Raw genomic sequence first — 565,000 nt, 5'->3', positions numbered from 1 at the left:
CAACACACCTTAGTTGTTCACACAAAGCATAAAGGTAAAAAACAATATATACAGTGTTATCTTCATTTTAGATGTCAAAAAGTATTTGCGGCTCCCAGTGTTTTCTTTTACATGGGAACCGGGTCCAAATGGCTCTTTGGGTCCTAAAGGTTGCACTATACTATTCAAAAGCTATTCTTGTACATAGATTTCCCATGCAGACATTTTTTAAGCACACCACTTACTCTGGCCCTTTCAAGATCTGTGTACATTTGGTGATGAATTTTTTTTAACATTTTTTTTATGAAAGAAATGTTGTTTTCAAAATAGGACATTTTGTTACAAAAATGTTTTTGTTTTGTTTTTATATTTTGTCAAACAATGAGACAGTGCTGTGCTGAAATACTGTCTTGATTCATATATTCTAATATTTAGGTGTACTGACATTTTTGGTTACTTCTCTGGACAAAACTCACTTGAATAACAATAACACTGCAGGGCAGTTTGGGTCAAAAGTTAAAGGCTTTATATGACATTAAGGGGCATTTGGGTGAACCTGATCAAACCCTGTTCAGACTTTAAACATGGTGACAGGTACCAACATATTCTAACAGACTTTAATTGCAGAGGGTGAGGAAGACGATGAAGACGATGAAGATGCCGAGGTTGTCTACAGGGAGTGTGCATCTGTGAAACGACAAAATGAGCCGTTCCGTAGCTCGCAGTCTCGCATTTCGTCTACATCGTCTGCTTCCAGTGATAGCAGCGCGAGTGGCGTGGACACACCTGTGATCCAGTCGGATGATGAAGAAGTCCATGCAGACACTCTGCTGCTGACCTCTGCGCCCCAAACTAGGGATGAAGAATCAGACGACGAAGAAGCTGAGGAAAGATACCATCCGACTAATCATGATAAAGCCTAAATTTGAATCACTTAGGAGCAAAAATCGCTCTCTGTGTCTCTTTCTCTTTTTATGTAATTGAATTTCCTCCACATGGATGCAAACCCCAGCATGGCTGGCCCAGTGGCAAAGTTCAATGTTTTTTGAAAGTGTACTTATCCAGAACTTTCAGTTGAAATTTAGTGTACACCCAAATAACTGTGGCATACTTAATTAATTAATTACTAACTGAAATTTTTAGGGGCTGTGTCACTAATAGCGCTTGTATGCAAATTTCCATGTGGGACATTCCATGCTCATGCAGTAACTTGTTTTGGTTTAAAGGAAATGGCTTAAAGTTGAAGCTACACACCTCTTACTGCCGGAGGGAATTTTCCCTCCTCCCCATTCTTGAAACTACAGGTTCCAAGCAGCCGTGTGAGGAACAAAACTGAACTGAAATTGCATTTGCTGAGCAAACAAATCTTTATATATGGCTTGCATACATTAAAAAAGGAAATTCAAGAGATCTGTAGTAATAATATAAAGCTTCCTTACGTTTCACACTGAAACGTAAAAATTCTGGGCACCTTGGATCATATTTTCCCTCTTAATTGGCAATTATAGTGCAACAGATACTATTCCCATCATGCAAGTTATCAGACTTCTCTATGAACACCTTCCTGAGGGTGTGACTCATTTCAAAGGGCCGTGACTATGAAACCAAGATCTCATGACCTAAATAACTTGTGCTGGAAAGACTTTTAATGCAAATGCAAAAGCTGCATAATACAGCTCAATTCTTAACTTTAGACTTCCAGAAGGGTGCATTTATGTTTAACTTTATGTCTGCTATGTATATGTGTACACATTTAAGCAAGGCTAAAACAACACGTCACTGTCTTCAGTTCTTCCTCTCAAGAAAGAGAAAGTAATTCTGAGAGTCTAGAAAGGACAAAGTCTTTATCCAGCACAGAAAGATAAAAGTTAAAGTGAAAACAAGTAAGTGAAAACATTTTTCTAAGTGAAGCTCCACTTTTAACCTTGAGACCTCAGTGATCGATATAAAAGAAGAAAAGTTAGAATGAGCTGTTTAGTCCATTATCTGTGACTTCTTTGTCCTAAGTGTGAGAATGCCTTTGTGCAAGTGTTCAATCTGCCAGCATCTGGCTCGAAGGGTGATGTGCCTATACAGAGTTCAAAGTGGAAAATACACAATAAAAGTCAGGGAACTCTCCTCGTTGTGATGGAAAGATAAAAAGAAGAATATTAGAAATGAGTCACCAAAACGAGTCACAGTGAATACCCTCCTCCTTCTGCCAAAACCTATATTTCTTTAAGATTTTATAAATTATTGCTTTATGCATGTGGAAACTACAGAATCATGAATGGAAATATTGTATTTACAAATGCATGGTGTTTTGTTCTTGTGACAACTTCATATGTTTTCAGTACTACTAGTGTTGCATTACTGAACTATGCAGGTGGCACCTGTTCGCCATTTGACGTGTTTTTTGGACATTGCATATTTATAGCTAGAAGGAGTGGCAGTGACTCAGGTGAACGCAGTTTGTGTGTGAATGCTCAGTGTTTAATGTGTGTCTACGCAGATGCCAAAAGTTTCGTGCATTCCCCAGCTCGGCCCTGTGACTACTTCCAAATCAACCTTTATACAGTGTTCCTATGATGTGTGCATCTTATTGCAAAATAAAAATAAAAATAATAGTTGGAACAGTTGGAAGTATTTTCATTTGCTTCAGATTTTGCGGATTTTGCTTCATTGTTGTTTCTGATGTTCCAGCATTGCATTAATAAATAGACTGCAAGAGAAGTAACCTCACTACATGTAAAAAATTTTAATGGCAACTCACAAAGATATATAGTTCCATAATATACTGGCTGCTTTAGTGCCCAGCAGCTAGCTTTCTAGTTCAACCAGTTTGACAAATTTGTTTTGGATCACCTTTCATAGAAGCAACTGCTATCTGTGGCTTCTTTGTTTTGCCCATCATCGTGACAAGCAGCGTTTTTGCTGAACTGCTTAAAAGCAACACACTATAACATGTAGCTGTAAACCACATAGCTTGTGGGAATCACAGTCAATCCTTCACTATTAACAACATTCTGACTACTTTTGTCGACTCCATCCATTGCTCATGTTTTCTGTGTAATACCCTGTGGGTTTTAAGTAGACTAACAACAGCACTGCTATGGCGGGCCTTCAATGCACCACCAACCTAAATGACGTATTTTAATGTATAAGAATAAAACACCCTCTACCCACTACATTGTTAGTCAGGTTCTGATTTCCAATACTGGCTATAATAATATAATATAATAAGCTCATTCCAGCCCATTTCAACCGGCTTTTACAGACGTCACACACTTTTAGGGAAAATTCTTAACTCCTGCCCAGAGTTTAAGGAGCCACACTTACAAAGCAGGGCAAATTGCTGCTAGTTTGAGTTTCACAAATGGGAGTGGAGAGTTCTGTGGGTGATCCAGTAACGAAGACAGCCAAAAATGAATAGACCAAATTTGGCGAGAGTAACATACTAACAAAATGAATGCATAAAAGCACGCCAAAAGAAATACAGACAAATCATATATACAAGAAGATGCTGAAGGTAAATCAACGTTTTTGATACAAGGATAACTATTCTTTTTTTAAAAGGTGCTGGGGACTGCTGTCCTCTGTGTAAATCATCTGGATCTTCTCCTGATAAACTAAGAGAGGAGTTGCGTTATTACAAACTATTCCACGGTATAAACCTTAAATTGTCTGTAATAGCTGACTTTTATGTTGTCTTGAAGAAAATATAACATTTACCATTAATTCTCAGCTTATCCATATGTTAATGAAGATATCACTACTGTGCCATGTGCATGTTTTTTCTACAGGCTGTGTGAGACTATGTGAGGCTGAGGGGATTCCCTTCCTTTCTCTTACACCGTTCAGTTCAGGTAGATTCTGGTCTGCTTCATCGGGACACTACTTACTGAAGAGCACGGATATGCTAGGCTTGGCTCTGAATATGCAGGGTGAGGACTCAATGAAGAGTTACAGGGCAGAGCCAAATTATTGGCACTGAAGCCATAGCCTCCATCCATCTTTGCCAGTTACGCACTTACATCTCCTCCTCCCATTCCAAATAAATAAACACTTACTTATCATCTATCAAAACCACATCAGGTACAAAGTAAGACATGCTTCTTTGTGGCAAAATGTCCGCTGCAAACCTTAGTAAACCCCTTTTTGTGTGTGCTTCATTTACAAAGCCTCCTTCTGAAACATTGAGCTCAAAAAAGGAATCTCCTACAAATACATATATAATAAAACCAGCTGCAAATATACCTGTTTCCACACCTTTCATTCACTAAACTGACACTGACTAACACTTAAAACGGTTTTGTGTGTTTATATTTATTATTTGTGCATTGTCTTGTGTAACTATTTTCTAACTGACAAGGTCAGGCCAGGTTCTTTCATACAGTATCAACCTACTTTAGAGGCAGGTATAGCAGTAATAAGTACAAGTACTGAACCTAATATGCAGGTTTGAACTTGTGTGCACTTTGCTTCATTTTCAAACACAATATTATAACTGGCACTTTACAATAGGCAACACTCATGTCAGTTTTTTAAGTCGCTTCTTGCCCCCTGGCAGCTGGGATAGGCTCCAGCCCACCAGCAACCCTGTATATAAGCAGAAGAAAATAGATGCATGTATGTTTTAAATTAGGTTATGACCTAAGATTTCTTTGGGGGGTTTTTTTTGTTTGTTTTTTTGTAATGGTTTAACCACCAGCTTATGGTTTATGCTCAAGCACTATAATGAAATAATATTTTTAATACTTAAATATAATTGTTGTTTTTATAATGACTTTTCAAAGTGATGTTTTTTGTACAAAAAAACAAACAAAAGAATAGTAAAACTAGAATCCAAATGCCAAATTAGTTATTTACTGAAATTGAAAGACAAAAACTAGTTTTCGAGGTTTACTCTTGATTAAGTTCCAGCTTCTCCAGTCAAGTTGGCTGGCTCAAATGCCGGTATAAACAAAATCATTTAAACAAGTTTTGACTTCTAAACATTTGATCTGTTAAATTCCTGATTTGTTATACAGTACAGAGATGGCTACCGGCCCTATCTGGTAGCCATCACGAATCATGATTACGTCAACTATCAAAATCATCGACGACAACTTTTATAGTCGACGCGTTGTTTGAAGCTTTGTAAGATCCTAAAAGATGCAGGACTAAGTAGTTGGATTTAAGAGTGTAATAATGGACCGAAACAGAAGATGACAGCAATGCAATACAAACATGCCAGCTGCAGTTACATGCCAAAGAAGAAGAAGAAGAAGCAGTCTCCGGTATCGTAGCTGTGTCCAAATTCACGGGCCTCATCCTTCGGAGGCCGCATTTGTTGGCCAATTACGTTACAGCAAAGCGACAAAGGCTGTTCAAATTTGAAGGTTTCTTCAAATGCGGCCGACAAATGCGTCCTTCATTTCTCCAGATTGGAAGGATGGGTTGGGTGTATCCTTCGTGGCCCAACCTATCCCAGAATTCATAGCGCAGCCCAGCCAATTTCATGTTCCAACAATGGCGGCAGCTACTGAGTTTTAATATTACTCTTTCTGGGTCACAAAATAAACTTTTAACATATTTTCAGGCAAGAATGTAGCTGTGTAAACTTCATATATCTGCTCGATTTATCAAGACATCACATATTTGCAAAAGTGCTCTGACGATTTCGGAGAGGTCTGTTAGCCACCAGCTCGATAGCTAGCCAGGGTTCAAGACTCACTAGAGCTGGCGAGAACACCCCCCGCGGTCTTTTGCTACTTCAGTTAAACACGATATATAAGTCACTTAGATAACGTAAAAATCTTATTGTTTGCCTTTTTTCAGTGTTTTATTTGTTCCTGAGTAAATCAGTTTGGCTGAGATTAAAGTTATAGTTTTCACACAGCTGAATAAACATCAAACAGAAAACCGAAGTGTGAGATGATAGAGAATATACTCCGGTGTCCTGTTATATTTTAGATAGCAAGGAGCAGACGGCTGAGTTTATTAAACTCCACCAAGACAATTTGCCAATTTCATTAAAAGTTTAATAAACTGTCATCTTGTCTTTATTTTTAGTTAGCACATACCTTAAAAACTTCAAGCTGTAAGATAATGATAGTTATATAAGAGCAGATGCTGCTGGTGCAATAAGCTGTACGTTTTACTTCCAATTTATGCATGATCTGATTAGTCAACTAATCGCAAAAATAATCGGTGACTAGTCGACTATCAAAATAATCTTTTGTGGCAGGGCTACTACCAGAGCAATGAAAATTTGCTTTGAATATCATGTCAAGGAATCACAGATAGCTCAAATTTAAACCCTATTTTGTTTTAAAGATTTGTGCACCATATCCACTGATTCAGCAACTTAGTGAAAGAAGCTAAATAGGTGCAAGCACCAAAAATACAGCCTATAAGTGGTTTCTTCCAATAATTGTAACACACTTAAATCTTAAAGAACATGTAATTAATTACTCCTTTTTTAAGATAATGTAAATATAATTCTTATCAACCAAACAATAATTATTATCAGAAAATCGACAATTTTGTACTGTATCAGGTGGGTTTGGGATGTTAAATTTGTTAATAGTCACAGAATAGTGACAGAATAGTAGAAAGAATAACAAATTACAAAAAGAAAGCTAACTTCATTGACAGAGAAAATAACTAAAAAGAAGACTACAAAAAAAAAAAACAATTAATGAAAATACAGCAGGTTGTAAAAGCCATCTTTGCGTGACAAACATAAAAGCCTTAAGGTTACTTGGGTCTAAAGGGAGGAGCTCATTTTTGTGCCAAGAGTTTTATGTTTCATGTTCTGACTCTGCAGTGGGAAACATTTTTGAAAAATCACCTAACTAAATCTCTGTGTGACAAGGTGCTACATGTAGTGATTGGTAAAAGTCATGCAGATTTTTGAAAATGATTGTGACTAATTTGTTTGCACTGTTGGATTGCTTTGTTCATGTTGAGGTTTTGGAAAAACCAAACTATGGGCAACTTCTTCCATGGATAAACAGTGTTAGGCATCAATTACTCTGGTGCAATCGTTAAGCAAATGTGAACACTATTTTGATGCCAAGAAAAATATCAATAACACTACCTTCTCACTGAAAATGGAGTCTTCATTGGAATTGGTTATTGAGAAAGCTTTTCCTACAACTCCCAATTCTTTTTTTTTTTTTTTCCTTGTTTGCTTTATTTTTCTCTTACTATCTCAACTTTAATGTATATATAGTGTTTAGAGAACCTCTATGTGTGTGATTCAGAGAGAGAAATCATGAGAGGCAGTGAGCAGAATATATCCCTGTCTTTCCATAGATGAAGGCTGTTTGTATATAATTTATGTACAAAGCTCCTCAGCAGGATTTCTCTCAATTCAGCTCATTTTGACAGCTTTATGGCACACCATCCAAAAAGCCCTCAGGAGGTTGATATGTCATTTACATAAACTTATAATATAACTTCAAGATACAGAGCAAAGACACACCGACATAAAAACTAAATGTCCATAACATTAAATGGTCTAAATGTTATCATAAAAGTTAAATACATATATACATCTAAACTATGTGGTTCTTGTTTAACACATTAACACTAATTCACACTCAAGCAAAGGTTTGGGGCTGCAGTAAATTATTTGTTACTTAAGTAAACATTATTGTTACATTCCACCTATGGTCCTTTTCCTGCTTTGATATAATGGTATGGGTATTGTTAGAAAGATAGTACTTACTACACTATAACTTTTTTGGAGAGGTTTGGCACTGTGCTCCCACGAATACACACACGCATATACACATATACACATATACAGACTCTGGAGGCAACTACTGTAAGCCTGCAGATAACTCCACAAGAATCTGTCAACTAACCAGCCAACACTCTTCATAGAGCCAGAATTCATTTTGTCTGGTTCAACAACCTAGCAAGCACGCTGTGGTTGTGTTGAAAATAGTGGAGGCTGCAAGGAAGCAGATGAAAATAAGCAAATTACTTTCCCACAGGTTTAAGCTTGTTGAACAGGTCGTTTTACAAATGACTATATTTGGTTTCTTCAGGGAAGGTTTACACATTCACATACTGTTAAAAAGATAAGATGTCAACTTTTGAAAAAGGTTTTTATTTCAGATTTGGGGTTTGCCCTCCTCATTGTGACGCTATCATCACTATTCCTGTTATCAAACAAATATAGGGATAAATATGTAAGAATGGGTATTTACAGTTGAAAACTCATCTATGGAAAATGCAAAAATGTGAAATTTTAAATGCCTGTGAATCACTGTCATCTTGAAGCTCTGCGGATATGTCTTCACACAGGTGTACATGTTTTAAAATATATCAGGAATCCCTGGAAATCTTCATAGGAAGATTTTCACTCAATAGCAGCTTAAAGCCTTGGTAATACTTTCCATGCACACAAGTCTGCTAGGGTCCACTGGGGGCCAAGTTACATAAATTTTATCAGATGAGTCCGTGTGGATGCCCTCATGTTTGCCTGTTTTTTTGTGACTTCTCCCGAGAGAATTTTAATTACAATGCACCAGCCGCACATGTGGCCCAGGCAGACTCCAGGCCAAGTATAACAGGAATGATTACTTGGCTGTCGGGTGTCCAGCTGTCCTTGTCTGCAACATATAATCAATGCATAGTTGACGTTCACAGCACTGAACAACACAGTGTTAATTTACTAAGAAAACTCAATTATTGTTGTCTAAAAAGTTCTATGTTTCTCCAAAGCAGCGCCAGATTGAGGTTAAACAAGGTCAACCAGGAAATAGAGAGAAACAATGGCAACCTTGCCAACTCTATTTGATCAGTATAAAATATGCCAAGTCACTAGAACTGGAACACAATGGAACGATAGAAAAGATACTCTACTTCTGGTCTTTTTTTATTTATATATTATCATATATACACCTTATCACCGTATTTTTTTGTTCTACAGACAAGTTAAAATTATAGTTATAATTTTCTGAAATTACAGTCCAGTATAGTGACTATCTGTATCATAACAATCCTACTACAAACAGTAGTAGGAGGCCCAAACAGCCACCGATTTATGCAGCTCTCTATTTTTTATTGGCACTGGGCCAGGCCTCGCTAGTGTCAAACCCTGCTAGAACTCATTAACTGACATTAACTGAAAGTGGTTAATAAACAAGAGTGTGGCGTTTTTTTTCCCAGCCTGTCCTGTCTTACAGATTGTCATACTGCTACGTAATAACTGAAATAACAGATAAAACAAACATCTTAACAAGAGAAGCCTATAGAGTATTTACAGAGCTAATGATGGAAAAGCAAAATGTATTTGGCACAACTAGCGCATTCAGATCATAACTCTGATAGTAAAAGCTGCCAGACCTTTACCTCCTCCGTAGATTTTAGAGATTAAAGAATTTAGTTTTCTTTCTTTAGTGGCCACGAGTCATTTAGTAGTGGCATCAGTCTATCAATGTACTCCTTTAGGCTTGGTAGTTTTACTTTTTTACTGAGTTTTAAGGTTTACAATTTGAACCTTCTTTATGTTGCTTAGGAAGGCTCCAGGATATGAGTTGCACTTGCCCATTTTGTGTACTTTTAAAATATTTTTCTTTTAAAAAAACAAAGAAACAAAACACCTGGAAGCTTTTTTTTATATGTGGGATGTCGTGGTCAAGTTACACTAGGGCCCATTTAATGTAATTTTTTTCTGATTTAGCTTCTCTATCCCTTTAATTTATACAACACAAGTACAAGTACACAGAGTTATTCAATTTCAATTCAATTCAAGTTTGTATACATATACATTAGGGGTGCAACGATACACAAAATTCACGGTTCGGTTCGGTTCGATACTTTGGTGTCACGGTTCGATATTTTTTCGATGCAAAAAAAAATGTTCATGCCTTTTTAATTTGTCATTTATTAAAATTATAAATATATATTTTAACTCAAAAGTACAGTTTTTAAATTTAATGTTGCTGAAACAACAAAGTAATAAAAAACATAAATCTATCTGATTGAGGAATCACTCATCTTTGGAAAAGAGAGTTTATTACAGAGAAATGGCTCTTTCCAAAATAAAAGCTATACTATAGGCTTCTTCTGGGCTATATTCTCAGCAGCATATTAAACATATCAGGTCCCCATAAGGAGAATCACGTGCTAACGGTTGTCTAAATGACTCGGGTAAAGTTTGTACCATGTGTGCTTGTTGTTTTTGTCTGCTTCCACTTGTCTTTGCACTAGGATGATGTCGGAGTAAATGTGCAGTCACATTCGTTTTGTTCCCACTAGTGCTGTCAGCGTTAATCTGAAATGATTTTAACACCACAACACGGCAAATCTCCATTAACGAGCTACCGCGGATCGCCCAGTGCTTGGGGCTGGACGGCCAACACGTTAACGAGCTAACTGCGCTAACGCACTAGTTCCCACCAATGTAATTGAGCATTGCGTGGCACATCCGACATACTGTTTTACTTTTGTCCATGACGCGCTTACCTTCAGGGTCATACGTCACATGAAAACCAAAATACTTCCAACGCCACATCTCTCCTGTCTCGCTAGCTTGCCCTGCGCTCAGTGAATCTGCGTTCGATCACTCCACCTAGGCTGCACTGTCTAGCGCAGATCCACTGAGCGCTCAACACAGACAGCATCGTCAGAAGGAAAGTTGATAAAATAAATTAAAAATTTTGTATTGTTCATACATATGCGTACCGAACCGAAAGCACTGTATCGAACGGTTCAATATCGATACGAATATCGTTGCACCCCTAATATACATATATAGGGAGATGGGACAAAACAAAGCCCATGGGAGAGAGAAAACAGTATTCAAGAATATAGCAGTATTCATATATAAGTTTAATAAATTATGTGTTAAACATCAGTGACGAAGTAATTTGATTCCGTGTTAAAGTAGTGAATCACCATCCAAATTTATTTTTTTAGATGTGGCTCACCTCCTTAAATACAGATGCGTCATTTTAATAACCAGGCTTAGTCAGCGGGAACTGTTTACCTGCAACTTTGTGGAAGCCAAAACTAATACCTCCAAAACCTGCCAAAAAGCATTGCCTTTGGCAAGGTGGACACAGTTACCATTAGTCAAGGATTATATGATAATAACTGTTAATTACAATTCAAATCCACTGACTCTGAGTCTGAAAAGAACTGCAAAGCTTCAGTACTAAATATTTAGGAATTATAGGAATACGCAGGTAGAGAAGGCACATACAGAGTGTGTGTAACATATCACTGACTGAGTATAAGTGAAGCTACTTTTACCTGTGTGCTTAAAAGGTTCTCAAAGCGACTAAGCTGAAGGATCTGTGGAGTCAAACTTCATTTGCATATGATGTAGGCCGCGCATAAATAAAACACGGTAACCTGAGCTGTAGAGCTGGAGGGATGTACACCTGAGCTGCGAAGCACACCCACAGACTAAAAACTCACAGTAGCTTATACATTCTCTCATGAAGGACATTTATACAGGCACATTTATGGGATGCATAACCAACTGGTCTTTTACTGCACAAAACTGGAAAAAAAATACATTTATTGCACCCTGATACATCAAATAGTACAGCGTGAAGACGCAGGTCTGTGTAGACTGGAAAGTCAGCCAATCTGCTCTCTACAGCAGCTGTGGGCAGGGCTTTCCCGCACTCCTAGTCAAGCTGTTTTTGAAACTTAGAGCACTCCAGCAGAGTGCTCTAAGGAGTGTAGAGCAAGATGAGGATCTCCCTTTTTCTGTTGGTGAGTACAACCTTTTTAATAATCTTCAGTATTGATAAGGGATTGTCTTATAAATTCTTATTGTTATTCTTTTTCTTATTCTTATTGTTAAACCCAAAAAAGATAATTGTATTCACCACTGAAGATAAACATCAATTTCAATGTTTGATATTTTTTCTGTAATGTTTATTTGTATTATATCTAATGATATTTTCAGGTTACATTAACCTGCATAGAGCATTTAGCTTCTGTTAATGTATAAGTTCCCATCCGTTCACAAGAGATAGATGAGCAACGCAAGCAGAACTTGTTCTATGCAGTGTTGTTACAGCTTGTGGACTATGAACTTTAACACAGTGTATTCGGTGAATAAGCCTTTAGGTGCTCAGGTGCTTTAGGTGTTTAAATTTACTTTGCAGTATATTTAGTTTCTGTTGTGGGAAAAACAATCAATCAAGAAGCTATTTGCTCACACACCTATATGCTCACTCCCAGGTTCATCCATCGTACTATATGTACTAGCCTACAGACCTTCCTATTATTGTCTGAAGCTCATTTAATTATTTACTATTTTATTTAGTAGCTAATAACATAATATATGTCCTGTCATCTGCACTTGGTAAACTAAATGCTATAATACTGCATGTTTGTCAGATGATTATTCTTCATTCAGAAAAAAAAATCCAGAAAATATTGATATAAATGACTTCAACAAATTTTGGGTACTTTGTTTGAATGGTTTTCCATATTTTGTATTTGAGGGAGCCAATTATATTAAAATAAAGCACAAAATGTTTCATACTGTTGCAAAGGTTTAAGCACACTCTTCACTTGTTTATTTTATATGAAACTTACAGAAGACCTTTAGGCTTTAAGATGAATGTGGATAAAAGTATATATAAATAAAAAAAAACTATACACAAAAACTAAATATAGAGCCCTGATCAAAAGTTTAAGAAAACCTGAAAAATGGCAACAACAAAAAATTGCATGGTCGGATCTTAACAAGGTTCCAAGCAGAGCTTCAACATGCAACAAGAAGGAATGGGAGTGCTTTTAATAAATTGCATACTCAAAAAATGTCTTGTCTCACTCCCATTTCTTCTTCTAGCATGTTGAAGCCAGTGTTGCTAACTTAGCGACTTTGTCGCTATATTTAGCGACTTTTTTTTTCTAAAAAAGCGACTAGCGACAAATCCGGCGACTTTTTTTTGGTGTTATTGGAGACTTATTTATGACGACTTGCCCGTGCCAAAGCGCTCACAGGCCGAGGATAGCCCTCCCCCAGCTGCTATTAGGGCAGGAGATGTTCACACCTATGCGTCCAAACTGCAAATGAATCGCGCATGAGCCAAGCCGCTGCTCCCGCACTGACCGTAACGCAGTCAGTTCTTCTTTTACTGTTATGTTGCTTTGTGGACCACAAGGTTTAAAACTACTTATAAACACACACACACACAAGGTAACTCCACCAGAGTGCCTATTTCGGGTCACTTTTGCCGGTCCAAGCCCGGAAAAGGAGCAGGGTTGGAATTGTTACATTAAAAAAAACAATAATTGCTAAAAGAAATTTAATTTGTAGTTCTAAATAAATTATAAATGCATTTAAGACGTTTTTTTACTGACTTTATGTCTCTTCCACGATGTTATTTCTCTCTCCAACAGGTTACAATTACATTAGCATGACCAATTATGCTAATTAGATGACAATGACGTAATTTAGCAACTTCTAGCGACTTTTAGGACAGCCAATAGTGATTTTCCTTACTGAGGAGTTGGCAACACTGGTTGAAGCCCTGCTTGGAACCTCGTTAAGATCCAGCCATGCAATTTTTTTGTTGTTGCCATTTTTCAAGTGGTCTTAAACTTTTGATTATATATCGATAGATAGATACAGATATATATAGATATGTATAAGTAGGACCTCATTGAAAGGCTTTGGTCAAGGTAGTATGCAGTGACCCTAGAGCTCCCCTCTTGCCAGCTCCACCCAACAGTTCCTGTCATCTCTCAGTAAAATACTGTGTATTGTGCCAGTATCTGTAACAGAGTTGTTGGGGATTTATACACTTTCGTGGGGCTCATGGTTGTGTGCTAGGGTGTGCAGCTTGTGCAACTATAGCAGTTACACAGCAACCTAAACAAGATGAAGACCAGAGGTTGGTACACCTTACTAGTAATCTGCAAATTGTTTGTTTGAGTCCCTGTTCAGATGCTGCCATATATGAGACATCTGTTTTTGTGTGTGATCCCTAGTGAAAATAAGCATCATGAACAACCCAAACTAAACTAATACTTAAAAATGTCATTTGTTCTAAGCCATATGGTGAGGCTGTGTAATAGTTTCTACAGGTTGCAAGAACCAAGGTCACCTTTATTCTCTATAAAAGTAATGTCAGTATTCATTTGTAGATATGTTAAACACATTAGAGCAACCAACAAAGACACAAAACACAAAAATCACTCCCTGTATATTCACTCCTCTTCTGTAGGACTAGCTTCGATGCCAAAGTACCACAAACATGACTTCCGTAGATCTGCTGTTGTTCCGGTGTTGTGGCAAAAACAAAAACAAAAAGCACCGGTCTACTTTTAACCCGTAAATTTGGTACACGTCATCTCTTTTTATGCAACATCCTCTGGTGATTAATGCATGAACAGGACTGCCACTCACGTTTTTCTGTTTAGGGTCAAATCGGTTTGATGTGTGAAGGGTCACAGAGACAAAATAATAACCCACCCAAATGTGCTAAAGCTGCTTTGAAAATGTAAGGAGTAGAAAGTATAGACACTTGTTTAAAAATGCAGGCAGTAAAAGTAAAAAGTAGTCTGTACATGAGTACAGTAACGAAGTATTTACACTTTGTTACTTCCCACCTCTGATGATATTTATTTTGTGTGTGAAGATCTCTGCATGTCCCGACATAGGACTATAGGTTCTCCTTATCATTAACCTGTTTTGACCTGTCTTAACTTTAGGATTATAACTGTTAACATTAAGCACTGGGACTGCTGTTTGTGCTCAAGTTAATGATTTATTTACTATTTTAGCTGTCTATATGTGCCCTTAACAGTAACTTAGCAATGGCTTTTGAGCAGAGGAAGTCTGTAAAGGCAGGGAAGGAAGAGAGCAAGAAAGAAGAGACAAGGTTTCATTTCAAGTCACTTATGGCCCGCAGTTACACAATGCTACAGATGTTCACCTGAAAATCATTAGTTCAATGCAATTATACTTCATGAATTATGTTAGAATTGCAGGAGTTGATTAAATAATGATCACTTCCCACTCATTACTGTTAATTTGTCATCAGGCTGTCATAAAAAAACAACATCTTATTATTCACTGAGACATTCATCATGAGTTCCTTCTCCAATACTTGTACAAATGATTCTGTTTTTCTTATTAACATGCAGATTAATTTGAACAAGAAACTGACTTCCCCATATGTGTGAAGGGACTCCTGTGTATATTTGTTTTGTGATAGAAGGGAGACCTGAGTTTCTGTCCCAGTGCACACTGAAGTTTGCTACAGCAACTGAATCTCACAGCAATGTTTTCCTGTTGCATATAGGTTGCTGCAGCAGCCGTGGCAGATTGTTATGGTAGCAAGTACAGCAGCCCTTCCAAAAGGGTAAACATAATTTTTACTTTATCTGTTTGTTAAGGCTATTTTTGTAAAATAACTTTCTGTAGAAAACAAAGCTGGTGTAAAGTTTGGTCCATATTTTGGCCTTATCAGGATCTCCTGGTGCGTTCCAAAAGAAGATGGATCTTATCTACAATTGAATTAGAAGAAGAGAAGGATGCACAGTACCCCATAGAGATTTCAGTGGTAAGGAAATTATATGAAAGAAATAACTGATACTGATAAATGATATGACTGGTCACTATGGACAAATCTAATATGCAAAAATTAACAGCCTGATTGTATCTTGACTAGATGTATAACGACAAGATTCAGGGGAAAGACTTTAGGTTCCGTTTAAGTGGTGATGGTGTGCCGGACGTGTTTACCATCAATGAAAACACTGGAGTCGTCTTTGCACATAAAAAAGTGGACAGGGAGCAAAAGCCACTTTACCATGTGAGCTAATACTGGAATATAAATTCCTCTGACAATAAACGCAACTGATATTGATGCTTTTTAAGTGATGCGTCTTTTTTTATCCACAGATTAACTTTGATGTCTTGGACAGAAATACGGGTGAAAAACTAGACAAGGAACTAGCATTTGATGTTGAAATACAAGACATAAATGATAATCCACCCAAGTTCTCTTTTCCTGAAGTAACAGTTAATGTAAAAGAAAATATACAAGGAAGTGAGTATACGGTGTGGTAAATAACTCATAGTGTGCACATTTTCTATTTCAAACACTAAAAAAATAAAACAAATGATATTAAGACTCTTTGAGAATATAGAATCATTTCAAACCAAAGTCTCATATTTCATCTTACTATAATCATACTACATAGTTCTATAGTTATGTTTTCCTGACTGAAAACCTTTTCTTTATCCCACATTTACTCTCCAACTCTCCTTGTTTGTCTTTACCCAACTTCTTAAAGGCCTTTTGCCAGTTACCCTGGTGGTCACAGACAAAGATAAGGAGAAGACACCCAACTCTGAATTTAACATCACGATGGTTTCACAGACTCCAGCAGAGCCCAAAATTGCTGTGCAGCAACTTCCAGGAGGACTGGCCAAACTCACCTTAAAAGGATGCTTTGACTATGATGTGAGATTTATTGCGATATTCTTGCTAAATCTTTGAAAAGTTAATGTACATGCAAATAAACATGTAGAATTTTCAAATATCTCAAATATATTTTGTTGTTTGTTTCAGAAAGCAACAAAGTATACCATCGTCTTACAAGCAAAAGATCGTGGAACAAAGCCAAAGACTCAGTCCTCTACTGCTGTTGTTACCCTGAACATTGTCGATGCGAACACTCACCAACCAAGATTTAAGCAGAGACAGGTATCAATTATTTTACTTACTAAAAGTGCTTTTTAACAGACGCACATATTAAACGTTTGAAATTTTTCCTTCTTTTTAGTACAACGGTGAAGCAATAGAAATGGAGACCATTGCTAATGTTTTGAGAGTTGCTGTGGAGGATAAAGACACTCCAAACACTGATGCATGGCGTGCCAAGTACTCCATTATTGCAGGGAATGAAGAAGGAATCTACAAAATTGAAACTGATCCAGAAACAAATGAGGGTGTCCTGAGTATTGTCAAGGTAATTCTGCTTTTCTCACTTGGATTAAAAACTTGATTATTTTACTCTGGGAAGAACTAGTCCACTAATGTTTTATCACAAAAACTGTATCAGCATTTAATAAAAGTTGTTTGTGTGTGTACGTGTTGTGTGTTTCAGAAAAAAAATTTTGAACGCACAACTTCAATAAACCTGCAGATTGGAGTAAAAAACATTGAAGACATATTTGTTTGTGCTGGCACAAATCCACCTACAGACAGAGCCAATGTCACTCTAAAAATTATTGATACCAACGATCCACCAGAGTTTGAAAAAGCTATAGATGACATGCACTTGAAGGAGGAAGCAGAGCCAGGAAAGGTGCTGTTCAAGCCAAAGGTTCATGATGTCGACTCTAATATTACCAGGTAGGGTGTCTACAACCTTTCTACAAAGCTTATTTTGATTGACATAAATATATAAGGGCTGCAATGATTCTTTGAGTCATTCGAATAACTCAATTATAAAAAATCCTCAACACAAATTTTTTCTTTGATAACACTCGGCTGTGTAGCGCTCAGTTGTCCCCATGTAAACCTGAGTGCTTCACCCACATTTGTGCCTAAGAATAGACTTGCAGTAGAAACATATCTAGAAGCATATTTCAAGGCTTGCGTAACATCATTTTTTCTGATTTAAAGTGAAATAAAATAAAATATTAATAAAACTGCATTAATATTTACAAATAATAATATATATACGTTTTTTACAGGCCAATAAAATTGCATTTGTGCCAGTAAAACTCTGCGGCATTGATTATTGATAATACTCAGTTACTAAATCATGACTAAATCTGCTATGTTTATAGAACAAACCCCAAGTGGCCCAAATCTCCTCAGCAATAACACTTCTTGACATAAAGGTTGGGTCAGTTGACTTAATTTGAGTTATACTGTACTGTAGTTCATGATAATCTCATTGATTGAGTCTAATGTGAATCCAAGATTTTTCATTCTGCCTGTAAGCTACAACATAAAATAGAGACTGACAAGGGTTTTATTTAAACCCTTTTATTTCTTCTTCTTTCTTGAAAGAAAAAACAGATCCTGCAAAGCGTGATAAGCAACAAGAAATGGTAGCTATCCCAAGCTAATCATGTCTTTATCGACACCTGGTCATATAGATTATCAGAAAATAAGCCTATACAACAGTGGCCTTACCACTGCAAGGCCAGTAGGTGTCACAGTGAAGCATAACATGATTAAGTTAGAAATGGCTACTGAGGGAGTAACGCCCTTTGCACTGCAGTACACAAAAAGCTACAACTTTGGTTTCCACAAGCTAAACTCAGTATTTTCATCTAATATGTTCTGCACCACTCTCTGATTACTCTTTAGGTTTGTGCTCCTAACAGATCCAGCTGACTGGGTGGCCATTGATACCAAAACAGGAGAAATCAAATCAACTAAGAGGATGGACAGAGAGTCACGATTTGTTGATGACGAGAATGTTTACACAGTCGTCATAGCTGCCATAGATGATGGTACACAGAAGCTCTACTATTGTTAAAATAAATTGGATAATTTCTTAAACAAATCTTTGGAATAACAAAGCAATTTTTTTTAATTTTGCTGTGGTTTCAAAGGTCAGCCTCCAGCCACGAGCACATGCACTGTCAGGATCCACCTGACGGACATCAATGACAATATTCCTAAACTGGTCAACAACAGCGCTGTCATGTGTGGAAACAAGGTTAACAAGGTCAAGGTGCGTGCAAAGGACCTAGATGCCATTCCTTACAGTGGACCCTTCCACTTTACTCTGGGGGATGAAACACAAAAGCAACAGTGGAAAATAGAACCTGACTATGGTTGGTACATTTAGATATATGTTAACCCTCATTTCTATATTAAACAAACATTTCTGGGAAAAAGCCACAAACCCCCATGCTGTTTTCTCACCCCACACAGGTGAGGAAGTATCTCTTGTTAGCCAGAAGACACTTCCTTATCTTAACTATTCCATTCCCCTGGTGATTATGGACCAACAGGGCATAGCTGGACATGACACTCTGCAATTGACCGTGTGTCAGTGTGATGAAAATGATGTTTGTCGCGACAGAGAGCCGCTTTCAACCCGTCTTGGACCAGCTAGCATTGGGTTGGTTATTATAGGATTGCTTGCATTTTTGTGTGAGTATTAAAATCAGTGAGAAGACAAAACTGAGCTATTATAAATTCTAATAAGATTATAGTCTCCTGTGTTTTTGAAGGTAAAAACAAAAAATCTGTATTAGCATTAATACACAAGTGTTGACCGCAAAACCTTTTTGTTTTCAATTTTCAGTTTCACTGTAAGAAATGCTTTAATTTTTAGGAATAACCCAATCAGACAGTTACACTTTTAGAACTCCTTAGTACAACCACAGTCACATCTGTTGTTCATAAGGAAGACTCGGCTCTTCTGCTTTCCCAACCAACTTTAATGTACTACTTGGGAGACCTTCTGGTACCCATGGCAATGACAGTTCAATAAAACACAAAGACAAGATGCACACTGTGTTCTTAGCATTTGTTTCATGTGTGTCTGCAGTGCTTCTAATTGCATTTTTCTGCAAGTTTGGACCAGATAAGATTTTGCCACAAGATGAGGGCAATCAGACTCTAATCCAGTACAATCAAGAAGGAGGGTGCTCTCCATGCACGGTGGGTTTGTCATGTTCTCTGCGTGTAAATTCAAGACAACGGTGTGCTATATTTCTCCACCAAGCAAAACATGTTTTTTAATATTCTCTCTTTCCTTCAGACCGAGCCCAATTTCGTCCAGTCACAAGTAGATAATATGGCAGTGACAAATGGTCAGATGGATACCATGCAGGTGATCAACCTCTCAACTCTGACACTTTCTTTCTTTTTTGGTGAAGGGTTTTTTTTTCCAAAAGAGACATCAGTTGTGCCAATTTGGACACAGTCATAGTGTAGTTAAAGACATCAGGAGAGAAGCCAAAATGTGTCAGTTAATCCTGCTTAAAATGAATGGCAGCTATAATCCAGTTGTTATCATATTTTTCTTTGATGACAGACAGGTATGTAAGGCAGTGGTTAAGATGTATGCTGTGTATACAGCTATAGGAAAGAGTTTGCATACAGTCTGCAAGGTAAACGTTTAAAAAGTGTGAGCACATCATAGAGAAGACAAGTTGGAACAGCTTCTTCATTTTTAGATGTACTGATCATATTTGCTGCATTAAGTTGTGAATCTCTATGGTGGTCTTTAAGTGTAAGCTACAGGTAGGAATTGATTTCTGTACCAATGAATATACAGTTTTGGGAAGTTTGTGAGCACTTAAGAAAGCATAAAGTTTTATTATTTAGAAGAAGGTGCTATAGATACATTTTCATTTTCAAATCTGTTGAGATGTTTTTAATTGAAAAGTAATTCAACTTAAAACATTTTTTATAAAACTTGAATATTTTCTGAATTCAATGCTTAATTAACCTCTTCTGCTCAATTATCTATCCCAGATTGATACAGAAGGACCATATGACGTAAATAGGTACAACAGCTCAGTGTCTACCATGGTGAGTAAAGCTTTTTAAAATATTTTCTTTTGTTTATTTTAAGTGTACATGATAATTAAGCTTTGGGATGGGTACTGAGGACCATTATTAAACAGATTCTTGTGTCAGACTGCTTGGTCCTAAAGTATAGCATCAATTACAAGTCCCTTGACAAAATTACTTATTGCTCCCTGATGATAAAGCTTTTGAATTTCCGCTATAGCCCAAAAAGGTCCAAAAAGGTTGAGCAATTATGGTAAAATGCACATGGTAAAATCTACTATGCAGAGCTCACTTTTCTGTTTGTCTCCAGACAGCAGTGCTTTGTAAATGTTTTATTATACCGTGATACACCAAAAATGAAGCTCATCTTCTCTTCTTTCCAAAAGCATTCAAATTTTTTCTCTAGCACAAATTATCTCATAAACTCAGAACAAGCATCAATTCTAAGCACTTCTTTAAATGCTTAGAAGTCGGGGTTAAAATGAGTTGTGCAATGGGTGGGAAGAGTCATGTATGACAGTGCTGACTTTATGGAAAAAGGTGAAGTTAAAAAAGTAGAGGATGTTTGGCTATATTCTGCAAATACTTTATTAGATTTTTTAATTATATAATATATGCACTTTATTATATGTTCAGTGTACATTGCTTATTTACTTGAAGTGAGAGGAATGTTGAATAAGAATTGAAACAATAATCTTGAAGTGAACAGTGTATTTTTGATTTTTTGATTTTTTTAGTTCTCTAAATAGATCAGAATTATATCCGAAAAAAACGTGTCTACTGTAGTTTCTTGTCTTAAACGTGGCTCTCACTGGAGATCTGACAGCCAAATCAAACTCATTCTTGAATGCAAGTTAAGGCAATGACAACCATTTCATTCGTATAATAAAACAGATGTGAGTGACTAGCAGACACCCTGGTACCTGCCGAGTGAAGAACATCATGTGAGAATAGAAAGGTGTGTCTTCTCTGACACTCACTGGCATGTAGCTGACAGACAAGAGGTGCCGCAATGAAGACAAACTGATGAACTGAAAGAGAACATTTTTAGGGAATTAACATTTACTCTTGTTACTGTGAGCACAATCAAACCTTTTACAAGTGAAAAAGGTGGTTCTGGATCACAGTATGTGTTCCACGACCATTAACCCTTTACAGCCGATCGGAGCGGGCACGCTCTGTTTTGCGTAACTATTTTTAAATCCCGGTAGCTCTGCAACCAAGTAAGCTAGCGCAATAATTTTTTTTGCATATGAAACTGGAGGAGTTGTACTTACATCTTATGCCATCAGCTTGTCCTAGGTCACAGTTTCCTTCCACATATAGCTTTGCAAAAACTGCATAAAAATCACTTGCAGCAACAAAAACATGATATTCCAGAAACACGCTTCGCCGATCCATCAGCTGTTTGTAACACTTCCTACGTCCATCAGCGCGAACTATCACATGACCGCATGACCTGCCCGAAACCGGAAGTGACGTCATTTTGCGGAAATGTAGTTTTTTACGATCGGGGCCTTATGAGCTTGTGTTTTACTTGTTATGTGTTTTAAAAAGTTATGTTTGACTTTATGACTTTCTGTGTCGTTTCTGGGATGCTTAAGACTCATATTGCACTGCTGGAAATAGTTTATTTTGATGCATATGCTGTTATTTTGCAAATTTGCACTATAATATTTATTTTCGTTTTTCCTGCAGTATATAAAAATTGGTGTATTTCAAAAATAAAACTGTGAAGACACTCAAAATAAATTTCCTGTGGTGGGAAACTAGTTTGTGTAACTTTTTTGTATTTACAGTTTTGAGGGATAAGCCTCTTAAATTTCTCTAACTAGAAATATATGTTAAAAAAACAAAAACGATTTTCAATTTTTTTGTAGTTTATTGCACTTTTTTGCAATTTATGTAATTACTATGCACCTAATGCAGACATATTATTAAAGTTTGGGCTATAATGGTTGTATTGATGTATAGCAACTTGAAATGCTCCCAAAAATGGCTCCACAGCATGTAAAAATATAATATAAGCTCTGGCGAACTTGGTTCTATGGTAGGTCTTAAAGGGTTAAGCAACATGTAGAAAAGTTATCTTTTTTTAACCGCTTTCATCCACCCCTTATGTGTTTTACAAAAAAAGCTACCTGTATGGAGACAGACTTGCTACATATCCTGAAACGTTGTAGACCCTTGTAAACTCATTTATAAAGGATAGCCAACTCACCCCTAGTCTAGTCAAGAGTATGTACCACAAATTTGTTTGACCTATCCTAAACTTCGTGTGAGCTGTCCTGCCAATCACAGGTAAACAACTTGGTATTACCCATGGTTATGCTGGGCCGAGCATAGCTCTCGAGTATGAAGACCGGCTGAACTTGTCAGTGTCTAAAAGCAGCTATTATCAATGTAATCTTTTAATTTTACAATAAAATGTTCATTGTAGCATCAACAAAAGTGTAGATAAATAAAGGTAAACAATAAGCAGTGTCTGTATCATATGAATACAATCCTAACAATATATATCCCTAATTATGGGCATAAATATTTAACTTTAAGGCACAAATCTGACCAAAGGAGCAGGGCTTGTTGTTGTTTTTTTATTTAGCTTTGTTGTGTCTTTCCTACAGTTCCACTCACTAGGCATGCATCAACAAGAAACCTACAGGAGCCATGGCATGAGAAGCATGGTAAGTCTCAATGGCTGTAATAAAAAGAACTTTTCCTTCTTAACCGTTTACCTTACCCTATTTATTTTCTAGATAAAATTATTTTAATATATAATATAATAATAATATCATATTGTAATAAAAGAATTGTACTAGGCACTGGTAAACTCTATGATGAATAGCCATGCTACCACTTTAGATCCACAAGAGGGTGCTGGAACCCCTATGTTAAAAAATACTGCCTTACCTTTTTTTGGATAAAATATTTAACTCATGCTAGTGTTAGATTTGTATTGTTGATTGTCATTTATGCTTAGAAATATTTACTTATATATGCTTAGAGTTTTGTAATTAGTTGTAGATTGGTAGAGGTTTTGATCCTTGATAGTCTGCAAACTTTGTGTGTATTAGACAGCACTTTGGGAGCATGAGAGGTCATACCGTGTCTTATTGTTTTATGGTAGGATTAACGTAGCTACGTCTGTTCTAGTCTAAGTGCTCTTTGTTTAGATGAACTGCAGGACTTCCTCACCGTGTTATCTAGGATGAACCATCTAGGGTGAGGGGGAGGCTACCCTCTTCCTGACCAAGGATGTTTAACCCTTTGATCAGCAACACACACACACACACACACACACACACACACACACACACACACACAGGCAAGGTACTCTTTGTTTGTATGTAGACGTCGTATGTTAATGAACCTATGCATATTCATGTAACCTCAATAAAAGGGCAGTGTTACAGGAGGACGGACGAGACCAACTGGAGTCAAGCGGTTGTCCGGTTCTCTCCCGTGCACGAGTAACATGAAGAACTTTGCCTATTTGTGTCTTGCTTAGCAGTGTAATTATATTGTCTTAACGTTCCAGCGAATAGGGTTATGCTACAAACCTAACATTAATTGGTCCTTCGAGAGCCGGAGCCCTGGGATCGCATTCACCGAGGGGGGGGAGGCACGCTGAAAGACTGACGTCAGCCAGGAAGTTCCTGTGGATTCGCTGTCTGTCTTTCTCCTCGATGAATGGCGATCGGCGGGATTCAGGCTGATATTACACGCTAAGCAACGCCAAGTAAGTTTAAAGAGGCCGACTCTATAACCGTGTCGTTGTGCAGTCTCCGCCATTTTGTGAGGCGTTGAGAAGTTCGCTGCTTTGTGGAGCGATAACTGGGTTAGTGTCCCGAAAAAGAAGTTTTGGTTAAATCGCCCAAGGGTCCCAAGCGTCCGGTGAGTGTCCGGTTTTGAAATCGCCCTGGGTGTGTGTCCCGAGCGTCCCTTCATTGGGTTTTGTCGCGCGAGTGGGTGAGCGTCCCACAACTGGGTCAGGGTCCCGAGCGGTCCGGTGTGAGTCCGGAGTAGGCCTATTTTGTGTTGTTGTCATTGTTGTCGTCGTCGTTTTTGTTGTTGTTGTTGTGTGAGTGTGTGCGGAGCAGAACACGTGGTCTGTGACACCGACTGTTGTTGTTATCATGGGTTTCTAAGCAACCAAGAGTGAGTTAGAGGGAGAAAGACGTTTGTGCTGGACTTTGCTCCTGGCAGCTGACACAAAATGTTAACTCTTTAGCTTGCCCTGATCGACAACAGCCTGTGTGCCAGACCATAGACGTAATTGAGGTGGATAGTTGTTAAAAGTAACCTACATTAAGCTTGTGGTTGCTTAAATTCAGTACGATGACATGTGAGGTGAAGTGATATAGATAAATATTTAAACTAATGAAGTGCATAGAGGCACTTGACCTGTGTGGAAGACTGTCGTCTTATTATGAACCATTGTTGAGATGTAGAGCACACCTGTGAAAATAACTAATATGCTGAACCCTGTATGAAACATCTAAAAGTACATGATGGAGAAGCTGAGTTGAATATGAAAGTGTAAGACTTTGCCGCTGTGGGCAGAGCAACTACTGTGTGATGTTGCGTTGTAGTTTTTTTTTTTCTTTCTTCTGAGCTGATGAGCAGGCTACACATTATCAGATCGAGAGCTGTCTGAGAACTACTCTAAGAGAGGGAAACAGAGCTATGATAACTGTGATAACTGGAGTGTGCAACGTTTCCATGAGCAGTTTTCCTGCATCTTGACTTGTGTGTAGAGTGTTCATAACATCAGCATCATGTTTTTGATTATTTGTTTGTTGGGTTGAAAAATAGTTAAATAAACTGGTGATCATATTTACGGATCACCATGGCACATATCATCAGCCATGTGATTTATTTTTGCAGATGACAAAGTGAGTGTGAATGTGTCTGACATCACAGTGTTTTTGTGCACTGTGCAAGAGTAATTGCCTTTGATTGTGAGTGACAGCGGTGATTTTGCAGGTCACCAGCTATTGTAAATAAAAAATAAAAAAAAAGAGTGAATAAGAGGGAGAATTTATATTGTAGAAAAGAAAAATCATAGGAAAAAGGTTTTGTGTTGATCAACCAAAAAAAACAACAACTATAATTTCATTTTCTGCTTTTAAGAAAGGACTGTTCACAAAAACACAGAGCGAGAGAGAGAGAGAGATATGTGTTGATTAAGCAGTGATGATAATAATGAAATGTCTTAGTTTGTCACTTTCAGGTGAAAAGCAGACCTGAATCAATTTTCCACATGCAGCGGTCGGAAGAAAGTTATAGTTTAACATCATTGGAAACATGCAGGCCAAGTTTCTGGCTGACTTATTTACAGCGCCATGTGTCTCTCAACCTCACAAGCAAGCAAGCTCTCACCCCTCCCTGAAGACAAGGAATGCAGCTCCAAAGCAATAACATGATAAAGAGACAGCATCAAGTCCTGAGCAAAAAAGTCCCAACAAGCAGCAGTAATGTGGATGAACAGCAGCAGAAGAAGAAAGCAAACCCATCTTCCTGTCTGATTGGTTGAATTTCACGGAGGGGCGAGCAAGATGGCAGCGTGAAGAGGAGTTTTTGTTTGAGTTCTCAGCACGAGACACTTATTTGACGTCTTTCTGGCCTTCGGGACTTTTTTGGAGATCAGCGCGCTAAACTTGCTGGATCTGAGGCCAGGGTCTGCGGCGGCAGCATGTTGAAATGCTCAAAAAGGACTGAGTGACTCGGGCAAGCCACATGCGGCTAGCATGCTGGCTAGCGACCATAGCTACATGAAAGAAATGGACCCTTCATGATGCGTTCAACGTGCCGGCGCTGTGGTGGGAAAGGCTCCATCATAAACACGCCCTGCGCCCTGTGCAGAGGTTCAGGCCAAGAAGAAGAAGACGATGACTTCCAAGCCCAAGAAGGTCGGCCTCAGCGTGGGCGAGCTGATTGTGAAAGCCGTGGCCGCTCTCAAGAAGGCTCTGGCTGCCGGAGGCTACGATGTGGACAAGAACAAGGCCCGTGTCAAGACCGCCATCAAGAGTCTGGTGGCGAAGGGCACTCTGGTGCAGACCAAGGGCACCGGGGCCTCCGGATCCTTCAAGATGAACAGGGTTACTGAGACCAAAGCTAAGACGCCCGCCGCGGCCAAAGCCAAGAAACCGGCAGCAGCTGCTAAGAAGTCGCCCAGGAAGGCAGCAGCAGCAGCACTTCAGCCACTAGCACGAAGTCAACCGCATCAGAGGACAATAGTGAGAGTGGCTGTGACTTCACTGTGCATGTGAAGAAAACGTTTGAGGAGAACTGAACAGTTGGAGTTTGACATTTGCCACCTGTGGAGTAAAATGGCAAGAAGAGACAGTGGGACACAGGACAAAGCTGAAGGAGAACTGCCGGCTGTTGGACTGTTGAAGTGGGAGAGGACAACAGAGTGAGAAGACTAGGTGAGAACACATAGGAATTATTTAATGTGGGAAATCAAAATTTGGGTTAGCAAACCTGGGGAAAAGAAAACTGACTGCTTAAGTTGGAAAATTGAGACGGAGTCTGAAACATTGCGAAAATAGAAACATATACAAAATCACACACACACAAGCAGAACATGCATTAACCCTACTAACAATTCCAAACACAAAATGACTCATGAAGACTCATAGCACATTAGTTAAGAAATGATTAAATAATAGCAGAGAAGTGTGTAGGAAAGGCAGCTTTAAGAACATGCTCTGCTGGAGATGCAGCTCCACAGACATGCATTAGACCTGCCTAATAACACAAACACATGTAATGAAAATTAGCTTGTTATCTTTCATCAGTGTTAAATTAGTGTCAATTTAGCAGACACTTGTTATCAAATACTGAATTTATCCTAAAAAAAAAAAAAAAATTGACTCTCCAAGTTGCAGGACAACAGTTTAACTTTTGTGGGAAAAAAGATCCTGGTTTGACCAACCAGTGATCAGACAATAAATTTAGTTGTTAAAATGGTAAATTGGGAGAAGCTTCCTGCTTGATTGATGCAGCAAGTAATTTACTGTATGAGGGAAATTGTCTTTTGTGATACTATTTTGAACATGCTTTCCTGTCGTCCTGTCAACTTAGTGGGTTAATAGCTGATATGCAAATTAGTTGATTGGTTTTAGATTAATGAAAGGTGACTGAATTCTAGTATGAGTGAATGAGATGTGTTGGAGTTGTTGTGTGTTGAGTGGAGACTCTAAAACACTGAGTTTCCTGCTTTGATGTGCGAGTGAATCCTGTATTTAGATACACAACTCTGAATACGTCAGAACAAACTTCTTTTGTGAAGTGCATGACAGCATGTCACATGTTTTATGATGAAGGGAAAAAAGGAAAACTGAATAAAATAGATCTGTGGCCTAAATGAGTGAAGAACACAGACCTGGTGATTAAACTGTGTACCTTTTCAGTAATTTAGGGTGATTTGACATATGCTGAGTATAAAAAGGTTTGCATTGAAACTGTCAGACATGAGGTATTCATACCTGGGAACTTTTTAAGCATAAAGGTCAAAAAGGGGGGAAATGTTAGATTTGTATTGTTGATTGTCATTTATGCTTAGAAATATTTACTTATATATGCTTAGAGTTTTGTAATTAGTTGTAGATTGGTAGAGGTTTTGATCCTTGATAGTCTGCAAACTTTGTGTGTATTAGACAGCACTTTGGGAGCATGAGAGGTCATACCGTGTCTTATTGTTTTATGGTAGGATTAACGTAGCTACGTCTGTTCTAGTCTAAGTGCTCTTTGTTTAGATGAACTGCAGGACTTCCTCACCGTGTTATCTAGGATGAACCATCTAGGGTGAGGGGGAGGCTACCCTCTTCCTGACCAAGGATGTTTAACCCTTTGATCAGCAACACACACACACACACACACACACACACACACACACACACACACACACACACACACACACACACACAGGCAAGGTACTCTTTGTTTGTATGTAGACGTCGTATGTTAATGAACCTATGCATATTCATGTAACCTCAATAAAAGGGCAGTGTTACAGGAGGACGGACGAGACCAACTGGAGTCAAGCGGTTGTCCGGTTCTCTCCCGTGCACGAGTAACATGAAGAACTTTGCCTATTTGTGTCTTGCTTAGCAGTGTAATTATATTGTCTTAACGTTCCAGCGAATAGGGTTATGCTACAAACCTAACAGCTAGCTTGTTAGCTTTTACACACATACAAATACTACTAAAAGTAGTTTAAAGAAAGTGAAACATTAGTGAGGATGTTTGATTACAAGTATTATTATTCTAATCCAGTACAATCAAGAAGGAGGGTGCTCTCCATGCACGGTGGGTTTGTCATGTTCTCTGCGTGTAAATTCAAGACAACGGTGTGCTATATTTCTCCACCAAGCAAAACATGTTTTTTAATATTCTCTCTTTCCTTCAGACCGAGCCCAATTTCGTCCAGTCACAAGTAGATAATATGGCAGTGACAAATGGTCAGATGGATACCATGCAGGTGATCAACCTCTCAACTCTGACACTTTCTTTCTTTTTTGGTGAAGGGTTTTTTTTTCCAAAAGAGACATCAGTTGTGCCAATTTGGACACAGTCATAGTGTAGTTAAAGACATCAGGAGAGAAGCCAAAATGTGTCAGTTAATCCTGCTTAAAATGAATGGCAGCTATAATCCAGTTGTTATCATATTTTTCTTTGATGACAGACAGGTATGTAAGGCAGTGGTTAAGGTGCTTGCTTCGGCAAGCGCGTACGCTAAATTGGATACGATACAGAGAAGATTAGCATGGCCCCTGCGCAAGGATGACACGCAAATTCGTTAAGATGTATGCTGTGTATACAGCTATAGGAAAGAGTTTGCATACAGTCTGCAAGGTAAACGTTTAAAAAGTGTGAGCACATCATAGAGAAGACAAGTTGGAACAGCTTCTTCATTTTTAGATGTACTGATCATATTTGCTGCATTAAGTTGTGAATCTCTATGGTGGTCTTTAAGTGTAAGCTACAGGTAGGAATTGATTTCTGTACCAATGAATATACAGTTTTGGGAAGTTTGTGAGCACTTAAGAAAGCATAAAGTTTTATTATTTAGAAGAAGGTGCTATAGATACATTTTCATTTTCAAATCTGTTGAGATGTTTTTAATTGAAAAGTAATTCAACTTAAAACATTTTTTATAAAACTTGAATATTTTCTGAATTCAATGCTTAATTAACCTCTTCTGCTCAATTATCTATCCCAGATTGATACAGAAGGACCATATGACGTAAATAGGTACAACAGCTCAGTGTCTACCATGGTGAGTAAAGCTTTTTAAAATATTTTCTTTTGTTTATTTTAAGTGTACATGATAATTAAGCTTTGGGATGGGTACTGAGGACCATTATTAAACAGATTCTTGTGTCAGACTGCTTGGTCCTAAAGTATAGCATCAATTACAAGTCCCTTGACAAAATTACTTATTGCTCCCTGATGATAAAGCTTTTGAATTTCCGCTATAGCCCAAAAAGGTCCAAAAAGGTTGAGCAATTATGGTAAAATGCACATGGTAAAATCTACTATGCAGAGCTCACTTTTCTGTTTGTCTCCAGACAGCAGTGCTTTGTAAATGTTTTATTATACCGTGATACACCAAAAATGAAGCTCATCTTCTCTTCTTTCCAAAAGCATTCAAATTTTTTCTCTAGCACAAATTATCTCATAAACTCAGAACAAGCATCAATTCTAAGCACTTCTTTAAATGCTTAGAAGTCGGGGTTAAAATGAGTTGTGCAATGGGTGGGAAGAGTCATGTATGACAGTGCTGACTTTATGGAAAAAGGTGAAGTTAAAAAAGTAGAGGATGTTTGGCTATATTCTGCAAATACTTTATTAGATTTTTTAATTATATAATATATGCACTTTATTATATGTTCAGTGTACATTGCTTATTTACTTGAAGTGAGAGGAATGTTGAATAAGAATTGAAACAATAATCTTGAAGTGAACAGTGTATTTTTGATTTTTTGATTTTTTTAGTTCTCTAAATAGATCAGAATTATATCCGAAAAAAACGTGTCTACTGTAGTTTCTTGTCTTAAACGTGGCTCTCACTGGAGATCTGACAGCCAAATCAAACTCATTCTTGAATGCAAGTTAAGGCAATGACAACCATTTCATTCGTATAATAAAACAGATGTGAGTGACTAGCAGACACCCTGGTACCTGCCGAGTGAAGAACATCATGTGAGAATAGAAAGGTGTGTCTTCTCTGACACTCACTGGCATGTAGCTGACAGACAAGAGGTGCCGCAATGAAGACAAACTGATGAACTGAAAGAGAACATTTTTAGGGAATTAACATTTACTCTTGTTACTGTGAGCACAATCAAACCTTTTACAAGTGAAAAAGGTGGTTCTGGATCACAGTATGTGTTCCACGACCATTAAGCAACATGTAGAAAAGTTATCTTTTTTTAACCGCTTTCATCCACCCCTTATGCGTTTTACAAAAAAAGCTACCTGTATGGAGACAGACTTGCTACATATCCTGAAACGTTGTAGACCCTTGTAAACTCATTTATAAAGGATAGCCAACTCACCCCTAGTCTAGTCAAGAGTATGTACCACAAATTTGTTTGACCTATCCTAAACTTCGTGTGAGCTGTCCTGCCAATCACAGGTAAACAACTTGGTATTACCCATGGTTATGCTGGGCCGAGCATAGCTCTCGAGTATGAAGACCGGCTGAACTTGTCAGTGTCTAAAAGCAGCTATTATCAATGTAATCTTTTAATTTTACAATAAAATGTTCATTGTAGCATCAACAAAAGTGTAGATAAATAAAGGTAAACAATAAGCAGTGTCTGTATCATATGAATACAATCCTAACAATATATATCCCTAATTATGGGCATAAATATTTAACTTTAAGGCACAAATCTGACCAAAGGAGCAGGGCTTGTTGTTGTTTTTTTATTTAGCTTTGTTGTGTCTTTCCTACAGTTCCACTCACTAGGCATGCATCAACAAGAAACCTACAGGAGCCATGGCATGAGAAGCATGGTAAGTCTCAATGGCTGTAATAAAAAGAACTTTTCCTTCTTAACCGTTTACCTTACCCTATTTATTTTCTAGATAAAATTATTTTAATATATAATATAATAATAATATCATATTGTAATAAAAGAATTGTACTAGGCACTGGTAAACTCTATGATGAATAGCCATGCTACCACTTTAGATCCACAAGAGGGTGCTGGAACCCCTATGTTAAAAAATACTGCCTTACCTTTTTTTGGATAAAATATTTAACTCATGCTAGCTTGTTAGCTTTTACCAGTGTTGGGTAAGTTACTTTAAAATAGTAACTTAGTTACATTACTAGTTACTTCTCTCAAAAGTAACTCAGTTACTTCAAGTTACTCGTTACTTTCAAAGTAACTAGTTACTAGGGAAAGTAACTTTGGTTTTACTCAGAATTCTCTTGTTAATGTGTTTCTTCCATAACTTTGCCAGTCTTCTAGCTTGCTTACTTGCCACAAGTGCACTGTGCCACCTACCAATAGAAAGGATATGATAACGTGCATATTTCCACGAGAGAAATCCCACGCCTGGACCGTCATTGACTGCTGCCATGATTCTAGCCTACGTCACAGAGTCATGTGCGCCTTTTACATCCAACACAAAAACTGCAGTCGTGGTGCTTTCGATTGTACTCAGAACTCAGAAATTCTGCCTTCTGAATAGGAAGATGTAGGTAACACCAGACTGCAGATGAGCTGCATACAGGGCTGGACTGGGAAAGAAAATTGGCCCGGGCATTTTGACTAGAAACTGGCCCACCATTATAGGAAAAATCGTAAAGCCTTTGAATGAAAACAAACACTGTTGTGACAGTGATGTGCACTGTTTTGATGGTATATATGCATCAATCTATCAATCGTTTGTTGTAAGATTCAGATAATTATTTTTTAAAAGCTAGACATTTTAAATGAGAATAAGAAAGTAAAGTATTTCTTTGTGCCCCCCATTCCCTGTTAATGCCCTACATGCCCCCTTGGCCACACTTTGCTAGATCCGCCCCTGCACAGTTACCAGCTGTCAGCTACATAAAAAAGGATCCTGGTGTTATTTGTCTCTCAGAAACAGTTCATAACTTCCCTTCAACTCATTCATGTCACCTAAAAGGTAAACCTGTTTCTCCATCACCTACTCAGCTCTGATGATCCAGTAAGGACATCTCCTGGTTTCATCTTCATGTTTCCCTCTCACCAGATAACCAAACCATATCATGACCAGCAGCTTTTTTTTTACAGCTGTGGCTCCAGCAAACATCAGCTGATACTAGAAATTAATATTAAATAAATTCTAACAACAGCTGATCAAGCTTAAACGTGCTGCTGTTGTTTAGCGCGACATCCGCTGGTTTCCTCTTTCGGCGCAAAGTGGGCGATAAACAAACAAGAGAGCCGATCAGCTGATCATTGATCAGTTTCATGATTGAAGTAGAAACGGGAGAGGGAGGGGGGAGAATGAGAGAAGAAGAGGCAGCTGTGCAGCAAAGACACAGAATAACTCCAGCTTTGTGCCTTTTTCATTGTAGCTGAATTACGGGACAAACTGTTCCTTTTCACCTCAATAAGAAACGCGTAATATTTTCTCTGAATACCAGACGGGATGGTTGGCAACTCTAATAACTTATGAACAAAATAAGGTTCAACATCATTAACTTCATAGCACCCACCCAGCTGTGTAGAAACTCCGTCATGCTAGCTAGCACGCAGTACGGAAAAAGTCAGAATAACGAAAATAAACTCCACCTAAGTTTGGTTTATATCTGACCCAGAGAGACTGCAGGTCATAACTTCTTACCTGAAGTTCAGTTCACACTTGGACCGGCGGCCGCCTCGGGTCTCTTTTCCTTCTGCGTCCCTTTTCCTTCATCCACCTGCTGCCTCCACCACTTGCTAATGTTACTGAATCTGTGGAAACTCCGCGATGCCACCACACGAAGTAACGAGTAACGACCCTATCTAAATCCCAGTAACGAGTAACGCGTTCCTGATTTTGGCATAATAACTAGTTACCGTGCTCGTTACCACAATAATAACGTAGTTACTGTAACGCGTTACTTAATAACGCGTTGGTCCCAACACTGACTTTTACACACATACAAATACTACTAAAAGTAGTTTAAAGAAAGTGAAACATTAGTGAGGATGTTTGATTACAAGTATTATTATTCTATACTGCCAATATTAAATATAATATTAAAATACAACATTTATAAATATACTCACAGATTTACTCTTATGTTAACAAACACACATAATGGCAGCTTTGCTTCATTTTATTATATGTTCAGTATTTAATTACTCAATTACTAAAGTGGGTAGATGCTGAAGCAGTTAAAAAATAATTTTGTGTGAAAAGATACACAGATTTTCAGAGTAAATTTAAGTCTGCAGTGAACAATTTATTTTGGTTTTTTTAGAGGATGAACTCTACATGGAACTCAAACAGAATGAACACCTATCGGGTAAGGAGTACTCTTATGTGGCTTCATATTTTACAAAACATTGAAAATCAGTGATTATGTTAACAAAGCACTATGAAAATTATGCATTTGCATTATATGATGCAATAAAATCTGACAACCCTGTTCTCTGTAAGCAGGCCGGCTCATCAATTTACCAACGTTCTTTCAGCCTTCGATCGGCTGACCGCATTGAAGACCATATCAACAGGGTAAGAGGTTTATTTCACACAAAGCATGCCTTGTATATGGCTTATAATGCACTTGATTTTATTGACGATCACATTCATTAAACTGCACTGACTGCACAGCAATGATGTGTGGAAGGGCTGCAGTCATGCTGTACCAAATGCAATTCAACGCTATACTGAGTGATGTCTCTTTTTTGTTTGTTTTACAAATTAAGCCAAGCCATTTATTTTTGACTTCTAAATTCCACAGAGATGTAACGAGGTTGATGGAAATGTTGTTGACCACCCAACATACCAACCCCACAGCTATGCCTTTGAAGGAGATGGCAGCATATGTCAGTCATTGGATAAACTGTCATTCCACGACATGGGAGAGGATTTTAAGTATCTGGATGATTTGGGGCCAAAGTTCAAGACTTTGGGACAGATGTATGATGAGGCAATTAAAAAAAAGAAAGTACAGCTTTAAAAGGCACTGCTGAAATGTAAATTGTATTCCAAGTTTCGCTCCCTAAAATACAGACTGAGCAGAGATGATACACCACTACGTTTTAATATTTTTACTTAAAGATTATGGACTATAACATCTAATTCATCCTAAGCTAGATATATTTTGTTGGCATTAAGATGGATTTAACGCACTACACAGCTAGTGACGCACAAGTGGTTTGTAAAATGTAATAACTTGAAAGGGATTAGGTGTGTTTTCTTGTTTTTTTAGTTTGCTTTGTCAGGGCAGTATTATTGGGAAATTTAATAGAACTTCTTTTGTTGAAACTGAGCTGACTCCTGTTAGTCACATTTTTCTAGAGTACTGTTTTGTAAAGGGTTTTTGATGAGAACACAGGGCTTATCATAATGGGTTATTGTTCATGCAAGTTAGAAATGTCCTTGGCCTATGGTTGATGATCGAGTGACATACTGGTCTGGAATTAACACTGGATATCCTACAAGATTAAAACGTTAATGTTAATGTTTAGTTTTCGTATTTGCATTTCATGATACAAAAATAACAAACTTTATTCCTATAACACCTTTCTAAACCAGTCACAAGGTTCTTTAAATACTTTACAATACAAAAATAACACATTTTTATAAAATACATAATAAAATGAATGACATAAAAAAATGAAAATAAAAATGAAATTAAAAAACAACAAAAAAGCAAGATACATCATGAAATGTTATTTTTAGAAGAGCAAGTGTATACAGGTATATTTTTTGAGTTTACTGGACGGTTGGACTGATTGAGCTGATCTAAGCGTAACAGACTTGTTCCGGGGGCTAAAACAATAAAAACACTGATTTTAAGTGATTTACAAGTAATATAGAAAAATTGGAAACTGTATAGAATAGAGAGCAAATGTGCATATTTGTAAAAAATATTTTCTTTGTTAGGAATTAAAATAAAGATTTTAGTTTTTGGGCTGAAATACTTCAACTTTTTAAAATTATACAAAGATTTTTTTACACTTTCTAATGACAATGATTAATGTAGGGTACAGGGACCATACAAATGCACTCTTTGTCAAAATGCAAGCTATTAAATTCCAAGACTTGGTGAAGCTTAAAACAGCGCAAATAATGTATAAAGTCAGAAATAAATTGCTTCCCAAAGAAATCTGTAAATTGTTCATAGAAAGAGAAGGTGGGTATAACTTAAGAGGGAAATGGAATTTAAAAATACAAAGTGCTAGAACAACTTTAAGAACTATGTCAATCTCAATTGCAGGAGTTAAATTATGGAACAGTCTAACAGAAGAAATAAAAGACAGTCAAAACATAAAACAGTTTAAAGTAAAATATAAAAACCTAATTTTAAATAAGTATAAGAATGAAGAAAACGGGGTTAACCCAGGATGGTAATGTTGCTGGTAATGGTGTTGCGGTTCTTTTTTGGTTGTTTTTTTGTTTTTTTGTTTTGTTTTGGTTTGTTGTTTTTCCATAACTTGTGTATCTGCAAATATACACATTCTGTATTTTTCATATGAAAGAAACTATACTGTGGTGGGGCTTGCTAATTTCTTGTTTTTGATTTATGTATGTTATGTTTTGTTTTACTTCATATGTTTATATGTTTCATATGTTGTTTGTTTAATTTAAGACAAAAAAAAAATTAAATGAATGAGAGGTAAAACTTGAGGGGGTAGGGACAAATAAGTAAATACTTCAGCCTACTCCTTTTCAAACAAATAATGGAATGATATTTTGTAATGATTGTGAAGGCACATGTTTGAAATGTTTGAAATAAAAATGAACTGAACTGAACTGAACTGAACAACAATTAATTATATTTATTCAGTTTATGTTTGCACAATGCTCCTCTAACCCGGCTACTTAAAGTGTGGCTTCAAAAACATCACTGCATAGAAATATCACTGTAACACTGAGTTGGGTTGTCTGTACTTGTGCAAAGTTTTGAGCTTCGGTTGTAAAACGTTGTGACAGCTCCTTAACAATGTGCTTTGTTGTGTTGTGCTGACTGTAAGCCGTGTAGTCATAGCTCTTTCAGCAAGTGTCTGAACTTGTTTGTTTTTTAAAATACTGACAAATGTCAGCAGGTAGTCAAGGTGAGCCACATAAGGTAATATGCTAAGCAAATCTATGAACATGTTTGCATGCATAACTTAAAAACCTTTCTCTATTACAAGTGCAAATGAATTGCCAGAATTCATAAAAAGACAAAACATGGATTATAAATAATAAAACATAATATGAAACAAAAACAGACAGATGAAGGCATCGAATGAGGCGATAATAAGGGCATTAAAGACATGTAAAGAATCTTAAAGTTCACTTTCATTTTTTCCATTTCTTCTGGCTGGTGTAAGTGAGGTGCGGTATGGTTCAAAAGGAAACTAAAATTTGAACTTGTTGATGCATTTTTGCTGACTTTTATTATTCCAAACTTTTTTTCTTAAAACCTTTTTTTAGCTTCTACAGTAGGAAAGTTTGAGAATGACTGGATTAAAGTGATTAAAGTACATACAAGAACGCATAGGGGGTTTCTGTGTTTTTAAAGTAAGCCTGCTTGTTTTAGAAAAACAGTTTGTTTAGTTATTTTACTTTGTTTTTTTGCATGGGGTGGTTTTGGCAATGATCTTCCCACGCAGGGTGTTGTTCATTAACAGTTCTTATCTGTTTTCCGAAGAAGTGATTTCATCAGTGCTGCTGGTAAAGGCTCTGAAAGGCTGTTTTGCTTCAGGCCATAAAATAGTTATTTTAATAATAAAGACGAACATCCCAACAGTAAAAAAATAAAATAAAAGCCTAGCAGACAGGAGCCAGGGCTCTATTCCTGATCACTAAATTGGCAAATCATAGACAAATTGGTAAGTCACTGAAAATGTATTCTCCTGTGTACATTATTTTCCAGAAAGCGATCTTCTTCCCTTTCCCTACCAGACTCAGAGGAATTGACAAAGTTTCAGATTAAAAGTCCTTAACTCCTTCTGTCCTCAAGACTGTAGTAATATGCAGGGTAGTGGACATAAACCATGTTAGTCTCACCTTTTTTTCTTTCTTTTTTTACTAAATGCAAAAGTCTTGAGCCACAACTAATTTCTTTCTAATTTGGTTTCAAATTTTAAAGGGATTTATTCATTTGACTTAAATATTTGACTTAACTGACTGTGGCATCAGCAAATACTATTTACTATTTTTTCTGTGTTCTAGCAAGTTTTCAGTAGGTCAGAGTTTCAAGATTTTATATATTTATACAGTGTTACAGTTTGTAACAAAAGCTGCCAACTTCTGCTGTCAGGGTTAATTAAAATTAAAATTTAAAATTAAACACAAATAAAAAATGTAAATAACAGTAGAGCTTACTATTAGTCATGAAAATATGTGTTATGAAGAACAAAATTGTATTTTAAATCTGCTATTTACCCCAATTTTAATCCCTTTCTTTTTTTTTTAGTCACAAACATTTTTACTACAAAAATTATCAGTATTTGCATAAAGTTAATTTGTCTTCTGCTGACAGAACTTGGGTTAGTTTGTGTTTTAAATTTGTATTATAAATAAAAGTCACATGCCTCAAACCTGAAGGGAATGAATCTGATTCTTGGGCTGCTTTTTAGGTACAATTTTCAAAAATGCTTTCTAAATGAAGATACCACAAAAGCCGAAAAGAAAACACCATTCCATTTCTTGGCCGAGAAAGAATATCTATAAAGCTATATAACTCTAAATAAAATTGTGTACAATAAGGCACTCAAATCATTCATCATTAACTGATGGAAAACTATGAGTTTCTATTCATTTAGTTCTGTAATGACTTCATCCCGTCTTTACCACAATTGCAACAAAAGCATTGTCAAGTAGCTTTGGTAAGATCTGTAAGACCTGAAACACTGAAAGGCTTGTGTAGCCTATCCCCAACATTCTATACTTGTAACTGACTTCCACTAGAAGTCTGAACATGCCAGGCGCATTTTGGAAACACCTGTTGTGGTCTCTTAAGGTTTAGAACATCTGGACACAATGAGAAAAGGTACACTTCAAGACAAAAAGGTGCTGAAAGCCTCAACCAAACTCTTGGACTATATGTGTTTAGGTAAACATTTTAACAAGCACTAGATTAAAAACATTAAAACAAAAACTTTAAAAATATAATTCGTTTTAGACTTAGTTTGGATAATTGACCTGTACAGAGCCCCGCAAGTGACATTGGAGAAAAAAAAATAAAGATGAACTTTTGCAAGATCTCCCAAAACTTTTGCCATCTTGCAATTCTAATAATGTTGTATCATGTGCTAACTTGTGCACGCAAGGGCTCGGGTTACCACCATGAAACAAATAAGTCATGTGTGGCCTCTGTATTTTTTGCTGCATTTGATTTGAAGTAGAAATTCTGAATTTGTGTATAAAATTCATAAAGTCAGAGAAGCCATACGACCAAGATTTCACAATCCTATGACAGCTTTGCGTATAAACAGCAGGGAACCTGTAAAACTTGGAATCTGTACAGCTACTTCTGTGCATTTGAGACTCACTAAATAAATCATACACAGAACACTAACCATGTTCTATTTGTGAATATGAAGCGGTTTTAATCACACAAAAGGCCTTGTACTATATTAATGGTAATTGATGAATGATTGTACCTTGACATAGAGCATTTAAAAAGTTGCTTTTCCAACTTTACAAATGGAATGCAGTTAACTCTGAAGTGAGGTTACTCCAATGTGTGACATCCGGAGCAAATCAAACAACGCATTTGTCCTTGATTCCCTTGAATCAGTGCTGTGACTACATGTATTAGTCTTTATTGTCAACATTTAAATTGTCTGTATTAAAATACAATCAGTATTGTGTAACAATCTTTAGCCAGCCTTCGTTTGTTTCATATTTGGACATTTTTGTAATTTTTCTAAATCTTTTAGAAGAGAATTGTGTGTGGGGGATTTTCTTCATTTAAGCCATTTAACACTGACCTTGCAAAAATGCCTCCACCACTTGTGTCAGCTAACAGAACATATTTGGTAATTGTAGATATATTTTTATATATTTTTGTTGTTGTGTGGTTTGAGGGGGCGACCATGTCTGCTTGCCTTTCTGTAAATAGCCGCTTCAATCACAAAAGGTATCTAAATCAAGGTGTGTGTTGTGTGCGCACACAGACAAGTGAGCAAAAAATCTTAAATTGTCCCTTTAGACATTTTGTGGTGATTAGCCTGTTGCAAAAACCCATAATCTATTCCAATGTATTTAAGTGAACCTATAAAAGTTGCCCAAGATACAGTTACAAATACATATACTCACAGACACACAGATGCAATACAATACAATGCAATTCTATCTATTCTATTCTATTCTATATTATATAATATATTATAATACATAATATAATATCATAGACTAATTATGTTTTTAAATGTGATTTTACGTGATTTTTAGTTGGGGTTTTTTTCTTTTCTTTTCTAGCATCATTATAGGTTCTCAAGCAAGCGGGTACTGTTAGTCAAGGTGAAAACTGTACACACCCATACAGATACAGATAAAGATTACGATTACCTCATGGCTAGACGTATACAGCTGATTTATAAAGATATCCCTCCCACCGGTATCTCTCTGCCAAAGCTCACATTGGCATGCAGCTGAGTTTCTACTCAAGTGCATTCAAGTAGTAGTCTGCAACGAATTCACTTCAAAACTAGCCGTTCTGTGGATATAAAATGGAACTAATACACCCAATTCTACTTTTGATTCTGGTAAGGCTTAAGTATGTAAAACTACATGTAATCTTTTATTACTTCTGCCATAAATTTCAACACAAATATTTTAAAAATATGTCTAATTGTTTTACTAATTGTGTTTATGACGATTATGTCTGTCAACATTATACTGAGTTATAGCCAGTGTTTAAAGATTAAAAATCTGCTAAGAATATAATATAATATATAATATATATGATACTCATAAATATGCTGTGCTGCACATTTACTGCAAGAAATCTTTCCAGTGTGATCTTTTGCAGTGTTGGGGAGTCCACAGATCATCTTCACAACTTTTGCTGCGTCAAAAAAGAAACTGGATCATTAATTCCTTTACTATTGATGAAGGTTATCAGGGACCTTTCCCATATTCACTGGGCAAAGTGAGTGTATGCCTTAAAATGTAACACATATCATGAAATAAGGAAAGATAATTCCAAAATTCACTGCTCGTGTGTCTTATGTTTGATACAGATTGAGGTTGAGAAGGGCCTCGTTCTTTTTATGATACAAGGAGAAGGTGTCGATGAGGAACCAACGCAAGTGTTAGAAATCAATTCATATACAGGAGAAATAAAGGTCCTCCGTTCGGTGGACTACGAACAATATAAAACTCTTAAGGTAAGAAGAAATTTTAAAAAAATATCTAAATGGAAAGTAAAAGCTATGCATGGAGTGAGGTTTGATTATTTCATCTTTCCATTGCAGCTTAAATTTAAAGCACTTGACAGAGAAAAACATGAAATAGAGACACAGCTCGGGATTTATATAGAGATTTTGGACACAAACGACAACCCTCCAAAATTTCTGTTTGAAAAGTACACTTTCACCATAAAAGAGTCAACATCACAGGGTAATTTTCTCATTTGGAAAGAAATATTATTTAAATTACTAATGCTACGGTGTCAAAATTATGTTTTTGTGACAGTGAATCTAAACAAAATAATCATTATTTCCTTTTGATACTAACAGGCACTGAAGTGGGTAGAATTCAAGCAACAGATCAAGACATAAGTGAGATATATAACAAAGTTGACCTTAACATAGTTTCAGTCAAACCTAAACCTAAGGATCTTGAGTTCTACATCAAAGAGATCGATGAGACAGGCATTGGAGTCATTTCTTTTAAAGGATGTCTGGACCATGAGGTGAGAGAAATTACTGCTTGAAAAATTAAAACTTTCCATTTTAATCTTTCAACATGAATCTCCTCAAATTTCAATAGTACAACTAAATTCAATATTTTTGACATCCATTCAAGATGAGCAAAATTTTATTTTTCTCCATCAGACAGCTGAGAAATACACCATTATAGTGGAGGCCAAAGACAATGGAGAAAAACCGCTATCCACCTCCTGCACCATCATAATCAATATAGAAGATGGAAATAATCACCTTCCTGTCATCACACAGCAAACAGTTAGCAGTTACTTATTTCAGTCACAATAATTTATTCAATGAAAATCATTTCCTATTTTACATCTTCCTCTTTTGTGACCCAAGGGCCCAGAAAAAGTGAAAGAAGGACAGACAAATGTTCTTGTTTCACGTATACAAGTTCATGATGAAGACACCAGAGGAACCCCAGCATGGAGAGCCAAATATACAATCCAAGGAGACACAAACAACAACTTTAGAATAACTACAGATCCTGAGACAAACGATGGACTACTCCATGTGGAAAAGGTATTTTTGTGATTATGTTTACAGTAGACTAAACTTTCCAATCTAAGTAGTTCAAAACAGTCTCTGTGGTAAAAACCCTGTTGCATTTTTTAAATTAACCAACATAAGCTCTTTTTTATCTTCAAAAATTAGTATATAAAACACAGAAAAATATGAAAGAGATTTTCCTGGCCTGGCTTTTTATAGCAGATAACCTTAAAAATAATTTGAAGTAGAACAAAAATGGAAGAAAACCATGACTCAGCATATGAACATACCTGATGCTGCTAAAGTGAAGCAGAACAAAATTACAGTGGTTTTATTAGACACAGCTAAGCGTTTTGCAATTTCGCATAAGTTTAAAAAGTTTATATTTATTCAGTATTGAACAGCAGAAATGAGACTTTGTTGTCAGAAGTCATTTATATAAGAAAAAGCAGTGACCAACAGTGCTGTAAACAACAGTAGACTGCTTGGAAATAAGCAAGCAAATCATGCAGAAAACAGATTTGAGATGGGGAAACTGTTCTTGAAGTGCACTGAGAGAGAGAGAGCTGTGCAGGAAGTGTGATTTTATCATAGTGGAAGCAAAACAGCAAAAGTAAGAGGGAATTCATGACGATGTTTATGTAAAGTGAAATGTGAAGCGGCGAAGCATAGTTTTGATCTTCTTTTGCTGCTGGTTCAGTCTATTTTGGTTGGAGAGGGACAAAACCTACAGCTTTACAATCTAGTGCAAAAAAAGACAAAAACACAAAGCGCAGCCCCGACCTATCAGAATCTGTGAGCTGTCGACTTTCAGCACTGACTGTTTATGTGAAAGAAAGCCGAAATCTCACTCACTGTGATGCATCGGGTCCGCGCTCTGTGCGAGAGTCTTTTTGTGGAATCCATTTACCTGCTTTCATTTACTGTTTTAGCTGTTTTGTGGTTGCTGAAATAGTTTTGTGAGATTCTGGCATTTCTGGCAAAGTACATTTATATTTAAAAATCGATTCGGGATTTTAACAAATCGATATGGCTTTATTCAAGCTAAAAGCAATTTTAATCGGGTAGCAAACAGTTTTAACCAAAGCTATGATTTAAAAAGCCCTGGAAAAATATGATAAGTTATTGTTGGGTCTGCGCTTCCACAGGCCCCGCTGGTTTAGAAACCTATTCCCGTTAACGTCAAGCAAGGAAGCAAGATGAACAGCTTTTACTTGCTAGCAAGGGAGACTGGCGGTGGGAGCTGAACACTCCTCACCTGTCTCCTAGCCAGAATCAAATAAACAGCCTTCCTCGCAGCCTTTTATTTCCATGATTTACAAATTTAAGTAACACAATGACAACATTTAACAATTTGACTCCAACAGTTATGCTCTTTTACAGGCTTTAAACTATGAAGATGGTGCTCTGAAGAATATAGCTATCACTGTAGAGAATGAGATCCCCTATTATTCATGCAAAGTGGAAAAACGCAGCTCCATTGGTCTTTGGAAAGTAGTTACCATATCTGGTTCCGCTGCTACTGGGTCTGCAATGAGCTTCGTGGCTGGAGCAGTTGCATCCAGCCGTCAAGTGATCGTGGCTGTTGAGGATGTCAATGAGCCTCCAGTTTTTGACAAGACTTCCATAGAAACTGTGGTCACTGAGAATGTTAAGGAAGGCCAATACCTGGCAACACTCACAGCTAAAGACCCTGATGTTGCCAACAAAAACACATTTAAGTAAGTCTTGACAACTATACAACTACATGTCACTTCTACAAGACAAAAACATACAGCATTACTACATCAGTAGACACTTTGAAAATGACTAACAAACCATTTCAGATACATTATAGGACACGATCCAGCTGGTTGGATTAAAGTGGACCCTGACACTGGAAACATAACAACATCAAAGCCCTTGGATCGAGAGTCAGAGTTTGTTAAAGACAACATTTATGTAGTCACAATATGTGCTGTTGACGATGGTATGAATCGACAAGTATTTACATATTTGGCCAATTATTCATTTACATTTCCTCATTACATTTCTAAACAAGTTGCAATACTTTTTCATCACCAGGGAAACCACAAATGACAAGCACTGCAACTCTTAGTATCTATGTTAGAGATGACAATGATCATACTCCATACCTGGTTGTAAGCACAATTGAAATGTGCCAATCTGACGGACAATCCTTTGCCAACATCACAGCCTTGGACTCAGATGTTGAGCCCTACAGTGGCCCTTTCACCTTCAAGCTCCATGGAGATGTTGAGGGCAAGTGGAAGATTGACCCTGTCACTGGTAAGCTTTAGAGTCTGCAGATACTCAACCTTATATTACTCACAAAAACAATGTCACCTGTATTAAATATACTTCTAAGCCTCCTTTATATAAAAGTATAAGTAGTATATACATAGACTGCCACAATGACTGTTATACATCTGATTATGTATTCATTTTGGACACACAGGTTATTCAGTCAACTTGGTTAAAGAGCCTACAGTTCATTCCAATCACCATGAGCTGTCGCTAGAAGTTTCTGACCAACAGGGGAAATCAGCTTTCCACAACCTGTCAGTTACTGTTTGCAGCTGCTTAGACTCAGAAACCCCAAACTGTCATTTGAGGACATCTGGCACCACACTAGGAGCAGGGGGAGTGGGAATGATTTTTTTGGCCATGCTGCTGATCACAGGTTGGACACATGTTTCAAATATTTCCATCATTATAAATAAGATATCCTCATTTATATTTGTTGTTGTTATTTAAAAACGATTAAAATGTAATAATAAAAAAGGTCTAACAATAAGAAATAACTTTGACTTTAATAATAAGCTTTGGACTTCTTCAGGAAAAAAATGTAAATGAGTTTTCGATGGGTGTTTTTCAGTTAGATTTAAGTACTTATTTTTATACTTGTTAAGATTTTGAAAAACAGTTTTTTTTAAATATTTATTTAAAGTAAAAATAACAGAATTATAACAGCAATAAACATCTAGCATGTTTTGTATGTCATATATTTGTGTGTGTGGTCTTTATGCTCCAGGTTTGCTACTTTTGGCTCTTCTGATGTCCTGCAAAAAACAGATCTTGGAAATCAAAGAGGATTTATCTTCTGAACAACAACTGATGAAGTCTAACACTGAGAATCCAGGAACAGACTGTTCGGTAAATACATTTATCATAAATCACACTTACACACACACTCAAATGCTCACTCACACAGATATTTGTTGGTTTTTAAATTAAAGATTCATTTTGCCTGACTTTTTAAAAGTAATTATCCCTACTTCAGCAATTGTAATGACTGAAATTATGTAAACATAACTTCTCGTTTTTGGTATAAAAACCTTAAAACATCATTACTTTGTCAAGGTGGCCATTGTGAATCAGAATGGAAATGCGATGCAAGAAATATCTCAAGTTAAAACTGTGAAAATGAGTCCAGTAAGTGCTACAAAATATATATTATTGTAATAACTAGTTTGTAAAGAGCATTTTTGTAATATACCATGCATTGTGAGAAATATTTGATGTTTTTCAGGCGTTTCTTCTAAATGACTCAGAAACCAGCACAGAATTCCTCAAGTATCAAAAAGAAAGCTCGGTGGCACAACCTTTCATTCGTGGAAGCTTTATGCACATGGTACAGATATTATGATTACTGTTGTTTTATTTGTTATTATCACTAAGTAAACCTGTGATACTTAAACAGGTAGAAGTTAAGAATTTTGCTCATCATAATTTTCTGTTCATGAAATTTATCAAATCTCAGAAGTATTTAAATGCTTGATTTTTCAGTCACAGCGGGGATCAAACGTGGGAATGGGATATCACCAGGGACAATCTGTGAGTGGGGTATGTAATATTTCTTTTCATATGAAACCTTCTGAAAGTGCTGGACCACCTTTTCTGTCAGAACTGACTTAATTCTACAAGAAACCAGCATGAAATGATTTGAGATTTGTGACATGGTGCCTTATTTTGCTGGAAGCAGCCATCCAAATTTGGGTACACTGTGGTCATAAAGGGACAGACGTGGTCAGCAGTAATACTCAGGTAGGCTGTGGCATTTAAATGATGTTGACTTTGTCCTAAGGGGTCCAAAGTATACCAAGAAAATATCGCCCACGCCATTACATCACCCCCACCTGATTGAATCATTTCTATAAGGATGGATGAACCTGTGCTTAGATGTTGTTTATGCAACTGTTCCTATCATATACTTCACAACAGAAGCCAATACATCCAATGTTCTCTTGTCTGTTTTTGGTGAGCCTATGTAAAACATAGCCTCAGTTTCCTGTTTTTAGTTGACAAGAGTGACAGTGTGGTCATCTGCTGCTGCTGTAGCCCATTTGCTTCACAGTTGAGATGTAGGGTTAGTCCCCTGCTCTTTCAAGAAACTGTTTAGCCTTAGAACAAAAAACGAAGTCTTTATTTCTTTCGGGTTTTGGTCCTTTTTTTATGAGATTGATTGAAAACTAAAAAAGCACAGAACAATCTGCTGGCCTTGCTTTTTTACATTGTATGTTATCATAGACTTTAGCAAATGGATTCTTATTGAAATCATTTGTGCCAGGAAACAATGTCATGGTTTGATGTGTTTGTTTTGCGGTTTTTTCTTCAGCTGATGAATGAAGCAGTACATGGAGGATCACAAATGAACTCACTAACCTCACAGTACCGGGGGGAAGGATCAGGGTCAGCATTTATTCGTGGAACCATCATGCGGAAGGTACTGAGATTATTATTAGTATTAGTATAATTAGTAGTAGTAGTAGTATTGAGTACATCTGTTTGACGAAGTGGTTGTTAAGGATTTTGCTGGTTCTTGACATTTTGCTTTTCTGTGAAGTTTCAAAAGTATTAACCAGTTAATGCTTGATTTTTCCAGTCACTGGGAGCAATATCAAATAGTGGAATGAAACATCTCCAGTGGCAATCCAGGCATGGGGTAAAGCAACATGAGTCCTTTTGATGTTAAATTTTCCAGAACTATTTTATAATTTCCACTCACCAGCCACTTTGTTAGTTACACCTTGCAAGTACCCTTTTGTCGTCATAATGGGATGTATTCAACAAGGTGCTAGAAGTATACCTCAGAAATGTTGGTTCCTATTGATATGATAGTGTTTAACAAATTTTGCAGAAGTGCAAATCTCCAATTCCACCACATCCCATAGATGCTCTGCTGGATTGAGATCTGGAGACTGTGAATTAAAGTATGCCATTTGAGTATAGCGAAGTCATTGTTATGTTCAAGAAACCAGTTTTGGTGTTGCACATTATTTTACTGGAAGGAGCCATCAGAAGACTGTAGCCCATTGGTTTCAGGTTTCCCTGTTTCCATTAAGAGATGCACTTCTGCCTACCCTGGGAGGATCGAGTAGTTTTTACTGTTGCCATCCTAGCAACTCAAAGCTGTTCACCCGTCTCCCCATCACCCCTCTGCCAGTAACACTGAGTTGATGGAATGTGGTTGGCTAATTAGAAATGTGCATTAATGAGCAGTTGAACAGTTATTCCTAATGAAGTGGCTGTTGCATGCAATTCCTACTATGGAACAAATTTTGTTGTTAACAGGTATTGTCGATGTAACAACAGCCGCATATTACAGGATAGATAATAAAGATGAATATTGGCATTATTACATAATTGGAGATGATTATATACACATAATCCTGCTGCCAAATACTCATTAAAACACTGAATAACTGATAAAAATCCTTAATTCAAGTCAAAGACGGGAACACAGTTTTGTCGGGACAGAGAGCAGCCACTGTGTGTGCATATTATTATGCAAGTAGTATGCAAGTAGCATAATATATGCTACTTGGTTTAACTTGTGTAATGTGTTCTTCTTTAGTCCCTTGCTCTTTTATTTTTAAAAGGTTTTAAACACAGAAAAGTACAGTATCAACTGACAGCCTTGCTCTAACATGATCCAAGTATGATAGGCTTGGAGGACAAGCCTAATCATAATTAAAATGATTTCAACCATGAAATGCTGTCATTCTTTGACATTTGTTTGTTTGGTTTCTTTTCAGCTGATAGATGAAGCCGTACGTGGAGCATCACAAACCGGGTCAATAATCTCAGCTTTTCAAAGGGAAAGCTCAATGGCACAAGGTTTTACCCGTGGAAGCTTTATGCGCATGGTACAGAGATTTTTCTTTTAAAACTTGTACTTACTCTTGTTATCATTAAGTACATGTGTCATATTTAAATAGTCCGGTGTTAAGAATTTTGCTTAACTATTTAAATGCTTGATTTTTTCAGTCACTCGGAGGATCATCCAACAAAGGAACGGCACATCTGCAGGTTCAATCTAAGCATGGGGTAAAGCAACATTTTCTACAGTTTTGTCATTTATGGTCAACTACAAAGTCTTGTCTTACCTTAATTCCTATTTAAATTCTAATATAATAATATTTCAAAAAAGAAAATTCATACAACTTCCTGTTTCTACTTTTTAAGATTTATATGGGACTAGACCAACGAAACCAGCTACTAAATGAGGTAATACCAAAAAGGATAAATGCTCTCCAGGAACAAGGAAAGGAACTGGGCAATTATCTGCCTCGTGTATATAATGAGGAGGGAGACACAGAGCATAACTTTGAGCTTGATTCAATCTCCATTGCTGATGTTTCCTTTGACCCTGAAATGGATCTGTGTGACAAGTTCACTACTCTGGCCTCAGTCTGCATGCCTAGTGATGTCACCACAATACAGAAAATCCAAACAGCAACTCTTGTCCAAGAGGAAAGCCATGAACTAAACTGGCAGAAACTCACATTAAATGAGGTTTACATTTCACAATAAAGTCACCAGACCTCAAGTATAAGGTACAATATGAAAAGTCATAAATATTTATTCAGTTGTCTGGGAGCATGGTATGGTAAGATGCAGTGTCATGTCATAATGTTTACAATAAAGACTGGGTAATGCAAAAACTAATGCAGAGGGGTGAATATGGTATTTATCAAATCTGCTTATTTGCACTTTGGGAAACATACGATCAATTGTACTAAGAGGGTAATGCTTTCTACTTTCGTTTGGGTTATCTTGAGCTTCTGTTCTCAAAAGTGTTTTTTAAGGTCACTTTTTTATCTTTTTCTATTGCGAAATAATATATTTCAAGCGTGTGAACTGTTTTCTTTGTCCATTAGAGGTTGTCAGGCCTTTAAAAAAACAGAGTTAAGCTTGAATGCATGAATCTTAAAGGCATGCAGGTGTGTCTTGTGCAAGTAAAAGCTTTCTCCAGAATAAATGATGACTGCCGCTGTAATGTAATTCCACGGTATTTCCATTTTGGCATGACAAACTTGTCAAACTTGTTCTCATTTTGTTGTTTAGACTCCACGTTATCAAAAGGTGCTGGCGTGGGCGTGCTCTCGGGTATCTGTGGTTGTATGGGTGTTTTCATGTTTGTACATGCAGGACAGTAAGTCTGCTGACTGCTTCGGTGAGGAGGATGGTCGGCCTTCTCCCACACTGTCTGAGCATCTGGGTGCATCTAATAAACTAGTTAATATGCTGCTAAGGATCATTGTAACCATGTTTTATGTGCATCAAATGTTTGTATAGTGGTAATACTAATAAACGTGTTAATCTGAACCTCTCAAACAAGATTCTCACTATAGAACTATCACTATCATGTTTATTAATCTAATTCTTGTGAAACACTGACTCCTTGTGGTTTTACAAAGAAATTGTTATATTTGTATTTGTGCCTAGTTATATTAAGCCATATTCATACAGTAAAAATACTTCTGAACACTCATACCAGCAAAGGTAATGTTGGGAAGTGCATTAAAATTATATTTACTAAACTTAGTAAATATCTAATGACTTACTCACATTTCATTAATGTCTAAATCTGTCAGAAGCTTCTACACAAGCCTGACTGAATTAGTTTTTCATTCTAAATGGCATTCTTGTAAGCTTTGTCATTGCACATTTTTCTCACTAATTAAAAAACATCCAAAGATGAGTAAAATAACTCTCAGGTTTCTTATCAAAGCTTTAGATTTGTCAGATGGGTTAAAGTCAAAATCCTAAACTTTTCTGTAGACAAAGCTTTATTTATTTGGGGTGACATATTCGATGCCAAAATGTGCTTTTAGTAAAGATTAGTCTATTGCAACAGATGGAAATCTGAACATAAAAGAGATAAAAACAACTGTAAGTAAAAAGGAAGCAGTCTCAAAGCAGTCAACTTCTATTGCTCCACTTGTTCAGAAAAATACTGATAATAAATCATAATAAGTCCATCAACTAAAGCTTGGCCAAAAAAGGGTCACGCAACAGGACAATGGTTCCAAGTACACCAGAAAATCTACAACAGAATAGCTAAAAAAAACTAACGAATCACGTTGTGGTAGGACTTTACAAAAACTCTGCATAAATAAAAACCTGCAAACCTTATAAAACAGAACCAACGACATGGGACAAAATTCCTCCACAACCATTTTAGACTTCAGTTTGTTGCCGGTGGGTCTACAAACTATGGAATCATGGCTTGTAGTTCGTATTTCACATGATAGCATCTGATTTACTCATCAGCTTGGTTACGCCACTGATTATGGCATGTCTCAACTTCCATAATCATAAACCTTGGGGGGGGGGTTCATTTAGGAATACATATTCATTCCTAAGTTTAGTCTTTAGAAGAATCAACATAATTTATTAATTAACTCTTGTAAGGAATGGAATCAGCTTTCAAGAAAAATGTCTGAGGACAAGACAAGGAACACAAGAACAAATTTATGGTGGAAAGTGAGGTGAGAACCTCCTGTAAGGGTTCACACTGCACACTTAATAAAATCGTGCTGCTTTTGGCAACCTTGTCAACATTTTATTCACAAAAAGTAAATTACACATGCATCTTTAGATATGCATCTAATATCAGACTTGGGACAGTCAGTGCAGCCAGAGTTTTCACTGCAGTTGTACAGGTCCCAAAAAGGTCAGAATCCCAGTTACCTTGACCACAAAATGAGGTGATGTAGGATTTTGAATTTCATACAAAAGGTGCAGCTACTAAAAATTTCAGATGAGTTTGCATTTCGGTGACCTTGACCTCCAGGTCAGAGGTCAGGTTTTCTGAAAATTCTGTGAATGCAATATCTTGAGAACAAGACGACAAGGAGTTTGAAATTGATACCACAGTTGTATCTACTAGGAGGCTGAGGGGTAGCATTGGCACCCCCCAGCATGCCCACTGCAAGAATATGTGAGACAGAATTCTCTAAAACCACATCAACTTCAACAGGGAAGGCTGCAGTACAGTTCTGTGCAAAAGTCTTACATCACCACTGTTCTGCACACCTAACTGGCTGAAATATTATAAAGTTTATATCTAATTATTTCCTTGAGCTCACAATGACGTGCTGGAGAAATCATGTAAGATCCCTTAGCAAAAGTAACAATAGCATATTACACATAAAACTGTATTAATGCCAAACTGTACATAAATTCAATCAAATGAAAAAGTACTTACAGTGTTATGTGAATCAGTATTAATGATGCAGTTGTTTATGGTTGAGCTCATTTTAAATATTTCTGTTTAACCTCCAGTGCTACTTGATTGCTCCCATATCCACAAGGGGTCGCTACAGACTGTAGCAGCATGTTTTGATCCAACACATTTTAATGCTGGATGCCCTTCCTTATAAAAACCCAAAGAGGCCTAGCAAGCGAATCTGTAAATCACAACACTTTGGAGATACTGTTTAATCTCGGGTAGTGCATCATGTACTACATATATAATCATATGTTTGTGTTGGCTGTCCAGTAAGGACTACATCTCTCCAAATAAACAGCTGTTAATGAGCTCAAAAATACATTTTTCAAGCTTTGACTTAAAAGTTTATATCAGGTGTATTTATTTAAGAATGTATTTATAAAATGGAAAAAAAATCAGATGAATTAAAGCACTTTTCGCTTTTCGTTTTTTCGCCTGTCCCGTTTGGTGCTTTTGCCATCAGAATTATTGTCTAAAGGCAAAGAAAGATACCCAACGGATTTACTTTACCAAATGGACCATCCCGGCTTGCCATATTGGTCTATTTGATTCACCTTTGATTTTATTGTTTATTTTATTTTATTTTCACTTGCTACACACATAACTACGGAAGAGGATTAGGGCCACTGGAAAAAAAAAAAGAATTCTGACTTTATTCTCAGAATTCTGGGATTAAAGTCAGAATTCTTTTTTTTTTTTTTTCCAGTGGTCCTAATCCTCTTCCGTACAATTGTGACTGGTTTTGGTGGAAAAACTTAAAACACTATTACTATTTCTGAAGCAGGTGTCGGGAACCAAAAAGAGAACCAGATGCAAGAAATATCTCACGTTAAAACTGTCACAACGAATCCAGTAAGTGTTGCAAAATATATATTTTTGTAATAATACAATTTTTTAGCTGTTTTTTTTTTTTTTTTAATGAGTGGCTCTGAATTGCAGCCTGTCACAAATCATTCAACTGTGATGCATGGCCACTTAGAGGAGTATGACGTGCGAAAATTAATTCCTGCAAAAGTCACAAAGTCCAAATAAAAATTGGCATTGGACACTTTTATTATCAACTATCACTACTGGACAAATTATAAAACTGTTCTTGTGATATTTTAGGTTGTATGTTCAACAAATCTTGTGAAAAGCCCAAAAGGAGCAGGCAGTTGCTATACAAGGTGCCATCATTGTAACATAAATCCAAATATAATGTGTCTTAATCGTCTGTGCCATTGAACTTATTTTTTACTATTACGAGTGACCGCAATTTACTTTGAGCTGATTACACACTTATCATCCTGTTAAAAAAACATTAAACCTGAAATAACACAAAACTGTCCTAAATACAGGTGCCAATCATGTAATTAGAATATCATCAAAAAGTTGATTTATTTCACTAATTCCATTCGAAAAGTGAGACTTGTATAATGGTTACATTCATTCCACACAGACTGATATATTTCAAGTGTTTATTTCTTTTAATTTTGATGACTATAACTGACAACTAATGAAAACCCCAAATTCAGTATCTCAAAAAAGTAGAATATTACTTAAGACCAATACAAAGAAAGGATTTTTAGAATTCTTGGCCAACTGAAAAGTATGAGCAAGTACAGCACGCAATACTTAGTTGGGGCTCCATCCATCCATCCATCTTCATCCGCTTTATCCGGGGCCGGGTCGCGGGGGCAGCAGCCTAAGCAAAGAGGCCCAGACCTCCCTCTCCCCAGCCACCTCCTCCAGCTTATCCGGGGGAATACCAAGGCGTTCCCAGGCCAGCCGAGAGATATAATCTCTCCAGCGTGTCCTGGGTCTGCCCCGGGGCCTCCTCCCGGTGGGACATGCCTGGAACACCTCACCCAGGAGGCGCCCAGGGGGCATCCTTGTCAGATGCCCGAACCACCTCAGCTGGCTCCTTTCGATGTGGAGCAGCAGCTGCTCTACTCTGAGCCCCTCCCGGATGGCCGAACTTCTCACCCTATCTCTAAGGGAGAGGCCAGCCACCCTTCGGAGGAAGCTCATTTCTGCCGTAGTTGGGGCTCCTTTTACCTGAATTACTGCAGCACTGCGGGATGGCATAGATTTGATCAGCCTGTGGCACTGCTCAGGTAAACGGTAAATGCATTTGTATAGCGCTTTACTTAGTCCCTATGGACCCAAAAGTGCTTTACACTACATTCAGTCATCCACCCAATCACGCACTGGTGATGGCAAGCTACATTGTAGCCACAGCTGCCCTGGGGCACACTAACAGAGGTGAGGCTGCCAGACATGGCGCCACCAGGCCCTCTGACCACTAGACAACGGGTGAAGTGTCTTGCCCAAGGACACAACGACCGAGACTGTCGGAGCCGGGGCTCGAATCGGCAACCTTCCGATTACAAGACGAAACTCTTGAGCCACAATCGCCCCACTGAGAGCCCAGGTTGCTCTGATAGTGGCCTTCAGCTCTTCTGCATTGTCGGGTCTCGCAAATCGCATCTTCCTCTTCACAATACCCCATAGATTTTCTCTGGGGTTAAGGTCAGGTGAGTTCGCTGGCCAATTAGGAACAGGGATACCATGGTCCCAGATACTGGTAGCTTTGGCACTGTGTGCAGGTGCCAAGTCCTGTTGGAAAATGAAATCTGCATCTCCATAATGTTGATCAGCAGCAGGAAGCATGAAGTGCTCTAAAACTTCCTGGTATATGGCTGTGTTGACTTTGGACCTCAGAAAACACAGTGGAGCAACACCAGCAGATGACATGGCAAGGGTTAGGGTTAAGGCGAGACCCTTCTGACACTGTCTGTTGTTCAACAGTGGCTTGACACAAGGAATGCGACAGCTGAATCCCATGTCTTGCATACATCTGTGCGTAGTGGTTCTTAAAGCACTGACTCCAGTTGCAGTCCACTCTTTGTGAATCTCCCCCACATTTTTGAAGGCGTTTTGTTTCACAGTCCTCTCGAGGGTGCAGTTATCCCTGTTGCTTGTACAGTTTTTTCGACCACATCTTTTCCTTCCCTTTGCCTCTCTATTAATGTGCTTGGACATAGCGCTCTGTGAACAGCCAGCCTCTTTTGCAATGACCTTTTGTGTCTTGCCCTCCTTGTGCAACGTGTCAATGGTTGTCTTTTGGACAACTGTCAAGTAAGCAGTCTTCCCCTTGATTGTGTAGCCTACAGAACTAGACTGAGAGACCATTTAAAGGTTTTTGCGGGTGTTTTGTGCACCTGTAGATGCTACTTACTCCTGCTTGTGTAATGTTTTCTTTTCTGCTCTTTAATAAAACTACATAGTTCCAAGAAAATAAGTGTTTATTTGTCAAAGGTCTTTATTTTTTTTTACATTTTCATTAAGAATAGCCAAGTCACATATAGGTTTGGAAATTTGGACAGAAGATGTCAAAACTTTTGAATTTTGTCTTTTTCCAAGATTAACTACAAAAGTACATCAAGCCAGCTTAGCATGATGGGCTTGGATGACAACTGTATTTCAAACATGAAATACTGCCATGGTTTAGATTAGATTAGATGAAACTTTAATATCCCTCAGGTGGGTTTCTTCAGGAAATCTGGTTTCCAATAGCACTGCACCGACAGAAGTTACAGAATGTGAGCAGAAATATACCATATATACACATATATAAATACAGATACATATATAAATACAGAGTATACAAAAGGGATAAATAGAATAAATAGGAATAAGAATACAAGGGAATTGCACATTTCAAGTATTGTGAGTCTATTGCACCGTTGGATATTACATTACGTTTGACATTTCTTTGTTTGGTTTCTTTTCAGGTGATGAATAAAGCCGTACCTGGAGTATCCGAAATCTGCGCACTGATTTCAAAGTCCCAAAAGGAAGGCTCAATCATTTAGTCATGAAAATGTTACGCATGGTACAGATTATTATAATAATCATTCTTATTATAACTGAGTAAATCTGTCAGATTTTTAAAAGCAGGTGTTAAGACTTTTGCAAACCTGGTCAAAACTATTAACATTTAAATGCTTGATTTTTCCAGCCACTGGAAGCGTCCTCAAACATGGCAATGAGACATCTGCAGGGACAACCTAAGCCTGGGGTAAAGCAATATGAGACCTTTTCGTGTGAAAGGTTTTTACAGAGACTTTTGTTGCTATTGTTAAGTCATCTGAAACAAGCTAATTCATACAACTTTCTACTTCTAACTTTCAAGACTTGAATGGGATTCTGTCTATATTCTCTAAAAATTCTACTAAATAAGGCAATAGCAAAAAAGTAATAAATCCAGCAAACATAGATCTAAACAGCTAGATTGTGTTATTAATGTATTATCTCTTCTTTTTCACCCCATTGTCTATATTTTTCAGAATTTGAATACTCTCCAGCAGGATGCTCTCCACAGATCACAACTTTGAGCTCAGTGCCAGCTCAGTTTCTCATGTTTCCTTTGACCCTGAAATGGCCTGGGGTATCCGTACTCTGGCCTTGATCAACAAGCCCGCTAACTTCAAATGTACTCATAGTCTCTAATATGTCTCATAAGTGTATATTACAATATTATGAAAAGTAAGGCATTTTAAATGGCTGCTCTTGATCTAAATATTAGCTTAACAAAATGCAAAGCCAGAGTATAGCTTAATTGTGTGAGATGATAGTATGATATGATGGGGTCTGGGTTATGGGAAAAGAAAACTTGACTTTAGAGATGAGAATGGTTCACATGCTACTTTCACTGCAGATATCATTAGACAGTGATAGTGGTTAGATAGTGAATGTGGTTATCAACAGTCATAACAGGGAAATGCTTTTTACTTTGATTTTACTTTAATTTTGAATTCTCAACAGTTTTTAATGCATAGTTTTAATTTTTCCTATGGTTAAATTTCAAGTTTACTTGCTTTCTGTGAATCCTTTCCTGTCTTGTTAGTACAAAAATGTTATTTTATGCCGTTAATCTACCGACAATCCTATAAATAAACTCCTGGAATCAGAACAAATTATGTTTTTGTGACAGGCTGTTAGTAACAAAATGCCTGAAGATACAACTTAAAAAATGTTTCTGTTATCATCAGCAAGTGCAGGCAGAGGTTTTAGCAGTTTTCAAGTCTGAAGAATGGGAGCGTATGTTAACACAATGCCACAATTGTTAACTATGTAGGCCTCAATTAGCTTGTTAAATGTTAAAGTTAATGAGAGCACAATAAGAAAAAGACAGAAAACTTATGAATTGTTTGAAATGAGAAAGCATTTTCTCTCTGGAAACATGACAGTGTTGATTAGGTTTACAAAGCTGTATCTGAACAAACCCTTCTGGAAAATGTCCTTTGAACAGACCAGACCAAGTCTGGTCTTAAGAGGAAACTACAGAGAGCATCAGCATAAATGCTTCATACCAACTATCAAGCATAGTGTTTTGCAGCTCTTTCAAATAACCTATTTGAAGAGACCAGCAAAAGAACAAATTTATTCTGGAAAGTGATGTAAGTACCTCTTGTAAAGGTTCATCCCTACACTTAATTAAAAGTGGAGAAATTGCTGAGTGTCCTCTTCCTTTAAATCGAATTGCCTGGGTTACATTTTTGTTTTAAATTAACTTATCCAGAGATAAAGTAAAAAGGAAATAAAATCAGCTATGAGGTTTTACAGACTTCTTAACCTCATGTTGGTTAAGAAAAAAGATCATATATAGCGAAATTCCGGTCTACTTGATCCTTGACTTACAACACCAAACAGGACACACTTATTATGCTAGCTCGTGAAGAAAACCGCTGTTAGCTAAAGAGAAAAAAAAATCTTTGTTTTTTTCCAGATGATGGTGAACAAACCTGAGTTGGAAGGTCTATTTATCTTTTGAAATGTGCATTAATGAGCAGTTGAACAGTTATTCCTAATGAAGTGGCTGTTGCATGCAATTCCTACTATGGAACAAATTTTGTTGTTAACAGGTATTGTCGATGTAACAACAGCCGCATATTACAGGATAGATAATAAAGATGAATATTGGCATTATTACATAATTGGAGATGATTATATACACATAATCCTGCTGCCAAATACTCATTAAAACACTGAATAACTGATAAAAATCCTTAATTCAAGTCAAAGACGGGAACACAGTTTTGTCGGGACAGAGAGCAGCCACTGTGTGTGCATATTATTATGCAAGTAGTATGCAAGTAGCATAATATATGCTACTTGGTTTAACTTGTGTAATGTGTTCTTCTTTAGTCCCTTGCTCTTTTATTTTTAAAAGGTTTTAAACACAGAAAAGTACAGTATCAACTGACAGCCTTGCTCTAACATGATCCAAGTATGATAGGCTTGGAGGACAAGCCTAATCATAATTAAAATGATTTCAACCATGAAATGCTGTCATTCTTTGACATTTGTTTGTTTGGTTTCTTTTCAGCTGATAGATGAAGCCGTACGTGGAGCATCACAAACCGGGTCAATAATCTCAGCTTTTCAAAGGGAAAGCTCAATGGCACAAGGTTTTACTCGTGGAAGCTTTATGCGCATGGTACAGAGATTTTTCTTTTAAAACTTGTACTTACTCTTGTTATCATTAAGTACATGTGTCATATTTAAATAGTCCGGTGTTAAGAATTTTGCTTAACTATTTAAATGCTTGATTTTTTCAGTCACTCGGAGGATCATCCAACAAAGGAACGGCACATCTGCAGGTTCAATCTAAGCATGGGGTAAAGCAACATTTTCTACAGTTTTGTCATTTATGGTCAACTACAAAGTCTTGTCTTACCTTAATTCCTATTTAAATTCTAATATAATAATATTTCAAAAAAGAAAATTCATACAACTTCCTGTTTCTACTTTTTAAGATTTATATGGGACTAGACCAACGAAACCAGCTACTAAATGAGGTAATACCAAAAAGGATAAATGCTCTCCAGGAACAAGGAAAGGAACTGGGCAATTATCTGCCTCGTGTATATAATGAGGAGGGAGACACAGAGCATAACTTTGAGCTTGATTCAATCTCCATTGCTGATGTTTCCTTTGACCCTGAAATGGATCTGTGTGACAAGTTCACTACTCTGGCCTCAGTCTGCATGCCTAGTGATGTCACCACAATACAGAAAATCCAAACAGCAACTCTTGTCCAAGAGGAAAGCCATGAACTAAACTGGCAGAAACTCACATTAAATGAGGTTTACATTTCACAATAAAGTCACCAGACCTCAAGTATAAGGTACAATATGAAAAGTCATAAATATTTATTCAGTTGTCTGGGAGCATGGTATGGTAAGATGCAGTGTCATGTCATAATGTTTACAATAAAGACTGGGTAATGCAAAAACTAATGCAGAGGGGTGAATATGGTATTTATCAAATCTGCTTATTTGCACTTTGGGAAACATACGATCAATTGTACTAAGAGGGTAATGCTTTCTACTTTCGTTTGGGTTATCTTGAGCTTCTGTTCTCAAAAGTGTTTTTTAAGGTCACTTTTTTATCTTTTTCTATTGCGAAATAATATATTTCAAGCGTGTGAACTGTTTTCTTTGTCCATTAGAGGTTGTCAGGCCTTTAAAAAAACAGAGTTAAGCTTGAATGCATGAATCTTAAAGGCATGCAGGTGTGTCTTGTGCAAGTAAAAGCTTTCTCCAGAATAAATGATGACTGCCGCTGTAATGTAATTCCACAGTATTTCCATTTTGGCACGACAAACTTGTCAAACTTGTTCTCATTTTGTTGTTTAGACTCCACGTTATCAAAAGGTGCTGGCGTGGGCGTGCTCTCGGGTATCTGTGGTTGTATGGGTGTTTTCATGTTTGTACATGCAGGACAGTAAGTCTGCTGACTGCTTCGGTGAGGAGGATGGTCGGCCTTCTCCCACACTGTCTGAGCATCTGGGTGCATCTAATAAACTAGTTAATATGCTGCTAAGGATCATTGTAACCATGTTTTATGTGCATCAAATGTTTGTATAGTGGTAATACTAATAAACGTGTTAATCTGAACCTCTCAAACAAGATTCTCACTATAGAACTATCACTATCATGTTTATTAATCTAATTCTTGTGAAACACTGACTCCTTGTGGTTTTACAAAGAAATTGTTATATTTGTATTTGTGCCTAGTTATATTAAGCCATATTCATACAGTAAAAATACTTCTGAACACTCATACCAGCAAAGGTAATGTTGGGAAGTGCATTAAAATTATATTTACTAAACTTAGTAAATATCTAATGACTTACTCACATTTCATTAATGTCTAAATCTGTCAGAAGCTTCTACACAAGCCTGACTGAATTAGTTTTTCATTCTAAATGGCATTCTTGTAAGCTTTGTCATTGCACATTTTTCTCACTAATTAAAAAACATCCAAAGATGAGTAAAATAACTCTCAGGTTTCTTATCAAAGCTTTAGATTTGTCAGATGGGTTAAAGTCAAAATCCTAAACTTTTCTGTAGACAAAGCTTTATTTATTTGGGGTGACATATTCGATGCCAAAATGTGCTTTTAGTAAAGATTAGTCTATTGCAACAGATGGAAATCTGAACATAAAAGAGATAAAAACAACTGTAAGTAAAAAGGAAGCAGTCTCAAAGCAGTCAACTTCTATTGCTCCACTTGTTCAGAAAAATACTGATAATAAATCATAATAAGTCCATCAACTAAAGCTTGGCCAAAAAAGGGTCACGCAACAGGACAATGGTTCCAAGTACACCAGAAAATCTACAACAGAATAGCTAAAAAAAACTAACGAATCACGTTGTGGTAGGACTTTACAAAAACTCTGCATAAATAAAAACCTGCAAACCTTATAAAACAGAACCAACGACATGGGACAAAATTCCTCCACAACCATTTTAGACTTCAGTTTGTTGCCGGTGGGTCTACAAACTATGGAATCATGGCTTGTAGTTCGTATTTCACATGATAGCATCTGATTTACTCATCAGCTTGGTTACGCCACTGATTATGGCATGTCTCAACTACCATAATCATAAACCTTGGGGGGGGGGGGGGGGGGGGGGGGGGGGGTTCATTTAGGAATACATATTCATTCCTAAGTTTAGTCTTTAGAAGAATCAACATAATTTATTAATTAACTCTTGTAAGGAATGGAATCAGCTTTCAAGAAAAATGTCTGAGGACAAGACAAGGAACACAAGAACAAATTTATGGTGGAAAGTGAGGTGAGAACCTCCTGTAAGGGTTCACACTGCACACTTAATAAAATCGTGCTGCTTTTGGCAACCTTGTCAACATTTTATTCACAAAAAGTAAATTACACATGCATCTTTAGATATGCATCTAATATCAGACTTGGGACAGTCAGTGCAGCCAGAGTTTTCACTGCAGTTGTACAGGTCCCAAAAAGGTCAGAATCCCAGTTACCTTGACCACAAAATGAGGTGATGTAGGATTTTGAATTTCATACAAAAGGTGCAGCTACTAAAAATTTCAGATGAGTTTGCATTTCGGTGACCTTGACCTCCAGGTCAGAGGTCAGGTTTTCTGAAAATTCTGTGAATGCAATATCTTGAGAACAAGACGACAAGGAGTTTGAAATTGATACCACAGTTGTATCTACTAGGAGGCTGAGGGGTAGCATTGGCACCCCCCAGCATGCCCACTGCAAGAATATGTGAGACAGAATTCTCTAAAACCACATCAACTTCAACAGGGAAGGCTGCAGTACAGTTCTGTGCAAAAGTCTTACATCACCACTGTTCTGCACACCTAACTGGCTGAAATATTATAAAGTTTATATCTAATTATTTCCTTGAGCTCACAATGACGTGCTGGAGAAATCATGTAAGATCCCTTAGCAAAAGTAACAATAGCATATTACACATAAAACTGTATTAATGCCAAACTGTACATAAATTCAATCAAATGAAAAAGTACTTACAGTGTTATGTGAATCAGTATTAATGATGCAGTTGTTTATGGTTGAGCTCATTTTAAATATTTCTGTTTAACCTCCAGTGCTACTTGATTGCTCCCATATCCACAAGGGGTCGCTACAGACTGTAGCAGCATGTTTTGATCCAACACATTTTAATGCTGGATGCCCTTCCTTATAAAAACCCAAAGAGGCCTAGCAAGCGAATCTGTAAATCACAACACTTTGGAGATACTGTTTAATCTCGGGTAGTGCATCATGTACTACATATATAATCATATGTTTGTGTTGGCTGTCCAGTAAGGACTACATCTCTCCAAATAAACAGCTGTTAATGAGCTCAAAAATACATTTTTCAAGCTTTGACTTAAAAGTTTATATCAGGTGTATTTATTTAAGAATGTATTTATAAAATGGAATAAAAATCAGATGAATTAAAGCACTTTTCGCTTTTCGTTTTTTCGCCTGTCCCGTTTGGTGCTTTTGCCATCAGAATTATTGTCTAAAGGCAAAGAAAGATACCCAACGGATTTACTTTACCAAATGGACCATCCCGGCTTGCCATATTGGTCTATTTGATTCACCTTTGATTTTATTGTTTATTTTATTTTATTTTCACTTGCTACACACATAACTACGGAAGAGGATTAGGGCCACTGGAAAAAAAAAAAGAATTCTGACTTTATTCTCAGAATTCTGGGATTAAAGTCAGAATTCTGAGATTAAAGTCAGAATTCTTTTTCTTTTTTTTTTCCAGTGGCCCTAATCCTCTTCCGTACAATTGTGACTGGTTTTGGTGGAAAAACTTAAAACACTATTACTATTTCTGAAGCGGGTGTCGGGAACCAAAAAGAGAACCAGATGCAAGAAATATCTCACGTTAAAACTGTCACAACGAATCCAGTAAGTGTTGCAAAATATATATTTTTGTAATAATACAATTTTTTAGCTGTTTTTTTTTTTTTAATGAGTGGCTCTGAATTGCAGCCTGTCACAAATCATTCAACTGTGATGCATGGCCACTTAGAGGAGTATGACATGTGCGAAAATTAATTCCTGCAAAAGTCACAAAGTCCAAATAAAAATTGGCATTGGACACTTTTATTATCAACTATCACTACTGGACAAATTATAAAACTGTTCTTGTGATATTTTAGGTTGTATGTTCAACAAATCTTGTGAAAAGCCCAAAAGGAGCAGGCAGTTGCTATACAAGGTGCCATCATTGTAACATAAATCCAAATATAATGTGTCTTAATCGTCTGTGCCATTGAACTTATTTTTTACTATTACGAGTGACCGCAATTTACTTTGAGCTTATTACACACTTATCATCCTGTTAAAAAAACATTAAACCTGAAATAACACAAAACTGTCCTAAATACAGGTGCCAATCATATAATTAGAATATCATCAAAAAGTTGATTTATTTCACTAATTCCATTCGAAAAGTGAGACTTGTATAATGGTTACATTCATTCCACACAGACTGATATATTTCAAGTGTTTATTTCTTTTAATTTTGATGACTATAACTGACAACTAATGAAAACCCCAAATTCAGTATCTCAAAAAAGTAGAATATTACTTAAGACCAATACAAAGAAAGGATTTTTAGAATTCTTGGCCAACTGAAAAGTATGAGCAAGTACAGCACGCAATACTTAGTTGGGGCTCCATCCATCCATCCATCTTCATCCGCTTTATCCGGGGCCGGGTCGCGGGGGCAGCAGCCTAAGCAAAGAGGCCCAGACCTCCCTCTCCCCAGCCACCTCCTCCAGCTTATCCGGGGGAATACCAAGGCGTTCCCAGGCCAGCCGAGAGATATAATCTCTCCAGCGTGTCCTGGGTCTGCCCCGGGGCCTCCTCCCGGTGGGACATGCCTGGAACACCTCACCCAGGAGGCGCCCAGGGGGCATCCTTGTCAGATGCCCGAACCACCTCAGCTGGCTCCTTTCGATGTGGAGCAGCAGCTGCTCTACTCTGAGCCCCTCCCGGATGGCCGAACTTCTCACCCTATCTCTAAGGGAGAGGCCAGCCACCCTTCGGAGGAAGCTCATTTCTGCCGTAGTTGGGGCTCCTTTTACCTGAATTACTGCAGCACTGCGGGATGGCATAGATTTGATCAGTCTGTGGCACTGCTCAGGTAAACGGTAAATGCATTTGTATAGCGCTTTACTTAGTCCCTATGGACCCAAAAGTGCTTTACACTACATTCAGTCATCCACCCAATCACGCACTGGTGATGGCAAGCTACATTGTAGCCACAGCTGCCCTGGGGCACACTAACAGAGGTGAGGCTGCCAGACATGACGCCACCAGGCCCTCTGACCACTAGACAACGGGTGAAGTGTCTTGCCCAAGGACACAACGACCGAGACTGTCGGAGCCGGGGCTCGAATCGGCAACCTTCCGATTACAAGACGAAACTCTTGAGCCACAATCGCCCCACTGAGAGCCCAGGTTGCTCTGATAGTGGCCTTCAGCTCTTCTGCATTGTCGGGTCTCGCAAATCGCATCTTCCTCTTCACAATACCCCATAGATTTTCTCTGGGGTTAAGGTCAGGTGAGTTCGCTGGCCAATTAGGAACAGGGATACCATGGTCCCAGATACTGGTAGCTTTGGCACTGTGTGCAGGTGCCAAGTCCTGTTGGAAAATGAAATCTGCATCTCCATAATGTTGATCAGCAGCAGGAAGCATGAAGTGCTCTAAAACTTCCTGGTATATGGCTGTGTTGACTTTGGACCTCAGAAAACACAGTGGAGCAACACCAGCAGATGACATGGCAAGGGTTAGGGTTAAGGCGAGACCCTTCTGACACTGTCTGTTGTTCAACAGTGGCTTGACACAAGGAATGCGACAGCTGAATCCCATGTCTTGCATACATCTGTGCGTAGTGGTTCTTAAAGCACTGACTCCAGTTGCAGTCCACTCTTTGTGAATCTCCCCCACATTTTTGAAGGCGTTTTGTTTCACAGTCCTCTCGAGGGTGCAGTTATCCCTGTTGCTTGTACAGTTTTTTCGACCACATCTTTTCCTTCCCTTTGCCTCTCTATTAATGTGCTTGGACATAGCGCTCTGTGAACAGCCAGCCTCTTTTGCAATGACCTTTTGTGTCTTGCCCTCCTTGTGCAACGTGTCAATGGTTGTCTTTTGGACAACTGTCAAGTAAGCAGTCTTCCCCTTGATTGTGTAGCCTACGGAACTAGACTGAGAGACCATTTAAAGGTTTTTGCGGGTGTTTTGTGCACCTGTAGATGCTACTTACTCCTGCTTGTGTAATGTTTTCTTTTCTGCTCTTTAATAAAACTACATAGTTCCAAGAAAATAAGTGTTTATTTGTCAAAGGTCTTTATTTTTTTTTACATTTTCATTAAGAATAGCCAAGTCACATATAGGTTTGGAAATTTGGACAGAAGATGTCAAAACTTTTGAATTTTGTCTTTTTCCAAGATTAACTACAAAAGTACATCAAGCCAGCTTAGCATGATGGGCTTGGATGACAACTGTATTTCAAACATGAAATACTGCCATGGTTTAGATTAGATTAGATGAAACTTTAATATCCCTCAGGTGGGTTTCTTCAGGAAATCTGGTTTCCAATAGCACTGCACCGACAGAAGTTACAGAATGTGAGCAGAAATATACCATATATACACATATATAAATACAGATACATATATAAATACAGATACATATATAAATACAGAGTATACAAAAGGGATAAATAGAATAAATAGGAATAAGAATACAAGGGAATTGCACATTTCAAGTATTGTGAGTCTATTGCACCGTTGGATATTACATTACGTTTGACATTTCTTTGTTTGGTTTCTTTTCAGGTGATGAATAAAGCCGTACCTGGAGTATCCGAAATCTGCGCACTGATTTCAAAGTCCCAAAAGGAAGGCTCAATCATTTAGTCATGAAAATGTTACGCATGGTACAGATTATTATAATAATCATTCTTATTATAACTGAGTAAATCTGTCAGATTTTTAAAAGCAGGTGTTAAGACTTTTGCAAACCTGGTCAAAACTATTAACATTTAAATGCTTGATTTTTCCAGCCACTGGAAGCGTCCTCAAACATGGCAATGAGACATCTGCAGGGACAACCTAAGCCTGGGGTAAAGCAATATGAGACCTTTTCGTGTGAAAGGTTTTTACAGAGACTTTTGTTGCTATTGTTAAGTCATCTGAAACAAGCTAATTCATACAACTTTCTACTTCTAACTTTCAAGACTTGAATGGGATTCTGTCTATATTCTCTAAAAATTCTACTAAATAAGGCAATAGCAAAAAAGTAATAAATCCAGCAAACATAGATCTAAACAGCTAGATTCTGTTATTAATGTATTATCTCTTCTTTTTCACCCCATTGTCTATATTTTTCAGAATTTGAATACTCTCCAGCAGGATGCTCTCCACAGATCACAACTTTGAGCTCAGTGCCAGCTCAGTTTCTCATGTTTCCTTTGACCCTGAAATGGCCTGGGGTATCCGTACTCTGGCCTTGATCAACAAGCCCGCTAACTTCAAATGTACTCATAGTCTCTAATATGTCTCATAAGTGTATATTACAATATTATGAAAAGTAAGGCATTTTAAATGGCTGCTCTTGATCTAAATATTAGCTTAACAAAATGCAAAGCCAGAGTATAGCTTAATTGTGTGAGATGATAGTATGATATGATGGGGTCTGGGTTATGGGAAAAGAAAACTTGACTTTAGAGATGAGAATGGTTCACATGCTACTTTCACTGCAGATATCATTAGACAGTGATAGTGGTTAGATAGTGAATGTGGTTATCAACAGTCATAACAGGGAAATGCTTTTTACTTTGTTTTTACTTTAATTTTGAATTCTCAACAGTTTTTAATGCATAGTTTTAATTTTTCCTATGGTTACATTTCAAGTTTACTTGCTTTCTGTGAATCCTTTCCTGTCTTGTTAGTACAAAAATGTTATTTTATGCCGTTAATCTACCGACAATCCTATAAATAAACTCCTGGAATCAGAACAAATTATGTTTTTGTGACAGGCTGTTAGTAACAAAATGCCTGAAGATACAACTTAAAAAATGTTTCTGTTATCATCAGCAAGTGCAGGCAGAGGTTTTAACAGTTTTCAAGTCTGAAGAATGGGAGCGTATGTTAACACAATGCCACAATTGTTAACTATGTAGGCCTCAATTAGCTTGTTAAATGTTAAAGTTAATGAGAGCACAATAAGAAAAAGACAGAAAACTTATGAATTGTTTGAAATGAGAAAGCATTTTCTCTCTGGAAACATGACAGTGTTGATTAGGTTTACAAAGCTGTATCTGAACAAACCCTTCTGGAAAATGTCCTTTGAACAGACCAGACCAAGTCTGGTCATAAGAGGAAACTACAGAGAGCATCAGCATAAATGCTTCATACCAACTATCAAGCATAGTGTTTTGCAGCTCTTTCAAATAACCTATTTGAAGAGACCAGCAAAAGAACAAATTTATTCTGGAAAGTGATGTAAGTACCTCTTGTAAAGGTTCATCCCTACACTTAATTAAAAGTGGAGAAATTGCTGAGTGTCCTCTTCCTTTAAATCGAATTGCCTGGGTTACATTTTTGTTTTAAATTAACTTATCCAGAGATAAAGTAAAAAGGAAATAAAATCAGCTATGAGGTTTTACAGACTTCTTAACCTCATGTTGGTTAAGAAAAAAGATCATATATAGCGAAATTCCGGTCTACTTGATCCTTGACTTACAACACCAAACAGGACACACTTATTATGCTAGCTCGTGAAGAAAACCGCTGTTAGCTAAAGAGAAAAAAAAATCTTTGTTTTTTTCCAGATGATGGTGAACAAACCTGAGTTGGAAGGTCTATTCATCTTTTGACCAGAAACAGGTTACAATGATATGGCAATTATTATTTGTGCCTGCAAACATTATCAAATCCTTTGTTAAAATTTAACTTTAAAAGTTGCAGCGCATCAGGGCTGTTTTTTGTTGATTCTTCCGCCCCCTGGTGGAGGAACGTGATTGTGCAGCTTTGTAAGTAAAAGCTTTTTTAATTATTTAAAAACCGCATTTAGACTTACAAAATGAATATAGCTTATTAACATGGTTTGTTTTGCGCAAAGTGCACAAAGAGCTATACCATATTATAGCTAGGAATGTGGCCCATTGCTTCCACATGAAAGGAGGACCAGACTTGATAATCAAATTATAAACATTCTAAATTATAAACTCAGATAGACAACAACGTTTATCCAACTGGCTGTACTGATTTTATAATTAGCATTTTACACATATCTATCTCTCAAACTCCTTCTTCCCCTGGGCTTTTCGGACATAGTCTCTACTCTGACCAAGCATTTTGTATATATTTCTCCTGTTTGTTATTTATTCCTGCACAGTTGCTGCGGTGTACCCACAACGTACAATGACAATAATGGGCTATTTTACTCTGTTCAATTCAAAACTCATATAACGTTCACTGACAGAAAATTTAACACACATTTCTGAAACCACATCAGCTCCAGGAGAGAAAGCTGCAAGTCATATTTAGATTTACCCCAAAATATTAGTTTGTAGTGACACCACTTTCTAAAGATTTACACACACATACACAACCACCAATCTTTTTATGAGCTTGTAAAAATCAATTGAAGTTCCCTGCTCACCACAGTAACTGTACTAAGTTCTCCACAAACCCTCAGATGTCTTTACTTTGACTATATGGAGCTTTATTTACATAACTACCACTGAGGTTCAATAAAACATGACAAACATGCCCTCTGCTGGTTTAGCAAGGAATTCCATCTACTTTCAACTCTCAATAACTTTGTTCCTGACAAATCATATCTTAAAAAAAATTGATCAAGTAAAACTTAAAGGCAGCATTGAAAATCTCTTTTGCTGTTCATCTTTTATAAAATAATACATTTAAATATTGTATGTGTAAATACCATCATTAATTAAACACCAAACTCTTGTGTTTTATTTATTATTTTATTTATTTATTGAGAAATTAAAATACTGACTAAATTGTCCAATATAAATATTCATCATACACATTTTCTATTAAGCAAGTAGCCAGTTTTTCCTACCACTGAATCTCCCTTCACCCATTACCTCCCCCTTGGATGTAGCCATCATACAACTCTCTCAGGTGGAGAATGAGCTCCTCTGTGTTTTGTCCTGTGAGAGCTGAAACAGGGATGACCCTCTGGGAAACGTGGCTTTTAAGAGTTTCCAGCTTTTCCTGGGCCTCAGATAGGTCCATTTTGTTGGCTATGATAGCCTGAGGCCGCTGGGACAGTCCAGGTTCATACTGGTCCAGTTCATAACGCAAATGTTGGAGCTGGGTCCAGGGCTCTTGAGCCGACAAGTCCAGAACAAAAAGGAGGAAACGACAGCGCTCTATGTGGCGCAAGAAGGAGATTCCTAAGCCTCGATTTAGATGGGCTCCTCGAATAATCCCTGGGATGTCAGCAACTGCATAAAGATAAAAAAAAAAAATCACAACATCATTCAACTTTATCATACTGTAATATACTATAATAACCACCTTTTTTTTTCTCCTACAATAGACAATTAGAATCTTTGCTTAAAACCACCCACCTGCAACTTGCTCATGATCCCTGTACTTGACTATGCCCACATGAGGATTGAGAGTTGTAAAAGGGTAAGCAGCCACAGCAGGTCTAGCATTGGTGATGGCTCTCAACAGAGATGATTTCCCAGCGTTTGGAAAGCCAACCTGATGGGATGAAAGAGAATAAAAACACTTCAATACATCTGCATTGATGAAAAGTCTGACGCCAGTTTTCTCTTCAGAAACAGGGTCTGCTCACAAGTCCAGCATGTGCCATGGTACGAAGCTCCAGTTGAAGGAGCCGCTCCTGGCCTGTTATTCCAGGAGTAGCTGTCATTGGAGAACGGTTTTCATTTGACAGAAAGAATCTGTTCCCTTTCCCTCCAGCCCCTCCAAATGCAGCAAGATACTCCTGACCATGCTCAGTCATGTCCAGTATGGTTTTGCCCGGCTCCTTGACTACAGTTCCTAATGGTACCTTTACAGATTTTAAAAAGCAAACACACACACACAAAAAAAACATCACAGGAGAGGTTAAGTAAGGTCAGGCCAGACTCATGATCAAAGTGGGTGCCATTTATGATGAAATGCAGGGACTCACACAAATGTAGGTTGGGCTGCCATTCCGACCATAACAGTTCTTGCTGCCTCCCGATTCCCCATCCTCCCCCTTGTAAAGTGGAACTACTTGTGCTAATGATTTGACAAAGCGGTCAGCTGAAAGCAGACAAAAAAGGAATACGTATAAAAGCATGAAGAAACTCATTCTTATTGAAGAATTTATTGTCCATTTGATCCTGGCTTTGGTTCCTGTCTATACACACTCACCGGCCACTTCATTAGGTACACCAGGTGCTCATTAAAACATATATTTAATCAGATGGCAACATCTTAATGTATAAAACATCTTGACACGGTCAAGACCAATTGCTCAAGTTTAAACAGAGCACCATATGGCGAAGAAACATGACTTAAGTTGCTTTGAATGTGACTGGATTGTTGGTGCCAGGAGGGCTGGTGTGAGTATTTTAGAAACTTGTTTACTGGAATTTTCCAGCACAATGGTCTCAAAGATTTATACATAACAGTCTTGAAAAGAGAAAATATCCAGTGAGCAGCAGTTCTCAGCAGGTGAAGATGCCTTGTTGATTTCAGAGGTCAGGGGTGAGCTGATAGGAAGACAACCTGCTGAACCTTGAAGCAGTTGGGCTACAGCAGCATAAAAACTACATCGGGCGCCACTCCTGCCAGCTAAGAGCAAAAAGCTGAGGCTTCAATTCACACAGGCTCACAGAAACTGAACAACGGAAGATTGAAAAATTACCGTATGTTTGCTCTTGAGAGTATATTGACTTCTACATAGCAAATAGTGCAAATAAACATTCCTGTAACCAATCAAACTTACCCTTTATAATGATGCTTCCTCCGTCACCTCCATTCCCTCCATCCGGTCCACCCCACTCTTTCCGAGGCTCACTGTGAAAGCTGCTGGCCCCTTTACCCCCTGACCCAGCCACCAGCTTCACACGGCGGTGGTCCACAAAGTGACGGGTCTGTGAGGCGCAAAAAGAAGCAATGTCACAGTAGAGTGAACCATGCTTACGACTCTGATAGTCTCCACGACAGGTGTGTTTATGCTTTGTAAATATGCAAATATCCTGAGAAATAAGACGTGTAAAATGCGCTTTAACTTAACATACCAGTTTCTTTTCAGACATCTCCCTTTTCTTGGAGTTTCCGCGGACTTTGGTGCACAGTGTATTCGAGGTGCTGACATCTCTGACACCGCCGACTTTCCTACTACAAGTCACAGAACTGAGTGTGAGGGGGCTCAGCTCACCTCTTTCGACCTTTTGTTCGAAAATACATCTTAAAAGTAATTCCGAGGATGGTCGGCGAGGGATTTTAAATCGAGACAACGCTGCCAACATTATAGCGTTCAACAAACAGACACCGGTTACAGTTTTAAAGTAGCTAAAAGCGATCTGTCAATGTCACGTCGACCGTTTACGTTAATACGCATCTCCACCAGCGTGATAAACAGGAAACTATCGGGGAACTAGGTAAGGGTTTATAAAATCTAAACGTCCATTCATGGATTTCCCTTGTATATGTATAATTATTTGGCGTTTCCAAAACGATCGCAACTACCCATCACACGTTTACCGACTACGACCAACACATGTACGGAAGCCCCACCGGTCAAAATCAGTCTTTGCCGTTGCTTTGCGGTCCACTACCGCCACCTGCTGTGCTACAAAAGAAAAGGAAACCCCATACCTGAACCGCCAAAGAACTCATATTTTCAACTCAAAACTCTAAAATGTGTCTACCTTAACAAAAAAAAAGGGCTCCTGAAGTTTGGTTGTGACCTAACCATGTTGCAATCTACACATGATGGAGACTTTATTAAGTAAACCTTACAAGTACCAGGTTGAAACCCCCTTTTGCCTTTAAAATTGCCTTACTTCTTCTTTGAATAGATTTAAAAAGCTGCCTTCCTCTTAGCTCAAAGCAGTTTGGCCATTCTTCTCTGGCGACATTTTTACTCTGAATTGCTCTTCACTGGATATTTTCTCTTTTTGAGACCCTTCTTTGGAAACCCTAGAGATGGCCCACCAGGCACCAGCAACTACAAAGTAAAGAAATCACATTTCTTCCTCATTCTGATGCTTGGCTTAAACCTGAGCATATTAAGTTGTCTAAATTATTGCCTAGTAATCTGAAGAACAGGTGTGCCTAATGAAGTTACCAATGAGCATACAATGAAATATTAAAGAATCTCTGACTCACGTTCAGATGACAAAATCCAGACACACAAAAGGTGAATGTCAATTTATTTTTGTATAGCAAATAGTAACAAAAGACAGCAGAAAAGATCAGGCGATGCAGTCTTACAATAGATAAGTAGATAACATTCATATTTGGATTATGCACATCAAACTCTCCTTCTCGCACATCCACACACACCGACACGCACACTAACAAGGCATACCACCCATGAGTGATGACACACTACGTAGAACTGGAAAACAACTTGCCGCACATGTTTGGTTCACAGTAAAAATGAGAAACTGATACCAATTTAGAGACGCCTGTGATTGTCAGTGTTGAGTGGTACATAGTTAATCAGCTGTTTGACAGCCAGGTATCTCCCATCCTTGATAACCCCTGCAGAATGACCACAGTTGTTGTGTTATTCTTCCCCTCTGAGGTAAGTTGAGTTACAACAAGATGTTATAACAGAATACTGCTAAGTTGGACCCTCACAACCACAGAAATAAAAAAAAAGTTGTCTGATTTCTTTTTAACTAAATAAACAAAGAAATAACTTGCAGATAGATCGATCGATAATAAATATGAAAAAGGTAAATTCTTGTACATGTACAAAAATTATACTGCTGCAACAATTGTATTATTTTTCTTACATGAATTCCTTGATCTAATACAAATAATAGCAATAAAAAAATTACAAAGAAAAAACTGCTAAAGTAGTAAGATTTATGTTTGATATATTCACATATCTGCCTCTAAGTCACGTAAATAAAGAAGTAATATTCTTAAATAGTCTATCACATTCTGTTCTTTTCCTGTAACATAACACTGAATAATTTGAGACAAACGATCTCTGTCTTTATCACAGCTGTATGTAAAAAAACAAAACAAACAAACAAACAAAAAAAACTACATATAATCACGTAAAGTTCACCGTAAGAGCCAACCTCAACATGACTGACGGAGCTGAGTGTATTGCACTTATTGAAGTTGAGGTGCAGGACATGTTACTGTTCTGTTCCTGTGTTACTTTGGCTTTTTGAGTATCATCTCTTAAAAACAGCCTGAATCACGCTACGATACAAAATATTAGACAATACATACACTGTCACTGTAAAATAAAGTGCAGACAAAGTGGCAATGCAATTTTATGTAAAAATCATTACTTTATGGCATCAGAGCGCAACACTCCTTACCTCTGCACAGACGCTATAAGCCGGCGCAGAGCGATGCCACTCAAAATATAGTGTCAAAAATACTACCACGATGTAAGATTATCATGGACAATGATACACATTGTTAAGTTTTCGTCTGTCAACTATCTATTATGTCGATTACCTCAGCAAGACATATGTAGAGAGTGAAAACACATAATGTTATACCACACAGCAACACATCACAGTTTGACTAACACAGACAAACCCCATGATCAAGTCAGGTTTAACGACCAACATTTTCACCTTTTTTTAAGGATGTACCATGAGATATAACAGTGTTTATACCAGGAATAAGAGCAAGATTTATAGTCTTCTATCAAATATCAAAGAATATTCTCTTCAAGGCTAATACGCTTTTTTTTTGTACTCCCACAGTCTCACTTGCGCTGTGCACCAAAAATAAAATAACATCAAAAGCTCTTAAAACAATAAAGGTAGGGGACAGAGAACAAGTTTATTTGTGCATGTGGCTGAGGTGCATGTGACAACTCCACAGCGCCCTTTTTAGTAGCTTGTATAGAATGGTTACATTAACTGCCTTGGTTTTGCAAGCACCACAACCAGCTACAACCCTGTTGAAATTAAAACGGAGGAGGGAAGCATCACATTTGACTGGATTAATTATTTTAGCTAGAATGATGATTAATGAGAGGATAATAAATCTGATGGCAGCCTGATCTAATCCATAGCTGAGCCCAGTTCATTACTGTTGAATGTTCCATCGCACATTTTCTTCCACCAGCAAAACATTGTGCTGCCTCATTGCTGATAATTTCCATATTGACCCTGAAATTAGAAAAAATATATGTTTAATTGGATTTATTTATTTATTTATTTATATACTGCTTAAAGTTGTGGTTGGACATTTACATATACTCATCATGGGCATAAATTTAAAGACAATATTTGGTTTTTAGTTATTTTTTGAACTGTTCTTTTTGGTGGAATGACTCTAACATACATCTTCAAGATGTAGACCGATACTTAAAACAATGGGAAATGTCTGGGAAACTCTAAAGTGGAGATCTAAAAAGGAGAATTGTAGATTTAATCAAGTTGGGACGGTCTCTTAGAACCAATTCAAAACAGCTGTAGATTTCAGGATCATTAATTCAAACAATTATAAATAAATATAAATTATTCAGATGTGTCACGACTTTGCCAGGATCTGGAAGAAGACCAAAATGTCACCCTCAGATGAGAGGAAATTATTTAGGATATTCAGAAACAACCCAGGGAATTCCCAAGGTTCAAACATGAAATGAACTGGAATCTGAAAATCTGAAAATCTTTGGACTATGCTTAAAAGGTTCTCTGCTGGGAAACCAGCCAATTTAAATTAACTCCACCAGTTCTGCCAATGAGAGCAGCCAAATACTGAACTTGGATTATGTCAGAAGCTTGTTGATGGCTACTAGAAGTGTCTGGTTGAGGTGTAAATTGCTAAAGAACATTTAACCAAATACTACTGGAGATGTAGGTATATATTTTAGTCTGTATATAACATTTTGAGCCTGTGTGGATTACAGAAAACCCAAAAATTATTTCAAAGATGTGCACCCAATTCTTGGTTTTTAAGTCATTAAAGAAGCATGTACATAAGAACAAGTTATTCATTAAAGATGCATGCTCTCCACCGTGGGAAATGAACAGTTACACCATATTCATGCTGATGATGAATGCATGTAAACGTCTGACCACAACTGTCTGCATGGTGCTTTCAGAGTATATGTTTCTATTAGTACTAAAACAGACACACACTACAACATCTTTTTTTACTTCACTGGTCCTACATGAATCTGATTTTCTGTTGCTCTGTGTAATTATATAAGGAAACAGGAAACAGTGTTTTAGATCATGGTCAAATTCAATTACAATCCTTTGAGACAAAGGGGGTCTAGCAAGGTCCTGTGTTATTTTATTACTCTTGTTTCGTGCACAGACTTGTGCCAGTATGTCTATACCTAAATAATACATACATTTTGCTTTAAGTTAAAACATCTCATGTACCTGTTCATAGGAGAACGGCCTCTGCGTCTGCGCTCCAGGGCCTCCCTGGGAAGATCGGTAGGATCCATACTGTTGGCTTTGACTCTGCTGATACTGAGAATATTGAGATGATCCTCCCTGGACTGGACCTGTAGCACAGGAGTTCAATTAGGTGGATGTTTTCAGTTATTTTATGTGCGTGTTTAAATTTGCCTGGATGCACAAAAACGACTGTATGAGTCACTCTCACCATATCCCTGGGGCTGTCCACTGTAGCCTTGTTGAGAAGAGTACTGCTGTTGGCTGAAGGCTTGCTGCTGGCCAGAGCTCTGTTGATACTGGGCCTGCTGTTGACTGTACTGAGAGTTCCCTGGAGGTAGACATATCAGATGCACATTACTATAGTTAAGTATTTATTTAAACAATAAAATATAGAAATGCAATTTAAATTAAGAAATGTTATTACCTCCTTCATAGTAATGTTGTGAGGATTCATCAAATGATCTATCATACCCTTGTTCCCCATAAGAGGACTGTTGATATGAATACTCCCCGTGACCTGCAGAGAACACGATTCAACACGTGCAAAAACTCCTCTGCTAAGGCAAAATCCAGTGACAGACGAAAGAGAAGTTATTATTTGCAGGTTGCAGCTGAAACATTCATAATAAATGTCTGTCAACAAATTTTCACACGAACACCATTTTGCCAGCCTTTTCACTTCAACGTATTACACAAAGCATTTTTTTTTTTAAAAACCCACCCCAGATGAAGTTTGAGCTCTCTCTGTGACACGCTGCTATATCGCTCTCTGAAATCTGAAATTTCGGCACACCAAAGGGGACAGTATGGACACAGACACAGTGGCAGAAAATAGACCAATGTCAGAGTTTTCAATTTTTTTTTCATTACTTTTGTCTCCCACAGTGAAAAGTTGGGAGGAAGAGCTTCAGCAATAAATCTGGCTCAGGCCTGTAGGACAGTGCTAAAGGGAAATGGAATGACCTACAATGCGGGTTGTGTGTTTGAAAGCTGTGTGTATGAAGTTTATGGATGTGCACGATTACCATCAGGGTAATACTGCTGGTTTATGGGCTCGCTGGAGCTCTGAGTGTGTCCATACTGCTCTCCGTAGAACTCGTCTTGTCCCATGTACTGCTGTGCAGATCCTGCAAGACAGGTAAGACCATGATTGGTTAAACAACTGGTCAAACCAACTGGCCATGTGTTGGACATGGCTGTGGCCAGGAGAACTAAAAATAGCTTAAAATAAAAATAATTAATATTACAGTAATGATGTTTTATAACTTATGTGTAAATAGAGTACTGTACAAGTCACTGAAAATGATTTTCAATAGATTAAATTGATAATATTAAATAAAAATAATATGAAGGAAGATTTATTTTTTTATCCAAATTTTAGATTTAGTAATTGAAGTGAAACAATTGCACTGCTTGGTTGAATGAAAAATGCATGATATGCAATTTTTGAAGATAAAGTGTGAAGTACAGAAGGTCTGTTATTCTGGAAAATTAGGATTTGTTTGGTGGTGGTGTGCAGAAACTCCAGATTCCACTTCCGTTTTGTTTTTTTTATCTGAACTGGATCTTAGAGAATAAAAAAAATTACAAAATAACAAGTACTCTGAAAACTGCAACAAAAGTCAGCATAGTCTAATCTCCCTTCAATCTACAACAAAGCCAAAAATTCCATACAAAGATGGGCAGAATCACAGAACGCACTCATACCAAAGCAATCTAAAACATACAGTTGTGGTCAGAAGTTTATATTCACTCACCATGGGCAGATGCCATGCAAATTTCAGGGTTTTGATGATTTTTCTGGGGTGGAATGATTGTACAACATACATCTTTAATTCAATAAATTCAGATTCACACAGGTTCAGACAGGTTACAATATATACATACATCCACACTAATATTTGGTTTCAGTTTCATTAAATTAACAACAAGTGCACTAAAGACAACTGATTGCTGTACAATCATTCCAAGAACAGTTCAGAGAAATCATTCAAATCATTTGAAACACCAGATTACCATGACATCCATGTCCATGATGAGTGCATATAAACTTCTCACCACAACTGTACATGTCTTTTGCACTTCCAGATATGACCAATTAGCTATAGATAATCAAAATATCCCTTCCAGCTGCTGCACAACCAAAGGCTGGTGGGAAATCCACACAGCTTAACCATGGACACAATATTCCTGTAACACACATCTATCTGGAAGCACTTCACACTATAATGCAATAGGGTACGGCCTGTTGCACTGGAATTAGTATCACATGCTTCTTCTAAATCTAAGTTACTACATGCCTTCAAAGCCTGCACCCTTTGAAAGACACAAAGGGACAGAGTGGAGCTATTATTAGGCACGCACTGACATTGCAAGTTAGGTGATTTACAGAGATGGGAACTTAAAGTGACACAAGTGATACATCTCCAGGCTACTTCTTAAAGTTACAGGAAGGCAACTAGAGCCTACACAATTCCAGATGTCTAATATCACTCTCGTTTTATAATCTTGGAACATCATACTACCAATACTACCTACTTATCAGGGGCTTTTGCAGCAACTATGGCTTTCATCTCAATCCATCTCAAAACTTAGATACTGGCAACCACCGTCACACTTGGAAGACCTGGAAAACTATTCGCCAGACATTCAGGTGTTCACACACAACCACCCACACAAGTGTACATAAGTACACAAATCAGTCCAAATAAACTCACTGAAACAACAGCCATACCAAAGCAGCATAAAGAAATCTTGCCACCTACCTTGCTGAGAAGAGCGGTAGGATCCCATGGGCCTCTGAGACATCATGCTGTTTCCTTGACTGCCCTGACCCATCATGCCCATAGCCTGCTGTCCCTGATAATGTTGCCCCCCAGCTTGGGCTGAGGAGTAGTGTGGTGTGGCAGACTGCTGGTGCATCATGGAGACTGTGGAGGAGGTGGGATTATTTGGGGGGAGGGGGAGATCTTGTACATTAATATATAGAGATAAACTTCATCTATAATGCTGATAAATCCTGCTTATGCTTCAGAATGCACAGCCTTCTGGAGCATAAGCAGAATTTCCAGATCTGAGCCTGACAGAAATGTGTATAGTTACACAAACAAACAAATGTAGAAGGAGGTCCAAGGCAATCAGGACACAAGAGGAAAGCCAAAAGGGATCCATAGCATACAGCAGTCAAGGGTCTTTTAAAAAAATATCTTTAAAGAAATGCTTTCAAGATGCTGCTTTAAGTGTAAACAAAGCCAGCGAAGTCAGCGCATTAACAGAAGTACGATAAATACACACGGACATCCAGGGAAAGGAGGGGTGCATCTCAAAAAGTAGGAGAAGTTAAACCTGAAGCAAAGGGAAGAAGGAGGGAGGCAGGACACCTCACTGATGAACTGAATGTGTTTCGTATTTGTCTGTTACACAGGAGGAAAGTTTAAGATATGCATGCAAGCATGTTTTTTATGCAAGCTCAAAAGGGGCACAGCTACCATGTACAGTATTTCACCCTGAAAACTTGAAAAGATTATTTTCATCATTCCCATCCTCTAAATGCCAAATCTTGTATAATACACATAAACAAGTAAAAAACAAGTACGGCATCTTGCATCTCGAGAGATGGTAACTCCTGACTATCAGATCATGATGGTTTAGAGACCAATTCCTGATGACTGGGCTTTACGATACCTGGCTCACCTTGGTTGGAATGCATGTTGAGGTTGCTGCGGGAGGAGGAAGAAGAGGATGAGGATGTGGAGGAAGAAGAGGAGGAAGAGCCATAACCAGGCCCAGGGCCCTGGATCATGCTGCCCTGGGAGGAGGGCGCAGCGTGGCTGTACCCAGGGACCGAGCTGCCATAGCTGCTTGCTGGCAGGCTGAGGGAGGTGGAGGGAATAGCCGACTGCACCTGACCAGACTGCTGCTGCATGGGGGCATGGTTGGGCCCTGACAACACACACGCACAGTCAGAGCAGCCACCACACATTCCCCTGTGGTGCCATGTCATGTTAACCACGGCCCCACATTCAGTTCATCTTCACAGGAGACGTGCATGGTTGAACAAAGGTAGAGTAACGCACGTTAAGGATGTGTGTATATTTTTTTCACAAGAAGAGGGAATATAGTAACATAACTGTGAAACAATCTGACTCATTGGCTGAACTTAAAACCACAGATACTTAAAGGCAATGAAGCAATATAGAAGTGCGGGCACTGTGGCAGACAAGACATGGTACTGTGTCAGCAGACAAACATGCAACTAAGTCAGAATCAGACGAGCAAGCAAGACACTGGACAGACAACAAAATCGGGAGGCATCTTTGGGCTGAAATAAGTGATTCAGGGCTTATCTGTAAAACACAGGTATGCAATTAACTCTCACCATTACTCATTTGGCTCTGCATCATTGATGTCGGGGGCAGTGCTGGTCCCATGTTGTCATTGAGGTTACTTTGAGCATGTCCCCCACTCTGGCCCATCCCTCCAGGACCCAAAGACATACTGGAAGTCGGAGGCTAAAGGTGTAGAGACGTAATATTTAAGTAGCGGCAGTCATAAATGATATGCAGTTCATTTTTTTCACACTGTATTTATATGCATCTATTTTCTGTTTTCGATTAATGTTCTATTTTCTCAGTGGACACAGTGTATACTTATATTTCATAGTTGCCATTACTGGAGTCACAAATCACACTTACCGCAGGTAGTAATGACTGCATGTTCTGATTTGAATCAGCTATTGTGGCCAAGTAAACAAGATTTCTGTGCAGGATCTGCTGATACCTGGAGGAGGAAGAAGAAGAAAACCAGTCTTAATTGTGCTATGCTTTGATATTTAGCAGGTATTGGTCAGGGAGGAAAGAAAAAAACACTTACTGTGTGCATTCAGCCGTCTTGCCTTTGCTTTGGTAATCCATTATGCACTGTATTAAATGATGATTTTCATCCAGCATCTTTGGAAAATAATAAAACAACTTCATTCCACTGTATCTGAAGTCCTATAAGTGTATAGTAAATTATTAACTAACAAATACTCTATTAAAACAGTGCTGTGCTTGATTCTCAGAACTTTATCCAGCCCTTGAGTGTTTTTTTCTGGGTCATCTTTTTCATTTTCTTTTTATATAACAGAGCCAAAAGAAGAACTCATTTTTCACTGTCTTTATTTAGGACGCCGGTTGAAAGTCTGGCTTTCAAGGATAGGGTTTACGTTTTACTTTCGCGCTAAACGGTTCAATCAAGGATAAAAGCGGTGCCCTAGGACATATACTGTAACACCTGCCTTCAATTTCAATCTATAGCCTACTTAATTAAACACCAGGGCAGAGCTGCTGCTTTGAGAATTCTTGTTAACCATCTTGCGAGGAAATAAAACTGATTTCCAATTTCTCACACAAAAATATTCCCATTCGTCTCAAAATATCTGCGAGGATGACAGACAGCATCACCAAGAAAGCAGAGATCCAGCCGGCGTTAAGCCGAGCGCTCGTCTACATCACCGCGATGGCTTTGTTTGGTTCGCACCTTCAATTGACTGTAACGTTCCAATACCAGTTGCCATTTCTTTGATATTCACCACTGGCTACTTTCTCTGCACTGGAGGGGGATCACATACTCCCATGCTAGAATATCTAAATAGAAATGTCGCGACGTTTTAGGATTTTTTTTTACCTTTTGAATGGTTTGCTGTGTCACCTCCCCTTTACTTCTGGGGCGCGCCGATGAAAACGCCACCGACATTTTGTCATATGGGAAATAAAAGAGCCGCTTTTATTCTAATATTTATTATCTCGAGCGCAGCCTTCTATTTGGTTACATAGTTTCTCCATTACCAGGAATAGGGGTACTGACCAAACCAGAGCCATGTCGCGAAAGATGGAAAATTAGAAAACACTTGACTTATCTGAATGGCATTAAACAGGATTTCCCTTAAGCTATTATTTATTATCTGCGTGCAAATAATTACATGCATATAAAGGGATATGATGGTAAGGGACAAATCCCTCTCCCTCAGATTTTGGTATAGTCCAGGCAGTGAGTAGCCTACCACTTTCCCCTCACTGTAGACGGGGTATCGTTTGATTCAAGAAAGCAGTCTGCTTGGAGCACACGCTGCTCAGTGCGCAAAACCTTTAAGGATCAGCTGTAGCCAAAGTTGCTTTCAGCATTTCAGGAAATGTGAGAATCCCACCGTTCACTGTGGAGTGTTTACTTTTTAACAACAGCACTTGCCCCTCACGTGCTGAATCAGGGAACGTGTAATCTTATAATTCAGTGTGACATTTACGCTTTTTAAATTTTTTTTATTGCCAGTTTATATAATCGAATCTTGAATATATTGCAAACGTTATTTAAAGGAGTGATCCTTCTTAAAAGGACAAAGAAACAGCCATAGAACACAGATACTATCCCAGATTATTTATAATTAGGATTGTACAACTAAGAATTTTTAAATGCTTACTTGTGCAACAAAATGTCTTTTAGTCTCATAACAGGTGTATCAGCACATCCATTTTATTTACATTCAACTCATTCCCTTGATTATACCAAATTAAGTCTTAAGTCTGAAAGCTCCTTTTGTTCATTATATTAATACTATGCAACATTGAATGGACAAATCTGATTAATACTCCCAAAAGGCAAAAGCAAGAATTTACAAATGTGCAAGTAGCAAACAAAAGTAGAAACTGAAGCATTCATGGTTTCCCCCTTTTAAACCAAAAAAAAAAAAAAGAAAGAAAAAAAGTTGGAGTAAATTTTACCCACATAAAAACAAGGTCAAATGTCAAAGAAATAATGTTAAACTTTTTAATGACAGACGTTTTGACTGGTTACAGCACAGCTGTAATAATGATGGCTTAGTTCCATCACGTATCCCAGTAAACAGACTGTAAACAAACATGCACAGCATAGCACCTCTTCCAAATGCAATACAGCCTTCATTATTGCCCTTGTGATTTCTTCACTGTACTAAATATCAAAAGGTCTGTCAAGAAAAGGGGGGCAAGATTCTTACAGGGGATCCAGTACCTTCCAGAAATAGGGTACGAAATCAGTCAAGGTGGCTTTACTGCCTTTGTATGAAACTGATCTGTACAGCCGCCCAGTTGCATTTCTTTGAGTTAGACTCGAGCAGCACCTCGTCCTCTTCTGGTATATCCACCTCTGAATCCTTGGCCCCTCAGGAAACGCCCAGGGACACCAAAAGTCTCCAGATTGCGCTTTCGCTCCTCTGCCCACGTCAGTCTGAAACCATTGATGTACATAAATAGCCATGAGCACATATCTGTACAAAGACCAACTTTTATATAAGACAAAGAGAGTCAGTTGATTACCTGAGCCCATTATCAGATGAGATGTTGTCAAAGAAAGACTTTGCTTTGTCATAGTAGCACTTTGGACCAAAACGATCCTCCCCTGAACTCAGCTGCAACCCCTCCGTTTCCCTTCCCTCAGAATTCCCATCTGAAAACAGAAAAAAAAAAAGCACTGACAGTGGAAGGACAGACCAATTCCCTGGTTTTCAGCTATTGCATTTATTTAAAAAAAAAAAAAAAAAAAACCCACACAAACAACCACTAAAGAAATTATATCTATCTATCTATCTATCTATCTATCTATCTATCTATCTATCTATCTATAGGCCAGAGAGAAACATGGCATTAGAAGGCTTATTTTACCTGAATGCAAATTTACTTCTATTCAAACATTCATTTGTCACCACACCTTTAACTCATTCAAACAGAGTTACATGAGAGCACAACTTCCATGAAGATGCCACAACATTAATAATGCATACCTTTAAATTGACAGCATTCCTTCAAAGAGAATTAACTGACAAAGCAGGTGATTTAAAAAAAAAAAAAAAAGAAGAAGAAGAAAAAAAAGTGGTGCATTGTTGGCAACTCCAGCTGATAACCAACCTTTTAGAGTCAGCCTCTCCTGGAACTTCTCCTCAAGCGCCTCCTTAATGAATTGTGCGTTTGAGGAATCAAAATCAAAGTCTGTGTCAAATTTAAGGGTGGGAGATGGAGCATTAGCCACCATCAGCTGGCCTCTTCTGCGGTTCCTGCGCCGTCGAGGTCCTAAGATTATTATTTATTTTTTATTAAGTGCACCTCAAGTTTGTTTTGTATACAAGGATGTCCTTTCTGATTTTCAAGTCTACTGGAAACGTTCATGTTTAATACCTTGTCTTTTTCTAGCAGGTGGCCTGGTTTCAGCATTTTGCTGCTGACTGTCTTGAGAAGTGGATCCACTTGGGTCTGATTGCACTGCAAAGACACCCACAACAGCTACACTTAGTTTTAAGTGCATGTAGCTGCCTAGAAAAATACCCCATTATTTTCCCCAAAACATACATACTCCTCCACAGTTAATCAACCTGTTTCACTTGGGAAACATCACAGTACTTTAACAGCATTTCCTTCTCATTGCTGCAACATTGTTTACTCACTGGTGGCTTCAGTGACCCTTGTGGTTTGAATATTTGTTCCTCTCGTCCCCTTGGGCTGCCTCCTATTCCGCTGCTGCTGCTGTCCTTGTTCTTCTTGTTGCTCCTGCTGCTGGGATCCACTCGCACCTCTTCTCTGCCTAAATGTCTTTACACTGACAGTTTGAACAGCCTTTTCCACCATGGGACCTCTTTGAGCAAGTAAGCCTTGAAGTAAAGGCCCTGGGTAAAGGATATGAAGTGTGTAGTATAGAAAGAACCCATTTAAATTTAATTTTTTTTAGTCAATTAACTTGTTAGAAACTTGCTGTCATTGATTTACCAAGGCCGAGAGCTGCAACATACTGCTGATTAAGCAGAGAGCTAGCAGCAACCTGGTTGTAGGCAGGCATCCTTAAAGGGCTGAGTGATCCAACGGTAGATTGGATGCTTGAAGCGCCTGAACTGGAGGTCTGGATGAACCAAATATGTTAATGTTTAAACACACATATACATACTTAGTCTGTTTTTAGAAGAAGGAGGGTGTAACCAAGCAGTTTTTGTACACCTGTATTATTGCAGGATCCTGAGGCAGGCCATGGTGATACCTTGGAGGGTCACCCAGTGTAATATCCTTAATATCACTTCCCCGGAAAGTAATGTACTCATAGACATCATCTTTGGGTGACGTTGGCCTATCTGTTGGCCGTCCCTCAGTTCCAAAACACTTGACTAGTGAAAAGAAAAACAATGGATAAAGTTAGGAAAGTTCCACCCATATTTCACTTGCCCAGTTTCTTTCCAATTCAGTTAAAAGGACTAGATGTTAAAGTCCCTGATAATGCATTGCTTTAGATGGAGAGACTCTTGAGGGATGGCTGTTATGAGGAAAGGCAGCCCAGAAACTTTGCCAGCAGCTAAGATTAAATGACAATAACTAGAAATGGAGAAAAAATTTAAAAAGCAAGTTTTTGAAACGCTGACAGATTTTCAAGAACACTGATAGCTAAGCTGAGGTGGTTCGGGCATCTGACAAGGATGCCCCCTGGGCGCCTCCTGGGTGAGGTGTTCCAGGCATGTCCCACCGGGAGGAGGCCCCGGGGCAGACCCAGGACACGCTGGAGAGATTATATCTCTCGGCTGGCCTGGGAACGCCTTGGTATTCCCCCGGACAAGCTGGAGGAGGTGGCTGGGGAGAGGGAGGTCTGGGCCTCTTTGCTTAGGCTGCTGCCCCCGCGACCCGGCCCCGGACAAAGCGGATGAAGATGGATGGATGGATGGATGATAGCTAAATAACTCACCTTCTGCCAGAACTACTGTGCTGTTCGCTGCATCAATAGTATACAAAATCCCTTCATAACGATTTTGGGCTTTTGAGAGGAGTGATACTTTACAGCCAATGTATGGCTTCGAAGCCATGGCTCGAGAATATCCGGGGCCGTTGCTATAAACTTCTATAAAGACTCATCACATGGCACATTTCGAGTCCTAGTAAAACCGGAAACAATTTATAGGCGTACACAGCTGACCTGATTGAAGCACCTGGCAATCATTGATGGCAATAAAATGAATGCCAATCACCACGGCTTGATTTAACTCACTTGTGACCCATTCGTTTGAATTTTTTCGTAATCTATGATTTGTTACGAATTCGATCAATAATTATGATTGTGCTTATGGTACATATTTTTTTCATAAAAACATTTTTTAGATAATTTTTATAAGTTGCAACAAAAGTCACAGTCACGGCGTTAAAAGGCTGAGTCCTGTGATGCATAAACAACCGTGCAAACTGGCTGCCTAAGTGCTGATCTGCACTCTCAAAAGTTTACTATCCAGGTAGTTTCACATCACTGTCTGTGAGCACTAGGCGGTTACTGCGGGTGTCCTGGAAAAATAGCATCAACGCAGCCATTTTGGATTGTTCAGAGAGTAAAATAGTGTAATGCAAGCATCTTTGAAATCATGTGATAGTGCATGAGAACTATCTGACAGTTTCTTCGATGTGCTAATGCTCCACAAGGCACAGCTCTGTGAGCGATGTCGCTTATTTCCAACGAAATAGTCCGACTGCGGTGGCACTTTGCACTGCAGCTCGCAACCATTTGTTCCAGGTTTTATTTTTATCCAACAGCCAATCATGAGGCGAGTTAAGGTCGCGTCACGGAGGATGCATCCAATCGGCGCATGCGTCTCACGAACGAGCGTAGCTGGGAAAAGATGGCGGCGGGCTCCGATTTGCTGGGTGATGTTTTCTTGAGCACAGAGGTGGACGAAAAAGTAGTTAGTGACCTAGATGGATCCCTGGAGTCTGAACTAACAGAAACAAGGCGCGATAACACAACCGCTAGGGCCCCGTCTGCAGAAAATCATGGCGGAAACTCAGCTCTAGGTAGTAGTTTAAATGTTCAGGGTAGCAAAATGGGACTTTCACAACAAGAGCTTGCTAAAGCAGGTAAGATAGCTGCGCACTCCGGTTAGCTAACATTAGCTAATTTTGGTCACGTTACTCAGCTGGTTATAGCTTATTTGGCTTCACTTGTCTGTGTCCCGAAACTAAAGCGAATCGGAGAGTTGCTCGACACTCCCCTTGTTTTCATGTGTTTCCGCTGCTGCAGGGACAGGAGCGCAAGGAGGTGTCAGTAACAGTACGGGGTCCCTGGGTTCAAGCATGGATGGGGCAGCAGGGATCACATCGACGGCAGGACCGAGTGTGACAGCCACTCAGAGTCAGTCCAAGTCGGACGCAGCCAGTGGAGTTGTTATGGTTACACTAGATGCAACAGCTGGCGCTGGCAGACCTGGAGCGACCGATGCGCAAACTCTGAATGGAGGTGCCGTGGTGATGAACTGTCAAATAACCGCAGGCGGACCCGCTGACAGCAACAACTCGCAGCCCGGTGCTGTCACACTCCTCAACAACGGACCTGTGAGCAAACCAAGCGCAGCAGGTCTGCCTGGAACACCTAGTACTATTATCCGAGCTACTTTGAACGCGCAAAATGTTGTGACTTCGTCTGTTATCTCGTCCCAGCCTTCTGTGAAAACTGTTCCCACAATCACGCTGGTGAGGCCACCTATGCAAACCTTCATGAACCCTTCACCAAGTACAGGCAGTCCAACCACAGTTTTAACGTCACCGTCTGTCAGTGTTACCAGCACAACTGGCTCTCCTGCTAGCAAAACTGACTGCCCAAAAGTTATCTTGCCTACTGGTGCCCACGTCGTGGCTTCAGTTGTTGCTACAGGGACGACAGCGACAGTGAGGAGTCCGACTGTTTTGCAGGGCTTGAGGACTTCAGTACCTTCAACAGTTGCTGCAACTCCCGGTGGAATACGAACTATTGTTCCACAGGTGTTAGCTCCTCGACTCGCTCAGCCTCAACAAAACGCCCCAAATATCCAAAACATTCAGCTGCCTCCAGGTAATTGAGTTGTAAAGTCTGAGAGCATGTGGAAGATTATTATTATTATTATTATTATTATTATTATTAACTTTAACGGTTTCCCGAGATGCCTTTGCAGGCAATAGATGATTTGAAACACATTGTAGTAGCTTAGTAGCAACTTTAGAGGTGGCCAGGGTTCTGTAGCAGATTAAAAGCAGGACTCAGTGGAACTCAGCCAACACATTCTTCATATAGTTTATCAATGTAGCTGTCCATTCCAGTCTATTGATTCTTTTTAGTTTGTCTTGTCTGAGACGATTACATCCTATTATAATAGCACCAGCTGGATAAAATATACAGGATATCTCTCAAGCATTATGTGTGTTTGGATGCATGTGTTAAAATGTATTGATGCATGCTCAATAATGCATGTAAGGAAGTCCCAGAAAGTTGATTCCCTCTATCTGGATGCACTGTTTTCAGTGGGAGAAATATTTCATCACTTATCCAAGTGACTGACTGATAAAGTCACTTGAATGCATAATGAAACATTTCTCCGACTGATAATGCCACGTTCAAATGAACTGAATCAACTTTCTGGGATGCATGTGTTGAGTATGCAAAGTCTTCAGGTTAGCATTTTTGTCTCAGTTGTGAACTGTTATTTCAGGGTTTTGTAAAAGTGCAGTGATTCTATTTTATGCTCAGTATAGCATAAAATAAAGAATTATTATATTAGAAAATGAATCCAGATCAAATACAGATACTAAATCAAATACAAATACTAAAACAAACAACATCATTTTTGACAAATGCATCTATTTGCAATTTAGAATGGAAAATCCCCTTTGTGGCCTCCCTGTAGGATATAGTTCTTTGTTGTAGGCCACTGTATTAATGGCAGATTTCTTCCATGGCAGATTTAATTGCCCCTTGAACAAGAATGTTTTTAGCTTTTTGCATGGTGGATTGTGACTTGAACTTTTTTTTTTTATTTATGCTGCCATATAGACCCTGACTGATAATGTTTTTTTCTGGTAATATCAATTTTTTATAAATATAAAATTCCAATAATAATAAATATGGGTATACTGGCATACGTATTTAAGCATTTAAGAGTTATGTTGAGACAGGAAAATGGTGGGGTAATTGTTTATTAACTTTACTATTAGTTCTATTTACTTTGAAGACGCTGCTCATCCCTGCATCACTGATTGCTCTGCTCTTTTGCAGACAGAGTTTTGTAAAGACTGAAATGGGGCTGTTCTTCTGTATAAACTATTCAGTTATTGCCCCAAGTCTCTCTCTCCTGCATTATACTCCTAACAAAATAAATGTTTTAATATTGTCACATATATCAGTCAGACTCTGCTAACATGCTTGTGGCTCATTTTGGTTTGACAAGTTGCTGAGTGGCTTAGGACTAAATAGGGCTCACTATTGATGCATACATGCGTGCATACATCCTTTTTTTTTGGTGACTCATTGGGACAGGAAGATAATGACCTTTTAATATTTTAACTCCTTGGATATTTGGCACGTACAGGAATGGTCTTGGTTCGCAGTGAGAGTGGGCAACTGCTGATGATTCCCCAGCAGGCTTTGGCTCAAATGCAAGCTCAGTCGCAGTCACAAAGCGCCATGACTCCACGACCTCCAGCTCCCACAAGCACTCCACCTGTCCAGATCACATCCCTACAGGTACAGATCTGCTAGATACAGTCAAACGCAGAAAATATGACTCAGATACCTGTACAGTTCTGTAAACCTTCTGTAACAGTTGGTTCTCAGACTTTTTCTCAGAACCCAAAAAAGGTAATTCCTCCCAATTCACATTTGATTTATTAGTCTTTAACAGTAAAAGAGTACAAGTGACTTTTTACTGAAATAAAGTTCAGTCTGGCAAAACCAGTAAACTTGTTTATATTCCCAACATCAGTTATATTAATTCAAATTAGTTGTCTTTTATTGATTTTTTTTTTTCTTCTCTGGTCATCCACATCCCATCTACAGTGACTCATAGACATATTCAATGCTGTCTATACCAGTAACATTAACATATCATTTTTAAAGCTACATATACATAAATATGTTCCTTTTTATCTGGTTTTCACAGTGATAACTTATGCTAAACACATAACCTGGTTGGAAGCAGGTCGTGCTCAGGGTTTTTAATTTAAAGTCACCTGTAAATTGTCACATTTTCACTGAATTTTCACTAAAGTGATTTTCAGTCCCCTTATCAGGCTTTGGGACAGTACCATTTAATGTTTAAATGTGTCCAGTTGAAAGTTTCAGAGCTCTAACATGCAGCCGTCATTTTAGAACTAAGCAGGACTGAGAGTGCACTCGGCATTAAAATGATTAACTCAAATAGAAATGTTTATTTTACACCTCAGTGCGCTAAATCCCGAGATTAATAATTTTCTGCTGTATTAATTTCCTATCTTACTTGTAACGGGGTTGCATTTTCCTTTCTTTTATATTGCATGTTAAATTTTTATGCTCTTTATAGATTTTTATCACCGTTTTATCGTCATCTGATCGAAGTAGGCGGCACTCGTGATGCGTAAAATGCCCCCTTTTTTTTGTTAGCGTCCACAGAGCCTGAGGCAGAAAGCCTGCGTTAACACTGGAAGTAGATAACCACTGAAGTGATACCCATTCACTTCTAGCAGGGGTTTTAGTTTTTGACATGCCAGGTAATGCAAAGAAAGCTGTGCTGAACTTCTTTCACATTACACCTCTCTTGTAACTTCAAAGTAAGGATAAACTTAATCACTATTTTACTTTCTGTTTATAATTGAGTTTTGGTTACTGCTTCAACATAAATACTGTGCCTCTGCTTGGTAAACATTTACAAAACAAGTATTTCTGATTTAATTTTCGTTCCACAGAGTAACTGTTGCATCCAACTTAAAAACATATAGTATATACTACTACTACTAATATGTAACTTTTTGAATATTTTCTGATTTTTGTTATTTATTAATTTATTTTTTATTAAGCAATATAGCATGTGTCCGAAAAACCCCTGCTGCTCCACTGTCTGCCAAAAGCGTAACATCTTCTTTTATATGTCCTGCAGGCACCAGGTGCACCACTGCTGGCTCGTCCTGTTACTCCCACCACCATTATTAAACAGTGTTCCACAGTTCAGACCACTGTGACAGCTACCACCGCACTACAGAGGCCTCCTGTTCTGCAGGTAAACTCTCACTATATTTAAATCAAATGATTCATTTCCATAACACCAAGTGTAACCCATAGGCTCAGTTTGCATTTTCCCCCTATGCTTTTGCGGATTACCTGGGGAAGCTCTGTTTTTTCACACTATCCCTAATGGGTTAAGTCAAACATCCTGGCCTGGTTTGAACCCAGGCATTGCATACTCTTGTCCAGAGCGAAGCTGTGTAAAACATTATTAAAATAGGAATAGAATCACCTGTAAATCAAATGATCAAATTTCAAAAAGTTTTTTTTTTTTAGAAAAATTTATAGATCTGAGACCCTACAATAGACTAAAACCAAGGGAAAAAGTATCTTAAAAAGTTGTCTTAAATTGCCCCTGTAGATGCACTTATGAACTGTAGTTTTTAAAGCTTTTCCAATCTCATGCTCATGTGATTTTTCACTACAGAATCATCTCTGTTTTTAATGTAGGTCTGCCTAACAGCCCAAACATAACATCTATTCAGTGCTGGATTTTGGCCTCATTCCTTGTGTGCAGAGATTTTTCCAAATTCTCTGAACCTTGAATGGTTTCATGTAATTTTGGTCGTAAACTCCTGTGTAGTTTTTGAATCATTCCCAATTTGTTTTTAACATTTCCTACATATAGCCATACCCAGGCATCTTTTCAATCATCTTTAACATTAAGAATAATTTAAAGGTTTTTTTTTTGTTTTTTTTTTAGGAAAAAACAAACAAATCTTATTATCATTGTTTCTCATACCCCCTTGTGACCTGGATTAAAACCACTACTCTCTCATCTTCCACATCTGGACAAGTGGTCCTCACTATGATCTCGGTCACATCCTGTTTCCATTAATCTCACACAGTTGACCCAAATTAGTCTAACTCATGCTGCTACTTACATGACATTTGCTTCAGTTAGAATTGTCAGCGGTGTGTCTGAAGTGTCTGCAGAGTGTTGTTGTTATTTGAAATGAATTACACTTCATAATTTTTCTATTTGTCAGGGAATGTGTGCCTGTTACTGTACACCTGCTGAGAACAGCTGTGCAGAAGGTTCTTGTTATATGAGAATATTAAAGTAAGACTCTTATTACTGTTGCTCAAGTAAAAGCTGAATGTATCCTCCATGAACTCGTTAGGACTGATTTCCTACTGTGAGATGGTTTTTAAAAAAACAAGCACAGAATCTGTTTCATAGATTATATGGTCAATTTTTCTGCCAAACGGTCTAACTGTGGCGTGAAAGGATGGGATTTTGCAACAAGGTCAACACAGTTGTTTTCAGTTCCTCTCTGGCTGGCTTGTTTGCTCACTTTTAAAAACATTGCTGCTTCTATTCATCTTTTATGTCCTTATTGCCATGGAAATTCCTTAAATATATTTTTGCTAAACCTTGTTAGTTTTTTTTTCCAGATCATGCTTTTAAAGTAAGCTCTAAAGCGTTTGTGTATATAAAAAGTAAAATTCATAGAACACCAGTGTTATGTGAAAAAAAGGAAATGCACTGTTCAACAGGCCTGCTCGTGTTAAAGCTGTTTCTGACCTCATCATTTTTCTTGGGTCTAATTTCAAGTGCATATTCACTGACACATACAGAACACCATCATGCTGGGAGGAGTTGCTACCACCGCAGGACAGCCGCTAGGAACCGCCACCACAGTGCAGCCCGGATCCGCCTCCACAGCAGTAGCACAGAGGGTGGGGCCCGTTGGAGCTACTGCAACCCCTGTCACTCCAACACCTGTCACAGCTGTAAGAGAGAATTGCTAACCATGATTGATGAACAGCAAAAAAATACCTTTTTCCCTACACCCTATTTAATGGGTTTTTTTCATGTATTATGTAAATATTTGAGAGAAAATATTTGTGTGTGCTTGCAGGAGACGCTGGAGAATGTGAAAAAATGTAGAAATTTTCTGTCGACACTGATCAAGCTGGCATCCAGCGGGAAACAGTCGTCTGAGACCACAGCTAATGTTAAGGAGCTCGTCAAGAACCTACTGGTACTTCTCTCTCCCTCTTACCTTCTCTGGGTTGACACTTAATCTTTCTCCTGGTGAAATTCCTTCAAAGTTTATTTATGTATGATGTATTCTCATCCATCATGTTTTTTTTTTCTTTTTTCCTTGTAACAGGAAGCAAAGATAGAGCCAGAAGATTTTACCAGTAGGTTATACCAGGAGCTCAACTCATCACCGCAGCCATACCTTGTACCTTTTCTCAAGGTGAGATTAGTGACACACCTGCAGACAAAACCAAAGTTATTACATTGTTCTGTAACTTTGGGACTTACAGTTGAGCACTGTATTACTCACAAACTTAAAAGCCATCAAGACTCTTGTCTTTGATTAGAGAATTTTCTCACATTATTGCACATCTTGTCCATTGGGTGTGTTTAGGATCTGCCCACAGATTTTCAATAATGGTTCTGAGGCATGCTTAGGATCACTGCAGCATTTTTGCTTAAATTGATTAATATTTCATGGAAACCTTATTTCTAGCCTCAAAGCAGAATATTTCCCCCCTTAACAGTTTACTCAGTGTTGTCAATTGTTATCATGTGATTTTGGGCTGAAAGCTGATAATGTAGATGCTCCACAATATAAAGGTAAGCTCCTTTGTGGTCACATGGGACTTTAATTTGCATTCCTGCCAAACAAATGCAACTTTATCTGAAGGTTGTGTTGGTCTTCACCTTGACCAATTTTTTAACAGCATTTTGGAAAGTAAAATTTGCAAGCCATCTTTTACCTGTTTTGTAGGCAGCAGTTAACGCTAATCCTAAAATTCACTGTATCAAAAAGAAGCCAGTGGTTGGTGACTTCTACTGCTAGGTGTGCATTCGCACACATGTACCCACTCCATGACAGAGATTAGAGTGCAGGTGAGCGGAGGATTTGCAGCCTTAATCAGGACCAGGCCAAAAGCTATAGCAATTTGTCACACATGGACTTAAATGCTACTGAAAAACTAGAGGAAATATCTGCTCTGCTGGCTGACATGGTGATGTAGTAGCCAGACAGGTAGCTTTAAAAATCTAGAAAGGATGGGGCAAATTTATTCTCTCTGCATTTCTCTTTCATAATCAAATCAATAAAGCTATTTCATAATATTTAAAAATCTGTAAAGCATGTTGTTTCATATAGCTTCTGCAATAGTTTCTTGTTGAAAAGTCAAAGAACAGAAATGAAAAAGAAAAAAACTTTTCTGAACTCCACTTACATAATGAACTTCACTTACATCATAAACTAAATTCTATGCACTGCAGTTTCTTTAGAGTACTATGTGATGTGTAGAAATGATAGAAATGTAATCATTTATCACTAAGAGCTGCTTCTGTTAGATTTCTTTCTATTATATTCTTTACTTATCCAGGTAAAAGCCTCTCTTTTTAAAGAGTACTCTGGCCAAGACCCCAGCACAATAACCACAACTAACTGACTCATTCACATTATGAACTGAATACATACACACTTCATTCATTCTGACTGTAGAGAAGTCTTCCAGCGCTGCGCCAGATGACCCCAGATTCAGAGGCCTTCATCCAACAAAGCCTGCTGCCTCAGCCTGCAGCCGCAGCCTCCACAGCACTCACTGCTGTGGTGCTGCGACCTCCTCTCTCCACCACCATCACTACAACCACCAGCCCTGCCACAACCAAAACCACAGTTATCAGCCTTACACAGACGCCTCACAGTAAACCGGGACTGGTAATGTTTTTTTGGTTTTTTTTGCTATTACCTGTATCGGAATATATTGATGAACATGTATGAACAAGTGGATGCTTCTGAATATATGCCTGTCTCTACTTCTTTCATTTGTGTGCTTTCTTTTAGGTTTCTCATTCTTAGTCTTTTTCTGAATGTGCACAGATAGTACCCCAGCAACAGGGGACCATTGTGAGGCCACCGGTGACGCTGGCTCAGTCTGCCGTGGTAACACTGAGAGGACAAACTCACAGTCGCATCATCGTGGGCCAGCCACAGGTTATCAAACAGCTACAAACAAGTGGGTCATATTAATATTTGTTTAATGCTTAACTGATATTTATTACTGATCAATGTACAGTTAGTTTCAATGTTCAGTCTCAGTGTTGTATTTCATTACTTTAGTACCTCATACAGTTTCAAATGGATATCCATGAAAACATCCCCATGGTCCACTAATGCAATAGCATCACTAAAATCCACTAAATTGCAGCTGTTACGCTTGAGTTTAGCTTCTGTCTTTAATGCATTTAACACGTCTATGGAAGTGCTACCACCTTGTGGCTACTGTTTGTAATTGCAAGACACAAAGTCCAAGAATACAAGAGTCAAGTGTATATTCAAATTCTACTGCGTGCTCTAATAGTTTTAGGTGCAGCTGCCTTTCATTAGTCTAAATTCACTACAGAAAACTTGTTTTTGCTCCTGTTTATGATTTTTAGTACCAGCAGTGAAGCAGACATTGGCTCCAGCACCCAAAGGAATACAAGCTTTCAGTCAGCCTTCCTTCGGTGCAGCTCAGAAGAACAAGCTGAAGGAAGGAGGAGGCACTTTCAGGTACGAGAGACCAAAAAAAAGAAAAGAAATCCAACTCACTGTTAAATACCAGTATCTGTATATGCGTTCACAGAGAATTAAGTATCCATAGAAACTTACGTGATGTCATAACTTTTTATGTGCCAACCGTAAGATAAATTAATGCAGTTTATTGCTGTTGTTACTTTTATCTTAAAGTTTACCTGTCATACTGACTTCCAGCACCATATTTTCAGTCTTGGCCTCTACTAGAGTAGCTTTTCACAATTCAGAACAGAAATTATTTACTTTATTATCCTTTGTGCAGCTCCTTAGTTCATTAACTGTGTTAAACAAGTGCTTCCAATTGGTTGCCTCATGAATAGAAGGTTATAATAACAGGTGATTGGGACCACAGCCAGAGCTGTACACCTGTGATACCCATATTAAGGATAACACCTCTCTTTGTCATCATACAGTGCCAAGTACTCTGTGTGTGTTGTGTTGGTTTTTTTTAATGTTGTATTTATTCTGTATAAATGTGCTTAAGACACAAAAAGTAAGAAAACTGTTTTTGTCTCTTCTCCAGGGACGATGACGATATCAACGATGTGGCCTCAATGGCAGGAGTCAACTTGTCAGAAGAGAGTGCCCGTATCTTAGCAACCAACTCCGAGCTTGTTGGCATGGTGACTCGTTCCTGTAAGGACGAGACCTTCCTTTCCACCTCTTTACTCACCCGGATAGTTCTGGACATTGGTGAGAGACGTACACTGTCGAGAAAATGCACAGCATGTTCCTCACTATGCTGACACCGTCTAAAGCTTTATCCATACTCACTCCTGTTGCGACAGGTAAGAAGTTCAGTGTCAGTGAGTTGGGCACAGATGTGATCAACTACATTTCCCATGCCACACAGCAGCGCCTGCAAGACATACTGGAAAAGGTGTCGCATGTTGCACAGCAGAAGAACTTGACTTTTAAGGTGATAATTGATTGCAATTGTAGAGTAGGGGAGACCCACTCACTACTGTGTTTTAAGATCTCTTGTTTCATTTTCCTGTCTGTCCTCGCTTTTCATGCCAACTCCAGGAAGATGAACAGTATGAGCAGGCGAGCGATGTGCGAACCCAGCTCAAATTCTTTGAGCAGCTGGATCAAATGGAGAAGCAAAGGAAGGAAGAGCAGGAGAGAGAGATCCTCTTGAAAGCTGCCAAGGTAACAGCATTCGAACAAGGACACACGGTATCACTGACAGAAACAATCTTGTATGCATAATTATACAGAGAAGGCAAGTGAGTGCTCTTGGGTCATTGTCATTAATATACATTTTCCCTGCCATCACCAAATGCCAGACATGGAAACTGAGAGAGTGAATGAATAAAACAAGTCATTTAATAAATTCTACATATCCTTTTTGAAATATTAAAATGTCCTCGATATTATTTCAGTCTCGGTCACGGCAAGAAGACCCGGAGCAACTCCGACTGAAACAGAAGGCCAAAGAAGTAAGTATATGCTAAAATAATATCCTGGGTGAATCCTTTCTTTTTGAAGCATTGTTATGAGTTTGCCTGTACGTTGAATGTACGTGTTACTACTTGTATTTCAGATGCAGCAGCAGGAGCTGGCTCAAATCAGGCAGAGAGAAGCCAACCTAACAGCGCTGGCAGCAATCGGCCCAAGGAAAAAGCGGAAAATGGACTCACCGGGTAGAGGTGCCAATGCAGAGGTGAGGTGTGATTAACCCAAAGTAGGAATGTGCTTATTTTGAAGTTTTCTGGATTCACAAAAGCAGTTGATGAAAAATTGAATGTCCTTGCTTTGTTTCACCCTCCAGGGATCAGGGTCGTGTCCCTCTCAGACTGGAGGCTCAGGTGGAACAGGCTCCAGACAGTTTATGCGACAGCGCATCACTAGAGTCAACCTCAGGGACCTGCTCTTCTGTCTGGAGAATGAAAGAGGAACCAGTCACTCACACCTGCTCTATAAAGGCTTCCTCAAATAGCACCCGCATTAAAATGACTAGTTTCACTCAGTGGCATTAAGGAGGCAGAGTGGACCATCGGCTCCGACCCTTCCTGCCGGTACTTCCTTTGATCACCCACTGTTGAATTATGAGGCATCTGTCTGTGGGAGTCATGCTGAAGAGACCTCGGCTTTTAAAAGCCTCTTAAAGAAAATGACTTTTGTATTTTCAGTGGAGAAATGGAGCAAATATTGGAACTTGGCCCTGAATTCAGTGCGCCTCTCAGCTCTGCAGTTACAACCAACCACACTCGATGAAGATGCACTGCCTCACAAAAGAACAATGTCTTTACCAAACCGAACACTTCAGATTTAAAACGTGTGTCAGTGGCGTCTGTGCTGTAGCAGCAAATCTCTTTGAAGTGCTTGGCAGACACTCTTGTTTATTTAAGTCGTTAACAGAGATTTTAATTTATCGTACATTTATACTATATTTTAGCAATGCCTGTGGATCGTTTTACAGAGATTAATCTTAACCGGTCTTATCATCTGCTGAGTTGCCTTCTTAACAGTTTAAGCCATATGGATTAGAATGTGTTGATCAAGGAATTTTATATATCCAACACTTCTCTCCAGATTTGTAGAATGAGAGGATTTTTTAGGGATACAGTTGTTGTTGTTGGTTGGCTGTTGTTTTGTTTTGTTTTATTTCTTTTTTATCTTTGTCTGTGATTGGAATCAATGATATTTTATGTGTCATGTATTGTGTGCAGTGTAGAGGTGGTATTAGAGCTCACTGTCATAGGATTTCTGATTTATGGTGAGAGTTCTTGCACAAATTTTGAAGTCTTTTTAATTAGGGTCTTGTATTTTCTACAGAGAATTTAAATACTTTATGTCGCTCGTCAGTAATTAAAAGCAACTAGGTAAGATGTACTCATAAGGTATCGTGACTCCACCCTTTACCTGTCAGCTTTACCTGACTTAAATTTGTGCCATCTCCTTTTAAACCTCTGGAGCGCTCCACCACATACAAGCCTAGAGATCGGTTGGCAACCATCTGGTAATCGCCAGTCAGAAGGGGGAAATGCGCATTTTTCCAACCAGTTGCAAGTACTTACTGTAGGTTGCTGGCAACTACTGTGAAATAAATTTCTTATGGTCCATTCAGGCAGCAGTTAGGCTGGTCAGTGACCCTTGGTAACCACTTGTTGCCAGGGAAAAGGATGTATTCTGCCAATGATTGGTGAATGTTTGCTCGAGGTTGTTGCTGTTTCTAATGTGAAGTTGGTTCCCTAGAAGTATATGGTGCTGCACTGAACATCTCCTTGCAGTTGCTAGCAGGTTGCCACCGTCATCTGTAGTTTGTCTGAACAACAGAATGTGACTTCTGTTGCACTTGTGCATGTAGAAATGATAAACAAAGCGTACTGAGGGTATACGCTGTTATTGATGGAGCTGCAAAACTTTGACTGCAACTGTTTAGTACTGAGATTTCCTTTCCCATCTCCAGCTGCTAGTAGCGTTAATACATTTCTTCACTGATGTCAGTACGACATTTACGTCAAGGACTGAATCACAGTGAAAATCCTCTCCAAAGAAATTGTTATTCATCACAGTGTGATTGCAGTCATCGGTGTAAACTTTTAGCGGCAGATTTTCTGCAGTGGAAGCGAGCTCACGGTCCACATATTTAGAAGAGCAGAGAAAAATGAAAAATTTAAATTCTGAAAACAAAAATGGTAATTTTACTCCTTTTCTTGAAAATTGTCGCAAATAAATAAGCCGGTTTTTGTTTGTTTTTGTTTTTTATGATGCCTTTATTTAATATCACCCACAGAACTAAAGACTTACTAAGTAAGACTAGGTTGTTATGATTTTGGAAATGAAATGGCTCTTAATAATTTAACATAGCCAGGTTGGGGGGATTTTTACTGTAATGTGATTTTTAAAGTCAATTTTAAAATCGATTCTAATATTATTACTAATTTCAGCGATTTAAGTGAATTACATTTTTTTTCAATAAGTTGAATGTCCACACTTTTTTTTATTTATGAATGATAGAGGTTATTTTGGGTAAACGTGAAATGCAGAGCAACAACTGCACTTTGACAGATCAGTTTTCTAAAACTAATCAATCAAATGAACATACCTTCTATAAATTGTTTATATTTTTGTGCACATACTAATTTTTGTCTTTATACCTTTAGCATTTTATGACAAGATGTTTATCAGCAAGTTTTATTACTGTATATACTTAAGTTGCTCTTTGTAGATTTACTTGACAATTTTGAATTACGAAAAAATGTCTTATTTTTCTTGTACAATTATGTGACAAAAGGAGACAAAAATATTATGCTTTCTTGCCAATATCTTGTAAAATTTGCACAGCTACTTGTTTATATGTAAATAGAGGATTTTCAAACAAAAAGGTTTTTAATTGCTATTTTATAATGGATTGAGAGAAAAAGTTCTCCAAATAAAACATAAACAACTATTTCTGTCTTAATGGTCCTAATTTCTGACAGGTTCACAATGTGGAATTGGAATTCAGACATTTTCAGTCCCATTACCAAAGAGGCATAAAATCAAGCCCCTATCCAAATTTGAAAACATTAGCAACCCTCTGCTGATTCAAGACTGCAGACTTCCAAATCTTCTCTGGCATTAACGTCAGCACAAACACTGGTGCTGGGAGCTTCGTGGTCAAGTCCTAATGAAGTTAGAAGGTGGACTGTTTCATGGTCTGATTGTAATTCATAATATTGATTTGACAAACTACATTATGTCTTGTCCAATCATAACATCTGAATTTTCCATCTCTTCTGGGTGTGAAAGTGTACAGCTCATAGTAAATAGCTTTCAAACTATTCAGATGCATCAAAGAAGTAGACCATGAAGTAGAAATTATAAAATACGTGCTCAACTCAGGGATCTTTTATATTTCTAAAATGATTCCTCACAGTGCTTTTTGTTCATGCTTTTCAATAGGTAGGAAAATGTCCTCTCAGAAAAAGACAAATGTGATGTAAAAGGATAACATGCCTTTAGTGGTTTCTCTCTTTCCACGTTAAAAAAATTCTAATATTCTGCACCCATTAGGCACAAGAATGACGAGTCCTGGTCCACAAAATCACATAAATAGAAGCCTGTTACAGTAGAACACTAAGAATTAATTTCCCCTCCAACCTTGAAATGTTATCAAAAGATGTTTTGCTCAGAATAAAACTTCAACTTTTAATCTCCCAACCTCTTGCTGACTTCTTTAAAGAACTACAGTAAAGGTAATGCCAGTCTTTAGATTAAGTTAAGACCAGAAGTCATGAAGAGGTTTAGGTTTAGTGATCCATCACTGTAATCTTATTTTTCAGTCAAAAATGTCTATTCATTCACCACAACAGGAAAACTAAAGAAGAGTTTTGTTACATCATGCAAACTTTGAAGTGATACAGTACAGTTTACACAGCTTTGGCACTTGAAGTTACATGCTACACTATTTCACTGTGATGTACCTTCATATAAAAAAAGCTTCAACATTTTTCTTGACTCCTTTCACATAAATAGATGTGCGAAAAAAAGGAAAATGTCTTCTTTTTATGTTGCTTGGTTGCAGCCATCTTTTATTTACAGTCCACAGTCCTGAAGCTGTCCTTGTGTATTGAGGACCTAGAGCAGATGTGGGGAATAATTAAACCCAAGGGGCCACATGGAAAACTGGTATTGTTGTGGAAGTCCATACCATTTAGCTCATAAAGAGATAAAATGAATACAAAGTGGAGTTCATCTTACTTAAGTAGCCCCTTGGGAAAAGTAATTGTAATAATGCTTTTCATGAATTAATGATTTATTGGACAATAATATTATGCAATAGTCAATTCATTTACAAACTTTACTTTATTAATGTCTAAACAAATATAATAAATTATCTAAAAATTTCTTTGTAAAAAAATTCATTATTTGATATTTTAAAAAAAACAATAATAATTTCCAAAATGAACTGTTTATCAATAAAAATGACATATAGAAATAACATGAAACATTTAATAAAAACCCTTTTTTTAAAAAAATAAATAAATAAAGAGCTAAATAAGTAATTACACTAATTAAAATCTATTTTAAAAAAGAAAAGAAAATGGATTCACAAACTGATTTACATTTTTCGCCCCTTAAAATTCTGTTTACCGTTCTCTTTCGTACATCCATTTCCTCACTTTATGGCACTTTATTAAGCCAGGACACTGTTTCTTTTCTTACTTTAATGCCTCAGCATTCCTTTTTCTTTTTAGCAAGTAGCAGTGAAGAGAGCAGATACAAGCTGTAGCCGAGGTGCAGCGCAGAGCTCCACAGGAGGGCACTGGTGCACCACATTAGAACTGAGATCTCTGACAGCTGCAGAACCTGAGAATTTGTTTGATCGCTAATTAAATATATATCTTTTATCACCACATGTTACTTAAAAAATAAATAAATGAAAGAGACTCTTACCCATCAAAACAGGAAGTTGGGAATGCGTTTCTGTGTAACATTGGTCTGTATTATCATTGTATACAAGCACTGACTTCATAACTTTAGCTGTTTAGAAGATCTAAGGATATTTATACACAAAAACACACACTCGCACACAGATGGACATTTCCGTAGAAGGATCATACCAAAGCACTTCCCCGTATTCCTTCAGATTTGGTGGATTTGAGGCTTACAGAGTTGTTTGTTCTGTTCCCTCTGCAGACAAGGTATCTCATGCCTGTAGGTGCCCAAACCATTGTCTTTGTTGTATTGATATCCAGGCATAGGCAGACTTCTAAGTCTTCTCCAATATGAGTTGTCAGGCTATATTTGCTTATGTTACTCTGGGACACCAAACTCAATTCCACTGCCTTGTTTGATTTTGCATAATGAGAGGCTGCTGGCTGCTCACAGGATAATGTCTTTGACTGACAGTTATGAAGATGAGCGAATATATTTCACATATTTTGATATATTCTAGAAGTGCAGTATACATACTTAAAAATGTGGTGAGCAGGGCTCCTTTGATCCCCAGTAGAACTTGCTTGCATATGGTTTAAATATAGTGGACACCTGTCCGAGGTGATTATGCATGACTTTCACATGTACTTTGAAACTTCATCAAGAATGAGCACGTGTGCGTTTCATTGTTAATGTCAGCATGCTAACATACTCATACTGTAATGATGTATTAACATACTAATGTTTAACAGGGTGCCACCTTGCTAATATTTGCTACTTAGCACTGAAAGTAAGGTATAGCCAAGGATGAAGGGGTGACACCAGTTTAGTTTGTAATCAGCTGCAAAGCAAGTTTTGACCTGTTGATGACATGTGGCAAAAAGTCATAAAAGTGCTAAATTTAGGTAACTCTAGTAGGGGCATTAAATTGTGCCTCAAATGTCTCCCTTTTCGTAGTTGGTAAGACAATTTACTTAAAACCACTGATGTGAGCTTTATCGTGAAAGAGGGAATGGGAAAAATATGAGGAATATCCTCGGGGGACAATCAGTTCCAAATTTCATGGGAACCTTTGCAGTGAGCGTTGGACATTTTATTTGTGGCCAAAACAGCAGACAGGCAGACAGGCTCAGTGCTGACACTGCCATTCCTCGAGTCAGACGCTGCAGCTAAACAGCTTCTGTTAAATAAACGGTTTCTTAACATGTATCGTGTTTCTTCAACAAACCTGGAAAATAAATTAAAAGCCACAAGGCTGTGAAAAAAGTATTTCCCCCTCTTTCTGCTTCCCCCCCCCCTACATATCTGCCCCACTACCACCAGGTGTGATGGTATGATGTTCTTTTTATAAAATGGTGTGTTAGTTTTATGCCACATGTAACGGGACTCAAACATTCCATAAATTTCAACTTTTGTCTCGTCAGTCCACGGCATACAAGTTATGTGGATCATCAAGATGTTTTTTGGCTACTTTGCCACGGACACTGGGGCAGTCTCTTTTTTGTTGTTGAATTATGAACACTGACTTTAAATGAAACAAGTTAGACCTTTAGATGCTATTCTGGGGTTTTTGTGACCTCCTGGACGAGTCATTGATGCTACTCTTGTAGTAATTCTGGTAGGCCATCCACTCCTGGGAAGGTTCACAACTGCCGCTAGTTTACTCCATTTGTAGATAATGGCTTTCACTGTGGTTCGCTGCAGTCCCAAAGGCTTAAAAATGGCTTTGTAGATAGATAGATGTCAGTGACTATTGTTCCTCCTCTGTTCTTGAGATTGTGGTATGATGTGTTGCGCTGCACCACCTCCTCTGTCACACAGGTTCTATTTAGATGATTTCCTGATTGAACAGGTCTGGCAGTAATCGGACCTGGGTGTGGCCAGTGAATTTGAGTTGCTTTCCAAAAAATGTAGTTAATCACAGTTAATTCATGATTTAACATGGCAGAGCAATTACTTTTTCACGTAAGACCAGTTAGGTTTGGATACCATTTTTCTGCTAATAAATTAGATCATTATACAACTTCCTTTTAAAATTATGTTTGGCGATTGGAAACATGTAAGTGTAACAAATGGGGGGGGGGGGGGGGGGGGGGGGGGGGAAGAATTGAGGGAAAAAATACAGCATATCGTCATACGTCTGTATAAGTAAAACTCTGTCACCAAACTTCATCATCAGTAGCAGCAGCCTTTAAAGCTAATTCTTCCTTGTAGTCCTCCCTTGCTGGTCTGCTCAACAGTGTGCTTTCAGAACAATACAAAAAATAAATAAATAAATAACTAGCGTGATGGGCCACTGTTAAACAGCTGGCTACCAACTTTACCACAGGGATCAGAGCAGATAAATAAGCATGCCCCACAGCAACAGTGAAAAACAGCAATATGTGCACCTGCTTAGTTGAAACTCACCATGAGTTAAAAACTCCAACAAGTCTGATGCCAGAGTTTGTTTGTGTTTTCGAGAGGCATTGGGTCTTACAACTGTGAGTTGCTTTTTATTTTGAACCCTGCTCCCATGACTGGAGGAGATGCTGAGGTGTTCAAGCAATAGGAGTAGGAGCTTTTTTATGGGCCTCTAAAACATCAAGACACCAACAATAAAGCAAAATTATAGTTAAAAGGTCTGGAATCAAAGCCTATGTTACTATTATTATTATTATTATTAGATTTTAAGTTAAAAGGTCAGAAAATCAAAGGCTATGCAATTTTTATTTATTTCCAGGTTAGGACACGATTCTTGATAACGTTCGGCACAGTGAGCTGAAAAGACTGTTAGAGACATGTCCAACTGACAATCTGTTCAATCTTGGAATAAAATTCAACATTTTTCCCTTTTTTTTGGTTTGGACATCTGATATCTTTTCTTTGTACAATTTTTTAATTAAACATATGGTATAAAAGATTTTCACATTATTGAATTCTGTTATTTATATTTTTCACAGCATCCCAATTGTTGAAAATGGGACTCCACTTAAAGCTACCCGCTGTGTCTATTCTAACACAGCAGTGAAATGTTTTTCCTATGGGGACTAAAAAAGACAAAAGCCTGCAAATATCAAAGATTGGATTTGGATGTTGAATCTATAAACAGATAAATGTCTTGCAGAATCGGAAATGCCAGTTCCATTTCTATGTTAATAATTTGGGGGGGGGATCTCGTCTGTCTTGACATTTTCCAGCTGTCAGATCTGAAAGGTTTGATTTAGGATTATTATCAGAGACATTCAGGTTTTTAAATACTTGCACTGTTTACTGCTTTTTTCTTTCTTTCTTTTTTACAGTACAGTGTGTGCGAATGTGTGACTGTGCATGCATGCAAATGCATGTCTATGAATGGCAACACGAGAAAGTTGTTTGTCAGAGGTAATTTTGCTTTCAAGTTTCTCTGCTATCTCAAAGTTATCTTGGAAAAAAGAATTCAAAGAGGTGAAACAAGCAGCAGCCATAATTATCTACTCTAATTGCAGGTGTATGTGCATTGTTTTACAGCACCAATTTATCTGCAGCAGATTTCGACAAATCAGTTTCCACTGCACATATCAAAGTGCTAGCTGAAGACAAGAAAACTGTTATGGCTTCTGTTATGATTTTTCTGACAAAAATAGAATTTAGCATTAGCGTTGAACCTATTAGCATTGAATTGGCTGTTTCCCCTCATGACTGACTGGTTGGAGTGGTTTTGTGGGTCTGGACTAACAGTACCTCAGTGACTTGGCAGCTACATGGGAGGCAAGTTCCAAAATCTAATTTTTCCCCTGAAAGGTCAGGGTGAGCCCGTGCTGGGAAACTTTCCGGCATTAAATCAATCCAGACCTAGACAAGCTCTCATCGCTAACAATAATATTACAACCCTGACTGATAACCATCCTCCCGCGATGCAATTTTCCTATACACTCGATGACATTACTCCTCGCAAAGCAGGCGTGATTATCCTGTGGTTTTTCAGTCATGTCAGTGTTTATATATATATACACCAAGAGAGCTTTGAAAACACACTCAGACCAGTCATCTATCTATCCATACCATTACCTCAGATTCTCCATCAGTGACTTTCATTTCCTCTATGATAGCCCGAGGATGTGGCAGACAGAAGAAGATGCTGGAAGAAGCGAATGGCCCAAGTCTGATTGGATATCCGTCTAATGGCTGCTTTAGTGGACTGCCGGACCACCTCTGGGGACACAGATGGAGCACGCATTGAGTGAAATAGAGATGGCATAGGCAGTCTGTGTTCTGAATCCTCTTTAAGTAATGCATTTACTCCAAATGATCCAAAGTGCATAGCTCTGTGTAATAGTGTAATAAGAATAAACAAATAGCCACACCGCATTGACTTTATTGTCTTACATCAATGTTGATTTATTCACAGTTCTGGTGGACTATTGTATGCAGATTGCCTGATGCCCCTGAAGTGAACTCCTCATCTAATCCTTTCAGAGAATGAATGCACCATAGGGGAGGAGTGGGATCTCCAGAGAAATGAGAGCGGGTTCAAACAGTCAAACCACGCAGGGGAAACAATCACGAAAGTTTCCACTCCTTTCCACAAGTCACCGCATCGACAGAATGTAGTCGCTTCACGCTTTCTAAGAACCCGAGATCACACACCATTGGCAGGTGGAGTGTTTTGATTCATTTCAAAGAGGCATCTAAAGGCTGAGATTGAAACTGATAATCTGTCCTCCCGGGTCAGTGAGACCACACCTCGGAGAAAACAGCTGCAGCTGACCGCATTATGGCTGGCGAGGGACGGGGGTAAAGGAGAGAAGCTCTGGGCCCATAGTACTATCTGAAATCAGATTTAGATTCCATTCTTACATTTAAATCATATTATGCTCCACAGCTCCTCACTGAGTAGCTATCTATCACTCACATACACACACTGTCAACACAATCTGACCGCCTGTCAGCACTTACCTACACTCAGGTTCAAAATATGGCCCTGGATGGAGCTGCTGTATTAACTACTGCTGTGGTGTATTTTTTTTTTCTCTGTGCATGCTTTGTTTGAAATTGCATTCACAACACATACACACAAACCCAAATATTTTAATATCCATGGACAGCAGTTATTTGTGCATCCTATGATAAAATCTTCAGATGAAATCCTTTTGTACATCTGCACAATAACATAAAATAAAAACATCCATGTTCAGGAAATTTCTTTATTTTTTTATGAAACAATAAACACTTTGCTTTCATAACTAAAATATGAAGTATTAATCTGAAGATGCTGCACTGGGAATTGGGGAAGTAGCTACACTAGGCTGTCTGAGAAAACCCTCGACAGAAAAAGTGTTTGTATGGTTTTGGTGGGTGTGAAATGCCTTACATTTAAATCCCCTTAGCGCTCGCTTGCTCGGTTGAAAATCTTCTATCTTCTTCATTTCCGCAAAAATAGGGTCTCAAGAGTTTACAGTGTACCTTATTGGGGACTTAGCTAATTGAGTCTCTATCTTCCTTTGGCTTGTTTTATGTTACCACTTAGCTCTTCTAACTAAATTTCTTGATGCTTTGTGTAATCGCTGCCGTCCAGAGCTGGAAGTTTCCAAGTAAAGACTTGTGATCCAAAAGAGATCTATTCCAAATCACTATTCTGCACAAATGAGACAATCTGTAGATAACCAATCCTCTCTACTTCATCATTTCTCCCTGACTGCTTAGCCTACATATCACACCCACATTCCTCCTGCTGTGTTTATGTCTGTTCCTACAGTAAAAGGTCAGCTGTTGATTGGTGTACTGTGTGACCACATAATCGAGGAGGAGGAGGATTTAAGATGCCTCTAAGATGAGACATCGTTTGGCTCGTGGAATAATGTCCAGTATTTCAAAGGTTGAAGCTGACTGCAGCGCATGTTTTTTTTTCCTTCATAAGATGTTTCTTGTGCTGTTGTCAAGGAAAACTAACAATAAAGGTGTTACTTAAAATATATTCATACAGAAACTAATTAGAAATGTCACATTTTGATGTCTTTGTACCCACAAAATAACACCCGCTGAGGTCTGTGGGAATTTGTCTAAAGCTTTTGTTGAGCTAATTGTAAACTACAAATTGCAGTAATAATGCTGAACAGGCAGGTGTTCGACATTTAATCTGAATTCAGAGGAAATGCAGAGTTAAAACAAAGACAAGTGTTCTTTATATTTCCATCACTGAATGTGTCGCAAAGATCTTTTTTAACCCTTAGATGCCCCCTTGGGGTTGTTTTTCTTCAAAATCTTTAAAATGAAAAGTTGTAATATATTCATATTCCAGGTATTCCTCATAAAATGAGTTTGTAACATGAGGCCATTTGCATTTTTATTTATGTTTTCATTAATTAAAAAATATCCAGTTTTTGTATCACTACCCCACTCTTCCACAAGTGGGGTCAAAAATGACCCCAAGCAGTTCCTATGGAATCTTCTATGAAACTTTCATTCTTAGCAACTCTGACTGTCCCACTTACACTTCTGATGGATCAGGAATTAATTTTTACACATTAACATACATGATTTATAGTCAGGGCTGCACATAAGTGGTCCGCAGGTGTGCATTTGCTGTCAAAATAAAAGTATTCCCGGAAATTCTGAGAACACGCGCTTCTTTTGCCGTGGAGGAACACCAAAGTAATTGCTTATGGAGCTTGGTTCTTCGACATCTTTAAGAGTTCTGAAGAAATGTCTGTCCTCCTCCAGAACATTTAATGTACGCAAACGCACGTTCCAACTTCTTATCTGGTGCACGTCTTTTATTTTAACAACGATTGCACACCTGTGGACCACTTATGTGCAGCCCTGTTTATAGTTTTCGGTGCATTTCAAATATTGTCCTTTCTGATGTTTTTTTTCTTTAAATATCTAAAGTAACATGGCTGCTATGAGGCCAGCTGGGATCCCTGTGGCCCTACAAATGATCCAGGATGGATGGGATGAAGAGCCCATCGGAGGCATTGACTCAGAATCTGACATCTAAGATATACAGGACCCAGACTACTGTCCCCCCCCCTCAGTCAGACACAGAGGAGTCCTCTGATGAGTCCTCTGAAGAGGGAATGGATATTGAGTCTAACACAATGAGCCCCTCTTACTGCTCTAGCCACAATATTCTGAATTAGTCGGCCAGGGCTTGCACCTGGGTTTAGTACTGTCTCCCCAATAGATGCATGGCAGATGTTCATGTCTGATAATATAATGGAAGAGGTGCTGACATGCACAAACATGGAGGCACAAAGAGTAGCCACAGACAGGGGGAAAGAGTGGAAAAATGTAATCAAACATAAGCTCCTGGCCTTCATTTGATTGACCACTCTTGCAGGAAGTGAGAAGAACTGGGATGTACCAGTCGGTGTGTTTTTCGGGAGTCCTCTGCATAACCCATTGTACAAGGCCACTATGTCAATTCAAAGATTTGAAGATATTCACCGTTTCTTGCACTTTGATGACAAGAGGACCAGAGCCTACCGACTGAAAACAAACCACATGGCAGCTTTCTGCTACATATGGGGCCTGTTCCTGGTCAACTGCAGGCAGAAATTCATCCTCAGTGATTGTTTTACAGTGGATGAACAACTTGTGCCTTTCAGAGGGAAGAAGACCCAGCTTCTGCAGTATATGCCGAGCAAGCATACAAAAGTGATACAAGTGATACAAAACTGCAATTTCTTAAAATTAATGAAAAAAATCAATAAAAATGCAAAGTGCCTCATGGCACAAACATGTTTTATGAGGAATACCTCAAATATGAAAATATTACAACTCTTTGTTTTAAAGATTTTGAAAAATAACAACCGAGTTTATAGCAAAATGCATTGATTTTATTTGGGGTCATTTTTGACCCCACTCGTGGAAGAGTGTAGGTATTGGTAGGTTGTGCATCCAAGGGTTAAAATGATGCCAGTGTGGAAAATAACACATTATTCCATTTTCTGAACTGAATCATCATCGGCTACTTCACATTGATACTCGTGTATAAAAGGGCTGATTCTCTAGCAACTCCTGACAAGCCAAAAAGACCTAAAGCTAACATAGAGTAAATACTGTAACAGACAGAGGGGGAGTTTGCGCTGATAATACCCATGTGACCAAGTGACTCCTTTAACATCAGCCTCCACAATCTTTTCTTCATTTTATAATGAAAGAAATTAGCGCCTTTTTGTCTTTTCTCGCAGTATAATATTTAAGAGGATTACCTTTTTGTTTCTTTAGAACTTGAATCTAATCGTGACTATAACTTTCTTTGTTTTTTATTTCACTTTGCTCTTTCTTTTTGTACAATCAACAGAAATTTCCACCCTCATTTAAAATCCATCACCATGGGGTCATTTTTTTCATTCACTTTAAGGCAATTAACCTGTACTCTTTTGATTCTAACTACTCTTTTACAGCCACTTAACTGCAACAGTATAAATGCCAAAACTTTATAAATGGCTATTATTGCTCAGGTCTTCTATCTTGAACTCCCTGAATAGCAAAAGGATGACGTCACAGCAAGTAGTTTCTTTCTACTTCATGGGGTTGCAAGAGGTGGTACCACTGGTAAGTCCATAGCAGGGAGGCTTTGAGGTCAGACTATTAAGTTCGTGCACCCGCTATTATCTTAATTTAAAAACGTGAAATAGGCTTTCAGCTACAGTAACATTAAAGACCATCTTTTCAACCCTAAGAGGTTGACAAAGTCGAAGCAGCCAAGTGGACGTGCTACCAGCAGACCGTGGCTGTAATTGATGGTCACTTGGCATGCTCTGTGCGCCAGGCGATTTGTAGAATCCATAAAAAGAGATGTTGAGGTAATTATGTTTGTCATGATATATTGAAAGCCGGAATTGGCAACCTAATCAGAATGGCTGACAGCTGCAGCATGCAGATGCTATCAGACCTCTTGTCCATGGTGATAAAATGAAAGCGGGTCATTTTAACAGGTAACAGCTGTTCATTGCTAATTTGTTCAATTTTGCGCAGAGAATATAGGCAACGGTTGATTCTCTGTCCCGAGGGACCTCCTCTCTCCTCCCCTTTTGCCTCCAGTGTGAGCTGAGTAGCGGAAATCCAAGATGAACCGAAGCCACAGGCATGAACGCTAGGGTCTGTGATGATACAGGATGTATCTTTAATTTCACAAAGGACAAATTTCATGCAATTACTGGCAACAGATTTATTTTTGATTGATCAACGGGCTCTTTGTCTTCATGATGCCACGTTGGTAATGCTGTTTCATGGGTTATTACTTCTAAATCATGATCAACTGTGACCATAATAAGGTCTGTGAGAAAGCGGCATCAGTGGAAAACCATTCCAAGTGACAAACAGCAGCTCAGTAAGATATTTCCAGTGCTATCATCAAGGCAAACGGCAGCTTCTTTGAACGTTAGATCAAAAAACTTGACACTTTGTGCATACCTGTGATGCTGTTGGGCGCTTGATGGCTTTCTAATCTAATTTCTAATGGAAAATCCCCTGCAGTGCTGCTCAGGAAATTAATATTTCAATCATAACGGTTGTTGTTCGGCCATTTAGGATTTGTTAGTTCACCAAAGCCTTTAGTGAGTCCATTATTTCCGTAGCTTAGTGGGTTATCAGCCATCGTGGTTAGGGCACCATATAAATTCATTATCACAAGATAGCATGAATAGCGTGTGAAAAATTTAATTCACCTACGTGACGTGACAAAACTTGACTGCTGATGTTTCTGTCTGGTTATTTTTATGTGATAAACTGTAATCAAAAGGAAATAAAGAAATGATCTGTTTTGCAAGTATCTGTATGACTTTGCATTATTTCTGTGTTCCAGTCCTTTTCTGGCTTATGCCACATCATTTACGTTTTTTGCTGTGTTCTTGGCCTCTCTTGAAGATTATATTTTTTTAATCTCGGTGACCCTTTTAACCTGGTTAAATAAAGGATATATAAAAGTCACTTTGCCAAAAACTGATTGCAGCTTCTACCTTGTGACAGGAAGCTAAAAATGACTTGATATCATTCATAAGAGATATGTTTGACTGATTATAGGCCGCCAACAAGTCATTTACAGCAGTTTAAAACCCAGCAATCACTTTTTGGCAAATACTGGCAGTTACTTTTTGGCACGCCTTCAGTTAATGAGTAATTAAATCGGATAGACAGGTTAATGCATAGTACTATTGAATGAGTTGATTTTTCTTGTGCTGCAGCCTGGTGTTGCTTCCAGTGACAGGATGTAGATACTTGCTCAGTAATAATAAAAATGACATCTCCAACACTTTTCCTTCTGAACCCTGTGATGCATTTACGGTGCAGATGTAAATAAAGTTTTTCTGGGTGGTGCTTCAGCATCTAACTAGCTAGGAAAGGGCATAAACAGAATAACCTGTTTTACATGGTAATTTCATATTCAGCTTTATAAACACCTTGACAAATTTCATCAGTTTCTCTAAGCATTGCACGATGTGACCCTGGGGTGAATTTGGTGGGCTATTCATTCCTAGGAAGATTGGCAACTGTCTTGAACGTTTCCCACTTGTGAATAATGTTTCTCACTGCAGAATGATGGACTTCAGCTTGTCTGGAAACCATCCTATAACCCTTCACTTTTATAGCTGTGCTCCTGTTGCTGATGATTATTTAATCAAGTGCTTGTGATTCGCAATGCTTGGCTGCTACTTACCCACTTAATTTCTATGGAAGTAGTAACACACACCTTCGATGTTTTGGCTTCATTTTTGATAAATAAACAATGACACAAAGTAATATATCATGCGTTGTTGTTCATCTGAGGTTGTATTTGAACAATTTTAAGACCTGCTAAGAACCAGATGATTTTTATTGTCCTGACACATAAAACCTTAAATTAATAAGTCAACAAAGTGTGAGTCAACAAAGTTTAGTGTCACAACTTTTAAATATGAAGTTTAAAAAGAGCCATCCAAGTGTTTTATGAAGATAAGTATTTTGGCAGGAATGCTAGGGCATTAATTACCTTAATTTATGATGCCATTAGTATAACTATAATGCTAGTATAAATTATGTCTAATTGGCCTATCACTGGGATTATGGTAGGACATCAAATATCTCAAATTCAACGTTGTTTTGCTTTGAATTTTCATTTTGATTCATGGTAACAGGGATTTTTAATCAAAGCATTCATGGTTTCTGACAAATCTCTGAAGAATAATTGCAGATGACATTTATAATGGTCATCAACACACCAAAACATTTTACACACAGGGATGAGAGAAGGTTAAAAAATAGATGAGTCATATACCAATTTGAGGCAATTTATTTGATACTTTTACAGACTGCATGGTTTCTCAGACTCATCACCAAACACTGCTTTGGATTCTTTGTATATTTGTTGCTTTCATAAAAACAAAAGTGTTTCAAAGCAATATTTTTTTAGCAATAAATTGCTTTTCCAGTGTTTTTATGCCTATTTGCTGAACAAGCACCTGAGATGATTCATTCGTGCTTTTATGGAGTGTTAAGATTCGCTCATTGCGACCTCTAAGTCCAGCATACAGGTACTCTGTTTTTAAAAGGTTGCATTTACTGTTGATGTCAGTCGCATTAACGTCATGAGATGCTGTGATCAGTGGTGGAACATACAGTGCTTAATCTCATCCATATTTTTTTATGACGACATGTTTCCTCCATTAGCAGTGGTGTGTGTCTATGTGTGTGTCTCCCTCAAATGAGCTGGAGGACGGAAGCCAAAAAAGAAATCCAACCAGACAGGGACTTATATTTACATGTATGTTGTTAATGAATGAAATCAAGCTTCTGGTGGTATCAAGAGAGAGAGAATCTGCTGTTCATTTAAGGTATTTTTAATAAAAGATATGGTAAAACATGCATCTACTGCTTCTCTGTTAAATGAAGGCAGAAATGGGAATGGGAAGAAAGAGCATAGCCTAGCTCGCGCTAAAGTTAACAGAAATCTGCCTAACAGAATAAAACTGGACCAGATAATTCATCTTGTTTATTCTATATTTTACCTTTTCCTAAGTATAGATTACATTACATCCTGATATACTTAGTTGACTTTTTTCAAAATCATAATTTGATATTTGTGTTGTGTAGTAGTTAGCACTGCTGTGGTTAGCCTCCTAGCAAAAGAGTCCTGATTGTAAATCCATTGGCTGCCTGTGCCTGCTTTGGCTTCCTCCTACAGACTAAAAACATGCACGTTAGTTTAATTGGTGATTCTTAACTAGTAGATGTGAATAGTTGCCTGTCTTTCTCTGAATAAGGCCTCCAACAAACTGGCAACCTGTCCAGTATGCCCGATCTCTTGGTTAGCCTGGATTTGACAAGTGGGAGGAAAATTAATGGCTAAATAATTTGCTAGGTGGTGTAAACTGCTATCTGCATTTTTGTAAACAATAAGGCTATCTGATAGGAAACAAATCAGTTTAACCCATAGGCTATGACCACAAAAAAAGCATGTGCAATTAAGAGGCTAAGTGCTTTTATTTCAGTTAGGGTTGCCAACCGTCCCTTAAAAAACGGAATCGTCCCGTATTTAGAAACAAAAGTACACGTCCCGTATTGAGCTAATAAGGGACGCACTTTGTCCCGTAATACAGTGAGAGTCAAAAGTAGTCTATAAATGTTTATGGAATTAACGCTTTGTTGGAAAACATAATTCCCAGCCCCTCTCCTGCTTTGTGACCAATGAGCTGACAGCACACTTATGACGAGTATGACAATTCAGATTACCGCTCATCTCATTGGTCGAGGAAAGGTCGCTTATGGAGAAAATACCGGAAGACAACAGATGACCACAACAAGAAGCATGGCCAACAGGGAAACAAACGCCGACACTGCGGTGCAAGTCTCGGACGACAGTACACCTAAAGCTGGGCAGACACTGCGATTTTTTCAGTCACGTTATTCAGCTCCTGCTCAAACTGCACGATTGACTCGCAGGGCTTAGAAGTTGGTAGGTCACGATGCAGGTCTCACACTATACGGCCCGATGCTCTGATGCGACCTGAGTGCTCACACTGTGCCAACATAACATGAAGGTTATAACAGAAATTCTGTCACTCTCTCTCTCTCTCTGTCTTTCACTCACACAGACACACCACCATCAACTTTGCTAAATTGCTAATGAAAAACATTTATCAGGCAGCTGTGATTGAGCAGCAGTGTAAATCCAACTATTTTCACGGTTGTTGTGGTCGTGATAATTTTGTGATGCCACATCGAAAAGGCTCGGATGAGCTTTCCAAAGTTCTACAAGTTGTGCCTCCATCGCTTGTGTCCAGATCACATGCTGCACAGCCGTGCTGCTCCATCTTTTTCACCGACGTTTACGTGTTTGCGCGTGAGCAGTGTGAGCGGCTGCGGTGACACCCTCACGAGCGATTGATGATCGGGAGCTGGTCGTGAGGTGTTAATCGCTTCTCGTTACCCCACGTATACTACACGATGCACGATGAAGGCCAAAATCGGTCCGATCACCAAATCAGTCGCACGACTCAAAAACCGTCTCAAAATGGGCCAAAAATCGCACAGTGTAAGCCCAGCATTAGAGCAGCAATGTTTGTTCGCTCAGAGAAAGAAAAAAAAAGGCTGCAAAAGTACAGGGAGGAATGGGAAAAGAAAAACACCTGGCTGGGAAAATGCACGATAACACCTATAAAGCGCACTGCACTGTGTGCCGGCGCACTTTTTCCATAGGCATGCTTCTAATGGTGGGCACATGAAGAACATGAGGGGCGTGAAAGCTCGGGGAACCCTTAACCAATTTTTTGTCCACCAGGCCACGGCAGAAGCAGATATGGTATGTAAACACTGGTTTGTTTTTTTAAACCCTCTGGTTAAGGTTAATATGGGCATGTGCAGTGAATATCAGCGCTATGTGGCCAGAAGTGTGATAATATAATTTATTTTGTGTAATAAACAACTGCAAGGATAGATGATTACAACAAATAGATGACTAATACACACACAAAAAAAGCTAGAAAATTCACCACACTGGGAAGGGTGAAGACAACTGGGTCGCCCAGCCCTGGCCACGAGGTGTCCCTTGTTTTTTTTTTCAGGGAGTTGGCAACCCTAATTTCAGTACAGTATGCTTCGAAGCATTTTCACTGCGGACCCACTTGTGTTTCAGTTGAACGTCAACAAGTGAGTTTTCCATGCTGTGTGAAAAGGTTTCACATCTGACTTTGCATGCCTCGCTTTGATCTTGGCCTTAGAAGAAAGTTTATACAAAAGGTTCATTTTAGAGACTCAGGGAACCAAAGTTTTCCGCCTAGCTCTACATTTCTTTGTCTTCTTAGTTTCACACTTGATTTTATTTCCATCTCTTTGAGCCTTGCGCCTGTTGCTTTTTTTTGTTACTTTATCTAGCATACCTAAGCATACATATATTCTCACACATGAGTTAAGACTTAAAATAGATCCCCTGGCTGAATATTGAGTGTAGGATATCACATTTTTTCTATGTAATTAACTATAATATTTTAATAAGGCGCCATTCATTGCCCACAAAGTTCTCCTCAATGTGTTACACAGCTATTTACTGTATGATAAAATTACAGATATATTGAGGACCTGACAGTTTATCTATACCTTCCACGTATTTTGATCACGTTAAATAGCACTTTAAATTCCAAAAGTTGTGACTGATAATTTAAGCAATATTCTGATTTTACAAGACAGACAAGCATTCAAACCTAACACGCCTGTTCAGGTACCCAGAGAAAATCCAATGCAAGCTCCAGCAGCAAGTTGAACACAGAAACCTGTTGCTTGGAGGTGATGATGCTCACCATACAAATGTTCTCTCTGCTACTAACAGGGAGGGACAAAGTTTTATATTTTTACTTATTAATATGTTAGTAGAGAATTTCTTTAAAAAGTATTGGAACATGTTATTTGTTTGTGCTACATATTCATATACAGAATCTATTATCTCAGCCAGGAGAGCTTGCAGTCTTTGGGCAAGCCAATCTAACCACCAGCATACTGAAGAGCAGATATCAGACTGGGATCAATCTTCTCATCTGACTCTTGATAATAAAGCAAATAAGGACATTTCCTGAAATGTTGAACTAATTTGAGATAAGATCTCTTTTGGTCAAGTGTAACATTATGAACATTTAATCTCTTTTGAGACACGGGGGAATGTGCTGACTGGAAAAAAATAATAGCTAAGGGTGTAAAAGCAAGTTGCAGCTCCGATCCATATCACATGTAAACCACACACATGTATAAATCCAAACAGGGTAAAAATTCAGCATGAGGCAATTCTGATAGTGTTGTGACTCCTGCCTGAATTAATCCATTCTGACTTACCTGTCAGAAAGTCAGATAAGTCAACCTGTCAGCCCAGCAGCCTGACTGGTGGGAGAGCAGGAGCGGGTTTCACTTTTCCATCAGTTTTCTCGTAGTTTGCAGAGAAGATTTGTGTGTTCATGCGTTGTTGTGTAAGCAGTGTGTAACAGCAGGGTTTATTCTGTCTGCGTGTGCATTGGCGTGCTCTGACAGGTCAATCAATGAGGAGATGCAGTCTGCTGTTGGTTCATTGAACTGCTGTGGTAAAAGGAGAGCAAGTAAGGGTCATCTCATCCCGTTCCTCATGCTGCTTTGACTGCTCGGATTGATTGCTAACCGATTTGTATTTCTATTTTTACGTTACCTCCGATTGGCCTGATAGACTTCATCATTGCAGATTTTTTTACAATGGAAATATTAATAATTACTTCAAGATGCAATGCCAGAAATAAAGGAAATGAAATGAAGCTCTTTGTGTTTTTCCTGTCCGCATTTCATCTCCCTTCTGCTTGGAAATACTTCATTATTTCACCTTGGAAGATGGCTCTGTCAGGCGCAGCTGACAAATGAACAGCCTCAGTTGTGTTGATCATTTTAGCTTACATTTTTTTCAGCGCTGGCACTAAACCTAATTTGAAACACAACATTCAATCATCAACGTATAAAGGGATGTGAGGCGAGGCACATCATCATTTCTAATTCTCTTTGATTCTAATTCTTAGTCTGTTGAATTGTTTCCAGTAGTTTTCCATGCAAATAACATGCAAAGTTTTTTTTTCTTCCTTCAAAATTACATTAAAGGCTTTGTAAAAAGACTTTACTGTCATTTACGTGAAAATATGCACATTAAGGAATATCACTGTCCTAATGTTTAGTGTAAATTATATAGCTTTCTTATCTGCACAAACAATCAAGAGTGACAATTTATTGTCGTGGAAAAAATGCGTAAGAGAAAAACATTTCAGTGTACTATTTAAGACAAAAAAATAAAGGTCTTTTCACAGCACATTAGCACTTTAAAAACAAGATGAGTGCGAGGAAAGGCGACGTGTGCAGGAATCAGCGGGTGACAAAGAAAAGACAAGAGGCAGTGTTCTTACAAGGAGGGGAAATTTTATTTATAACACATGGTGCTGACAGGGAATCTCCAGCTCAGCGTCTATATTACAAGGTTGATCTGCAAGGCTGCGCATGTACTGTACGGTATTTGGAAACCAAGATTGCAGTGGCACTATAAACACACGCTTGAAACAACAGACTCGTTCCCTTTTGGTTTTTTTTTTGGTTGTTGTTTTTTTTCTTCATTTTTTTTTTACAAAATGGTACAAACAACAATACAAAATATTTGTGCTGTTGACAATTTACAAAAGAAGTCTTTTGACTCAATAACTGTGCAATTTTTTTTTTAAGTTTTTTTCTTTAATCTCCTCCATTTGAAACAATGTGACTATGGTACACCAGAATGCCTTCTGGACTGCAGCGCCTGTCATGCGGGCTGCAACACTTTTTGAAATGTAGTATGGTTACTGTAATAGAACTCATCTGTCCATTATAAAAAAGACACATGCAAAAAGCTCCAATTGTACAGTTACAGTTTGGCTAACTTTGTCTCTTTAGCTTCAAGCAAATACTACATTATGTACACTTGGACTTGAATAGCATTAGGATAACTCTTATGAAACACTGCTTCTCATCTTTGTGTTTCTAGCCTTTGCAGGACAATAGTTTGGCTTCTGTCGGAGCGTCCCGTCACGCATGTGTCCATGGTCAGGCAGTGTCCAGAGTGAGATTAAATGTCCCTTAACCAAAGCAGAAATCAGGGTCGGACTACAGCAGTGCAATACTTCTTTCTTCCTTCAATCTTGTTTGTTAATGTTTTCCCTCCATTTAATAGAGGGACAAGACAAGTGGACCAGGTAACAATTAATGGCCAAAGCTCCTTTATTTCCCCAAATAAACTGCATTTTAATGGGGAGCCAAGTCTGATGCAAACCACTGATATATTTGCTGCTGTGTAACTGTGAGTCATTAACATTCAGTATTGTAATGTCATTGCGTTATCTAAACAACGCGGTTCTAAAGGTCAGTTAGGTTGTCTAAAGTGGGGCCTCGTGTTTCGTCTGGCCCTGAATCTGGTCTGAATGTCCAATAAGAAAGTACGAGTAGTCTGTGAAGCATGTCTTTATTCTACGAACACTGGATGGTCATCAGCAAAGTCGCAGCTTTACTGCTGGATTAAAACAACGCTGAACGGGCTCATATATTATAGAACACTCACATATATACAGTAAGGCCTAGAGGAGTGAGTGTGTGCTAGTATAGACTGTACAAGTTGGTTTTAAGTGGAGCCTTTTTGCTAAAAATGAAGCAAAAGTTGAACAGCGACACGAGTATGGCTGTAAGCTCTTACAGAATCCTACAGATTCTTTTAAATGCACATGGCTTTTTGTGAAATATAGTTTGCCAGGTATTTGTTTTAAACAAAACTACGGTGAAAGGAAATGCAAAGACTGCACGGAAACAGGTAAATCATGTCATCAAGTGTATAAAAATGTTCCGTATATACAACACTTATGTCAGAAATAATCACAAATAGCAGAAAGTAACAGCTGTGTTTATTTTGTGTAGATATTCTGGAGGCTGAGGAGCAGTCGGATAGATAAGAGCTTATCCAGCTGTAAGCTGGGGGAACCACTCTGTTTCTCATGTCTGAGCTGAGAGCTGCGCTGAACATCGCCACTTTCTGGCTTTACAATGCAAGGTTTGACCTACAACTACCTAATTTTAAGAGATTGTTACCCTGTTCGCCTTATTAATTACACTTATAGATGCTGCTTTCCCTGTTCATAGTTGAAAATGAACGTTTTAACTTCTGTTCAGTTTGCATAAAAAATACATTTATCTCATCACAAGTCAACTTTCATACATCCATTCTGAGAGCATACTTACTTTTTCCATGTCATCACTTTTCACGTTTATACTTATACTGTATATTTAATCTGTTTAAACCGACCAGGTGAAGAACTGAAAAGCAGCAGCAAGAAGGGGGAAAAAAAGAGTAAGAGTCCCGGATCCTTCTTGTCATATCATGTGAATGTGACTGTTACTGATATTTCCACGAAGCAGTCATTATAATCATTATTTATAGACGATCTGGTCAGTTCACATGGAGCTCAAACGAGCCACCACTGAAAAGCGTTTTAATTTGCACTTGGAAGATAAGGAAAGATTAAACCTTTCTATCTGTAGCCAGCGTCTGGTCCCTCTGTGAAATGTTTTGGGTATTTAAATAACATAAAACAGAGACTAAAGCTCCCCCCCCAGTTCTCTTTACACTGCCCTGAAATATGATTACAAAAACCCACGGGTAGCGCTGCTTTTTCATTAAGTCACAACAAAAACTGCCTTTCAAAATGTCTGTCTCATAGAAAAACGTTATTACTGAAGCTTTAGTTTAGCTTTTTCTGCTTTGATAAAGTGCAGAATTTCTTATACTTTCCCTTCTACTAACTTCTTTTTAAAAACCTCTTGAACTCAAAGCCAAAAATTTTAGGAGAAAATTTCAGATGAATGAAACGCTGCCTGAAAAGAGACAGATTGTGAAGGCACTAAGTCCCTGGCTGAGGCTCAATTCCCACAGTTTCTCTGACAGGGACCAGCACCAGAGTTTGTATATTAAAAGTTTGTTGAGAAACAACAGTGAGTCAACAGACGGATAATGAAAAAAAGGGAGACAGAGGGACTCAGAATGGGGCCTGGACAAGATAACTGTTCTGTAAGTAATGCTATCAGAGCTATTTAAAGTTATCTGGTAGTTTCTTCATGAATGTACATTTAATATAGTTTCTGTGGCGCTTTTACTGCATGATAACTGGTGCCATGTTATTACCTTTAGACGCAAATATCTTGCATCTAAGTGACGAAACGGTTCTCCCACTGAAACGCTACGTCCAGATGAAAAGAATCAACCTTTTGGGATTTGGATGCACATAAACACGCAGACTTTAAGTTATCCTAAAGGCAGAATCATGTTAAATACCTTCATTTTCCTAAATAACCCTCACCTGTACATACATAGTTAAACATTACAGAGGTAACACGTGTGACTTGTCAATCTTCAAATTTAGTAACAAGCCGTATCGAGTTTTCGCTGCAAACGCAGGGAGCTCAAAACAAACACAGCTGCTATTGAAGCCACGATAAACAAAGACACATAATGCATTTCTTCTCTAAGACAGTCCTGTTATGTATTTTTGTGATTTAATTCATCACATTCAAGTTGGCTGTGATCTAGGAGCACAGATATGCCTGACTTGAAAAATTAATGATTTGTCCATAAGTTACAGACACACTGTAGGCCTATGTACAGTACGTCTAGCATAAAGCGCCCTCGTTGGCCAGTCACCACTCCTCTGAAACCAGTACTGAGATCTCCCGCAGCTACCACAGCCCTGCACGACGGGAGAAATGACAAGGGAGGTGTGAATTAAAGGGTCAGGGGGTCATATGGGGGCGTGTAAGTCCAGAGAATGGCAACCAATCCTGAGTTAGCGGGAGTCAGCTAAAATACGCACCACTGAAGGCACTTTTTTAAACAACAGTGCTTCTGTTCTAAGTAATTCAAGTTCAAGAAAGAATAAACCGAGGCCCTTCGTGCAGGAAGGACTTTCATATCGATGTTCTTGTTCTCCTTTTCTTATCCTTTGTTTGCCTCAGACAAAGCAAGCAGCTCAACCTAAAGCTTCTTCAGAGAGTCGGGCGGGGGCTGACAGCGAGGGAAAAGCGATGACCCTCGGGAATAGGGAACAGCTTGAATCGAAGAGGGGTGAGGATATAAAAAAAATAAATACAAATAAAAGGCTACACAAACATAGGTAAAAAAATGAAAATCTGACAAGAGGAACTTAAACTTAAATCTAGCATATAACATTCAAATGGAACAAAAGCACAACAGTTTGAAAATTAATGAGAAGTCTGAAAAATCAGAGCTTCCATTTCAGTCACAGACAGGCTTAGAGCAGGAGACGGTTGAGAAGAGCACCCGAAACTGACTCATGGCGCTGGTCCTCTGTGGTGGGCAATTTGATTGGTTGGTTGGTTGGTCAGTCCGTTGGTCAGTGTGAACATGTCCTTGTTATCTTGTGTTCAATAAGGATGTAATAGCCCCTTGTTTTAGGGGTCAGAGCATGGCAGGCCAGCTGACGGGACAAGGATGTGTGTTTGCGTGTGTGTGTATGTGTGTACGCGTGCGACTGGGCAAATTTAATCATCATCCCCTCCTCCGTACATGTCAGCCAGCTTCTTAAATCGGGGGCCCCAGTCATTGAGGTAGTCATAGTCCTGGTCTCCTGTGCTGGAGGAGTTGAGGGAGCTGACAGAGCCAGCGGTGGAGCCGCTACCCTCGTAGTCAAACACCAGCAAGGAGTCGTATGGAGGAGCCGTAGGATCGTTGTCTGCTGCTCTCAGTCCCTGAAGAAGACGGGAAAGCAGAGAAGTCAGCTGTTAAACTGTTGCACTACTTTATGTGATTTGTATGTTGAGCGATATTCCTCAAAGCCATTAAACTCAGCGTTGCATCAAACTGACATTTAATGTAAATCATGCCCTCATTTATAGCATATTTGTGTATATACTGTAGCATTGCATAATTAAATAATGTCAGCTTGTTCAAGGTGCTGTGAATCGTACCTGTTGTATACATGGGGGTCTTTAATGTACCCATACTTAACATTGTACAAAATCATCTTTATGTTTAAGTAAAACTATCAAACATTACAGAAATTGATGCATTCATATAGTTTTTATACCTCTACATGTACATGTGAAGCTAACAGAAGAACCTGATTGCTGCAGGTTTTACCTAAAAGCAGCTGGGTAGCATTGTGGTAGTGTCACCTTTGAAGCAGCAGAACAGAGTTCCCAGACACTGTGCAGATAAACAGTCAGATGCTGGGAAACCCGAACATGAATGGATGGAGTTATCAGAAGCCAAGATGACAGACATACAGGAAAGCTCCACCAGAGGGCAAGAAAGCAGAAAAGCCATCAACATGTGTGCCCTCCCAATCATCAGAAATGTAGTACATAGGAGGCACGATCCAAGATGAAACACAACACAGAGGCTGTGATAATGGCAGCACAAGCACCAGATTCATACACAGGACCAAAGGTGCAGAGATGCCTCTGGCAAAGTCCTGCACATTAGTGCAAGCTCAGCCAGTTTAAAGGACCATCTTTGCTGCACACTGATTAGATACACTGAGGACGGCAGAGGTAATACCCTCCAAAGCTTAACTTGGTGAAGAACAACCGGATTCTAAATAACAAATCAGCAGAACAGAGTCAGAGGGAAGCTGTGATAGATATGGCAACCAAAGCTGAGAGTTAAGTCTTAGAGCATCCACAACATATATGCTAATAGACCAGTTTGACCTTTGTTTTGCATTGTTCTGTTTGGTTTAGGATCTTCTAAATCATAGTGCATAGAAAACCACAATAAAAATGTATTCTTAAAGATTATGCTCAGAAAAAAGGCACAAGAAGTGAAAAGATCTTAAAGAATTACTAGTTATTTTTAGAGGTATGTATCATAGCAAGCTAATTTAACAACAACAAAACAACCTTTACAGGATCCACAGAAAGCTTTTGGTAAATATCACTGGTTGTAGAAAGTATGCTGCATCCTAAAGGACTTATCTCACCCTGCTCATCAGCTGTTTGAATGTCTGCCCTCAGGCAAACGCACTAGCACTAGCACGCACTACATGATTAAGAAACTACTACCACAATTCTCCAAAATCCTAGAAAACCTGTTTAATAAACGATTAGACAAATTCTTAGATAAATATAAATTACTCTCTGACAGTCAATATGGATTCAGATCAAAAAGATCAACATCTCTGGCATTAATCGAATCAATTGAGGAGATTACGAATGCTATAGATCAGAAACAGTATGCAGCTGGAGTATTTCTGGATCTCAAGAAAGCATTCGACACAATCAATCATGACATATTAATTAATAAACTGGAACGGTATGGGATTAGGGGGGTTGTACTGCAATGGGTGAAAAATTATTTAAGTGACCGGAAACAATTTGTGAAGCTGGGTGTCCATTCCTCATCATGCTTGGACATTGCTTGTGGTGTTCCACAAGGCTCTGTACTGGGTCCAAAATTATTTATTATTTATATAAATGATATTTGTAAGGCATCTGATATATTAAAATTAGTATTATTTGCAGATGACACAAATATTTTTTGTTCTGGGGGGAATCTAAAGGAGCTGCTGGATACAATTACTTCAGAAATGTGCAAAATTAAAAAATGGTTTAACAGGAACAAACTATCGCTAAATCTAAGTAAAACTAAAATTATCTTATTTGGGAATTCCCTTAGAAATGCACAAGTGCAGATTCATGTAGATGGTGTGGAAATTGAAAGAGTACTTGAACATAAGTTTCTTGGTGTGATTATAGATGATAAATTAAACTGGAAGTCTCATATAAATCATATACATAACAAAATTTCAAGAAGTGTCTCAATCTTGAGTAAAGTAAAACACATTCTGGACCACAAATCACTCCACATTCTCTATTGTTCCCTGATTGCACCGTATTTGAATTACTGTGCAGAGGTTTGGGGCAATACTTACAAATGTTCGCTATCATCAATCTTTATATTACAAAAAAGGGCCATAAGGATAATCCATAAAACTGGTTACAGAGATCATACAAATCCACTATTCTTAAAATCAAAAATTCTAAAATTCACAGATCTGGTTCATTTTCTCACAGCACAAATTATATATAAAGCAATAAATAACCTGCTTCCTGACAATATTCTAAAAATGTTTTCTAAAAGGGAACGGGGATACAATTTGAGGGGGGAATTAAATTTAAAACATCCTCGTATCCGTACAACATTAAAAAGTTTTTGCATCTCTGTGTGTGGAGTGAAGCTGTGGAACAGACTAAGTAAAGATATGAAGCAATGTCCAAGCATGGCGCAGTTTAAAAAGCGGTTTAAGGATATGGTTTTTACAGGGTACAGGGAAAAGGTAGAGATTTGATAGGGTGTTCTTGTCTAATATTTTCATGTGTGTGCGCATGCACGGGTTTGTTGGTATGGGTATATATGTATGTGTATGTGTATGTATGTATATATATGTATATGTATATATATATGTGTATGTGTGTGTATGTATGTGTGTGTATATATATATATATATATATATGTATATATATGTATATGTATATATATGTGTATGTGTGTGTATGTATGTATGTATGTATGTATGTATGTATGTATGTATATATATATATATATATATATATATATATATATATATATTAAATATATATAAAATTGTAGGTTGTGTATCCTTCAGGTGTTAATGGGGTTATTGAAAATGTGTATATGTGCGTATGTGTGTATATACGTAGGTATGGATAGATAGAAACATATATGTGTATATATAAAAAAAAAAAAAAAAAAAAAATTACACATAACATATAATGTAATTACAAGGAGGTATTTCTGTAGTCTATTGATACTAGATAGTGGAAAAGGGGTGGGATTAAATAAGCTTATGCTTCTTCCTGCTCCTTTTTGAACATGGACGTTATTTGGAGTTGTGGTTGCTCGTTTTCCTTTTGTTTGCTTTGTTCATTTGTCTCTTTTAATTCTATTTTTTTTTTTTTATACTTTTTCAACATGTTCAAAATAAAGATTCAATCAATCAATCAATCAAAAACAGGTTTGTTTGTTTTTTTCAAATCCCAGAACCACCATCTCACTGAACTCTGCTCTGAAATCACACACCATAAATCAGTAACAGACCAATTCAATCAGCACCTGCTGCAATACTATTTACTATCTACTATTTATACACAATCTTCTTAGACAAGTGCAGTATCTTTATAAAACTACTGTGGCCACTTTTGACTCTTTTAAAAATATCTGAACATCTGGAACTGTGTTTGTATCTTTTACATACCTAATAAGTTCAATTTCTAGGTAGTGTGCAGAGTTGTTGTGGTTTTTTTCTTCTTCTACATAGTGACGATATAGAAATTGCGAGTGTATATGGTTGGTGTGGAACTTTGCTTCTCAATAACAGGCCAAAAGTTACTGAGCCTCAGCCACAACATTATCAATATTAACAATGACAGGTGAACAAGCGAAGTTTCTCATGCCCTTACGTGTCTGTTTACACAGCACGATTGGCACCTACACAACCTCATTGTGTAGGTGCCAATGATTGATCCGTGAATACAAATACAAAACTCAGGAGCTCTTTGTTTCAATGTGCGATCATCCCTTTTCATCAATACTTTGACACAGTTTCATAAATAAGATATGACGGGGTCTTCATGTTATCTGGCAAGGCTCGATTCTTTGCTCGCTTCCAAGAATGATAAATTGGGGCCATCGACCTGAAGGTTAGCTAGGTGAAAAGAATGGACTTCATCCTTTTCAGTCACATAATGAGAGATACTATGGATAGAAACCTAAAAAGCTTCAATCAGTCTGGGCACAGTGCATGGCAATATCACCATGTGTTTGCTGTGTTTGTGTTTAACCAGACTGCTGAAGCGAGCTCAGGTGAGTGCATGTGTGAAAGAGAGAGAGTGAGAGAGAGTCAAGGCTGGATGGATCAAAGCTGAACAGCTGCCAACACCTCTCGAGTGTGAACGTGTTGTCACAAGTCTGTCAATCAGCATTTTCTCGCATCAGTGTTCCAACGCTGGAGTTGTGTGAGTGGACAGTGCTCATTTGTACGTGTGTGTGCGTAAATTAACCCGGCACGGTGAGAGGAGCTGTAACATAAAGCAAAACCTGTCGTTCCCATCACCCTGGTAGAGTTCTACGTTTTGAACAACATTCAGAATAAGTAATCACGTTAGGTGTCAGATTGACGGAAAGTAAAAGTGAGTGGTCCATCTTATAGCGGGAACAAACAATCTAGTAACAGTGGAGCCATTGTGCATGCAAAAGATAATGTGTGCTTATAAATCTACCTCATGGATGAAGTCTCCGATGTCTCCGGGGTGGGGAACAACAGGTCTGATCGGATACTGGGACTCTGGGATGATCGGACGCTCATCCACCCTGCGGACACCAGGCGGCTTGCTGATGATGTGCTCCAAGGAGTCGGGCTGCTGCAGCTGGCTTAAGTCATAGTCCTGCAGAGAAATCTAAGTAAGGTACAGTCTGAAACAGAACGCGTATTTGTGTATTTGAGCAAGTGCGTCTCTCAGGATCTCACCTGGTCCTCTTCTCCTCCTCCCTCTTCATCATACTTGAGGATGTTGTCCCTGACATCATCTTCAGGGTCAATGAGCAGTTGCTTTGTCTGCCTCTCCTTCTCTCTGCGCTTGATCCACACCACAAACAACAGCACCATGCCTGCAATGATACACACATGAATGTGAAAAAACCCTATGGTATGTTGCAACAACCTCTAAAAAACAAACTAAAAGCAGACAATCAGATAAGTACGTAGTAAGGTTGCATATAAGCACAGAGTGCAGATGCTAAACATGTATAGCGTTTAATACGTTTAGCACGTTTGTGTCGGACTTGGCAACATTTAATTAAATGTCGGTTTTACTAATGCATCCTGAGGAAGCTGTTCGCCATTCGTCCTGAGGGATAAAAGACCGTCAAGAATAAACAACCTAAGTTTATGTTAACATGACAAACTGCAAAGTACAATGACATAGCTATGCCAACACAAAACCACTTAGGGAGCCGGTTGGTGGATGAATGGGCCCAGCAGGCAGATGGCTGCTACTCATAATTTATTTCCTCCAAACAGTCCCTTTAACCACAGCCACTATGACCTTTCCCTACTTAATCATACGGTTAACGTTTCAGTAATATGAATCATGACGAACAATTTTTCTTTGTTATTGCGTTTCATTTTTTATCCTTAAGTTTTTATTATCTTTGTAGTCTTATCTATCTATTTATATATTTATGGTTATTTCTGTGTGATCTTGTGCTTGTATATGTCATCACTGCAAAAGCTTGGTGTGCTGTACTTGAGTAAATAACAAGAAAACAGATTCAATTAGAATTCTGGGTTAATAGGAGTTATAAGATAATAGAAGATTCTAAATAATCGAAACTTTTAAAACATTTGAAATGATCTATTGGGATTGCCATACACAGTGTGAACACAGCAGCAACAAAGTAAGGCAAGACTGATAGTAGCATTTTTTCTCTACCAGGAAAGAAAAACACAAAAACATCTCATCCAGAGATGCTGGAGAAGATTCAAGCACTCCAGGCATTTATCTATTATACAAACTGGTGCTGATGTTATTGTATTGTTAAATATTTTATGTCTGTGCCATGTACTACACTTTTTTGAGGAATCTAATCACAGACAACTTTTCTACAGCAAATGTGTGGGTACGTGATATGTTTGAGAGCATCGCTGAATGAATAGCAAAAACTCACTGAGTAGTATGATAATGCAGATGAGGATGGAGATGATGGCTCCAGTTCCAAGGCCAGCAGCTGCCACGGCCCCGAGGGTGGTGCAATCTCCGTTTTCATCGCAGGGACACACCTTAACTTTGATGACTGACCTGTTGGACAATGGAGGGTTCCCGGAGTCTGACACGATTACAGGGACTTCATACACTCCAGGCTCTAAATATATTTGATACCGCAGACTCAAACGGGCAAAATCACCTGTAAAGGGAAAAGAGACATTACTAACAATCACATTTCATTTTTCAAAAGGATTATTTTTTTCCTGGGTTACAAATAGTTTAAATAACCGTATCCTCAAAAGTTGATTCTGCTCATCTGGATGTAGAGTTCTCCCACTGAAAACGTTACATCAAGATGAACAGAATCAACTTTTGGGGATTTACTTACCTGGATAATTGAGCATGCATCAAGACATAAAATAACTGTAATTTACATGTTTTATCTACATTTAATAACAGATATTTGTAAAAAAAATAAATAAATACTGCAGCCATTTAGTGAAACTTGCAAACAAAAATATAGCGTAAAAGGCAAAAAGACAAAATTCAAATGAGCATATGAATAGCAAATATTTGGTACGAACACCTTTATTCTGCAACACAGTCTGAACACTTAGGCAAGCTGTCTTGTAATTTCTTTAAGTAGTCTTCAGAAACAGTTCTGCAGACTTTCTGAAGGACACTGAAAGCTCTTCTTTATATGTTGACTATCTTTTGTTCTGTTTTCTGTCAAGATGATCCAACACTGCTTCAATAATGTTCAGGTCTGCGCTCTGGGGAGGCCATTGTGTATTTCCTTTATCCAGATATCTTTTTACTGCATTGGCAGTGTGTTTGAGATCACTGTCATGCTGAAAAATGAAGCTGTTGCCAATCAGATGCTTTTCATTCCATAAGAACCATTGCTACTAATTTTAGTCCAATTTTTGAGTAATTTGGCTTCTTGGCAGCCACCCTTCTACTGAAACCATTTCTGACGAGGCTTCAATCAAAGATGAATCAACCAAAAGGCTAGATGCATCTCTCAGGTCCTGTGTCAGGTCTTTGCTAGATCTTTTCCTATTTCTTAAGGACATGACCTATCACTTTTTCTTTTGCCGTCCTTTTGTTCAGTTTCTTCAAATTTTCTAAGGACACACTGCACAGCACGCTGGTACATGCCAAGTTTTTTGTTAAAATCTCTTTGAGAATCACCTCGTTGGTAGAAAATTACTATGTTATCCCTGTCATACTGTGCTATGTGACATTTTTCATTGGTTCAACTAAAGAAATTTGAACAAATTATATGTTTGTGTGACAGGGTGCTAGTAAAAAAGTACTTAACGATGTAATAAGTATGGCTCCTTGAAAGCAAAATAAAAAGAAATGGTAAGCTACTCAAGATTTTTTCACAGTAATGTACATGAACATGCACATGGTTAATAAACGCGTAAGGAGATTTTTGATGCATTGTCAGAAAAGTAAAAACGAAAACGTTTTTTGAATTTTTTAAATTTGATCATTTCTCTTCAGTGGTAACACCTTACCGCTGATCCTAGAAATTGTCCAGTTACGTCGGATGGTGGTGGGAAACGTGGGCAACTCGAAGACAAAAGGTCCAGCGTTGGGGTCTGTGTCGGCATCAGCGGCAGTGATGTTGACACCGTTGATGCTCCTGTACGTCCTTTCACAGATCTGAGACTCTTTGGGTATGAGTGCTGGGGGGTTGTCATTAATATCTATCAGATAGATCTGCAGTGTGCCTGTGCCGCTGGCTGCAGGAGAGCCTTAGAGCAGAAAGAGAGAAGCAAAAAAAATAATATCACGACAGGAGGAAAACATGACAAGAGAAGATGTGTGCAGTGAAAGGGACAATTGAAGGGGAAGAGAGAGATGTCGAAGGCTGGCAGAAGTGAGAGAAATAATGAAAGAAGATGAAAAAGAGAGATACAAAAAAGGAACGAGAAGAGGTGATTGGAGCATTGTTCATTCACAATGACGATGAAAAGGTAGGAATACTGTGAAGCTGCAGGAGAATTTCTACACTTGACAGAAACACTTCTGACAGTTATGCTTTCCAGTTCTTCTTTTAGTCTTACAGCAAAATCAAACCCATCACAGTCGATCCAGATGGTGGCACAGCGCATCCAATCTTCTGGAGCGAGTCTAGGTACAATAATGATGACTGTAACACAACTAAACAAGTCTTTGTCTATGTGTATTACACTGTTATATGATAGTCGTTTACCATTTTGGACATAAAGGCACTTTTATTTGAAATATTAACAGTACATTGCTTTAAAACAACTAATGGGACATTGTCAATGCACATTGACAGTCCTTCACTGTCACACAGACAATCAGTTGAATACTTGAAATTAAACACAGTATACACGTGTGTTTATGTATTAAAAGTAAATCTCCATAGAACGTATGCAGGGAACATTTAGAATGTAAAATAAAGGTGTTGTTGCAAACTGAAAGCAGTGTTGCATCATTTTTAAAGTGAGATCAAGTTGTACTAAGAATCTAGGTGATTTTCTTTTCTGTGTTGAACTCTCAATGACTGCACTAGACTGGCTCATTTACCATTTCAAATCAAATCACAAATCAAATCAAATCACTTTTTATTGTCACATCACATGTTCAGGCACACTGGCACAGCACATGCGAGTGAAATTCTTGTGTGCGAGCCCCACAAGCAACAGAGATGTGCAAACACAACAACACAAACGAGCAAAATACAAGAATGGCCAACCTGAACTAATAAATATATGTACAATATATAATAGTGTATGCATTTCTGGATGTGTATACTAAATATTTTCCTACGTGTGTGTGTGTGTGTGTGTGTGTGTGTATACACATTTTTACAAATTAAATAGTAAAAAAATAAAATAAAATAATAATAATAATAATAAAATATATAAAATATACAGAGTTGAATATGTGCAAAACAAGTGGCATTTATATACAGTGTGGAGTGCATAATGTTGAAGTTCCAGTAGTGAAGCTGAGGTGTCTATGAAGTGTTCAGCAGTCTGATGGCCTGATGGAAAAAGCTGTCTCTCAGTCTGCTGGTACGGGACCGGATGCTGCAGAACCTCCTTCCTGATGGAAGCAGTCTGAACAGTTTATGGCTGGGGTGACTGGAGTCCTTGATGATCCTCCCCGCTTTCCTCAGGCACCGCTTCCTGTAGATGTCTTGGAGGGAGGGAAGCTCACCTCCAATTATCCGTTCAGAGCACCGCACTACTCGCTGGAGAGCTTTGCAGTTGTAGGCGGTGCTGTTGCCATACCAGGTGGTGATGCATCCAGTGAGGATGCTCTCAATGGCACAGCGATAGAAGGTCCTGAGGATGCGGGGGCTCATGCCGAATCTTTTCAGTCTCCTGAGAAAGAAGAGGCGCTGCTGCGCCTTCTTCACTGTTTTGTTTGTGTGTACTGACCACGTAAGATCCTCAGCCAGGTGTACGCCAAGGAACCGGAAGCTGCTCACTCTCTCCACAGCAGCGCCGTTGATGGTGATGGGGGTGTGTACTTCTCTGCACCTCCGGAAGTCCACTATCAACTCCTTTGTCTTTGCGACGTTGAGGGTGAGATGGTTGTCTTGACACCAGTGGGTCAGGGCGCTGACCTCATTTTTAGGTAGTAATCACATTATACATATAAATCCGCAGCTATTGCCTATTAGCAAGGTGACAAAATTGTGACATTAAACGCTCTAAACTTTACACCAATGTTGTTCTGACTCAGCTTTGTAAATCTGTGGAAATTGTTGAGGCAACTTGGTCTGATACTGATGTAGGCATGCCATTGTAAGTGCTGCTTTAACTACAATAGTGTCAGCCTTGGAGTGCAATAACATGCACTGGTGCACACAGACACACTCACACTTCGTCTACGGGCACAATCTAGAAGCTTCTGCATTGACCGAACACAGCAACAGACCATCAGCAACTGCATTATGGAGAACTAGGAATAAGAAATAGACACTTTAAACAATCAGGGAGGGAGATAGCTGAGCAAAGTGATGAATGCATGAATGCGTATGTGCAGCAGGAAAATGTGGCAGAGAAACATCTTAAAAAAGGGTGCTTAGCGGTATAAAGCTCAGCGTTGTTTATTGAGTGTGTGTCAGTGGGTGACAGCCCTTAGCTTTCCCCAATTAGGAGTCATTTCCCTGTCATGCCCCACTGGCCCAGTCATCACATGGAATCAAGCGACCCCAGGGCTCATCTCTGGCATGAGATAAGGGCAATGCAATTTACAAAGATTTATGCAAAGCTTACAGATCTGCCAATTAAATGTGGCAACAGAGCAAGACGTTTGCCACAAGAAGGGTGAGACACAGCTGAAGACAAGGGTCTGGAGTGAGTCTGTTATCAGTTCGAGCTCTGTTTCACTGGTAACACTATGGTTTTTCGATTGCTTCATTAATATCAAGTGATTAATAAAGACATCAAGACGTCACTGATGAATATAATACGTTTTAGTATCTAGAGACATTGGATGAGTGACCTAAAATTTTTGCCATAACTGGACAACAGGCGTAAAAGTGGAAACAATATAGATGCTCAGCTCACACACAGTTTTGTGGGAAGTGCCTTAAACATGCATTCTATCTGAAGGCCACTATAAACACATTCCTACTGAGTTTAAGGGCTCTGTTGCTAATTTTGGGTAACGATGACTAAAAAACAAGTGTATTTTGTACATCTTGGTGATGCAATGGAGTATGAAATGACACGCTGACTTGCCAAGCACGAGACATTAGCCAATGAGCTTTTTATAGCCAGTTCTGTCCTTCATTGCCACATCAGTTTTTTTGCAACTAAGATGGAAACACCTATCTCGAGGGGTGTTTCCATCCCTCGAGATGGAAACACCCCTCAAGAAACCAGAGATTAATGTCATGGTAACCACATCTTTCATCTATTGTTCATGTTGTCTATAGATAGATAACATTGCATTCTTTTAACTATGACGACTCGTTAATTAACAGGTAGACTTCTATAATGTCCAAGTTATTATTCATCATTCAAAAGCCAGATACTTTAGGAAGCCATGCAGGCTATAAAATCACTTGAGTTTTCAAATATTATACAACAGCTTCTAAAAGCTTTAAATTCATTTCCCATCCAAGTGATCAAGTGGATCACTTGATTTGACCGACACTAATTAAACATTTTTATTATTAGTGTCTTTTTCATGCTATAAGCATCCAGACAGTAATTATGCATCTCTTCGTATTAACTGTTGTGTGTATTTCCAGTTTTTTTGTACTTTAAAAGCCAGTCTAGGGACAGGCATTGCAAATTAGCATAGGCCCTGTGTGTGGCATGGTTCATGTCACATACTTGTCCCTATACAAATACACAGTTAATGCAGACTGTTAAATGCAATTTGTACATGTGTAGATGCTCTACCAGGAATACATATGGTTCATGAATGCAGTACTGCAAACGCAGGCTTTCAAATGCACACACACACACATACACGCGCGCGCACACACACACACAGAGGCTTACCAGTTCTGCTGGTTTGTTAATCCTAGCCATGTATGGGGGACATGTGGAAGCAGCTTGCCACAGCTGATAGGAGAATTATGTGGGTTTTAACCAGCTAAATAAATAATTATGTTTGTGTAAATTCCTCAAAAGGATTTGTATTAACTCCTTTTTTTGATGGGGGATGAGAGATGCGAGGCATGGTGAAAAGACTCGTAGTAAGCCTACCATATGCTCTTTGAATAACGCATAAATATAAACAATACCATAGGTGTGTTAAGTGGAAAATGAGCCAAAGGGTTCTGAAATGGTCAGATTTCATCGAGGGGGTGTAATAAGTGTACTTCTCACCATGCTGTCACCACCTCTTCATGTCCCATTCTACTATCCTTACTGTCTCATAGTACTTCTTACCATAATCCCTCTTATGTTGTGACGGCTGGCACTCAGGCAAGACCCACATAGACACACAAACATGCACATGAAAAAAACCCTTCTGGTTTCTTTTGTTCTTGGCCACAGTCCCAATATCAGGCAGACCTATTAGAAGCATGCCTGTCGAAACGGTGTACTTTACAAAGGTGAGGTGAGCAAAAAACCCCAAATAATAGGAAACAGGTAACATATCGTGATTATAAAGAAGGTTTGGAATTAAAAAGCAGAAAAAAAAACAGGAAAGTCCAAACAACAGGAGCATGTAAACCTATAATCCTGCTGCGTCTCCATGCATCAACACAGCAGGTTACATTTTTTGCTGTTTGACATTGTCAGTCATCACAAATACATGTACACACACGTGTGCACGTACTCGCCAAATTTCGTTTCAAACGAGTGGCTTCACACATGCTAACACCTATAAACACACCAATGTTTCAAAGCCAGCTCAACTTAAGATAAATGCACCAGTGCGCTGCACGTCACTGATAAGGCAATTTGGAAGGAAAATAGCATTTCCCGTTTTACTTAAGAAAACAAGAAACATTCACTTCCACTTGAGAAAAAGTTATTTGTTTGCTGTGATTGGGTTTGTGCTCTGTAATGCTTGAGTTTCAACTTTGAGGCAGAACAAATAATGTATGCTACATAAATTGCACAAAGCCCAAGGAGGAAGCCGGCTTGGACACAAGATAGGAGAGGCTCAACAGTTTAACCAGTTGTGCAAATCCTGGATTTTCACTGACTCTAACCCAGCTACATGCCTTTATAGTCTTCTAAATCCACATGCAAGTCGAAGTTTTAATCAGCTGATATACTCAATATACAAAACACTAGCTTGTGTCTCAGAGTTCAATTACACTGTACAACTCTTGGCTCTGGATTACATCAAATGCATATAAAACAAATGGTAGCAAAGCACCTTCAAGAATACTGATTTTACGCTGAGGTGTATGTTATACTGTAGAAAGTCCCAGTTCTGTCATCATATGCCTAAACTATTGGACATCGGAGTCTTTAAAGAATGAAAACTTGATAAAAAAATGTGGTAAAAGTGTTAAGCAAATATGTAAGAAACAGCAAACTCTGATTTTAAATGAAAAATAGCAAACGTCACTAATGCAGCAGCTTAAAAGAGTTTCTTACCATTGTCTGTTGCCAGAAATGTGGCTTCATATATGTTGTTTTTTACATAGACAGACTCCCGGTCGAGCATTGCTGTGGTTACTATCTGACCGTTGCTTCTATTGATGGACAGCCAGTCTGCTGGGTCGTTCAGCTTTGAATACCTAAAGACACACAAAGACAGATCGATGGAGACGTTAGCGTTTCCCTGTTTACAAGCAATTAGAAATTTTCTCTTGCATCTGTGCATACCTAAATTGCCTCCCCACACACACGGTCTAAAAATCACAACAGCTTGACCTTCACACAGTTTAATTCTTCAACGACTTCTTCTCCAGAGCGTGCAGCCTACAGTCAATTTCACCTCATTTTTTTCCCACTCCTGTGTACCAGCCATTGAAGTCAATTACCTCCCTAGTTAAGCACTGACGCAACTACCTGTGTGTGTGTGTGTGTGTGTGTATGTGTGTGTTTTACACACCCATTTTCTGAACGTGTTTGCTTAAGCTTACACTGAGAGGTTTATATGCATATATGTCGCAATGCTTGCATGTTTGCAAATGTGCCTGTGTGTGTATATAGGGAATGTGTATAGTGTGGAGATGGGAACATGGGATCTTGGTACTGACAGGAAAGTGGATGTGGTAGCAGGTGGCAGCAGTCCTCTGGGATAAAGCAGCAGAGAAGGAACAGGGGATCATCTCCAGGACCGAATGCCAATCTCACTCTGATCTCGCTGTTCTTGTTTTGCTGGCTTTTGTTTCCTTTGGCTTGTTTCACACATTCGTTTTTATCTAAGCTCTCTCTACTCATGTCGCCTCACCTTAACTTGAGGTGCTTTTGTGTTCATTCATTTTCGTAGCCCCGTCTGTATCTTCTCATCTGTGTCTCATTTATTCTCCGATTCCGAGTTCATCAACAGAAACCGCTCTTGGTTCACGCGTACACTATGAGACATCATCTGTAGACATGTGACACCTTGGCCTTGTGCATCTATGTTTCTACACCAATTTCATTTCATTTACTGAATGTGAGCCGGGGTGAAAAAGCCAACTTGTTATGTGACATACACTTCCAGGCTTTCAATCTATTCAAAATGAAATGGATTTTACCTTAACCCCACTTTTATGTTTACTGAAATGTACTTTACTCAGGTGAGGGGTGGACAGAGACTATAATCTCTATCCTGTAGTGATTGAGGTGGGATTTTCCCAGCAGGCAGTGGGCATGATCCGAGGCAGAGCACAGTGCGGGGAAGGGAATCACAGAGATGACATTCCCACACTCTAGACAGATTCACACAGGCAAGCCAAGCCCACAGCCGCTAACAGGCAGACAGTGAAATCACCACCAGGACTACAGTGAGTCCATCACAGTGGGAGGGTGGGATAAAAGAGGGAGGAAAATGAGCAGGAATGTGTAGGAGAGGTGACATTCGGAAGTAGCAGCATGGCTGTATGATCTAATTTTAATGTCCTCATTAAGACCGACTTGATACCTACTGCTGTTCTGTGTCCAAATGCATTTCTATTGGCTTGACCATGCCAAACTGACAAATGCTCTCTGTCTGTGGAGTGGAGGGCAGACAAATGGGTGTACATTTTAATGAGAAGATAAAAAGTTTTTCCAAATGCTAGAAACATCATGTTTGAAAAATAAAAACATATTTCTGAGCCTATTAAACAAACAGTTCTTGATCTGGGGAAATATTTTTCTTGGTACCCTTTCATATCTGTCAATATGAAGATGAATTAAGCCAAATTTTTTCCCCTCCCTTCTGTCTCTGCGTTCTACTTTGCTTTCCTGGGCGTGGCTTTCATCCTGATCCATGGCTGGCACACCCTTGTCTCATCAGCTCACCTAACCAACTGCTTCTCCAACCACTCTCCGCCAGATTGTTCTGTCAGCTTCAGCAGTAAACTAACGCTGGGCCAACTCTGATTTATTTCCTTGTATATTTCTCTCTCATGTTAACCAAGTTCTGTCTCTGCGCCTCAGATCTTCCTAATGTGCAAGCCAGCAACCAGTCAGCTACCTGCCAGCCATGCTGTCACTTCTTCTGCCACACTCACCTGTCAGCCCACTCTCCACTGTCCTTCCCAGCTCTTCACCTCCCAGCTTTGCCTCCTGTCTGCCTTGGAGCCAAGCCTCATCACACAAACTCTTTTTTTTAATAGTAGTTTTATAGTTTAAAATGTCTGCTAATGGGAATCTCTTAAGGTCACTAATTAACTATACACATTTTTTTTATCTGTACAAACATCAGCGTTTTAAGCCCTGGAGTTTCTGCTATTTCTCTGGCAAACTATCAGTCAAAAAACATAAAACCAGAAATATAATTTGCTGTTTTTACACTTCACTTTGTGTACAAAAAGATTTGGCATGTTAAGAGACTTGTTAATTATTTAACCTTAATTTTAGGTGGTGCACAGACATGATAGTGGTGTCAATCTTTTTATCCAAAATTCAGCAGAAAAGATTAGAAATACGCAAATAATTTCTTTTTAATATGCCTGACAAATGAGCAGTCACGAATGAACTTTACTCAGAAATCTCAGAGGTCAGTGCCTCAACATTTGGGCAAATAAAATCAATGTTTTCAGCACAGCTCAATGCCAAAGCAAGAATTTTTGTTTTTCACTTGGATAACAGACCCTTTAAAATCAGGGACAGAGAAGGATTCAAATATGGAGCGCATAAATAGGTGTGTATAAGACATTTTCTTCTTTTTTGCCCTGCAAAATGACTGCAGCACCTATTTGTCCCCGGGTACGTTCCACGATAACACGAGCGCATGTACGCCCTCTGATGATAAACGCCGTAACACAAAGGTTTGTTCACAAAGCAGAGTGCTCTATTCATCCCCACACTTCAATTAACTCTCTCCAACTCCAGTCACCGCAGACGAATTAAACCATATTTAACGCACAAAAAAACCTCTGTATAAACAGTCTTTAGGGGGAAATTTCCAACACAATGACTCGACGTTTTGGTGGACTCATTAGCCGTGTTTTTGTATTTCAACAAAAAGTTAAGTGGAGAATATGGCTGGCTTCAAAATGTTGTTTTAACTTGCTGTAGTGCTGCCTATAGTAAACAACAGTGCTCTGGTCATCAGAGTGACGCCAACGAGAGCACCCACAGTGGTTTTGTTTACAAGTCCCAACTGTAAACGACGTAACCGTGGGCAACTGGCTGTCACCGTCGCTAACTTTTTAATGAAGTGCTATCCAATATTTTTTGTCTTCTTGTAAAAGTAAACAGTTTCCTCCAGTACGCTTCTGGAATATGAAATTTGGTTTCAATGTTATTCTGTGTGTGAAAGTTTTCCTATTCGTTCCCGCGCCTTATTTCCAATGCTTTCCGAAGCTCTCCTCTACCAGAAGGCTTCTCTCATTTGGGAGTTGCTAGGTGTGTGAGTACAGCTGGATGTATGATTAGGCCTGGCAGGTTAGTGATCTTAGCAAGCAGCAGGGAGAGGTATGACATTTATTTTTCAAACCCCCGACCCTGAGGATGAAAAATGCATGTCTCAAGCTTAGCCAAGGCGGTTTGGGTAATCACTTACGCCAGTGTCTCCAGTCCCATGTCTCGACCTTACTGGCTGGGTGTCTGACAGGTGATGCATGATGCTTCACTCCTCTTCCCTCTCCCCATCCCACTCCTGTACACACTGCCTTTCCCCAAAGCCCACACTGTCAGTCTGTCCCTCCATTGATAAGCACCTGTCAACTTCAAACCTTGACCTCACCATGTTCAGCTCCTGTCCCCTTCCCTCCCTTTATAGTCCCTTAGGTCCTATTTCACTTTACTTTTGACTTTTAAGGCTCCCTCTAAATCTTCTCCATGTCTGACTTTCCTTTATGTATCCACTCAAAAAGACAGACAGCTTTTTGTCACACACACCGACATGTGCAATATATTACATCTAACACAAAGCCCGGTGTAATATCTAAACGTCTTTCCCATTAAAGGCATGCCTGGTTTAAGGCATGTTTGACTGATGGCATTTGGAAGTACAATACTATGTAAAAGTCTTGAGCCACCCCTTGTTTGTTACATTTTGCTAAAAAAAATGGAAATTGAAATGTGCAAACATAAATGGAAATACAGTGTTAAAAGCAAAAACAGTGTTAAGTCTAGTTGTTGAATGTTGTCATTGTGTTTCTTAAATTTGTAAGGTCTTAGTTCAATCTATAGGATCAAGACATTCCTTTGTCTCTGACCACCTCTCCAGCCACTCTGTGCTGGGGGAGGTTTTATTGCAGATACATTCTATCTGGAAGATCTGATTCTTGTGATGTTGCTTCCTGCTTTTATGATCCTTTTGGTGAGCAGGAAGTCATGCATACAGAGACACATGTATACAGGGACACACACACACATTCTTGCACATGCATACAGATGTTTACACATACACACACATAGTGCCTTGTCTTAGAACCATTTGGGGGTTTTACGGTGGGAGGTGCTTTTGCTGTGATGTGTATTGTGTGAACTGTTTTCCCAATAAAAGGCAGCAAGCGGAGGCCGGATTTGGGGTCAGTCTGCGGTAGGATTCAGAGTGCTTTCTGAGACACCGGCCGGGGCCTCCCTTGCTAGCAAGTAAAAGAAATTCGTCTTGTTTTTGTCGTTAACAAGAATACGTTTCTAAACTAGCGGGGCTTGTGGAAACACAGACCCAACAAACAGTTTGTGAAATTCAAATGAGCTTGAGAGTGAGTATTTGGTATGACCACCTATTCCTCATCATAGTCAGAAACCTCTCAGGCAAGCTTTCTTTTCATTTTATTGAAGTAGTCTTCAGGAATAGTTCTTGAGATTTCTTGAAGGTCATTCCAAAACCTTTCCTTGGACTTTCATACACAGAAAAAAAAAGGTTACTTTAAACCCACTTTAAAAAAATTGTTACAGTTAAATCTATTAGTTTTAATCAGACAATAATGTAATTTAAAACTTTGACTTAAAGTACATATTTACTTAAGGACTAATTGTTTCTGCTGATTTTTTTCTGTGGTAAGTGATTTTAGGTAGAGTGAAATAAACAGTTTCAAACCAGAAATCCCAATTTTCCATTGCAACAATATAAAATTTCAGTTCAGCTAAATAAACCAGGATAGCTTTTAAAACTTTTTTTCTTTTTTTCTTTTTTTTAAATTTAAACGTATTCTTTGCCAAGTTGTCTGTTATGTATGGACCCTGGTTCATCCCTTGAGTCAGGTACCTTTTTTATGGTTAAATGACTCATAGGTCACTGTGAATTGATAAAAAACAAACAAAGACAAATATCCCTTTGAAAATGGTAAGGCACAACGAGTGTATCGAAAATAAGTGAAAAAGCAACAAATGTCCAAAGAAAAGCTTTGAACGACTTTCAGAAAACCCAAGAAAACCCAGAAAAATACAAGAAAGTCTGGCTCCTTGGAAGCAAAATATAAAGAAATGAGTGAGACTCTTGCACAGCACAGTATGTGCAGCAGTATCAGTTCTGTGTGATACAACTGAGAAAATGGCAAAAATGAAACCCTGAATTTAAAATTCTTCAAAAATAATGAAGACAACTGGTGTCCTTACGTAACGACTCGAGCAGATACCTTTTATGGAAAAGGTGTAAAGCAGTGGGACTGATAACGATTCTGTCCAGATGGAACCAAATGAATGAGGTGCAGTCTTTGCTTTTCATGTGGCGAGAGCGGAGGAAGGAGATTTAGCCTGTGTTTATGTCAGTCGGACTGTGCCAGAACACAGCATGCTAGTAAAAGTGTTAACCTAAATCCAGGATGCACCGCAGTCTTGACAGGTCATGGAAAAAGAGAGTGGAGACCAATGAGTTAAATCCACAAAAAGTAGAAACTGATCTAGCGAGGAAGATAACAGAAAAAAAAGAAAGTGTGGGAGCGAGCAAGAGAGCGAGAGCAGGAGCCCAGCTGGTGACTTTGGAATCTTCCTAAATTATAATGTACACCCAATTTACTCTCATTTGCTGTGAAATTATCTAGGAAATTTGTTTAGATCTTTTCCCTGGAGAAGTGCAAGGTGGTTGGAAGGAGGTGGTCTTAATGTCACACCAAACATCCGTGTTATCAGCTTAATTGTGTACTCTTCTGTGCTAGTTATAAATCACGGTGCACTCACTGTAATCAGTACTGACATTGTACATGCACAAATGGAAACATATGGGTTCTGCAGTTGTATGGGTGTCATCTAAAGCCTTGTTCTCTCTTCATGTAGAATGCAGAGCAGATTGTTCTTAACACAACCCATCTAAGTTTGAAGGGTCATAGTGGAGCCACTGGTGCTGTCAAACTGACAGCAGGACTTAGAAAAGACCTGCTGGTCATTCAAAGGTTGGTTTACATTTAAAATCCAGAGAGGCTTAGCGCAGAGAAGAAACACTGCAGGTGGACATAATGCTGTGTCAGGTGTTTGGGCCTCAGCCAGCTGTTCTCTTTGCCGCCCCCACCTTGCTCCATCTCTTTTGTTCTCTCTCTCGTGTTGTGTGCATCTGTGTGTGTGTGTGTGTGTGTGTGTACCTGCCTGTATGTGCTCATGCAACCTACAGAAATGCACACACATCTGATTACCCCAGAGGCTGCTGCTCCCTATTAACCTTTTTACCCTCCTTACTCAGAGTTCTCTGCTGGCACATAAACTTCTCACAGTAAGATTTTGAGAGATGGGTAATGCCAAAATATAGTCCCCTTTTTGAACTTTGACCTCTGACCACTGACAGGGAACCAATCTGAGGCTTTTTAGCCCACTGCCAGTGCATATGGATGCAGGTTTGTGCTTACACAGCAGATAGCCACTCTACAAGCTAGAATTAATTAGACAATATAGCCAAACCACATGGAAAAGATGTTATCTAATTAGATTTAAAGGATATACAAGATCAAAATTAAACTAATGCCCTACTAAATTTTTCCATTCTGTGGACAGAACTGTCTCTCAGTACTCGCTCAGTACCTGATTATCTGCTGCATCTGAAGTCGGTCGGGATCTGACGCCGAGAAGGTCGTCAGGCTGGTGCCAGCAGGGACACCTTCCTCAAAGCGGATGTGTTTTGGGTTTGTGGGGAAGTAAGGAGGTTCGTTTACATCCTGCACAGATATGGTGACCCCAGCCGTGGACTGGAGTGAGGACTGGATGCCAGTGGCCAGGTGGGCCTGGTTGGACACCACTACCGTCAGCATGAAGGCACGGTTCATCTCAAAGTCTACCGGCTGGAGAAAGGAAAACAAACAAACAGAGTTACTTACATTTGAAAGGAGAGAATGCTGAACACATTTGAAATAGTTTAAGCTTTTTGAAACTGTTGGCCTTCATGTTGCTTGCTCCGTCTTCTCTTTCTATCTCCTTTGTGTGCAGGTTGCCCTTGTCTCTTCATCTCAGTATTTGTTATTTTTCACTCTTTCTCTCTATGAGGACATGCTCTATTCTGGACCGATTCTGGGTAAGATTACTGCTTTTCAAATACAGCCTCTTAGGTTACAGTGTTACCTACAGCAGGGTAAAGGTAACACTTTAGAATAGTTTTGCATTACCAAAAATAAATACCCCTTTCAGCTTGCTCATGAGTATACATCCACAGGGTGTCTGTAGCCCTGTGTACATTTACCACTAAGTGTATTGATTTTACTTCACTGCACAGCTTCTTGATATTGGCAACATCTCTCCCACCACATGACCAGCAAGAAAGCTATTCATTTTCCTCAGACTAACGACTTTAACCAAAATACAAGATAGCAGGTGAAAGACACCCGTTTTCTCAAGGTTTCTTAAATTCTTGCCCTCAAACAAATCAAATGTCCAAGAATGAGGGAGACTGTATTATGTACTGGTGAGGATAAGCAATGAAAAAATATAACAGAGGTGACTAACCTCCCGTGTTCATCGCCTGCACATTAACAAAACACTGCAGGCTATAGAGTTAAAGCTAGAGAAAGTTTAAGTGATATTTTATTATATAGTCTGATTATTACTATTATAGTGTCAACAGCATTATTTCTTTTTCTGAAGAAATAATTTCCAAGCATCATGCTTGGACTATAATCATTATACTGATTAGTGTAAAGATCCCTGTCAACATTTCTCTTTTCGCCTCTACCTGGGGAATATGCATTAAACCTTGCTGATGAAAAGGGACATGATAAATGAACAGATGTCATGTCAAGTAGTCTCCTGAGGAACAAAGACGCACACAGACACGCAGACACAGTGCAGGGCTGATACTGTTCGCCGTGTGTTGTCACTCCTTTTGGATTAAAAGTGTGTATATGTGTACACTACAGGGGGTTTTGAGACCTGAGCTTAAACCACAGTGACAGTTTTTTGCTCCCCTAATGAAGAATACACAATCGAGTTCAAATGACAGCAAGCAAGGAGATAAAAACAGAACAAGTATGCTGCTTGTAGTGTCCACTTGTACATTTCTAAACAGGCAGATGATAATTACTGCTCCAAAGCTGATGCTGATGTTAATGACTTTGAGCAGATCTGTATGTTGCATCAACTCACTGTTATCGGCGGACAGTCTGAGAGCACAGAGATAAAAAAACAACAACAAAATGAGCGCTTTCAGGAAGGTTGGTTGACAAGGCCACTGAAGAAGAGGTGTTTGTACCGGTGCTACGGTTTGCCTGTGTATGTACATGCACGCAAGTATAAATAAATGTAAGCACGCTGGTGTGTATTCGTCTGTGACCTCGTGGAGCACTGGGAGCCCATTTACAGGGTAACCACGCTCAGGGCTCTTTGATCTAAAGCCAGTGGTATTCAAAACACAGGGAGGTCTAGAGTATAGCTGTAGGCTACATAAAACACACATACACACCGAGACACACACACCCTGAGGGAAGCCAGAGGGGTGAGAGGTCAATAATATGGCTTGCATCGTTTGCCCATGAGCCATCACATCTTACATCTCCTTGAATCGCTTCGCTCTTTTCTCTTTTTCCCTTTTACCTAATTTGTTCCGCTGGACTTCAGCTTTCCACCCCCTCGTCTTTTCACATCTGCCCTACCCCGGCTCTCTGTGATCTATGCTCTCTGCGGGCTGCATTCCTCAATCCTCGGAAATCTGTCTTCGCCTCACTTCACTTCTCCTTTCCACTTCCCCTGTCATCTTTGGTGTTTATCATAAGCTGTGATTTACATAACTTACCTACTCATTTGAAGCAAGTGGCTTTATTTGTGTGTCTGTGTGGATTTGTATTTTTTTTGTGTGTGTTTGTGTGTTTACTGTCTTTATTACCGTAACGTAAAACGAGAATACGGCTCACAAAATCCACAGAGAGCAGTGCAAATGTGTGACATGATCGGGTTAAATCCTCACCCCTTGTTTACAGAGGAATTCAACTCTCTTGTGGAAGACTGATGTGTATCTGGGTGTCAGTGTAATTTAATCTGTCTGTAATAGCAGCCACAGATGCCTTGGTTAAAAAAAACGTGTTTTTTAAAAAAAGAGCAGGAACAACAAGCTAGCACCAGTCTTATGGGTTCTTGACTTTACCTATTACAAGCTGTCTGATGTGAATGTTCTGTCTCCTTTTTCACAAAGCAAACCAAAGCACCCTGTTTACTTGTTGAGACTGTCTATTGCTCGCTTCGTCCCAGGGGGTGTCCTGTCTCTTATTTTATGATTTCCTGATAACCTCCCACGGGTCCCTGTGCAAGCTTAGGGCTACCCGACTGCCTGCTGAATTTTGCATCAGGGAGTGAGAGGAATGGATTATAAAAGGCAGTCATCTAGAGATAATGAAGAGAAGCAAAATGCCAATGCTCATTGCTCAGGGTGCTATGGGAATTATAAGGAAATGTTATTGCTATTTTTTTCAGATTATTATGTGATGTGAGATGCAGTTTGCAGGAGTCAGATACATGGTGAGAAAGCCCCTGGGTGAAATAAAACAGTTATTTCTACAAAACCCATGAAACACAGTAAGCACATTTACAGAAAGCCACACAAAGGATGGCCACAGAGATGCAAATCAACAGGACACACATCTACAGTAAATGCACACACACACAGTTTATGATTGATGTTATATGGAGGCTTTTTTTCTAAATGGGTTAAAATCATGCGGACAACCTCTGACTGAGAGGTCAAACAGTAATGTAGCAGGCTGTTACAAGACAGGGCTTTGTTGTTGCTGTCTTTTACCACAGCAGCTACAACATTATGAGTGTATAAAAAACGTTGCCTTTGTAATTGAGAAATCAATACCTAATTTGCTACAGTGGTCTCACCAGCCATTGTGTTTAAGTCTCTGTGTGAGCGTACGAGCTGTTTCTGAAGGGCACAGCGGTCTCCAATCCCTCATTTGGACATAAAGGGGCATATGAAAGACAAAGACCCCAATCTGTCCCTATTTAACTCTGTAGTCTATTATTACTGCTTGCACCTAAATCTGGAGGGGCTTTGACATTCAACAGAGAAAACCAGTGTGTTTCTTCTACAGGGAAAGGCTCAGAATGTTATGTTAGGCCTGGATCTTACCTTCACCACGGTGACCATGCCATCATTTGAAATCGGGTCGGTGCGGATGGTAAAATGCCCAGATGGGTCTCCGCTGATGATCCTGTAGATGGCATTCCAATTAGGGGAGTGCGGTTGATCAGCATCTATAACCGTCAGGTTAGCCACAACGACATCTACACGGTTCTCGGGGACCTCTCCAGAAAACTGTAGAAAGAAAGAGTGAAATGTTACCTCGTGATACATCACTTTGAAACATCTCACTGCCGCTGTGGTCGTTTAAGATGCATTGAGCCGTTTGAGTGTGGCAATTCCTACAAAAAGCCACTGAGTGCCTATCTTGCTTTTCCATTTGTCTTTATAGAAACATTCCTCCTTTCAGGTTTTCAGGTAGAGTAATTTTAATGAATTCGCTTTTACCACTGCTGGGTAGTAAACAAGCAGTAAACACAGTTTCACACTAGCAAGCACATGCACACAAGGGCGTTGTTCCATTTTCACTGCTTTCTGCATTGCTAGTACACATCATTGATGAGCAATACTATTTCATCCCTTAAAAAGCCACAGAAACAAGGGAGAAAAGAATGGGTGAGGAGAAAAAAACAGGAGTGTGGAGGGTTAAAACAAATGTTTAAGTGTATATGAGTGGTTTTTAGTTGTCCCTGTCCTGTACAAACACATGTGCTTTGCCCTGATAAGCCTTGATGAGGAGTGAGCTGCTGTCTGTTATGCGTCTGCTATGTTAGGGATTCATCAAAGCTGTACAGGCTCAGTAATAAATCCCACAAAGACCCATCAACTAACTATTGCAATGACTCCACTCCAACTCTGTAAAACACAACTTGACTGTAGCCCTACCTACACAAACAACTTGTCAACTCTTAACCAATTACTTGAGGTCAGAGCGTGTTGGCATGACCTCATCTCATCTGCAGGCAACAGGCATGTAGTACCGTACAGTCACCGTGTCACATGGGTAACAGGCATGGAAGAGCGACTGAGTAGCTTATGTGAGGATATCAAAGAGCAAAGCCCCAGACCAAACACTCCATCGGATCATAATACCCTGCCTGGCAAACCTCGCATCACCCAGCAAACAGCCGACAGCAGCGGGCAGATTAGGGGGCTGCGTCGGGAGAGCTGTTCAGAGACTCAATGACATTCTTAAGACAACAGACAAGTCCGGGTGGTCCTGATGCGCTGCCTTCTTTGGATAGGCAGGCTGTCGTTTGTTAGTGTTAGAGTGTGTACGTGTGTGCTCGTGTGGTTTATTACTGTGGTTTGGTTCAGGGACTCTCCAATGCCAGTTCAATAAAATAAAACTTCAGTGGTGGTTCTTATAGGCTCCCTAAGGAGCATCTTATTTCTCAACACACAGTAACAACTAAGGGCAAGTGTTAATCAAATCTGATGGAAGACTTTGAAGGGTACACCGCAGCTCTGATTATCAGCGCCGCAGTCTGAGCTTTTTGTCTCATTATCTCTTTATATAGAGGAGGGGGAGGGGCGTGATACGTCACATCAAGAGTTTGAATAAATTAAGTCTTGTTTTTTTCTCTCGGGGAAAACTATTATTACTATACTCACGTGGCAAACACAAACTTGAAAGGGTTCTTTGCAAAAAACGTCAAATGTAAAAGACTAAAACTGTCAACATAAATGTGTACAGGACGTCAAGGGCAACGCATATTACAGTCAATAAACTCCAATTACTGCACTTTTGTCATTTTTGATTTTAGATAGCAAGTATGTTAACAAGCATCAAATTCCTGTGATGAGTAATGCAACGCAGTGTGCCTTTCAGCATAACAAAGTAAGTTTAAGAATGCAGTTAATCTGAACATTTTCAAGGAGACAAGAGCCTTTCTATGCTGAATAATAGACAGGTGAGATCTTTGAGTAAACCTTCAGATAATTACTTGGAAGTCATTATTGTTCCTCTCTTAAACCAAAGGTTTCTCCGAATTATCATTTACAAACGCTCTGTTTTCAAGGGTTTAACTTTAATGACAATGATCTTTGATGGATGTTGGGGTTATTGTCAATAATGGATGGAACAAAGAGCTTTTAAACATTGGGGGAAAAAAGCCTAGAGTTGCTCTCTTTCTTTCACTGTCTTAGTGATTTATTATACTAATGCTGCTGTGGCTTCTATAGGCTCTGCTGTTAGTGGGTCTTTTAACATAGACCTTCTGTATCACCATCTACAGGCAGAGGCTTAAATTTCCTCTAATTAAATAGGCTTGTATTTCTTTGTATATGATTCTGTCCCCAACTGCTGGACTTTCTGATTGTGATTGGCACACAGTGCTGTTGGCACAACACTTGACAAAACACCTCTTGCCAACACCCTGAACTCTCTGTCACTTTTCTGGCAGTGGAGAAACACTAAAAGAGGCAAGGAGAGGTAAAAGCGAAAGCAGAGAAGTGACAGGGGACTTAATCATATAAGCTTTGTTAGGATAGTAGCTAAAGGAGGCCAAGAAAGCACTGCGGTGACTCTTGCAAAGAGACACTCTGATTTCATGGTTTTACGTTTCTACGTATTCCCAAAAAGCAGTGAATGCCACATTTCATCCGTCTGTACCATGGATGGCACATGCATGTATGCAGCCCTGACTATCCACCCAAAGTCTTCCCATCTGTACCCATGCACCACCCTTTGCGGACTTGAAAAAATAGGCCAGCCTCTGATAGGCATGATGAAATATTAATCTCCAACATTAAAGACAAATTCCCCAAACTTTATATTTCTGGGACATGTTGAAAGATCTATGGGGTTTATTGCAAACACTAAATATTTGCATAATGGCCTGCATTCTCGACAAAATGGCTCTTATGTTATACCCCCATGAAAGTGGATGATTTATGAAGGGAGTGGGTAAAAGTGCTCTGCTCATCGTGGCTCCAAAACCTCCACTAAACTTGATCATCAATATCCATGATAGTATTAACTTCCCTCTGTGACGGTGATGGAAATGCACTTAAACACGGTGGAATACAGAGAATATCAATCTATTATTGCCCACTATCATCAATACACCACCATCGGTAGAGAATCTTAATGCAGGAAGGGGGTGCCGAGTCAGTAGAGGCCTCTGATTTACAACGAGCCATGTCTACACTTTATCACTACTGCTGTACAAAATAGCTCCCGCGACTAAATAATTCTTCATTCCTTCTTCTCTCCCCATCATTCTCTCGTCACTTTTTTCCTTTTCATTTTCCATCGTTGACTCTACTTGGTGGTCCACTCATCAGCTCCCCTTACTGTTTTCTTTCTTTCTTCACCCTTTCCTCTGCTTCTTCCTTCCCTCTGCCCTCCGAATGCCCTGCTTTGTGTGACATAGCAGTTCTCTGACGAGCTCTGTGACTGACATATGCTTACCTCTAACGCTAAGTCATCATCATAAGGGTCTTAATAGCCCCCAGTGCAAATGCTAATGCTAAAATTGCTGCTACCACCTCTAAGAGTTGTGTACAGTATACTGTTTGGCTGATACTGCCTCCGTCGATATTCCAGCAGTTGCAAAGCTAAGCACCTTATCTACCCGACATAACCAGGCTCTCATCCCTGATGATAGGAAGCCACACATCCAGAATAATCCTGACATCTGAAACCACACTGACACGGAGACAGCCTTTTCATTAAACAAAACATGTCGAACGCAGAAAAACGACTTCACTTTAAATTTTCTGAACAAATGTCTCTGCCACGTCCTATGAAACTTATTTCCAACCACAAAAATAATAAGTCAGATTTTCTTTGTTTACAGCTATAAGTATAAAAAATGATTGAGCTGCTGTCTCAAATGTCTCAAACATTTATGCATTTTACAGATATATATATATATACACACGTATATATATATATATATATACATATATATACGTGTATATATATATATATATATATATGTGTATATGTATATATATGTATATATATGTATAGCTGGATAGCGTAGTGGTTAGACTACACGCCTTTGGAACAGAGGATCGCAAGTTCGATTCCTGCCTGGGGCGTCTGTATCCAGTAAGGGTCCTAAGGCTAGACCCCCTATGCTAAGCAAGCCTACCGCAGACATGAGCGAGACAGATAAATATGAAGGCATGCCGGCTCGGACGTCGCCCGGATCAACAAGGTCCGCGTCAGGTGTTGAGGAACCAGGGCACCCTGACAAAAAGTGGGCTACTGGAACAAGAAGGCATCGGTGGGCAAGAGACGAAAACAGGGCGTTGTTGGAATGCTACTATGCAAGTAACCCCGGCGGAAGGGGCTACATGAATAGGATGAGGGACCTATGGATTCTTCGATACCCAACATCCACAATGACGGCGAAACAACTAGTAGCTCAGTGTTCCAACATTCGAAAGAAGGGACTGCTCTCACAGCTAGAGATTGACGAGGTACAACACAAATGCTACGGCAAGGAGGAGTCAGGACGCCAGGGGGGGAGATATCATCACCCCCACCCGAGATTGGGTACATAGCCCCAAGTGCGATAGGAGAAGGATCGTTGAGTGCGAGAGGAACTGACCTGAAAAATAGGATCATGGCCAAGCTTGAAACCTGGATCCCGCGTAGCCGGTTACCAAGATTACGTGAAGTTCCCTCAGAAGGTCTGCTAGATGATGTTAACGCAGCACTACGGGCAATACCTACAACCACGATTACCGACACTAACAAGCTGATCTACAATACGGCAACAGTGATCAGTGAGATGCTTGGCTACAAGTTGAACAGCGACAAGGGGCAGTACCCTCCATGGAGAAGGAGGCTAGAGGGCAAGATCAAAGTAGCACGGAGGGAGGTTAGCCAACTAACGGAGTTGCAGAAAGGTGCGACAAATAAGGTGCCTAAGAAATACAGCAAGCTGTCCATACCTGAGGCCTTGGAAACTGCCAAGCAAAGACTCACAGCCTTGGCCAGCCGCTTGAGGAGGTACACCAGAGAGATAGAAGGCAGGAGAATAAACCAGCTGTTCTCCACAGAACCAGCAAAGGTGTACTCTCAGTGGCAAGGGAACAATAAGAGAACAGCACCACCAAGGCTGGAGACGGAGCAATACTGGAAGAGCATATGGGAGAAGGATGCAACCCATAACGGCAATGCTCAGTGGCTAGAGGATCTGAGGGCTGACCACAGCGACCTCCCTGAACAGGGTCCAGTAACCATCACAGTGGCAGATATCCAAGAAAGGGTCTCCAGTATGAAGAGTTGGACAGCACCAGGGCCCGACATGGTTCACGCCTACTGGCTGAAGAAGCTGACTGCACTCCACGAGCGTCTGGCAGCACAAATGAACCAGCTGCTAGTTAACGAGAGACACCCGGAATGGCTAACTGAAGGCCGGACGGTCCTGATCCCCAAGGACCCCAAGAAGGGACCGGTCCCCTCCAACTACCGACCAATAACCTGCCTCAGTACTACATGGAAGCTCCTGTCAGGCATCATATCGGCTAAGATGAACAGGCACATGGGTCACAGAAAGGAATTGGCAAGAATACCAGAGGCGCAAAACACCAGCTACTGGTAGACAGAACAATCAGCCGAGACTGCAAGACCAGACTGACCAACCTGTGCACTGCCTGGATTGATTACAAGAAGGCCTATGACTCAATGCCCCACAGCTGGATACTGGAATGCCTAGAATTGTACAAGATCAATGGGACCCTAAGAGCCTTCATCAGGAACTCAATGGGGATGTGGCGTACAACACTAGAGGCCAACTCCAAGCCCATAGCACAAGTCACCATCAAGTGCGGGATCTACCAAGGAGATGCTCTGTCCCCACTGCTGTTCTGCATAGGCCTGAACCCCCTCAGTGAGATCATTAACAAGACTGGCTACGGATACCGACTACAGAACGGAGCAGTTGTCAGCCACCTCCTGTACATGGATGACATCAAGCTGTATGCCAAGAGTGAACGAGACATCGATTCACTGATCCACACTACCAGGCTATACAGCAATGACATTGGAATGTCGTTCGGACTGGAGAAGTGTAGTCGGATGGTAACAAAGAGAGGGAAGGTAGTCAGAACTGAGGGGATTGAACTACCAGAAGGCAACATTGCAGACATAGAGGACAGTTACAAGTACTTGGGGATCCCACAGGTGAATGGGAACCATGAAGAGGCCGCTAGAAAAGCTGCAACCACCAAGTACCTGCAGAGGGTCAGGCAAGTCCTGAGGAGTCAGCTGAATGGTAAGAACAAGATCCGGGCCATCAACACGTACGCCCTGCCCGTGATCAGGTACCCTGCTGGGGTAATAGGCTGGCCAAAGGAGGAGATAGAAGCCACTGACATAAAGACAAGAAAGCTCCTTACCATGCATGGAGGGTTTCACCCCAAATCCAGCACCCTGAGGCTGTACGCTAAGCGGAAGGAAGGGGGCCGGGGACTGGTGAGTGTCAGCACCACAGTCCAGGATGAGACAACGAACATCCAAGAATACATTAGGAAGATGGCCCCAACTGACCGAGTGCTCAGTGAATACCTCAGGCAGCAGAAACCCAAGAAAGAGGAGGGAGACGAGGAACCATCATGGAAGGACAGGCCCCTGCACGGTATGTACCACCGGCAGATAGAGGAGGTGGCTGATATCCAGAAATCCTACCAGTGGCTGGACAAAGCTGGACTGAAAGACAGCACAGAGGCACTAATCATGGCAGCACAAGAACAAGCTCTGAGCACAAGATCCATAGAGGCTGGGGTCTATCACACCAGGCAAGACCCCAGGTGCAGGCTGTGTAAAGATGCCCCAGAGACAATCCAGCACATAACAGCAGGGTGCAAGATGCTAGCAGGCAAGGCATACATGGAACGCCATAACCAAGTGGCCGGCATAGTGTACAGGAACATCTGTGCCGAGTATAACCTGGAAGTCCCGAGGTCAAAATGGGAGATGCCCCCAAGGGTGGTGGAGAATGACCGAGCTAAGATCCTGTGGGACTTCCAGATACAGACGGACAAAATGGTGGTGGCTAACCAACCGGACATAGTGGTGGTAGACAAACAGAAGAAGATGGCCGTAGTGATCGATGTAGCGGTTCCGAATGACAGCAATATCAGGAAGAAGGAACACGAGAAGCTGGAGAAATACCAAGGGCTCAGAGAAGAGCTCCAGAGGATGTGGAGGGTGAAGGTAACGGTGGTCCCCGTGGTAATCGGAGCACTAGGTGCGGTGACTCCCAAGCTAGGCGAGTGGCTCCAGCAGATCCCAGGAACAACATCGGAGATCTCTGTCCAGAAGAGCGCAGTCCTGGGAACAGCTAAGATACTGCGCAGGACCCTCAAGCTCCCAGGCCTCTGGTAGAGGACCCGAGCTTGAAGGATAAACCGCCCGCAGGGGCGTGCTGGGTGTTTTTATATATATATATATATATATATATATATATATATATATAGAATAGAATAGCCTTTATTGTCATTGTACAGACTACAACGAAACTGGAGTGCCACTCCCTTGGTGCAAGATTCAATAATAAATATAAATGTAAAATATAAAAAGTACAATAAAACAATCGCAAGTACTCAAACAATAGTAAGTACGATATATACAGGATAGCAGCATTAATATAATGACAGTATGAATAACAGCATAATATAATGGCAGTGACGGTATGGTATAGCAAGCAGGTTCAATTGTTTTTGTGCTTATTTACTACGGTGATAGCTCTGGGAAAGAAGCTATCCCTGAATCTGTTTGTCCTGGTTTTATGTGACCTGTACCGTCGGCCTGACGGTAATAGTTCAAACAGTTGATTGCTGTTGATTGCTGGGGTGAGATTAGTCCTTGATGATATGATATAAAATCCATATATGTGCAAGTGAAAGTAGAAATAACCTGAATCACTAATTGATTTAGTGATGATGTTCCAGAATGGCACCACCAGTAATATATTACATATATTGCAGTACTTTGGATTTTTAATTTTTACTTGGCTCTCAGTAATGACCTTCTGTAATGTAATCATCATTCTAAATATCACCATCATGACAACAATCATTAACCATTTGCTGGCTCTAGTTTTCGTGCTCATGAAAGTCAATGTTATTCCTCACGAGTGCGCGTGCGCGAGTATGTGTGTTCGCATGTGTTTTTGTTTCAGCTCTCTACAAGCAAATGAGCAATTATCCTTTATAAGTCCCCCTCACTGTCCTTGTGTAAATCTTTCCTTGTAATGACATAACAGTGTAGATTCCTCTTTTTTCAATTTTTCCCCCCTCTATGTCTTCCCCCTTCTTCTTCTGATATATTTCTTTTTTATGATTTTTCTTCTCCAACATATGATTTCCGCGCTCTTCTCTTAACCCAACTCCTCTATTTCTTTGAACTGTTACCCATTGCCCATTACCTCATTTGTAATAACTCACAGTTCTGGAGGTCAGCATGGGAGGGTTGTCATTGATGTCCGTGACAGTGATGATGGCAGTGGCTGTGTTGGAAAGGCCAAAGTTCAGGTTGCCCTCCATGTCCGTGGCCTGCACGATAATGGTATACTGGGACACTTTCTGTAAAAGACAGTAATAGAAAAAAACAACAGTGTGCGGTTATTCATCTGCAAAAAGCTCCCTCTTGCTACAGCAGCAGTCGCAGACTGTGACTCCCATGGGGGAAAAAAGCTGAGCCTGCGTTCTCTTCTATAGTGACTGTCTACAGTCTTATTTGAAACACAAAATCACAAGGGTGAAGTCTTTCATTTGACTGAGTTGAAATCTCTTCACTGGAACGTATCCAGACTTCAGACCATCTGAAGGCACCACTGTGAAGCCTCCCCATTGGTACAGCATGCCATCAAAGTTATCAAAGGCATCGCTTATTCAGCGCCACTGATGGATCATTGTCTTCACATCTGTCCAACTGACAGAGATTAATAGACTATCTATGGGGCAATAATATGAGGGAATGATAAATGCCGTTTCATCTCTTGAAATGACATAGTGTCACTTCAGTGGATGCTGAAATATTTCTTGTTTTTCTTCTCAGCCATGTACCTCCTTTCTCACCATTTTCCCCTCCTTCTGTTCTTGGCTTCCCCTGTCTCTTCTTCTGTCCCAGGGTGCAGTTAATGGGCTGCAGGAAGGATGGAGCCCGGAAGCTGACTGTCTGGATAATGTGTCTCGTCATTGAGATTCCCAATTACATTCCCAGTGTCTCTCTCACCTGCTAATTACCGAGTAAATATCCCAATTAGGCCAGGATGCCACATCAGGAGGATTAGACAGCTTCTCTCAGTTCCTCTCATCTTGAGGCTAGATGAGATGCTGAACTCCAACCTCATACACACACTCTCATTAACACCCGTAAATACACACAAGCATCCACAAACACACACCTCTCTTTCTCCATATCTTCTGCTTGCTTGACTGTCCCATCAGCCTGTGTACAGCGTGTACACAACACTCTCACTAATTAGACAAGGGAGTAATTATGTAGCGCTCCTCTGAACCTCTCAGCGCTGCAACAACACCACAGCATAGCCAGTCTTCTCTGGAGTACTAAGGTCTGTTACTGTCAACAAGCTCTTAAAAATCCACTGCAGACCAGTGGAAATCTTTAAAAGAGAATCAGTGTGGGAGTTTACAAAGAAGAGGAAGAAGACATTTCAAAAGTAAAGAACAGAAGATAGGATAAGAGGCGGCAGGGGATGCAACTGAGGCACAAGGGAGGGATAATACCAAAAATAAATCGTGCTTTTTTTGTGTGCCTAACACCTCCAACACTCCAGTCCAAGAAGAGAAGGGAGGTGCAGAAACTTTCCAAGTTTCAAAGGGCTAAAGTGCTGACTAAAAGTGGACCAGGTAAACACTGCAGTGTGCATCGTCGAATCTTCCTGTGAAGTTTATGTACAGTACAGAAGGTACTTTTTTCTGGCAAGGTTAAGACTTTTATCTGCCGTCTAGGAAAAATGCTGGGACACTGAAATATGCGTTTATATGCTGGAGAAACTGTTTGCACACAAGTTTATTTATATTCATCCATCATACATATCCATTAATATTTTGCAACATCCAGTTCCTTATCCAGGTGGTGGAGGCAGCAATCTAAGTGCAGATTGGGGTAGGCGGGGTAGTTCTTGGGTCTACCCCAGGGTCTTCTTCTGGCATGACATAAGTGGCATCCAGAAGAGATCACAATCAGAGTGCTGAACCACCACAGCTGATGTCTCACTTCTTAGAACCTCCTACATGACTGAGTTCTGACACCCTTTGGAAGAAGCTAATACAAGACAACACAAAATGTGTATGCCAATTGGTGTCTGCTGGATAAGCAGGTGCTGTAGAACAACTTCAAGGTGGTATTTCACCGGAAAGTTGCAGCATTATTTGGAGTGACACCAAGTACCATCTCTAAATTGAAGGGCAAGTTCCATATAACAGGGGGTGTCAGAGACAGGACACGAATAGGTGTCACAAAACGACATTTTCTCATCCCATCAGCACTCAGGGAGTCAAGAGGATGGAATGTTCTGTCTGCAGTCCTGAGCTCAATCCCATTGAACACTTGTGGGATCAGCTTGGGCATGTTGTTCGTGCCAGAGTAACATTGGCTGACTTGCTGGTTGAGAAACAGGATGCCATCCCACAGCAGTGTGTGACCAAGCTGGTGACCAGCATGACGAGGATTTGCCAGGCTGTCGTGGCTATGACTGGGTACTGACGTCCCTGTGTGGCACCATTTAAGGAGAAATAAACAGTCTTTCCAGCAGTATAAGATTTAAGGCCAAGAGACATTTTTAAAACAAAGAAATAATCAACCAAACACAAATTTCCTGAGTTTATTTAAGACACTAAGACAATTTCATTTTTAAATAATCAAATCAGCGTCACTGAAATACGTGTACATAGCTACACCATATATACGAATGTGCACCCAATTTTATTTTTTGTTTGTTTTATTTTTTTCTTAATGTGGCAAATGATAGCTCTGCTAGATCCAGCAGTTTTCTTGACTTTCAGGTGATGAAGTGCTTATATGCAAGCTTACACTGACTCAGCGTGCATACAACTTTCTGCTTGAAAGTCGAGCAGAACCAAGCCGGTTAGTAGGGCTGCCATGAGACTTACTCTTCAACTTGCTTGTTTAAAATGTCTTTTCACAAAGAGAAAGATGGGCTCTCTCCCAGTGCCAACTCTGGACTAGTAGTAACTGGTTATGTAACATCTTAGAACCAATAGTTAACTGGTTTTGTGTTAACTGTTGATAACATGTTAACATGTTGATATATGGTTTGGATATTGTTCTAATCCTGATTCAAAAAGTTGGATTAGGCGTTGTTGACAGCGGGGAAAGATCTATGAGCCGATCCACTCCAGCTCTGGCTCTTTGGCTTTAAGACGCCACCTGTCACCAGCAGTGCACTAGCTGCTAGAGAGAGAGCATTGCCTGAAGAAAGCTAACTGCAAAGGGTCAGCAGTTTGGAGGCATTTCATGGCTGTTACGTCAACAGCTTTTGGCATATATAGATTTTCACTTTACTGCAGTCTGGGATATTTATCATATTTCTGGATAAGTAAAAAGGCTGAAAATGGTGCTTTCTCTAGGTTCTTGCTCTATTTCTGTTGTGCTCTTGATTTGCTGGGAGATTGTTTTATCATACTTACAGTAACATAAATTGAAATTGTTGCCAATTTCATTTCATTTCACCATTTCACTCACATGTGTCTAAGGAGGTGCACATTTGAGTGTATGCTTTCACACAGTGAGCACAAGGAAAGGAGAAACTGTAAAGCTGTAAAAGGCAGCAGTATGCAGTGGCCTTACCCTAGTCTCACACTAGACTGACATGACTACCACAAATAAATTAGGTAAAGAAAATGAGTATAACTTTATTTAGAATTCATTCTTCTACTAATAAATACAAGTTCAATAAATCTATATTCTTGGGTATATTTATGTGTTGCATTTTATTTTACAAAGTCAGAAAAGAAACGCTTAAGTTGAGGCTGACACAAAATACTGATTATCAGTCTCTTCCCCAGAGTCAGGAGTTAATTTAACACCAGCACTGGAATGAAATTTAGTCTTGTTGACTCCACTTACATCCCATTCTTCCAAAAGTGATGCCCTCATTTGTTGTTTGGATAGTGGAGGTGGAAAGTGTCCCCAAAGGTTTTCAAATGGGTTTAAATTTTGTCACTTATCAACTATGTATTGATCTGCAGAGACTCTGTTAATCTAAGGACACCAACTTTGCCTGAACAATGCATTTTGGTTCATTCTCACTTTAGGAGTGTTAACTGTTAGTGTGAGGTTAAAAACATTTTCTGGGCTAGTGTGAAAGGTAAACCTGGGGCCGGGATGTAGATGAGTGCTAGAAAATGTACGGATGATGATGTTTAAAGGGAAAAGAGGCAATGTGTAGCCATTCTTTTCCCTTAGTCTCTTTTCTGAAGATTTACGAGCCTCATTTGCACCTGGTATCAACATGCAGTACTGATGTGTTATCTGGTTAATGAAATCTGCTCACGGGTCTTAGACATGGCATCAAAAAGCATTAAAAATGTCTGTATTACTAGCCTTACTGTAATTTGACATCAATGCTAAATGGGGTTAGTAGATTTTTCAGAAAATATGACAGGTCCCAGGTTGGATGGAGGGATGATTCTTTGTTGGCTTGACTTTTTCTTTTGCTGACGTAGGTCTGCCTGTAGTGTTTTTGTCAAGCTTGTGGAAAGTAGCAGGAAGATGAAGAGTTAGATGAGCTTTCATCTTGTTGGGAATATGACCAGCTTGTGCATATTATATTTACACGTGGCTGTTGTCTGATTGTAAAGTAAGCAGATGTGATCTGAAAAGGAAGTGAAAGCGAGAACGCTGATCCCAGTGATACTAACCTGGAAAAACATATGTTATTAAAAAGGTTATGGGCAAGGGAAATAATTATCTCAACACAAGTTCTTTGAAGTACAATCTTGTCTCTGTGTGTGTTTGTGTGCATGCGTGTGTTTAGGGGTGCCAAGAGTGTAATCCTACGTTTAGGGGTGACTGTGTGGATTAGCAGTGTACTGATAAACCAGAGCAAAAAGAAAAGCGGTTCAGCTGAGACATTTTTAGTCTATGCTCCCCTTGTACCTCTCTCCCTCTGGCACCATCATGTCTCATCCTGCTTCTCTGTCTCCATCACACTATCTTCACTAACAAATTCACACACTTACTCCCCCCTCATTGTAATAACCCACCTTACCAGCTCAGTTTTTGTTCTATTGCTCCCTTCAGTTTTCGTTTTTTCACTCTATTGCCTGTGTTTTATCGAGTGTAGATGTGATTATGGGCTTTTGTGTTTGTCTGACAGGTGTCAAGGGCATTCTATCTTTACCACACAAACACCACGCACACATACACACACGCACACTCACGAGCAGCCCACTGCTGCGTGATGTGTTGTTAATAGGTCTGTCACTGGTGACAGTCTGGGAGGATGATCTGTCTCGGAGATTTCTTTGCAGAGTTGTCACTGGCACATCCATGTTGTGAGAATAAACACATTTGGATCTTGTCACAACTTTTAGAGCTCCACAAACAAGGTGACCGTGGACAATTTAATATAAAAAAAAGATGACTTATGTGTGTGTGTGCGGGGACAAATGGCACCGTAACATTTGAAAGTCATATCTTAGGATGTCATCAGAGTAAACAATGCTATTAGGAACTGTGCTCCATGAACACAGATACAAATGTCTTCCTTTTGACCAGGTATGGCTCATTCAGACACTGTGCAGCAATGCAAGGGTTCACACACTGTATGACTAAAAATTATTTTATCATCCTTTGTCACACCAATTACCAATTAACAGGAACAGGTGTCTCGAGGAAAATGTATATAGTAAGAAAAGACAATATAATATTCGAGAGAAAACCTCACCAGTCAGGTGATACCCTGTGAGAAGCACTTGGCAACAGTGGGAAGGAAAAACTCCAGTTTAAAGGGAAGAAACCTCCAGCAGAAGGCTCATTAGGCACCTGGCAGTGCTTTTTAAATGGAAAAAGTATTTACCTGCACAATAGAAAATATAAGCTTATATATAATAAGCTTTTCTGTAAATTAATGGGCAATTAAAACTAGTTAAATGGTCATTTCATTGTTATATTGTTATGAAATGATGATTTTTAAAAAATTGTTCCAGTCTGTGTAACAAATACATTATCCATTATTCTATATAGTAATAAATATGACATCACAGTTGATTAGAGACAATTACAGTCTGATGAGATCTGCACTTATAACATTTGCTAATGATAAATAAAGAGCTATTGTTATTTTGTGTTATTTTTATCGATCAGTACGCATATCTCAGTTACCCGAGTTTTAAATATTGCATTTAGTCAAAGCCGGTGGCATGTTAGGAATATTTATAAGGGTTAGGGTTTTTAACAGCAGTAAAACAAGTGCCCCTCCAAACTTTCCCAAACACTAAATAAATTAAATTCACCACCATCCAGTGTAAGGTTTATGCCACAGCTGCTCTAAATGAATGTTGATGGTAATTGCTGAAATACTTTTTCATGTCTCTGCAATGGTTAATCCACCAGTATGCTTTAATTAAAAGGATAATTGTAATGCCAAAACATAATTACTGTTGTTATCCATAAATTTTCAGATGAACTGTTTTTCAAAAGAGCTGGAAAAAAAGTAAAATGCATTATTCGTTTTAAACTAAGATGTCAAATTACAGTTATTTACTCACATTCCTGAACAAGTAAATAACTGTAACTGATTTACACCACCCGCAAACCTATGCAGCTTCAAAACAAGTATTTTAACACCAGTTCTAACTTTATACTAGCCATTCAAAAATATCTATAGATGTACCAAACAGTATTTATCAGCCAAGAAAGTTTTATGAATCAGTTACCACTTTACAATGACAATCACATACTATTAAAAGGTTGTATATTAATCAGTTAGTAAACATTAATTAAAATGTCAGTGTTGTTGACTGAAAAGAGTTACTTCACATTAAAAATTTACTGTTTATTAACACTTGTTACTATAAAGTGGTACGAGTTGATGAATGCGTCAGGAGAGAGAAGACCAACCTCTCGATCAAGACCAGGCGCCACTGTCACAATGTCTCCAGTCTCGCTGTTGATGGTAAACATGTTAGGGATCGGGCTGTGCGGCGTCTGGGACAGGATCCGGTAGCGCACCATTCCATTAGCTGTGGTGTTGTCATCTGCATCAAATGCTGACAGATGCATCACATATGTTCCTGATGAAACACAGAAAATTTGTCAGCATTTATGTCCACCGGCATACTCTTTATAGATCAACTACCAACCATAACAGTGGCTTATTATAGCTATCTTTGTAAATAACTTGACTTGACATGGTGAAGCTTGACCTCCCCTCTGTCTACTACCAATAGTCATTGGTTAAGCTTTTGGTTTAAAGCAGTTGCTTTTTTCAAATGCTCCAGAACGAAAAACTGCCTATGCTTTTACAGAGGTGATCACACTTGCTCATCAGTCAATTAATGGAGTGTATTTGATGAGCAGCACATGGCTACTTCTTACCTTGCTATGAAAGCAGTAACCACAGACTCTGTCACAGGACTGTGAAAACCTTCTTTTTCACGTGACTGTATAATATATTAAAAAAGCACACTCGTGACAGAGACATTGGAACTGTAGGGAAATTATCCTGTAATTACTACTTATGTCCATGTGGGCAGCTTTTCAGCAAAAATTACTATAATTTTACAATTACATTCTATTGTTTTACTAAGATGTCATAACGGATTAAATTGCTGCATCTATACAGATGTAATTTTCATAGAAACATTATTTAATATAATTTTAATGAATGTATATTAATGGGACAGGTACTTAGAAATCTACGCCAACAGAACAAAAATATGGGTAGCTGTTCTGTAAATAACGACTTGGACAAATACTAGAAAATCAAACACAAAAGTATATATACACATGTAAATATTATTAAAATCATATGTTATAAAGATGATGTTTTTTATATTTAAAGGACATGTTAAAAACGAATAATAAAAACTGATTATGACGCATTTGTGTTGCAGAGAATAAGCGTCTACTCTCTCACGAAAGCAACACTTGTTAGGTTCCTTCCCTACTTGTATAACTCTGTGGGATCACTGCCTGTCACCCAATCTCTCCATCTCTTTCTCCCTCTTGTTCTGCCTCTCTTGTAGCCAATTCTAATTGCCAGAGATAGTGATATCATGCCAGTGACAGCCCCTGTCCGAGGATAATTGTAACCGCAGCTCCCATTTCAAACTTCATTACATTTCAAAGCAACATTTGTCAATGACTCGGCCAGAGGGAGTACTCTGAAGGCCTCTCAGCGAGACAACAAAAAAGCTGTTAGGAACAGAGAGAGGGAGAGGAAAAGAGGGAAATAGAGGACAGACTCCATATTTGGTGTGATTCCAAGTGGAGAGACTATCAGTCCTCCACCCATCATTTTTTTTTTTTTAAAGAGATGTGGGGATAGACTGAAGGAGATTTAGAATCACAATGTGTCACACATCGCCGGGGTAATTTCATTAAGCTGCAGACTTAGGGGGTTTAATGTGGACCCTTTGTATGGGGATCCTAAGCTGTGCCTGACAGGATTAGGTCCCCATAATGACTCTTTAATTTGCAAACTAATTCAAGTCTGTAATTGCCCTTCCATTGAAACCACTGGAGCTCTAAATTCTAAAACTCTCTTTTTTATGATTATTGTTCAACTGAATGTCATGCATGCCGTACAGGGACTTGTACGGTGTGTGAGGCGTACAAGTCAGGGATGGTATCGTTTAGGAAAGGAAATCAAAAAAGGAAAAGAAAAGATAATAAAAGTGAGGTGTGACAAAAGTAAGAAGGAAAGAAAGCAAAACAGAAAGAAAAAGGTATTGAGCACCTGGACACCTTTTGAGATCACCTCTGGTGCAATAAACTCTGGCTCATCGGGTTCAAACTCACACACGCTTGCACACAGAGAGCTCATCTCTGTGATTCTTCTGCTTTGAGGTTAGACATAAAATGACCAAGTGGTGCTACAGCGTGGTACATTTAATCCTCAATCTCCTCTCCAGCCTGAGCACCCTCTTTGGTTTATGACCACTGCTGCACCAGGCTAAATGAAAAGCCACTCTACGAGACCGATTCTCTGTCCGTCTGCTAAATCAAGGGGAATGGAAAATTCTCTGTTGCATCAAAGATTCACTGGTGTAGTCATACTTTTAACAACACCAATCTCTCCTGATATACTCGCTGTTCTTTTTCTGTTCACCCATAAATTTCTTGACTTTTAAAACAAAAAAAAAAGTTTCTATTGTAATTGTTTCAATTGTTTTTATCCATCTATAATTTATTACCTGGTTTCGAGCCTTCATCCACAGAGCCATTGTAGACCTGGTTTTTGAACTCGGGTCTGTTGTCATTCATATCGATGACAAAGATGTACAGATCGATAGGGTTCTCAACCTGGTTGCCGTTCATGTCCACAGCATGGGCTCGCAGCTAGGAAGGAAACAGAAAAAACACGTTCAGATTAGAGATAATGATTATAGATAAAAATATGCTACTCATGGTCATACACACATAATATGCCTCAGTCTTCTCACATTGTACACATCTATTTAAAATGCTAATTTTGCCACCTCGACCTCCAGCATCTCGGTGTAGCCGCTGCCCTGTTTCACTGCCTGCTGTTTCAACCCACTTGTAGAACAGGGGCACATTGAATTTTCATGCTCATCTTTAAAATATAGTATATTTTGAGGGAGTAATGAACTCAGACTGCGCTCCTGCATGAATTGTTATTATGGGAGGATAAACAAATGATAAATCATTTAGAATCAGGCTTTGATGAGCGCTTCTTTTACTAATACGGAGAAAAATAATGGGTGAAACATTTGCTTTCCGAAAGAAAAAATAATAAATATATAATAAAATGAACCAGTGTAATATAAGTCAATGTTGTGCCTTCTGCATCCCCTCATTAATGAGCTTCAAGGTAACTATATGGACTTCTTTGAGAGCTAAGGGCATGTGTGTATGTATAAAGCAGTAACATACATTCACATGGTTTCGCCTATATTTTAAGATGTAATATCAGACAGTTTGTGTTTAGCCCAATCAAAAAGAAACTGGGAAAGATATTAATATATTAACTGTATTCAAACGTCTGTTTTTTATATCTTCATCACAACGGTTAGCAGTGTTGCCTGTTCAGTTAGGGAAATGAGCTACAGGTGCAGATGTAAGGTGCAGTACAGTAGGTTAAGTCTGTGGTAGATAGCAGGCTTAGAAAGACACTGTACAAATGCCAGTCTATTGCCCATTTAATGAATAATGATACAAAACAAATTAATGTCCCACATTCTTTAAAAATGTATAAAACTGTTCTGGAGGTTCAAGCCTGGTCTCTGTCTAGAGGATAAACCACACAGTACAACAGCAACACCTTAGAGAGCACTACCTCAGCGATAAGTCGTATCACTAGAGGCACAATAACACATTTATTTTCTGAGAATGTATCTAATCTAAGATTTGCCAATACTTTCTAAATTAAATTTATCTACACCAAGATTTCCTTTCTACTGGAAATGGACCATCATATTTTAAAACCACCGTGTTTACAGATTCAGTTTGATTTACTCGCTAACGTCTGTCTAAGCAGTGCCCTATGACAGCCACCAAAATCAAGATGACAGAAAATAAAAGCTGACAAAAATGTTGTCACAGTAATTGACTCGGCTTCATTTATGATTGCGAGTTCACAGTTTTTAGCGACATGAATGTTTACACAGTGTCAGGATGAGGTCGTGGACGAAAGAAGGAGGACCCAAACGCTGGACTCACAGGTAGGTGAAGATTGGTGTTTTATTGTCAACGGAGTGAACAAACAGAACAGAAGTAGGAAACGGCTGGCCGGCTGGACGACTGACTGAATGGATGAATGAAAGACTGACTGACAACTGACCGGCTGACTTGACGGAACTGAACAGAGGACAACCTAACAGCGGCGAGAACAACATCACAATAACATCAATGACAAGACATTGGACTGGTTGAACTGAGGGACATAAATACACAGGCTGAGTGATGAGAGATTAGAACCTGGTGAGTACACAGCTGAACATAATGACCTAATGATAAACGGGAAGAGGACGGAACATAATGCACATGGACCAAGGCTAACACAATAAAACAGGAGGTGAAGCAGACAGAAGATAAACAGTGAACATGAACTAAGAATACTGGGTCAAAGACCCAGAAACCCTGACAGTACCCCCCCCGCAAAGGCCGGCACCCGACGGCCAAAAGAACGAAAAACCAGGACAGGGCGGGCGGAGGGGGCCCAGGACGGAGGGACGGAGTCCACACAGAGGCAGTTCAGGGGGCCGACCGTGCGGACGGCAACGGCGACGATGACAGCGCTGGTCCGGGGGCCGACCGTGCGGAAGGCGACGGCGACGATGACAGCGCTGGTCCGGGGGCTGACCGTGCGGAAGGCGACGGCGACGATGACAGCGCTGGTCCGGGGGCCGACCGTGCGGAAGGCGACGATGACAGCGTTGGTCCGGGGGCCGACCGTGCGGAAGGCGACGGCGGCGACGTGGACGCAGTTCGGGGGGCCGGCCGTGCGGAAGGCGACGGCGGCCACCCAGGCGAAGGCGGTCCGGGGGCCGGCCGTGCGGAAGGCGACGGCGGCCACTCAGGCGAAGGCGGTCCGGGGGCCGGCCGTGCGGAAGGCGACGGCGGCCACTCAGGCGAAGGCGGTCCGGGGGCCGGCCGTGCGGAAGGCAGCGGCGGCCACTCAGGCGATGGCGGTCCGGCCGTGCGGAAGGCAACGGCGGCCACTCAGGCGATGACGGTGCAGTTCAGGGGGCCGGCCGCGCGGAAGGCAGCGGCGGCGGCTCTCTAGTGTCAGGCGTACTGGCCGAGGCCCGGTGGGCACAGGACCAGTCGAGGCGGGACCAGGCGAAGCACAGGCTGAGGCTGCAGCAGACGAAGGCTCTGAGGCTGCAGCAGACGAAGGCTCTGAGGCTGCAGCAGACGAAGGCTCTGAGGCTGAAGGCTCTGAGGCTGAAGCCGGGCCGGGCGTGGGTGCAGCTGAGGCAGAGGCCGGGCCGGGCGTGGGTGCAGCTGAGGCAGAGGCCGGGCCGGGCGTGGGTGCAGCTGAGGCAGAGGCCGGGCCGGGCGATGCAGGCGCGGAGGCCTCTGGCCGGAGACAGGCAGGGCCAGTAGGCGCGGAGGCCTCTGGCTGGAGAGCGGCCGGGCCAGTAGGCGCGGAGGCCCCTGGCTGAGGAGCGGCCGGGCCAGCGGGTGCGGAAACCCCTGGCTGAGGAGCGGCCGGGCCAGCGGGTGCAGAAACCCCTGGCTGAGAAGCAGGAAGGCTCACAGCTGGCTCTGGGTGCTGTGGCTGCAGGTCCGGGAACTGGACGGGATGGTGGACAGGTGACTGGGGAACAGGAGGCGACTGGACTACAGGGCACTGGGCGGCAGACTGGACTACAGAAGAGTGGAGGACAGGTGGAGACTGGACTACAGGTGACTGGAGGACAGGTGGAGACTGAGCTACAGGTGACTGGAGGACAGGTGGAGACTGAGCTACAGGAGGTGACTGGAGGACAGGAGGGGACTGAGCTACAGGAGGTGAGGGAACTGACTGGAGGGAAAGCTGAACAGCAGGTGAGGGAACTGACTGGAGGGAAAGCTGAACAGCAGGTGAGGGAACTGACTGGAGGGAAAGCTGAACAGCAGGTGAGGGAACTGACTGGAGTGGAGATGCTAAGGGAGGAACAGAGGCAGGCGTGGCTGCTGGCCGAGCTACAGATTGAGCTAGTGACGGAGATAAAATTACGGCTTGGGCTCGTAAGGCTGGTGCCTGGGCAGGGGACAGTTCAGCTAATCTAACTAGGGATAGTGCGAGGGCGTGAAAGGCTGGGTCAGGAGGTGGATGAAGTGGTGAAGTAGCAGGTGGACCGGTTAGCTCCTCCAAGCCTCCAGGGAGGTCGAGCTGGGTTCTGGTTGCCCTCAACCTGGGCGCTGGGACGGGCACGGAAGGTGGCTGGACACCAGTCACCCCCACCTGAGAAACAGAAGCGGGTGTGGAGGTAGACCGGGTCGCAGCTGCCCTCCTCCTGGGAGCTGGCACTGGTGTGGGCGTAGACTGGGCCCCTGTGCTGGTGGGAAATGGCTGAATACTGGGTGTGGAAATAGTGACGGTGTGTGTGTTACTGGCAGGTTTATTGGAGATTGTTCTGATTTTTCTGCCACCACTATTTACAGTCTTTAACTGAGCTGTCTTTGGGGAAACAGAGCAGAAAAAGTCTACCCAGTCCACATTGTCGTCCAAGAGGGACGTTCCCCATGAATCGGAGAGGCGTCTATTATTTATCTTATGTGAAGAGTCAACTGAGGAAGGTGGCAAACAGTCACTGGGACTCACCGCCGGGAGTGGCTGGAAATAGTCCATGTTACGGTGGCGTGTGTGCCGCTTTCTCCGGGTAGAGGAAGCGGGCGGGGTAAACAGATGAGCCTCTGGCACGGGAGCCTCCATTGAGCCGAGGTGGTAGGTGGAGCCGCTGTGCCATGGCGAGGTTGAAGGTCCGGTGAGTAGAACGGCTGGCGGGTGAGCGAGGAGCGGAGCAGCGGGAGAGCGAGCGGCCGAAGCTTGGCCTGTGACGCCCACTCTCCGCGGCGAATGCTCCGCTGCAGGTGAGGCAGCAGGTGGAGGACCGCGGCGTCTCCGAGGCCCGCCCAGAGCCAGACGAGTCCCCTCGAAGACGAGCTCCCTCTCTGAGAAGAGCCGCTGTTTCCACCTGAGCTTCTCCGCCCAAATGGAGAGCGCTGCGTCCTGCCGCTCGAAGAGGTCCGAGTCCGCTGGGTCCACATCGTGTCTTCGTGGCACGGGTCTTGTCATTCTGTCAGGATGAGGTCGTGGACGAAAGAAGGAGGACCCAAACGCTGGACTCACAGGTAGGTGAAGATTGGTGTTTTATTGTCAACGGAGTGAACAAACAGAACAGAAGTAGGAAACGGCTGGCCGGCTGGACGACTGACTGAATGGATGAATGAAAGACTGACTGACAACTGACCGGCTGACTTGACGGAACTGAACAGAGGACAACCTAACAGCGGCGAGAACAACATCACAATAACATCAATGACAAGACATTGGACTGGTTGAACTGAGGGACATAAATACACAGGCTGAGTGATGAGAGATTAGAACCTGGTGAGTACACAGCTGAACATAATGACCTAATGATAAACGGGAAGAGGACGGAACATAATGCACACGGACCAAGGCTAACACAATAAAACAGGAGGTGAAGCAGACAGAAGATAAACAGTGAACATGAACTAAGAATACTGGGTCAAAGACCCAGAAACCCTGACACACAGAAGCTGCTCTGTTTGCTGGGTCATAAACAGTACTGCAAGGATTTGGCACTAAATTAATTAATCAGCCAATATATATAGCTATGATATGAAAAAGAGAGTTTTAACAAGACAGTCCTGTAAAGAGCTAAATGCATCTCGTGATCCAGCAGGATGTAGAACTACCTTTAGTAGCTTGACCTTATTATTTTTTTCTAATCTCTCCCATCATTGTGGCCAACTCTTCTTTATCACATTTCTTCAGTTTATCATTTATTTATACACAGCTCTCTTAAGGTCCAGACACAATATTTATCAGGAAATGTCAGGTTGAGGTCTTGTTTGGACTACTGCAACACTGAGTCTTTTCTTTCAACCATCCTGATATAGATTTGCTGGTGTCTTTAGCTTCAGTGTCCTTCACTGCCATGTTGCTTGACCAATTTTTGACCAATACAACAAAATAAAACTAGTACCGGTACCGAAAAAAAGAAGATTTATTCATAACACACGTGAAAAGACCCAGGAAAACCGAGTTAACAATAAAAACGATAACAAAATAATGCTGAAAACCAATAAAAACCCTGAAAACCATACATTTCACACCTGAGCCTCAACTCTCGCGGCCCGGTAACAAACGACTCATGGACCGGTACCGGGCCGAGGCCCGGGGATTGGGGACCGCTGCTCTAGAGTACTTTGGTAAACAGAGGAGTTCAGGGTTGACTCAATAATGTCAAGGTGCCCAGTCCTGTGACTGCAAAGCAAGCCCTCCACCACAATCCCTGACAGCTGATATGAAGTGTTTGTGCTAATATGCTGCATTTCCTTTTTATCAAACACAGCATCATGTATTATAGCCAAATATCTCCACTTTGTTTCGATCTGTCCACAAGATGGTGTTCCAGAAGTATTACCATTACAAACATGTTCTTTTCAGAGTGACGATATTATCTCCTGGTAAGCCTTTCAAAAGAATTCATGTTTATTCAGTCTGTTTCTACTGGTATGTCATGAAGACACTGAGGCATTGTGTCATGAAGATTTGTAGCCCAGCAATTTATTAAAAGGACCTTGATGCCACCCATTTCCCAACAATAACTAAAAGCGATGTTAGGAGAGTGGTTAAATCAAATCATGAAGGACATGTGTGTGCACAAGAAGCAGATGGTTGTAACAGTGAATGGCGACAAGCTGTTTGCTTGATATGTATTTGGAGAAAGGTATTATGTTATATTCCTAAATATAATAACTCATTTTGTTTCAAACAAAATAAAAATTGCAAGAATTTATTTCGATTAACATTATGATATTGGTTCATACTGCGCCATCACATCTCACACCAAAGAAATCAAACTGGTACGGTACCTCCCTAATATTATTCTGTGATGGACAATCTCAACATCTAAAATATCTTTCTGTCAGGTACAAACAAAGCAAAAAACAACACAAATAAAAACATCAATTAACTGAAAGCAAGTGTTTTTCAGTGGACCTCTAGAGCCAAACTGAAAAACACTTCTGCACTGTTTATACAGGCTGATAAAATCAGTGGTTTTGAATTATAGTATAGAAAACCATAAAAGATTTCCTAAACATACAGAGCCACACTGAATAAAAGTCAAAACAAAAATTCTGGACATTTTTCTTTCAGACAAATTGCCTTTATGCTTATGTTATTTCTCCAAACTCGTTATCTCTTTTACACTTACACACCAAAGTTTTTATCTCAGCAAAGAGCATAACAACAAACATCTTATTTTTTTGAAAGTTGGCTCCACTGTAAAAGCAAGGAGTCGGTTTCAGAATCATCATATTGGATCCCTGATCAACATTCTGTCTGGTTTTGTTTGAAAGAGTCCTGAAATCTCTTCACATCTCTAACTCCACAAACACGGTCAACCCATCTCAAATTCAACTCAGCTTTGCTCAGATCAATGGAATCACCAACTAGGATTTCTCACAAACTTTGTACATGAAGTTATTACTAAAATCAATACATGCTGTCAAACGTGTCCTTACTTCTTTCACTTTTTGAGCAAAAAACCTCCCAAACAACCAACAGTTTGAAAGAAAATGAAAAAATCGGAAACATCTGCATTATCAGGGAAATGTCGAGTTTAAATCAATGCCTGAATTATTTTTTTTCACTGCTTACAAGAAGGTCAAACAAGCAAACTGAAGTGGTATTTAGAAATGAACTTTTCCCTAAAGCTGTTTTCATTCAGTTCACTTAACTTGGGAATGTTTATATCCCTGAGCATGACTTATTCAGCGATATTCCTGTCAGGTGGAAGTACCGGGGATGTTTACTTTATATCATATGAAGTAAAGAAAAAAAAGAAGAAAAATCTGATCTTATCTACATCCTGCTCCTAACAACACCGGCTTGTAAATATTTATTCTGGTCATATGTCAGCGATCAATTTCAGGCGAAGGTCTCTCTACATTATCGTTAGGATATTCATCAGAACCGAAGATAAACTAAACTGGAAAAGACTGAGGGAAAAGTTAAAACATGGAGAGAACAGACAAAGGTTCTCAATTTTAACAAGAGCTATTTTTTTTCAACATGTAGAATGAATCAAGGGAATGGTATCCTTCTCTTATGAGCGTTACCTGATAGGAAAAAGCTACCTGGTCACTGTAGGAGCATGAGTGTCAGATATATGAAACAGCCTTCAGGCTCGTTGTGGCAGGAAATAGAATAAGTAGCATTCTCCATCGACTTCTTCTCCTCAGAGAGGTGAAGATCCTCTTCACTGCTGCTCATTCTGTCCTCTCCACCGTCTGCTTCCACTCTGCACCTCCACCAAAATTGCATCTTCAGGTCTCCCTGAGGTTAATTTGACTTTACTTTTTCCACTGCATTGTCTGATCTGTCCTGCACCCAATATCCGTGTGCTGCCATCGCATATCACATCTCACTGTGCTGTAACGGGCTACGAGCCAGGCCCCTTATCTACACCCACCCTCATCCCTCCATCCCACATGAACCCACACCCTAATTCAATAACAGCAGGAGTCAGAGATTACCGCCATGTTTAAAGAAGGCAAAATGTAATTCTGGGTCCACATTAAAGTTATTATCTTGAAAGACGAGGGGGAGAAAACAGACCGTACCAGACAGCGCTATGCATTTGGCAGGAGGCAGCGTCCTGATAGAGATAACAACAGACCCAGAAGCTTCAAGGTTTTTTTCCTCATAAGAATGCATCTTGTTGCATGGCTGGTTTTGAATTTCAGAGTGCTCATTCTTTTGAAATAAAAAAGAGCTAGACCATAACTTTGTTCTGTCCTTGCATGAAAAATGAAGTAAACAAAACCGAGACCACAAAGTCAAGTACTAACTTTAGGTATGTTGCAGTTTTCTGGTTAACAATGCTCAATAAACAAGACTTTCCTTGGCTTTATTGTTCAGAGGCTGAGAGCGTTTGAGTTTCTTACAATGCTATTTAATTGCATATTTGTTGCTATAACAGCGAGGGTCCTTTAAAGTGAACTGCAACACCTTTCTTAATTTGTTAAACATACATCTTTACTTTGTCTCATCTGGTTTCCAACCACATTTTGTATTCTCCTCCAAGAAACACTTTTCTTCAAAAACAAACAAGCAGTTCACTTAGGCAGCCTTTAGGAAGCGCCTTCCTTTCTTAACAAATTACTTCATTGATTGGAGCTTCTCTGGGGTATAAATCTGCTCACCTACCACTGAAAGGTTAGATTTGCCAGCTTACCATGACTGTAACTCAGGCTAGGTGCCATTAAAAAAAGGCACAGAGATGGTGGCAGGTACAGAGAGAGAGAGAGAGAAAACCAATGATAGAAACCTAAATTGATGAACCCAGTGCTGTCGCTCACTGCATCACAGTTTCCCTTCACAGCAGCAGAAAGATGCGTGAAAAGATAAGCTTGAGCAGCAATACAACAAGCTGTTTCCAAATGAAATGCATTTTTTCTGATTGTTCCGTATTTTCGATGCCTAGAACAGCATGCACAGCACAAAGGTGACAGGAGAGGCTCAACATGATGAAAGTTTCATTCAAATGAGGTAGTGCAGATGTTGGTGTTTTGTCAAAATGCACAGCGTGCATTGAAAAAAAGATGGTTTTATATGGTGCATCGGGCCAAAAAACATTCTTAAAATGCTGTTATGTACAAGTTAAACAAACATTCTAGCATTAAAGCATCAATCACACACCATGAGACAACCAGAGTATGTGTCCTACTTGAATTTACCGATATCAATAGTCACTAGCTACAGAACTAATGTTAGTCTTAACAGGCTGACATTGATGCTAATAATCACTACAATATTTAATATTCCTCTCATGATTGTAAGCTAAATATAAGACTAATTTATTGCCAAAAGATAATACAGTTAGCATAAAGTATCTAATTCTCTGGAGAGAAGTGAATAAGAGCATTGATTGATAAATATATACCCACTACTCGCTTTATTAGTTACACCTCACTAATCCTTAGAAGGACCCTCTTTAGCTTTCAGTACTGCCTTAATTCTTTATGGTACAGATTCAACAAGATAGAGGAAACATTCCTCTGAGATTTTGGTTCATATTGTCCAGACAGCATCACACAGTTCCTGCAGATTTATCAGCTGCACATCCATCATCTGACTCTCTTGTTCCACCACATCCCGAAGGTGCTCTATTGGACTGAGATCTGGTGACTGTGGTGTAAGGTTGGGCGACTGAACGCATATATCGACTATCGACGTAGGTTGAGCCTTTTGCCGATCGTTATTACAAGAGCGATTTATTTATTTGCCCATGAGTACGTTTGCTAATTATGTTGGTTGAAGCCTGTCTATTATTATTATTATTATTAACATCACTCGAAGCAGTCAGTCCTACCTTCTTACTCAGGGATCCACAAGAAGCAGCATGCACTTCCATGTAAAGTGACAGGTTCAGTAGGAGCCCTTGATGAACTCTTTAGGGCCCATTATGTCTTTGGTACATCATACAGTTCATCCCTGACCAACTTTTTTACTTTTCTGCAAACAACTACGACATTGGGGAAATGTCATATTGCTTTCTCTAGTGAGCATCATAGAACTGTGAATTGTAAAGGTTTGTTACGTTAATTAAATGACACTGAAATGAGAAACATAATAAATGCTGTTACTTTAACCTGTATATTTGTTGTAGGATAGATCACAGTTATTTAGTAATATAGCATCATAAGATGAATATGAAAAAATCACACTACAGAGAAATAAAAAAGAGATATTATCACACATCAGAGTGTTAATATTAAACTAAATTTGGAGTAAAAATAGCTCTATAAAGTGTAATCAAATTACTCTGAATGTGTGAATAACCCTCAGTGTTAAATATTTTTTACACATTTTGTTGTCAATTTTGACACTAAATTGAGTACAATTAACACTGAAAGGTTAACACTGGCCATAGAGTAAATTTAACTCTAATTTTGAGTGGAACCAAATGTTATCTGAAGCAGAGTTAATACCTAATTTAATGGGCAGTAAGTGTTACTTTCTATTCTATCCTAATTTGACTGGATGTGACTTTGATGAATTACCAAAGTCTCTTATTCTTCACATTACCCAATAATGTTGCATGTAAAGAAAAAGTGCAAACTGGATATCCATCCATCACAATTTTGTGTGAAGAAGACACTCACGTGATATGAAGAGCGATGTTCTCGATCAAGAGGTTTGGTGACAAACATCTTTCCAAGCACAGGGTCGATACTGAATACTTCATTTGGTGGTTGATCTGCTCCCACCCCAGTGATGCTGTACCGGATTGAGATGTCCTGGTCCTGGTCGGAACGAATCTGCATCCCAACAAAGAAAAAGGAATGCTCAGTCAATCCCAGTTACACACTACATTTTATTAATCCCTGCAGCTTCTTTAACCTGATTGATTTTATGGCTTTATTTCTCTCTTGCATCCAGGAAGCTACACTAAAAAAAACATAGTTTCCATTGGCAACCTACTTCTATTTGTACAGTATTGAGTGTGAGGTGTTTATTATTCAAGGATTTATGATATACAGTTCTTTAAAAACCATCTATTGTATATTATTCACTGGAAACATGCAAGGACACACAATCAGAGAAAAAAGAAACTGACACCGAGATGACATTTCATCACCCGTGGGGACATTATATTACCTCACATTAATTTCTCGTGTCTGAGACTTGGGATGATGGCAGATCTCCAATTCAATCTAAGAAGCAGTCATTGGCTATGTAACAGTCAAAGCAGGAAACATTTAAGCCCTTTGTGTTACTGCATTGACACCACAGAGGAGGCTCACATCAATTTCAACTGGATGTTGGCAGGCATTTCTTCCTATCATTGTATTAAAGATGTAGCTAAGTATAGTGGATTGAATTGTAAGTAAAGTAATAATGTTTCCATGGAGTAAGGAGCAAAGTCACAGTAACATATGCAGAATCTGTGTTAATGTGGTCTTTGACATCAACGCAATAGTTCACATACAGAGGGTTAGTCTTTTTAGCTAAAAACAGCTGCCTGCAATATTTACAGTTATTTTTATATCATGAAAGTAAAATTGTCCACAACATATTAGGTATCATTGAATGATACTTATATTAAAGACAGAACAGAAATCAGCTGATTCTGAGGTGTCAGATATTTTATAGTATGACCCTGCCTGAAGGTTTAACCTTGCTTCTCTCCCCTTAACCACTACATTCTTAAACCTAATGCTCATCAAGCTGTGGAATATAATTTCCTCACATCATGAGTGCTATAACTATAAACACACACATATCAAAGCTTGGCATTTCTACAGTAACCTCTAGGTACTCAAGGATTCCATTAGTGCTGCCACAGGGAGTGCTGTGCATTCTGTTTGGAAGAATTTAGATTCGTCAAAAGAAGAAAAAAAATCTGAATTTCCTATTACGTAGGAAAGTGAAAGTATGACTCTGTAAGTGATGGGTAATTAGGTAACAGCAAACATAACAATAAACACATTTTGCAGAGGCCAAAATAGGCCAGAGGAAAATAAGGTGCACACTCGATGAAATGCATCTAATAACTGTGGGGCAAGGGAAGTAAAACGTTCTCTAAAAAATAGCCCTGCATTTTGGTTTAGCTTTCCTTGCCAGATAGGCAACTAATAGGTGCATTAAGTGCACTGCTAGGTCTGTGATTTGGACTGAAGAGCTGTGTAATTGGGACTCATTTGGAGGAGTTCTTCAATTCATTGTCCAAATAAAGTCCAAAACTCCAAGCAACCCATTACTGTCCATTAACGACATGGCAACCCGAAAAATCAGCTGGTGTATCAAAATTAATCAATCATACACTTTCTATGGTATGCAGGCAAACACACACACATACACACACACATGCGTACGCGCAGGAATGGTCGACCCTTTTTCTTCTAATCATTGACTATTTCAGTGAAGAGCCTGAGTGCACCAGAAGAGGAAGACTGTCCAAAGTTGTCTCCGTCTTTCACCACTCAAGGAACCAATTTAGCTACACTTTTGACACACCAGGAATTCTGCCCTGCTGAGAAAATAGCTGAAGCAACTAACAAGGACAAGGGAAGGACACAAAGTATTAGGCAGATGTCATCCTGACTCTTACGACAGGTAGAATAAAAACCTGTCACCATTATCGAAGCTGTTATTAGAACTCTATATTCGCATTAACATTATACTCAGCTTTCTGGTTGAAGAATCCGGTAGAGGTGTGTCTTTCTAATCAAACAAATGTGATCAGTTATAGACAGCTTCCCTCTAATGCGAGAAGCACTGTCATACCAGCCTACTAATGCTATTTGTGCATGCATGTACGTGTGTGTGCTTTCTTTAGGGAATAGGAGGAGGAGAACGTCAGAATGCTTTGCACATATCTCTGTGAATTACTGCTGACAGCTATGATAATTAACGAGCTGCAGGCATTGACTGCTATTACTTCAAAGAAACTCTAGCCGTTAAACACCCACAAACTAACAAATATCCAGCTAGCAGCTTAGTTGAACTCTCAATGTACTGTCATTACCTTCTGGTACAGCCAAAGCAAAAAGACACTGCAGCACGCAGACTGCTATACCTCTCCTGTCGCATTAGAAAATACAAGCAATTATTACACATCTGACTGCCAAAGTGCTTCCTCTCTTAATTCACCCCCTTTTCTCCTCCCCTCTCCTTGTCTCTCTTTTTCTCTGCCTTCCCTTCTCCTTTTTAAGTCACTCTTTCTCATCTCCACTTCTCTTTCCTCTCATCTCTCCCCTCTGCTATACTCTCTCATCACTCTCTCTCTTTGCTTCAGGTCTCTGTGGGGACAGAAGCCATGCATGAAAAATGAAATTACTTCAATCCGTTGGCCTTGGCAGTGGTGTATAAATCCTCACCAGTTAGGAAGTGATAGCTCTCCATAATTCCATTTGGGTTTTCCACGCCCCCCTGATTTCCCACCCGTTTCCAAGTCGTCCTGCTTGGGGTGGAGACAGGGATTCAGCTGCATGTTTCCACAGTCATTCCAACCAATTAGCTTTCCCGCCCACGACGTTCACGTAGACACGTTTAAGACTGTTGAGGGATGACGCCAGAGTCCTTATCCTCATCTGTTTCTACCAAATATTTGTGCATGGTTGCATGGGCATACATTTGAGGATTCAAGCATGAACAGTTGTGTTTTCTCCACTGCTCAAACATTTTGTTTATGCCAGCTAATGATCTCAAGAAAGGTTTAGACTTGAAAATTCTTTTGCTTCCAATTTTTGGACTCCTGGCTTAGTACAGGCCTTTTGAGGGTTACTATGCAGGCTAAGTTGATTGGTCTGCATATAATAAAGGCAACGAGTACGTGTTACCCTATTTGAGAAAAATCCACGCATTCCTAATTAATGAGACCCAAGTTAAAAAAAATGTGATTTTTCTTACAATACTAGGGCTAGCTGTAACGTCTTCAGGGATACCAAAGATTCTGCCAAGTATGTTATCATTCCCTTATTTCTATCCCAGAATATTGTGATAGGCGAGATGTCATCTAACTTGCAAACAGCTCTCACTGTCATTCTGCCATTTTACATCAGAAGAGGAGGGAATGTGTTGAAAAAAGCACGACATGAAGTGAACACAAAGAGCTTCTCATAACTGTATAAATTCTTTCTAGTTTACTTAATGAAAAGAGGAGAAACTCTTTTCTCATCTTGCTACACTTACTATCTTGTACCTCATACAGAAACACTCACGCATAAACATACAAACTCACACATCATTCAATATTAAATATTGAATGGATTTAGTTTTTGGAGTATCAATAATAATCCAAAACTGTTTTTCAGTTCATTCTTTGTCTTTTTTGTTCCTTTCCTCGGTTTTTTCCTCTGTTGTCTTGGCAGTTTGTGTTAAATGCCTATATAAGTTTTTCTGCAAGAGAGAGACTAGTAGAGAAATTCCCAGCAAAGTGATATCGGCGAGAGAAAGAGGCAGCGACGGGGAGTGAACAAGAGAGAGAGTCATGACTGTATCATCCGGCATCAGAAACCAGACACTGTCTAAATGACCTATTTGTCGACGGATCAAAGCAATTCCCTTCATTACTGACAACATGTCTGGTTCTTAAGGAGATCTTATCAGTGAGCTTAGCTCCCTTCTGCCAGGCAAAACTGAATCAAATGAGAAATTATCATGTCACCGAGTCTTCGGGGAAAACGGAGAAGATGAAGAGAAGAGAATGATTAACACAAAAGTGCCATTCTACCACCACAGGGTGCAGATGAATGAATTCTAGCTTAAAAATTAACTATCACATTTAAAAAGTATCCAACTAGTACCATTTATGACTATATGTCACTGCACAAATACATAAGACTATTATTAATAGTGGCGTAGAGTATATCCGGTACCGGGCCATGAGTCGTTTGGTACCGGGCCGCGAGAGTTGAGGCTCAGGTGTGAAATGTATGGTTTTCAGGGTTTTTAGCGGTTTTCAGCGTTATTTTGTTATCGTTTTTATTGTTAACGTGGTTTTCCTGGGTCTTTTCACGTGTGTTATGAATGAATCTTCTTTTTTTCGGTACCGGTACTAGTTTTATTTTGCTGTATTTATCCGCGACACATTAAAAGGCCGGTCCGTGATGTCGGGCATAAACCGGTCCGTGGCGCGAAAAAAGTTGGGGACTGCTGTCCTAAAGAGTATTTGAATCCAACCACAAAAAAAATTAAAAAATTATATGATCTATACTATGCAAGATTAGGAACACAGCTTATGAAATGGATAGCTCAGTTAGTCGGAATGATAACTATACATAGTTAGAGATAGTGTTGAATATGGTTTTCACAATTAAGTAACACTTACTCAACAGCGTCAAAAACACATTAATTAGGTAACAAAACTGCTAAAAAATAAAGATTAAACCTCAACTCTGTGGAAGTGTCATCTACACAACCTAAAGATGACATGTAGAAATAGAAAAGCAGAAGTTTAAGAAAAACTTATTAAGTGAAATGAACAGAATAAAGGTTCTATATTGTAATGCATTGTAATGCATTCTGATTGTATTTAGTGCTCCTTATAACCTCAAATGTGTGAAGTGGCTTATTACATTAATTTCTGTAGTACCCTCACATCTAAATGACCTCTTAACTTTACATAAATTTTATCGAGCTTCCACTTTGAAAACATTAGGCATCAAGTTAAAAATGTACATAATTCTGTCACTGCTTGTTTCTGAGCACAAAGTAATAGAAAGTGGAGTAATGGGGTCAACTGCAGGCAGAAAAAATCAAATAAATTCAATATCAGTTTAACTCACAGACCTTTAGTTAGGACAAGCAAGGCAAACAGTGCTTGCCCAGTGACATATAAAAACCGACATGAATAAAAATGTACCAAAGTGAAACCTCAACATCTGTGCTCATCTCATGGTGCTTGTTTGCATCCATCCTGTAAATTACTGCCATCTTGTGGCAGTGGCAGCAGTTAGTTATTGTCTTTGGAAATTAGCTTGAATACAAACTATCGAAAATAGTTTGATGTATTTCATGACAGATTCTGTCTCTGACCCATTAACAAAGGCTATGTCTCGGTAAGCTGAGTAAACAGTTTATGTTTTTCATTTTTGTGTATTTAGAATCATTTTTAATGCATGACTCATAACCTCATCTTACAGGGAATTGAAACTGCTATGTCATTTTTTTACTCCACTGATAAAAAAAAGTAAGTTTCTGGCTGACACATATTTGTTTGAGCTGTTGGTGTTTTATCTACCATGTTCTTTACTCATTTTAATATAGAGAAATTAGGCTTGTGTTTTTTATATTCAAAGACTGCTATTTATTTCCCACTGGAATATTCCATACATTACACTCCCATCTAACCACTATCTTAACCCTCTGATGCATAGTGGTCACTGGAGTGGACAGCTACTAAAACGTACATATCTCTTTAATGCATTGGTTTCTATGGTGGAACTGCATATTAGCCTCTAGAGTGCTCTCTGCTGCCATGCTCCATTGAAGTCAATTCAGTGTTCAGTTAGTGCAACTGCAAGTAAATTTCCTCTGAATCAAAGATGGCAGACAAACTGTCACCCCTGCCGACCACTGCTGGCATATCCTGTCAATCCTTCTATGCTAAAAGAGCCCAACAGGTAAAAAAAATATGATGATATGCAGTAACATCTAGGGAAGGATATTATCTGTTTGGAATAAGAAATTGTTATGTCTAATATGTAGAAAACTACAATTAACCATGTGTCCACTGTAGTGGACATCATGCATTACCCACTATATTTTTTTAACAGAAGTCATAAATTGTCTCACTGTTTTTTGGGACTGTTTTGGTTATAATTAAGCATATAATTGTTACATTTATAAGCTACTCATTTAAAATATATATTTCTGTGCAGATCAGCTGTAGTTTGAGTTACTATAATAATTATTTTATCATATTTTGTAGACTTCAAATGCAGCAAAGAATAAGGCAGCGTACAGAATAGTCCAGGAAATTCCATCCAGCTCCAGTGATGATGATTTCATTGATGAGTGCAGTGATGAGGAGTTCAGTGATAAGTCCAGTGATGATGAGAGTGGCTGCCAGAGCAGAACAGAGACATAGGAACTACGGATGATGAAGACACAGACAGTCAGGATGCAGAAAGTGAGAACGATGAGGGGCAGGATGAAGAGGAAGGTCAGTATGATCAGGGAGCTGTGGGAGATGGGTACATGGAACCTGACCATACTCAAGCCCGCAAAAATATTTGGAAAGTCCAAGACAATGACTTGGTTGGAGACTTGCCTCCTTTTCTAGGAGAGTGGAAATTGAATGTGGAGGGGAAGGATCCCATAGATTTCTTCAGACATCTGTTTCCAGCAGATCTAATTGATAATATAACATACAACACCAACTTGTATGGGAAAGAACTGTCAGTAACAAGAGAAGAGATTCTCCCTCCAGCAATGCAAAAGAGGAAGACCCAGTGGGACCCCACAACCCGTGAAGTGGAGAGCAGTCACCAAAGTAGCCTGTGAGGTCAGGTTTGCCACAGGATATCACTGGCCCCAACTGACCGAGGTGAAAAATGCAAACAGGTGCCATGATGTTGTGTGCACACGGAAGACCAAATACATCTGCATGCAATGCTGTGTGCCATTGTGCCCTGGATGCGTTGCAAACTTTCGCACAGCCTAGGTGTGATGAACATAGAACTGTTTGGAGATGCAGAGACTAAGATGTCAGTTTGTGTTTTCTTCCAGCATGCTACTAAGGGCTTGGTAATACTGTCCTGCATCGTTATAGAACTGTGTAGACTCAAAAATGTTTCTCTTGTTGGAGATAGTTTGCCATATTCAGGTGTAGGATTCATAGCTAGGACTGTTGATTGGTTTTGTTATTTACGTCTAAACATTGGGGCCTTATGAGTTGAAAGTTCCAAAAAAAATTGCTGAGATGTTTTTCAAAGGATACAAGCAAACAAGTGTTTGTATATTTACAGTAGAACACAAGGTAATTAATTTTTACAGTAAATTCACAGTATTTCATGCTAAGTGCTCCGGCGCGTGTAGTCCACTGGAGTGGACAAGTTTATAACTTTATAAAAAAAACATATTTTTGAAAAAAAAAGAGTTAAACATTTTTTTTCATGTCCTGAGAAGAATAAAAGCACTTAAGAAAAAAATCTTGACCAAGGCTTTCATAATTCATGCATCAGAGGGTTAATATAGAGTTAAAACAAATCTACCAGTTGTGCTGAATCCAACAGGAAACCAGATTTCACCATCTATCAAAGAATACATCTAAGTGGAAGTGAATCTATTGCTGTTTAATTGTTAAGTTTATCATTATTATATTTCATGCTGTTTAATACTTTACACTATTCTACAAACTCTAAAACCATACAACAGTGCTAAGCATAGTTTGAATTACTGTAGCAAGTCTCGGTTACTCTGGTTTGAAGGAGTTTGTAGTTCAAACTCAGGTAGCAGACAACTTTCCTGCTTTACGCAGTACCAGTGTTCAAGAGCACTGAGGCTTTTCACCAGCCCACGCAACTCTCACCATGGCAGATTAGGAGCAAAGTGACATAAGTAAACAAAGGAGAGAAACATGCAGAGGCTTAGGGCTCCAAATAAAATTTACCGTGTACACAGACCCTGATGATGCAGCACACTTTCAGTTTGCAGTCTTTCTGCCAATATAAAAAAAGTTGAAGTCACTTGGAAAATGTGGCTTGCAGAAAGGAAGATTAAAGATTTAAATCGGGTACTTTTTACACAAACAGCAAAGATGGTATGTTAGTAAAACAGAAAATTATGAGACAATAGACATTTTATTCACGGTGTTGTTCAATGTAATATTTTCTTCTCTGTGCTGGCCTCCCACTTCCTTAGCCATTGGTGCCTCAGTCTTTCTGGATTTGGACTTTGGTCCTCAAAGAAATTCAGCCTCCTCTAGCATCTCTCTGCCCCTTGTATGCATGCTATCCTTGTCCCTCTGTTTGTTTACTTTCTCCTTTATGTGTGAGTGGTGTTTGATTTTTGCTGCTTGTGTGTTTGTGTAGTCTGTCTTCTTTCCAGGTCTCCAGGGAGGAGAGGAGGTCATGTGGCTCAGGCCCCATCTGTTTGATATCGGGGTGCATTCCAATACCCCACTCAGTTTTGCAATGATTTCCAAATAGGTAAAATACCTGGAGGCTTCAGGACCAACTAATCCCATATTTAATTTTTCATGGTGTCCTTTGTTATTCCCTCTGACACATGGGAACATATCCTACACACGTGTGATAAATCAGTGATGTTGTTGTTAACAAATACAGTGGTTAAAGTCAACAAAAAAATACAAAAACCATGAGACAGGAGACTGACAAGTCCTTTGTTTCAATATTTATCCACCGTCCAGCATTTTAAAATAACATACTGCAAGCTTTTTGATAACTTGCTCTTTCTGAATTATGAAGTACGATGTTCTAGCTTCAAACCTGCTATACTCTATTCTGTGATCTGTCAAATAATTTAACTCAGTGCAAGAAGTGTACCTGTATGTAAAGTCTGTACATTTAATTGTGAATCATGAAGAACTGTAAAATCGTATTACCAGTATAGTTATATACATATCTAATATACTACCAACAATTACTTATTAATAGTTGAAAATTACAAGTAGTGGAGGATTTTTTCAAGCAATTCCTTAAGTAAAAGGAGAAATAAAACATGCCCCATCTTCTCTGTATCACACATGTTGACCAAGGAGGGCTAGCAACAGGAAACTTCTCTGTTATGACGCTAAACCACTGAAGCCTGTTCACTTGCTAATGCTAGCTGTGTTCCTACACAAAGCATGGTTAGAAACTGATTTTAGAGCAGTGAAAGCACAGTCAGCAGCAACCTGCCTTCCACCCTGCTCTCCAATCAGTTTACCATCAAATACTAGCAGTTTAGCAGCAGTTTTCTAGTAAGATTGAAATAAGCACAGCTTTCAGTGACAATATTGGTCTGCGGCCACAAAATACTTGTAATATAAAGGATGGATGCACAAATAAATTGACAGTCGAGGAGCTTTATGACAGCCTGTCTGACATGAAAGGGGCCACATCGATTTACTTCGGTACATTTTAACTTGTTGAACAAACCCTAAAGAAAATCATGGGTACATATGGGATTTTTAATATTGTGTTATTTTAAAATACACGCAGGAATTACCATAATGTGCAGGTTAACATGTATGGAGAATTGTAATTGCCACTTGCTTTGGTATAACTTCTTTAAGCTTTGTGAATTATCACAGAAATTACAAAGATCCTTGAAGTTGGTTATTTTCGTTTAGTTTGAGTAATGACCTCGGCTACATTTTCTCCATTTAAACTTATAGCATTCAGTAAAACAATAACCACTGCAACATAACTTGGATTTCATCTGCATAGGAAGCAGCAGCAGTTTGTTACATTGGTAGTTATATCAGATGTGGTTGACAGTGGTTTTAACATAGAAAGAAATAGTCTAGTGTCACTTTTCATGCCTGAGGATGGAGGCATACATAAAAAACATTATCCACAGTAAAAATTGTCAATAAAAACAGTGCCAGGCGAACACTGAAATCCCTTTGCAGTCGGCTGAATGAAATATTCGACTTCAAACACATTAGAAGGAAGGTGCTGCTTTGATATGAATTGTCTCGCAGCTTTAAGAATGATATCATCCTGCTAGCTTCAAAAAGCAAATATGCTGGCATTATGAAAATATTTGATTTTTCAGAGGAATGAAAAGTCACCTTTACAGTAAAGTTTTAGAAAACAAGTAAACAAAAAGTATACCTTGAATGAGTTATTCAGCGGTACTAGCAATGCAAGTATTCAGGGTCTATAATCTGTTACACATTCACCAGCTACTTTGTTAGGTACATCTGTTTGACTGCTCATTAACATAAAGGAATGGGCTGGTCTGTGTACATGGTGTCTTCAACTACTGGGACTTTCCCCAAACAACCATCTTGGGTTTACAGAGAATGGTCTGCAAAAGAGAAAATATCTAGTAAGCAGTAGTTCTCTGGAAGAAAATGTCTCATTGGTGCCAGAGGTGACAAGAGAATGATCGCACTACTTAACTGATAGGCTGATAGGAAGGCACCAGTAACTCAATTAACCTTTTTGTAACCAAACTATGCAAACTCTTTGACAGCACTACACCTTAAAGCTCGAAGAAGTTGGGCTACAGCAACAGAAGAACACACCTGATGCCACTCCTGTCAGTTAAGAACAGGAAACTGCAGTTTTTACGAGTTCACCAAATTTTGACTAAAGAGTGGAAAACCACGAGTCTCGATTTCTGCTGCAACATTCGGCTGATCAGGTCAGAATTCACCATAAACAACATGAATCCATTCTGACTTGTGTTAGCAGCTCAGGCTGGTGATGGTTTGATGATGTGGGGGTAATATTTCATGGCACAAACTGGGCCCCTAAATAATAAATGAGTGTCATTTAAATGCCACAGCGTAATTCAGGCCACTGTGAAGACAAAGAGGGGTCCAACCAGGTACTAGCAAAGCGTTCCTAATAAAGTGTAAATGATTTTAAAATAGTATATAAAATAAATACACTAAATAAACATAAAAAATAAATAACAAAAACAATGAACTCGTAAAAAGCAGCACTGAATTTGAGTCATGAAATATATCAAAATGAAATTCTGCCACTTTGATATGCTATGTAAAAGAAACACACAAACACACACACAGGCCTGTCACGAGCGTGTCAGTTAGGTGCTCTGTAGTCCACTGGTATTTCAACGGATGACGCTGGTTCAGTGAACACCAGGACCGTAGAAACAGTCTGTAACTAGCAGACAGAAAAGTCACAGCAAACCCCTAAAGAGCTGAAAGGTGGGCCTTTCACAGCTCTAAAGCCCAACAAACAGGGATTGCTACTCCAAACACAAATGCCAATAGGAACAAAGAGAGAGATACACTCCTTCAACAGGACAGTAAAGCCTAACAGGCACACAAGAAATGTAGAGATTGGTCAACAGGTCACAAATAGACTGGTTAACACTGAAGAGAAAGAGCCTCTACAAGAGAAAGGTTTTTAGGTGGCATTGCACTTCACATACACACGCCATCTGTCAAATGCACTCTGGTGCACGCTCCGAGATAAAAAGGCACCTTGTGTGTTTTGCTGTGAGTCAGGAAAGTGTCTGCATTAAGAGCTTTCCTGTGGCCTTTTTAAAACACAGACTTCTGCTCAGACTTTGATGTTGAGCATTGTATCTCTTCAAAAGGCAGGACAGGAGTGATGTTGGGTATCTAGGTCTGAATTTGGGATTTTCAAAAATGCACTTACACCTTTAAACATAAAACACAAGCTTAATATCATTTTGTATTCATTAGTTGGCGAGGACTGAATGCAGTCTGCATGAAAAGATCTACCTGTTCCTGTTTAAAATATGTCTTTGACTCACTGAGTTTGCACTTGATTGTGGTTTAGCTACATTATATGTAAGTCTTTTTACCTATGAGCTTCTTCTACTACTATTGTTGGATGGCCATGAACATCTTTTGTGGCCTTTTTCAATTTTATTTGATAGACACAGTGAAGAAAGGACGGGAAAGCGGGGGCAGACACGCGCCAAAGGTCCGTGGGTCGGACTCAAACCCGGGCTGGACAGTCTCAGCTGTATGGCATGTGGCTGCCCACTCAACACACTGAGCTAAACCGGCACCCCAGGATGCCCGTGGACATTTAACCAGACTTTTTTTGTACTATGATGTGATTTTATCATGACCTGTGACTGAAGACGGTGATTTCCTTTAAAAAATGAGTGACACAAACAGTTGCTTTTTAACTTTCCCAACACAGCTATAAACCATATAAAGGCAGATTTATGGAAGGCACAGAGAGGACAGAAGACCAGAAAGATGCAATCACAGATTTACCCAGTTCAGTTGTCTATTTCAGTGTGTGAGAGAATGAAATGGAGAGATAGCATGCTCTGGGTGCTTTTGTGTTATTTGAATGATAGCTAGAAGTGACGCAGGTGAGATTATTAAAAGACCTTCCTCCACATTACTGAAAATAACATGGAGTAATAGAAGTTAAGCAGTGAATGACTTTTCCAATTATTGCAGTGTGAAAAGAGTCTGGTCTTTAATAGTGAAGGCTTATGGCAAATTAGAGGTGCTATTCTCCCTAGAGGTAACAATGGAATGACTCGCCCTCCTCACGCTCCTCTTCCAGGCTGGGAGAATGAAAATAAGGCAGCCATTGTAGTGGCAGACAAAGAGTGGCCGCACCCCTTAGCTTTGGTTTAGAGGGGTGAGAGTGTGAGGGCTGCTATCTCACTGTAACCCCTCTCCCTCTCTCCATCTCTGGCCCTCTCTTTCATTAGAAGATTGATTAAATTGTAAAATTGGGAGTGTGATGGATGCATGAATGACTTCTCCAGTCGCCCCCCTGGGCTTTGACAAGGACAATATCAAGGACCCCCTGTAACTCCCTTTTCCTGCCTCGTCTCTTTATCCCCAGGAAACCCAATCTGGGTAATTAGAGTAAAGAGTGTCGGAGGCTTGTACGATAGAGAGAGGCTCAGAAAGAGAGAGAGAGAGAGAATAACAGTGGCACAAAATCTGCTGCCGCTGCACTTTTCCCAGTCATTACTGCCCCCCTCCCAACCTCCATCCATACGCACGCACATACAGTTTTTGCACTGTCCACCATACACAGACCACTTTTTCACATCCCTTCTCCTTCCTTCTTCCTCTCACTTTCTAAATCCATCAGGCAGCAGTGAAGAGAGAGAAATGCAGACTAGAGGGAAAATGGAGGAAAGAAAGAGTGAGGAGAGTGAGAAAAAGGGAGAGAAAATAAAAGTGGCTCTGAACTCACTGCATCAGCAGAACTCGGTAGCAGAACATGAGCCCTTTTGGCTAGAAACCTGGAAACAGTAAATGCAGAGAAGTTGCCACAACTTGTATGATTGGACAACCGTCTGGTAAAATATATACATGCTGTGAGAAAGTGGACGGAATTTTCCCCGACGACCAGACGTGACCTTTGTGGGAAGATATGCCGCGAGAAATTTGTCTTGAATTTTCTCTGTCAAAGAAACACCCAGTTACATCACTGCATAGATGCATTTCTAGTGGACTTTTGCTGAAGGGCTGTTTGGAAGAAAACGCTTACAGTACATTCCTTCCAAGCCTACGGGGAGAAACCCTTTGGAGATATCATAAGGTAAACAGGTAAACAGCTGTGAGTAAAAAGGCAAAAGAGGAAAGGTGTTCGGGTAGAGGCGGGAGCAGTATGCACTTTTGATGTTGACTGGAAGCCTGACAAAATGTGCTGCTCCCTGCCAAGTCTGCCCCTGCCAAGCACAGGCAGAAACTGAAGAGGGGCTGGACCTTGCAATGGTGCTGCTGGGCGTTTGGAAAAGTTGTGCATTTACACATAATGCATGCAAAGACAAAGACGCATACACGATGGCTCTGCAGCCTCTGTGTGTCAGAATGTTTCCCAGGATGTTCTGGCTCCCACTAAGTAAGCGAGGGATTCTGCCTGGCAAACTTCTCCTCAGCAAGAGTCCAGCTGTCATCTTGACAAATGAACCTTGGAAGAGTGAAGAGGTGTGTGTGTGTGTGTGTGTGTGTGTGTGTGTGTGTACAGCCATGTGTGTCTGCGGATCCGTGCTTGTGGGTTTTTGCTGGTGCATGAGCACAGCACGTGTACCATAAGGATGACTTACAGATGGCTGGTGTACAAGAGGATTTAGTTTTTTTGACAAGTAGCAGGCCTGTCAGTCCTTGATTGATAAAAATCAGAAAACAGTTTAGAGCCACAGAGGCCACTTTCTCCGAACCTCTTTCTTTTCCCGGAAGTTATCAGGAAAGCATTTCTGAAAATTTGGAAATGCACCAGCAAGCTCAGCTGCTATACGCCGTGATGCAAGGCGCTGTGCAAAGCGCTATGCATCAATGACATTGCGGTTTTATGAACAATGTGAGGCGTTAAATCTTTTATTGAGCCAAAGGAGTAAATGTTCTCTTCTCCTGGAAATCAAAAACAAATAAAAATGTATAAGGATCAACAGGGTGTACTGCCCAGCAATACTTACAAGTGAAACACAATGCTAAACCTGGAAACTTTTTTCTTTGGTCTGGTGCTAAACTGTTTATCATAGGAGCTATTTCATCTTGAGAGGTTGTGGGAGATTTTACTGCACTGTGAGCAATTTTATTACAAGCGTACACAGCCACGTTTTCCTACTTGTACCAGGTCTTTGTGTGTGTCTGTTTGTGATCTTGTCTGTGTGCACAGTTGCCTCTGTACAAAAACAAGATCATCCCATGTCAGTATCTATTATGCTTCCATGAAAAGGTTCTGACTGAAACCTTTTATTGTAAGTGACAAAGTATATGGGATCAGATTATTCTTGTGCAGGCCTCAATTTTGATTTCCTTCACATTTTACTTTCAGGGGGGGGGGGAGAGTTGAATATGAGGAAATGGAAAAATAAAATAAGAATATTACATCACATGACTTGCATCCCAAAGCGTTTTTAATTCAACTCAGTAACATGCCCAAGGACATTTTCTCCTCACTATTACTCCTTTCTTCACTCCCTGTAAAAGCTGCTGCTTTATGATGAATCTGATTTTATGTCGTAATGTCTGTCTCTCGGGAAAACATGCCGACATAACTGAGCTGAGGTGGGGGGAAAGCATCACCTGACGGGACAACTGCCATGTCTGCATCTGCATGTCTTTTGTCTTCATCTGTCTGCCGGCTTGACCCACTTGTCTGCATGCGTGATTCTCTCTGTAACTTCCTTTCTGCTCTACCGCCAGCCTGTCTGTCAACCTGTCCTTTCCATTCGACAGACCTTGCCTCATAAGACCAACAATCGCAGCCACCCTTTGTCCCCAACACTTCATTACTGGTCCCCACCGCCTCGTGTCCCCTTCTGAATATCTTTCTTCCAATTTTACTCCTCATTATTTTTTCATGTCTTTAGAGAAATACAGAATCTTGGCTCTCCTTCATCCTACTGATCCACAGGGTCGCCGAGGCCAACCTCCAGGGGACCAGACAGAGGCTGTTTGTTAAGCTGTTATTTATCTCCTTCATAAAGTACTCCTCATCTCCTATTAAAGAGCCTAGAACTGTTGCCCTTGACTCACACATAACTCTTGTGTCTTTTGGTGAGATGATTTACTGTTTAATTTAACACCAACTGAACCCAGGAGGGAGCCTGCCTGGTGCTGCCTGATGTCATATCAGAGAGGAATACATTGGGGTTGTGAATATGTGTGTGTTTTTGCGTCTGCTGTTTGTGCGTGTGCAAGAGTGAGTGGGTGGCTGAGGTGGAGGTTTTGTGTTGTTTGTTTTTTTTTCTCACAGCTAAGCCTTAGTAGTAGCTGCTCTGGGCCTCGTTGTGTGCAACAAGGCAGAGGTGGGACCAAGTCATTGTTTTGCAAGTCTCAAGTAAGTCTCAAGTCTTTATCCTCAAGTCTCAAGTCAAGTCTCAAGTAATGTCAGGCAAGTCAGAGTCGAGTCTCAAGTCACTGGTGTAAAAGTCCGAGTCAAGTCACAAGTCTGAAACTTTGAATTTCAAGTCCTTTCGAGTCTTTAAAAAAAAAAAACAACGAAAAAATAATGTTGCAGTTATGCTAAATGTAAATGTTAGACCATGTAATTTTAAAATCTGTGTTTTTCTCAACACATACAAAATAGTGAACTTAGAAAATATACACAAATTGTGAAATTGCACCTCTTTAAAATGCAGCTCAATTAAACTTAGCTCCAAGAATAATTTTCACCGACAGTTCTGAGATAAGCTGCATGTTATTCTTGGATGCGGTTGTAGGACCGGCTTTAAAATCGCATGACAAAAATATCATACACATTAAAAAAAACTGTATCACCAACGTAGCCTGGAAAACATTTGCTAGTTAGATGAAGTCAGCTATCTCATCTTAGCATATTTATATGCATATTTATAATTATACGGTTCTTGGAGTGAGTGCATACACTCATGAAGTTTAGTAACTTCCGGTCACTGCAACAAGCCCAGGTACAGTTTACCGACGGATGGGTGCAGGACCTTGAAATGCACCGTGTAGAACGAAAGACCATCGTACGTATCATAAGTTTACCAGTCTCACAAATCGTCTTCATAAATACACATTCGTTAACCGTTTATTAATAGGACCTTTGAGCTCAACGGTAATTAATTAGTAGTGGAAATAATTTCTGGTAGCATCACAGAAATGTAGCAGTGACAATAATATTGTATGCTGTAATCGTACTGGACAATTAGTGATACAAAAAACCTGTTTTATCCTGTGAATAAAAGTATGTGTTTTTGTCAGTGTACCATAATAACAGAAGCGAAACGCAATATTGTGTCAGGATAATTTACTATTTATGCACAATAAATAAAGGAGCATAGCGCGACAATTTCTGTTCAGCGCCAGACTTGCTTATAACCTATATCACCAATTATGTTAAGAAAAATGACGCATTAACTACAACAGCAGACTGACCTTTGTGTAAATGCTTGGAGCAGACTAACCTGTGAGCTGGAGTGTTCTAGGACGTTATATTTGATCTTTGAATGGCTGCAATCCAGTCGCCTCTTTGTTACTTCGGAAACATGGCTCGAACAATTTCTCTTCAACGACGTAATCCGATAACAACCGATCTCTTTACCCGTCGGCTTCCCGTGGCTGTCATGCGACCGGCTATTGCAGTTAATAATACAACAGCTTCTTGACATTTTTGTGTTTCTTTTTATCGCTGTGTGACTGATTTTAATTGAAAGCCTGCGTGCGCTAGTACCGCTTGCCACGAGTTCCCAGAATCCTTTGCGGTTCTACCCGTGAATGACGTCACATTTTCAATCTCCATATAATATGCATGTTAAATTTTATATTTGGGGTAAAATATCAAGTCTTTTCAAGTAAACCGGTTCAAGTCCAATTCAAGTCCCAAGTCATTGGTGTAAAAGTCCAAGTCAAGTCACAAGTCTTAGAACATTTTTTCAAGTCAAGTCTAAAGTCATAAAATTAATGACTCGAGTCTGACTCGAGTCCAAGTCATGTGACTCGAGTCCACACCTCTGCAACAAGGCCACGGCTGGAAAATTTTCTCTTGAAAAACAAACCCCGCTGTGTATGCCTGATGAACATGTTTACCAGGACTTCACGCCACTAATTTAAAAATAATGAGATATTAAACAGTGAAAATTAAATTTCAGTCTCACTTTACTAAGCAGAGGATGAAACAAAGGCCAAATGCTGTTGACAAATACACAAATGTAGGAACAATTAGTTTTCCAGTCAATACCAGAACACTGTAGAAGATTCAATTTCCTAGTGCTGATGTAATTACATTGATTGCACTAATTTCACTAGAGGAAAGGAAATGAAGTTCACAGGGTACATGCCAAAACAAGACTACTGTACAAAGAGTGGGAGTCTCTGAGGAATGTCGGGAATTATTCATGAGAATCATAACTAAGCATACTGAAATGGTTCTGTTAAAGAATCTTTAAAGCTTTTCTCTTCATAGTGCACGTTTGTCCTCCACTACCTCCTTGCATAAGATATTAATGTGACTGTAGCTGCTCACCCCTTTTTAAATAGCATTGAGATCTCATGCTGTTCAGAAGATCGTCAAATTGCTTTTATGGTCAAATGTTTCATTAATGATTTGACCTGTCAAAAAAGACAGCAGTGAGGGTGTTCTTCCATCGCAAAGACTCCATTAGCAGGAGAAACAATGTAAAGCACTTTCAACTTTCTTTGGTGTTTTACTCGTGCCATCGTAACTCGATATCCAGCTACGTCCCAGCTGTCACATGAACTCATTGAAAAAAATAATAAAAGGATGAATTATATCTGAATGCTTCCAATTTACCTTTGCATGACCCAAGGTAGATGTAGCTGTGCATGAGCAGATGAGTTAATATTTGCGATGATCATTTTTTATTAAGTAGATAAGATAAATTGTTTACCATGACATGCACATGCAGCACTTTGGGTGTTTGAGTAATGAACCTTATTTTAATGTGTAATGAAATTGACCAATTAGCATTGAACGCAAATAGAAAGGAGGAGGCTGAAAGGGATATGATATACAGTATTTAAGGCAAAGTTGTGGATGAACTATAATGGAAACGATGGCACAACAAGAAAGGTTACGAGATGAAAGGCTTTTCAATCTATCCCGGGGAGATGTAAAAGCTTGTTCTGGCAATCAGAGAAAATAGTTTGAGATATTTTATTTAAAAAATAACAATCCAAAAATAAAAGTCAGAGGATCACCAAAATCAATAAGCTTGTCTGAGGGCCATGAATGACTGCATAAAATTTGATGATAATCCATCTAGTAGTAATGGTATGTTCAAGTCTGGACCAAAGTGGTGGATCGATCAATCACTAAAGTGGCAGACAGGCCAACCAGCTGAGTGCCATTTCCATCCTTGGAGCAATTCTCTAAAGAGCAGAGCAAAAAGAAGAGCATGAGAAAATATCAAACTGTATTTCTAGCAAAATGATCTTCAATGTCACTAAACACTGGATGTTTGTGCTGGAAGAAAATTCACAGCTGGGGTTTGGAAAGGAAATACCTCGTGTGAATTCTCGGGGAAGTGAAATCAAACAAAAAAGATGAGAGTTTAAAACGGGCCAAGATGCGTTACAGCGTAAAGACAAATGAGCACAAATGAAATGCTGACATGACTGTTCGTGCTCTCCATCCTGGACTGAGGCTGCTGCCTTTTCTTTCCACTTAATACTCTGTAGGAGGGCCACCCTTATCTGAAAAACATTTATTGTTTCTTTCTTTTCTTCTCCAGCTTGATAGAATGTGCTTGTGTGTGTGTGTGTGTGTGTGTGTGTGTGTGTGTGTGTGTGTGTGTGTCTGCTAAAGCCTTTAGCAGACTTTATACTGTAGATGCATCAGAACAATGGAATAATAAGAGACAAAACATGGCACGCAAATATAAAATGCTCCAGTACATATACAGCTGTGCACATACTTTTCATGTGTTTGATGGAATTATTGTAGCCACAAATTTGAATGTTTTTGCAGCCTGAATTCATTTAGCCTCTGCATTTCAACTTTTATAAATCATTCCATATGGGGACCAATGTGGTTTCCTAGTGGCCAAGCTCTGGATTGGGCTGTGATCCTTAAATACTCGCATCCCTGTGTTTCACCATCCTGTGGTTTTGTTTCTGGTGGACTAGGTTGAAAAAACAAAACAAAACAAGATGGAGTCCTGTTTTTCTGGCTTTGCTTTCCCTTCTCTTTGTTCAGGGATAAAGCCGAAATGCGACCAAACAAAACCCCAAACAATGAGCATATACAAAGGCAAGAGCGCAGCACATGCGCTTTACTGATCCTTTGTTTGCTTTCTGTGTAGGACAAGTAATTCTTCTCTGTGCCTGTGTATGCATCCGTATGTTTGTTTGTGATTGAATGTGTGTGTGTTTGTGAGCATATGTCTCGGCAGGAGGGAGGGAGCGAAGATGAAGGGGGAAGACTGGAGCGGTGCAGTGCTGGTGTTGGCCGGGTGGTGGGGTGGCAAGTGCCAGAAGGCTTCATTAGACTCAAGGGAAGAGGCTGTGAACAGCAGTTCTCCAGGAAATCTGTTAGACCTAAACACAGACATGCCTCTGATCCGGGTCTAGCCCTACAGTCCCTCTTTCTGTTTCCCTTCTCTCTCAGTCATATCCACCCATCTATTCGCCAGTGCAATTAGCTCCAGCTCACTTATACAATGAGGAACAGTCCCTACTTTTTGTCCCTCATTTTCTTTAAGATTCCTTTCTTTTTTCTGTCTGTTTTTCTGGTGGTGTTGTTGTTGTTGTTGTTGCTGTGTCTGTTAGTGAAGCGGAGCAGTCATTAATCACTGGTAAATGTACGCAGAGAAAGCTGAGACACCTCGGGGGTGGGGTGCGATGGGGAGTTCTCTCATTCTGCTCGAAAAACGCTTCTCAACACGCTCCGTAGAGAGAGATGTAGAAAATGGAGCACAGGTGCTGCAGCGAGTGCAATAAACATAACCAGATGCACTGCAACACACAAATAATCTGATACAAATGTCAGTGTTTTGTCAGCGTTTAACTTACAGGGTCTAAATCTACTAGCAGGAAATAAATAGCTACAATAAATACTGAAACAAATGACAAATCAACTATGATGTCCAATAAAAGGCTTTCTGATCATATCGGTGACTGAAGACAAGAATCCATCTGTTTGGCTTACTGTTCTCCTCGCTGCTCTTTCTCACCGTGGTATTCCTGTCAATATAATGTCTGTGGTTACTAAGGGATGCAACCGCACTTTATCGGAATATCTGGCTTCTTTGTCTGAACGAGAGCCAGCAGACAGAAAAATTTTCTTCCAAAGAAATATTATCCAATAAAAACAACAGTTTAGCTGAAATTGCACTCTTTTCACATCCCTGAGTCCAGCTCGCAAAATAAATGTCTTCTCTCTCAAAACAATATCTCCACTAAACAAAACACTAGAATATTACCCAGAGCTGTGGAGGTTAGAAAAGGATTGAAAAAGCAAGAGACGCTGAAAGGGGGAGAGAAGAGTGAGGACAAGGATAACTACAGACTGTCTTGGGGTGTGACCACATCTGCCCTGACACCGGCGATGTTGACGTTCTGATGCACGATTACTTGATTACATTCTCATCGCAGGCTTTTATTTCCTGACTCCATCTTTTGATCATATTTTGAAAAATGCTTTTTATTATGAGGCTGAGAGTTTAAAGACCTAAAACGGCAGCACTAAAGAAAAATGAGAGAAGTCCAACCAAAGGTGACAGTGCGTGCCACACCTCCATAGCGTGCTAATTCACACAAGCTGTCATTTCTCATTGTAGTCCACACAAATCCAGAACATGTCCGGGGAAAAAAAAGCAAAACAAAACCTCACTATTCCTTATTTGTGTCTACTATGTTAAAGCTCAAGTGTGGAAGTTTTCTATGCAAATTGACTGCCTTTACATTCATGCCTTTGTGATCCGAGTTCACAAAATGCTGATTAAGCCTATCAGCGACAAGTAAAAGATCTCTATTTCCCAGGAGCACGGTTTTAAATCTGCTGCCTGTGGTGACATACCCACCCTGCCACCTCAACTGTGATGCGCTTTATGTCAGATAGGAATGATTGATTTGCTGGAGCTGAAGAGAGGAACAACTGTAGTGATAAAGGCAGTAAGGATAGCAACTTACAGTACAACAAAAGCTATGGTGAAAACGTCTACAAAGTATCTGATGAAAAAGAGAACAACCTTTTAAAAAAGGCCCACTATGTTTTAACACTAGTCAAGAATGCAGCAACAATATTTGTGTGATCACTGTCACTATCTGTACTGGCATTTATAAAGGAGTTTAAAATCTTAGTGACCAATGTCCATCAAACTGCAAATCACATCTTGACATACGCTTTCTTCTATGCACTTTAAGTAATATCTAATTCACATCCACTGACAATTTAGAAGCGCCAATCAACTTAACCTATGTCCTTAACCAGACAGCACAGTGGTGCGGAGGTTACCACCGTTGTCTCAGCACAAGAAGGTCCTGGGTTTAAAGCCACCAGCTGGTTCTCTCACTGCCTGTGTGTAGGTTCTCTCTGGGGACTCTGACTCCCCCTCACAGTCAAAATGCATGCATGTTAAGTTAATTGGTAATTACTGGCCCTGGGTGTAAGTACCAATGGTTGTCTGTCTCTATGTGTTCAGGGTGCACCCTACTCTTTGCCCTATGGCAGCTGTGATAGGCTTCGGCCTGTTTGTGAGCCTGAATTGGATAAGTGGAAAAAAATAAACATCTTTTGACGAAAGAAGTCCAACAAGGCAGAACCACACAGAAAGGGCCAAGCTGACCAAGAGGGTCTAACCTAGGTGACAGCACCTGTCACTGGATCACTGCAGAGACTTCAGGTTTAAGATACTGGATAAAAAAATATTTCCATTGTGGTACTAAAACCTTGCCTGTCAGGCAACCAGCAACTCTGACAAAACCAGTGTTTATACTCTTTGCTATTTTCAACCGGCAGCAGTACAACAAAAAAACAAACAAACAACCCAAACCATTTCAGACATTTAATCATAAATGGTCTTACTCGTTATCTATGCTGTTGTTTCATCAGGGGTTTCTTCTTTTTTTAGCTGATGCTTGTTCTAATGGTGGGGTTAAGCAATTGTTGGGGCGAATAAGGGATTTGGGGGGAGTTGGGTGGTTACGCCGAGTCTTTATTTACCCAAGCAAAAAAAAAAAATCGATGCCACTCTGCTGTAGGAGAAGTGTGTGAATCAATGAAAGGTTTCAAAAAGCCCCTGTGAAAAATCAATGTCCCTTACATACTATTGATGGAAGTTTGGCCATAGAAGAAAGAAATGACAGAGAACACCTGTTTATTGTGAAAAATTACTCTGCTCGCTCTTTGTTATAGGCTTTTTGGATCTCTTTGTTTTGTCTAGAACAGTGCTAACAGTATTTCTGTATCCTTTCAATTGCTCTCTTTGCTAGCCTTCCATTTTATCCTTTTGTTACAAGTTATGCAGCGCTCATGCCCATTTGTTGTAAGGAAGCACTACTGGCCATTATCGGCAAAGGAAGAATAGCTACATTCAGTCTCACAACTCTGACACTAGAGGTTGATAAGGTCTAACATTCAACCACAGAGTGATATCATGTACACAACAACTTGATGTACAGTAGGGGAGTGCAGGGTTCTGAAGCCGTCATCTCAGCACAGCTATTAATAAAATTCAGTCAATAACATTCCACTGTCACTGCCTTGACTTTAGAGACCGATAGGAGAACAGTTCTGCCATAACTTTGCCTATGCAGTCAACATTTCCCTCGAGCCATGTCAGGCTGCGAGCTGCGAGGCCAATCAGTAGGGGCTCTGTCCTGACACTTGCCCAATCGTGTGCTAGCGTGATCAAAGTGACAGTGCTGTAGACCTGCAGAGATACAGGTGAGGGCTGCTGTCACCCCACCTGTCCAACTGATGGCAACTCGGCCAGGGCAGGGAGAAAAGTACTAGGATGGTCGGGAAGGCCACTGCCTGCATGTCACTCAGTGCTGTTTTGGATGACAGAACAACCCATTAAGAAAGAGACTGACTTCACAGACCATTAGAAGTAGCATCACACAGCCATAGTGCACAGAACACTGAGTAATGGTGCAACTGAAGGGCGACCGAAAGACTCCAAGCGCTGCTTCGAGACCTTTTTTTATTGAATAAAATATGCATTTTTGCTTCATTTTTTTGAAACAGAAACAGATGCATAAAAGCCCGAATTCTCAACAGAGGACAAAGTAGGTTATTAGAAAGGACTAAGCAGATAAACAAGTATGGCAAAATTATCCCCATGCCGTCCACCCCTGTGTCCTTGTTAAAATCTCTAGCTCTCAGTATGGCCTTTCCTGCCCTCCAGTCATCATTAAAGAGAAAGACGGGAGCTTGAGAGTCCAACAGAGGCATCAACACGCATCACTTCTCCTCTGCTCGAAACGCTCAGCTCTCAGCAATCCACTAGCCCCTGACGGACCTATTTACCGCACAAAGTGAATTGTGTTTGGCTGCAAACTATGCTTCCAAATGTTCCTTTGATACCCTCTCTCTCTTTCCCCCTCGCCATCTCCTCTGTCTCTCTCTGGTTCTGACCAGCTCATGGAAATAGAACTGTCTGGCCAGTTTATTGCTGGTGTAGCACTACTCATGGGCTCAGCAGGCTCAGATGAGAAAGCCACACTGTGCCAGGCTGATGGGACACAGTCCAGCTGTAGAGGCACTCACTCCAAAACACAGACTTACAAACTCCTTCCTCTTTGACTTGATGTTTTTGTTTCACTATGGAAGAAAAAAAAAGTTTCCTTCAAGTAGCTCCCCAGGCTTTTCCCTGGGGACTGGATGAAACCCAGTTGAAAAACAAAGAACAGAAAGAATAGGAAAAATCTGCTTCTTTTGCACAATTTTAAACCCCAAAGAGATAAACTATGAGAGTTTTGTAAACAGCAAGGAAAAGCTGATGGCTAGATATTCCAGATAAAGAGAGAAGGAAAGAAGCAGCAGCGAATAAAGCAGCAGTCTTGTGGAATGTTTTTTGATGAGTTACAGCGTGCACCGCAATCTTAAAGTCAAGAGCTTGCCTATGAGCGAGTCAAACCACACATTCTGTTGTGACAGAATCCCTGAATTTTAAACCTCCTGCAACTCAAGCCTTTGCACAGCAAGTTAAACATTTATTTATTAATTTATTCGACAGGTGTGCGGGCTCAGCCTCTAACCTTCGACATGCAGCACTTATATATAGCGTGTAATTACAGCCTTATCAAAAAAGCAAAGGTTTTACAGAAATAAATTTTCCATCTGTAATTGTTGATGAATTCTGATTTTGAATGCGAAACAAAGACATGGTTATACACTCTTCATGTTTTTCTGCTGCTTCTTTATTTACAGGAAGTTCTAAACCAATAAACTAATGTGCCTATTAGGGCACAGAAGAAAAGAAATACTGTTCTACTCTTTTGACTTTGAGAATGGCAGGATTTCATGCTTTCTTCTCATATCAAACAAGAGGCTTCACTAAAACTTCTGTGACAAATTGCATTGTTATACAGTTATAAAAATAGAACTGAACCTTAAGCAACCTTTCTGAAATAACCTGATAAAGGAAAGAAAAGATGCATAAAAAAGGAATAAACAATCATTAGCTTCACTGTGACCCTATGGGACCTCACACTGTGCAAGAGTTTGCTGTTTAGGTGTCTAAGGGGAAAACTTCTCAGGGTCAATCAGGGCTGTTTAAATACCGTAAGGCATTGTGGCTGTAGCTGCATCAGGGGAACACAGCATAATCATCTGCAAGGATGTGGCAAACAAACTAGTTATGCTAATGTATTTCTGTTATTTATCACCATCCATTATACATATCCCAATCAGCCTTACTTGTTAAATGCCCTCAAGAAATCCCAGCTGTAAATTAAGAACACATCAGCGACGCGGCCAATCAAATCTGTCACTTACGCTGACAAGCATCTGAGGGAACGGTCCTCGAGAATTTTCAGCCACATTGATTGGTGGGATTACCCAGTCCCTCTTCTGTCTTCGTAGACCCTTGGTGATGTTGCGACCGGACCCTGGGAACATGATGACAGGAGGTGGTGTTTGTACCGCCTCCTTCTTCTCTTTTCTCCCAGCAACTTTCTTTTCATTCTCTGTGACCTTAAAGACAGAACAACAAGGTTTTACTTAGGATGCTACAATAGTAATTGATGTCATGCTAAAAGACAAAGCACAATTTTGCAGATAAAAGACATTTTTATAGGTTTAGCATATTTATTTTATATCTCTGTGAACTTTGAAATCTTTTATTATCTCTTCACTAAGAAAATGTCAAGGCTTTTTTAGCAGTTAGCTGTATGTCAAACCACTTTCTTGGGTACCAGCTTTTGAGAGCTTGCTGTAGCTGCAATGATCAATCATCACCTTAAAAAAAACATCAAACTCATCAGCTAAGATGGCAGTTGTCACTGTCACCTGTTTGTTTTTTTTAAATATAAAAACAAGTATTACATATAAGGAGGTATCTACTCTTTGTCCTTTAACTAGTATTTCTGCAGAGAAATCTGAAGTTGCTATGGAAACAAAGTGCACAATGCAATGATTTTGAAAGATCTAATGGACCCAGTCAGACACAAGATCATTCATCCATTCATTTCATCATTCACCAAATCAGTCCTTCACTTGGGCAAAAAACAAGTCTTTTTGCAAGTAATTGGAGTTTTGGCAGCTTGGATAAAGAAAAAAGAAGTCAACCAAAAACCTTTTTGCAACTAAAAAATTTAACACAATAATTGTATATACAGTTGGGGAAATATTTTAAGGTTGAACAGTCAAATTTTTATCGTGGTTTTATTTTAATTTATAGAGACAGAATGTGAAAAAAAATCCAGAATAAACAGATTATATAAAAGTTGCATGTCATGGAGTGAAATAAGGATTTGATGCACTTCAACCCAACCAGAATTCTGGCTCTCAAAAACTGTCTCTATGCCCGTGTGGTGCACATAACATTCAAGCACACAATCAATTACAGACACTCCTGATCTCAGCTTGTTATGTGTATAAAGCACACCCGTCGACAGAATCAATTTAATCTATTCCCACCTCTCCAACGCAATGGGCAAGACCAAAGAGTTGTCAAAGAATGTCAGGGACAAGACTGTAGACTTACACGAGGCTGGAACAGGCTACGAGACTGTAACCAAGAAGCTGGTGAGAAAGTGACAACTGTTGGTGCGATTATTTGGAAATGGAAGAAATATAAAATGGACATCAGTTGCCCTCAGTCTGGAGCTCCATGCAAGATCTTGCCTCGTAAGGGGATGAAGATCACGAAAAGGTGACGGGGTGCAGCGTAAAACTATATAGGAGTTTGTTAATGATCAAAAGGCACTACAGTCCTCAAGAACACCACTGGTAACACACTACGCTGTAATGGACTGAAATCTGCAAATCTGCTTGATAACGCACATGACATGATATTGAGTATCTAAATGATTTAGAGAATGTTTTGGAGAATGTGCTGCGTCAGATGAAACCAAAATCAAGCTTTTTGGCAACTCAACCTGCTATGTGTTGAGGAAGAGAAATGCATACTATTCCCACAGTCAAGAACATTGGTGGAAACATTAAGCTTTGAGGCTATGTTTCTCCTAAGGGTACATGATGACTTTAATGCACCGAGGGTCCAATGCAGTGTAAAATCTTGGATAAGAACTTCCTTCCTTTAGCCAGAAGACTGAACATGGGTTGTGAATAGGTCTTCAAAACATAACACCAAGGCAAAGAGCGGCTAAGGACGCAAATTAAAGTCATGGAATGGCCTAGCGAGTCTCCAGATCTCAATCCTATGGAAAATCTGTGGAGGGAGCTATAAGTTGCCAAACAGCAGCCAAGAAACTAAAAGGATTTAGAAAGCCAAGGAAAGTGACAAAACCCCTCGTCAGATGTGTGCAAACCAGGTGACCAACTACAAGCAGCGTCTTACTGTGCTTGCTAACAAATATTCAGTTATTATTTGCTTGGAGAACAAATACTTATTTCAATCAATGCTATATAAATCAATTTTTGGTTGATATTCGGTATTTCCACTGACTGTTCATTTCTTTGTAAGTGAACAAACTTACGAATTCAGCAGGGTTTCAAAAAATGTTTTCCCCAGTGTATTAGTAAGAAAAAAAGCAAAAATAAGTGAGAAAGAAACGGAGTCTTTCTAACGCTTCACAAAACTCAATGGAAATACCAGCAGTACAATTCGCTGGCAGACCACATGAAAATTTCATGTGCCAAATGGTGTGTAAATTTACCTTAATGCACCAAACTTGCTTTAAATTCAGAGCATTAGCAGATTTTCTGCAAAAGCTTTCCAACAATTTGTCCTTTTTACAATACTGCGTGCAATTCTACAAGCCTAATTTCAAAATTTGGAATGCTGTGTTAAATAAAGATAACACAAAAGAATGCTATAATTCGCAAGTCATAAAAGTCATTTAATGGAAAATGGCACAAAAAGAACATTATGATTATTGTTATAAATGTGCACTGAGACTTTATTTTTCTTTTTAGAAAAAATAAATGCATTTTAAATTTAATGACAGTAATATGCACCCATGATACATATTGTTGATAAGTACTTTTCTCTTCTCAAACAAATGATATGTTTATACTCAGTACAATTCTCACTTTAGTTATGTGCACACGAATTACTCCAGAAAATCTCTCATTTTTAACCAAGACACATAGGAGCAATAACAATGATATAGCAATTGTAAAAGACTATGGCTCTTAAAACATGTAAACATTTCTTATCAGAAGAACGCCATATGAGAAACACTTTGTGTCATCATGCGTAGACTCAAGCAGGACAGAGGTGATGTTAATTCTGTGCGAGTATGTATGTGCATATATTTAAAAGAAACCATAAACTTCATACCGTTTGTCATTTACACCAGGCATAAAAAGCCTATTAACAGAAAGCGTGTCTGGAGTTGGATTTACAGCCTCTTTCAACAGACAATGACAGCTGAGTCACAGACACACACCTCAATCAAACAGTATGCACCCATCATACACTTTTCTCACACCATCCCTATAGGCACAGAGAAATGACCACCACAAAACTGTCTTTTTGAAAGATGCTCAAATAAGGAACTCAAATGTGAAAGGAACCCATTTTCAATCTCCTAAAGAACATTAACTCATCCATGAGTCAGAACAGCTACATCAAATGCTGGAGTTATGACAGACATCAAATAAGTAATGTCTGTGTTGAAATACTGCAAACCACATGACTGTGAACAGACAATGAACAGAGTGTACAAAAATTTGCTTTATTGCAGATCCTTCCAAGATGAGCTAAAACAAGCAAAAATCGTTGAAATTACAGTAGTAGAACCTTTAGTGTGACACCTGATTCCCTTCATTATCAAATATATTATTCCTTCTGTTAAAGTATATTGCTTTATACATACACGATTTATCTCTAAAGCTACAGTTTAGAGCCCATCATCTGCAAGTTTACAGCTTCGTGTTTACTGTTCCAGTGGCAAAAGGTAATATTAAAGTGATACTATCTGCAGAGTTGTTCGACGGTAAGTTTACCAACACAGCTCAGGGTTAAAAGATAGTAAAACATGTCAAGAATTCAGTCACGAACATCATAGCTGAAGCTATGCATCACTTGCACTCTGTCTCAATCACAGTCCCTTGAGCTATCCCTAGCTTTCGTGCTCCCCTCTGCCCTCTTCTTGCAGTGTTATTGTTTTTCTCTGTCTCCCCCTAGTCAGTAGGTACTGACAGCTTGTCTCAATAACATGGATTCCTCAAGCACTGGGCTGTGTTAGGCTGATGGTGCACCAGCAGGTAAAACAGCTGCACAAAACTTTACTAACCAAACACTCACACCAGCAGACAGCAAGAAATTTGTAGTTCGTGTCTTTGTTATATCTCTTCCAGGATCACTAATTGAGGCAAGTAAATCAACTTTCATTTGTACAGGGTAGCCCATACCTAGCAGTTCCCCCATTTAAATGCACAGTGTGCAAAAACTGAAATTATAAAAGAGATATAAACAGGACAAACATATGGAGAAAGTACAATCATGTCATCTGCACATCTGTGATGTGAATCTCCCACAACATTTATTCAACTGTTACACCACTACCAGCAGTTTGAACAGTTAATACAAGGCAGGATGGATTTGTGCTTTCATATTGTTTATGCCAAATTTTGACCCCACCCATCCAAATGTCTCCATAGAAACTGAGACTGTAAAGAAAAAAAAAATTGGCAACATTTTCCAATCTTATGTCATCCCACTCTGATGAAATGCATCCTTAGATTCTTGTTTCTTCTACTGCTGTTGCCCCTGTACTTCAAGTTTGATGTGTTGTTGTCTTCATACCGTAGTTTCAGTAAGTGTTTATTTGAGTTATTGTTGCCTTCCTATCAGCACTCTGGCCATTTCCTTTGACTTTTGGCATGAACAAAATATTTACAACTAGAGAACTGCTCACTAGATATTTTCTCTTTTTTGGACCATTCTCTGTAAAAGTTAGAGATAGTTGTGCCAAAAAAGCTCAGTTTCTTGGCAGTTTTTGAAACACTCAGACCAGCCGATGCTATGCTTAAAGTCACTTGATCACCTTTGTTTCCCATTTTGCTTGCTATGTCTAAATGCCTAAATGAATTCCAGCCCTGTGATTGGCTGATTTGATATTTGCATTACTGAACAGGTGAACAGGTGTGTCTAACAAAGTGACCAATATTTTGGATATATCTAACTAGTGGTTAATAATTTTGCATTTAAAATATGGAAATAAATATGTTACAGTGTGTACATGTGAGCATGTGTGATGGGAGGGAGTATAAAAAATCCAGCATCATAGACTCATTTGTAAAAATAAACAAATAACTAAGTAAAGAACAGGTTCAGTTACATTGTATTTCCATTAAAGGTGATTAGTGCCGTTTATCTTTCTTCGAGTTTTTCGATTGCTGTTACTTCTGTGAAATGTGTAGCTTTACAGTTCCTCCCCAGCAGCTGACATTTGAGAATAAAAATAAAATACAACACAGAAGCAGTCTACAGTGTTGGAAGATGGCAATGGCTTCTGGCACATATTGAAAGTTGAAGGTCCTGTATGATGCAGTCTATAAAAAGTGTTTTTCTTTGTCTCTGTTTGTTCTTGCCTGGTCAAGATCCCTCAGAGGGTTGGCTTGTATCTGCCAGCGGAAACAATGCTTTCAAGGCTGACTTCATTAGATGGATGCCCAAGAAAAAAGCTTTTAAGGCTGCTTTAAAGAAAATGTGTCAAGCAACCTGGCATATGGTGTGTATGTGTTTGTGTGGGTGGGTAGGGATGTGGGGTGTGGAGGAGCATGGGCTTAGGTGTCATGTTCAGTTTCATCAACCAAGTGCTGTACTTCAGACATCTTGGACTGTGAAATCCAGGGCACTTTAAGTAATAGTGCAAAAGGAGAGATTTTTAAACAGGTAAAGGATTACGGTAGGTGAGGAGACCACATTCACATTCAAAGAAAGACTGGATTTGCTGCTCCACATGGCCATATGCAATAAATATTTAATGTACCATCCACAAAATTACTGCTCTTAAGGGTTCTGCATTGGTAGATTTTTACCACTTTTGTAGAAAGACTTTAAACTTAAAAAGGCCAATATTATAATAATATTTAATAATATTTCCCATAGCTCCCATAGCTCTGTTTTTGGTTTCCAACGTTTGCTCCTGCTGGCTTAAAAATGTAAGAGAACAGGAAGCAAAACAAACCCACAGACGTCATATTTCCACTGCTTATCTCTACTTTATTATATTCCATGAAAGCTTAAGTTGTGAAACAATGCCTTACAAACCCGCTGTAAGCTGTGGACAGGAATAAGCCTCACGTGTGATTTGTCCCTAGAAGTTGGCAGTCCAGCAACAGCTAGCTTAGTTTATAGTCAGTTCTAGTAATTTAGATGAAATTGCCCATTAAGTAACGCAGAGGGAAAGGTGCTCTTATGAATTTTAGAGGAAAGCTTTTTAAGCCTGAAGTTCAGCACCACATCATATGTACCCTAAATAATTAATTGAAACAATTAAGTAGGTACAAATAATTATATAGAAGCAAAAAAAAAAAGACTATGACTGTGGGAGGGTTCCACTCACTGTTGTTTATTTCAGTCTTCTAAGAGCACAACAACAGTAAAATCTGTCTATCATCTTTGGATCTTGTAGGGCAAGAACTAGCTCAGTCAGCAAATTAACAAATCAAACCACCCTCCATGCTGTGCAGCAGTCTGTTGTCCATACTGGGATCCATTCCCGAGTGAGCAAAGTTCAGCAGCACTTTAGACCTCAGCATGCCACTGTACTCTTGCCATGGGCCCAGAACAGACAGCTGAGGCAGCAAAGTGGAGCTCTCCATTGCATCCCCAGCGACATCCCATCACTGCCACACTTTTCCCATACAAAAAACAAAAACAAAAAAAGTCCAAATGAAACAGTGATCTTCTTTACAACATTGCGTCAGTTCTTTGAGGTCTGCAGGCATTCATTTATACACAGCTCTAAGGTTAATTCTAAGGCCTCACCGCAGCATTTCAATCAGGTTGATGTTTGAACTTTGGCTGAAACACTTCTGTTATTGATTTGCAACTCTGCTTGAGACCATTGTCCTTTTTCATTACCCAGTTTTGGCCAAGCTTTAGTTTTAGGACAGATGTTGTAACATTTGACAATACTTTACTGTACAGATGAGTTGATCATCGACTCAGTGATTATAAGGTCCTGAGCATTATAGCCAAACATTTTCACTTTGGTCTCATCTGTCCATGGAAAGGACATTGTTTCAGAAATCTTTCAAACAAGCCATACTTGTTCAGTCTTTTTTTAATTATACAACCAAAAACTTTAAGATTTACCATGCTAACTGATTCTTGTAGAGTCTGAGATGTAACGTTTGGATGTTTTTGCAAATTCTTTTAGTACTGCATGGTCTGACCTTGTGGTGAATCTGCTGGGATGTGATGTCCACTTCTGGGAAGATCGTAGCACTTTACTGGTTTGAATTCTCCAAACCAGTAAACTGCCAAAATTTAGATTTTTCAAGAGGTGATCACACTTGTGGATGATCAGTTAATGAACTGCATGTCATTATCAGCACCTGCCTGCTACATCCCCCCCTTAATTTCTATGGAGAGAGTCCTACGAAAGCTTATTTTTTCATGATTGATTTTGTGTGTTTCAAAATAACACTTTAGTACTGTTTTGAAAAGGCTTGAAAAAAATAACTTTAAATTAAATGTACATTAAAATTGTTGCAAATGCAATAACAATGACAATATTAATATTGTATTCAGCTTTTCGATTAGAATGGAAAGACATCCTCACTTGGAACATTATTTTGTGTCTGTTAGCCAATAACAGCATGAATAAATAAAGAAAATAATCAGAAACAAATGTCATCTGCTAAGGAGCACAACAGGAGCCCATCTGCTCCTGTTAATACAAATAGCCCTGCAGCCCCTTCAGATATCACAGTTAAGGTGTTTTTATAAGAATTTTAAAGACGAATTATTTCCAAAATAACAAGAAAAGACAATATGGAAAATTATATCGGTATTCAGTCATAATATTTTAGAGAAATCTGTAAGCCTCCTTTGTTCTCCACCAAATCCAGATAGTAATCGTCAGTTCTATTTCATGATTTCGATATTCAATAAATTGCTGTAAACACGAACTGAAAAACACTAAAACTAAATTGCTGTCTTTATGCTCATGGATAATGGATAAATGTATATTGAGCTTTTTGCTAAAAACACCAGGCGTTGGAAACATTGCTGATGTGTAAGTGGTGTATACAATCAAACACACACGCAAAATAAAAGGGCCAATTTAAAAAAAAAAATACTAAATGTGGTAAAGTTTCTAATTATTTCAAGGTAAAGCACAACCTCCATGACTTACCTTTTAATAGTATGCCTTAATGTCATAAAAAAAACAGCATCACAACCCTCATCATTTTAAAAACCTTACTGTGCAAGATTGTGTAATCCAATCAAAGATCTGACCTGTTGATTACATTAGATGCCACTAAAGTGTATAGATGACTTTAATATGAATAAAATACAGTTCAAACAACTATTCTAATATATAATCAAATGTAGTGGAATATCATAAAATATTCAGTGCATATTCAGACATAAAATGAGTAAAAACTGAGTAAACTGTGAACCTATGCCAGCAGTTCAGTTATATATGAATTAGTTAAATATGACTGTGTTTAAATTCTCGCCATCTAAAGTTGCCAGTTTAGGAACTGAAGCATTTGCTATTTTGACCAACAGGGGTGCTACAGTACAACCCACTGCACTGGAACTGACAAAAATCCTGATCATCCTTGATCAGCTTGTGCTCATTCTCAGAGTCAGAAAAGAAAGAACCAGCAGTCTCCCCTCCTCCTCTTGTACTGTGTCACCCATCTGCACAAGAGGCAGACTAGTCCTAACAAATTTTACCATATTCTGTTTCCTGCACTGTGCGGTTTGGGGAAACTTGAGCATGACTAGGGTATCAGTCACGGTTTTCTGTCTCATCTGCCGGCCAAAATAGTTTTCTGCCAGAAACTCAGTGTGGTCCTTTGCATTCAGTCCATATTCAAGAAACTAATGTCTGCTAAGCATAACGTGCCCGTGTGCACAAACGAGCATGAGCGAAATGAGACAGATGTGAGTTAGGCCCGGATAAATGCATTCTTTTTCTTCAGAGAGAGGAAAGCTTCATGGGGTTGACTGCAGGGGATGGCTGCCCCACATCCCACCAGTGCAGTGAGGGGAGGCAGAGGTGGAACAAGACATGTTTGGGATGGATTGAGGGAGATGAGGAGTCAGTTGTCAGAAGCAGATGTGACCCCCCTCACCTCCCTCTGCCTAAATAAGTCATGCTCTAAATCCTTTTATCTACACATGCTAACAGGTACTAGTGAGTTCCCTGAGGAGAAATGTAGAGAGAAAAACATGCACAACAAGAAAAAAACCATAAAAACGTAGAGACACAGAGGCAAAGATCTCTGCCCGCCACTGCAGCAAAAGGCTTAAGCAGGTTTTTCTTTCACCGTGGTATAATTCTGATCAAACTTCAACTCCGATTCTCTCTTTCTTACTCATATTCACATAGAAAAATTACAGGATGGTGATGCAACAGATTTAGAAAAATAGGAAAAGCAGAGATATGTGATCACTTATTCAAACTCTTATGAAAGACGGAGGAAAAGGAGCAACAGCAAACTGGAGTTAGACTTTTTAAAGACAGCTTTATAGATTCTAGAGATTTTGTTATTTTTCTTAATACAACACAGACGGGGCACACATTCTCTGGCATGCAACCCTGCACAGATTAAACCTTTAGGTGCCAAGCGAAGACACAAGCACACATAGAGCATACGCAGCAATGAAAATTTAACGCAAAATTAGCATAATACACACTTGATCCAACATAATCTCCCACAATAAAATAACATTCTTGCACACATGCTTATGCACAGTAATGCTATGTGAACAGGAGTCACTGAGTGTGAAATGGATGCCCCCCAATCCTCGACCAAGCTCCCCCCCACCCACAGCCCTGGTGCCATCAGCCTTAGCCAGCTGGCGGTGGTCCCAGCACTTCCCCTCCACGCCACTGCCTCCCCATAACCCTGCATGCTTTGATATCAGCCAGCCCCTGGCTACCCAGACATCTGGAAGTTATTATTCAACAGAGCACACCACAAAGCACCATTTCCATAATGAAACATCACATTTTGTTTTAGCGCCCTGCTTTCTCCTGCTGTCCTCATACATGTTTGTTACAACTTGTAGCATATTTCTGACCTCTGACCATCTTGTTTGATTGCTTGTCTATTCTTTGCTCCTCGGGATATACATATTAATTGACTCAGTGGAAAATTACGTTTAAAAATGCATTCATTTGACCTTTGACACTTTAGTACTGAAACTCAGTCGAGTGAAAAAGCCAGCATTAACTATAAAAGAGCGTAATTAAAGATCAACCTATTCAGAGCCAGAACAATACACACTCTTCAACTCATTCCCAATAACTACCAGCAGATATCCCACTCTCTGTTTGGCTCTGTGAATTTATGACTGACATATTGCCATTGCTTCCATTTTCTAGCATTGCACATGACTACCGTCTGATTGTTAGCATAATGGAAATGTTTCACTGCTTTTATTTTCATCACAACAATGATTGGCTAAAAGTTTCTGACCAGCCACGGACCAGAATTGTCTGATTCTCATTCTTGCAGCGAGCAGCTCCCTTTCATGCAGGAGTAGAGGCAAAAAAGTTGTGCACACCTTTCAAAGCCACATGCTAGCGATAAATTATCGTTAGCGTGGAAGTTCCTCACAGAGAGTGAGGGCACAACGTTTGGCAATGTGCCAACAGTTTGTAACAGTAAACCTAATCAAACTCTTTAACGACCTCCGTTATGGTGAACGTGGACATTTTAAAGAAGCGAATAAATGGAAAGTGTCTAAAACTAAAGCTATTCACAACTCTGAGCCCGAATCAAATGGGAAAACGAGAAAAGGGTCAATGTCCTGTTATGTGGTGTTAGAAACATCGAGGAAAATGATCTTACTACCTGATAATTGTTTTCTTATATAAATCTATTGCACCTGCTTTTGATTGATAAAGTAAAATATATAAAATAAACTCGGGGTGTACAGCAACTCATTTTCAGTTAATTATTATTCCTTCCAGGAGCATAGATCTTTATTTTCATTTGTTTCAGCTGTTGCCAGAGAAAATCATATATTGCATTGAGAAAAAGTCGAATTTTGCTACTATATGCCAGATACAGTTACAAGTTTTAGAAAGAAAACTGATTTTGGCAGGTCATACTTGGGGAAAAATCAGAAATTTTAATTGGGCAAGAAAATTATAATCAGTGCACCAATAATATGCATTTTTTATATAGCTATGATAGAATTTCCTGATAGTGAAAGCCTGTTCTAAACATTGACAAGATGACACTGACACTGACAATCACTGGGGAACTTTTAGGCTCATATGCATTTGCACTTTTACATGCAGGGCAGATTTTAGCCTGCTTTATTAGAGAAAACCTGCAGAAATAATAGCCAGCTTGGTAGACTGGAAGTTGAAAATTGAAGGCCAGAAATTGGCATTTCTCCCTCTCTCTCAGTGGTCACTGTTTCTGTGCACAGTTCCTTCCAAAAATAAGTGCAATGAGCAAACTCAAAATAAAGGTAAAGTTGAATCATTTTTATCCAATCCATGCACACGTTGGAGCAGATTATGTATTTGTGTTTGCGAATCTGATGACGTCAGCTGTGCAGTCTGAACCATCAGAGCTGATTTGTGCTGTGGAAAGATCTGATTCACCGGTAAAGTGGCCGTTTAGAGGTTTTTCAGTGAAGAAAGCGGCAGAAAACAGCTAAAGTACATTTAGTTTGTTGCAAAAACCAAAATAATGAGCTCAAAGAAGTTATAATCAGGTGGAACTTCCCTGTGGTAACAGAAAGGTAACACCTTTCTCATTAGAGTCCATCTATAACAAGCACGAGTGTCTTCAACATTTTAGTGTTTTTATTTGACTGGCAGATAATGGCTGCTTCTTACCAAAAACGAGAACTGTCTACTGAGTAAAAACGAATCCTTGGCAGCCTTTTTTCCTTTTTTTTTTAAGTGAGTGAGATTTGATCTGTTCCGGAATTTACTTTCCAATAACTTATGTGAGATGTGCACTTAGTTAATGAACACAGGCCCCTGTTTTTGCCTAATGTAAATAACACTTGGGGTGATATTGGCTCTCAGAGCTGGCCTTGTGGTACCATAGTCATGGGGACAGTTAGGCTCATACTGCTCAGTCTCTGTCTCTGACCTCTGACAGCTTTTAAATAGAAAAGGAAGAGACAAGAACCCCTGGGATACCCAAGGCACAGGATGTTTTCCAATAACAGCTTATGGCTGAGGGGAATCTTACTCTCCCCCTGTGGCAGTCTGATTCTATCACTTTTAACTGTGTGGCACTGCTACTTCTTTCTGCTCCACCCCCTCTCTCCCCTTCGCTGAAACCCCAAGGAGTTTTGACCTGATTCTTGGCTGTTACTATCACCAGACCACTGGAGAAAATGTGATAGGAAAAAGAAACTCTGGAACGATAATTGAAATTTGAAGCATGATATTTCTGTGTGTCTGTGCTCGAGCTCATAAAATCTGAAACTCACCTCATTTTCAGTTTGTTGGGATGATGGTAGGTCAATCAGTGCCAACTGCACCATAGTCTCCCAGACATGTGTGTGCGGACCACTTGCTGTCAGTTTCAACTGGACAGGTTCATCTAGGTTGGCTCCCTCTCGTTGGGCAAAGATGGATCCATCTGTCCGCACGCCAAAGAGGGGGTTGCTGCTCTGGAAGACCACACCTTCATTTCCCATGCAGTCGTCAAACTTCACTGGAGACACACAAAAAGAGAGGATTTGAATTCACTATTCATCACAGTTGTAGAAACTAAGAAGCAAAACAGGTACAAACACTGGCAAGCATGAAGTTGAAACTGCTTTCCTAACTCACAAAAACATATCTAAACATAGCGTACCTGCAGTACTTGCATCTCATTAGGAGGAACATGACAAACTGGCTACTCTTAAGGAAGATTATTTAGCCTAGTCCGACACTGGTGTTTCTCACCATTTAGTCTCTATTAATAATAAGGTCAAGCAGTCACTATGATTAGACTCCTGAGGATTATTGTATGCAGATGCATGCCTCTTTATCCTGTAAATGTAGAGGTGAAACATGACAATGACAAGAAGCTGTAACTGAATTTGATAAAGATGCATGTAAAGATGTCTGCTAGTTTATTGTTAGACTTACAAAGAAGAATACAGCATACATAAGGACAACAAACAACCTTTAAATCTTCTGTCTTCTATATTTAATCTGCTCATATAGTCAGTTTTTTGACAAAGACTATGCTTTTGGCTTTAGTTGTACTTCTTCTCTTTCTCCAATTATAAACTGAAGGCACATAAAACATATAGAAAGTGCTGTGGAGTATGCTACATCATTATCTTACTCTAATGTACAGTAACTGCTGAATGAGGATTTAAATAGTTTCTCCTTCTATATGGCTTGGCTTGATAGCATATTTGCCCCTGTTGTCATTTGTGCCCTTGATGTTGGAATGCTTTCAGACATGTTTTGTTGGATGCGCTAACAAATTGATTGAGTGATTGATTGTTTGAGTGATATATCAACTAGGTCGTATGTTGAGTGTCTGTATGGGGCCTTAGGCCTGGATTGCTTGGGTGTATCTACGGTATGAGAATACTGTATTTTATATGTATTTCTATCTTTTATATCCTATCATTATAGTTTTTAAGTATTTAATTATAGTTTTTAAGTATTTGTCTTTTGTGATGTTGCACTGACCAGAGACATCTTTCAATTTCATTGTACCTGTGACAATGACAATAAAGAATATTCATTCATATTCATTCATTCACAGACTCCTGCAAATCACAGGGTTTGCATTGCTTCAATAGTTTTTCTAAGGCCGGTTTCCATTAGAGAATACAGTGTAAGCGTGTGGAGAAAACTAACAACCTGACCTGAGTGTTATGTAATTTTTGTAGCCGTTATAAATAAAAATATTTTTGCAGTGCAGTTAGCACTTCTTATTTGCTCCTTCTTTCCCTGACAAAATCAACATCTTTCCAAATATTGATTAAACCTATGATTCAGTTTAACCAATTAGGCAAAAAGATTAAAGGAAGCTTACGCTACACAGAAAGTATTGCACTGAGACGGGAAACACAAACCGTAATGTAATCTGAGGGATGTTAACGCAGAAAGCCTCTAGAGGTTTGTGTCCTTCATATTCTGTTAAATTAAGATGGCACCATAAACCTGTTCACCATGGAGCTTTCAGAGTTGCCTGGACACTCTTGTGTTTGCTCTCTAATGAAATTCTTGCGCAGTTCATAACAGGATGAGTCACTAGCGAGCACAGCCCATACCAGTCTCTCGTTCTCACTTCCTTTCTCCCTCGCAGCACCTGTAGCCTTCCCACTCAGGGATTAGAGTCCAGATAACATATCAAGGAAACCTTAAGCTGAATGCCATTACTCACAGATTTCTCATGGCTTTCTCTCTCCCCCAAACCACTACAACAGCTGAAACAAGGTTTCTATTACAGGGTGTAAACTATGATTAAATCCAGCTTTTTTGTGCTGTCTAGCCCTAAAAACACCTGTGATCATGCCAGTGCCCTCCTCTCTAAGGATGTTCAGATGGCCACTCAGAGCTCAGTCAGAGGGAATAGCCTCTAAACGATACTGTCCACAGAGTGTATCAGGAGCTGCACAAGAGTCCTGGTGTAGACAGAAAAAGGCAGGGTATAGAAGATGGATTACATCAATACAAGAGGCAACAAAGCCTTGGATCATGGATATCATCAGACCATTGCTCTCTTTGTATTGCCGAACAACCCCCACCCCTCCCTAAAAGCCTTGCTTGTCTTTTCAGTTTATCTCATTCACTTTTCTCTTTTTGTCCAACCCTGTGTCATTTCTACTCTACCATCATTTTTTGCAGATTTCCAAAGATTACATCTGGGGGTTGGGGGATGGGGATGATAACAAACACACCAGTTGGCAAACATGTGTCTGTGCAAACAGAGTTTTGGAACACTGCCTGAATATATTAACAATGAGGAGAAGTCAAAAATCAAATTCAAAGCATGCTTTATTATATTTCTAAGTGCTTGTATCTGTGAAGCATTCGAACACCTGAAAAAAACACAAGCAGCAGGTGGTCTGTTGCCCCTTCTCTCTGTGTCCTCCAATTATTGTCTCTTCTCTCTATAAACTAGGCACACAGCCAGCAGTGCAGCCATATTGCAGTTATGGCTGGCACAGGCCTGTAGGCTTATACTTTGCACTAAGAAAAGGGATAATCAGCAAGGGGTGCTTCAAGCCATATTAAAGAAAGCATGCACTTCTGTAGCACTTAAAAGGCATTCGCTATCAAAAATAAATTTTGAATGTATCAGTCTTCATTTTAGGCATGATCACAGACATCAAAAGAAGATTGTTATTTCCATATGTAGGCATTTATATTTGGCATTATGGCTCTGTCCTGGAACCTCGCTATCTTTGCATCAAGAGAGCCAGCAAAACAAGAGGAAGCATCGGTGACAAAAGATCTGACACTGACTAACTCAGACACAGCATGATAGAAGGAGCCGTGGCGGAGATGTGTTGCAAAGTGGCTTGCAGATGTTCAAGAAACATACAGTGGGGCAAAAAAGTATTTAGTCAGCCACCGATTGTGCAAGTTCCCCCACTTAAAATGATGACAGAGGTCAGTAATTTGCACCAGAGGTACACTTCAACTGTGAGAGACAGAATGTGAAAAAAAATCCATGAATCCACATGGTAGGATTTGTGAAGAATTTATTCCTAAATCAGGGTGGAAAATAAGTATTTGGTCAATAACAAAAATACAACTCAATACTTTGTAACATAAGCTTTGTTGGCAATAACAGAGGTCAAACGTTTACTATAGGTCTTTACCAGGTTTGCACAGACAGTAGCTGGTATTTTGGCCCATTCCTCCATGCAGATCTTCTCGAGAGCAGTGATGTTTTGGGGCTGTCGCCGAGCAACACGGACTTTCAACTCCCGCCACAGATTTTCTATGGGGTTGAGGTCTGGAGACTGGCTAGGCCACTCCAGGACTTTCAAATGCTTCTTACGGAGCCACTCCTTTGTTGCCCGGGCGGTGTGTTTTGGATCATTGTCATGTTGGAAGACCCAGCCTCGTTTCATCTTCAAAGTTCTCACTGATGGAAGGAGGTTTTGGCTCAAAATCTCACGATACATGGCCCCATTCATTCTGTCCTTAACACGGATCAGTCGTCCTGTCCCCTTGGCAGAAAAACAGCCCCATAGCATGATGTTTCCACCCCCATGCTTCACAGTAGGTATGGTGTTCTTGGGATGCAACTCAGTATTCTTCTTCCTCCGAACACGACGAGTGGAGTTTATACCAAAAAGTTCTACTTTGGTTTCATCTGACCACATGACATTCTCCCAATCCTCTGCTGTATCATCCATGTGCTCTCTGGCAAACTTCAGACGGGCCTGGACATGCACTGGCTTCAGCAGCGGAACACGTCTGGCACTGCGGGATTTGATTCCCTGCCGTTGTAGTGTGTTACTGATGGTGACCTTTGTTACTTTGGTCCCAGCTCTCTGCAGGTCATTCACCAGGTCCCCCCGTGTGGTTCTGGGATCTTTGCTCACCGTTCTCATGATCATTTTGACCCCACGGGATGAGATCTTGCGTGGAGCCCCAGATCGAGGGAGATTATCAGTGGTCTTGTATGTCTTCCATTTTCTGATGATTGCTCCCACAGTTGATTTTTTCACACCAAGCTGCTTGCCTATTGTAGATTCACTCTTCCCAGTCTGGTGCAGGTCTACAATACTTTTCCTGGTGTCCTTCGAAAGCTCTTTGGTCTTGGCCATGGCGGCGTTTGGAGTCTGACTGTTTGAGGCTGTGGACAGGTGTCTTTTATACAGATGATGAGTTCAAACAGGTGCCATTCATACAGGTAACGAGTGGGGGACAGAAAAGCTTCTTACAGAAGACGTTACAGGTCTGTGAGAGCCAGAGATTTTCCTTGTTTGAGGTGACCAAATACTTATTTTCCACCCTGATTTACGAATAAATTCTTTACAAATCCTACCATGTGAATTCATGGATTTTTTTTCACATTCTGTCTCTCACAGTTGAAGTGTACCTCTGGTGCAAATTACTGACCTCTGTCATCATTTTAAGTGGGGGAACTTGCACAATCGGTGGCTGACTAAATACTTTTTTGCCCCACTGTAACAAGCTAAATCAACCCAGTTAGTGTTTTCTATGTGAGATTGGCCAGCTGGATGCTTAAAAGGTCATCAGCTAAGCCCTGGTGTTGAGATCAGCTGATCTGCCGAGACTGTGACTGACTGGACATTAAATAACTTAACCATGCTATGATGATTTTTTTAATGTGAAAGTAAGAAAATATTTGTAAACATCTTTTGCATGGTCTGACAGTGATGCTGAAATAATGGGTTCACTTCACACCAAATCGTAGTCAACTAATGCGGTAAGGCTAGAAAACAGGGTTAGATAATATCGTAATCTGTCTAGTTTACATATCATGTTTTTTGTCTGTTTACCAGTAAATATCTATATGAATGAATGAATGAATTATTAATTAATCAACCCACCCACAATTACTTCACAGTGGGCCATCTGTCTCCATCTCAACTCCTTCTCACAAACATCTTGTTAAGTCCAGATCTTAATTTCCTAATGTTTTAAAAGCAACAACACCTGAATGCTATAAACCGTCTCAGAAATTCATGTTCAGTAAAATCAGTAAGGTATGTAGTAATAGTAGTGCATGTGCTGTCAGAGTAAATCATTCCTATGCATGTGTAAGCCTGCATTTTCTCAGTGTTGGCATGTCTTAGCAATGACAAGCCAAACTAACTACACCCATATCCATTTGGAAATAGAGTGACAGGGTGTGGATAGAGTACCCAGAGGGACTTGTTCTTGCACCAGTTAAGAAACGACAGTGCCAATTTTACCCCTCCATCAACATACGCATGCTCACACACACACACGGACCTCCATAGCATAGCTCCTCTTTCACTCACTTGGGTCAATACCGCTATAAAAGAGATTATAAAAATTGGCCAGCAACAAAGCACTGAAGCCCAACGGCACAGTGCTACACATTAACAAGTCGTCTAAAGCGGTAGGCTCCGTTTGAGCATTGATCTGGCAAATAAGACAGACACCCCAGTGCGTCTGTCTTAAACAGCCAACACAGCACTTCTTCACCGTCTAGTCGATGTGGACAGTCAACCCCTGAAATGTTACAAATTCTACCATGCTCAGTGCGTTCCAACACAGGAAAGGAATATAATCATTGATTTCTCCATTATGATAGGGTGAAAGACAGTAAATGGAGCTTTGTGCGTTGCTTGGTTGTTATCACCATCCAACCCACCCCACTACCACCCCGCCCCCCTTTCTAATTAAAGTTTCCATCTCACTCCAATAACACAAGGACAAGGAGGAGAGAAACACAAAAAAAGAGATGTGACCTTCTTGTGGTGTTCTATGGACAGCCTGGCAGGAAGTAGCTGACAAGTGTTGAAAGGGAAGTGAGAAAGGGATGGATTCAGGGGACAGGGAGAAAGCTGAGGAGTGACAATAAGAAGGTGAGAGGGGAGGGGAGAAGGGAAGGATGAAGAATGTGTAGAGGTGGCAATAACTGTGACAGTGAAATTAACTGTGCAGGAAAAACATGGAAATGAAAAAAAAGCAAACGTAAGTATGGTATATAAAAGCTGCACTGGATGCCACGCAGTTGAAGAAACGAAACCACATGTCTAAAATGGCGATGAGGAAGAAAAAGAGTAAGAACTTGGAGGTAAGGTGGAGCTGGAAACTGGGGAGGGCAGTGGATGGAGGCCTGCACTGGGCTCCTGGCTCAGTGAACTAGATCCCCGTTACACACCCACATTAGAATGGATGGGATGCTCAGATGGCTGTTTAAACAGGTTAATTGGGCTGGCCTCTCGAGAGATCGGGACAGATGGATCAATGGATAGAATGAAAGAAGAGAGAAAGAGAGAGTGAACATGAGACAAAGAGAGAGCAATGGAGCTCAGAAATATAGAAAAGAGGTTGGATGAAGAGATGAGATGAGTCTGGCCGCTGATCACAGTCTCCACGGGGAGTATGCAGTCTAATCAGAGTAGAGTGGGGCTGTACAGTGGGCTTGGCCCTCAGTGGCTGACTAAACAGAGCCAGGTCCACTGTCCACTACTGATAAATTATAAAAAGAGGACAAACTTGTGATAGAAGGCTGTTTAAAGCTATGTTAGAAGCCCATCAGGGAGACTGATTCACTGATGCCAATCATGGACAGTGGCTCATCTCTCTATTCTTCACAATAACCTTCAAAAGGATGATGGTAGTGACCAACGCCTACTATAAAAAATGCTCACAGTGCACAAGCAGTCAAAAATAAAGAGAGTATGCACTGGACACAGACTCAAACTGTGTTGTACCATTCAGAAAAAATGCTGACAGAAAACATCAAACTAAAAATGTTCAAAGTTTTTTTTTTTATTATTATTTATGAAAAGAAATAGATGATGAACACACAGTACAAAGAACAAGTGAATAATTACTCAAAACTGGCTGCTACTTATCAATCAAAAATTCATCAAAGCAAACCTGGTTGTATTAATGAATCATTCCAAACCCGCTTGTGTTGGTTCAGTAATCTGGCTGTTTCACGCTTTTAGTGCATGAAGTGCAGTCATATTTAGCGACTATAGCAAATTCAAAAACACTGAGTGAGACTATTTCACTCATAAACTCCTACAAAGAAAGAGACTGTCTTTGGTTGGGAGGACGTACATATTTTCAAGGGAAAAAAATCTTTTGCGTTAAAATCAGTATATATAGAGTAGTGTTGATTCTGTATGAAAATGAGGGGGGAAAAAGTGAACTTCCATTCTTTTAATTTCCATTTCGAACACTGAGATGGGTTCTCATTTTAAATTTCAGTCATGCAACTTTGTTGTTTCTCTTAACTTTCCAAGCCTTGCTTATACAGACCACAGTTCCACTGCATCAAACTGTCTACCATAAAGTGAATGTAGAGTTTTGGGTGTCCTGATATGGATGGCCTGTGGTGTCTTGTGTAAAATTAAGCAGCTTTACTCTGTGTTTTGTTTGGTTGAACACTGATACACTTTACTTCACCGCTACGCTTTCTCTGAGTGAAAATCCAAAATGTCAGCATGAGATATTAGGCTGTAGACAGAGCTTTACCCCGAAACACCTCTTCTGTTTTTGCTGTTAAATTTTAACTGAAAGAACGAGGGAGGGCTTACATGAAAGGGAGGACAAAAACACAGCGTTTAATACAATGCTAAAAATATCATTAAAAAAGGGTCATCCTAGGTGAAATATGATTAAAAGCAGTACAAAAAAATGAAATAAATAAAATGTTAAATGGTAACCATATTAGACACTGTAAATCCAAAGTTTAACGGTTTAAATATATATATATGTATGTTCATTTTGAATCTGCTCAACACTCTGTAAGAGGCTGCATGGACAAACTGTTCATAATGGCATGGGGGAGCATTAGTGTGAGTGTGCTGTGAGTACATTTGTGAGGGTAGCACTAATGCTGAATTACATATAGAGCATTTTGAGCAATATATGCAGCCAATCAAAGGGTGCCTTTTTCAGGTCAGGCATGTTTCATGTAAGAAAGATAATGCAAAATATTATCATGCACAATTTACATCGCTGTCACCTGTTGCCAACATCTGAAAGGGAAAATAACACTCATAAATCTCGAGCAGCAGGGTTACGGTTAGATCTTTATGAAGCAATTGCAGGAAAAGATTTAACTTTCACTATAACAGTAGGTGGTTTCCTTCATTACCAAATGGTTACAGTGTGATGCAACACAGTGGTAAAAACATCAAACTGAATATGAAGAGTTAAAAAAAACAACTAAACAAACCCCCCCAAACCAAAAAAACAACAACTCTCAGGTCATCATTGTGTCTCTTTGCTGTTGTTCTAATATTTTACTTTTTATAATTAACATATAGTTTGAATTATACGTTTCTTTTAGCTTTATACAGCATCCAAACTTTCTAGATAACAAGGTTATGTGACTATGATATGGATATATGCGAATAGGGATGCACACTGCAGAGTAAATTTGTCACACAGCGAGGAGGGGAAAGCTTTTCTGTCAGGAAAGGTTAAACACCAATTAAAAGCGGCTGTGCATGGGCAGTTTGATGCTGTTTATGCATGTTATTTAGCTGACTTGTTTTTCAGTATGGTTTATGAAAAACGTCTTGCAATAAAGTATAGTCAATTTCCTATAAATACTTCATTTGGATGAAAGTGGCCCTTTCTGCATATGTTTTGCTTGAAACCAAAATTCACGATGAATGAGTCCAAGAAAAATATATCATAAAATTAATTAACTGTTCTCCTTGACCATCTAAACTAGCCCCTTTTCCTGTTCAGCAGTTTTCAGAGAAACTGCTGGATGGCTAATCAAGGGAGTGCTGCTGCCACTGTAGCTGGTTAGTCATGGAAAGCATTCAAGTAATGCTAACAGGCTGATCTGAGCTGCTGGAGACTTGGTTTGCACACTCCTGACTGATTACAGACTGAAAAAGTGAGAATATATTTGCCCTAGTTCGATTTTGTCTATCAAATTTGCACTTTCTGATTTACAGTGTATAGATGAACAATCAACTTCATATAGTTCAGGGCCGTAGTGAGGGTTATGTTTTGAGGGCTTAGTTAATATTTTGCTAAATTATAGAGGAGAGAACTTTTAGTAAAACTGCCTCTATGATGCAGACTTTAACAAAGGGGGTTATTATTTATAATTGTGCGAAGGTTCTACATATATCTTGAGGGTTCTTCTGATTTGTACTATGCCAGCATATTATGCTAAAGTGAATATTTGCTTAGACTAATAAATCAGTAATGCACAAGGACACATTTACATACACATATTTACAGAGATAGCAACCACAAAGACATTGTTTTTGACTAATCAACATCTCTCTAATGACTGATTAGTATTCCTGTACACTGGCACAGAAGTGCTTGATTAGCCTTTAGCAATTCTCAGGCATCTCTCCCAGCAAGGGAAAGTAACTAAACAGTTTCTTGACCTGCTATGAGAACTCCAAACAATCACAGTGTGTTGCTGCTTGTACAACTAAAAAAAAAATGAAGAGACAAAATATATATGGGAACGCACAATAAATAAAATGGCTTCCACAGAAAAAGCAATATTTCAAAATCCACAACATGTCTTGTAGTTAAAAAGATAAGGCTACGTCTCAAGTGTACATTTCTGTCATGGTCCTGGGTCGGTGACCCAGCGCTTTTAGTTTATCATTTTCTAGATGATTGTTTAAGTTCTGTGTTATTTTCGATCTGCCTCTGAGTCTGCGTCTGTATCTGTCTGTCTATGGTGTCTCCCCATCTGTTTGTGAATCTGTCTGTTTAGTTCAATGTCTTGTCTGGTTCCATGTATCTGAGTTTCCTGTTTTATTGTGAAGGTCCGCGTCGTATGTGAGTGTGATCAGTTTACGTTTCCCCTGTCCCGTCAGCCCAGATTCCTCCCAGCTGTGTTGCCCTCCTGTCTCTCATCCCCTGATTACTGGTGTGTGTATTTAAGCCCTGTGTGTTCTCCTGCCTGTTGCTGGTTTGTCTGTGTTCCTCTGTGTCAGTCTGTTACCGGCTGTCCCACGGTGTCCCACGGTGTCCCACGGTGTCCCACGGTGTCCCACGGTGTCCCACGGTGTCCCACGGTGTCCCACGGTGTCCCGTTCCTCGTCTGCGTCTCTCTGCTATTCATCATCCGCTGTCATATGCTCCCAGGTCTGTTATTTTAGTTCTCCCAGTTTAGGTGTCTTTAATTGTTTGTTATGCCCCACTGTTTGTTTGCCACTACACCTCTGTAAATAAAACCACCGGTATCTCATCCACTGCCTGCATCTTGGGTCCTCCTTCTAAATCCACACGGCTCGCCTCGGCAGCCGTGACAATTTCTCTATAATGAAAAACAAAATCTCACATTTGCTTCATTTTATTAAGGACCTAATTCCCAGCTTCTCGGATCTGCATTGTGTGCTTGTGGTGAGATATTAGAAATGGAAGGTAGCAAAAAAAGCAAGAGAGAAAAATCAAGCGTTTTTGGCAATTAAGAATAGACTTATGGGTGATGAAGGCAGAAGGTATTGAAAAAGAAGAAGGCATCAGGCAGAAAAAAGGAGTTGCTCTTAGGAAAGACTGGAGGAAGCAACAGCAAAATGAAAGTAAGCACATCATTTTCTCAACCTTCTTTGCAATGCTGGATACTGGAAAGCAAAATAAAGCTGTGGTGGAGCAGAGATACAGAGACAGCCGCAGTTAATGCAGTCAAATAGCAGGCTTTTTGCTACACAGCAAACCACAGCTCATGTCCGTGCACTCTTGTCGTTCCTTCACAGCAGTCGCTTGGCCTTTTACCCTGTCTTTCTGTGGTTGTGGTACAATGCGTTTTCTGGATCGATAGCCAACAAAATTCAGTGATGGTTTTGATGTGTACAGTACAGGCTATCATTCCCTGGAGACTTGGCCCAGATTTTGTATCACAATTTACAACTGCAAGACCTAAAGTCCTGCATCAAGAGATCTGATACAGTCTGTCCGCAGGTCTTAACAGAAGCATGCAGTTGACAGACTGAGTGAAGGATTTGCATGCTTGTCTTCAAGAAGAATGTAGTTGCAGGAGGCTGAAATAAGATAAAGCAAGTGTGGCAAGTGTCTGTCTGAGAGTGACAGCTGCTGTCATCGGTTGGCATCAACTTGGTGTCTGTTGGCTTTTTCTTTGCATTCTAATTTTGTTCACCTTATTCCAACTCTTCTGCTTGGTCCTTCCTCTGTAACCACCGAGACTGAAGAAATCTCAAGGTCAGCACAACTATGTGTGTGTGTGTGTGTGTGTGTGTCCTGTCGGCTCTATTCCTCATATCTATCTTATATCTACCCAGTCCCAATTCAAAAGATGCCTGCATCTCTTCATATTTTCTGTCACACAGGGAAACATGAGGACAAATGCAGATACCACTACAATAAAAAGGGCAGCTAACTACATAAAAAAAAAAAAACCCAGAGACTTCAACTTTGCTTTTATTTTGGTGTTTGCCTGCAAGCATCAAATATACTTGTTGTAAAGAAAAGAAATCATTTTCATATTGTTTTCTCAAGCTTCCCCAAGGAAGCAAACAGCACAAAATTGCTTTTCCCGAATGCTGGAGGAAATACAGGCTGTATTATCAAATCTAATCATCATCTCTCCATCAAAACGTTAAGAAAAGATTCTGTTTTCCAATTTTAGAGGTCAGAGCATTAACCAGAGAACTCCCTCTAGCATTTAAACCGTGAAAAACATACATGTAATTACACAATCTGTATAGAGAATAAAGGAACACGTTTTTTTTTTTAGAAGTAAGAGGCTATATAACTTCTTTTTTTCACTTGAAACATAGCCATCGGGCTGTGATCCCTGAAATCCGGGGGCTGATGGTGGACTATGATGGTTGACCCATGCAATTAGTGGTTCTGAAGTTTCACTGAGATAGGAGCTGAGCTAAAAGTTCAAGAAATGGCCAAATCTGTTACATGACTTCAAAAACAAGTAAAAGAAAATGTGAATGCTACAGAAATACAACATCAATTGTCAAGAGTTACCGTGGAGCTTTAAGTTAGCTTTACACAATATTCTAAGTCAGCTTGTGCTGTGACGCATATCCTTGTAATAGAGGACTTGACTCAACTGGTAGCTGGTTGTATTCTGGTTTTATCCTGATATAAGAGAAAGTTTACTAGGCAACCATATGCAGCAACTAAGTCACTACTTGTGGGGGGTTTACAGTTTCTATTTTAATGTTTCTGTTTCTGAACCTCTGCGAGATTCTGGCTGGATTCTGAATGCAAGTAGTTCATGTGAATTTCGGTGTATTCAAACGGCAACAGATGTGCGATTTTTGCCAACTTATCACAGTTAATTGCCGTGTTATGACTAACAGATTGCATGTAATTACCAACTTGACCCCTTTCAGTCACAAAACTGAAAGCAGACTGAGTCCATATTGATGTTTTATAGCCATCTTGTGGCACCAAATTCACTCTGGAGAGGGCAACTGACTGCGAGCGGTCATAGAGCTGGTCCCCGTCTTTGAGGCAACCATTTCAAAGGCAATAAGAGTGCAAGTTTATTGCATATGGTTGCAGTAATTCTGTTTGTGCCATGCCTCTTGACACTATTTTCTCTAGTGTGACTGCAGCAGAAGAAGTATGAATGTGTAAAACCTGTTACTCTTAGAAACCTGACCTGAGATCCTGGTCTTTGGAAAGATGCTGCGTACAGTTTGTGTCGATGTGACTGTCTGATTTGCCTTTTCTGTAGGCACTGCTACAGTAAATTCATAACTTTTTAAAAGAAATGATGTAAATTCATGTATTTGGCAAATCGCAGACTCGTAATGAACACGACTATAGCATTATTCAGGTTTTTTGTTCTCATTTAGGCACTCACGCGCTTCTTTTAGATTAAGGAACAATTGTGGCCTACCTTCATAGAAAAACAGTGTGACTTGAGAAAAAAATGTTTAAATTTACAGTTAGGGAAAGATGAAAGTTTCCTTGGAGATTAACCAAACTGTGTTATTGTGTAAACCTAACCTCAAATAAGAGTTTGGAATCAAATCCTTTATAAATAAAATGGTTTTTCCATTCACAAAACATTGCCTCTAAATGTAATACAGCGTGCAACTGCACTGAATCATTAATTCAGTCTGTAAAAAACAGCTTTCTTGCTAATGTGTAAGTGCATAAGAATTGCATATACATGTATAAACAGCGCTACAGAGCAAGTTAAAGAAGAGAGACGCTATCAATAGTAACATGATGTTTTTCATTATTTAGTACTACTGAATGAGTGTTCCCCAGACTCAGGTTTTAAAAGAGTCTAAATATATATTTAAAGCTGCTGAACAATAACAAGGCAAAGCCCAAAGAGTTACAAAGTCGGCGAGTTTAAGTGTCTTTTCGTGTCCATATGTGTGTGAGTGATGTATTTGAACAGTGTAAATATCTCTTCTTTGGGTGAAAGTGTGAAATACAGTAATGCTTTACTGCAACTGTTGATAAGGTTCACAGTGATATGCTGAGTCTGTCAGGTAACACTTACACACTCTCCCAAACACACACAAACACTTCGAAGCTAAGGGCTGAATCAGGCAGGCAGTGAAGGGCTCCCTGAGTTACAAACACAGACAGCAGTGTAGCAGCTCACCCGCTTCGCTATCTCAAAAAAACTAATGCTTCAGAATACACAAACACATATGTTTTGGAAACAAATATTTATATATAATTTTTCACTCTAAGCGATTAGTCATTAACCTCCATTGGAGTGATCTCTAATGCAGGAATCCAGCAGGTTAAAACCTTGGAGCTCATTTGGAATAGCCATGTCCTGCATGTGGGATGTATCTATCAGAGGGAAGGAAGTGTAGTTTTCATCAGTGTGACTTCTGTGTGTGTATTTCTGTGTGGTCTGTTCATGTTTTGTGTGCACAGGGATAAAAATTAGCAGCGCTAGCAGGTTGCTCTGACAAGTCCTGTTAATGAGAACATCCTCTAGAGCCTTTTGGGCCAGTGAAAGAAACCAGAGGCCATAATCATCTGTTCAGCCTGGAAGATGGCGTGGAGGGGAGGAGGCTGCAGAACAGCAAAAGGCATTCACAATTACACCACACCATCTGCAGCGGAGGTGCTACCGTGTAGCCGAAAGTATGAGCACTGGGCAGAGAAGCTATTTAGAACAAAGGCCCCAAAGCGTCACCTTTGCAAACTATAAAGTAGGTCAGAAAAAGATTTGTGGTATTTATTGTGGACATTTGAGGACACAGCACATTAAATAGAAAAGATTAAACATAAACATACAGCAACCAGGAGTCAGAAAGCCTCTAGGCAAACATGCTTTAGTGATGTAAGGCATTGTAGCAAAGTCAAAACTTGCCAAAGGGGACACCACAGGGTGTGTGACAGCTCTATTTAACATTGAGTTAAACATGTCATGACAAAGCTCTAATCTTGTTTTAAAAGCCTAGAATGTAAAAGAATGCAAAATATCTAAGTCTATCAAAGTGTCCTGCTATGCAGTTTATGTGCTGTGCTGTGAGTAGGTGTATAGTATACACTTGTATGTCTATATATCTTTGTGGGGTGTATATCATGTGAGTGAGTAAGAGAGATGTGTGCGATCAAACATGTGTGCACTCAAATATGTATTCGCGATAAGTTGCCAATTTGGCTACAGTTGACTCACCTGCACCTGGCTCAGTGAGGCAAAGCCAACTGGCTCCTCACGAGTTTGGGAATCACAAACCAAGTAGAGGGGTTTAGAAATGCATGAGGCGCTTCTCTGCGTAACATTACCATGATTCATCTTCACAAAACTGCGAAAGCTTGTGATAATCGCTTTAGCTAATCCTTGCACGCTTCGGGCAAACAAGCATGGAGAGAGTGAAGGGGTGGTTCTTTAACCCCTGGGGGGAGGAATGAAATGGGTAATGGGGTTGGTGTGGGTGAAACATGGTCAGAGTAAAGATGTGCATTTCTATTTACCCGTTTCAGATTTTTATTCACCCGTTATGTATGTGTGTGTCATTGCACGCCACCTATGGTCTTCACAAACAGTTTCAATATATATTAAACTGAAATCATGGAAAGTGTCCAGCACCACTAATGGCTGTAATAATTAAAAGAGACATAATGCTGTTTTTGTATCTGTGTGTGTGCAGATGCCATTTGCTTGAACGAGGACAGGAAGTATGAGGAGAGAACAGAGGAATGAAAATATTTAAAGGTCTTATCAGCCATTGCTTCACCCGTGTGTTCCTGTATGCATAGTGTCAAGGTCAAGGCTCAATCTGTGTGTGCCAATATCTCTATTCAGACATATCTATCATTATCTATCAAACCTTTGACACAAACATAATTCTCTGTATTTTCTGGTTGCCAAGTCTCACCTGTGCTGCTTCTATTCCTAGACGTTGGACGGCTCCAGAGTAAAAGCATAAAGGTTTATACCTGGACTGACATCTTCGAGGGATACGGCCTATAGAGATGGCCACAGGATCACCTCATTAGCATTAGAAGGTGCTCTTCTTCCTGACAAGTGAGACTTTCCTGCACTGCTTTCACAAAATAATGAGCAAATATAACCCCTAATGGCTATATATATAGGTAACCATGATCTCAAGAGACCTGAAGCAAAAACCATACACCGTGAGAGGAGTCTTGGGCCTTTCAAAGTTTGTTGCAGTGTGGGTGTGAGGAGGAGTGCACAAAGTAAACAAAAGACTTTAAGAGGAGGAAATGATGGTTGAACAGTGTTTGATGAGAGCTCTTAGCCTGTAGCTATAGAGCATTAGGCACAGATGAACCACAGCCAGCTCCCACACTGTTAATGTGGAACACATTACAACTGCACAATGAGTTATGATTGCCATTAAAAAGCAAATGATTCAGACTTCACAGCTGGATTTAAAGGGCTGCCACCGCTGTGCCCTGTCCTTTCTCATTCCTGCCCACGCTTACTCCGCTGACACTCTGGCGACAATCACTCCACTAGACTCGCCTCGCTGAGTATGTCCACTCACATTTAGGATGCTCTTCCGTTGGTGTGAATGCATTTATAGTGTTTTCTTTTGATGATTCAGTTTATAAACCAATTTGAGTAAGGCTGTATGGAGGCAACCTTGATTTTTAAAGTAAAAGAGTGCAAAAGAATAAATAGCTAACACGTCACATTATTAAGAAAAATGTGATTCAGCTAGTAGGTGATCCTTCTGTCATCTAAATTCGTTATCTCTCCCTTGCACTTTCAGTGCTAGCATGAGACCTAATAATGGCATTGTTCATTTTGGTATACCATGTGGGAGCACAAGATGAGGGCTAGTGGGGAGAGAAAAGGGAAAGAAGAAGGAATCAGTAGAATCACAAATAAAGAGACCTCTCTTCAGATTGTGCTTTCGCCCACATGATCTGGCTCCCCCTCTGGGGTCAGCGGGCTAGCTGTGAAATGAATGAGAGGCAAAGCGTGGGCAGGCGCTAACGCTAAGATAATGACACTTTTTTGTCAGACCTGGCCTAAAGCTCAATTTCTTGGCAAATGAATTTATATGCACATATATATAGCCAATCAACCCTAATATAACTGTGTATACATACAAATAACAGACAATACAGGCAGAGAGACAACAGCTGTGCCCAGTGTGTGAGCGGGACTGTGCCTTGAAGGAAAGGCAGTCGATGTCACAATAAACATCCTAATCTTGAAAGCTATTTCTATGATCACAAGCATGCCCAATTTCCCAGTTTTATCTTTTAAACATCATACCCTACTGGGATTTATTCAGTGGAGGCAAAAGCTATTGCTCTTTTTTTTTTCATTTTGAAAAATACCACACGTCTGGAGTTACTTCATAAAAATGTAATAGCATGTTGCACCTAGTCGGGGGTTCATATGCATGCTGAACAGTTGTTGTTAAAGCATTAGCAGTCATATATTTACTTTGATCTTCTATTTTCTTTACTCTTTTCCTTATTTTTCCTCAATCTCTGCCTTGAAAAGATATTTATTGTGGAATCAACATGCTAGCATGCAAGCTAGTCGAAAAAGAGTGATACGAAGACAATAGCACGAGAAGCCAGACCTCTCTGTCGGTCAAAAAACATAAAGGATCATCGAGATATCAGCTGGCAGGCTCTGCTGTCGAGTCTTTCTTGCTGTGCAAAAACTAATTTTACTTTGTGGTTAAAAAGAGGCCATGGGAAACAGGGACATCTGGTCATCACGCTATGACAAAAGAGAGGCTAGGAGTACTGACTGTTTGTGGTTTAAACCTACTGGCATCTGCCACAGACTAGAAAGACAGAAGGAGAAAAGCTCTGTTGTTTGATCCGTACAAACACAGCTAACAGGCTAAGAGAACTTCCACACTGTGTTAAGAGCGTCAGTGGTCAAAAACCTCAAACGTTTCTCTCCAACTACCCCACAGTTGAGGAAGACTGCAACAATTATAGGAAAGAAAAATGTTTCCCTCCTAGAGCATTTGAAGAAGAATTTAAGGCAGATTTTTTTTTCCCAGTTTGGTTTAATATGTGGACCCTGGCGAGCTGGCTTCGATCACAGGGGAGGAAAAAAAAGAGTGAAAACTGCATTTTCCTATTAGACTGCGATTTAAATTGGAAAAAAAAACCTAAATGAAACCATCAAAGCAATGACTGGTACTAATTATCACTGCTGTTTAACATCAGACAAACAAACAAACACTGCAAATATTAAATGTGTTCTCCACGGGTTAGATTGAGCCCCATTTATTTTAAGTCCTGCTGGAACTTGATTTGTGGCTGCAAACACCCATGCTGTGCATCAGATATCCAACAGATGCTTAGTGACATCTAAACCAGTAAAGACAAACTTAATGGTACAGTCACGCAACCTACCAAAAGGGGGAAAGGACCAAAAAATGATAAGATGGGAGACGAATCATAAAGTGTTAAGCTTTCGGAACAGATAATTAGATCAGTAACAACAGAGCACAGCAACAGTGTCAGCAGGGATGGGAATGACTCCATTGCATTTGACAATTGCACAATGTGCCTGTCTGATAGGCATATATCATTTTCAGTGATTGACTCAGATTTCACATCATGAGAGCTGTTTAATACCAACAACAATGCCAGGATAAAGAAGTTTATTGTTCAATAAATCACACAGTTTTTTTTTTTTTTGTTTGTTTTTTTGCTAAATCTCTCCCTGAGTCATTGGATCTTCTCCCTCTGTCACAAACGATCACTGCCTGCACAACAGCACAGTGAAAGACAAAAGTCCTGTCAGTGCTTCATTAGGCTGCTCATTAGGAAGCTGGCTCGTTCATAGAAAGATTCTCCATGGCTGACCATTTGAGTCAAAGCTAAGTCATTTCTCTTGCTCTTGCTTGCAAGGCTGAGGGCTTGAGGTCAGCAGGCTCCGTCATTATTAGTTCCGTTAAATTTTCTCTGACTGGTTCGGATCTAATGACCCAATCCTGGGGTCAACCAGCCTCAGGCCCTGTCTGCATATCTTCCCTCTGAGACGCAACTTTGCATTGTATCGGTGCTGTAAATCACTTTCCTTTTCTTACATGACTGTTGCCCGCAGGCTTCTGACACTATAATTGGAACTGAATGACGCACTTCGAACATTCAACTGCCAGCACTTGTTTTCTGTTTATAGTGGTACTGAACGCAGCTACACCATTCATTCAGCCGAGTTATAATAAAAGCATATTCAAGAATGTTTGTTAATCCTTGAGTGATTAAAATAAAATCACTCAATTCTGCAGCATACATCACTTGCGGTTAAAGCGATTGCCAGTCATGTGTATATCAGCAGACAATGTGAGATGACATTTGGTCCCAAATGCTTCAGATTATAGGAGGTCATGCTTTCAGAAAAAGCTTTGTTAGAGTGTGACTCCTGCCTGCTGTCCTCCAAATCTTCATTTCATGAATATCGCACACATAACCCTTCCTTTTTATACATGTTTCCTTCTGCTCCAGACCGCTCTTTTTTATGTGCATGTCATTAGAGGGCTTTCTCTCAATACAACATAAGCCTGGGTTTCTTAAGAAAGTGTCTACAAATTTCTAAATTCTATTAGAGACAAGGGAAACACACTTCCAAAAGATATTTGATCAGGGAAAAGATGCAGATGCAGTCAAAAGGATGATTGTGGGTCCCAAACAGTACAGACTTTCCAACACCTTCCTACCCTCTCCTTATGGTGCCTGAAGTCCAGTATATTTAATTCATATAAGGCCTTTAAATAGGCAAAAACCAGAAAAACAAATAAATCATACATTGCTGTGGACGCTGTTCAGTGCAAGCCGTTTCAAACATTCTCAGAGGTTACTGCAATAGTGATATAAGTTAAAACATTTTTCCAAAGTCCATTATAAATAAAATAACAGTGGAAAATTAAGTCTCCAATCATACTGAATTGGTTTTTCACACTTAAATGGCTCCATTGAATAACAGAATAAAGAGCCGTAGCAGCGTTATTTGTGTGGTCATTTGTTGTTTTGTATTTTCCTAACTTAATGCGTCTTTTCCCTTCACAGTGTGTTAATGCGGTTCCTACCATAATGAGTGTATATTCATTCTATAATTACTGGGTGCAATACAAACTGCTTCGAACAGCTTCCACATACACAAAAGTGCAGTGTAACAGCATGGACAAAAACGCATACGCACTAAGGCTCGAGTCAAAAGACACTCACAGGGAGCTCAAAGTTTAAAGGCTTTCGTTCAATCATTGATCAGAAGATGAAAACGGCACATTTTTTTTTACATTTAAGGCTGTGTGGGAAGAGAAAGGGACGAAAGAATCAAAAAATATCAACCAAATCGCTATTTATTTTCATAGTCTGAGATACTTGTGTAATAAACAGTAAAAAAAATACCACTGGCTAACATTTGAAAGTAATAGTGCAAGTGAGGTAAGAAATAAAATCATAATGGTATTTCTCACATTAGAGATCGTCGCAGTTTCCAAATAATGAGTTAGTTATTTGTAACTGGGAGAGTACTGCTATTTGACTGGAGCTATGTGCTTTTATTATCTTGATAGCATATTATATTTAGTATCATGTGAAGTCAACTCTCAAATACTCACATTTTGTTAATAAATCTGAAAGAAACAGATTTTAAACGAGGCTCTGATGTAGTAGACTTTTAGGGAGAAAAAGTAATTATTGTACTTTTGATAATTGGTTAAAACCGTTGCTACAACATAAAGCTGTAATTACCCCTGCCCTAAGACCAATCAACCGACATGATTAAGATATGGAAATAATAGGATGAAGAAAATACAGACAATGAAGGACAGCATAAGCTTAGCAACTATATATGATTATCTTGAATGCAAAGAGTTACAATGTAACACAAAACATAAAGATGATCCTTTAACATTGTTCACTTGGTGGCTTTAGCTCAGGAGGTAGAGCAGGTCATCTACCTAACTGAAAGGTTGTTGGTTCGATCCCTGTCTTCTGCAGTCTGCATCCTTGTGAAAGACACTAACTGCAATTTGATTTCTGATGTAACGTGTGGGAATGTTAGACAAAAAGCACTTAAACAAAGAAAAAGTGTTTGTGTCAATGAGGTGTGTTACTAAAAAGGATTTAACATTTTTAAGCAAAACTTAGAAACACAAGTAGCAACAAGCTGGAGCTATCAACCATTAGTTAATAGCTCATGGAATCAGTAAGTGAGTTTCCTATGGCTGCAGTGAGAAAGCAAGATAATCAGGCCCTCCTGGATTCCATCGGAAGACTTGGAAACACTTGGTAGTACAGAATAGAGCTATCACTGAAAAACCTGCTGGACACGGCTATACACCAGGAATAGAATCAAACTCCTACCTCTACCTCATACAAATAGCAGCTGATAAATTAAAAATGAGCCCAGACAAAGGTTCAAAACAGCCATCTCTTGTAAAAACCCGACTGCTGGAGGGGACGAGGGTTCAGGGAGGAGAGTGTGAGGGTTAGGCTGGTTGCAGTGCTGTGGAAAAGCAACACAAGGCGGAGCATCAAGTTGCGTCGGTGAGGTGCGTATAATACATTTTTAATACATCACGGGGAAGATTATTCTGAACTCTTGTCCACCTTCTATTATCTGATGATGGTCCTATTATATGTTAGGTATTTCAATATGATTGAGATTAACTCTGAAATGGACAAAATGGAAGCCGCAGAGACAAGGGGCAGAAACAACACTGAATAAGTGGCAGAGTGTTGCAGGGGAGAGGAAGAGATGTGTGGTCTGTCAGCTGGTTACTGTGTGGGGAGTATAATCAGAGGGAGGGAGAAGAGCATCATTATTCAGAGTGAGAAGCTGGCAGAGAGATGCTGAGAGGTAAACCAGATGATGGAAGAGCCTATGATTCCCCTACTCCCCTCTATCACTGCCCCCAAGTCCACCCCAGTTAAACCCTGAATTTGGTGTTGAGAGACGAGGAGTGCGCAGCAGCAGGCACAGTGCTACCCATCACTATCGCTATGGGGAACATGGTGCTGCATTTACTCTTAAATCAGAACATGGCAGGGGGTTGAGTGAGCTCACTGCTTTTGTGTGTGTGTGTGTGTGATATTGTGCCAAAGAGAATATCACTTACACATTCATCTCGTATCTGGTTATTTTCTATTGATAATTTTTTAGTGTCAATGCAGTACGCATACCAAAGAAAAAATCCAAACGGTCACCATACACTATATATATTAAAATGTAATTTGTAAAAACATACCGTACAGTCATATAAAAAAGACTGACTTCATTCAATAAATTATCAATAACTTAAAAGTTACTTCAAGTTAGTATGTTCTGCATGAGTTTATCAGTCTCATTGTTGTAGAGGACTTCTGGAGCTGGATTTTTTTACAACTTTGCTTCAATTACTTGAGGTTTGTGGGCGATTGTTTATGTACAGCTTTCTTTCAGTCCCACCTCAGCATTTCAATCAGGTTGAGGTCTGGATGTTTACTGGGCCATTGCAACACCTTGATTCTTTCCTTTTTCATGCATTCTGCTGGAGATTTGCTGGTGTGCTCGGGATCATTGTTCTGTCATTGTTCGACAGATGGCCCCACATTTGACTCAAGAATACTTTGGTATACAGGGGAATTTATGGTTGACTCAGTGACTGCAGGATGATCAGGTCCTGTTCCTGCAAAACAAACAAAGTGCTCGACAGCTGCTATGATGTGTTTGTGCTGATATACTATGTTTAGTTTTAGCCAAATTCTGCATTATGACCAAACATCTCCACTCTGGTTTCATCTGGCCAAAGGACATTGTTCCAGACGTCTTTTAGTTTGTTCAGATGTAACTTTGGAAACCTAAGCTGTGCTGCTGTGCTGTTTTTACAGAAAAGAGGCTTTCGCCTGACACCCCCACCAAAGAAGCCATAATAGTGCAGTCTTTTTCTAATTGTACAATCATGAACTTTAGCATTTAGCATGCTAATGCCTGTAGAGATGTAATTCTTGGATTAATTCTCACAACTTCTCAGGTTCTCAGTCTGATTTCCAAGTGAATTCTGAGATGTTCCCTCCTGTAACAAAACTGACAAGTGTGTTTCTCTTATCATCATCAGAATCATTTCTCACTGTAGATTGATGAACTTCAAATTTCTTGTAAATGACCTTGTAACCCCCCCGTACCTGTAAATACCTTAAGAGATATAAAATACAGAATTGCAAGGTAAAAATATAAAATATATTTCTACCTTGCAATAGATAAAGTAACTGCCTGCTTTTTATCTTTCAAGGTGCTTTATGTTCACCGAACGTGCCTTTTCTCTTACAACTATATGATGTGAACAGAGATTAACTACAGACACATGCTCTCATTCATTCTTAAATTGTCCTTTCACTAGATCTCAGGAACCAAAAGAATTACAGGCCACACTTGAACAATTAAGTCCGCCTTCTGTCCAGATACTATCATGGTTGCACAAAGTAAACAAGAGCAGATAGAATTGTGCCCCAGGAACTGAAATGAATCACAGTCTGGGGTGCTCCCCTCTTTTTTTTTCTTCTAACACAGATTATTAAAAATGAGAATCATATATCTCCTGCTCCATGTAACATTCCGTTAAAGAGCTTAGTCAAATAATTAATTAATTTCATTTTTTGAAAAGAATGCTTGCGTGACTTTGTGTATGCGTGTGCATGTATATAAACAAAGATGAGGATTGTGGGAAATGTACCCGGGACATTTAGTCAACGATCAAATCAGTGTCTTGCTGACAGCAATTGCTTGTGTAGCTGTACGTTAGGTTTCCCTGGTGTAGTATACAAAAGCTGTAATATATATATATATATATATATATATATATATATATATATATATATATATATATATATATATATATAAAAATGGAGATAGCGATGACATATGTGCAAACAGACAAAGCTGAGATAGGCTGTCAGTCCAGAGGTGGCTATCTCCTGCTTCACAAGTCTTCTCAGCTTTTCTCAGCAGATTAACTGTCTGGCAAGCTCAACCCTGTTCTGGAAATGACAAATGTCACTCTGAATAGTATTTGTGACTTGTAATTGATTTGTCAGAGCACATCTAGCCTGCCGAAAAGGACACCGAAAAGCAAGAGCAACAACAGCGTTGCTTTTAAAGGTTTTTACCATTAGAATATAAAAATTTCCATGATTTCAAATAACTTTCATGATACAGAATTAAAAAAAACAACAGCAGCATAAAACAGAATGAAACAACAGAATATTCCTTTTAGCTCGTACTTTTCCATGCCTTTGAGAATGGAAATCCTCGGAAGTCAGACAGTTCTTTGGGGCTATAAAACAGAATTTCTCATTTAACACATGCAGAATGAGATGGATAATAATGAGGACGTGATGCAATTTGAGCTTCATTCCGTTTTTATTCTTTTTACAGTTTGCGCTCGTCTCTCCAAACCTGCCTGCATGCGCATGTGTGTGCACGGCCAGCCGAGGGACTAGAATGTTCTGTTCGGGTGCAACAAATAAGACAATGGAGTCCCTTTATGGAAAGCAGAAAAAAAAATATTACATGCAAATTCATAGAAATGAAACATAAGAGCACACAGGCAAGCTATTTTCAAAAGACTTCTCACACTTTCCCCACAGACATCTGGCAAAGTGAACACAGTTTGTACCACATCTTAGCATCGTCCCAGACATCAGCAGCATTCAAACCGCCACTTCATGAATAATGTTTCACCACTGTGGTGAAGAGGCACTCTGTGTGCTACATAATTCTGCTGCCTACAGTGGTACAGGGAACAGGATGCTGTTGTAAACCTGTGAACTCTGTCATCCTTTATTGAAGATGACATGTACTTTTAGCACACATCGCTCCCAGGCTTTCTCCCCTGCATTGTTGGTTTTAAAGACACTACTGGGAGCCCTCGCTGAAAAACAGGTAGCACTACAGATACATAAAACACACAGGGCTATAGTCTTTGATTGTGCAACGTAAAACACACCTGGATATAGATCATTGTAAACTCTCACACACATACACACGCACAAGCATGCCCCCACACACAAGCGTCTGCTAGATTATCTTCTTCTGTACAATAACTTGTACTTGTTAGAGATGCAGAGGCGTCGTAATGACAGCCATAACCATTTTGAAGCAGTTAGTCTAGTACCCCCCGCAACCCTCAAGTCTGCTGGGAAGGCTACTTCACACACTCTTTTATTGCCTTCATGAACATTAGTATCTCCATTTTATTGGAGTCATCGTCACCATTTACCTGACAAACGCGGCCTCAGCAGGATTTCTCTTCTCTCGTTGTCTCTCTCTCATATGCATACGCGCACACACACTTAATAATAATTTGCGTTTATAGTGATAAGCAAGAATCATGCATTTTCAGTACAAAAAAATACCCTAAAGATCTACAAGATTTTCATACACGTAATTATTATTTAGATCAAAGTCATGCATAAGTCTGATTAGAGATACTGTAATTTAGGGCTGAACGATTATGGAAAATAATCTAATTGCGATTTTTTGCCCCAATATTGCGATTGCGATGCGATATGCGATTATTTTTTAAGGTATTTGTCTTCTGTATTATTAAACAAAGACAAGCAATACATCATATAGTATGGCCAATACTATATTACATTAATTTTAAACTGTTCTTTCCTGGAAGACAGACCTCTGTTATGATGACATGAGGTGATGCATGAATTGATGACTGACATTTTTATTTAACTTCTTCAATCACAACAGTATATTTGAACATACACAATAGTTTATTTTTAGCTTACAAACATCGGAGCATAAAGTGCTGACAAGGAACCCTGGTGTAAACATTAAAATGAAAGTCAGTACAATGTGCAGATTGCAGAAATATACATAAAAAAAATCAGTGGCTTTACCACACTCAGTTTTTCGACATCTGTGAACTACTAGACAGTCATTCAATTAAAAAATAATATTAAATAAATAAAACTAATAAATAAAAAATACACACATCTTACTGATCTCTGCAGTCAGTAACATTACACATAAAGTGCAAACATAATAGCAATTGTATAAACACACACACAAACACGCCTTTAAAGTTTAAAGGCGTGAAATTGGACGGTCTAGTTCTGATTAGCGTCACCGCTGTCTCGGTGGAGTTTAATAAACTCGGCCGTCTGCTTCTTGCTATCTAAAATATAACCAGACACTGGTGTAAATTCTCGACTGTCTCATACTTCTGTTTAATAAGTTTTCTGTTTGACGTTTAGTCAGCTGTGTGAAAACCAAGGAGGAACCCACCCGGGGGATTAATAAAGTTTTATTTTATCTAATCTAATAACTTTAATCTCAGCCAAACCGATTTACTCACGAACAAACAAAACACTGAAAAAAGCCCAACAATAACATTTTTAGGTTGTCTAAGTGACTTATATATTACGTTTAACCCGAGCAGCGAAACTCCGCGGTGATCTGAAAATGATGTGCCGGGAGTTGTGCCGTTCTCGGCCGCATCAGTAACCCTCGAGCTCCCGGCTAGCTGTCGAGCTGGTGGGTAGCAGACGCCTCTGAAAACGTCGAAGCACTTTTGCAAATATGGGATATCTTGATAAACCGAGCAGATATTTGATGTTTACACAACTACTTTCTCGCCTGAAAATATGTTAAAAGTTTATTTTGTGACCCAGAAAGATTAGTATGAGTAATTTTAAAACTTAGTAGCGGCCGCCATTGCTGGAAACTGGAGTTTGGCTGGGCCGCGCTATGAATTCTGGGATATGGTAGTAATTTGGACAGCCTTCGGCGCGTCGCTGTGACGTAATCGGTCTACAAATGCGGCCTCAGGAGGATGCAGCCCATGAATTGTATAATATAATCGCAGTATAATCGCAGCCTTTGCGGTTAGAAAATTGCACTTGATCATGTCGCGATATTATCGCAAATGCGATATATCGTTCAGCCCTACTGTAATTTAAACAGAAGGAAACCGGCTGTGAGCAAAGCTCTCATTGACAATGATATATATTATAGAAATAAAAATATTCATGCAATGGTTGCGATACAATTAAAATATGAGATGTTATCAAAAAATAGTGGGAACTTGCCAAAAACCTTACACAACTTTAAACCGGTCGATCGTTTTCAATCTAACTTTTATTTATAGATCGCTTGGTAGAAATCCTGTTATGTTCTCTTGTACTTGCACCTTTGAAATCTCCTCTAGTGTGTTAAAATAGTGATAGCTCAACTTGAATTTCATTTTTGTGATGTTGACCAATTGACATGAATGTAAATGTGTTGAATGGGGCCAGTGGAGAGCCAAGATTATATTTGTTATTTTCTGTGGTTGCAGTGTGTGTTCTGTGCTGGAACTCTTTGGCATGTACCACAGGTCACCACAGTAGGACTATAAGAAGAAGATGACGTGGCCAATAACAATGGAAAAATGATTAAATGATTAAACAATGACGTATAATTAGGGAAAGTGAATATTTGTGGAAGACAAAACTGGTGGAAAAAAAAATCATTGTCAAGGGAAAACAGTTAACAAAGATGGAAGATTTTTAAAATAAGTAAAACTGAAAGCAATATATGTGATATACTAAAAGAGATCTGAAGCATATTTTCTCAATATATTTTTTGATCCAACAACACAGAGTAATGATTTCTGGCACATTTTCCCCTAATCCCAGGGTGGATGTAGACGATCCATGGAACAAGTTAAAGTTCTTGCTGCACTTGAGCTATACATAACGTCTTGCTTGATCACCATCAATTGCCTTGTGGCCTTTTTCAGTGTAAGCACATTCTGTACAACACTTTAAGGTGGATCGGGAAGGAATAGGAAAAGATACAAAACTACGGATATAGATCTACATACACACGTGGCATTGAGGCACCAACAAAAACTGGATGGGCACATGGTCACATGGTTTAGTCAATCATTGTCAATCATCGGATGGTTTATTAAAAGCTATTGTAGGGCTTTCAACTAAATAAAGTGACATATTTTAAATTAGACAGAGCATGGTCAACAGAGGGAGTCAGTGATGACATAACTAGGTCATATGCACAGTTATAAGCTATGACCTCAGGTCAAGTGAAGTGAACAGGGTATAGTATTGTGTGCTATGAAGCACCTTTTGTGACCTCTTGAAAACGTGGGCACTTTCACTTCATGCCAAATGTTTTTGGTTTGACACAACATAAGAAAGTGGATTTGTGTCTCTGCATTATTATTCTAGTTAATCTATTTATTCTATTTATATAAAGATCCAGTAACCAGAACAGCCTTACTCTGCCTGGATATTAATTATATGAGTATCAGAAATTCTTCTGGAGAGGAGAACACCACTCTGTCAATAGATATTCTCTTCTTTTCTGTTTTAATGAGGGTGGTGGAACATGGAACATGGATATGATGATGACTGGGCTCATAGCATACACTTAACATCATTTTCAGATTAATCAAATCTTTCAGCGAGCCCTTGTACCCTATGGATGTAGAGACTGGCAGAGACCACTCCCAGTCCCATCATGAAAAGAATATTTCATCAGATAAAGATGATTATGGTACAAAGAAAATAGTTGTACTGATTTCCAGTGATCCTTCCCTCCAAAGGAAACGGGGACCCGAACAACTCGTCATGAGATTTGTTCTGCCAAGTGTTTCTCATAATATACTTATAATAATAATAATAATAATTTATTTTTTATGACTCTGGTAATAGAAGATGGTCCAGAAGTACAGTTTGAAACATGTTGTTCTGACATCAATATAGACTGATCCTACTGTGCTGACAGATCACTGTGCATTCCTCTATGGACCCTTATGTCGGGCCCACAGTGATAAATGCTGACATCGAGAAACATAAAACTTCTGTGATGGGCAACTGTTTGTGTGTGTGTGTTTGGGTGTCTGTGTGTGATGCAGGAAGACAGATGTGAACAGAAGAATCTCCAGGGCTGCTCAGATATATCTAGGGATTGCTCTGTTGGTGTACAGTGTGAAGTGCTGGTGGTTAAGTCCAGTCTGGCTGTATGTCTCAGATGTCAGGGATATACTTTCCTCCTTTTCAGCTGCGGCAATTCACTGAAGCGGAGATTACTCTTAGAGACAGCACGCACACCATAATCCACCAGACACCTCTGTCCCTGTGGCTCTCGGGGCAATGGGATTTCTTTTGATGTAGGCTCCACTGACCTGTGTTTGTGTGCGTACTACCAAAACGCAATTACAAAGAGATAAGACCACACAATAAGCTGGTCAAAAGTGGAAAAAACACATGTTCAGTCCAGTGGTATTTTTTTGAATACTTTGGCTCTACATTTTGGCACTTCTCTTCATCTTTCTTACTATGCAACCTCTGTCGCTCTTTCCTCCTTTCTTTCTTTTCTCCTTCTTCATTCTTATTTTAGACACAATTTTTTGTCCAAATCCTTTAAATGGAGTAATATATATATATATATATATATATATATATATATATATATACCGTAATGGTTGGGCTATAAGCCGCTACTTTTTGCACAAGCTTTGAACCCTGCGGCTTTTTGACCTCGGGACTTCCAGGTTATACTCGGCACAGATCTTGCACCCTGCTGTTATGTGCTGGATTGTCTCTGGGGCATCTTTACACAGCCTGCACCTGGGGTCTTGCCTGGTGTGATAGACCCCAGCCTCTATGGATCTTGTACTCAGAGCTTGTTCTTGTGCTGCCATGATTAGTGCCTCTGTGCTGTCTTTCAGTCCAGCTTTGTCCAGCCACTGGTAGGATTTCTGGATATCAGCCACCTCCTCTATCTGCCGGTGGTACATATCGTGCAGGGGCCTGTCCTTCTATGATGGTTCCTCGTCTCCCTCCTCTTTCTTGGGTTTCTGCTGCCTGAGGTATTCACTGAGCACTCGGACAGTTGGGGCCATCTTCCCAATGTATTCTTGGATGTTCGTTGTCTCATCCTGGACTGTGGTGCTGACACTCACCAGTCCCCGGCCCCCTTCCTTCCGCTTAGCGTACAGCCTCAGGGTGCTGGACTTGGGGTGAAACCCTCCATGCAAGGTAAGGAGCTTTCTTGTCTTTATGTCAGTGGCTTCTATCTCCTCCTTTGGCCAGCCTATTACCCCAGCAGGGTACCTGATCACGGCAGGGCGTAGGTGTTGATGGCCCGGGTCTTGTTCTTACCGCTCAGCTGACTCCTCAGGACTTGCCTGACCCTCTGCAGGTACTTGGTGGTTGCAGCCTTTCTAGCGGCCTCTTCATGGTTCCCATTTGCCTGTGGGATCCCCAGGTACTTGTAACTGTCCTTTATGTCTGCAATGTTGCCTTCTGGTAGTTCAATCACCTCAGTTCTGACTACCTTCCCTCTCTTTGTTACCATTCGACTACACTTTTCCAGTCCGAACGACATTCCAATGTCATTGCTGTATAGCCTGGTAGTGTGGATCAGTGAATCGATGTCTCGTTCACTCTTGGCATACAGCTTGATGTCATCCATGTACAGGAGGTGGCTGACAACTGCTCCGTTCCGTAGTCGGTATCCGTAGCCAGCCTTGTTAATGATCTCACTGAGGGGGTTCAGGCCTATGCAGAACAGCAGTGGGGACAGAGCATCTCCTTGGTAGATCCCGCACTTGATGGTGACTTGTGCTATGGGCTTGGAGTTGGCCTCTAGTGTTGTACGCCACATCCCCATTGAGTTCCTGATGAAGGCTCTTAGGGTCCCATTGATCTTGTACAATTCTAGGCATTCCAGTATCCAGCTGTGGGGCATTGAGTCATAGGCCTTCTTGTAATCAATCCAGGCAGTGCACAGGTTGGTCAGTCTGGTCTTGCAGTCTCGGCTGATTGTTCTGTCTACCAGTAGCTGGTGTTTTGCGCCTCTGGTATTCTTGCCAATTCCTTTCTGTGTCCCGCTCATGTATTGACCCATGTGCCTGTTCATCTTAGCCGATATGATGCCTGACAGGAGCTTCCATGTAGTACTGAGGCAGGTTATTGGTCGGTAGTTGGAGGGGACCGGTCCCTTCTTGGGGTCCTTGGGGATCAGGACCGTCCGACCTTCGGTTAGCCATTCCGGGTGTCTCTCGTTAACTAGCAGCTGGTTCATTTGTGCTGCCAGACGCTCGTGGAGTGCAGTCAGCTTCTTCAGCCAGTAGGCGTGAACCATGTCGGGCCCTGGTGCTGTCCAACTCTTCATACTGGAGACCCTTTCTTGGATATCCGCCACTGTGATGGTTACTGGACCCTGTTCAGGGAGGTCGCTGTGGTCTGCCCTCAGATCCTCTAGCCACTGAGCATTGCCGTTATGGGTTGCATCCTTCTCCCATATGCTCTTCCAGTATTGCTCCGTCTCCAGCCTTGGTGGTGCTGTTCTCTTATTGTTCCCTTGCCACTGAGAGTACACCTTTGCTGGTTCTGTGGAGAACAGCTGGTTTATTCTCCTGCCTTCTATCTCTCTGGTGTACCTCCTCAAGCGGCTGGCCAAGGCTGTGAGTCTTTGCTTGGCAGTTTCCAAGGCCTCAGGTATGGACAGCTTGCTGTATTTCTTAGGCACCTTATTCGTCGCACCTTTCTGCAACTCCGTTAGTTGGCTAACCTCTCTCCGTGCTACTTTGATCTTGCCCTCTAGCCTCCTTCTCCATGGAGGGTACTGCCCCTTGTGGCTGTTCAACTTGTAGCCAAGCATCTCACTGATCACTGCTGCCGTATTGTAGATCAGCTTGTTAGTGTCGGTAATCGTGGTTGTAGGTATTGCCCGTAGTGCTGCATTAACATCATCTAGCAGACCTTCTGAGGGTACTTCACGTAATCTTGGTAACCGGCTACGGGGGATCCAGGTTTCAAGCTTGGCCATGATCCTATTTTTCAGGTCAGTTCCTCTCGCACTCAACGATCCTTCTCCTATCACACTTGGGGCTATGTACCCAATCTCGGGTGGGGGTGATGATATCTCCCCCCTGACCTGGCGTCCTGACTCCTCCTTGCCGTAGCATTTGTGTTGTACCTCGTCAATCTCTAGCTGTGAGAGCAGTCCCTTCTTTCGAATGTTGGAACACTGAGCTACTAGTTGTTTCGCCGTCATTGTGGATGTTGGGTATCGAAGAATCCATAGGTCCCTCATCCTATTCATGTAGCCCCTTCCGCCGGGGTTACTTGCGTAGTAGCATTCCAACAACGCCCTGTTTTCGTCCCTTGCCCACCGATGCCTTCTTGTTCCAGTAGCCCACTTTTCGTCAGGGTGCCCTGGTTCCTCAACACCTGACGCGGACCTTGTTGATCCGGGCGACGTCCGAGCCGGCATGCCTTCATATTTATCTGTCTCGCTCATGTCTGCGGTAGGCTTGCTTAGCATAGGGGGTCTAGCCTTAGGACCCTTACTGGATACAGACGCCCCAGGCAGGAATCGAACTTGCGATCCTCTGTTCCAAAGGCGTGTAGTCTAACCACTACGCTATCCAGCTGCTATATATATATCTATATATATCTATATATATATATATATGTGTGTGTGTGTGTGTGTGTGTGTGTGTATATATGAAATAAAATGCAGACATTATTTTGCTCTCTTTATTCTTTAAGTATACCAGAACAATCAAAATGGCCCACAGATATATTAAGATATAGGCTACTCAGTAATTAATTGCCTTTGAAACTGGTCAACACACACATGGTGTAACCATGTAATAATAATTGATTTTGAACCACTTTGTGGCAACAGGGCAGCTATATACGTAGCTCTGAGCTGTTATCACCTCATAAAATTGGTGTTAGCACATGGTTAAATATCCACATTCCCAACACTGGTGTAACATTAACATTTAACTTGAGTTATGGTTGTGGCAGTTTGACAAGCTTGATAGAACATATCAAGCTCACTAGATGTTAACGCTGGCTGTCACTTGGTGCTGGGACTGTAGAGTAGCAGTGGCTTATTAGAGAATTTTCCCTCAACAAATCTCTGTGGTGCAGTCAAAAACAAGGGGTGATGGGAATGATTAGAAGAAACTCAAAGACTAATAAGACTAATAATACTCAAAGAGTCAGGTTATTACATCAAAATAATGCACTCAAAGATGTGCTGCAGATTCTAGAAAATGTGAAGTTATAAGCATGCCTTTCACATTACACAATGAATTTAATTCACTGAATTAAAATACTGATGTGTAGGCATTTAAAGTTTGTCCCTCATCTTCATGGAAACACAAAAGGCTTCAGCTCACAACGTTGTTTAGCATCTCCTAAGATAGTTTGCATAATGACTGATGATGTTGTAAGGGAGATAAAGGTGTCAATATCCTAAGCTCTTAATATCCTAATTCTGCTGATAGCATGGCATATGTATTGTATATATGGAGATGTGTTACAATGAGGTGAATCGTTCGTAGATTTCATAGCAGTTGACAGCTGTACAGTACACAGGCTGGAGTCCATATTGAATTCCGTTTTTTTCCTCCTATCTTCATGTCTCCAGGCGAGGTCTCTTTGAAGTTTCATTCAATCAAACAGTAGTGATAAGGCAGAGGTGAGGCCACAAAACAACACATTCAGTGTAAACCAAAAAGAAATATAGATGAAATAATGCCCAACTGCTTAGACATGGTTGCCTACTTCATATGTATGAACTGTAGTACATCTAACAGCAAATGTATAATTTAAAGCTTTCTTAAGTTTACTTTAGTCTGACCAGCCAGAATGGGCAATGGTACTGCTGCTTCTTGATTGTAGTTAAGCAAGAGATGTATGCCTACAGTAAAAATCATGATGTATTTAAGATAATAGATTCACCATGTCAAAGGTGAATGTTCTGCCTCAAGCCATCCTCTGCTGTTTCTCAGCAGAAGGATCACCTCCATCTGCCAGGGTTTGGAAACCTTGCAAGTTCAGTGAAAGAAAAACATGTTCTATCAAGTTAATTTTGAAGAAATTACCCATCATTACTGTACTGTACAAGCCACCTTTTGATCCCTACTGTACTATGTATGACTCACAAAATGTGTGGTGATCATGATGCCAACTCCATATGCAAATATCTAAAAACCGTGTGAGAGTACGCAGTTTCTTTCCTACAGCAAAGAACAGTGTGATCACTGAGACATAAGACATAAGAGACATAAAGGAATTACTCTTTTCAAATTAAAATCTCTTTTTTTTTCTGAGAAATGGATCCAACGCTTGAGTGACAGGATTGAATGTACTTTTTAATCCATTACATTACAATTGCCAATTTCTGACACGTACCGTAAGTAGTCTTTTCATGGAACTGAGTTTTATAGTACATATTTACAGGCAGACAATAAATTAAAGAAATATTATAATGTGAACATTTCATTGTTTTTCCTTTCATTGTCACCCATCTGCATATATCTGGGAAGCTAAATCCAGCAAGCTTTCCTCTCACTGCTCACTCGTTCTCCAGTTTGTTACACTTTTCAAACCCATCATTCAATGTTGCCAGATTTTTTAAGTGAATTGACAAAACACAACGTGCAATATGAGTCAAAGTCACTTCTGCCCACAGGTGAGCTTAAAAAGTTTAACCTAAACAGCAGGGGAAAGACATTTTAATTTGAAAACTCGTACCAGAAGGTTAGGCTGAAACTATTACATTCCATTTGAAATTGCACCTTTCATATTCAATATAGAAAAACATTCCTACACCAGATATTTTATTCAGCTGCTGAATACATAAATATATCCTTGAATTTCTGTAATGCAAATAAAACCTTTTTCCATAATTTATCCAGGATGAAAAAATGCTCATTTTCTCATTTTCGTGCATAGCTCAACTACTAGTTGGACACATTATTTGACTACATTATTTCTTATCTAGGCTGAAGCATTGTTGATATAAACTGTCTAAATGAGGAATAAAAATTAAGCTAACCCATCTCTTCTTCTCATCCTACTCCTGTCATGGCTTTGAAGTGAATGCTTTGTTCCGCTGTGTTATTACATTATCAGCTGACAGACAATTTGTTTGACAGTGCAACTTGAGACAAATATGATGTGCATACACATCGGCTCATTCCCCGTTCCTTGATTTCAATTAACAGCTTTCTGTTCTCTAACACAGTCATTGCAACTTTGCTCCATCTGTCTTATCAGTAAATCACATGTTGAAACAATAATATGCAAGTATTTTACAGGAATCATTTTGACATCTCATTCCAATCCACACGTATAATGGATGCTCTGGCACAGGCCACTTAAGGAAACAGGTATGATATATCCCAGAAAAATGTGTTGAGAGCAGAGCTTGGTAGATGATGGGACACGAGGCAGCTGATAGAGAACTGTAACAGCTGTATGGAGTCAAGAAGAAGCTGTGTGCAAAGAAGCTAAAGGCTATTACAACCAGCCCTGTTTCTTAATTTTTTTTAATGCAAATTAGCCTACTAGGTGATAAATTAGTAAATAACTGAATGCACAAAAGGAAATTCAGACCAAAACTTGGCTCATAACAGGCTACCAGAAGCAGGAACTTACCCTTACAGTGACAGTGTGCATTGCAGCAGTATTATATCGGTGTTTATTTTGTCTTCTGTTGATGCACTTGCTATTTTTTGATCATCAACTAAGTCAGTTCATTTTTTCAGCGATTAGCTGCTAGCCAGACATATTGATGTGTGGTATTTGCTTTCCTCCCTGAGTACTGTATTTTAGGGGAACCTGTTATGCTTTTCCTTATTTTCTATCATACTCTATATTTGATTCTCTACAACGCAGCCAGAGTTTCAGCTCCCACAGATTGACTGTGTGCCCATGTGGCACGCAGATTACGTTCAGTCAATTACGGACACAGCTGATCTCAACTTGTTATGTATATAAAGCAAACCGGTCCACAGAATTCCAGCTTCTTCCATTCCAACCTCTTACCAGTATGAGTAAGAGCAAAGAGCTGTCAAGGGATGCCAGGGAAAAGACTGAAGGTAACGAGAACCTCCTTCCCTTGACCAGAACACCGAAGTTAGGCTGTGGATGAGTCTTCCAGGATGACAATGATGCAAAACATGCCACCAAGGCAGCAAAGTGGTTAAAGAGGAAGCAGATTAAGATCATGGAGTGGCCAGAAAATCTGCGGAGGGAGCTGAAGATTCGAGTTGCCAAGCAGCAGACAAGAAATGTAAAGGATTTAGAGAGTTTCTGTAAAGAGGTTTGGACCAAAATTCCTCCTGAGATGTGTACAAACCTGTGGACCAACTACAAGAAATGTCTTACTACTGTGCTTTCCAATAATGGCTGCTCCAAGTATCAAGTACTAAATCATTCTTTGCTTGGGGATAAAATAATTATTTCACTGAATGACATACAAATCAACGTATTAATTGTATGCAATGTGTTTTTTTCTGGATTGTATCTCTCTCCACTAAAATGAAACTTCCATATTAATTAGAGACTATTTCTAATTCTCTTTAAGTGAACTAACTTAGATATTCAGCAGGGGATCAAATATTTATTTCCCCCACTGTATAATGAGGTCAGAATATGTGCAATTATCCCAATATGCCAGCAGTTTTCAATTGTTTTTGAAATCTGTGAGATGTCAACTCAAAATATCCTTAACAGGGTCACTTCAGGGACACGGCTCTGACTGTGAGCACAGCACAGCCCAAGTGCTGTTCAAATCTTTGGTTTACGCGCAGCAGCCAAACTGAAGAAAGCTTGTTTATTGCTGTAGATGGACTGTGAGGATTCACCAATTTAGTTTTAAAAAAAGTTGAATTATTACTATTAATTAGAATTCAACCAGCTCCTACTACATATTGTAAACTATGTTTAATCAGTTGCTGTGGACAGTAAAATTCCCGGTTTGCATTGAAATGATGATTTTGTGTTTGTTACATGAGCAGCTGCTTGGCTGTGCTCCAACAGGCTTCACTGCTTAGAGCCCAGCAGAATCCCATCACTTTGAGTCACTCTGCTAAGCAAATGTAACACACTCCCCTCTAAATCTTTTGAAAGAAAAAAAAACAGTTCCATTATAACAGGTTTAAAAAATAATATAAAATAAAATTATACATACGTTTGTGTGTGTGTAGCTTTGTACAAAACAATGTACACTGTGCACTGATGAAGCTAATATGACAGTAAGAAGCTGTCAGTTGAATTACTACTTAATTTGGTATGGCTGTGACACTGTGTGTGTGGAAATACAGCGAGTTACGTGTGAGTTTGAAATACTCAAGTGTTGTGTGACCAGGTGACTTCTAATTAAGGCAAAGAATGTCAGACACTGCAGTTGACCTACTCCTTCTCATACAGTCAGTGAAGCAAGAAGACATCCACTACAGAAATTTCAAATGACAGGTAAGTCAGCCAAATGTCAAAGAAATACATGTCCAGAGTCACTTCTACCTCTCCTCCCTACTATTTTCTTTTTAGATGGAAATCCTGCAGAGGTGCTGGAAGACGTGCAGCGATACTTCATTATGATTCTTCCCTAAATGAAACCGCTGTGTTAATACTTCATGGGTCTCACCACTTTTAGTTTGTGCAAATGCTGAAATGCACACACTCCCAGAAACATAATCATACAAGCACAGTGGTTGTACGCTGTGAATGACAGAATTATACAGGTTTTGCATGAGAATAGAGATAATGTAGTCAGATGGCGAGGGAAAAGCGATGTCAAACAGACAAGCCCTCAAATGAGGCACTGAGCCTCCCTCTCCTTCTCAGTGAATTGACAGCCTCTGGCCTGAGATTCAAGCAGCGTCAGGATGTCAAACTCCACTATGTTTTGACACCCATTGCTGTCCTCAGCAGAAAGAACGAGGCAAAACAGCAGTGTGGGCTTTTATAAACACAAAATTCACAGTCCATTTGTGATTTTGTTCCCATTGAATGCACAAACAGGCCTTGCAGAGAAAGATCCAGACACACACACACACAAAAACAACACACACACAAAACCACACACACACACGTAAACTCCCCTGAGTAGTTAAAACAGTATATATTGTATGTTCTGGAAATGATTCATCACATTTGGTGTATAGATCACAGCTTCTCATCCTCATATAACTGAATTTTCTGTAAAAGTTAATTGAGCATTCTGCCTGCTTACAGACAGTAACATTTCTTTTACAATTTCTACATGGCTCAGGTATATAAATAAAAACAGTCATCTTAAGTTAAGGCACACACATCATTATGATGCTCTCGTGTGCAATTTAATGTTTTTCATATAGTGTGTGAACAAGTCGTGATGGGGAAATTATGCCGTAAAGTGCTGCTTGATCATAGAGATTGAAGTGGCAGAGCGAGCTCAGAGATTTTCCTACCTACGCTAACAAACAGTGCTTGAGTAAAAATGCTTGGAAATTTGTTAGACTGCAAAATTGCAGAACACTTTCCCTCAACACTTGGAATTATTTATCAGCTCAGCTCATCTAGGTGCAGCAATAAACAATGTCTCACCTAATGCATTATACTGCATTTAACTCCCTACTGACACTTTGAGCATTTGCAGATCAAACGCTCCTGTTTTTCAGAAGAGTCGAGCTGCAGCTTTCTGATAGCACACATCTAAGTGTGAGAACCTCAGTCGTTTTTTTCAACAGATATATGAATCAAGATGTGATACAGACTTCGCGAGTGAACGCAGCTGGAGAGAAAGAAGTGGAGAGCGAGAGAGAGAGAGAGGGTGAGTGTGTGTGAGATAGAGAAACAGAGAGGAAGAACGGATAAAGAGCAAATTTATTACTGATAGTGATTTGGTGCTTGCTGGAGAGGAAGTGGAACAGAGGGATCCATTCATGTGGCTCTTGTCCCACTAGAGGAGATAAGAGAGTGGTGGAGCTCAACTAACTCCATAATTACATTGCACACAAGTCTGGCTACTTTTTTTTTTTTTTATTATTCCCTGGTGCTGAGCGCTCCATAGAACACACTCCAACAGACGCAGTAAGGGTTAATTTCATTGGCGCCTAAAGCGATCCAAAATATACTGTATCACTTCTGCTATCTCTAAATCCTTTCAGGATATAATTTGTGTGTCCAAGAGGATGGCGTGTATGGTGCTGCCATACGCCATGTCAGTCCTTTGATCCTCCCCAGTCTATGTGAATATTTGTCTTTACCATTCTTCCTAGAATGGTCTCCAAGCAACTCTTTTTTTTCTGCTGTCACAGAGCACTGACAGGAGGCAATTTTGTGATGCTATTTGGGTGATTTTATTTGCTCAGTAGGACACCGTGCCCCCAACCACCACTGACACATTTCTAGTTCTTCACAGTCTCCCCTAGTGCAAAGCCCACCTGAGACATGGTAAAATCAGAGTAATGAAGTACGTAGCACACTGGCAAAGGCATCAATTAGATGACAGCAGGAGGACAGACAACAAAGGAAAAGAGAGGTGGAGTAGCAGAACAGAAAAAAGAGAATAGGAGAAAAAAAAGAAAAGAAAAGCTGAAACTCAACCAAGGAGGGATGAAACTATAATGTGAAGGGAACATCAAATGAAGAAATGCATACCCGATTATGAAATATTACAGAGACATACATTAGGGGAATGTAAGAAAGGGAAAGCAAACCAAAATGTGCATAGGTGAAAGAAAAAAAACAAGGAACACGTCCGATAATTTGAAGCCGGATATACCATTTTTGGACCGTGTCTGGCCGAGCTCCCTTATCTGACAGCTTATTAAAGTTTCATGCTAAAATGAGTCAATATTAGATATGGCGTTTTCAGGGTGAACCAGTCTGGGATGGATATGGGAATAGGGCAAGGTTTGCATCGCCGTCGCCGCCAAATGACCACTATTGGCCAGAGGGCACTGAGCTATCTGTCTGTGTACCATTTCAGATTTGACTGGCACTTTTAATTACGTCATCTAATTGAGACCTCTGAAGCAATCCAGTAGTACCCTTTTAGAGAATTAGTGCTAGCTACTTAGCATATATAGCTTTAATCATTTGAACAGCAGTTATATTCTACTGGGCCACTTTTAGGCCTTTTTTACTAAACATCTCTTGTCCTTAAAAAAAGAAGCTTTCACCATCTGCTCACTCTTTAAAAGAGGCACACACCCATACAGACACATACATTCACATGCTCACAAACAGATGAAAAAGCGCAGACATTTCGAAGGAATATCCTGGCATTATCTTCTTATTCCTCACGTTGTTAACCTCTGAGTGCCATTTCTGTATCTCATCTCTTTCCTTTTGTCGTATTCTTTTTTGGCACTCCTCTTGATCATAGAAAACCCAAAGACAGAAGGAGACTGGGATCAATCTCTTCTTTGCAACCCTTAATGTGAATGAAATTCAGTGGTGAAAATGGCTTTTGAAAACAACCCTGGGTATTGTATTACTTTTGAAAGAGTAGAAAAAAATGGGGATTATATTTAAAAGAAAACTGAAACACAGCACACACTGAGACACGTTCAGACTTATAATTTGTTTCATCATTTGAAGATGTTAAAACATGCTGTCGAAAGACACGGCATGACATGGAAAATTATAGAAATGCTGGGAAAATGTCGACGCATAGCTTTTGTTAGAGACAAATGCCATCTTCTGTTCTTTCATCAGTGGATCTTCCTGTCAAACCTTTAAAGAGGTCATTTGACAAGCTTAAAGCAGGCCACACCGGAACCAGCCAGCTAAAAAAAAAATCATAGCGCCTAACCTTTTATTTCCTGGCTTTGAGCAGGAAATCAAAGACGTGGGACAAATGATTCAAGAGGGGGGTGATTGAGACAAGAAGCTTTAAAAAACAGATAAGGGAAGTTAAACAGGGGAGGAGAGGAGTTCAAGAGAACTTGAACTCAAGTTCAAGAGAGATGTGAAATGTGTGAGTGACAGCAAAAGACAGGGGTGACAGACTCAGCAAGAGGTCTCTCTAATTCACTGAGACCAAAAAGGAGGTTGTGGTGAAGCAGCGCAGAGAAGCGACAGGAAGCCTGAAGACCTGGCAGACCAATTAGCCGCACCAGTTAAAAATTCACAGTTTTCTTTCTTTTCACCTTGTCCACTCACAAAAGAGCACAACTACATACTATCAAACGCACTTTGCACATGCATGCTCGGGGCCTCTCTTTAAGTTTATATACCATAAGTTTATTTCAATATGTCACAGTTGTTTTTAGAGTGTCTTGCCATAATGAAGAGGTGGACATATTTACCATGTGGTAACAGGACTAAAATGAGATTAAAAATGCACATCTAATAGATGCAAATTGTGACTGGAGGTGTGATCTCATTGCTGCCACTGGCGTTTGTGTGTGCACATCTCATTTCCCTCTTTATACGCTATCCACTCAAGATCCTTTGATCTGCCAATATCAATCTACATGTCTGCCCACAGGGACACAGCCATAGACAAAATCAGGCATACGTGCTTCTTTTTTATCTCTTCTTGTTCAATCAGTATACATTTGGGGAAGTTTCTGAAAATAGCTAATGATAATAAGGTGAGTCAGTACTCTACGGCGTTAACTGCTGTCCTGGTTTTTGAGTTGGAGACGTGGAGATGGTGTTAGGTTGTAATTTCACACCTTAACTTGCATTCCCACCGTTTACTCTCGCTGCAGCTGGGGAGCGAACGCGGAGAGGAATGTATAATTTTCTTTCTGTGGAATTGGCAAATGTTAACGGTAAATTAGAATCTCACCAAAGGAAAGGCAAAAAAATCCCATTTTGATTACCAAAGATGTGTGTACTTTAGTGCGTGCTCGAGCATAGGTGTGTATAACTACAGTGTGTGTACAGTTTCCAACGTGTCTGCAAGGGGAACTGAGATGTTGGGACTTGGCATCTCTCCTCTTTAATGAGTATCTCTAGAGATGGCAGGTGCATGTTCAGCCATTCTTTTACAAGCTCAGCAACAAACAGGCCAGTCCTTTCCTTCCCTCCCACTGCTACAGCACTGTCATTAGCAGAATCACATTAACAACAACAACAAACAAATGATATTACTAATAAACCCACACAAAACACTTAAGAAATACTGGCATCAACATACATACGATTAACGAAAAAAAAAGAATATGAAATCAAAACAACAGCAAAACAACAAATACATTTCCTCGGTTGTTCTATCAATAAGATTTGACATCGCCAGGCTTTCTTAACTGCCAAAATTAAAACCTCAACTCTGTTTTCTTAACTGCTTTCTTCCACGGGCTCTTTGAGGCTTTTGAGGTATTATTTGACCAGTACAGTGATGCCCGATGTAGTCAACAAGTTGAAAGAAGAAGTTGCACAACTCACCTTTGTGGGGACTCTGAAGCCAACTGTCAATCAGACAAGTGGCTGTCACAGACAAGGAGCAGGACTTTTTAATGGCACTCTAAATATGGTTCTTTTTTCTGCTTCTTTCTTGTTCTTTTCTCTCTTTTTTTTTTTTTTTAGTTAATTGTAGTTTTTACTCTGAAACAGCGAGGCTTACTGGCTTAATGAAAAGTTGAAACGGACTGGAATGGGAGATGAAACAGAACAGGATCCAGAGTCGATGCTAAAAATCGGGTGGGGGGGAAGCATATTTTCATATCCTTTCAAATCCCTACCGAGAATAAAAAATTAGCAGCAGCGTGTGTATGGATCAGAGGGGGGGAAATCTCCCTCATCCCCCCTGGGGAAATCGCACTCTGGTTGATCCCTTACAGTTGCAATTTTTCTTACAGAATGACCTTCTTAATGAGTTCAGGCTAACGCCGCATTACATTTTAAACCCCATTTTAAAAACAAACAAACATTTACCTAATTTTGTTTACTTAATAGTCCTTGACCCGGCTTTTAATGTTTTATTTCACAGATTCGATTTTTGTTTTGCTGTTCTCTCATTTTAATTTTTTTCCTGTTAATTTAATGCTTTTTTTGTTTTCATTTAGTTATGTGCAAATCACTTAATGTGCTTTGAAAATGCCTATGCCGATAATGACCAAGATGATGATGATTCTTGGTACTTGTGGTGGGAACACTGCAAGTCATTAGTATTAGTATCATTAGTAGGGGTGTGATGTGAGACTTTCACCCTGCGTTCAGCCTTCATTTATAGAGTTGTTAACAAAGCACATAGTTAGGGTTATGCCCCCATAGTTACACCGTGTAACTGGGCTCCCCGCTCAACCCCAGACACCAATAGATGAGGGCTATTATTATGTTTACTCTTTGAATAGTAGCAGGGGAAATCATCTTCTCTTCTTATTCATTGCCAATTTTTTGCTCTCCCCAAGTTTTTATCTATCTGGCTCAACTTTGTTCCTTAGACTAAAGAAAACAAATGCATCCTAGGAGAGGCATTTAAAGGGCAAAAAACAAACACATTTGGACTCTAAAACTCAAAATGGGGACAAATTAGAGGCAACACACAGAAGAGATTCATCAGCTATTTTAAGTTTGGAGGCTGAGATAAGTTTGTGGCCCCTCTGGAAAACCATAGGGGAGGATAATTACTGTGTATCTTGAGGTGTAGGGATGGCAGGCATGTCTGTCTAAACAGAGAGGGGATATTAAGTCAGTGGCAGCAGGTAAGAAAAGCTACCTGGTCATTACTGATATCAAATGGTGTTCATTCAGGTAACAAGTTAAGTTTAAAGGTTGCAAGTAACACACCTTTTCCCGAGTGAAAGGGGAAACAAACAAGCCAAGCCAAAGCGAGTTTGTCGTGCCAGATGCAGAAAGCACTGGGACCATTAGCCTCACTGGGTGGTCACTTCTAGATGGAAGATCACACACTCAACACAAACACACACTACCACCACCTCCCACTCCCTCCGCTCGGTTCTGTGATTCAGCCAAGCAGAAGAGAAAGGGAGGGGAAGGTTAGTGGGTGTTCATCCCTTTGAATTCCAGGAGTAGTAGAATGTGTTCTGTACTTTCTCCTGTCATGGCTAGCCTGGAGCTATAGGGAGTTGGAGATGACACACCAGAGGCAGCAGAAAGCCCTAATTGCTTCGTGGCCTCCTTGAGCTGCATGATGCCTTTCGCTCTGAACATGGATATCTCACAGAGAGAAATTAAGGTGCCATGGTGGGGAATGTTAGTTGTGCCCACTTTTAACAGCAACCCCATCGCCTGCATGCACAGAGAAATGCACTGGCACGTACTCAGTCAAAGATTCTGGTCTGTGGAATGTGAGCATAGAGGTCTCTAATAGCCTCACTGAATACCAGAGAGATCCTGAGCAAGCCATGAAACAGCAAAGAAACACTCAAAGAAAAAGCACAACTCCGTACAAACTCTAGTTTACTAAGTGTTTATTGCTTTATATTACATTAAAATATCATCTCTGTTGCACATAATTATGATGAACAGTTAAAATAAGGTACCGCAAGGCATTATGCCACTATCCTCATCCTGCTTGCAAACTGCATAAATCCCAGTTTAATCAAGCATAACGGTTGAGATTATGAGGACTCGTGTACGTCAATGCTGCAACAAGCATCGGATCTGGAAACAGTACTGATCCTTTGGAGGGTTTACACATTTTCCTCAGCTATTAGTACACACTAAGCCATGAGTCAACTGAAGACAAATATGATAATACATAGTGGATTAAAATGAGCACTTCTTCATAAATTGTAATCTGGCTTTATCCATAACTGCCCACTTCAAATACTGCATTCTTAATAAAAGTTACTTGACTGAATTTTTCTCGAGCATATAATAAAGAATTAATAGTGTTGTTGCATAAAATGCACAAGCATGCATTGTTGGAGTAATTGATTCATTTTAATAATCAAATAATAAATCTGGCACCTCCTGGTCTGCACTGTGGAGACGGTAGCTTGTTGACAACCATCTATTCACTTTTCATTTGCACTGTAGAGCTAAAACTTTATACAGGAGCCACTTCTCTTTTGAACACTCTCATCCAAACAGATAAGAACAGCATCTGACAGGCTAATTAATAATCAAAGCTTTGCTCTACCCTGGAATTCTATCACCCCAACAGGATTTCTATTAATGTTGATTGACCCTGACTCACTCAGTGCCACTTTGGCACAGCTCACTGCTACCTCTGTGCCTTCTTAGGTGCCAGTGCAGGTTAGCTGATACATGAATAATTCCCAGTGGACATTAACTGCAAGAAGTAGGGCAGAGGATTCAATGGTGTGCTCCTCTACCCATCCTCACTCGCAATCCCCTCATCTGCAGGTTGTTAATATTTAATTATACAAGCTTCATTTCACACTCTCCAACTGAAACCATGAGGTGGAGATGGAGGTGCAGGGGACCACTATGAGGAAAAGTGATGAAATAGAATACTGGGGGTTGATTGGGGATATAAGAATAAAAAGAAGTAGAGCGTGGAGATGCAGGAGCAATTGCAAGAGCAATTTCCATTTCAAATAGAGATGAGAAATGGGAGGAGCTGTTTTGGGAACCTGCAATCCTGATTCACGAAGTCCCCTTCATATTTCACACAGGATTTAAATCTGTTACTCAACGAAGCATTCCTAAAGTTGTATTAGAAGTATTAATAATATTCACATAAAAAAAATACAACTACAAAAGCAACGCTTAAATAAAAAGCACAATTCTAGATGTTGCTTAAAGGAAAAAAATGAAATTGGATTACAGCATTTGGAGAAAAGAAACACTTCGGAAATAGCACTTCTATATGGGACATAGGCTGATGTCGCTTTTGCATGATCTTGGTTCTGAGTAACTGTTTCCAGAGAAGGCTGCTTGTGATTATGTTGCCCAATTTAAAAAACAAAACAAAACAAAATTTAAACCAGGAAATACTGATAACTATAAGAAAACTACAAGTAAAAATAAATAAAGTTTTGAATCTTTGAACCACAATTAAATCTAATAACAGAGAATCTGGATGCTTTCCTGAAATATTTCTCAGTTCATTTTGCAGTTTAAGTGCAAGAGCTTTTCACAGATTTTATATGAAGCACAAAAGGACTTTGATGAAAAGAACCAGACATATTTGGCTGCTCTGTGCACTAGATTCCTTTTCTGTCCGCCCCCATACTCTGTTTACATTTTATACATGACCAACTTCTACTAAAGATCATCTGTCAGGTCCCACAAAGTTAATGATAGAACTTTCTGCCACTGTGGAGGTGATGTTTACAGTTTTAACAACTTTATTCAAGAAATATGATACTCCCATCTTAAGTATTTATTGATGAAAATTCATCCTAATATTAGACCCCTGGGCCATTTTTTTTTAACAAATCTTACAGGAGTGAGATCTTGCAGATGAAGTGGTAGAGCATTAATAATTCATAACTGAGCCTTTTTATAGAGCACAGCCCTTGAGATTCATAATTCTATTCACATTAGGCCTCTGAAAAAAGTTTAAGTTTTAATAAATAGGTATTAAAACTTTAACTGATATTAATAGCGCCAATTAAAGGGCATACTGTGGAGTTATGCATCATTTCTGTAATGGTAGAGAGGAAAACCCACTTGGCAGAAAACTCCCTCGGATCTCTGTCTTTAATTTCCGCACACAGATTCTGGTTCTTGCCTCATCACTGTCTCCTTTCCAAATATGAGATGATGCACAGAAATGACTCTCTATCGCAGGCATTGTGTAGAAGCATTAACATCTGTTTAAACCTTTTACGGCCATCATAAAATGGGGGGGGGGGGGGGGGGGGAGAAAAACTTGTCTACCATAAACCTCATCATTCCCTAATCAAGTCACTGAACATTACTATTACAAGCTGAGAGTGTCTGACCATCCATGGTTGTGATTGATGAGCAATTTTTCTTGTCTCCCACATCATTGTCTCCCCTAGTGTACCAGGTCAAATGGTGTGTGCTAGTCAGCCAATAGTCATTCATTTCAGTTTATGAAGTGGAACCTTTGCTAGATGGTCATGCCATTAAAGACCCTAGTATTTCGGCTTTGCTACTGGTACCAAATGCATGCATGTTGGGCTGTTTTAACCACAGTTCTATTTCACAGGTGAGTGAAAAAGCCTGCATGCAAGTTACTGCTCTGTGTCTCAACTGGCTTTCCAGGACATGCGTAGCAGGCCTTTCACCATGGGCAGCTTCAGTAGCACTACAGGGGCAATCTCTGTGGGATTTTCTCTCTGTCTTTCTCTCTTTAGTTTCTCTGATGTACTACTGCGCCCAGGGAAAAGTGCTGGAAGTGGAAAAAAGAGAGCATGTTTCCTTTGTTCTGCAGTTCTAAACACAGGACTATAATTTTCTTGCTGAAGCCAAGAAAAGGGGTTGACTTAAATAATGGCTTCTGTGTTCTAATTTGTGTAGGGATTTATCCAGCTACTTGGCTAGGGTAATGCTAGGGCGTATTGTGAGCTGATCAGTATGAGCAGTCAGAGAGGAATGAGATAGGAGAGTGGGGAAATGAAGACAGAGTGAGAAAGAGAGAGAATGAGGCAGAGAGGGGAGAAGGAAGCAAAGAAAGAGAGGGTGAGGTTCTGCTTCTTTGCTCTGGTAATTCCCAGTGAAATTGATTCTCATAGCTCCAGAGATCTCCCACTGTCCCCCTTCTCCCCTTCGTCCCGCCTCTATTACATACCTGTCCAGAGGATGAATGATCTACACATTACCCATGAGTACCGCTGACCGGTACACACATCAGTGACTACTAGAGCTCAGGGACCCCACAGACGCTCTCTTGAGACTGAGGCAGATACAGAACAGGAAAGGGGAGATGGATGGAGGAAAGAGAAAGAGTGAAACTTGATAATAGAGATGAGCGTGGGAAAGAGAAAATCGAAGAGAGTGAAGAGCAATGCACCGAAATGATGGGGTAAAAAGGAGTGGTGGTGTGATTAGGGCAGAAGATGGAGATGTGCAGGGAAAGGAAGAAGCAGGTGGAGGTAATAATAGAGGCAATGGGTTAATGTAGTAAGAGGTGGGCAGGGGAGTGAAAGACGAAGGGGAAAAAAAGATTAGGTGTTTCCACTAAAAAGAAATGAAAATCAGATGGAAAATGAGAGAGTTGGTATGTAGAGGAGTTAGGCTTCTCCACCGAGGAGCTCTAAAGGGAGGCAATCAGGGCTGCTGAAAGCTGTGCCTGTAGTTTCAACCCTGTAGTTCACCGCTGCTCTCCCAGGGGATAGGTGTCACTCGTGTGTACAAAGCAGCCACTTAAATGAATGGAGCTCTTTATCTGAGCCTGAACAGCGAGTTATTACCTACTGAGTAGACACTACGGAGCAGGCTCTATTTCCACAGCAGTGATCCCCAGAGCTGAGGCAGAGCAGGAGACAAAGGGGAGGGAGGGGCAAAAAAAGAAAAGAGGAAGCTCATATCTAGTGCCTTATTTTGTAATGGGGTATGACATCTTTGGCCTCCATACCATAACAAAGCCCTGAAGCATGGTCAAGCATCACTGACAAGAGAATCATTAGTGTGGAAGGCTGCAGGAAAACGCACAATAATAACACCCACTGGGAAGGCCTCAAACTGTGAATCTCTGCTACTCCTTTCTGCATTTTATTAGGGAGATGGGAATGTTTTTTATAAGATTCATGCAAGCATCCTCACAGCACTGAAAACTTCTGTTTGAAAATCACAGAATTCTTGTTCACGAGATAAAATAAGTTCTTACAGAAATAAAGAATTTGAGTTACAAAAAGAGGGCATAACTTTATTCTTGGCAAGTTACAACTTAAAGATGAATTTTACTGAGTTCTTGCTTTATTGAGTAAGAACTCAGGATTGATGGTACGGCAACCACATTTCATTTTAATTTTTTCCTCCAGTGATAAAAACTAAAATACATTTGATACAAGTGAAATTTATACCACATGAAAATCTCAATGGGGGAAAAAGAATGAGCAACCGCCATCAGCTCAAAAACCCTCGATTGAAAACTCTTAAAAATGACTCTGCTGACCCGATCTTACTTCCCATGTATGTTGGAGTTCTCCCCCTTGTCACTTAAGTTAAGGCAATGATACCAAATATTACAATAACTTTTATGTATGGAGATGCTGAACTACAATAGAAAAAGATGCAAAATGCATAATTAAAGAATCAATTCAAATTACTGGATGTGCCTGTAATTTTCCCAGAATCTCCTCATACTGCCTGTCTGCAGACAGTGCAGAGGTGAAGGAGGATGGAGCCAGCCTAAACCCTCTGTTCTAGAGTCCTGTGGTCTCTGAGAGCAGCCCGGCTCCCCCAACACTGGCTGATGGCTTTAATTGGTCTCCTCTGGCTAAAAGCAGAGCATAGGAATCCCTACACACTAATGGGAGTGAGCTGCAGCAAGTGATTACACCCACACGCTGATGCTTGCACATAAATGCTCAGTCAAACAGACATACAGTTAGAAACACACAGAGAGATATATATGTATTAGGACTGGGCAATATGACCCAAAATTCATATCTTATTCATATCATATTTTTTTAGCTGGATGGCGATATACGATATATATCTCGATATTTATTTTAAAGCCATAAAGTAAGAACAAAAAAAGAGTTCTTAGTCAAAGCTGTGTCCCAGATGTCACACAGGCACTTTTATTAACATACAGCGTAGATATACATGAAAAAATTACTCAAAAATAAATTATCAGCATTTATTGAATAATAATGCTCCATAAATAAAAGAAAACAATGTTGTTTTTGTGCATAACAAAAAGCTCACAATTGTGCAGTCAAAATGTAAACTAAAAGACGCTGAGCATAATAACAAAGACAGATTTCACAGCTGTTCTGTTCCCAAGTTCTACTGCGTGACTGACAGCCTGGAGTTTGAAATCCGCTTCGTAACCGTGTCTCTTAACAGGTGTCATTTATGGTCCTTATACACACACAATACGCTAATATTACGTTGAAGCACAGTATGTATCACTCCGCGAGGCTCCTTGGTAGCCGTAATGCTCCAACAATCCATCAAGCGGTGCAGCTCCGTAGCTTACTAAAGTCGTACTAAAACATTTTTTGACAGATTGCTGAGCGCCGTGTACCACATAAAATCAATTTGCGGTCATCAAGCACAACCAGAATTCATACTAAAGGTGAACTGTCGATTTTTGAGAAAATGAAAGGATTTTAGGCTGTGCAGCCCCTGTGGGCTGCATGGCGTTAGCGTGGTTAGCTCGTTAGCACGGTAACTCGTTAACAGAGATTTGCCGTGTCCATCTTGTCATTGCCTGCAGGTGAAGCGATGGAGGAGGGGTAGTTGTGTTCAGTGAAGGAGAGAGGCGAGGTAGAGTAACGTTGCATAGAGACAAAAGTGGACGAAAGAGAGGCAAACTAGCGGCTCCACAAGTATAATTATAACGTAACATATACTATATTGATATAAACGATATTGTCACATCCGATATCCCGTATTAAAATATATCGATATTTTTAAAAAACTTGATATATCGCCCAGTCCTAATATGTATATATATATATATATATATGTATTTAAATATCAGCAAACCGCTTTTACTCCTTCTATCTTACTTCCTTGTATCTTACAGGTCTCTGCATGGAAAAATATAATCTTAAATGAACCAAAATTTTTCCACATGTTGAAAAGATGAGTTACTATCTCTGAGAAGTGTGTAATTTCCACATATGTAGAAATTAATGCTATTTATTGTTTGTATGGAATGCTAAAATTGTTGCCAAATTGAACGTCGCTCATCAAGAAAAATGAGATTTCTATACCGGATTGGTCTCAGCCTGGGTTTACAATGACCACCTCCAGTGCTGTTGGCCAACAGTGCTGGTGAGACCTGTGCTAGTAAAAATACAGGCGATCGAGCTGAAGGCGGCACAGTTGAAGATGTTAAGATTTTTGTTAGGAGGGACCAGGATGGACAGGGTTAGAAATGAATAGATCAGAGGGACAGTTCAGGTCAAACAGTTGGAGAAAGTTACAGAGGAAAGGTTGAGATGATGTGGACATGTGCTTAGGAGAAATAGTGAGCAAAGGATGTTGAATATGGAGCTGTCAGGCAGGATGAAAAGACAAAGACTCATGGATGTAGTGAAGGAGGATATTCAGTGACTTGGTGTGACAGAAGACGATGCTGGGGATCGGGCGAGATGGGACCAGCCGAAAGAAGAAGAATTCCCAGGGTTCCACTCAATAATAAATCACATCAGAAAGACTGCTTCAAAGAAAGTGGGGAAGAGAAAAATAAAAGATGTAAAAGCAGACTATCATAGCGAAGCTAATGTAGAATTCTTGTTATCATTGATTAATTGATCATTTAAATCTGATGCAGTTACAGAAAATCCACTGTGTGATGTCTATAAATCGTATATATGAAACCTTCAGCATCAAAGTTCGAAAAAGAAGAAAAAAACTGTTTTCTACAGTTGATTCTTTAGGGAACAATTACACATCTTGATATTCTCTTGGACAGATGCTGTTTGTACTGACAGGACCATCTCCAGGGCATTGCAAGATGTGAGCAAGAAAGTAAGAAAGCGAGAAAGATACAGAAGACAGGAAAGCAGAATGTAAAATATTGTAAGGAAAGTGGAGGTAAAGCAGAGGAACCTCCTCTTTATCTAATGAGCATTTCTGACTGAGAGAGACAGAGACCACTCCCTGTCTTGCATTGCTCAGGCGGGATTTGCCGGAGTACAGGGAATTGCTAAAAGCTACATAAACCAACCATACACCCTAATCACAGTCACAAACAGAGCTTGAAAAAGTACATGAAAGACAAGCGAGGAAAAAACAACAACTTGCAGAGACAAAGTGGGAGGTAAAGTCAATGTGCAAATGATACAGAGCAGAGTAAAATTACCTACAGTGGGGGCATGATCCTCTTTAGCATTTTGGCTATGTGTGCATTTACCAACTGAACGAGAGCACAATTTGTCTGAAGTACACAGAGGCAAAGCTGACAGAGAACATCAATCCACAAAACCCAACATGTTCCAGCACCAGCTGTCAGTCTAACTACCCCTCTCTGCTGTCATCTTTAGCATCATTTCCATGCTAATGTTGCACCAGGTAATACTGGCTATGGCTCTACAAAGGAATCTACCTTCTCTAATGAGCGCTGGATTTCCATATAGAGCAAATGTACTTTTTTCTATAGCAGCTACAGAACCTCTGTATGTAGAGTTAAGCTGTGTACAGTATTTATAGCCAATCAGGGTTTTTAATGGCCCAAGCAGTGTTTACTTTTCAAAGACTTCCACATGAATTATTGATGGTTGAGAGTTGATTTGTGCTAGGAATTAGCCTGGAATAATCCATCTAGTTCCACCTTTCTTCCTGGGTGCCTTGTCTCTCTGTCTCGAGTGTAAACAGACTGACTGGAAACTTACGTAGCTTTGCACATTCATTTGTTAGAATGATTTCTGCTGAGTGCAAAGTGGTTACTTAAAATTGTATGAAAAAGCTATATTCAAGAGGACTCACCCAATAGGTGGGTGACCGCTGCTGTTTAGTTCTCTCTCTCAGTTTAATGGAGGATTCTTTTTTAACCCATTTCTACATCTTCAACTTGGGAAACAATGTCTGCTGCTCATACTGATCATGTTGGTTTGTTTACTGTGCGAGAATTCTTTAACAATGTATGGCTTGAACTATAAAATAAATTCTCAACTGTTTGCACTGTGAGAGTGTGAACAGTACAAAAAAATGAACATAGTTTTCAGAGAAAGTCTGGAAGTTTCTTAGAGAGGAACTAAAGGAGGACACGACTTCGACTTTTGAGAATTTCTTCCCTCTGCGCTTGTGTGAGTGATGCCAATTTGTCCAGACCCCGATTCATTTTCTTGGCCCTCTTTGGTGTCAGAAAACGAATAGGCTTTGCATCTGAAGTTTGGTAATAAACTCTTGGATTAGATCCATCCTTTGGACAGGATGGACGACTCTGAGCAAAGAATAAAGACACATTTCCTCAGCAGTCTGTCAGAGGCAACTGCCTTTGCTTTCTTTAATGCTTGTGTGTGTCTTTAACTGTTTTAGCTTAGTTTTTTTTTTTTTTTTAAATATACCCATCTGCCATTACTGTGGTGACATGTCTTTGAGCAGTTGATGAGGTTTGAGAGCACAGCACTGTACAGGAAAAAAAAGCTTGCTTAATTAGTGCGACTGTGGAGTTGGGAGCTGTGTTTATCTAATTGTGGGCATTTCAATTAATATTCCCATCCTCACTCAGAAATGTAAAGCTGTTGTTAAATGTAAAAGGAAGAAGTCCGAATGCTTAAGACAGGGCAAAACTATTTGAAATTTATGAAATGGTAAAACCCTATGTATAATTAACTGGTGATTAGTTTGGCTCGGAGTTTACAGCGGCTCTCAGAGGTATTGGTTGCTGTTTCATGTTTCATGGTTCACTGGTGTGTGCTGCTCACTAGCATATTAACAATATTCCACATGATTCTCTGCAGCTTTTTTCAGGTTTCTCAGGTGTTCTTGTGCTGAACAGAGACTGATGTACCCTTTCTTCCATTCTGAGTCTGTCCCTCCCCATCTGTCCTGTTTGTATCCCTCTGTTTCACCCTGCTGAGCTAATCCAAGCTGGTCAAATCCCTCCGCCGTGCAGGCCTACATAGGAGCTTTCCCGCTGGGTGCAATATGCCACCCACTTCCCTGGCAATGCCAGCCCTGTAGGGTTCAAGCCTAACTGTGGTGTCTTGTCAGCAAACAGACAAAGATGTATGAATCCTCAAAATGATTTAGAGCAGGTATTCCTGTGACAATAACATGTTGAATTATGACAAAGAGTTATTTACTCCATGGGATTACTGCAGCTCTGTTCCTGGGTAATCCCACGTAGCAACACAAGCGTCTCTGGGCAACAATGCTCTAATCTTCCAGATACCTGCCACACACACTTCAATAGAAACCTGACCCCTCTTTTAAATAAAACTACTCTACCAAAGAGAAATAGTTATGATAAGCTTCAGTCTATATCTACATAGTCGATTACGCCTAGTCTGTATGGATGGCCTGAAAATTCCATCCACCGGTGCAATCACTGTTGCACCCTACTGAGCGGAGCACGGAATATCAAATTAAGTTCATCCGTCAAGGGAACAGGCTGTTCTCGTACCTAATTGGCAGTTGAGGCTTAGAGCAGGATTCTTTAAGAAAGAGTGGTGATAAATTTACTTCAGTCTCCATTCTTTTGTTATACTTGTCTCTGCTTTTATCTTCTCTCTGTCGTTGCCTGAGAAATGTTTCAATGCCCAGGCAGTCTTAATGAGTCTAAGATGTGGGTCTGCTGAGGCTCTCTTTGTGTGGTTTTGTCTTTATCTTTATCTTTAGCTAAGACTCAGTTGGACATATTGCAGAGTTTAGCCTGGCAAATAAAATGCACTATCACCCTCTTGTGATCTAATAACGAAGAGCTTCTCACCTTGTTGTGGGAAGAGGCTACATTCTGTCTCATTCAGAGGTGACTCTGTTGACCACTTTCTCTAACCAGTTCAGACACAGACATTCGAGATTGGCCGTGGACTTACAGTAAGTTCTGTTGCCATTTAAAAAGAACCCAAACATGCTGAACCAGTTGGCCTGAGATATGCAAGAAAGGGAAGATGATATCTATAATGATCTTGCAGCTCTTGCAGAACTGAATTGAAAATCTTTAAAAAAGTACAAATTAAAGGTGAAAAAAGCATGGTTCTTGTCACAGGGATTCACAGTAGCATGAGCAGCACACATCAAAGACAAAGTATGACATGTTCACACACACTGTAGTCAGTATTACTGCCAGATAAGAAACCTTGAAGCACCTCCAGTTATGGCAGTTTATTGCTTTGAGCCAACTCAAGTTAAAAGAAACTGTAAAACAATGGTTCAAAGTGGAGTGAAAATACACCAAATTAAAGTTTTTCTGTTCTTCTTTCATATGATAAGCTTAGGCGAATGAACTGTGATCCTGAGCACAGGCCAATAGAGAGTTAGTGTCATTCACAGCATATCATAAATCAATGATGGTATTTTAAACTGTTTTACACCCTTTCAGTTTAGCAAAAGCTAATTCTGAGGTACTCGTGAGGCAGCTAGAAATGTTATGAATTTAATAGGTTTGTTGTCATAAGCTAAAGATATGTCGTGCAATTTTGCCTTGATGATGGTGCTTAATAATTTGTCTGCAGATCAAAGTTTTAATAACGTACGAGGTGATTACGTGCAAACCATGAATGGCCAACATTTTGTGACAATATAACTATCTACTGACTGAGGCTTTTTTTCTCCTTTCTGTACCAGAGAAGGGCAAATATAAAAGTCAGGGGAACAATGGCACTATGATTCATTCTGTGAGGACAAAGGATGGCAATAAAAAATTTCAAGCAAAATCCGTTAAGTTATATGCTACTATCAAAAGCAATGCATACATAAGGTCTATTCTTACAGTTTATTAGTGCGTAGAGTGTTTGTGAAGCTTATGAGTCAAAGTAAAACAAAGCACCAGCTGTATAACCATATGATAGGTACAGTATGTGATCAACAAAGCCATTTAGAGTCTGACTGCACAGGGTGCAGATGTCTGAAAATAATTGCAACTATTACTTTATCTCATCTTTACATTCTCCTTGAGGATACGTTATATTGGTAAAAGTTGTCATTTTTGGTTTTATTAACCATCTTGTTTATTGTTTCATTTGAATTTAGAATCAAATGTGAAATACCATCGTAACTTCCATTTCTGCTCCTGAGTTCTGGTAGTGAATAACGGCAAAGAAGTGTTTTCTGCAGAACTCTTGAATTCATGGTTGCATAAATGCTTTTTGTTCCTGTAGAAGTTTTGGATCCCCCTTTTTCTTTTTTCTCTCTTTCTTTTTTTTCTTCCCCCTTCCTGGCTTGGACACTTCCCTCTTACAAATGCACTGTGATAATGAACATGACATGAATGTAAATTAATAAATGACGAAATAAAAGTAACACGTGAACAAGAAGAGGCTATCGAGAATTGACAGAGCTCGCTTTTTTGGAAAAGGAAAATGTCTTTGGCAAAACGTTGGATTCAGATCACAATTCTGATTGCAAAATCTTGCCTTGATAGCTGGGATAAGCCCGAACCCCCTTCCCACCACCACCCTACACTACATTACCACAGCCCTACATTGGATAAGTAAGAAAACGGATGGGCAGATGGATGGATGCTTTAAGAGGGATAAAGTAGGGTTTTCACTGACAACAGCTACAACAACATTTTAACCCCTTTTAGCAACTGAACACTCTAATGTTCCAGAACTAGATCATGGAAACAGGATGGGGTTTTAATTCATGAGTCCAGACAGGGTCTCTCACATATCATTATTTATATCCTGGCTAGTACTCAACTTAATGTTTATTATATTACCTCTGAGCAACACCATTACACTCTGATGTGGCCATAGAGTGAGAGGAGCTTCTTTTGTGGCTGGATTTACGAGGCAGTTAATAGCTGAGAAGATCACATAAGGATTACAGTATTATAATTATCAGTTAACAAATTATAAATTAAGCTCAGTGGACATTTCCTTCTCAACTTCTTTGGCTGAAAGTGGTTCCTTAGAAAAACTGTATTTTCAAGTAGCTTCGCCAAGTACTTTTTTATGAGGCTTTGCTAAGCAAGAGATATGTGAAAAGCCTTGAAGCAGCAGATGCGTTCTGGCAGAAATGCACATACATTTATTTCAAATCCAGTGTCTCACAATCCTTCAAGTGGAGTTAAACAGGTACTTTTACAAGAGGGAGAGAAATTACTGGTGTGAGGACAGAATATGTTCCCAATTTTGCAGTGGAAGGAAGATATTGAACAAAATGTAATGAGGAGGAGATCTGGAGTTTGAGATTTAGAGAGGGGGGGGGGGGGGGGGGGGAACTGGAATAAGAGTGAGGCAGAGAAGTTGAGAAGACTGCGATTTCCTTGTGTAGCTGTAAAGCTGACAGGTAAATTTGCATGTGCAGCTAATGGGGCAAAAAGCAGCTAAGGCCTTGTGGGCACCCTTTCACTCTGACAAACAGGCAGCTTGTTGACCCAACCATTGCCTCTGTCACTCTATTTTTCAGATTCAGCATTTCAACACACTAACGTACTCCCTCTTTCTCATATGCCAACAACACGTACAACACCACGGGCACACATTAAGCTGCCGTGCGTGGGCACAGACTAGGACAACTTAATCTAATAGGATTCAGAATTAATCAGCGGTGAATCTTGAAATGTTCAAAAAGATGATGACCTGTTTATTGATCTTCTATCAGGCATTTTAGCAGAAGCAAGAAGCAGGGAAAAATCATGGATCGCAGCATGCATCTTGACGAGAGCGTGTGGAGTTGTTTACAGTCTGCTCATCAAGTCAAGGAGTAAATCTCTCTCATGCAGTTTACTTTTTTGTCCACCTTCCTGCACATAGCAAAAATCAATAGCCAGATTGTTCATTCTCTGAACCTCTCTGTCATTTGCTTTTATTCCAATCACTTTGCTGTGTATACCCTTGATGCCATGCTTCAGTCATAAATCATGATCTTTACAGCTGGAGTTTGGGGGCTAGTGAGAGTGTGTTTGTGTGCATAATTCTTTGTTGAGTTGCGTAACAGAGACCACAGCTGGGTATTACCATATATCAGTGTGCATGTCTTCTCGTAGCGGGTGTCTGAATGTTTCATCTAATCATTAAATGCTGACAGGCTTCACAGACTAGCTCCACTGATCCCTGTTAGAGGGATACAGGGCCTGACTTCATTAGAACTGTTAGTACTAAGCTGCTTTACCCTCCCTCATGCCTGGCTTAGCCTGCACGGTGATAAATGTTGAGAGGGCAAGGAAAGATAGGCAGAGGAAAAGATCGGTGAAACAAAAGCAAAGTGGGGACAGAGGCATTTAAAAAGAGAGGCAAAGGTGCCACAGTGAGGTACAGAGGATGAGGCAGTGAGAAATGGGAGGGGAATGGGAGGGCACAGAGCGTGTGAAACTCGAGTTTTCAGAGGCAGGGGAGGGGATAAAGCTCAAAGCAGTGTTTGAACTGAGAGGGATTCACAAAAGCAAAAATGTGCAAAACAATCAATTAACTTGTGTTGCAATTAATCAATTACTGTTCTGGCACATTGACATCCAAAGCGCTTAGCTCAGATTTCGACATGAGGCTTCTATGAGCTGAAAAATTAGCATTGACCTCTGTGCACACATATGCATCCCTGCGTGTGGACAAGCTAATTTATGCTTGCACATATGGATCTAAGCGCATAAAGATATGCGCACACATTCTTGTTCTCAGCATATTTCTCTAGTATATTCATCTGGTTTCTCCTGCCAGCGGAGGTTTTTGGCCGGCTTAAGTACGCCCACAGGCCCCTGAGGGACAGCCCATGACGGATGGCACGGCGTGTGACTCCGATTCGATTCAGCCCATTTGATAAATTTATTGCTGGCATTTTGAAAATGAAATTAGTGGGACGTCTCCTGGAGACTGTTTTTCCAGCACAGGTGCCATAAATATACTTCGTTTGGCAGCAGAGAGGGAGGAGGAGTGTAAGGGGGTGGAGAAGTGTTGGATAAAGGATGTCATGAAAGGTGCAGATAGCAGAGATGTTCCACAGAAGCAGAAAACTGAAGAATAAGGTCAACTTATAATAAGAGCCTTTATTAATCACTAATCATATTGGTATGGAACAACAGTAAAGGTTATTCAAATGTAGCTTGAATCCTACCTGGACCTAACTACTGTGTGCTGCCCTTCAGTCTAACACGTGTAATATAATGTAGCCTCTTAGTTTGTGCTGAATATAACTGCATTGAAATTGCTGGACAAACTTCCAGCTTTTTTCATCTTTTGTGCTGAGGTGCACATACACACACACATGAACATATACACATCTTTTCATACAAACACATGGTATATGAACATTATCTTTGCCTCAAGGCCACAAGGCTGCTGAGCACTGATGACACTTTCAGAGCAGCATAACCATCTATAACTCACAGTATATTAATGAATACAGCCAGATGACACTCTCATTGTGTGGGATTGGTAGCTGTTTTTGTTGATGCTTCTAACTAAACAGATTTGAATTGGACATACAAGATGTGAAAGAAAAGAAAGACATACAAAAACACGCACACAACTAAGTCAGACACAGGCACGGACACACACGGGCTGACAAAAGCAAGCATTCATTCACTGTCAGGGTTGCGCGGCCTTATTTATCCCCCCACTTCCTTCAGAAACGTATGCGAGTGCAGCTGTGGAGGGATGATGTACACCTCGCGAGCTTCTGCACCCCTTCAACATTCATCAGACAGCGAGGCTCGGGCAACCCGCATCACTTACCTTTATAGGCCAATCTGACAGCATTGTACACCACACAGTCATCACATACATAGGCTCACAACAGTGTGTGAGTGAGAGCATACAGTGTGTACCCAGTCAAGCAGATGAACTGTATCTTTTTCAGATCTAAAGCTTTGAAAGGCAAAAATGCCACTATGTTCCCAGAGAAACCCACCTGCTGTTTAGGTTTTTCACATATACATGCGCATTATATCAGATCCAGGTGACAATGAAAATATTTGTATCTGTGTTCTGTTCTGCTCTGGTAAAAGCTTGTACAAAAGAATATCTATATTCTTATAAGCACAGCAGGGAATAAAAGACAGTTTCAACAAAATCAGCAGGGAGTTTTCCTGGCTGATTGTCTGATCGTTCTTTGCAATCACCGAGTGTGACACACCCTCTGCCATTACTGTATCATCTCTAGCAAGAGTATAGGGGCTGGGACTGCCTGGTGCATACACCTGCCACTCAGAACAAGACCCCTGGAGCTGTTTAGACAATTTGACTGCCTGGCCCTATCATCTTACAAAATCTAAACAGCCTACAGGTACTTTCCTACAACTGCACTAAACTTCCCGTCTGTCCCCGAAGAGCCACTATGCAAAACAGTCACCTCCTCCAACCTCTTATTAGCATTCACATGAAAGTGTGGAGGAGTCTAAACAGAACTGTGATTAATCTGAACATAAGACCTACAGAAAACAGTGCATAAAAACAGACTGTGGGTTGTCTGCCTTTGCAGAGTAGCAAGGTAATTTAGTCTGGGTGTCAGTGGGTGTGAGTGATTGACTTTGTAATCAAAAAGATTGTTGTGCAACAAAACCCACGAGTGACTCAATTTCAAATCAACATTAACAAAAAAACATGAAATGTTTTGTCATCTCATTAGCAAAAATTTGGAACACACACAGGAGTAACACAAGCACGTGGAACCCATCTGAAAATATGCGATAATCTACACGTGACTGATTAAATGCTGTCTTACCTTTCTGGGATGAGACAGTAGTATCTGTAATTAAAAAGAGGAGAAGGACAGAGGAGAGTGTTAGGCTGTGAGTAAGAGACACATAAAACGCAGGTGACAGCCACAGTTGGCCATTTACTGATGAGAGGGGAAAAGCACCCAAAAGCATAAACAGTGTGATGGGTCAGGTAGGGTAATATACAAAAAAAGGAGGTCCTTTATTTGAGACCTGTGATAAATTTCCATGCTACCATGAGTAAACTGTGTAGCAGATGTGCTGGCAACACACACAAAGGCACTAGAGTGAAATGTCTGTACTCCACAAAGAGTCACCAGGTGGAAGACAAAAAAGCATCTAAGCAAACACATTGAAGAGAGGCCCTCAATTACAAAGATGCAACTCTCCTGACCCTGGAAACCCTTGATCTTGTACACAATTTACCCCGAGTGTGCTGTCTAACACACGAAAACAACTCAATTGAAGTAGAATAAGTAGAATAAGACAGACTAAATCAAATTCTTTCAGTAAGCATTTTAGTTTCTTATGCAGAAACCACTGGAGACATTCCTGGCCTACAGGGGGAGGATCAAACCATCAGCAGCTTGGAGGGAAGGATGTAGTGCAATGTTTTTCAGATAACACCGAACACTTACAAAATTTAAAGGAAAGGATCACAGTAAATTTAGCTTATTGTTCTCATAAAATATTCAACAGGATAGTGTTTGCAAGTTCCCGAGGTTTCATTTTAATTTAATAGACTCGTCAAAGTTGCAGGAGTATAGGCATAGTAAAAAAAAAAAAAAAAGAAGAAGAAGAAGAACGTTTTTTTCTTTCTAACTTTTTACTTTGAGCAGTTCAGATTCTTTCCTCTACTGGCCATGTGCCCAAAAAGCCCAAATGGCCGCAGACGTGGGAGGGGAATAATTGAATCCGGAAGGATTTGTGGTGTGCTGGGCTGAGGAAGCGATAATCCAAAACTCTGCCTAATTGCCAGAGTAAAGATGGCGTCCATTGTGAAGGTGGCGTCGGTGTTTATCAAGGCAGTGTGCCGTGGGATTGGACTGAGCATTAGGGCTTTACACACTTTTGTTTTGCGAGGTGTTACAGTGGATTTGAGCAAATATTGGCGCTCTGGTTATTACATGGTCTGATTGTCTGCTATGCAACTGTCCATAAGCTCTGCACTTCTACCCTAATCTGAGAGGAGGCTTCAAATAATTAGTCAGTGAAGCACTCTCACAGCCCGGTGCAGTCAACCTTATCGCTAAAAGAAAAATCCTTGGTCCATTTCCTTTTCAGCCCAAAGGCTTACAATCCCTCACTACTGTTAAAACCTTCAGGGCAGCGACATAGCCGATAAAATAATGCCTAACATGTCACATCCGCTGGCTCTTATACTACTTTTTTTTTCATTTATTATGTAAAAGAAAGACTTCTGTATGTCAGACAGTAATGCCCTGGTAAGTGCTTGTAGTAAGAGGGTCTTACAAGCAGCTTTTTCTGGGATATACTGCTAGTCAAGTAAGTGACTAATCAGTGTTCGTACAGTAGGAAAACACTGTTACTGTCCCCAATCAATACAAGTTGATTACTAGTACTAGACTTTAAAAACTGCATGATAGTTGTCAGTGTTTTTCAGTCATGTGTCATTTAAGATAGCATACTCTATGCTGTAAAAAGGTCTTCTTAAAGTCTGTGCTAGTAGACGTTATTTTAAAAAAAATGGGAAGAATAAAGACAGAATGTACGACTTCAACAAAAGAACAACAGAAACAAAATGAGCAAACTTAACCTGGACTCTTTGCCTGCTTTCTTTTAGCTAATGTGCCCGACTGGAAGAAAATAGTTCAAAGAGTGATACCATAAAATGCAACTTTAAAAAAAATGGAACAGAGCCATAGCGTGTGTGTTTGTGTGTGGTATATACAGCAGATCAACAGTCATGATGTCCAAATGTTCATCGGGATGTAGACCACAATAAGCAAATTTACACACTGTTATACACAAATCTAAATCAAAACTATTATGCAAAGCTATTGAAAGATTTCTCAGCGTAGTTGATGGTAAGAATAAAAGGTCAGCCCAAAGCTGCTGTTGTTGAAATCTTTTTAGGAGTCTATAATACTCCACTGCATTAGTTTGATATTTGTGTTGACTTTTCGCAGTAATGCACAGTACAGCGGGGAGACAGTTTACAGTTGACTAAATGCAGCTTTGAGGAAAAGAAGCGGCAACGAGGAAAGAAACAGACAATACAATTTAACAGATTTATTTTTAATGTAAAAGGGTTTAATTTGGCTTTAATTAATTGTCACTGCAAATAGTTACCTGCAGCAAACAGCATTACGCTACACTGTGCGCCACTTCCTCTCTGTCGACACTGATATAACACACTGGCAAAGAAATGTGAAGGAAATGTAGTAACATGCTCTCTTAACATTGTTTGAATAATGATAAATAATAAACACACACCAGATTGGCTATAATAAATCATTAAAAGAAAGCACTTCTTCCCTCTCTAGAACTTGCTGGTTTGAAGCAGAGACTACATGCTGATTGATGTCAGTACACATAAATAACTCTTCTGTTTAGGGAGGCAAAGAAAAACCTCTGTCATTGATTACTGCATTTCTTCCCAGCTATCAGTGGCTTATATGGATTTGGAGACTAATTTGCAGTGAATAAGTGAATAGCTTTTTATGTGCCAATGCACACTCCGGTGGATTTGAGTATTATGCAAAAAGGGAATATGTCAATACAGGTTTTCCACAAGTATGTATTTAAACACAGTCAAGTTAACTGTGCCTAAAAGCGTGCCTGAGGACACTAAAAGCAAAATTGTGAGAATAATCGCATCACGTAAGGAAATAAATATGTCCCAAACATTTCTCCCCGCCTTTCATAAAATTACCTTCTTAGTGTCAAAAGAAAAAAGCATAGAGAAAGAAAGTGACAGAAAGGCAGACTGATGCTAAGTTAATTTATTATTTATGCACACTTTAAGTCGACTTAAATGCAAGATGATTTCTCTCATTTTAAAGGAGGGCAAGTTGAAAAGCTAAGACTATATTACAGTTTAAAGATTTTAATCTAATCGAGCCCCGTTACAAACACTGTGTAAATGTTTATGACATTCAGTAGCCATTAAAATAAAATCTATCTGCCCGAAGACTACTTTTTATCCAATATAGTGCAAAAGAGTAAAAGAGTGGAAGTAAAACTTTACAAAATGAAGAGTTGTCCGTTTAAAATTGTGCATGTGACACGAGATCCTTCCTGATATAAAAAATTCTCCAAGATTAATCTCCACAGCACGACCAAAATTATTGCAGCTTTGTGCAATAAACTTTTTGTTCAATGCACAGGGTTCTTGTTCACTTTAAAATGGTTGCTTCAAAGATGAGGATCAACTCTGTGATCGCTAGCAGTCAGTTGTGGTATTCAAAGCGATTTTGGTGCATTGAGACAGCAATTACAAATAGTTATGTACCTGTTGTAGGACAGCAATTCAACCGCATTGCTTCTATATAGCAATATCAACAGGATACATGTTAATCTGCCAAAAAAAAACTGCCACTATGATTCAGCAGGAACAAGTTAATTTTTGAAACACTGGTAATGCTGACTCCCCGTACGAAATCATCAACAGACATTCATCAAAAAGAGGCTCAAAGTAGATCTGCACTTGTGTGCTTTAAAACTCTCAGATGACTAATAACACAAAAGTTGCCAAACTGCAAAATATGTTATGCGGTAAAAGTTGATTAACACTTTGTACCATCGATGACAGTCTGCTTCTGTTTTCTGTCAGCACATTTTTATATAGTTTGGCATATTTTTTACCATCTGTCACATGGAAGCATCAAAATATAGAACTTTATTTGCAAGGTAAGCTCCTATTTGATTGAGAACGCTTTCTCTCTTTGTGACCAATGAGCTTGTTCTTTCTATCCTTACTGCGTGTCTACAAGATGAAATAGCATACCTGCGGGAGACTAGACTGAAGTCATAAACATTGTGTGATGGATTTAATAATGATAGCGAGATTTATCACCATCAGTGACGAGTAGCTACAAACTCTCTGGGCTGAAGTGTGCGCGTTTTGGACATTTTACCTGCCTTTCTGCACATGTGTTTCCCACCTTATATTCACGAGTACTGTGTGACCCTCGAGTGATGGAAAGTCTAGCTCTATAATGTCGGACCACAAATGCAGCAGTTCAACTTCAAACTAAACTCTTACTCAGGCTTTGTTTGGGAATAAAGAGAAAACAAGTTTATTTTCAGACTGCTGACTGACTGACTTCAGAGATTCTCAGATGATCTTGGGTCATTAAACTCAGCACACAAATGATATGAACATCAACACAGAACAGAAGAATTGTATAATTAGTTTTAAAATCACAGTAAAAGTAGTTTTAGAGACAACATTATTTAAAATGAAACAACAGGAGGTCACTGTAAACTTTTAATTCTTATGGTCCATTAAGCCACACTACTACTATATTTGCATGTTCAGAATATGTGGATGTTAAGGAAACTGCAAGCTGTTGTTCTGCAGTACAGCTCCCTGAATGACTGAATTAGACTGCTATTGACCTCTGAATGTTGTGGCCTTCCAAGAGGCGAATGTGGAAATGGTTTTAATTACAAACAGAAATTGGGTTCGATTTTGTCTCCCCGTCATGAAGCGAGGATTCTTCGCAGCAAATCATTGCCTCATCATGACATATGAAAACATCATCCTCACTGGAAGGTGATTCAAGTGTGCATGTGCGGTGATTTGAATATGAATACATGTGTGCAATTATACTCATGTATCTTTCTGTGTGTGAGCTATGAACGGACTATGCAGATTTCTAGAAAGTACTTTAGAAACACATGCTCAGCCTGGAGATGATTGCTCACTATTGATATATTGTCAGTATAATGTAATTAGGATAAATTTAATGGTGTCGTTGTTCATTTCTTAATCATGTTCGCTCACGGGCAGTGATTGTCCATCAGTTAGAATTAGAACTGAAAGAAAAGAAGCCAATATCTGATAGATGGCAATGCTGGTCATTTTTGATCTGGATGTTAATGATGTTTATGATTTTACGGAGGATCATTGATCATATATTTCATGTAAAAAAAAAATGTTATGTCAAATCTTTAAAATGATATGAGGGGCGATTAGAATTTGGCTGTCTCCCCTCTCTTCTAATGGACCTCTGGTCAATAGTGTTAGTGTGATTTACAGATCGCTCCTTGCACATCCTGTTCTGTAACTGTAATTCTTCCAGTGTGTCAAAATGGTGATTCTTGAATTTGATTTTATACTTTAAGAATTGGACAACATCACAGGAAGTAAAATCTGGCAGATGCAGCAGGTGATGACTGATGATTGTGTTTGTGTGGCTCAAAACCTCCTGTGTGTACCAGTTTTGTGTGGCTCAAAAACTGGTACACATGATGGCAATCTTGAATGCAACACAATTGAGGTAGTTTCCACCTACTGTTCTCCCTCTGTCACTTTAGGACTCTACAGTAGTACTCCACATTAATAGTCTCACCCTAGGGAGGGGATTTGTGGCACATAACTCAGTGATTGTCAAAAAAAATGACTAGCATGCTCCTGTTGGCATTCCTCGTCACAGAGCTCACAGTGCAAGTGGTCATAAAGGGAGTTAAAGTAAGCAATCTAAAAATATCAGCAGCTTTGAAAGGGGTCCAATACGTGAATGAGAAGATGCCCTTGAAGAGAGAATTGGACAAATCTAATTCAGGTAATGTTTTAGATTTTTATGACTTGGTTCTCAGAATTGTTTATATTATATCAAGAGCACGTATCGATGTAGAGATTTTATGATCCTAAAAGTCCTTATCGAGACATTGTCGAGGGCCATTTCAGTACCAACGTCGTTTTCCTTGAAATTGCATCCTTTATTCCCACAGTGGATGGTGGGGAAAAAAAAAAGAAAGAACCACTGTTATTCTTCCCATGACAACAGGTGATTGGAGAAAAAGGAAAGATGTCACCTACAGCTGAAGGCCCCAAATTACAGTCTGGATGAAAAGTCACTGGCACTCAAGGATAAAGGCAGCTTGTCACTGCCATTAATCATTACATTCAAACTTTTGATTGATGAAAGAAGGACTTAACCTTAAAGTCTGTGAGATTTAAAGGTATGGATACGATTAGCGAAATCTTTTCTTAGCTTCAAGTTGCATTCAAAAATGGAAACCACAGGCAACTGCATTTTTTTTTCTCATTAATAGCTTGCTATTTGCAATACATAATATGTTATTCAGACATAAAACTATAGAGCACACAACTGAGGATTTGCATAATGTTTTTTACCTCTGGGGTGTAAAATGCTTGCATACCATGTCTCATTTAACTTATGCTTTAAAAGCTCGTGCTTTTTTTCTTTTTTTCTTATAGAGAAGAATACAAGGAGACAATCCTAGGTTTTAATTAGCTGAGTGCAGCGCATGCTCATGTGCTACACGCTGCACGGGGAGAGCGGGGAGTGCTGCCTTCTTGCTCATTATGTACTAATGAGTTGTCTATTAATGAAAATGGAAAGCATTTATTTTGTGAGCACAAAGGGTTCAGCTGGATTAATTACTGCACTACAGCAACAAAATGAAAACAGAAAGTGCAGCATCACTCTTGTGTGGCACATTACCCATTAACCAACTGTTATCAAGGTCTGGCGAGTGTTGCTGCACGACACACTGTAGGAACGGGAACTGTTCACGCAGGCCATTAAAACTTCATGTGAACTGCACTCTTGACACATTCTATATACTTCTCTTTGGAACTTAAAAGCTTTCTCTCATATGAGTCCATGTCATATCGACATCCACAAAACATTCTGCCAGTATAACATGGACACTTTCTTTGAGTACTGTGACACCATTTCATCGCTGAGCTTCAATGTAACAACGGGCTGTATTTGAAGAATTAAAAACTGATTTAAAGCTAATTGCATTATTTTGTGCCCAAGTACTAACATTTTTATCTGTCAACAAGAATAATCAGAAAGCATAAAATAAAATTACCCAAAAAATATTGTATTTTCTTTTTCTTTTTCTTTTAATCACATTCTTTTCAGCTCAGACTGCTTTCTTGGAGACGCTTTTGAGAAAGAAATGCCAGAAGTGAAGCTCATATTCTCACAATGAACAAGAAATCAGAAAGAGTAAGAAGTAACTGCAGAGCAGAATCATGCTACCTTCTTAATAAACAAAAAAGTAAATGTTCCATTCCTTGGGTGAAAATGTCATTTTGTTGTGCTACATTTCTTTTCTAATGGTCATCAAAATCATTCTAATAGTCCACTAATGGCTTGATGTCCCATCGGGCTTTCCTTGGAGAGGTCAGGAGTATGGGGAGTGTGTGGGCTCTGGCAGCCTCAGCAGATGGTTCTTGATCAGATATTAGAGGCTGGGCGGCGAGGTCGTCTGGCCATGAGCATTCTGCCCTGCCTGGGGGATAACAACCCAGTCTGAACTTCCAGCTCCAGCAATGGTTCTAACGCCAGACGAATAGCTCTGCGTCAGAGCCAGACTGCAGGGACGCTGGAGCCGTGACAGACTGCTGTCCTTAAGCCTTGTGACAATCTGGGAAAAGCAAACTCAGAAACATGCTGTCTGCTGTAGTTTGTTTCCCTCCAGGAATTTGTTTCACCCGATTTGGGCTGAATCCGATTTGATGACAAATGCTTATGTAATTGCTACCGTGGTATGGTCTCTCTTGTAGAAATAATCTCACTGATAACAAAAATCCTACTTAGCTGGATATGAACAAAAGCTGTCCACGATATTGTATTGTAGAACTATCTGGTGGAAAGGCTAATCATTAAATAAAGGAATGCATTTAGAAAAATCTGCAATTTGAAACCTCAGTTGTGGTGTATTAAAAATGGGAGACATAGCAACAAGGAGGATCAAATCTTTGTTATTAAAATTGGATATCAGTCTGAGAACAGCAGTGTATGAATGTCTTTTGCAAAGAAAAAAAAAGACAGAGAGAGATATGATAAGATAAATCCTGCTTAGACAACTGTGAATAATTTTTTGGCATTCAAAGCTTACAATTTCTTCAACATGCCTCATCTGTCTGTCTCTCCCTCCTCTATCGACACAGCTATAGAGAAAGTGGGGTGAATACACAACAATCTGAGCTTTACTTATCCTTTTCGCTGTGAAAGTGGCAGTCCAAAATGGCAGGGCTTCGGATATGACCTTCAGTTAGAGTGGTTCTCCATCCGTCATGAATGCCACCCACAGATCAGGCAGTGGATGAAAAGTAGTGGCACCTTCAGTCCTCCTCGTGTCCTCTGCCTTTTTAACCTCCCTCACAGCTTTCCACAAGAGATTTCTCTTATTTTACCTTTCTGCCCCCCATTTTCATTTGGCTTCCCTCCTTATACTGCCCTTGGCCTATCTTTGTTTGGAGTATATTTTCTTTACGCTTTCCTCTACAATACCTTTTCTCTCTCTCACTGTTTCCTATCTGCATGCATTCTTGGCAGGTAGCTTATGCGAGATCTGGCACAGAGTCTGGATTTAGGAGTAAAATGCATTATGTAAATGAATGCTTTGCATATAATATATGTCAACGCAAACTCTACATCTTGGAGTGAGAAAATGAAAGAGGAGACACGGGGAGGGGATTTGAATTATAACAGAAAAATTAAATAAGAAACCACCTGACTAGCATAGAAACTGAAACACTCGTTCACCAATCGACACATTTTGTCACGTCCACTAAACCAATGCTAACGCTTATTTTATTTCATACATCTTTCTTATCTTTTAAATGATAATGAGCAGTGCAGCTTGGGATACAGTATCCATGATTACAGTATTCAGCAGTTACAATACTACAACCTAAAATCTCATTCTAGAACAGTTTTCATCAATTTAACAGCCAGTCCTCCATCAGAGATATTATTTGCGTCCACTCTACTTAATAGCAGATATTTTCCAGCTAGCACTCCTTTTAATGTTCTGAAACACATAAAATATTGACATGTGCTTCAAAATCAGCATAAACGCACAGACTTACAAAGGCAAACGCGCATGATAAAAACACACACTTTATAGAGAGACACCCACACACACAATGACAAAAGCCTTCAAAGTGAAACTAAAGATGGCAACAACAACAAAAGAATATTTTCTTGTCCTTAAAAGTAAAATAAAAAAAAAACGTAAATTAAATACTGGCCAAGACCAGATGTGGTACTTTTTTTTTCTCATAACCTTTTTGTTCAAATTATGATCAGAAGCTTCAGACGAGATGCTTTTTAAAAAGGGATGAGAGGAGCGATGCTACAACAACAGATGCACTTAAGTAAATCAGCTATACATATCTTAGTTTGAAAAGATAAAAGAGGAGACATTGTCAGTCTCGTTTTGCTATCTGAACTGAATTAACATCAAATGCAATATCCTCTTTAACAAGTATATTGTTGGATTCTTAACTTCATTTTAAGTTACTGTTTCATGCACATGTATTTTAAAAAATGCGGGGTTTTGCAACCCTGGGGCCCTTCACAATAATGACTAAATAACAAAAACTACATCTCAGCATGAGACAAAGATTACATGGGCTTCGGGTAGACTGCATCTCTGCATTCATTCATTCAGCGCACATAGTTTATAGCTGTAGGACATCATGAACTTATACTTTCTTTGGAACATTTGGAATTAAATATAATGCATTAAAAGTGCAATAAACTCAATGTTATTGAAGTATAAAGGTTGATGCTTTTAGTTTGACTGCCAGAACAACTAACAGGATGAAAATATGTGCATACATTTTCAGAAACAGTTACTGTGGGTGCATATTATAAAAAACCTAAAGCACTTAAGTAAACGGAACAAGTAAAAATTACAACCGAATACTGTTGAATACAAATTTTGCTCTAGCCCTCTATTAAAATTTTTTTATGCATGATAGCACAATGAATCAGCAAATCTCATACAAAAAAAGGCCACTACATAGTGTTGTGCTCATTCCCTTGAGCTCAACTATACCTTGCATAATATATACGAATGCCTGTCTCTTACTAAAATATACAAATATACAAAATATATAAGTATCAACTGAGCATGTTGATATTTGTTTTACAATAAATAAATTAAATGACTTAGCTATTCAATCAAATCATTTTCTGTCATCACATAACGCATGAATGCATTTTTGTCTTTGTTTATTTAATTATTCCATTTTTAAAATTTTGGAACTGATTGTGCAATACACCCACATGCACATGGTATAATTTGGATTGATATTAATTCAAGGAGCCATATAGATTCCACACACTGCACTGGAAGCAATGCAATGCAGAGAAGTGGTAAACATGTCCAGCCATGTTTCTCTGTCTTGCCTTCTGGAAACACATAGCTTGCTTCACGAGTCACATCCTGTTGACTCCACTTCTATTGGCACACTCAGTGCTTTCCGGTATCTTGCAACTGGTCTTTGCGGTGCTCTGCTGCACTTCCTCTTCTCATCTTAACACACACAAAATCTCAGGGCCAAATTTCAAGCATTACAATCATTCCATTATACATTCACTCTATTGATTAGATTCACACTTGATTAGGAGGATTATGCATAATTAACTATGAACAGAATCAAATATAGATATATCCTGTTATAGCACTCTGTATTACTTTAAATATAATAAGGCTGGATGTTAAGTCCTTTATTCAATTCGTTTTTATTTGCTTCACATTTCTACAGCACATCACTTGAGACAGGGTGAACTTAAGTTATTTGTGAAAAGTCTAAATTTCATTACTAAAAGAAAATCAGTTTATCTTTTTTATTATGAAGTTAGCGTTGACTGCACAATGTCAACCCTAACTAGAACAACCAAAGGAACTAAAAACTATAACTAATAAAAGGAAAATCTACTTTTGTTGAAGATGGCAAAGAATGCAAATAAGTCAGAGTAATGGTAAATGAGAGTATATCTCACTTGATGAAGAGAAGTCAAGGGCTTGAAAAGGTTTTATGAGACATTCAGTAAATATGATTTCTACTAGATAAGAAAGATAGGCACCAAACGCTGTGTACTTATTAGTCTGGCTGCAGCACCGCAGTCTTTGTGACAGAGGCACAAGTGGGAGCGTAGGAGGTTGGTGCAACTTTAAATGGAACCAAAAGCTTATGTAATGTTTATATGTAATTATGGTGGGTCCATGTGAACTCATATAGATTGTAAAATCTACCAGTAACTTCCAGGGTCAAACATTTCTATCATCGTGTCCAAAATCATCACTTCTGGTCCCCCTGCAGCAACATAAATGCTAAAATAAATACTGCACTTATACCATCCAAAACAAAGTTCAAACATGATGCAACAAATGTTAAAGAAATTATGACAACATCAAGTCCTCAGACTGTAGGAACCACTGTAGAATATAAGTGCATGTCCAGTATTATTGTGATGTTCACATAGAGGCACGTTATACAAAGAGACGATGAATGGAAAAAGTCTACGTATTATTTTTTCAGGCCCGAAAAAATACAGGAAGAGATTTCCTGTTAAAGTGAAGTACGGTGCCTTTCAAAACATTCCATGTACAAAGTGCAGTTGATGCTTTTATTCAACATTGTGCCAGGGACTCTATAAACCACTTGTGGATGCACTGGAGCAGAACATGAAAAACAGCCACACAACAGCCTCAATGCCAATGAAAGAGCTATAGACTGTCTGCAACCTGAATGTCTAATTCAGAACTGAGGATAGCTCCCAAAGCTCGAGTCTGGTGAGGTTGCTGAAGGAAGATGCTCTCCTCTCACCTCTAGCTGCAGTCTATTGGCTGTTTATAAGACGGTTTCAGTCTTCTCTGTCAAGGTAATCCAGTGGTCCAGCCATACTAGCTTCCAGTATTAAATTTTATCTGTCATTCAGCAGTTTGAAGTTGAAATAGCTATTGTATGTCTGGTTATTGATTGGAAAAGAAGCATTGGTGGATACTCATTACTGCAAAAGCAAAGGTGTTTATATTCTCTTCTTAACTTCAAGACAGAGGGAAAAAAAAGTCACATTGGAAACGGCAACTTAACTAACGTCATGTTGACTTTGTGATGCGAATAAATGTGCATTTTCCTAGCAGTGCTCAAAATACAGTATGCTCAGGATGCCCAGCTTACCTTCTTATTTAGAGACCAGTGATCTCCATATAGCAAGGTAACATATTTATGTTTTTTTTCTTCACATGAACATATCCATTCACACCCTGATGCTGAAGAATAAAATCTGTTAAAAATCTGTTAAAAATCATGTTACCAGTGAAGCTTTAAATCATCTAGTGTAGAAGGAATGGTTAGTCAGTTGGAAAGGAAGAGGCAAGCAGACAACAGCTCAACAACAACAACTCAAGTGAATGAATCCCACTGAACCTTAAACACATTTTCAAATTTGAAACACATTTTGTGATTGTGGAAAGCTGTCGTTTCCAGACCAATGTTTTGTCAGGTAGGCATCCAAAATCAGCGTGCAAGGTTGAAGAGGGAAATATTATCACAGTAATTGAAGAATATCTGCTCTCTCTGCTGTCCTCTGCAGGGAGAACTGTAGCACTCTCAAGGCGACAAAGAATGAGAGAGAAAGATTAGATAGACTGTAGGATGGTTAACAGCAATAAAACACTTTGAGGACAACAAAACGACAGGAAGTTAAGAACACTAAGACATATTTGCCCAGTGGAATGAAAAGTGAGATAAATGTAGAGTTGGAGATGAAGGGAGTGAACTGGGACAGAGGAGAAATGCAGTGATGCAGGGCCAGCTGAGGGATCACCGCACTCTGTCACACTGTCACACCCAACAGGAACCGCTGTCAATCGCATGCACATACACATTTAAGACCATAAGGAATAAAACATATCCTCTAAAAACACACAGACAAATACATAAAAACATTCCTGTCTAAAAATAAATTAGTAAATAAAGAATCTACAAGCACGTGTATGTATGTGTGATAGTAGTGATGATCACATCTGAACGTGTGTTACTGCGGGAGCATCCTTCTATTTGATTTCATCCACATTCCGGCTTGTAGCAAAGGAACGCAGAAGGTCGTCTTTTGTGTTCCCATGGGACGCTTCGGGACGTGACAAATCGTCGGTATATTACACATCGGGAGTGAGAATGGGCTGCAACGCACTAAATTGGTGATGGTGGCTTTGAGGAACATAGTTTTCCATCCTAAATGTGACAGTTTGACTTGCAATCTTGGCATTTTTGAACTATTGTTTTTTGGCATTCCTCTTCTAAAATGAATCCAGCATCCCTGTCACTAATGTTCTTAGAGTTAAAGATTTTTAGCCTATAAAAGCAGACTAATGCTTTGTTCATGTAGACAACTTTGAATTCATTTTGAGAGCCACTTGATACAGTATCTTTGAAAACACCTAACACAAATACTAATACACTGACAGAATTCACATCTACTCTGTTACAAAGATAAAACAGTCGCTACAGTTCATGGCTGAGTTAAGTCCGTTAAAACAAAACAGCAACAAAAAACCATTAAAGGTTCTTGATTACATAATTTTAGATTTTCATCTTCCTAAATACAATTTCTAATGCCTAACAACTGTGACACCTGCATACTTCATAAAACAATATGCACTGCACCAAAGCCAAAACACACTTGAAAAATCTGTCCCCATGGAGTCTTCTGGGAACTAATTCTGCTCACAGAAATAAACCTATTATCACATGCACATATTAAACCATGCCAGACCAGAAGTACAGAGGCAAAGCTTTTAAGCAAATGGCAGTTGTGTAAACTAAAATGGCAATGTTGAAAGTCAATTCAATAATAGCTGAAAGCCATTACAACATTGTCATTAACAAGGTTGCTGGAAATGCAATTAGCCCCTTCACATTGCTCACGGTAATAGGCACAGAGATGTTTCAATAAAAAAAAGACCACAAAAAATAATAAAGGTCCCTAGAAGAATAATGTACTCTTGGAAAATAAAGACTGAACAATAAAGAGAATGAATGGTGATAAACAGCAGGTCCAAATCGAAAATCATTTATTTCATTCAGGTGCAGCTGCTAAAGCTGAATCCCATTGCCCCCAAATTATTTGATTAGCCCCAACACCAAAATACTATTCAAGATCAGAGCTACAGTTATAATTTTTGAATACATTAGGCTCTAGACCAAAAATAAGAAAAGAGAAAACAAAATACAACCAGACTGCACTGCCCTGTAACTAACATGCTGTTTATGAATTAATTGTGCAATTATACATGAAGAACAGTGGAAGTCAGTCTGAAAAATGTTTTCTTCCTCCTCCAAATCTGTTGCTTCAAAAATGCTTTTTGAGACTAGAATTGTGCTCAGAGTGAAGGAGGATGAGGTCATAGCTAAATGAATGATAGGCATCACTGTCACACTGCAGACTTTTAGCAGGTCTCCTTGGAGATAAGAACCAGCTGTCTTTCCCCAACACACCATTATCAAGGTCACTACTCTGCTTATTATGGAAAAGCCATCGCTTCTCTGAATATTGCTCCATGAATATTATGAGAAACTTTTTTTTGTCTTTTTGTGACATAACAAAAAATATAAATGAAATAAGTAATAGCATGTTAGAGATTTATACACAACCACTTGCCCAATCTCCACGGCAAGGTTCATAATAATCTGCTCTGGCTTTTGCTTTTCAAAAGAAAAGGAATTCAGTATGTGTTCAGTTTTTCTCAGCGTGGTTAGCTTTCCTTGTCAACATGAATCCATGTACTTACAGTAGTAAAGAAATGACACCAACTCAACAGCAGCGTTGACAAAGACACCTGGTTTATAGCATTTGTTGGTATTGTTCTTGGAGAGGAGGTAGTTGGCTGCCATTGATTTCCCAGCACAGCACTAAAGCAGCAGACGGGAGGGTAATGAGGAGGCAAATATGATTAAAACCATCTCCTCAGGCTGCCTTGGACCTGCCATTAAACCAGCGGACACTCCTCATACCTAATCCATCACACTGCTTAGCTCCCACTGAGAGCAAGGAGAGACGACAACAAACTCAATCTCAAACCTCCGATCTCTTTTCTCTAAAACATAACTAACACTCCAGGAGGCTCACTTGTTATTAAAGATCTGCCACTAAAGCCCCTGGATATGAGTCTTGTGGTACAGGGCTGATGACATCTAGGGTAAAAACTGTGACATTATGGGTGCAAATCTAGGAGGGGAGTAAAAGCCTTTTTTCAAATGGCTCTGCAACACTGGGGCTACTTACAGTATAACTTACTACCAGCAACTATTTTTTTCACATCACACAAGTTCAAGACAGAAATGTGTCCACATAAAAGATCGGCATAACACATACTGGTCTTCTTATTAATTTAACCTTTCTTTAACGATAAACTCTCGTGACTTTTATCTCTTGGCACGGCAACATGAGAGTCATGGAGAATATACAACATCTCATTCGTTAGCGCCTCAAACATTCAGAAAATGAAAAGGTGACAGACAAGCTTATTAAAAATGAATGCAAAGAAAGGTTCTTGTTGATATGTGTTCACTGCCAAGACACCAGTGCACAGTAGAAAATTAATTAATTTGCATGTCTCATATGAAAAAGACTGCATTTTAGTCCAACTTTGGTCAGTTTTTCTCTGTGAAATGTATGACATCATTTTAAGGTTATTGTTGAAATTGTTGATGTAGATGCTGCTTGTTTGAGTAAATCCTTCATCAGAAACTCCTGCAGTCAGACACCAAAAAACTACCATGTAATCCCCTAAAGACACAAGAATCATGGATTACAGTTGGAGAGTATCCACAGGCTGTTGAGCAGAACATGTTGGATTGTTGTGAAAAGCCTGTAGAATGATTATCAGCAGGAGACAGAGCCTGCAGTGAAATAAGGGATCTTGTGCCCCCGGCCCTTTAAATGAGCCCTGCGGACCATCTGAAAGATGCTGATGCTTCTCTTTATTGAGGAAATGAGAAGCAGGGTATTTCCATTAAATGAATGAGGACGCCCGCTTTGTACAATGCAGGCACAACACTCGGTGACCGAGTGCTGAATAACTGTAAAATGGAAGTAGTCATAATACATGATAATGTGAGACTCGTGTGAATGACCCACACTAGGGCTGCTCGATTATGGCAAAAATGATAATCACGATTATTTTCACTGAAATTGAGATCACGATTATTTGACGATATTTATTTAACCCTTTAAGACCTACTATAGAACCAAGTCCACCAGAGCTTATATTATTATTATTTTTTTACATGCTGTAGTGCCATTTGTGGGAGCATTTCAAGTTGCTATACATCAATACAACTGTTATAGCCCATATTTTAATAATATGTATGCATTAAGTCCATAGTAATTACATAAATTGCAAAAAAGTGCAATAAACTACAAAAAAAATTGAAAATCGCTTTTGTTTTGTTTACATATATTTCTACTTGGAGAAATTTAAGAGGTTTATCCCTCAAAACTTTAAATACAATAAAGTTGCAAAAAATAGTTTACAACAACAGGAAATTTATTTTGAGTGTCTTCATAGTTTTATTTTGGAGATAGACCAATTTTTATATACTGCAGGAAAAACAAAAAACAATCCTATGATGCAAATTTGCAAAGAAAACAGCAGGTGCATCATTTCACTGTGGGAAGTGTTACGAACAGCTGATAGGAACGGCAAAGCGTGTTTCTGGAATATTATGTTTTTGTTCCTGCAAGCGCTTTTTATGCAATTTTTGCAAAGCTATATGTGGAAGGAAACCGTGACCGAGGACAAGCTGATGGCATAAGATGTAAGTACAACTCCTCCGGTTTCATATGCAAAACAAATTATTGCGCTAGCTTACACGGTTCAGGTTCTACAGGGATTTAAAAATAGTTACGCAAAACGGAGCGTGCTGCTCTGACCGGCTTTAAAGGGTTAACAATGACTTTAAAAAAATAATATAAAATGGTGTGCAACACCACTGAAGTTTTTTTTTTTTTTTTTAAACTCTTTTTTCAACCAACAGCAGTCACTCTCCTCTCCAAATAACTTCTGCTTAGCTTTCCGAGCTTCCCTCGGGTCCTCTTAATCAGTGGTCTCCAACCTTTTTTGCGCCACGGACGGTTTATGCCAGACAATATTTTCACGGACCGGCCTTTAAGGTGTCGCGGATAAATCAGGGAGGGGCTAATAATCGGCTCAGTCATTTTTAATGATCGTTGAAAGCCCAGATCGTAATCGTGATTAAAATTCGATTAATTGAGCAGCCCTAACCCACACCTAAACTACATCAACAATCACACAGTATCAAAATTAGTCCACCAACTATAAACTCTCTGTCTTCAATTTCCTGTACCACACAACCAAAAAGTAATTTACTTGTCCATCCATCCATCCATCCATCCATCCATCTTCATCCGCTTTATCCGAGGCCGGGTCACGGGGGCAGAAGCCTAAGCAGAGAGGCCCAGACCTCCCTCTCCCCAACCACCTCCTCCAGCTTATCCGGGGGAACACCAAGGCGTTCCCAGGCCAGCCGAGAGATATAATCTCTCCAGCGTGTCCTGGGTCTGCCCCGGGGCCTCCTCCCGGTGGGACATGCCCGGAACACCTCACCCAGGAGGCATCCTTGTCAGATGCCCGAACCAACTCAGCTGGCTCCTTTCGATGTGGAGCAGCAGCGGCTCTACTCTGAGCCCCTCCCGGACTTCTCACGCTATCTCTAAGGGAGAGGCCAGCCACCCTTCGGAGGAAGCTCATTTCCGGTGCAGCGTCCGCATCACTGCAGCCGCAGCCCCAATCCGTCTGTCAATCTCCGGCTCCCTTCTCCCATCACTCGTGAACAAGACCCCGAGATACTTGAACTCCTCCACTTGGGGCAGGAACTCATCCCCGACCCGGAGTGGGCACTCCACCCTTTTCCGGCTGAGAACCATGGCCTCAGATTTGGAGGTGCTGATCCTCATTTCCGCTGCTTCACACTCGGCTGCGAACTGGAGGCCCCCACCCGATGAAGCCAACAGAACCACATCATCCGCAAAAAGCAGAGATGAGATTCTGAGGCCACCAAAGTGAAAGCCCTCCGCCACTTGGCTGCGCCTAGAAATCCTGTCCATAAAAATTATGAACAGAACCGGTGACAAAGGGCAGCCCTGGTGGAGCCCATCACCCACTGGGAACGAGTCCGACTTATTGCCGGCAATGCGAACCAAGCTCTTGCAACGGTTGTATAGGGATCGAATGGCCCGTAGCAATGGGCCAGACACCCCATACCATTTACTTGTTCATTTTCTAAGTTATTTGTTTGCCTTAAACTATTAGCACAATTATAGATTTTTTATAGAGTTTATCTTTTATGTTCATTTGGAACTGAATATAATTTAGTTTTCCACCTCGTATCTGTTCTTCTGTAACAGATTTAAATTTATTAGACCTACATTATATATTTGTTATTTAAAATACAGCTGTATAATGCTCGACAGTACATTTATCTTGGTCAACTTGTGACAGAAAATAAACAGCATTTAAATCAAATTAACCATATAGCTTAGCTAAGAGTGAAAATAAACCTTTCAGCTAAATAGGGATTATAAATTGATATCCACCAATATCGGGATAAGATTTTTCTTTTCCATATCAGCCAGCCCTGTGAATTGGGCATCAAGAATTGTGTAATTCTATTGTAAAGATACCGATTATTAAATGTTAGGTATTATGACACCCTACTTGAAGCACAGCTATTCCAAATCAGATTTTATGTTCTACTTTTATTAGCCTTAAAAACTAATGCAAAGACATTTGGGTTTTTTTTTTTCACATCTTGCTTTTTGTCTCCTCACATTTCTCTCTAACATGATTTGCTGTCTGTCCTCTCAGGTTTGTGCTTTGATTAAAAACCCAGTAACTTCAGTTTCTTTATTACGATGTTCTCGATTTTCCTTAAGTACATAATAGAAAATATATATCTGACTTGTGAGATACATTAAAAATTTTAATTATATGCCTTGGCCCAAAAATGATAAGGTCATAGAAACTGGATACCAAAGGCTTTACTTGTCACTTTGCTGCTCTTGCTGCTCTTTGTTGTCTGCTGTCTGATAACAAAAAAAAAAAAAAGTCTTCCTTAGATAGTTAGATTTTTCTTTGTTAATTTATGTTGTAATTTATGTTAGGTCAGTCTGTCTTGTCTCTGCTAGCCAACTAACTAGGCCTCTTAGTTAGCTAATTTAGTGTTTTCTGTTAATTTATGTTGTAAATTTATGTTGCATGTAGCACCTTGGTTCCTGGAGGAACGTTGTTTCGCCTCACTGTGTACTGTTAAACTGTATATGGTTGAAGTGACAATAAAGCCAACTTGACTTGACTTGACTAAAAGCTAAAAACATGCTCCAAAATATACCATGGGGTACTGCAGCATAGAAACATCTGTCAATAGATGTGAATGCTTACATTAATGCATATCAATACTGCTCTAAGTAACTTCCTAAAAACTATATATATAAATATATAAATAATAATAATTTGGATAATCTGATTCAAATAATCACTCTGCTCTTCCTCCTCTTACTTCAAATCTTTCAGCTATCTCACTCGAATGAACCTTTTCTTGATTTATATTAAAAGTTAAGCATCCGGTGTGAGAGTGCCTGATGTGTGCACAGATGCATTTTCTGTCACTGCCAATGCTCATGAAAAATACTGCAATTATAGATCAGCATAACACAGTCCATCAGCTAACAGAAGGTGCCAGGACAAAAACTCCTATTACCATCTCTTGTCTTCATGGGTATTAAATGATCATAGACAATAATAAAGATGGTGGAAAAGACTGGTGACTCACAGTACCCTAAAGCCCCCCCTGAACTAAGTTTGTATTTCATGCATCTTGTTCTGTGTTTGTTTTGGAGTTGTGGAATGTAAAAAGATTTCTTTTACAGACACTGATGGAAATAAGAGAATATGTTTGATCTGGCACTGATATCGTCTTTCATGCAAGAAGTGCTTCATTCATTTTAACTGAGTAATGGTGACATGCCAAGTATGTCACCTTTGTCAGAGTGGATTTTATGCCAAAACTAGCCAGGTCAAGTTTCCCACTGAAAATATTTAGAGGGTAGCCAATGGGTTTTTCATGAGGGGGCAATTCGGTTTAGCTGGGACACAAGGATATGAGCGCTAGATAAGTACAAGCCTTAATGTTTTATGACACCCAAAGATGCTTTCATCTCATCTGCACTAACAGAAAACTTAAACACTCACATGTAACACAGAAACGCACACACAAAAACACACACATACATAAACACACTTCAGCCAGCAGTTACAATTTAATCATTCCAGTCAAGCAGTGCATTGGTTGTCCAACCGAGCATATCCCTCCATCTCTTTTTCTATTCCTTTTCTTCAGTTGGAAGAAATTTCAATTTTATGTGTGCTCACTACCACTCTGTCTACTTTGGAGCAGCACTGTCTCTACTTCCTGATTCTGTTTCCATAGTGACTGCGACAGAACATTTCCCCTGCAGTGATGGATTCTAAACTAACGTAGCAGCCATGATGACACGCAGATCAACTCTGCTGACAGCAGTGATAACTTTCTCCTGAGCCCTCAGACTCTTTCTCCCTATACCTATTCACTCATTCCACATATCCCTTCATTTGCATGTAAACATTTGTAGCACTGATGGATATGCATCTTCCATACAGAACTGCAGTGCTTGTCATCCAGTGGTAAAATATCTAGGTATGGAAAAGAGTATAATCATCTGGCCTTCTCGTGTGCCATCAAAACTGCAGATGACAGGAAAATAGAGTCTACGTCGGAGTCAAAAAAATGCAACATGCACAGCAATAAATATTTCTAATCCGTTCCTTTGGTGATGGCAGCAATAAATCCCAAGAAGGGTTTTTCTCATATACCTGTTCTAATGGAACGGATTTATAGCTTAATACAGTGAATGCTATAAGACATACTGACATTCAAACACAGCACCTTTCTTCACCTACACTAGTAGACCCCTGGATGACCTATATGCTATTTGGTGCCAGGATAATGAATTTGCCATAATTAATTATTTCTTGACAGTGGAAACAGGTACAGCACAACTGAATGCTGCAGGGCACTAATGGGAAGACTCTACTCCACTTCCCTATGCCTGTTCCTTTTGAAGTGGTAATGGGCTTAAGGTGCGTGTAATTTCCCGCCGATAGCGGATATGGGAGAGGGCCACACCTGGGCGCACAGGATAAGGAAGTGGGACTCGGGGCTCTCCCAGTGGCACTGCTCACCATCCCCACTATCGTGTGCCTGATAAAGGAGCAGGTGTGGCACTGAAGTAGGACACCGATAATACTTGCAGAAGAGAGATGTCCTTTAAACCGTGACAAGATGAACTGCCCTAACACTGAAGCTGGGATATGTTGAGTCAACAGTCACTGGGTTGATTAGAGCAACCGGTGGCTGGGGCTGAATGAAGGAATAAACTGGAATCCTCCAAGGTTATGTGCAGCTAGTCTAGAGAAACATGCTTTATATAAAGTCAGAAATATTATTCAGTGTTCAGTGCACGACAGTGATACCTTGGAATGTGTATAATGCAAAATAAATCTTTAACCAAGACACAGAATTACACTGCTTTGACAAGTCTGACACATCAAATGACAGATTATTAAGAAAGATTTAGCAGAGGCTACAAACTTTTTTGTTTTTTCACAGGGGAAAAAACAAAAAAGCAATCTCTCACCTAAGGTGCAAAAAGATGCAACAGTGTCTTTGGTGAGAATCAAGCCACTTTCTAAAACTATAGCTAGTGTGAGAAAAAAAAACTGTTTGCGCTCGAGTGTGCACTGAGAGTTTAGGTATATGTAGGCGGCTAGGAGGATGGATGGCAGCCACCGTGTCCTCTAAAGTCTCCTGTTGTAGGCCAGAGCTGAGTTCACCTTCATCTATCAGCAACATCGCTCTGACCACTATAACTCATCTTCACCTACACAACAAGATATGGAGGATGAACGTGGAGGTAGAGAGAGGGGACAGAAAGTGGAAGAAATACGGGGCGCGATAGAGGAGTTTCTTGCGAGAAGATAAAAAGAGCCACACACACATAGGAATTAAAGACATACAGAAATCTTAAAAATCTTTTTTTTTTTATTATTCTTTTTCACAAATGCACACACACATATAAAAATAGTGTGTGTCAGAGGCTGGCTGTATTGGATTACCTGAGGACACACTGTCTGCCTTTATTGCAGAGGTCCTTGTCGATTAAAGTTGCTGATAAATTGATTATACCTCAAGGCCACCTGCTGGGCGCCGTCTGGCAACAATCAGACTCAATAGCAAATCGATATTGCATAAACTGGTTATCATGGCCCATATTGACCTTATCAAAGTATATAGAGATAAAAATCAAAGCTCAAAATATGGTCAACCAAAACAGGACCCGGTTTAATCATGTCTGACCTTTCTTATTGTATAAATGCCTGAATAAGCAATTAAAGGAAACCAAAGGCTTTGCTTATAACAACAGTTCGTCGTGACTTTTGGCTGCACGGATCAACTTTCAAGGAGGAAAGGATTGCCACTGTTGATGGGGTAGAGGGACAAAGAGTGTTGATGTGTGTGTGAGTCTTTTGGTCCAAACAGGTGTTCCATGTCTCCTGAGGAGTGTTCTACATACAGTCACCTTGGGCTGCGTCTGCCCTGGTACTGAACACAGAGTACTGGGATGACCTGACTGCCTAACTGGGGGAATCCTGCTTATTCTAAATGACAAAGATGCAAAAAGTTGCAGTGAGAGGCAACGAGATGCAATGACTTAAAGAAAGACAAAAAGCTATTGAAAAAACAAAAACAAACGGGGAAATGATTGAGGAAGAGACTAAAATAAAAAAAAACAGGACTAGCCAAATATTTTATCAGACAGGAATAAGGGATCTTAAACAGCGAGGGTAACTGTAAAAGTTTTGATTTAATATGGGGAGTTTGTGCCTCTTTCTCATAGAGCGCACAACAGCAGTGACACATTAACAAACAGCGAAACGCCCGGTGGACAGACACAGAGATTCAATAGTTTCTGTCCCTGTCTCCAACTTTAACCCTCCTCAGCAGATACTGTCAGACGGGGGCAGGGTGCAGGACTCTGAGTGAAGTGGTTAGTGGAGCAGAAAGATGAACAGAGGAAGCTCGAGAGATAGAGTGCACTACAAAAATGTCCACCTTAACGACTCATTTGGTTTCACATGCATTTTTTAAATCTGTTGCAATTTCTATTTTTAATTAAGAGGAGTGAAACAAACTGGCCCTGATAATTCCACTTTCATTTAATGCAGATTTCATGTTTTCTCAGCAAAAACAGGTGTATAATATTATAATGCATTTATAAATAAAGGGAAAAATGCCGGTGTCCTAATATGATGTGTTGTAATGACACAATCACTTAAAAGAAAAACAAAAAAACAATATACAGTGTTGTGCAGCAATGACGTGAGCGCTGTCTTCTGAAAACCAAATAAAGGTTAGCCAAAAACAGAGAGAGTGACAGATTGGGACAAGTAGCGCTAAAAGAAGCAGGAGAAAAGAGCAAAGCATAGGAGAGCAGAAGGGAATTGGTGGGGAAGAGAAGGGGTCCATTTCCATGCGGAGTGGGTATTAGGGCCATGACACCAATCCAAACACAGCTAAAGACAAGAAAGGAGAGTTAATGGAGCACACAGTCTCTCACACATGCTCACACAAACACAAACAACTTTGGATGAAGGAATTAGAAAAGAAAGGGTGAGAAAGGGGAAAAAGAAGGTTGAAAGAAAGACATTTTTAGATGTGCTTGCGAATAAACAAGAACACGTGACAGTGTCCTTATAAGGCGCAGGCCCCGTATTTTGACAAAATGTGATCAGGCCACTGAGACTGTGGTTACGAGCGATGAAACGATAAAGTTAGGCTCTGAGATATCCTCCTTCAAAGAGAAAGATTTTTCTCAAGATGTAGAGATACAACAGTCGTCCAAAGAGAGAGCCCAGATATGTGTAGGGAGATAACGGGTATACAGAGGAGCGCGCCACTTTATCATGTTTCAGAAGAGTGAGAGAGCGCGTATCTCGGTGACGGGCCCTATCATCACACAGTATCTATAAAGAATGACAGACCTGTCCAGTGACATCCTCTCTATTCCTGATCTTTTACTTCCAAGTGTCTCTCTTATGTTCTCTACTGTCTAAGCAAGAAAAGATAAGCAACCACTACATTTTAGATCACTGTTGAGAAAACCAGTGGCTCTTTTTTTACCATATGGTGTTTTAAAAAAGGTCACAAAACGAATATGATAGTCTGTACTGTGCTAAAGTCAACTGTTTAGTGTATCCGCGTCCTATTCCTGCAACACTTTAACCTCTCTCCCCATTTCTGCATAATGTAGTACACCTTGGAAAACAGTCCAACGTCACTCTCCACTCTGAAACGACAGCTATAAAAGCAATGTCCTTTGCCTTGGGTGGAATTTAATGCCACGCACTGTATGAACCACTAGTAAACGCCCGAGTCGTCCAATCTAGCAGAAACACCCTCTTCGGTGAAATGAAAAACAAGAAAACTTGCTTTTTTGTTATTCCATTCCCATTTCCATTAAAACTGACATTTCATCTAAAATCAAGCCTCTGGGAGAAACTAAGAGTCTGGATGGAGAGGAAGCAATAAGATCTGTGTGGGGGGGTTTGTGTGTGTCCATGCAGATTTGTGTGCCTGTGTACTGTATGCAAGCCTCTGTGCATTTGGTCTGTATCTGGGCTAGATGGGAGAAGATGATGACCTGAATGTGTATGTGGGCAAACGTTTGGGTGTTTACAACTGTGTGATATAATGTTTTTAAAAACCACTCAGAGCTAGCGTCTGAGTGGATGTAAGAGGCTGTGCCCTCAGGCCTCACAATCCATCCTGTTCTTCCCTTGGATCAAGAGAAATGCCATTATTTGTAGACATCACTGAGAAATCAATGCAATTATGTTTTCTGAGTCTCCTCTTTGCTCTTGTCTATAATGCATAATTTGCAAAGTCATAAATGACATTAACACGAGCTCCCTCCAGAGCTCTCCTTTCTTAACCCTTTGCTGGTGTGATCTCTTTTGATGGAAAAGAATTATTCTCTTTTCTATGGAGGTTTGTGAGCTGCTTTTCTCCACAGAGATGACTTGACACTATAATAGTATTGCCCTACTACTCGTATTATACCGCGGCAGAATGAGTGACAGGGGTGGAAATGCAATAAATATACACACAAGTTCATAATCAAATGATAATTTACATGAAGAAACCCCTGTAAAATGTGCAACTAGATGTGGAAGGGTTTTGTGGAAGGCACTGTAATGATGAGGCAAGCTTGTGCTTGAAGCAAGTAAAACTACATCTGCGCTTAATCCTCAAATTCCGCCTAGATTTTGTTGGGGGGTGGGGTGGGGAGCCTGTGTGTAGACATGTTAGAGACATGCCTCCCCCATATACCTGAGGATGGGATCAGTGAAAGCCAATTTTACAAGAATGGTAATGGTTCAACCCGTTCTCACTCCCAAAGCGTAACATTTTACGCTAGGTGACAAATCGTCACCATATTACGTTTTCGGCTACCCACCACGTTCCTAAATGACGACCTCGGAAAAAGAGGAAATATGAGAACCGTCTGGACTGAACCTACACATGTTCGCTCTTTTTCTTCAAATCGCTTAGAAACACGCTATTTAACATCATTAAAGTCCTGGTTAAGGTCAGGAATAAGGTTATGGTCAGGGCTAGGGATAAGGTTAGGTTTAGGGCTGAAATACAGGGCTGGAACGTCTACTACCGCGGGAGCGTCATTGCACTGGATTCCAGCAATAACCCGCCGCGTACCATAAGAACGCCGAAGGTCTCCTTTCGCGTTCCTCAGGAACGCCGCGGGACGTGACAAAACGTCGACATGTTACGCCTCGGGAGTGAGAACGCTCTGAATGGTTAAATAGAACTTATCTGACAGTGGCCAACCTCTGGGTTCCATTAGTTTTGCAGCTGAATGAGAAGAAATTATGTATACTGACAGGCAACGCTAAGAGGGAAACACTGATGTGGACATGCTGGGACACTCCAGCAGTAATTAGTCATGAAAAACATTAAAATCAACTTGTTGTGCATATCAATCAATGGTGAATTTTAATCATATTCTTTATCTCTTATTCCACCCACTCATCAAAACCGTTATGGAGGAATGAAAACTCAACAAGCTCCATAAAGTAGTGAAGAGATTTAACAAACACTAGCCAAATTTTAAAATATATATTTTTTAAACCTGGCTACAGTACCATCTGTGGTTTTCTGGGGCGCTTTTTTGTTTTTTTTTGTTTATTTACTTCAGATACAAAACCAAGAACTAAAAAGATGTTTGCTTGTCTAACGCAAAAACTAAGGTAATATCGTGAAAATTAAATTGCAGATTTAAAATTGAAAGAAATCTCAAACAGAAAGAACATAAAGCTTTCAGAATCAGAATCAGAATCAGAATGGGTTTATTGCCAGATGTTGAGGTTTACAACATTAGGAAATTGCTGCGGTGCTTCAGTGCAGACAATAAGAATTAAAGTGCTATGTAGAAAGAAAGATATGTGCATGAGATATACATGAGATATATACATGAGAATAAGAATTATGAGTGCTACGTAGAAAGATATATACATGAGTGCAGGTGGTGATCAGTGCCAAACATGAAATGATGCAGTGACACAGCGTAGGGTCATGTGTTAGTGGCGGGGACAATCATGTGGTTATTGTTCATGTGTCCAACAGCAGAGGGGAAGAAACTGTTCTTGTGGCGAGAGGTTCTGGTGCGAATGGACCGGAGCCTCCTGCCTGAGGGGAGCAGGTCAAACAGACTGTGTCCAGGGTGAGAAGGGTCAGCTGAGATCCGGGCTGCACGCCGCAGTGTCCTGGAGGTGTACAGGTCCTGCAGAGATGGGAGTCTGCAGCCAATCACCTTCTCAGCAGAGCGCACAACACGCTGCAGTCTCTGTTTGTCCCTGATAGTGGCTCCAGCGTACCACACGGTGATGGAGGAGGTGAGGATGGACTCGATGATTGCAGTGTAGAATTGCATCATCGTCCGTGTTGGCAGGTTGAATTTCTTCAGCTGCCTCAGGAAGTACATCCTCTGCTGGGCTTTCTTGATGACGGAGGTGATGGTGGGCTCCCACTTCAGGTCCTGGGTGATGGTGGTACCCAGGAAGCGGAATGAGTCCACAGAGGTGATGGGGGTGTCAGTCAGGATGATGGGGGGGAGTGGGGCTGTGTGCTTCCTGAAGTCCACAGTAATCTCCACTGTCTTCTGGGCATTCAGCACCAGGTTGTTGTGGCTGCACCAGGACACCAGACGTTCAACCTCTCTCCTGTAGGCAGACTCATCCCCGTCCGAGATGAGCCCAATGACGGTGGTGTCATCTGCGAACTTGATTAGCTTGACAGACTGGTGGGTGGAGGTGCAGCAGTTGGTGTACAGGGAGAAGAGCAGAGGAGAAAGAACACAGCCCTGAGGGGAGCCGGTGCTGATGGTCCGGGAGTCCGAGACATTCTTTCCCAGCCTCACGTGCTGCTTCCTGTCCGTCAGGAAGTCAGTGATCCACCGGCAGATGGGATCAGGCACATTCATCTGGGAAAGCTTGCCTCGGAGATGGTCTGGAAGGATGGTGTTGAAGGCAGAGCTGAAGTCCACAAACAGGATCCTGGCGTAGGTTCCTGGGGAGTCCAGATGCTGCAGGATGAAGTGTAGGGCCATGTTGATGGCGTCGTCTACAGACCTGTTGGCTCTATATGCAAACTGCAGGGGGTCCAGGAGGGGGGCCGTGAGGGTCTTGAGATGGGAGAGAACTAGGCGCTCAAATGACTTCATGACCACAGATGTCAGAGCCACGGGTCTGTAGTCATTTAGTCCAGTGATCCTAGGTTTCTTGGGGACAGGGATTATGGTAGAGGACTTGAAGCAGGCAGGCACATGACATGCCTGCAGTGAGGAGTTGAAGATGCCAGAAAACACTGGGGCCAGCTCGTTTGCACAGTGTCTGAGGGTGGCAGGAGACACACCGTCTGGGCCGGGAGCTTTCCGAGCATTCAGATCAATGAAGGAAGAAATATGCGCAAACCACTGGGACGCAACTAGTTATGCCAATCTTTAAATTTTAAAAAGAATAAACTTGTTTTTTTCACCAGTTCGTTTCTCTATGACTTAATACTGTGTCTCCAAACGAATAGGAACGGCAGAATTGTTTACACACCGACTGCACATTTATTCATCATCACGCATAAATACAATGAAAACAGAACATTGTGAATATTCAAGAGAAAACCTGGACAATTCCCAAAAGCTGCAATTTGCAAAACCATTGTTTTTGGGACGTAAACTAACTTCTGTTAGGCAGAATACAATGTAACAATGTAACTGAGGAAGTAGATCATTTTTAGCAAGGCCATGTGTCAAAGTGAGCATGCTGGCATCTTCGAACTGACACCCACCAATCTGACAACCGCTATATGCTCTGAACTTCTCTGTTATTTTCAAGTCCCAGATGCTGTCAAGAAGTCCACCAAAATGATTACCAGCTTCCCTAATCTGTCTCTTGTCAGCAGTGAACAAATGTGACAAAAAGGAAGTATATGTCAGTGTCCTTGAACACACAGCCGACTGCATCAGCCGGCGCTAAAGTCAACAAAAAACCACAGCAGGCAGTTTGTCTTTCAGTTTATAGTTTTCATGTTTTATCTTTAATTGGGGTAATTTCCAAAGAAAATATTAATCAACACACAATCAACATTAATTTAAAAAATAAATAATGAACTGTATTCAATATGAAAACTAAATAAAAAGCAATTAAAGAAAAACAAACTACAGTGACTCATAATTATGCATTATGCATTTCTATTAAGTATATCAACTATAATATCTCTTTCTGAGTAACAATTGGGAACTACCAGTAGAAAAAGGTTCTTACTTGATCTAGTCCAGCAAAGATCGAGCAAAGAATAAAATTAAAGAGGCATCAACTCAATTCAGGTCAACTGTATTCATGTAGATACAATTCACAGCAACAGTTGTCTCAAAGCACTTTATTTTTAAAAGTAAAGACCCTTTAATATTAGAGAGAAAACAAAAACAATCAGATGATACCCTATGAAGAAGCACTTAGTGGTGATGGGAAGGGTCTCCCTTTTAGATGGAAAACCAGTCTCAAGAAGAAGCAGCCTACTCCAACCAGTTGGAGAGTAAAATGCAAGTAAATATGAATAAAAAAGAGAAAATGGACAAGGACAAAATACAACTATGGCAGAGAGAAGACAAAATTCAATGGCATACATACAGCCATTGCATCATGTGACGCAGCCATCAACCTGAGCCCATAGCAATATAACTACGGGATGGCTCAGAGTCCCCTACACATTTGACCAAAAGCCAAGTTTTAAGCCTAATTTCCATATGGTATTTACTACATCTGGCATTTTTTAAGGAATTCTGTGCAATTTATTAAGTTTTTTCCGGGGGGTGTCACACTGCAGAAGCCTCAAAAACTCACAAAAACTTGTACATATCAAATATGCTACAATAGGTGTTAAGGGGATAAAAGGAGCCAGGGTGTCTGCCACCTCAATCCAAACTGGGAGCTGGTTCCACAGGAGAGGAGTGTGATAGGACTGAAGGTTCTGCCTCCCTTTCAACTTTTGGAAACTCTAGGAACCACAAGTATCAGCAAAGCGTCACGTGGCTGTTCTTTACTTTTGATAGTCATAGCATGACACCTTAATGTAGCAACATATCTGTTGGGAATATCTGTGCTTCTCAGTGCACGGACTGCAGACTAAACTAGTGTTTTGCTTGTCAGCTACTGTGATCACATGCAAAACTGTACCTTTCAAAACAGTTCTTAGGGAGCATTACTGACCAGAGCTTAAAGTAGTGAGACTTTGCATGAAGATGTCAGCTACAGGGTCCTACTGTAGTTGCCCTAAATAAGAAAAATGAAAAGAGCAGTAAAATAACTCGCATTATGAGGTGAGAGAAAGGGCAAACAAACATGATATTTGACCCAAGATGGATAAATACAGTGTCTGTCAACAGCTACAGTTCTTTTTTTGTTTCTTCATTTTGCAGAATTAAATCTCTTTTGGTGTTATAGCTAGAGCTGACCCTCCCTCCCCTCACACCAAACCAGATGTGGCTCTCCATGAGCCTGGTTCTACCAGAGGACTCTTCCTGTTTTAAATGGGGGGGTTTCCTTCCCTTTGTCGCTTACTCATAGGGAGTTTTTTCATTGCTGGGGTTTTCTGTCTTTTATTGAAGGTGCTTTACCCTACAAGATAAGCACGTTGTTGTTGTGATTTGGTTCTACATAAAACTGAATTGAACTCAACTGAATCAAATAGATTCAGCCACAAAAATTTAAATGAGAATTTTGCCATTGTGTTCTTTTTCTAGGGCAAAGCAGGAGGGTTTCATCAGCTAAATGATTTTGAGGAAATAACTGAGTGGAGATACACTGTGTAAAATGTACTATAGGTAGGTAGAACCTGATTGTGATAAAACTGGTGGTTTTATGAAATGAAACACATCCTCTAACAACAGTCCCAGAAATCAGCAGTTAACCAAAGACCTAACAAAAAAATGTAGCAGCCACATGCCACTAATCAAATGCACTTGATTGACTGATCATCAGCAACTGTGACCAGTTCTGTGAAAGCAGAAGCTCTGGTAATTTGCCAGTCTTCACAGTCTTCCCAGCAGTCGCAACATATTCACTTCAAGGTCAGACTATGTAAAGCTCAGAATATTTAAAAAAAAGCAAGAGCTACATTTTAGACTCCACAGGATTTACTTAGCATGTTAAATGTTAAAGTTCACGACAGTCTGATCAGAAAATGATTTTGGCTTGTTTGGAAGGGTTGCCAGGGGAAAAGCCTCAAAACAGCAGCATGGCTTAGGATTGCAAAGTTGCATGTGAAAAAAAAGACTTCTCCAACATTGTTCTTTGGATAGACAGACCAAAGAAAACACGTTTGGCCAAAATGTCCAAGAAACTCATACACTACCAACTGTCAAGCACATTGATAGAGGGTTGCTGGTTTGAGCTTGTTTCATAACGACAGAACCTGGGAACCTTACAGTCACTCAGTCATCCATGAATTCCTCTGTATACCAAAGTATTTCCGAATCAAATGTGAAGCCATCTGTCCAACAGCTAAAACTTGGCTAAAATTGGGTCCAGCGACAGGACAGTGCTCCCAAGCACAGCAGCAAATCAACAACCAAATGACTGAAAAAAAAGATCAGGGTGCTGCAATGACCCAGTCAAAGTCCAGACCTCAACCTGGTTGAAATGCTGCAGCAGGACCTTAGGAGAGCTGTGCATGAATGAGTGTCTCTCACCTCAATGAACTGAAGCAGCGTTCTAAAGAAAAGTGGGACAAAATTCATCCACAACGATATGAGAGTCTGATAAGGTGGTATAGAAAACGATAACTTCAAGCTGTTCCTTATAAAGGTAGTTCTATAAGCTACTGAATATTGTGGGTGTACTTGGTCTTTCAAATACTGTTTCTGCATTTTGCCTTAGTTTTTGCTAAATAAATAATGACACAATCTAAAATGTCCTGCTGTGAAAACATCCTTTTTTCCACATGACTGTACATATCTTTACTTGATACTAAAATCAAGTTTATTATTATTGCTATTCAGTTGCTATTCTATCAAGTGAACCAAGACCTGAAGGCAGAGCACATTTAAAACTGGTTAGCTGTTAGATTTCCTAAAGGCCAGGGACAGCTGTCTATTATTTATGTGTACACAAATTATGTATAATTCATAACCACACGGTCCCTTAGTAAATCAAAATGAGACAACACAGTGTACTTAGAGGTTTTATCAGACACATTGATCTTGATCTTTTATCTAAAAACTAAATACCAAACCAAATAGCACCAAGATAAGCTGCCTCTTGGTTTTATTGTTGTTGGCATCTAACAAACTACAAAGAAATGGTGAAACTAGAGTATGTTTTAACAGTAGAGCAGTGCAGATCATTGCAGGTAATTCAGTGCCTTGACCTTTGCAAATTGTGCCCTGATGGTAACTATCGTGAATGCCTCTTCTTACAAAACCTCTCTCCCTCCAAAATCAAATGCATGTTGATGACCTGAGGGTTTTTTTTTTCTTTGACAGAATCAGTCTTAACGTTCCTGAGTCCAACTTGAAGCAAAAAATACTCATAAGAAGGTATATTTTGTAATGTTAGGCTTATTAGTGACAATCAAAGAAAGACAGAGAGAGCAGGAAAACAACAACGCAAGGACAGAAGACTCTTTGGTGTTAGTGAATGTCAGGGTTTAGGTCCTTGTATGAGCCCATCGTGGTGTGTAAATTAGCAACTGGAAATTAACTACAGGTGACTCTGACTAGCACATTTGTACATAAATAATTCAACATCATTAATAAATTATTCATTGCAAAACCTGCATGCAACCACTCCCCTTTAGTGACAGCATAGCAAATATGCACTCTAAACGATCGCATATGCTATTCTTACACAATTAGAGCTAAAAGTGCACTAGTAAAGTGAGTTCAGCGGTATTACTCCTTAATAAAAGACCTAAATTCAGTTAACACTTCTTCAAAATACAGCCTGAAATAAAACTATAATTTCATTTCATAACATTTACAAGAAAATCTTTCTGAATTTATGTTGTAAGTTTCAGTGTCTAAAACATTTAGTAATAAATACAGTTGAAGAAAGAATTGACAATTGACAGCTTTAAAGGAACGAAGAAACAAATTACGCTATTTTCAGATAATGAGTACCTTTCGGGAATTTTAGAAGAAAGGACAAGCAGTGGTACTTCCTCTAGTAGTAACACATTGTTTTGAGGAGCAGGGTGTAATACACTTTAGTTGTGTTTACAGATGCAGACAGCTTCCAAAGGGTCTGTGTGGCCCCTGCCACTCAGAAGCGACAATCCTGAAGGCATTTACTTCAGACCTGAAATGATCTGTGGCTTCAAGGCCAAGTTAAACGAAAAGTAAAACAGTAAGAAAAAAAGAAGCAGTTTCCTGTTCTTGTTTCATTATTTATTTTTAGCATTTATTTTTTCTTAAATATTTAGTCTTTTATTACATTATTAAAAAGCTAAGAGTGGCAAAAAAACAACAACAAATGTATTATTAATGACCTGATTAACATTCAATTTAATCATGTCTTAATCATTTCTTACTACTGGTTATGTTTAAAAACACTTAGTATGGTCTAATTTGTATTTTGTATGTAATACCACCAAAGTACTCATTAATAAGAAATATAATTTGTGTCTAATTTTGTTTAAAATACTCAAAAGGTTTATTCACAAGTACTTACAGTTTAATTTAAAACCTTTGTTATGGTGTTATTATTACTATTATTATTATTATTATTATGTATACGTATAATACACCCTTTAATATTTGGTGTGACGTAAATGTTAATAACAACTTAATTAATGTTAAGGAACCATTGAGGACATCCACAATTGTCACTGTGACAGCACCGCCTTAGTTAAATTAGGATTATATGGCTCTATTCTGGGACCTTGCTTCAGAAAGACCACCTCACAGCACAAAAATTGCATCAATGACAATGGGCTTGACATTAATTAAGTCTGAAATAGCATTGGTAGCGTGAAATGGAGGAGCTGTGCTGTAGGTAGGCTGGCAAATCAGCTTGCAGAGTCAGCAGTAGCTATATGCTGGCAAAAGCAGCAAACAGCTTACACCATATACCATGCCGTTTGCTAACGGGATATCCAGACAGGTATCAGATGAGCCATCAACCATATGGGCTAGTAGTTTGGCCATACAGCTTGCTGAGTTTGAGTCTGTAACCAACCATTATGTATGCTTGATTTAATATTTGGTCTGTTTGCAGAAATATTAGGAAAACAGCCTTAATTTAGACATTACTGGACAATATGCAACAGAATGCCTAATGTGTTTTATAGCTTCTCATGCTGAGTATATCATTAAACATATAGCAATGCAGCTCCAGTTTGAGTTGAAGTATATATTTACTTAAAAAGCATTTTCTATTATTTATAATTGTGTACCATCCCAGTGGTGTCCAGTTATATTAGTGACACGTCATGCACATTTTACGCCACCAGACTTGTGTATGACAAACAATTCACAAAAAGAAATAGGCTTAATCTGTTCCTCCTTGAGTTTCTACTCGACGATCGCTGCCTGGGCGTGATCCGGCACGCCGATTTTAAATCAAACACTCACGATATAAAAAGAGAGTCGAGAACTGCTCCTTTAATCACAACAACAACCTCAGCGTGACATCTGACATACACTTCACAAGTGCTGAGAAGAATGATGAAATACTGCAAGCTACTTAAAATTCCAGTCTTATTTCAAATAAAACATGATATTAAAAGCATCTAATTCTGTTGTTTCACCTTTATTAGACTGCACGAGCAAAGCAAAGCCCCCATGCTTCGACTTGCAAGTCACTCTCTCTTTCTCATTTTCTCCAACATGTTGCCTCAGATAAGTAATGTAATCTTGGAAAAGGTTACGTCTCTAAAACAGGGCACTCATATTAAAAGCTAATGGATACATAAAATCAAGAGCTCATAGGTGATGATTAATCAACTGCTGAAATGCACTGCGTTTAAATCAGTTTAGACTGAATTAATCCCCATCCAGCCACTGTTCTTCTGCTCTGGGCAATTTAGTGAGAAAATGCAATTATGGCCCATGAGTTACACCTCAGTGGTTCATCTCACCTCTGCGTTTCTCCAGTGTGCCAAACCATGCCTGTATGACTCAGTATTGGCTTGGCAAAGCCCCTAGCTCTGTAACAGCACTATTAAAAAAAATACATATAATTATTAAATCTTGTGATTGAACCTTTGAAGCAACACATGCACAGCGAAGTGCGGCAAGTGTCACTATACTCAATTCGGCAGATTAACACCGATTTATTTTAAGGCGTATTTTGACTTAGCCTTTCATGTCCATATCTCGTCACTTAGGTCCTGATGGTCTGAGTACTGAATGGGAAAATTGAAACTGTGTTTTTTTGGGGGTGGGGTGGCGGTTAAGCATGATCAAGGAAAGCACATACGCTGGGTCTTATTTTATAGTGCTTTGGGCAATGTTCTCGCCTATTTTTAGAGCTTAAAGTTGAGTTTAAAGGCAAAGGCTATCCTCAGAGTTCTTCATTCCTAATTTGATTTGAACAAACTCTTAAAGCTGCACATTCAATTTGTAGTTTCACATTATGTCAGTTTCACCCTGTTCATCAGATGAGCTCCTCTCATTTTTACTACAGAGTGGCTCTACTTCTACCTCAGTTCTAGTCTGGAATATTATTTATACCACCTGGTTTCTCATCATATGTGCCTGTATATAAGGGACTAGTAAATGTTTACAACAGCTTTACAGGGTGAAAGGTAGAAAAAGCACATAAATCATCCGACTTCTCTGACTGGTTAGAAATGGCAGATTCCAACATCAGTACTATTGTGGCTTTTAAGTATTATGCATCCGAAGTGTTTAAATTAAAATGAAATTGCTAACAAATGAAAACTCTCTCCTGCAACCTTTTCACCAACATTTTTAAGTCACTGTTGAGTGAGACGGGCCATTCACTTAGTCATAAAATAGGCGACTTAATACATGAAACTAAACATATGCGGGGGAGCTATAGGTCAGGATGTAGACGATCGTTCATGAATCGAAAGGTCAGAGATTTGATCCCCGACTCCCCTGATCTGCATATTAAAGTGTCTTTATTACAGAAAAACAGATACAGAGACACAGAAACCCCCAAAGTGTCCTCAAATCTGTGGATGTGTGTGTGTGTGTGTGTGTGTGTGTGTGTGTGTGTGTGTGTGTGTGTGTGTGTGTGTGTGTGTGTGTGTGTGTGAGATAATGAAGCACTTAAAGTGCTTGGAGTGATCAGTAAACTAGACAAATGGCTATAAAAATAGATGTAGAAATAAACAGTTCATTTCATAAGGAGATAAAAATAAAAAACTCCTTGAAAAAAGGTCCCATCTTTAAATCAGACGAAAAAGCATAACCTACTAGATGACTGGAAAACGCAATAAATGTACCATTTTGCCATTAGTTCTTAATGCAGGTTGTAAGGTCTACCACTTTCAATTTAACTCACTTTTGTGCAGAACTTCACATGGATTTTTCTCACATCTGAGTCACAACAATGTCTGGAAACGAAAGTAGTTACTTCCCCTTGAAATTGAAGATGGTTTTAATGTTTTCTAGGAGATGGGGCATGACATGATTTGTTAAACAATGAATGGCAACCAGACAGACTGCCTGGCATTCACACACTCCACAAAATTCAAAAAATTTATATGAATGTCTGCACTTCAGTGAATCACCTCTCGGCTCCCTCCGCATATTTCTTTGCACATCTATGTGCAGCACACTCCTTTCATCACTCTAAAAACTACAGGATGTGTCATGCATGCACTCATCTCCTCAAGAATTTTAATGCTGGATAGTGACGCTTTGGACTCCTTTAGTACAATTGTGTGTGCACTTGCGTGTGCATTTTTTTTGCATGTTTAAATTGCACTTGTTTGCACTGCTACTTGTTTGTAAATGTGTCTAAGAAACTGTGTGTTTGAGTGTGTACTCATTCTGTCATTCTGGTTCCCATTCTCTCAGATGCCCACTGAGAGAAGCAAATCCACTCAGAGAAACAAATAGTCCCCCTGTTGTGAGTGTGAAGTAGCCATAAAGAGAAAGGGCAGAGTAAAAAAACAAAAGAGTGAGAGAGTTGTCAGGTACAATATGTACTCTCATTCCCTCTCTTTCATTATCTTTCTATCCATTCCTTTAAAGTCTACACCTGAACTGTCTTCTCCCTTTTACCTTTACCCCCTGCCCTCATTTGCATGCCCTCTTTGGGGGAAAAAAATCTCTACGTCTGACAGTGGAAATGAATTTCCGTATTGCTGAATATACTTATAACAGAGAATTTCACAGTGATTTGCTGAGGAAGGATCTTCTCTGGGAATCCATTTATCCTTAAGAAAACCCTATAACTCAGCTGTAGCTTGCTTTGAAACACACAGATAATAGCATCCAATGTTGAGTTAAGGGGGTTTTGCTTTGGCTTACAGTTAAGTCCTGCTGCCGTTATTACTGTGGTCAGTCCTTTTGTACGTGGATCCATATTCAAATATTGGGGATTTATGAGTATTGATGTTTTTAACCTCTTTCTGCTGACGTGTTAGAATTCAAATTAGCAGTCCTGGGTGATGGCAACGCAGTGATGCAGAGGAATATTTCTTCATGGATACTGTTTGAATGTCAAACTGACAAAACCACTAGCACGGCACGAGGCATGAACACATAGACTAGGAGCGAGGCAGAGATGCAGACGTAAAATAACTGAGAAATTGAGGCAGTCAGAAAAGCAGAGAGAAAGACAAAAAGAGAAAGAAAGAATGAGCAGATTAAGGGTGTGTAGCTGTGTCTGAGCTTCATAGGCATATAAGCTTGATTCATGCAAATCAATGTGGTTGTCAGCATCTAAGACATGGCCACAATGGCCCTTTTATGCTGAGTAACGCTCAGCGCTCTTCTTGATCGCTACAGGGCAACAATTATTGAACATATCCAGCCAATATGCAGTGTCTCTGGTTACAGAAACTGCCAGCCCCCACATTTAAATGACAGTGGGCCAATAATACTGGATGATCAAATACGTAGCTGTGCTTCAATTTCCACATGTGCGCACATACTCCTTTCCATTTCATTGACTCCTATTTTGAATTCCATTCCGTCAGCTCTCTGAGCATGGCTAAACACCAGCAAATGAATTCAGCAGGTAGTGATGTGTGTCGGGTACTGCATGTAATAATGCATATTAAAATTCCATAATTGGAATCTAATTAAAGAGGTAATAAAGTCTACCCAAAACTCTAAAGCAGTCATCTCTGGGCAAAGTAAGCAGAAGTCTAACATTTCTCCTGTAAGGGATTTGAGGTAGAAGAGAGAGGCTCTCGCTGTGCTGCCATGGTGACAACAGCTCACCTTAGATCAAATTTTACTTTGAATGTTTCTGTGCTTGAGGTGAGAGTTCAGTTTAAAGAAGCCTTCCAGCTTTGTTCTGTTTCATGAAGAGAGACTGTATCCATCAAGAGACCATGCAGTGAGTGATGCCGAATGACCCCAGGTACAGAGACGCTGTACATCTGCCCTTACTTCAGCGTTTTAAGTCCTTCAAAAGTAAAAAGTTATTTAAATATGTCATAATCAGTCAAAAGCCAGCACAATCACAGGCTATCCAGGTGGTCCCGAGAAAGGGATTTTCCTGCCTGCCGCCTGTTAATGCATCATTAGCACAAGGCTAACACCGCGTACACAGAAGCCACATCTTTGTGCAAAAGATATATATTTCCATCCCAAACAAATGGGAAACTAATGGAGTGATGCTGGCAGTGTTTCGCCAGTGTGCGGACTCTACACCTCATATACTACTCAGCTCTGTTTCATTCTGTCAGCAGTAAAATGCTAACACCTTCTGCACCATGTCCTAGATTTGGACAATTTGCATAAACTGCCACCTTAAATTATTCACAGCTGCTGTCTTGGCTTTTCTTACTAATTATATTTCGAGCACTTATGTTTTGCTTTCTACCATTTAGAAAAGGAGAGAGTCCCGACAAAGTCCCTCAGACACCCACTCGCATCACACGCACAGTCCAGGAATTTTGTGCATTCAGCAGCCCAGCAGTTTGCTATCTGACAGTTTATGTTTTCGGTTAAGTACTTTTGCCCATGAGCATTATTCTTACCTAACTACAGTTCCCCTATTCCTAAATGCTAAAACTGCTTTAGGTTAGGATTTCTTATTGGCTAAGTATAGTACAATATTAATTAATTAAAAATAAAACTAAACCAAGACAAGAAACTTAACGGATTAAAGAACCACCACAAATATCCCCTGGTGGCACCGGGATTTATTGGAGAAGGGAGAAAAAAAAGCAGTTTTAAACTTTATTTATTAGTTCTTGTTACAATAACAGCAATAATCAACAGATGCATTCTCTCCCACAGTGCCTCCCCTCTTGTGGAAAGAAGAGCATGACTGTGGTACCAAATATGTTTGCTTCTACCAGCTGTATTTAAAGCTTGCTAACAGAAAACCTGCACTTTCTCTTCTGCAAATAGTCAACCATCAGGTCTTAATTAACAAAAGTGCATTTTAAGTATCTCTACAGTAAATGTGGCCATTTGCATCTTTGGAGTTCATAACCACCCCACTAAACTGAGAACATGTGGTGCTGCAAAAGTTTGTGCCTCTGCAGGTAATTTGCACTAGGCTTAAATCAACCCAGGAGTCTGACTGAACACAGATGCACAACTCATGCTTGTAATACTTGACAATCTGGTACAAACAAACATCCCTCAGCAGTTAACATATTTAAGTGACAATGAGGCATTCCTTGTATTCGCTGTAGAAGCTTAACTTTTTCTCCCCGCTCACTGATTTTCCCATTATCAACTAATCTGAGTTCAATAGTGGATTTCGACAGAACTTGACAATTCCTTAATTACTATTAGGTCTTCCTCATCCCTCCGAGCAAATAGTGATTTATACATTCATTAGAAAGCATTACGTATCGCATCCTTCTTGTCCTCCTTTCTGCCCATTTTCTTACCTTTTTCCTTTCACTATTCTTGGACTATGTGAGCGTGAGGCAGCAGGTATGCGAGCATCTCTTGCGTTTTAAACATTTTTCATCTTATAATCTGCATATAGTGATGTGTCAGCGAGAATGTTTTTTGCAAAAGGTCATTATCTCCTGGAAGCAATAGATAAACGTTGCCCAAAGATCGTTACGCGACATGCAAACACTTATCCGTACAGCGGCACACATGTAGTTGCATGTATGTGTGGCGTTAGAGAGCTAGAAAGCTTCAAATCCCATGCTGGGTGAGATTTTCCACAAGTAACTCAAATAGTGACTTTTTTCACAGCTGAGGCCAGTTTCCCACTTTCCACTTCCACTTCTGGGGTTTTTAGTTTTTTCTTCAGACTGAAAAATTGACATTACTTACACTTTTAGAGAGTATCGTGGGATATTTTGACACAATAAGCATATCTGGCTCTAACAATAACAGATCAAAAACCAAAGATTCCTTTGTCACTTTGAGGTACACTGTATGCCTCATTCAGGCACACAGAGTGAGCCCCCTCTGCTTTGCACGTGTACCTTTCTTTCACCCTGCTTCTCTCCAGTCATTGTTACATAGGGAGCTGTTTTGCTGAATAACTATTTCCACATTAACATATTCTATTGCCCACTTACCTGCTTTGTTATGCTGGAGCCAAGCACCGGTATTAAATATTAATTGTAAGTGCCAAGGAGAGGAGATATGTCACCTTTCTAAGAGTAGCTCGAGATAAAAAAAAATCTTTACATGAACGGTGTTTCATGCAGGTAAAATCTATATAAATACCAGAGTACTGAAGCAGAATAAAGGGCAGTTAGAAGGTGTGAGTGAAAGCACGGCGCTAAATCACCTTCATAAATCATACTGTTTACCATTGATGACATATCGCATTCATCAGTCTGAATCCATCAGTTCATGTAAAATATGTCTGGGCCTGATGATGAATCTGCTGATGTCTGAGGGAACAATAACCTTGTGTTACTCAGTCTGAGTTAGTGCGGGGAGTTTTTGGACAGAGCTGTATACACAGATGGTTCCAGCTGATGTAAAGTAAGTTACTCCTTCCCAAACTACCATCTTAATTTAGACAAATGCATAGTTAACAAATGTTCATATAGCTTATATAGAGCAGATGCACAATACATCGATTCTGGAGATTTGTTTTCTTTTTTAGGACTTTGGGGATTGAGTGCAACCAGCTGAAATTTTTATCAGAGATAGACTCTGTGGTGAAACAGATTTTCTTCAGCTATCGTGGAGTTTATGCTATAAAATTCACTTTACTCTGCAGGATATCAGCTACTGAGTTATATTTGTGTTGCAAAGCTGGTGAAGAATATGTTGGATTTTTTCTCTCTGCATGTCTTGTCAAGAACTCAGGACATCAGCTATGGCTGTTGGTGACATCAGCAGATGGATGAGTAGCAACACGCAATGACAACACTTCTGTACCTTCTGTAAAGGCAAATGGTCCTACTGGATACTCAAATAGCTGACAGAAGATCATGAGTCAAACTCAGAGTTGAGTCAGCGTTGTAGCAAATGAATGGTCTTTCTCACTTTTTTGATATATTTGCATTTCCATATGGCTGACCAACAGCTTGGAAAGACAGCTGATTTTACACTTTGTCATTGTTTACTTTTAGTGTTGGCCTGAGCCAAAGCCTTGAGACTGCCAGTTATCTCTATTGGACAGACACAAGCATTGGTGATTCACATAGAGAGGGGTTTTCTAGTCCCATATTAAACTTGCAGGATATCACAGCCTCCATGCATGAACATGCACCTTCAGCGATTAAGTGCAAACCACTTATAGAGAAAATATTATAATATGTAATAGTTTTAAAATAAACATGCTCAAGTATTTGGCTTTATGCAGTAAGGTCATCATCCTTACACAGTGCCACGAAAAGATATTTCTGCACTTAAATGTTTCAGATCATCAAAGAAATTTTAATATTAGATAAAGACAGCCAGGGCAAATCCAAATACCTTCCCAGCCAACCAAAATTACTCCAAGAATACATCAACAGCTCATCCAGGGGGTCAAAAATAACTGAGAACAACATCTAAACAACTGTGGGCCTCATTGTCTCATTGGTCATGACTCAAGAATAAGAAAGAGACTGGACATAAACGCCATCCATGGGAGAGTACCAAAGAGAAAACCACTGCTGAGCAAAAAATAGACAAAGGCTCACCTTCGATGATGATTTCCAAACCTTCTGGGAAAGTATAAATTGTTTTTACAGCATTTCGTAAAAAGAACATCATAGTAACAGTTACTTTGCTGCTTCAGGACCTGGACAACGTTTTGTAATTCTGTTCTCTACCACAAAATCCTGAAGCCATCAGTTTGTGCCGTGAAGATCAAGCACACTTGGTTTATGCAGCAGAACCAAGTGTACCCCCCCCCCCAAAAGAAAAAAAAAGAAACAAATCGGAGGTGTTGGAGTGACCCAGTCAAGTCCGATGCTTTGGCATGACCTTAAACAGGCAATAAGGCTTGAAAACCCTCTGATGTGGCTGAATGAAAACAATTCTATAAAGACAAGTGAGAAAATTCCTCAACTGAGACATGAAAGACTCAGCGCCATTAACACAAACGCTTTATTGCAGTTCTTGGTGCCAAGCATGGCACAACCAGTTATTAGTTTTAGGGGGCAATTACGTTTTGACATAGGTCCAGGTAGGTTTGAAGAAGTTTTTGCCCTAACCAAATAAAATCCACATTTAAAAACTACATTTTGTATTTACTCAGAGTATCTTTGTCTAATATTAAAATTTGTTTGGTGATCTAAAACCTTTGTGTGACAAATACAGAAAAAAAACCAAGAAATCAGGCAAATACTTTTTCACAGCACTGTACAGCACTGCTTAATTTGCTACTATTTTTTCAGCCATCTGGTTTCTGAACACATTGTGTTTTGCTGCCTCGTGCAAAAGATGTAAAAGAAAGTAAAAGAGCGAGAGAAGGAAAATGAAATCATGCAAAGTGATGCTCCAAGTTCCCCAGCTAATAACTGTGCTGCATGTGGTTTCTCCGGGGAGTCTTTCTAACCTTTACTCCTCCCTAAATAATAGCTACAACACCAGCTAAATTCAACTCTGTAATCTAAATATAATTGGAGGGGGAGCACCACTTCCTTAGCAGGGAATATGAGTCTCTATAGCTGGTATCTTCAAATTAAACCCTCTCTGCTGCCTATCTGATCAGTATCGCCTCAGATGCAGCGTATGCTCACAGGGCTCTGATAGTATCTGTGTGATCTTGTCACTTTACTCTGCTGTGGATAGACATAGCCAATTAACTTTCAGTAATATGCATTTTGAACATTTATGAATATGATATAGCTGGAATAGTTTTGCAGATGATATCAATGCACTACTACTATAAACACCAAATTTAAATGTCTATTTTTCTCACAAAATGGAGAGTGGTGCAGCATTTTACCTCATAATACAAGCTTCCTAATAACACTTTGTGTGTCTGTGTGTTGTTTTGTTTGGGGCTTTACTTGACAATTTAAAGCAGCGGTCCCCAACCCCCGGGCCATCAACCGGTACCAGTCCATGTTTGGTACCGGGCCACGAGAGTTGAGGCTTGGGTGTGAAATTTATGGTTTTCAGGGTTTTTAGCGTTATTTTTTATCGTTTTTGTCTTTAACACGGTTTCACTGGGTCTTTTGCCATGTGTTATGAATAAATCTTCTGTTTTTAGGTACCGGTGCTGGTTTTATTTTGTTGTATTTATCCGCAACACCTTAAAGGCTGGTCCGTGAAAATATTGTCAGACATAAACCGGTCCGTGGCACAAAGAAGGGGTCGCTGATTTAAAGCATTTCAGCATCCTAAATAACACTACCACAGTTTAAAAAACATGCTAGTGTATATTGCTCCATTATTCATATGAAGTATTGAAATTGCTGTTCCTCTGAACTAATGTATTAACAACTGTAATATTTAAATAGACAGTTTTGTCATTAAGGAGAGCTGAGATGTTGTAATTCTTTAACAACACAGGTGCAAATAATCACATTTTAAAATGACTCTTCCTTCCTAAAAATCTGATAGGCCAATTGAGATAACGCCCCTTAGTTGGACGACCTAACTCAAAAAGTTATGTGACTGTTGTATAATAAGAACACAACTTCTCCCCCTCATGCAGCAAGAGCTGTTTACAACTTTGTGAGCACTCTGTTGGCAGACCATAATGTGAGGAAATGAGGTAATACTTGTGTTTCTCTACTAGGAATTGCCAGTTTGCGCTTCTCTCTTTGAAGTCAAACCAACTCCATACGTATTCAAAATGTGCTTCCGTGCTAAGAATATCTCCTTCGTCGTAACGTTAGCCAAAGGTAAACTTGCTTGCAAAAAAGGAGGTTTGCTGAGCTGAGATTATTAAATATCAATAAACATATATATATAAAACTTGAATGATTGTAATAGCACAGTTGTTTGCACTAACTCCTTAAACATTTAAATATTCAGGTCTGAAATATCTCAGCCACGAGGGAATTAAGTCTAAGTATCATATGGTAAATTGCAACTGAGTCTCTTATTATTTTATCTTTTAACAACTGAAGGTCAGAGTAGTTTGACCGGCCCGCAGAGTAAACCAAAATATTCAAAACCAGAGAACACAGTGATTACTTGATTCAGTCCCACATATATCTACCCACATAAGCTCTGAATTCTCTCAACCAGTCTCCTCCTCGGTCTAGAATCAGCAGCTCTCATGCCTTTACTGTACACTGCTGTTAGCACTGACATTTGTTGGCCCTCAGTTCCTTTTTTCATTTTCTCTGGGGAGCTCACTGATGTATTACACAGAATGAGGTAAAAAAGACCAGATAAGGAGAGAGGGGTAGTGAAGAGAGATGGGAGACAAACTATTAATTGCAAAGAAATAAAATATCCTCTTCTTACCTGGATTTCCATGAGCCAGCAAAACAGAGGACAGACATGTAAGAGAAAACATTTCCATTAAAAGGATACTCTAAAGAGAAAAATACATTGCAAACCATGTATGTGTTGAAATTGCAGTCCCATTGAATTGCTTCAGCTTTGTTTTATTTGTTTTCTCTGTTGAAAATTGCATTGGCAGCTGAACGTTGGCAACATCAATACTTATAGAGATCAAGCCCCGTGTTTCCAGTTTCTCTCTTTTCTCTGTTTGCTCTCTCTCACCTTTTCGTTTTCCTGTAATACTCTTTCATGAACAGATACTCGCACACTGCCAATGGTCTCACACCTCCCAAATATTCTTTAACAGATAACACTCTACAAAGGCTCTCCTCCAACAAAATATCTCCATGTCCCCTGGCACAAACCGCCGTGCACCAAAACAGCATAAAGTACTGATGTGAATAATTTATAATCAGCGACTGTAAAACTCCAGCACAGTGTATGTATTGTTACTTTCTATCATGACAGATTTTTGGGTTGTCCCATTAGCTGGCAGTGGACAAATTGTGATTTACATTGCCTAGCCATGCAGCAGTATTCTCAAGCCTGGACAGCGTGCTAATGGAGGCGCGCACACACACAGCTTTTATTAGCTGTGAAATCCAATGGCATCAAATATTAAACACTTCATTATGGAGCACTGCTTGTCTTGTTCCACAGAACAGCCACTTAAACCTACAGCCAGGAGAAAATAAAGAGAAAAGGAATATGCAATGACAGCAGTAATTATTGGAAATCTATTTTATAACGTGTTTGTCATGGCAAATTGCAGTGTGTTCCTGTGCATGTGTGTTTTATGTATGTATATGTACATTTTGTATCTCCCCTTTGCTTGTTTGATCAGATCAGCCTGCAAAAACCATAATGTTGTTAGTTAATAATTAATCTGGGGTTTTTTTTGAAAACACAATGGTTTTCCCAGTGGACAGGGGAGAGAGTGTGTTTAATTGAATGAAACGTCCCTATTATGTCTCACATCAGAAATTGCTCAAGTAGTTTACAGCAAATGTGCTGGACAGCGTGATGCTGCCGACAGTGAAAGAGCCAGAACTAGATGAGAGACGGGGTCTTCAAGAAAAGACAGAAGAAAAACACAAGCTTAAAAAAAAGAAAGGAATGGACAAACAAATGCAAACCAAGACAGAAAATTGGAGAAGAACCAGCAGGCGGTCATCAGAGCGCATGATTGACAGCTTCACCGATGACCTCGGAATGATTTATCCCGGGATATGCTTCCGTCTATCAGAGCATCAGAGGCCATTAACATCTGAGCGTGTGGTGTGTGGGGACAGAGTGGAGCCTTAGCTCATCTGTCATTACTTAAAAGATGACCCTAAGGATGGAAAGAGTTCCCGGTCTACCAAAGCTTTGCTGTCTTCAAGCATATAGACCTACCTCAGAGGACCGGTTACTGAGTTAAAGGTCTACTTTTTCCCTCTATTTTTCTTAAATAAAAGAAGATCAAACCTTTGTGCTGCAAAACCTTAATCAATTTTAATCTTGTCCACCTTGACCACTGTATCACAGAGCCTACGGAGTGGTATTTGACTTTAAAAAGCACAGGCGTTCACTTGGGCACCCAAGTGTGATTGATATTCATAGTGGTTTCTTTGTAGCAGTTCTTATTTGTCTGCTACAGCAGGGGTTAAAACCCACTTATGAAAAAAAGAAGTACAAAGAGTTTTAACTCCCTCGCACCAGGAAGGAGCTAGGATGCAATTACCATGGCTGTTTTATTCATTAATAGACTTTATTTTATTGAAAATTATTTTACTTCGGTAAGCGCTTTGGCCTTTAGGCCTAGCAAACCACAGTAAGCAGTGCCAAGATTGAGATCGCAACCCCAGCAGCTTTGGAGCATACTTTTCTACGTACAGCTCACTTTTCTATAAATGTACAAAAGAACAAAAGTGAAAAAAAGAGCACAGCGTGATAGATGTGTTGTTTATTCTGATTTCAGCTTTGAGAAGGGACCCAGAACAGTTATGCTCATACATTTTTATCACCCAAATTCAGTGCTAACCGACCATTAAAACAGTAATAGGATAACAGCAATTAAGCCCTGGGCTATGGAAGAGATGGAGCCACTAGAGATAAAAATGATCATAGGAGGAAAGAAGAGAAGTACAGATGGGAGGAAAAGGGAGACAAATAAACAGAGAGACAAAAACATTATAGTTAATAACAGAGACTATGGCATAATGTTGTCTTGTCCTAGAAGCCCGAGTGTTAACCGATCCCTCCAGCAAAGGTGGGAGATATAAGGGTGGTGGAAATGAAAGACAAGGATAAGCAGAAGGAGCAAGTGTTTAGGATTCAATTAGCCTTGCCTCTCCTCGTTAGACCGGGCCAGGGCTGACAGCTCGAGCGGATGACAGGGAGGCCGACAGGCACATGCATCCTCTGCTGTGGCAGGTGACATCTCAGCCACTTGCACAATTGTCAGGTGGGAAACTGTAGACAATATCTACAGAGGCTTTCTGTATCACTGATTGAATTACTCGCCGCCAATGTGTATGCATCTCTTTGCACCTGAATGCATGTGCTGACAGACTTGAAACACATCATATCAACTAGCATAGTCACATAAAAGTTATCTCACTTCTCAGCATGTCACAGAATTTGTGTACACTTCAAGTCGTGGCCTTGAATGAAAGGATCAAACCGAAATGTCAGTTCACAGAAGTTGTTTTTCCTCCACCCGCAACAGATTCTGAAAGCTACTTTTCTGCTCTAAAGAGGCAAAACTTTCATCACCTGAACTTGGCTAGGGGATGTGGACATAAGGAAAAGGATGTTCATTATTGATGACAGAAGTAGTCCAAAAGGAGCTGCCAAAATGTGACTTTTTTCAGTTAATGGTGAAGTGAAAGAGGGACAATAAGAACTGACCTGCAAAGGCAGTGGATTATGATGGTGTACCTCAATGAATAATTTGGACAGAGCCAATAATGAAGTCATAAACAGGATCCATCCTCTGCCCTCAGATCAGTTAGGAGCAGGCAGAGATGGGAACCATTGATTTTCTCTATGGCCCTGGATGTTCTGTGGATCTTGTCTGCAGACTGCCAACTATGTGCATCAATACAGACGTGCCTTGCTTAGCCAATGGCAGCCTTCAAAAGGAAGAAGGGGGAGGGAGGGAAAGAAGGAAGGAAGGAAGCAGGGAGCCTGTTTGTGTCCAGGGGTCATCTCAGAAGACGTTATTTGCCCCGATTTAGAGTCGATGGGAATCTGTGTCTCCCGGCTGGGAATGACAACTGTGTGTCTACATAACATGCACTGTATTTGAGAAATGTGAGAGAAACAGACTGACAGCGCGGGAGACGCTAACCATTACTCTCATATAACAAAACTAAAGCACAGGTGTGGTAATTTAAAGGTACCCCATGTAACGACAGCTGGCAGAGATAGTATTAATTTAAGGCTTGCTATTAAGTAGTTGATTATCTATATGAAAAGGAGCTTCGAATGACTTAAGATCTCACCCCGTGACAAAAATGATCTAATTACAAATGTTTCATCTGACAAAAGATGCTAATCAGTTATCACCATGTGCTCAGTTATTACCATAAGAAAAGGAAATAAAATGAATATCTAGAATTCTGTGCTTGGAAAAACTAGATATTTTGATTGCAACTGGGTTTGCATATCCCAGATTTCCTAGTGTTTTTCCATTAATTAGGCTTGCCTTTCCAGGCTAGAGGTGGTTGTTGACGTGCATGTATGTTTGTAGATCTCAGATTTCAGCTTCAGTATCTCCAGCTGTGTCAATGAGAGACTGGACATCCTCCATTAGATCTCTAATAAAGATCAACAAGGTAAGAACACGCTGCCTAATCAACTCTGTCACTGCACACATCAGCACCAATGTTTATGTTTTCAATTAGGCTTCTCACTCACCCGTCGCTTTGTGTGTCTATGTGTGTGTGCCGACCAATCACTTGTTCAGGTTGCTGTGCACAACACTCAGCAGGTAATCATGGGACTGTCGGTGACATGCTATCTCTGATGGGCATTCCCCATTAATATTTATAATGCTGTGAATCAGCCCCACACTGAGCACTGTGACAGCAATCACCCCAGTTTTTTAATATCCCCATCCAGATCAATTCTGATTAGCATTTCAAGCGTTGGTGGAGCCACACAGTCTGCTGAACTTGTCCTTGTTCTCAAAGATGAATACAGAAAGAGAGAGGGACGCAGAAGAGCAAAACGCAGCTGACACCAAGTTAAACCAGAACTGAAATGTTTCCCATTGAAAAACCAAAGTGAAAAGAAACTGATGTCTTGTTTTTAAATGAAAAAATGCAGGTAACTGTGATGGGATTTGAAATATGAACAAAGACCTCCAGCACACAATAAAAAATATTCAGCCAGTGAAGCAGTCAGGTGGAGAGTCACATGTCAGCAGGATACGGAGATGTAAATTCATGCCTAAATCACCTGGGTAAGAATTTACGTGTTTTTATTGTTGATATGGGAAGTGACATTTTCTGGCATTAAAAGTAGGCTTTGAGGTCCCCTGTAAGCTTAGTCTCTTCTCCACCGCCATGGTGCTGCCATTTTATAAACCTCTATGTGGAGTGAGCTGTCCCTTTTGTCTTCTCTAGAAGACAAACCAATCTGCTTATCTCCAAATCCAGAGGGAGCGAAGGCGTTTGTTTCTGCAGATAGAAATAATACGCAAGAGAGGATAGTAACCTTCTGAACAACTGAATGGGTGGAAGGAGGCGGATTGTGTGTCAATGTGTGTCTCTGCATCTGTGTTATTGAGCTTGTTTATGTCAGGGTCCTGGGACTGGGCGACCCAGGATCCCTGAGCAGTTATGTATTATATTATTATTATTATTATTATATGTATTTTGGTATTGCTGCTGCTCTCCTCCATGATTGTAGATGTGAGTGTGTGTGTTTATGTCTGCGGGGATGCTTGGAGGATGGAGCTCAGCCACCTGCAGGCCTGAGGGGTGTGGCCCTGCGGAAGGACTGGCCACACCCGAAGCCACACACCTGCCGCTGATCAGGGCTCGTCGGGGGAGCTACTTAGGAGAGTCTTGGAGCTCCCACCGACGCGGGATCATTTCCTTGAGACTCCACGTTAGTCGTCCCATTGAATTGAGTGTAAGTGTATGCCCGCGGTTATTTGTGTCCTGACGGCTGCGTCTATTGTTTCCCACAGGAGGAGCGTGGAAGGCACGAAGAGCAGCGAGCACCGGGGGGTGCTGACACGGGAGCGGAGAGCACAGAGACACGAACTATTCACGCAGAGACACGACACGGGAGCCTGGGAGAACACGGGGATTTATTGTTGTTTTTGTTCCACTCTGTAAATAAACGCACTGCTTGAACTTTGAGCTCCGCGCCTGGGTCCTCCTTCCCCACTCCTTCCACGGTGTGCCATGCCGCACCGTGACAGAATGATCCCGCCTCTAATGGACCCAGCGGTCTCCGAGGAGAGGCTCAGGAGGGAAGTTATGGACGAAGTGTACCACCTATGTGAGGTGTGGTGGGAGAAGCCAGCGGAAGGTTTGCGTCACGCCGTGGAGAGGCGGCTGCAGGAGATGCTTTTTAAATTCCCCTGGCTGGTGGACTCCCTTAATGCGGTGGTCCTGGACTTCCTACTTTCCACCCTCCACCTCCACTCTCCTCCTCAGGCTGCCCACCAGCTCGGACAGCTGGTGGATTCACTGCCTGAGACGCCGGCCCCGACGCCGACACGGAAACGACGTTCGCGCCGCCAGCGTTCCTCACCGCAGCTAAATCCACAGACATCTCAACAGCCGGCTGTGGTGAGTCATATGGACAATTCATCGTCACTCACCTCAACTGTTTACTCTGGGGCTATGTTTATACGGTCAGCTGCCCAGCCGGTAGCCAAAGCGCAGCCCGCGGCCCAGCTGGTCGCTGTACCTCAGCCTATCGCCCGGCTAGTGATCCAGCCGTCACCTGCTGAATCATGCCCCGCGACATCTACCTCACCGCTTACCGTTTCATCCTGTTCACCATCCACATCACACGCTCAGCCATCTTCTCCACCAGCAGCAGCCTCCATTCCACTGCCCACTCCAGCGGCCTTGTCCGGAGAGAGCGACCTCACCCGCGTCCAACGCCTGATGGACTGGGTAACTCACACCACCAACACAAGGGCAAGAGTGGTGGGGTTAAACGCCATCGAGGCAATCCTGGAGGGAGACCCCTACCTCGGCCAGCTCAAGGGAGTTTCCGCCTGCCTTTGCACCCTGCGTAAAGCCCGGGGGGTAGTGCAAGCTCGGGAAACCTCAGACTTCGTCCAGCTGCAGCAGGAGCTCAGCATGCCCGAGCAGGAGCTCAGCGAGCCGGAGGAGCCCGCACCGTCAGCTGAGGCGCTCAGCGAGCCGGAGGAGCTCAGCATGCCCGAGCAGGAGCTCAGCGAGCCGGAGGAGCCCGCACCGCCAGCTGAGGAGCTCAGCGAGCCGGAGGAGCTCAGCATGCCCGAGCAGGAGCTCAGTGAGCCGGAGGAGCCCGCACCGCCAGCTGAGGAGCTCAGCGAGCCGGAGGAGCTCGGCATGCCCGAGCAGGAGCTCAGTGAGCCGGAGGAGCCCGCATCGCCAGCTGAGGAGCTCGGCATGCCCGAGCAGGAGCTCAGTGAGCCGAAGGAGCCCGCATCGCCAGCTGTGGAGCTCCGCATGCCCGAGCAGGAGCTCGGCGAGCCGGAGGAGCCCGCTCTGCCAGCTGAGGAGCTCAGCGAGCCGGAGGAGGAGCTCTCGCTGCCGGCCGAGGAGGAGCTCTCGCTGCCGGCCGAGGAGGAGCTCTCGCTGCCGGCCGAGGAGGAGCTCTCGCTGCCGGCCGAGGAGGTCAGCGGACCGGAGGGACCTCCACGTCTAGCGCGGCCTCCTCGCCGTCCACGTCCGGTGCGTCCACGTCAGCGATCGGCGCGTCATGGACCTGTTGCCACGCCTCGCTGTTGCTCACCGGAGCAGCGACGTTGCCATCGGACCCGTGGCAGGCCGCCGGAGGGGCAGCGCCGCCGCCACCGGACCCGTGGCAGGCCACCGGAACCGTTCCACCGCCACCGGACCCGTGGCAGGCCGCCGGAGGAGCAGCGCCGCCGCCACCGGACCCGTGGCAGGCCACCAGAACCGTTCTGCCGCCACCGGACCCGTGGCAGGCCACCAGAACCGTTCTGCCGCCACCGGACCCGTGGCTGGCCGCCGGAGGAGCAGCGCCACCGCCACCGGACCCGTGGCAGGCCCCCTGAACTGTTTTGCTGCTGCCGCCGGACCCGGGGCCGTCCGCCGGAGCTGCTACGTCGCCGCCGTTGGGCTCGAGGTAGGCCCCCCTGAACTCTCTTGTTGTGTTGATGGGCCGCCTGTGACTGTTTGTGGCGTCTTTTCGTTTTCTTTTTGCACCGCTGCGGGATGCGCGGTCTGACTCTGAGACTGTGGACTGGGTCGGTTTGTTGTTTTGTTGTTTTTGCTTGTTTTGGTTCTGGCCCTCCGTCCTGGTTCCCCCAGCCGCCCGCCCTGGGTTGGTTGTGCTGTTTTTTGTTTTGGTTTTGGGGTCGTCGGGAGCCGACCCTTAGAGGGGGGGTACTGTCAGGGTCCTGGGACTGGGCGACCCAGGATCCCTGAGCAGTTATGTATTATATTATTATTATTATTATTATATGTATTTTGGTATTGCTGCTGCTCTCCTCCATGATTGTAGATGTGAGTGTGTGTGTTTATGTCTGCGGGGATGCTTGGAGGATGGAGCTCAGCCACCTGCAGGCCTGAGGGGTGTGGCCCTGCGGAAGGACTGGCCACACCCGAAGCCACACACCTGCCGCTGATCAGGGCTCGTCGGGGGAGCTACTTAGGAGAGTCTTGGAGCTCCCACCGACGCGGGATCATTTCCTTGAGACTCCACGTTAGTCGTCCCATTGAATTGAGTGTAAGTGTATGCCCGCGGTTATTTGTGTCCTGACGGCTGCGTCTATTGTTTCCCGCAGGAGGAGCGTGGAAGGCACGAAGAGCAGCGAGCACCGGGGGGTGCTGACACGGGAGCGGAGAGCACAGAGACACGAACTATTCACGCAGAGACACGACACGGGAGTCTGGGAGAACACGGGGATTTATTGTTGTTTTTGTTCCACTCTGTAAATAAACGCACTGCTTGAACTTTGAGCTCCGCGCCTGGGTCCTCCTTCCCCACTCCTTCCACGGTGTGCCATGCCGCACCGTGACAGTTTATGTGTAAGAGAAAGCCTTTGCTAGCCTTGAGGCACCCCCAGAGATGTTTATTTGTAGTGACAGCAAGGTTTGTTCTCTCTGTGTTCCTATTTATCACACTGAGCTGATTGCATGGCTACGGCCAGATCCCACAGAGAGGACACAATCACCGCCGCGACAGATATGCATGAGTAAGCAATATGGCTCTATGAATTCGCAGACATAATCTATCGGCTTACATCAGCATCCCTCACAAAGAAAAATGAATATAAGCTAAGAGGGGCACCAGGCTATGTGCTGAATATGGAATGTTCCCTTATAAGAGATGCACTGAAAGGGTTGACGTAAATCTAAAAAGATTCACTGAGCCAGATTTGTGGAAAAGTCATCTGAAAAACAAACAAATGATAGACACTAGCTGGTATTCTAAATGATAGGAAGGGAGAAGAACAGGCAGGAGGGAGTGGGTAGCAGAGATTCCTTTGGGGAACAAAATGCTCTTTGTGGCTTTAGTGAAAATAATGACTCACCAAATGGAGCACTTTAAGGAAATTCACACTCAACTCTCCTGGCTCTATTCCTTTTCTATTCTCTCTCTTCTCTGCTTCCCTCTCGCTCTTTGCCTCACTGTTACATTGTCTTCTCGCCTCCCGTGAGGAATATCACAAGGCTCCCAAAAAGCACAAAGACACTCTCATCGCTTCCACTCTTGCCTCTGCTAGCACACGTACTCGTGTGCACCTACATACACATGCACACGTAGTATGGGTAGGTGGTATACACCTGCAAATTCCCAGTGTGAATCTTGACCTTTTCACATGAGTCATGTTTCCCATAAATATCTTCTTTTGTGTGCTTGCTTTCAATGTGTCTCTATGTGTGCTTGTCTGTCTCTATATCATATGTGTGTGTCTGTGTGTCTGTGTCTCTATCTCTGTGTTTCACTGCAGAGTTGACCTTTCCATCCCTGGTTTGTCCCAGATTAGAACTGACACTGCCCTCTGCTACAGACCAAACTGATACGCATACTGACACCAACACACAAACACACACACACACACACACACAGACAAAGGACACGCACGCAGATTAGAAACATGCATGCAGACAGATTCAAACTAATGTCGGATGAATACCTTGCATCACCAAAAAGTTTCTCTGGAAAGGACCACATTTAAAGCTTGAGTCGTTAATACATCCTAAAAGGACTTTATAAGACACTGGATAATTTCCTTGACCCAAAGAGAAGCGTGTAGTGGTTTAGCTTTGCCAAACATTACTAAAAGCCTCACTGACGGCTGATGTAATGTTGTGCAGTAAGCCAGTATACGTGTGCTCAAAATAGCAAAGATAGCAAGCTACATACCATATCTGTCACATTCATGACCTAGCTGTAGCATATTGCCATGCTAATTAGCGCTAAACACAAAGTGCAGTTCTTCTTTCAACTGCTCCCCAGTCCTCCCCTAGCGCACCAACCTTCTCTGTGTCCTCCTTCACTACCGTCGATGAGCTGTATGCATCGTCCGTGTGATTGAATGGCAATAAAAAAAAGAATTTTAAAAAACAAAGTTTGGCAAAGAGCTACTACATGGGTTGTGACACAAGGATCACTTGCAATGCACTGCAATTACAACCATGCTAAATCCCATAGCCCCGAAAGTTGAAACAGAGTTATCTGAGTGAACTGGACTCTCTCACCCATAAGGATGAGGATCTATGTGGCGTTGTAGGTGGACTTGTTTCTGTCTCAGTGGGAGAGGGACCAGAGAATAAGGCTCTGACAGAGCTGAGCAACACTCTATTTCACTGATCGCTGAACAGCGTCTCAGCCTCTGCCACAGGGGGATAAGCTCACTTACCTGGCCTGTATGTGTGTTTCTGTGTGAGTGGGTATGATCATGTACATGTCTGTCTCTATGCATCCTTGGTTGACCCAGTGATGTTTTTTGAAATTATGCGCATATGTACATGAAATACATTTACTTTCAACACGCCAAATAAACAAGTTTCTCCCTACAGCCACAGCTACAGGGTCACTAGCTTGGACAATGGATTTTGAGCCTGGTCATTTAACCTGAGCATTGACCCTCATCATTCATTGCTCCAGTGACAGCAAGGGGAACATAGAAGTCAAAACCTTTGGATTTAAAAAAAAAAGAAAAAAAGAAAGAAAATCAGGTCACAGTCTGACCCATGTGGCAGTCTGACGGATGTGTGTCTATGCCTTTACTAAAAATATGCACAAATACACAAAGAAGATGCAATGCTAACAAAATTCCACTTGCACAAACACACCTGTGTCCATTTCATTTCAGACACATGAGCTGGCCATTTTAATGCTGACCTTGGCTACATGATTCAAAAACGTCTGGGCTTATTTTTTCTCCATGCTCTGTTCATATAAAGTTTCATACAAGGACAAAATACTAAAGCAGTTTAATACCCACTATATATATGCCCCACTATGAAAATATAGACAATATTTTTGATACCATGTAATGAGTACAAAGTATCTGACAGAAACCCAGTAGTAAATAAGGATACTAATAAATAAGGATTTTGAGCTTGATAGTTAAGTGGGGGATTTTCACATTTTACCCAGTGTGAAAAGTTTATATGTTATCATATGTGTGAGATGTAACACAAACATCAGACATCAAAAAGTCCTTAACCTCTCTAAAGCCTGTGTAATGCCCAGTAATGTGACGGCACAGTAACAGTCAAGACAACTCAAGTGAACAAGTCAGTGTCATATGTCTTGCCTCCTGCACAATTTGTGCAGATAACACTCTTGCCCAAAGCAAACTGTGTATTTACCTTAGTGAGAATCCATCTGACATGGATTGTTTCCTCCTGTGTGCTATATGTGAGAAAAGGCAACCTCAGACATCGGGATATTGTCTGGATGTTAAAACACCTCATATTGGCTAAAAAAAAGCCTTGGACAACAAATAGCCCAGATTAAGGAGCTTAGATCCCAGCATTCACTGGATGAAAGGCTAGGAAATGCCATGAGAGGTTAAAAGTATAAAGACCACATTCATATTTACATTGACACCCATGGTTAAATTATGTGGATGTCTTTTATAAGAAAAAAAAAATGGACACGTGGAAACAACCTTTGCAGGACCATGATCGCCAGTCTGCTTGGACGATTGGATACTGGGATCGCATAAGCCTTCACAAAAACACACAGACTAAAACAAACAGGGAAGCAATGGGAAATAAATATACAAATATCTGCACATAAATAAAACTGCAGATGGCTATATCATAAAGGGACACCCTGTAGAGAGAGAAAGAGCTACCCTATAGCAGAAGAAGAATGAGCAGGGAATATTTAATATGTATGAAAATGAATCAAACACAAAGGATCACCATAGTGATGAGAGAGGAAAGGATAGAAGAGGGAGAGATCTGGGGCAATGAGGTGCGAGTGTCACAGTTAACAAGAGCCAACAATATACATACACACACACATATATATATATATATGTACTACACAAGTATATATAGTAAAGATTAACACTAGACAAATCTAAAAGCAGCTGCATCCAGTGGCTTGTGCAAAACACACAGAAAACAGGAGGAGTAGAAGAAATAAACAGGTCATGAAGATGTTAAAAGTTGATACTACATGAATCCTGAAGGCCAGATGATTAACTTAATAGTGATCTGAGATCAGCCGGGACTTTTATTGGTTCTCATTCATTATGTCTATTTCTTATTTTAGAATCATGATATCACTACAACCTAAATCCCCCTGACAATATACTGAGTTCAGCTAATGACTGTTTAGTATCACTGTGTCAGGACACCATGAAGACAAAAAGCAGAGATTAAAAAGAAGGAAGAAAATGGTGTGGCTGATGAGGAGCTCTTATAAACATGCTGATTCATTCATCTGCTAGAGCTGGGAAGCACTTCCTCTGGGAAAGAGAGGTCAAACACATTAGCTCCCTGCATTGAGCGAGTGCAGTACTTTTACAGAACTGCTAGAGGTAGGCTGTCAGGAGAGCATCACCTTTGTCAGTGTCTCTCAGGATAAAGCGACAGACCTCCAGGGAGCATATTTGCAGAAAAATGCAATTTGAGCACTGTGTTTATTTCGCCTTTATTAAAAAAAAACTGCAAAGTCATAAATTCTATGAATGCATTCATATCCCCCCATGAACTATCACAGATCACATTGTTTAATAAGAGAACAAAGTAGAAATAATATCTAATCTATTTCCACAGGGTATAACTGCGCGTACGTGTGTGTGCATTCATGTGCGTGTGTGTGCGCGTGTTGGCTTTTTTTTCACATTAGCACTGGGTAATCACATGTTTGCTTTGCACAAAGATGTTTAGAGTTAATAAACTTTTCATATTACTTTTATGTTTAATGCAGTTGCAAGAATCCCCACAGCCTCTATTAAGACCCTATGATTCCTGGAGAATTTAATAATCAGACCTTAACTTTTTATTAACACATCAATAACAATACAAAACAACAGCATAGATTAACACAACATTACACTGCTGACACCAGTGATTTTGTGGTCTTGTATAATAAATGAAAAACACTATTTTTTTTTTATGTGCATTCTCAATGGGATTCACACAGTCAATGGAATGTTCCCTGAGCAAGCAGCACAGTGTAATTAAGTCTGGACACTTGGACAGACAAACAGACACAAGGTTAAAAGATTGTTTTTACAATATTTTTCCAGATGTTTGCATTTTGTTTGTTTGTTTTAAAATACCAACATGTCAAAGCATTACTGAATGACAGGCAAGTTAATTATTTTTACAATTCTTCTTTGTTCAAATCGAATTTAGTCGTCAGTAAAAAAAAGGCCAACAACCAGCCAGACACTCCAATGAGAAGGAATAATGAGTGAAATGCACAGCAGACTGCCATGCCTCAGCATCAAGGCCTCAAGCAGAGCTAGGAAATGTGTCATTGGTTAAACAATTCCTTTGCCACATCCAAACGAGACAAGATCCCCTGTGCAAATATAGATCTCATTTATTACACCTCATTCAAATGCATCATTGCACCCAATGGGCAACTGTAGTTGTTTGGTGCTGGAACTACTATATAAATTTAAAGGCTAGATTGGATATTGCTTTTACAATGTTTCTCTGGAGTGGTGTTGAGGCCATTCCTGATGCAGAGGATTGATTGGAATGGCACATCTGTTTGTTCTTCTTTGCTTAATATTTACATGTTAGTGTGTTTATTTCTATTATATGCAAGTTTGTGCTATGCATTTATGCGTGTAAGGGTGGATAAGAGTTGAGGTGCACACCACTGAAAGAATTCAGAATAATGAACATTTTCATCACTGCATCTGTGAGCACATTAAAAAAAAACCACAGGCTCGCGCGAGGTCAGTAATGTGAACTTCATGTCACTTCCCATTTCCTGTTTAACAGGTCTGTGGTCAATGTTATCACAAGACGTCTTGAGCTCAAATGGACTTGCATAATCAGCTGACCAAAATGATTTTGGAAATTGCCTTTTATTATTAGAAACACTCCATTACATTCTAATATAAATACATTAACTGCACACTGCATGAAAGGTGTTAAAGCTACACCATCGTCACCTCCCAAACGCTCCCTCCACGAGCCAGAGCCTGAAAGAAATAGCATGCGTGCAAAATTTATTAGACGTGCTGACACCCCATGCTTTGGCTGGGTTGGTGGCTAAATGAAAAGGTATGAAATTAAACAATTTAATTCTCCTCTTTGACTGGCTGGCAACCTCAGTGCCTGTCACTGTTGCTTAATGTAACACTGGAGAGGATAGGACGAGATCTGTGGTGGAAAAGCCAAGCTTGAGCATCAACTGTCAAGCCTGGACATGACGCTCAGCAGGCCTGAGGGATACCAGCAGAGCAAAGATAGTTGAAGAGGAGAACCAGACAAGGAAGGAAGGGGCAAAAGCAGGGAAGGAAGATTGAATCATGAAAGAGGAGAATGAAGACGGAAAAAGAGACACAAGATGACAAAAAGAGAGAATATGAGTAACGGTAACAGTAATGGTGGGGATGCTAGCAGTGTGATGGCAGCGGGGTGGGGTGAGGGTTATTCAGAGTGTTAAAGCAGTTGAAATTTATTGCAAATAACTGTTCCTGATGCTCTGCCGTTTCAATTTCACACAGCGCAATTCCACAGCTCTGGAGCAAATGTGTCCCTGTCAGCATCGCTTAGGCTTCTGTTGCTCTCTGCCTCACACCTCTGCCCCACCCTCTGCCTTCTCCTCCTCCTTTCCCACCTTTGCTCCTTCGTCTCTGTCTCTCAATTGCGCTTTGCCTTCTTATCCACTTTTTCTATCCATATCCCTGCCATCTCTTTTTCATGTTCTTTTTTAGATGATTACACCGCTGCAGACAAGTTAAGATGGATAGAGGTGGGAAATGGGCATTGAATAAGCAACGAAAGAGACAATAGACAATAAAAGAATGGAGGTAGTGGTCTAAAAGATGGGGGGAAGTAGAGGAAGCTATAGGACGTGTAGAAAAGTTAACTTATGAGAAAGTATTGTTGCAAACTTCATTGCTCAGAGAGAGAAAAGAAAGAAGACAAGAGAAAAGAAGAAGGGCTGCATCTTGATTGTACCAGGCAATATTTAAGCCAGTGTTCAGGCACAAATGAGATGTGCAGAACCAGAGGAAGCCTATTAAAGCGTTGGTAATAAAAGACTCACAGTTCATAGACTGACACCAAACTGTCCTTTATTCAAGGTTCTGATACAGAATGCTCACCCCAGTCCTCTTCCTACACCCTCACCTCAGTGGGCAAAGCAGGTTAGAGCGATGGAGAGATAAAGGGAAGCAAGTAGGGTTAAAAAGAATATTATTCATTTGGGCTGTGTTGTGAATAATTTATCTCTAGGATGAGGAGCAGCTCTGGATCCATAATGAGGCAGATGCCACTGTGAAAGACTTTCATCTTCCACAGTCTAAAGACCCCTTATCTTGGCATTATAATTGCCAAATAAAATCTTCTGTGTAACGTAACTGTCTCTTTATGTAATTCTATCACGATATGCATATTCACACAAACTGACTGACACTCTAGAACTCAGCTAAGTTGCAGCTATCAAAACTGATGCTCTCCCCCTGCACGGTTCCTGCCATTGCTACATGCTACAAACCACAGCTGGATTAGCACTGTATGCTTCAGCAGGATCATCACAAGCACCGGCAGCAGCATCTGAGTGGCAGGAAGAATCAGTCAGGGAATCAGCCTGAGAGACGAGTGCTGAGGCAGAGAGAGGAGCAGCAAAGACAAGGAGGCAGAGAACAGAGAAAGAGCAAAAAGAGACCGCTCCACTCAGTCTGCAGTGGATTGATAAGAGTTATTATTTCATTATCTCTCCCTGGGCCTCGTCCTGAGCTGGCATACACACGTACATGCACAAGCACACACATACTCATACATACATACATATGTGCTTATACACTTAAATGATAGAGAGAAGGAGAGAATGCAGATTAGGGAAATTTTAATGAAGGGCACAAGAGAGAAAAAAAAACACGGGCTATAGAGTACTTATCATAAGTTAGCAACAAAACTGCAAGGGAGACAGTTTTTCTACCTTTTTGCCAGTAGTCTGTTTAACTGAACATGTTTCATTAGTCACACATGGGCTGACAGGGATCGGAGCATGACATGTGTCTACAGTTCTTACAGGGAGGTGACTACATCCACCTTCATATCTGCTTAAAGCTGGACCAAAGATTAACTTGGATATACGTGATATGGATGTGATGGGCAAAAAATTAAGCATGTTTATATTTTAATTTATTATATTTATTTATTTTATACACACACACACATATATATATATTAGGGGTGCAACGATACACAAAATTCATGGTTCGGTTCAATACTTTGGTGTCACGGTTCGATATTTTTTTGATACAAAAAATGTTCATGCCTTTTTAATTAGTCATTTATTAAAATTATAAATATATATTTTAACTCAAAGGTAGTTTTTAAATTTAATGTTGCTGAAACAACAAAATAATAATAAAAAATAATACATCTATCTGAACGAGAAATCACTCATCTTTGGAAAAGAGAGATTATTACAGAGAAATGTCTCTTTCCAAAATAAAAGCTATACTATACGCTTCTTCTGGGGTATACTCTCAGCAGCATATTAAACATATCAGGTCCCCATAAGGAGAATCATGTGCTAACGGCTGTCTAAATGACGCGGGTAAAGTTTGTAGCATGCGTGCTTGTTCTTTTTGTCTGCTTCCACTTGTCTTTGCACTAGGATGATGTAGACGTAAATGTGCAGTCATATTCGTTGTGTTCCCACTAGTGCTGTCAGCGTTAATCTAGTTAAAATGACATTAATGCCATAACGCGGCAAATCTCCGTTAACGAGTTACCGCCGATCGCCCCGTGTGTGAGGCTGGACGGCGTCAACACGTTAACAAGCAACGTACTAGTTCCCACCAACTGAGCATTGCGTGGCACATCCGACATACTGTTTTACTTTTGTCCATGAAGCGCTTACCATCAGGGTCATGCTTCACATGAAAACCAAGACAGTTCCAAACGCCAGATCTGAATGAGGGTGGGGGGGAGGGGTTCAATTTCGGGTAGCGTTGAGGTAGTTGCCATGTTGCAACGAGCTTCTGTCTTGCTTCTGTCTGCACTCGACAGTGCATCCTAGGCGGAGTAGTCGAACGCAGATCCACTGAGCGCTCAACACAGACAGCATCGTCAGAAGAAAAGTTGATAAAATAAATAAAAAATGTTGTATTGTTCGATACATATGCGTACTGAACCGAAAGTGTCATAATTGGCCTTCCGGGGTGCAACCTAAAAATAGCAAAGAGCTGTTCTAAGATGCATAAGAAGTGGGAAGAAAAATCAGCCAAATTTAAAACAGTGTTTTTTGATCACAGCATGCATGCCATAATACTGCCTTGCTTGAAAGACAAGGCAGTAGTGTAGTCTTGCCATATACAAAGACTTACGTGGATTCAAAAGTGAGCAAGCACTTATGAAGACTGGCAAGTTTAAATAACAGGCAAAGAGCTCAGCTGAGAGTAGGCTCTGTGAGTGATACTGTAATAGCTTTGACATTTTTGCAACGCCATTTTTATGTAGCGCCACAAAGTGCCAGGTACAAAGGGGTGACGAGCTGAGAAGGGAGAGGTCGAAGCTGTTAATACACACCTTGAATGACAACTGCAGCATAATTATGAAAATGCTCAGAACATGGAGAGTAATTGTTAAAATTGGAAAAAGTTTTTTTCTTTAAACTCAGCAATTGCTTTACAGTCCTTTCTGTCTAGAGTGACCCATCTGTCTCCCTCTGTCCCTAGGGCAGGTGGAGCTCAGGCGTGGTGTTTGAGAGGAACCATGTGGCCATGCTCAGCCCTTCATACTTCATTAGTGTCTCCTGTTTGTTCCCTACCTTTTTCCCACCATTACGTCCCATCCACCACTGTCCCAACCTCATTTGTCGCCACAGTCTCCTGAGGAATTGGCCCTCCCTCTGGGACGTCCAGCAAAGGAAAAAGCATTAGTGTGTACGAGGAAAGGCGCAAGCGTCTGTGTGCTTATCCCATGCCCCTTAGCATGACAGCAGTAATGCACATTGCTTACATTTATACATGAGTTTGGGGTTTTTCCCTCAATAATACAGTACACATCTTCAGTTTCTCTTGTGCAGTATACCTTAAGTCTGAAGATGCATGAGCCACTGAAGTGTTAAACTGCTCACTCCGGTTCAAGCAGTCCACCTAACAATTATGGCAAATACTAATACACATATAAAAAAAGATACATGAGCATATGCAAGCGCAAAAGGTTTTGTTCAATGCGGATGCTTACAACCTGACCTACCTCTCCCTGAGAAAAGCCATATCTGCACACACACACACGCACACAACCCTATATATAAACCTGAAGATAAATGAATAACTGGGTATGCATTGGAGACAAGCCTATGTGACCCTGCACCACTGCCTCTTTCAACTGAAGACCTTCAGCTTCTAATTCTTTCTCTCAGCAACCTCATCCCTCATGCCAGCGTCGCAGAAATCTCTTCACTCACCAGACGTGTGTAGATGTGCATCCTAGTTGGACAAGTAAGACTAAGAGATAAAGGACGAGCACCACAGCTGGTGAAGTACTATATGTTTATGGGGTCAGGAAATTGCATGAGGAATGGATATAAATGTCCAAGAAATAGTCTCTTTTGAGAATTTGCTTTATAAATTGCAGGTAGTCTTGACCTGCTGATATTTCTATTCCACACTTAATTCTCTGGGTAAAGAAGTTCTTTAAGGTAAATTTAAAAAGGAAATATATCTCCACTAGGGGCATTATGTATCTATGTGTATATGGAAATCACATTTACACCAGCAAATTGGGTAGAAATTCATCTGCTATCTCACACTGATTGGATCTAATGTAACAGTTTTCCTGACCCAACGGAGCTTGAAAGGCTGATAATTGAATGAATTTACCTACTGCTCTCTCTACACTGGAGACAAAGGAAAGTATTCTCACAAAGACAGATAATACAGCAGTTGAAGCTTTTGCAATGAATGCACATATCTCACAAGACTCAATTTGAGCATACTTTTTTCCCCGAAACAAAGCAAGTCAAAGCTAAAACCACATCTCACTGTAGTAAAATGACAACTTGCACTGTTTCTCATGTGATTCTAACCATGGGAAGGTGCTAAATATGGTAACATTAAAAAAAATTCCCACTAGTTTGTCCCCATCTCCCAAGAGGATGTGGTCATATTGAATTCTTTATCATATCCACACAGTGCAAAACATTTCCCATGCTCCCTCAAAGAAAGCTGAACACCCACAACGTAATTACAGTGTATGTGAATGGTGAAAGAAAATGTTCAGGGCTGCATTACACTTTCCAAAACTATGAAACAGTAAGAACTGATTCAGTGAATGAGATAGCTTTTAACAGCTAGTATATACAATGTGGAGCTCAAGCCAAAGCTTTGTCATTGCAATACAGTTCTGTGATTACTGTATAAAATAGAACCAAGGAGGCTTTGCCCATGAGAGACAAAAGCAGATATGGAGGGAAGATCAAGGATGAGAGCAATAATGGAGAGGAGAGAGAGCACTGAGGAGGAGGGACAAACACGAAGGCGAACAGATTGAAAGTGTCAGTGCCCCACTTTACAGCAGATGGGGATATCACAATGCACAGCTCTCCTCTTGTTCTCTATTTACTATTCTTTCACTTAGGCTTAGCGAGATGCAACTCTTTAGTGAGACTGTCATGGCGCTTGTATAAACACATTCATATTCTGCTGCCCAAACCACAAACAAGTGCATGCCAAGATATGAATTCTTCTTCAGCAGTATAGAGTTACTTGTGTTTATTAGAATAAATAACAACAATCACACAGCCACGAAATATTCTCTTCAAGCCGAAAGAAGTATAGCAATGTTACTGAGTTAATATGCACACACATATATACAACCTGTCGTCTTCATCCTCCAAGACTGCTGTGGGTTCAGGCATAGAGCAACCAGCTTGGTAATGAGGGAGAAAACTAATATTTGGAGTGCATTAATATTGTTGATCTGAGGTGGCACTGAGGCTAAGCATACCAGCCAACGCTTGTTTGTGAAATATGCTGTTATTTGTTCACTAGAAATGCAGCAGTGGCTAGGCAGAGAACATCACTCAGCCATATGCTGGGCAACTGAACCTTACAGATGTACTCATGCGCACTTAATGGCAATCCATCCTCGACTTTTCATTACTCCTACTGTCTGCACACAGACGCCTATAGTGTGCACATTACAAGCAAACAAAAGTAAAACTAGGCGCTCACAGAATAAGAAAATAAAATTGTACTCATTTATATTTTTGTTTTCCGGTGTTATGCCTATGCATTTGATAATAATCTCACAATAAAATTATATTAAAAATGCGGTGGTTTCCTTTTCTCATTCATAGTCGGAAAATTAAATACATATATGAATCAATATTAGATACAGTTGACCACAACGTTTTACAGACATTAGAACACATCATTGGAGTCTTCTCTCACCCCCGTTCTCTGCGACCTGCTGGAGCAGGGGGGCTAGGACTAGGAGGAGGAGTTGGCCGTCCGACTGCGGTCTGGAGTGTGGAGCCTTCCTGCTGCTGCGGAGTCGGGGCGGTCTGCCTCCCCCCACCGCAGGGAAAAGGGAAACACCACCTGGGTCTGGGTGCAGTTCCCCCCTCCAGGGGCGGGGGCACCTAGACCCGGTTTGTAGAGTACGCTTGGGGAGTGTGATCGTGTGTACAACGTCTCTTTATGTCTGTCTCCACGTTGGTTGAGTGTGGAGTAAGTGCATATGAGAGCATGAGGGTGGGAATGGATGTTTGTATCTGTGTGTGCCTGTATGTCTGTGTCTATATGTCAGGTTGGGTGTCAGGCGCCACCTCTCTGGGGACATCTCATGCCCTCCAAGGTTTGGAGGCCTATCTCCCCCTACCCCCCCTATCCCCTGCCAGTGGTGGACCCCCTCAGACATCGGTGCGTTGGTGGTTCTTTGTGTCCGGGGATGGGCGTCCAGGTACACACCGGCTCACTCCTTGGCGGCCGCTTATCGGGGCCTGGAGCCTGGGGCTCGCTCGGGCCACTTCGGAGGTGGGGTGCCCCCGGCCTCTCGGCCTGGGGCTCGGTCACTCAGGCGCAGCTGGCTGCTGGCGGAGCTCACGGGCGCGTCACTGCAACTCCCCCTGGCTTCTGCTCCGCGGCTGCTGAGTGAGCCCTCATCTGGGACTCTCCTCAGCTCTTTCCGGGACAGTGGCGCAGCTGCCCCTCTGTTGGTCTTCCTTGGTCTCTTGTGTTCTGGGGGCCTCTGGATGTCTGGAGTTTTGATCTCCTCCACACCTGCTTCACGCCCTGGAGGACGGGGCTGTGGCCCCCCCACACCCTCTAGCAGATCATTACATGAAGGAACCTTTTAAAAAAACAAAAAACAAGCGCGTCCATGCTCACAGGTGTACACACGGGTGATCACACCCACAAACTACACCCTTTTTGGCTCCTACCTCAAAGCACACTGTGTTCTGTTGATCTTATGTGCTGCACAATAATGTTTAACATTTAGTATTTACTGTCATATTCCCATATATCATTGTGATGTTGTTTATTCTATTACTCTTGTTCTCTTCTGCTTGCTTTCTTTTTTCTTTCTCAGCAGGTGATCCAGGTGATTGATATATGCATTTTTTTTTCTCTGCCCGTTCTGTTGGTTTTTGTCTTTTGCCCTTCTCCCCCGTCCCTCTTCTCAGCTGTTTCTCTTTCCCTCTTTCTTTCTCCCCTTCTTTCCCCCAGTCAAGTCTGTCCCGTATTCAGTAAGTGAAAATAAAATAAACAATAAAAGGTGAATCAAATGGACCATTACGGCAAGGCTGGGATGGTCAGTTTGGTAAAGTAAATCCGTTGGGCATCTTTCTTTGCCTTTAGACAACAATTCTGATGGCAAAAGAGCCAAACGGGACAGGCCAAAAAAAAAAAAAAAGAACACATCATTGGTATTAAAGGGACTACGCTGCAGTTGTTTGAATCATATCTATGTGGTTGATTCCAGTTTGTTTATTCAAATCATGAATTTTCCTCATACACAACAGTCAGTCACGGAGATCCACAGGGTTCTATGCTGGGACCTATACTTTTTACATTACATATCCGGTCCTAAAAATCTTAGAAACATGGTGTCTAACCAGGTATTTACTTAAGATCACACTATCTTGGCCTCCAGTAACACTGTGAAAAATCTTTTTGACAAGAATATTTCCTTCAGTGAGCACATTCAACAAATATGTAGAACTGCCTTCCTTCAGTTGCACAATATCACTGTATTATAAACACCCTGTCGAACAGTGATGCTTTGTTGGCTGCCAGATAAATTCAGCATTTAATTTCAAAATCCTTCTTCTTGCTTACAAAATCTTGAACAATCAGGTCTGCTAGGAGGCTACCCATGATGCACTGAGCATTTATTTTTCATTCATTCATATCATATCACTCCCTGTGTGCCTACACAACTATTGCATTTCATCATTAGTAATAATTTTTAGACTCTGACTTTCTCTCCTTTTGTACGTCTTTATTCCCATCTCACTCTGCTTTCTTCTTTTTGCCTCAACCTCAACTCATCATGGCAGATGGCTGCCCTTCCCTGAGCCCTTTTCCTGTTTCATGTTTCCTGTTAAAAGGGAGTTTTTCTTTCCCACTGTCACCAAGTACTTGTTCATAGTGGATAATGTGATTGTTGGGGTGCCTTTCTAATATTGTACGCTGTTTAGTTTACAATATAAAGCCCCTTGAGGTGACTGTTCTTTTGAATTTGTGACATAGAAATAAAACTGAATTGAATCAATATTTTTTTAAAGGCAAACATTCTGTGTATTTTCTACCTTTTTATATGATTGTTACTGATAATCCACAGCCTGAAGAGTTTTTCTTTTTTCTTTACTTTTTTCAGCTCAAGTTCTTAAGCATTTCCCAGTTGCTTTTGCAATGGCAACCCCTGTGTGAAGTATGGCTTCTCAGCAGGAGCTGTGGATAACATCAAAAGTGCTGCAGTGGTCAATTTTTAGATTTGGAGGTAGTTTTCTTCCATAACATGCCTTCTTTTAAGATTAATGTAAGACTAATGAGCAGAAAATGAATACTTTTTGTTTTTGTTTTACGGGGGTGGGGTAAGGGACATGGGAGTCAGGATGGAGTAACATTATTAAAATTATGCAAAATTTAATAAAGAAATGCTCAATTCGTACATTTAGACACATAATGTTAAAACAGTTTGTAATACACAAAAAATGCTAATGTTAACGTAAGTAGGCTAAACAGTTTCAACTATCTGTTTGGATTCGTTAAGCCTACAGTGATTCACCTCATCTTAGCTTCTTTGCAGCTTGAAGTTCCTGTGCTTATATGTTTACCCTGTGACAGACTGGCAACTTGTCCTGGGTGTACCCTACCTTTTGCTTTTTGACAGATGGAATAGACTCAATTTCTTGCTGAATGGATAAGCAGAAAAAATAGATACATAATTTATATATATTTTTGACCAATATGCATTTCTTATATTTTACTGTGGCACCGTCAAAGAATTCCAATTTAATGCATTAACAGGTATCTCAATCTGTTTTGGCACATAACAAACCAAATATGTGTGGTAATAACTGGAATTTTGGAAGTTTTCCAGCTATGACAGGCAACACTGTAGTGGAGGCACAGTGTGGCACCTCTGGCCTGAAATTTCTAAAGACATTGGATGAGTACACAGGGTATGATTTTTATTTATACCCGATTTCCTCCAGTGTGTTATGGTGAAAACAAAGTGTATGTTGGTCAATTTTTAACTTCAGCTTTTAGTACAATGACATAACTTCTAATGAATCAACAACAATTTCTACTGATGCTTTCTCATCAAACTGGAGTCCAGCAGTGACCTGCTGATACTATTTTCTCCTTGTCTCAATCACTCGTGTGTCACTGAGGCAAGTGCCAGGCCACACAGTCACAGCACACACACATTTGTCTTGTGTCTGTGCCAAAGCAAAGGTGACAGAGATGACACCATAACAAGGATGACTCACCCACTTGAACGTCATATAAAAACATCAACCATTTGCATTCGTCAGCCCTAGGCTAATTTGTTTTGACTGAAGACATTTTTTTTAATGTGGCAAATCTGTAATTGCCCTGTTGATGTTTTATTTTTATTTTTTTAAACAACTGCTGTGTTCTCCTTCTTTTTGTCCTCACTGTAGGACATCCAGTTCCTTGTGGACAGTGTGTGTCACTATTAATAACTGTTGAATATAGCTCTCTTACCTCACTGGACTGCCTGATTAAAAATGAAATGAAAACGCAAATGAATTAGCACCTCTCTGGTTAGCAAAATTCCTCCGAGTGCTAAAAAGGACAAATGTGTTTCAGTATCCGACCCCCTCTCCACTCCCCCACCAAGTCAAAGACAAATATAGTGGTAAAACAAATAATCACGACAGTGACTTTTGTGTCTCGTTTGGGCAGTGTTATAAGTTTTATTTTTACCTACTAATTTACTTGTGTTTTCATTTGCTGGTTGGTAAAATTCAGGCTTTAAACCTATTACAGTTGGGTAAAATAAAACCTTAAAACAAACACATTAAAAACATTTACTAACTTTTCTATTGAGGTGATGAGTTCTGCCCCATCTAAAGCTGATGACACTAGCCCACACTTTATAGGCATGTATTCAAAGGACCACAGAGGAAAACCACAGACCAGGTTCATAAATGTACTGAAGGAGGACATGTAGAAGGTTGGTCTGACAGAAGAGGACCCTAGGGATCGGGTATGATCTGCTGTGGCTCCTTAGCTAAAGCGAGAAACTGAAAGAGGAAGAAAAAGATTTACGAACCACTACAGGTCACAGGTTACTTTTGAATATATAGGTTCCAATAATGTGCTTGCATAAAGAACCTGTGCGGTTACTTTTGGCAGTGAGCCCAATGCCTCTGTCTCAACAGAGCCACTGTAGATTTTTAGCACAGTGTCAAGCTGCATCAAGGCCAGGTGCAGGCATTAGCACATGTGGCAAACTAGGGAGGCTGCAGATTGAATTACGACTCAGCCTGATATGGGCAGAATGAGTAGAAACACATGTGTAGCTCTCGCTAATTTAATGAGCACATTAAGCACATCAGCAGACTCACCATAAAGCGTCTGCAAAGACATCTGCATGTTGTCGGAATCAGGAATCCTCTTACTCTATGCAAATTAAACCACTGCAATCACTTTTTTTTTCTCTGTGAGAAGATGTCAGTTTAAGGTCAAAATCTCTCATAGAGATCAGTGCTAGATTTTCTAAAGAACAATTTTTCCAACACAGACTAAAACACACATGGAAAAAAATTGAATAAACATTTCTTGATATGGAAAAGGTGACCCTATGTGAAGCCAAAGGCAAACTGTTGGAAATAGGCATATTTTCAATTTCAGCCAGTTTCCCTTGGAAATGTCTATAAAAAAACAAAGACCACAAAACAGACCACTGTCTACAGGGAGATAATAAGCAAGATATGAACTAGGCTTATGAACGTGATACACCACTACAGGAATTTTAGTATTTCCAAACAAACTCTGCAAAGCTCCAAAATGAACTTCTTCTAAGCTCTAACATGCACAAACAAATCAACAGGGACAAGAGACAAAGGGAACAGTTAACACAATAGAATCTCAGCTAGCGGGCTTCAGTTGGTCCAAATCAATAGTTATTTACTCCCTCCAACTGGCTTGGGACAAAAAGGAAAAAAGAGAAAGAAAAGGAATATGTGTGCGAGTAAAAGACAGATGCTGAGTAACAAGGCAATCAATTTCAGATGTAAAAGAAACCCAAGTCCAATGCTGCAAGGAAATGAGAAAATATCTGAACTAAAAAGCAACTAATGAATGGTGAACCATGTGTTCTCCTATAATCACTCCATCTATCTTGCTCTGCTTGCTGCATATGCTGTATGATATGTATGAATAGCCTGGTGAAAACCAATCAGGTAAAACCTGAGTTGAGACTTGGGTGATGTTTTCGCTTGATAGGCAGCTTTGCAGAAGTACCAATGTTTTTCTTTCGAGAGAGAGGACGAATGGGGAGGAAAGATTAAGTAGATGTGTGGGTATGAACCCAGTACATGTGTGCTTCCTTGCACATGTTTGAGTGTGCTCAAACACCTGCATGAAGAAGTGTGCAGGAGAAGTGAAGGGTTCTGCAAATGAGGGACTATAGAGGCAAGCTTGGACCGAGAGAGACTGCAATGGTGACAGCAGGGAGATAAGAGAGTCACAGAAAACACCAAGCCAGAACAAGTAATGGAAAAAGGAGGGGTTTAGGGAGCAAGAGAGAGAAAGAGAGTGAGTGGGATAAGCATAAATACCCAGGAAATTGTGTGGACTGTATAGCCCCGACATACAGTGCAAGAGTTGTGAAGCTGCTGTGAAGTTGCTCCGTCATTGTCAGCTGTAAAGGCTCAGCCAGAGACACCACGGATAGATATTAGAGGTCAAATCTCATCCTACAACACCAACTCTGTAATTGAATCTGAATTAAAACCAGTTCTAAAATAATCCATCCCACAGATCACTGCTGAGTGTGTTACAACGAATGACTGAGCTCTGCGCTGTACAGTACATTAAAACCCTTCATTACCATGAATAAATCGTCTAACAAGATATGAAGTGCCACTCCACATTGAGTTCTTCTCTGTACAAGGAGAGGCAATGTACCCTGGGACATAGAGGGAGATGGGGAAAGGAGGGTGGGAGGAGGCACATAAAGAGAGAAAGTGAGCAAAGCAAGATAGTCCAATCACTGTCAGCGAATATGAATTATTCATGAGTTGTAGTTTTAACACTGTCTGCTCACTCCCCCGCTTTGTCACTATTAAAAATTCACACCAACATCTTCGTAGGCCATTGTTAATTACTCATCACAACAACAAAAGGTCTCAGCCGGAAATTGCCAATGCCAACCTTCATTACAAAGTGTGTGAAGCTTACAGATAGCACTATCAGATCTAATGGGTGGTGGCACATCTTAGTTTTCCTTGACAGAGATTTTGTGCTAGCACATCATAGTAACCTCGGCACCTTGGACAGATCTACTAAACATTCCCCAGCTTGTGTAAAGTAGCCTCCTGTCAATCTGACATTGTTTTTTAAAGGTTTTATGCGCACCTTACTATTGACCCAAAACACAAAGCAGAGAGAGTGAGCACACTGGTAAACTGCGGTACTTGGCATTGGTGGAACTACTATGGGCAGAACAACATTCAAACAGGCCTCAAGAGATATGGAAGAAAGGATTGCAAAGGTTTTCTTGAAAAACTGAAGAGTCAAAGAGCATTCTCTACAGGACCTCACTAAAGTTGAGATGCCAGCAATAAGGATCAATGCTGGAAAAAAATATTGTATTTGGATTAAAGGATCACCTCAGAAATGTCTAAACATGGATTCAGTTCTAAGTAGAATGAGAAGCTGCACTGCCAAAATATGTTTTAGTATTCTCGCTTCAGCTAAAGGAAATATAATGCATTTGAATGACACCTAACAGCAAGACGGTTTGGGATTAAATCTTCTGGATGGCCAAGACCTTAATGTGTGGAGTTTTCATCTTCTCTCTGCTTCTGCTTTCGCAGGTTCGCTGTAGGTATTCTGGCTTTCTCTAACAGTCAAAAGCCTTGTTAAGTTAATTCATGGTTATAACTGCCAATGGATGCGATGTAGATAAGGTGCAGAGAATAAAGTGCTGTGTGTGGCTTGTGGTCTAAAGCACTTTAAGCAGTCAGTAAGCCAAGAAAAGCTCTAAACAAATGCCAAGAACCTTCCACTGACAAGCATTTTCCAGTGTATTACTAGTAAATCTTTGGTTTAATTGCCAGGTGAAATAAATTATGCACAACATACAGTCATAGTGTTACACAGCAAAATCTCTAGTGTTAAATTAACACTGGAGAGTGTCTATATGGGTCCACACCTCTGAGTGTTAAATACAACACTGTTGAGTGTTAAATTAACACTTTTCACAGTGTTATATGTTTAAAAGTAACCTAGTCAGTTTTGAAGATTAACAATGGCTAACACTGAGCAGTGCTGATTTTCTAACACTGGAATATTTCTAACATTTTGAGTTATTTTCCAGACACAGAAAACACCTGTGCAATGACAACCTTTATTTATTTATTTTATTTTTTTTCACCAGGGAAGAGAACAAAGTTGGCAGGAACAAGATTTCTTGCCCCAAGAAGCAGAAATTTATACCCTTTAATCCTAAACTACTGTAAGCACCAACACAAAGGAAGCACGGACTGTGTGGCTTTTCTCTGCTGGCCCAGCTAACAGGGCTGCAGGGACATGCTGGAAAGTCATGAGGCAGAAAGTGCAGCAATACCTCTTAGAAACACAATCTGTATTTTGTCACACTAAGTTCTGCAAGTGTATCTAGACATGTAAATTTGGATTTGCACAATTGCATGCTAATGTTTAACAGGCTACTAGTGTGGGTACATTTTTCGAGCCAGACACTGACCAAAGTGAGAGAATGTGTAAGTATGTGTGTGTGTTAAGGGGTTGGGGTGGGGATAGATGGTGTAAACACGCCAGCCTACATGGATTGGGCTAATATCCAGTTTGTTCTCTCTTGCCTCAGCTCCACGGTGGCTGCAACGCAATTTCTTCCAATTGACCTCCCTGCCACCGGCACAATCGCTCTCCACCGGAGACACAACGGCCCCAGAATACGGAGCAGCCAGGAGCACTAGCTTGACGCTGGAGGAGTCAGCACTGAAAGGAGGCAGGGATTGAACCAACCATGAGGCGGAAATGAGATGAATTAGAGAGCGAGAAGGAGGAGGCACAGGGAGGTGAAAGAGTGAATTTATTCTGTGGTGTAGTGGCAGTGACAAAGCACAAGCATTTAGAGATCAGCTAAGGAGGAAATTAGAAACATTACAGCCAGCCTTGGTTGTTTCCGGGACTTCTTTCTTTTTGGCTTTTACTTGATTCTGTTTGAATGGCATTAATGAAACTGTAAAGCTACTGTACTCAGCAACTAATGAGAACAAATACATTAAATGTACCTGTTGGTTAAAAACCTATAGGTGAATGAGCATTATGACAATTTTAGAAGAGCTGGATTCACTTAGTATACAAATGTCTGCAAGTATCATTGCAATAACACAAACATGAGGGATTCACCAAAAGGCCAAGAACTAGATTTATGAGAGCAATAGCCCAGCCAAAGGCTAAAAGGCTTTATAACAGCAAAGGATTTCCAATAAAAGTGAGGTTGGAGCCCTCTAAGAGCAGCACTCTCAAGTAATAGGATTAGTAGAAGTCAAGAGCACGGCCATCTTAACTCTTTCTACTATAGAAATCGCTGAGAAGCATCTCTGCCACAACCAACGCAGCTTTGCTGATGGTGCAAGAAAACCCGCAATTCTGCTCCATGACACAGCAATCTGGCCCTCTGAACTCAAACACACAGATGTTGTACACATGTTGTTAGCCATGCAGAACAACAAGATGTGACTGCTCGGTTTTTGTAGTACTAGCCTGGATTGCGTCCAAGAGACCGGGGAGGAAGTAATGGACTAGAGTTCAAAATGTGTAAAGACATTGTAAAAAAAAATTAGCAGGGTGCAAAGTTTCCATTCTCACTCCATTCAACACAAACTGCTGACTCTGAAGTGCCCCCCCAGCTGACACCACCCCCGACCCCACACATTTCCACCTCACCCATGGCAGCTCTCTGGAACCTGTTCGTCTCTCTCTCTCTTTTTTTTTTCGTTAAATAAAATTAGCGCAATGCATCACTGGGTTCATTTTTCCCACTGAAAATCACTTGGTAATCGCCTCTGCACATGAAAGGAAGGCACCAGGGCACCTGAAGGTCGAACACATCTCTTCGCTCACCATGCACTTTCCTTTTTCAAACACGGGAGTAAAATCATTGAATTTTTTTGTCCATCTCCTCCTGCTGTATCACCCCAACCCTCCCCCATCCTCTTCCCACCCCTGCCCCCAGCAGACTTATTCCAGCATTCTTTATTTCTTTCAGTCTGGGTCTCGTTGCTGCTCAGCTGAATTTTTAAGTGTGGGCAGAGTGTTTGGCTCTCCATTAATTAAGTGAGCCAGCAGATGACTAGGGCATCCTCACTGTTCTACTGTTAAAGTCTATGCGACTGTGGAAGCATGTTAGCATGCATTGGTGCACATAGGTTTGTCTGTCCACACGTGTCTGCGTATAAATCAGGAACTCTGCTTTCTTCTCTTTGTCCCATGACTATGCTTAAATGAAGCCTGCTTCTTTTCTCACACTCCCTAATGGGTTGATGGGCTTGCAGTTCTTAGATCTGGCTGTCTAAATCACCATTCAACAGTGTCTGTGTACCACTGCAAGAGTACCCCTTGGCTTTCTGGGAGACTTCACAGTGCTGACTGCTCTCTGTTTCTTTCCCCTACAGAGACAAACTCTGCTGCGGAAGCGGTAACCACCGCTGGGAAATGAGCTGCAGGAAGAAAAGCGTGGAAGAGCAAAGAGTGATAGAATTGGGCAGAGATTTAATTCACCTCTGAGGAGATGGCAGCTTAATGTACATAAAAGCACTATATGGAGAGGAATGAGGGAGGAAAAGCAGCTGTTACAAGGGGGGATCATTGTGGCGGTTTCAAAGCTAAGCAGCAGAGACATAATATAAGATAATTCAATACATTGCTAACCTAACATAAATGTACAGCCTCTAAGCAAAAGATGGCACACTCTGCCTTATTGTTTGCTGTTGCTGCAGGGGTCATAGCAGCAGATTTCATGTGACAGAAAGAAATAAGGAGATGAAAGTAAGGCAATTCGATCTGTGCTTTGTTAGAGCGATTATTTAGAAACTCAAAACAAAAGGCTTTGCTGAACACCATCTGTTGTATAATCTTCAACCCTGAGGCCAAGCGCTTTTCAATCAAAAAGTGCAACATAAAGGTGACATTTATGTCACGTGTCGCCATATATAACTTCACTCTTTTGGCTTAATTAACCAAAAACAATACAGCTTTCTACAGGTGATCATTCTACAGGTGAGAAACATTGTTTAGTTAAACACATTAAAGCAAATATACAGTTACTAAACTAGGACATCTCTTTCTATACATGTTTCCATCAAGTTACAGAGCAGTGAGTTACAGCAGTCAGACATTTACAAAGGTTTTATGCCTTTCATTATTTTTAAACAGAGCAATTAACAAAAAAAAAAAAGGTATGGATACTCCTGCTCCACAATTAGCAATGTAGCTTGCCATCACCAGTGTGTGAATGTGTGTGTGAATGGGTGAATGACTGAATGTAGTGTGAAGCGCTTTGGGGTCCTTAGGGACTAGAAAAGCGCTATACAAATGCAGGCCATTTACCATTTATTTTACAATTAGAGGTCTTACTCTTTCTCAACTCCACTCACAGGACGAGGCACACCTCTTTCCTTTGCACTGTTTAGGGACCTGTAGTTTCCAGTAGGAAGTTTTTTACAGAAAAAAGTAAGCTAACTTTACCTTTGAGTCACACTGCTTGTAAATATAGCCAGAATGGCAGCACAGGAGTATTTTAAACACATGTGTCTGTGTGTTTGTGTCCATTTGGTGATTTAGTCATATGTCTGTCAATCTAGTCCTTAATGCAATGCCCAAATGGAGCTAATTGCTAACAGGCTAGTCTACCCTTGCCACCTAATGTCCTAACGTCTCTATTGACTGTCTCCTCCCTCTTTATGATGGCTACATCGAGTCAGGTATCATCCACACGATGCAGACAGCTAGCCACTGTCCCCATCTATTTGATTCCAAAGTGTCAGATCTGGGGCATGCTATGACACTCTGGGCTGGCTTTCTGTCCACCCTCACACACTAACACTTTGTTCACTGTCACACTCCACCAGGACGTGCTAAGAAAACAAAACTAAGGCTGTTCAGTCACTGCTCACCCAATGTGAAAACAGACACACGTATGTAGAAACAAATATATACGCTTTCATATATGGTGAAGCACACACAAATATCCTTCCTTCCAAGTATTCAGCGGAAATATAGTGTGTCAGCTATTGCTGAGTGGGAGAGGCGAAGGGGAAAAAAGGTGGTAAAAAGACAGAAAATAAGCTCAGACAAAGAACTGAATATGTAGGAGAGAATTCATAACGAAAGCAGGATGAAAGATGCCTGGCAACATGAAGGAATATAAAGAACAAGAACAGAGTGAGCGCTCAGAAATAGACAGAGACAGAACGATAGACAAGCAGAGCAGAAGAAAGGGAAAAATGTACAAAAAAGCTGAGCATCGGTGTTTGCTGGTCCATTTGGCATTCTTCTCGCTGTCCTGTCTGTGTCTTGTCCAGCTTCTCAACTGTGCAGCTAAGCTATTCAAAAGCCTCTCACATAGCCTTTCGAATTGGGCTCCAAAATTTTCTTCACTTCCTCCCACTGCATCTTACTCTCGCTGTCTCTGAGACTCTTAACCCCCTACAACCACCTCAGCTCCTCAGTGTGTCCCTGTCAAACAAAACTTTTGACACAGGGGAAAGTTTCTATATGTGTAACTGCTTTATATCCCCTCCCTTCTCCTTACCTTCAGTACCTCATCACAGTGATGTCTACCTCTCTAAAGTCTGTATAACAACTACATATCAATTTGCATATGATGGAATATATGAAAAATGTCTAATACTGTTGGCTTTACTAAATGCTAATCATTCAAAATACAGTATTCCTGTCCACCCATTATCTCTCAATCCCACTATAAACCATCTAACAACAACTAATGAAGTCAGGAAAGAACACTCCTGTGTTATTAAAGGCATGGGGTGAGTTTAATTAAACAATGCTAATGAGCAACTAATTAAAAGCTTTCCGATCAAAACAAGCCAGTAATTACCTGGAGCAGAGATGGATAATGAGCACACTACAATCACTGGCAGACAGGCAAACCCATGGAGACCTGAGTAGATCAATTCCCTTAGTATTAATGACCGCTCTTTTTTTCTCTGTCTTCTTTTCCACCATGTCTTCTCTGCTCCAGCTCTTTCAATATGTCAGTCCATAGAGAGGATGAGTGAGGGCTGACATGGAGCTTAGAAAGGAGCTCTTGAGGAAATACTGTAGCTTGAGAGTTGACAGATACATCAAACATGCTTTTTATGCCAATGGCACTCACTCTCTCTCTCTCTCTCTCTCTCTCTCTCTCTCTCTCTCTCTCTCTCTCTCTCTCTCTCACACACACGCACACACACACACACACACACACACACACACACACACACACACACACACACACACACACACACACACACACACACTTCTTCTTCTATTGATCCTAATCTCCTGCTCTTCTTCTCTAGTGGTTTCACTGGTCTCTGATTTTCTCTCTGAATGGCAATTAGCTGTGTGGGGGGAAACCTCCTGGAGTAATTCTCTACAGTGACACAACAGTCTTTACTTCATGCTCATGCTAGCAGGTAAGAGTCTTTGCCTAGGTTCCCTTCTGGAACGTAGAAAAATACATGATATGGCTGATAAGGTCACTGCCACAGACATTGGAAAGGTCACTACATCTAAACCACAATAATGCCACAGGAAATGCATACCTTGTACTATACCCCATCTAGGACAACCTGTAAGTAAGAGGGGAGAAAGCAAGTAGGGATGTCAGGTAAGAGGAAAAAAGACCAGGAATGATACTGCATGACAATGAAATTCTACTGACAGACAAAGAAGCCCAGAGGCCTGTTTGACAAGACAGGAAGACAGGAGATAGGGATGAAAAGAAGAAGGGAGTGAGATGGGAAGACGAAAGAGAAAGGAAGTGATGAGAATGCAGTTGGACACGGAAATATGATGAATGGCCAGAAAGAATAAGGCAGGACAAGTGGGAAATGCAGAGATAGATTCAGCGACAGGGAAGAAAGAGAGACAAATAGATGGATAGATAGCAATGCCCTCTCGGCATTTTTCTTCCTTTTGATCCTCTCCTCACAACTAAAAAGATTATCAGTTTCTCAGAAATGCCTCAGTCAACAGGGAAAATTCTGCATCATCTGTTTCTTCTTGTCTCTCTTTCCTCTCAAGCAACTAAACTCAAGGTATTTTCTTACACTACTGTAGACTGCAACAAACATGTGGGGACAGGTGTATGTGACAATACTTATATTTCATGCTAAGGAATATTACAGCAAATATAACTGAATGAAACAGAAGATTTTAATGGAAAGATCAGCCATGTCCTGTGCAAAACATACAGACTTCATTGCCTTATCCTGCTTGCCCTCTTCATTCTGGATCCATGTAGCATTTAACCACATGGATAGAAATCTGTATAATAAACAGCAAAAATGTACTTTATGGATGAACTCTATAAACAATCCAAGGTCCAAATAGAGGTCCATCTTCTTTAAGTAGCACTAAAAGTTTTCCATTATAGAGCAACTGGTTTATTACTGGTGAAATTTAAAAAATCCAAAACGGCTCCCTTTAGGGGTCACCACAGTCATCTATAAGTCATCTGTCTCTGTCTCGGCCTATCCCTAGCATCCTCATCTCTCGCACCAACCCTCTGCATGTCCTCCTTCACTACATCCATAAATCTTTTCTGCGGTCTTTTCCTCCTCCTGGCAGCTCCATCTTCAACATCCTTTCTCCAATATATTCACTATCCCTCCACTGCACGTCCAAACCTCAGCCTTGCCTCTCTAACTTTGTCTCCAAATCATTCAACCTGAGCTGTCCATCCAATATACTAATCTTGTCCATGATGGTCATTCCCAATGAAAATCTTAGCATTTTCAACTCTGCCACCTCCAGCTCTGGTTCCAGCTATATTCAGAATATCATGCATGATATTCTGAATTCTACAATGAGTAGTTAATCAGCAGCTTCCCTGAACCATCATGTGCTTTTGTACCAATGCCAGTACGGATGTGGAGGGAGATACTTGTCCAGTCTAGAGGTTGATTAAATTCTTTTATAGGAAGTAAATTGACAATCATATCATTTATCATAACTTCATGTTAAAACTAGACACGAAAACAAGTACATGTGGTGTAAGTGGTTTGTCCTTCCTCATTGTCTTATATTGGACTTTTCTACCGGTGCTGATGCAACATCTGCTTCACAGCTTTAAAAGGCAAAAAAGGGCAATCTATTCTCAGCTTGTTACAGTGTGGGTTGTAGAGTACACTTTCATTTAACCACGCTCAGCTCAGATTTGAACTGAACAAATAATAATCGTTGTGTCCTTCCCTTCCTTCCATCTCCTCCAAAAGGATGCATGAACAAATTAGGAATGGTTTCAAAAACAGTTCATCAACATGACAGATGTTCACTTGGGCTGATGTGTGGGCAGCAAGCACTTTTCCTTTTCACTGTAGTGTTTTGTTTGTTTTTGTTTGGTTTTTTATACATTTAAACTGGTTACTTTATAAAAAGGCCACCCAAAGTCAAGATCCAAAATTTACAACAAATGCATAAACATTTGTTGTAAAGTTCATCCCCCTCTCAACAGCTAATCATTTTCAATAAAGTCTAATGGAGATTTTCTTGTATGTCACTGTGCTCGCTATATACTGGTGACCCAGATTAGTCCATAAGGGATTTCGAGTGTGGGCCGCAGTCTGCAGGACAAAGCAGCAGATTCCGGTAGACAGCTGCAGCTCAGATCACACTGCATGTATCTACCTCCTCTCTCAACTACTCTCATCTCCTGTCCTCGCTTTTCCACTTTTCTGGTCTTGTGTGCTTAAGGTAGAGGGAAGGCAGATAAGGCGACTTCCTTAGAAATTACCTATCACAGCTTGGCAATGTGTCCGGGCATTTCTGGCTGAGAAATGTTGAATTTGTCAATCCAGTGAATGCTCAAAAGTATTATGCGAGCTCAATTTTAGCTGTTATTTTAAATGAGTCAAGCACTGTAGGTGTATGAATATCAGAGTGCAGGCTGCAGATCTATAAAAGGAAACAAATGTGCTGTAGCTTTTATTCACATTTCTTTACACTTAGATTAACCCAAAGTGAAGACCTTCGCAACCAATGACAAGAGCACATCCGTCAGCAGCAGCAAAAGGAGGCCAGTCTTGTATTAAGGTAAGAATGCCCCCTTCAGCTGTATGACGGTCCGTCTCAGCTACCCACCGCAGTAGATAAATAACTGCTAGCTCTCGCTGGTTGTGCTGTGAGAGAACATCATAAATTCTAATCCAAAAGCACGTCAAGATCGATTGCTCTTATTACCGAATCTGTAGTTATAAAAAACAAAAGTAATTATTGGTAATGCGCATGTATTACTTAACCTACTGCGTGATTATTTATCACGCACTTGCACTTATTTGTGCATTCATGTATTGATTTGATTTGATTTTTTTCCTTAAGCGAATCTTCGGCCTTTAGGGGCCCGCTGTTAGCAAAGCCAATTTCTAAGATGTTCAGAGGCTGCAGTCACTCCTGTCCTGCATAGCCTTTACTTTGGTTGACTAAGTGTTTATAAGGACATCCACTCTGTCGCTGTGTATGCCTGGGAGAGATGTAGCACTGCAGTGTTGCGCTGATGTTTTATGCTCTATCTGGGACGCATCTCTTAGTAACATGCCACAGCCTAACTGGATCACAGATAAAGTGATATGATTGGAACAGATGGTTCGAGGTTCTCTCACTACCACTCAGGTTTCCTGTATAGGCACAGAAAAGACTTCAGAGGACAAACCTGCCATAAGGTGAAAATTGCTTTAGTGTCAGCTGTTAGAATGGAGACATCCATGTGAGTCGCTTAAAGCTTGATGTTTCAAACATCCGATGCACTGCCCAGCTTTAGGTAGTCCTTAATATCTCTCAGCTACCTCAACTTTAGAGTCTGTCGTCCTGTGGTCAGACAGGCTTCAATGCCACCTCTTTTTACTGCTGCTAGTGACAACTGTCTTCACAGTGCTCTAAAGTAGCAGTAGCAGGTGGAGAACCTCCACCTCCACGAATTAGGGGGAAAACAGTATTGTTATTCTGATTAAAGCTTCTATTGTGAGCAACTGGACTGACTGGGAATTGAGATTGCAACTTAGATTTGAGTGCTGGCTGAACAGAGTGGACAGAGTGAATATAACATCTGGTATTACAGAACTCATTGTGATACCTAGGAAAAGGGCTGCGTTATGCACACTGCATCTCTCCAATCAAGAAGACATTCCACTCATCACACAAGTGAAATACAATTCTACATTATTACCCAGCAGCATCCTAAATGTCAAGCCTGATTTGTAAATGATATGCTACCCCTAATTACATTGATATTTTCAGGAGCAAAACAAACCTCTCCTTCACTCTCTCCATTTCTTCCCTTCTACCCCTTTTTTCTCTTTTTTTATATTATAGATTTTACTGCCGTTTTGGGAGAAGAGCAATTCTATTGGTACAGTGAAGATCTAACATTTATGAACTCTCTGATAACAGCTGTCCTTTCACCATCTGGGCCACTAATGTCCTGAAGGTTAGGACAGCCATCTATAAGAATCTGACAGCCACTGTCTAAAAATGAGGAGCGAAAAACACACTGCTCCCTGAACCTGAGCAAAGCAGTAAAGCTCGAGTTGTACTGCAACCAAATGTTAGCTGCTAAATGTTAATGTTTGTTGTTACCCTAACATATACATTACAGCACAGCAACAGTAAGACTAATCCCTCAGGTGAAGGTCCGCAAGGTGTGGAATTCGTCTACAACACTGAAAAGCACGATGATTCAAAAATGAATCCCAAAATCTTGTATCACATCTGATTTATATGCACGCTCAAGTTGCGTGGGGAAACTTTGGCCACATCCTTTACCCTACAGTGTCAAAATGTCAGTGGGAGAGCAGTACTTAAGGACTTTGAGATGATATAGTATTCTGAGAATGTGCAGCAGTGATATATGAGTATACCACAGGGGTTAGGACAGCCTTTGAGCTATGTCAAATGAGTCTTCTGGCTCCAATAGGCAGCATTGCCCCTTAGGGCCAAAGAAAGGGTCATGCTAAGACTTTTCACAGGAAAGATCATTCCAACATCTTAACCCACTGGGTATCACTATCATCATTAGAGATGTTTTCGCAACATAGCCTTGGGACAGAATAAATGAACCTTTAGACAGAATAAATGGCCGGTCTGTAGAATGACTTGCTTTACCACTTTGAGGGCAGAGCTCCATAAGTCCCCGGCTTCCATTAGGAGAGACAATGTGATTCTCTTTTGCAGCCTCCCCATGGCCCTCTCTCAGTGTGAAATGAGTAAAGTCTTCAGGTGCATCCACCAGTGAGACGGACAGACTGCCCTCAGCTACTACTGATCAGACATGGAGACTGACTGAGAAAGTTGGCACAAAAAAAAGACGAAGCGTCTGAAGAGAGAGCGCACTGGGTCTCCAGACGGTCTGAGAAGAGGAGCGTGGGCTAGTCAGTGCTGATCTGAGAATCCCGACAATCAGCCAGAAAACGCAAGGCAGACACAAGCATCCCATTAGCCTTTGAATTTAAATGTCAGTCTCCACTGGCCTAGTTCAGCATGCTATTCCCCTCTCCCCCCAGAGAACAACAGTGCAAAACTACAAACAAAAGCACAAAAAAATAAGTCAAATGTCATGTGAGACTATTACAATGCAGTACAGGCTTTGTTTCATTTAAGCCTTCTGCTGATCCTGCAAATATGGTCTTAAAGCAACGCTTGCTGTCTAATGAAAAAAAAAGGTCAACAGTAAGCTGTATTGACATATTAAAGTAAGAATAAGCAGAAAGAACTCAAGAAAGAAACATAACATAAAAGAGCCTTTTATTTTTTATCTTCCAAGAACTGATAGGACCTTCACAGTTATTTGTAATGTTTTCATACTAAAACAAACATTTTAAGAACTAAGAATCATGCTTTCAGATAGAGTTTGTATTTTTTACATGATAAAGATTCAAGGTGTCGACATTTTGGTATTTCTGTACTATGTTCAATTTGGTTGCGGAAGCCTAGGGGCCTGCCCTGAGTATGGCCCTTGATGACTGAGTGCTCTGTGTGACATTTCCTGGTAAAGGCCATGGTCAGCAAAAATATCTCCACAAGGAGTACCGGCACAATTTCTCTATCTCCCTTTACGATATGATAACATTAGCCTCATTTCCTGTTTGAATATCTGGTTTTGCAAAACAATAAAACCTCTTCGCCCCTTCTTGAGAGAAGTGCAGAGCTAAGATCCTCAGCCTTGTATTACTTCTCTTGTAAATTCCATTCTCAGTATCAACTGGTCACTGGCTGTTTCAGACATTATGCATACTTGAGGTTAAATAGACCATTAAAAGAGAAAAAAATCCCCTGACTTAAGTAAACTTCCTTAAAAGTAGCTTTTAAAGATAAATGTCACAGTTGGTCTATTAAGGAGCCATAACAATGGAAACAAATGGACACTCAGGAGGACAGTTTGCAAGTCAACACAGAACTGTGGACCAATTTATACACTCTAAACATGGCAAAAGCAAGCTAACTGGTGCCAAAATACTCACACAGTATGCAACTGGCATGCAAAGCACTCGCTCTCCCTCTCTCTTTCCGCACTAATTGCGTGTGTAGTTTAAGCGGGTATAAGTACACTCCATTGAACAATGGAATTAAGTTAACAACATCTGCATCCTTTCACTGTGACACTCTCCACCTTCCATCTTCACTAGTAGAAAATACTGGTTTCAATTATAATGGCCCAATTATCTCTTTGCTTTGGTTAATATATTATTGTATATACTAAACAATATCATCTCTACTCTCCTTAACTCGTTCATGCATTTGTTAACTAATGACCTATTCTTGAGACAGGTATACTGTTAATAAAGGAAAACATCGGATTAATTAATGATTAGTGTTACCTTGTGTTTTTGCCACGGCAACATATCACTCGCTGAGTTTTCCGCACTCAGAAAAAAACCTTCCATCCCAGTACTGAGTGGCCATACATCGCATAGCATCTTATCTCATCCCATCCCAAACAGCAATTAGCTAACCAGAGCCACCGCAGTCTAAATCACATCCAGCATCTCACTGTGGCCAGAGTTCATCATCCTATTACACACATTCCATGCAACTAACCTCCTTTTTAAGATCTGCTCTCCCGCATGCATACACACTCCACCGAATGGGTATGAGGCTGACCTATTTGCCATCACATGCGTTGCAATGTGAAGATTAAATACGAGCACGACTATGGAATCGAGAACAAATGGCAATTTGCCAATTAAAAAAAAGGAGAAAAAAACCCACCACTGTGGCCACAGTGGTTTAAAATGGTAAATTTAAGCGTAACATTTTCTCTCCATTTCAGCCAAAAACAGTTACTGTTTAACAGATACAAAACTGGGTGCTAGCATTTTATATTTGCAAAGAAATATTACACTGAATGCTAAAACTGCACTTTAGAAAACAATGCAGTTTTACTGAGTTGTCCTCTGGCTGTTGTTTTAGAAATCAGATTAAGCTGCTGTTATCAATTTTAAATAGATTTAAAGTGCATGATTCAAATTAAATACAGAAATACATACATGGAAAAAAAAAACACACTCTTAAGCCCAATTACCCCTGGGAATGAGAAGAGGAAATAATAAACACATAAACACACACACACCGAGAGTCAGCGGCACACACAGAGAGAAAGAGAGACAAACACCAAACTGAGACACATTGAGAATGATAAAAAATGCAGGAAGCTGGTTTAGTAGTGACTGCGATGTCACCAGGGAATTCACACAATTGTTGACTTCCATGTAGAGAGAGACAATGAGTTCAGCTTCATTGACTTCTACAGATGCAGTGAAGCACAGTAATTACCATGGCTCAGACAGAGGAGGCGCTACTACCACAAACACTCAGCACTATGGAAGGCAACACACACACATGCACGCCAACAGAAACACATGTGTTAACCTTAACTGCATTTTTAACTAGTGCGCACAGGCAAACAAGGAAGACGTACAATAAGAAGTCTGAGATTATTCTCCAGTCAAAAGGAGAGAAGACGAGGCAAACTGTTGCAAGTGTAAATGATAGAGGTGGCTAAACAATATCAAAGGCGTAGGAATGTGCAACAGAAAAGAAACACATAGACTCAAAAGTATGAAAAAATGAGAAATGAGAATCCCCAAACAATCTAATCTGTCCTTGAGTGCCCTCCTACTGCAGCATTGTTCTGTCAGAGCCAGATAAGTTGGGAGGCGCTGCAGTGAGTGAACAGAGGCGAGGAGAGAAAAGAGAAAATCAATGATAACAGTCTCCACTTGCCACAGTAAAGGACTGGTATGTGTGTGTGTGTGTGTGTCTATGCGTGTGTGTGTGTGTTGAATGAGGGTATCAGACTTGCACTGACATTCTGGTGTGGATATAGGGGCATTGTTGTATTTGTGCAACAATTATTAACAATCCAAAAATAATAATAACACCACCATACAAGGTCCAATTTTACAAACACTTTTTCACTTTCCTTAGTATCCACAGGAAGCTTGCTCTGTGGTCAAATACTAGATGACAGACACAAAAGGAGCCAGTTCTTTCAAGTTCATATTCAAATCCCTTTTCCCATGATGATGGTATGAGAATATTTTATGCTTAATGTGCAGACGTCCCATCAGATGGATGTAATATATACAACCTCTTTGTCTTCCACCTTAGGTCACTCATCCAAGGCCCGCTTAATTCATTAAACACTATCTTAAGTGGCCAAACTGATGGACTTCCATTATTCAAAAAGTTTCATAGCAAGTCCTGCAATACAATTACCTCTGAGAACTGGTATCTAAATTAAAGTTAAATATTTAGAAAGTCTTCCTAAAGCTGCTAGGGGGATCGAGCTGGATGTTTTATGTGTTCATTTCCAAGATAAATCTGACTGCAAACAGATGAAGAAGAACATAATTTGCTGTGTGTGTTCTGAATTTCCTCAGCGCTGCGGTGTTCTCTGTCTAAACACTCAGTGGTTAGAAAGCATGATTGTGCTTGTCCACATTCAAATTCTGACACACACACTCAGACTTGATGGTGGATTTACAACTGACCACATCCATCTTTAACCATTTCACAAGAAAATGTGAAGCTGATCCATTTGTTACATTTGTATTTGTATGCAACAGGAACTAGACTAAGACTAGTCACAATGAGCTGATGAAAGAAACCAATTCTGTTAATGAGAAGAAACTAAAACCACCTGAAATAGAGGCAATAGTAAAAAAGAATAATAGAAAACTGACAGGATACTGAGGACAATCAGTCAATGATTCATTCCATCAATGATGATAATTGCCATCCACTCCATTACTTTAGTCAGCTGGATGTTGATAGCCTCACAAGTGTGAGTTCACAAATTTTGATTCATTCATTACGGTCACACAAGGAATTTTTTCAGGGTCCTGTGAGGGCAAACCAAAATTATTCTGAAGGCAATAAGGGCAAACCTTAGCCCAGCAACAGTGCTTTGTTTGATTGTAAAAATGCTTAACCATCTTCGCTGGTTTTTGACTTTGTTTCAGCTTTTTGAGGTAGAAAAAGAATCCACCAAATCACTCCCTGAAGCTTATTAGCCTGGTTGCTCCTGACAGGGTTCATTCTGCATATATTACAAAGTGCATGAGTATGAAATTTACCAATACGTGTAGTCATATGTGTACGTATTACAAATTACTTGAAGAACTAGTTTATAGAACAGTTCTGTATCCATCTATCTGTACATCTATCTATCTTAATATACCGTAAATGTCGGGCTATAAGCCGCTACTTTTTGCACAAGCTTTGAACCCTGCGGCTTTTAGTCAGGTGCGGCTTTTCTATGGATTGTCCGTGATTTTTGTCATATCGTAAGACGATTTGTTTTGTGTGTTCCGCTGTTGTACGGCACTACGTTGCCTGGCGGAAGGATCGGGGTTCAAGAGTGGTATGTTAGTCACATGTCCGTCCGCCAGGCAACGTAGTGCCGTACGAAGTAGCGCGAAAAACAAACTTCAAAGTAGCGCTACGCGTTCAGCGGGAGTCGTGGATGATGAGCGGCGATAAACTTGCAAGTTATGCCCAAAAAGCAAGTTATGCCCAACTCCACCGGTGGATTCTGACAGCGTGGAAAAGTGTGAAAACATCCACGATCACCAACGGATTTTGAAGGGCTGGACTGCTGCATGATGGAGAGGAGGACACCGCCACGGCCCTTCTGAGGGTGTTCGACTCTGACACTGACAATGAGGATTTCTTTGGTTTTGAAAGTGACAATGAAGGAGAGAAGAAGAGTGGATGACGAAGCCATCATGAGCCTGTTTGTATCCGACACTGGAGAAGAGGACTTTGGTGGTTTTAGTGCGTAGGAAGAAGAGAAAGATGGTGGTGAATGACTGACTTTTCTTCTTGTTAAAGCTGTGTCACTGCACCTGAGCCTAAAAGGTAGGCCGAATCTATTGTTCTGGTGTGCTGTAGGCTACTGTTATGTACTACATGTGCAAATATGTACCCATAACTTGTTTTTCAAAATATTAATAAAAGTGATGTCTCCAAACAGCCATCTCTTTCCTGACAATTCCCTTTGTGCATATTCTCTTACATATGATAAGTCAACATTGAAACACCTGCGGCTTTTGGTCAGGTGCGGCTAATGTATGTACAAAACAGGATTTTCCCCTGATTTTAGCTTGTGCGGCTAATATTTAGGTGCGCTTTGTAGTCCGGGAAATACGGTACACAATGAGAGCTACGTGTTCTGTTAAGTGCAAAGAGTTCCTTTGTTTTTGGCATAGATTAGTGCTTCAGCTGTGAGGAAAGGACAGCCCAATTTGTCAAGAGAGTGCATGGAGCTAATCACATCAAAAGAACTGCTACCCAGTATAATATCAGCCCATGAGCAGGATGCCTAATTCATTAGTCTGCATTTGCAGGACAAATCACTTCTATGCTGACATACAAAAGTACCACACACACAAGCGAGATGAGGCAGTAAACTTGTAGCGGCCTACTGGCATGAAATAAATGACAATGAAAATATCTGATTTGATGATATTTTCCGTGCAGTGGCTCTCGCCGTAAATCTCATGCAAGGTAAACTGATGCTGCAATGCATACTGCAGCAGTCATGTTTATGCAAATGTGTGTGCTTCAAAGAAAAATGACCTTTTCTCTATGGCACAGTTTGATTTAGAGCACCTTACCCTATAGCTGCTTGAGAAGAATTATGGATCCAATGGATGAAAGATGTGTCTTCCTCTAAGAAGAAGCATTTACAGTATGACGAATACTCTACCTTCTTAGCTAAAACAGAAATGAGCTGTGCCCTTCAAATCAGTGTCATTTATCTCCATTTTCTCTGGCCACTGGGTATCATATCCGAGTCAGCATTTCTGCCCACCTTCCCCTGTGAAGACAAGCCCTCCTCCGAGGTTTTTCTGGCCAGAGACGAGATTACTGTTAAGGTGGTAGACCACAGTTATTTAAATTCCTGGATCAAAATCTTGCCAGCTGGTAGGTGTGAACCACAGCGCTAAGATATTTATTGACTAAACAGAGTCATTAAACTGCAGCATGCAAAGCACACACACTTTACAGCCAAAGCTAGCAAGTAGCTAGAGAAACGCTTTCTTTTTTTATCTTGACTTTTTAAAAAAACGCAACAGCTATGATTTAGTGATCTTATAGGAAACCTGTATTGAGTGTACATTTTACATATTTAATAAGGTAGATATCATAAAAGCCCTTAGATGCTGCCTGTCACATGGTGTGACTACACTGTTCCATAAATCCTTTTCCTCAGTGTTGTTGTTGTGAATACTGTAGCATGATGAAGCCAAGTCTTTTATCAGCATCCCCATCAACGTCTTTATTCTGCATTATTGTTCGATTTTATCCTGTTCATCTCATTCAGAGGAAGAGAAAACTTTCTCAAGTCTTCATCAGCTGGCACACACAATTACACACGGCTTTGCACTTGCACCAGTTTTCCCATAAATAAACGCACACGCTTATGCGAAAACAAACAAAGAACAAATTCCTGATTCCAAAGCCATTTTCTTAAAAACACAACGGGAACTGTCAGATTGCTGTCGCGAAACTTTGTGATTTACCAAACTATGAATAATTTGTGCATAAATTAAGTGAAGGGATAATGAGAAATGCCACGCTTCTGTGATGAGAGGAAATGGAACGCAGCAGTGGCCAATCAACTCGTGAAGATTGGAAATAGAATCAACAACTTCACCTGACATAAGAAACATGCAGGGATGAAAAACCTGACTGGAGAGTCAATAAGCTTTCATGCTCTGGTGTCTGACCAGCTGTAAATGAAGGGGCAGGAGCTTCTGTGTTCACATGCGGAGATGAGCTGCTAAAGATAAGATGCACTGCCTCCTTAGCTGTCTTTCCTAGCTGCAGGGGATTCTGTTTCTCTGTTCTCTCCCGAGCTTTGAAGCTCTAATGCCTCTGATCTGTCATCTATCTCTTGCCTCCCATGCTGTCCGGTGCGTGTCTGCTCATGAGCACGACGATATGACAGCACTGCAGCCAACACACAGCGAGTCAGGTGGCCAAACCCTTCTTTTAGAACAGACAGTCTCTGCTAATGTAAATTTATTAAAGATCCTGGCACTAATGAAAGTGTATGCATTTATAACCAACGGAAATCAGATGTTTCTCAGCGGGGTGTGCTAGTGTGCTGATGTTTTCAATTACAGCCATGCTCAGCTACCGACTACTTGATTATACGGAAGGCCCTGGCCACCAGTGTAGAGCTGAAAAACCAACGTGTCTGGCAGTTCAGTGGATCCAGATTTTTTTTTTCCCTTTTTGCTAGTACTGGTGGGTGATCTGCACTATGTGAGGAACCCTGACAATACCCCCCCCCCCCCCCCAACAAAACTAAAAAAAATCCTTCTTGCTCTCCCACAACCTGGGGGTGTCTGGCTGGGAGGCATGTCAGCATGTATCTCCCTACAGTCTGTCTCTTTGCCACCGTGGCAAATCAATTCTTAATAAACCATCTGAAAGCTTCCTCTGCTATACCTTTCATTTCCCCTCCTCAAAGCTGCAGGGCAAATTAGCCTGCCAAGAGGATGATAGGGAGCAAGCGGCAGAAGAAAGCAACCGAGAGGGGGATGAAAAAAACGACCCAACACCTACAATTAAATTAACAAATCACTGTTCTTAATTAATCGGGGAATTACAAGCAGAACTGTGGGTTTGAGACGTGACTGACATGGCTAGCACTCCCTGCATCTGCTTTTGTTAGTGCTGCTGGGGTGGGGAAGAGGAGAGAGGTAAAGGGGGAGAGGAAAGGCAGATGAAAGCTTAATAAAAACTCTCCGCAGAGCCCCCTGAACAGAATAGCGAGAACGTTACCTCTACTCCTCCCCTTCTTTTCTTTGGTTTCCTTTTGCTCCCACTCTCTTATCCTTGTCATTCCTCCCTTACTTACGTCTTCTCCTCTCCCACTCTAACTAGCTATTTCCTTTCCCTTTTCCCCCTTACCTTCTCCCTGCCCCGTTCTCCCCCGCTTTGCTTTTACTGGTTCTCAAACCCATGCTTGCTAATGAGGTGTGGGATTGACAGCTGGATTACACCATCGCTTTGTAATCCTTTCATTTCTCTATGTAGGATAATCACACCGCAGACCGGGGCCTTACCTCCTGCCTCTAGGGGCAATCAACAATGTGTGTGTTTACATAAAAGCAGATGCATGTGTAATATTCAGTTAACTGTGAGTAAAATGTCCTGAGGTTAATGCAACTTTCGTTATCTTGACTGCACACCGGCCCAGAGTATGTCAATCGTCAAGCAAGACCACCAGAATTTTGCGACGTAGCCTACGAATGAATGAGTATTTATATATTATCGTGTCCATGCTTCAAGCAGCAAAAGTAGTCCATCTGCTTGCCTTCCAGCCTGTCTACATCTTCTCATCCCTTCTCCCTCAGAGATGAGCAAATATTGTCTTCCCTTTAACATAGCTGCTCCTTTAGCCCTTCTTCCTCTCTACCATTTCTCCTCCCTTCGTCCCCATCCCTTCTTTACCCCAACTCCCTCACAGGAGCTTGTTCCCTATGCGGCCACAGGATTCACTTTGTTTTTGATCATTCTCAGACTCAGAGCTAGACAACTTATCTGCTACTCTACATTCTCCCGGGCCCAGAGGAGAAAAGCAGGGCCTTTTATTACCCTCGCTCTTTGCCTCTTCCTCTGATGTGCAGAAAGAGACAACAGTCAGATAGGGAGAAGAAGCAGAAAGAGATTCAGGCCAGTGTGCTTTTAAAAACGTGTTGGTCCCAAGGCTTGAAATGGCTGTCTCATAGAGTTTGACCAACAGTATCACAGGGCTTTTAAAGTCTTACAAGCAAAAATGCTACATTGTCACAAACCAGTATTTGCCATTATACTCAGGGCTCAAAGTAACAGTTCTCCACAGCAATCATCCACTGTATTCTAGGATAAGCATGTGACCTTGATGTTGGAATCAACTGCAGGTTCAACAAATTAATATTCTTCATGGTTGTGGGTTGGGGTTTTTTTTTTTTTGATTAAGTAAGAGAATAATGTGAACATGAATGCAACAAACAAATCCTGATTGTAAAAAACTGAGCTGAATGTTTTTAAAGCACAGTGCTAGACTAGTGGCCACTGCAGAAATCCACAAGAGATTCACTACATCCTTGTGAATTGCACTATAACCCTTTATCCAACAACCTTCATCTGTTTATAAGGTTCATTGTTTAGTGCTGTGCAAATGTTGACTGAGTAACTGACTGTGTCCCAGTTATTAACACTCAACGAGAGCAGTTGCCACTATAATGATCTGTCTGACAGAATTTTGAACGCATTTGAATTTTATAGGGAAAGAGGAACAACACTGAGTTTCGCAATACTATGCGATTTCTACTATGTTATCACAGAATTTAAAAATCATTTTTAGGAAAATCATATTCTGGAAAAAAGCAAACAGTTTCCTTTTCCTGCAGATCTCAAACCTCAAATTTACTGCCTGTCTTGGACTTTGTGAGCAACGTGCACGGGGTTTTAACTGTGTTAACTTTGACACACTAGAATACCACAAGGAAGTATATAAATGCCAACATGGATGTGGAAACCTATTAAATTATTCACACCAATATCTAACATTTTAAGGCCATGTACGATAGATTAAAGCTGAGGTACGCATCAGATTTTCAAGATCAGAGATGACTTATTCTGCTTCACACTTCACACTTCTGCATTATTTTAGTATTGTTATTGTTTAGAATCAGAACTGCAGTTTTGACAGAAGAAGTGGCTTAATAAGTAACTGTCTCAAATTAAATAAAATCAAATCAAATCAAATCAAATCGCTTTTATTGTCACATCACATGTGCAGGTACATTGGTACAGCACATGTGAGTGAAATTAGTGTTCATTAGTGAGAAAGGTGTAAAGCAAATGCTTACTGGCTCTTCTCATAGTTGTAGTTTTTCTTAAGATATCAGTTCTCATTATAGTTTAATTTTGGACTGAAATTTGTAACAATTTACATTTAATAATTGGAAAATAATAATAGCTGACAGATAAGGATTTGTGTAAACTGCCCACAATAGTAAAACAATTTAACATTTGAAAACAACCTCAAAGAAATTTCTACCAGCTAACACAGCCCCATACTACTGAGAGAAATGGGAATTCCCCTTTTGGGGAAATCAATAAAGTCTGTCAAAAAGCCAACATCTATCTTGACATGAATCAACAGAAACTGTTTGCAAAGACCTGGGCTCCTCTGAAAGCGCCTTTGTGAGCCCCTTATTAGCTTTTAGCCTGTCGAATAGCGTAGGACCAGACACCATGTGCTTTGGGACTCATCATTGTCTTCTGATTAATTAACATTACTGGCACTGTGTTTGTCGACCCCCAGCTCCCCAGCTATCCTTTTCTTCCTCTGTCCCCTGTGTTCCCGCATAGTTTTCTTGTTCAGAGGCAATGATTCGCCTATGTGCTGAACTTAAGAACTTAATGGAGAACGTTCGCAAGAAGAGCAAGACACAATTAATGATTATCAGGCGGCCATGTCTTCTGAGGACTTCCATCCTTAGTTTAACCAAAAACAAGGGATCTTTAAGCAAAGGGAATGGGATATAAGATTTTAATGCTCTTGGATTTGCCCTGCCCACAAAGAGATCATAGAAATCTACTCTTGATTAGAAAAGGGTGCGAAATGGACAAAAGTCCATTAATTAAAAATAATGATCTCAGTTTGGGGAAACTAGGCAAACTGACCAGATAGGTGAGAATATTGTTTTCATACCGCTGTTATGAAATATTTTCACACAATAGTCCTAAATGAGATTTTACTATTTTAAATTTAATTATGTTTTGTTATAAGAAACTCAAGTTTAACAAAATTGAGGAGAGACAAATCATCCAAAGTGAGCTCATGCATATTTAATTATCTCAGTGCTAAAACAGTAATAGAAATTTAATTTGAAGCAGTACATCAAAAGAATCCTCAACTAGAAAATGGTAGTTGTGTCTTTCAACAACATTGCTTTCCCATAAAAAAATTGAGAATGTGATAAAGGTGTGGCAGCTGGATCATCATTTTTTGGGTTGCTTTCAGAGTGACTTGATTTCCAAGTGAATCAATTAGGATCTAATTAAAATCCTGCCATAGACAAACTGAGGAATTAAGAATGAGTGGGCAGGATTAGACCACAACAGTGTCTGGGTGTAGGCCAGAGCTACAGAGTAGTGGGCAGCCTCAAAGTATCATAATGTGTTGCTGTTTTTCCTTTTGTGTCTTTTCATAATGAACAGCATAAAATAGCACCATAAATGCTAAAATGCTGGCTGTTTCAGGGAACAGAGCCTTATCGTATACTTCCTTTTCAACCCTGATCAGAGGAAAGTGTCTGTCCTTCTGTACCCCACCCTTTATTTCACTCTCCTCTCTGGCAGTAGCCTAGCTTAAAGACATGGTCACTGTGACTCTTGAGGAAAGAGAAAACAGTCTTGTAAGCTTATCATTATCCTGCTGGTGTAATCCCTGTCCACCACATTGCAGCAAAAGAGCAGCCCTGGGAGTGCCTTGCATTCCTCTTGCTCCTTGTGAAAAAACTATTTCACCAAAGACAACAGGGACACCTTACAACAGCTCCTCCGCAGTCTTAGACTTTATGCTGCAAAAAAGAAAAGAAAAGGGGGAAAAAATAATCTTTTTAACCTTAGACAAAATGTGCATGTGTGTAAGACAGAGGGAGGGCAAGAGACAGAGCCCTAGTAGTGTCCCCTTGTCATCTTACAGCCTTCAGAGCCCATGCAGACCATCTGTGCATTAAAGAGGTAGAGCCCAAGCAAAGTATTTAAATGGGTTTAATGTCTTCAAGAGGGCCATAACCTTGGTCCTGTAGAAGCCCAGAAGACCCATCATACCAAGGCAGGAGGTCTCTTAATGTACAAAGCAGATGACAAGGATACAGAGTTCACACACACCACCGAGTAACTCAATCTGCAGGAAGTCTCTCACATTTTTTCATTCATTCTCGTTTTCCCTTTTACCCCTGTCACCCTTGTCCCTCCTCCCCAAACAAAAGGAGAAGATGTCAAAAAATCCCATTAAAAAATAATGGCCTCCACCTGCTTTCTTTCTTTTCTCATTCCCTCCTGCTTGCCTTTCTAATGACCAGCTTGGAAAAATCTGGAGGTTTCCTGCTATGCACAGATCACCAGTCAACCACCCCAGTGCACAGTACATTCGGCGACAAAATGCACACACCGAGCATGCAAAAGCACATAACCACTCCGCCGCATGATTTCCCAAGCCTTATAGTATTCATCAAAGGGCAGGTTTGCAGGTGTACCCCTCATCCCACCAACGCTCCTCATTAATCTCATAAACCACTTGCGTCTAGACTTTAACAGGGGAAGAAATGTTCAACCATGTGGTTAAGTCATCTATATGAACCTCTCTGAAAAATCCACACAAAATTCTCTGAAACAGCTATAAATCACACATGAGGTTGCAAATTAAGTAAATAAATGTCAACTGGATATTTGTAAGAGCTCCCTGAGGTCAGATTAGTCTTTGGTCTGACGGTCATAAACCAGCACCTGAAGTGTCTTCACTGCTTTACAAAACGTCCAACAAATGTCAGCCCTGTGCTTTTCTGCAATCAATAACCACTGAAAACAGGACTGTGTGATCTTTTCTCAATGGCTGAATATCCTTACAAAATTACCCATAAACCATGTAATGATTGAAACAGATGGTGTGGACAGAATAAAGATTTGTGTGGTATTTTGCACCATAAGAAAGATTTGATAGTTTTATGGGAGAGCGCAGCACTGATTCTTCTTAACGCTACAACTGATGAGATATTCCTGCAGTGTATGTTTTAACTGTTAGACAATAGTTCAAAAAACAAAAGCTCTTTTCCTTCTTTAGATTTACATATTCACATAACAAAATGTGGTGGGCCTTGAATGATTACAGGATATGTAGAAAACTGTTGGCAGTAGCTGATTAAACCAAAGGATTACTCAAAAGAATATTGTGAGATACAATGAATAAAAACTAGTAACAAAGGAAAGAAAACAATGTGCATGATTTAAGAAGATGACTACTGCATCAACTATTCCAATTTGACCTGTACAATATATCAGTTGACCAAAATCACATAGTTTCTCCAGCAGCTCCAACTTCACTGTTTGAAATAGTCACTTCATTATCTGCAGCACAGCATGCATCACAGCAGAGTAGATGGTACTGTAGAGTTCAGCAATGTTTTTACTGTAAGTTATTCACTAGTTTTGGAGCAACTATGCTGTAAAGTTAATAAATAATGAACCAATCATGAAGCATTTGATATCCACGTCTTTTTTTTTTTTAACTTCTTAAAGTCTGCATCAGCATTGGCTGGAAAATCTAATCTCCATGAGGACACCTGTCTGCTATCGATCCAGATAAAACTACAGGCTGTTTGTCAAGAGATTTGGGGCAAAACAGGTCATCAAAAGCATCTAACTGTGTTTGAGGGTGTAGGGATAGAAAACAAAATGGTGCAGGAAGGGCAGGAAATGTTACCCTAATTCATGGCATATTATTAAAACCTGTAAGGCACAGCATCTGTTAGTGTATTTGTAATGGCGTGCCATTTTTTTTCATATGGAAATAGTTCTGTGCATTAAACTGGGGGTGAAATTGATACTTACTGTATATCAACTTCTGAGCTTCAAGTTGAAAAATTATGTTAAGAATGCAAAGCCTATAGCAATAACAGCCCAGCTATTGGATTTTGAAAAATCACCTTAAGTCTCATAGGAAAGCCTCACTAACCAAGGCATGTGAGACTCATCACCCAGGGCCTGCTGGGAGAGATTTTCGGGAAATAATATCCTGGAAAAAAATTACAGCTCTTAACGTTTTGTTTTATTCAGAATTCGAAGTTCTCTGTTGTATATTTGCTCGTATTAGGGCATTCTCAAAATGAGCAAAACTCAGAGTATGCTAGAAAATACTATAAATGTGACAAGAAAAAAGTGGCACTGAGGGGAGAGAGAAAGGATGTGGGTCAGAGAGGCAAGTCATAGATTTATACGGCATCAACTGAAGTTGGAATTTCTACTGAATGGTAGCATCCCTGTCTAAGGTGAGAGCTGGTGTATATTTATGTGTGCGCATGGGAGGGAGCGGAAGAGAGAGAGCGAGTATGAGATATAGAGAAAGAATGCTTTGTGGATCAGAAAACATGTTTATGAGTCGGGACAAAGGAAAACCATTCTATTAAAAACAGAACTGGTCACCTTAATAGAGACATTCAGACGCTCTGGCTGATATCACTGGAGGGGTCTCGTTTTCAGCACGAATCTGAGCATCAGTGGAGGTTCTAAAAACAGTGACAACTGCAGGAAAAATCTACAGTTCTTTCTGAGAAGCTGCACCGTGGATGTCAGCATCCTTAAAGCTCAGGTACTGACATGTCAAAAAAGAAGGACCTCGCAGAATTCATCAACTATGTCCCCATGTTCTCTCTCTCCCTCTCCTCTCTCACTAAACTCAGACAAATACCACCACAGTCGCAAACACAGAAAGTGAGGGCTGCCCAAAACCACCAGTAACCCAAACAAAGTCCAAGGTCAGCAGAGTGGGCTCACTGAGCTGAAACCACCAACCCTGGCTTTCATTACCAGGAACAGAATCAGCAAAGGGATGCAGGGACACATGGGATGAGGTTACATTCACCAGCTCTGTTTATCTCTATTGGGTTGGCTTGAGTCCAACTCATAGCTTCTCTCTCATTTGCGAGATACAAAAACTCCAAATGTGTTGATCCAAGCATCAACACTTTAAATTATTGTACAACTCACTGTTTGTCTGCAGAAACAGAGAAGAAATAGGACCTTTCTCTGAGTTGTGTTTACTTGTGTTATACTGATTTTACAAGTAATTATTCAGTGTTAAAGGTCTTGGAATAATGTGCTAGGAGAAGCTGTCATAGGTCTGATCAAAACAAGGCATAAAAAACGGGACATCGTTAGCACTCGATGTGTCATGCATACATATACTAACAATATTAGGAAAAAGCACACACAGAGACTGAAAAAGACCTCGCATTTTTTAAAGACGTTAACTCACCCTCTTAAACCCCTCCTATAACTATAAAGACAAACATGGCATTTGCCATTATCAATACTGAGTGTGCTGCTAATATGTGCATGTTAAAAGTATAACAATCCTCAAAAGTGTTGCATTTAGAGCAGCCTTATAATCAATCAGAATCCATTATGCAGTGTGCTGTTTAATGTGTGTTTCAGCTATTAACTTTGGAACTGGCATGGGTTTCCAGATAAATAAAGAGCAAATCAATTCCCACAGCCAGAACAATGCAGCGTGCAGAATTAATTCTTTTTAATGTTTATTGGATAGATTGTGCTTGTCAGCGAAACAGTTGGCCACAATGCACAGAACATTTAGAGGATGATCTAAATGAGCACCATTGTTCCAAAAAGACCAAGAACAATATTACTAATAATAATAATAATAATAATAATAATATGAAGAAGACAAAGAAGAGGACTGAGAATCTCTAAGTGACCAAACTAACACCACCCAAAAGAAAGAAAATATAAATGGCTGATGGCTGACTATAAACATGCCAATAACGTTTTTCTTGTCAAATGTAAACCACAATATAAAAATTTAATAAATAAATAACATTCCACAAACTTTGGAATATTGGGGTTCCATACAAATTTCATTTTGACTTTACAAAGAGATTTCACTGTGGCCTTGAACATTGTTTTAGGAAATTTTGGTCATCAGAGTAACTGAAAATTATAAAATGTGAACTGTAAAACCTTCCATCTCCGGTTACTGACCTGCTCTGTGGGCTCAGGCATTTTACCCATCATGGTCAAGGTCCCAGTTCTGTCCTCCCCATTAGTCTCCCCAGTGAGATTAGACTCCCACACAAGCACACACATACACAAATTATTTATATTTATATATATATATATATATATATATATATATATATATATATATATATAGACATACATATATATGTGTGTGTGTCTGTGTGCACGCATGTGTGCCTGAGTGGGTGTCATTACTTCTGCCCCTATCTGACGGTTTTGGGTTAAATAATGTTATTATTAAAGTTTTTCCAGAGCTGCTCCCTTGCCTTCCTCCAGTGACACCCTTACCAGCTATAAATCAGCTGCCTGAGTCCTGCAAATCACATGGAGTGAGTGTGTGCTTGTCTAAATGTGTGTGTGTGTGTCTGCTTGACCACTGCAGCTGTATTCTCAAACACACATGAAGATGACACTGCAGCTGTGAACATTTCAAGCAACGCCGATGAAAACTATTGAATGCGAAACTTTAAGAATGTGCTTTCCGTGTGACTTGAAAGTAACCTCGCAAATAAACTATAAATCTGATTTATGAGCAGATATCATGATGGGTTTGCTGTGATCGTGTGAACCTGACTTTAGTATGGTTTACATTAGGAGGGAAAGTGCCATGAAAATGATGCTTAGGCCTCTGTTGTTAGTGGTAAAATGAATTCCTAACACTGAAAGCAACCATGTTAGACCACTAAAGATTAGTTTATGTGTAGAGTGAGAAAGAGAGACAATTTCATCTACCTGAGACCAAACTAGATAAAGAATGCTCTGTGAAATAAATGGCTTCTGTGCAGCAGTGATGGCTCATTCCGTGATTGTTTGTGATTGTGTTGACACCCCCTGCTGGGCTGAAGACATCACTACCACACTGAGAGCAAGTTCACTGCCAGTGACAATGTCCCGCATCCAATCCCACTCCCAGCCAAGATATAATATGCTGAAGTTAATGAAACACTAAAATCAAGCTGATATCTTCTTTCACTCTTATATCACTCCAGCAATGAACACAGACAGATAACATAAAACAAGCAAAAAAATAATGTACTGTATCATTTTATATATCCTTAAATCAAAATTTCACTGGTGTATGTGTGCGTGCGTCTGTGCACGCGCACACTCAGGAAAAAGAGTCTAGACAGCTGTATCCCCGGCAGGTCTCTCACAGCTAAGGAGAGTGAGAAATATATACCGCGCAGCTGCCGAAGACACAGTCGACCCACAAAAGAGCTATTGTGCGCCCACAGCAAAACAATACAGCTTAGCTGAGCTATGAGAAAAAAAACCATTGGAATCAATAGAGAATTGCAATTAGCCCACATTGGCAGGAGCAGTGCCAGATTAGACACAGGATGTCGATTCCATTTCCTGCACTATAGGGCCCTCAAACTTGGTTGGCTCATTGTGTAATTGGAACAATACAAATACATTTGGGAAAGATGGAGTGTGAAGGTGATAGTGCTAAAAATTACTGTAATGAAGATAAAGATGATGATAATACTCTTAAGACACTGAACAAGGTCAAAAACACAAAAATAAATGCAAGCGGGTATAACCCAAAAGTAACAGGCAAACATTTACAGCATCATTGCATAGAATATAAACAAATGCATGGATGCGTGTTACTACATGAGTTATATTTTTACAACATCGCACTGCAACAACAGACCAGGGTAATTACGAGCACAAAATTGCTCCAGTTTGCAATTTCTGACATCACACGAGCTTCACATGTACATACCCATGTGACTAAAATGATTATTTTTACATTTCCACTTTTACGACAATTTTCCAAATGCACAAGTGGTGCTTCGGTAATCTTAAAAGCAACGTGGCCAAGCACTGAAAGAAAACACATCACCATACACACCTCCTTTTACTTCCTTCAGTGCAAACAATGAGGTCTTTTGCTCACCCTCTCTCTAGCCTTGACAGAATGCAAAATAACTGACTTGCTAATTAAAGGGCTTACCTTTAAGTATGCCCTGACCTTGCAGTACATCCCTTGAAATCAGCACAGAGTAGAAGCTTTGTGAGAAGCCAGGTTGGCAGGGACCTTTGGAAGCGTGCACCCCATTATTCCTCTGGAAGAAAAAAAAAAACATTGAAAGACATCGATAAACATGGATTCCATTGATTTCTTTCCTCATTTTTGGCTCCAAGCTTTGGAGAAAAGCAGCATAAAGAACAGTTAGCAGAAATAAATTCAACAAGTTTATCAACTCTTTCTGCTTGTGGCTAGATGTGATGCTGATTAAATGGTCACACAGTCCAATGTCAGTGATAAAATGTGCTGTGTTAGTCGCTCCATGAAGAAACCACCCCAGACAAAATGAGGACAGATGTAGTTAAAAGTATTGTACTCAGGCTTAAGTGACACGCGCGCGCGCACACAGGCAGCACGCGCACAGAGGAAACCTGCATGAATGCAGAATAATTGTCTCCCTGCTTATTGTGGGTCTTGTACTAACGGAGAGGTCCAGGGATATGAGGGGGGAGCAGCACGCCTGTGCGCACTAATCAAACGGTCTGCAGTCAACTTTGCACCCAGCATTTAGCGCTCACTGTTGTTTAAATTAAACGATCTGACCCACTACAGCCATGGCACACAAGCAAATGCACGCGCCCGCACACACGCACGCACACACACACTAGCAAGATTGGCTGGACAGGAATGGAGGTTCAACACACTGCGGGGGCATACCGCAGGAGCACAACATTTTTTCAGTCTTTTTCCGATATCCATATAGCAGGAGAGCAATTGCCTCCGTCTGAGGCGGCGGAGAGAGAAAGATTTAGGAGCTACTCCGAGCTCCGTTAATAGTCCACTGGCGCCGACTTAATTCTGGATTCATGAAATGACGAAAAAGGCTGAAAAACACTACATAACTTTAAAGTTAACTTTTGCAAAGGCATCGCTTTTTTGACAAGTGAAACTTAAGGGGATGGTGGGCTGTAGCTTAAATAAGCGACATGACCAAGTCAGTTTGAGAAAAGAATAAAGGTATCACCTTGGGTGAATAACTTGTGCCGTGATTTAAGTTGTGTATGACAAATGATGATGACCTGCCAGCGATTTAGAGAAATACTGACAAGGCTTATACGGAGCGGACCTCGAGACTTACTTTTTTTCTTTTTATACACTGAAATTCATTAGGGAACCAATTAGCGTGCCTACTTGTAGGGGGATAACGGCGAGCCCCGCGTTGCTGTACCAACACACACCACGGCTTCCTTCTGGCTGCATGACTTTATTCGAGCTTATGTGCTGTATCAGAAGCTTTAGTAAAAAAATGAGAAATCTCACCCAGAATGTGTCAAGAAGAAGGGCTGCTGTCAGGACCAGAGCGAAGTCGGTTCTCATCGTGGCGAGGAAGCGACTCAATGCTGCCCGGACAAAAGAACCAGAAAGAGGGTCGGTTCGTATTTTTCTTTTCCAAAAATTATTCCCCCTTTCTCGGTCAGACTGTTAGTTACGTCCCTCTGCGCGCTTAGTGAGTGTGCTGCCCCGAGTTTCCCCGGCTCTCTCATCTGCAGGTGAGCGCTCCGCTCAGCACCAAGGCGCAGCCAGCGTCACTCTCCAACCCCTCCTATCACTCGGTGCAGGAAAACTCCACACACGCACTTAAAGAAACACTCGTTGGCGCTTTGGATCAAACAGACGCACTGCTAACGTCTTTCCGAGGACCCCGACATTTCAAATCCATGTCCTATTGCGAAGGCGTCGCAGTTTTATGGTCGGATGAAATATGCCCAAACATATGGCAAACTCGTCAAACATCAGCCATCAAACTTCCAGCATTGCTTTACAAGCATGTAGCTTTAACATATGTTCATTAATAGATTTCTCCAGTTAACCAGTTGCACGAATGTGCGTAGTTTGAGTAAACGGAGTAGGTCAGGGTTGGTTAAAACAAGGTAGCATGTGCGACATATTGGCGACTTAAAGCTCCAGGTGACCGGGACAAGTATTAAGAAAAGTGTGTTAAGAAAAAAAGAAATGAAGAACGAAGCGACTATTTTTTTAACATGACTCAACAGATGGTGTTTTAATAGCAAAATACTTTCCATTTATATTAATACACCATTAGTCATGCATTTTGCTGATTACTTTGAATAGTATCGAGGTTTGTGGTATGTCTTAACAGATGTACATTGAATTTTTTTTTTCTTTGTGATAATCTGAAGCAAAGTCTTCATCTGCCACAGTGAGGCCTGGAGGGGTTTAAATCCTTTATGTGGGTACAGAAGTTCAAAGATGTTAAACAGAACTTTTCATTTTGTTGACATGTGGAGTTACGGGATGAGACTGAGGCTCACACAATTTCAATACTGGCTGGCATTTGGCAAACTCACCAGAAATGTAGCCTTTGTTTTCAGCCAATCTAGTACGTTTTCTGAGACTATAAAAGAGAAAATTCACCAAAAGAAAAGTCTAGGTTAATGTTAATCAAATGTTAATTCAAAAGGTTTTTAGTGTGAATCAAAATGTCTGACAAAAGCTGAACTTAGCTTCTTTTTTTTTCAACTGCGCTGCCCCCCACCTGCTCCCCAAAAAGGTCTCCTAGCTAAAAAGGGCAGACAAGCCTATGTCCAAGAACTGGACCTTGCATCCCCATTAATCTGGGTCAACTTATTGCCTGCAGCCTATTAGTATAAGCAGGACATGTACCCAACCAGTTTCTTGTGGCTACAGAAAACCTTTCTGAACAAAAAAAACCATCATATTACAGAGGACGGACTGCCTTTCTGGCCTTTTGAGCTGCTAATGACCTTTATATTCTGGTGTCTGTAATTGGCAGACTGGTCTCCATATCTGCTTAGTGGACCAATAGGTTCTAACCTTGTGGAAAACTGTACAAGAGTGTATTCAACAAATTCCCTCTGTGCAAAATGTAGGCATTTTACCACCTCTCTCTTCCCAGTCCCTTTGTCACAAAGATGAACATTCATACCCACAGTCCTTTATATTCCTCGTGGCTCTTGTAATATGCTGAAGGTTTCTGTCTGTCTGGTATGCTGTGACTGGCAGGTCTCACTTTCTCTTTATCTCTCTGTGTTGTTTTTGTGTCCAAGAGAGGGATTTAGTATATGTGCATTAGAACAACACAGAACTCTGAGGTTTTGTAGTAATGCAATGTAAACTATGATTAATGCAGTGTTAAGATATGGATAAGCTTTATACACAGTTCTAACAATATTCAGCATCCATTCAGACAGTTTTGAAAGAAATGAGTCATGCTAGTATGGTGCAGGACAGCAGGTAGAAGGCCTCTCTGCAATATTTAAAATGAATCAGCTAAAGCAAAATGCAATATAGCCACATCTTATTGTGTGCACCACTTTTTATTAAAGAATAGCACCACTGGCAAGCCTACTGCTGGTTCACCGATGCCGAGGGCAAACAGCAGGAACTGTTCGGTTTGCATTTGCAAAAAGTTCTGATATAGCTTTAAAACAATTGATAAATAAACTCAATACTTCAAATTGCTAAGAGCTCAACTTTGAACTACAGACATTCAGTTATAAACTATTAAAAGACTTGGGAGTAAAACACAGAGTAGATTTTGAAACTGCACTTTCTCTCTAGTCACCAGCATGGCAACATGTCACATGTCAGGTAGGGTGTTGCAGGATGTATTCGCAGCTCGGCCCAGGAGGTCACAATTACAGGCTAAACACTGCCTGTGGAAACACAGCACTTGTTGATCTGAGTTTTCTCTCCCGTGAAAGTCACGCTACATGCCCACCCAACACAGTGACCTCCACTTACTTACTTTCTACTTTTAGAGGACACACTACTTTTTGAATCGTTGCTGAATGTTGGCATTAGATTTTAATGGTGTGCTGCAGAACTGCTCACTATGAAAACAATTCATCAGGACACTGCTCTGTTAGTCTGGGAGACCTTAACATTTTAGTCAGAGGACACCGGTGAAACAATCAAACTTGCTGTAAAGATATTTAAAATATACTTTAAAAATATCTTAATTGTTTTATGATTATTAAGCTGATAATGATGATGGTTGTTGTTGTTATTTTTAAGGTAGTTTCTAGGAAACAATGTGAGAAAACTGTGCAGTTTTGTTGGTATATTATTATACCTGCTTAATATGGTTTGCTGTCAAAACAGTATCACTTTTTTTTCCTGGTGTGTCACAACTGGATATTTGAAGTGGATCCCCTGGGACCTGGGTTTTGAGCTGTGTGCATTAGGTTTGTTACCACACTTGGTTGTTATCACACTTGGTTGGATTTGGATCTGAGGAGGCTGAAGACATGGCCAGTACCTGCACGTTCTCAGAGCTTTTCCTGAGCATTTTTCATTGTGTGGCAGAGTGCAGAGTGCTGTTGGGGATCAGTGGGTGTTGTTGTCATTCCTTGGTGTTCTTGGTCTACTAGAATGTTTATGTGGATAGCATATATCAAACTAATATCAATATGAATGCCAGGACCCAGGGTTGCCCAAAAGAACTTTGCATTTTAGAGAATCAAAGTTTGTCTGTCAGTCATTTTAATATGGAGGCTGTCTTCTTTTCTGGTTTTTTATTACATTATTTAAGAATTCTATATGAATATTATCTAATGGTTTTTGGCTTTTTTAGTGAGCTTTGACCTAATTTCATTGTGATGCTATGAACAATGGTATAATGACAATAAAGTATCTGATGTCCTATATTTGATCTAAAGTTTTGATCAGTTATTTATTTATGTCGGAATTAAGCGATAGTTCTCTACGCTTTCTCAGGATATTTCAGAGTTTTCTCATGAAACGATGAATCCAAGATTGAAATTTGTCAATCATATGTATGGATGTGGTTGACATTTACAGAATTTACAGAGGAGGTCTGGAGAAAGTTTTAACAGTGAGGGTCCACAGTTATCTGTAAAACATGGTGGAGGTTAAGTCATTGTTTGGGGCTGCATTGCAGCCAGTGGTGTTGGGGATGCAACAATGATCCCAAATACACTACCACTGGAGTAAAAGCATAGCTGGATAGAAATACACTATAAGTCATTGATTGGTCTGTGCAGAGCCTGGACATAAACATTACTGAAGCAGTGTGGGATCATCTTGACTGAGACAAACAAAAGGCATCCAGCATCCAAAGAAGAGAGAACTATTTCTGAAGACTACTGAAAGGAAATGCAAAAAGCATGCCTAAGAGAGTTAAGGGTGTGTTGGACAATAAAAGTGATCATACCAAACATTCATGATCATCAGACCTGTACAAATTCAAACTCACCTTATATACTTTATTTTTATTTTTTGGTATGTTTCAATAAGTCATTGCTCCTATTTCCCATTTTCCTTGAAAAATTTAAAGAAATTAGCGGGTTACTCAATACGTTTGCACTGTAATATAAATAAGTTATGTTATTATGTTATAAGATTTTCATACATTCCATGCTAAACAACTTCTCATCCTCTAAAAAGAAGTGTGGTGGAGAGTGATTCTTTTTCCCCTTTATTTTCTTTGTGTTCTTTGTTTATTTCAAGTTTTGGGAAGACTGTTCAGAAGAAAGGCATTTAAACCAAACAAAATTATTCTTTGGGTGCAAATGGTATATTTACTTTTTCTCCCTCTTCTTTTTTCTTCCAGTAGGCAAGAACAAGAATGTTATTAAAAAAGGATTTCATTAAAGCACTCATGTAGGTGATGTATTCCCCCTTCCCAAAAAGACCAGCCACAAACGATCTTTTGCTGATGATGATATCCATGTGTTGGAATCTTTAACCGTGGTTTTCCAGTCTAAATTTTCTAGTAAGTAACGCCTAAAGGAATTGCACATGGATTTTGTTTACACCAATAGTATTTTAAAAAAATATATCAACAGCATGATCTTTTATTGCAGACTTTACACACATGAATATTAACTTTCTTTACTTGCTTTGAAATATCTGATGTATTTCCTTATTTTTTTTGTGGGATTTTTAAAAAGAAATAACAATGAATGTAGGCGTGGATGGCCTGGAGTAAAAAAGTTGAACTTCACTACTTAAACACACTGTTAAAATAGTATTGGAGATGGCATACTGCATTTTTCAGCTTTATCTCAATGGTCCAATTTATATAAAAAGAAAAAAGTCAGACAGGTCAATGTTTAGCTATTAAAGTGAATTTGATATCATGTCAATAAACTTGAAAGTGTGTGACAAATATTGATTTTGCTAGTTAATGTGTGCCTCTGTCTGGGCATGACACTCCAATCATTCTACTTCAGTCGGTTCAGCTTCTGAGAAGTATTTGCTAACTGAGGTGCTGTGCCTTAGCTTTTTATTTTTTGCCAGATTGTTCAGTTTTCCTACCTTCTACTAAGCCTATGCTGACTTCTTATTCAGTTAAGTTCATTCGTAGTGTAATTTGCCCATTAGAAATAACTCCTCGTCTCCCTGTGCTTCAGGCCCACAACCTCTTCACCAGCTACCTGTCTGCCTCGCTTAGCTCCACACTCACTCTGTCACCAGCAGCCTTGATTGTCTGTACTGCTTTAAGCTTTACGCCATCAGCTTGCCCCGCTGCCTGCCACATTCTTTACTCGGCCCATCTACAACCAGGCCCAGTCATCTGCCAGCCAACGCTTAGCAACATTAAAGCTCCTGTCCACAAGTTGCAGTAAATGTTGTTTAACTTCTACATCGTTTATATCTGTGTCCATCATGTGCGTCCACATAGACTCAGTTCCTTAATAGGGTCTATGCTTAAAGCTCTTGGCACAGATAGAGCATTGTATTACTCCACACATTATACGAATATACCAAGAAGCAACAACTAGTTCATTCTCAGACAAAACTGTGATAACATTAGCTGGGCAAACAAGTTAAGGTTAGTGGTTATCTAAGCTAGCAAATTAAAGGCATAGAAACTGACATTGGATATTGGCCGAAATAATAGTCGCATTAGCTCACTCGCTCATTAGTTGGTTGTCTGTTGGCATTTGCTGTTTTTCTGCACTTCTGAGAGAGGGTTAGTCCTCGCTTTGACACAGCTTCCTTTGTTTTTATCTGCATGAAAGGAAAATAACCTGTAGGGAGTCCGCAGCAAAGTTCCATGATGTGTTTTGATTTGATGTGGCTGCTAAAACGGAGGAGGAACTAATAAAATTAACAATGAAACTGTAACATTTAGGGCTTAACAAGCATGAAGGCAGACTTCTAAGACCTTACCCAGCCAGTGTTACTGACATTATTATTTATTACACCTGTGCTGTTTTAAAGCTCTGTTCAGTATGCCCCAGTACCAATCTGTATGCTAATTCGAAACAGGGACTGTGTCTTTTGGTTTTTTAACAGAGTGGAAAAGTTTTCTAGAATTAAGGGTCTTCCAAAAAGTCATCCCCCTACCCCTAAAAAGCCATGAAAATGTTTTATTTTGCTGTCAAGTTAAAGCTGAGTCAAAGCTCTTTTAAAGCTGCGTTCAATAACACAAATGTGGCACATTCTCCTGGATGTGGGAAACACAAAGGTCTATTTCTTATGGATTAGTTAGTTAGTATATATTGTGAACAGTATGTACACTACTGCAAGCCTTTTCCCTAGCATTTATAAACGTAAAAAAACCCCACAAAAAACCCACAAAGGATTTTTTAAAATTATGATTTAAAACTCTCTGCCATAGATGTTTAGGAGCAGACATTTTTCAGCATGTCTTTAGCAAATAATGGTGCTAATGGACCATTATCCAAACAGGGTTATTATTCTTCAGTTTGCCATTTTTGATATTTCAGAAGCAACTGAAATTTGTTTTAGTTTTTTTAAACCTATTGTGTCACAGTTTTCCTTTCCAGCTCTGGACAGCAGGAATCCAATTTGACAGTGATGACAGGAAATCTAAATTTGAATTTATTACGAGTTTGATAGCAAAAGAACTGCATGAGATTCATTAAAGAATCATCTTTAAAGCATATAAATACCAGCAAAAACTATTAGATTAAAACAGAATTTAATTTCTGTTGATCATTAAAACATGAACAGATGTTTCAATAATGTATCTTGAGTAACTGAGTTTTAAATAAAGAAGGGTCAAGCATAAATACAGGGCATGTGCTTATCATAATTTGTCAGCAGACAGTAGCTATGGAAAATGCAATCATATGAGCCTATTTTGAATTTGTTCAAAAACACCAGCATCATACTGTTAAACTCAGATTGGGAATTGCCACTAAGCTGCGTATCGGGTGCTTCATTATGTCATCTTTTATTACTGTATTCAAAATAGTCAAATAAACTGAAGCCTGGGGAGTAGCAAACAGCTGGTTCTAATAGCAATGAAAGTAAGTAGGGGACACAGGTGGCATTGCTCTTACTTGTCTGTGCACATATTCTAAGGGGGGCAGTCATCGTGCTCTCCTGATAATGATGCTTTCATTAGCCATTGGGATGCCAGACATGTCCCTTACACTAAAATCAGAAGGGATCTCTTTGTGTGTGTGTGTGTGTGTGTGTGTGTGTGTGTGTGTGTGTGTGTGTGTGTGTGTGTGTGTGTGTGAGTGTGAGACTCGGGCACTCAGTGAACTGATTTGGTTGCAGTTTGGGTTTCACGTTTGTATTCTTGTCTCCACTTCACTCCGAGCCCATTAATGCAAATTATACTGAGAAAAGAGAGTGAGTTAAAGTGCAAAGGGTAAAAAGTAAACCCACTGAGCGTCGTAGCAATCTTTATAAAAACTGTTAAAATTTTCTCTCTTTACGCGCCATCAGTAAGTCTGAATAGTCTCTTAAAACGTAGAGATTCTCTTGTCGCCCGCTGTACTAGTTTGTAAGAAAATATGGCTGACACATTTTTTTGGGGAGGATTTTATTTTTGTGGGGTATGAGGATATGATCCCATCATTCCTTCTGGATTATGCAGCCTCTGGGGTTTCCCTGTGTCAGCCCCAGTATCCTGTGGTATTGCCAGTAGCTGACGCAGGAGGCAAGGCCCTCAAAGGTTGATGACAGATTCAAAGACCCACTGACAGCTCTGGAACAATGACCCGGGCAGGGATCAAGGAAATTCTGGGCTTGGAGCAAGACAGAATACTATTGTTTGATTTCCCATCTTTGATGGAGACACAGTGGAAAGAAAATACAGATTGATATCCCTAGTGGCATAGCAGTGGCATGGAACCTTATGATATTCAGAGATCAGAAAGCCAGCTGCAAAGTGGTCAGGCGAACAATGTGGAGCGGTGGGTGTTACAGCCTGTGAAATGCATGGAAAAAGAATAAAAAATTGTCAGGAGAATGTGAAATTGTGCCATTCAAATTTGCCCATCTGCCAAAATGAGTCATAAAAAGTCCTATGGTGTATGTTTAAGAGAGTCAAGAGTCAGCTCAAAATAGGCAAGGCTATATATTTGAAACTGTAAATTTAAAGTATTTACCTTTAATTATTTAAGATACACAAGTATCTATAGCGTTTGAAATTCCCAATCCATCACTATTTGCTTCCCATATGGAAAAGATATATATAAATCTTATAAAGTTTGTATCAGTCTTGTGTGAAACTTGTATGAAAAGCATACAAGAGTGAAAACAGATATAAGATCCCTTGAAAAATCATATAAATGAAACTTTTTTGGATACTTACTAAAACAATATATGAAAGTAATGAGAAAGTGGCCACTTTCATGAGTAAATCATATAAGCCTTATATGATTCACTATATGAAGTAGGCCACATCTTATGCAAGTCTTATATAAGTTCTTACTATTTCTTTTCCATATGGGTTTAGACTAAAAGGATGAGAAATATGATAACAATGGTACTGTGTTATGTTACTAGCTGTCAGTCACATTTCCAACTTAAGAGCTGGACTGAGAGCACAGACGAGTCCATCAACTGTAAATCACGCTCCATTCTATTTTATTAATAAAAGCTCAATCATATATCGCTGCCTGTGTGAAAACTTTGAAAACAACTACAGGGGCTTTCATGTGAAGGCACGAGCTATGGCCTATGAATGGACAAATATGTGAGGACTAGTGGAGAGGTGTTAAAATTATTCGGCAGGGAGAATTTTTAGCAGCTATGGGAGGCACTCAGTGGAGATGCCCCTAAGGCTGATGGGGTGCTTTGATCAGAGATGGAGGGACACGCCTGTTAAAAATCAGCAGTTGCCCGCTCCCCTTCTGTCTCTTTGTATCCCTCTCTTCCTCTATCCCTTTTTCCACTTCTCCATTTCTCTGTTTTTCTTTCTCATCCTTATAATCGCTCATTTTCCTTTCTTTCTGTTTTTTGCTTATGAGTATCATTTTCCTACCTTCTGTCTTTCTTGTGGAAACACGCGTTTACTAAATGGTCAGGAGAGCTCCTAATCCCATCTATAGGAGCAAATAACCTAGAGTGTCCCCCAGCAAAAGCTACATAAGACAAGTGGGATTAATAACTACCCGGTCCACACAAAGAAAGGCGTTCACACTTGACTTCCTGCAACATATATACGCTAATAAATCATTTAAATCCAATCCAAATGCATGGAGGAAAACAGCAGCAATGGATATAGACTGACTGCACCCACATTTTTGTTTTGTTCAATATGGTATTTCAATTTCTTTGATTTCACAGCAGACTATTTATTTCTGAAAACACTTTCCCGGTGATTTGGTTTAGTGCTTCACTTTATGTCTTTACCAGGGTTGGTTCAGCATGGGGATTCTCTGACACCGAGCAACAGTAGTGAGTAAATTATTCCATTCAATTATCTGAGCATTTGCTCAATATAAATACCATCTGGGTGCTTGAAATAGATTAGTTTAAGGCCATACTAAATTATTAAACTATTCCCAGTGAACGAGTCCCCATTCCCCTTTAAATGAGGCAGACTTATGGGGTTCATACCAAGCCTCTGGTCGTCTGACTCGTTCAGCACTTAAATCGCATCTCTCTGGAACACTGTGACAGAATTCCCAACAGGAATGAGAAAGCGGTCCACCGTCACTTGACCCTCGCTTCTTTCCACTGGCCAAACGGTTAACCCATTTACTAGACTAACAGGCCTGGCCTTACAAGCACAAATTGCAGAAATAGAGTTGAGCTCTAGCTCAGTATAGAATAGGAGGAGATGTTAGCTGTCTGATTTTGGTAGATGACTTTAAACCATAATGTGTTTAGCAGGAGTTCTCAACCACATGAGTTTATCCTTCCACATGACCTCAGTCACTCTTTTTTCCATCTCACACAGCTCAGACAACAGACCTACAGCAAAGGATTTCTCATTTATTCAGCACGCTCCCTCTGGAGGTCCAAATCAAAAAGTGAACATATGGCTGCTCTGCAATGTGCAGACACTACTATCCTCTAAACTGCCTCAGCTCAGTACACAGAGCAACACCCATGCAGCACAGTTGACATCCAAAAAGCTTTCAGCTCTCTGGTAGAAGAGTTTTAACCGTTTTATGACCTGTGAAGCATCGTTAAAATGTCCTTGCCAGGAATTCTTTTTTGTTTTGTTTAGTTCTCTTATCGAATTTCTCACACAGTTAAATTAACACAAGTCCTCAAACTAAAGAGAATTTTGGAAGATAATGTTCCCTGAAGGAAAACGCTCAAGAATTTGAAAAATGTGAAAAAGTTAAAAATATAGTTACATTAACTTTAGAGTTTCTATCAGCGCTGGTATGCATTTAAAAAGACATTCAGTGGCACATACCTCTATGCAGTTGTCAGTCCAGGATTTTACGACTTGCTTACACTAAGCACAACAAACTGAAAACCTTCTACCACTATTAAAGTATACGTTGATGAAAAGAACTATTTCCTTTTCTTCACATAAATAAAAACCAGGTCATAAGTATTGTCATAGTGAAGGTAGGGTGGGAATAATGGCGAGATAATACACTAGGATGCCTTTTCAAAGTTGGGCTCTCACAGGATCTCAAACCTAATCTTTTTAAATAAATTAGGTGCATGTGCTAAATTCATTCAGTTGCCACAATAGTGGGTCATAGTTATTTGAAGAAAAAAAAGCTTAATTAATAAGCCAGTCAATCAAAGACATTTAAAAAAAATATAAATATATTATTTTAAACACAGATCCAAATGGTTACTTTGAATGAGCATTCAGATTTAGTTTTCTTTACAAAGGACTAATCAGTTGGCACAGGTTCTTCATTGCGCTTCTTTTACAGATCATGGGGCTCCCTATGCAAGGTTTCTTCACAATAAGATCCTTCATTCATCTCTTCCACCTGGCATAGAAATGAAACGTATAAACAAAGCGCTGTTACCAGCATTTTTGAAATCAGAGTGGCGACACTCCATCAAACAGCACATCATCAAAACACACTTCGAAAGAAAAATAACTTCCTCTATCTTGCAGCAGATTGTGAGAGCCATTTTTCAAAGACCAAGTATAATGGAAATTATGAAAAGGCAATTTCACCCATGGGTAGAATTGGGGCGACCGAGTGCAATATTGCCATTGTACTTTTTAATGTTGGGTTGTAAACACGGAGATACAGGCTTGCAAGTTGTTGACACATCTCCACGGTGCATGGCAATGTTAGCCATTGCTCCAAGACCACAGTTCAGAATAAGGAACGGACAGTGCTTTCATTTTTTATTATGACTGTAGTTCACGCTTTATCCTCTACTTATCTTTACTTTTAAATAAAGTGAGACTTTTTTCATGTTTGTACACTTCCATTAAACACAAAGCATTGACTAGTGTCAGGTCAAGCTGTGCTACATTTGCATATGTTTAGAATAGTGACCTTTTTACAAAGTCAGATGAAAAGCAATTCTTTTGTCCATTATATGAAAGTAATGCATCATGTTTTAGCTTTGTCTGCATTGAAGGAAATATATGAAAATCAATGCAGAACAATTATGGTCATACTGTCCTAGGAAAAATGTGAGGTTATTCAAAGGGACTGACCTTTTTCTTTGGGAGATGGACTTTCAAATTTATCAATAATAATTTTATTTTTTCCCAGCCAGCCATTTATGAAAAGGCACCATTTGACAGGCAAAAAATGATGTAGTACAAAAAGGACAATATTAATTGTAACTCCTGCTATATTAAATTTAGTCAAATTTTGCAAGGCATTTCATAAATCATGTGAACAAGCCATTGCATTAAACAATCCCAATTCTGAAAAAGTTGGGACGTTGTGTAAAGTGTGAATAAAAAAGAATCCAACGATCTCTAAATCTCAAAAAACTATATTTTATTCAAAATATAACATTGAAAATGTATTAAATGTTTAATTTAAAGAAATGCACCAATTTAATAAAAAAAAAAACATAGCAGCTCATTTTAAATTTGATGGCAGCAAACTTGCAAAACTGGGACAGGGTCATCAGTTCTGGGTCTTCTTTGCTGTATTTTCCATTTCATGATACACCAAATGTTTTCAGTTTGTGAAGAGTCTGGACTCTGGACTTCCAGATGTGTAAGCTGCCAGTTAGCATTAATGCATTTCTGTGTGATCAGAGATGGAGTCTCCTGAATTGAGTATTGATAAAAAGTTGAGATGTCCCTTTCCTTTTTAGTCCAGACAATCCGAAATCCATGTTTTCCACAAAAAAAAAACCAAAAAACTTTTAAAAATTATGATTTGTCTGATCGTGGAAGAGTTATCCACTTTGCATTTGTCTATTTCAACTGAGCTTTGTGTTCTATTGTGAGCAAAAAATTGGCTTATGAGAACTGCAAATGACTGCATTCTGTTTTTATCTACATTTTACTAAGCATTACAAGTTTTTTAGAATAAGAGTTGCACAATTTGAAACATTATACTGACTGTTCAGTTACCATTGGAAATGTCACGGTTTGCCGGGGCAAGCCGTGTGAATAATAATGGATCCAAACTGCAGGCTGCTGAAGTGGAGGGTGAGTTTATTGGCAACTAAAAGGTACAACAGACAGGGTGGCGAGGAACAGAACGGTGAAAACTCTAAACTGGGAAAACTAAATAAAACACTAACCGGAATACGAACGTGACATGCAGGGAGAATGACCAGAGAATCAACACAGAAGGGTGGAAGGGGAATAACACAGACGAACCAGCAACTACCATGACAGAAGACACAACTTAAATACACCCAGAGAACACAGGGAGATTACACGCAGGTGGGGAACACAGCTGGGAGTGATTATCGTGACGAGACTAGGGAGTGTGATCAGGAGATATTTTATTTTGTATTCTCATAATCAGTTATCATTGATTAATCATTTACCATTGTTGAATCTGTTGACAGAATAATCTTTTAATTACATCTGTGTTACTCTGAGCAAATATTAATGCACACTGACTGATTATTGAGGTTCTGTATCATTCTTGTTATCTGGTTAAGTTGTTGCACTTTTTTTGACACCTACTTCGGCCTGGGCTTGCTTTCTTCTCTTCCCTAAATCGAACGAACCATAACAGGAGGCAAACTGAAAACACTCACATAAGACGCAGACCTTCACAATAAAACAGGAAACACATACACGCAAAGACATAACACACCAACTAAACACAGACTGGGGGACACAGAACATAGGAACATGAACAGAAGAATACAAACACCCAAGGTAACCAAAACCACAGAATACTAATAGACTAAACATAAACACGGAGTCGCAGACTCCGGACCATGACAGGACCCCCCCCTCAAAGGCTGGCCCCAGACAGCCCAACAAAAAAAAAAAAAAACAGCCAGAAAAAACAGAAAACAACCCGACCAGGGCGGGCGGCGGGGGTCCAGGACGGAGGGCTCGGGGCAAAACAAAACAGGAGCACCAGAAGGTCAAAAGACAAAAAGAAAAACAAAAACACGAGTCCAAAACCAAAAGAAAAGCACACCAGAGCACAGGAAAACAGAGTCCAAAACAGAAGAGGTCAGGGGGCCGGCCAGCACAGGAGTCCAAAACAGAAGAGTTCAGGGGGCCGGCCAGGAGGCCGACAGCACAGGAGTCCAAGACAAAAAGAGTTCAGGGGGCCGACCGTGCGGACGGCAACGGCGGCGACGTGGATACAGTTCGGGAGGCCGGCCGTGCGGACGGCAACGGCGGCGACGACAGCGCTGGTCCGGGGGCCGGCCGTGCGGAAGGCAACGGCGGCCACTCAGGCGATGGTGATCCGGACCAGGCGAGGCTGCAGAGGCTGGACCAGGCGAGGATGAAGACTCGGATGAAGGTGGACCAGGCGAGGATGAAGGCTCTGAAGCTGGACCAGGCGAGGATGAAGACTCGGATGAAGCTGGACCAGGCGAGGATGAAGACTCGGGTGAAGCTGGACCAGGCGAGGATGAAGACTCGGGTGAAGCTGGACCAGACGAGGCTGAAGGCTCCGAGGCTGGACCAGACGAGGCTGATGATGATGCTGCAGCCGGTGAGGATGATGATGATGCTGCAGCCGGCGAGGATGATGATGATGCTGCAGCAGGCGAGGATGATGATGATGATGCTGCAGCCGGCGAGGATGATTATGGTTAATGGATCCAAACTGCAGGCTGCTGAAGTGGAGGGTGAGTTTATTGGCAACTAAAAGGTACAACAGACAGGGTGGCGAGGAACAGAACGGTGAAAACTCTAAACTGGGAAAACTAAATAAAACACTAACCGGAATACGAACGTGACATGCAGGGAGAATGACCAGAGAATCAACACAGAAGGGTGGAAGGGGAATAACACAGACGAACCAGCAACTACCATGACAGAAGACACAACTTAAATACACCCAGAGAACACAGGGAGATTACACGCAGGTGGGGAACACAGCTGGGAGTGATTATCGTGACGAGACTAGGGAGGCAAACTGAAAACACTCACATAAGACGCAGACCTTCACAATAAAACAGGAAACACATACACGCAAAGACATAACACACCAACTAAACACAGACTGGGGGACACAGAACATAGGAACATGAACAGAAGAATACAAACACCCAAGGTAACCAAAACCACAGAATACTAATAGACTAAACATAAACACGGAGTCGCAGACTCCGGACCATGACAGGAAATATGTGAACAAAGCATACAAATTGCTGTATCTATATGCAGAGGTGTGGACTCGAGTCACATGACTTGGACTCGAGTCAGACTCGAGTCATTAATTTTATGACTTTAGACTTGACTTGAAAAAATGTTCTAAGACTTGTGACTTGACTTGGACTTTTACACCAATGACCTGGGACTTGAATTGGACTTGAACCGGTTTACTTGAAAAGACTTGATATTTTACCCCAAATATAAAATTTAACATGCATATTATATAGAGATTGAAAATGTGATGTCATTCACAGGTAGAACCGCAAAGGATTCTGGGAACTCGTGGCAAGAGGTACTAGCGCACGCAGGCTTTCAATTGAAATCAGTTATACAGCGATAAAAAGAAACACAAAAATGTCAAGAAGCCGTTGTATTATTAACTGCAATAGCCGGTCGCATGACAGCCACGGGAGGCCGACGGGTAAAGAGATCGGTTGTTATCGGATTACGTCGTTGAAGAGAAATTGTTCGAGCCATGTTTCCGAAGTAACAAAGAGGCGACTGGATTGCAGCCATTCAAAGACCAAATATAACGTCCCAGAACACTCCAGCTCACAGGTTAGTCTGCTCCAAGCATTTACACACAGGTCAGTCTGCTGTTGTAGTTAATGCGTCATTTTCATAACACAATTGGTGATATAGGTTACAAGCAAGTCTGGCGCTGAGCAGAAATTGTCGCGCTATGCTCCTTTGTTTATTGTGCATAAATAGTGAATTGTCCTGACACAATATTGCGTTTCGCTTCTGTTATTATGGTACATTGACAAAAACATATACTTTTATTCACAGGGTAAAACAGTTGTTTTGTATCACTAATTGCCCAGTACGATTACAGCATACAATATTATTGTCACTGCTACATTTCTGTGATGGGTACCAGAAATTATTTCCACTGCTAATTAATTACCATTGAGCTCAAAGGTCCTATTAATAAACGGTTAACGAATGTGTATTTATGACGACGATTTGTGAGACTGGTAAACTTATGATATGTACGATGCTCTGTACTTTCTACACGGTGCATTTCAAGGTCCTGTACCCATCCGTCGGTAAACTGTACCTGGGCTTGTTGCAGTGACCGGAAGTTACTAAACTTCACGAGTGTATGCACTCACTCCAAGAACCGTATAATTATAAATATGCATATAAATATGCTAGGATGAGATAGCTGACTTCATCTAACTAGCAAATGTTTTCCAGGCTACGTTGGTGATGCAGTTTTTTTTTTAATGTGTATGATATTTTTGTCATGCTATTTTAAAGCTGGTCGTACAACCGCATCCAAGAATAACATGCGGCTTATCTCAGAACTGTCGGTGAAAATTATTCTTGGAGCTACACAGCAAAATCTCCAGTGTTAAATTAACACTAGAGAGTGTCTATATGGGTCCACACCTCTGAGTGTTAAATACAACACTGTTGAGTGTTAAATTAACACTTTTGACAGTGTTATATGTTTAAAAGTAACCTAGTCAGTTTTGAAGATTAACAATGGCTAACACTGAGCAGTGCTGATTTTCTAACACTGGAATATTTCTAACACTTTGAGTTATTTTCCAGTGTTAGAAAATCAGCACTGCTCAGTGTTAGCCATTGTTAATCTTCAAAACTGACTAGGTTACTTTTAAACATATAACACTGTCAAAAGTGTTAATTTAACACTCAACAGTGTTGTATTTAACACTCAGAGGTGTGGACCCATATAGACACTCTCTAGTGTTAATTTAACACTGGAGATTTTGCTGTGTAGGTTTAATTGAGCTGCATTTTAAAGAGGTGCAATTTCACAATTTGTGTATATTTTCTACGTTCACTATTTTGTCATGTGTTGAGAAAAACACAGATTTAAAAATTACATGGTCTAATATTTACATTTAGCATATAACTGCAACATGCTTTTTTTTGTTTTTTTTTTAAAGACTCGAAAGGACTTGAAATTCAAAATTTCAGACTTGTGACTTTACTTGGACTTTTACACCAGTGACTTGAGACTCGACTCTGACTTGCCTGACATTACTTGAGACTTGACTTGAGACTTGAGGATAAAGACTTGAGACTTACTTGAGACTTGCAAAACAATGACTTGGTCCCACCTCTGTCTATATGGTATTTGTTGATGCTGATGTTGCTGTTTTAGCACTGGATCTACAGAAACAATGGCTCTTTATGATATTTGATTGAATTCATTCACTGTGTTTGTATTGTAACTCAAGAGTTAAAAAGTGCCTTTGAGCAGTTTTATTTAAGTAAAGTTCAACCTATGATTGTGGTATTCACGTGTAAGATTTATTGTTAAAATGGTGAGACTTCAGACTTTGTGCTACTTAAACATTATGAAATGGTCACATTTATAGCAAGAATTTTGTGATTTGGAATTATTATAAAAAAGCTTTTTGGTCAAAATGCATATTTTATGTAAACCTAAAAATGATAATTTCTTGGTTCTTCTAGTTATTTTCCTTGAGTCAACAGACTTTTGAAGTGCTTCGTCTGTAGCTTGGAGCAATTCCACACTGGATCCACCATGTTTAAGCTAAAAAACATATGTGGATCTTACTCTTTGTAATTTAAATAATGTTATAAATACTGCTTATCTTGACAAAAAAGTCACGATAAAATTGTTTTAATTTCATCCTTGCTGCCTGACCAAAACTTAACCAAATAAGACATGTCCTACACTGGTTATCTCTCATTTTCTAACAGCGCTCTGATTCTCTATTTCTGTTTTTGCCTTTTCAGGTTTGCATGCAAAAATACTAAAAATTAAATGTGAAAACCACTTTACAATATGTCAGAAATAACAATATGTATGTATTAACTCATGAAAAGTCTTTTTCTTTTTAAATTTTCTTCTAATATTCTTACAATAATACTTTTTTCAACCTCTGCAGCCTTATATTTGGATTTATTGGAGCGTTGCCACCTTGAAATGAGAACCTGCATTCTGCGTGCTAACCTTTGGCTGATAGCACACTGGTGTGGAATTAAGAAAGTAAATCTCAGCCCTAGGTCAAGTTCTATATACCCTACATATGCTTTCACTGCTCCTATCAGTATATGTGTGTGTAGAAATGTATTTACACATATTGCAGATGCTTTGCCATGAATTATGCATATCGTTGTTCAGTTCTGGGCACTGCCGGTGATCTTGCACTTTATTGGATAGCTAGGAGAAGCTAACCATCTGGACCTGGTTGGTTTTCCTGTCAACTCCGTCTCCCACTTCTGCGTCTGAATATGAGAATCATACATTAAAAACAGTAGAGATGCATACTGTAGCACTAGCCTGAAGGGGATATGAGTACATAAGATAAGCTTCTCATAAACGTGGCTAGCCCGTTGTGCATATATGAGTGTATGTGTTTATAGAGGAAATTGTAAACAGGTTTACAACAAGATGCACTTGTGCTCCTTTTGCTAATTAATTCTAATTAATTAATGCAATTATTGGCAAACACCCTTATGTAACACCCTTATTATCACTATAATAATATGAACTGCTGGGTTAAATGTTAAAGGACTACGGTGCTGTTTAAAAACAAATTGCAATTCTCCTTCACAAAAAATGTGAGGGGGTGCATTAAAACCTATTTTATGGCATTTCTAGAAAAACTCCCACGCTTAAAAAGAAGCTTAACGGTGTGTTGTCTCCAATTTTTATAGCGTGAGAGCAGATAGACCAGGTCTGCATAAGGTCGATACTATGTTTCTTTGTTGTGCTTGTGGTGTGATTAACCTGTCTGGCACCTGTACCTCTGGATGAACTTAGGTCAGTGACACTGTTGCCATGGATTGTTAACCCAGCTGGTGTCTGTGACTCCAGCTACTTAATGCCTGAACTTGGATCAGTTAGACTTATTAGTGCATAGCAGCCCACCTGGGAAGATGAACTTGGGTCAGTCGAACAGTTAATAACAGACCAAGACCCATTTCCTTCTGTGTGCTGTCATGTTAGTTTGACCCCATAGATGGAGGTTTTTGTGTCGACAGCCTGGTCTTTACTTAGTGTTTATTGCACATTTAATTTTTGAGAATAGGGCATGGGCTGAAGTCATGTCGAACCATCACCGCAACGTACACATGGACCGCAACTGCCCATGAACTCAGAGATGTACTGAGATGTGGAGAAAGATGTCTGCTGGCAAGGTGAGCTGATATTTGTTTATTGCTTTTTAAAATGAATAAAACATGAGCGATTCTTAGAATAATGTTCCTCCATAACTACAGCAGTGAACTACAACAACAAGGACATATGGTGTTCGAGATTTGTTTTATATTTTACTCTACTATGAGTTAAAGGCTACAACTCCTACATTTACTTTGGAGCCGTTGAACATGCAGTAGCTGTGGCCTCTTAACACAACAATACTTGGTAAAGGTGCGCTCATGTCTCACATTGTAAATTAGAACTCTAATATAATAATCATGTAGTTATTCAACATTTAATTCATCATCATAAAAAAACCCTGATATTTCAATTCCAGCATGTTAATTGTTGACTGACTTAAGAAGTAATTAAACATATTTATGTATTACGTTATACATATTATAAAAAATATACATAACATTGAAATTAACCTGTAGTCCACTTGAGAATTTCTTTTTTGTCATTTTCAGCTTGGTAAATCTTGATCTCAGTTTGCCTTTACATATTGATTTAAGAGATTCTCTACTAATAATCAAGAGGTATAATAAGCAGAAAGCCACAGTTGACTGCCTGTTCAAAATTATTTATTTCATAAAAACACACAAAAGAAACACTAAAATGATCTGTGACTCACACCATACACATTTTAAAAGAAAAATGAAGTGAAAGAAGACAGAAGCACTGGGTAAAGAATTGCAGAGGTACATAATTCCAAGAGAATTACAAGAGATAAAAGCGAACGTCACAAGTACACTAAATACAAGCTTTGGAAATAAAGATATAGAAAATGATTTTCACCAATCTGTGAACTAAAAGTGTAGCTCACTTTAACATCCAAGTATCGTACCCAAAAGCTGGTGAAAGATAAAGATTGTGAAAATCACCATTGCACCTGGTTTTTTTTTTTTGTTTTGTTTTTTTGCCTGTCCTGTTTGGTTCTTTTGCCATCAGAATTATTAAGTTATTATTAAGTTCAGACAGGTTGCCCTGGCAACAGACAGGGGAAGTTATTGCAAGCTGCACAGGAAGTTTTTAGTGCACAGGCATATTAATAAATCAGCCACAGAAAAGAGGAGCTGTGGCTGCGTAGAAGGAGTTTGTTTGTAATGAAACTGTGTCTGACGTGTGTGACGTCTGAAGTACCGAAATAACACCATATAAGACAAATGTTGAGCTTGTAATGTTAGAGATCCTGCAACTGCCTTTGGGGTGTGCAGGGCTCTCTCTTCCGGAAGATGATTGAATAAATAATATATCAATGTTTTGACCACGCTGAGTCGGGTTTTCTCTGTTCTATTATGGGGATCAAAGAATCGGCGTTAATACACCACTGTGTAAGGCTGCACCTGAAGTTTGATTTGCAAAATATCTGTACGGCAAATATGACCCACGTACATGTCATCTTAATCCATACAGCAAAAGAAAAATTACTTTATCTCGAGAGTTTAAAGCCGTTGCATATATGTGTGTTTACACTCAAGTATGTATTCACCTAGTATCTGAAAAGACATATTGTGGTTCTATCATCTATTGACCATCTAATTTTCTCAAGGCTTAATGCTTTTCTCCTCTTTAGTGCATAGAACACCAGAGTTTTTTCTATCCTCTGACCAAGAGAAAAGAAAGAGACTGAGACTGAAAAATCAGTTCAAAACATTGAAACCAAAGAAAAAATAAGGGTTCAACGCCCTTTATTATACATTTTTATTTATACAGTGTTAGATTATAATATTATTTTATGCCATGTTATACCCCTAACTAAAGAATGTGAATTATTATGTAGTTTTAGTTTGCATTATTCTCCTGAATTAGAAGAAGCTGATAACTATTGCATTCGTTAAACTGATTTGCATTACATTAGACTGCTGATTTATTGTGGATGAATGATATTGTTTTATGATGTTATAAGAAATACTGTTTGCAGAGAGTCATCGCCTTATTTGTCTGATTAGAAGAGAACAGAGCATGCTGGAGTTTTCTGCCCCATCTCAGCAGGAGCAGATAAAACGGGGAGCCAAGGTTGTAGCTTAGGCGCCATGTGAGAGAAAAGCATGTGAATGTTTAGGCTTTTATGATAAGGTGGGAGAACCAGAGGCTATAAGAGTTTGAGCAATGCTCCACCATTTTGAGATCTGAGGCTGTCTGCATACGGTGTCCATCTCCCACGCGTATGTTCATTAAAATCATCGTTTGACATAACCCGGCCGGACCAGTGTTGTTATTGTGGTTTTCCTCTTGTCTCCATCCCCAATATTTTGAACCATAACATCTTGGGGGCTTGTCTGGGATTTGAACCCGGGACCTCTCGCATGGCAGGCGAGAACAGACAAAGTATAGTTGATGCTTTAGAACTAATATGACTACTCTGATGGGAGATATGGCATAGATAATACCTAGATTTTTTAAAAATATATTTTAAAAAATCCCTGTGTGTTATATATAGAGTCGCGGTCAGAAGTTTATATACACTCTTGGCGTGAATGCCATTGTAATTTGGGGCTTTTATTATTTCTTTGAACTGTTCTCTTCTCAGTGTGCAATGATTGTACAGCGTGCATCTTTAATGGCTTAAAAAAAAACAAGATTTGCTTTGAGTTTATTTTGAATTCTCTCTAATTCACACAGGGCCAAAAATATACAGGCTCAAATATATACATATATACTTTTAAATAAAAATATTTAAAAAATTGTATAAGTGGTGCATAAAAAGAAATAACTAGCTGATTGGATTCATTTTCAATACTTTAATTTTCAATATGGGATTTACACAAGTTGGCTAGGTCTTACAGCCATTTCAACTGCAGATTCCAAGGCCATTAGTTACACATCTGAATAACTTGTAGGTAAGTACAACTTATGTCCCACCATTTTGCCTAGGTCTGGAAGAAGACCCTATACCGCCCCCTTTACTGAGAGGAAACTGGTTTGGATGTTCAGGAACAACCCAGGAACTACCAAGGGTCAAACCTGCCATGAACTGGAAGCTACTAGAACACCACAGCAAAGCAAGTTTTACATTGTCATAGACTGTGAGAGTTCCAACCAAGAAAGAAACCTGACAAAAGCCTAATATCTTATGGTAAGATGAGAAAATATTGAACTGTGGCCATAATAACAAGGGGTATGTCTGTAGGAGTAGAGGTGAAGTTGCCAAGTCTAAGAACACTGTACTAGTTGTCAAGCATGATGATGGTTGCATCATGCTCTAGAGGGAAACTTCCAAATTTTTCAACTCAACCTCACATCATCACAGCTGATGATCACTAACACGCATAAAAAAAATGGTATTGGAAAGTATAAAAGAGGCTAACATTAGTGCTATGGAATGGCCTTCCCAAAGATCCAGCCTCAACCCTATTGAAAATTTGTGGGCTATTTTTGAAAGCTGGGTCCATACCAGGAAACCAGTCGATTTAAATCGAGTCTACCAATTCTGCCAAGAACAGAAGTCAAATATCCAGCCACAGTTATGCCAGACATTTGAAGTCTGACTGAGATACAACTTGTTAAAGGACATTTAACCACATATTGATGGAAGTATATGGATATATTTGACCATATGTAAATGAGATCAAATCCAAAATAATTCTTGCTTTCTAAAGTCATTAACAAATCTATACAATCATTACAACTTGAAAAAAGAATAGTTCAAAGAAATGATTAAAATTACCACAACTGCAAAAACTTACAAGTGCACAGAAGCAAATGCAGAAATCCAGTACACGTTTACCCACCTTGTTTATTAGCACTCAGCAGACCTTTTTCATCACCTAGGCAATGCACTTACCCAAGAGTTCACCAGTGAGATGATGGCATCTTTAAGGAAATTCTAAAGAAGAAAAAATAGATAAATATTTTGAAATGCTCACTTCATATAATATAAAACCTCTTGATGAAGAGAAATAGCCATGAAGAGAAGCAGCCATGGTAAAGACAAGGTCTTCACATACTGGCAAGCAGGCTGGGAGAAAAGATACTTCACCAGCATGTTTTTGTTGAATAGGGAGAGAAATGTCTTCATATATACAAACAAGAATAAAGACAATCAGGCTATTAAAAAAGCTGTCTTTAAAATCGTGTGCCCACTGCACATGAATTCCATGACAGAGATAAGAAATTGATGTGTCTATTTATCAGTCCTTCCAGAAAAATAGATGATGAAATTTATATAAAAATGGGAACCCCATTCCTATTTGGCTCACTGTATGTCAAATAATGCACCATCACTGTATTTGTCACTGTTAAGTACATTGACCTATCTACCCACAGCGTTATGTCTGCTATTATGGGTATTTTGTCGAAACCATGTTATTATGTCATAGTGACAATGCTGTCTTGATCTTTATTCAAAAGATCTCCCAAAAACAGAGGGAGAATGGAAGTGGTAAGTGCTGGAGACAGACGGGGTTGGGTGAGGCTGCTTTGAAGTTTGGAATATGTCTTTGAAGCCTTTAGCTTTGTAATGTGCTTTAAATGTTTCCAAACCTGAGTGGAATATCATCTTCTTATGGTCCTTCTGCAGTAGTGCCAGTATCTTACTCTGATGTTACAAACACATTACCAGAAATCTCACAAAACCTGGTAAAATTATATCTTCACGCTGATGTTTGTCAGGCAAAACTGTAAATTATCTCCTCTTTTTACTCTGCATGTCTGTCTTATCACACTCTGTCTCATTCTCCCAGGTTTAAGCAGACTCCAAATTCAAAAATGAAGTACTCTGTTTCTGACACATCTGCAACAGCACTATAACAGGCACTGGTGTGTGTGCTGCTTCTGTCACCTCCCCTCCCCTCTCTGTGACCTTAACCAAATACTGTGCCACACCTGAGGCACAGGGACCATAAAGAGCACTAATCAGCAAATGCCAGGGTGTTCTGCACAAAGTGCTCCAGTATGACAGTCCGTTCTCCTTGTAATTACTGCATCTTGGTTGGGATCATTAAATATTCATCCGCTATCAGCTGGGAACTGCTCCAAGTCTGTAGCTCCAGTGGCAGGTCTTTTCACATAGAGACTAGTAATGCACCCCTTTGTATTCGCTGCTCTCTTATTCATGTTTAAACTTTTTACTTTAAACTTTGCACCACGCTTTTGCAACTTTTTTAACCTTTCTGAATCTCCCATTTTTATTCATTGTGAGCATGTTGTTTCTGTTAAGGTCATGTACAAGATGACCTACTTCCAGATATTTTAGTCATTCTTATAATTCAATTACTTACATTCACAGTGCACATGCAGAGGGGAGAAATAAAGCCTAGTATGATCTTCAGGACAGTCATAAAAACAGTAAGTATGGAAACGTGAATTTAAAAAACAATTAAGGCTGCTTTCCTCTTCTTCATAAATCACACAGCAATAGGGAGTTAAAAACCACTGCCACTATCTCACAGGATTAAGCTTGAGAATTACTGAGGCATGAGCATGATGTGGGTTAAATCTGTGTGAGGGAGGTGCATTTAATATAAGAGATGGGTCAGTTCAATATTTTCATCTTTATTACACCAGTGTGCCTTTAAAACCAGTCTCTGCCTAAAGGGAAAAAATCAGAGACAAATATAAGTTAAAATGGTGTGTGGGGGAAAAAAAGTTAATTTTAACTCACAACACTCAGAAATCCTCTGATATATCTTCCACCGAGCTACTCATTAAGAAACCATCTGATAATACTTTCTCTACAAAATATTGTTGGGTAGTTTTTAAGGTATTAAAATTCAAATTCATGAGATTCTGTTATCATCCTAAATGACCACTAAATGCATCCCTTAAAAAAGGCATTTATCATTCTAATCATTCTAATGCACATCAGAAAAATCAAGTACATGAACAAACTAAAAACCCCGATCGACTGAATGATGGATTCAAACCTAGTACGATTTTGCTGTGGGACAATAGTGCTAACCACTGCGTCACCATGTTGGTCTGATATAAAATCAATAAGGGTAAAAGTACTCATAAATTTTCTGACCAAATTCACAGCTTTTATTTTCAAATGACAAATGTAACCTTATGTTGTGCACAGTGCAATCTTTGCTTCTCTATGTTTATCCCAATCTCCCACTCAGCTCTGTGTTACTCATTGAACACAAAACACAGTATCAGGGAGGAATTGGGGTTTACTTAGATGGATGGGACTGGGTTAGAGTTACAAGTGTTAAACAATTATACAACACATTATTCTAGTGTAGTGTCTTTACCTTACAATATAAAAAACCTAGAGATGACTGTTCTAGTGAATTGATGCTAGATTAACAGAACTGCATTGAACTGACATGAACTGAATTGAATATTAAGAACAATTATCCAAAATCCAAATGGTATAAAATGATGAACTCAGTGACAAGCTTTAAGCCAGTGGGTGTTACAAAGCTTGATGAACCTTGATGATAACAATAATTTTGTAAAACTTTTAATACCAATACAGTTCATTTTTTAAATATAATATTTAAAAGATACACTACACAGTGTCAAATGTATCTGTGACTAAGACTGTGACTATATGCATGTTTTAACCCTTTAAAGCCTGAACCATGAAATAATTGCCAGATTTTTTTTTTTTTGAAAATTTAGTATTTAGTGAGCTCTCTGATGAAATAAGAAAAAAAAAAATCTTAAATTGCATATGTAAGCCTTTATTGGTGTCATATTTGCTACATCATGCATTTTTTTGCAATTTATTCCCTAAAAATGTATTGTGCAACTTATTTTAGTTTTTTGGGTGTGCGGTGGAGTCACACTGATGACACAGAAGTCTCAAAAACTCACAAAAAACTCATGTGCTAAATATGATACACTTGACTTTAGCGTGCTAAGACAAGTTTGGCACCAAAAAATATTTTGGAAACATAATAAGCGCATTCTCATAAAAATCTGAGTTTATGTCCATGAATCATAGATAGAAACACACATTTTACCTGAATGACACAATAGCAACACAAAGGAAAGACCCTAAGTGTACTGGCTACACTTTTAATAACAACAAGCATGCCAATGAACTACATTTACAGCTGCTCTGACAAAATGTATAAAGGCCACAAACAGCAACTGTGATGCTAACCAGATGGAACAGTAATATACATGATTTGAGCTTAGTGCATGTTGTTCTTCTCACAAACACTGAGCATGTGAAGTAGTACAGAATCAGGTGGTGACATTTTCTTTTCTCAAATGTTGCAAACAACAGGAGATATTCTGCATCAAAAATATTCTCACTATAGTTTCATCAGGTTTAGGGAAAGGCGCTGCCTTGGTAGAGCACACACAAGGCAACTACTCACTAACTCACTGGAGTATTGTCTGTGCTATTCTCACATTGGTGCAAACTGGAGCAACCTGACATTGCACAGATTTGGCCCAGCTCTAGGGAGCTGGCAGGTTAAAGTCTGTTTTAACATTTGATCTAAATGTAACACACACTTGCCTCCTAACATACACCTTCTAGGGTATTATCTAGAAAAAGTTAGAGCTTTGGTGCATGTTGGAAAATGTTTTTTAAAAAATGAAGCCTCTGTTCTTATGGTGCCTAACTGTTGTCAAAGGAGCTTGCAAAGATGACCTGGATGACTGAGAACCTTCACAGACATATTGCCTAACTGTTCAGTCACACTAGATTGAAAACAGGCAACTAGAAAAAGAGTTTCCCAGGAATTGCACTGATTTTTGTTTTTTGTTTTTTTTCCTGTTGGATACCAGTTGTCTATAAGTGCAAAGTGTCTCTTTGCTATAGGGGACTGACTCAGCTGGTTTCTAACTTGTTGTGTTGATATTCATAAAAAAAAAAAGCCGAGGTTGCAAAGCGACTTTGTCATTTTGAAGTTAAGTTGCTGCCATGCAGCAACAACATTACTATTTGTGGATCAATTTCTGAATTTCTGTTTCAGATGTGATGCAGACTTCCTCTTTCTTGTTGCCATTTTATCACCATATTAATGCACCAAAGTCACTGAAGACAGCAACTGACTGCAGGTGGTGGGAGATTTGGTCCATGTCTTTGAAGCAACCATTTTAAAGGCTATGAGATGACAAGTTCTTTGCAAATGACAGCAATAATTTTGATTGTGCCGCAGTCTCCAACTACTTAGCATTACACCAGAGTCACACAGGCCTGGCCAGATGAATGCCAAAGCAAAAACGAGTATTCCTGGTATTCCTCCCCTGTCAGTGGTTGCTGGAGGTTGCTAGCAGTTACTAGGCATGGTCACCTGTACACACCGACTTGACTCCAAGCACTTGCCAGCTACTTGCTGAGGCAACACAAAATGCAAATGAAGTATGTTTACCTTTATAGTAAAAGTTGTCTTTTATCAGGGCTGTAAAGCACAACTTTCCCTTTGAACATTTGCCATTTGCACTTTTTATTTTTCGTCATCTACTTTTTTACTGCTGTTCAGTGATTATTTAGTGAGTACTTGCAGAAAACGTCTTCTAAGCGAACTGTGATTGACTATGGGAATCTGCTAGTGACCAAAGGTATCATGAGGAAACTTTTTTGCTTGGGAGTTTACCATCCAGTCTCTAGGCCTGTGTAACTGAGGCCTTGCAAACTGGCAGTTTTGCCATTCTCACACTCACAGGGTTGCCATGTTAAAGCTGGTAATTTCCATTTTGCTAGAGAAAAGGGCATGGGGTTCTTAAAATGAGAGCTTAATCCCCCCTGGTAATTTGTCTGTTGAGTCATAACACTCCTTCTTGAGACCAGCTGGTTGCTATATGTATTAACTGCATCTATTGAACTATCTTATCTTGTCTTATAGGTTTGTCTCACTCATTTGACAAAGTCTCTCTGAAGACTAACAAACTGTCAGTGCGGTTATTTTTACCTTATTACCTGTAAACACACCTATTCAAATATAGATTAAGATTTCGTTTTATTTTTGTAACAGGGCTGACAAGTAATTTAGAGTCACACACTCTTTAAGTCGAGACATTTCTTAATGACTTCCTTTGTAATAACATTATTTGCTTGTACATATATTACTCTTAGTGTTCATGGAAGGTACTCTGCAATCTGTTGACTGACAAGTTTTATTTATTGTTTTTTGTTTAGCCCTGCTGTTGCCTTGTAATATATTTAACCTGAAAGTGAAACTTTGCTTTGTGTGTAACATCACATAGCATCAGTTTCACATAGAGCCACCCAGCTCTGGTGTGACCTTGGCATTCATTATTCAAATTTCCCCTCCTCCTACTGTATTTTCATAAATTTCCACAGTATAAAACTAATCTGCCCCACCTTTACTGGAGTTTGTATAGAAGGGTAGCAAAGCACTCCTTCCTTTTTTTCTGATAGCAGGCTGTTTATTTTGTCATATTACAAAAACACAAAGAAATTAAAGCCAAATACACTTCATTGTACACTTCACTGCACATTCATCAATAAATGTAGTTAAAAAAAAAGAAGCTAAGATGCTTTGCTGTAGATCACCTGGTTGCGTTAGAAACCCATTGTCATGGTCCTGGGTCGTGCGACCCAGTGTTTTGTGTTTTAGCCTATTTTGATGTTTATTCTTTGTTTAGGGTCACTAAGGCAGTCCAGCCATTTGTACATATTACCCGTGTATTAAGTCTCCCTTGCCCTTCGTGTGTTTATGTCTGCGTGTCTTATATTGTCAAGTCCATGCTGTCGGTTATGTCATCTCCCCTGTACTACGTCTCCCCGGTTCATGTGTCTTGTCTAATCTCCATGTTTCCTGTTTTACTTTGAAAGTCTGTATTCACGGTCAGTGTATTCAGTTTCACTCCTTCTGTCCTGTCGTTAAGTTCATGTGTGTCAGCTGTGTTCCCATGTGTGGCCACTTCCCCTGATCATCCCTCATGTGTATTTAGTCTCTGTGTTTCATACAGTCTGTCTCGCGTCGTCTGTGTTACCACCTCCTGTGTTCTGTACCTCCAGCCATAGTCTTTCCTTAGTTTTGTCCAGTTTAGGTTTTCTGTTGAGTACTACACGTATGCTGCCCTCATTCTGTTTTTGTTCTTTTCATCAGCCATAATAAAAGGCTCGTTTTGTTGGAATCCACTCCTGCATCCTCGTTTGTGTTCGCACCTGGGTCCATCACACAGCTTTCCGCATGGTCTGCCTCCGCAGACCGTGACAGTACGACGCGAGCATGCCGGACCCAGCGACACATGACATGGAGATCGTCCGGACAGTGGAGTCGCTATGCGACCGATGGCTGCACTGTCCCAGAGAGGGGGAACGGGAAGAGTTAGCCCGCCAAGTAGGGGTGTGCGTGTCCGTGTTCCCCTGGTTATGGGAGACGCTGCACCCCCTCGTCAGCGACTTTCTCGTCTCCACTCTCCGACTCCGCCCGCAGCAGCAGCGGCCCGGCGAGCGTGAGTCGTCACCAGAGCCATGCTGTTGCGGTGTTACCCCGCTACCTCATGAACCAGTGGCGGTCAGAGTCGGAACGGTGAGGCTCACCACCGACACACACACTTCATCGGCTTCCGCATCTTCGCCACCGCCTGTCTGCACGGAGATGCCCGAGGCTATTGACTTCGGTGAGGAGGAGCGGCAGCAGGTGTTGCGGGCGTATCGGGAGGACGAGCTACGCTGGAAGCCCTGGCTTATCTCCGAGGAGGAGCTTCTGCCAGCCGCCCCGCCTCGGACCGGCCGCCCGTCCTCGCCGCCTCGATCGGACTACACTTCTCCCGCTTCTTATCTGGCGCGGATGTGGTCGGAAGACGAGGAGCCGCTCGCCACAGAAATCCAAGTTCCGTCCGCGTCCACTTCAAGACGGAAGCGACGTTCACGTCGCCGTCGCTCATCGCTACGGCATGTGTCGCCCTCCACTGAGCTACACGAGGAAGCTGTGGGGGGCATGGATTCCGACCTCGAGGGGCGGCAGCGCGCCGCATGCGCGCAACTGCAGGAGGAGCTACGGGAGGAGCCATGGCTCGCTCCTCACTACGGTGAGATCTTCCGCGGGACACGCCTAGCCCTTGGGGGCCCCCGGAGTTGCCTGGAGCTCCCGCCTGCCGCCCCGCCAACACTCGCCGCCTCAGCCTCTGCGACGCCGCAAGAGGCTCCACTTTCCACGTCAACGGGACCCACGGCCAAGAAGAAACGGCGTTCGCGTCGCCACCGCATCGCCCGACGCTCGGAGGTTAGTGACGATGTTTTGTGTCCACCTAATCGCTCTGGATGTACTGAGAGCGAGGGGCTCGGAGGGACAATAAATGTCTCAGAGATGAAGACCCCGTGTACCGGTACTGTTAACTCTGTCACCCCCCCAGGCACCGTGTCACAGTCTGTTTTCTCGGAGGCCAGTGAAGAAGCTGTCTTTCCCGTGCCTCTGGCTACTGATATTGAAGGTGTTACTCTCGTGCCTACGTTTTGTATTGACAATAAAGCTAAGTTTTCTGGTGTTGGGCATGCTGTTTTTGGGGACGCCACACTGCCCTCACAGTACTGTGAACCTGACACTACCAAACCGGCCATAGGCACTTCGGTTTTGGGGATCAACCCGTGCGATGTTCTGTTAAACCCTGTTATTATGAGTGTGCAGGCTGAGGGGGAGGTTAGGGAGATAGAGGATAGAGAAGACGCTGCACACCCAGGACATGCGTCTTTCGCTAAGGAGGCTTCTTTTAAGACTGTTACGGCATCTGGAGCCTTTTCGAAGACTGTGTCTCAGCCCCTGCTATCCATTGACTATAAATCACGTGAGAAAACGTCTGATCTGACTAGTAATAAGACTGTATTCCCTTTGACTAGCATCCACCTTTTGGGGTCTTTTTTCCCTGTTCCCAAGCCGAATAATGAATGTTCTGCTTATGTAACTAGCCCAGCGCAAGAAGGAACGTCTGGTGTTGATCGGGAAATTGTATGTTATGTTCCGGCGCTAATCGGGCCCCAGGTTCCTCACTCTGCTGATGATTTGACCAGAGTGAGTGCTTTGGGGTCCGACATCAGCAACCGCTCTTCTGCACCAGTCCGCCGGGGCTGGACGAGTATTAAGGGCCTGCCGGGTTTTCCTATGTCTGTGAATGGCATTGTGATTTCTGTCAATACTAAAGTGAAGGTCTGTTTATGTTGTGCTTTCCCCTTATCTAATGACAAGGCTGTATTTTGTGTTTCCAAGACTGTCGGGGGGGGGGGGCGCCACGCTAATCATCACAAACCAGCTAGCCCTTTAACCGCACCCCTGGGCCAGGGCCTTTTGACTGCAGTTAATGAACTGGCCGATCTAAGGACAATTCAGCCGGATTGCTCAGAGCCAGTCCACTATGTTTTCTATGCCACGCCAAGTCCATGTGCATCCCACTCACTAGCTTTCTACAGCCGCCTAGTGTGTGGGGCTGAACCCCTCCTTAACTCAGTCTCGCCAACAGGGCTCTTAGACTCCAGTAAGTGTAGTTGTCTCCCATGTGACTGCCAAATTATTGTGTTCAAATCATCTGCACCTAGTCCTGGTTGTGTTATATGGGTTCATGCATCGAGTCTTGGCCTTAAGAGTCATGCTTCCTGGGACAACATAACTGTCACTTGTGTCACTGAGCCACCTTGCTTCTGGTCTGAAATATTGTTTGAATCGTGCTCCAAGACAGAAGGAGTGTTTAGCTCTCCAAGAAGGGCAACTAAGGACAATTCGGACTGTGTTAAGGACTTAGAGACATCAAGGTCCTTGTCTGTCGTTGCTCCTCTGCTTACATCTGCCAAGGACAGTGTCCGGCGCTTCGTGCTCACTCCCAGGGTGGCTGTGGCGTTACCTGACCTCTCACCTGCGTCTGATCTCCAGGTAGAGGCAGTGGACACCCAGCCAGCACCTGAGCTAGCTCCCACCACCAGGGTCAGGGCAGCCGGAGGTCAGCCATATCCTGCGTTTACACCCCAGGCGGGAATGGCTGCCGTCCGGTTTGTTCCTACACCCAGGTGGGTTCCCAAAGTTATGCCAGTCAGTACACAGCTGAGCTCCGCACCCAGCCTCGGCGCTCAGGTGGGAGCGGTTGTCGCTCTGCAGGCGCCTGCACCGGCTCATGTTTCCATTGGAGGCTCAAGAGAGTCATCGCCACCACGACAGCCTCCTGCTCTGCTCCCTGTCCAGGTGGCAGCCCTGCTCCCGGTCCAGCCAGGGGCCTCCTTAACTGTTCACCCTGCGCCTGCTGCTGGATGCCCGGGTGTGCCTATCCGGCATCCTGCAGCATCCACACCACTTCACGTCATGCCAGCTGGAGGGCCCGAGGAGCCCCTCCGGCCTCATGTCTCGTCAGCTGGAGGGTCCGAGGGGCCCGTTCAGCCTCATGTCTCCGCTGGAGGGTCCGAGGGGCCCGTTCAGCCTCATGTCTCAGCTGGAGGGCCCGAGGGGCCTGTCCAGCAACCTGCCACGTCTGCTGGAGGGCCCGAGGAGCCCGTCCAGCACCATGCCACGTCTGCTGGGGGGCCCGAGGAGCCCGTCCAGCACCATGCCACGTCGGCTGGGGGGCCCGAGCCGCCCATCCAGCCACCTTCTGCGTCGTCTGCTGCAGCCTCAGAGTCGTCGTCTGCTGCAGCCTCAGAGTCGTCGTCTGCTGCAGCCTCAGAGCCGGCGTCTTCGTCTGGTCCGGCCTCATCGGAGTCGTCAGCCTCGTCTGGTCCGGCCTCATCGGAGTCTTCAGCCTCGTCTGGTCCTGTGTCCACCGGGCCTCGGCCAGTGCGCCTGACACTGCTCCGTCGCCGCTGCCTTCCGCGCGGCCGGCCCCCTGAACTGCTCCGTCGTCTCCTTCGCCGCCGCCGCTGCCTTCTGCGTGGCCGGCCTCCTGAACTGCTCCGTCGCCTTCGTCGCCGCCGCTGCCTTCTGCGCGGCCGGCCTCCGGACCGGCTCTGTCACCGGTGCCGCCCGCCTGGTCGGCCCCCCGACCATGTGACCCGTGTACTCTTGTGCCTGTGGGCTCTGGGTCGGCCCCCTGAACTTTGTTTGGACTTTGGTCTTGTGCTCCTGTGTGTTCTGTTGTTCGTTTTGTTTCCTGTTCTGGTCCCTCCGTCCTGGTCCCCCGCCTCCCGCCCTGGGTGGGGTTTTTCTGTTTTTGTTTGGTTTCTCGGTTTTGGGCTGTCGGGAGCCAGCCCTTGAGGGGGGGGTATTGTCATGGTCCTGGGTCGTGCGACCCAGTGTTTTGTGTTTTAGCCTATTTTGATGTTTATTCTTTGTTTAGGGTCACTAAGGCAGTCCAGCCATTTGTACATATTACCCGTGTATTAAGTCTCCCTTGCCCTTCGTGTGTTTATGTCTGCGTGTCTTATATTGTCAAGTCCATGCTGTCGGTTATGTCATCTCCCCTGTACTACGTCTCCCCGGTTCATGTGTCTTGTCTAATCTCCATGTTTCCTGTTTTACTTTGAAAGTCTGTATTCACGGTCAGTGTATTCAGTTTCACTCCTTCTGTCCTGTCGTTAAGTTCATGTGTGTCAGCTGTGTTCCCATGTGTGGCCACTTCCCCTGATCATCCCTCATGTGTATTTAGTCTCTGTGTTTCATACAGTCTGTCTCGCGTCGTCTGTGTTACCACCTCCTGTGTTCTGTACCTCCAGCCATAGTCTTTCCTTAGTTTTGTCCAGTTTAGGTTTTCTGTTGAGTACTACACGTATGCTGCCCTCATTCTGTTTTTGTTCTTTTCATCAGCCATAATAAAAGGCTCGTTTTGTTGGAATCCACTCCTGCATCCTCGTTTGTGTTCGCACCTGGGTCCACCACACACCTTTCCGCACGGTCTGCCTCCGCAGACCGTGACACCCATGGACTATTTCCTGCCTTCATGTTCACTATGTGAATCATCCTTAAAATATGTGCAAAGTAAAAAAATTGTTTTCACTTATTTTTGTTTGATTAATATGGCTGGCAGCTAAATAAACATGTATTAAGAGGATCCTCCGAGTATACTGATAATAGTAGTTTTCCATTAGCTGTAGGGAAATGAGCAGAAAACTAGAGATTGCAGCAGCATTCAGTGAGGGCTCTCTGCGAAGAAGCACTGCTCTTCCAGCTGTAATAAATAGGCTGTTTATTATGTTACAGGAAATTAAACAGTGGCCCAGGAAAGGCTGCATGTTCAATTTACACTCCTGAAGAGAGGAAGAGCTTTAAAAGACCAATAAAGCCACTCTACAACTCAAAGCAGTGTGAGATGCCGCAGAAAAAGCCTTTGTTTTGCCAGTTGTTTCTGCTCTTTTATTTCTGTAGTGTCAAATTTGCTCTTTTATCTTAGTCTTCATTAATGGCATTCTCCTGTACAAGTCTGATCTCTGCTAATGACTTAAAGGATTAAGCTGAAACACTCACAGTTGTGCTTAAAATGAATCACTTCCTTCAAGAACTACTGACCATGTCAAATAAAACTATTGTACATTTTTAATGTGATAATTCACACAATATAGCACCCCTGGTATAACTAGTATTATATCAGAATTTTGATTGTTTTTCTCTTGTTGAAAATATGTAGACACAAAATGGCCATCTGGCATACACTGTGTACTATGCAACAGACAACAGGAATTACGTACTTTCTTTCTTAACAGAGTGTTATGATGATTTCTGATATGAGGTTCAGTTCTACGGTGGTGATCGCAGGGTGTGCACAGGTCAAGTGCCACTATGACCCTCCAGAAATTAACGAGGACAGGGGATGATCGTTCAGCTCTTTAATGGCAGATTTAGCGTGGGTGTGGGTATGTGTGTGTGTGTGTGGTTCTACAAACAGAATGGAAAATAGAACACAAATTACAATCAAATTATAGACAACAATAATCACCATATAACATATTACAGCCACATACTTGTCTTATAGGCCCTAATACTAAGCTGGCGGCTTTTACTTATAGTCTGAACCATATTTGACAACAAAGAAAATAAACATCTTCCCATCACTTAACTCTTGTGCCCCACTCACTTATGATGCCAACTAAAGAAGGCAAATACACATAACAAATCCCCAACTCAAACTGAACTCAGTTTGGCCTAGGCGAACTTAGCTTAGCTTAGCCCGCTTAGCTTAGCGATAACTTAGCTTATAGAAAATGTACAAACAGAGGACGTCCAGAGCAAGAAACATACAGGCTATCCTTCTTACACAAGAAATATCCTGTAACTCACCAGTCTTATGGACGCACACTCTCATTGAACCCACATAAACTGCTCCCGAGCATAACTTGTGATTCACACTGCCTTCATGAACACCATTTTCCATCCCAGTCAAACATTACTCACAAAACGGCCGCGCCCTCTAGTGGCGAGGCAGAAAACTGCATCACAGTCCTGCCTTCAGAACAGCCGCCCCCAAACTTGCCCTCGCAAGTTTGCAGAATGTCATTTACTGTCCATTTTGTTCTGGTACTGCAGGTAGTCGAATAAGGCGGCTCACTGGGCGTACGTAGGTACGGTCCTTTACGTCCACTTCTGCAGATCGGATCAAACCATCAGCTCCGGGGAATACCCTGTTGATCTTCCCAACAGGCCATGATGCTCTGGGAAGATGGGGATCCACTATCATCACCACAGTGCCCAGCTGGATCGGAGCAGTGTCTTTCTGCCACTTTGACCGTGTCTGCAGTGTAGGCAGGTAGTGGCGTATGAACTGTGTCCAGAAGCGATCGGATAACACCTGACAGGTCCTCCATGATCGTCGTCCAATGAGCTCTGAGTCGTGGTATATCACTTGGGGTAGGGAAGGGTCTAGCCGCCCCATCAGCAACAAATTTGGGGTAATGGGGTCTGGGTCAGCCACGTCTGATGACACGTACCCCAAAGGTTTCGAGTTGAGTATTCCCTCGATCTCGATCAACACTGTTTGGAGTATTTCCTCTTTTACAACCTGTGAGCCCAATGTGGAGGCCAGAGCTGCCTTTATGGACCTGATCTCTCGCTCCCAGGATCCTCCAAAGTGGGGAGAACTGGGAGGGTTAAATCGAAACTTGATCTGCTGCTCTGCTAACTTGCCTTGTAAAGAGGGATGCAGGGCTTTGAAAGTTTCCTGGAGCTCCCGATCCCCACCTCGGAAATTTGTTCCCTGGTCACACAGTATCTCAGCTGGTTTCCCACGACGAGAGACAAATCTTCTTAATGCCATTAGAAATGAGTCGGTGTTGATACTAGACAACACCTCAATATGAATGGCACGAGTCGTCAAGCATTTGAAGAGCAGGCCCCAGCGTTTTTCATTTCTCCGACCAACTTTCACCTGCATTGGCCCAAAGCAGTCGATGCCTGTTGAGAAGAAGGCTGGCTGATGTAATCGTAGGCGTGCAAGGGGAAGGTCAGCCATCTTTGGGTTGGCAGGTTGGGCTCTCCATTTTTGGCACTCAGGGCAGGAGCGCTGTTCGCTTCTTACGGCTTCACGGCCGCGAAGAATCCAGTATTTCCTTCTCAACTCTGCAAACAATCTCTCTGCTCCTGGGTGTTTCAAATCACTGTCAGCCTGTCGGATGAGTAGTCTGGTGACTGGATGTTTAGGGTCCAATACTACTGGATGTATCACAGCAGCTTCCAAATCATGGCATCGTCTGAGACGACCACCTACTCTTATGAGTTGAAGCGACTTATCAAATTCCGGGTCTAGGCAAAACAGACGGCTGGATGAGAGAACTGGTTTCCCAGTGGTCAGGCACTGGATCTCATCAGGGAAACTGTCTTTCTGAGCAGCTCTCAGCAGAATAAGCTCAGCCTCCTTGTAGTTCTCTGATGTGAGATTGTCACCAGCCGCCCCGTGAAGGCACCTGGCTGTTTCTTCCAAAAGCTTGCTAAAACTGGTAAACTGCTGTGCATCAGGCAGGGAGATAGTCAGTAGACACAGCTAAGCAAGTTATTGGTTTACGCTGCTCCTCAGCAAAGTCTGTACATGGTGTGGCTGGGTGCTCTGGCCACTGGTCTCGATGTAGCTGCAGAAACGGGGGCCCACATGCCCACCGGGACTGGACTGTGAGGTCTTGTAGCCTTTTACCCCTAGTTAGATCATCTGCCGGATTGTCATATGTTGTCACATAACGCCAAGACTGGCTGTCTGTCAGTTCCTGGATTTCAGCTATCCGAGTTCCCACGAACACCTTGAAATGCCAGGACTCTGACTGGATCCATGTTAGGACAGTGGTGGAGTCTGTCCATAACACCACTCTGCATAGTGGTAGGGTGAGCTCTTTGGTCAGCAGGCTAGCAAGTTGAGCTCCAGTCAAGGCTGCACATAGTTCCAGACGTGGCATGGACATCTGCCGTTTAGGGGCCACCCTAGAGCGGGCAGTCAGGAAAGCAACTTCCACCTTTCCAGCAGCATCTTCCGTCCGTAGGTAGGCAACGCTTCCATATGCTTGTTGAGATGCATCGCAGAAGATGTGCAACTCACGCCTACTGTCAGATTTGTCCAGCTCTGGGCTTACATAACAACGTTGTAGACTAATGTCGTCCAGATGTTGCAGCTCAGCCTCCCATTCGTTCCATGCCGAGAGCAGGTCACTTGGTAACAGGGGGTCATCCCACTCACGCTTTTTGTCCCACAGCTGCTGGACTAGTACCTTCGCCCTCGTTGTGAAGGGGACGAGAAACCCTAGTGGGTCATACTGACTCGCCAGAACCCGGTAGATGTTTCTCATGGTAGGAGGATTCCTCTCCAACTGCATGGACTTGTAGTGCAGAGTGTCAGAGCAGCACATCCAGCGCAAACCTAGAGCAGGTTCTTGAGGGTCCATATCAGTTTGATTCAGCCACTGTACGCTGCTCTCCGATCTTATTTCCTTTGGTAGATGGCTGATGAGATCTGGGGTGCTGCTGGCCCACTGTCTGAGCTCAAATCCTCCCTCCGATAATAGTGACCGTAGTTTGTCCACAACCTCTGTGGCCACATCTGGAGAAGAGAAGCTCTGTAACCAGTTGTCAACATAAAAATTCTTCTCAATGGAGTCACGCACGTCATCTCCCTGGTCACTGTGGTCATGGACGTGTCGCTGGAGTGCATAAATTGCACAGCACGGTGAGCATGTTGTCCCAAAGGGGAGCACCTGCCATTCATACACCTTGGGATGGGTGTCTCGTTGCAGATCGCGCCAGAGGAAACGTAGTAGTGGCCGGTCCTCAGGCAGTAGTCTCACCTGGTGGAACATCCCCTTGATATCACTGCTAACTGCGATGGAGCGTTCTCTGAAGCGTAGCAGCACACCAAGAAGAGAGGCCCCCAGGTTCGGGCCTGGTAAAAGCAGCTCGTTGAGGTTCTGATCCCTATAGGTGAATGAGCAATTAAACACCACACGGTTCTTTCCGTTGTGTGTCACCATGTGGTGGGGGATGAACCATGATTCTGTGGAGGCCCTCATTTCCTCCTCACTGATTTCTCTGACATAGCCTGCTGCTATCAACTTTGCCATCTCCGCTTGATAAGCTTTAGCCTTCTCTGGGTCTCGACTGAGGCGCTTCTCCGTGCCACGTAGATTGGGGAGTACTGCTTCAGGTGGCACCTGGAGTGTAGGCATATCACTGACACGCAGAAGGGGAGTTGAACATCTGTTTACTCCCTCGACATTCAGTCTTGTCGTCTTTGCCTCCAAAAGCCTCATAGCTTGCTCTTCCCTCCGAGACCGTGTCACTAGTTTCTCACTTCGATATGGGAGAGTGTCAAGTTGCCAAAGCCTCTCTATTTGACTATGAAGCTCTGATTGAGGAGAGGCAGTTGAGAGGAAGAGGCACTGTTGTGGTTGAGCAGAGTGCTTAAGGGAGGGGATTGGTCCCTGTAGTACCCAACCAAGTCTAGTCTTGACTGCAGCTGGTCCTCCAGGTAAGCCTAGGCGCACAGGTTTGATGGGCGTTACTAGGTGAGGACAGTCAGAGCCGATCAGAAGGAGTGGCTGGGCATTTGTGAAGGGCTGCAAGGGAAGCCTTCTCAAGTGTCTATATTTCTGTTGAAGTGCCTTCACAGGGTAGGAATGTTCAGCCAAGCCTAGGTCATCTGCTGTGAAGGCTCTCTCAATGGTGAATGTTCTGGATGGTTGGCTGGCAGGGGAGACTTTGACTGTCACTGATGCGCCATGCAAGGTTCTCAATCCTTGTCTCACCGTACGTAGAGTAAGACTCTCTGCCGTGCCCTGTAACTGCAGTCTTTGAGTGGCCTCAGGGAGAAGGATCGTCCTCTCAGATCCATCATCCAATATGGCGAATGTCTCCAGGGTGTGCTCACCGTTCTGCAGCAGCACTTTGGTTATCTTCAGAAGTACTTGGCTACAGCCAGCACGCCGGTCTAGATAAAGTACCTCAGTAGATGGTTTACTCCCCAGCTCAGCGACGTGTTCCATTGGTGGATTGGGTGCAGCAGGTCTGAGATTCACTTCATGCAGGGCCTCTAGGTGTTTTCCCCTGCATGTCTTACACTGCACTTTAAGTCGACACTGAGCGGCCTGGTGGTGCCGCCCACAACGCCAGCAGCGATTGTTGGACTTAATCCAAGTTGATTTCTGCTCCTTAGTCAGCATCTTGAAGTTGACACATTGATCTAGGAAGTGCAGAGTGTTATTACAATATGGAAATAAGCTGTGTGCTTGTCTTGGACCTCAGAAGTGGAAGGGGTTGTGGCTGAGGACCTTTGGGGGGCAGTGTTGTGTGTTGCACCATGCAGCACGGTGGTAGTCCTTTTGGTGGCTCGTTTATCTCTTTTCATGCTGCTCCTGTCTCTCGAGCTCTCCTCTACCTTCTCTGTGTGATCTCCGCCCTCTTGAATGACCAGCTCATACTCCAGCCACTCTGCAAAGTCTCTCAATGATGGTATTCCATCTTTCTGTGGGTAAAGGTAGCGGCGGAAAGCAGCACGTAGGTCTTGGGGTAGCTTTCGTGTCAGTCTAGCAACATGAGACCCGCATTGCAGCTCTATGTGTCCATCTTCCCCAAGTTGCTCTAACATGCCGACCAGAGCACGGACTCTCAGTGCAAACCTTCTGAATCCAGTTGTGTCACCTGGGCGGATGCTGGGCTCATCCATAAGCTCTGCTATCCTCTGCAGTGACAGCTGGTGCGGCTGACCGTAATGTTTAATGAGCGAGGCCATCGTGTCAGAGTAGGGGTGAGGTGAGTTACTGTAGGAGTCAGCAATTAAAAGAGCTTCCTCAAATTTAAGGTGGTCACATAAGACCTGATATTTGAACCTCTCCGTTGCATCAAAGGGGAGAATATTGTCTAGGGCAAGCCTTAATCTAGCAAACTGCCTGGGATCACCCTGCGTGAACTCTGGGATGGAGGGCGATGGTCCTCTGTAGGTCTTCTCCTTTACACCTATGGCTGTAGTGGGAGCCAGCACTTGTTCTGGGGGGAGCATGTTCGCGTCGAAACTAGGTCCAGCTAGTGATTGAGATAAGGGGGTGGACTGTGGCGCACGAGGCTGAAACTCAGGAGCTTCAGTGGCTGAGGGTTGCTGTAACTGTAGCTCTTGTAAGCGTTGGCTAAGCTCTTGTGCAATGGCTGGTAGCGGTGGAGGTGGAAGAGACTGTACCTCTGGTAGATCAGGATGATCTCTTGGGAGAAAAACTGGAGGTGGTGGTACTGGCCATTCTTCAGCTGCATCCTGTGTGTAGGATATATTGTGCTGCTCTGGTCTCAGGGGAAAAGGCTGTGTAGTTAGAGGTGTGGAGACCCAAGTGTTATCAGCTGAAATGTAGCCCCCTGGTTGCTGGGCAGAACGTAAGCGGGTGGATTCCAACGTGCTGACATTACGAGCCATCTGCCTCCTCATGTCTCCTACCATCATCTGAAGTTGCCTGTTGTCCTTCTGCAGTTGCTGCACAATGTTCATGAACTCCTGAGGGATGCTGGATGACACTGGAGTCTGTCCTGCAGCTCCAATAGAACCAGGAGTCTGGGTGAGGGGCGTCATCTTGGCGTATCCCTCTCTAGCCTGCTGTTGCTCCAATGTAGCAGTGGGTGGCAGTGTGTAGCCTTCATACTGAGTCATCCATCCTGGTGGTCGCACAGCCCTCCGTGGACGTGCACCTGCTCTCTGGGGGTCATAATCCATCTTCACTCTGTAATCACCTATCCGGCTCGAAGGACCAATTTTGTTATGATGATTTCTGATATGAGGTTCAGTTCTACGGTGGTGATCGCAGGGTGTGCACAGGTCAAGTGCCACTATGACCCTCCAGAAATTAACGAGGACAGGGGATGATCGTTCAGCTCTTTAATGGCAGATTTAGCGTGGGTGTGGGTATGTGTGTGTGGTTCTACAAACAGAATGGAAAATAGAACACAAATTACAATCAAATTATAGACAACAATAATCACCATATAACATATTACAGCCACATACTTGTCTTATAGGCCCTAATACTAAGCTGGCGGCTTTTACTTATAGTCTGAACCATATTTGACAACAAAGAAAATAAACATCTTCCCATCACTTAACTCTTGTGCCCCACTCACTTATGATGCCAACTAAAGAAGGCAAATACACATAACAAATCCCCAACTCAAACTGAACTCAGTTTGGCCTAGGCGAACTTAGCTTAGCTTAGCCCGCTTAGCTTAGCGATAACTTAGCTTATAGAAAATGTACAAACAGAGGACGTCCAGAGCAAGAAACATACAGGCTATCCTTCTTACACAAGAAATATCCTGTAACTCACCAGTCTTATGGACGCACACTCTCATTGAACCCACATAAACTGCTCCCGAGCATAACTTGTGATTCACACTGCCTTCATGAACACCATTTTCCATCCCAGTCAAACATTACTCACAAAACGGCCGCGCCCTCTAGTGGCGAGGCAGAAAACTGCATCACAGTCCTGCCTTCAGAACACAGAGAATGTTAAAACATATATGTAAATATACTTTACTGGGGAACCAAGGGGGAAAGAGAGACAGTAGGTGGTCAGAGGTGGCATTGCAAGTTATTATTATCTGCTAAAGGAGTTGACAAAACATGTCTGTAATCATGCTGTTTAACCCTTTTCAGGAAAAGATCATTTGCAAAACAAGAAAGGATGATGCAAGAAAAACTGAGAAAGAAAAAATGCCAAAGCCGAGATGTCAAGTTGATCTGTTTGTCAATGTCTGCAATAGCTAAAATCAAAGATAGACAGAGAAATTGATGAAGAAATTTCAAGCCAATATGAAACAAACTAAAAAAAAAAAGCAGCTAGATGCTTTGACATCGACATTGTCCTGTTTTTGCGTGGTAGACATCTGAAGCATACACACACATCCATCACTCTGCTTAATCAGCCAGTGACATGTTTGGACAGTCATGATGAGGATGAGTCCATGCATGTTCATGTGTGTGTGCAATATGCTGTGCAGAGCTTGTCAATAACGCACATACAAATGGAAAAAAATGAAACAAACACGTGCGCATTGACACACATAGGCTGTTAATTAATTTAACTTTCAGTCACATTTTTCATGCTTTTCGACATAATGCCTTCTTTTATATTATCATAAATTATGCAGATTGTACCTTAAATAAACAAATTTGTACTAGAGATGCAGATGAAGTTGTTTACTCTGTATAATCACACTGGGAAATAAGTAGTTGTGTTTCAGTGTGCTGTACTAATCATTCTGAGTGCAGCACTTTAGTAGGCAACACTGCACAGCAGTTTTGCATCACATTATTCAAACCCCTCTTAAACACACTACATTATCTTTGCAAATGTCCAGGATATAATAAATAGACCAAAGTCAAATTTAAGTATGTTATCATTGATGACCAAACCATTAAGTAAGCATTTCAGATGGCCGATTGGCTGGTATTTCCTTGTATAGTCAATTAAAAAATAAATAAAAATACCAACATGTTCCACTCTATTACTGGCATAACTTTGCTTAAAGAATAATTATTTTGCTTATGCAGCTAAAAAAGGTTACTGCTTTATATGGCTTTTGGCTAAGAGAATGCAAATATGTGGCATTTTGTTACAGATTTCCCATATTACAGTTTTTCTCAAATGCTAAAACACAAAAGCCAATCCTCTAAACCAAAAGACCAGTTGTCTAAACACATTTACTAGCCATCATTTACCAATATCATAAACACATGTCACATGAAGACACAATTCACAGAACACAATCCTCTGTTGTCATAAATATAAACACATCTTTCCTTGCTAAAACACAAGTTGCAAAAGAACTCTGCTCATATTCTCAAATGAAAGCTCATGTGATGCAACATGCTTGCCACAGTCAGCAATATTTGAACACAATGAACACACCTGGCGTCATTCATTACACACAACGACTCAAAATTGAAGACACCTGTTGCTAATGCTGTGACCACATGTATAAAAGCAAGTTCAGAGTGCACAGTATGCTGAAGATTCCAAACAAACACAATGGATGAAGGCAGAGTCAGGGGAAGAGGAATTTGATGCAGAGGAGGGAGAAGAGCTGGCCCTGGAAGAAGAAGAGCAGGCCAACAAGGAAGAGGAGTTCAAATGAGAGGAGGAAGAGGAGCAGGCCAACGAGGAAGAGGAGGAGGAGGCCAACATGGGAGAGGAGAAGGTCCAGGAGGGAGAGCAAGACAACCTCGCACTATCATTATGGACGAGATGCGAGCAACAGTCATTGACAATGTCATTGTCCATGGCATGACAATGGCTGAAGCAGGACTAAGAGTCCGTCCAAACCTGAGTAGGTTCACCGTGGCCACCATGATCAGGGCATTCAGACAACACAACAAGTATTGTACTCGATTGCTTTCTTTGTCACAATACAGTTTTACAAACCTGTGAAAGTAGTCTTTTGGTTTCAAATCAGTTGTGACTGTATTGTAACATATGTCAATTGACAACACATGTTTCTTTCTGTAGAGTTGAAAGAATGCCACATAGAAGTGGGAGGGTTGCCATATTTACAGTGGCACAAGAAACGCTCATTGTGGATATGGTTCGTGGGAACAACCTCATCAGACTCCGGGAGATCAGAGACAAAGTCATTGCCGATAATGTCAACTTTGAGAGCATTGACGATGTCAGCTTGGCCACAATAGACCGAGTTCTCCGGCGCAAAAAGACACGGATGAAACAGGTCTATAGGGTTCCCTTTGAGCGCAACTCTGCGCGACACGAAGACCTACGTTATAAGTATGTGTAAGTATACATCCATGTTCACAGTACAGTTAGTGGACATACTGTGTTGCTCAGTGGCCTACATTACTTCTGGACAATACTGTGCTACCTGATTGACTGTTGTTCTGAACACCTGTGCACTTTCAAATTTTCACAGAGGATATTACAGTTGGAAGCGATGGCCAGACATCATGAGTACCTCTTCCTGGATGAGGCTGGCTTCAACCTGCAGAAACGAAGGTAAAGAGGCCGTAACATCATTGGCCAAAGAGCCATCACTGAGGTCCCTGGCCAACGGGGGGGTAATATTACCCTTTGTGCGGCCATGGGTTCAGACGGGCTTGTCCACCGGCATGCTGTCCTTGGGTCTTACAACACCCAACGTCTCCTCACCTTCCTAGAGGAGCTATAAGACATCCTCCTGGACCGCCAACAACACCATCCTGGACACGCACACCACATTTATGTGATCATTTGGGACAATGTCCGCTTCCACAGAACAAACCAAATCAGAGTGGTTCACCACCAACAGTGACCACTTTTTAAACGTCTGTCTGCCACCCTACTCCCCTTTCCTGAACCCTATAGAGGAGTTCTTCTCATCATGGAGATGGAAGGTGTATGACAGACAGCCATACACAAGAGAGAACCTCGTACGGGCAATGGAGCTGGCCTGTGCTGACATCCCAGTGGAGGCCTTCCAGGGATGGATTCGCCATTCCAGGGCGTTTTTCCCGCGGTGCCTAGCAAGGGACAATATAGCCTGTGATGTGGATGAGGTGATGTGGCCCAATGCAGCTCGGCGACATGATGCCGCACAGTGACTGTGTGTAATACTGTAAAAAGACCGTGTAGACAATAAAAAAGACTTCACACCCTGATCATGTTTCCGAGAGTACTGTTGTGTGCGATAGATTCTGTTTTTGCACTGAGTTGTGTTACAGTAGTGTACGTACATGCAGGATGTTTTTATAGATTTATAGTCTTCATGTGAAACTCACAAATCTAAATGCCTAATCCTCTGCAGGGTTCTATGACAATCCGTTACTGTACAGTTTATAAAAATATGCATTGGCAGTTATGAACCAAAGAACCTTCTCACAAATTGAGCATTGTGTTTTCAATTGTTTTGCTGTAGTGTGTAATGCTGTGTATAGTGTTTACAGTTTTGACAGCTTCGAGCTGCTCTCTTGGTGTGGGAGTTTGAGTTTTGCAGTGGGAAGGTGTGGTTGTGTTTATGTAGCTTTAGAGAAGGGTGTTGTGTTTGGACATTGGGGGACCCGGTGGTAACGTTTGTGACATGTGTTTTAGCATTTGAGAAAAACTGTAAACATCTGTCTTCCACCCTACTCCCCTTTCCTGAACCCTATAGAGGAGTTCTTCTCATCATGGAGATGGAAGGTTTATGACAGACAACGATACACAAGAGAGAACCTCCTAAGGGCAATGGAGCTGGCCTGTGTTGACATCCCAGCGGAGGCCTTCCAAGGATGGATTTGCTATTCCAGGGCGTTTTTCCTGCGGTGCCTGGCAAGAGACAATATAGCCTGCGATGTGGATGAGGTGATGTGGCCCGATGCAGCTCAGCGACATGATGCCACACAGTGATTGTGGTGTGAATGACGTAAATAAAAAAAACTTCACACCCTGATCATGTTTTCAGGAGTACTGTTGTGTGCAATAGATTCTGTTTTTGCATTGAGTTGTGTTACAGTAGTGTACGTAGATGCAGGATTTTCTATAGATTTATACTCTTCATATGAAACTCACAAATCTAAATGCCTAATCGTCTGCAGAGATCTACGACGATCCGTTACTGTATGGTTTCTAAAAATATGCATTGGCAGTTATGCAACAAAGAACCTTCTCACAAAATGAGCATTGTGTTTTCAATTGTTTTGCTGTAGTGTGTAATGATGTGTATAGTGTTTACATTTTTTGAAAGCTTCGAGCTGCTCTTTTGGTGTGAAAGTTTGAGTTTTTGCAGTGGGCAGGTGTGGTTGTGTTTATGTAGCTTTAGAAAAGGGTGTTGTGTTTAGACATTGGGGAACATGGTGGAAACGTTTGTGAAATGTGTTTTAGCATTTGAGAAAAACTGTAATAATAGCCTCTGAAGTACGTGTAGCACCAAACATCACTATGCGGAAGGTGAAGTGAAAATATAAACTTAGCCGGTCTCCTTTTCAAGGACAATTTTTAAAAATCTTTACACCATGTTTAGCCTTGCTGTTATCATTAATTTGCTCAATGGAAACCCTGTTCTGATCAACTTAGCATCTGCAGTTAACCAAAGACGTTACACTGGTGCAGAGAGCAAAACAACACCTTCTCTGTAAAAATAACCTGACGTTCTTCAGGTAAAGGATCATCATTGGTGATGACAGCTGGGTCAGTGCCAGCAGTGAAAGTGTCTACAGTTTCCAAAAGAAAAAGGCACCAGGTCATATGCCCAACAGGGCGTATGCTTGTGGGTTTTTTTTATTGTTATTGATGGGCTTTTTTATGGGGTTGTATACTGTAACTCTGTCCCTCGGGGTCAAACTGAAACCTTTGACATGTGGTGCGTGCTTACCCCAAATAAAATTGAAGTAGAATGGTTGAAGCTTTGGCACAGTGTGAGATCCAGTGAGCATCAAATGTGAGCGGTCACAATTCAGCGGCCCCCACTTGAAGCATTGCAACACTCCTGAATGAGACTAGGAGATGGATCGGATTTAAACTGGTTTGAGATTTTTATGGATCTTAGACCTTTTTGACCACTTATTATAAGATTGTAGGAGCTGTCACCTTTAAGATATTGTGTTTACTTTAAAGTCGTAACTTATTCTGTTCCTTTTCTCTCTCTTTCTCTCTTTTACTGGTTTTGTTTACAATTCTTACTCACTTTTGTTCTCTTTCTATTTTCTGTTAGTATTCTCACCACTTTTGGGCATTTCTCAATTTCCCATTTCTCTTTTCTCTCTCCATCTTCTCCTGCTATGATGAGAAAATGATTACCTGTCCACCGAAGAGATCCTCATCTACTTTATTACACAGGTGAAAAAAATGTTCTCCCTCGGCTCCTACCGGCCAAAGTAGAAATATTAATGGCCGTGATTTTGTTGTTTTATAGATAGAATAACAAGAAAGCCATTCAATTTTACAGTTTTTCTCGATTGCTAAAACACATTTCTTGAAACTACGCCTCATATCCTCACAACAGTAAACACAAATCCATAACATCTCACTCAATTTCCCAAACATCCTATTTCCAGGTCAAAATGAAGCTCCACACCCAAAACTATTCACTCCTGCTGAAAAACCAAACTTTGCCCTCAGACATCAAACACAAGCCCTCAAAAACACACACACTACAACAGAGTTTTGCACACTGGTACAATTAATTCAAAACAATAGTTCCAAAACAAATAGGTTGCTTATGGTTCTCCCCTTCAAAACCCTTGTCACATGATAAACACAAAAGACGCAACCAATGTATGTACAGTGGCACATTGTCATTCATGTACTATACAGTACAACACACACCAGAAACATTATCCCACCTCAGCATCTTGTCTTTGGTCTGGGTCAGGCCAGAGAATCTCATCCACATCACAGGCTATATTGGCCCCAGCCAGGCAGTGGGGGTAAAATCCTCTTGCATGCCTGATCCACCCCTGGCATGCATCTACTGATATGTCTAGGCAGGCCTCTTCCATGGCCTGAAGGAGGTGAACACGGACATAAGGTTCTCGGTCATACACTTTCCACCGCCATGCCGAAAATAACTCCTCTATCGGGTTTAGAAAGGGAGAGTATGCAGGCAGAAAGATATTAGAAAACCTTGGGTTATTGGTAAACCAGTCACGAACCAGAGCAGCGCGATGGAAGCTGACGTTATCCCACACAACAACGTAGTGAGGCTGCTCTGGCTGTGCTGGTTCCCTGTAGTGCAGCTGGAACATATGTTGTCTTAAACCATCAAGAAAAGCAAGGAGAAGCATAGTGTTATAGGGTCCTAGTACGGCATGGCGGTGGAGTACCCCTCGTTGGCTGATGGCTGCGCACATAGTGACATTCCCCCCACGCTGACCAGGGACATTTACAATAGCCCGATGGCCAATTATGTTCCTCCCCCTTTTCCTTCTTTTGGTCAGGTTAAAACTTGCCTCATCCACAAAGATTATTTCATGGGGAACAGGCCGTCCTTCAATCTCAAAGATCCTCTGCAAAACACATAACACAGTAGAGTCAATCGGTACCCTGAACCACAGTTCAAGAGTGCTGAAATGGCAGCATAAACTGCCATGCTGTGATGGTACACAATACTTTATACAGTATCAAAACTCATACCTGAACATATTCCACACGTTGGTTTTTCACTCTGTCAGAGTTTCGTTCGAAAGGGACTCGGTATGCCTGTTTCATCCGGAATTGATTCTTTCGGAGGATGCGGTCAATTGTGGAGAGGCTGATGGCATTTATGCCTCGAAAAAGATGATCATCCTCAATCACTCTCCTTTGCATCTCTTTGGATCCATTGTTTCAAACCTGAATGAGCTGACTTTGGCCCTTTTATCTATCCATCGCAGGTTCTGATTGGTGTGTGCTAAATTTTGACTCCTAGTGTTTCCACCTGGTTAATTGTGTGCTAATTGAGCTCAAGCTATGCTGACTTACAGTTTTTTCTGATTGCTTAAGCACATTTTTTGTAACTATTGGCTAATTTTGCAAAACTCTTCACACAAATAAGAAAACCTGTCACCCAATCATCAAAACATTGTAGTTCTCTTGCAAAAGCAAACACAGCTAGATTAACTCTTCACACCTTCGTAAAAATGGTGTTTCCGTATCAAACAGTACACACAAGCCATCATCTACTAAGCACACAATGCGCCAACTGCGCACTGATGGTATGAATACAAAACACATCTGGCTTTTGCTTTCTCTGTGCACAAGGTAGGCTATGTCAGTGTGAGCTCATACTTCTGTCATAGATCCATAAGCAGAGAGGGATCCAAACTTCAAGTACTGGTGTTTATTCAAACACATCAAAACAAACACAAGTGTTTATTTCCAAGTATAGGATTACAGTTTTTTCTGATTGCTTAAGCACATTTTTTGTAACCATTGGCTAATTTTGCAAAACTCTTCACACAAATAAGAAAACCTGTCACCCAATCATCAAAACATTGTAGTTCTCTTGCAAAAGCAAACACAGCTAGATTAACTCTTCACACCTTCGTAAAAATGGTGTTTCCGTATCAAACAGTACACACAAGCCATCATCTCCTAAGCACACAATGCGCCAACTGCACACTGATGGTATGAATACAAAACACATCTGGCTTTTGCTTTCTCTGTGCACAAGGTAGGCTATGTCAGTTTGAGCTCATACTTCTGTCATAGATCCATAAGCATAGAGGGATCCAAACTTCAAGTACTGGTGTTTATTCAAACACATCAAAACAAACACAAGTGTTTATTTCCAAGTATAGGATTATTTGCAATCGCCATAATGACTATATGGGTTACTTGGTCTGCAGTGAACATGCTTCCTCTGCCCCCAGCATCTGGTCATCTAGCAATTCTGTAAAGTAACAATTTCAGTATTTTTACATCAGTGGTATTGGTGTGTTTCTCATTGGCATATGGCAGTGCTACAAATCTTTGTGCGAAGTGACTGTACTCACCGATTCTCATTTCAAGATGTCCTTATGGTACTTGCTACAGTGTAGCGGCTCGAGTTAGGCTGGACCCGTTGGCCAGCTACCCTCAGGGTCATTCCACGGTTGATTACATGGTCCACTATTGTAGCTCTGATGTCATCAGCAATTCTATTTCTTACTCTTCCTACCCTTCCTCTCCCCCCTCCTCATCTTCCTCTCCCCCCTCCTCGTCTTCCTCTTGCTCCTCCTTGTCCTTGTCGTCCTCTTCATCCTACTTCTTCACCTCCACGTCCTCTTCCTCGGCCTCCTCTACTTCTCACTCTTTCTGCTCCCACCATTGTACTCCGCACACAGAGCTTACCTGTATTATAGTGCTTAGGCTGATTGCAAAGTGAACTAATTATCTAAGAAAGTTTTGACATGTGAAAGTGTGCCAGACAGTTGGCAAATTAGTGTTAATGATAGCCATACATGTGTATACTTTTGCTAGGAGTGTGTTGGAAATTTGGTAATTGAGTGTTGTGCAGTGAATTGTGCCTACAGTTTTGCAAAGTGTGTGTTACAAAATTGCAAACTGAGTGCAAAGCAGTTTTTGTGCTTTTAGTTTTGCAAACTCAGTGAGTGGTTTTGCTATAAGTCTGAATAGTTTTAGAGATTGTGCTACAGGAATCACAGTTAGGGTTTAAGCATTCAGAAAAAACTGTATTTGCAATCGCCATAATGACTATATGGGTTACTTGGTCTGCAGTGAACATGCTTCCTCTGCCCCAGCATCTGGTCATCTAGCAATTCTGTAAAGTAACAATTTCAGTATTTTTACATCAATGGTATTGGTGTGTTTCTCATTGGCATACGGCAGTGCTACAAATCTTTGTGCGAAGTGACTGTACTAACCGATTCTCATTTCAAGATGTCCTTATGGTGCTTGCTACAGTGTAGCGGCTCGAGTTAGGCTGGACCTGTTGGCCAGCTTCCCTCAGGGTCATTCCACGGTTGATTACATGGTCCACTATTGTAGCTCTGATGTCATCAGCAATTCTATTTCTTACTCTTCCTACCCTTCCTCTCCCCCCTCCTCGTCTTCCTCTCCCCCCTCCTCGTCTTCCTCTTGCTCCTCCTTGTCCTTGTCGTCCTCTTCATCCTACTTCTTCACCTCCACGTCCTCTTCCTCGGCCTCCTCTACTTCTCACTCTTTCTGCTCCCTCCATTGTACTCCGCACACACAGCTTACCTGTATTATAGTGCTTAGCCTGATTGCAAAGTGAACTAATTATCTAAAAAAGTTTTCACATGTGAAAGTGTGCCAGACAGTTGGCAAATTAGTGTTAATGATAGCCATACATGTGTATACTTTTGCTAGGAGTGTGTTGGAAATTTGGTAATTGAGTGTTGTGCAGTGAATTGTGCCTACAGTTTTGCAAAGTGTGTGTTACAAAATTGCAAACTGAGTGCAAAGCAGTTTTTGTGCTTTTAGTTTTGCAAACTCAGTGAGTGGTTTTGCTATAAGTCTGAATAGTTTTAGAGATTGTGCTACAGGAATCACAGTTAGGGTTTAAGCAATCAGAAAAAACTGTAAGTTAACATTATTGCATGCTAGTGCTTTCTAAATGACTACATGGTGTACGCACTGTAAAATGTAGGGATTTGTGTGTAGAGTTTTGCAGTAACAGTTCACCAAATTTGAGTCATGTGTCAAAGCAGGGAATAGTGTTTATAGTTCAGGGAAATGGGTGAGCTTTTTGAACAGTAGCGTTACGGTTTTGAAATTTTAATTTAGAGGCCTGGTTATAGTGTTTAAGCAATCGAGAAAAACTGTAATCTGTCACTTAAAGATAGCTATAGAATAGGGCGTACATGCAGAGCCTCGGTGGAGGAGAGGAGAACGGAAAATTGAAAAAGTAGTCATGAATAAATATGACACCGCATTTTTCCTTCTCCTTATCGAGGTTGCCCAGAGATAGGTGGAAGGAGAAGCACACTGATTACTGCAACTGCTGCTGACTCCCTGACAGCAGATGTCCTGTTGATGATAGACCACATAACTACATGAAAGCAACACACAAATCAGTAGAGAGTTGGCATACAACCTCATAGCACTGTGGTTTTAGCGTAAACCAGCCACTTAGGCCTATAATTCTTCGTGCGAACAGTCATAATATTCTACAACTCAATGAAGACCTTGAATCCCTTCTCTAACTTCTGGTTGTATTCTGTATACTGAGTGTTTCTCCATGGCATATTTGCTGTATCCATAAAACCTCATGTTAGTATGCAGCACTGGATTCATGCTGAATTTTAATTAATATCAATTAGTCCTTTCTTTTTCAACACATGTCAAGTCAAAAGCTGAAACAACAGAAAGATTAAAAAATCCAAATTTTAATACTGCCACCTTACAAAACAATACATCATGATAATGCTTGCGTGTATCTACCCATTGCCATGATTTTAATTCAATTTTATTTATTTATATAGCGCCAAATCACAACAACAGTCCCCTCAAGGCGCTTTATACTGCACAGTAGATCGTACAAAAATAGATACAGAGAAAAACCCAACAATCATATGACCCCCTATGAGCAAGCACTTTGGCGACAGTGGGAAGGAAAAACTCCCTTTTAACAGGAAGAAACCTCCGGCAGAACCAGGCTCAGGGAGGGGCGGGGCCATCTGCTGCGACTGGTTGTGGTGAGAGAAGGAAGACAGGATAAAGACATGCTGTGGAAGAGAGACAGAGATTAATAACAGGTATGATTCAATGCAGAGAGGTCTATTAACACACAGTGAGTGAGAAAGGTGACTGGAAAGGAAAAACTCAATGCATCATGGGAATCCCCGGCAGCCTACGTCTATTGCAGCATAACTAAGGGAGGATTCAGAGTCACCTGGTCCAGCCCTAACTATATGCTTTAGCAGAAAGGAAAGTTTTAAGCCTAATCTTAAAAGTAGAGATAGTGTCTGTCTCCCAAATCCAAACTGGAAGCTGGTTCCACAGAAGAGGGGCCTGAAAACTGAAGGCTCTCCCTCCCATTCTACTTTTAAATGATGAGCCCCTGCTGTGTCGGAGAGGCTTAACAAGAGCTAACTGTACTTTGTGGGATTGAATCAATAAAAAAATAAAAATCACAGAGAAAGGCAAAAATGACACAGGTATACACGTGGAGATAGGCTGCCACTCGTGGACAAATTGTTTCAAATAATAATGGTGTTTAATGCTTAGGCAGGTCTTTTGTGGAGGGGGGTAATGCTGGGCTTTATAGTGCTTCTCTAAGAGCTATTCTCAGCACAGCGTAACACTCAACAGTCCCTTCTGTTTCTCCGCACACTGTCACAAACACACACACACACACACACACACACACACACACACACACACACACACACACACACGAAGGTGCTCCTACACTTGCAGCTCATGCATTTTCTAGCTTTGTGTTTTTGTTTTTAGTTCCCCTTTTCTTCTCTCTCCAACCCCTCCTGCTTGTTCAAGCGATTAAACAAAAGATTACAGATTACTCTCTTTAGCATTGAGAAGCAAGGGGGAGCACTATGAAGCAGTCACCTTTAAGACTGAGGTCCAGTAATTAGGCAACTGGAAATACTGGCAGTGGTTTCTAGTATGACAAAAGTCAAGATGTATGCATTGCAAGCTAACATGAAGATAAAATAAAATATAGACTCTACTGCTTGTTTTCACCGTTATGTGATGTTTAGCAACTAAACAACATAGAGTCTGGAGGAGAAGCTACATGAATACACAGAGGAGGAACTGACGTTTCACTAGCATCAGCCTCTCTCTGACTGACACACCTGCTGAATGCAAGTACACAGTATTTCACACTGAACTGGAAAGGTATGCCATGACTGACCTCGTGCGAAAATTGTCCTGGTTTTTTTTTTAGAACGTAAATAAGGGTGAGTGTGGGTTTGAACCTGTCTCAGCTGATCGCCAAGGTTGTTTGTTTGCTAAAAGCAGTCGCTCCCACGTCCCCCCACACATCTGGCGTTGACAGTGTGCTGGTATTGGTCTAGCCCTTTTCATCAGAGGGTCAGACCAACCTTGTTACAGTAAGCAAAGGGCCACACATTGAACAACCAAACAGAAATGTCTACAAATTTTTGTGATGGACTACTTTGAAATAAGACCGGATCATTGTTCCAACTTTCTGTTACTATGACTTTTCTGTGTCTGTCTGCTATACAGTCAAATTATGCTTTTTAATTATATAACATCAGTGAATGCATAAAGTAAACATTAAAAGATACAAATTATGCACATATGCACAATCATTTACATGAATATGGATCAAATCGGTTTCTGCGCTGGTATGACCTGTGCTTTTGAGTCAAACTGTTTTTGTTTGTACAGTTCAGACATGTATCATTGAAGTAATAAAAGCTTGTTGATATTTATTATTTCTGAACACATTTTTGTAAACATATACAGTGTTTCCCACACACATCATTTACTTGCGTGGGCTTCCATGGTATATTACTGGTAACCAAGTATATTTCATGATTATTTTATTTCATTTTATGTGAACAGCAAACTACTGGGCAAAGGTTAATTTGGATTTTTGACTTGAATTAATTATTTTTTTGATGGGGCCTGCTCTCTAAATGTTTTGTCTCTTAACAACAAGCTGTAAACACAGCACTGACATATGTAGCTGAAAAAGGTAGAGTGGGCAATTAATTAATTATTGCTTAATGAATACCTGATCCAACCGATGAATGCCAGTCCAATAATCACTTTTCCTCTTGCCATTTTTTTGGTGACTACCAGATCCTGAGGGACAATTTGTGGCTCACTAACTGTTAATTGCTCCACTGTGTTCACCAACAAGTTGCTTTGTCTGTTTTCAATTTGAAGCTTGGAAGTTAGCAGTAAAGAGGTTTATCCTCAACTGCCTGCTGAGCAGAGTAGTGAAACAAAACCAAAACACTAATGTTGTGGCCCATAAAACCAAATCAGTTAAGTTAGAAGATGGCACAGCTTTGCAGTGTTTTGACAACAATATAATGTGGCTTCAATGGTAAAAATGCTTCCTTTCGTATTAAAAATATTTTTTTTGTATATGAAAATACTGGTTGTAGCAATTTTAGATTGTGTCAGTGTGCATTATGGGGATGGAAGGGTTTTGAATAAACTATATAACGCTCTGAATTCTGCTTTTATAGTGCAGGATCTAAAAACTCAAATTATTTGAAAATGTCTTCAATCAACAAAGAATTTACAATACAGAAATTTCCAACTTCTAATGCTATGTTAATTCTTAAAGTCAATACTTGGTTGGGGCTTAAAATATTCCATTTGGATTTTGAGTAAATGAATAATCAAACTGTATAAATACTGTTTATCTCATGGTCTAGTTTAGTACAAGTGCCACAATCATTTGGAAGATTGCTGATGATGGTCACTGATGAGGGTAACAAAATGAGGGTCTTTGCAGTCTGTGATGATTTTGGTTGCCATGTTACCTCCTGCTCAAGTTTAAAGTCAAAACACACATGACAGCTAGCAGCAGAGCTAATATAATATATGTTATCAGATGTTTTGTAGAGTAAAAAGGTATGACAGAAATGATACTTACTGCCTAGGGGAAGCATGTATAATGCTTCTCCTAGGCAGTATCATTAGAAGACATACATAAATAAGTATACATTTTCACTGCTATGCAGATGACACCCAGCTCTATCTATCCATGAAGCCAGATAACACAAACCAATTAGTTAAACTGCAGGAATGTCTTAAAGACATAAAGACCTGGATGGCCGCTAACTTTCTGCTTCTTAATTCAGATAAAACTGAGGTTATTGTACTCGGCCCTGAAAATCTTAGAAATATGGTATCTAACCAGATTCTTACTCTGGATGGCATTCCTTTAGCCTCCAATAACACTGTGAGGAACCTTGGAGTCATTTTTGACCAGGATATGTCCTTCAACGCACATATTAAACAAATATGTAAGACTGCTTTCTTCCATTTGTGCAACATCTCTGAAGTTAGAAATGTCCTGTCTCAGAGTGACGCTGAAAAACTAGTTCATGCATTTATTACTTCCAGGCTGGACTACTGTAATTCATTATTATCAGGATGTCCAAAAAACTTGCTGAAAAGCCTTCAGCTAATCCAAAATGCTGCAGCAAGAGTACTGACAGGTAGTGTTGGTCAAGTTACTTGAAAAAAGTAATCAGTAACTAATTACAGATTACTTCCCCAAAAAGTAATCCCGTTACTTTACTGATTACTTATTTTCAAAAGTAATTAATTACTTAGTTACTTAGTTACTTTTTAAAAACACGATTTACAACCTGAATAGGTGATAAAGCGATAGATCTTTCAGCCCAATTATACTTTTTCTACATAATCCATCATACAAAATGTAATCAAATGGAAAAGTCTCTTTTTAAAACTTGTTTTATTAGTTTTAATCTTTTAACTTTATGCATCAAGCAAAAATTTAATTACATGCAACATTCTCTGACTGGAAGAAATTTGTATAACATTTAAACTTATTTTGTGCACATTCCAGCACATATATATACTTTTTTTTTGTGTGCTTACACCCACTCTTTCAAATAGATGCAAGTAAAACACAGCAGAAAATAAATAACATCAAAGACTAGCGGCCCTGTTGCTCTATTTTCACCTGTAAAGCAGGACTGGCGTAGGCGGAGGTTTACCCTGGTGCAGGTGTGCCACAGCGGTCAGTGGAAGAATCCGCGAGTTTCTCTGTGAGTTTCCCATTACGTGGTAGCGTACTCCCGGTGCTTGCTTGGAAGTTTAGGGGTTTTTTTCTTTTAAAAAGAAGTTTTCTTCCCACGCACAACAGACACTAATGTTTTTGTCACTTTTTATGGAATCAAACTTAAAGTCAGGTCAGTACTTTCACACTTTAAACGCTGCACGCTCATACTCTCTCCCACACTCGATATATGATCCATTGTTGATCTGCACACAGCTGTTGTCACAAACGTCGCACTCGCTTACGTCACTGTCATGAGGCATTCTCGCAAAAAAAACAAACTTTAACATGAAAATAACATATCTTCCGGTTTTAGCAGGTAATGGCGGACACATGATAGTTCCTGCTGACAACTGCTGATCATATCGGTGTCATGGTCCCTGTGCCCTGCTGGTCAATCCTCTATTGGGCAATATGTTTGTGGTTTGTTTGCTCTCTCGCTCTCTCTCTCTCTCTCTCTCGCCACGGCGATGCTCACTGCGGGCTCCCGCTGCTGGCCCACACACCTGCTCATCACCACACCGGCCGCTGATCCCAGCTGATTACTGCACTACTTAGATGGCGAGTCTGCACTAGTCTTCGCTGGATCGTTGAACTATCAGCGTCAGTCAAACTTGTGTATCTGCCAACCTGTATCTTGAAAGCCCTTTGTTATTATCCCGCTAACCCGACCTTTTGTGTTTAGATCGTTTTTGGAACCGGATTCTGAGAGGAGTGACTGAGGAGGAGCTTTTGTACAGAAAGTGTGGAGCACCTTTTCCCCTAACCCTGTTTCCCACGGACCCTGGCGACCCGGACCCGTTTCCCCTGCACGTTGTACATAGCCACTTGGTGATTGTGTTCACTGTGAATAAACGCACTGTTCTTCGCTTAAAAGGAAACCCTGGCCTGCGCCTGAGTCTCTTTCGGAACCCTTAACAGAACGATCCAGCCATTATGGACTCAGCAGGACAGGACCCCGTGGGCCGGGCTCTGGCCGCCCAGGAAGCCGCGCTGGTCCGCCATGAACAAATGCTCGGGCAGCTACGGCAGGATGTCGCCGCATTGACCCTGGCAGTGGCGCAGTTAATACCGCTGGGGGGAAATGCGCAACCAGGGAATCCCCAGCCGCCCAGCCCGGCTCCCCAGGCGGCACCGCCCGCCGTAGCGTCAGGTAGCTCACCGCGGGTCGGTACGCCGTCTGACGGACCTTTACCCACACCGGAACCATTCTCGGGTGAGTCTGACAAATGCGCCGGATTTTTGGCTCAGGTGTCTCTGACGTTTCGCGAGCTGCAGCGTTTTCATGGCAACGATGGGGCGAAGATCACTTATTTAGTTCAACTTCTGAGGGGCCGTGCACTAAAGTGGGCCCAGGTTGTGTTAAACTCTGATCCTGTCATCACCTACGCTGACTTTCTCTCCAAGTTTAAGAATGTGTTTAACCCAGGCACCGGGGCAGAGGCCGCTGCTCTCCGTCTCCTCAACTTCAAACAAGGTAGGAGAAGCATGTCTGATTACGCTATCGACTTCTGGATTCTGGCAGAAGAGGCAGGGTGGAATCAGGAGGCGCTACGGAGCACGTTGCTGAACAATGTCAGAGAAGAATTAAGGGACGAGCTAATCATGCGTGATCTCCCTGCCTCCTTTAATGAGCTAATGTCCCTGTGCATTAAGGTGGATGAGCGGTTACGGGCTCGCCGGTCGCAGCGGAACTACAACTTCCATGAGGCTGCGGGAGTCTCTGGCACCGGCGCCATGGCGGATGCCGGCCCCTCCCGGACTCACGAGAGCGGGGACGGAGAGGAACCCATGCAGCTGGGCGGCTCCCATCTCACCGCGGCGGAGCGTCAGCGCCGGATTACCGCCGGTGAGTGCCTCTATTGTGGTCACAGGGGACATGTTGTGGCTACCTGCCCTTCGCGGGCAAAAGGGCGCGCCCGCCAGTGATGGTAGGAGTACTGGTGGGCGAGCTGAGCCAGGAAGAAGCTCCTCCCCGTTTAACACTACCGGCCACGCTTTCCATTCACTCTAAGAGCCGCTCCCTATCGGTGTTAATCGACTCTGGGGCGGAACAAAACTTTATTGACTGTCAGTTAGCCCGGCAACTTGGGTTACTATTGGAGCCCCTGCCTCATGCATTACGTGTTACGGCATTGTCAGGTCAACGCCTTCCAGACATCACTCTGGTGACGGAGCCTGTCGAGCTCACCCTCTCTGGCAATCATTCTGAAGAAATCTGTTTTTTGGTGTTTAAAGCAACTCGCACTCCACTAGTTCTCGGCCATCCTTGGCTACAACAGCACAACCCTCACATAGATTGGCTAAAGGGGCGTGTCACTGGGTGGGGGGAGGACTGCCACATGACCTGCCTTAAAGCAGCCTCGCCTCCAAGCGTTGAAACGTCCTCTTCTGGGGTATTGGAATCAGCTGATTTAACTAATGTGCCCTCTGTTTATCACGACCTAGCTGAGGTGTTTCAAAAGGCCCGCGCCCAGTCACTCCCTCCGCATAGACCCTATGACTGTGCTATCGAACTGCTCCCGGGAGCTCCTTTACCCACCAGTCGGCTATATAGCATCTCACTTCCAGAACGAGACGCTATGGACAAGTACATCACGGAATCCCTGGCTGCCGGCCTCATTCGGGCCTCCACCTCTCCAGTCGCGGCAGGCTTCTTCTTTGTCGAAAAGAAGGATAAAACCCTCCGGCCATGCATTGACTATCGCGGATTAAACAACATCACAGTAAAAAATAAATACCCTCTGCCGCTCCTCAGTTCTGCCTTCGAGCTCCTCCAGGGGGTTACTGTTTTCACCAAGCTGGATTTGCGAAACGCATACCATCTGGTTCGCATCCGTGAGGGCGATGAGTGGAAGACCGCCTTCAACACCCACCTCGGCCACTTCGAGTACCTTGTCATGCCCTTTGGTCTCACTAACGCCCCTGCGGTGTTCCAAGCCCTGGTGAACGACGTGCTCAGAGACTTCATTAACCGTTTTGTTTTTGTCTATCTAGATGACATCCTGATCTTTTCCAGAAACCAATCCGAGCACGAGACCCATGTCAGACAGGTCCTGCAACGACTCCTCGAAAACCGATTGTTCGTCAAAGGAGAAAAGTGTGAGTTCCACGTCTCCACCGTTGCATTCCTGGGGTACATAATCGACCAAGGAAACCTCCGCCCGGACCCTGTGAAGGTAAAAGCCGTTGTTGAGTGGCCGGAACCTCCTAATAGGCACCAACTGCAACGTTTCCTTGGATTTGCCAACTTTTACCGGCGGTTCATTCGGGACTTCAGCCGAGTTGCCTTGCCGCTGACCCAGCTAACCTCTCCCAAGCTTCCTTTTCAGTTGAACAAAGAAGCTCAGGCAGCTTTCCAGGAACTGAAGAAACGATTCGCCTCAGCCCCCATCCTGATCCAACCCGACCTCACGCAGCCATTTGTGGTCGAGGTCGACGCGTCCGACTCAGGGGTTGGAGCGGTTCTGTCGCAACGGAAGGACGGTAAGCTCCACCCTTGTGCCTTCTTCTCCCGCCGTCTGTCCCCTGCAGAGAGAAACTATGACGTCGGGGATCGGGAACTGCTGGCGATAAAACTAGCCCTGGAGGAGTGGCGGCACTGGTTGGAGGGCACGGCTCAGCCTTTCCTCGTCTGGACAGACCACAAGAACCTGGCATACCTACAATCAGCTAAGAGGCTCAACGCTCGACAGGCCAGGTGGGCCCTGTTTTTCACCCGTTTCCACTTCTCCATCTCTTACAGACCCGGTTCCCGGAATGTCAAACCCGATGCCCTGTCCCGTCAGTTCTCAGTCTCGGAGGACACCACTGAGCCCGCTCCCGTTCTCCCCGCCACCTGTGTCGTGGGCGCCATCTCCTGGGGGATCGAAGCAGCCATTCGGGAGGCTCAGGTGTCGGAACCGGATCCGGGAGGTGGGCCAGCCCAACGGCTCTACGTCCCTCAATCAGTACGTTCTCAAGTACTTCAATGGGCCCACACTGCCCGCTTTACGTGCCACCCAGGGGTTCACCGCACTATCAACTTCCTCCAGCGCTACTTCTGGTGGCCCTCTCTGACTAAAGACGCTCGGGAGTACGTCTCCGCCTGCGCGACCTGTGCCCGGAATAAACCATCTCATCAGCCACCCGCTGGACAGCTCAATCCCCTGCCGACTCCGTCCAGGCCGTGGTCCCATATAGCTTTGGACTTTGTAACCGGACTGCCGCAATCAGCAGGCAACACTGTCATACTTACCATCGTAGACCGTTTTTCTAAAGCTGCCCACTTCATAGCTCTACCCAAGCTTCCCACGGCCATGGAGACCGCACGACTGCTTACCCGTCATGTGTTTCGTTTGCATGGGATCCCGGAAGACATTGTGTCTGACAGAGGCCCCCAGTTCACGTCTGGCGTCTGGAAGGAATTCTGCTCCTCATTAGGAGCAAAGGTCAGTCTGACCTCCGGTTACCATCCCCAAAGCAACGGTCAGTGTGAGCGAGCTAACCAGGAGCTCGAGGCAATGTTGCGGTGCACAGCGTCCTCCAACCAGTCCATCTGGAGTGATGAACTACCCTGGATTGAGTACGCCCATAACAGTCTGACTTCCTCCGCCACTGGTCTGTCTCCCTTCGAGGTCTCACTGGGTTTCCAGCCGCCTCTCTTCCCCTCTGTCGAGGGTGAGTATTCCGTACCATCTGTCCAGGCCCATCTACGGAGGTGCCGACGAGCTTGGCGGGCCGCACGGACGGCGTTGCTGCGCACAAAGGACCGAACCAAACAGACCGCAGATCGCCGCCGCACACCAGCTCCAGCATACAGCGTGGGACAAAAGGTATGGCTGTCCACGCGCTTTGTTCCTCTCAGGACTGAGTCCAAGAAGCTCAACCCAAACTTCATTGGTCCCTTTGAGGTTTCGGCACTGATCAACCCCGTCTCTCTGAAACTCCGGCTGCCGCGCAACATGAGGATTCACAATGTGTTCCACGTCTCCCAAATCAAACCTGTCCAGAATAGCCCCCTGTGCCCTCCTTCCGGGCCCCCTCCGCCCGCCCGGCTTGTGGACGGCTTGCCCGCCTATTCCATCACGCGGATTATGGACTCTCGCCGCCGCGGGCGTGGCTTCCAGTACCTTGTGGACTGGGAGGGCTATGGCATTGAGGAGCGGTCCTGGGTTCCGCGGGCCGCTGTCCTGGACAAGCGTATGCTGCGGGCCTTCCATCTGTCTCATCCTGGTAAGCCTGGTGGGTCGCCGGGGGGCTCCCGTTGAGGGGGGGGGTACTGTCATGGTCCCTGTGCCCTGCTGGTCAATCCTCTATTGGGCAATATGTTTGTGGTTTGTTTGCTCTCTCGCTCTCTCTCTCTCTCTCTCTCGCCACGGCGATGCTCACTGCGGGCTCCCGCTGCTGGCCCACACACCTGCTCATCACCACACCGGCCGCTGATCCCAGCTGATTACTGCACTACTTAGATGGCGAGTCTGCACTAGTCTTCGCTGGATCGTTGAACTATCAGCGTCAGTCAAACTTGTGTATCTGCCAACCTGTATCTTGAAAGCCCTTTGTTATTATCCCGCTAACCCGACCTTTTGTGTTTAGATCGTTTTTGGAACCGGATTCTGAGAGGAGTGACTGAGGAGGAGCTTTTGTACAGAAAGTGTGGAGCACCTTTTCCCCTAACCCTGTTTCCCACGGACCCTGGCGACCCGGACCCGTTTCCCCTGCACATTGTACATAGCCACTTGGTGATTGTGTTCACTGTGAATAAACGCACTGTTCTTCGCTTAAAAGGAAACCCTGGCCTGCGCCTGAGTCTCTTTCGGAACCCTTAACAATCGGCAAAGTATGTTTCTGGATTGGTTTTTTTACATGATTCTTGCAAAGCCATTAGTGGAAGGTGATAGGTTTGTAGCTTGAACTCATCCGCTGGAACGTTGAAGACAATATAATTACACTGCTAAGCAAGACACGAAGTAGGCAAAGTTCTTCATGTTACTCGTGCACGGGAGAGACCGGACAGAGCGCCGTCCCTTCGCTTGACCCCAGTCGCTCTCGTCCGTCCTCCCGTACCACTGTCCTTTTATTGAGGTTACATGAATATGCATAGGTTCATTAACATACGACGTCTACATACAAACAAAGAGTACCTTGCCTGTGTGTGTGTGTGTGTGTGTGTGTGTGTGTGTGTGTGTGTGTGTGTGTGTGTGTTGCTGATCAAAGGGTCAAACATCCTTGGTCAGGAAGAGGGTAGACTAGACCCCCCCCCCCCGGTGAGGAAGTCCAGCAGTTCATCTAAACAGAAAAGCACTTAGACTAGAACAGACGTAGCTACGTTAATCCTACCATAAAACAATTAAGACAAGGTACGAACTTTCCCATGCTCCCAGGATATAGGTGTGCATTCTAGTGTGGAATACACACCAAGCCTCTGTAGCCTGTTAAAGATCACACAACTTATCACTACACAATTGATTATACACCTCTAAGCATCTATGGTTAAATATTTCTAAGCATAAATGACAATCAACAATACAAACTCTAACATTCCCCCGTTTTTGACCTTTATGCTAGAAAGTTCCCAGTTATGCATACCTCATGTCTGACAGTTTCAATGCAAACATTTTTATACTCAGCATATGTCAAATCACCCTAAATTATTGCAAAGATACACAGTTTAATAAATGTATTAGCAGTTACCCCATTCATTGAGCTCATCTCATGGCAAACTGCATCTTACGAGCAACCAAAGAAATTGTTAATTTAATAGTGAAACTAAGAAAGTAACATTTTCAAAAACATCTCAGCTTGGTGATGCTTCCTCCGGGTGTGCAAATCACATGTCTCTCTGCAGAGTGGTTTGAGTTCTGCAGGGCGTCATGAATGTCTCTTCTAGTTGTTTCGTTGTCCATAGGACCAGAGTCCAAATGTATGTAGAATAAACATTCAAACATACCAGTTAGTTTTGTTGTTTGTCAACATGGGTCTCAGCTATTTCCAGAGCTGCAGACCTCTCAGCACTCTAGTTTTATGGCCTCCCATCACCTCACTTCAGGCCTTCATCCTGCGAGGGGGATATTTATGACTCCTTCATTGTCCACGCTCTGCAGAGAAACACCTCTGTGGAAAGGGTGCAGGGTTCTGTTGTCTTACTGCTGTTATGATCCCAGCAGCCTTCAGAGTGTCATCGTATGCACAGTATAGTGGCACAGCATTAGGTGATGTTCATAGGAAACCGCTGTCATCACCACCATAGCTTCTGGTTCCTGTGCTTTCACAGAATCATGATGTCATCCCCGAACTCCTTCTGCGCTGTCGATGGAGCTTGGCACGCTCCCCTCATCCCACGAGTTTTCATGTTCCAACGCTGCTGAAGGTTTAAGGCAGAGCACGTCGTACACCTTAGTTGTCTTCCTCAGCGTCAATATTGAATCTTTCATTTTATTTAAAATCTCCTGGAAACTCAGTAGCACAGCTCTCTGTGTCATGTCTGCTGTGCTGAAGATGATCTCTGATCCTCCTGAAGCCTCTCTCCTGGCCTCCCATCTTGTGGACGATCCTCTCCTCTATTTTGCAGGCAGTTTCATGGTCCTTGCTGTGGCTCCAAGGTCTGATCTCATGATGGGCCCCAACCAGCTTGACCTTTGACCTCAACCACTGCCTGGCTGTCGGCTATGCCTGGAATGGTTCACGCTTCTCACTGGGCCTCTGAAGATTTCTCAGGAGATTACTGCTGCACCTGTATTTCAGAAAGACTTCTATGTGGAGAGCATAGAAGTCAAACCACATCAAACCACATTCTTTAGTTCAGTGAACTTCACTTATAGGCCATCAAAGCCTCATCTGAACATGGGTGCACCACTTGCATAGGTTTAATACTTGTAAATAAACGGCTAATCACACAAATCACTGCAACAATAATAGTAAACATTGTTTAATGTTAATCCTTGCACTCCACCTCTTGACGCATGGACATTCCCATGCGTCAACTCACCAAACCTGGATCCCTGTCTTAAAGAAAAAGATTAGCTAGATCATGTCCCAGGCAACATCAGGGCATCTCCTCTGGAGTAGCTCCGTAACCCTGCAATAAAAGATGTTAGCGTGTGTTGCATATTAAGTTTGCTTAACACCTGGCTCTCCCAGGAGCCTGCATACACACCATCACGGCCTGGAAAGCAAAATCTGTAAGTGAAATCAAACTTCATACCTGTAAACAATTGTATCATAAGAGTAATAAGCATTCAACATCAGCAAGACAAGTGTCATGTGCAGGTTTTCTCAAATCAGTAACTACAACTATTACCCTAATTCACCTCAGACATGGATTATCCCATGTACTCTGTTAACATTAATGTAATCAGTGACTTCTCTTAAGCAAAGTCACTCCACTCATATATTATTATTATGGGTTCAAAAGTGGCCAGCAAATGAGCCCATAATAAACTATTCCATAAATACCGTAATCTCTTATTTGTTTTACTCATGTCACTTGTCCGCTTCAGCTGAATCTACTACAGCATTCTCAAAGAAACAAACATTAGCAATACACATTGACTGTGGTCAGACGGAGGTCAGACACAGGTCAACAGATTCTAGAGGTGCCATAAAACACCATAAAGTTAACACTCGCTGTGGAAACAGTAACACTGGTCTCATCACAGTATGTCTCAAACTATATTAATTTCTCCATCAACATATGCCTGTAACTACAGTTTTCGTCACACATAAACCCAGAAATCTTGTAGTAGAGAAACATTAGCCAGTATTCCTATAAATCACATGATCAAACACATGAAGAACCGTAATGCTGTAAAAACGAAAATGCAAATGTTAGCGCTTGCGCAGGCGTATGCATACTTTGTCACAGCTATCTCTGTGAGCACACAAGCTAGTGAATGACACACACATAGTAAATTCACAGACACAGAAAATGGCATTTAAAATGTTAAATCATCACGCAACCTCGAGTGTTGCTGTCATCTTTCTGCTCCTGTAAAGGGAAGCACACACAGACTCATCTGCACCCCTGCCAGGCGGGGGTCAACTTCACACAGTCGTGTTACATCAGTAAAGTCTTGTCAGCTTTTGTCAGCTTTTACCAGTCAGTCAGTTTGTTTTCCTTTCACTCACTCATTCATGCATTCATTCTTTCTTTCTTTGCTGATAGTGGAACCTATCGTCGCATTTAGTTTCCACTCTCAGCAAAATGACGTCATTTCAAAAAGAAAAAGAAGAACTTTAGTTTGGATTACATCGCTGAATCCTTTTGGACTGGGACTGTCATTTAATAATTGTCCCAAATAAGTGGCTTTCTCCAGAGTCCATTTAAATGTGGAGAACTCACTTGGCACAATTTTCTCGACGACGTGTAGCGCTTTTAATTCCCGACGTGCAGATCTGCTTAAAGAACAGAGATTATCGAACAAAACTTTCAGTGCACTGTGAAAGTATCAAAATAAAAAGGCCTTGTTAAGTCATGACACAAGCTCCTCATCTCAGGAGGGTAAATCATACCATTAGCATGGTTCATCATACCATCATACTAATCGGCAGGCTCAACTTCACAACAAAAGAAAAATCATCAGCTAGATTCACTCCAAACCAACCATCAGCTGCACAACACACAACATAACCCTAATGTCTTATTAGCTATGAGTTTAATTACCAGGTCTGTGCTCTTCACTCATTTAGGCCACAGATCTATTTTATTCAATTTTCCTTTTCCATTCATCATAAAACATGTGACATGCTGTCATGCACTTCACAAAAGAAGTTTGTTCTGACGTATTCAGAGTTGTGTATCTAAATACAGGATTCACTCGCACATCAAAACAGGAAACTCAGTGTTTTAGAGTCTCCACTCAACACACAACAAACTCCAACACATCTCATTCACTCGTGCTAGAATTCAATCACCTTTCATTAATCTAAAACCGATCAACTAATTTGCATATCAGCTATTAACCCACTAAGTTGACAGGACGACAGAAAAGCATGTTCAAAATAGTATCACAAAAGACAATTTCCCTCATACAGTAAATTACATTTGCTGCCTCAATCAAGCAGGAAGCTTCTCCCAATTTACCATTTTAACAACTAAATTTATTGTCTGATCACTGGTTGGTCAAACCAGGATCTTTTTTCCCACAAAAGTTAAACTGTTGTCCTGCAACCTGGAGAGTCAATTTTTTGCATTGGATAAATTCAGTATTTAATAACAAGTGTCTGCTAAATTGACACTATTTTAACACTGATGAAAGATAACAAGCTAATTTTCATTGCATGGGTGTTTGTGCCTTTCCTACACATTTCTCTGCTATTATTTAATCATTTCTTAACTAATGTGCTATGAGTCCACTGGTCTTTGCATCACACTAAGTGACTTGGACAAGATGATAAACAGACTCACATGCTGAAGATGTTGTCTAATCTTCATGAGCTCTCTTGTGTTTGTGTTAGTAGGGTTAATGCATGTTCTGCTTGTGTGTGTGATTTTGTATATGATGTATATGTTTTTTATATTTGCATATATCCAGACTCCTTCTCAATTTTCCAACTTAAGCAGTCAGTTTTCTTTTCCCCAGGTTTGCTAACCCAAATTTTGATTTCCCACATTAAATAACAGCATTCCTCTGTGTTCTCACCTAGTCTTCTCACTCTGTTGTCCTCTCACTCTTTTGTCCTCTCCCACTTTAACAGTCCACAGCCGGCAGTTCTCCTTCAGCTTTGTCCTGTGTTCCACTGTCTCTTCTTGCCATTTTACTCCACAGGTGGCAAATGTCAAACTCCAACTGTTCAGTTCTCCTCAAACGTTTTCTTCACATGCACAGTGAAGTTTCAGCTTGTTGTAAACACAGTGCCATTCATCCGATCAGTCAGGATGATGGGTTTGCTCTTCTTCTTTGATGCTGTTTGTCCACATTGCTGCTGCTTTGCTGGGACTCTTTGCTCAGGACTTGCTGCTGTCTTTATCTGCCATGTTATTGCTCTTTGGAGCTGCATTCCTCAGGGAGGAGTGAGCACTTGCTTGTGAGGTTGAGAGACACATGGCGCTGTAAATAAGTCAGCCAGAAACTTGGCCTGCATGTTTCCAATGATGTTAAACTATAACTTTCTTCCGACCGCTGCATGTGGAAAATTGATTCAGGTCTGCTTTTCACCTGAAAGTGACAAACTAAGACATGTTCATTATTATCATCACTGCTTAACCAACACACATCTCTCTCTCTCTCTCTCTCTCTCTCTGTTTTTGTGAACAATCCTTTCTTAAAAGCAGAAAATGAAATTATAGTTGTTTTTTTTTGGTTGATCAACACAAAACCTTTTTCCTATGATTATTTTTTTCCTACAATATAAATTCCCCCTCTTATTCACTCTTTTTTTTTTTTTTTTTTTTTTTTTACAATAGCTGGCGACCTGCAAAATCACCGCTGTCACTCACAATCAAAGGCAATTACTTTTGCACAGTGCACAAAAACACTGTGATGTCAGACACATTCACACTCACTTTGTGATCTGCGTAAATAAATCACATGACTGATGATATGTGCCATGGTGATCCATAAATATGATCACCAGTTTATTTAATTATTATTAACCCAACAAAACAAATAAACAAACACATGATGCTGATGCTACACACACGAGTCAAGGTGCAGGAAAACTGCTCACGGGAACGGTGCACACTCATAGCTCTGTTTCCCTCTCTTTGAGTAGTTCTCAGACAGCTCTTGATCTGATAATGTGTAGCTTGCTCATCAGCTCAGAAGAGAAAAAAAAAAAAAACCGCAACGCAACATCACACAGTAGTTGCTCTGCCCACAGCGGCAAAGTCTTACACTTTCATATTCAACACAGCTTCTCCATCATGTACTTTTAGATGTTTCATACAGGGTTCAGCATATTAGTTGTTTTCACAGGTGTGCTGTATATCTCAACAATGGTTCATAATAAGACGACAGTCTTCCACACAGGTCAAGTGCCTCTATGCACTTCATTAGTTTAAATATTTATCTATATCACTTCACCTTACATGTCATTGTACTGAATTTGAGCAACCACAAGCGTAATGTAGATTACTTTTAACAACTATCCACCTCAATTACGTCTATGGTCTGGCACACAGGCTGAAGAGTTAACGTTTTGTGTCAGCAAGGGGTGGGGGGACAGCCACCCACCAGAGCATAGCTGCTGATGTGGGCTGGCCTTCTCCACACGCTCTTCAAGGCTGGTGTGTTTTCTGAAAACTTCTTAACATCTTAATCTCTTCCATTTATAAGCCTGCGATTAACCGCACGGCTCAGGTCCGCGTGAAACCCGCGTGACCGCGCTTGCGTGAACCCGCGCAGCTGTGGAGCCGTCGCTCCCTCTCTTTTTTACATAAATACTTTGTGCTGCCAGGAGCAAAGTCCAGCACAAACGTCTGTCTCCCTCCGACTCACTCTTGGTTGCTTAGAAACCCATGATAACAACAACAGTCGGTGTCACAGACCACATGTTCTGCTCCGCACACACCCACACAACAACAACAACGACGACGACGACAACAAAAACAACACAAAATAGGCCTATCGTCCAGCACAGTCTGGACCCCGCGGAACTTCTCAACGCCCCACAAAGTGGCGGAGAACTCACCTCTCGCCACACAAAGTAGTGAGGAACCTCTTGCTCCACAAAGTAGCAAGGAACCCGGGTATCGCTCCACAAAGTAGCGAACTTCTCAACGCCTCACACAGTGGCGGAGACTGCACAACCACACGGTTATAGAGTCGGGCTCTTCTCAACGCCTCACACAGTGGCGGAGACTGCACAACGACACGGTTATAGAGTCGGCCTCTTTAAACTTACTTGGCATTGCTTAGAGTGTAATATCAGCCCGAATCCCGCCGACCGTCATTCATCGAGGAGAAAAGACAGACCGCGAATCCACAGGAACTTCCTGGCTGACGTCAGTCTTTCAGCGTGCCTCTCCTCCCCTCGGTGAATGCGATTCCAGGGCTCCGGCATCGAAGGACCAATTAATGATAGGTTTGTAGCTTGAACCCATCCGCTGGAACGTTGAAGACAATATAATTACACTGCTAAGCAAGACACGAAGTAGGCAAAGTTCTTCATGTTACTCGTGCACGGGAGAGACCGGACAGAGCGCCGTCCCTTCGCTTGACCCCAGTCGCTCTCGTCCGTCCTCCCGTACCACTGTCCTTTTATTGAGGTTACATGAATATGCATAGGTTCATTAACATACGACGTCTACATACAAACAAAGAGTACCTTGCCTGTGTGTGTGTGTGTGTGTGTGTGTGTGTGTGTGTGTGTGTGTGTGTGTGTGTGTGTGTGTGTGTGTTGCTGATCAAAGGGTCAAACATCCTTGGTCAGGAAGAGGGTAGACTAGACCCCCCCCCGGTGAGGAAGTCCAGCAGTTCATCTAAACAGAAAAGCACTTAGACTAGAACAGACGTAGCTACGTTAATCCTACCATAAAACAATTAAGACAAGGTACGAACTTTCCCATGCTCCCAGGATATAGGTGTGCATTCTAGTGTGGAATACACACCAAGCCTCTGTAGCCTGTTAAAGATCACACAACTTATCACTACACAATTGATTATACACCTCTAAGCATCTATGGTTAAATATTTCCAAGCATAAATGACAATCAACAATACAAACTCTAACAGAAGGAAAGTGCATGATATGTAAGTACAATTCCTCTGTTTTCATATGTAAAAAAAAAAGAAAAAGAAAAAAGCATTGCTTTAGCTTATTTAGTTGGAAGCCTACCGGGATTTAAAAGAAGTTGGGATCATGGACACTCCCGTGGGCTTAAAGGGGTTATTAAGCAAGAAGCTTGGTTTGGTGTAACACTTGGTGTAAGCATTTATTATAATGTGTTCTTGTCAATATTATTAAACATTATAAATATTAAACATTATTTCACTTCAGCTGTCTGCTGTCAGCTGCACACCTGTGTCTGAGGAGGAAAAAAGAGAAATCGCTGTGACAGTGAATGACAGCAGTTTGCAACCTCATGACTGGTATTTAGCAATACCTTTCTGCACTGAAATTTTGTGGAAAGTTGCCCCAATCAAGTACTGAGTATGTACATCAGAGTACATAATTTTCACAATTTGTTTTTTGACTTCTTTTTGACTGTTCTTGGGAAATATAATAATTTGAGATACTGGAGATACTGAATAAATAATAACCAAAGTTTAAACAAAATTGATTTAAAACATTTCACTTTACATGCAATGAATATGGAATATATGATAATGTAAATATAAATCAACAGTATTGAATTAAATTATATATAAAAAAGATTTTTAAAAAAATCTAAACTAAGAATTGGCAATCAGTGCTCACAATTTTGTGAGGCGTCACGTTTCTCTAATCCTTGTGGGCTAATCCAGAGCATAGTCTTAATCATTAGCCTGCTTCAGTACCACTACAGAGTATTAGGCTACAATCCTGAATCTCAGATGAGAAGGAGAGGAGCGTTCCCGTAATTAGGCGCACATTTAATTGCACCTGTAATATTTGTTTTATCCATTTTATGTGTGGACAGAAGAGAAGAGAAGAGAAGAGAAGAGAAGAGAAGAGAAGAGAAGGCGTTGTCCTGTCTCCTGTGAATACACCAGGTAAGATTAATTGGATATGTGTCTTTCCTTGCCTCTTAATTGGCACACTGCCAATTATAGGGAAAAGCAGGCAAATCCAAAGCTAAAATATAAAATATATAAAAACATGCTATAGTTTCATTCCTGCAATGCTTTTCCTTTATTACCCTGTCTGTCTATCTTCATTTCCTCACATCCTGATATCCTTCTTACAGACAAAAGTACCAACTTGGAATATCTAAGCAAATGAGATACTTGCATCAAAGTAACACTTGTCTTTACTGTTAAGAGTCAGCATTATTTGGATTTAGCTGAACACCCAAAGCTTTTGCCATCAATGTGAAGAACTCTGTCACTGAGCACTTGTGGATCAGACACACTTGGCAGAATGAGTCCCCTCTAAATTGAACCATTTTATTCACATTTGCTGCCCTTGCTCCTACTGTGCCCCATGCAGTCTGGAAAATAATTAATTGGAGAATCTTTCAAGAGAACATGCAATATAAAAATACTCTGCAGATCGTGAAGGACTCTTAAACAACAAACTTATTTTCTGGTGGTCATAAAGTGATGAATACAGTATAAAAACATGAGGTCAGGTTGAGGTAAATTGAATTCTCCTCAAGCTTTGACAAGGGAAACATAAAAATGAAAGATAACCGTTCTCCACTGTTTTCTATTTTTTAAAGATAAAGCGTTTTGAACATGTTTGCTTTATGTGTGCCAGCTGTTATTATTTATTCAAGCTAATGCAGTAATAGTGGAATTACATGTTACATCACTGTAGCCTCCAATTTAATTCAGTGTAACTGTCCCTTTCGCTTCCACTGTTTTGATGTTTTTTCTGTGTGCTCTTTTTGTTTGTTTTTTGTGCAAATTTCCAGCAACTGCCATTTTCTGATTCGACTTTTCTGAGTTACATTTATTCCACATTAGGTTAGCTCATCATGTCCACCTCAAATAGGATTTTTGTGCTTAGAGATTGCATGCCAGGGATTCGAGTTATTTCAGCATGACCTGTTATTCGCTGATAGTGGATGTTAGTACCTGACATTTGTTTTGTTGTGTTACACCAGTTTTTGTTTGGTAAGGTAAATTATTTTAGGTAAAGGTGGGTGTAGTAGTAACTTATTTAGTGGAGCATGTTATTCAATAATTTTGTAATTTATTTTATTATGGAAATAAAACTTTGCATTTTATTTCCATACTCTATTAGTTATTGTTTGTAGACAGGGCACCAGAATCTGCAAAAAAATCAATATCGGAAGGTCACACTTAAGAAAAAACTGGAAATCAGAATAGGTCAAGAAAGTTTTTGTTGGAGTCACCAACTACATCAAAGTGAACACAGGAAGTAGAGTGAGAAAAAAATAGAGGAAACTAAAAATTAATGACATAGAAACCCCACTGCCAAGTAGCATTTAGATACACTTGTAGTAACGTGTAGGCTGCATTGTAGGCTCTAGATAGATTCAATGCAAAGTATAAACTAAGCTTCACTCTGTTTTCCTTTAAGATTTCATATTTTGTTCATTATCCCTGGCATATTCAGTGGTTCACTGATCCTGTATTATAGTCCAAAATGTATTTATTATTTGAGCACAACAAACACACAACAAAATCACAGCATGGAATTTGGCAGCGATTGCTCAAAGTGCAATTTGGTATTGTGGTTGCTGTAATAATAAGATATGTGTTTGGTTTGTTTTCAATTCCTGTGATAAAGGATTTTTGTTTAAAGGCGGTAAGTACCATGACTGCGTCATCGATCAACAAGTAATGAACATAGACTCTGAGGGTAGTAACTGGTACAGTACAGTTGCTACCTCAGTGTTAAGGCAGCCAGCCTTATAGTTATGGTGGAAAACTGCACTCTGTAAATGTTATTTTTAAACTGAAAGAAAAGTAGACAGGGACTTTCTGTTTATTACTGAGATTAAGTCATTGTCCTCTGATCTCTGTATTATTGTAGAGATTTTTCCTTAAAATATAAAGTGCTTTGTGGTGACTTTTATTGAGATTTGAACTTATATAAATAAAACTGAACTGAACTGAAGTCAAGTCAATTGTTTTTACATTTATAATTCATTTTTCCAAAAATCCCAGGTGAATGTTAGTGCATAGTTCTATAATTGTACCATCACCATATCTCTATTAAACTATAGAATAAGTCACATGGAAATCAGCTTTAGCCATGAGGCAGAAATGAATCTACTTTTTTCTTTTGACTTTATTTGGCTTGACTTTGCCTTACACAGTCAAATACCTCTAAAACTCTCAATTTCATGAATTTTCACCAGTTACTTGTTCCACTCTGTTTAACAGCCACTCTACAACTAATGTCACTGCTGAGAAAAAGGGGTAAGAAACAAAATAAAGGGCTTTAATGCTAAAGCTCTGCCAGCCAAGCAGGAAGGGCTTTAGCCCAAAGAATTTTCTTTGGTGCTGAGGCCAGATCAGAGTACAACCAAGAGAACTAGTTTTAACATCCCATCCCAATTCTTCTTACTGATCATTTATTGACTTGTTTAGCCTCAGATTCACTCCCTTTTTTTTGCCTAAATGGGGAAGAAATTGTGAGATGGAATCAGATCTGGTGTCTCAGTGAAACTGGATACTATTTGAACAGAGAGGAAGGCAATGATGGTATCAAGGAAAAAAGGGATAAGATTAGAAAGTGCTGTGTGACTTGAACAACCTTATCCCAAGGCTTGTTTGAAGTGAATTTTAATGTGCATCACATAGACAGATTGAGCTAGAGAAACACCTTTGGTTTGGCCAAAAGTCTCTGTGTAGTGCATATTAAAACAGACAGAAAAGAGAAGAAAAGTGAATAATATACATTACGTATTAATATTTCTTCAAGCATTTGATATTTTATGATAATATAAGGGCAGTAAAACAAAATAAGTACTATAGCAGTATCAGTATGTTATATATGTGTGTGTGTGTGTGTGTGTATAAGAAATACTCCAAAAGTATTTCTTTTTCTTGAAAGATGCTGTTGATGTACAGTATGGTAATGAAAATCATGCTAATCAGGGCTAAAGAGAGGGCGGCCCACTGAGAGACTTATCAGCATCCCAACTTCAAAGGAAAGGCCTAACAACATGGGTCTGAGAGATATCTCCAAATTACTAGAGCAACAAATGAACATATGAAGGAATGGGGGATAATTATTGAATGAATAATATAAATTGCAGCCAGTGAATAAACAAGAAATGCTGGCACAATTTATGGCATTTTTCCTTCATCAGCATATAAGGTACAGTGTCTAACTTGCAAACGTGTTAGGCCTTGTCAATATTATATGTTTACATTTTTTTTCTTTTTTTAGTGTGCTTAGAGCAGATTTGAAGAAATAAAATGCAGTGTGAGTATGCTCACACCAGATTACTCTGACAGTTGTGTAGAGATCTGAGGATGGCGTATTTGAGCATAATGCAACACATTTGAGCTTGAAGTATGCCCCCTTTTTTGTTATATTAGCTTTGACTCTTATTTATTTTCTTCTTTTTTAATTTTAACCATAAATTTAACTTTTGTTCAGATAGAGTAAAAAGCAGAAAAACCCACATAACTGCATAAGTAAATTCACTTTGAAGCCAAACTCCGATCTTTTTTAGCAAGTAATCTTTGACTTTCCCCATGCACGCATTAGGTGGAGCTCGCAAGATGAAACATAAGGTAGCAGGTTGTCAAAAACTGTTAATGTGGGAGTAAAAGTAATTTTATTGGCATCCCTTTGATAATCAAACACATTGTTGTGAAGTGTTTTCAGAAGATGCAGTTGCCTGTAGGGTGTTCAATTTGGTTGAAACATCAAAAAACAAGCACGCAGGAACATAGAGAGAATAGGGTCAAGTAGCTGGGATTTGAAATGATGAAAAGTAGCTTTTTTTAATTTATTGTATGTCACTAAAGACTTGAGAGTTTACACTGCTATTACTTTGGCTTGATTTCAAAAATAGAAATAATAGGTATAATTGGCAATGTACAAAATGCAGTAGTAAAAAATGTGATGTATTTTTTTTTCTAGATGGCTTAATAATGGCATATTTAAGTCAGATACAAGGTGCACGTACCTGCTGGCACACATACTTAATCCCTGATGGGTGCCTTAACCCACATCACAGGGAGCAAAAAGCAAAATCAGGTCAGGTTGCGACACAGACAGAAAATCAATGAATTAGATGAACAGAGCTTCTGTATTAGACAGAGGTAAATTGAATACTTACTTAATCTATGTAATACCTTCAGAGTAACACTTCTATAGCTCATTTAGCTCTAGTTTCCACTAGTTGTATTTCTTTACTTTGTTGTAAGATTAATAAAAGTAAAATAACAATTTTACACCAAGAAGTAAGAAACTGTTTTCTATTTAAAGCTCTGTTTTCAGAGACTACTTTACATTATTACCCTGGTATGTATTACCATCAACATTACAACTTGTGCCATAGACGGGATTATGTAAATAGTTAAATGCATTCCACCAGCTTTTCTGTATATAATATTAGTGGCGTACCAAGCAAAACACTTGAACAAAATAGAGGTGCATTTTGTAAATGATATTACCTAAGATTGGTCATCCATCACAAAACATTATTCACAATTTCAAAAGATTTTTTTTTAAAGATTTTCAAATAGCAAATCACCAATAGATCAATTTGTGAAACACAAGAGTAGATTGATACCACGCTCAGATCTGTCTGTCACTACAATTCATAGACCTTGCTTATCTTAGATTACAGAACGGCTGTGTTGGGAGTGAGAACGGGTTGTAACTGTTCAGAGTTTTAAATACTTTGCCAGCCAGTTCCTTGAAAGATCACAAGTGAACATTTGTTTTCTTTTACCCTGTGCCAACACTGAACTGCATTGTTTTGTTCTGTTTTCTCTTTTTTGTTTTTCAGATGAATGTTGTAGTAGACTTTCTTGGCCGAGAGCACGCACATTGCAGTATCACATTTTAAAGATATAAGATTGATACTGATCTTACTAATATTTTGACAAGAAAGCAAATAAGTATAGGTCAACTTCAATGACAAACAATGAGTTTTATTGATTTTATACTGAATTAATAAAGTCTGAATATGTGCATGTATGTATGTATTTAAACAAGTACACAATACTTATACAAGTGAAAAGAGTTTACATTAATTCATTCAAGTTCATCCTAAGTTTTGTCCTTTTCTGGAGATTTTTACCTTTCGAAACTTTTAGGTTCATCAGTCTAATAGGTTAAAAACTCTGTCATGTTCACTGGAGACGTGTTCATTTTAAGTGAGGTCCCACATGCACACAGAGGGGTACCTGTCCGATTGGCTGCTTATCACTATGACATCAAGATATTCTACTATACAAGTCTGCTGTCAGCTTGATTCTGTCAAAGTTGACATTGTGAGGTAAGGGACAACAAAAAGCGAATGAACTTTAGCTGAGGCCCATAGACGTAATAGCACTGAGCTTGTTTTTCATTCCAAGATCATGGAACATGTCTTCTCTGATATTCCCTTCACTCATTCATCGATGTGATTATTTATTTATGGATCTAGCCAAGCAACCAACAGAGAATTCGCATCAACCTTCCTCATAGGAGCCCTGTCATATCTACATATTTTTAATAGCTCATAACTCAACAGTCCTGGCTTGACATTTCCCATCAAAAAGAAGCAACACTTCATCTGAGATCTAACTTTCTCCTCAAAACTTCAAGATTTATGTGCCATAACTCTTCAGTGCACTTTATTTCCCATATGTTTGATATAATAAGATAAATTAAAATGATCAATGAAATATATGTGTGAATGTAAAATAGAATAAAGGATTGCAGGAGAAAAAAAATCTCTCCAAACTGTGACACTGTTATTTTCCATGGAGATTACAAGCTTTTGATTTTCTGCCAGTTCTGGCACAAATTTATAGTATATGAAACAGTGTCTTTGTATCAGGTTATTGTCAAACCTCTTCAAAATAAAAAACATGCTTAATCATGTATGCAAACTAAGGAGATCATCGTGAGTAAAATAAAACTATGAGAAAGTAAAAGGTCTGCCATCACATGAAAAAACATCTGATAAACACTGTTCCTTACTATACTGTATGATATACACGCATATATCACTTCCCCTCCAGCCTGGAGGAGAAAATAACTTCAACAGCCAAATGAATCGGGGATGTAACAGCTTCCTGTCAGCTTTGATTTCAAGTATATATCTGAACCCAAAAATAAGGGAAGAAAAATATCATCAAAAATGGATACTAATGCCAAGATTTAGCTCTGATCTGTATAATAAAAATACAGTACAGACAACAAAAAATTTCAATCACTAAAAAGTTTCCAATGAAAAACCACAAATATATCATATAAAAATATAAATCATCCTGAAAGGGTAAAAAAAGGGCAGTAAACAAATGCGTATTACAGTCCAAAAACAGTTCTATATGAAGGCATTTGGTTTATTCATGTTACTGTTTTTAGGTTCAGAATAGCAGTTTCTGCCAAGATTACTATTGCAGGTATTGTAAACTTTATGTTTAGAGTGCTTTGTATGCATTTGTATAAATACATTGCAGGGACAATTGTTTATTTGCACTGCAACAATATGAAAACTCTCCAGTTGTTTTCCAGTTCCAGGATCTGTCCTTAAACGTGCATATTAAGCAAATGTGTAGGACTGCTTTCTTCCATTTGGACAATATCTATAAAATTAGAAACATCTTGACTCAGAGGGATGCTGAAGGACTAGTGTGTGCATTTATTCTGGACTGTGTTCCTCAAATTATTATTATTAACAGGATGTCCTAAAAACTTCCTAAAAAGCCTTCAGTTGATGCAAAATGCTACAGCATGAGTACTGACAGGGACTAGAAAGAGAAAGCACATTTCTCCCATACTGGCTTTTCTTCGTTGGCTCCTTGTTAAATCTTGAATAGTCTTGAATAATCAGGCATATCTCATGGTGCTGCATCATCGCAATAGAGTACTTTGTTGTGAGAGTGCTGGTTTACTTATGGTTCCAAGGGTGTTTAAAAGTAGAATGTGCAATAGGTCTAGGGTGCTGGGGGCTGCCCATGATGCACCAAGTGTTTCTTTTTTACTTACCTTTTTAATGCACCTTTAATTTAACCATTAGTTATTTTTAATCTCTGTGTAGGGATGGGAATCGAGAACTGGTTTTTGTAGTGAACTAGTTTCCAGTAGTCCAATTCTTTGAATCGTTAGTTTCCCTGCCCATCAATCCCGCTTATCGATTCTTCTTGCTATGATCAGTTGATTTCAGTTTGTGTCTGACAGAGGGCGAAAATAGTGGCACATTTTTCCAGTGTGGATATGAACATTACTTTTATTTATTTATTTATTTTGCACAAAAGGATGAGGCTACGAGGGTAAAGTGGAGACTGCTCCAGGACAGAAACAACTGCATTATACTGTTAACACAACTTTGGCTCTTCGCAAGCACCTGCACAGCCAAGAACCCAGAGTAATGTAAATGCTGACCCGGCCCAGCATCATGATAAAGTGAGCCGTCATTTGTGGTGAAGCCAGCCACTGCTGAACTTCAACAGGTAACAAACAGATGAGCAGTCAGGCTGCAGCCTCCGTTTCTACCTGTTCATGTTTCTAAAGTAGAATCACTGTGGCGATTGCTGTAAAGTCTCTTTGTGCTGGTTTCCATCTTTGCTTTGTGCTGTCTGCTTTATTCAAATGCTAAGAGAAAGATCACATGTGTCCTCATTAGGATAGGGATTTGTGTTGGTGTGGGGGGCTGTAGCCTCAGGTTTATATTGTTAAATGGTATATTGTTAAACTGTTATGAGACGGTGTGTTTCAGATCATTTTACAGAGTAACATGAAAGTAATGTAACGAGTAGTATAATGAATGTCTTTTTCTCCTGGTTGCAATTAACTAATGTGCTGCATTACTTAAAGTGTTTTCTGTAATAACGTTTTTACTTTAGTTTTATTGAGTAATGGTCGTTATTGAGTAATGACTAATCACAACAAAGAGGGGAAATACCTTCAACATGCACAAACATTTGACCACACAGCATGTAATTAATTTGCATGAATGTAATGTCTTTGATATGCTGCTTAGAAATGGTGGTGACTCTCAAAGTGGAGCCAATGAGAATCGATAAGCAAATCCATAAGTAGTTGAATAAGTGATATCAATAATGGAATCTGAATCACTAAATTCTTAACAATTCCCATTTCTATCTGTGTCTCTCTTTAACGACGTGTCTTTGTCCTGTCTTCCTTCCCTCAACCCCAACCGGTCGCAGCAGCTTCCTGCCAGTGTCTGAGGCTGGTTCTGGTGGAGGTTCCTTTCCACTGTTGCCAAAATGATTGCTTAACCTCCTAGGACCTGGCGTCCACATATGACATCACATTTTGGGTTGTCTAGACCAAATAGACCAATACCAAAATACAAAATGTTGCTCTACAAGGGCCTGATATCCACTTACGAGGACATTATACTGTCACTGTTTTATCAAAATTTAAAACAAATATCCTCATGTGTGGATCTCATTTTTCACAGAAACAAAAATCGGGTGAAAAAAAATCTGGTTAATCTTTGTTTTTACATTCATCGGGTCCCAATCAGCCCAAATACCAAAGAGAAATTAAAAATGCATGCCATGGAAGAATTCGGGTCTTAGGAGGTTAAAGGGGGTCATGTGATTGCTGAGGTTTTCTCTGTTTTACTCATTGCATTATTGTAGGGTCTCTACCTTATAATATAACGCGCCTTGAAGCAACTGTTTTTGTGATTTGGCGCTATGTAAATAAAATTGAAATGGAAATAAACTGAGATAGAAAATTCTACACACCATGTGGAGTAGTTATTCTTTTGATTAACCGAGGAAAGAAGAAGAAAATAACCTAACATAAACCTACACTTTAAAATCCATAAGGATTAACACAATTTTTACAAATATTTTTCTGCAGGAAGGTGATTGCACATATTTACATGACATTTGGTAAAGCATAAGCCTAAGGATGGTGACATAGGCTACCACACAGCTATCAGGTAGCTCAGCCTGGGTGCCAAAAGTGTGCCACTCACATCGGTGAGTGCTAAAAAGAGTGTGGGACCTGATCAGCTGACCTCTGGAATAAATAATGCAAATGGTATGCAGTTTTCCCAAAAGAAAAAGAAACGAAATATTCCCCAAATAAAGAAAAAGGCAAAAGCTCTCAACCAGCATATTCAAGAGGGAGAGACTTAAAAGTTAAGAATAGAGGGGAAAAAAATCAAGAATTGCTTAAAAAAATAGCAGAAGCAACTGCAACAGGCTGCAAACAGGATGACGCATACACACTTTCAAAACTGCACTTGGAGTCTTTTTGTCAACACAAAAGAGATAAATTGGCAACAACTGACAAAAATAATTATTTTAAATATGAATGAAAACACTGTGTAAGGACAAGAAAGACATTGTGGACAAAACAAGACACCCCCCATAATCTTTAGTGACAATATTGTAGTTAGTTAAATGGTCTGATTGTTCACATCTGTATTTTCTTTGATTGTGGTAAAATAATGTGTGCCCCAGTCTCCAAAAATGACATAGTGCAGGAAGCGTAGTTATTCCTCCGTTACACCACAAGAGGGAGTATCCCCTAAAATGAGCAGCTCTAGCGGGAGTAAAGAAGCCAGCCACTACCCATAAGGCAGTGCGCCTATAAGCGTTATGTGAGACTGCAAAAGTGTGTAACGCTGTGCTATGTCCATGTATATATTTGCAGGTAAGCAGATACAAGATGGTAAATAACTTAAAATGTGTCTACAGATGAGTCCACGGGGTTGCAGAGAATGTGGGAAAGTTGGCCGTTAATCCCCACTATGTGTCATTAGTGTATAAGTTATTGGTAGCGATGTGAATTAGCTGTGATGCTAACGATTAGCAGCTAGATCTGATTCATTAGTTTGTGTGGAAACCTCGTGGCACTTTTGTGGATTTATACCTGTACCGGGCTGTAATCACAGCAGATGTAGACTGGTGGATCACACTACCTTGTGTTTATGTTTATTTCATTGTTCCACTGTAAGAAATATTAGTGATTTGAGTTTAAACACTACCCATAAGGCAGTGCGCCTATAAGCGTTATGTGAGACTGCAAAAGTGTGTAACGCTGTGCTATGTCCATGTATATATTTGCAGATGCAGTAAAGGCGAACTCACAAAGCCACACTGGTTTCAATTCATTTTAATTCAAGTGTGCAACAAAATTTGGTGGCAGCGGTGGGATCAGCGGTGCTACTGAGAAGCAGTGTGAGATTACAGAATCGTCACCCACAGTATGGAGTTGGAGCAACTGCAAGACCAGCTAAGTGAGAGCTTGCTACAGTTAAGGTCAGATCAACTACAAGAAGTGTGTTTACAAGCTAAAATCTCAATCGGAAAACAGACAAAGAAGCACACGCTGATCAGAACAATAAGTGAAGCAGTTGAAACAATTATTGAAGTGGAGGAAGAGGAAGTAGCACACACATTCCTGGACAGATTAATTAAAACTGTTAAAGAATTAAAGGAAAGAGATGACCCTACACAGGAACGTGAAGAGAGTGTCAGTAGGGATGCGGTTGCATTGGCCAGTCTACAAGAACAATATGCAGCATTGCAACTAAGTTTTCAAACCTCAACAAAAAGGTTAGAGGAAGAAATGGCAAGATTGACAGACAGAATGGCCTCCCAAGAAACTAGTCAGGGTCTGGCTGCACAGTTACCTACTCATCCATCACCGTTACCTGCTTCACCAGCAACACAGCCCCCTGAAGTGACTATACGCAGGGAATTTAGAATCAGTGGCCAAATTGGGGAACGGGGTCAGAAAGACAAACTGTCATACTCCAACCTGATTCATCAAATCGAAATGGGACTTAAAAAGAATCACAGCGAAGCTGAAATTATTGAAGCTGTTGTTAGGGCCATAAGCCCAGGCCTAAGTCTCCGTGATATGTTGGAGATTAAAACAGACCTCACCCTCATGCAGCTTCGTACCATACTGAGGGGACACTACAAGGAGGATAGCTCTACTGACCTCTATCATCGGCTGATAAATATCACTCAAGGAAGTAATGAGTCCCCACAGAACTTTCTATTTAGGGCAATCGAGCTGAAAGAAAGACTCCTAGCATCATCAAGGGAGCCAGGGACAGATGAACAATACAGTGTCGAACTGATTCAGAAAAAGTTTCTGCGAGCCATTGGCACAGGTCTGATTAGCGACAATGTGAAATACCAGATCAAACCCTACCTGGATGATCCAGCAGTCACTGACGATGTGCTGATTGCAAAGACAAATGAAGCGGCCAGCCTTGAGTGGGAGAGGCAACAAAAATTCAGAAAGACCACCCGAGAAATGAAAGTAAGAGAGATAAAAGCAGAGGCACAGTCAGTGCAAGAGGCAGCAGTTGGTGCAGTGGGTGGGCAAGACCAGCCATTCTCCACCTCGACAAAAGGTAAAGCTGCTAAAGCACCAGCAACAGTGACACGCAAGGAAACTGAGCTGTTTGATATCATCAATCAACTAAAAGGGGAAATAGCTGAAATAAAAGGAGTGATTCGTGAGTCGCACCGACCTTCTCCCTTACACCGCCCAAGCCTCAAACGTGGCTGCAGGGATTGTCAGGACAGCAATAGAGGAGAAAACTGCGACCACTGCTTCAAATGTGGACAAAGTGGGCATTTGTCTAGGGGATGCCGCACCCGGAGAAAACTTCCAGACAGGGCAGAGCAGATTGGTATGTCAGCTAGCACAGTGAACCCACGCCCGTCACCCTCTTTTCAGCTACTAAACCAAGGTGAGCAACAACAAGATGTTCACAAACTCTTGACGGACAGTATAAAACATTTGGAGACAAAAGCAGCAGCCGCCACACCAGATAAGAGGAATGAAGCGGTCTCCGTCAGCCTCCTCTCCCCAAAACGAAGAGCCCAGCTCCTCAATCTTATAGGGAGGAAGCACCTGATCACCTGCCTGCTTGAGGGAGTAAAAACCGCAGCGTTGTGGGACACGGGATCACAGGTTTGTCTCATAAATGAAAAATGGAGACAACAGAACATCCCACACCTCAAAGTTAGGAGTTTAACTGAAATCATTGGGCCTGGTATATTAGATGGGAGGGCAGTAAACCAGACACCAATCCCATTTTCCGGGTGGGTTGAAATCAAATTCAGGTTGCCCACAGAAGAGGCTGCACAGTTAGAACTTCTCGTGCCAGTATTAGTAGCTCAGGAAGACGGGGTGGCGGAGGAGCCAATAATTGGCTTCAACGTGATTGAATACATGCTAGAGAGGGGAATAGAGCCACCTCATGCTGTAACAGAAGCTGTTAGCACAGCATTCTCCATTGACTGTAAGAAAGCTGAGGTCTTTATAAAGGTGATGAAGAGTGGAGACGACGGGCTAGGTGAGGGCAGAGTGAAAACTGGGAGAGAATTAATGAGTATCCCACCTGGTCAGACAAGAGTGGTCAAGTGTAGTGTGAGAGCAGGCCCACTCCCAGCAGGTCAGGATGTACTGTTCGAGCCCAGCCCCTACCCTCAGATGCCAGAGGGATTGGAGGTGCAAGAGGGCGTTGTCCATTTACAGCAAGGCAGCTGGTCCCGTATGAGCCTCCCAGTCACTAATACCAAAGCTTATGAGATCATACTGCCTCCGAGAACTGTTTTGGGACAAACTCAGAGGGTTCGAACTATTTACCCAGCAAACACAGTGACAGTGGAAATAGAACAAATGGGAACAACAAGATCTACTGTAGAAGCAACAGCTACACCTCCAGCTAGCCAAATTGGGGAACAGGAAAACAGAACAAGAAGCAACAGTGAAGGTGTTTGGGACCCCCCAGTTCCCCTCGACCATCTCTCTCCGGCACAGCAGCTGAAGATCAGGCAGCTATTAAGGGAGGAGAGTAATGCCTTTGCTCGTGATGAACACGATGTTGGCAATATCCCCTCACTGCAGCTTAAGATCCGCCTCAGCGACCCCACACCTGTTCGCCGAACATATACATCAGTGCCTAAGCCACTTCATAAAGAAGTAAAAGAATATTTGGAAGACTTGCTGAATAGAGGGTGGATAAAGAAATCAAAATCCCCCTACTCCAGCCCCATCGTATGTGTGCGAAAAAAGGATGGCGGCCTCCGCTTGTGCTGCGACTATAGGGAGCTAAATACGAAGTCAATCCCGGACCGCCATCCCATACCACGCATACAGGATATGCTCAACACATTGAAAGGAAGCTCCTGGTTCTCGGTCTTAGGCCAAGGGAAGGCTTATCACCAGGGCTTCCTGGAAGAGTCAAGTCGCCCTCTCACAGCATTCATCACACCCTGGGGATTGTATGAATGGGTAAGAATTCCTTTTGGGCTGTCGTCTGCACCGGCAGAGTTTCAGAGGTCGATGGAAGAATGCCTTGCAGGGCTGCGGGACGACACATGTCTGCCTTACTTGGATGACAACCTTGTTCATTCAAAAACATTTGAGGACCACTTAAATGATCTAAAGCAGGTCCTGCAGCGTTATCAGAGCCATGGAGTGAAATTAACACCCAGGAAATGTGAACTGTTCAAAAATCAGGTGAGATTCCTGGGGAGGTTGGTAACTCAAGATGGTCACACCATGGACCCCGCTGACATTGCGCCTGTCCAAGCCTTAAAACAAAGGAACCCCACCACCATTGGGGAAGTGAGGAAGCTGTTGGGATTCATCTCATACTATTGCAACTATATTCCTAACTTTTCGCGCATTGCAAAGCCACTCTATGACCTGCTCTCCTCAGAAAAGCCAGGGGAAGGGAGAGTCAGGGCGTCAAAAGACAACAAAAAGACAAAGAATCAAGGGGGTCAGCTACCATCCTCTCACCCAGTGGTATGGTCAGCTGAGCATCATCAGGTGGTCTGTCAGCTCGTCAACTTCCTCATTCAGCCCCCCGTTTTAGGTTATCCTGACTTTGAGCAACCATTCATCTTACACTGTGATGCATCACAGGAGGGACTTGGAGCTGTGCTTTACCAAAGACAAAATGGGAAGCTAGTGGTTATAGCATATGGGTCTAGGACCCTTACTGCCCCAGAGAAGAACTACCACCTCCATTCAGGGAAGCTGGAATTTCTTGCCATGAAGTGGGCCATATGTGAGAGGTTTAGAGATTATCTCTACTATTCACCACCCTTCATTGTCTACACTGACAATAACCCCCTCACATATGTGCTGACAACGGCAAAACTGAATGCAACCACACACAGATGGGTGGCTGAACTCGCTGACTTCCAGTTCTCCATCAAGTATCGACCTGGTAGAGCTAACAGGGATGCAGATGGTCTCTCACGAATGCCCTTGGATATGGAACACTACATACAAACGTGTACAGAAGCAGTGACACCTGAGGTCCTAAACAGCGTGACTCAGGCTCTGGCTGTTCAGCTGCAGGGAAGTGAACCCTGGCTCTGCCCGTTAAACATCTCAACTGTGGTAGCAGAGCAAAGTGAGGAGGTAGGGATGTCAGGTCTGGAAATCCCTAAGGCAAACTTAAGAGATGCACAAAAAGAGGATTCTGTGATCGGGGAAGTCCTGAAGTATGTCATCTCTAATCGGTGGCCAAAAGGCAGAAAACAGGCAGGCAACAAGGAGATCGCTGCTCTGGCAAGGGAAAAACAGAAACTGCACCTTGATAATGATGGTTTACTGTACAGGAAAACACTCAGCCGAACACAGCTACTTCTGCCTAAGAAGTTCCATTCGCTCATTTATAAAGAACTACATGAAGACATGGGTCACTTGGGGGTGGAGAGAGTTTTGGCCCTCATTCGGGATCGCTTTTACTGGCCTCACATGCAGAAGGACGTGGAGCACTACATAACACAGGTGTGTAGTTGTCTAAAAAACAAGCGTCCCCACAAGCCCACCAGAGCCCCACTGATCAATATCACTACAACGTACCCGTTTGAGCTGGTCTCCATTGATTTTCTACATTTGGAGAAATGTAAGGGAGGGTATGAGTATATCCTCGTGGCCATGGACCACTTTACACGATTTGCTCAGGCTTATCCCTGCAGAGATAAAAGTGCCAAAACAGCGGCAGAGAAAATATTTGGAGACTTTGTGTTGAAGTTTGGTTTTCCCACACGGCTCCATCATGACCAGGGAAGAGAGTTCGAAAACAAACTCTTTGCCAAGCTGGAGGGATACAGTGGAGTCAAGGGGTCCAGAACCACACCATACCACCCCCAGGGAAATGGTCAGGTAGAAAGGTTCAATAGGACACTGCTGGCCATGCTTCGGAACCTCCCAGAGGGGGCAAAAGCAGACTGGAAGGCATCCCTGGCAAAGGTGGTCCATGCGTACAACTGTACGCGCAGCGAGGCTACTGGATATGCACCTTATTTCCTCTTGTTTGGGAGAAACCCCAGACTCCCCATTGATATGATTTTTGGTCTCACAGCTAATGACCAAAGCCCTTCTCATCAAGACTATGCTGAGAAGTGGAAGATTCGCATGCAGGACGCTTACAAACTGGCCTCAGCGACAGCCTGTAAGGAGAGTCGACGGGGAAAAGTGCTCTATGACAGAAAAACACATGGTGCAGAGCTGTACCCAGGGTGCAGAGTACTGGTCCGGAATTTTGGTGAGAAGGGAGGACCAGGGAAACTGAGATCCTTCTGGGAGGACCAGGTGTTTCAGGTGACACAAAGGAAACATAAGGAGAGCCCAGTATATGAGATTAAGCCAGAAAATGGCAAGGGACGTGTCAGAGTCGTCCACAGGAACCTCCTGCTGCCGTGTGACTTCTTACCAGCCGGAAAAGTCAACTCACATGCAGAACTGGGAAAGCAAAAACAGAAAAACAACAAGGACAGACATGAGCGGCATGAGCAAGAGCACAGTTCGGAGGATGAAGATGACTGGAGGGCAATCAGAGGACTGGCAACAGAACAAGGGGAACGTGGTAGACAGTCCTGGTGGACAGAAGCATCAGAGTTCAATGCAGAAAGTGGAGCAGGCAGTAGGGAGGATCTCTGTGATGACAATGACAGGGAACACCAGGAGGATTGCGAAGAAGAGAATCTGGGCGTGAATGATATAGAACACCAACGCGACCAGCATGACGAGGATACAGAGGCACAAGAGGACATTAAAGACACAGAGCAGACGCACCAGCTCGAGATGGAGTGCAGTGACCAAGAGGACACTGACCAGTCACCTGCCAGTGTGAAAAAGTATCCTTTCAGAATGAGAAAACAAAAGCTAATGTTTACTTACCACAAGTTAGGACAGCCAACGTTAGCACTTGAATAAATACCTCAGACACAGTCATATGTTACATATTGCAGTAAAGCAGTTATAACAGTTACATTTTTGGGTTTTTATTAATGCTTATTAGAAGGATAGAAATGTTAATTCTGTTTTGTTAGCTATAAAGAAGACAGTGGAATGACCTGTAATGAGAATGGCACCCATGTCATGTAGCGAGGTTATGTCCAGGTGAGAGCACCTTACTCAGTAAAGATGCAGATACCCGTGATATGGATGGAAAAGCAGTGGACTGTTATCGTGCACAATAACACCTGCTGCGACATATGACATGAAGGGGAGATACATGTCATGTGTTTCACTGTGGCTAGCAGTGATGCTGAACTCTGACTCCTAAAGGGATGTAGCCTCCTACGAGCAATGTATAGTTGCCACATAAGGACTGATATTGGTAGAATGTCGGGACGCCATTAACTTTTTGAGGGGAGAGTGTAAGGACAAGAAAGACATTGTGGACAAAACAAGACACCCCCCATAATCTTTAGTGACAATATTGTAGTTAGTTAAATGGTCTGATTGTTCACATCTGTATTTTCTTTGATTGTGGTAAAATAATGTGTGCCCCAGTCTCCAAAAATGACATAGTGCAGGAAGCGTAGTTATTCCTCCGTTACACCACAAGAGGGAGTATCCCCTAAAATGAGCAGCTCTAGCGGGAGTAAAGAAGCCAGCCACTACCCATAAGGCAGTGCGCCTATAAGCGTTATGTGAGACTGCAAAAGTGTGTAACGCTGTGCTATGTCCATGTATATATTTGCAGGTAAGCAGATACAAGATGGTAAATAACTTAAAATGTGTCTACAGATGAGTCCACGGGGTTGCAGAGAATGTGGGAAAGTTGGCCGTTAATCCCCACTATGTGTCATTAGTGTATAAGTTATTGGTAGCGATGTGAATTAGCTGTGATGCTAACGATTAGCAGCTAGATCTGATTCATTAGTTTGTGTGGAAACCTCGTGGCACTTTTGTGGATTTATACCTGTACCGGGCTGTAATCACAGCAGATGTAGACTGGTGGATCACACTACCTTGTGTTTATGTTTATTTCATTGTTCCACTGTAAGAAATATTAGTGATTTGAGTTTAAACACTACCCATAAGGCAGTGCGCCTATAAGCGTTATGTGAGACTGCAAAAGTGTGTAACGCTGTGCTATGTCCATGTATATATTTGCAGATGCAGTAAAGGCGAACTCACAAAGCCACACTGGTTTCAATTCATTTTAATTCAAGTGTGCAACAACTGCAATTGAGTCACACCTGGTATGTCAAAGAAAACTGTGTACCTGGATTGCAGTTACATCCCTAACTGCATTAAAAGCCTCAAAGAAAATGATTAGAAATCACATGATGTTGTCAGGGAAACCTCCATTTGTTATTTGCCATGAATATGTCAGCCCTTGTTCTTTTCTATATGAGTGACAGGAAAAATATTCAGAAATGCTTTGCAGTTGTTGGCTTTATTGTGACACCATGAAGTATGGCCAAAGTCAGACTACTGGGTTTGATCAAATCACAGAATACACTGGAATACATATTGTGTGTGTGTGTGTGTGTGTGTGTGTGTGTGTGTGTGTGTGTGTGTTTTTCTAATTTAGTTTTTATGTTCATATAAAATTGGTGCTTTTTCAATTTTCTTTGAATTTGATTGGATTCTAATTTGATCCAAGTTTATTTCTGTTGGTTTTCCACCCCAAACACTCTGAATAAATAAACAATATGTCACTTTACTTTTAGTGCTACTTTATCATTATATGGTATATCAGCTATGCATAGATAAGAGCATGTATGTGAATACGGCAAGGAGTAGTGAATATGTGTGTGATGGTTTGAACCTGTGGCAAACTAGATAGTGTAGTAACTTGGATATTGCCCATTGCCAAAGTGCAAAGACTGACAATTCATTTTGTTCTCTGAGAAAAGAGCATCAATGTGATGTTAATCACTGAAGTCATTTATTTCCCTTAAACTTTGGAGCCAGCTGGAGACTGCAGCAATAACAGCACTCTGATAGCCCTCTCCATGGCCACTCAATCAGGATATTAATTGCCCAGCTATGTCTGGCTGTTATCAATCTCTACCAATCACACTTTATTAAATAAAGATGCAATTACCTTCTGGAACACACTCACTTATAACACTTTATCATTATGTATCTGCAGCTGACAACTCTGCAACTCTGTATATAGATATATATAGATGATCAGCTTTCAACGGACGCACCTCTTTCAACACTAAACACAAAGTCAAGGCTTTCTAGATAAACTCTCCTTTCAGCTGGCATTAGGTGGATTTGAGTAATAAAGTTTATACTCACCCTAGCTGTGCAATAGTTAATACTGTAAAGAATGGTTGCTTTCCTGTCCCGATATACCTCACCATTTGCTTTCTGTCCTTCCCACATCCACAGGGATGACTCAGTAGTTTGCCCTACGCTATGCAGATTATTTAGGGTCTGAATTAGGATCCTTTCAGTCTGCTTTACTGTCTGTATAAACGTGTATAAAAAATATAATGAAATCTTTTTTCTTTAGGTTTCTTACATAACATGTTAAAAGGGAAAAAAGCACTTGGTTAACAGTTGATTGTCAATTTCAAGCACTTTGGAGCCTTAGAGTATGTGTTTAGTTTTATGTTAGAAAAGTGCTTAGAAGTTTCTTGTCTGCAAAGAGAATGTTTAATTGGTTTGAGGAGAAGAAATGTAGCACATAACTGAAGTTCTACTGCGTGCTTTTCAGACTGCCACCAGACTCTTTGTTTCAACTAAACTGCATTTGTCACATTATTTTAATAATTATTTGTGTTTTTTGTTTCTTTGTTTTTGCTTTTGTCCACAGCTCCACACAGATACCTCAAACCAGAACTTGGGCACCACTGTATTTACATCAAAGTACAAGAGACAGTTATACTATATTATGTCTGTGTTCTTTGTGTGTCAGTGATCATACAGGATGATTACTTGAATGCAACTAAGGACTGCACTGTCTTTATTTGCACTTTGTTTTGTGGCATGTACACATGTTTGCATAGGTTTTTAGAGCCCCACTGTTTCTTTCAGTTTGTCAACCCTGTAGACAAAAGGTTGAAACAATGGGAGAGAAAAATGTAAAAAAGGTGAGCATGTTCACATTATCTCTGAAATGATTTCACTTGATGTCTCACATAGCCTTTGAGCACATACAAAATTGAATGCTGGGTTCAGTTTAATTGCTTTTGTGCTGTTATCATCCTCCCACAGAATGGCTTTTATCAAAATCATTATGCCTGATCCCATCTGCCGGTGGATCACTGACTTCCTGACGGACAGGAAGCAGCACGTGAGGCTGGGAAAGAATGTCTCGGACTCCCGGACCATCAGCACCGGCTCCCCTCAGGGCTGTGTTCTTTCTCCTCTGCTCTTCTCCCTGTACACCAACTGCTGCACCTCCACCCACCAGTCTGTCAAGCTAATCAAGTTCGCAGACGACACCACCGTCATTGGGCTCATCTCGGACGGGGACGAGTCTGCCTACAGGAGGGAGGTTGAACGTCTGGTGTCTTGGTGCAGCCACAACAACCTGGTGCTGAATGCCCAGAAGACAGTGGAGATTATTGTGGACTTCAGGAAGCACACAGCCCCACTCCCCCCCATCATCCTGACTGACACCCCCATCACCTCTGTGGACTCATTCCGCTTCCTGGGTACCACCATCACCCAGGACCTGAAGTGGGAGCCCACTATCACCTCCGTCATCAAGAAAGCCCAGCAGAGGATGTACTTCCTGAGGCAGCTGAAGAAATTCAACCTGCCAACACGGACGATGATGCAATTCTACACTGCAATCATCGAGTCCATCCTCACCTCCTCCATCACCGTGTGGTACGCTGGAGCCACTATCAGGGACAAACAGAGACTGCAGCGTGTTGTGCGCTCTGCTGAGAAGGTGATTGGCTGCAGACTCCCATCTCTGCAGGACCTGTACACCTCCAGGACATTGCGGCGTGCAGCTCGGATCTCAGCTGACCCTTCTCACCCTGGACACAGTCTGTTTGACCTGCTCCCCTCAGGCAGGAGGCTCCGGTCCAATCGCACCAGAACCTCTCGCCATAAGAACAGTTTCTTCCCCTCTGCTGTTGGACACATGAACAATAACCACATGATTGTCCCCGCCACTAACACATGACCCTACGCTGTGTCACTGCATCATTTCATGTTTGGCACTGATCACCACCTGCACTCATGTATATATCTTTCTACGTAGCACTCATAATTCTTATTCTCATGTATATATCTCATGTATATCTCATGCACATATCTTTCTTTCTACATAGCACTTTAATTCTTATTGTCTGCACTGAAGCACCGCAGCAATTTCCTAATGTTGTAAACCTCAACATCTGGCAATAAACCCATTCTGATTCTGATTCTGATTATCTAATAGCTGAAAAATTCTGCTTAAAACCCGCACAGCTAGCCACAACTCACTCACATTCTGTTTCATGGTAGCTTAAATGATCCACATCCATTTTCCTCCCACACCCTCAGTTTCCTCACTGACATTGCAGTTAACATAACGGTGCAGCACAGGACCATGACTGCAGAATAAAAAAGCCGAATATCTGTACTTAATTTCAATGTCAGGGTTCATTTGTCATTATGCTGACCCTCCTATTGACCTTGTATCTGTGGATGACTCCATGACAGTAGCTGACTGAGTGCAATATTTCCCAATTACAATCTTGCCTTTAAATCACCTTCTGACTGTCCTATCTTTGAACAAGGCAAAAGATAATCTAATATGTAACAAATGGTAGCTAATGTCTAAATTATTTAGAAATGCAGTGCCCTCTTATGTCATTCACTTTTACATAATTTCAGTTAGAGTTAATATGCGTTGTACTTTTCACAACAAAGTATAAAACAGTTACAAAATGGAAAATACAATGATGTGGAAAAGAAAGTTTTCATAGGACTCACTGCATGAGTACATTCTTACTCCTCCCATAGTAAAATGTAAATAAGATGATAACTAACATCAGTGTGTTGCTAATCAAATGTACTTGATTGATTGATCATCACCAAGTTTTAGCACCTCTGTAGAAGTAGAAGTTTGGAAGTTGGTCTAGAGCATTCAGGTGAGTGTTAATACAATCTTCCGAGGAGTGTACATGCCAGCAAATTCACCACAAGGTCAGACAGTGCAATGCTCAGAGAAACTACTAAAAGCCCAAGAGTGGCATCTCAGATGCCACATGCCTCAGTTAGCATGCTAAATGTTAAAGTTCATGACAGTACAATTAGAAAAGGCCTGAATAAGTATGGCTTGTTTGGAAGGGTTACCAGGAGAAAGTATATTCCTTCTAAACAAAATATAGCAGCCCTCTTAGGTTATCAAAGGTACATCTGGGATGTACATTTGTAATCCCAAATTTGGGATGGTTTTCCTGCTACAGGTCCTTGGCACCTTGTATTATAGAATGAAGCCATCTGACTGACAGGTTTATGGTTTAGGCCGAACTTTAGCTAAATCCATCAGGACATTGGTCCCAAACACACACACACAGAGACTGAAGTTATACCAAAAACAATTACTTTAATGTATTATTGAAAAAGGTGGTTCTAAAAGCTCATGAGGTATACTTACATTTTCACAGAACTCCAGTGCTGTGAAACTTAACTTTGAAAGTTTTGCATTTACATTCAATGCTACTGATGCATATTCTTTTGAGACTTCAATAGGACATGCCACTCAGGCAGTTTAAGAGAAAGAAAGGTTGATAATGATTGGGTAAAGGTTGTATTTTAATCCAAAATGACAAAACACCCAATCCAAAGATCCTTTTTGAAACCTAGCCAAGTATTTTTGGCATGTTTCGCTAACCAAGTAGTTTTGGTAGCTTTAACTATCCAAAAGTGAAGCAACTTTTTGATAAGAAGACACAGATACTCAGAAATACGAGGTGAAACAAATACCAATCAGTTCTCGAAAAAAACCCCAAAACAAACAAACATAAATTTTAGTAATAATCATTCCTGTCTTGGAGATAAACACAACAAATGCTATGTCTGCACTCAGCAACAAAGTAAAAAGGGCAGAGGTAGCAGTGTGTGGTTGTGACCACAGGTTAGCCCTATTACTATTATTTTGCAGATTAAAGTGCATGCAGCTTAACAGAGGCCACAGGGCATTTCTGACTGTGAACCACTTAAAATGAGGTGACACAGAAACATAAAATGAGCTTTTTAGAAACACACAGTCACATCGCCTGCTCTGGGTTTGGTAGCTTTTTGGACCTTGTGTGATGCAGTTTTGTAACACACTTTCAGGTAGAGAGGATTTAAACAAAGTGATCTTAGTGACATATCCACACCCTCCTTAGTATCCTCCTTGTGCTTGTTTTGTCACACTCAGAGGTGTGAAGTAATAAAGTATAAATACTTTGTTACTATACTTAAGTAGAATTTTCAGGCATCTGTACTTTCTGACAACTTTTTACTTTCACTTCCTACATTTGTAAAAACAAAAATACAAAACCCCCCAACCCATTATCTGTCCTTTCCACCTCTTACATTTTCAAAACAGGCTTGTTACTTTTGGTTTAAGGCACTTGAGGCGAGTTATTATTTCGTCACTGCGGGCCTTCAAACATCAAACCGATTTGAGCCTAAACAGTAACACATGAAATCCTAGTTGTGGATTAATCACCAGGGAATGTCGCATAAAAAGAGATGCAGGATAAACAGGTTAGTTGGCTGTACTGTGATGGATTTAAATAAGGGACAGTGTGTGACTGGTACACAGTGACTGTGGTTTCATGGTCAGAGTTTGTTTACAATCAAGTGTAGCAATTTGAAGTGAAACTATTGATGCTCCAATTCATTTACTGAATTCCACCTTCATACCAACTTTATGCCGTCTAGAAAAAAGGCAGCATAAACAGTGTACTATCAGTTAGGGCTGGGCCATATCATACAGTTCACGGTAATACCAGTATAATGTCGGGCAACGATAAGAAAATGAAATATTGCGATAGAATATGGGTAAAACACGCATGCGCAGTGCCTTTGTTTTCATACGCACATGGCGGAAAAAGCATGGTGGTGATGGAGAATGAGGAGGGCGAAAGCGGATCGTTGAATCAAATGGATGAACCAGAATTGGTTTGTAAAAATGCTGCAACTTCAGTGGTGTGGCACTGGTTTAGCTTTCATCCATCAGATACACAACAAAGCACTATTTTTGGTAGCGCATGCTAGCGAGCCGTCGTTATTACCATGTTTTTTGGAAAATACGGCACACTTAAAGTCAATCCTTTGATTTTTCTGAAAATCGACAGTGCCCCTTATAATCCCGTGTGCCTTATGTATGAATTCTGGTTGTGTTTACTGACCTCGAAATGATTTTATGTGCTACATGGCGCTGGAAAATGTTTTAGTCTAACTTTGCTAAGCTACAAACCCGCACCGCTTGATGGGCATTACGGCTATCGTAGGCAGGAGCCTCGCTGAGTGATATGTACTGCGCTTCAACATAATATTAACGTATTGTGTGTGTATAACCTCTTTTTAAGTTTTGTGGATATTACATGGTTATGCTGAGCACATGTCGGCCAATTTCCACTGGAAATGCCTTTTGGTTAAACTGTCAGCAAGGATTTTGCATTTGCACTGTTACATTTTTATATAACTTTAATGCACATAAAAAATAGCTGCTTGTCTAAGTGAAAATACGTTGATTTTTTATTTTTTTGCATGAATAAAGTTGTGGAGTTGTAAAGTATTTTGTCTAGTGTCAATTATATCGTCAATTATATCGTCAGTTATATCGTCAGTTATATCGTTATCACAAATTTTCAAATGTATATCATGATAAATATTTTTGGTCATATCGCCCTGCTCTACTATCAGTGTAGAGGAAATCAGCCAGGAAAACTCATGAAACATCTGCTTGAATTCGGGTGATTCAGTTAACTACACAAAGAGCAGCAGGTCAGCTAATTACAACCTGTACATTAAGAAAATCTACTGGAGCTCTCAGAAGAAATTATTGAGAGTTGTGATTCTTTTCCCCACAAAAAGCCATTACAGCAGATTTTAGGGCTCCCCCACCTGCTGAATCCAACTTTAACCACTTTCTTACTCATTTTCCTGTTCAGAGGCAAAGTTGCCCTCTACAATATAGGCTACAGAAAACAGGACTTTTTTAAAAATTTTCCTTCTTTTTCTCTGCTCACGTTACTTACCTGAGTCAAACTGAGTACCTTTATTAGAATTCAAATTTAGACTGTATTCCTATCTACTAATGTTATTTTATTATTACATCAAAATAGGACAGGGTTCAGCTAGATTTGCATAAAAATAGGTGGTAGAAATGTTCTTCAATGAGCTTCTTTGATTTTATTGGATGTTAAGTACATTTCAGAGCCTGTACTTTTTTTTTTTTTTATTTCAGAAAAGAAGCTGAATCTGCACTTAAACCTTTACTGGAGTATTTTTCATCACTAGTAAATGGCCTGCATTTTTATAGCGCTTTTTTAGTCGTTAAGGACCCCAAAGCGCTTTACACTACATTCAGTCATTCACCCATTCACACACACATTCACACACTGGCGATAGCAAGCTACATTGTAGCCACAGCTGCCCTGGGGCGCACTGACAGAGGCGAGGCTGCCGGACACTGGTGCCACCGGGCCCTCTGACCACCAGCAGTAGGCAAACATGGGGTTAGTATCTTGCCCAAGGATATTTGGCATGCAGCCAGGATCGAGGATCGAACCACCGACCTTCTGATTAGTGGCTGACCTGCTCTGCCACCTGAGCTACAGCCACCCCAGCGATCTACAGTATCTGTATTTCTACTTAAGTACTGAATGTCTGTACTTTTGCCACCTGTGATCATACTGCAGTTGTGGACACTTTTTGGGGGGCTTTACTTCAGCTTTTTCATAAGTTTGATTTTCTCCACAGCTGGCTGACCAACAACAGCTCAAGCAGGAGTAGCCCACAGACTGGTTGTACCACTTAATTTCAACACTGCCTCCATCTGGCAACAGACACTCTGCAGGGATACAGGCTGTCTGTAGCTCCTTATAGTCTGCCAGACCCCTGCCAATCGAGAACCATATTCAGTCCATCAGGGTCCAGTCACACAGACCAGAGACCAGTTGCTGAACGCCTGGTAACTACTGATTACCAGTGAAAAATAGGTATTTCCTAGGCAATTACAAGTGGATACTGGAGTTTGCAGGTTTTGCTAGGTGAAATTGATTAAGACAATATAAGACAATAAATTGCTTTAGTCAACCTGAGAGCACCCATAGTTTGCATGAAAGACCCTGGGTTCTCTGCAAAACAGCTGCCAGCTTCTGCCCAGTCAGCTGTGAAACTGCAAAACAAATCAGAAACAGCGACTGTGCACTTTCAAAGTAAAAGGTGTGACTTTTGAAATGTATTGGTTCTAGTGGTAAGACACAAAATTTACTAGAACAGGGCATTGCCAGAATGTTGGCACTAGGTCTCCAACAGATACAGTGGGGCAAAAAAGTATTTAGTCAGCTACTGATTGTGCAAGTTCCCCCACTTAAAATGATGACAGAGGTCAGTAATTTGCACCAGAGGTACACTTCAACTGTGAGAGACAGAATGTGAAAAAAAAAAATCCATGAATTCACATGGTAGGATTTGTAAAGAATTTATTTGTAAATTAGGGTGGAAAATAAGTATTTGGTCACCTCAAACAAGGAAAATCTCTGGCTCTCACAGACCTGTAACGTCTTCTGTAAGAAGCTTTTCTGTCCCCCACTCGTTACCTGTATGAATGGCACCTGTTTGAACTCATCATCTGTATAAAAGACACCTGTCCACAGCCTCAAACAGTCAGACTCCAAACTCCGCCATGGCCAAGACCAAAGAGCTTTCGAAGGACACCAGGAAAAGTATTGTAGACCTGCACCAGACTGGGAAGAGTGAATCTACAATAGGCAAGCAGCTTGGTGTGAAAAAATCAACTGTGGGAGCAATCATCAGAAAATGGAAGACATACAAGACCACTGATAATCTCCCTCGATCTGGGGCTCCACGCAAGATCTCATCCCGTGGGGTCAAAATGATCATGAGAACGGTGAGCAAAGATCCCAGAACCACACGGGGGGACCTGGTGAATGACCTGCAGAGAGCTGGGACCAAAGTAACAAAGGTCACCATCAGTAACACACTACAACGGCAGGGAATCAAATCCCGCAGTGCCAGACGTGTTCCGCTGCTGAAGCCAGTGCATGTCCAGGCCCGTCTGAAGTTTGCCAGAGAGCACATGGATGATACAGCAGAGGATTGGGAGAATGTCATGTGGTCAGATGAAACCAAAGTAGAACTTTTTGGTATAAACTCAACTTGTCGTGTTTGGAGGAAGAAGAATACTGAGTTGCATCCCAAGAACACCATACCTACTGTGAAGCATGGGGGTGGAAACATCATGCTATGGGGCTGTTTTTCTGCCAAGGGGACAGGATGACTGATCCGTGTTAAGGACAGAATGAATGGGGCCATGTATCGTGAGATTTTGAGCCAAAACCTCCTTCCATCAGTGAGAACTTTGAAGATGAAACGAGGCTGGGTCTTCCAACATGACAATGATCCAAAACACACCGCCCGGGCAACAAAGGAGTGGCTCCGTAAGAAGCATTTGAAAGTCCTGGAGTGGCCTAGCCAGTCTCCAGACCTCAACCCCATAGAAAATCTGTGGCGGGAGTTGAAAGTCCGTGTTGCTCGGCGACAGCCCCAAAACATCACTGCTCTCGAGAAGATCTGCATGGAGGAATGGGCCAAAATACCAGCTACTGTGTGTGCAAACCTGGTAAAGACCTATAGTAAACGTTTGACCTCTGTTATTGCCAACAAAGCTTATGTTACAAAGTATTGAGTTGTATTTTTGTTATTGACCAAATACTTATTTTCCACCCTGATTTACGAATAAATTCTTTACAAATCCTACCATGTGGATTCATGGATTTTTTTTTTTCACATTCTGTCTCTCACAGTTGAAGTGTACCTCTGGTGCAAATTACTGACCTCTGTCATCATTTTAGGTGGGGGAACTTGCACAATCGGTGGCTGACTAAATACTTTTTTGCCCCACTGTATAAAAGAATAGGAAAAAAATAGAAATATCCTTTATTGTCCCTCAGTGGGGAAATTCAGGTGTTCAGAAAAGTGACAGACTGATGGAGCATGCAGATTTAAAAAAAAAAAAAAATCATTAGAGCATAATGAAGAATAAGCAAAAAAATGATTAAAAACAGAAAATGGAAAAACTGCAGAACAGCAGAGATATAAACAACTATAGTACAACTATAATATAAACAACTTATTGTGTTTGTTAGGAGCAGACTTAGGTGTAATTAATAATTACAAGTGGAAGTGTGCCGTTTGCAGTGATAATGACAGACTTTCATGTTTAAAACAATAAGCCAAGATATCTGAGTCAAACAAAAGTATTCACCTCGTCAACACTTGAACATTTCATCAGCTGTAGCTAGATACATAATTACATTAGCTCTGAAAGTAGGTTTCAAACTTCGTTTGCTTCTAAAATATGTCCCCAGCTGACTTGCAAATATGCACATTAAATATCCATTATTGCATGGCTTAGCTATTTAGCTTAGCTGTGTGGGCATAAAAATGAACTAAACAGTACAATCCAAAAGGCTTATATAGCCCCAAGCAACAAAAGGCACTATACTGTGTTACATTCCACTATAGCAACACATAAACTCTTTGTAAAGGGCTCAGACTTTTATGGTGAAACTAACGATTGAAAAAGGTTTAGAGAAACAAAAGAGCAAGTATGTGCACATACAGTTCTTTGCAACAAATAGCTAATGCAGGGTTGAATGATTGAAAATCAAAATAAATATTCAGTAATTGCTTCAGTTAATGACTTAGTTTGTCAGGTCACATTTGGGGCTTAAATTAGACTATTCGATTTTTTAAAAAAAACAATCCAGTTTTGGATTTTCATTTTTGGAAAAGACACAAAAGAAACTTTACTAAAACTTTAATTCTCAGTATTACTCTTACCAGAATCAGTCAAACATCAAAAATAGAATCAAAGTATCAAAGAGAAATAAATGTCACAGATGGCTCATTCAGCAGTTACATCAGTACAGCAGATAGCATGTAGTCTATTTCTTCTACTGCCTGCAGTTGTCACTAAGTAGACGACACACCACTTCCTAAAACATAGAAGGTAAAAAAGTCGCTTGTAAATAGAGTCTAAATAGAGTCTGGTTCTGCTCATGTGATTCTCCACTTTATTTCCAAACTTGCCATTTTCCGTTCTGTTATTCCTCTGTTTATCCTCATGATAATATATTATTATATAAAACCTGTATTCAAACATATACATTTTCACTGCAACATGAGGATTTGCGTGCCTGTCTTTTCTTCTTAAGCCACACTGGAGTAGCAGTCGAGTGCCTCAAAGGGAGGAGTTTTGGGGCCTATCGAATTACATGTGAGATCATAGTCAAATTGAGACTCTTACAGAGCAGAAGTCTGAATATACAGATTTGGTATTCAAATGCTTCAATTTTATTCTTAAAACCCTTATGAATCCTTATTCAGTTAAACTGTTGAAATAAAAGTGTAATAAAGGTTTATAGTTACTTACATAAGGAGCATCTATTCTGGCTACATTTCATGAGTGCATAATTATACTGAGCCCGATCTATTTGAAACAGTGAAGATCTTATGCTATCTTAAATGGAGTCTGCACCTCTTACAAAAAAGGTGTCATCTCAGGAGCAGTGGTAGCCCCTATTATCCATATTTGCATCTGTATACCATACAGCAAATTCATTTACACGTAAAAGCCTCCCTTAGACCTAGGGGCTCGGGGTTGAACTACCAGGCTTTTCAGGCTTGTAAAACTAAAATCTAGGTTTCATATCAATTCACAGTAGTTCCTGGAATTTTTATGTGTTGCCCCTTGACTGCATATTACTTGCATGTAAATCCCACTCTTCATGCAGGGATGTGACTTGACTGTACACACTAAAGAGTTTATATACATATATTTAATAAATATGATTAAACAATCAATAGTGATAAGAATCAAGAGTGCTAAAATATTATTGCATTTTTACGTAAATATTAACATTATACCTTTAATTCTGGAGAGAACTGTTATATTGCTGCCCTACAGTGGCACTCACTGGCAACTTTACTGTTGAAAAGGAGGAGCTATTTTAAGTGCCCCAGACAGAATTAGGATAAGTGACTGGTGAGTATATGTTTTGCGATACAGTGGACTTATTGCTCCCTTAAAAACATGACCATTAGGGACCTCATTTAAGGCTGACTAAAGGTTCATAGTTAGAATCTGAACTTAAGCTATTATCATGGTAATGGCCAAAAAATCTGAGCCCGGCTTTCAAAAGTCAGTAGAAATGAGAGCTTAAAGGCAGCTATTTAAAAAAAGTGCATCCCACAGGAATATACTAAGTGAAAAGAAGGAGAGAGGTACAGTTGAGAGAGAATCATAGATGAGCAGAAAAGGGGGAAACCAGATCATGTGGTGGCGTGGATTTTCTTTTAACTTTAACCTATCTCCCTTCCTGTCTCTGACTGCTACAGACAATGGGACATTAGGCATGCTTCTGCTGGTGTCATTGGAAGAGTAATGAGATGGCACCAGGCCTATGAATGGCTCATTGGCTTGATGCACATTACTGTCTTTAAGAGTTTCTTTATCCTGTTATGGCCGGCCATGCAGCAGATTTTCTACCTGTAGCAGATATTGTGATGAATAACAAAAAAACGCACAGCATGATGGCCCGCGGTACACCATAGTTTGATCCAAACACTTGGGCCTAACGGTCATCCTGTTACAGTATGAATAACCATGCAGCAGATCTTCTACATGTAGCAGAGATTCTGATGAATAAAAACAACAAGCCAACAATGTTAGAATCCACAGTATATTAATTAAAACCAAATCTTAAGGATTAGAAGTAAAGCAAAAGACGCAAAAGACCGAAACATGCATACACATTCTTTTTAATTGTCTTTAGAAAGACACACATATGACTAATTCTGTGTTTTACATCTCAGATATTGGAAACTAGACACATTTGCATAGAAATTCTTGCAAATGAGCATTTGCACACCTCTGTCAGTCTCACTATTGGCTGAACCTGCTACTGTCATTGTGTAACAGAGGCTATTGTGACTAGCTTAGCTATTGTTTGTATTTTTTGCACCCAAACTACTATTTCAGAAACCACCGTTGTTCATGCACCTGGCTGGTAGTGCAGTCAAATGTTCTTTATTTGCAATGTCAGACACATTGATTTAATCCATTCAAGATAACGTTATTAATACAAACAAAGTAATCCACTATAGGATGACATTTAACAAACCAAGTAGGCTGCTGATTGGTTCTTTATTTACTATTAGATTAGCTGGATAGGAATAAAAGTAGAAAGTGGATCATGCTACCAGTGGACACAGATCAAACCTGTACACAGTTCCAGGGTTTAATGGTCTTGAAAAAAAAAGGGGAAATCTAATATTTGCAAGTTCCAATATAACACTGGTGTTTGTTGGAGAAGACAATATGTTTATATTACATAAAGTTAGGTCCACAAATATTTCAACAAAGATGCATTTTTTTTGTCATTGTGCTTCTGTACACCAACACAGTGGATTTGAGATGAAACAGCCGAGATGTGATAGAAGTGCACACTTTCAGATTTCATTCAAGGAATTTAAGAAAAGAATTGTTTTAACTGTGTAGCAATTATAGTCTCCCTTTTTCAGAGGCTCAAAAGTAATTGAAGCATTGAATGACAAGCAGCTTCATATCCAGATGAGACCTCTTTTGTCATTATGCAATGAGAGATGTAAAAGAATAGATATTTAGAGTCGATTCCAAGTGTTGACTTCGGTTTATTGTTGTTGAAAGAGATATCTTTGCAAGCAAAGGAGGTCGTTATTAAGCTGAAAAACTCGAAAGCCTATTAGAGAGACAACAGAAACTTTAGAAGTAGCCAAATATGCAATATGATACATTCTTAAAATGAAGGAATTTCTGTCTTAGCAAAAGACCTAGAAGACCACAGCAGACATTCAAATTCTTTTCTTGGTTAAGAAAAACAGATTCACAACATTTAGGCAAGTCAAGGACACTCTCAAGGAGGTAGGCATATCCATTGTCTGTCATGGTCCTGGGTCGAGCGACCCCGTATTTGAGTTTCATGTATCTTTTGTATTCATTTGCACCTAACTTAGTTCACCTAGTTAATTCCTAGATTGCAGTTTAGTTTTGTTCCTTAGTTGTTTATGTCATCTCCCCCTGTACTAAGTCTCCCTGGTTCATGCGTCATGTCTGCGTGGTTATGTTTAGTCTTGTCATGTCTAATCTCCATGTTTCCTGTTTTACTTTGAAAGTCTGTATTCATTGTCAGTGTATTCAGTTTCACTTCTCCTGTCCTGTCGTTAGGTTCCTGTGTGTCAGCTGTGCTCCCATGTGTGGCCACTTCCCCTGATCATCCCTCATGTGTATTTAGTCTCCGTGTTTCATACAGTCTGTGTCGCGTCGTCTGTGTTCCCACCGTCCATGTTGTCACAGCCAGTCTTAGTATTCATAGTTATGGTTTCCTGTGTCTTCATAGTTTTTCCTAGTTTTACTTTCCCAGTTTAGTCATAGTTTAGTTTGTCACTGCGTTCTGCCTTGTCGGCACTCCTTGTCACCAGCCACAATAAAGGCTCGCTTTCAGTTAAGTTTGCTCCAGCCTACTCTTGTGTGTTCGCACCTGGGTCCACCACACACTCCACCGCACGGTCTGCCTCCTCAGATCGTGACATTGTCAACGTCTACACTCAAGCGACACTTTTATGAATGTAAATGCAGAGTATTTGCAAACCAAGAAGGTCAGACTGAACTTTGCCAGATAACATCTAAAAGAGCCTGCCTCTTAAAAAACTGGACAGAATAACTGAGATTAACTTAGAGCAAACAATGGAATAGAATAGCAGAGCAGTAAGAAATCAAAAAGTGAGCTCACATTACGAAGCACACCACATCATCCAACATGATTGAAGCTGTGCTATGACATGACTGCTAGTGGCGCCAGGATGCTAGTGTTTATTGATGGTGTGACTGCTGAAAGCACACTGCAAAAGCAAGGCAAAGAGGGTAAATGTTACTGAAGACAAAACCGAAGGCATAGAGGCCAGCAAGCAGTAAAGGTCAGCAGAGAAAATACAGCATTGGGTGATAGCCATGGTTTCCAGGTTTTAGGGAGTCATGTTTTCATTCAAATATCAAAAAAAATATCAAAAATAGTCCTTATGAGAGTCTGAAAATGGGCTCAATATATAAAAATGGCTATAATTCCTGAACATTAATTTTCTTTGTTAAACCCTGTCAATTAAAGCTAAAAGTCAGGACTTCAATAGCATTGTCACTGTCAAACTATGGTACATGTGTGTATTGGGACCTCAACATCCTGTGAGTCTGTTACCTTCAACAATGGCTGTTTTTGTGTTGTAAAAAGCACTTTCCCTTATAATAACAAAGGAAAAAACTAAAAGAAAAACTAAAACTAAACATGTTAACATAATAAAAACCAGAAAACTTAGTCTGGTAACTAAGTAAAACTAAATAGAATTGAAAACTAATTAGAAAAACAAAGAAATTGCTGCTTTAGATGATCCATTAATGATTCTAAATATAAAATAAATATAATATTTAGAATATATCTGTGTTTAAACCAGGCCCACATTTTCTAAAGAAACTGCCTGTCCCCTCAAGCTCATCTCCAGGCTAGATATGCTCCTTGGATCCATAGACACGAAAAAGGAGGGCAAAGAGAGAGAAGAGTGAAGCAAAAAGGAAACAAGAAATTAGAACACAGCATTGGGTGATATTTCAGCATGGGATGCCCAGTCAGACTTTAGGGAGGTAATTAATTAACAACAACAACAAAAATGTCCAAGATGAGACCTCCAGGGGCACCCTATGCTTCCTCAGATCTCTGTCCAGGAAATGGATGGCTGGGCTGGAGTGGGTTTAGGTGGAGTGGGGATCAATCCAGAAAGGTTTTGCTTGAGCAACCACACAACGGTGATGCAGGCAGGGCAAAACTCCCTGTAAATACAATTTTAAAAACTTCATAGTACATAGCAATATAAGAAATACAGTGACTCATTAATAACATTAAAGTTTAGCTTTGAAATACATTTCATGACTTATAGGTATCTTTTTCTGTCTATACACAGCAAATCACTGGAGTTAAATATTCTGGAGTTAGGCATAAAAGTGCGCAAGAGTTACATTCCGGGAGTTTATTTTTCACCTTATACTACAGTCAGTGTTGGGGAGTACTCTAAAGCGGTGTAATATTTAGGTGTTCATTCACTGGGTGCTAAGGAGTCTAATTCAACACATTGCTGGTGTTGTTTGTCTGTCGACCGTTACAGCGCCTATCTGTGTTTCTTTCTTGGACTCCGACATGTAGGAGGTAAAAATACTTTATTTACTTTGGAATTTTCTGTGAGTGTAGTGATGTTATTTATATATATATATTCAGTTACATGGATGCACAAGTAAAATATAAAGTTAACTAACTAGCACTACATGTGTTTTCTGTATGTTATGCTGATTTGGAGATAGCAGCTAGGCTAATGCTAGTCAAAAGTTAGCTAACTTACTTATCTTACTGTATTTTAAGATACACATTTCACGTTGTCAATGAAAACGTTTATTTCTATTTCTTAATTTTAACACCAACGTTTAATTTAACGTTAGCTAACTACAGTAATATTCTGTTTAGACTCATGGTAATGGCCGTATTTAACCAAAGAGAGGTGCAGCCTGCACTGATGAGATGTTGAGGTACCATTAACATCAGTTAGTTAGTCCTGCTGCACACTGAGACATGCACACAACCCTGTCTCCAGAACTGTAAAGACAAGGACACAGCAAACATGCAGTCACATTGTCTGCTAAACCAGCCTAGCTAAATAGATTTTAAGCAATATTTAGTGTGGACAGGCTAACTCAATGTAAGACAGTGTTCGTTGATTAAGTTATACACAGTTTACATAGAGTTACCATAAACAACCTCTTCTTCTTGTGTTGTGTTTCATAGTAGTAAAGGTATTTTTTTCCGTAGGTGGCCAAGATGTTGATAAAAGTAAAACACAGAGAGACAAAGAAATATGCAAAATTGGAAGAAGTCAGCTTCACAGATTTTGTGAGAGCAGGTAAGTTATGGTTTGTACTAAGTCATTAAAGAAGAAATGATAATGTTGTTATTAACTAAGTGATGATTTTACTTCAGTGCAGCAGAAGTTTCTCATACCAGAAAATGCAGCACTGAAAGTCACGGATGAGCAGGGTATAGAGGTGGATGAGGATATCTTTCCTGAACTTGCAGCAGTCAAAGAGGTGTGTTTTGTCATCTATACAGCTGAAGGTAAGTAAATATATGCTCTGATAGATTTTGAAGGATTTGATTTGTACAGTTACTCTTAAATAAACATTTTTAATTTGTCTAATATCCTGTGGTAACAATCACAAAATGCTGTTTTCATGGCTCAACAGTAAGTTGGATTTATCACATGCATTTCAGACATCCTGGAAACACAATCATCCAAGAAGCTGCGTGACTGCTCAGACCTAACACACTATGTGACACTCACACCTTGTGGTATGTAAATTGTATATTACCATAATAAAATACAAAATAACCATCTGTTCTCCTGGGAGAAAGTATAATTTAATCAAACCGTGCAATTTACTGGCCCTGTGTGCATAAATGGTATCTTTGTTGTGTTGTGTTTTTGATTGTATATACCTTGTATTCTAATATTTTTATTTGTCACCCTCAGATTTGACTGTCCTGAAGCAACATGTGGAAGAGCCCTCCTCTCCAAGTCTAACAGATACATTGTCTGTCTCAACCACCAGCAGTCAGAGCAGTGACACAAGTGATGCCGGACTTCAAATGGTTCAGCCTCTATTGGACAGCATACATGAAAGAAATGTAGATACAGTACTTAATTGACTTATACTTGACTCTTTAGTTGCCATTACTTGAAAAAGCTTAAACACGAAGATAAAACAGATTAGAGAAAAATAATTTAATATAGTATTTCATGTAGTTTGCTCTGCAACTGTAGTGTGTAATAAGACTTGCTCTCTCTCTCTCGCTCTCTCTCTGTTTTTGTTATGCATGTTAACCATGAAACGTGTTTCCATGATCAGTGTCCTGCTTTTCAGGTAAATGAAACCATTTTTAAGAAGATACTGGTCCTAGAAAGGGAGAAAGTAAGACATTTCAAATGTTTTGATGCCCAAATGTCATATGGGTGTGATTCACAATTTTATGTTCTGTGAGAGAGTTGCATTACTTAATTTGTTGGCTTGATGGAGACTTTACAGAGTCTTCCTCACGTTAACACTGCATTACAAGAAGTGCTTATTCTGTAGTCATTTTTTTCCTTTAATTCTGTTTTTTTTTTCTTTTCGCCCAATGTTAGGCCTTTCTGACCTCAACTGTTTAGCTGCCAATAATGGTGGATATTATGCTATTACAGTACTGTTACACAGAATGTATGTTAATCCATGCAGCATTCATATTTGAATATGTTATTTTTGATAAATAAAATCCATACATTCATAATAATCACTATTGTGTTTTTGTAGTAATTTGCACCAAAAACCTAAAACTTTTTTCAATTGATGAGTAACACTACAAAAGAGTTAATATCAAACTTAACTCTAGTTATGAGTTAAATTTTACTCTATATGGTAGTAGAAATTTCACTCCGTGAGAGTTTAGTTTTAACTCCTATAAAGAGTTGAAAAATCAACTCCCGGAAAAGAGTTACTCTAACTCTGCACTAGAGTTCATTCGATGGTCACGCATGTACACTCAAATGTAGTTAATCTGAACTCCCTGAGAGTTTATTCCAAAGACCAGAATTTGCTGTGTAGCATACTGTATATAGTATCAACATTACATTATAACCCTTTCAAAGTACAAAACTTATTTTTTACTTGTAAATTTGATTAGATATTTTTGTTACTTATATTATAAAAAATGTAAAATTGTACTTTTTACAGTGAGTTAAATGTTTCCAAATTAGATGGTTATCCAAATCAAGGTCACGGGGGCTGGAGCCAATCCCAGCTGCCACAGGGTGAGAACTCACAAATAAATTTGTGTGGCCCAAAATCACAGTGTATATCAAAAGACACTTGGAGAGGAGTCAGTTGATGTTGTCAGCATGCTGGATTTGGAAGACCATATTATAGTGGTTTACACATTCACCTAACAAGCAAAAATGTGCAGTTCTGATCTGAGATACAAAACCCTTTGATGTTGCATCAGGAACCTGCATACAAATCTGCCAATTCAGATATGTGGAGCTGTGGCAACCCCTTATAAATAAGGGGGCAGTATATGATCTGGGCATGCTTGAAACAGAAAGGCTTGTTGGGTTCTCTTGGTCAGGCATTGTTTACTTGGTTTACAACAACAGTGACATCCCATGAAGCTGCAAGAGGGACTTTAAAGACATAACTGAGCAATCCTTGGTTGTTTCAATTCACAACAGAACTTAATGAATGTTTTGTGCACATTGTGTGCCGGATACCTTCAGAGATCTTGTAGACTCCAAGTGTGGCTTGGGTAAGGCTTGTTCAGAATGCTGTGGCTCATCAGTATATTAACTCCCCGTGGCATTTCCATACTTTTATGAAAACGGTTTAAATATGTCAGTGATCTGAGGAAAGACCATTTTAGAATAAATATAGATTTAAATATACTTAAATATTTCTGTAATTTGCAGCACTGCAGAAACTGTGAGAAACAGTAGTTCTCTTACATTATGTACTAAATTTGCTCTAATATGTTCTTATAATGTGAACACTGAGCAGAATCTCACCCATCTTCCAGGTCACTAACACTGACACGCCGAGTGAAAATCACTGATAAAGCCTTGGCTTGTAGCATCCTTTGATGCCTGACCAGTTCTGCAAAACATCAAATCCCTTCAGTCTGAGTCTGCACACTGAGAACCTGTCAACTGTATCCACCATGTCACCATGTATCTCTTAGACTCTAATAGCGACGGTAAAAGACGGAGAGTGCAACGATAAACCAAATGATTGAAACAGTGGCGTCAACATCAATGAGCGCTGCAAAGTAAAGTAATAACAAGATGCCCCTCCTCAATTATTTGAGTAAAACTTTTAATGCTCGGTGCCCTTTGTGTAATAGTTACAAATGGATCACTTAAAACAGTTTTAAATAGTGGTCGCCAGAATCCTGACAGAGAATTTGTCTTCATCATCACAAAACAAAATGTTTTTTCTAACTGCATCTGACCCCATCCAGCCTCTAGTGTATGTAGATGAATTTACACAGGACCGTGAGTCACTTTGCTGATTTAGAGGAAAAGCAATCTTTAAGCATGTGTCCCCATCTCGCATGCATTGTATGTTAAGAGGACATCGTGTTATATGAGGTTGCTACGACTGTTTGATTAGCTCCCTCAAACTCAATTTCAATTTAATTTGTGAGCTGGCTCCCAGAGACTGCTCCTGGCAGCTAAAGGTATAAATCTGGCCTTATCTGGCCCCGGCATGCACAGTTCATATCCACACACCCTGTTCCAACAACAGATCTATAATTCATGGCCAAGCACACCCACGTTATTGGCTGCCCAAGTATTAGAAAATACAACAAAGGAAAAAGAATTCAATGTAGTGTCATCCAAACAGTTCAGAAGGCAATAGGGTATTTTTTTCTGTCCCTAGAGACAAACCATGTGACAGAAACTTCTCTGTAGTACTATTACACATGAAAGACAAGAATATGCGATGTCAAACTTTTTTACATTTATATTCTGTTCGCTGGTTTCTTGTATTGTTATGCCAAAGTGAAGGTTAACATCACTGTGACCCCGCAGGTGAAAGAGTGCTATGTATGACAGATGGGGAATTATTCCTCCAATTAGGCTAATTGGATGAGACAGGTCAGGGCATATAAGCTTTTGGATGAAGTTGAATAAACAGAAGAGACTGTGGTAAATTATCTTGAGGAAAACCGCCCGAGGGACCAAATCAGGCCATGCTTTCCCTCTGAAAATCTATATTGGAAAAAAAAAATTGTTGCTACAGCAGTGGCTGGCTTTGTGAGCAGTTGCTTTTGATGACTTCTGCTAAAAGATCAGTCTGCAGATCATTATCCAATCATGCTTTCCAACTCATCTGTGTTTATCTGGTATTGCTTGCTTGCCACAGTTCCAAACTAACAACTAAAAAAGTAAGTTTTAAACTTTTCTCATATAGTTCAGGGATTCATCAGTGAACACATACAATTTGTTAATCTAAGAGTAGAAACATTTTTTAAAAAATCCACAGACTGAGGGAAAATAAATACTTAAAAGCAACGACATGGTGAAGCAACAGGCTGCACCACCTATTAACAGGTAATGTCAGTTGCTTAAACTCCCTTTAACAGCAGACACTGTCTCATGTGGACAAGTCATGCTTGAGGAAATTTGTTTTTTGAATAGCTAATAGCCAATTGAGTCACTCAAAAGTGAAAGGAGAAATGTAGGACGGAAGATGAAGACTGAAGGCCAGTCCCTCTGGTATCTTCTTTAATGAGTATTACTGTGCCAGCAGAGGAGAAATAAAGCTTAAGCACAGCAGACCAGCACCGTGGTCAACACGGCACCAGCTTCCTCTGCCCACCGAGGGCCTACTGTAGCCGGGAAGAGACACTGAGATGACAGAGACATCAGACACTAGTTAATTAGGACCACTGGAGAAAAGAGGTGGAGAGGGATACAACAGCGAAACACCTCATCCTCGCTTACTCTTCTCTTCCCTGATTCCTTGGGCTCATGCTTGTTTTCGCCATGATATCTCTGTTAATGAATGAGCGCAGTGTCTATTGCCCAGAGGGGACCAATGTTTGAGTCTGAAATAGGAGCCAGGGATGGGGGCCACGTTGCCTTTGTTTGTGTTATTCTGAAGCAGCTGGAGGCAATGATGGGGAACACAATAACAATTTTCATGCAGCGAGTCATGACAAAATCATAGACATACAAACACAAATCTAAGCAAACACATGCTGTTATGTTGTGCATATGAAATCACTCAACATCATTATGATATGTTGTGTAGTGTTACATCATTTATGCTCGAAACAGTTTTTACGTGAAGATTAAATTCGTAGACGTGTAGGGTAGTAACTTCTTACTTAAAACCACTTTTATCTAAAATATAGAAATACCTTTTTTAAACAAGATGATTCGCAATGGAAAATGTTCTCCTCCCATCCATTTATTCCTGTCATAAGATAAACATCAGTACTTTATGTCTTCAAGTGCTTCACAGTAAGTTCATGTTAAGTGCAACAATCTAGACTTTGGCATACACTCTGGTAAACAGTTTATTGTGTCACAGCTGGGATATTACATCAGCAGAATTTGTGCGTTGACCAGTCACTGGAATTTCTTCCTGTTAAAAGGGTGTTTTTCCTTTCCACTGTCACCAACACCAAGTGCTCATGGGAGGTCATCTGATTATTGGGGTTTGTCTGTATTTTGTAGGCTCTTTACTTAGATTATAAAGCACCTTGAGGCAACTGTAGTTGTGATTTGGCACTGTAGAAATAAAATAGAATTGAATTGAATTAAATTGAGCTGAATACTTAATTGTTAGGTTGCTCTTAGGTTTGTCTCACACTGCTGAGATTGCAGCTACACAGATTGCACAGATCAGAAAATTGATCATGACATTTATTACCAGTATTTCTTATTCAGTCATTAGGATTATTTCACTTTAATCTGGGGACAAACTAAAGAAATTCCCATGTCTTCTTTAGTAGGCCATGGAACCTTTGCTGTTTAAATTGATCAAGTATAAGGTTCTAATACTATAGAACCTTATAATATGCAGCTCTAATATGCAGCCATCACATTTGAAATACATTAGTCCTAGAATATATTAAATCAAGTTCAAATTGTTTATTTTAACAAACTCTTTGAGCTAAATGCAAAGATTATGGATTTTCTGCAACTCTAATCTCTATATTCATTTACAACAGTGTTACATTTTACTGTTATATTTTTTATGTCTTTTATAGATTTTTATCACCATTTTATCACCGCTGCCAGATAACCTCTATTACTGGAGTAGGTGGTGCAGAAAAAGAATCGTATGGCATGTGAAACATCCCCTTTTGATTGACGCGGAACAAAGATCATAACTATCCTTTATCTCTGACTGGGATTTTAGGGTTTGCTAAGCCTGCTAACCCAAAGAAATCTTAACTTCTGGAGGCTAATGCTTGAGTTTAGATAACTATACCAAGGATTAAATTATGGATAATTTAGACACCTTGGGCATGTGAAAAAAAACAAACAGAATATATATGTGTATTTGTCAAGAGGTATCTGATACCTCTCTTGCTTTGATAATACTACCAAAGTTTTTGGTTTGGGTCACTTTTTGTAAAAGTATGTTTTTCTATCAAGACTTATATATAATATTGGATAAAATCTAAACATTTGATTTAAATTGTGTTTACTTTTAGAGTCTAGATAAAAGCTGATTGTGTTTTAAGTCATATTTATGCATTTATGCATATTTATATTTAAAATTCAAAAGGTTCCCAAAATATTTCTCTGCAACTGTATCTGAATTAGTTTTAAATTTCAGAAATGACACTGGTATTGGTTGACTATGCAGTTTTGACTTTGAATTCTTGAATTTAAGAAATGATATGTTATCAGTGGAGAGAAAGTCAGATGTAAATGTAAAACTCTAAGCCTGATACACTGGTTGTTGTGCCAAATATAGGATTCCTCAGCCTTCTATCTACTCAGGTCCTTCATGCAGCTGTCCAGATGTTCCATATGCACATGTATCTGCTGAAATATTCACACCTGCTTTCCTATTGCTCAGAGCCACCGAGTCCCCTCCACAGATGTGCCCTGTCAATCCAGATAAGGAGGAACATGACCAGCTAATCATCATGCTGCTGTGTTATACAGTGCCAGGACTTTTTAATTTTTTTATATTTTTTCTCCCCACCTCTCTTTGGCTGCATCAGGATATTTCTGTGTAGAAATTTGGGGGAACACATACAAAACATATTTGGATTCAATATTTAAATTGCAAAAAAGAGCTATTAGAATAATAAATAAAGTTGGATATAGGGAGTCCACCAACCAGTTTTTTGTAGGATCATCTATGTTAAAATTCATGGACATTATATATTCTAAAACTTTAGAAATGATATATCGTGTGATGAAAAAGAATGTTCCAATTTGTATTTTAAGTATGTTTCAACTAAGAGATGGAAAATATGATTTGAGGCGGTCTTATAAGTTTGAAATGCCTAAAGTGAGAACCAATGTTAAGTATAGATGTGTCAGTTTTGGGAGTGAAATTATGGAATGGACTTAATGATGAACTGAAGATGTGTTTTTCTTTGTCATTCTTCAGGAAGATTTTAAAAATTAGTATCATACAAGGTTATAGAAATTTGGTTTGTTAACATTTTTTGTGTTGATTTAATTTCTTGATTTATCATTGATTTCTTTTCAAACTGTTACACAACTTATTTATCAATGTTATTTATTTTCTTGGTTAAGGATTTGATTATTTCTATGGGGGTAAGGGATAGGATAAGTATAAGCCACAAGGCTTCAGCCTATTCCTTTTTCGGTTACTGTTTGAGTACTTTTATGTAAAATTATAATCTGTTGTTGTTGTTGTTGTTGTTGTTGTTGTTGTTGTTGTTGTTGTTGTTGTTGACTGAAATAAATAAAAAAATTCAATTCAAATCTGTTTATTCCACTTCAAACATACACAGTACCTGAATATGTTATGCCATCATGAAGTCTATTTATGGGTATAATATGTATAGAGATCATTTGAACGTATTTATACCTTCAAGTAGATTGTGCTATAAGCGCTATAAAACTGGAGTCAAGGGGAGTCCAAAGAGCACCCATGGGAACAATAATTCCTCAAACAATATATCATTATAATGAAGCAGGATAAGCACTGTAAACAGTATGGTTAATATTTCATATTTTGTACTTTCCTTTTTTTTATTGGACTATAAACAGGTAGAAAAACTAGTGTTTAAACTGTGTAATCATGTTAGATTTATTAGCAGGTCAGTCGTCTTTAGATGATGGGGTCACCTTATATTTATTTCAGTTTCTTCATGTCATGAATGAGAAGAACATGAAATTCAATGGACCAAAGAAAACCTAAAGGATATCAGTTCAGTTCAGTTCATTCCTCTTCTTCCATTTAGAATCTTGTGAATGGACTGAAAAACGATAGTTATCTCATGTCAGACAAAGAATTGGAAAAGAGCTTTGAAGATGTGTCCATTGTCTGGGGGGCTCTGAAGAGCTTATTTGAACTTTGGCTGATGAGAAAAAGGTGACGAGCACAGAGAAAATATGCACAAGCAAAGACAGCACATGTTCACAGGTGCCCATAGTGTTTCTTCCAACCATATGAGTAGATTTAAAGCTCAAACTAAGGACTACAGTGTGTGTAAGGAGTCGAACAAAGACCATATGTCGAGTCTGGTGCAGCCCCGGGGGGACCGAATGGTGAATATTTCATTAGGGCTTGAGCTAAATTCTTTCCAAATGAAAACTTACTTTTCTCTCTGAAGGTGGGTCTCTACCATATGTGCATGTTTATTAATATTGCAGTCTTGGTCTTTGGACTTAGGGTGACAGATTTAGGTAATTCTTTTTTTTTTCTAATCAAATTACCTACTGAGTGGGTTAAATGTGGCAAGTGCATCTTTATGAACTTTACATTACATTAAGGTGTCCAAGACATTAACTTATGTGTTTCATATATACTTGCAAAACATATTGCTGTGTGCAGCAGTTTGTATAAGATTGTATAAGAGATAAGTAAAAGAGGGTGTGAAAGTAGCTTCTTCTATTATGGATGCTTTGGCTCTTTGTTTCTTCAAAGGATGAGACAGATCACAGTTGGTCAGTGTCAAAACTGGCAAAATTTGAAAACTTGATGAAAAAAAAAAGTGGATTTACTTTCACAAGACTTAAATTAATTGATTTTGATGTGTTACTGGTATATTTTTAAATGCTGCTCAAGAACTGTTGCATTTACTATTTATAGTTATTTTTACACATAGTAACCCCCAAATTCAGATACTCAAAAGTTATTGGACTAGCTAGAATGATTTAAAATTTTGAAGGATTGTTTAGTATTTAGTATTTAGTATTTATTTATTTATTGTCATTGTCAAGAACAATGAAATTGCGTTTGGGGCTTCCATACAACCCCCCAAAAAAGAAGAAAATAATAAATACCCCTTAAAACCCAAGTGTACATATTTAACCCAGTGTGACTCCAATGCAATAAGACAATCCTTAGCAATAATGTTCGTAGAAATTCAGACAAAGACCTGAGAAACATGACAAAATACAACAATGCAACCCATTCAATATTATTGTACTGTGAGATATGATATCAGATCAGTAATATGAGACCAGGATGCCAATGGCTTCCCTAAGTCTACAAACAATGGACATCATCTGATGCTGTGTTTCCTCTCTCGAGATGCACTGCCAGGCTTTTACTGTGCGTTCAGTTGCTGCTTGTTTGTGCTTCTCGCTACCTTCAGTTTTCCCTTCAGCAACTGAAAAGCGTGACTGACTTAACCATTGAAGAATATCCCATTCCTTTTCCTTGACAAACTCTGAGGTTGCTTTTGCAGTATGTTTTAGTTTGTTATCCACTGTGACACTGTGAAGCACTGTCTGATCAGTTTTGCAGCATTTGTGTGATGCTGAGGGGAGGAAGGAAGGATGAAAAGACAGACAGACAGTCTTATAGTAGTTGGTATAAATGACCTCCTGAGGTGCTCAGATTTGCACTTTAGCACAATAAGTCTTTGACTGAAGGTGCTAGTGTTGATATCCTACACATAACTGATTTCATATCATCAATAAACACTAGTAATGTTGCCACCACCACATTTGACGGATATTACGGTATGCTTTGAATCATGACCTCTTTTTTTTCTTTCTCCATACTTTCCTCATGCTATTACAAGTTAATCTTGGTTTCGAATACGTTTTTCAGAACAGTGCAGACTCATTTAGATGTTTTGTGGCAAAATTCAATCTTGCCTCCTTGTTCTCGAGTGTAGCAAGTGTTTTGCTTGCTATATACTCTCTATATGTACATTCATGAAGACATCTGTTAAATGTAGGCCTAGATACGTTGACCTTGTGAAGGTGATTTTCTTAACCAAGTAAAGTAAGGTTGTTGTTTACTTCCAGGTTTTTCTCTTTAAGAATATACCAGATTATAGATTTGCCCACTCCTAAAGATCATACTTAAGTTGTGTTTACTACCGAAACGTAACCAAGTAATTTTCTATGTCTAAATCTAACCATGAGAAATAAACAGAAAGAGGAACAGAAAAAAGGCAGACAAAATGCAAAACAAAGGCCAAAGAGGACCAAGCCTTGGTCCGCTGGGATGACAATACACTTGATGACCATGGTACAAAAGCAGAGGAAACCCTTGAAAATTCAGTGTTCAGAGCAGCCTGAGCTTCATCTCATGGGAGTTACTTTTACATGCATTTACTTCATTATTTGAAAGTATAGTCATAAATAGCTGGCATTGCAGGAGTATAAAAACACATTCTGCCACATATATGAGAGAAATTAAAGAAGAGGACAAAAGTGGTCTATCGAGCCTCATTTAATGGTTAAATATTTAGCCATTCGTTTATTAACAGGGTTAAATAAAATTACTTAAGAGGCACAAATTTCTACTGTATTCAGGCAAAGATATTGAAGGATGAACAAAATGAGGTGTGGAGTTTTTGTCACAGCAGGAATAGTGTATTTCAGTTTTTGTTAATTAGGACACTCCAGTCTTTGTCACCTTGTACAACAACAACTCAAATGGAATAAGAGGAAAAGTAAGGGAACAGGAGCAAGAGGGCAACAAACCCTAATCAAAGCTCTTTATCTTTGTTTTTCCCCTCCTCATCTCTCTCCCCGTTTCTCCTATCAGCCCTCGGTTGTCTCCCTTTCCAAACCTTAATCTAGGTATCTGTCTTTCAGCTGTGCAACACAGTATCTTTACTCTTCTTCTTTCGTCATTATCTCCCTGTCTTTGCTTTGTCCCCATCTTGTTTCTATCTCCCACTCTGTATAAACTGTTGTCCTTTAAGTATTTTGTGCCTGCACTCTACTTTATCTTCCCAAAGTACCACTTCATTCATCCACATTAGGGTCTGAGTAATTGGATAGGATTTCAACTGTGCATAACCTGCAATCATTTACAGTTTACAAATTAATAAGTAGTATTGACTTAGGAATTAGGAATATTAGAGGGAAAGCTCAGAGACAAAGTTAGAAAGTTAAGGCTGAGTTGCTTTAGGCATGTGCTGAGAAGAGATGGGGATATACTGGGAAAATGATACTGAATATGGAGATGCCAGGTAAAGCAAAAAGAGGAAGACCAGAGAGGTTTATGGATTTAGTGAAGGAGGACATGTTCAGGGTTGGTGTTACGAAAGAGGCTACAAGGGATAGCGTGAGATGGATGCAGATGCTTTGATGTGGCGAATCATAAAGAGACTGGTGAGAGACATTTTACACACATTTTACAGTTTTACTACATTTCTCTAAAAATTGCTCAGATTTAAGTCTTTTTCAGTACAAAGTTTTTAAATAACATTTAAACAGATTCAGATCTATCGGCTTAACATAAAGGTCTTCTGTGTACCAAATACTGTAGGTTAGAATATTAATCTACATTGTGACACCTGTCGTGACACATTTGTGGGTATTTCAGCTGCTGAACAGCAAGGATACTGAATGTACAGTAAGCCGGTTAAGCCTATAACTGCATATTTAATGCACATACAAGTTCTGCACGCTTTGATATCCCTTTTATAAGGAACAGAGATTAGTGTATTTGACGTCCATGCTCACATGAAATTAATTATACATTATATAAGTGTTATTGATGCACTATGTAACTGATTAAAAATGAAACACTGTTTTTCCCCAATGAATATCCAAGTTTTTTTATTAGTGTGTATAAGTCAAAATGTCTCATAGAATCTTTTCTTAACAACTTAGAAACAAACTTTCACACAGGAATTTCATTTCTGCAGATTTCTATAAATTACAAATCATACAATGTCTATAGAAATGTCACTTCAATTAAACACGGTTAGGTGAATTAATGTTAATTAATTGTTAATTGAAAACAGTTGTGTCAATATATCAGGCAGAAGACTGAATGTTTCCTCTGAATCATACGCCTTTCATACCGGTTAAGATTAGGTTTATTTAATAGAGAGAAAAAAGTCTTTCCATCAGTGGCAGACACTGATGGCCCGATTCTCTATCTTTTTAATGACTAGCTGAAGGTCAAAGTACTTAATATACTGTGTAGAATGTATATATTTTTTGTTACAGTATTATATCTTTAGCAGGAGCTGTCCCATCACAGGTTTCACATGAAAACACAAACAGAAATGCAGAGCTAGTCATATGGGTGTGTCTGAGTTGAGTCAAAAATCATCAGTTTTGCACATCACAGGGGCTTAAGCTGTTTATTTTGTAAGTATGTCTGCAGAGATGGCTGTGTGTGTGTGTGCGTATGTGTGCATGCGTGTGTGTGTTTTCATCTTTGCTGACAAGTAACAGGGAAAGCAGTTTTAATCACCACTCACCCTCACACTATGCTGACAGCGTCAGAGAGGACCAGCCCCCCCCAACCCCCCCAAACATGACGATAAGCACCATCAGCTGTCTGCTTAGCCTTCCATTCATCTCTTTATTATTTATTTACCTCCACTTTGTACATATATATTCCCCAGGGAACACATCCTTTGAGCCTTTAACCAGGGCCCCAGCTATACTTCCTCAGACTCAGAACTTTTTCTCTCAGTTTGTGTCAGGTTTAACTTTGACACGGGCTTTTTCTTCATTTGACACATGCTTTTTTAAAAGCAGCTGAGAAGACTCGTTTAGATGAATGTTTGGATTTGGACTGATTGATTTGATCTTGACATTTCTTAAACTAAGAACAGACGGCTCATCCATAAATAATTGTCACACTAATGAGAAGCCAATTAGAGGTATCAAATGACATTTGTATTTGTTCACGCAAGTATTGATTTTGTATACACTAAATCAAATTTACGCAGTCAATAGTTAGTCTCTTATTATCCTAGCCGAGGCAAAAGATCAATTCACTTACATCAGCCTTTGCTAATTTATCTTTCAAGCTTGTTACATTATTTTAATTTGACCAAAATTAGAGATACTACTTGCTATTCATTAGATGAGATCATACATTCTGTGGTTTCACTCGGGGATCCTCAAAGTCAGTTTTTGCTCACGTCATGTGACACCAGTTTTGGTGAAGAAGCCCTGACCGGTCCCTCTGGGCTGTGCAATTGCAGCAGTTAATGAAGAGGGAAGGTTCGAAAAGATAACTTTCTTGTGATAGAATACTTTCCAAAGAAAGCTAAAAGGTAAAACAGTAAAATTTGATTAACATCCTTACTAATAATGTATTGTTTTTACAACATATTTTAGTGTGTAAAACAAGTATTTAACAATAAGGAAAACAGAATAATACTGTGCACAATCAAATTGCTGCCATTGCCAGCATTAACACAACACAAAGAACATAACAAATCAGTCACAAGCGTAGATATAAACCAGACTTGAAGACTTCAGAGTCGGCTACCCTGAGACAACCATGCAGAAAGTTCCAAAGCTGAGGACCCAGTCAACCTGTGAAATCAAGTAGTTTGAACAGCTCCAAGACTATTGCCAATGGCTCTTAAGCTGCAGTGTGCTGACAAAGCAAAAAGTAGCCACTGAAAACCCAGTGCAAAGAAGCAAGAATGGAAATAGTGTTATCTGATTTTCTAGACTGTATTAAAAGCACAGTGGCAGAATGTTGGCTGACAAATGGCTGAGGCCTGAATAAAGAATACTGCAGTATCCCAAGTAGCAAGCAAAAAAAAAGAAAAAAAGTACTTTCTCAGGACTTGATTTTCAGGTTCTGCAGATATGAAAAGTAATGCATTTCAATTTGCTCACATAATGCATTCGCTTTTCTTTTTATGCAATAGTCTCTATATACATTATAGGTCAGATTTTAATGTCATTGTACATCCCAGTACAGAACTGGAACTGCAGGAAAAGAGTTGAAATTTAATTTACTAATGAAATTTCACTCAAGTAAAGACCTGATCGTTCACCTGTGAAAATACAAAACCTTAGTTTCATCACATTAAGCCATAGTTCTTATCTGCCTTTAAAGGCAAATGCCAGAAAGCTGGAGCCAGGCAAATTTCAACCCTTAATTAATCTCACAAGGCCAGACCTTGATTTGTGACATCTGTGGGGAATCAGCTGGAAAATGGCAATGCAGTGGTGTGTTGTGAAAAAAATATTGAGCCAGGTAGACCAAGTGTTCTGTGGGAAAATTACACAGAGGAAGTCAGAATGAAAAAGGTCAAAATATGACCACTTGAAAAGCTCAAAACACTACAAAATGAGAGCTATTTCAACCACTACAGAGGTTCAAGAGTAAGTTGGCTCTGGATCACTTCTGGATCACTAAAGACAACATACACCTACAATAGATGGACCTCTAGTAAGCTTGTGATTGAACAGTAAAGAAAAAGGGGGGGGGGGGGGGAATCCACATAGAGACTGTCATTTTTTTATTTGGTGATGTTATCAACAAAAGATTAAGATAATAGCTTATGAGGAAAAAATCCTGATGGTTACGGATGGAGAGAAAAGAAAACCAGATGCATACTACTTTTTTTAAATTAGGAAAATTAATGTTATTTCTAAAGCAAGAAGTTTCTCAAGCAAGAAAAAGACAATATAGATTTTAATGTCATAGACCTAATGCAAATTTAAAGGGATAATTCTGATGTTGTTTTTTATATTACTTAAAGCCAACAACTGTTTTAGTTTAAATACAGTTTTTTTTAAATTGAATAGCAATTGCACTGTAGACTAGTAGATCACCCAGTGGATCGATACACAGAGCAGTAGACCTCTTTAAATATGCAACATGCAACCATTCTTTTCAAGTCAGTCCATGTGACTATATTGATTTAGAAACCATGGTCAAAGCACACATTTAGTAAATAAGCAGTGAGACATGTGCAGCTGTCGATTAAGACAAACACACCTTCAGACATTTGCACCGCTAACTTTTAAGCGTGGCCAATGGAACATGGATCCAGGAGATGAGACGCCATGCTCCTGCTCACACATTAATAAGTCAGTGTAATTGAAGTGGCTCTGCAGCTGTATAGATGTTGGGGCATCATAGGCAAGACACTCTGTTATTTCTAGTCAAAAAACATATAGTTTTGATTGATGGCACGTAGCATTCATTTAATATCTCTTGGCCTTGGGTCCAGTTATGCTGCAGGAAAGATGAACTTAGATTAATTCTTCCAGCTTTCCAAAGGAATTCATATATTGTTCAGCTAATCAAGGCAGTGACTTTAGGTCTACGTGTATTATTGAGAGATTTATAGACTGCAACATTAGTGGTTTTAAAAAAGTGGGGCTGCGCAATAAGAGAAACTCTACCTAAAAAATCCTTGAATAGAAATGATAAAAGTTTTTTGTTTGTTTGTTTTATTTTTATTTTAACTCAAATATAAAGTGCACGGTTGCTGCAGCCCACAATGATTGTTTGCTGCCATAAATATGAAGAAATATAAATTCTAAACTATAAAATAAAAGGTATATTTATTCAAATAATTAATCATTAAGGAAAACATGTTTTACATATTTTTATCTTCTTTTTATTTATGTCTGTCATGTTGCAAAAGTTGAACTTAGGTCCTGCAAGAAACAGCGTACAAGGACATAGTGAGTTTAGCTGCAAAAAATAAACTTTTTTTTTTTTTGAAAAGTCAGTGAATTAAATTAAGTTACATTTATGAAAATAAGTCATTCAGTTATTCAGCGACTAATAACCTTTGTATTGCAATTAAAATTGAATCACTTAACCTGAGCGAAATAGCCTGATTAAACACAAAAACGCTTTTTTAAAACAGAAAATGTCAAATGTCTGTACCCATAGGCTATAATCAGGTACAAAAAGCTAAAGGATTTGACTCTGCCTTCAAACTACCCAGATCCCAGTCCACTTAGGTGCCACCCCACAGACCATAAGTAAGTGGGCTCCTTGTCCTCATGCCAGAAACCACAGGACATCACTACAGGTCATGTATCCATGTCCCAATGGGTTAGAGCTATTATGATAGCAAAAGGGGACTTGAATGTTGGACTTTAACTTGCATTTGTGAATTCATCGGCAAACTGTGTTCACTGACAGCGGTTTTCAGAAGTGTTTCTGAACCCGTATGATTTTCACTACAGAGTTGTTTCTGTTTTTAAACATTTCACAGAAAATCTTTTCAGTCCAACGAACTGTTATGACTAACGGATCTGCTCAAGGAGGCAAAATGCAAATGCTCCCTACAATTGTTCTGTGACAATTCAGCTCTTTTATGCATATTTTTCCACCTATTCTGCATGGCCAAGTGAATGTCACTTTACCGGCGCATAATGTTTGGTGCTCATGCAATCTTCAAATAAAACTCCAGCGAAAATATGCAGTAATTTTTTTTTTTGGTCTTGACTTACTTTTGATTATATTTGTATTTGTCGTGTAATCAAAATTTGTATGTTCTGTATTTCAGTGTGCCGTTGCTGAACAAAGACTGTAATCCACAGATAAACGGCAGTTGTATCTGAGAAGAGCATTGTGAAAGTTGTATGCATCACACTGGCTGACTCTCTTGATAGAATCCTACCACGCCTGACAAATAATTTCCCTCAGTGCTGTTTACATAATGCCTAACAAGTGTTAAATTTGTACCACTAATCGGGGAAACTGTCAAACCTCGGCATTGTGGACGGTGCAGTAATCCATTCCATCATTGTTATTCAGCTCCAATCTCATTACCTCTATTCAGCATTTAAGCATACTGAAGATGAAGACTGTCATTGCCATACAATCAAGAAGCATTTCAAACAGAGCACACTGGATGAAAAAACAGCCCCAGATTGCTTTCATTTTAAAGCTTGCTCCTTTCATTGCACAGTGGAATGTCCCTGATTTATGAATAATACAGTAATAAGAAACATAGTCGAGACGTTTCATATTCATAACTACTTGAACAATGTATGTAAGCACCTTTGGATTTCATGCATCTAAAATTACACCTTTCCAAGTTTTTTTTTTTCACCTCAGTAGCCAATGAAATTCATTCGCTGAATGTTTCATCATGTTTCTGCCAAAGATGTTATTGAGAAATTACAGTAGAGGTAATGAGTCAGGAAGCACAGTGACAGTGGCCCAAGTGGAATCCAGGAGAGATGTATTATTATGATATTTTCTTGGAGGAATCTGGTATTGAATCCTGATTCAGTGGAATATGATTTTAAAGTGAGGTTATTCTGTCCCCTGAAAGATGATACACAGGCAACAGTCACGCTACACAGAGCATCGCAATAGATACACTGAGTACAGAGCTGGCCAAGCACAACACCAGCAGGCTGCATACAGATGAGGTTTGTAGAAATGGGCTCACCGTGGCATAAAAAGAACAACAAAGGAGGTAATGGAGAGTTTACCACACTCAGTTAATCTAGTGAAATACAAGTTTCTGAGCATTTCAAAGCCGTAGGAATTCCTACACTAGGAGTTTATTGCATACCCCATAGAATCTAGCTCACTCACATTTCTGTAAAAGCCGAACAACTTAAGCTATGTCATATGAAACTGAACTTTATAATTTGCACACATGAACTACATATACATCATTCTCACTCATGTGTTCTTAATGCATAAGAGTCTCCATTTACTTTTCAGAGGACACTGTGTAAAGCACATGACATAGGTGTGATCTCAGTAGCTATTTTATCAAAGCAGAGCTGGATCAGTAAAATATTTTTTTTCTCTTTAAGTAAGTAGAAAAAATGTCACTTTAACAGATGAGAAAAGTTTAATTTAATACTTTGGGAAGTTCTCATTTAAAACTGGAGTGGTACACCATTGCAAAAATCACTTTGTACTGTAGTGGACAGCAGTCTAGGTAGTGAATATTAGGTAGAAAGAGGTCTTTTTACAACGTTAGATATGTTCTGTTACTAGTTGGATCATGCTGACCCTTTGAGGGGCAGATTCTGCTTTGAAGAAATCCACCAATTTGAGACAGCACTGATAGGTGGACACTTTCATTTGCTTTCCTTCTATAAAAACACACACACCTATCTAATGTCATCATGTTTCCTTCCTTATCCTTTACAAAACCAGACTACTTGTCTAGACTGCTAAAAAAAATTGAATATATTGAAAATGTTCATTTTTAATTTGAACATAATTGAAAAAGTTAACCCTTTGCACATTTGTTATTCATTACACCTTAAGCCTTTTTAAAATTTTGATGATTATGGCTTATAGCTCTGAATTCCACTATATCAAAAAATGTAAGCTCAAGCAAAAAAGGATTCACAGAAACAATATGTCCACCTTCTGAAAGGTATATTCATTTATAAGCTCAGTACTCGGTCCTTTGCCACTAATGCCACATCAGTGAGGCGTGGTATGGAGGTGATCACCTTGTGCCACTGCTGAGGTGTTACTAAAGAACAGGTAGCTTTGATGGTAGGGATGCACAAGTAGTTGGACATTTTTTAAATGAACCACAATATCATCACGTTTAAGCAAAAATATTTGATGCAATGTAAGCTAAAGCTGCTTTAGATTCATATAGTAATGGGGTCACCATATCAGCAGAGCACAGTGTTACACAGCCCTAAGAATAGTGCTTGATAGAGGATTGTATCAGGTGAAAGGTGCTATTTATGGCATACCTATACAGTACATCATGACCAGCGATTCACGTTGTGGTAGATGAGAGGGGAGCCACCGGTGATAAATCTGTGCTCTGTATCCTGGGAGGTCACTCACATGACTTCAAGAGCGATTAGGGGCCTTGTCCCCAATCTATCAGGGGACAATCAGTGTATTTCATCATCTCTTCTACCCCCTTTTTCATACCTCCTTCCCCATGGGAAACTGCTCAACAGAAACAGCTATTCTAGTCTGTGGTCTTAAACAAGGTCACAGCCCATATGTACACATGTACACTTTCAGTGTGTATGTGTCTGTTGTTACCTGACAATGTATACACCCCAAAGACAAAGGGAGACAAGGACCAGTTCTGCCATCTCTTCTTGTCCCCGAGGAGTCATCCATCAGAGGTGGAGCTGACCCTGGTGTGGGGCTCCCATGGTGCATGCACTCACCCTGGATGGAGCCAAGGCTCTGCTGCTTTGCTTGGAGAGCTGGAGGAGTGGTTGAACTCATTAGGTATACTGTAAGGCTGACAGGTGTTGGACTCAGGAGACCTGCTGGTTCTGTCCTTTAGTCTTGAATTGGCATCAGTCTTTATGACTGTCTTGTGGACTGTTTCTGTAACTTTGCTTGTGCTTTTCTGAGATTTATTCAGCAGATCAACAGACCTTAGCTGCATTTTTGGAAGGAACTGGATTGAAACTTCTGGTGCTGTAATCATAACAGTAAACTAAAAATAACAGATAACAAGTAACATTTTTCCAGAGTGATTTTCTGAGGAACAAAATTACATTTCTTGATGTGCATGGACTAATGCATGCATGTATGGCAAGACACTGAGGAGAAAAGTCTAAGCATAATGCCACATGAACCTAGTTTTCAATTGTGTTCAGATACTGCAAGTTAAAGGCAAAAGCAGCAAGCTAATTACATGTCATGGCTTCTCTTTTCTCAGTTGCCAAAATGCACGTTAGCATTTAAGCGGTGCAGGAGCTCCATACTGACAGATCAATGAACTACATTTTGCCAGCTAAAAGAACAGGAAAAGAAACAACCAGCAAAGACAGAGAAAAAAGTGGAACTTAGAGTTCTGTTTTAGTCTTATTTAATTCATCAAATATTGATAACGGGCATTATCACAAATTAATTTTCCCCAAATACGTCAGTGGAGCTGACATGAAATAATTGGGAGCTAACAGTGCCAGCATGTTTTATAAATGTCAATATAAAACAATTTTTCTCACTCGATAACAACAGCATATAACAATGATTAAAATGCGACTGTGCTTTATTAAACCAAACTGAATGTCGAGTAATTACCTTTGTTCCGGAACGTATCCGAAAACATTTGAAATTGCAGATTTCGCCAATGAATCACTTTTATCGGTGTCCCCAGACGAGGTACATGTGATGCGCTATCACAAAGCAGTGGTCTGGTAAGGGGATTTTCATGAAATGAAAGACAAACAAAGGCACGTTCAACCCCTAAAATAGTAGAGCAAATAAATTAACCATTGGTGTCCTGTCTATCAACAAGCTAGTTAGCTTGTGGTTGTTGTGGGGGGTGTTATTTTTGTTACAACTTTCACAACAGACTTTAGTGTTGACTTCTGAGAAAATTCTAGTCTTGTACAGGTTGCTCAGTTGTTGATTAGCTTACATACTACCAGGCTTTGCGCACACTATCAGCTAAGTAGCCTATTAAAAATGAGGATTAGCGTAATTGTGGATGCAAGAGAAATCATACCCGGATTGTTCAAATTAGTTTCTTAGTGATATTTACCTAAAAAAATAAATAAAAAAAAAAGCACACTTTAGCCACCTTTGGTGAAATTTTATGAATTTAAATAATACTAAACTTTTTTGTAATCTCAAGGAAAGACAGCAATGGAACTTTTGGTCAAAGTTCATCACAGTTAAACCATAAAAAAACCCCAACCAAACAAACCAAACTTTTCCCAATAGCAAGAAGTTCTTCAAAATTCTTGCTATTTAAATGTCGGTTTATAGATTCTTGGCAGAGAAACTTTTATGAAGCTTATTTTTCCCTTTCAAGTTGTATTTTAAGAAGCTGTTTTAAGTTGCACAAGAAAGTAATTTTTACAGCATATGTTACTAATCAATATACCCAGCTTGGTGGAGGACACGAACCACCCACAGATTATTGTGGATAAATCACAATGCCTTACTTGTGTGATCTTTTTGCTTGAGAGAGACTCTTCAGCTTATAGACAACACTGGCTGACCACTTGTATACATCCTTTTTCTTTCTTTCTTTTCTCCTGTCCTGGCTTACGGACTTACTGATCTACAAGTGCAGTTCGTGGATACTGAAAAGCTTGACCAGCAGAGAAAAAACTTTGTGCCACAAAGGACATCAACAGACTACATTTTGTGAGCGCTAGGTCTCTATCCCTTTGTTCCTTTTCTCACTTTTATTCTCTTGTAACACAACTGAATGCTATTCTGCCTCTGTGTTTCTCTCACTGCATGGATCCCTCCACCTCTCTCTCCCTCTCTCTCTCCATCCTTGGCTTCACAGTATCTATCCCTGAGGGCCGATCGATAGACTGCAACAGCCTTTCAATGAAATCTCCTCTGTGCTACTGGAGAAAAGAAATGTCGTTCAATCGAACCGATAACTCTCTCCTTCTGTTCTTTTTGATCGCTCCCTCTCTCCCTTTCTATAAATACAATCTCCTTTTGCCTCTGTTTTGTGCACGGTGCGAGGAGGATGATAGGGAGGCGGTATGGGGCAGCAGTCAGAGGCCACGGCTAGAGGCTTGTTTGATGATCAGTTGGGAGAGATACTGAGGAACCATCACACCACAGGCATTGTAAATTACCTCTGAGTAATGCAAAGCAGACATTGCACGAAGCGTGAGGGTTGAGAACAGGTAGGCACATTCAGTCTTGTGGTCAATATAGAAAAATCGCTGAAAGAGAGAATAGCTGTCAAATAAAACAGGACGCAATCAATATCACAGGACTTCATTTGACCCAACCTCGCATACAGACACGACTGCAACTGTATCTGGACGTGCAAGTGCGTGTGTGTTCAGCTGACAATAATGAATAGGTTGGTGATAAAAATTTGTAGGTGTGAGGTGTGCAAATGTCAGCAGATGTATTTTCAGAGATTCAAAGTCAACACCCTAAATTCCCACTGGAATTTAGAAGCAAAACATCAGCTCATAAAAACTGCTTTCATTTCGTGGGCAAGTTGGGCAGCTCCAATATCCAGCTGCGAAAGATATGTGTTATCAGTCGGCCCAGTGCAAACCTGTTTTGCCAGTTATATCTAAAATGAAGAGGTTAAACAACTTGCTGCTCAAGTCTGAGTCACTCATTTCCTCGTTTTCCCTTGTTTTCTCTGTGCTTTTTGTATTACAATTAATTAAGGTGGAGGGTAATAGGATAAACTGAATACTCAATGAAACTGTAACATCTATACTCTACTGAATGCACTAGTGTCATTTCTTAAAATTATTGTTCATTATTATTATGCGAAGGTAACGACGTTCCCAAGCTCAGTCTCAGGAATGACTCAGTGGCTTTTAAGGTTTTAATTTGGTCATTTAGAGATGTGCTGGTTTAGATTTTAAATTAATTTAACATCTTATATAAGAGAGGACATGTCAATCCCCATAAAGCCTGATAACCACAAACAATCACAGCATTGAACCGACATCCTTTGAGCTGATCCCCCTCACAACAGACATGACACTGAGGGCTCCTTTTAGTTCTCCAGTGGTGAATGGATCCCGAAGTGGCATTGTTAGTTGCACACAGGTGTTTTTTCACTTTTTAAAGTGACCTATCATCAACTGGATAAACAGACACTCTATGGGATGTGTCAGGAACAGTAAGAAATCTGTAGCCAACAAAGTGCAATTTCTATGCCATGAATCAGTGGCATTCTCAGTAATCTGTTTGTCACTGCAAGCTGTCAACCAATCCGCATGACTTCAACCCAACAGAAAGGAGGTGAGCTTTTGACTACTACTACAAGCTATTTAGAGGTCCTAGCAGCATATGTTTAAAATTGTGGACACAGAATCAATGATTTTCAGTTTTTCAATTTATCACCTCATTTTATCTTATATAGCTTGAGGATCTCTCTCTCTCTCTCTATATATATATATATATATATATATATATATATATATATATATATATATATATATATATATATATATATATATATATATATATATATATATATATATATATATATATATATATATATATATATGCTGTGAAGAATTTAATGTTCTCTGGTTTCCAGAAGGGTTTCAAAGGCCATACATTGATTTCCACTACGGAACTGTGTGTGTGTGTTTAATGCAGTGCTGCCTAAAGATCACAACCATTCAATACTGGTTTCCAGCCTCATTCCTTGTGTACTGACATTCCTTTAATCATATTATGCACCATAGTTGATCAAATCCTTAAATTCTTTGAACTATTGCACTGAGAGGTTAATAATCCCCTCTGCCAGCCCTGTCATGTCCCTAACCTACTGCCATTTAAACTCATTTGTTGTATGATATTTAATCAGGTATTTTAGAGCGGTTTGGATTGCCCTTGTCCAAACATGTTCAATATGTGTTGCTGCTCAAACAGAATTCAAAACATTTTAAAAGTATATAATCAAAATAATGAAAAATAACTATACATTTATGTAGATATTTTAAAGCTTCTTAACCTTTTTAAGGAAATTAAGCTGTATGGTAAGTCTAAAATGAATTATTTGTAACAATGTTTACTTTTTTCTCTATTTTCCTTACCGCGGGTGTTATTTTGCACCTCCACAACCCTATACTTATTTCAACTGAAGCATGTTGTTGCCAGGTCATAGAGTGTAAACCTCTCCTTTGTCTGCTCCACAGGCCAGGTAGAAAAAGTCAGTAGGTGTCCATGCCTTTAGGGGTGCTTATAATGCTCAAGCAGGATTCTCAGTGCCTGATCAGCAGAACGATGACACTGATGCTCGGGCTAGCCATCTCTGCTACCATGACTCCTCCAGCATTATTACATGTCCAGATACCATCTTTAATTCTACTTCCTTTAAACAAGGTGGATGTGAGGGTCATTAAACCTCCATTCATAACAGTAATTATGTGATAAGACTTGCTGAGGTAAGATGGACAGGGAAGCTTTAAGCGGAGAAAGAGTGAATAACCAGCTAATTTTTTTCCCCCCAAGATTGAGCAGCCATGCACATTATGTTTCCATCAGTTTATATCAGAGGTTAACTTATTGTGTCTCCTGAGTAGGTGTTATCGATATATATCAGCGTTTAACATTTAATGTGCAATTTTCCAATTAACTTTATTGACAATTAACAGAATAATTACTTTCTTTAAGACACAGATATTGTATTTTTTATATGATGTTCATAGTATTTTTCTAACTACTGCTGATAAATTTTAAAATGATTAACAATGGAAACATAACGTGTTGAGGATTTTTGAAAAGGTTATCACGTAAAAAATGTTAACTGGATTTCATGTTAAATAGTAATAAATGTATTATGCTAAAATGTAAATTTTCAATATTATAAATGACAAAAATGAAATATTTATTTTCTGATATCCCCTGACTTGTCTGCACTATCCTAGCTGTCACCAGAACACCCAGAGTGTTGACTCACGGAGAAGCAATAAACTCTACCGAAACATACAGCTAATTCACTTTAAACTCCATCAACCCTTTTCCCTTGTCGCCAGTAACACTGCAGTACAGCGCCTGCATTAGGCAGGCTTCCTTGCATGTCAATAGTCAGCCATCTGCTCTGGCTCCTGTAACGGACAAGAGCCCAGCAGAGAATTTCACCCATAGGAGGCCATATTTGGATAAATGAGGTATAGACAAGATGGTTAGAAGCTCAGCAATGGTCAAAAAAACCTTTGCGCCCACTCACCTGTGAGGCAATCCCCCAGCTTTTTATATAGGGTATGATGTATGGCTGTCTTTTTATCACTGACCTGAGTGTAACCTGTGTTTGACCTGGTTATGGCTCAGTTCTCTGGAGGGGGAACCATCATAAGTAATCTGTTTCAGGGGAGACTGCAATATGCTGCAGGCATGTCTATTGTGAATATAAAGCCAAAACAATTAGGGATTTGTTTTGTTCTGTTTATGGTAATTTTTGGAGACAATCAGACACGAATCCATCACACACTGCAAATTCCACCTACAATGGAAACACACAAAGCCACACAAACTCTTTTCTACTTTCTCGCCACCGGTCGTACACACCCACATAGATCCACCCACACACACACATGCAGATGAGAACACACACAAACTCGAAGCCCAGCGCAGTGTGCAAGTTGAGCAGAACAGAAACAGTCCAGGTTACAAAAGGGGCTACAGTGCAATCAGTGGAAACACAGGGGGAAATTCAATTAAATTTCTTTCTGCAGAGGAAATGCCGTACACACAATATAACCTTCTGTGTTCAGATTCCATTATGTTGTCACAAACCATGAATCACAATGAAAAAAGCCTCAGAACAACTTCGATTTTCAGGAGATGTTGACTATAAATTATTTCTCTAACCCCTGGCTCAATTTTAATTATGTAAGCGCTTGCTTAAAGTTCTTGCTGCCCACTGAGTAATCATGTCATTTTAAGATGACAAAAGAGAAATACATTTTGAAATAGGAATTTTCAGGAATGAGTTTTTGCGGTGATGTGTTCCTAAACCTAAATATTTTCTTTTTGCATTTTACATATGATAATTCCCTACAAAATTATTTTTTTCTAACTTAATTTCCAAAGGCAGTTAACGCGTTGTTCTTTCACTGACACAATACTGTCGCCAATTCAAATGGAAGGTGTTTGTGTCTGAAGATACACTGTTAAGTGAAGAGAGGATATGAGAAAAAATATATTTCAAACACAGAGTGAAAACTCCCCAGGGACCATCAGTCAGAAGACTGCAGCACTTAGAAACTAAAATAGTGCCAGGCAGAGAGCATAATTAGGCATTTTAAGTGCTTTACATAATACAGTCAGTCATAATGAAGGCCCTGTGGGATCCAGAGGCTGGGCGGCTATTGTCACTCTGCTGCAGCAGGAGCATTCATAAGAAGGCTGGAGAAAGAGATGGAAGGATATGGGGGAAACAGAGAGGTGGAAAGTAATAATGCATAAAAAACGGCAGCTACAAAACATAAATATAAAATTGTGAAATGGAGTTAACTTAATTAACATACAGTTCCATTACACAGTCAAGAAATGAGCCAAAATCAGTGATTTACATTTTTAAATCCCACTCCCAGAGTGCACATGAGACACATCCAGACAAACATAATTAATTTAAAATGTGATTTTGCAAAGTACATAACAAGGTTGCCGCAATACTTTGCTATAACAGTATTCCTCCCTTTGTCTCCCCATCTCTCCTTCTCCCACCTCTTTCTGTCATTCTTTGATGAGTGAACCACTTGATGTTGACAGTGGATTGATACAAGCTCTTAATGAATGATGTTTCATTAATCGTCCCTTAATCGGATTACCTGCAGGCAGACAGGCTTCATCTATCTCTCTCTTTGGAAGTTGAACACTGAAAGAAGAAAACCACATTTAGAGAAGCAGAGACTTACATCTGTTCCACATTTAGCTTTAATTGCATGAACACACACACATGGACACAAGCTTTGCTTATATATTGACAGTATGTAGGAGGCAAGCAGGTAATACAAGTCTATATTTTTTTAAAAGCGATTTACAACTGGATTCCTTTACAAGCAACCCTGGCTAGGGCTTTGATGGTTTTTTAACAGTCAGAATGAACTGATATGCATTTCTACTTACAGTGATAGCAAAACATGGTTCAAGGAGAAGAACCTTTAAACAATCAGTCCATTCACAGATTAAAATAGTTCACAAAAAAGCAAAGGAAAAGAAAATACTTTACTGTTACATGATAAAATGTATTTCCAAGGCTTTTTAATGCTGTCTGACCATGAAAACTACACTTTGTGAAAGAATCATGTTTTACTTAACCATTTTGTCAGAAAATATTTTTTGTGATGTCTTTGTAAAAATCTGGACACGTCTGCAGGTTTGTAATTCTGCAGAAAACATATGTTGAATGCTAACCTGTTAGAAACACTGCACAAACATATCAAAGAAATGAAGAGAAGCCTGCAAGCTCATTTTGGGTAGCCCGAGCAGAGTCTGCTGTTACACTCGCATTATGTACTGCTCTCACTGCGACACTAACGCACCCATTCAATCAAGGTGGTAACTACTTAACATTAAAACGACGGCTTTAAAATAATTTTTATGGTACGCTGGCTTGTAATAGCACCGACACAGTCTTTTTAATCTCATTCTCCCTCTCAGACATGTGTTGTAGCAGGTAAGGTGTTCTGGGAATAATGTTGCCAAGGACGCGCTGACAAGGATGCTGAGAGCAGATTATGTGTACTGAGGACACAAGGCCCCGTGGCAAGGGACTGTGTAACAAGCACTAGCTGCATGAAGTCAAGAAGAAGTGCGCATGGATGCGGAAGAGGAATACAAGGGACAGCCTGCTAATTAAACTAAAAGCTAGCACAACCAGGTCAGATATAGTCTAGACTTTCTGAATAAATGCTGCTCACTAAACAATACATTAGATCTGCACCGAAAAGATACCAAAGAAAGTGACTGGCTATATTTTTCACTAACAACTTTCTGGACTGACTGGCATTCTGATTTAATGCTTCTTTTCTGAGCAAACAAGGTTGTCAGTTCACCAAGCCAAGGCAACCCTGCTCAACAGAGATTTAGCCACTAGCATCTTGGTGGAGATCTGCTTTATATATTCAAAACTGTGTTGGAGGTACATTTTCTCATAGCTGTCAATAGCTGTGATTATATATTCTAAAGGTAGAAGAATAACCTGTATAAATTAAATGCTGAACTAATGAATTTTTTTCAGCTGAAGCTAATGTAATACCAAGTTGTCTGTTGCTGTGGACAACAAAATTGCAGGTTTGCACCGAGACATTGTTTTTTGCATGAGCAGTTGAAAGGCTGTGCTTCAGAACCATTCACCACATGAACTTGTAATATATGCACATGTGGTGACAGAATAATTGAAATAGTGAGTTCCCAAATGGGAAAAATCACATTAACCCTCCCCCTGAGTTTGAACAACAACTCAAAGTGACTGCAAGAATTCTTGCACATGGCAAGTTGTTGACATCATATATAGATAAGACTTGGCTGTCAAACGTAATTGCTTGGTAGATTGCAAGAAACTTTTGATTAAAGTTTGAGATAACCAGTGCCTTTTTTGTGCTAATGTTAAATATGCAGTTTGGTATTATGTTGCAACCACCACTTGAGCTCCATGCAGAATGACCTAAAAGTTACGTATTTGAAGAAATCCTGAGGACAACACAGGTAAAGCAATAATTTATTCTTATTGCTTATTCTTAATAATTTATTTACTCTTAAGTTGATCCAGAACATTGCAGCAAGACTAGTACTTGGGACTGGTAAGAGAGACCATGTTTCTGCCATATTAGCTTCTCTTCTTTGGCTCACTGTTAAAATCAGAACTAAATTTTAAATCCTTCTCCTCAAATACAAAATCTTAAATACTCAGGCCTCATCATCTTTTAAAGACTTAATAGTACCTTATTCAAATCTTTTGATTAAACGTGTAATTCAGGCTGGATTAGGTGATCTTGAACCATTCCTTAGTTATGGTGCAATAGGCTTAGTTCTTCTGGAGGGCTTCCCATGGTGCATTGGGCATTTTTTTCCCCACTCTCCATGTGTTTATACACCACTACTGTATTTGTCCTGTCTCTCTCTGCTCTCTTCTCTTTCCCTTCAACCCCATCCAGTCATGTCAGATGGCTGCCCTTCCCTGAGCCTGGTTCTACCTGATGTTTTTTTCCTGTTAAAGGGGAGTTTTTCCTTCCCACTGTCACCAACTGCTGGCTAATATGGGGTCATGTGATTGTTATTGTTTTTTTTTCTAATACTGTAGCATCTTTACCTTGTAATATAAAGAGCTTTAAGGTGACTCTTATTGTTAACTGGCACTATGTAAGTAAACCCGAGTTAAATCAAATGAATGGAAACCACATTCAACACGTGTTATTGTGTTGTTTTCAAATAGTACATAAAGTCACCCAAACCCAGTGAGGTCATAAGAACAACTTCATCGCTAACAGCCAACAACTGAAGAACAGATGAGCACATTAAGTAAATTAACCAGTGCCGAAATTCTGTTAACCGGCTGCTGTTGTCACTGCTCAGGAAATGACACGTATCCCTGCTTTAAGCATCACCTTACCAACTGCTTGCCTGAAAGATGCAACAGTGTGTTTGCCATTGTTAGAGAGATTTCAAAAGCACTGCCCCTACCTCAGCACAGGCTCTGAGTTCAGCTGCAGCCGAGAAGAAAAGTTGATATCTGTGGTGCTAACTTTTTCCTAACTGAATTTATTCTTTCGTCCCGCTTCGCAGCTATGTCAAAAATGTGTGTATAGTAATGAAAACCAAGCCAGAATCGCATCACAACACTCACTAAGCATTCTAACTTTTATAAATCTGTCAACCTTTTACAAACAGCAGGCTCACTATAGCTGTCAGGAGCAGGCATTACTTTGCATAAGAGTTTTTATTCAACTATTTTTAACACGCCACTATTATTTAGTAGTGTACATTTAGAGAAACACCAAAATCTTCTGGTCGTGCCTCATCAAACCACTCAAATATTCAGATTTATTCCTGCCCACACTCAAAGTTCATGACACACACTGTTAATTTACAGCATTTAGTCTAAACTGGCAAAGCAAGGAGTTTGATGACAGGTATAAAAGTGTATGACAAAGGTTGAATTTTGTATGGGATTATCTAGCAGGGTCAATTTGGATGTAGGAAAAATAACAACCCACTGTAATGTTAACACCATAAAGTTCATACTCACCCATAAGAGAAGTGAGCCCATAGGTATATGAAAAATGAGAGAGCCGGTCGGTGTGTTTATTAAGTTCTCTCCTGCAACCATTTTAAGTTAGAAGGTAGGCCAGGATAAAAGTGTATAGTAGATGTGAACTTTTTAAGTGTGATTTATGGAGCTGCTATGATTGAAGTGTCAGGATTTATGGCCAGACCTGCTGACAGCAATTACTCCCCAAACACTAATGCAACTGAAAACTCTCCTGTGATAGATCTGGTTATTAATGCAAGTACACAGGTATGCAGCCACTAAGGGCTCCGTGGAAAGGTTAAATTTATCATGGTGACATTTTCTTTGTATTATGCTACCAATGTGACCAAGGGACAGTGGAAGGAGATGCACAGCGATGCCCTCCAGTAGTACACCTATCCCTCAAATATTGAAATAGAAAAAACAACAACAAAAAAAGCTGCATTTCTAACTTAAATGTATAGATTTCTTTTGCAAGGTCGTCTCCAAAAATAATATTACCATTATTTTTACAAGAACAAACAGATCTAATAATGAGGTTACTGTCACATTAACTTAATGCTGATTAGTTTTCATCTCTCATTTAAATAAAAAAATCCCCCAAAACAAAGATCTACTAGAAAAGTTGTTTATCAAACAACAATAAAAAAAAGAACAAGGATGTTTATTTCGTTATTCTGAAGTGCTGCCAGGAAAAACTCTGGATGAAATAATCATCTTTGTAATATATTTAAACGCTGTTTGAAATTAATCATACCAGTTTCTACCTCGGGACATCAGAGTCCTGTCATGTACAAACTTGTCACATTATTTATGTGAACTGAAAAAAAGCGTGCGCTTAATCAATGTTTTGTGTGTGTGTGTGTGTGTGTGTGTGTGTGTGTGTGTGTGTGTGTGTGTGTGTGTGTGTGTGTGTGTGTGTGTGTGTGTGTGTGTGTCCATGTGTTTTAATATCCAGGTTTGTGTGTCTGCCAGTTTCGCATCTTGTTCTCTGCACAAAGATAGAAGTAGTACAGTGACTTCACAAAACATAAATGAGAAGATAAAAGAAAGAATTTATGTTACATGAAAAGACTGACATAAAATAAAAAAACAAAACAAAAACAAAGTAGCTATTCTTTTTATGTCTGCACAAACAGCTTCAGGTTCATACTTGAAGTGCTTACAAAGAAAAATGTCTCTGCAATCTCAGTTTTATTTACGAAGCTTAAAAAAATGAATAGAACTGTAAAACAGTTTCCTGTTAAATGACCTTAATGGATCCATGTTTGAACCCATGTGGTGAGCCATGGCCTCTTGTTTCCCGTGTTTCCTGCAGCATTCAGCACCTTGGGGTTGATGTTTTAATGGAGTGTGGGAGGCAGACTCCTGGGTGTTTCTGCATTATAATCCAGACTCTCCAGAACTCAGCGTGGTCATGTGTGTTGAATGCAAATGCAAGCTGAAGAGAGAGCACCTCAATTCTGAACTCTGCCTAAGATTCATTTGTTCAGAACACTAAACTAGCTTGAAGATGCAGTGAAGCCTCCATGCTTCTGTAGAGTAAGTGTTATCCCGTGGCCTGGGGTTAAGTTGGGATTTGTAATGTGGGTGGGGGCTCTCTAGTTTGAGGGAAAGTTTGAAGACTGAATGTGCCGTGGCTGACTCCCCAGATAGTTTAGGCCCAATTTAACCCCTGGCTGTAGCATCTGTTCTTGCTAGGCATCCATTATTCCTGGGAATTTTAAATAAATTTAAGCTTCTTATATATTTTACTTTTGCGACTCATAACAAGCAAAATATTTTGGTATTGCGAAAAAGAGCCAAAGTGATTAATTACACCTGTTGTGAAAACAGAAGGTTATTGTTTTTACATCATGATGGAAATGGAGAGCAGCGCTAATGTGCTCTGAGGTGTTGCACCTGGGTTTCCCGTGGTGAGGGGCCCCACCCTCTCTGAGAACATTTTGGAAGAGAAATGAGTAGTTTGTGTGTCCTCACTCCTCTGACAGCTTAGTCTGTGCTTTTAAGGATTTTATAAGATGTCCAGCATTATTTGTAATTTTGGTAAAAACCAGTTTTGGGACTCTTAACATATGGTTAGTTTAACCCTCTCAAGGCAGGCGTTGCCGATTTGCAACAGTTAAAAACTAACAACCTGATTACCCCACATACATATTTTATGAGTTTTTTTACTCAGAAGTACCACTGCAGGACTTGGTTGTGCATTAGCAACAAAAAGTTTAATTTGAGCCTGAGAGGGTTAAAGGTGTTAGTAGTTTGCATATTGTGGTCAGTTGAGTTCTGTTTTTTTAACCCCTTCCCAAATCAAGTGCATAATCATACCTATGGTGGCCACTGTAGGGCAAACACTGGCCATCATTCTGTTGTGAATGTAGGCTGTTAGTCTGCCGATGCATCTTAGCTACTGTATTCATGATGGCAGGGCAACATGGCACCTTCCCATTCCTGTGTATTTTTGTATATGTATGCTTATGGAAGATGTAAATACACACTAGTCAATTTATATTTATGAGTGCAACATTTGTTTCTATTAAACAACCTCAAAAGGTACTTACTGTACCTTTAAAGGAGGACCCCAACAACACAGGACATACAGGCAGATTTCAGGAAAATTCAAGTCCAGAGACAAATAGATAACAAAAGCACTCTGTTTAGTCAAGGAACACAAAGCACAAAGATAAACAACAACAGGCAAGAGGATGAACTAGGTTAAAAAAAACTTTAAAAAAAAGTATCTAAAAGCATACTGGTTCAGGGCATTATCTAAGTGCTCACTCACATTTGGCAATTTGTACCATGTCTGAGCACATTTAACCCACAAGGTCCAGTTTGTTTGATTGGTATGATCGTTGTGTGCTGGGGTGCAGTTGAAAAGTTTGGCCCTGGCATGAATCAGTTGCATTCATGTAGTACCTTGGAATGCCAAACCTCAAATTCAGATGCCTCTCTGGAAATCACTTTAAGTATTTAATATTTTTGTGAGAGGATATCTGCATAACATCATGAATCTCTTGTTTTCTACAAGACCACTTTTCAAGACGTCATGTGTGGATGAAAGAGAGAGTTCGACCATGAGAGACAGGAGTTGAGATGCTGAGACAAACTGAAGTGTACTTGGACCTGGACTGTTAAGCACAGAATGAACCCAGGCAGTCGTGCTTGGGCACACACTGCGGACAGTGTGAGTACACTCTTAGTGGCAACTGGTCTGCCACAATAAATGGTTCAGGGCTTTCTCTCTTATCTCTTTTATGGAATATCCACTGGAATATCCTTTATCAAAGCAAAAGGGACAATGAGTGCTATGAGGCTAATCTTTGACAACTGTTCATTTCAGTTTTGTGACAACATCCATCTTTGTGCTGCATAATTAAAATGTAGTCTTATAAAAGTCCAGTTAGAAGTCTTCATAAACTTTCCTCCACATCTCTCTTTGACCCTGCAAAGGTCAGAGAAATGTGTTTACGAAAGACTTCTCTATACATCCACCACCCTGGACTTTAAGTACATAGGGAATAATTGGTAACCAAGACATTTGGGGAACCAAAAAAGACTGGGCAGATAGCCAAAAAGGAGGGAAATACAAAAAGTAAGGGGGGGGGGGGGGGGGGGGGGGAAGAAAAGGCACACAAAATAATTAAATTCAATGGGCAGATGGGCATAACAAGACAAGAATAGGGGACAAGACCGATATGTAACATATGAATATTCTGCATTACAGCACACTGATGTACTCTATGTCGAGTGAAATACACCATTCAGGGCATTTCCTTGGGTAATAAAGAAAATCACGTCAAAACTCAGTAAAGAAACTGACGTTTAGTTTTAGTTTGGTTTTTTTTTTTTACTTCAAAAGATGCTTTAATGCCTGAGATAACAATAAAGGATATGCATGTCATCTAGAGAGTCCTCAGTCCCCAGTGGGCAAAACAATATATGTGTATGTACAATTCAAGTAATAAATACGCAAGAACGACAGAAAATAGGAGTAACTGCTGTCTCAAAATTCTTATGTAGAAGCATTCATGCAGTTAAAAGAAAGCCAAGATGGTGAGAGGAAGACACATACAGCAGAAAGTAAAGCCAGGGTAGGGGGAGTCTGATGCAGGTGAGAGTCAAACATGCAATAAAGGTTTGAGAGGCCATATCAAATATAAAGCTCCAAGGCTACAGCACAGGGGGCCTGACAGAGCTTCTGTTTCCCTGGCTTTGCGACTCTACTGTAGGGACGATTACATTAAAACCTCAGCGATGAAGAGGAAGTTTTTTTTCTCTCTCTCTCTCCATACCCTCACGCTCTACAACAACAGAGCACTAACTGAATGGGGGGGAAACAGGTCGAGCTAAAGAGACGCTTGACCCTGAGAGCGCATTTTCATTATTTAGACATGTTTGTGCTACAGAGTCACTTTTCTGGGAAAGAAGAAGAAGAAGAGAGTGAGTAGCACTGCCAGAGCCAGAGACTGTGTTCATACTCTCCCTTTAAAAAATATTTGGGCTTCTCACTGTCATCAGCTGAATTTAGAGCAGGTTTATTGCTACACCTTCCACCGCAGGAGAAGTTTTTAACATCTCTCTCTGTCTCTTTCTTGGCATCTGGGAACCCATCAGCTGGATGCTGACAAAGTCATTTTTTCAGGGCTTCTGTTGTAACCAAGATATCCAGATAACAAATAACAAATAGCAGAACGTGGACTACAAACAGCAGCCAGGAATTTTCTGGTACCATGAATCTTGTCCCTCGCCTACAGATTCTGCATATTCATATATCTTTGCTGGAAGTATATTCTTGATATATCTCATCACCTTTGATTAAGCTGTGTGGTATAAGACATAGGGTTACCATGAATGTATCACCGCTTAATCTGATTCAAACACTTTTCATGAAGTCTTCCACCAGCCATTGTGAAGCAAACAATTCATCTTTTTAAACCATATTTCCAAGTCCTTCCATTATTTCACCATCACACGACAATACCTGCTTCCTGGGCAATTATATCTAAGAGATAGAGAGCATTCTCTCCCTTCTCTAATCAGAAAGAGCAATTGCCTTTGATAATTTACAACCAGTTTAAGTTTATACTGGCAGAGACAGATTTTGGAGAGCAAGAACGCACTCAAGGCATTATTGCTTTCTAAAGACATTCATTTGCAGACTATTAAAAATTAAAACTGGAGGTGAGGTACAGTAGCTTTAATTAACAGGTGCAGCAACATTCAAAGCTGTAGTGGATCTCTGCCTGCTAGGAAATCAGACTATTTTGATAGGAATCCAGTATATTGTAATAATTAATAACACCGATGAATAAATTGACTGGATTTTGTTCTGTTTCATTTTGATAATTTTCCCACATGGCATGTAAAAATGTTTGGATTTTTATGTTTGATCGTGGGTGTCTGAAGAGGAAAGCATGAGACTGGGAACATTGCGCATCTTAATGTAACCAACCCTAACATATTGTGACATTCAGGTATTAATCTAACATGCTAACAGTTTCATTTATAGCTGTGATTTGAAACAGATACATAATAGCACCTATCCAGGGAAGTAAAAGAAAGAAAGAGAGTGATTGCAGTAAGTTTAAGTCAGACTGAAACAGGTTGCCAGATAACCGGTGCGGTCGCGCTCCAACCAAAAGTGGACATCTCAACCATTTGCAATCAGCCCCAGCCCCAATATATCAAGGTAAAACATATTACATTATTCATTTAAAAACTCAGCAACTTAGAAGATTAGTTTTTAAGTCTATTAACTTAAGGAGTCTTTGAATAAATAGTGGAAAAGGGCTGGTTTACAAGCTGGTATGTGTACTGTGGTTATTTTAGACAGGTCAAACATGCAAAGATTCGCTGTTCTTTCTTTATTATGTAAAAAAAAAGAAAAAAAAGAAAAAAAGAAGAACTACCATTTGTATTTCACTAAGGGCCACTATAGTCAAACCTCACTGCCCTTCCATACATAGTTGAAAAAGGAAAGCAGCAGAAAGACCCTCATACAAAACAGAGCAGACATAAATATGACAATCATCAAACTAGCTACTATACTGGTGGTTTATAAAGTAGCGTGTTTAACATTCAGGCATAAAAATCAAAACAAAGGGCTTAGCTCTGAGTGTGATTATTTTCTGGAGGATTAAAAAAGATATTAAATAAATAAACGCAGGGCTACAGTGTACATGTACACTTTGAGTTTGTTTGTTTTTTTGTTTTTTTACTTTAAAACTAGCGTTTAACACCGCTAGAGTATAAAAAGTCAGAGAGACAGAGAAAAACTGTTGATTATTTTTTTAGGGGCTTGTTTCCATTAAATAAAAGACCCAAAGCATTAATTTGTTATACAGATGACAGCCTCAGTGAGCAAAGTAGGAGTTTAAAAACAGGTCTGATATTACACCAAGTCATGGGCTAGTTAGGTCGGTAACTAGTACACTCAAAGGCAGGATCCAAAGAGACCACAAGAAGTCAAATATTAAGAGCTTTATTTTACACTTAAGATTAAGCCACAGCAAGGGTACAGAGAAGGGGGAAACTGAAGAAGCAATCTGGGAGGGAAGAACTGAAAGTTAATCCAGGTGAGTTATTTCTAAAAGGTTCACAGAAAATGTTCACTGAGGTAAAAGACGCTGTATGTTTCTTTTTTCCAGGTAGGCATCCAGAGAGGAGGGGCTTAGTGTCCACTGGCTTGTTTCTTCCAGGAATTAACTTGTAGTCGAAGGAGAGAGAGAGAGATTGAGTCAGAGAGTGAACAACCATAAGCATAAGGTGAATTTCCAGTTTAATTCCTGAGAGACGCAGACCAACTGTTATGGAAGTGGTGTGACTTTGAACAATAGGAATCCACTCCTACAGCTGGCACATGAGCACTAAGAACACACTGAGAAGACACATTAGCACACAAGGGGGAGAAGAAAAAATCTGCAAGGAGCTAGGGCACTACGGAGCCTGTTTACCACACTAAGAAGGCAGATAATCTGGCAGAAGCTCGATGGCAGCGCTGGTCCTTTTGTGCTGTGAGCTGATCAGGCTGATGAGACACAGGTGATCTGGCTGAGGAGTGGGAAAAGCTCTGGACTCCACCCAAAGGGGTGGAGAATGTTGCTCAACACACAAACCAGTGGCAGACTATGACATCTTGGGCTCAGAAGAATCAAAGGCAGGTTTCTTTAAATGTTCTTTATTGCAAAAAAGAAAAGACAATTAAAAACATCATGCCATTTAAGTGATCACATTTGCAGAGTAAGCCATCTACACTTCCAGCACTCTTGCATTTAAAGAATTTAAGAGATCCTTAAACGTTATACTGTTCAATATTCGCTGTCACTCAGTCTTGCAACAGTTCCTTCTCAATCAGCAGTGTCTCCCCAGGAGTATACAGGGTGCGTGACTGTGACTTCTCATCATCAATGCAGTTTTATTTCATCCTTCACACAGCTTCAAATCACTCCAGGGGCATTTCAGAACCAGAGCATTTAGACTTATGTTTTCAAAAATTCAACGTCTTTAATAATTTGTACTCAGTTCACAGCAAAATTGGGCTGAGAAGTGGTCAGTGATACAGTGATGATTCAAGAATGTGTTCTTTTTGGGGGCAATTAACTAAAAACTGACCTGTTGGATTAGGAGGCTGATAAATTTTAAAAAAGGATTTAGCTAGCCAACTTTTGTGAGTTGTACTTCACAATACGTAAAGGCTTCTGCACTCACTAGAGAAAAAAAACGAGATTTTTCCAGACTTCTAAAAGACTCGTCAGGATCTCAGTATTCAAACAAGCCATTTCTGAGTGAGCCCTTTACACTGGTATTTTCATTCAAGTTGTTTTATTTTTCATTGCATATTGTATTTTATTCTTTTGTAGGAGGAAATTGAAAATGCATATTTTAGGAAACTGCCTTGCAGGGTAAAGCTATTCAGAAAATGTGTTTGCAGTGTTCACTGCTAGATAGGGAAAAAAATCACTCTTTTTCTCATGACATCAGAATGCTAAGTGCTCTTCTCAGAACATTTTGAAAACACTTTATGTAAACACAAGTTAGTTGGGTAAATTATTGACACCATGCTCTTGACAACATTTCAATAGTTTTTTTTTAGCTTTTTTCATGTGGACAGATTGTTTTTTTTCTTTTCCAAAAAAAAAAAAGCCCTGTCTACCCACAGTTTTTAAAAAAAAAAAACAATTTGATAGTAAAACTACATGTTACTAGGCTACAGAGTCATTATTTGGTGCAAAATACAGCTACATTAGCACTAGGTACAACTACTTCACAAGTTGCATTACTTTACACACTGGATTGTGCTGATTTTTGCCCCCAGAACTGCCTTAACTCCTTGTGCCATTCATTTAACAAGGTGCTGGAATCATTCCCCAGAGATTTTGGTCCATATTGACATGATAGTATCGTGCAGTTGTTCTAGATTTGTTGGCTGCACATTATTTGAGCCATTAAGATGGTTACAATGTGTTCATAAAGGTATGGACATGGTCAGAAGCAAAAAATGTATACTTTGGTACAAAGTGGCCCTAAGGGTGCCAAGAAAGTATCTCCCACATCATTACACCACCATCACCAGCCTGAACCATTGGTAAAAGGCATGATGCTTTCATGCATTTCCATCAAATTCTGATCCTACCATCTGAATGTTGCAGAAGAAATCAAGTCTCATCACACCAGGCAATTTTTTCAAATCGTCTGCTGTCAAAATTTGGTGAGCCCGTGCAAACTCTAGCCTCGGTTTCCTGTTCTTAGCTGACAGGAGTGGCACCCAGTGTGCACCCAGCGCACCAGCCTTTAGGTGCAGACTCCAGGAGCGCTCTCTCTCTCCCCCCTCCACATGTCTGTGGTGCTAATAGACAAGCAGCGATGACTGATTTGTTTTCTTGTTTATATTATTCATTGTTATAGTCCCTAAATTAATGGCTCAAAGAAACCTCAACTAAAATGTAAGGCATGTAACTTAAGGAAAATATGAGATGTCAAAACACTGCTGCTATTCTTCAACAGTCTTTTAATAATGAGAATTTGATCGCTTACGAGAAACCAACAGAAACAAAAAGAGTCAGGAGCCCAAAGCTATAGCAAAGAAAGAACAAGAACACACAGTAGTTTGTTGATTCAGGCTTCTGCCCTGAACTAGTTTTTGGTCAACTTAAATAATAGAAACAAAATTAAAACTGGACTGTTGTTAACTCCCAAGTCAACCTACATTGATAAGCAAAACTGTAAAAGCAACAGAAAGATAAAGCCGGTGCTGACTGAGGTGAGGGAGAAGAGAGAGGGAGAGGTGAAAAGACAAACTCTTTATCCACCGTTTGTCTTTTGTCCTGTCTCCTTCTCCTCACCCCCAACCAGTCGCAGTAGATAGCCGCCCCTCCTTAACCCTGGTTCTGCCAGAACAGGGTTACTTCCTGTTAAATATTTAGTTTTTCCTTTCCATTGTCGCCAAGTGCTTATTCATAGTGGATCCTCAGATTGTTGGGGCTGTCTCTCTATTATTGTTGGGTCTTTACCATACAGTATCAAGTGCCTTGAAGGCGACTGTTGTTGTAGTTTTGCACTATATAATTCAAATTGAATTGAATTGAAAAATTATTAATAGGAGACAAGCTACCTCTGGATCCCTGTAATTCAAACTATTACTTTAGAGTGAAAAACGCATCCACTGTGCTTTACGTGCACAGTCAAATTGAGTGCACAAATAAATTAAACTGTAAATCTACACACAAACTAATAAGAAGGCTGTAGTAGTATTTCTTAGACCTTAAAACTTTTACAGAACTTTCCTGTCCCATATTGAGCTGGTTTCTAGCACACCTGACTGACTAAGGGTAGCAAGTGTCACTGTAGTCTCACTATGTTATTACAAGACAGACTCATGCCTGTCTTAAATCACCAGGCACTGCTTGTTTTAGTGGGAGTACAGAACTCAACCTGAGTATTTTTTCCACAGATCTTGTAGACTCCTAGCTTGTTTCCCATGATGTTTTCCCAGCAGTGATTACTTGAGTCTCCATCGGTGTAGGAAAAACTGTAAAAGAGGAGTGACCACAGAGAGTAAAAAAGAAAGGGAGAATATTCTAAGTCACTGGTAATTAGGCTTACTGTGGAGTTACTCATGGGTTCATTTTGATAATTAGTTCTTACATTTTTTTTTAATTTTGACTTTTTATTTGTGGTTTCTAATAGTCTGAAAACCATAACAATATAAAATCATGGATTAATGTGTTTCCATTTTAATTTGCATTATGCATTTATCCCACAGAAAAAAATAGACTATTAAAAACTATAGTTCTGCACTCAAAATATCACTTAAGTAAAAATACAGAAGAATTATTCATAAAATCAAATGTATCAAAAGTTAAAAATGGTTATTATTGAGAACTGACTCTTTCAAAGGTTTTGCAAATGTATTCTTTCATATTTTATACGCATCAACATGAAACAAATGTTTAATTTTGGGTTGGCAATTACCTACTTTGTATAATGTGGGATAGTTTAATCTTTAAAAGTGCATTCAGTTTGAGCTGATCATATTTATATGTAGCATTTCTTAGTGGGTTAATTAAAAATTGTAAAACTAATCCACCACTACCAGCAAGAGACAGGCACTGAATAAATCATTTCAGCTGAGAAAAACATTTAACATTACAATTTACCTTACTTTTTTTTTTCTTCTTTTTTTTTTTTTTGCACCATGGTTTGTAGCACCAGCTTTCTGTGATACTTATGTTTACTGTGAAGTTTATAGTGAAGGGACCAGACATGCATTTCAATCAGTCTAGCCTGTTTTTATTGAAAGCTATTTATAACTGACAGCAAAATTGTTTATTGTTCTTTAAATAGTAAAATGTCTTGTGCCTGTTTTGTGATACGATGAGGAAGACTTATGCAGAATGATGCCAACATGAAGATATGCAAAAGTCTTGAACCTCTCCTCATTTTTGCTTCCAACAAGCTTTTTCATTCATTTTTAGTCCAGTCCTTGTACCTGACCATTTTATAGGATTTTTTCCCTTTTTGGTATGGTAAAACACTTAGCATGTGTGAATCATTCAAGCATAAAAAAAGCAACCTACCTCAAAGAGTGACCCATCCGGTCTTCACATATTGGAAATCTTAGCAAAACAATTTCAAATTGTATTTTAGGCACTGTTATAAGCAGTGTGTCACAAAAACATATCATTTGTTCCAATTTCTTTGGTTGAATCTGTCTGCCTAAGCACAGTTTTTTTTTTTTTTTTTAAATAGATTTTTGCTCCAACAAAGTAGTTCCCAAAAAGCTACTAGCCAAAATTTGGCATATCTTGGCATATTGTGTAGTGTTCTTGAAAAAATTGGGGAAACTAAACAAGTGGAGGATGAAAGAAGAAGTGGCAGGCAGAGAAAAAAAGAGATGGATGGATGCAGCAGATGAAAAGAAAAAAGAATCGTTGATAAACCTACCACAAAAAGTAAGGAAGTTGTGTGTAATCAGTCATTTCTTTGTTGTAACTATTCTTCTTGGCAATAACTCTTATACCACTGGAATGCCTGTTTATTTCCCCTTTAGTGGAGCCACATTTGTAAGGACTATGCATTTGTGGACTGAGCAGTTGAGCATGTAGTTACGCCCATTAAAGATTTTCTCTGCCTGTGACAAAAAGCTTGGTATTGTTTTGGGGATAATGGACACAACCAAATACTCAACTCTGCTGCTCAATCCACAACTACATTTTCTATACAAATGTGCAACGATTTAAGGGGAAATAAACAGGCTTCCCAACAACATAAGATTTTTGCTAAGAAGCATTGTTGCAACAATGAAATCATTTACCAAACATACATTTCCATTATTTACATACAGAGGAGGTCAAAAGAGAGATACGTTGCTTCTGCAGCCATCGATAAAACACTGTAGAAGCTCTGTCATGGTTTGGTTTTTCAAAATTGATGGAATTATAAACTAAGGAAAGTGCTGTTGGATTTTGATCCACCGTGTAATACCATCTAGAAAGCATCTGATTGGCAATGGCTTCATTTTTCAGCATGACAATGATCCCAAACACAGTATCAGCTCAGTAAAAGCATACCTAGAAAGACAGACAATGGAACACTATTAGTCATTAGAATTAGACTCTGCAGAGCTTGCACCTCAACATTATTGTAGCAGTGTGAAATCATCTTCATAGAGAACAGAGGAAAAGGCTGCCAACATAAAAAATAGAACTATAATGTCCTTCAGCAAGCCTGGAAAGCTATTCCTGAAGACTACTTAAAGAAATGACAAGAAAGCTTGCCTCAGAGAATTCAGGCTATGTTGACAAATAAAGGTGGTCAAATATTGATATGTTGAAATATTGACTTGCATGCTTGTTAGAACCATACAAACTCTGTTCTGCCTTATATTCTGCATTTCCATGTATGTTTTCCCACTTTTCAGTAAATCGCTACATCTATTTCTGATTTTCCTAGTCAAATATAAATAAATGAGAGGTTGCTCAGAAGTTTTGAACAGCACTGTTGCCTATGTATTTTTCATTATTAGATATTGCTAACTTAACAAATACATTTAAATAAGAGATATGACTTACCATGACTTACCGTTTCTATAAAACCTGCAAACTGCTTCTCAAAGTTTTTCATCTTTATTAAATTAATTGAAAACAGACAAAGCTGCCATTATGTTACTGTCATTCTTGCAGTGAATGTTTAACATCATGTACTATTCAACTAAGCTAATGTCTGAGAAATCAATTGCTGTATGCTCTCTCACACATGCCCAGATATTAAAGTTTCAGAGCCCCGTGAATTAATGTTTAATCCTGGAAGTGTTATGCAGGAAGAGCAATATGTTCCTTGTCCTCCCCTAGGCTAGTTGGCAGCCATGAAGCTCAGTGTAGCTTGAGTCAGAGCCTGTTTACCGGAGGGGGAAATGAGGGAGGAAGTGGAAAAAAAATCACAACAACACAGACGTCAAATGTCTTCTACGATAAGTTTTGTTACCTCGAAGGCAGATTATATCCTGAGACAGTGGCTTCTAAAAATATTTGTAACGCCTTTGGGTTTACTGTCTTGGAAGTTACATATAGTAAGTTAGACGTACCTTCAAACGTATACTCAAGCTTTCTTTCAGCCAAAAAAGGAATGAAGGCTGAATGGATCCAGTATTAGGTATTTTAATATTAGGAGTTTGCCAGACTTTTAAATCCTCTGAGTTTACTGATGTGTCTGCCGTCTTGACACAAGGTTTCTCAGTTAGAAAACAGTTGGTCCAATGAGCACTACAGCACAAATAAAAATCAGACAATCAGCACCATGGCTGGGATTAATGCCATTGTCAAGCTGTGCGCCACCGCAGGGATGTTTTAAATGGCCGGTGCTTGCTTGTTTTCAGCACTTAGAAGCACTACTAGTGAAAGACAAATGGAGAAACCTGGGCAACTGTTTTTAGTTGAGTCCACTCTCCCAGCAAAACCAGTACACTGGCACGACTTCGCACAAGTCTCAACTTAAAATAACATTAGATGCTAGCAGATATGTGATATTTCTTAGCCAGTTGGCTAGAAAGAATTCAAATCTCCTTCTCCATGAAAATCAGTTAAGCGTGAGGGCAGTCAGACTAAAGATGGAAACAGAGTGTAACAAGTTGACAATTCTATCTGATATCAGGCTATGTTAGGATGATATGCTCCACTAGACTCACTGAGACTGATTAGATCTGACATGCACAGACAAAGACAAACTGCCAGAGACTGATGTCAAGCAAAGTACATTAACAAAGACAGGTAGGACAAAATGACAAAGGCGGGGTTCTAGAGCAGTTGAATGAAGTTGGGCTTTCAAACTCTATTTTCTTTTCTTTATGTTTCCTTTCTGTTTTTATTCCTCTGGATTTCTCCACCTTCATTTCCTGCAAGGTTAGCATGACCTCAAAAGCCAGAGGAGGGTGATTATTCCAGGTTAAAGTAAACCTTTAGCCAAAGAAAACAACGAGGGAATTCTTGTACTTTCAGAAATATAACCTCCAAATGCACATGTTCCAAAGTACCTACAGATATACATATATCGATAAACAAAAGAAAAATACTGCAAACGAAATGCTCCAGGTGCTCATGAGTCCTCTAGAGAATTAGTGACATTACTATATGTGTGTGGGGGTTTCTGTTTTTTTCTGTTGTTTTTTTAAAAAAAAATATATTGTTGGAGCCAAACTGTTTTAGGTTATGAATACCAGTCATGGTTGATTACGCAGAAATACCATCTCTACAGTAAAGCATGGTGGTGGCAGAATCATGTTGTGGGGATGTTTTTTCATTATCAGGAATTGGGAGACTAGTCAGGGTTGAGGGAAAGATAAATCAGACATCCCTGATTAGGATCTGCTCCAGAGCTCTCTGGATCTCAGACTGGAGCTTAGGTTCATCTTCCAACAGGATAATTGATTGATTGATTGATAATACTTTATTAATCCAGAGGGAAATTGTTTTAAAGGCTGCCAGACGATCTGGCGCCATATGACGTTAAGCACAATGCCAAGATAACTAAGAAGAGGCATCAAGATTACTCGTGAATGTCTCTCAGTGGCCTTGCCTGAGCCCAGAGTTGAAGCTGATTGAACATCTCTGGAGAGATCTAAAAATGGCTGTGCAGTGATGCTACCCATCCAACCTGAGAGGTTCTGCAAAGCAGAATGGAGAAACTAGCCAAAAGTAGGTGTGCCAAGATTTTAGAGGTTTACTCAAAAAGATATGAGGCTGTAATTGCTGCTAAAGGTGCTGTAGCAAAGTAGGGCGCTATATTTTGAGCTATATTTGGGCAATATGGGGTACTGTGAGTAGAATTTTGAAGTGAAAAATGAATTTAATCCATTTTTGAATAACAAAATGTGGAACAGGTGAAGCGCTGTGAATACTTTGTGGATGTACTGTAAGAATACAGGGAGTGCAGAATTATTAGGCAAATGAGTATTTTGTCCACATCATCCTCTTCATGTTGTCTTACTCCAAGCTGTATAGGCTCGGAAGCCTACTACCAATTAAGCATATTAGGTGATGTGCATGTCTGTAATGAGAAGGGGTGTGGTCTAATGACATCAACACCCTATATCAGGTGTGCATAATTATTAGGCAACGTCCTTTCCTTTGGCAAAATGGGTCAAAAGAAGGACTTGACAGGCTCAGAAAAGTCAAAAATAGTGAGATATCTTGCAGAGGGATGCAGCAGTCTCAAAATTGCAAAACTTCTGAAGCGTGATCATCGAACAATCAAGCGTTTCATTCAAAATAGTCAACAGGGTCGCAAGAAGCGTGTGGAAAAACCAAGGCGCCAAATAACTGCCCATGAACTGAGAAAAGTCAAGCGTGCAGCTGCCAAGATGCCACTTGCCACCAGTTTGGCCATATTTCAGAGCTGCAACATCACTGGAGTGCCCAAAAGCACAAGGTGTGCAATACTCAGAGACATGGCCAAGGTAAGAAAGGCTGAAAGACGACCACCACTGAACAAGACACACAAGCTGAAACGTCAAGACTGGGCCAAGAAATATCTCAAGACTGAGTTTTCTAAGGTTTTATGGACTGATGAAATGAGAGTGAGTCTTGATGGGCCAGATGGATGGGCCCGTGGCTGGATTGGTAAAGGGCAGAGAGCTCCAGTCCGACTCAGACGCCAGCAAGGTGGAGGTGGAGTACTGGTTTGGGCTGGTATCATCAAAGATGAGCTTGTGGGGCCTTTTTGGGTTGAGGATGGAGTCAAGCTCAACTCCCAGTCCTACTGCCAGTTTCTGGAAGACACCTTCTTCAAGCAGTGGTACAGGAAGAAGTCTGCATCCTTCAAGAAAAACATGATTTTCATGCAGGACAATGCTCCATCACACGCGTCCAAGTACTCCACAGCGTGGCTGGCAAGAAAGGGTATAAAAGAAGAAAAACTAATGACATGGCCTCCTTGTTCACCTGATCTGAACCCCATTGAGAACCTGTGGTCCATCATCAAATGTGAGATTTACAAGGAGGGAAAACAGTACACCTCTCTGAACAGTGTCTGGGAGGCTGTGGTTGCTGCTGCACGCAATGTTGATGGTGAACAGATCAAAACACTGACAGAATCCATGGATGGCAGGCTTTTGAGTGTCCTTGCAAAGAAAGGTGGCTATATTGGTCGCTGATTTGTTTTTGTTTTGTTTTTGAATGTCAGAAATGTATATTTGTGAATGTGGAGATGTTATATTGGTTTCACTGGTAAAAATAAATAATTGAAATGGGTATATATTTGTTTTTTGTTAAGTTGCCTAATAATTATGCACAGTAATAGTCACCTGCACACACAGATATCCCCCTAAAATAGCTAAAACTAAAAACAAACTAAAAACTACTTCCAAAAACATTCAGCTTTGATATTAATGAGTTTTTTGGGTTCATTGAGAACATGGTTGGTGTTCAATAATAAAATTATTCCTCAAAAATACAACTTGCCTAATAATTCTGCACTCCCTGTATGTTGTCTACTTCTTTGAATCATGTAAGGCTCGCAAAGTGGTCCACCATCTATACTGAAATCCAGTGCCAGGTGAGCACAGCTGGGCTCAACGATGCCAAGCTCTCCATCTTTGTCTCCCCCTGCTCTCCCTTTGCCCCAACACTCACACAGACTGGCCTGCCCCCTCTTGCCATCAGATGTCACTGAAGATGCATTTTAATCAGAATCTCAGTGATGGATTCTTTCCAAAAAGATAGATATATCAAGCAGGAGAGAGAGAAGCCTTAACTTTGGTAAACTTTTCTTTCAGTCAGTTATTGTTTTTGTAATATTTTCTCTCTCTTGTATCTCAAAAAGTAGAGGAGGATCAGCTTCCTCTGCCTCAGTGGACAAGAAGCCTCTCACAGATACCAAGACCCACTGTACAAGTTTATCACATGTTTTTACATTTCTTTTATTTTCCCTTGTTGTGTATAATATCTACTTCTACTTTGTTGTGGTTATGTTTAAGGATGGATTCTATCAAGGTTAAGTTTAGGGAATGGTCTTGGTTCCAGGGGCTGTGCCAAAAAAACAAGTGGTATGGGAAGAGTTTACTATTGATTAACAAAATCAAAACATCTACCTTTTCCAAACACCACTTAAGAACTTACGTCTCAGCATGTGAATTCATGTCTTCGTGAGAAAAATTAAATAGATAAAGCATAGTATTGCAATATTGCCAGTATTGTGATATTACATTAAATGGAATCAACTGAAAAACCATCCAGCACTGGACCCCCCAGGGCTGGAGGGGGGTTGCACACTCACGACCACTTTAGACTGCAAAGCGACTGAAAATAATTACTGCCTAATTTATAAATGCGGGCAGATTGTGAACATGTTGCCATCAGTCTGAATGAGTCTTTGTCAATGAGCACAACTTGAGGGGACTTGACTCAGCTGGCTGCCAGCTGGCTGTATTCTGGTTATTTTCCTATAGAACATGAAAGTTGCTATGTGCAAATATAATATATTATACAAATATAATGTGAATTGCTCTGTGCATAGGCAAGAACACTTATGTGATTTGTTGCAGCTAATTTTTCTATTATCTGAAACAGATTGCATGTAATTGCCAATTTGACCACATTCAATTGCAGACTGATATTTGGACTGTCTCCTCTTTTGTTTTGTTAATGGGCAAGCCAATCCAACAAAACTTCATATCATCACAGCAATTATTAGAATCTACAAAAACATTTATTACAAATCCAAATTCTATTGATTTTCCTATATATACTATATACTACTATATACTATAAAGTTCATTTCATCATCCTCGACATTAAGTAGCGTAGGAAGAATTTGAACAAGCACTACAGTTCTGGCTTTTGCTGGCCAGTATACTACTGGCATTATTCAGAGAAGTGTACGTCTTTCTTGCAGAAGAGGTTCGTGACAGAATTTAGTTGATCATATATTCCGATAAAATTCGCAAACTATGAGCCAGACAGACTTTTAAAACTATGCCAACTGTTCAAAATCAGAACAATTATGGAAAATGCTACAGCCAAACAGGATGACTGGAACTGAGGCAATTCCCAGACTGCAATGTCAACTCAAACCCTTGATCCCTGTAGCTACAGGGATGTAAAAGATGGATTTGGAACAAGGAAATATTGATTTGGCTCCACTTCCCCTGTTGGTAGCTCAGGATTAAAGAAATAAGCCAACGTGGACACTCTGACCACTTGACAAACTTCAAAACCTATGAATTTGTATGTGTCCCCATTAAAATACATATTGGTTAATGTGTGATTCATGTATGTAAATGTGCAAGTATGTGTACAACAATATTTTTGTCAGCTGGTCATTAAACATTAAATCTTTTTGATGGTGCTTTCAACCCCTCACATGCAGGTCCTATGTGTTTACGTGGCACAGTCAGTGTAAGCGCCTCACTTGCAGACACCTCTCTGTTGAGTTGAGCCTGGCAACGCGTGCGCTCCCTCTGTCTCAGACCACCTCTCTGTTCAGCTAGAGTGCTCTTTGTATAAAAGACACCCCTCTGTGTCCCTGGAATGGTTCTTATTTACAGTCCATCTCTTGTTTTTTTGGTTTTTTTGTCATACTTTTTTCTTCCTGAATCTAATTTTCTCTTTGCAGTCAATTTTGGTATTCCCAAGAAAACATTAAACAATGGAATTGAAATGACATGATTTATTTTTTATTGAAATCCAATCAAGCTTTTAATGAGTTCTTGTTCTCTATTTCATTGCCATTTTTCACCACTTTTGCCACTATCCATTGGTACAGATCCCAGGTTTAAAAAAATAATTTCAAACATTGAGGGTGTACTTTTAAAGTTCCCAATCTGTTTGACCTCAGACTGCTATTTATAACACACAATACCTCATTCCTACAGCCTGACAGAGATTTAGACTAAGAATTTCCCTGTTAAAATCAGTACTTCACAAGCGATATTGAGAGCCTTTAAGAGGATTACATCAATGATGCACCATTTCGTTAAAGAGTGTAACATTAGGGTTACTCTATTAAAGATAGTGCTTAAAATGTGTAAGCCAGGCTTTTTGTCCTGCTTCCCCTTGATTAAATTAAGAACAAAATCAGTGAAAGAAAAGTGTGCGTTTCTCCTTGCAGTGTGAAGAATAGGTGTGGAGATGTGATTTAGAAACATGGCTGTCAGATTACTGTCTCCAGCTGTGGAGGAGAAGAGGCCATGCATCTGCTGGGTTTTCTCCTGAGGCTTATTGTCATACTGCACAGTAAACTGCTGTGTGCTGTCGCACAGCAGGGCCACGGAGGTCAGGACATGTGGTCTCTTCTTAAAGGTAGGGAAAGTACACCATAGTCCAGGCGTATTTTGTGTTCTGGCTCCCTTTCCACCTGGATAACCTCAACTCACCAGCCTTAGGGTTTCAAGAACAATCCTGAGAGGTTGCAGCAGACTTTAGCATGGCAACAGACATAGCTACCCAAACTCCGAGGACTACAGTAGCTAAATAAAAGTAACATTCATCTAAAAGTTGCCACTATCCAACTGTTATCTTGAAATCAGAAAACAAGGAAAGCTTATGCAATCTTGCATCTATCATTCAAATCTTCTCTTGTTTGAAAATTTGAAGAGATGGCAGTCAAATTAATGAGCCGTTTTATCGTTTGCCACCTTTCGTTGGTCTTGCTCGGGAGTTAATAAAACTGTCAATAATAAAAATCCGTCTCAGCGTGGAGGAAATTTATTTCTCTGTTTATTACATGGTTATTTTCCATGTGTTATAGCTCAATTTTTATATACAGTCATATAAGAAAAGAGTCCAGAAATGTGGATGTCTGTGAAACAATCACTGTGTTAAAGCAATAATGGCGCATTGGAGTTATGCTCTCACCCACTACCTCTTACACACACACAAACTCACACACATGCACATCCCCCCCATCTCTTCCCAGCATTACCTACACTCTCCACCATCTGTGCCACATCTCGCTCTGGGCAGGTCTGCAGCACCTTTCTGTCTCATTTGCCATTTCCCTGTTTGCCTCCCTACAGTTTTCCTCTCCATCTCCTTCACACTTGTGTTCAATTTTTGGATCAGCATCAGGACATTAACCATTAAGAGGTTACAAACGGGTTTATATTAAGTTGCCTTTGGCTAAACAGACCTCTCAGAGTGTCTTTAGATCATCTTTTCAATTAGATACAACAGATTAATACTTATCTCTCTGTCCAAGCTACATTGCGTGTGTGAGGGGGAGAATTTTGCCAAATTAACACATTTTTTACAGTGTGTTGTTGTTAAATGGATTGTGTTTCTGGTGTTCGCTCAAAGGACATAATGGAACAACTCGCAATTGATGGATGTTACTGCAGAAAATGAATATGAATGCATTACATCAGCAATATTTTTCCCCAGTCGTTATTAATTCTAGATTTAGTTTGGCAAATAGATTTGTTTTTTTGGATTGATGCCCAAGTACTGTATCATGAAGGATTCATTATTCAAAAATAAAACTGAAACTAGGGCATTCCTGTTGTAAACTGTTTGAGATAAATAATGCTGAATGGTTTCAAAAAACCTTTTCATCTTCACTTTACATTAATTTTTTGTTTGTTTGTTTTTTGGCACAAGGGGGGGTTGTTTATTTTTTCTTTACTACAAAAGGAGTTCAAGACTGTATCTTATAGCAGCTCATTTTATTGCTATGGATTTCATAGTATATCTCAAATGTGTCCGATTCAAAAATGCAAAAAAAGGGAAGCTCTATAATGTCTATGTGATAGTCAGAGAGCCCTTTGAGAAGGAAATCTGTGGTTTGCTTCACCCAAACAACAGATGCTGTATATAAATTATGTACAAAAGTCATTAGAAAATAATTTCCTGAATTGTGAATTTATGGAGAAATCCGTTTTTTGTGATGAAAAGCCTTTGAAGAGAGCGTCTCTCTCGCTCTCTTTCTCTCTTCTGCTCTGGTTAAAACATTAATATGCTTTAACCAGAGCAAATACCCGAGTATTCAAGTTCAAGAAAACAATTTTTATTAACTTTTTTCATTTCATGCTCCTCAGTCGCTGTCCCTCTAAGAAGGCTAAGTCTTTGGTGTTTGTTGATGGTAACATGCTCTGCATTTCTGATTATATTTCAAAGTTGATGACTGAAGACACGATTCTCATCTTGACTGATGTCGTATAATTGGGCTCGGTATCTGCTGTTAGTGTCTGATGAAAGATCTCCTCTTATCCACAGCTGGTCTGCTACCTTTGATGGCACTTGGTTTAATCTTTGTGGCGCATTTCCAAAACCGATTTTAACGTTTTTATATACAGATGAAGCACCACGAGATGCGAAATGGATTTGTTTTTATTTGTTCGACGGTACACACTTCTAACTGACAAACAAGTTTGTAGCTTAGAGTTGAACAATGATTTGTGTGGGCAGGTAACTCTGGAGAGGTCAAGTGAGTCTAATGTCTTCAGACAGCTGAAGATGCAGTTTCTTCATTAAGACAGTTCGTGTCAGCATGATTCTGGCTCCATGTGGTGGGCAAATAATTAAAGAGAGGCCCAAGAAAAACGTCAAAGGGACGGACGGGTTACCTCTTCTGATGACCTTATCTCATCCAGGCAGCAAATTTTAATCACAGAGTTAAAAACTTACAGCATAATGAGGGGAAGTGCATGGTTGTCCATCACACCTGTCCATTACAGGTGAATTACAATCAGCTGTCTTATCGCTTATAGGAAGCAGGTATAGATAGATTTATATCCCTACTAATTAAAATAGGCATTTTTCCCCAAGTGGGAAAACAGTTGAGCCAATAAGAAAAGTGCACAGCAACAAAAAAAATAAAATAAATAAAATTCCAAGGCATAAATTTTTGTCTGTCTCACTCCTCAGTGACTTCTCCCAGCAACCTCTTAGACAATCAAGCATTTAGTGTAAATAAAATTGCATAGCAAAGTTTTTTTTTCACCAAAAAATAGAAAAAGTTGGAATCTTGTTTGACATCTTTATTTTTTGCCTGAATTTTCAGTTTTAGTGAATGTTTTAATAAACATAGGTGCAGGGTGTACTTTTTGAAACTGTTTGAGGCGACGTTTTGAATGTGTGCTTAAAAAAAGAACTTTAACATCTATGATGTAACCTTTATATAATCATTAGTCATTTTAACTACGTTAGTGACCGAAATTGAACACTAATCTCTTCAATCTCTTCATTTAAAATCTTAAATTATAAATTAAGAGACTGAGAATCTTAATTTATAATTTAAGATTCCCAGTCTCTCATCTTTTGTTTTTTTCCTCTTGCAGGCACAGGAGATATGTTTTAATATAAAACAAAAGGTTTTTTAAAGGTGTTTTAACATATCACACTTGAATCCCCATTTTACATAGCACCAGGGGTACCAGTCCTCTTAAAATACACACATGCTCTCAGAAAAATAAGTTAGTAAAGGAAAAGTATAGGACTTAGGTGACTGAAGTTCAAATCTGTGACTATCTTTCCACCTTTACCCATATCTCTGGAATCCCCTGATAACAGGGAAGTGAACGACCCCCATTTTACAGCATCACAGAGTTTAATGTCTAACTTGTGGTTTATCCAGTGACAAATGGTCAAGCTAGGTTTGATGTTTTCACACTGAAGTGTGGCCGCTCCTTTGCATCAGCTCATCATAGTAACTGCATCAGTTGCAATGCAAACAAGCCATGGTTGCCCTGTATATCAAGGCCTTCTAGCAAGATGATGCATTTAGCAACCCCAGTGCATGACTGTAATTTATCAAGTTGAAATAAGAGGGTGCTCATCTCACCTTCCGAATTCTGATGTCGATTGTCAAGCGTGTGTTTGACCATGACATTCGGTATAATAATAGTTCTAGAGTTTTTTTGTTTTTTGAGACTTGTAAATACGAAAAATATGATTTTCTCATGGTTTTAAACATTTTATCTACTTAGTGGTAAGTGGTTTTAATGCTGAACCACCTTATTCATGATAGGTAACTGAAAAGCTGTGGATGGATCAAGGTGGATTTGAAAAAGGACCAGGATCATCCCACTGATGTGTCATCAATTCTATTGTCACAGAAACATAAGTGCCAACATCAAAAATCCATTTCTGTTCACTGTCTCAAGTTGCAGTGCTCAAAAGTCCCTTAGTGTGCTGCACTGGAGTGGATAGAAAGAGAGAGCATATTTCTCCTATATTGGCTTCCCTTCATTGGCTCCCTGTTAAATCTAGAATTGAATTCAAAATCCTGCATTCAAGGTCTTAAATAATCAGGCCCCATCTTATCTTAATGACCTTGTAGTACCATATCACCCTATTAGAGCACTTCGCTCTCACACTGCAGGCTTACTTGTTGTTCCTAGAGTATTTAAAAGTAGAATGGGAGGGAGAGCCTTCAGTTTTCAGGTCCCTCTTCCATGGAACCAGCTTCCAGTTTGGATTCGAGAGACAGACACTATCTCTACTTTTAAGATTAGGCTTAAAACTTTCCTTTTTGATAAAGCATATAGTAAAGGCTGGATTAGGTGACCCTGAATCCTCCCTTAGTTATGCTGCAATAGGTGTAGGGTGCTGGGAGATTCCCATGATGCACTGAGTATTTCTTCTTCAGTCACCTTTCTCACTCACAATAGACTTCTCTGCACTGAATCGTATTTGTTATTAATCTCTGGCTCTCTCTTTGGCAGATGGCCGCCCCTCCCTGAGCCTGGTTCTGCTGGAGGTTTCTTCCTATTAAAAGGGAGTTTTTCCTTCCCACTGTCGCCAAGTGCTTGGGAGTCATATAATTGTTGCCTTTTTCTCTGCATGTATTATTGTAGGGTCTACCTTACAATATAAAGTGCTTTGAGATGACTGTTGTTGTGATTTGGCGCTGTATAAATAAAATTGAATTGATTTTGTCCCTACCAGGGATAAAAATGACTCCCCCCATCCTAGTCCAATCCCTCAGCAAGTTTCACTAACCACATCCCTTTACCGAGCCTCATGTCAAAAGAAACCTCTTTACTGTAAACCTTTAACAACAGGTGATTTTTTTTGACTGCCCATTTTGCTGTGATTGGCATGCTTTGGCTTACATTCTGGAACATTATGTAAAAAATAAAATGCATTTAAGAGAATAAAGATACTGCAACAAAGAAAACTGCACTGAATGTCTCGAAATGTACCTTTTTGTAAAAAAAATTCATGCATTTCATTGGGTGAGCGAGCATCCTTACATCTGGAGGAGGTTTGTTTAGACATTTGTTGCATCTGACGTTGCTAGCCGCCGTTGTCATCTTCTGGTTAAATGATGCGTGAAAGTGAATATCCATCTTCCGTGATCAAAAGCGTTATGTGATGACAGTACGACACATGCATTATAAACAACCTGGTTGGTTGTGGAAGTGAAAATACCAGACTGGGCTCTGTCCCTCAAAGAGAGGAGTACACAACTGCCATTATGTTCAATAACAACATTTTAAAAGCTCTTCTATATCCATTTGTCCAAACCATCAAGCATTTCAAACACCCACCACTGTTTTCCCTTAAAAATAAACCTAAACTTGCATTGTAACCCCTGGACTCACTTGTGAGACCCACACAAGCAATTAAAAAAAAATCTGTGAAATCTTGCTCAGTAGTTTGATTCAAGAATAAATGGCCCGCTGTGTAAAGGTAGGGGAGCATTATGTGATGTAACAAGCTTATTTGTGAAAACACAAGGGAGAATCAGAGGAGGGTTTACAGCATTAAAGTGCACAGCAAGAAATCACTCAGCCTACGTGAATAAGCCTCCAGGCGGTCAACTCAGCTGATGGGGAAGAAATACCACTGCCATTAAAGCCCTCTCAACACCTGTGTGGATTTCTTAAATTGAAACTGTCCGACTTTGGAGAGTGAAGTAAAAGGTGGGATGAAGAGGAGAGAGATGGACAGAGCAGCCAACAAGAAGTGAGAGAAAAACAGCGAAATGTCCACTCCTGCTTCCTGTGATTACAGTGCTATTATTTAAATGTCCGTGCCTGTCTGTCCATATGTCAGTCTCGTACAGGGGAAATTTATGTGAGCTCTGAACAATGTGTTAATGTCATCTTTATTTCTATTAATTTAAATGGGAGAAAAGCGTGTGCAAGACAGAGAGAGAGAGCATGTGTGCGCATGTGTATTTTATTAGAGAGAAAGGGGAAGAGAAATGGAGAGCAGAAAGAGGGAGAGAGAAAGCTAGCACTCTTGTCTCAGTCCCTCTGTTGATGCACATGGAACAAGGTTAATTACTTTTCTGACCTTCTCCGGAAGCTTAAAGAAATATTCCAGCCATAGCCTGAATAGATAGCACCTCTAGAGATGCTGAGTCAATGGCCAAACAGTGAAAAATGAAACACCGCTGAATCTTTTAAGTGTAACCTTATTTACCTTCACCATTACTTATCAAATGTTTCAATAAAACTGCCTGCATCACTGATTTAATGTCACAGACAGAGCGGGATTGCATGTTTTCTACCTGTAGCTGCTCGCTAACATTGATTTAAAAAAAAAAAATTTTAATGTATGCAAAGCATTCAACTTTTTTACACATGTGAGATATGCTTAAGTGGATTATTCTGGATATAAAACATCAGTCTACAAGGCTGCAAAAACACTTAACCTTATGCATATGAAATATGTCCATAAATACTGTACTTACTGTACAGGGCTGTTTCAAGACACCAAACATAAACCATGAAATAAATGTGATTAGAATTTTTATTTAATTTGTTTTAGTTTTTTATTTTTAATTCTTATATCTGCTTAGGTTTTCTGTACCCTGCAGTGCGCTTTCTATTATGTATGACTTCCAAAACCCTACTGAAAAGAAAAAGCATTAGTAAAAACCTTATTTAGATTCACATCAGAGTTGCAAGGTTAAGCTAGATTTTTAATCTAAAAATGAAAATAATCACTACAATCATTTTACTACAAGCAGTTTTCAGAGAAGTGACCAATTCTACCAATGTTTTAAAAGTACATCAGAGTATAGTATCAAGTCAGTTCAACCTCTTGGATATTGATCTGGTTGATTAGGTAGCAGAGGGGGTTGTTAATCAGTTTTATCTGTTAATAAAAATTAACAGCAGGTGTACTAGAGGGGCAACAATGAGGCTATCTCAAGTATGGAGGAGATTCCAGTAGACAGGCAGGTACTCTAGGAGAGATGGGCAGTGTTGTAGAACAGCGGTCCCCAACCTTTTTTGCGCCACGGACCGGTTTATGCCCGACAATATTTTCACGGACCGGCCTTTAAGGTGCCGCGGATAAATACAACTAGTAAAGATACCGGAAAAAAGAAAATTTATTCATAACACACCTGAAAAGACCCAGGAAAACCGAGTAAATGATAAAAACGATAACAAAATAACGCTGAAAACCGATAAAAACCCTGAAAACTATACATTTCACACCTGAGCCTCAACTCTCGCGGCCCGGTACCAAACGACTCACGGACCGGTACCGGTCCGAGGCCCGGGGGTTGGGGACCGCTGTTGTAGAATGTCCTTAAACCATCAGCAGGACTGGTATCTGCTGTTTCGTGTAAGAAAGAACAGGAAGGGCACCACAAGAGCTAAAAAATGACCACTGTGATTGTCCCTAACCAAACAATCGAAAACAGACCTTATAAGGGTGACCTGCATGCCCAACATCCTCTAGTAGGCCTGTGCTCACTGTCCAGCATTGTGGAGCCTGATTCGCATTTGCTATAGAATACCAGAATTGGTAAGTCCACCACTGGCTCTCTATGGTTTTGACAGATGAGAGCAGATTCACCCTGAGCACAAGTGACAGATGTGAAAGTGTCTGGAGAAGCCGTGAAGACTGTTAATGTTGCCTGTAACATTTTTCGGCATGAGTGGTTGGGTGGTGGGTGTGTGATGGTCTGGGGAGGCATATTCAGGACATCAAAGACCTCTACAGGCATGGACCCGCTGTCAGACCCTACGCCGGTGCTGTGGTCCTGAGTTCTTCACGTACAACAATGCCTTGCCTCAATTGGCAAGAGTATGTAAGTAGTTTCTGGAGGATAAAGGAATTGATACCACTGACTGCCCCCACGCTCCCCTGACCTAAATCCAGTATCACATCTTATGTTTGGGTTTTCCAGGTTCCACCTCAAACTGTCTAGGAGCTCAGTGATAATCTGGGGATTTCCTTCCACATCCAGATCTAGGATCCTCCAGGACACCGTCCATTGTCTCATTAAAGGAGCATGACCCGATGTTGTCAGGCATGTATAGAAGCACGTGGGCATCTTAAAAACTACTGAGTATCATTTTTTCCCTCTTTTGCCCTCTGTAGTTTGACCATTTTCATTTTCAGACCTAAAGAAACTGTCTACAATGGATGAATGGTATCTGAAAGTTATGCCCTTTCCAGAAATCCAGCAAAGACCTGACACAGGACCCGCGATATGAGTCTGGCGCTTCCATCTACTGTTTGCTAAAGCCTCATCAAAAATGGTCTCAGTGGAAGGGTGGTGTCAGGAAGCCATTCTTAAGGAAGGGAAACAGGGAGAAAAGGTTGAGATATGCCGAATGACACTAGAACTAGACTGAAAATCAGTGCCAGCAGGTCTTATGGAGAGATGAATCCAAGTTTGAAATTTTTGGTTAAAATCCACATAGAGGAAGTAAGGAGAGCTGCCTTATTCACTCTCTTCTTCTTCTCCTCCTGTATAACACAGTGGAGGCTCTGTCCTGGTTTGCGGCTGCATTTCAACAGTGTCACAAGGATCTTGTCAAAACTGATGGAATTTTTAATGCAGAATTGAACCACCAGATTTTTAAACACATATCAGGAAAGCATCTGATTGGTTTAATCTTCAGCACAATAATGATCCCAATTTATTGAAACGTGTTTTCATACGTTTCAATAAATTACTGCATTAAATTCTCCTTTTCGTAGCAAAATATGAGACTTTTGCACAATACTAAGCGAACGAGAGCTACAAACAGGATTCTGAACTGCACAATAGCATATACATGTTAGTAGGGCCATTCCTACTTTAACAGAAATACCATAATCACGACTCCATTCCCAACTTAAAATAGAAACCTAACTCAGTAGCACAATTACAGCCCTGAATGCAAGCTTCATTTACATTTAAACTTATAATAGTTGGCACCATACTTTCCTTAAAAGAATGTTCTTGGCTGTCAGATAGAAGAGAATAATTTTGCACCCAGTTCATTTTACTTGCCCTTACAGAAATAACAGTTTTATAGCCTGCAGCACTTTAAGCTTTAAAATGTAATGTAAGGCAGATAGTGGCTGCTCTTGATGAGCAGCTGTGTTATCGTTTCTGCATGTCTAAAACTTGTATAAAAGCTGTTAAATAGGGCTATATTCAGTGCATAAATGGGATCACACCATCCATACATCCATTAAAGTCAGTAATACTGTCAGTGTGTCTCACAGTGGCTTCCATTGTCAGGCTGTTTGATATGCATTCATCTGTCTTCCCAGCTGATCTGTGTTGGCAGCCACCCTCAATCTCCCCAAGCTCAATTTGATCTCCAGGATAAACAAACTCACAACAATTAAAAGAGATATGAGGGTTGACAAAATAATTAACATGGGGCCAGTGTGACTCTAGGGGGGAGGGGTGGGGGATAGCGTGCAGTCAACAAAAACAAATAAACAAATAATAATTTGGGTGGCTGAGCAATGAACATATTAATTGTGCGTACAGCTGAAAACCTTGGAGAAAATAATAATCTCAGAAATAGATGACTACAATCTTCTTGCTTCCTCCCCAAACACACATATCTTGTAAAAATAAACAGCGATTCCCAGTTCATTCACTTATTCACTTATCTCCCACAATAAAACAGAGATAGTGACTGTTCAGTTAAAACAACCGATCTCAGTAGTCTGGTCTTTAAGATAAGATAAGATAAGATAGAACTTTATTAATCCCTCGGGTGGGTTCCTCTGGGAAATTCGACTTCCAAAAAAAGCACAGCAACGACCAAAGTTACAGTTACAGAACTGTTATATATATATACACACACACACACACACACACACACACACACACACACACACACACACACACACACACACACACACATATATAAATACAGAGACAAATATAAATAAAATATACAAAGGGGATAAATAGAATAAATAGGAATAAAAAATAAAAATACAAGTGAATTGCACATTTCAAGTATTGAGTCTATTGCACTGTTGACTATTTACAAAAAGTATTGCACAAGGTATTGTACAGTGAGGTGCAGAGGCACTACAGCTTAGTTGTTCCCCCCTCCTTTGTCCTCCTGTTTCCCCTCCCTCTCCCCTCCAGAGAGGAGTTAAACAGTCTGATGGCGTGTGGGACAAAGGAGTTTTTAAGTCTGTTAGTTCTTGTCTTGGGGAGAAGCAACCTGTCACTGAACAGACTCTTCTGGTTGTTTATGGCCGTGTGCAGAGGATGCCCAGCATTGTCCATAATGTCCATCAGTTTCTTTAATGTCCTTTTCTCTGCCACTGTCACCAGAGTGTCCAGCTTCATGCCGACCACAGAGCTAGCCCTCCTGATCAGTTTCTCCAGCCTGGATGAGTCCCTCTTTGCTGTGCTGCTCCCCCAGCACACCACAGCATAGAAAAGTACTCCAGCAACCACTGACTGGTAAAACATCCTCAGGAGCTTCCTGCAGATGTTAAAAGACCTCAGCCTCCTGAGGAAGTACAGTCGGCTTTGGGCTTTTTTATACAGGTGCTCTGTGTTGCATGACCAGTCCAGTTTATTGTCCACCCACAGCCCGAGGTACTTGTACTTGTTGACCACCTCCACCTCCTCCCCCTCTATCTGAACTGGCAGTGGACCTTCTCTGGACCTCCCGAAGTCCACAACCAGTTCCTTAGTCTTTGAGGTGTTGAGTTGCAGGTGGTTTGTGTGACTCCATGCGACAAAGTTCCTCACCAGACTTCTGTACTCCTCTTCTTGATCATCCCAGATACACCCCATGATGGCCGTGTCATCTGCAAACTTCTGAATATGGCATAATTCAGAGTTGTAGCAGAAGTCAGAGGTGTACAGGGTGAAGAGAAGAGGGGACAGCACAGTTCCCTGTGGTGCTCCTGTGCTGCTGACCACTGTGTCAGACGTGATGTCCTTCAGCCTGACGTACTGTGGTCTGTCGGTGAGGTAGTCGGAGATCCAAGCCACCAGGCAGGGGTCCACCTCCATCCTGTTCAGTTTTTCCAGTTTTTTAGTTCATAGCATGCAGAGATTATCATTGCTGAAGGCATCTCTTGATTTAGAAGTCAAGCCGACGGCTACAGATTCCTCAGGTGAACACAGTACGCGCCGGCTTTGAAACGTCACTTATTTGCCTCAAATTGCTTCAGGCTTTGAATAACAATGATAATCCTGACTGGTGGAGGTTTTTTTTTAAAGCACAAATCTTCTGCGATTAATTATAATAGTCATAAGTGTTAAAAGCAGGCCAGCATTGCCCTTAAAATGCTAATATTTTTCAGCTCTAATGGTAACATGTATATTAACATCAGATGTTACCATTAAATAAAAGAGAAGATATCATCTTGCACAATGGTTGTACTATTAGATGTACACGCAAACATACTTACCCAGAGGTGAGAGTCAATGGGGGGCAGCTTTTAGCAGCTGCATGTGTAAGTGCCATGCTGTCCTTCTGCAGCATCTGGGTAAAAGCACTGAAGAGAAATTGAGGGTGCAATCACTCTGCCTATTATGGAGGAGACATGCTGCTGGTTATCATTAGGAGGTCAAGAAAATAACCCTAGACTCTCAGACAAATTTCATATTCACACAAATGGACCGCATATTGTGTAGGTTGCAAAACACATACATAAATTTAGATTTTCAAGTGCATGTGTGTACATCACACTGACAATTTAAGGCAGCACTAATCAATATTTCTGTAGTATCAAGGGGTCAACTCGTGATGTATAATGTGAAAGTCAATGATAATAGACAGGCATACAGAATATAATACACATTTAAAGAATGTGTGCAGATGCTGTGGACTCGTATAACGTAATTTCTTCAATATGCTGATTATAACAGTGTAAAATTCACAGAACTGGGGATGAAGCCTGAATTTTAATTAAAATTGTTATTACATTTTTTATATTTATGAAAGTTTATATGTACAGAAATAACATTTATGTGAATATTATGATGATCCTACAATTCATTCAAAAATTATTACAGTTAAAAATCATAAATGAACAAAAAATAAATGGCAATGGCAGCGGTCTAAACAGACTTCTGACTTCACAATCAACACCTACATTTCTTTTCTCTCGTGTCATTTTAGTTACTAACCACAGACCATGGTTATAAGTGATAGTTGACATCTAGAATACAGCATCATCATTCCTGCAGATGCTTCTTTAATCTGTCTGTGAATGTCGAGAAAACTGATTAAAGGAATCATTAAGAAGGTTCAGTACAAAGAGATAATATGCACACATTATATAATAAAGTCACGGTGCAGAAAAATACTCATAAAACTCAAGAGTAAGATTAAAAGTACAGGGTTGAATAGAAAATGTGGGAAAATATGCCAGCTGTAGGAAAAATTGCCGTAAAAGGATATTTAAACACAAATAAACAGTTATAGAATTTGCTTAGCGAACTTGCACAACCTGTATAATCAGATCATCTGAAAACTACTTACTACTGGGATTTTCTTTTTTGTCCACTCCTCAGATTGAAAGTGAGTATAGTGCTTCTGGGAACGTTTGGCTCATTATATAACTCTCTCGCTACTCTGTTTCCTACCAGACTTGCCTGGGTCTCGATAGTGTAGCAGTGATTAGTCGATTAGTCTCCCCTCTTATCTCCAGGAATGTAAGAATTGCTCATGGAAGTGGTTCCCTGTAGCGCCCAGCCTGCTACTCATCTGGCTCTGTCCATGGTCTTGATTTTCTCTGTGCGAGCCTGCTGGCTGTTGTGTTATACCCTCACACACACAGAACACAAACATACTCTTACTATATCACTCTCATAGACCAACAGGATAACAACACAGCCCTTGGGACAAGGACTGAATAGCCTTTCCTTGTGCTGATAAAGAGAAAATGCCGGGCTGATTATGAGGAGCAGTGATTATCGCCTATAAAATAAAAAACACTGATCCCTCAGAGCACAAAGCTTCACATCATTATCAATAGCACAGATTAAACTCCAAAGTGCCCACTAACTCCTGACTCTTTCATTTCAAAGTTTATAGCACAGCCAGCAAAGGTTTGCCATCCCTTGTCTCAGCCTCTATAAAGTTAGTTTGCGGTGTCTTTAAGCAGAAACAAAAGATTAGTGTTTAAATTTTTCTCCATGTTTACAATGCACAGTGCCCTTGTACACAGCAGGGCACTGTGCACATCTCTTTCATATCCCATAAAGAAGCAAGCACTGCAAACATTAAATACTTGCAGGAAGCTGAAACCAAGCATCACAGTGGTTCTAATACTCACACAGTGCCTTTGCTAACTCTGCCACTCTGTATATATTTTTTTCTTTCTTTAATTACTGGAAAAAGTTATGATAAAAAGTTCACCGTTACTGTAAATAAATGGTGTGGTTATATTTAAAAATGATTAATAATAATAAATACACATTTTATTGGTGAGAATTAAACTTCCGAATGCATTTTTGCATATTCACTTTAAATCCACATATACACGTGGGGTTTTTTATGGATCAGTAGAGGTTACCGTGACATGTGCGTGCTTGTGTGCACATAACACTTAGGTCCTGAGGTCCTCCTGACAGAGTCTGGAGCTTTTCACACTGCTGTTGTCTGGGAGCTGAGTTGCCACCCCTTGTCTGTGCTCAACCTTCCCCCTCATCCCCTGAGGGTGTCAGCCCCAGCTGGAGCACCGGAGATCAGACTAAGGCACGAGAAATGCCCCTGAGGAGCTGTGAGGTGGGCGAGGGTTCAGCTGGGGCAAACACTGCTAAGTACCCTGGGATGGTTCCAATCCGACAGGTTGGGTCAGGGGAGGAAACGAGGTGAGGAATCCGTGCGTGTTTGGAGAACAGGCTGTAGGAAGCCTTGTAGTAGCATGTCATTCCAATGTAGGTCATCTATGAGTGACCAGATGGAAGTATACTGATGTGTTTTTGGGATAAATGCACCATGTTTACGCGGATATTCCCGCAAATCTAAGAATAAATGATTACACTACATACTTCCTCAGCTGATCAGCATTAGTAGTGTGTTTGTAAGAGCTGTCAGAAAAAGTACAAACGTGAAAATGAAGTGACCGAGACAAAGACAGATCCCTGTGTGCAGCAACACAGCAGGGAATGAATCTGGTCAAAATTTCAAAGTGTGAATATTTTCTTACCATCCTATTACCTTAAGGTAATGTAAGTACGATTGAAATAAAGTACCATCAGTACAGATTTTATTTCCCCAAATTTACACTTTGATCTCTAAACACTCTGCTCCCACAAATGAGATGAAACTATTCAATTTCACACATTTTAACTGCTCACTATTGACTTGCTCATGAAGAAACCTTATTTGTGAGAACAGGCCAAGTACGAAAACTTGAGCACACTGTGTAATTGAAAACATGACAAGATTAATTTAAATCTCTACATCAGCCAATATTTTGTAAACAAGTTTGTGATAGGCTGCAGTTATAAACGAATACTTCTAATTCGTATTCTGAAAACTTACCTCTCGTTTCTAGAAAACACAATGCACTGAAGATGATGCATTCAATCATATGTGAAGCTTGCAGCCAGTAAAGCTTTTCAATAATACATTATGCCATTGGTTGTCAGTGGATTTGCAGTGGCTACAGGAGCTACATTGCTGTATAAGATGGCTTAGTTTGTGACAGAGTTCCTGTAGATATTAAAGATATTGTGCTTCTGCTCACATGAAAGCAGGCATTGAGCAGACTGTGTTAATTTGATTTATAGTTTTCCTTTGCTGCCAGTATGCCTGCCAATGTTTGTTTACTCAAACATAATAATAATAATAATAATAATGGATACTTTATTGATCCCCATGGGGAAATTACTTGTTTTTCTCTGCATTTGACCCATTCACTCAGTGAAGCAGTGGGCAGCCCACTAAGCAGGCGCCCGGGGAGCAGTGTGTAGGGACGGTACCTTGCTCAGGGGTACCTCAGGGTAGCCGTTAAGTGGATTCGAACCGCCGACCTTCCGATCATGGGGCGACCACTTTACCTACTGAGCTATCCCTGCCCCCACATAGACTTAAGATGGTAAACTCATGCTAATTTTCAGATCAGTGATTTCATAGGTACATACTGTAGGTTTATCCCGTGATAGTCAAATTGGTCCACTACACTGACTGCTCACAGGAAGATGTTTTAGTAGCTGTAACTATCCAGCTAATTAAATTACCTTCATGAGTTGGTTAAAATAGTATCTCCTCCTTTACTTTTAAAGGTTTCTTTAAGATTTTTTTTTTAAAAGCCTGTGCTAAAAGACTGAAGCAGCCATACAAAAAGAAAAGACTGGTGATCAATTTGGAAGTCACAGAAGCACCACTTTGTTTCTATGTTCAGTGTACAGCTGATATTTAAATGCCATAAGTTATAACTAGTCAAGTTATACAGATAGTAATTTTAATGCATGTTAATATGAACATTGAAGCAATGTGGAACAAAATCCCACCAACATTAAAAAAGGAGCTTGAGTGTCCTTCAAGAAGCCTGGAGAAGGATTTTAAAGAGGTAAGAGTGAAAACAGAGTTCAGGTTTTGTAGGTAGTCATAACAAATATTGACTTTTAAGCTTGTTAAAATTTTGCTTTGTATGTGTCACGGTCCTGGGTCTCCTAACCCAGCGTTTTTAGTTCTTTGTGATGTTTGTATTATTGTAAGTTATTCTATGGTTTCTAGTTTCGATCCCTTGCCCTTCATGTTTCTCTGTGTCCCCTCTGTTCTGTGTAAGTCTGTGTCTGCATGTTTGAGTTCCCCTCTGTGTCTTTTGGTTCTTAGAGTCCTCTGCCTTATGGGTTATGTCTCTGTGTTTCTGTCTAGTTGCTGTCTCCACTGTGTCAAGTTCGCGTCTCTGTGTGATCCTTCCTGTTTTACTTTGAAGGTCCGTGTCTTATGTGAATGTGTCCTGCTTTGCTTGTCTCGTCAGTCCTGATTTCTCCCAGCTGTGCCCTCCTTCCGTGTCTCATTCCCCTCATTACTCCCCAGTGTATTTAAACCCTGTGTTTCTCTCAGTCAGTGTTGTGTTGTCCCTCATGCTGTGTGGATCTCCCTGTGTTCTTAGTTTGTTGTTTCTTAGTTTAGTTTGTCCTACCAGCAAATAAAGCTGTGATTTTTGAGTTCATCCCCTGAGTCTGTGAGTCTTGCATTTTGGGTCCAACTTCTGCCTGCCGCATAGCGATTCATGACAGTATGTTGTATTTCCATGTATGTTACCACGTTTCTATAAATCCTTTTTTTCCATTTTCCTTGAGAAATATTTATTTTTTAAAAATCAAGTGTAGGCTAAGACTTTTTCACAGTGCAGTAAATTGAAATCGATCAGAAGGTTACACAAAATGTCTCCACTCATTATAGCTGTCAGATGACTTGAATAAAAGCAATCACCACGACCCATGTTATTCCATGCTTTATACTAGTTTTATACTTGTTCGGTCTAGTGCAATCATGTGCTGAGCAACCGTTCCAGTCCCAGCTGGTTATTTGTGTTGCTTAAAAGTTGGATTTTTAGTGACGCTGTACCAAATAGAGTCACGGGCACACCACAGCAATCTGTGTTTGTCTGCCGCAGTCAGAAGTGACAGGCTCTGGAGGTTATTTTTGAAAGTAAAAGAAATGCAGCTTTGTTTGACTTCTTTTGAGTCACATTACCTTGTCAACCTGCAGTCAGTTGAAAGCTTTGTAATGGTGTTGTCATGTTGTGACAACTGAAGCTGTCCTACTTCTATGAATTCAACTTTTAAAAGCATTTATGAAGTTCTTTTGATTCCCTTAAACTTTTTGCCATTTGATACAAAGTGTGTGTTTTGTCCAAAACGTGTCAGTGCAGAAATACACTTATGGAATTATATATAAAAAACAGGGATAGCTGCCTAAAAACAGGTATGAAATTAGGCCATTTATCAGAAACCGCTAAGGAAGAGTTCCACTGTGGTTTCGGTCTCCAGTGGGGCGAACTGCAGAGTCTGTCAGTGTCCTACCTATATAAATCATTTGCTGTATAACAAAACACAGAGAGGCGAACAAAGACTGACTGATTAAAACTTGTAGCAGGATTTCCACCCTCCTTTTGAACGTGTTGGTGGAGAGCAGGTGAGGCGAAGAAAAACACAAAGCGCTTGACAATTTTTCCTCTCTTTTTTGTTGTAATTGTATTCACAATTATAGCAAAACAACCTGAATTGCTTTGCACATATTATCTTCTCCAACAACAATACGCCACATCATTTTTGACTTCTCTGATTCATGTGTTGATTTACTTTGTTCTTTCTTTGCCATTCGAAATCACTGCTATTCTGTTTAACACAGACACTCTGACCTAGCAACTACTCTAGAATACAACAGGGACATTATAAAAGTAATTTCCATCTTACCTTCAGGCAGTCATTTAGCATGAATTAAAATTACATAAGTCTGCAAAAGACAGAAAGATGTTTAAACAGTTTTGCTACATTTTTTTTGATACATCTGTGTTACAGAAAATGATCTACTTTTGAAAGACAAATTGTAAAAACTCTTTCTTTTAATTTTAATAGTTTATAAAAATCTGAAATGCAGCAGTAATCCAAAATCAAAGCACAGCCTCCACAGCCCTCTCGTGGTAATTGGGATTTTGTGTTGTTTTTGAGTTTTGGATTCAGTGAATTAAATTTTTTTTATAATTCTGATAGTTTGCGAAGTTTACTTCTTGTGAGACTGAGTCTCTGGTTTCAGGCAGGTCTGAACTGGGACAAAAAAATCAGCCCTCATATTTTTTGGTCAAAAACACGCAGATCATTCAGTTAAATATGTCCGCATCTTTGTGGAGTTCCTCAAAGCGATGGTAAAGCTGAGTAGCACATATTAAATATATATAAATTAAATAAATCAAATTATATAAACTGTAAGCACACACATATTATCTACATATTTAAAATTGTTTGATGATTGATATTCAAAAGTTTTTATTTCTAATCAGGTTGGTACAGTTGTTGTTAAGACATCTTGTGTGCACTGCAGTGCAGCATGTGGCATTTAAAAGCTACACTTCAGGTATTAGCTGTAGCTCATGGTCAAGGTAGCCATTTGTTTTACTTGAGTCTTTTAATCTGTTCCTTCTTAATTTTGTCCTTCCATCTTTTTTCATACCATCATGCCCTCCTTCATCTCTTCCTCACTCTGTTGTTGGGACTGCTATCCCTCTTCTTGCACGTCTACATTTGCTAATTGTAAGGGATAGTTACTAGTCGTTGCTGGTACTGTACTACTGTTGACAGTGCAGCTGCTAACATGTCGGCTCATTTGACACTTTTTCCTGCACCTATTTCTAGTTTCTTTTTCTTCTTCTCTCTTAGCGTTTCGATTCCATCTCCACCAGGGAAGGTAGTGAGCATTTGTGAGAGATTTGATTGGGAAATCCAGTGTCAGCAACGGTGCAGATGTTAAGTTGTGGTAGCGGTACCACCTGGTCATCTAGCTAGCAAGATGACCAGAACGGCAAGAGGAACGTCAATAAATGGAGTAACAGTTTTTAGGCAGTAATTTCAAAGACAACTTTTTAAACAGATACAGGTACGCTATCTGTTTCTGCACAGTTTGCCACAAATTTGTCTATGAGTTAAAAGTACAGTTGCTGCATTTCCAAGGAGAGGAAAACATGGAGAAAGATGTAAGAAGGAGAGGAAAGGAAAACGGAGTGAGAGATTATTTTCAAAGGCAAGGACTGTTACGCAAGTGTAATTTTATAGAATGGAAATTTAAATCTTACATCTAAAGTTCACATTCATTTTAAAGTTTTGAAATTAGACATTTTGCTGAATCATGTTTCTTTTTCTTTTTTTGTGAAATGTCTAACAAAACAAGTTGACATATACAGATTTTTTTTTTGCAGTTTAGTGAAGGTTATGGTTAGTTTGCAGTATTGTGGTAAAGTTAACACTGAAGTACTGTGATGGACTTGTTACATCCAGAATACTGTTACTATGTTACATCAAGGGTAGCAAATTTATCATTAATTTGAGGTGATAGCTTTAGTGTATAGTGTTGAATTCACTTGGGTAAGTCCACTTGGGTAAAAAAAAAAAAAAACAGTGAATACCAGCACAAATCAGCTGATCACAGCCTGTACACAAAAGAAAAATCTGCTAGAGCTCACAAACAAATTATTATGTGGCATATTTCTAAGTAACTATTTTCCCCATGCTACACTGATACCAGATGCAATGGTTCACCTGTCACTTTAAACCCTGATAACAGGTATTATAACACCAGTTATCAAGTTTCTCTGTTAAGTCCAGCTTCTTGCTTGAGGCTCTTTACACACTCATATAAAAAGGGGCGTTTTATGCGTGCCACCTACTCCAATCCCAGATATTATCAGATGACGATAGAATGTGGATAAAGAACATGAATAATATAACACTAGAATGTAAGACTGCTGCAAATAACATGAGAGATTAATCCAGCAGAAAATCATTAATCTTGTGATGTAGCGCAGAGTCCTAAAACAAACATTTTAATTCAAGTTAATTATTTTTAACACTGAGTGCGTGCTTAGTGCCGCTGCTGTTTATTTTTGTGATGGCTGCACATTAGCGCTCTGAAACCTTAAGCTCGATACATTTAAACATTCAAGGTTGGTGTCCAATAAACTATTACACTAATAAAGGGGACTGCAAATAATTTCAATTTATTAGCAGATCAAAGTGAAATTAACTGAACAGGTATTCTCGGTGTGTTTATTCTTTTAGTATCTGCAATTTCAGCTGTGTAAAAAAGACTTTTCAGCATATTAGAATAAAGCATAAACACATTTATACAGTTTGCATTCTGCATCAGCTGAATACATACAGTGTGATGTAGTTTACACTGCTGTAGCTTTACAGCTGGGCTTCCTCTGTGATCTTAATAAGTTATAGCTTAAAAATTTGCACATATATTCCCTCAGCAGACAATCTCTTTTGCACTTAAACCATGTTTTAAATTAAAAGAATGGTGAAAATATAGCATTTCTAGGCCATTTTAAACTAAAATTCTAACCAGCTCTCAAAGTGTGTTTAGCATAAGTTACTGTGATGATTTACCAAGTAGAAAGGAGAGCTACTTCTGTGACACAGAAGAGACTTCATGGTCAGCATAGCTTGCTACACGATTGATCTTGCATTGTGGTACACCCTTCTGTTTTTTGTTTTTTTTACTGTGTCTTTTTTCTCCATCCATCCATTCACTTCCGCTCATCCTTTTCAGGGTCGCTGGAGCCTATCCTAGCTTTCATAAGGCAAGAGGCAGGGTACACCCTGGCAGGTCTAACACACACAGAGACAGACAACCATTTGCGCTCACAATCACTCCCACATTCACACCAATTGGCAGTTTAGATTAATCAATTAACCTATCTCCACAAACTGCATGTCTTTGGACAGTGGGAGGAAGCCAGAGTACGTGGAGGGAGCCCACGCAAACACAGGGAGAACATGCAAACTCCACGCAGAAAGACCCCGGCCTGATGGTGGAATTGAACTGAGGACCTTCTTGCTGTGCGGCAACAGTGCTAACCACAGTGCTACCCGTGTTTTCTCTTGCAGTTTTTATTTTTTGTAGCAGTGTTAGTTCTCCATGTTTCTTTCACTGAGTGCCTTATATGTTTTTTCTTTCTGTGTTTAGTATTTCACTCAAAGACAAAGTTAATGAACACTTGTTGTGCTGTATTCTGTTTACTTCCTGTTTTACTTCATAGGCTAGTTTTATGTTGTATAGCTCTCTAATTTTATTAGTTTTATTTTCTGACCTTGTTCTTTCTTCATGATTGTAAGCCTCGTGTTGTCTAGTGTTTTTCTGGTCCTCTCTTTGTCATTTTTTAAGATGCCTGTTAATTCTCCCCTTTCTTCCACCTGGTTCTCTGACCTTTGTTACTCTTCTTGTTTATTTCTGGATTTCTGTTCTGCTATGATTTTGGACTCGGCCTTTGTTGATTTTTGGTTTGCCTGACTGTGCTAATGCAAAATAAATGTAAGATTAATCTAAAAAAACAGGAGATAATAATAAAATACCATGCTGCTTCCTTTGACAAGTTACATGCACAGCAGGATACCATATCAAAACAATTATGCAACATTTTCATTAAATACCAGTAATATCGTTTAATAAATGCTATTAATCAATATTGCAGAAACTATAAAATTTAGTTCAGTATTATTGACTAATAAGGAGAATGTCTGTTGAGATAATGGTTGCAGGCACTACTGTACTACAGTGTCTTTCTTCTGCATAGATTGCCAATTAATCTGATTCAGTCTTGGTATTTTCCCGTGCTGTCTTAATGAGCACTTTGATTCACTGGGAAGAAGCTTCCTCTTTCTGTAGTAATCACTTTTTAGGTATCAGGAAAAAAATGTATGCCGTTACTGTTCTTTCGGAACATTCTCTCTCTAGATGTGACATTATGTCAGGCGATTGATGCTTTCAAACGTCAAGCGGGTCCTCACCTCCTCTTCCCACAATGACACAGAACAGAGCACTTAGCCCAGGGACATGCAGCCATCACAAGTTGACCTTGTAGCAGCCAACCGCAGCGCCTCCGAGGGACAGTCCTTGAAAGGGAGTCAGCCCTTCTCTAACCTATCGCCCCCCAGATGCTCTTTCAGACTCACAAGGCTGTTCCCCTTGCAAGAACCTGTAACAGTGCTAAAAGTCAGGCCCTGACTGGGGGTCATCGTGAGTAGGAGTCTAAAATACATTTTTAAAACATCTCAGTGTTAGGAAAAGAAACCACGTTACTGCACAGTGACTAACTGGTTAAGATAGCTGGACTATAGTGAAGTTGAACACTTTCTCAACTGCAGTAAAACTGTTGTGTTATTTTGGTTTGCTTGTTAAGTGTATGCGCTCCACTGATTGTTTTTCAGAATCCAAAAGCCCAAATTTGTGTTGGGTCAGTCTTTTTGTTGGTGTGCTGGTGCCTTTTTAGACTTTCTACTACTCCACATGTGTGAAAGTATGATGCACATGTGCTTTAGCTTAAGTCTTAATCTCCTTTCCTGTCTTTACTGTTAGCCTGGCTCATTGCATTATGTTCATAATAATGCAATGTGTGGATGGAGTGATTAGCAGTTCTGTTATTATTTGGCAGTACTGGTATTGTTTGAAGTGGATTTTCTTTCATTATTATTATTATTGCTTACACTAGTTATGCCTTTAAGCCCAATCATTACATGCCATATTAACAAAAATTAAGAGCATGAACAAGACCATCTTACATTTGGAAATAACTAATTAGCATTACAACAAGCACAAGAAAAGAAAAACAAAACAACTGTAAGCTCCATAATTTAGTATCATCACTGTAACATAATTGACAGTTAAAATATATATATATTTATATATAAATGCTCTACTTGTAAAATTAACTCATTTTAAATGATGAGGAAAGTTTGATCCGTTAATAGTTTCCCTTATCTTGTTATACATGTTGTTTCGGTTCTATAATAAAAAGGAGCTACGGTGATATAAACAGCCTATATGTTTATATAGGCTATGAATTTAAAAATGTTGGAAAATCTGCATGACCGTTCCATGAAACGGCGCTCGCTAAGGAGGCATTTATGTATATTAACCCTGTAAAGTAGCCTTTTTAAATTCATGAGAATCAGCAAGTTTACCCTCCCTTTCCTTCCCACCCCGACCCAATCCGAACTCTCTGCTCAACAAATAATTTCATCCCATCCTTCACTAGCCCTACAGATTCACTTTCAGTTCAGAAATTGAAAAGTTTCCCACTCCTCTACCAACTTTCTGTTTATGTACCTGTATTATAGATAATGTGCCTTTGGAAAGATTGGAAGTAAGTCTTATCATAAGTGGAAAATTTCACAGTCTACAAGTACTCCTATAATCAACCTTTTTACAGACATTTCCACTTTCTTTTATTTATTTATTTATTTTTGTAATGCTCTTACAGTAGTCCTGGCTATAGCAGTCTTCCAAATATAGTTAGCCAGTGGGTGTGTGATACTGTATGCTTTATTGCTGATGCTGACTTCTTGCCATGGTCATTTTTGTTTCTGGACAAGAAATAATGAGACACAACAACAACAAAAACAAACATACATATTGTCCTGGCATCTCCATTGACTTTAACAATGAGCACTGCCAGAGGCTGTTTCTCTTGCAGCTAATTACAGTTGTGTGACATCCATGTAGGCAGTGGAGTTGCTAATGCTAAGAGACCTAGGGTGCTGTTTTCTTTCCCAGCGGAGTGATGTGCTAATGATACAAGCAAACAAACACTCAAGCAAAGGACAACTTTTCAAGAGGACTCAAGGTCGCATATATGAATAATGCATGGCACCCAACAATCAAGCCATGCAAAACATAACACGCTAAGTGGATATTGTGTAGGAGAGCTCAGGCTCTGTGCGTTTTCAGCAGTTGTCCAGGTGCTGTGGAAGGAGCAAATAAAACCTGAAGCTTTCCAGGGAAGGTATGAGCTTTTATGTATGTTTTTGTGTGTATTGTAAATGTGTCTGTTTTGAGACAGGCTTTGTTGACCTTCAGGGAACAGCTGTTGGTCTCAGCATTTATTCAGTTATGGCACATGACGGCATATAGAGCAACACGGTACAAACACATGAGAATAAGAGAAGGTGGGAATGGGAATGCAAGATATAAAATGTTTATGAGAGAAAGAAATGCTGCCTTAGAAAACTCACAATGAAAGTCAAGATTTTAGCCTTCTGAACATGTATTAAATGCTCTTCTTTTCTATTTTTATGTTAGTACAAGATATATGATGAGCCAAACTTAAGGGTTATATACATGAATTGTATCGCTAAGCCGGATAAAATTACCACCTCCACAAAAATGATGATTGCATTGACCAGATTGGACCCTCTATGCCAACAATAAAAAAATAAATACAGTTTTAAAAAGTAACTAATAGTCAGAATAAGTCCAGAATATCAAGGCTCTTACATGTAGTGCTCTGGTACGGGCTATTCCCTGTGTGGAGAAGTCATTCAAGCTGCAGGTGGATGCCAGTCACCTAAGGGGAGGGGCCATATTGATGGGGTCTGTCAGTCGAGGGTCGGATAAGCCAGTAAGTTTAACAAAACATCAGCTTAACTAATCTGTAATAATAATAAATAAAGTATGAATCATCACTGGCAAGGAAGGTTCGGCTAATTATTTGATGTTTATGTGGGTTCAGTAGTTGTTTTAATTGAGTGTTTATTTATGTTCTGTTGTCACTGCTCCTGTTGGCTTTCAGCTGCTGGGATGGCAGGCTGTCTTTGTCTGTAGATGTAGATGTAGACAGAAGACAAAACACATACAGGAAGTACTGTAATGCTATATTGCTCATACATACCAAACAGACAAGCAATCTGGCAATTGGAAACAAGGTTTATCATAGCAGCACATTACTGGCTGTTCAATAACGTAGTCATGTCGTAGGCTCACGTGATGAAAGTGCACAAGTTCAGTGTGTCTGCTGTTGCTCCTCTGTTTTTGGTGCTCTGCTCTTTATTTTTGCTTTACCTGTGTCTCCTCCTCCCCCTCTTGCACATGGAAGTTGGTGACAGCTGGTACGTGCAACAACTGTATGTGTTAATTAGTCTATATGATTTGAGATGACAGTTTTTATTTTTAATGCTTACATCTTAAGATCCCCAATGGCTGTGGGGTTTTTTCATCCATTCTTTGAGTTTATGTATCCCAGTACCTGTAAGAATGTCAATCTCTGTGTTCCTGGACCTTCTGATGAAATAATAATAATTAAAATAATAAATGAATAAGCATTTGGTTTTATTCCTCTGCTAAATCCACCTGATTTTGACTGACACTGTTCCTCGTTTCAATACGAGAAGGAAATTATGAGTAATTTGGGCTTGCAGATTCAGAGTAAGGGGAAATATATTCAATTTTTGAATGCACTTGAAGAGAATCACTTTTTTGAAACCCAAAATTGCTAAATTCTGCAAAGTCTTCCCTTCTATTTTTGAAGAATCAAAGGTCATAATAAAACTTGAAAATGAAAAGTGAAACTTTTTTTTCTCTTTCTGTCCTTTTTTTTCTCACTTTTTCTTTTTACCTCTCCCATTAAAATGATCACAAGTCCTCAAATTTATTTAGCAGGTTTTCAGGGCATTCAAGCACCAACGCTGGGAATTAATTCATTAGCTACACCCACCTCAAGCTCCTACAGACTACAATAATAATATATAATGTGTGTGTGTGTGTGTGTGTGTGTGTGTGTGTGTGTGTATAATAATAATACACACACACACAGTCCCTAGACTGTGAGACGTGTATCTATAGCTATTATGAGAAACACAAACACATTCTAAGGCTGAAAATACAGAAACTGCTATTTTGTGTTTAGACTTTAAAAGGCCTCAGAAAAAGTGCTGCGCAACAGTGCACTGGCTTATTTACTGCAATTATCTTCAATTGTAGCAAACAGTCGATTCTATTCGGAAACTTTTCCATTTCATGTAACAATGGAAATCAAATTGTCATATTTAAGTTTTCTTTTTTAAAAGTATGTTTTTCTAATACACACTGATTCACTTTCAGGTACACTGTAAGCAAGTGAAAACACGAGGGAAGCATAGACACAGCACACAGTGTACCAAAAGTCCTTGAATATAGATTAGCAGGTAATAGAATTGCCATTCATGTCCTCATTATTTAGGGGGTTGGTGAGAAGGAATGTTTTACAGTCACTGCGCAGGTGGTTTATGGGCTGAAGGTGCAGAGCATCTGTTTAAACTGCATCAAGAATCAGGCACCATGTTGTGTCAGACTCAATTGCTTTTCATTTTCACCATGAAAACATTCATCTGGACTATTATAACAGGCAGATCAATATGGGTAAATAAAGACCATGTGATATAATTCCATTCAGCCTCTGATTATCCCTCACACAAGCAGAACCCGTGGTATTTCCAGAATGCACCTGTTCAACACGTCTCTGTTCTGAAAAAGAAAAATGATTTAATCTTTACTTAAATTAAGCTTTGTGTCTTTTCCACATGAGTGGATGTGAACATACATCCTGCCTGTGAATGCAAACAGTGCAGTGTACATTTGTGTGTCGGTGCAGTGTTTCACACAACACAGCAGCCTCTGCACTGAGAGCGTAATGAGATTTCTGGTTCTGCTAATCACTTCTTCTGCTTCTTCTTCTTTTTTTTTCATCCCATTGTCAACACAGGGAAACACACACTCGCACAAATCTGTGTTTAAGAACAGATCAAAAGTGTCTGTAATCTCTGGCTTAGGATGCAGATCTTGGGAAAAACTGGTGTGCTTTTTCATGTGAGATGCACTCATTTCCCAAGTTAATTATTGCTGCTCCTAAAACAATGAAAAGCCTTAAGCAAGCGTGCAAGAGCGAAAGAAGAATTCGATGCTGCAGGACATTTGAGTTGAGTAACTTTAGGTAAAAAAAAAAAAAATTAATAAATAAAAGTACTCCAATTAAATAAGTTTGAATTTGGGACAACTCCATTGTTTCTAAGAGCATAAACTGTGTTAATCCTGCAAAAAAAAGAAAGAAAAGAAAAGAAAAGAAAATGTTTCAAGATGTACAGTAGGAGCATGACACATTTTTCTTTGTTTTGCATTGGTGCTGTTGTACAGTGCATTTTGGATTAACTGAGAGGTTGGGAAAATGTGTTACCATCCCAAATCACAAAATATGTACTGCCCCAATCCTATATACATGTTTTCCTCTCTGATGCCGCTATCAGCCACACAATATGCCTTCAAAAATTGCTATGAATCACTGTCCAAAATTACATCCGTCATTTTAAACAACATATGTTTCAGTCAAAGAAGCTAGCTTTGTTTACATGAAAACTCCCCATTTTCAGTAACTTGTCCAAATACCGTGGGTCTCTTTAAATCAGAAAACTATGCATAAAAGGAACTGCAGCAGATTGCAGTGGACCATGAACACCATGAAATGGAATAAGAACAGGAGTGCTTTTCATTTCAAATGCTATGTACACACACACAACAATATGTCACTGTCTTACAGGAACCCGTGCAGCTGTTTAAATTAAAAACTTTTGTAGATCTCAAGCAGACTCTGTTTGATTTTCATGTCAGGTAAAATGTTTGCTGCAGAACCTCATGAATCAACATCAGCTCAGTGAAGCATTTAAAGGATAAGTGTGAGGAAATGAATATGTAGATCAGTTATGATTGCACATCTATAACTTGAAATTTGTTACTGCTCAAAGGATGGAATAAAGAGAACCCTCTGAGTTATGAGTCTAATTGAAATTCTAATTATTTTTATGAATAGGCGAAGAATTTAACTACAGAAGCGTATGCATGCGAGGCTCGGGGTTGATAGTGTTAATGTGCGTCGCAGTGTTTCTGAATGAGGCTTTTCATCATGATGGAATAACACCTTTTGCAGAGCCAGTACCAATACCAGCATCTGATTTTGAGTTATCCATCCAAAGAAAAAAATAACACTCCATATATTCATTGTTACAATCACACTACATTGTGTGGGTGCGCACTGAATAGTAAAAGCAAAACAATGCATGAGGAAAAAAGATGAAAGCTTTGACAAGTTTCTGAAACTGTTTTAGTTTTTCCTCTGCTGTATTTTTTCAGGAGAACATGAGATTCAGCAAACAACTGCTGTCAGCAAACAAAGCAAACAAATTACACAGTCAGTCCTCATTGTAACATAGCGGTGATGGATGATGATGTGCCCTGAAAACACTGTAAGAAATACTCTCGGTTAGTCTGTGCTGTTCTTGCAAACTATTTTTAAGTTGCTCCCGCTCGAAACAAGCTGCAGACTATTTATCAAATGTCACACATGGCGTTATATTCCATCTTACATGTTGTTCGTTATCTGGAAAGAGATGACTTGTCACAGAGGAGTCCAATTAATAATTAAAACAGTATTTTTCCTATGTCTATAAAGCGAAGGGCATCTTTTGATGGATGTACTTAAAATGTAGCCAGTGTTCAGATAATTAGCTCCTACTTCAGTCAGAAAAATCCAATTAAGCAAATCTATAACTCCTGGTCAGTGCAGTTTCCCACTTTCTTCTTCATCAATAGCAATAGAAAGGATTGTAAGGTATGTGTAATCCAAATGGTTCCTTTAGATAAAGAGAGAATTAAATTAAACCGTTTGTGAAATATGTTCATTAAGGATTAAAACCCTTTGGCATCCTCAGTCAATAGAAGCCCCGACAATAACCTCAGCCATATGTTTCCAAACAGACATCTGTACTCAGAGTCCACGGCGTCTGATTTCATGTGTTTGGATTACCCGGCATTAAACATCAGTGTCCCCTAAATGCCACTGTTTGTTGCCTCTGAAGTGTCTCAATTACCGCTGATGCTATCGGAGCCTAAGTGGGCCCACACAGCGTAGGTTGCGGGGCATTTGTTAAGTGGGCCTTTGTCGTCGAGTTTCAGGGTTAATGTGAAGTGTGAGCTAATCCACTGGCCACTCAATAGCTTTAACAGCGCATGAAATCTCTTTTGTTAGTAAACCCTGTGCTTCAGGGCATATCTGAAATTGATCACTGTTCCCTCTCCCTTTCTCTCGTCACGGGGCTTTGGTGAAGGAGTATCGACAGACGTCCCTCTTGAGGGGAAAGAGAAGCGGGACTGATAGAGGGTGCTGAATTAATAAAGGTAGGGTGGGAACAGAGCAAAGACTCTCTGATGTATCTATCCATCTATCTATCTAATAACCAGCATTAAACATGAATGAGCTTGATTCAATAGATAGATTTCAAACTTTCTGGCATTCTACATTAGCATTATTATTATTAATACATTCATTTTGGAAGATAGTTTGGGAGACAGGTTTAAAAAATAATGAATTCAGCAGAAGCTAAGATCCCGCAGGTCTTGCTTTCAGTATGGCACTAATGCATCAGCTCATCATGCAGCCTGATAGCATCTTTCATTAGACTCGTGTTTCTCTCACTGGCTGGGCATGACGCCATTGCAGGTGTGACATGGATGATCGAGGGGAAAATACTGAGCGAAAATAAGATTTTTGTAGGTACAAAAGAAAGAAAGAAAATCTAAAAAAGAATCAAATATGTATCAGCACATGGTATTGTGCTATTTCCCAAAAATTACATTTGGACCCCTTTTTATAGTTGGGAAGGGAAGCATGCCAGAAGAAATTTGGAAACTACTGCATTAGAACGTCCCTAATATGACAAATGTCATATTAGGGACGTTTATTTGAAACTTTCTGCAACCAATTTCTATGACGCCCATTTTTTAAAAATGAGCTGTCTCCAAATTCAAGTCAGTACATCACTGGGAATATTTCCCTACAATTTAGATCTCATTCAGAGCCACAAAAAGGGCCCTTTACAGCTATAACAGCAGTGGCTCATGACAGCAAATATTCTTCCAACATGCTGCTGGTTAAAAAAGCTACTGGTCCGGACGGGATTCCCGGCCGCGTCCTCAGGTCATGCGCGGCTCAGCTGGCTGGAGTGTTCACGCACATCTTCAACCTTTCCCTCTCTCTGTCTGTAGTCCCAGCCTGCTTCAAAATGGCCACCATCGTCCCTGTACCCAAATCCTCCACCATCTCCTCATTGAACGACTGGCGACCTGTAGCCCTGACCCCCATCGTAAGCAAATGCTTCGAGAAGCTGGTCAGGGACTTCATCTGCTCTGCACTACCCGACTCACTGGACCCTCTACAGTTTGCATACCGCCACAACAGGTCCACTGATGATGCCATAGCCCTGACACTACACACTGCCCTGTCACACCTGGAGAAGAGAGACACGTATGTGAGGATGCTGTTTGTAGATTACAGCTCAGCATTCAATACCATCGTTCCCTCGAAGCTGGACAGGAAACTGCAGGATCTAGGACTGAGCAGCTCTCTCTGCAGCTGGATCCTTAGCTTCCTGTCTGACAGACGCCAGGTGGTCAGACTGGGCAGCATCACCTCATCCCCCATCACACTGAACACTGGTGCTCCACAGGGGTGTGTACTGAGCCCTCTCCTGTACTCACTCTACACCAGTGTTGGGACTAACGCGTTATTAAGTAACGCGTTACAGTAACTACGTTATTATTGTGGTAACGAGCACGGTAACTAGTTATTATGCCAAAATCAGGAACGCGTTACTCGTTACTGGGATTTAGATAGGGTCGTTACTCGTTACTTCGTGTGGTGGCATCGCGGAGTTTCCACAGATTCAGTAACATTAGCAAGTGGTGGAGGCAGCAGGTGGATGAAGGAAAAGGGACGCAGAAGGAAAAGAGACCCGAGGCGGCCGCCGGTCCAAGTGTGAACTGAACTTCAGGTAAGAAGTTATGACCTGCAGTCTATCTGGGTCAGATATAAACCAAGCTTAGGTGGAGTTTATTTTCGTTATTCTGACTTTTTCCGTACTGCGTGCTAGCTAGCATGACGGAGTTTCTACACAGCTGGGTGGGTGCTATGAAGTTAATGATGTTGAACCTTATTTTGTTCATAAGTTATTAGAGTTGCCAACCGTCCCGTCTGGTATTCAGAGAAAATATTACGCGTTTCTTATTGAGGTGAAAAGGAACAGTTTGTCCCGTAATTCAGCTACAATGAAAAAGGCACAAAGCTGGAGTTATTCTGTGTCTTTACGCTGCACAGCTGCCTCTTCTTCTCTCATTCTCCCCCCTCCCTCTCCCGTTTCTACTTCAATCATGAAAACTGATCAATGATCAGCTGATCGGCTCTCTTGTTTGTTTATCGCCCACTTTGCGCCGAAAGAGGAAACCAGCGGATGTCGCGCTAAACAACAGCAGCACGTTTAATCTTGATCAGCTGTTGTTAGAATTTATTTAATATTAATTTCTAGTATCAGCTGATGTTTGCTGGAGCCACAGCTGTAAAAAAAAAGCTGCTGGTCATGATATGGTTTGGTTATCTGGTGAGAGGGAAACATGAAGATGAAACCAGGAGATGTCCTTACTGGATCATCAGAGCTGAACAGGTGATGGAGAAACAGGTTTACCTTTTAGATGACATGAATGAGTTGAAGGGAAGTTATGAACTGTTTCTGAGAGACAAATAACCCCAGGATCCTTTTTTAGGTAGCTGACAGCTGGTAACTGTGCAGGTGCGGATCTAGCAAAGTGTGGCCAAGGGGGCATGTAGGGCATTAACAGGGAATGGGGGGCACAAAGAAATACTTTTCTTTCTTATTCTCATTTAAAATGTCTAGCTTTTAAAAAATAATTATCTGAATCTTACAACAAACGATTGATAGATTGATGCATATATACCATCAAAACAGTGAACATCACTGTCACAACAGTGTTTGTTTTCATTCAAAGGCTTTATGATTTTTCCTATAATGGTGGGCCAGTTTCTAGTCAAAATGCCCGGGCCAATTTTCTGTCCCAGTCCAGCCCTGTATGCAGCTCATCTGCAGTCTGGTGTTACCTACATCTTCCTATTCAGAAGGCAGAATTTCTGAGTTCTGAGTACAATCGAAAGCACCACGACTGCAGTTTTTGTGTTGGATGTAAAAGGCGCACATGACTCTGTGACGTAGGCTAGAATCATGGCAGCAGTCAATGACGGTCCAGGCGTGGGATTTCTCTCGTGGAAATATGCACGTTATCATATCCTTTCTATTGGTAGGTGGCACAGTGCACTTGTGGCAAGTAAGCAAGCTAGAAGACTGGCAAAGTTATGGAAGAAACACATTAACAAGAGAATTCTGAGTAAAACCAAAGTTACTTTCCCTAGTAACTAGTTACTTTGAAAGTAACGAGTAACTTGAAGTAACTGAGTTACTTTTGAGAGAAGTAACTAGTAATGTAACTAAGTTACTATTTTAAAGTAACTTACCCAACACTGCTCTACACCTACGACTGCACAGCCACTAACAGCTCCAACATCATTGTGAAGTTTGCGGACGACACTACAGTGGTGGGTCTTATCACCAACGGTGATGAGACGGCTTACAGGGAGGAGGTCAGCGCCCTGACCCACTGGTGTCAAGACAACCATCTCACCCTCAATGTCGCAAAGACAAAGGAGTTGATAGTGGACTTCCGGAGGTGCAGAGAAGTACACACCCCCATCACCATCAACGGCGCTGCTGTGGAGAGAGTGAGCAGCTTCCGGTTCCTTGGCGTACACCTGGCTGAGGATCTTACGTGGTCAGTACACACAAACAAAACAGTGAAGAAGGCGCAGCAGCGCCTCTTCTTTCTCAGGAGACTGAAAAGATTCGGCATGAGCCCCCGCATCCTCAGGACCTTCTATCACTGTGCCATTGAGAGCATCCTCACTGGATGCATCACCACCTGGTATGGCAACAGCACCGCCTACAACTGCAAAGCTCTCCAGCGAGTAGTGCGGTGCTCTGAACGGATAATTGGAGGTGAGCTTCCCTCCCTCCAAGACATCTACAGGAAGCGGTGCCTGAGGAAAGCGGGGAGGATCATCAAGGACTCCAGTCACCCCAGCCATAAACTGTTCAGACTGCTTCCATCAGGAAGGAGGTTCTGCAGCATCCGGTCCCGTACCAGCAGACTGAGAGACAGCTTCTTCCACCAGGCCATCAGACTGCTGAACACGTCATAGACACCTCAGCTTCACTACTGGAACTTCAACATTATGCACTCCACACTGTATATAAATGCCACTTGTTTTGCACATATTCAACTCTGTATATTTTATATATTTTATTATTATTATTATTATTATTATTTTTTTTTTTTTACTATTTAATTTGTAAAAATGTGTATACACACACACACACACACACACACACACACACACACACACACACACACACACACGTAGGAAAATATTTAGTATACACATCCAGAAATGCATATACTATTATATATTGTACATATATTTATTAGTTTCAGGTTGGCCATTCTTGTATTTTGCTCGTTTGTGTTGTTGTGTTTGCACATCTCTGTTGCTTGTGGGGCTCGCACACAAGAATTTCACTCACATGTGCTGTGCCAGTGTGCCTGCACATGTGATGTGACAATAAAAAGTGATTTGATTTGATTTGATTTGAAAAGGAAAAGTATTATGCATTCAACAGATTTACAAATAAACTGACCTTAATGTGTAAAATTGGGGGGGAAATAATGGACACTTTAAATTAACACCATAATACTCACTGCTCTACTTAACATCTCATTAAGATTTTATTGGAAGAACACAGTTAGTGTCGGTACAAAGTATCTTTTATTTTATCCAAAACAGCCGAGTATTATACGCATGTACCCTACGGTCAGAGCAAATAACGAAACAAATATTCACATGTTTCATGCTGCTAACATGTGCAGGAGCTTGTTTTCATATAAGTGAGTGACAATGAACATTTTAGTTGCTTTTGCTAAAGCAGTTTTATCCGACTGCTTAGGAAGTCAACACTTCTTAAATGATTCTGAGCATATGTAGAGTTCAGCAGCAGTATGCAGTGTTTTTTAACCTTTCCTTGAATAATAAGTGTAGAAGGGGGCTTTTTTCTCTTAAAATAGCAGCAAAAGTATGAGAGTGAAGCGGTGGGTTTTGTATTGTCTGTTTTTTCTATTGGGAGGTCACTCTTCCTATCATGATGTTTAGATTGTAAAAGGATAGAGACTGAACAAGGAGAACTAACTGGAGGTGTTTTACATCCACTTATTTAAACTCTCCAGCTGGAGAGCAGTGGACAAACTGTATCAAAAACCAAAATAACAAATGGAAAGCTGTATATTTCCAACCCAGTACAGCAAAACATTAATGGCTCTGTTTAGGACATTTAGAAGGCTGAACTATTGATTTGTTTTTCCAGCGGTATAGTGCTTCCATCAAGCCAGAAATGAAGCAAGAAAAAGTTGAACCAAAATCTGTATATTGTGCACCACATTAAAAGGCCTATTTTGTTCCCAGATCACAGCTTTTATTTTTTTCCTCCCTTTTTTCCTTCTCATATCCTATTTGATATTTTTCCAGTGTCCACGGAGGCAAATCCAACAGATGTTCCCATGGTCGGTGGAGTGAAACAAGCAAACGCTCATTTGATTGTTTTTCTTATTTTTTTGGCATCAATCAAGACTTTTCATGCCCTCTGTTTGAAGGAGCACCATGGGAAATCTTTTCTCTCCTAAAGTGATAGGAGGAAAATTAAAGTTCTAGTGCTGTCATGCATTCCCCTTCTATGTGTTCAACCTCTCAGAAACCTGAGCGAAAAAGTCAAAAATATGTGAGCTGTGAAAATCCGTGTGACTGACGGCTGATGGCTCTACATCAGATTTTTAAATCTGCAGCATTTCTGGGTGTGTGCATCTGTCCTCTCATCTCCAATTGGCCATTTTTCTGAGTATGATCAATAAGCATCAGAGTCTTTAGCTGGAGCCACACTCCACGCCCGCCCCCACCATATCTCTACACTGCTCCCCTCCATACAGCATCTTCTGATCAGCGGCATCCTCTGAGCTGCTGGTATATGTGGGGGGAGCAGCTGCATGGCTCTGTGACACATGACAAGTGCTTCAGCTCTGATCCGTTTTCTGTAAAGAATCATTAGCTGCAGAAAACGCAGCTGTGTCACACAGGTTCACAGCTCAATCGCTACAATCTCTCTCCCTCGCTGGATTCTTCCTCAGAATGGGAGGAGACAGAAACTTCTCCCTTCACTGTCTGCTCTCTCACATTTTCCATTACCAGTTTATTTATTTCATTCTTTAATGAGCTGACCTTAACGAGCGCTGACAGCATGTCTGGCGTCTGGGCCTCCTCATCACTGTCACCGCGACGACCTCCTCCCAAGTGACAAACTTGTGTCTAAATGGGGATGTGAGAGGATGCTGGGCTATGTTTAACTACCAGGGCACCTACAGAGGCAGTCTTATCTAAGAAACTGGCTTCACATTTTTAATACCTCTCAATTGTTCTTTTTTTTTTTTCCCTGGTGGTTGATTGTGGAGAGATTTGGGGTATGAGATGCAAGCTATGTTGTCAAGCTGTCGGTATCGCTGCTTGACACACACTTGGAAGTTGGGTACGTGCAATGGGGAGGGAGCTCTGTGAAGTTCTAAACAATTGCACTGTTCTAGTTCCCCGTGTCATCTATCCTGTGGTTTATAAAAGACAGCATGACCTGCCTCGGCTTCCTCTGAAAGACGCAGGACTTGATGTGCATAGCTCCACCTTGTACACAGTCAATAACCATTTAAAAATGCACACTGAAGAAAACTATTTTAATTTTGTAAGTGGAGAGGAATTGTCAAAATAGATGCCTGCAAATTCTCAAGCCTCCACATCTCACTGTGCGCTAACAGACGAGGATGATATGGCTGCGGACTAGTGATTGACTGTACCTGTCAGAGTTACCTTACAGCAGAGGAATAATGATGCCTCCTGGTAGAATTAAACTGATGAAACCATTAATTCTGTAAACACAAATTGCACTGAACTTTTCAAATCCCCAACAAACTACGATGGCAAACACTAATGAACAATTTATCTCAGTGAATTCATTTGTTTCTCATTAGTCAGCACTGCAGCCGGTGTTTGGGTTTTGCATGTGTATTGTGTGAATCCCTCTCCTGAGTACTTACAGAAACTGGCCACATTTTCTTCCTATGCTTTTATCAGCAGTTCTGTTTGCTGAAGTGTGAGTGCTGCTCAACACAGTCTCCGAATAACTAAGAAGGACCATGTTGCAGGAATATGAATATTTTGTCAGATCTTGTCTTTACCGCAGAAGCATATTTTAATGTTTAAAATTTGCATTTAAAACATTAACAACAGCATTAATAGATCATAGGAAAAGCTGCAAAATTAGATTTTTATCTGCAATATATTTTTAAAAAGACAATCGATGTGCAGAAAGGCACACTTTATATCTGTCAGATAGATATACATAGGTCACATACACTATATTTTATACACTGTTTATGTTTATTTTGCCAAAGTGTGTTTTAAATTATGGTGGCCTGTTAGAAAGAATTGTTTGGCATATTTAGGTACACAATGCTACCAGGTTGGGCTCTCTTTTGTCTTCAGATATTCTTCATGTTATATATGCAACAAGGTCCTTGAAATATTCCTCAGAGATTTTAGTCCATGCTGACATGATAGCGTGACACAGTTTGCTGCAGATTTGTCAGCTGCACATCCACATCCATATCCACTCCATCTCAAAGTACATTGGACTGAATCTGGTCCATTTATGTACAGTCAACTTATTGTTGTGTTCAAGAAACCAGTTTGAGATGACATGAGCTGTCTGATATTACGTGTTGTCATGCTTGAAGCATTCAGTGGTCATAAAAGCACGGAAATGGAGATGGTCAGCAAGAGTATTTAGATGTTCAGTTGTTATTAAGGAGCTCAAAGCGTGCCAAGAAAATATCTCCCACACCATTATACCATCAGCAGCCTGATCCATTGATATAAATCAGGATGGATTTATGATCTAATGTTGTTTATGTCAAATTGTGCCAAATTCTTCTGCATATCTTGGTTGTAATGTGCTTATTTGCATTACTGTTGCCTTCCTATCCACTTGAAGCAGTCAGGCCCTCCTCCTCTGACCTTTGGCATCAAAAAGGCAATGTCACCCACAGAAATGCCACAGTAATTATATTAATTATTCATAATTTATTTGTTTGTTTTTATTGTATTAATTTTTAACCCCCCTCTAACCACATTTCCACTGGATGGCAAATATGGCAGACATTTCAGATAGCAAAAAATCCAAAAAAAACCAGACAAATCCAATTTATTCCCTTGATTTTTTTATTTTATCCTATTGTATTTTGTGTGTGTGTGTGTGTGTGTGTGTGTGTGTGTGTGTGTGTGTGTGTGTGTGTGTGTGTGTGTGTGTATAAAGCAAAAAGCATAGGAACACAAAGTTGGAAAGTTTGCAGAACTTTATATAAAGGGCTATTTATTAGATGCGCTAAGTGACTGGATAAAGATTTGAGGGTTTGTTATCAACACTGAAATTTCCAGGTTGCAGTAAAGTATCTCCTCCAAAACATAATTGGAATCTAAAAAAATTATGTTATGTCCTTCCAAGTAGCCCTCTTTTAGTTTAATGAGAGCTTTGTACACTCTTCTCTCCCTTGGCACGCTCAACAAGCCCAAGCAGTTGTCTTCTGATTATTGGCCTCCCTCAGTATTAGTTTCTTTGTAACAATGTGATCGTGAAGGCCTGAATCAACTCAGTTTCTTGTGAGCAGCTGATGCTGAGATGCGCCTTCCACTTGAACTCTGGGAAGCACTGATATAGTAATAAGAGGTGTCATTAATTGGTGATTTCTGAGGCTGGTAACTTCAGTGAACTTATCCTCTGCAGCAAATGGAACTTATGGTGTATCTTTCATGGGGTTAATTTCGTGGTCCACGCAAGAGCCAGCTTCACCAGAAAGTTAGATTTTTTTTGCAAAAGCTTTTTTCATTTTATTTCAAATGACATTTTTTTCTAATGCTTTCTCTATTGGTCTACAATGTAGAAAATTGTAAAAGCAAAGACTATTTGATTGAAACAAATTCCAAACACACACACAGCATCCCTGCCTTTTAACAAGTCTTCCTTTTAATATGATCATTGTCCTGCAGAAATTTTCCTGCAGAGGTTTTGAAGTGAGTTTTGAAGCGCACAATGCACCTGTATTGTTCTATATTCACCCTGTTGCTTCTGTCAGCAGTGAAATTATCAATAAATGTCAATGTGTCAGTTCCACTGGCGGCCTTATATGTCCAAGCCATAACAGAACCAGCACCATGTTTGACAGATGAAGTCTTATGCTGTTCCTTTTTTTCCCTCCACATCAGTTTGATGGAGGCTGATTCTTGTTTCACCAGTCAATGGATCTTTCTTCCACGGCTCAGCTTCTTTTTTTTTCTTTTTTTGGGGGGGAATTGCAACCTAATGTTTAGGTTATCAAGTTTAGTCTGTGGTGAATTCTGTAGATAATGAGACCTGTACTATGAAGCTTGATTTGGGGATTTTGTAGTAGATTCAACATTAACCATCTGTTTTCAGTCTCACATAGATGTTTTACTTCGCACCATTTTTTTTATCATGTACTCTTGAAATTGCATGTCTTTTTTCTAATATAATGATATCTGAGGGATTCTG

The 565,000-nt window shown here is 40.2% G+C and overlaps 9 protein-coding genes, 1 non-coding gene and 2 pseudogenes across 11 annotated transcripts in view; 8 read left to right on the top strand and 4 right to left on the bottom strand.

The window, feature by feature from the left end:
* LOC146610996 (dysbindin-like) overlaps positions 1–902 on the top strand; it is a 10,850-nt gene extending 9,948 nt beyond the window's left edge. Inside the window, exon 4 of the mRNA XM_085345301.1 lies at positions 607–902. Coding sequence (XP_085201427.1) covers positions 607–902 — 296 coding nt within the window. The remainder of the gene's footprint in view (positions 1–606) is intronic.
* A 10,759-nt stretch (positions 903–11,661) lies between these two features.
* Positions 11,662–34,596, top strand: cdh26.1 (cadherin 26, tandem duplicate 1). Of its 2 annotated transcripts, XM_085345097.1 has the most exons (20): positions 11,662–11,685; positions 15,237–15,296; positions 15,405–15,497; positions 15,606–15,749; positions 15,839–15,986; positions 16,234–16,403; positions 16,512–16,646; positions 16,726–16,911; positions 17,050–17,297; positions 18,267–18,412; positions 18,515–18,739; positions 18,840–19,061; positions 19,462–19,574; positions 21,543–21,545; positions 28,849–28,920; positions 29,662–29,718; positions 31,404–31,463; positions 33,895–33,939; positions 34,077–34,148; positions 34,378–34,596. In XM_085345097.1, exons 1-20 carry the CDS (start codon positions 11,662–11,664, stop codon positions 34,594–34,596), a joined length of 2,442 nt encoding a protein of 813 aa, XP_085201223.1. The 2 variants fall into 2 exon arrangements, with proteins under 2 accessions (XP_085201223.1, XP_085201224.1); XM_085345098.1 differs by lacking the exons at positions 21,543–21,545; positions 28,849–28,920; positions 29,662–29,718; positions 31,404–31,463 and adding exons at positions 19,675–19,746; positions 20,394–20,450; positions 23,057–23,116.
* Positions 29,150–29,258, top strand: LOC146610995 (U6 spliceosomal RNA). The gene has a single exon (XR_014905042.1). It is a non-coding gene; the product is annotated as a U6 spliceosomal RNA (small nuclear RNA).
* A 5,710-nt stretch (positions 34,597–40,306) lies between the features above and the next one.
* Positions 40,307–48,814, top strand: LOC146610993 (cadherin-13-like). Its single transcript, XM_085345304.1, has 19 exons — positions 40,307–40,342; positions 40,594–40,728; positions 40,820–40,966; positions 41,054–41,198; positions 41,318–41,493; positions 41,636–41,764; positions 41,849–42,031; positions 43,382–43,719; positions 43,825–43,967; positions 44,063–44,287; positions 44,457–44,681; positions 45,033–45,154; positions 45,362–45,433; positions 45,531–45,632; positions 45,788–45,844; positions 46,617–46,724; positions 46,884–46,943; positions 48,037–48,147; positions 48,467–48,814. Exons 1-19 carry the CDS (start codon positions 40,307–40,309, stop codon positions 48,812–48,814), a joined length of 2,862 nt encoding a protein of 953 aa, XP_085201430.1.
* Positions 48,815–68,476: 19,662 nt separating this feature from the next.
* On the bottom strand, positions 68,477–71,048 carry mtg2 (mitochondrial ribosome-associated GTPase 2). Its single transcript, XM_085345155.1, has 6 exons — positions 70,651–71,048; positions 70,356–70,503; positions 69,552–69,667; positions 69,210–69,428; positions 68,977–69,115; positions 68,477–68,850 (listed from the first exon to the last, which is right to left on the bottom strand). Exons 1-6 carry the CDS (start codon positions 70,879–70,881, stop codon positions 68,477–68,479), a joined length of 1,227 nt encoding a protein of 408 aa, XP_085201281.1. The 5' UTR covers positions 70,882–71,048.
* Positions 71,049–73,701: 2,653 nt separating this feature from the next.
* Positions 73,702–80,709, bottom strand: LOC146610991 (calcium-responsive transactivator-like). Its single transcript, XM_085344097.1, has 11 exons — positions 80,641–80,709; positions 79,846–79,922; positions 79,668–79,752; positions 79,352–79,484; positions 78,667–78,915; positions 77,739–77,903; positions 75,999–76,100; positions 75,398–75,490; positions 75,182–75,301; positions 74,953–75,080; positions 73,702–73,728 (listed from the first exon to the last, which is right to left on the bottom strand). The coding sequence occupies exons 1-11, from the start codon at positions 80,707–80,709 to the stop codon at positions 73,702–73,704; spliced, it is 1,248 nt and encodes a 415-aa protein (XP_085200223.1).
* A 1,382-nt stretch (positions 80,710–82,091) lies between these two features.
* On the bottom strand, positions 82,092–84,820 carry lsm14b (LSM family member 14B). Its single transcript, XM_085344098.1, has 8 exons — positions 84,703–84,820; positions 83,970–84,133; positions 83,745–83,874; positions 83,426–83,644; positions 83,160–83,243; positions 82,893–83,054; positions 82,305–82,434; positions 82,092–82,215 (listed from the first exon to the last, which is right to left on the bottom strand). Exons 1-8 carry the CDS (start codon positions 84,818–84,820, stop codon positions 82,092–82,094), a joined length of 1,131 nt encoding a protein of 376 aa, XP_085200224.1.
* A 768-nt stretch (positions 84,821–85,588) lies between these two features.
* LOC146610989 (transcription initiation factor TFIID subunit 4-like) lies at positions 85,589–98,287 on the top strand. Its single transcript, XM_085343949.1, has 16 exons — positions 85,589–85,856; positions 86,020–86,826; positions 88,337–88,491; positions 89,879–89,998; positions 91,585–91,740; positions 91,869–91,991; positions 92,124–92,213; positions 93,483–93,698; positions 93,861–93,996; positions 94,418–94,532; positions 95,080–95,249; positions 95,345–95,475; positions 95,583–95,708; positions 95,942–95,998; positions 96,103–96,222; positions 96,331–98,287. Exons 1-16 carry the CDS (start codon positions 85,589–85,591, stop codon positions 96,496–96,498), a joined length of 2,958 nt encoding a protein of 985 aa, XP_085200075.1. The 3' UTR covers positions 96,499–98,287.
* Positions 98,288–121,352: 23,065 nt separating this feature from the next.
* Positions 121,353–372,896, bottom strand: LOC146610986 (cadherin-4-like). Its single transcript, XM_085343936.1, has 17 exons — positions 372,704–372,896; positions 371,369–371,480; positions 270,570–270,593; positions 210,896–211,122; positions 198,601–198,798; positions 173,230–173,385; positions 162,546–162,690; positions 160,249–160,421; positions 153,582–153,719; positions 145,221–145,406; positions 141,689–141,945; positions 134,744–134,886; positions 129,200–129,439; positions 127,636–127,872; positions 126,437–126,576; positions 126,189–126,353; positions 121,353–121,637 (listed from the first exon to the last, which is right to left on the bottom strand). Exons 1-17 carry the CDS (start codon positions 372,758–372,760, stop codon positions 121,431–121,433), a joined length of 2,805 nt encoding a protein of 934 aa, XP_085200062.1. The 5' UTR covers positions 372,761–372,896; the 3' UTR covers positions 121,353–121,430.
* LOC146610988 (uncharacterized) lies at positions 179,116–180,478 on the top strand (annotated as a pseudogene).
* Positions 321,329–322,575, top strand: LOC146610987 (uncharacterized). The gene is made up of 2 exons (XM_085345692.1): positions 321,329–322,158; positions 322,515–322,575. The coding sequence occupies exons 1-2, from the start codon at positions 321,377–321,379 to the stop codon at positions 322,573–322,575; spliced, it is 843 nt and encodes a 280-aa protein (XP_085201818.1). The 5' UTR covers positions 321,329–321,376.
* A 43,428-nt stretch (positions 372,897–416,324) lies between the features above and the next one.
* LOC146610985 (uncharacterized) lies at positions 416,325–417,328 on the top strand (annotated as a pseudogene).
* Positions 417,329–565,000: the final 147,672 nt, after the last annotated feature.

Source organism: Diplotaxodon limnothrissa, linkage group LG20 (assembly GCF_057381915.1).
Source record: "Diplotaxodon limnothrissa isolate DT_005_m linkage group LG20, D_limnothrissa_male_GT1.1, whole genome shotgun sequence".
In the NCBI taxonomy this organism is placed as follows: domain Eukaryota; kingdom Metazoa; phylum Chordata; class Actinopteri; order Cichliformes; family Cichlidae; genus Diplotaxodon; species Diplotaxodon limnothrissa.
Note: the sequence above shows the minus strand (reverse complement) of the source record. Positions and strands in the feature narration are given on the sequence as shown.

What these genes read in the sequence shown, in the direction of transcription:
- LOC146610991 (XM_085344097.1), bottom strand. Translation starts at nt 80,709, where the DNA reads ATGTCGGTGGCGTTTTCATCGGCGCGCCCCAGAAGTAAAGGGGAGGTG. An exon ending in CTACCGCTCTTCTCAGCAAG is followed by an intron (nt 76,101 to 77,738) that starts GTAGGTGGCAAG and finishes CCTGTCTTGCAG; the next exon opens with GATCTGCACAGCAGTACATG. An exon ending in GGCCGTTCTCCTATGAACAG is followed by an intron (nt 73,729 to 74,952) that starts GTACATGAGATG and finishes TTCTAATTTCAG; the next exon opens with GGTCAATATGGAAATTATCA.
- mtg2 (XM_085345155.1), bottom strand. Translation starts at nt 70,881, where the DNA reads ATGTTGGCAGCGTTGTCTCGATTTAAAATCCCTCGCCGACCATCCTCG. An exon ending in AGGAAGCATCATTATAAAGG is followed by an intron (nt 69,668 to 70,355) that starts GTAAGTTTGATT and finishes GTCTGCTTTCAG; the next exon opens with CTGACCGCTTTGTCAAATCA. An exon ending in CCATGGCACATGCTGGACTT is followed by an intron (nt 69,116 to 69,209) that starts GTGAGCAGACCC and finishes TCATCCCATCAG; the next exon opens with GTTGGCTTTCCAAACGCTGG.
- LOC146610993 (XM_085345304.1), top strand. Translation starts at nt 40,307, where the DNA reads ATGGAACTAATACACCCAATTCTACTTTTGATTCTG. An exon ending in CTGTCATCACACAGCAAACA is followed by an intron (nt 41,765 to 41,848) that starts GTTAGCAGTTAC and finishes TTGTGACCCAAG; the next exon opens with GGCCCAGAAAAAGTGAAAGA. An exon ending in GAAGATTGACCCTGTCACTG is followed by an intron (nt 44,288 to 44,456) that starts GTAAGCTTTAGA and finishes TTGGACACACAG; the next exon opens with GTTATTCAGTCAACTTGGTT.
- LOC146610989 (XM_085343949.1), top strand. Translation starts at nt 85,589, where the DNA reads ATGCGTCTCACGAACGAGCGTAGCTGGGAAAAGATGGCGGCGGGCTCC. An exon ending in GAAGGAGGAGGCACTTTCAG is followed by an intron (nt 94,533 to 95,079) that starts GTACGAGAGACC and finishes TCTCTTCTCCAG; the next exon opens with GGACGATGACGATATCAACG. An exon ending in TCCTCTTGAAAGCTGCCAAG is followed by an intron (nt 95,709 to 95,941) that starts GTAACAGCATTC and finishes ATATTATTTCAG; the next exon opens with TCTCGGTCACGGCAAGAAGA.
- LOC146610987 (XM_085345692.1), top strand. Translation starts at nt 321,377, where the DNA reads ATGGACTGGGTAACTCACACCACCAACACAAGGGCAAGAGTGGTGGGG. An exon ending in CGCCGTCCACGTCCGGTGCG is followed by an intron (nt 322,159 to 322,514) that starts TCCACGTCAGCG and finishes TGTTTTGCTGCT; the next exon opens with GCCGCCGGACCCGGGGCCGT.
- LOC146610986 (XM_085343936.1), bottom strand. Translation starts at nt 372,760, where the DNA reads ATGAGAACCGACTTCGCTCTGGTCCTGACAGCAGCCCTTCTTCTTGAC. An exon ending in GCATGGTCACCGTGGTGAAG is followed by an intron (nt 141,946 to 145,220) that starts GTAAGATCCAGG and finishes TCCTTTCTCCAG; the next exon opens with CCGGTAGACTTTGAGATGAA. An exon ending in CAGATGCAGCAGATAATCAG is followed by an intron (nt 134,887 to 141,688) that starts GTACTGAGCGAG and finishes GTGTGTCTTTAG; the next exon opens with GTATTCAAAGCTGAACGACC.
- cdh26.1 (XM_085345097.1), top strand. Translation starts at nt 11,662, where the DNA reads ATGAGGATCTCCCTTTTTCTGTTG. An exon ending in CATAGCTGCCATAGATGATG is followed by an intron (nt 18,413 to 18,514) that starts GTACACAGAAGC and finishes GTGGTTTCAAAG; the next exon opens with GTCAGCCTCCAGCCACGAGC. An exon ending in GTCAGATGGATACCATGCAG is followed by an intron (nt 28,921 to 29,661) that starts GTGATCAACCTC and finishes TATCTATCCCAG; the next exon opens with ATTGATACAGAAGGACCATA.
- lsm14b (XM_085344098.1), bottom strand. Translation starts at nt 84,820, where the DNA reads ATGGCTTCGAAGCCATACATTGGCTGTAAAGTATCACTCCTCTCAAAA. An exon ending in AGGATCCTGCAATAATACAG is followed by an intron (nt 83,875 to 83,969) that starts GTGTACAAAAAC and finishes TGGTTCATCCAG; the next exon opens with ACCTCCAGTTCAGGCGCTTC. An exon ending in AAGGGTCACTGAAGCCACCA is followed by an intron (nt 83,244 to 83,425) that starts GTGAGTAAACAA and finishes GTGTCTTTGCAG; the next exon opens with TGCAATCAGACCCAAGTGGA.